The sequence below is a fragment of the Marmota flaviventris genome, chromosome 4, assembly GCF_047511675.1.
Source record: "Marmota flaviventris isolate mMarFla1 chromosome 4, mMarFla1.hap1, whole genome shotgun sequence".
Lineage (NCBI taxonomy): Eukaryota > Metazoa > Chordata > Mammalia > Rodentia > Sciuridae > Marmota > Marmota flaviventris.
Genome location: NC_092501.1, coordinates 136,045,972 through 136,622,687, shown reverse-complemented (window position 1 = coordinate 136,622,687; position 576,716 = coordinate 136,045,972). Strand labels below are relative to the sequence as shown.

Below are 576,716 nucleotides of genomic sequence, written 5' to 3'. Positions count from 1 at the left end.
AGTACCCACTTGTACTGTAACATATATGTTGGTTTTAATGGGAGAACCCATGGAGGAAAAACTTTCTTTTGTGCTTTTCTTAGAAAATTGAGGACGCAATTTATTTGAAGGTCTCAGTGCCTGGTGTTTTTAAATTTTTTTTTCTGTACATCCCTAGAGAAGACCACAGTGAGATTCAATTTCAGGTGCTATGCCCATCAGTGTTGATCAGATTACATGAATAAATGCCGTATGCTTTTCACAGTGCAATTGAAAGTTAATTTAACCCTTATCTTGACATTTTAAAAAAGATTATATTGATGGTGTACATAAAAACTACAGTTGTTTTATTTTGTTTTTCATTTTATCCTACTTACATAAAAGTAAAAAATTTTAGGGTCTTAGAATCATTTTTTTTCTATATCAGATTTTTTATAAGGTAACATAAAACCTCATTTAGATATAATGAACCACACATAAGTTATCTTTGCATCCAATTTTTAATAACCTACATTCCAGTGGCATACACTAAATCTTTAAAACTGATTACAATATTACATATCATCTCTTCACTACCTTCAGTGATATGTATAAGTAACTACTTTATTTGGGGTTAGGGTATAGCTCAGTGGCAAAGCATTTGCCTAGTATGTGCAAGAACCTTGGGTTTCATCCCCAGCACTGCAGAAAGAAAGAAAAGAAAGAATTTGGTCAAGTCAAAAAATAAAGCTATGAATCTCCTTATAAACATCATGTCTAGTAATTACCAGTGTGGTTTAAAAAAAATTAAAAAGTAGAAAATATTGTGTGATTCTTTTAACTTGGGGATAATTCATTAAGACTTAAAAGTTGTTTAAGTACCTACACTGGTCAATGTAGCTTTACATATTTGTTCACTAATGTCTTATGAACCATTATTAATTTATATGCCTGTTTCTCTTAATTAATTTGTGACAAAATAAAATTGAAAATGGGTGATATTTTAAAATATTGCACATTATAATCAAAAATTATTCAAGAGAAATGTTTAATATTCTCAGACTCTTAAATAAAATGAAGACTATAAGGACTAAAATCTTGCCATTAGGTAAAGAAAGTATTTAATTCCATTTATAGTTAGTAAGTGATAAGGTAATAGATTTCTTAAACTGCTTTTTATACAATGGTTTAATATGCTATATTTTTTAATCCTGGCAGGAACTGATTCCAGAGTTCTACTACCTACCAGAAATGTTTGTCAACAGTAATGGATATAATCTTGGTGTCAGAGAAGATGAAGTAGTGGTAAATGATGTTGATCTTCCCCCTTGGGCAAAAAAACCTGAAGACTTTGTACGGATCAACAGGATGGTAAGAGGTTTGGGTTTTGTTTGAGCAATCATCAGGAAGTTAAAATATTCCATAGTTTTGTTTGTAACTATTACAGATTGCCACTTAACATCTAAAATTTAAGATTAGAATTAAAAAAAAATAAAGCAAGCAAACATATTACTGTGGTCTTCTGACAGTGTTCTTTGTTGTTGAGTGGATTTCCTTTCATGAGAACTAATCAAGGAATGGCAATTCAGTTATATTTACTCCCTTAGGAGAATGCAATCAGATGAACATCTGTTGACTAATATTACATATTACAGAGTTCTTAAAATACATGCCCATTTCTCATTTTCATCTACTGTAGCCAGCATACCCGTACATTTTCTCACATGTAAAAATATTTAAAACAAGAAAAATTACATTTGGAGCATATTTATATATAGGAAATTTAAGCTGTGAAACACATACCTTATGATGTAATATGCTTGGCTGTAAGAGAACACCCATCTCATAAACATTCTTTTTACTCTGTATGACAGATGTCTGGGTGTTCAAATAAGAAATGTGTAAATAGAATGTTTGCATGTGGAAATTTTATAGATTTCAATATATTTTTACCCAGTGTGGTTATGGTACATGGAAACGAGCCACTTAAAAAACACCCCCTCTCCTGTACTATTATTCATGGTCATTTGAGGAATTATACCAGTAAAACCAATGACCTAAAATATGTCTTTAATCCTATTTCACTCCCAAGTTTTTCCAACTGTCTCATAAATCCATTTTATTTTGCTTTTATAGTTTATTTTGATTCAGAATTGAAATATGTTTAACATATTGTAATGGGACTCACATAGCCTTAATCCCTTTTTGTAAGTGCTTTATTGAAATAATTCACATACCATATAATTTACCCACCGAAAAAAATCAATGGATTTTAACCCATTCACAGAGTTGTACAACCCTTACCACAGCAATTTTAGAGCATTGTAATCACTCCATAAAGAAACTTCAGATCTGTTAGCATTTCACCCTGTTCTCTCTAACTTCCTCATCCCCTCAGGCAGCCCTAAGCAACTACTAATCTACTTTCTATCTCTACTTTCTTTCAATCTCTATGCCTTTTCTGGACATTTTACATTAACAGAATTATACATATATATTCTCTGCCCCCTTCTCCAACATTATATCACATTTTTTGTACTTTATTGTTGGTCATATTTTCCTTTCTATTTTGAAGCTCTATTTTCTGTATCTAATATTCTACTTTTAATATACTTTATTTTACAAAGTTGTTGCTGATATAAATAGCCCCGTCTTTAAAAGTACCATATCTACAGTTTGGTATCCCCATTTTGAGGTAATCTCATGTATTGCATAAATTTTATGTATATTCCCTCTCACTTCTCAATCTGTAAATTGGCACTTTCAGATATTTGGAGTTATTTCACACTGTCTGCTTGAACAATAGATTATTGCTTCAATTTATGTGTTTAATATGAAGGATTTATACTTCAGTAACTCATACTTCTAAAAATCTCTATTTTCTATTAGAATTGGGGTCATATGCTACCACATTATCCTTTCATACTTGAATATTTGCTATAATATCCATGTAAGGGTACCAGATCTACCAATTCAACCCTAGATCCCAGAACTCCAGAGCCCAGAATTGTGCCTGTTTTACATAACAGTTGATTAGTAAACATTTGCTGAGTGTGTAAGTCAGCTTTTGTCTCTGTGATCAAAACTTGACAGGAACAACTTAGAGAAGGGAAGATTTAGTTTAGCTCACCATTTCAGAGGAGTCAGTCAATGGTGTCCAGTTGCATCCCTCTGGGCTTAAGGTGAGACAGAACACCATGTCAGGATGGCATAGCAGAGGAAAACTGCTCACTAAGCAACAGAGAGAAGGAAAAAGGGTTAGGAGACATGATAAACCTTTTTAGGACTTATACTAGTATCCCAGAATAGTTTAGCCTTCCTCCAACTGTCTTACCTCCTCCATTCAGCTATTGATTCAGTGGTGAAATCAGGTGCCTCATGACCCAATTATTGTCTAAAAGCTCCACCTCCGAGTATTTCTGCACTGGGGACCAAGCTTTCAACATGTGAGTTTTTGTTGGATAGTCCAGATCCAAACTGTAACATTGAGTGAATGAATGAGTCATGTTGGTAATAATCTCATATGTGTCAGTATATAGAACAGTTTGGTCCAAATCAGTCAAAATGAATGAATCCTCCTCATCATCCTCTATGCCTATAGCTCACTTTCTTCTCCGCTTTTTAATCTATTCATTAATTTACTTGAATAATAAAAATAGCAAATCAAGGCTTTAAGGCAAAATTGACATTCAGCAACCAGTCCTGGAAAAGCTGCATATCTGTATGTAAAAAAGGGATGGATACCTTTGTCCTTCCCTCACTCCGTATAAAAAAATTAACTCAAAATGGATCATTGGACCTAAATATAAAACCTAAGTCTATAAAACTTCTAGAAGAAAACACAGAGGAGATAGTCTTTGTGACCTTGTACATCCTTAGGCAAAGATGTCTTAGATATGACAAGAAAATATAAGTCATAAATGAAAACATTGATAAATGGACTTTATTAAATTTTTTTCTTTGTATAATGCTACTTAAAAGCATTGAAAGATATACCAGAGACTAGGAAAATATTTTTAAAAACACATCCAATAAAAGACTAAATCTAACATATATGAAGAGCATTTATTATATATAAAATCAAAAAGAAAATAATCATTAGAAAAATAGTTTTTATAAAAGGAAAATATTTTTAACAAAAGGATGTACAGAGGACAGATAAGCACATGAAAGGATGTGCCATATCAAAAACTAATCCAAAAATAAAATCAATTAATCTAATTAAAATCACAGTGAGATACCACTACATATTAGCATGGTTTAAAAAAAAAAAAAAAAAGCACTTGACATTGCAAGCACTGGTGAAGATGCACAGCAACAGAGACACACAGACCTTGCTGGCAGAAAACAGTTTGATAGTTTCTTGTAAAAAATACTTACCATATAACCCACAATCCCTCTACTCAGTATTGCCCCAAGAGAAAATGAAAATTTACTATATTCTAAAAGTGGATGAAAGTTTATAGTGGCTTATTCATTTTCATCAGAACCCAAAATCTACTTAGATGTTCCTCACCTGGTAAATGAATAAACAAACTGTGGGACAGCCATGTAATGGAGCATGAGCTAGCAACAAAAAGGAACAAATTGCTGATAAAAGTAACAGTCATTCTCTTGCTGTTGTATTATGATGTCAGGATTTTTTTTTAGAGATAGAGAGAGAGAATTTTTTAATATTTATTTTTCAGTTTTCGGCGGACACAACATCTTTATTTGTATGTGGTCCTGAGGATCAAACCCAGCGCCGCACGCATGCTAGGCGAGCACACTACCACTTGAGCCACATCCCCAGCCCATGTCAGGATATTTTTAACAACTGTATTAAGATAGCATTCATATCACAAAATTCACTTGTTTTCAATATACAATTTAATTACTTTTCAGTAATTTTGTAGAGATGTAAGACTATCACCACAGCCTAATTTTACAGTATCCCATCACCCCAAAGCAATCTCACACCCAACTCCAACTGCAAGCAACCAGTAATCTACTGTGAATATTTCATACAAAAAGAACCAGACAATGTCTTCCTTTTGGTTTGGCTTCTTTCACTGAGCATAGTCTTTGAGACCCATCCATCTTATATCATGTATCAGTTCTTTGTTCTACTTTTTGTGCAATAGTATTTCATTGTAGGGAATATCACATATTGTTAATTCATTCATTAGTAGATGAACATTTGAGTTGTTTCCTCTTTGGAGCTATTATGATTAATGCTGCTATGAACATTCACATAAAAGTTTCTGTATGAATACAGGTTTTCATTTATTTGGTGTATATGGAATGGAATGGAATGGAATAGCTGACTCATGTAGTACATTTAACTATTTAGGAAACCACCAAAGTGTTTTCCAAAGTAACTGTTACTTTATATGCCCATGTACAGTGTATGACCATTCTAGTTCATCCATATTCTCACCATCACTTGTTATTACCTAAATATTTTTATTACCGCCATTCTGGTGGACATGAAATAATATCTTATTACAATTTTAATTTACATTTCTTTAATGACAATGATGTTGAGCATCTCTTCATGTTTTAATTAGATGCTAGAACATTTTAGATATATCTTAATAAAGCAATAAGAAGTGATTTATTATAGACACAACCTGTGTTCTTCATTAATCAAAGAAGTTTATGTGCTCAAAGAATTAATAATTTTATTACTGATAAACCTAATTGAAATAGAAAAGGCAGTCATGCTTCTACAAACCAAGCCCCAGGGCAGCATCATACACAGATTTTTTTTTTTAATGTAGAAACAGTTATTAATTATTATGGATGAGAAACCATTATAAAATTAGTATTGGCATAAAGTAAATAAGAAAGATCATACATTCTTGACTATATCTGTAGAAAAAATTACAATGTTTCATTGAACTAGAATGTTGGATGTGAATGCAATCCAACTATATAAAATTGCCAAATAAATGATGTTTCTGGGTTTTCTATAAGTGAGATTTTTAAAATAACTTCTTAAAATTGATTTAATTTTATGTGGTGCTGAGGATTGAAGTCAGTGCCTCACACGTGCTAGGCAAGCACTCTACCACTGAGCTACAACCCTAGCCCCAAGTGAGATCTTTTTGAAGCACTATTATGATTATCTTTCTAAAGTTGATCACCTGGTTCCTTACCCTCATATACAATGGATAAAACTGAATTCTTCTCTTAAATCAAGTTTATTATCCTAAATACCTATTATTATTTTATAAAGTGATAGAACTTCAGATCTGTTTTTCTTTTTCAGATTGTCAGTATCCCCGTAGCTCCATTTAACAACATACTGGTTATAGTTTGCTGCTTATGAGTTCTTCCAAGCTATAAAACCAAATAACTCTACTTATCAGTGCTTTATGATGAAGAATCAGTCAAGTGCTGAGCAAGGCCCTAGAGGAAATGTTAACTTTTTAACTCTGCTAGAAAGTGACTTTAGCTTCTACCTGGGTTTCATTTGACCATTGTCTGATGGATTCCAGGTTTGCGAATTACGTACTGAAAGATGAAGTGACAAAACTCTGCCTTTAGTAAATGAAATGTTTCTACAGACAGTATGCAGCTTACACCTCTTCTTACCAACAGCCAGCTGGCTCCCTGGCGCAGCTGCTGACAATTGTTTTTATATTTCCCTCAATCCAAGACTTGCTGCTGACAACTGCTGCAAATCAGGATGGACACCTTAATCTTAGTCACTTTATGTCATACCACAGTGGTTGTCTCAAGTCATCTCAACATAAAAGTTGACCAAGATAAAATAATGACAATAGTGCTTATTGCTAGGCCATTTTTGATTTTTAATTCTTTGCCAGACACTGTGCCAGAACATTGGTGCATCATTATTATAATCCTCAAAAAAACCTTCTGAGGAAAATATAACCTGAAACCCAGTGAGGTAATTTAACTTACCACATTCCATCTACTTAGCAAAGCAGCAGTGTTCTTATACACTATCTCCAGGAGAAATAAGTAGTGGCCAGAGTAGCTGTAGAGATAGAGGGCGAAAGAGAAGGGAAGGAAGCCAGAAGCTAGTTCCATGGGGTGAATGGAAGAAAAGAGAGATGAGTGGGAAGTGGCCCTAGACCAATAGCATGGTCCAACACCTGGGGCTCTTCACACCTGACAAGTGGCCCCCATTTTTACCTTTGTCATCTGCTAGCTTCACACTGTTAGATTTCCTTTCACAGCTAGGAAAATCTTGGCTTCTAGTTTAGTGAGTGAAAAGTGTGAGAGGAGGGGTGTTTCCTTGACTTTTACAAATGGAGGAATCACAGGATTTTACAGCTGAAAGGGACCTTTTACTTGAATGAGGAGGCTGAAGCCCAGAAAGCCAAAGTGGCTGGTGGATGGTCTGAACCCAGATGCTTTCTAGCTGGCTGCGCCTGGCATCGCAGATTGCAACTGTGAATGCAGCATTCCCCAGACCCATATGTAGCTTTTAAAACTTCACCTGCATTTTCAATTACTTACAGCTTTATAGATTGACTTGAAAACCAATCCATTTGAATAATACTATTTCTACTACAATACGTGTTTCAATCACCAAGTTATAAGGGAACTTTGGAACAGAACCTGTTTGACATTTGTAAACCATCTGTGGGCATGGATGTGTTCCAGACACCTAATTGTGACCCAGACTTACAATTTGGTTTTCATTAATGGCTCTCTGCCTATCTCATTACTCATATGAGCACCACATAGGTTCATCAAAATCCCTTTAAAACACCTGATTCCCACCAAACAGTTTCATATCATTTGGATTTTAATAAGAGAATTAATAGATTATTTGTCAAAAGGAACATCCTAAGAAATGATATAACACCATTAAGACAGTTTAAGCTTTCAATAGTTTTTCCCTCTTACTTTAATAGAGTAAAATCATGTACATAAAATTTGAATAACAAATTATTTTTATTTATAATTGCTGCAGGTAATTGTAATTAAATCAGATAGAACAATTTAGTCCTGATTCTAACATTACCAATTCAAGAACTGACTCATGTTATACTTCGTACCTGCGTATCTTATCTTTTTAACAGCTGAAGTACTGCTGAGCAGATTTTAAACAAAGCAAAATGACATGCTTCTCAAACATAAGCCTTGCTATATAGTTTCCTAAACATGCCTATTTCTCAAGTCAGGCATCCGAAATGTACTAGCAACTGTAAGGACAACATATGACTGAGAGAAGTTACAGTCACTTCAAGGTTTGTTCTCACATATTCAAAAGAATTAAGTTTCACAACTGACTAAATTATTAGAGATGGTGCAGGCACAATGGCACATTCCTGTAATCCCAAAGGTTCCAGAGGCTGAGGCAGAAGGATCACAAGTTCAAAGCCAGCCTCAGCAATTTAGATCGGAGCTTGTTAATATCTGAAAATTATAAAGTATTTTTTGAAATAAATAATGCATTTTTATTATAAGTAATGAGTTCCAACTTGTATTCATGAAGAAATGGAAGAAGCAGAGCATGAGGTTCTTCTCTGTCCTAAACCAAATTTCTGTTATTAGTGAAATCTGGAAAGACTTGTGAAGTAATCTTTACTACATGGAGTAGAAGACTTTAAAAATAAATATTTGTGTAAGTTGTGTCAATAAATATTTAACTCCCTCAGTATTCGCTCTCCATCACCCAGAAGCAGTACCAGGTTAAATGAATCATCTGCAGGAAGTGCCTAGCACTTAAAGGGTACTTGAGAAGTGTTTCTTCTTTCTGTGTTCTTCTCTTAGATCTTACTTGAAGGGACCCTACAGAACAGAAAGGGAAACTCCCACATGTACTAGCAGCCAGTAAGGTAGTCATTGTTTGTTTGGAATTACAGCAAAAGAGAAAACCCAAAGTGCTGCCTCTAGGAACAGTTTCAAGCGTAGAGATACGAGAAGATGTCACATCAGACAGACGTGCTGTGTCTCTGCAGCTGCTCCTCAGTGTTACTTTACTGCTTTTCTCCAACTCCACATTCTCCTTCAGAGTGTCTTTTCATTTTCCTCTGCTCTAGCTCGTGATCAGTTTTCTCACCCTATGATGGTATGGTTATACTGATCTCATGCAGAAACTGTGTCAGACATCTGGGTTAAAACTAGTAAATCCAACCAGTGATCTACATATTTTCAATTTTTGCTGAAGTGATATATATTTTATGTATATTTCTATAATATACAAAGCTTAGACACTAGTATAAAATATAGAAGCATTTAACACTTCTTAATAGATTTCATGAATACAACCACCATTTTTTAATATTGTTTTATAACATTAAAAGTTTCCAACTTTATACTGTCTGGGTAGTTCATATAGGATTTAGTTCTCATGAATAGGTTTAGAGAAAATTTGCTCTAGTATATTTATAATTTGGACTGGGATTATCTTCAGTTATTTGAAGGAGTTCTTTGTAATGAGCCTAAAGTATAAAATGAAAATGTCATATATCCCAAAGAAATGACATTCACGGTAGTAAAAAGCCTTTATCTCTTTGTGTGGATTAGTATTCTGTATCCATGAGCATTTCCTCCTCCTTCTTTTAAGCTGTCATTAAGAAATCCAAGGCAAAGAAGACAAAATAATATTATGAAAGGGATGGTATCATTGATTATTAAATGCTCAGCTTCATTATACTGTGCTGCATCAAACAGGTATTCGATACATTGGTAGTAGCAGCCACTGCTTGTCTGTGAACTGATTTTACTTCCTTATTTTAAGCAATGAAATAGTATTTTGATTTTTTTTAATGATGCATTTCTTTTAATCCATTGTCATTGTTAATGTTGTTGTTGAAGTTATGGACAGTAACATATATAGTTGGTTGGAATTATTTATGCTTTATAAATACATAAGAAGAATTTTTGTTTCATTGAGAAACTATGAAATTGAAAATGTGGTCTCATTAAAAAACCCAGAAAAGTGATATGGTCACTTTTAGTATACTATATTTATTTTAATAACTTCTAAATGCAATGAGTTTATACATCAAGAATTGGTTTAATTTATCCACACAAAGCTAGACTGATTACAACTGACTTACTCATGAAACATTAATAAAGCATTGTGTTCAGTTCTAACATGATTATAATCTGACCTCCTGACAAAGGACTGAAATAGAAAATATCTCAGATAACATTATCCTAATGCTGGGTTCATCAATCATAATCTACCCTTTTTAAAATTTGTTTTAGCAAAAGGCCTCTCATGGATGTGCACTGATAATCTTATTCAGCCTTCAGCCCAGCACTTGCCGTTAGGCCAAGTGCAAAGTGTTTACAGACTGCAGCACATGCACAGAGTATTGAGGCAAGAAAACTGATTCTCAGTGTTTTTGCTTTAAGTATTATGTACTTCATGAAATTTTTATATTTCAAAGAAAAAGTTTTTTGCCGTAGATAAAATTTTGAAATTTGGAATATATTCTACTGTTTTAAAAAACCCACCTTGTTTAAAAAAGAACACTGATATTGTTCTTACAATTCAACAGATAACTATTGAGTGTTCCAGGCACCCTTTTTCATGTTTGCAATACATCAGTGAACAGACAAGGAAACCTGCCCACACTCAGTTTAGTTTCAATCAAGAGATACAATAAACAATAAATAAATAACTAAAATATCTAGTACCTTAGAAAGTGATCAATGAGCCTGGCATGCTGGCACATGCCTAAATCCCAGCATCTAGGGAGGCTGAGGCAGGAGGATCACAAATCCAAAGCCAGCCTAAGCAACTTAGCAAGGCCCTAATCAACTTAGTGAGACCCTGTTTCAAAATAAAAAGGGCTGGGATGTGGCTCAGTGGTTGAGTGCCTCTGGACTGAATCTCCGGTACCAAAAAGAAAAAGGAAAGAAAGAAAGTGACTAATGCTATGGTTAAAAAGAAGTACTGCACGATAAAGGGATCAGGAATATGGGGACAGAGGTAGCATTGCTTCCTTTGAAGATGAGATTTGAGCAAAGACCTGAAGAAGGTGAGGGAGTGAGCCAAGTGACTCTGTTGGGGAGAGAACACTGCAGGCAGAGGGAACAGCTGGAGCCAAGTCCCTGTGGTAGGAATGTGGTTGACAAGGAGGCCAGTGGGTCAGGGTGCAGTGAGCAAATGGGCACATAGCACAATAACAGGGGCTCATCGCATGACTTGAAGGCCATCATAAGCACTTCACCTTTTTACCCTGAGTAAAGTGAAGAGTCATCACAGTGGTTTGAAGAGAAAAGTGACATGATCATACCTTTGTTTTGAAAGGATAGCTTTGGCTGCAGTGTTGGGAATGAATGGTCAAGGCACAGGGGTAGACTCAGAATCTGTGAGAAGGTATTGTTAGGTCTGATGGTAGCAGCGAAGGACATAAGAAATTCATCCATTCTGGGCGTATTGTAAAGTCCAAGCTTACAAGTCTCCCTCTGTGACTTCCCACCAGTGACTTCCCCTTCAGATCTCTCTCATTTTACAGAGGCAAGGTAAAGAGTGGGAGATGAGTGTGCATTGGCAAGGTTAGCACAGCAGAGGTAGACACCCCACGCTTTGGCAAGTTCTGGTAGAGTGAGGGTGTAGAGGGTCAGTGCCTGTTGTCAACTTAGCACTTTGGCAGAAGTTCTAAGCAGAAGGAAGAGATAATGAAATATGCTTACCCCCAGAAGACTCTGATCTTTTTGAGAACTTTGGAATGTTTATTTATGTGTACATCCTCTAAGGCAAATGTCTGACATATGGTAGGTGCTCAGTAATTTGGCACAGAAAAAATATTAGACTACATTCACCTAGCTTATTTGAATTATAATGAACTGTGCTCCCAGAGATCAGAGGTTTTGTCTGATCATATCATATTATTCTCAGGATCTAGAGCACTGCCTGGCACTGAATGGCACTGCCATTTTCATGTTGGGTGGATGGATGAGTGGATGGATGGATGGTGGTTTCCTGTATTTGAAATTCTCTTCTCCCAGGTGTCCCTACAGTTTATTTCCTCATAGACACATAGCAATGGAAACATGATTTCCTGATTTTCACCTTGAATATATGCAACTCTATTTAGAGAATCATTTATTACCAAGAGCAGAATTTTGAGATTATAAGATAAAAGAATGAGATTGCCCTAGTGTATAAGAGGTAGGAATTCAACTGTATTAAATAAAAGAATTCAGGAGTAATATTCTCTCCTCACAGTTAATGAGTAGCCTATTTTCCTTTTTATAAGTTTCAGAGAGGCTTTTTCCCAAACCTATTAGAGAAAGAATTCTCTACCATCTAATACCCAGGGGACAAAATGGAAATTAGAATTAGGTAAGTATTATCCATCTAAGAGATATCCTCCCTGGTTTTAGTATCTGTCTTTATTTCCTTCCTCCCAGATCCCCAGGGTAGAGTTATGGATTGGGAATTGGTTTATCTGGGCTTAAAGCAATTGCTTTTGCCTTTAGATATGCAAGTAGATGGTAAAGAAAGCTATTAAGACTATTATAACACTAATAGCTTAGTAATCAAGTATTTCTTTATATTTTTTACAGTTGGTATAGTACTAAAATCTCTCATTTCAAAGTCCAGAGTGGGTTCATTCCTGAAAACACAGTACTAAAATGAACAAACAAGCAGATGTCATGTATTTAGTAAAAGATTAGTACTATTTATACTGCAGTAAAGAGCCCTAGTGTCCTTCTTTAGCTTTAGGTGGGTGATTGTGCTTCAATTATGTGATAGTTAATATTCAATTTTTAGATATGCATTTAGCTTTGAACTAGATTTAGCTTTTAAATATTCTAAACTGAATTTTCTTTTTTTAAATAGCAAGACATAGAATCTGTAACTTTATCTGTTTAGCCTCCTACCTCCTTCTTTCTTAATTAATTTTATAACCAAAGAGGAAAAAAAACATGCAAAATTATTTAACTGAAACTATCAGAAAAAAAAACATGCAAAATTATTTAACTGCAACTATTACCATGCTGTCTCTCTAATGTTTGAACTAGAATAGGGTAAATTACTGCAGATGTAATATTGTTAAGTTTAGTTAAAGATTATTATGAACATGTATGAACCAATTAGTTTTAAAACTTGAGTTGAATAACAACTGAGTAAAATATTAAATTGTCAACACTGAGACTTATAAGCCTAAATAAATTTCATAAAATTTTTCCATACCACCAGAAAATTCAATAGTCATATTATTTTTAGGTGAATTGTAACAAATTTTCAAGAGAAAATAAATTCATTTCTTATGTAAGTTGGAGATTAGCGGGATCTTGATTCCAAAAGTAGTTAAAAGGAGAAAAAAAGAAATGAAATCTATTTCATGTATTGCCATAATGCAAATTCTAAGTAAAATAGCATCAGTATATTAAGAGAGAGAGAGGAAGAGAAAGAGAAAGAGAAAGAGAGAGATTGTGTGTGTGTGTGTGTTTGCATCAGGACTAAATAGGTTTTAACCTTAAGATCAAGAAAAAGACAAGGCTATCCCATATCACCATTGCTATTATAAATAATTGCTGAGATTTAAAACAATTCTAGAAGAAAAACTAAAGTTATAAACATAAGCAATAACAGTTTCCAGAAATAATTTCAACTTATAGAAATCAGTAGCATTTTTCCTACATTATCAATAACCAAGTATAAAATATAATTTTTAAAATAAATCAAAATTTGGGGCTGGAGTTGTAGCTCAGTGGTAGAGTACTCTCCTAGCACATGCTAAACCCTGGGTTCAATCCTCAGCACCACATAAAAATAAATAAAGATATTGTGTCCAACTATACCTAAAAAATAAATATTTAAAAATAAATAAAAATTTATCAACTATCTGGGAATACACTAAAAACAACAATAATCAATTTTTCTTGAGAAACTTTCAATTTTTAACTCGACTATAGGGTTTAGGGATTGATATATATATAAGTAAAGACATATTGGGACCTTGGATGGGAAAACCTAATCTCAGTATTCCCAACTTAATTTATTAATTGGTTGGCACATCAACAAAATTATTTTATATATCTATACATTTGATTATTAAAGTTATAGGAAAGAATAAGGCCCATGAACAACCTAGTTAATCCTGGAAAAGGAAGAATAAAATGTGCCAGCTATTATGATATATAAGAAATAAAAATAAATTAAGATATGAAATGAGTATAGAAAATTGAACACACACACATCTAGATAGAGTAAAAAATACATAGAAGAGGGGGTGGATTGTGGCTCAGCGGCAGAGCACTTGCCTAGCATGTGCAAGGCCCTGGGTTCAATCCTCAGCACCACATAAAAATAAAATAAAGATATTGTGTCCAACTATAACTAAAAAATAAATTAAAATACATAGAAGAGTAAAAGATAAGAAAGAAAGCAATGAAGGAGGAAGGGAAGGATGGATGGATTAGAACTGAGCTTTTGTGAGATAATTATCATATTATCTGTGAATATTAGTTTTGGATCATCATTTCAAACATATACACTAAAGATGATACCATGATACCACACATCTCTGAAGAAAGGAATGTGTATTTGATAGATGGTATTAGAAAAAATGACTCACTGTAACAGAATTATACTGGGTGCTTTTTTAATGAATGAAAGTAGAGTTTAGGTGGATCAAAGACTAAAATGTGAATAACAAAACCATAAAAATAAACCTGACTGATGGAAATCTAACCTTGTAACATCAAAACAAACTCTTAGAGTATGACATTTTTAAAATAATGTAATTATTTCAAATTAGGAATTTCTATTCAGCAAAGAATATGGATAGTTAATAAACATGTGACACATAGAAAATGCATTTGAAGTGTTTTAAATCAGTAAGGGACTAAAATATACAAAAAAATATTTTGCAAATTGACAACATAAAGACAGAAATCTCCACTTTAAAAATGAGCCAAAGGTAATGAAAAGAAAATGTGTAGAAGAGAAAACTCAGAAGATCAACAAGCATAATAAAATGATGTCAAATTTGTTAGTAATCAGAGAAACACATATTAAAATAACAATGAGATAATATTTTGTATCTATTACATCAGCCAAAATTAGAAACCTGGTTAATACCAAGAGTCAGTGTGAATGTGGACATGCAGAAACTTCATGTGTTGCAGAGCAAGTAGGAACAGGGCAGTCATTTTGCAGAGCAGTTGGGGAGATGGAGTGGGAGCACACCCATTGTGGTAATATACCAGTAATAATTCAGTGTATAAGCCCCAAGAAAATACTAACAGAGGTTCTAAAAGCCTCAAATAAGGCATTGATCACAGCCTTGTGTCATCAGGAGTTGGAAGCAGCCTGATGCTCATTGTTGGGGGTGTTTTGTGACTCGCTGCACACATAATGGTATAGGAATATCATAAAAGCAATGATAAATGAGCAAAGAGAGGGAAAAATGAAATTTGTAATCCTAGACCGTGTTTATAGATCAAAAACACGTGAGCACAAAGAGTAAGTAATCCTTTATATGAGCACATGCAAACAGGAGGAGAAACACTGAACAGGTTAATGATTGTTGCCTGTGTGGAGGAGAAAAATGAAAGTAGGGAATTGAGCTAAAAGGGAATAAACACATTTTAAAAATCCAAAACTTTTTAGTGAAAAGTCGTTCCCTCTGCCTTTCATGATTGTATTAGGCATTTTATAATATGTATAATGGTGTTACTATAACAAAATGATAAATTTTATCAAGCCTTTCTTTGGTGGCCTTTACTTATGAGATTGATTTCAAATGCTTGCTGCTTAGCCACTCATGTTGGTTAAAATCTTCTTTTAAATAATAATTCTACAACTGTTCTCAATCCATGTGAATGGATTTGGGTAATAATTACTCACTAATGAAAAATACATATATTAATTTTTTATCCATTCACTTATTGCACCAGGCCCTGAAAATATTACTGATAATCAAGAATTTTTTCCTTAATTGACTCATTACACTGAATTTTACAAATAATTTATACAAATTGACCAAACTGATATTATAAACATAACCAATATAGAATTTTAACTAACATCTTCTCTGATGTATTTTTGTCTCATTTCCTAGTTCTAGTCTGAACTGTTAATTAAAGATCCATGAGATATATAGAAAGTCTGTTTAGTTTTACTAAGGAAATTCTATCCTTTCATAAAAATCTAATTATTTACATTTTTGAATGAGAAACACCCTCAATAATTGTTATAAATAAAATACTATGCAGAAATTTTAAAAGAAGTGAATCAGGAAAGGGGTTGAAGAGAATAAATTGCTAGTTAATGTGATCACAAGAAAAATTGAAAAGTACTATTCAGAATACTTAACATATTTTTAAAATTGAATATAATTTTGAAAAGCTTAATTTAAGAAATCATGAATTAAGTGAATTCCAAGTTGGTTTCAGGGACATGCAACCAGAGAATAACTTCATTCACATATTTAGTGACAGCTGTAATTCAGAAAATAGTTTTATATGGCTATACATATCTGAAATTTGGAATCTAGATGTACACTTTTTTGTTGAAATCTGTGTCTTTCTTCTTTAAATCAATAAGAAGTTGATGAATGAACTCAGTAAAGTGAGAGACATAGTAAGCCATGCATCTGCTCATGTCACAGGTCTGAAGAAGACACCCTGTCAGGATCCCCAAGGACACCTCCAGAGGTTTTTTATGAAGTAAAAGTGTTTTTCTCCCCCTCCCAATCCCACCCTCCCACCCCTGGCTCTTTCTAGAAGTTCAGTATGGTCATTGACTCTTAGTAGTTTACATTTTTCTCACTAGCTGGCAAATATCCCAAATTGCCCAGTGATTCCCAGACTCTACAATAACTGAATTAATTCACAGCAGAAGGAAGGTTCTTTCTAGTTATCTTAAAGGTAATGGGGGACTTCAGAGAGGAAAATAAGTGTATATTAAAGTTTCTTATAAAATTGCTTAATTTCAAACTAATGCTTAAAAATTAGAAATGCAATTGTAAAATGGCATTAAAAACACTATTTCAAATTATTTTTCTTTTATACATAAGTAGGTTTGTAAGAAATCTAATTAATGTTAAAATTCATATTGAATACATAATGAAGCCAAGAGAAAGTTACACATTTTAAAAAGAGAAAATTTCCATTTAGGCCTATGTCTTATTAAAGTTGCTATTTCTATGAATTGAAGATCAAATGTATATAAATCAATAGAGGAATAAAGAGTATATGCTTCTTATTTGTACAGAATGTTTCACAGAAGGAAAAATCTAAGATTTTGCTAAATTTGGGCTGTCTGTCATTTCTTTCTTGACTCATTTCAGGCCCTGGAAAGTGAATTTGTTTCTTGCCAACTCCATCAGTGGATCGACCTGATATTTGGCTACAAACAGCGAGGACCAGAAGCAGTCCGTGCTCTCAACGTTTTTCACTACCTGACCTATGAAGGCTCTGTGAACCTGGATAGTATCACTGATCCTGTGCTCAGGGAGGTAGGTGTCAAGTCCCAAAATTTTCTGGAAATTTCTGGCATCTCTCAAGCACAAATTTGATTTTGCATATTTTTCTCTCTTAATTTCTTTTCAACTCTTTACCATACATAGATTTCAGGTTCTTATCAAAAGTAGAAAAATGGATATATGTCAAAAACAAGAAATGCAACTAGCATATTTTCTTTCTTTGATTTGCATACATTTTTACTGCACTCATACCCTTATTTTATTTTACTTCAGAATCTTCATTAGAATATCTACTGCAAGCCAGGCAAGGTGGTGCACACCTGTAATCCCAGCGCTGGGGAGGCTGAGGCAGGAGGATTTCAAGTTCAAAGCCAGCCTCAGCAACTTAACAAGGCACTAAGAAACTTAATGAGACCCTATCTCAAAATAAAATATAAAAAAAATGGCTGGGGATGTTGCTCAGTGTTGAGCATCCTGGGTTCAATCCCCAATACCAAAAAACAAACAAACAAGAACAAATGCTTACTGCATCAAGTGTGTTTGTTATTAATGCATATGATGTGCTTAAATATGTAAATATGGGCAGTTCATAATAAAATAACCTGCTAGTGTGGGGTTTTTTAAATCAAAGTAAAATTGCAATCTTCTAGACAGAACATTTAAAGAAACATATCAATGAAATAGATGCATTTTTAGATTTTTATTCCTGTATGTTCTCAACCTAAAATATTTATGGAGAACAGTTGGGAAGTGTATAATGTAAGTATACACTTGTAGTGTGTAAGTATTTTTAGTGAAAATATTAATGGAAAATATTATTTAAATCACTTCCACTTTGAATGAAATGATTTCAGATAGGTAGAAAGAGTGGAGATAAAACAGCTGCTACATAAGTGTTTCTACAAGGAAGCAATATCCCAATCCTGCATCCTACCAATATCCACCATCTGCTGTATGCAAAACAAGTCATCCTTTCTACATCACCAACCAGTGGAATGTGTGGGGTGTTTTGTTGTTGTTGTTGTTGTTGTTGTTAGAGGTAGAAAACATGTAGACGTGGGAAATGAAGCCCTACTAAAATAATTTGCATCCATATAGTTATTTCCTATATACCTCTATAAAACTAAAATGACTTCATTTGTATGGCTGCAAGCATAGAAGAGGGAAGGGAAGGGAAGAGCCTCATGATCATAGATCATTGGACCCTTAGGGCAGAATATTCAGAGAACACATTGCAAGGATGTTATTAGAGGCACTATTGTACTGTATCGTATGCACAGGAAATGGGATTAGGGCTAGAGGATGACTGAATGAGAGAGAAGCCAGGTATTATGAAACTGGGTGGTGAAATAGGGAATTTTCTCTACACACCTAACTTAGTATCCCTAGTCATGTGTAAACTGCAGATTGGTTAGTGGAAGATAATTTTAGCTTAATTATTATTTTAACTATATATATTTGCTTAATACTTACCTGTGTGTATGTGTGTGTGTGTATATATATATATATATATATATATATATATATATATATATATATATATATATATACATTTATATATAAATGTATTTCTTATAAACTGAATTATTCATTTAGAACCAACACCTTTTAGAATCAGAAAATAGTTGAAATAGCTTATTCATATATTCCAAGACCAAGTCCAAATTGGTTTTTGACTTTTAAACATCATAGACATTTTTGGTTCTCTGTATTTTATTACATCATTTTCTCCTATAAGTTCTCTCCTTAATAAGAAAGATGCAAGTTAATCCTGTTAGGCAAAATACAGATATATTGCACATCTTGAATATGATAAAAATATAAAGCAGCATTAAAACTGACAGAAAATAGCAGATTTTTCATATTTAAATGAGGGCAAAAAGGAAATGAAAGAATAGAAAGAAATTGAAATTAGAACTGAGACTTTATATGACTATCGTTTATGTTATTTAAGTCTTATAAAAATATCTGCTTCTAGAAAGTACCGCCATTGCTTTCCACAGTGGAAAATCTAACTATTCATAGGCCTTAATCATCAATCTGCAGGACTTCCTAATGAGACATTACATGAAATGTATACTTTTAAGTTTTTCTGTTGGGTAGGAATGGTTCAACCACATGTTTATTTATTTCATAGATGTCTGAACAGTTATGTTATGCCTGCTTATTACCTCCTAGTGATGCAAACCATCTAATGTCAGCTGTAGTGCCTCAGTCCAAGACACTTTCTCCTTCCAGCATTTTCCTTCTGAGTATATAATTATCAGACACTAGGTTCCATTAAAGAGATTCTCAGAATTACACTATGGTATGTGTGTTCTTGCCCTATGAGTCCCTCTGTCATATCCCTCACCTGGACAGCTCTTAGAACACTAGATGTGAGGGAGCACACACCTGGGATACTATTACCTTCTTTCCCCAGCCATAACAGGCCCAAGCACCTGCCGAGCTTGTGTCAACTCAAGAATGCTTAAGAAGATACTTAATCTCCTCAAAACCAATAGGGACCATTTAATATGGTGTAGACATAAAAGATTAAATGACTTTAAGGAATATGAGTTAATTTCTTCTCTCCCACTCCCCGTCATTACTTCTTCTAATACATTCCCATTGATATTAATATTAGCTAACTAATTAGAACATGGTTACTTGGAAAGCTGTGGAAGAGAGAGAAGTAGTATGAGATGGTTCAATATGATCAGTTTTAAAAGTTCATTTGGCCTGCTGCGGTGAGGCCAGATTGGAGGGAGCTGGGAACACCTGTGAGAGTGACAGGATACAAGGGAAGCTGTCCTGACAGAAGAAGATCGAAACTTGGAAGAGGAAGTGGAGATGGATGTAAGGATCCATAATTAAAGTGGACAAGATTTAGTGGCAGTCTGGATATGGAGGGGTATTGAAGAAGAGGGAGTTTCCAGGGTGACTAGTAGGTTCTGAGTTTGCACATCAGGGTGGATATGATTGTGTTTTCTGAGACTAGATGGAATGGAAGAGGAACTTGATGTTTGTTCATCTGAAGCATGAGGCTGGGCCAAGTGACAAAGGGCTTCATTAGCATCCTAATGTCTAAGCATTGTGTGTCCTTAGCTAAGACCTTTGAATATGTTGCTTAGGCTTCATAACCCTGCCCCCTTTATTTTAACTGTCAGCAGCATTTTCTGGGGAGAATTTCCTTTGATATTTTTCACTAAACTCTTAGGGAGGGCCATGACTCAAAGAAAGTTTAAGAATCACTGACAAGGATGTTTCATCATGAAGCCCAAAAGCAATAGTGATGAATGGAAATTTCCTATTCAGCCTCATAAGAGGGAGTTTACACCTCTTCCTAAGTGCCATTTTTTCCTGGACATCTTCCCTAATCGTCTGAGACCAAAGTGATTCTCTCCCTCTCAATTCCTCTATCTCCCACCATGTGTGCATTATTTCTTACCTTCTTTTTTAAGCTTAGCCTTTCCAATAGAAATAGCTAGCAATATTAGCATATCCCCAAGCTTGGATGATTTATATAATTATCCATGTGAAATTAGTATTGGCATTCCCATTTTATTGGGCGAGGAAACTGAAGTTTAGAAAATGCACCCAAGTGGTCAATAGTAAGTGGCAAAACTGTGTTTTGAACCCAGTCCATTTGACTCCAGGGTTTGTACTGCTTCCCGCTCTCTTGGTGAATTCTGTTGATTAGCAGACATCATACCTATGCTTTGTAGCTGACCTTGTCCTTTGTGCTCAGGCCTTACTGAAAGAATCAGAGCCCTGCATGTGATCAAACCCTTTTATAAAATGACCCTGCTTAAGCCTGGGAATAAAATATAGTAGAGTGAATCAGGACATTATTACTCTATGTACACATACCATCAATGTAATTATACATCATGAACAGCCAGAAGAATGAGAAGTTGTACTCCATTTATGTATGATGTATCAAAATGCATTCTACTGTCATATATAACTAATTAGAACAAATTTAAAAATTCTTAATAAAAAAAGTAGTCCAGAATGTTAACCTTTGTGTTAACCCAGCATCACACATGCAAAAAAATAATGATAATAAGTTAATGTTTTTATTGAGCTCATTACAATCCTTTTATTTATAATGGTTATCTTCATATTTTTAAAATATGAAGAGTACCACAAAAATAAAACCAAAGGAAGGCTGGTTATATTAAACTCCAGCTAGCCTAAGGAAGACGTTTTTCCCCCATGCTCAAATTAAAAACTGATTTTAAAATAGAACTAATTAACATAGGAATATCTACATATTTTTTAAAATATTCTATAATCAACTCATAACTTTGAGCTTTGAAGTTAGTGGTAAAACTTGAGAAATTGCCTAAGGTTATTGATTCATTCTTCCTTGACAGGTGAAATCATGAAGCAGCACTAACCACAGCAATTATGGCATTAAAATGTCAAGAAATTAGAGGTCAGAATAACAGATAATTTTCTTCTCTATGTCAGATTAAAAATTGACATTCTTTTGACAGTTTAGGATTTCTGGCTGGGAAAATTATGACAGCTTAACTTATTTTATACTTGTAAAGCAGTAATTGATAATAAACTTTATCATGACAGCCTCTGGGCAGAAACATGACAGTACAGTTCTGGTACAAAGCTTTTCTTAATATGTAAACACTAGATCTAGTGGGTAGCAGATATTATTTAAATTGTCTTTAGACTTGGCTTACATCATAATCTTCTAGACATTTTTTTTTTATACATGAGCTCAACTGACTATTTGGCAGTGCTTTTCAATCATGATAATGAATATTCTTTTCTTATCCTTTTTAATATATTAATAAAAAGTTATGATTTGCTTTATATTTGTACTTAACTAAATGATGGCCGAGAAACTCCATGTGTGATCTGTGTTGGGGAAAAAAAAATGGATCCTGAAATCATCAAGTCACATGGTTTTCTGACTCCTTGCTACTTGATTGTGGTCCAGAGCCAGCAGTATCAGCATCAGCTGGGAACTTGATAGAACTTCAGATCAAAAGCTCGGGTTTCCCTGACCTTCTAACTCAGAGCATGAATTTGATGTGATCCATAGGTGACTTGTTGGAGATATTCAAGTTTTAGAAACACTGCCCTACCAAAGGTATATTTGACTCAGTTGGAAAGCTTCTTGTTTTCCTTACAAAAGTAGAGAGAATGGTATAATGAACCCACCTAAACCTCTCACCCAGTTTCAACTCATCACATCTGCCTCCCAAGTCCTGCCCCCTCTGCCATTTTTGAACACGCATGACATCCCCATCTAGCCCCATCTAACCTGCCATCTACTGTATCCTCCCCATTCCATAGATATGTCATAACATCCAGGGAGAGGCTTCAAGCAAGTTTATTTGGGGGAAAAAAAAATCTTTTCAGAAAGTTTACATACTTCCCTAGTTTAAAATGCTAATGTAGCCTAATACTCTTATTAAATATTTTTCCCAAGGACACAGAGCTTTATAGCATCAGAACCAGAACTTAGGTGAGCTCAGCTGATTCTGGAATCAGTTTTTCTTTAGTCTCATTACTTCATAAGAAATTAAAATTAACTACACATACTAAAACTTACTAATTTGAGAGCTAACCTTCCTTCTCCTTACTTCTGAAACAATTCTTAAATATTAAGGGAAGCCTAATATGTTATTTCCTTTTCACTAATGTAAACTCTGTGTTTTTCTTTCTCTTTTTCCTGTGTTTTTGAATGTGTTAAAAATTTCAACACATTAAAACTTTCAGTAATTATAGGAAAAAAATTGAGATGATTTTTAAGGAATTTTATTAACCACTTTGTTAATCATTTGTTCAAATTTCTCTCAGAAAAAAACATAGTTCTATCAGTCTTTGAGGATTACAAAGGCTCCATAGTATTGTGTCATAGTTAGTAATTAGTTTGCAGCAGAGATTATTAATTAAATGAATTCCATGAAATTTTTTAGTATGCTTTTATAATGAGTGAAAAATATTTCATGGGCTGGGGCTATAGCTCAGTGGCAGAGTGCTTGCCTAGCATGTGTGAGGCCCTGGGTTCAATCCTTAAGCACCACATAAAAATGAATAAAATAAACATTCTGTCCATCTACAACTATAAAAATAATTTTAAAAAATATTTCATTCTAAAATTTTTAAAGAAATTATCACACTTACTATCAGACATAATGATACAAGCCTCTCTGCCTCAAACAATGATATGTATGCAGGAGACCAAAAAAAGGGTAGAAAGTGGGAATCCACTTATAACTTGTATTACAGCCCACCATTAGTATTTAATTGGCATTAAGCCAGTCACTTAATTTGTAGGTTCCTTAATTCTGTCCCCTAAAAAATTATGGAAAAAACAAAACTTAATTCACAGAAGAAAAAATATGAGAAAATACTTTATAAACTATAAAGCAAAACACAGACATTGCTTTTTACCTAAGAGCATAATTAAATAAAGTATCTTAGAGGAGCTTTTGTTTTAATAGTTTCTCTCTATATAATTCCAAAACCATCAATTTAATTTAAAGAGGTTTATAATAGCAAGAGGTAAAATCAATTAATTTGTGCCTTCTCATTTAGTTAAAAGAGAAAATCATACTTTTATAATTTCTTTTCAGCAATGTCTCCCAAAATTCTATAAAAGGGCCCCTAATTGCAGACCTCTTGTTGCCAGTAACTCTTTCTTTCTCTTGATCTAAATTAGTGTTAGCATTTTTTCACTTATGATTATTTATATTTTTAAAGTTTTTCTTTCAAGGAGATTAGTCTTCGAATTATCAAGTGAACTAGCATAACTGCAGCACTGGCACTACAGTTGTATCTATTTAGGAAGAGAGAAAAATGGAGTTAATATTCCAACAGAAGCTGTAAGCTCACACCAGACAAGTTATTCACAAGATACTAACTTCTGAGCTTGTCACAAAACTTGTCATCATACCTGTAGTAGATATCACCAAATTGAAAACGATTCAAATGACTTCTCTTTGACAACAAAAGGTATGAATTTAAGCCTATCATAAAGTACTGTGTTGCTGACAGCTGTTAGAACATATGAGCCATGCAATGTTTATTTATAGACACACACATTTATCTATTTGCATTTAAAAATATTAAATATTACCAACAGTTATAAAACTATGAGGCCTTTTTTCTAATTTCCTGTTACTGGTTCCTTGGTTGTCTTAGATATTTTTTTCCTTTATCTCTCACTTCGATCTGACAGGGATTACAAAGCATCCCTTTGGATACACTGTGGTGAAAATATGCCCATAGGAAGTACAGTAGATCACTTCAGTTTTCCTTTGTTTTCTTGCCGAAGAATTTCTTGCTACTACAGAGAACTGACATGATAGGGCTGTCAAGAACCAACCTGACAAATATGTCTTTAGCCAAAAGAGCTGCAAGGCTAGCTTTCCAAAGGAAGATGAACTCATAAAATGTATCAGGAAAAAAATTAACACACTTTACATCATGATGATATAAATGAAAGTATTCATAGTGACAACATTGATGGCCTCTGCAGTCATTGCTTATTTTTTTCTGTGAATTCATATTCCCTGTCCTTCCCCCATTTCTGACTTTTTTCTTTAGTATGACAAAGGATATCAACCACCCCCTGGATCTGCCTGAATGAGTCATAACACAATGTTGTTCACTTCCAAATGCCACAAGGCCTAATTGTCTTCAAATGAGCTGTTCAGGTTTCTTCTCCTGGGCAGCTATTTGAGAAATGATTGCATCAAATGAGCAACAAAATGGCTAAAACCATTTTCATTTTCCTTCTATCATTACCGGAAGGAACTTTAACTGACCTGAAATTTTTAACAAATTCAAAAGCCAGATTAAAGTAGAAAGAATGGCCCTACATTTTAATTATTGGAATATAAATACACTTTAGGTGTTTCATAAAGCTAAAAGATCATTTTGGAGGCAAGAAGACTATCATGAGCCCTAAAACTAATAAGGGTATAGATTTGCAAGCATTTGTTACATGTCTCTCATCCAGAGCAATAAGGTTTGTTGGGAAAAGATTTGACAAAGTTTCAATACAGAAATTAGTATCAAAGAAATTAATGACACACATTTAATTTTTATTACTTAATAAATCTTTAATTTAGGTTTATCTTTTCTCCTCATAATTACTGCAGCCCTTAGCTAGTCTGTGGCCATCAATCGTTCCCTACAAAAGCATAAATAATGCAGCTAGTCAAAGTCAGATGTATGTCATTTATGTGAGCAGTGCTTTTTTCCTCCTCTTTATGTTATTTTTATTGTGTGGTGTTAAATGCTAATTATTGATTTTCAGAAATTAACGGCAAATGCTTTCACAAGCATCCAAAGTCATATTTGGCTCCAGGGAAGAAGGGTGAAAATTGCATCCTGCTGTTTGTTAAAGAAATAGCTGGAAGGGATTTCCTTATCTTCTATGAACATAGATTTTAGTTATATTACACATTTGTTACCTCAGCATAAATTAACAATCATTCAAAACATATTGCATGCTTCAATTTGTAGAAGTAGACATCACTCAATCTAAGTACCTAAGCATTTCAATTAAATGTTTAGGACTCATTTTTAAAGTTCTTAAACATATTGATAATGAGCCTGTTTAAAAGCTATTTGAAATCTCAGTGTAGTCTTTCTAAAGTACTGTTTCTATTTATGTCAAAAGCAAAGAAGAACCTTTTGTTCTAATGAATACACACAGTAATATTTTTAAGCTGAATTTGCTTCAGTAAAAGTGTATGTTTTTATTTTGGAATGTTTTTACCCCCTCATCGTGAACTTTTATCTCAATATCATTCCACATGCCAAACAAATCTATTTTAGTTTTATCATTTTCATTATTATTTTCTTTCCATGATTAGAAATTCTAAGTAAACTTGTGAAGACTGCCCTCTAAACCACTACTTCTCTCTCATTTCTCCTTCTATACCACTATCTCTCCTTCAGCTTATTCCCTCCTTTTCCTTTTCCTCCTGAATCAGCCAACATAGAATTTATTTTATATAAATTTATTCAACCAGCAAGAGTTGGGCAGGAAGGTTGTCCTGATTCCTCAGGACATAGTTGAGCATTTCTGAGTCAAGTTCTCTATTTATGTACTATATAACGATCAACCCCAGAGTAAACAAAGAACCAAAACCTGGGAGAATCCTTAAGAGATCATCTACAAAAAAAACCCTTATTTTTGAGTTGGTCAATCTCTGAATCATCAGGGAAAAAAAAGTATTTCTATTCTCTTTGTGAATATTAATAAGCATAGATTGTAAGAAACTCCATAGCTCCTTCTAAGAAGTTTATACTAGGTGTTTATTTTTTAAATATTCCAAATCCTCAAAAAATGTGTCTTGCCTGGATATAATTTTATTTTGGTCTGTACTACCTAGATGTAGAGCAAAGATGACCAGAACTTCTCTCATCTGTTATACCTTAATACCATCTTGCTTGTGTCAGTCAGGAGCTCAGCACGTGACCCTGTCAGAGGGATAATGAAAACTTCTTTGAAAAGGAAGGAAATTCAGACACATGCCACAACATACATGAACCTTGAGGACATTTATGCTAAGTGAAATAGAAGGTCACACAAAGACAAAATATTGTATGATCTCATTTATATGAGGTCCTTGAGTCATCACATTTATAGAGACAGAAAGTAGAATTGTGTTTGACAGGGTCTAGGAGAGAGTAGAGTGGAGAGATTTTGTTTAAAAAGTACAGAGTCTTATATTGGCAACATAAAAAGAGCTCTGGATAGATTGGATGCATAACAATATGAGTGTCCTTAACACTACTGCACCATATGATTAAAATCATTAAGTTTTAACTTATGGGTATTAACATTTTCTTAAAGCAATAAAGAAGAGAGTCTAAAATGATCCTAGTTACAAAGATATGGGAGAGATAAAGTGATTGAACAAGGAAAAATGTAGTTCCTGGGAGTTACCACTCCAAGACCATAGGGGAAAAGGAGAGGGAATCATTACCAGAACCTGGCAAGAGAAGTAAGAACTGTGACCACAGAGGAATACAGCCTAGGAGTAAGGAGAGCTATACAGTAAATACATTGGCCTCCTGTCTCCTGATCTGAACTATGTCATTGGTGAACCCAGGGGGATGTTTGAGAACAACAGAATGTTCTGAAGTTTTCCATGGAGGCCTCTGGCCCACAGCCACAGAAGGTATCCAGCTCAGCCATCTGTCCCCTTGGGCTGTTCACTTCTCTAGACTAAGCAGACTTATGACACCGAGGTAGGTCAGCCACCACCAACTACATTAAAGTGCATGCACTTTTCTGACTTGAGTAAACTTACACTTATTTTAAGTAGAAAAATTAAATGAGCTTGCCACCAGAGGCACTGAACTGAAACAAAGAGAAAATATTATGAAAAATAGTTATAATACTGATCTTCAACTTTGCCATTCATGCTTCTATGCACATTCCGCTAGATATTCCACTTTGAAAGCAAGACAGTGTTGAGGCCTTTGAATGGCAGGCATATGCCATTTCTAGGAAATGTATGTGGAGGCTAAGTATTGCTTTCTACAAGTAACTGCCCCCTTGTTTTAAAAAGAAGAAATGCAGATTTGAAGTAGTTCACAATTGTTTGGCATTATAGGAAGCAAGCTAGTGCTAAGTATTTTTAAATGGTTATGTAAGCAAAGCTGAACTGTAAATCTTCATTCAGAAATATGTATTAAGATTATGGAATGGGTGTAAGACTTGATAGGGGGAGAAAGTAGGTTTGGTTAATGGATCTTTTATGGCCCTATGATCTATCCTTGAAAGTTTTTCAAAAAAAGTGGAAAGATCATTTTGTTGCATTTCCCCTATTCTTGTTTTTAAAAGAACAACAAATCCCAAGCCCTACAAATGGTTTGTGTTGAACTTTTACATTTGAATTAAAGATTGTTAAACATTAAAAAAGAGAGAGAGAGAGAGAAAATATTCTGGATGGAATATTTTCTGTCCAGAGGAAATAGTGTTTATCATTTTTCACATTAATTTGTTAAACAGTTATATAATGTTATCATAATTCACCATTCCAAGGAGAAAATAGAAATCAATAGGATTGCTATTTAAGTTTACACTAAACAAATGGAACCAAAAAACTAAGTCAGAAAATAAATCAGAGAACCCTTCCTCAAATCTACTAATCTACTAATTAAAGCAAAAGTAGTCCTCTTTTACTGGAGTTTCCAAATATTTTGTTTAAATTTTTCAGTAATTTTGCTGGAATAGATTTTCAACCTTAATGTAATTGATTGTTAAAACAAAAGGAAAAATATTTGTTCTTTTATTGTGGTTTCCATAAAAAACTAGAAGCAGTTGAATATAAAATGCCATTTTAATTTTTTATAGTTTATAAAGCAAGAAATAATAACGTGCACATATTATTTGCTTGATTTACTTTGCTCCTGGTTTTGAACATTAAAAAGCAATACTTTATATGATCTTGTTTTATTACAACAATAAACCAGAAGCAAAAGCTTATTAGTTAAAATACACTCTGCCATTAAGTAACCTTTCCTTTTATCACTTCAGACTTCTCAAAGTCCTATTGGTTTTTGTTGTTGTTGTTTATTCTGTATTGTTAGTATTCCAAGTAGAAGAGAATGATAATGTAAAACACATACATATTATTTTTGCTCTGTGTGAAAATTGTATTTTCTGATTAATAAAAAAATGACACTTTCAAATGTTAAAAGCATTTTAAGAAAGAATTTTTAGTTTTGAGATATACTCAAAACAAGGAAATTTCTTGAATTTTTTCCTGTGTTCCCAATCATTTGTACCATTTTTTCCTGGAATTTTCTAAAAATTGTCAGTGAATTGACTGATTATTTGGACATAAGAGTCAGCACTTTTTTAAATGCTGATTTTTTTTTCTTCTACAAATCAATTTAGAAGCTTAAGTAGAGCAAGGGGAATAGTTGGCATGGAACATTTGAAAGCCTGCATTGTTAACTCACTTGTATTTCTCACAGCGCTGTAGATCTGGTGGCTTTTCATCTAAAGATACTAAATTACCTTTACAAAAAAAAGAATAAAATGATTAGGAATTGTAAAAATACTATCAGAAAAATATATCTGGGTTAAATTTACTTGCATTATTAAAAAAAAAAAAAACAAGATTATCCTAAAATTTCACCACCTGCATAGCTAAAAATGTTTGACTCCTAAAGTTTTACTTACCTTTAATTTTGCCACTTTTACTTTTTTCTTGGTTATGAATCTTTCATGTTAACAGGCACATATGAGATAACTAATTATTTTTTCATTTCCTCTTATGAGGACTTAAGTCCAGGTAGTTCATAGAGGAGGAAGAAAGCTCTTAGAGCATTTAGCACTTTCTTGGAAGGAAAGGCAAAAAGGAAACAAAGCAATTAAGCAAAAGGTACAGAGTCAAAGGGATACAATATATGTCCCACCACAGCTCTCACACACCCCATCTGTGCATATTTATGAAGACATCCTCCTTATACTGATGAATTATCAATGGTGTTCCTTCTGAGAATCCGGGTAGATTCTATCCCTCATTGGCCTCCCAACTGGGCTTCTTTGTATAGGACATAGAAAACCACCTAACTATGAGGAGCATGATCCACTAGAAGGAGTTTTATAAGAATATGTAGGAAAAAAGGAGAGCCTGGAAGAACATGTTGTTAATTTTGTAACTTGGTAGGTAGGTCCTGAAGTGTTTTTACATATGAGAGCTTAACAAGACTTAGGAGTGAGATAATTAGGATGTAGAGAGGAGACAGAAGACAAAGTATCCCTAATAGGTACTTTCCCTAATGGGAGCTTTATATTGCAGAAAAATAGTTAAAGTGAGTGATATGTCATATGTGTGTATGAAGTCTGAAAATCACATACTTTGTTCAAAAGTACATATACTTTGTTCATCCATGCATAGCTTAGCTCAGTGCACATTTGTGTTTATTTCTCTGCCTATCCCTGTGAAATTCCACACATTAAAACTTCCTTAAGGAGTTAAACATACCTATTTCTTTATGGGTCTTAGCTGGGAGAAAAATAAATGCTGAGAACATGAAAACTGATCAGTAAATATTCAACAAAACAATTTCTATAAGAATAAGGATTCATATAACAAAATTTAAACTTTAAAGAAACTAACTTAAATGTTTATGCCTCTCTAAACAATTCTTTGTGAAGGACTAACATGGTTTTCTTTACACTGTTCATAAGACACAATTGAGTTTGGACATGATCTGAATAATTAGGTTTTATTACAGGTTTGACAATGACATGATAGATTCATGAACACAGGAAATAAATACACTAAAATCAGTACAACCATTTGGGGTATCAATTGAGCAGTAAAACTAAATACATTCCTACCACATTACTCAGCAAACCTATTTCTAGGTATACACCCCACAGAAAAGTCCAATCAAGAGACACATGTAAGAATTTTCTAAACAACTTTATTCATAATAACCTGAAACTACTAACAACCCAAATATCCCTCAACAGGAGAATTTATTAGTTGTGTTAGACTAAAACAATGGAATGCTGTACAACATTTAAAAACACACAATAAAAAGAATGAATCTCAGAGACATTATACTGATCAAAAAAAAAAAAAGACAAAGAAAATATGTACTGTGTGATTCCATTTATCAGAAATTCAAGAAAAAAAACATCAATGGTGATAAATATTAAGATAATGATTAGCTTAACAGGGATGTGGAATGGGAATAATTGGTTTGGGAGGGGCACAGTGTTATCTGTACAAATGTATACTCTCTTGCTACCACCACCCAGTCAGGGTAAGGAGACTTCCAGTTCCATTCCAAAGTGCTCTGTCTTCAAAAGGGAAGACAAAGGTCTGCACATGCACATACACATGCACACACATGCTCATTCAGCTACTTAAGATTAGTATATTTTATGTACTTTATCAGTCCTAAACCTTTACTAAGAAACTTGTAACTGATGCACAAAGGAAGCTTAAGTCCAAAATACCAAATTCAGTGATTACAAAGGCCTAAGAAACAATGTTGTTATTTAAGTATAAGCCAATCCATATTTTCATGTTATTCTACAAAAAGGGTTGTTCACCAATGATTATGTGGTATTTCATATTTGTAAAATATGGAAGGTTTGGCAGCCATTGGTTTTGAAAATTCTAGTTTATGAGCATATATACATGGTAGATTTGTATGAGATGTAAGCCTTATCACTATTTATTATATGTGCAAATTTCCTATACTTCCTTGATTCTAAGATGCGTATCATTTTCATACCTCAACACTCCCAATGCAATTTGTTTATCATTCAGTAATGTATCATGGTTTAATTGGAGCATTTCCTACTTCTTAATGGTATGTACAATAATGATGTACATAATGGGGGTAGTATTGGGTAACATCTTGGATTCTGTGAAGTCTGATAGACGGACTTTCAGTTTTTTGCCATATACTTTATGCAGGATCATGAACACACATAATTATTAGATTTCAAAAGGATTCACACACTCCATAGTTTGGAACAACCAGACAGAGAATAAACAAGTGATATAGGCCAACCAGCAGTCCATGCATGGATCCAGGGAGTGATGGGCCTTACAAAAGGGCAGCTGTGCCTTAGCACCAGGTAGTTTTGGTGTGCAGGAACACTGATATGATATTGCCAGATCTTCTAATTTGGGGAGAAAAGTGAAAAAAATCCAATTTATTGTATGAAATCTCTTAAACTGTAAATGTTGACTCAAATAGAAATCCTGTCCGTGATCTCTCTAGCTCATGGATGCCAGTGTGTGACCTCATTTGGAAGGTAAACTCTGTGAAGGCAGGACTCACTTATCTGTTTTGTTTAATGAGTATCACAAATATCTGCAATGCTACCTGCTGTGTAGCAGATGCTCAATAAATATGTTTTATGAATAAAGGTGACATTGAATCTCTCTGATACATGCAGAACATAGAGGAAGAAATTATAATTTATGTAATTTTTAAAATATCACTTTTTATAATACAGGAAGAATTTCTAATAATTGCTCCAAGTAGCATTTTAATTTGAGGTATTGATTTGGAAATTATTAATGGAACAATTCAATATTTCAAATTGTTTTTTATGCTGCTGACTAGCTAATTCTTACTTAATCTCCAAACTCATTTCATGTCCTTTTTCTGGAAGTCCCTTTCCTAAGAGCCTACTCCCCCTTCTACTGTATCATCCCTCTGAGTTCTCAGGGCAGTCTGGGCTTGGCTTCAGCCCAGTCCTTGTACCTGCCATGTGCACTGATAGGCACATCTTTCCTTCTGGGGTTGCAAACTTCCTGAGGGCAGTCTGGTGTCTGAATGTGTATCTCTTGACACAGAGTAAGCATTCAACAAATGATTGTCAATATTTTTTGTGACATTCATTTGCATAAGTAAAGGACTTTGAAGCTTGCTCTAATTCTGGCGTCTGTACACTTTTTTTTTGTTTTGTTTTTTTCTTGAATGACTTTCAGTTTGGCACAAATGCCCTGATATTGCCTCACTTCTATATTTAGCAAATAATTTGAGCCTCTTTTAGGACTAAGCCATACTTCTGACCTGCAGAGATTCAAAGTCTGAGAGAGGAGACACACGTGCTAATTGTAATGTTAAATGCCATAATAAAGGGTGAGAATGTGCTGTGAGAACATGGAGGACATTCACTGTGCTGTGCAGAGTCTGGGAAGCAAAGGATTGAGATCTTTATCCAAGGTCAGCATTAGAGGAGGAAGTAGCTCTCAGCAAAAGGACTTAATTGTCCTTAATTATTGAGATTCATGTGCTACAGAATGCCCTGTATCTCAGTGGGCAACTCTCCCCATCACAGAACCTACCTCCCCACAAGGAAGGACTGTCTTAAAAAGGGGGACAGAAACAGGATGCAGAGAGCAGGCGAAAAAAAAAAAGTCCATAGGTACTCATTTCCCATCCAAATGTCAGTAACAAGAAAAGACAACACACTGTACTAGCATCAGAAAGATTTGTATATTGTTCAGTCAGAGGGCAAGGAATTACTAAAAGGCAGGATTACAAGATAGCTAAAAGGTAGATATTGGAGTAAGATTCTTTGGGTCATGAAGGTATATGATGTTAGAACACAAGGAAGAGGGATTCAAAAGAAATAAATGTTCAATGTAGGAATAAACTGTCATAATAAAAAGATGCAATCAATCCCATCTCCTGATGCCATTTGGGAATCATTTATACATATGTGCATTTGTGCTGTGCCTCAATCCAAAGATCAGAGGTGGAACCTACTGACGAGAGATCTATACAGAAAATTTCTGGAAATTATGTCACTTTCATAATATTTCCAAGTATCTCTTAACTTCTCTTTCAGAAACAAAATTGAAGTCAAGTGAAGCATGTTTACTGATTCATTCCTTAAGTGATCTGCCTAAGATCAAGACATTAATCTAGAGATTAGCTGTGTTTAATTTTACCCCCAGCTTCTTGACCCTATGGGGCTCTTTTTCTTGGAGGAGTAAAACACAGGCAAAAGTACCTATTGTTAGAGAGATTTCAGCCACATGTGATACATGAAGCTGGATATTGGATATTTGCTAACCAGGGCAGCTTTAACAATAAAATTACTGCTCTTTTTTTTTTTCCAAATAATTCTCAAGAGTTTATTGTTAATAATGTGAACCAAACCAGAAATGGCCTTTTCCCTCTTTTATAATCATAAGTCTTGCAGTGGGGAGACAAAGTATGATGGTATCTATGCGAATACAATTTAGTTAAATAGCCACACTTTGCATATGAGTGGACACCATGCAAATAAATGTATACATTAAAATTGGACAGCACTTAAAGAGATTTAATAATTCATCCCATAGCCTCTGCAAATAAAAGAACCAAAACCCCATTTAGGGCAATTGTTAAAATATGGTGGATAATGATGCATTCATGTTTAATATTGCTAATAAATTTGAAATTTCACATTTTTATTGATAAACATTTTCTTGAAATGCAGTCTAGGAAGACAGAGTGTTAAATTTAAGTACTTTATAAATGAGAATTGTAGATAGCAATGTGATTAGTGGTGTTGTTGTGTCAAGAGCCATCTACCAACTTACCTGCGCTCCTTCAAGAACTCAGCAATGGTTTCCCTATTTCACTTTTATGTGCAACAAAATTGCACACAATTTTAGGGGGAAAAATTAGCATAGTAACAGAGTAATGATCACAGTAAATTTTGTGCTTCTCCCCTGTTGACTTAAATTACATACTTACAATATTTCAGTAAAAATATTTCATAGTCTGGCTTAGTATGTTGAAATATTTTGCCTATAGAATTCATTTATAGACTACTTAAGTCTCCTGTAAGATTACCTCTGGCATACACACCAAAAGGTATATTGTATGGCCAGACAATTTTCTGTCTAAATTATTTTTATTCATTGGAAACCATAAAACCTCATTAATATTTCCATTTGCATAGGCCTTAATGAAATATATAGCTCAGGATATCCAAAGAATTCTTTTCTTTTTGGGTGAGTTCTAATAAAGTTTCAGAAAAAAAAATGTGAAAGAAATGATTCATACATATGAGTAGTATTTCATAATTTCTCCTAAAATAGCCTAGCAAGCTAAAATATATTTTAAGGAAAAGTTTGCCATATTAAATTATTATACAAAATTTGTAGTGTTCTTTGTACTGTTTATCCTCTGAATTGATTAGAATGTATGATTTTCTGATTTTTATTTTATATCAGTGGTGGACTTTGTGTCTCATTCTTTTTCCTGTTAAGATTCCAGAAACTTATTTTATTAGAGATCCTCATACATTCCTCCTTACAAAGGACTTTATTAAGGTATATGTGTTGTATTTAATATTCGAAGTATTCTTTGGTCTCTAGCTGCATGCATGAACTCACAGGTTAGCCTTTCCACATTTAACCCCAGCTTCTGGTAATAAGAATGGTGATGTGGTTAACTGAAGCATGTTTGGAAGAAGAAGCAAAGCTTGTCTACAAAATACTAACACTTGGATGATTCTGCACCCTGAGAAAAGAGCACCCGGTGAATTTTCTGGACTTTTTTCATGGCTGACTTGGGATACACTTGCATTGTCAAAGAGTGTGTTGACCTCTCTCTTTGATGCATATTGATTATGACAATCACCCTCCTTGCCCTGCAGGCCATGGAGGCACAGATACAGAATTTTGGACAGACGCCATCTCAGTTGCTTATTGAGCCACATCCGCCTCGGAGTTCTGCCATGCACCTGGTAAGACATATCAGCATGTTGAGGGTTTTTTTTTTTCTTTCTTTCTTTTGTACCTGAGTATAGAGCAAATAAAACATTGATTTTTAAAGGCTTCTCAATTTGCTACTGGTTAACTCTTCAGCCTAAGGACATATTGGTACGCCAGGGAGAAAGAGAAATGAGAGTATGATTCTTAGTTTTGAATCCCACTAATTAAGCTAGCCCCATTTTAGAAATAAAATATAAAAATTAGCTATCTTCTCTGTGTATGCCTCTGCATAAACTCATTCATGCACATACAGGCATACAGACACATGCTGGCACCAAAATTAAATTACATTTGTAAATTACAGTGAAAATATAAACACAATATGATATTGCCAAATTTAATTTTGGATGACTGGGTGAGGTAAGGAGAATGTTCATTTTACAAAAGGGAAAGAAATACAGGGTTAATTTATGGCTACTGCAGAGAGGCTGTTGAACAGAGGGAGTGAGAATTTAAGGGCCCCGGAACCACACTTGTGCCAGACCCATCACTCACTAGTAGATGACTCAGGCAAAGTATTTAGATTCTTTAGTTCCTAATGAACTCTAGTCAATATCCTTGCCATACACTCATATTAAACCTTTATGCCCACTTCACAATGGAAAACTTCCTATCTTTTCATTTTAATCATATTTTAAAAGTCCATTTTCATAACAACTGTCCCTTTTCAGTTTATCAGCATTTAGTAAACATTTCCCTCTTTAGCTGATTTGAAGAAGGTAAAAATTTTCTTAGAATGTACTCTTAGAATGTATTTTAAACTAATTTTTCACCAATTTTTTGGCAAAAAAATGCCTGAGGCAAAAAATGTTTCCAAAATGAATTACAGTTCATCAGTTTTGCTAGTCCATCATCAAGACATAAGTACCATCCTTTTGGAGTGATGTGTTCTGGATATAGTTGTGTGTGTGCGTGTGTGTGTGTGTGTGTGTGTACATATATTTGGAAATATAAGTTGTTATTTGTGATTAAAGAATCATTCCTTTCATTTGTTCAGCAAATTACCAATTATTTAACAAATTTTTTTGAGCCTTCTGTGTATCAGATATGATGTAAGCATTGGAGGTGCAGTGGCAGATAACTGTCAGCATTAGTTCAGCCAAACAGTTCCAGCTGCCTTGGTTAGTCAGTAATGAACTCTTTTCACTGCAGTTGACCCTTCTGTTTGCACCAAGCACAGGCTTAACTCTCAGCCCCAGTATAGACGTGGAGATGTGACCTTGGAGCCTGGAGCTTCCAGATCAGGCATTTTTAATAAACTGTCCAGGAGAATATCTGTAACACTTTATTTTATGAAATGGTTTGGCAGAAGAATTTTTATTTCCTCCTTAGTTTTAATAATAATAATAATAATAATAGTTATCCTGGAGGAATGCCCAGTCAGAATTTATTACATTCCTTGGGGAAATTGTTAGAGACTAAATTGGCATGGAACTTTTTAAAAAGAAAGATCTAAGCTTTCTAAGTTATTGTCATCAGAGGATTCATATATAGAGGAAACAATTATAAAACATGTATGGAAGCTAAATCATGATTCTTTCCAGCATTCTTATTTTGTGTTTTCTATATAATACTATTTATAGTGTTTTCTGGTACTTATAGTATCTACTTTCTATCAGGTCATGTACTAGTTGTTTTGAAAAACAAAGGTTAAAAAGAGAAAAAATAAGGAAAAGCATAGCCTCTCAGTAAACTCCCAATCTAGAAGGGAGAAAGGAGGCCGGCAATCAGTGCCAGAGCAGAAATGTGTGTGAAAACACTGACAGGGGAGCCCTCTGGCTGCTTTATGGAGACCATTATATATTTTAATTATTTAGACTTTAGCTGGAACCTCAGATCAGCCAGATAGAAATGAAGATATCAATCAATTCACTTTGTATTTCATATAACAATATCAGTCACTGATTGACAAATTTTTCCACCAAACTGATTTTTCAACTGTTCTGAACAGTTAGGTTCCATCTTGTGGCTGTGTCTGTGAGCTAACTCTTGACATGGTAGTCTGGCTACATCCAAATTGAGACTAATTGTTAATCTTTCGGCATCCTGTATCAGTGATGTCAGAGTGCCTGCTCTCTTTTCTCTGTGCCATCCTCAAGTGAAAGCTGCTCTGTTTGGACAGACTTTGGCCAGTAGCACGGTTCAGATGGCTCGGATCTCCCTGCATGTGCCCATGCTAGCCTTATCTGTTATAACCTCCTCCTCCCCACACCTTCCACTAACCTTGTTATCCCTTTTGTTTCCTTCTGTTCTCTTCCCTTTCTACTCAACAGTGTTTCCTTCCACAGAGCCCCCTCATGTTTAAAGATCAAATGCAACAGGATGTGATAATGGTGCTGAAGTTTCCATCAAATTCTCCAGTAACTCACGTGGCTGCCAACACCCTACCCCACCTGACCATCCCTGCAGTGGTAACAGTGACCTGCAGCCGTCTATTTGCAGTCAATAGATGGCACAACACAGTAGGTATGTGGTCCTAAGCAAGGCATTCACTGAAGAGTTAAGGTAAGAGAGGTATTCTGGAGGTAGCTCTCCTTGGCAGATAATCCACAAGAAACAGCCCAGTGTATCATCATCAAGCCCAGCTAAATGACTCTGGTCTGTCATCTTCACTGTATTTTAGTGTTTATAGAGGTCCATGGTGTGTGGTTAAATGCTAAATAAATCTTTGATAAACTGAAGCAGTTTTACAAATAATTCAGATCCTCCTTCTCCCTATCCTATCACTGACTTCCCACACTTCCACTTTATGCCATTTTAAACAAAAGTGAGTTTGAATTTGGATTTTCCAAATGATAGCTTCAAGTCCTCTTTCTTCAGTGTCATAAATTTATTTAGCAAATATTTGAATGGCCATTTTGCATATAGCACTTGGAATATAGCAATGAACAAGACAAACACCATCTCTATCCTTGTGGAACTTAAAGTCTTTGAAAAAAGACTTTAAATAATTCAGTCATTTCACATGTTTACCCCATATTCCTTCCTAAATGTTCTACCCAGTACATCTTCAAGGATAAAATGCTGTCACAAAAATTTAGACATGTTGATATGTATTTAACCTGGGCAGAAGTAGATATGACCAAATGATTTAGTTGGCCCAGTTTACCACTTAAGATCTCCCTGGAAGCCACAGGACTCCCACTGTTTCCAGACCTGAGCAGATGAGCCCTGCTGAGTTAGCCTGACTCTTTCTAGCCTGCTGACTTCTACCTTGCTCTGAAAAATACAGTGATTTACACGGTACCTTTATCTGTGAAGAGTTTGAAAGTATACCTATTTTATGGTTATTGATGATATTAACAACATGGGGTAGCACAACTGCCATTCAGTCAGAAGTATGCAGCAAACATCTGAAAGAAAAAAAAGTATGACTTCATTATTCACAGGAGCCTTAGCCTATAGAAGTATTTTGTATAAAGGGAAAAATATAAAGTATGATTTTTTAAATTGTTCTTAAGTACTGTCTGTAATCATTTGAAAAAAATGTAACTAATAAACTCAATCAAGCCCAAATGTTAATCCTCCAAAAGTAACTTTTAGTGATATGAAGATTTTAGGTGTGGTATTTCATACCTTCAACAATCATATGTTAAAAGAGGGTTCCCTTGGGTAGAAGCCCCAGCTTCCACCCTACCCTATCCCAGGGAACCCATACTCACATCATTCAGATTGGTAGCATGGTCTTTTCTCTGAGTGCAGACTTTGGTTGCCAGGTAACCCTGGCTTTCTGATAGATTCAAGAAGCATCATGATCCTGTTTCTTGTTTTTTGTTTTTTTTTTTTTTCTGTATTTTTTAATTGTATTTTTTAATTATAATTTTTTAATTTTTATTTGTTATATATGACAATTCATATTACAATTCATATTACACATATAGAGCACAATTTTTCATATCTTTGGTTGTACACAAAGTAGAGTTACATCCTTCATGTCTTCTTCATACATGTACTTAGGATAATGAAGACCATCGCATTCCACCATCTTTCCTACCTCTGTGCCCCCTCCCTTCCCCTCTCTCCTCTTTTCCCCTTTGCCCTATCTAGAGTTCATTTAATCTTCCCATCCCCACCCTCTGTAGCATATTATGAATCAGCATCCTTAAATCAGAGAAGTCATTTGGCATTTGGTTTTTTGGGATTGGCTAATTTCACTTAGCATTATATTCTCCAGCTCCATCCATTTATCTGCAAATGCCATGGTTTTATTATGTTTTAATGCTAAATACTATTCCATTGTGTATATATACCAAATTTTATTTATCCATTCATGTACTGAAGGGCATTTCAGTTGGTTTCTCTGGGTATCCAGCTTTTTCTTATCAGTCTGTACAGCTTTCTCCATATTATAAGTGATTTTTTTTAGGACTACCTACAAAGTCACACAATATGTCTGAATCATTATTAAAATAATTTACCACAATTTTTAAACAAATATGTATTTTGTGTAATCATGATATAACACAGCTTGTTAGGTAATTCTTTCTGATAATTTCATGATGGTTTTTTCTTTCTTTTTAAACCGTTAGGCCTCAGAGGAGCTCCAGGTTACTCCTTGGATCAAGCCCATCATCTTCCCATTGAAATGGACCCATTAATTGGTAAGCTGACAGACAAAAATAAATTTTCATGGATACTGTCCACATATTTTTACATGATTATTTTTCAAAAAAAAAAAGATGGTTAAAAATATTTTTTCTGCTACAAAATTAATGGTCACATAGCATCCTATTACTGTCAAGGAAATGTATAAATCATAACATACCATTTAAAACCTTGGTACTAAAGCAATTTTTATGACATTTTCTTGTTATTATAAGAGGTCATTTAAGTTGATTATAAACAAAGCAAATAATTATAGATTGTCCTTTGTTTCAGCCTAAACTATTCTTAAAAATTATACATTATTTAAAATATAAAGATTTGCAGAGATTGTTAATGGAAACTAATACTGAAGAACACATTTTCTAGAAATCTGTATTCAATAGTGCTAAACATTTTTTAAATATTTCATATGAATTGCAAACTCATGAGCTATAGTGCTTGTGGCAGATTTTGAAAATATTTTCAAATAATTACATACACATACCAGCCATATGATCCTGAGCAAGCCTTTAATCTTTCTAGGACTCTCAGTTTCATATCTCTGAGATGGTTTATAATGATGTTTATTCTGCCTATCCTGCGAAATTATTTATAAAATTAAAATAGGAAAAAGACCTAAAAATGTTTTGAAAAATTATTGAGCTATATACAATTTATTGTGTTTTATTCTTATAGTAATTCAGTTTTCATCTTTGAACTAAGAGACTATGGCCATTTCTATTCATAACATATAATTCCATATAAAATGGCTTTTATGTGTCTTGGAAAGGACACAAAGTTCAGGACTAGGAGTATTTTTAGAGTCTAGCTATCTATTCCTCTGTCCAATAGAGGAACAGACATTGACAATGAATTATATAGCTAGTGTGCAACCATGGAAAATTTAATAACTCTATTCTAATTTTTCTAGAACCAATTAGATAGTTTTGCAGCAACCGAGGACCTTTGGTTTGCTTTTCCCTTATTGCCTTTTTTATAAATATAGTTCTTCTTTTATTGCTTACCTTCCCTAGTAATTATTTTTATAGCATTAGTAGATATCTACAAATAGTGGCACTTTTAGATTTAATTGGTGTTAGAGAGTGGTGGTGGTGGTGACCTTCTACATCTGCATTTTCTGTTTAAGAATTCAGCTTGGGGATTTCTCCTGAAAGGATGGCCTAGTGTAGGGGACAGGCTGGCATCCAGACAGGCACTGGGGAAATCAGATGTGTCTCTGAGTTCCTGAGTTTATTCAGATTCAATCCCAGTGCTGTACGCTGAATCTTTGCCTGTCTCTTTCCTCCCCCCATCTCTCTCCCATCTTTTTTATTCCTCTCCTCCCTGCCAGCCCATTCTGGAAAGGCCTTCTGTTTGTTGACAATCCAGGTCTTTAAAGCTGCTGACCTAAAGCTCCCTGTGGGGCTTCCCACACAACAAAATCCCTTCCTCAGATCTCTACCTTCTTCTCTCCACATGAATTGTAAATGCCATCAGAAAATGACAGATTGGCAAATGTTAGGATATTTTTTCTTATATAGCATACTTCATATCATATTTATCCTTCATTTGGTTCTCATTGGACACTAATGAGCTTGTGCACACTAACCATCTAGAGAACTAAATACATTTAATTATTTTTATTATGTTTTAAATTCATCGTCTTGATTTCTTCATACTCTTCTTATTTATCAGTGGAGGAAGAATGAATGTTTCTGGGATAGTTTTTAAATATATAATGTGTTTCCTAAGTAATCCCTGCTACTAAGGAAATTTATATTCCTCAAGAGAAAATATCAAAATCATAATAATATTGTAGTTTTAAAAATCTATTTCTAGATAAATAAGGATAAAATTATTTTTGTCCCCTTTGAGTGCTTGGTGAAATTCTTTGAAATCCTTCTTTAAATTCTATTTATTTTTAGCCAATAACTCTGGTGTGAACAAACGACAGATCACAGACCTCGTGGACCAGAGTATACAAATCAATGCACATTGTTTCGTGGTCACTGCAGATAATCGCTATATTCTTATCTGTGGATTCTGGGATAAAAGCTTCAGAGTTTATTCTACAGAAACAGGTAATCTTGACTATTAAATAGTTTGTTCTCTTTAAAATAACTATTGCTACAAAGCAGAGCTTACATGAAATTATACTAAATATTATAGGCATTTCCATCATTTTCCAGCTTTGAGTCAGTGGTCAGGATTCAAATTAGATGTTCACATTAGAAGCTAAATAATTAATTTTAACACCATCCATTCTGAACTTTAGCATGATCCCTGAATTTGTATGACAAATATGATTGTTTTCTCCTCCAAGTTCATATCCAGTGAATGATCTTAAAACTCCCTTTAGTCTAGTTCAAATTATGAAGAGAAAAATAATGTGATTGTTATCTTTTAAGATGTTTTTTTAAAAATTCCAAGTAACATTCTTGTATCAGTTCTCAGAAATAGGAATTGTAACTAAATTCAAAGGGTCTGTAGACTCACTTCACACAGATTTAGTGAAATAAAGCTAAGCTATTACCATCTAAATAAAAAGAATAATTAAGGAAACTTGTCATTTCTGTACTGCAGGGAAATTGACTCAGATTGTATTTGGCCACTGGGATGTGGTAACATGTCTGGCCCGGTCAGAGTCGTACATTGGAGGGGATTGCTACATCGTGTCTGGATCTCGGGATGCCACCTTGCTTCTCTGGTACTGGAGTGGGCGGCACCATATCATAGGAGACAACCCCAATAGCAGTGAGTATTTATCTAGAATTATTCTGTCAGTTTATAACTTAAATGTATTTTGCATTTTTTATGTTCCTAATAGGTTTTCCTGAGACTGTAAGGATTTTAAAATGTGAAAATTTAAGTGGCAGAAATCTTCATCGGAATGTAGCTATGTTCAGAGTATAAACAAACACTAACGCTTTGAGCCTGGGATCCCAGATTCCCTCCCACTGACCTGTCTGTCTGTCTGTCATCCACAGTGTCCAGGCATCCACACACTTCAGAAGCTTCATCTGGTTCACCAAGCCTCATAATTTTGCTCAGATGAATATAATCTATCCGTTCTCTGGATTTTCCTAAGGTTTTATTTGTGCCTCTCTCAGTGAATTTACTACTTTGTACCATGTAGTATAAAAAATTTCTCCTTTTTTTCATTTACAAATAGTCATTGAATAACCTCTCAGATTAGGTGCTGGGGATGCAAAAACTGAGTAAGACTGCTAACTCCTTGGGATGCTCAAGTAGTTTTTATACATCAGTGCTCTCTAAGAAGTCCTGTAGGAAAAGAAGACTCCCTAGTAAAACAATTGGGGAAGCACTGCATGGACTCTAACTCTCTGTGTAAGCTTTGAAAGTCGTACACAAATATCTCTGTTGACTTTTGTTTAACCCACAGTTTCTCAAACTTATTTTCCCACGGAACATTTTGTTTATGTAAGAGTAGGACTTAGTCCTTGGCACTGTTGTCCTGAGGAAACACTGAAGTAGGTCATGGGTGTTTCAAGGTCCTGGCATAGTGACATACATAAGAGGTTTCCAGTAAATACTGGCTTATAAGTACCACATGCTAATGGAGTATGCCACTGGAGCTCCTCTGGTAAATATTGTTAAATGATAGAAGAGCTAGATTACCCAGAAATAATTACTGCTCTTTAATTACCAAGTTTTCAATAGTTCAAATGTATGTGTTTTCTGTAAAATAGTTCAAATGTGTGTGGTTTCTGTGAAGTGTCAAGAATGGAAAGTACTTACAGCAAGATTATTCAAATTGTAATTCATACATCAGTCACAACAAAACAGCACTCATGAGAATAGGGAATATCTATGACAAAGAGGTAAGAGTTTCCTAGGAATCCTGTGTATCTGCAACTGAAACACTCCAAGAGTAGATAAGAAATCTACAAGATGCCATGTTAGAGCTTTATGGCTTGAGCTGCCATCCCTATGAGATACCTGGGGAAGGAAAGGAATGGAACATCTGCCATTCAAGTCTCACTTTCCCTTAACTCATACGTAATTTGACAGGAATACTGCAAAAATAGTAGATGATTTTTGATGGACGGGAACAAAGACTCTGTCATAGTACAGGAGAGAATATGCAAATATATGCAATTAAGAAATTACTGGAAGATTATACTAGATGACCAAATGATATGTGAAGTTTTATTCTTACTGCCCATAGCTAGGGTTGAAGAACAATGGATGAAGAAATTGAAAGCATGTTGTGAAGTAATATATATCTCTTGGCAAAGAGTGTGAGAAAAAGTGTATGTTAAACCTAAGTCTCAATTCACATATAAGTAAATTGTGAAGGAATACTCAATATTGATTTGAGGCAGGGGGAGTATTCAGTGCTGCTTGATTTCTAACCAGTTCAAATAATAGATTGCCAGTGATAATCTTACTATAAATACTAGTAAGTTAGCATCCTATTTACTCTTGTAAAACCTTGCCCTTAAAAATTTTTATCTGTTGACAGGTTTTAGTGTGCCTGTGTGTGCATGTGTGTGGGTATTGCTAAGTCATCTTTGACCTACTGATGATGACTTGAATTCTCAAACATGGTACATTATCACATGCATTTTATTTAAAAGTAGTTTCATAATTTTATTTATTTCCATAGTAAGGTAGCATTACTTAAAAATATTCAGTGAAACATCAGGTCTGTGTAACATCTTATATGTATATTAACAAAAATGATTAGAAAAATTTTCCAAAAAAGCAGAGTAGAGCTTTAAGTATAATTAACATCTTTAAAAATGAGTCTCAGAGTGATACAAACGTTATTTTCAAAATTGGGAATTCATTTAGTAAAAGCCGCCATCTGGTATCAAACATAGGATATTTTAGATAAAGAACTTTAAAGTGTTAAACTATAATAATTAACAGTACTACTTTATTTCTAATGATCTTTTAAACAAAACTCAGTTGACTGTCAACTGGAGCTTAGGATAATGAGTTAGCAAGAAAAGTTAAATACAATAATATTTGAAATGTTTGAAGTTCCATAGGACAAAAGCTATATGAATACAAAGTGTTTCTATTAACCCTTAAAAAAATTTTGGTTATTATATTTGTTAAAAATAGTGTTTTATTCAAGTGTTGAAAAAAAGTAAAATTATCTTTAAGAAGTTTACAGAGATTATCAATATGTGTTTTTCAGTATTGCCTTTATCTATAAGAATTTATTTTTTGGTCAAAAAGTCTTATCATTATGAAGCTACACCACTTCCATAAAATCTACCCTGTCAAATCTTTATTGAATATTTAACATGGAGATATGTAGTATAGCTTCCATTATCCTCAGTATAGGGGGGAAATGCTCTTCTGTAATAAACAGGATGAACACTTACAGTATGAGTCAAGCAACAAATATGTATTAAACAACTACTGTATGCTTAGTGCTCTCGTAGCAGCTGGAAATACTGGATGGTCAAAGTCTCTAATCTGGAATTTTAAGAATCTATATTATGATGATCACAGAACTTTTTTTCCTCTTTGAATATTTTGAGTACAGTGTGTATTTGTTACATGAATCATTAATTTTAACAGATAGTATTTTGCACCACAAGTACTTTGACCATCCAAGAGCACTTCATATTACATCTTAGGTATAAATTGATGATTAGGTAAAAAGGCTGATTTCATCTTTTTGCCATAAGAATAATCATAAGAGTAAAATAAAATAAAATAAATCAGATTTAGTATTTGACTGAATTGACTGATTTATGACTTATTTGTCTAAAATGACCAGCCACTATAGTAGCATATATGTGTCTGAGTAGAGCAACTATACATATTAGTCAATTCACTTTTTTTTTAAAGACAGTCACAGCACACACTGATTTGACTGTCAAATCTTTATATACATAGTTTTTGCCATTATAAAACTTGCAGTATGAAAGAAAAGAATGTTGTTTTTTCCTCCTCCAATTTAATCTACTCTAAATACCAATTCATAGGCCAGAGAATCAGTCTATATATTTTTTCTGTCTTATAATGTATTGCTACACAAAAGCAAAAAACTAGTTATGTCTAAATTCATATTAAAGTGTGTGACACAATGCCCTTAGGTTTTGGAGGTTGTATGTATTAACCTAGATTTGAAGGGGAACTCCTAGTAGGAAACATAATATCCTAGAAGCTGTTATAATTCAGGGATTGGTCTTGTAATAGACATTGACTCACTTTGTATGGCTGAGAGGTCAAATCATCCTTGTTAATTATAACACCATGAAATGACAGTATTTATCATCTAACTTTATGTGCACATCACTGAAATCTCAAGATAAATTCAAGTGGATTTAATATATGTTTCTTTTACATTATCACTATTACATTGTAATGGACAGCTCTATTAATTCCAGAGGAAAAATAAGTAATGTTCATAGATATTTTGGGGTAGATATAGAAAGAATCTGTGGATTCATTGTGCCAAATATATTGTTGTGACTAATTTAGACATCTCAAAAATATTAGCCTTTTGTAATTATTTTTACCATTTGAATGAATTTATCACAAAACAGTTAAATTTTTAAGTAAATTATTACATAGTTTCAGACCATAAAATAAGCAAGCAAAGACTTCCTACAATGTGATATAGTTTAATCATAATTGTTTTATTAATGTATTTTATACTACTGATACTAGTTTTTTTAAAATGTGTGCCTTTGAATATAGAAAATTATCTTGAAATTTTAAATAGGTCCCTAACTAGATAGCAGAATTACAAAGATATAAAGGGCAGATGCTTTCATCTGAAACAGACTTACACAAACTTAAAACTAATTTGGAAGTGATAAAATTAATTTGCGCACTTTAATTGGAAGCAGCCTCCTGCATGAAAGAAAGCAGAGCAAGCAGGCAATTTGTGCAAAAAGCTGATTGAATTTTTTGTCAGGTAGGTAGCTTGGACTTGGCCGCTTATCCTCTGGAGCCCCTCTTTGCAATATATTACAACCCATCTCTGACTGGTGTTCTTTAAAAGGATCAATGCTATTCCTGTTGAATCCCTAGAGTCCAAAACTTCATTGATCTTGGGACTTGACATTTCTCATTACATGCTGTAGCTTCCAACAAGATAGTCACAAGAGGGGCAAGTTAACATTGTTGTCTCTTCAATAGACACTGAAAATACATTGGGACCTCGGCTCAAAACCAATCTGCTTTTAAAATATGTAATTTAAATGTGTATACCAGATATAAAGTGCTTTATAGGAAACTTGATGATATTTACATATGAATTTTTTAAAATCATAGCAATATGAAATTTTGAAAGGGAATTTACTATTCTTTTCAAATCATATCTACAAAGATTCACCGAGTAATATGTATAAGACACTATTATGTGCTATTCTACTCCATCTTTTAAACACAGATCTTTTAGCTCCTATAAAAGCATTATGCAGACTCTGAAATAAGAAGCCAATTGAAAAGAAGCGTCCAGCTGTGCACACATACCTTCCCTGGGCTCCCATTGTATAGGACTCAGCTCTGGACGCTGACCCTCCCACCAGCCTCAGCCTGTCATGAAACATCTGCCAAATCACATCCCTCTCTTTGTTTACATCCAGCCTTCTTTTAAAAGACTGTCCTGTGCCTAGTACCACAACTGCCACTAGCCAATGGTATTATAGGAAATGAGAGCTGGACAAAAACTAGCCCAGAGATATTTTCAAAGTATATTTATATTTATACATAATAGATGAGTTTGTGTCACTCTTCAGAACAAGGAATGTTATCTAGGGTTTAATAAATTTTAATCCTTTAGTCTTTTTGTTGGATATCACAGGAAACATATTCAGATGTGTAATTCTCACCTCACAGGACTTTCTGTGGGTTCCACAGCCATGTATGTAATGGAACATCCTAGCCTAGGCAGGGATGCAGTGGACCATCAGTGTCCCATTCCCTCAGTCTCAGATTGGAGACATTTAAGGTTTGTCATTGGAAAGCAGCCTTCTTTCCACTCAGTCTCTGATTTTTCTTTCTTTTTATGGGCCTGAGGCTTCCAGAAAGGTCTTTGGTTTAGGTTGGAAGCAATATAAAACACAAGAGTGACAAATTTGTTCTGTGACAGGTAGCTTCAGTGCACAGACCAGTAGGTAGATTATTTAATTTGATTATTTTGGGAAGGTGAGAAAAAGATAAGCAATGGATTGTGACCTAGATCCAGGTTCAGGAGTTCAAGGAAAGAGATTTGGCCTGTCCCTGTGATGCTCAGAGCAAAATGTAGTCAGTGTCACATGGGAAGAGGAACAGGAATTTAGTGTGAATTAATAAATAGATTTAGCATATCCATCTTCTGTTCTTCATTGAATACTTTGAGTATGTAATCAAAGGAAACCATAATGTGGACCAATTGACATTTTGCAACCCAGGTACTGTTTTCAATTGTGGCCCCTTTGGCCTTGGGGAATGTGGGCCCAGGTATATTGGGGACTTGCACCAGGCCTCTGTGGTAGCCCTGCCTGTGGCTGAGGACTCAGTATTCTGATATGAAGACTTTGAAGCTATTTTCAGTTATCCCAGCAAGTTTATAACATACCATTTTGAAATAAGTCTTGAAATCATAATAGCAATGAAACAACTAAATCTCTTATTCTGGAATTTTAATTAAAAATCTGCCATATTTTATGTAAATATAAAATGAATGAAAACAGCTTCTACCATGATTCTGCAATGAGTTGGAAAGGTCAGAAATAGAATTTGAATGCTATATGTCACTAAGAGGTTTGTCCTCCAATTCCAGCAGAGTGGCATCAAGAAGCATAGGTCTAGGAGAATCCACTGTCCCTGCTTAGCTATGATTCATAAGAATCAAAGCTTTTGCTGAATATTAATAGCCCACAACTGAGGTTTAAATAAGAACCATGAGTAACTTTTACTTTGATCATCTCTCTAAAGGCTATACACCATCTCACTGAAAAATTTCTCCCTTGTCAGTTCTCTGTGAATATCTGCACTTAGTATCTATTTAATTATTTTCTTATCTGTTTCAAGAATTTTGAAATGACTTGATAAAAATGAGATGAATTCTGTTTCTTTTAAGCCCTTTATACTTGGAATTTCCAAATGCTTGCCTATGAGGAATCTTAAAATTAGATGTGTTTATTCCTTATCATTCATATCCATTCCCTCACAGAGAGCTCTTCCGTTGAGGAAATGAGCCAGGATGAAGGCCGGGGCGCTGTCGTCCTGAGAGGGGAGATCTCACCTGCACCTCCCTCTGCGCTCAGCCCTTTAACCCTGAACTACATCCATCAATTGTGATGTGGCAGTGACAGAATATTCCCAAGATTTTAAGGAATTGTTGGAGTGTGTGACATATGTCCCTGGAACAGAAATGTGCTTTCTCCTTGCTGAAAATTTCCCAACTCAAAAATCCTAGAGTAACATTTTATTTACTTTTTCCCAGCTGAAGTTGGACATCTTTGAAGGGAATTTAAGTTCCACCATTTATTCAAATGATCTGGGAAAATTTTTTTAGTGTTTATTTTTTAGTTATAGGTGGACACAATATATTTATTTTATGTTTATGTGGTGCTGAGGATTGAACCCAGTGGCTCATGCATGCTAGGGGAGCGCTCTACCTCTGAGCCACAATCCCAGCCCCAAGTTGAGAAAATTACAATGAAAAATAAAATGTCTTAGCTCTATAAATCAGACAGAAGCCTTTTAAAATGTATTTTCTAATTTTAAAAAGTATATAACAAACATAAGGAATTTTTTATTATAGTAATACATACATCAAAACATCACATTGTACATCTTGAATATATACAATTTTTAGAAGATTTACTTATTTATTTTGGAATTGTACAGAGAATGCAAATTTGAAACTTAAATTTTTTCATAGAACTTCTTACCCTCAAGAAAATATCCACTAGATTGAGAAATAAAGAGAAACTATAAAGTTGCAGTTACAAGACCAAGTTACAACATTTCTTTTCAGGGAGAATAAAATAATGGTTGATGAAACTGGCAATTTAAAATGAAATACTTTCAAGCTAGGTTTGCACCAGTGAGATACAGAATTAAGATAATTGTCTCTTATTTCTGTCACTACATTCCTCACTCTCCCTCTCTTCCCTCCTCCACCCCAAAGCAAAGTACCTCTGCTTGTTTTCATGGAGATTTTAGGAAAAATTTTTCACTGAGTAAGAGCATGGATTTTAGAATTAGAAAGCTCTGGGTCAAATTCAACACTTGCTAGATATATGAACTTGGAAACTTGAGTAACCTTCAAAGCTTTGACTCTACAAAGTATAAAATAGGGATAATAATAGTACTCAACCCAATAGGAATGTTACTATAATTAAATGAGATATCACATGTAGATACCTTGCAAGGCACAATATTTGTTTCACAACAATAATCAGGAGAAAAAGGATAGCTGTACCACTGTAATAGTATCCTAAGCATATCACATATATTAATGTATCCTGTCATTTCAATAGCCTCTATTGGAGGTTGGTGATCAGGTAGTAGGTACAGTATTTTTTCACAGATAAAGAAGTATCAGAAATGTGAAGTAACTGGCTGTGGTCCTTAATAAAATGGTGATTGTCTTATAAAAGGTTGGGTTTTATGGTGGAACTGTTTATGTTTGCCATTGTCTGTAATGACTCACTGCTGCTGCTTTCTTACAGGTGACTATCCTGCACCAAGAGCTGTTCTCACAGGCCATGACCATGAAGTTGTCTGTGTTTCTGTCTGTGCAGAACTTGGACTTGTTATTAGTGGTGCTAAAGGTCAGAATCATTTCTTTCATTTTAAGTCTTTAGAAAATGTACTGTTTTCCCAAGCTAACTGTGACTTATGATTTATTTTTTCCAGGGGACTCTTTATAGACAAATGTAAACCCTAGGTTCTTTGTAGCTGTTTAGTTTTATTATTAACACTTCCTAGTACTAATATGAAATATGTTTAAAAGTTTATGTGGTATTTGTGGTCACCACCATTCTAACCATAACACTGGTAAATTCAATTGCAATATATCCATGTGATGCAATTTAAAAGGACATTTAAAAGACAAAGGGGAACTATTCCTGATGCAGTGGGGGACTTAGGGGGATCAGACTTGGGCTTGGTCCTCTGCAGGACACTTTCTTGACAAGACTGAGGCCTGTGTAGAGGTTGATGGAAAGGAACCAAGATTATATGGTTCTTTTGTCTCTTTATAGAGGAAGTGTCATTTGGGGAAAAAAAAAAATCAGGAAGCCTGGGTCCTAATTCTGGCTCAGATAGCCAGTTCTCCCTGGAAAGACTCGGGCAAAAAGAAGTCTGATGTTTGGAAGAAAAAAAGACCAATATGGCAGGAGTGTAGGAGGACATGGCAGAGACAAGGAGGGAGAAGCTGAAGGGGTAGGAGTGGCCATAGCACAAAGATTTGCATTTTTTACTTACAATATGGTGGGAAATCATTGAAGGTTTTAGTCAAAGTCATGAGATGATCAGATTTGTCTGTAATTCTGGCTGCTTTGTGGAAAATGGATATAGTGGAAAGGCCAGGGACCATGTTTTTGTTTTTACATCTTAGTACAAAAGAATAGATAACAAAGAAAGTGGCATACAAATGTAGGAAAAAAGTTTTAGTTTTCTGTAGGTAGAAAGCATTAGAGGTGATTGATTGCTTTTATTCATTTTTTCCTAATTTTCGGTAGTTCTTAACTTTAGTAGTCAGGAAAAACTTAAGTATATTTTTATAATGTCACTTACTTTGTAAATATGTATCTGTTTAAATTAATTGATTGGAAATAAAAATGTAATTCTCCCAGCGTCCTGCAGGCGGGGTAGTCACGACACCCCAATTGGAGTAGGGGCAGAGCAGAGCCTCCACCCGTGCCCGAAAGGTGGGCAGATCTGCGACCGACCAGCGGGACAGGCCCAGTGGCCTGCCGGTACGACAGACACGTCACCCCATTTGCAGTAGGGGCAGGGTAGAGCCGCCGCCCGCGCCTGCAGGGTAGGCAAACCTGCAACCGACCGGCGGATCAGGCCCGGTGGCCTGCCGGCGTGGTACACTCGTCACCCCAATTGGAGTAGGGGCAGAACAGAGCCGCCGCCAGCTCCCAGAACAGGCCCAGTGACCTGCCGGCGTGGTAGCCACGACACCCCAATTGGAATAAGGAGAGAGCAAAGCCGCCGCCCGCACCTGCAGGAAAGATACGCAAGCAGTATGAAAAGACAAGGAAAGAAAGGACCACAAGCAATGCAGGTCAACGCAACTTTAGAAGAGGTAACAGCTGCAGCAGATGGAATGTCAGATAAAGAATTCAGGATATACATGCTTCAGATGATCTGGAGTATCAAGGAAGACATTAAACAGCAAAATCAGACAATGAAAGATCACTTCGACAACGAATTACGCAAACAAATCCAGGAAGCAAAGGATCAACTATACAGGGAGATAGAGGTTATAAAAAACAAACAAACAGAAATCCTAGAAATGCAGGAAGCAATAAACCAACTTAAAAACTCAATGGAGAATACTACCAGCAGAGTAGAACACTTAGAAGATAGAACATCAGACAATGAAGACAAAGTATTTCAACTGGAAAAGAACATAGACAGCTCAGCAAGACTGTTAAGAAACCATGAGCAGAACATCCAAGAAATATGGGATAACATTAAGAGACCAAACTTAAGAGTCATTGGGATACAGGAAGGTACAGAGCTCCAAACCAAAGGAATGAGAAGTCTATTCAATGAAATAATACAAGAAAACTTCCCAGACTTGAAGAATGAGACAGAATCCCAACTCCTAGAAGCCTACAGGACGCCGAATGTGCAAAATCATAAGAGATCCACACCTAGACACATTATAATGAAGATGCCCAACATACAGAATAAGGAGAGAATTTTAAAAGCTACAAGAGAAAGGAAGCAGATTACATTTAGGGGTAAGCCAATCAGGATAACAGCTGATCTTTCAACACAGACTCTGAAAGCTAGAAGATCCTGGAACAACATATTTCAAACACTGAAAGAAAATGGGTTCCAACCAAGAATTGTGTATCCAGCGAAATTAAGCTTCAGGATGGAGGATGAAATTAAAACCTTCCACGATAAACAAAAGTTTAAAGAATTCGCAGCTAGAAAACCATCTCTTCAAAACATCCTCGCCAAAGCATTACAGGAAGAGGAAATGGAAAATAACAATGAAAACCAACAGTGGGAGGTAGGACAGTAAAGGGGGGGGAATAATCAAAGAGGAAAACAAACCATGTTTAGTAACAGAAATAAACAAATATGGCTGGAAGAACAACCCATATCTCAATAATAACCCTAAATGTTAATGGCTTAAACTCACCAATTAAGAGACACAGGCTAGTAGAATGGATCACAAAACAAGACCCAACAATATGCTGCCTACAGGAGACGCATTTGATAGGAAAAGACTTACATAGGCTGAAGGTGAAAGGTTGGGAAAAATCATATCACTCATATGGACTTCGGAAACAAGCAGGAGTGTCCATACTCATATCAAATAAAATAGATTTCAAGCCAAAGTTAATCAAAAGAGATAAAGAGGGACACTACATACTGCTTAAGGGAACCATACACCAACAAGACATAACAATTATAAATATTTATGCCCCAAACAATGGTGCAGCTATGTTCGTCAAACAAACTCTTCTCAAGTTCAAGAGTCTAATAGACCACCATACCATAATCATGGGAGACTTCAACACACCTCTCTCGCCACTGGACAGATCTTCCAAACAAGAGTTGAATAAGGAAACTATAGAACTCAATAACACTATTAATAACCTAGACCTAATGGACATATATAGAATATACCACCCAACATCAAGCAGTTACACTTTTTTCTCAGCAGCACATGGATCCTTCTCAAAAATAGATCATATATTATGTCACGGGGCAACTCTTAGACAATATAAAGGAGTAGATATAATACCATGCATCTTATCTGATCATAATGGAATGAAACTGAAAATCAACGATAAAAGAAGGAAGGAAAAAGCATACATCACTTGGAGAATGAACAATAGGTTACTGAATGATCAATGGGTTATAGAAGACATCAAGAAGGAAATTAAAAAATTCTTAGAGATAAATGAAAACACAGACACAACATATCGGAATCTATGGGACACATTGAAAGCAGTTCTAAGAGGAAAATTCATTGCTTGGAGTTCATTCCTTAAAAAAAGAAAAAACCAACAAATAAATGATCTCATACTTCATCTCAAAATCCTTGAAAAAGAAGAGCAAAACAACAGCAAAAGAAGTAGAAGGCAAGAAATAATTAAAATCAGAGCTGAAATTAATGAAATCGAAACAAAAGAAACAATTGAAAAAATTGACAAAACTAAAAGTTGGTTCTTTGAAAAAATAAACAAAATCGACAGACCCTTAGCGATGCTAGCGAAGAGAAGAAGAGAGAGAACTCAAATTACTAGCATACGGGATGAAAAAGGCAATATCACAACAGACACTTCAGAAATACAGAAGATAATCAAAAACTATTTTGAATCCTTATACTCCAACAAATTAGAAGATAGTGAAGGCATAGATAAATTTCTTAAGTCATATGATCTGCCCAGATTGAGTCAGGAGGATATAGAAAACCTAAACAGACCAATATCAATTGAGGAAATAGAAGAAACCATAAAAAGACTACCAACTAAGAAAAGCCCAGGTCCAGATGGGTATACAGCAGAATTTTACAAAACCTTTAAAGAAGAACTAATACCAATACTTTTCAAGCTACTTCAGGAAATAGAAAAGGAAGGAGAACTTCCAAATTCATTCTATGAGGCCAACATCACCCTGATACCTAAACCAGACAAAGACACTTCAAAGAAAGAAAACTACAGACCAATATCTCTAATGAACCTAGATGCAAAAATCCTCAATAAAATTCTGGCGAATCGGATACAAAAACATATCAAAAAAATTGTACACCATGATCAAGTAGGATTCATCCCTGGGATGCAAGGCTGGTTCAATATACGGAAATCAATAAATGTTATTCACCACATCAATAGACTTAAAAATAAGAACCATATGATCATCTCGATAGATGCGGAAAAAGCATTTGACAAAGTACAGCATCCCTTTATGTTCAAAACTCTAGAAAAACTAGGGATAACAGGAACATACCTCAATATTGTAAAAGCAATCTATGCTAAGCCTCAGGCTAGCATCATTCTGAATGGAGAAAAACTGAAGGCATTCCCTCTAAAATCTGGAACTAGACAGGGATGCCCTCTCTCTCCACTTCTGTTCAACATAGTTCTCGAAACACTGGCCAGAGCAATTAGACAGACGAAAGAAATTAAAGGCATAAAAATAGGAAAAGAAGAACTTAAATTATCACTATTTGCAGATGATATGATTCTATACCTAGCAGACCCAAAAGGCTCTACAAAGAAACTATTAGAGCTAATAAATGAATTCAGCAAAGTGGCAGGATATAAAATCAACATGCATAAATCAAAGGCATTCCTGTATATCAGCGACAAATCCTCTGAATTGGAAATGAGGACAACCACTCCATTCAAAATATCTTCAAAAAAAATAAAATACTTGGGAATCAACCTAACAAAAGAGGTGAAAGACTTATACAATGAAAACTACAGAACCCTAAAGAGAGAAATAGAAGAAGATCTTAGAAGATGGAAAAATATACCCTGTTCATGGATAGGCAGAACTAACATCATCAAAATGGCGATATTACCAAAAGTTCTCTATAGGTTTAATGCAATGCCAATCAAAATCCCAACGGCATTTCTTGTAGAAATAGAGAAAGCAATCATGAAATTCATATGGAAAAATAAAAGACCCAGAATAGCAAAAACAATGCTAAGCAGGAAGTGTGAATCAGGCGGTATAGCGATACCAGACTTCAAACTATACTACAGAGCAATAGTAACAAAAACAGCATGGTACTGGTACCAAAACAGGCAGGTGGACCAATGGTACAGAATAGAGGACACAGAAACCAATCCACAAAACTACAACTATCTTATATTTGATAAAGGGGCTAAAAGCATGCAATGGAGGAAGGATAGCATCTTCAACAAATGGTGCTGGGAAAACTGGAAATCCATATGCAACAAAATGAAACTGAATCCCTTTCTCTCGCCATGCACAAAAGTGAATTCAAAATGGATCAAGGAGCTTGATATCAAATCAGAGACGCGCCGTCTGATAGAAGAAAAAGTTGGATACGATCTACAGTCGGTGGGGTCGGGCTCCAAATTCCTCAATAGGACACCCATAGCACAAAAGTTAATAACTAGAATCAACAAATGGGACTTACTCAAACTAAAAAGTTTTTTCTCAGCAAAAGAAACAATAAGAGAGGTAAATAGGGAGCCTACACCCTGGGAACAAATCTTTACTCCTCACACTTCAGATAGAGCCCTAATATCCAGAGTATACAAAGAACTCAAAAAATTAGACAATAAGAAAACAAACAACCCAATCAACAAATGGGCCAAGGACCTGAACAGACACTTCTCAGAGGAGGACATACACTCAATCAACAAGTACATGAAAAAATGCTCAACATCTCTAGCTGTCAGAGAAATGCAAATCAAAACCACCCTAAGATACCATCTCACTCCAGTAAGATTGGCAGCCATTAGGAAGTCAAACAACAACAAGTGCTGGCGAGGATGTGGGGAAAAGGGTACACTTGTACATTGCTGGTGGGACTGCAGATTGGTGCAGCCAATTTGGAAAGCAGTATGGAGATTTCTTGGAAAGCTGGGAATGGAGCCACCATTTGACCCAGCTATTCCCCTTCTTGGTCTATTCCCTAAAGACCTAAAAAGAGCATGCTACAGGGACACTGCTACATCGATGTTCATAGCAGCACAGTTCACAATAGCAAGACTGTGGAACCAACCTAGATGCCCTTCAATAGACGAATGGATAAAAAAAATGTGGCATTTATACACAATGGAGTATTACTCTGCATTAAAAAATGACAAAATCATAGAATTTACAGGGAAATGGATGGCATTAGAGCAGATTATGCTAAGTGAAGCTAGCCAATCCCTAAAAAACAAATGCCAAATGTCTTCTTTGATATAAGGAGAGTAACTAAGAACAGTGTAGGGACGAAGAACAGGAGAAGAAGATTAACATTTAACAGGGATGAGAGGTGGGAGGGAAAGGGAGAGAGAAGGGAAATTGCATGGTAATGGAAGGAGACCCTCAGGGTTATACAGTGGAGGAGGTAGAGAGAGAGGAGGGGAGGGGGGGGGAGAGGTGGGGAGGGGGGAGGGTGGAGGATGGGAAAGGCAGTGGAGCACAACAGACACCAGTATGGCAATTTGTAAATCAATGGATGTGTAACTGATGTGATTCTGCAATCTGTGTATGGGGTGAAGGTGGGAGTTCATAACCCACTTGAATCAAAGTGTGGAATATGATATGTCAAGAAATTTGTAATGTTTTGAACAACCCACAATAAAAAATTTAAAAAAAAAAAATAAGACCAAATAAATAAATAAATATCAACTCTCAAAAAAAAAAAAAAGAATACCACATATTAATGGGCTTAGTTATAAAATATAATCATCTTAGTGATGAAGAGCTTGCCTAGCATGCATAGGCCCTGGGTTCAATCCCCAGAACCCTTTCTTTCACACACACACTAATATTGTATTAATGGAATTATACAACATGTATCCTGTAGAGATTGGCTTTCTTTATTTGGTGTAATTCTCTTGAGATACATCCAAGTCGTGTGCATTTCTTTTTATGGCTGAATAGTTAATTCCATGGTATGGATTCACCATAATTTGCTTATCTAGTCACCTGTTAGGGGTAAAAAAAAAAAAAAAAAAAAATGTAATTCGTCCACATATTTTGCCAGTTTCATTTTATTTTGTTTTGAGAGAACAAAGGGGCAGACAGACAGTACTAAACTACATTAAGCACTTATTTTCATGAATTTGACTAGTGGGTTTTTAACTTAACACAATTTCTACAAGGGCATAGAGCAGTTGGGCCACTTCTTTAACAATCTTGCCTCACTATAAATTTATTTAAAGATAAAAAGTGGTTCTATAGTCTGAATTACTTAATTTCTTAATTTTGCTTTTACATTTCATGCATAAACTACAGAAAATGGTAAAACTTACTTGGCTTAATATGATTTATGTAGTTATAGCCTTAAAACTCTGATGTCACTGGAAATGACTAGCAACTGTCCTGATAATTCTCAGACTTTCAAGAACATATTCTGAAAGCACATTAGGAATAATGTTCTGGTACATCTGATCTTTTATTCTCACATCATTTATGAACTGTGTCCTTTTATTATGAATATACTCTGACAAAGGAAAAGACCAAGTGTTTACCCCAAAATACACATGTTTACCATAAAAAGTGGGAGGGTGTTGTGGGTGCATGTGCATGTGTGATTAAATAGTCACTGTTTCCTCTATTCATAAGTTCAGTACTTGGCTCCAGCCAGCAAACCCCTTTCTTCTTCTGTCTTCTTTGAACAAATCTGAGTACTGCCCAGCTAAGGTTTTCAGGTTGGTGAAAGCCAATGTCTGATCTGTTATCACTAACTAACCATGGGCGTTGGTATCCCCACTCTGCAGAGGGCCCTTGCCTTGTCCACACCATCACTGGAGATTTGCTGAGAGCCCTTGAAGGACCAGAAAACTGCTTGTTCCCACGCTTGATTTCCGTATCCAGTGAAGGCCACTGTATCATATACTACGAACGAGGCCGATTCAGCAATTTCAGCATTAATGGGAAACTTCTGGCTCAAATGGAGATCAATGATTCAACACGGGTAAATCTGCCTGTTCAGTGCTAAATAGGATGGAAGCCAAGAGATTAAAAATTAGTTGTTTTACATTAAATGATTCATAATAGAACTTCTCTGGCATCCATATTAATGTGTACTTATTTAGAAAGTACATAAATTCAGGTAGATTAATACATTGAACAAACCCCAAACTCCTTTAGGCCCAGGTAATTAACTCAGTGAATTAGACTTCAGGGACAATAGTTACTGTTTAATTAGAGGTAGGCCCTTAAGGAGATTTTTTTAAAGTTCCTTTTACTACAAGTCATTGTTTCTACACTGTACTCTCACAATAGTGAATATAAATTTATTGTTGAAAAATCCTACCTTTATAATCCTAAACCAAATTGAAAAGTACCCACTTGCCCTCCATTCACAAATGAATTATCGGTATTAAAAATTGTTTTGAAATATACTTCTGCTGTTTGTTCTTAAAGTCTAGACATTTTTGACATTCAGAATTTAACAAAACATCAAGTTATTAATTCTCAAGTTCTTCCTAAATTAGATGGGTAATATTCTCTTTGGGATTTTCATAATTTTGTAACTTAATTTGATTTTAATAAGATTCTTTGTCTATGTAAGAACTTGACAAATTCCACATTGAAGCTTTTAGAAAGCTTGAACAATTTTCTAAAAGAAGACTACTGCTATAAGGGGGATGGACCATGTGCTTTTCAGTATTGACCACTGATTGTGAAAACATGGAAAGAAATGTTTGGTTTTCTGCCTTTTTCTGAAGGCCATTCTCCTGAGCAGTGATGGCCAGAACCTGGTGACTGGAGGGGACAATGGTGTGGTGGAGGTCTGGCAGGCCTGTGACTTCAAGCAGCTCTACATTTACCCTGGATGTGATGCTGGCATTAGAGCAATGGATTTGTCCCATGACCAGAGGTGAGCCATGTCAGGGATGAGTATAACCACTGGGAACTGCCATGGTAAGCTCTGGGCATTCTACCCAGGGTGGAATGTGCTAGAATAAGATCCCAGTGTCCAAGTGGAAGAAGGACTAGTGAAAAAAAGGGTAAAATGGGGGAAGGAGTACATACTCTGAGGAACAATTATGATAAGCAGGAAATAGAGGAGGAAAATAAGGAGAAACACCAGAAATGGGTCTGTTGAAGAAATGGGCACCTCAGACACATCTTAAGGGCTTACGACATAGAACTTATTCCCACCAGTGTCTCTGTTCTCAGACCCTCACCTCATCCCAGACAGTTTTCCCTGGTTAAGATTGTGTGAAGGAAACATATATATATATATATTTTTTTTTTTAGCAGAGATTGATTTCAGGGTGAGGCCTGCCTCTAACAATCAAAATGCATACTATAGACTCCAGCTGGCCCCCTTTTAAAAAGTTCAAGGGGCTCAGTCATTACCTGAAATAATCCTACCTTCCCCCCTTTTACTTACTCACCTATTTCTCACTTATGTTATTTTGTTGTATTTTATATATTCTTCTAAAATACTTTAATCCTTTCATGGAAAGAGTTGACAGGAATATGTACTAATTAGCATGATCTTCCTTGGTCTTTACTTCTCTTTCACAGTATTTTTTTATTTCCTAAAATTCACCTTTGAGCTTATTATAAAGTGAAAAGAATATGAGGAACATAACTAGTTAACATTTCTAAATTTAAAAAATAAACTAGAACCCTATGATATTAAATTAGCATGGAATATCTCATTGTTTTCTATATCTTTAATGGAAATAAGAAAAGCCTGCTAACCAACTTTTTTTCAACTATAAATAAATATATGAAATGTATTTTATAATAATATGGGTTTCTAAATATTTTAAATATTAAGACAGTTAATAAATTTAACAAAACATCTTTACAATACAATAAAATGGTACTGAAGTCATCAGGAAAAACAAAGTAACTTAATTTAGACTCGGGAATGGACATGTGGTCTGCAGCCAGACTGTTTTTAAAGGAAGTTTAAGGTTATCATTAGAGTATTCCAAAGTACTCCAGGGCATAATCAGGAATAAATGAGAATGATTTACTGTGTAATTAGTTATAGGTACATGGGTGTTTGTAAAGTGTTTTAAATGTTCTATGTTCTTAAGTGATTTAAATATTCTCCCCAATATTTATTCACATATTTGTTTTGCAAACATTTGCTGCCACTGTCAAAGGTAGAATATTCTGCAAATAAGAATACATAACAAGATTACTAAATACATAACAAATAAGAATACATAACAAGATTACTGACCCCAAAGAGCTCACATAATCATAATTTGAGCAAAGAAAGTAACAGAATTACAGAAAAAGGAAGCGATCAAGTCCTTCTGAGGGTTGGGAAGGGCAGGACAGACTTCAGAATTTACCCATCCATTTACCAGGCTTGGACAGAGAGCGAATGAAAGAGCATATTCAAAGTCACAGTAAAGTGAAGGGTCTCTAAGTGCAGTGAAGAAAAATACAGATTAGGTTTCTATTTCTATTTTAATTCCATTCTTATTTTTGCTGCTTTATAATGTGCCTGATATATTCTGATATATTAGAACAGTAAGCGCATACATAGAAACTATGAATTGATAGACAAACACATATTGGGGATTTATACTCAAGAAAGTGTTTATCTGATAAGTGGTCGTATTGAAAGTTGCACAATGCTTGGGATAGACAGGTTGTGAGCGCTCCATCAGTGGCAGTGTGGCTGGTTGGAACTGTCACAGAAAAGAAGCCTTGGTGCTGGATGGCTGGTTGGAAGACATAAGGGAGAGGGAAGGAAGTGATCACAAGATCAGTAGCTGGACAGTGGCTCAGGGTGGGTGCCAACTGTTGAGGGGTTTGTGAAGCATCCTGTTGTCATCCAGTAGGCAAAGGCACTCAATAGGCAAGGAGAATTTGGCATCGGGGGCTTCAGAAAGAGTTGTCATTGCATAAGCCCATGCACAAGGAAGGCGTGTGAAGTGACAGTTTAGAGATTAAAGAAGACTAAGAAAGAAGGGTCACAAAAATGGGAAGAGAAGCCAGAAATCCTCAGAGAAGCCAGTAGTTGTCAAAAAAGGGGAAGTGGATAAGCATGAATGTGATTGCTGAGGCGGTAGGTGCCTGGGTGACCCTGGAAACCCTGGTTACCATGGGGTTGTCTAATGTTCTCCAACAAGGCTCTGCCATCAGGGCTGATTAGGCTGCTCTCCAAAGAACCCCCAAGAAATGTTAGTCTAATCTCCACACAAAGCAAAGATTTGGTGAAGTTCAAGATCAGGATACCATCTAACATAAAATAGCAACCACTTGGATGAATTCATGTCACTCTGAAATAATGTCTGTGCTTTTCCAGGACTCTGATTACTGGCATGGCTTCTGGTAGCATTGTAGCTTTTAATATAGATTTTAATCGGTGGCATTATGAGCATCAGAACAGATACTGAAGAGAAATGAAGAACCACAAGCCAAGCTAAAGCTGAGAGCACAAGTGCTGCATGGAAAGGCAATATCTCTGGTGGAAGAACCTCGTCCACATCGGCCTCTGTTTGTACATCCCATCACACCCAGCAATAGCTGTACATCGTAGTCAGCGACCATTTTACTTTGTGTGTTTTTTCAGAACTGAACACCAGCTGCTACCAAGCAAGCTTGTATCATGTAAATTATATGACTTAGGAGATGTTTTGGTAATTATTTCATATATTGTTGTTTATTGAGAAAAGGTTGTAGGACGTGTCACAAGAGACTTTTGACAATTCTGAGGAACCTTGTGTTCAGTTGTTACAAAGTTGAAGCTTTGAACCTAACCTGCATCCCATTTCCAGCCTCTTTTCAAGCTGAGAAAAAAAAAAAAAAAACACATTTGATACTTTGTACATCAGATGCATCTTATTTAAAGGGATACTTTTGTAAAAGTAAAACCTTGTATAAAGAACAAAACGTTTCTTAATTTTATTGTGGAGTTACAACTTGCATGTTCTTTACTCCTGATGTCTCAATGGAACAGGTGCATTCACATTATGAAACAGAAAGATCTGTCCAAGGACACAGCTTGTACAAAAGGGTTGAATTTGGGCTCTATCAGTAATATTTGACATTTTCACCAAAATATGGTTTGCACTTTTTAATCTAAATTCATCCCTTCTAAGTGAAATTTGCTCATAAAGCATTTGGATACTAAGCCATTATTTGCCATGTTTTGTACTTTATACAAAGAAAATTCAGCCCTACCCTTTATAATTTGAAGACACAGCAGAAAGGGGGCTTAGGGATGAGGTCCTGGTTTTTATTGTATAAATAGGAGTCATGATCATTAGTTTCATAGTAATGACTTCCCAACACCTGGGCATCTCTTCCAGAGTCATCCCACTGGCTTAGTGTGTATGCATTAGGGGAGGAGAGTGATGCTAACTTATTTTTCCCTCTTTGGTTCTTAAATAGCTTAGTTTCTTTAATAACAGGTCAGACTTTATTACAACAATAACTGAAGTTATTCTTTTAGGTTCTTGTGAAATTCTCACCTAAAGCCACATTCTTAGCCTAAGCCACTTCATCTTTTATGACATAAAATGATGGCCGTCAAATGATTTTCCATACCTTGTACTGATCAAGTTACACACCCAGGGGTATATACACTTTATTCATGTTTCTTCTTTGTATATTTGGTGACTGTATTGTCATAGATGTACATATTGTGTCGGTAGGGCTATGAGGCATGTTACAGGAATGTAATTTTCTCAGAATTTACACTCACTTGCAGTCATTTATTTAAAAAGATAAAACAAGATAATGGGTTCTTTGTATTGGCACTTTGCACCAGAAACATATCATTATTTATTGATGTGATTACTTATTTGTTATCCACCTTGTACTAGTAAGTTTTAGCACTGAATTATTCCTTCTTCATTGTTGTTTGTATTTATGAAATTCTGAAATTATGGGGAATCAGTGTAATGATTAAGTTATTCATCACCAGGCTGTAAGCAATATCTTGAGTTTGTAGCTTAGAATTGGGAGGATACTGAACATCTGGAAGACAAGTTCATTTCATCTTAAGATCATGGTGAAATATTTTGGATATATAAATTCCTTAAGCTATTGTAACCATGTTTTATTGCAAAGATGTAAAATATGCCAGATGTGTGTGAGTTGGAAATCAAAAAAACAAAAAAAGAAAATAAAATATGCAAAGAATTCACGGATTGTTTCACATTTCACTGGATCCTTCACTAACATGCATTCATTATATTGTCATACAAGTGTAAAGAATCAGCATTGCCTCATATAAGGGCCTAGCATCTAAAAACATGAAACAAAGTCCTAATGAGGTCTATAATTTGCTGAAACATGAGCTGCTCTGCTTGGCCATCTGGCAGGGATTTGGGGCAACAGTGACCTTAGGGAAACAGCCCTTGTTTATTCTGCACACTTCACTTTTTGGATTATTTTTAAACTATATTGAAAAGAAGCTAAATGTTGAAGGATATAATAACTTTTGGCATTAATATTATCAAATGATGCTATGTTCATCTGAAACCATGCTTTGAAAAATTCATCATCAACCAAGCATGGCACAGGCAGGGGCCCAGAGACCTAGAGGAGCTGAGCAGCTGCTGACCACAGCAAGGTGGATAGCAGGAGCACTGCTGAAGAGACATTAGCCATGCAATTTGGTGTGGATGGTGAGGCAGCAGCCCAGCCAGGCACAGAACTACAAGCAATTCTGTGTTTCCACAACCAAAAAGACTGACCACCGGAAGCCCAGAAAGGCTGGCTACTCTCAATGTCCATCCTATGCCCAGAAATCTCAGTCACCTAGCCCTGCTGGCTCCCCCAACCCAGGCCTTTTTCTAAACTGTCAATCTCTCCAATAGCAGATTAGTACCTAACATGTCTTGAAATACCTCCCTTCTTTTTAGCACTATCATCTGGACTGTCCCACAATCTGCTGACCGGTGGCTAGATCTCTTAAATCTGTCGCCTGTCGTTCATGCCCTATCTCCTGCTGTTGGCCACACCACCAATCAAATCCCCCTGATGGGCACCTTGCAAAGCTGATAGCAATGGCTTAAAGAATGGTATTCTTAGTCTCTAGTAGATGAAAAATCATCTGAAGAGCTTACTTTAAAAGCAGAATCTGGGTGCCATCCCCACATATTCTGATGTGGTGATCTTTGGGCACATTTTCGATAGTACTAATTTGGGCAATAAAGTCCAAACTCATGAGGGCACTGAAATCCATCAGCCTCATTGCCCTCTTTCACCACACAAATTCTCATGTGTTGCTTCCCCAGAGGACCACATCCCAGGGCCAACCCATCCATTTGCAAGTCCTGAGAACTCCCCTGCATACTAGTCCCTGTGTTCTTCCTGTGGGGCCTCTTCTCTGCCCACATCACCCCTGTTCAGCTCCTTGTGGCAAATGACCTAAACCAATTTGGTCATACACAATCTTGCTTGGCACACAAAGACAGGCCCCAAACTCCACATCCTCACCATATGATGATGATGAAAGCATCTTTTAGGATTTAATTTCAGCCACGTGTAGATACTTTTTAACAGGACACACTTTGCCAAGCAGGTATAAAACTGTTCTAATTTTCTTGTGAGTTTGGTAATACCATTTTGATAATCTGAAATTCATTTTACATCACAGGTACACCAAAAGCAGACACATCAGTATTCTAGAAATGATCCCATGAGCCTTGTAATGTCACCAGCAGTCAGAATCATCTAACTTAATCACTCAGACATCAAGTCTTGGGCACCAGCCTAAGAGACCAGGCTAAAAGCTTTGGTCAATTCTTACACCCTGGTTATGGAGAGATAGGAAAGGGCACTCAAATACTATAGCCAGTGTTTATTCAATTAATATGTATTAAACATCACAAATTTCAACAAAGACCTTTTTAATCATTTATCATGCTAATTTAGAAGCCAATAGTTCACCCAATGAAAAGCCATCCTTAGCATTTCTTTCCTAACTAAAAAGGTTTCTGGTTTCCCTTGGGTTTTGAGGTTTGGGTTGACTTTGGAATGAGACCTTTCTGATTAAATGATCTGGAGTATAAACTTCAAATGTCCCTACAATATAGCATGAATCTGCACATCATGTCTCCATCTAGATGCTTCAAAGTAAATTTCAACATCATTACCCTGTTCCTTATCCTTACAGACCTGGCTCAGGTGGTCCCTCCTCTGTGAAGCCTTCCATGGCCACCTGGGTTAGGTATCCCCCCACACTTTTCATGTCCTTGTCATAGCACTGGGAAACATATTGTCACAATGTACTAGTTGTCTCTCCTCCCCATAGCTGTGAGCTTCTTGGGCACTGGAACTCTTAAATTTGAATCCTTAAGACAAAGATGATTTTCAAATATTTAGCAAATAATGCATAAACCAGATTCCAGGGAAAAATGACAGAGTTGGCAGGAATGGCCAGGGTCCACAGACCTCCTTCCCATCGTCCAATGCCCACAGCTCACATTGCCCTCATTCACCTGCACTGTGGCACGATCCATAGAGCTCATGCTCCAGTTACCATCCAAATCCTGAATTTTCTTTTGAGGTTCAGAGGAACACTACTAATGACAATTCTCAATAAGGTGCAAAAGATGGGATATTTAATTTTTTAAATTTAAATATATGCTCTTCACCCACATTCATCCAATTAGAAGAAAAGGAAGCTTACAAATATTTTAGGGTGAGAGCTTCTGGTTATTGTGTAACTTAAGATCAGAATCTAAGGACTGGGTACCTCCTTCTGGAATAACTTGTTACTCCCCATGTAAGTTAAAATGGAGATAATACTATCTGCACTTAGTATTGTTGAGTATTAAAATGTATAGCATATGCCAAGCGCCTAGTAGAGCACCAGTTCTTGGTAAAGGTGGTCATTACCTTCCACAGGCTGATAAACAGGTGTCATTTTCACCTGCTCAGCACCCCTTCCCCTTATTTATCTGCTATGTGTTTTCTTTGGAGAAACTTCTCCTCCCCTCCCAACCTTGTGGTCTGTTAAGACGGCCAATTGTAACATGTGATCCCCAGAACCTCCTGGCCAACCATGTCACTTCCACTCAGCTGCAATCCCATTCCTGGAGTTTTTATGTTCTGGGGTGAAAAGCCATCTTCTTCCACCATCACTAACCTATCACAAAGAAATTAGGGATTTTTGTCAGATCTCTTCTCCATTACACAGACAAGCCCAGTATCAGTGGAAGAAAATGAAATCATGAGAAATACCAGCCTCAAGTTCCTGGAACCTAAACTGCCCTCCTATGTATGGGTGTCCCAGTTCTGGATATTTGCTTTATGTCGATACCAGTAGGTATTTGTCTCCTCATCCCTTGAAGTTGTTCAAAGCTGTGTTTTTTAGTGCTTGAGATCAAATCAAAGAATCTTTACATGATACAGCTCCCTGCCATTAACATCCTTGTCCTGCTTAGAAAAATGTGACACAATCCCAATTTGATGGGACCCTAAGCATATTCCCAGTTTACCCATGATTTGGTAATACCATGTTTGGGTAGAGAGCCAAAAGAATGCATAGCATACCCAACAGACATGGAATGAATATTTTGGCAATTTAGATGCTGAGTTGAAAAATCCAGATGCAAATGGGTACTTACCATAGAATTCCATTTACATATGAACAAAAACTGGTAAAATTGACATGTGCTATTAGAACTCAGAACAATGGTTACTAGGTGTGTTACAAGGTTGTGAACATTCACTGATGATTTGTGTAATTTTATGTGCACTATATTATACTTCAATAAAAAATACTAGTGAGAATGCTGGTGGGGAGATTTACACTCATATATTGTTGGTGGGACTGCAAATTAATACAATCACTTTGGAAAGGATTCCTCAAAAGACTGTGAATGAAACCACCATATGACCCAGCTATCTGACTCCTTGGTATTTATCAGTATACTGTAGTAATACATGCATACAATGTTCATAGCAGCACAATTCACCATAGCCAAATTATAGAACCAGACTATGTGATTATCAATAAATGAATAGATAAAGAAAATGTGATATATACACACAATGGAGTTTTACTCAGCTATAAGGTAAATGGATAGAACTGGAGATCATCATGCTAAGTGAAATAAGCTAGACTCAGAAAGTCAAGAGTCAAATGTTTTCTCTCATATATTAAAGCTAGAGGGAGGGGAAGAAAAAAGGAATTAAACAAGGGCAGGGGATCTCACAAAAATACAAGGGAGTTGAATAGAATAGAGAAGGGGGATGAGGAGAAGCAGGGCAAGTACTGGGAACATAATCCACCAAGTTATGCTATGTCTGTGTATTAAAGTACCACAATGATTACTGCTTATGTATACAATTATAATGCACCAATAATAATGATGATGATGAAAGGGAGCTCAGTAGAGTAAAGGAAGCAGACTGGGGAAGAAAAGAAGGGAGGGAAAGGGAAGGTACAGGTACTGGGGAATGAGATTCATCAAACTATATTATGTGCATGTACAACTGTGGCTAATGGACCCCACTATTATATATAATTATAACACACCAATAAAAAGAAGCATACTTTAAAGTTTAAAAATGTGTCCTGTCTCTCACACTGGCTCTGTGACCCTCTGAAGTTGCAGGCAGACCCCACCATCTTAATTTGTCAACACCATGAGCCTGTCCCTTCCTCCAGTGTGATTCAGGTCTGCATCTTGGCTGGCGTGTCTTGATTTGTACTTTCCTTCTGATGGAAACCTGGATCCCACACTTCCTTTTCCAAAAAGCCCCCATCCTGTGTCCCAGGAGTGCCCGACTCACTGTGCACATGGCCCTTGGCATGCCCCTCCTTTTGTCCCTTTGGGCAGTTATAACCCAATGTCTGAGACAGGAAAATTTAAGAACGGCAGAAACTTACTGCTCACAGTTCTTGAGGTTGGTGAGTTCAAGAATAAAGTGCCAGCATTTAGGTGTCTAGTGAAGACTCCTCCTTCATAAATGGCACCTTCTGTGTGCTCACATAGTGAAAGGAGCAGACCCCTTTTATAAGGTCACTAATCCTCACAACCTAACTACCTTCCAAAAGGCTTCACCTCTTAATCCTGTCACATGGAGGTTTAGGTTACAACATACGAATTTGGGGGGATATAAGGATTGTGATCATAGCAACATCCATACCCCTGAATTCTCCGTGCTTATTGACACACATCTCCCTCCTCCTACACGTTAGCCCAGATGCATAAATTTTTCTTTTTATGTCCTGGGCATTTTGCACAGAGTATTTGCCATTGTCATTGTGTATTATATATAGTGTTCCTCTCTAGACTGTGAACCTACAAGCTAAGCATTTCCTTACCCCTCACAAGGGTCACAACCAATATCCCTATAATGAAACATAAGTTAACAAGAGAAAAGCACAACAAATTCATTTAATTCACTTTTTATGAGACATGCAAGGCTTCAGAATGAAGACCCAAAGACCTACAGAAAACTGTCCGTTTTTATACTTAGTTTGTATGAAGCACCAACAAGCCTGTAGAGATGGTATTGGGGGGAAAAAATGGGGATGAGCTTATGTGACAGACAGAGCAGAGAAACAGCAGAGTTTGTGTGTTTGATTCTTTTTGGCCTCTCAGATGTAGCATTTCTTCCTCTCAGGTAAGGGTCAGAATCCTTCTGGAATGATCTTATGATCTACTACCACCAGACCGATGAGAATTTCTTTAGGCCATAGAATTTATTTATAGCCAAGTCTTACACATAAAGGTGGAGGGAGATTAGAGGAATATTTTAAAGCTTTATGGCTTGCTTTGGAGAAAAAGTTCTAGTATCTATGGCCTGCCTCAGGGAACAGAAATTCTGATTTCTATGACTTGCTTCAGGGGAGAAGGAGGGGTAAGAGTCAGGAGGGCAGAAGAAGGTCAGAGATACTTTGGTTCTCAGGCTGTTTCTGAGAACATCAGCATCTTTTAGTTTAAGATAGTCAATTTGCCAAAGCACCATAATTTAGGGGATTATTTTATGAGCCCCAACAAATAAAGAAGTAAATGTATGGGTCATTTTGGAACTTGGAGACCTGAATGGAGTCCTCGCTTCCTGCTTGCCAGTTCTGTGATCTGGGCTTGCTCTTTAACCTTTCCGAGGCTTTTGTTCAGGTGTGCAATAGTCTACAACCCTTGTGAAGGTGGCAAGATTTGCAAATCACACAGGGCTACGTAACTGTGGGGTGTCACTGCTGAACAAACAAACCCTCCGGCACCAGTTCAAATGCTTTATGACTTGGCCAAACCTCACAGGAGAGTCTGGGGCTGTGTTTTAAGGGCATCTCTGCTCTCTATAAGCTGAGCCAGTGGCTCGCCGCCACCACATAAATTTGGGCTTCAACTCTGTTTAGCACCTAGTAAGAAAGAAAGATACTGTTTGGTTTAGTTCTGTTTTTTGTAAAGTCCCTTCCCAGTCAGCACAGAAACAAAAACAGGAAACCACTCAAGGCCATTGGGGAAAGCCAACTTCTTGGCAGGGACTTCTCTGATTGATCATTCTTTTGGAGAAATGAAATGTTTTCCATGTTTGCTTCTAGAGCCAAAAACCTGGTAGGAAAAACTGTGGCCTTAGTCTTAGACACCCCTGCACAGATTTTCTTCCCTTCTCATGTCAAGAGATTCCCACGGGCAGAGGGGGTGCTTGGCACTGCAGGCCATAATCCCTCACAGGGATGAAGCCATGCCAGTACCACTCAGGTTGAACCACTCAGTGCCACTCAATTGCTGAGAGGCCACAGAGGCCTAATAATTCACTCATCTCCTCTATCTTCTTAGGAGTGATGCCCAAAGAGGTCACTACCCCAACCCAGACCAGACATAGGAAGGTGGCTGGGTTCCCATCCTGCACCCCTCCACCAGACACCTGTTATGCCAGATTTGTGGGACCCCAATAGACCTCCAGGAGCCGAATCCCATGCAATCACACAAGAGTCTTTATTGCAAGCTCAAGCCTGGACTCACAATCGTTCCCGACGTAGCGGTCCCAGGGAGTGAGACCCGGTCTTTTGTCCAGTGAGATTTTATAGGTTTGGGGGGGACACTCTATGCATCATTACATCACACAGCAAATCATTCCATACGGCGGGAAAATCAAACAACAACTCTTAACTTGATTAGCACATTCAATGGCGGGAACAATTTGGTAGGGGTGATTGGTTAATACAAGAGAGGGATTCCTTTGAACTGATTGGTTTAGGCCAGGAGGGGTGTACGTGCTAAACTACATGGTTTCTCAACATGTTATCAACCACCATAAAGTACCTTGGGGTCATCTGGCATTCCAGGTATTTTCCCTGTCTCATGCTGATTGGAGGTTGCTAGGGGGTTGCTACAGGTCCTCACCTAGCCTGACTGAGTCAGGGACACCTGGCCGCCTCAGACCTCTCCTGTTATTTACAAACAACTCAGCAGGGTGGGTATGTGCTTAGAAGTGCTCTGTGGGTTTTTCCAAGGACAAGGGTCATGCCCCCTTCCTTGGACAGGCTTTGCTCTGAGGTAGAGAGGCTGGTTTCTCAAAAATGGAGTCACATCAGTTTCTCACACCCACCAGATAGGACAAAGCTGGAGAGAGTCTTCAAGCATCAAATAGGGAGGTTTGGGCAGAGTGGAGAATTTGGGAAGAGGAAAGCTATATTTGTTGATATTCTTTAATCAACAGGCAGGTAGACACACACACACACACACACACACACACACACACACATACAAACACACACACAAGGCTGAGGACGGTACTTATTATAAGGTACTGGCTTACACAATTATGGAGGCTGACTTCTCACAGTCCACTAACTACAAGCTGGAGGCCCAGGAAAGTCTGATGGTGCAGTTCATTTCATCTGAAAGCCTAATAACTTAGAGAGCAATGCCAATCCCAGTTCCCTGGCTGGAGAGGATGAGATGAGATGTCCCAGCTCAAGCAGAAAGGCAGGAAACAAGAAAGGTGACTTGCTCCTCCCTCCCTTTATACTATTCAGGACTTCAACCAACTGGATGAGACCCTCCCACTCTGGGAGGGCTGCTGGCATCCCTGATTACTGATCTCATCTGAAAACACCTTTACAGACACACCCAAAATAGTGTTTGATCTGGGCACCCCATGGCCAGTCCTATCAACCAAATGAACCTTGATGGAGGCCCTACTGCCACGAGCAGCAGAGCTGACACCTTGCTCCCAATGAGCAGGAGAGGGAGCAGCCTGGTGTCCTTCTTGTAGGTAGACCAGTCCTTCCCAACACTGATCTAACGGTGCAGAATGAAGAGGTCTAAAGTGAAATGAGACATATAGGACCAGAGACCAAGCGCATGTGCTGAACAGTTCCTTCAAGATGAAATTATGGGACCCACAATCATTAGTCATGTCTTTCTTGATTAAATAGTACCCATAGAGTTTTGGGAATGTTGCTTATTCCCAAAATGACAAAACCAACTTCTAATTTTGACCTGGCATCTGCCATCAGGAAAGAAGAAATTTAAGGCTCAAATTCTGGCAAGAAGTAGTCCTAAGTCCTCAAATGTGGGCGGTTGGTGCTAAAACCACCTGGGGTGATCAAAAATGTGGGCTCTGGTGCAGTACTCTGAAATGAACCAACTAACTAGCTCTTCCTCTCTTCCTCAGTGGGTCAGCAGAGCTGAGGTTGAAATGTGGGTCTACCTAATGTTGTAGGAAGCCGCTGACTGAGCGTCGCCCAGAGAAATATTTTACATAAAAATCCCCTGCATTGACCCTGAGAGGCAGGGAAGGGGCTGGAGGATCCCAGGGAGAGGCAGAAAGCACCCCAAATCCTGGCTCCACTTGGAGAATCCAACTCTTACTTCGCTCCCAGTGTCCCACAAATGAGAGGCACCACCAGAGTCCTGTCCTAAAGGTTGATTCAGGGCCATTGCTAGGAGCTAGGACTCCATGATGGGTCTGGTGCTTGTAGGATGCAAGGAGGACCTGCAGGATGCCCTGCCTGAGCTGGGGGCTCAGGTGCAAAGGCTGCAGAGGAGGATACTCCAAGGGACACAGTGCCGTCTGCCCACTCAGAGGACTTTGACCTCAAAGAAGGGGTCCTACAGCTCATCAGCCGGGCAGCTTATTTAGAAACAAAGAAAGTCAGCTCCAGTTAAACGAAGCAGATAAATGATTTATCCAAGGGATATTTAGAAAAGTCTCCTCCGCTCTAAGCTATAAAGTGGGCCAGGGACCATAAATATAGCCTTCCCAAATGGAGCAGTTTGAATGTTGAATCAAACACAAAAACCAGAGTTTATATACATTGCTGAGCTGGCACAAAAAGGAAGAGTCCCCAGAGGCAAACCACAAAGGAAGAGTAGGAATCCTGCTCCCCTGCAAAGTGCTGTTCTGGAGACCAAGGAAGATGGTGCAGCTGGGCGCACTACCTAGAGGCTTATGAGATCTCGCCAAGAGTTAGGTGTCACTGTGGACACTGCAGTTGCAGGCATTTGTTTATGTGTGTTTGTTTTGTAGTTTTGTTTGCTTGTTTATTCATTCTATTTTTATATTTTTTAAATTTCAAGACAGGGTCTTGCTAAGTTACCCAGGTTGTCCTTGAACTGGTGATCCTCCAGCTTCAGCCACCCATCAGTAGCTGAAGTCACAGGGGTGCTCTACCTACTCCTGGCCTGGTTGATGTTAAGTGAGAAAATAGGAGACCACTGACTCCCTAGTAAAGATGGTTAGTCAAAAATATGAGGCCTGAGAATAAAGATGAAGATATTCACAAGACGTGCCCATACAATGGGGATATGCGGAGAGCAATGGAACCAGGAATGGAAGCAGCCAAGCTAACCTAAGGGATGGTAGCTGCTGCTGTGACTGAATATCAAATTTGTTTTCAGCTTTCTGGGAGGGCCAGCCAAAAACCAAAGCAGAGAAGCATAATCATAGCAACACTGAGTTGTTATTAATAGTCCTGTTGAGCACCTACTGGATGCCTGGCAATTGATATGACCTAAATACATTAGCATATCCTCACAACAGCCACATATGGTACACATTATCATTCTAATTGGCAAAATGAAAAACTAAGACTCAGAGGGGTTAAATATCTTCTCCGAGGACATACACGAAAAAGATTTCCTCACACTCAATTCTGAAATTAATTTATCATTATATATGGGACATTCAGGCAAACACTGTTTTTATGTGGCTTTTTCCATCATAGCATTTGATAAAATCCAAGGACATACTATGTGAGCAGCTCAGTGAGGTTACCTATTGGAAGTGTTAATTTAGGAAGGACCCAGGTTCGTGGCCTTCTGGAAATCTGATTTATTGTCTCTAGGTTGCACCTTGCTAAGTGTTTGAGAGCAGACAGCCTGTCCCCAACAAACACTTGAGCAGCCTGGTTTATATAGGTGGTAGAGGGAAATCTGAATGTTGTGCCAATTGTGATCATGAGAAATGGGGGCCATGCTCGCTCAGGGATGTCGAGGAACTAGGCTGATGTCCTCACTGGGAGGGAAGTGGCTCCATTCTTTAATTCAGCCTTCATCATTTGCCAAGTGCTATGTGAGGCCCTGTGTTCAGAGAAATAAGCAAAACCTTCAGGCAATGACAGTTGGGGAAGGGGGAGACTAAGGAACCCCTCATCTTCTCCATAGTGTGAGGAGTGACGCCCAACAGAGGCATAGGGACAATACCAGCCTCTCCATCCATGGGACTGTTTCACTGCACTGATACTGTCTCATTCTTAATTAAGCTATATCCAAACAGTTGCTCTGATTGCTAGATAGTAGTATTCCAAACTAGACCCAGTCTCTATTCCTGCAGGGAGGGACCTCAGGCCCAGGCAGGTCCCTTCATCTGTGTTTCTCCAGGTGGAAGGACTGGGGGAGAAGGCAGGCTTTCCAGGCACCATGGCATGTATGATTACAGGCAAAAATGAGCCTGCAATCCCAGCAACTCAGAAGACTGAGTATCGCAAGTTTGAGGCCAGCCTCAGCAACCTAGTGAGACCCTGAACAATTTAGTGAGATGCTAAGCTACTTAGTACACCCTGTCTCTAAACAATAAATAAAAAGGGGGCTGAGGATGTAGCTCAGTAGTAAAGTATCCCTGGGTTGAATCCCCAGTACAAACAAAACAAAACCAGGCTAAAGTGAATTTTTCAGGCCAGGAGAAACCAGGATATCAGGGACTGACTTTAACTAAGAAGGAAAATAGAAGGTAGTGTCTGTGTGTGTGCATGGGGGTGGGGGAGACCTAAGTGAAGGCAAGAAGCCCACCTCCTAGAGAAAGCAGGCGTCTGACTCCAGGTTTAAGATGGGCTTTGAAACGCCACCCTTCTCCTCTTCTATTCTCCTCTCCCCTCACCACACCCACCTCCGGTTTGCTTTACCACCCTCCTTCTAAATGATTTTCCAGCTATGGAAGTTAGTTGGAAACCAAAACTGCTTTGGGGAGACATGAAGAAAGGCAAATAAAAGAGAAGATGGGAATTGATGGGAGATATTTTGGGAAGTGTTTTTAAACTAGGAGGGGATATGATCAAAGCACTTTCTACACGTATGCTCCTTTGTTCAACTTTAACAGAAGGATGGTATGGCTTTATGTTAGGTAATTGTGTATCAAGATATAAATGCATAAGGCTTCATATTGAAATTTTGAGAAATCAGAATTATAACAACAACAGGACCAGCAACACTGTTCTTAAAAACCACATGGTAAACCAGAATCCTGGAAGCTGGTGGATATTGCTATGGCTACTACAGCCCAGTATGGGAAGAAAATAAAAGAAGCACACAGGAAAATGGAGGAATCCATGACCAGGGCTACGGCTGGAGCAGGTCATCTGGACAAGGTGATGACTAGAAGGATGGGAAGTTAGCAAAGAGGATGTGAGGGGAGAGGAGGTGACCTCATGCTATTGGGGCACTGCTACTCCTCCCTGTCAGTTGCATGGTGATGATGCAAGGAATGCAAGGGAACCTCTCAGGAAGGAGTTCTCAACCCACCTAATTTTTAGTGGACTGCCTCACACAGCATAGAAGAGGCAATTCCAGTCTGGACAATTTCAAAAGCAGATGTTATGTAGTATCCACCTTGGCCCTGAAGAACTTTGGCAGTACTCCATGGCACAGCTGATTCAGGGCAGTAGGGTCTCTGCTGTGTCCCTGAACCTGAATAGTTGGATTTGCTGTAGGGACTTAGAAGTGATTGTTAGAGAATGTGGCTGCCTACGTTCAGCTACAGAGGTGCTTGTTTCTCCCTAAAATTCATGAAGAGGTTGTAATCAAATAAAAATAACATAGGTCTTTCTGGTTTGGAAACTCCATCTTCCTCCTCATCTCTAACATGCACTTAATAGTCTTCTCAGCAGGAGCCTCTCTCCTGGGACCTTCATAGAGAATACAAAGCTTTCTGAGGGACTATGCCCCTTTGTTGAACAAATCCAAAATATTTCACTCTTCTTGTATAAACAAAAACTACCGCATCAGAGCTTCCAAACACACCCTGCAGCTGGAAGAAGAACAAACGATTCCTAGGAAAATTAAACAATCCTACTGGTACTAGAAGACCCAATTATGCCTGGAAAGCATTGTTGTTTATGAATGAAACTCAACAACAAAATTCTCACAATTTATCTTCCTACCTGATTTGTCAAAGGAATTACAACATTTTCATCTCAAAGTGAGATCATACCACTCAATTATAAATTCAAAATTTGGGAGGTTAAAAAAAAATCCCTGTGTCACGAAATTTCAAATATCTGTCTACAGAATCAAAAGATCATGAATGTCTACATTGAGTTTTGTAAGTAGAATCTGTATTCTAAGGTTATTGATATTTGGTCCATGGGGATCCCAAAGAAAAATACCAACATTAGTTGCATTAGCCTTGGCAGATTTCTGCATAGGTGAAGGAAAGTATGGAAGTGCCCAGTGTTTGGGAATGAAATCCAGTTGTTCTTTATATAAAAGACTATGATGAGAAATCCAGACCTGAAGTTCTAAGGAGAAAACTGGCACAAGTTTAGAGGAGAAAGCTGTTGAAATAAATGAAAAGGCATGTGGAATGTTGGCATAGGAATAATGGGTTGACTCTTTGAGAAAATTAGGTAGACTACATTTTAGATCTATAAAGTCATATAATCCAAAGAGTAAATGGAAGTAAAAATTTTGGCAAGAATCAGAGCAAACCATTTATATTCTATATTGGTGATCTGGAGGCCAACCTATTTTAAAAACTACCCCACTACAAAATTCCTAAAAATACCTGAGATGACAAGAATGTAAGGAAGGTCATCAGAGGCCCCAAACAAAGTTGAGTTATGAATCCAAAGAGCTAAATTCTAAGAAGTGACACTAAAGTTCTTTGCCAACCCCCATTTCCAGGGACTGACCAAAGCTAAAGGTAAAGAATGGGTTAAATCTTCAGAACATGCTCTTGAAAGTGAAGATTTGGAACAGAGCCACCCCCTTCCAATAAAGCCACAACTCCTAAAAGGCTATTCCTAAAATGAAAGGGTGACCAGGAAAAATAAAAATAAATAAATAAATTTAAAACAAAGGAATTTGTTTCTCTCCGGTTTTGGGTGTAAAAGGGCAAAAGTTTCCACTGAAAATTTACAATCATAACCCACACCATGACTTGTGTATGAAAAGCTCCAAGACAAGAATTCAATTTAAAATGGTCCTAGTTTGATACTTCATTGGGCACTTGGGGAAAAAAAATGCAAATTAATACCTGGAGGAATGGACTGTCAGTCTTCAGCAGTTTCCCATGATTATATTTGCATGGAACATGAGCTCTCAAGTGAGCAGTCTCTCTCTCTCTCATACACACACACACACACACACACACACACACGCACACACAGGGTGGGAGGAGAGATAGAAAGGTGGAGAAGAAAGGAAGGAAACATGCCACCAAGAGCAAGTAGCAACAGTCACAAGCTAAATCAGGCTAATAAATACTACAGATGTTGGAATGATCGACATCAAAATGTGTTGAAATGATGTTTAGTATATTTTTTATTTTTAATATATATTTTTATGTTTTGAAATTTTCTTGGTTAGTTTTAAGAAGATAAGGGGATAGAAGAAATATGAAAAAGAAAGACTGCACCAATTACAAAAATCACCAAATCAAACTTAACCAAATTAAAAAATGCTTTTAGTAAGACATGAAGCTTAACAGTTACATAAAAGATTAGACTTGGTGAGAGAAAGAATTAGAGAACTGCAATCTATATCTGAAGAAATTATCTACAGTGTAAGACAGAAAGCAGTGATCTAACAAATACGAAGACATGGAGGCTATAATAAGTTCTACAAATGTCTAGTTGGAGTTTCAAAGAATGGAAGAAAAATAAAATTCAAAGAGATAATGGTTGAGAATATTCCAAAATCAATGAAAGATATGAATCTGCAAATGCAGGAAACACAATGATTCACAAACAGGATAAACCTACGTACACTGGAATGACAACATAGGCAACCAAAACAAAGAAAATCCTAAGACAGGTAATACATATAACCCTATAAGACCAAAACAATTAGGCACAAAGTTGACTTCTCAATAAGAAAAGCAATGAAATAAAAAACAACAACAACAACAACAAAAACACATTTTCGGGGCAGTTGAGAAGAAATAACTATTAATGTGTTATTTTCTATCATATCCCCAATAAAACAATTTTTCAAAAAAAGAGAATGCAATAAAAATATTTTCAGGTAATTAAAAACTGAGAACATAACAAAAACAGTCCTTTACAAAGGGACTTAACATTGTAATAGAAGGAAAAGGATCACAACAAATGACATAGATGCAAGAAGGAATTCCGTGCAATAACTCTGGAAGTACACGAGTAAACCTAAACAATGCTGATTGATCAAAACAACAACAATAATGATGTTTAATATGAAAAGTGAACAATAAAGTTAAAATCAGGCCCTGGTTAATGGTATCCCATAAGTTGGAGAAAGGTGATTAATGATAAAGTACTTTAGGGTTCTTGTGTTGCCTTCTGGGAGGCAGAGAAGATGAGTGAGACTGTGTCAGACAGCTTTCTGTTACTGTAACAAAATATCTGAGATAACTTACAAAGAAGACAGCTTGCAGTTTGGGATTTTTTTATTCTATGACCCATTGGTCCTTTGCTTTGGGCCTGTGGCTACACAGTACATCATGGCAGCAGTATATAGCAAATGAAAGTGGTTCACCTCATGATCACATGTGACAGAGAGGAAACCTGGATCCTTTTCAAGATCAGGTTCTGAATGACCTAAGACTTCTTACTAGGCCCTATCTCTTAAAGTCTCACCACCTCCCAGTGGCACCATCAGTTGGGGACCAATCCTTTAACAAGTGGGCCTTCTAGGGCATTAAAAATACAAATCACAGCAGAGTCTTAGTGTCTTGATGACCCACAAGTGGTCAGAGCCTTCCACTTCTCCCTGCCCTATAAGCAAAGCCACTTCTACCTTGGAGGCAGATAAACCCTGATCCCTTGCTCTCCCCTGGGCTATGGAACCTCATTCTCTCCATTGTACAGAGAGATAACAGGAAGGCATTAAAACTTGTTTTTGTCTTACTCATTCAAAAAATAAAGGAAAAATGGCAACAGTTCAAATGTATGTCTTTTCCTGGGACTTTGTTCAGTGTAAGGTGGTTGATCAGATGAGAAAAAGTGGCCCTGTCCAGGTTCCAGTTATCCTGGAATTAATGAGCTTTAGTTTGTCAGTGTGGAATGAACTTCTACAATCTTCATCCTTAATCTATTCTACAAACCCTACAGCCCAAATTCAACTTTGCTTATTAATCAAAGCAAACCTCAAGGTCTAGGCATCCCTTTACAATTTGCCATATTATCAGTTGTGATTAGGAAAAAAAATCAAATGTAATGTACTCACAAGATGTTTCTCGGGTGTTGAACTTGACATGCTCTCACCTAATGCACTGAGGCTTGGTGTTGTTTTTGGTTGTTACCTAATAAAGAACTAGAGGATCGAGCCCAGGTGTACCATAGGAAGTCCTGTGGACAAAGAAAGGAAAGTGCTTGAGACCTAAGGGTCAGCAGAGCTGGCTCAAATTTCTATAGCCATTTGGAAGCAGATAGGATTAATAATAAATAGGTATCTTTCTGGACTTCATTACGTGGAAGTCCTTATAAGAACAGGCGTAAGATGCTTAGAAGAGAAGTTGCATCTCTGGATGGATGGCTATGAAATGATGCCACTCAGGGAACACTTTGCCTCAAACAGGGGATCCTTTCCTAGTGGACAGCAATAAGTAATCACCAGCCTGCTGATGGGCAGGGAGGAAAAGGAGGATATCAACCGGGAAGACCATCATCAGCATGACTGGGAAGGACATAATACATAACCAATTTCAAATGTTTACAAGAAACTATAGCAAGAACAAAATCTCTTTAGAAATCATGCTGATAAAATGACATTCTGAAAATTAATCCTAACAATTACTTATTTGCAGACCAAATCCTTCTGTAAACAAATCCTGATGTAAAAACCTGCCATCACAACATGAAAAATGGGACCAGAACAGGATCGGGGTGGGGATGGGGGTGGAGGTGGGGAGTCCCTTATGAGAGTGCAAGCACGGGCAGAAAAATTCAGAGCGAAACCCCCAAGACAACCTCAGGAAGGGTTTTCATCAGTTTTTAAATCGAACAAGAAATAGAAGTTAAATTTCATAATTTTGCCGATTCATAGTTTTTACATATGATATGGATTTTCTTTCTAAGTGTGTGTCCAGACATCTACTTGTTAATTTCTCCAATTGGGTCCTAAGTTCAAGAACTCCTTCAAGGGCCAGTGAGTATGGCTCAGTGGTAGAGTGCTCACCTAGCACGCACAAGGCCCTTGGTTTGATTCCCCAGCACCGCCATTTAAAAAAGTAAACAAATAACAACAACAACAAAACCAACTTCTCCAAATTTTGTCATTAAGATCTCTGCACAGAATAAAATGTCTGAGACTACTAAGGAAAAAGTCTGGTTCCCTAGATGGGACAAAACTAGAGAAGTATCCCCTGCCAAATACTACCATGTGGGTGGCTTGAACAACAGAGATGCATTTTCTATAGCTCTGGAGGCTGCAGATTTTACATCAGGATTTTTTTACAGAAGGATTTGTTCTGCAAATAAGTAATTGTTAGGATTAATTTTCAGAATGTCATTTTATCAGCATGATTTCCAAAGAGATTTCATCCTTGCTATAGTTTCTTGTAAACATTTGAAATCGGTTAGGTATTACGTCCTTCCCAGTCATGCTGATGAGCCCTTGGTCTTCCCAGTTGATATTCTGTCAGAGTGGCTTGCAGAAGGCACCTGATTGTGTCCTCATGCAGCTGCTTCTCTGTGTGAGCACCTGGGCAAAGGGAGCAGACAGAAAGGGAGGGAAGAGGGAAAGAAAGAAATCTCTGGTGTCTTCTTCCTCTACTTATAAGGCAGCAGTCCTCTCTGATTAGGGCCCCACCCTTATGACCTCATTTATTTTAATTACTTCCCTAAGGCCCCATCTCCAAACAGGGACAAAGTGGAGAGTTAAGTGTTCCACAGGAGTTCTGGAGGTGAGGGAAACAATTGTGCCACTAGCAAAAACTTTGCTTAATAGAGGCTCACAGCTGACGTGAGAGAGTACAACAGAATCCACACTTATGTGAACCACTTCCCTCATCTGTTGGAGATGTGATTTTGAATCATCCATTACTAACCTGGTAATGTGATTGTGAGCAAGTTCCATATCAGGATCTTAATGAGGGTCCTTTAAGATGTCCAGAGCCCTGCACATAGTAGGAGACTAACTCCTTATCACATAACAACATTCTTCTTGTTCATTCTGTGTGCTCCAGAAATAAGAAATTAGAATGGCATGATTGGGCAGGGTCAAATAAGAAACTCGAATGACTATAATATTGGTTATTTTAGGATTAAAAAAAAAAAACTTGAATTTAATTCTAGTTTTTCAGGGTTAGTTAATTTTCTCCTTTTGTTTCCCTTAAACCAAAACATGAATAGCTGGACTTCAAGAAGTGTCCTCTGTCCTATTCTCTCAAACTGCCTTCCTTTTTCTTTTAAAAGAAAAAAAAAAGTATTACAATGAACAGAAAAAACCTTTCTGGAGAGAAAGCAGAATTCACTTAGTCATTTTCTAACAATCAAACATTCTGTCCTTAGCTCTTTATGCTGAGATTGTGTTAAACAATGTCACTAATGTTAATTGACAGTTTGTTGGAAACTATCTCTTCAAAACTCTCCATTTAGCATTCAATTCTGTTTATTTTGTCATGAAATTAGAAATCAAGAAATTTCCATAAAGAAAATGTGTGCATGTGTGTGTGTGTGTGCGCACGCGTGCATGCATGCACACTCCTGTGTTCTGGTTTTTGTACCAGGAAGATCATTTGCAGGAGAGGAAAGGGAAAAAATGAAACAAGTAGAAATGAAATTAGACCTGTGTTTATACAGTTCTCCTCATTGGCTCAGGACGTATTTTTGAAAGTTTGTAAACTAGCCTTCCAGTTTAAATTGAATAAGTAGGTGCAGCTGAGTAAATGGAGAGACCTGGGTTTGCAGCCATGTGTTTCCACTTTAAAATTACATTGAGGAGGAACGGGGGTGGGGGGTTAGAAACAAAAATAAGAGAGATATAAGACAGGCTATGTTTAAAGGGAAAATGTGAGAAAATGAAGAGTCAAAACAGAAGTCCTCTTTGCAGGGCCCTAGGGGCTGACAGTCATTCCACTCTGACAGAGGAGACAGAATAGCTTCCTCAGAGCTGCATCCGTGATCTAGGGGTGGAGGGGAAAAGCTGAGAGGAAGGGATTCCACATCTCAAAAGGCCAGGTGCTGAGGCAGGACTTTACTTAGGGGACTTTCTTGAAAGTTCTGGAATTAAGACAGCTCCATCTGAGAGATTTTTTACAGTTTCCCCTGGGGAAAGCCATGCATCTGCTCATCTTAAAGACCAAATTAAAACTATTGGCCTGGTCCTTGGTAAGTAAGAACAGTGATTAGTTGATTTGTGTCCTCCAAAAATCCCTATGTTGAAGTCCCAACTCCCAAGACTCCAGAATGCAACGGTATTTGGAGATCAGATCTTTAAAGAAGTGAGTGAGTTAAAATGAGGCCACTAGGGTGAGCCCCCAATCCAATACATCTGGTGTCCTTATAAGAAAAAACAGACACCAGGGGCACCAAAGTACACACACAGAAAATACTACGTGAGGACCCAGCAAGAAGATGGTTGTCTGCAGACCCAGAGGAAAGGCCTCAGGAGAAATAAATCCTGTATACACCCTGATGCAGGCCTTCCAGCCTCCTCAACTGTGAAAAACAATAAATTTCTATTTTTTAACCTACCCAGTTTGTGGCTTTTTTTTGTTATGGCAGCCAGAGCAAACTAATACACAACTGAAGAAAACCAACATGGAAAGAATAGGGTGGCTTCAGTCTCTAACACCAATGGAATGGCTTAGTTTCTAACTCTTTAGCTGCTGGGGCAAGTTACGAAAGTCATCTAGAGACTGTAATTATTTGGGGACTTCTGGATGATTCTAAAAGACTTCTTTCAATTCCTGCCCCCCCCACCGAAATGTCCCTGTTGTAGGTTGAATTGTGTCCTCTAGAAAAAAGATACCCTGGAATCCTAACCCCAATTATCTGAGAATGTGACCGTATCTGTCTTTAGAGAGATAATCAATTTAAGATGAGGTCATTTGGGTGAGCTCTGACACACTAAGAGTGGTATTCGAGTGACAAGGGGAAACTTGGAGACAGAGTGAACAAGTCATGTGAGGAGGGAATAGAACCCAAGGGAGGCCGAGGACTGGAACATCAGCAAACCCCTCTCCTTAGGAGAGAGGCCAGGAGCACAGTTCCTCCCACTCAGCCACAGATGGACATCCCAGCCCACACCTTGGTCTTGGACTTTCAGCCTCTGGAACAGTAAGACAATAAGTTTCTGTTGTTTAAATCACCAGCCAGTGGCATTTCATTATGACAGCTCCAGGAAATGAATTCAGTTCATCTCCTGGCAATGTGATGGGAATAGTCCCCTGAGTCATTCTGGTTGGCATCTGTGAGTCCAAGAAGGTGTGGGCCTTGAGAATTCAGCTTTCTTGACCTACAAGGGTATGGCTACCCTGCACTCTCATATCCCCAACCCTACCCATACCGATGCACCTAATGGTTCTGACTTCCCCCCACCGGTCATTCTGGTTCTTCTCCCCAGAATGCCCTCCAGGCCCTCCCCCACTCTTCATTTTAGGCTTTATTTCCTCAGAAGTCTTCTCCCTGTTTTGCCCCCCAACCTGGTACTTGCAGGCTCTCTAAGGATTCTGTCTTCTTTGGATCCCATAAATCATAGCCTGGCATATACTAAGTACTCAGCAAATATCTGTTGAAAGAACAAATAAAATAAAAATAATATTTGAAGGGTGGACTATAAAGACAGATGAATTCGTCTATTACTGGGTAAAGAATTACCCCAGACTTCACAGTTTGTTCTCAGTTTCTGTGCAATCAGAGTCAGGAGCAACTGAGCTGGGTTTCAGGCAAGCGGGTTGACTGAGCCTGACGAAAATACTAAGCTCACTCGAGTGGTTACTGGCAATGTGGGTAGTTACTCACAAGGGGATTTGTCCACACACTGCCTGAGAGCTAGTTTCCCCAGAGCAAATGACCAAGAGAGACCCCAAGATGAGAGCCACACATGGGCTCTTTTAACCTAATCTTGGTCAAGATGTATTATCATTGTCACTTCTGTCATATCTACGTATTCCGTTGGTGTGTGCGTGTGTGTATGGAAACAGAGGGAGCAAGAGCGAGAGACAGAGACACTACACAGGATGTGAATTCCAGGAGGGAAAGATCACTGGGCCCATCTTGAGAACTGCTGGCCAGGACAGACATAAGGTTCAAATCCCAGACCTTCCACCCACTGACTCTGGGCCAGGCTATTGTTTCTACGCATCTTCCCCAGTTGATTTTCATCTGAATAATGACAGCTAGTAATTGCAAGGCAATTGACTAAATGGTTACATATGTTTGTTTTTTTTTTCAATCCTTGCATCAAACCTGCCCCCTCCCCAAGAGGCAGTGATTATTGTCTCTATCTCCAAAGGGAGAACCATTTCACCTCAACCTGGATAGCAGGGTGACTGAGGCTGTGGACTTGAACTCAGGTCTAATGTATTCTTCAGGAAGCCTTGGGCCTGAAGAAAGCAGTGCTGGGCTGCTCCCCCCCCCCCCCCCCCACACACACTTGCTCAACCAGCCCGCCCTGCTCTGGAGCAGCTCCACTTCCCTGAGGCCTGAGCTCCCTCAGGAGATGCAACTCTTGTCCTTAGAAGAGATTCTGTGTCCTCTGAAGAGAGCTGGGAAGTTTGTCTGTTTCTGTGGGACGAATCTCCCCTGCCCCCTGCAGTCCCAGGTGCCACATGGGCTAACTGGCCAAGACATGCGCTTGAGCCAGATCCTGGGCTGTCACTCTCATTTTGCCTTGGTTTCCAAACATTTATTTCTGCTACTTGGGCTCTGGACCAATCAAGCCTGTGCTTTGGGGACCTTCACTGGAGACCAAGGACACCTGATGGCAGTAGGCAGGTGGCAGGCAGGACTGGGAGAGCACGTTTGCTGTGAGAGGCTTAGCTTGGATGGACCACAGGCCCTGAGCCTCCAAGTGGGGGGCCTCGTTTCCCCCTTTCTCTTGGTGATCACATTTCAGAACTGTCTCTGATTTCTTTACAAAATCCACCCGGCCACTGCTCAAATCATCAGAGCTGGCTTTTGGCAGGGGCAGGAACTGGCCTGGCGGCTGGGGGGATAGGCCTTTACTCCTCATGAGGAGGCTCCCTGGGGCCTGGCTGCTCCCCTCACCCCCACCAACAGAGAAGCCCATGCTGTGGCGACTGCAGAACCATGTCTGCACCCCCGCATCCGCAGAACCAGGATCATTTTACGTGTTGCGACTGTTGCCTGTTCTCCTCCTCTTTCCCCATCTGCCTTCCGCGCTCTTGACCCTGTTTATTATTATCTGGAAAAAGTAACCGGTTCACAATTAAACTTCAAAGAGAAGCAAGGGACTCCTCTTTCAAAAGAGGCCTCAGCTTCAGGATAGCCTGGTCCCTCTTTCACCCCCCAGCTGTTGGAAGCTGGGGACAGATGGCATCTCTCTCCTAGCCAGTGCTCAGGGTCAAGGTGAGGCCCTTCTGTGTCCCACCTGAGGCTGTCTGGAATATCTTAGGGACCAGCAGGGACTTCCTAAGTGTCCCTGGTTCTGGAGAGGAAGGAGACAAAAACTCTTGGAGGGCATGGGACTGAGTTCCTCCTATAACGGTGTTGCCCCCATGATAAAGGCGTGGGGTAGAAAGGGCCGACTTTAATCCACGAAAGTCACCTCAGAATTGTGAGCCTCAGGGTCCAAGGCTCACAAGCTGGCAGAGCAACTGGCCAGTGTTTCAGCCTGGCCAAGCTGACCGGAGGGGACCTCACTGGGCAGATCACTGGTGAGGTTTACCTTCTCATCTGAGGTAGCCTGAATTAAGGAGCTCCTAAGACAGGCCCAGTTCTGCTTTGTTCCACAGTAGCTGGTAGGCACAGTTCCTCTTTCCCAAATGAGCTCCAATGTGTTGTTCTGATTCATGCCCTTTCAGTTATTTCAGTCAACCTACTAATTTCCCTGTTTAATGGAATTTCAGTCATGGAGGAAGATCACTGGGGCCTTTATCCTATCATACTAAAAGGACCCTCAGCTTACCTGTCATGGATCCCCAGGAGAAAGTACTGTGGAATAACAAAAATGAGCTTGATACTCATGGCAGATGGGCCCCTCTATCTCAGCCCCATCCTTACCTGTGCCACATCGAACAAGGCCCACAAGAAATTTCAAACGTCTGGCTCATATCTAGAGTCTGTTTTGTAGACTTATTGTATGTCTACAACAAGGGGGGAGGGGTATGCATGTTAGATGCCTAACATAATCAAAAGTCTAATTTAACATTTTTCTTGTTCCTCTTTCCTGTTGAACAGATTCATGCAGGTGGGGCGAGGAAGAATCATCGCCACAGAGGGCCTCGAGAGATGACAACTGTCGACATCCGTGCAACTTCTGTTCTAGTGCCCCTGCTGTTTTCAAATTCCACAGCCACAGTCTGCACCTGGGGAGGCTCAGGACACCCTAGCGTGAGCGTCTCTGAAAAATAAAGTTGCCCCTCACTGGCTACCCCGGGTTGCTTTGGACCATCACATAATGAAATGATTTTCCTTCCTTCTTTTATTTCCTTTTTTTTTTCTTTCCTCCTGAGACAAATGGAAAAATAATTTGATCTCCTTGAATCTTTTCACCCTTGGTATTTTCCCCCTTCACACCCAAGCACCGCCCCTTGATAAATGAGAACACATGTGCTGGAATCATGGCCTTCACCCGCCTGACTCAGGGTCCTCCTCCTCTAGGGGGGACACGTTTCCTTTCAAACCTCCAGAATAAATTCATCACAGCAGGAAGAACATTGTTTTTCTTCAAAACTCGGGAAAAAAAAAAAAAAAAAAGAAAGAAAGAAACTCAAATCCCATATCACAATTATACGATTTCAGAGAGAAAGCATCAGCCTTTCATCTGAAAGTTGCTTCTCTCCAACTCTGAAGGCTTTGGCCATGGCCATCCAGCAGACGACACAGCTGCTTTTGCAAAGTCCACACTGACTCATTACTTTGGGAGCCAAAGGCTGACACATGCATATTTGGCATATTACCCCGCATGCAGATTTGCATCATGGCTGACTTAGGAGCTTCCACCTCCCGATGTACTTGCACTCGGACATTTACAATGGAATTTTCATTTTAAAAATAGTCCTCCATCCAGAGATCTCACGGGAGGTTGAGCTTGCTGAAAAGTATGCTGTGACCCTTAATGTGTTATTTCACGATTGTTCCTCTACCATCCCAGTCTTTATGCAAATAGACCGCTGTCTCTTTCATAGCAACCCACACAGACAAGGCTGAATGCCACAGAAGTGAGGCTTCTCCGTTTGACCCTCTCCTGCAGCTGACCTCAGAGAGGCAGGATATCTTCCTGAACTGAAACAACCGCTCAAGAATTCCTATAAACTTCCTTACACTTCATTTCAAGGAAAACTGACTGAGAAGGGGTGGACTTTCCCCTGGCTGCCAGGCATCTTTCTGTTTATGTGGCCGTTGTTTACATGTGCCCTCTCTTAATAAAAATCTGCATTTAACAGATGCACTCAAGCACCTTGGAAACTAATTTTCTTTCGAACTCCAGCACTTTCTGGGAAGGAATAAAAGGAGAGTAGTGGTTGGCAATCCTCCATTGCGTGGCCATTTATTGTCATGGAATGTAGCAGAAGACGGCTCCCGCTATTTCCTTTTGATTTTGGTGTGTAAATCTGCTCTCACCTAAAGCTTGACCACATGACGGTGCAGACACACATTAAACTGATTATTTCTGTCTGAGCTGTGTGTAGAATGTGCACTCTAAATTGCACATAAAAATGCTCTCCAAAATAGTACCACCTGCCTGTACAAGTATCATTTTCTTTCATAAAGACAGACTCAAATGTGTTTCTGGGATTCTGCATCCTCTGGGCTGATGAGGTTTGCCGTCCATCTATGTTGGGTGCAAGCTGGGGCTGGGCTGGGGCTGCAGTGCTTCTCAGCTTCCTGCCTTCCCCTCTAAAGGGAGGCACAGGGATGCTGGGGCCTCCCCCCCCCCCCCCCCCCCCCCCCCGTGTCTTGGGCTCAGAAGACTATCTTAGCTTATCCCAATTAAAACAAGGGTGATGGGAGGGGAGGGGAGGGGAGAGGGGGATAGGAAGATAGTAGAATGAAACAGACATTATTATTACTGTGTGTATATATGTGACTGCATGACCAATGTGATTCTGCAACCTGTACACTCAAAAAAAGTGAAATTATATCCCATCTGATTCAAATGTATGATATGTCAAAGTCATTGTACTGTCATGTATAATAATTTAAAAATTAAAAAAAAAAAACCACAAGGGTGTTATAGGACAGCAGGGCGGGTGGGGGACCTGGCTGGAATGGAGACAATGCAGCCCAAAGAAGCTTAAGAACATGCAAGAACAATAGACTATCCCAATCCCGGAAAGAGCTCTTAAAGAACAGAAGAGATAAACAAACCTAAGGAAGAAGGAAGAAGAAGGAATATAAAAGGAATTGCTGAGTGGTTCCATGTTTTGTTTTATTTTTTAAGGCCGAGTAAAAACTAAATCCAGGAAGGCAAAGTCAAATTATTGTGATTTTGCCTGATTAACAAGCGGCTGCGTTGCCTCCAGACATGAGCTGTGGCCCTGCCAAGTGCTCAAGAGAGAGAAAGGTGTTTGCCCCTATAGGGGCATGCTGTGAGGTTTTTATTCTTAGACTTGCTCTTCCCTGACTTCAAAAGCCGCTTTGTCCAGAGTAAAGGGAGTCAGTCCTCTGGTCTCATTTTGGGGGCTGGGTCCTGGGGTACTTCTAATTTCCTAATATTGGGGGTTATGTGGAGAAACTATGCAAAGACCTGAAAATCCTCACAATTTTCTTGGTCCTCTGAGGCTCTGGATACATGGTTTAAGGATCTAAGTATTAAAGATAGTGGCTGCCCCTTAGCAGCTCGGGTCAAGTGACTTAGGAACCTCCACTGTCTGGTCAATGTCTTTATTGGCTCAGAGGGCAGAGGCTGCTGGGATGCTGACCCACAGGCTTGGGTTTAGTCTCTATCTTTAGCCGGGGCCCTTCCTCCTTATTTCCAGACTGCTCTTGACTCCAGTTTTCATTTTAGCCAAGCCCCTCAAAAATAATCCATATCCCTCTTTCTGTGCCTGCAGCTCATGTTCTGTGCCAGGCATCTGTAGGTCAGTGTCCCTCTCCCACACCCTGCTGTTCCTCCACCCTAGCCAAACTTATCAATGACCTCTGCCTGCCAACAACAAAGGGGGCTTTCAGTCCATCTCTTGAATTCTCGCGGTATCTGATGGGGTTGACACTGACTGAACTCTAGAGATTTCCTCCTCTCTGAGCTTCCTAACCCTTTTTCTGTTAAATTTTTATCTCCCTTGAAGACTCCTGTTCTTTATTCCTGGGTTGATTAATTTTATGTGTCAACCTCACTGGGACACAAGGTCCTATTTGGTCAGATCTTATTTGGGGAGTGTCTGTGAGATTGTTTCTGGATGAGATGGACGTTTGTATCCATAGACTTGAGTCCAGCAGATTGCCCTCCCCAGTGTTTATCACACGAGCTGTTGAACAGCTGAGTAGAACTAAGGGTTGAGTGGAGGAGATTCCGCTCTCTCTGCCTGATGTTCTTCCAGCTGGGTCATCAGTCTTCTCATGTCTTTGTACTTGGACTGAAACATCACTGGCCAGGGCAGCTCCTCAGGCCATTGTACTGAAAATCTTGGAATTTCTCAGTCTCCATAATTACAAATAATTTAAAACTTTTTTTTTTTGTACTGAAAATTAAACCTAGGTCCTCACACATGCTGAGCATTTACTTTATCACTGAGCTATACCCCCAGCCAGAATCAATTCCTTATTGTGAATTTGTCTTTCTGCCTATGTATCTATCATCTATCAATCTATCATGTTTCTATTTCCTATTGGTTCTGCTTCTCTGGAGAACCCTAATATAAGATCATCTTTACATGTTGGTGTTCCCTGTCCCTACATCTCCCCCACAGTCTCAAATGAGTCAACCATCCCAGGTCTCATGCATATCTCAGCCCTTTGAATTTTGTTTCTGTACCCCCAGCTGTTCTCATCAAGGTCTCTGTAGTAGGCCCCTCTAAGGATATCCACAATTGAATTCCTAGAGTTTGTGAATATTACACTAAATAGAAAAAAAGAAACTTTGCAGATGTGAGTAAATTGGGGATCTGTAGATGTAGCATTTATTCTGGATTGTCTGGATGGTCCTAAATGTTATTACGAGTATCCTTATGAGAGAGAGGTGGAAATTTGTCCCAAGTTAGTTTTCTGTTGCTATGACAAAATACCTGACACAAACAACTTAAAAGGAGGAAAGACTTATTTTGACTCATGATTTCAGAGGTTTTAGTCCACGGTTGGCTAGCTCCACTGCTTTGGGGGCCTATGGTGCGGCAGAACATCACAGCAGGGAGTGCCTGGGCAGCTAAACTGCTCACCACTTCATGGTGAACAGATTCTCCCCTACAGCTGCCGGAAGAAACCAGCCCTCTCCAACACCTTGACTTTACTCCCAAAGAGTACTTATTTTGGACCTTTGGCTTCCAGAACTGTAAGAGAAAAAATGTATTTGTTTTAACACATCAAGTTTGCTGCGATTTGTTGTAGCAGCCGTGGGAGACGCATACAGTCCCTACGAGTTCTCATTGAGATGTGTTGCACATCCTTCTGTCTCCACATGTTCTGGCAGAAGTATTTGGCACTGTTGATTGTTCTGTCTGGAAACCTCCTTTTTCTTTGATTCTCAGCTAGCATTCTCTTCTGCTTTTCTCCTACCTCTTTGGCTCCTCTTCCTCATCTGCTTGGCAAACTTCTTTCTTGTGTCACACAGTGAATTTTTGTATGTTAGTATTTCATCCTTGACTATCTTTTTTTCTTTCAGACTATGCATTACCTTGGAATAGCATATGGCTCCTGATCTTCATCCTCAGCCCTGGTGAGCTCCTCTCCTGTGTATTCAGTTGCCTCATTGGCTTGTACATCTGGAATCCCCAGAGGCCTGTCAAACACAGCAGGTATCAAACAAGTGCTTCCCTTTCTTTCCCCAATCTAAATCTGCTTCCTTGGTAATAGGTGTACCACCAAATTCATCCAGATCACCACTAGTATGGTTAATTTTATGTGTCAAGGTACCTAGATACCTGGCTAACCCCCCTCTGGATATTGTTGTGAAGATATGTTTTAGATAAGAGTAATTCTAAGTCAGTAGACTTTGAATAAAGCATATTACATTCCACAATGTGGGTGGGTCTCATCCAATCAATTGACGTACTTAATAGAAAAAAGACTGACCTACCCCAAGAAAGAAGGAGGATAGCCTTAGACTGTTTTCAGATTTATACTACAATATCTACTTTTACCTGGGTCTCCAGCCTTCCAGTGTACCCTGAAGATTTTGAACTTGCCCACTTCTATAAACACATGAGCCAATTCCTAAAGCAACTCTCTCTCAATCTATTAGTTTTTTTCTCTAACCCCATCCAGAAACCTGGGGATATTCTTTGACTCTGTCATTTACTCAGTTCTCATGTCCCAGGAATCCCACCTACATGGCAGATTCTGCCCCAGGTCAGGCCCTCACCAGCTCTTGCCTGTATTGCTCTGTCTCCTACCTAGATTATTTCTAGTCTGATGTTAATTCTAAATTTACCCCCCAGAATTGCTAGTGCCAAAGCATTAATCTGACCATGTCATTTCCAGACTTAAAACTTCCTGTGCATCCTTTACTGTTCCCCCTATTCACAGGAATCCCCCTCCTCATCAACCTGCCTCTTGTGTCCTGGCCAAGTCCACCTCTATATGTACTTAGTGGAAGTAGCACAGGGGCATGGGTATCAACCCACTGATGCTGAATGGTTTTTTTTTTAAGGCTTTATTAATTTGTAATGTATACATTATGCTCTTATAGATGCACTATTTTATTCATGAGGGCTCTGCTCTACTGTCCTAATCATCTCTCAAAGGCCCCACCTTCAAATACAATCACTTTGGGAATTAAGGTTTCAATTTCTAAATTTTGGGGGGATATAAAACTGAGACCATGAAAATTATTTTAACCAATTTCAAATGTATTGTTCAATGGCATTGAGGATATTCACATTTTTGTGCAACCACCATCCATTTCCAAAACTCTTTTTTATCTCATCTAAAACTGAAACTTTTTACCTGTTAAACAGTAGCTCCTCATTCTCCCTTCCCTTAGCTCCTGGCAAACACCATTATACTTTCTGTCTCTGTAAATATGGCTACCCTAGGTGAGCAAATCATATTATTGGTCCTTTTCTGGTTAATTCATGTCACTTAACATCCTCAAGTTTCTTCCATGTCGTAACATGTGCCAGAATTTCCTTCTTCTTTAAGGCTGAATAATATTCTATCAAATGTATATGCTACATTTTGCTTATCAACTCATCTGTAAATAGACACTTGGGTTGGTGATACTTTACTTTTAAAACATGATCAAGGGTAGAGAGGTTAAGACCATTTGCTATGTGGTCAGATTGACTAGATTGAATCTTGACTCTTCCTCTTATAGCTATGTATGCTTGGACTGTGCTCAGTCAGTCATTTATGCAATGGATTTAGTGACAGTGTTGTGAGGACTCATAGACATTGTCCTCTATCATTCTGTCAGTGTGTGGTGGTATCCAGTGAGGAAGAACTGCATCCTGGGATCCACAGTGCTCTGGATTTGCTTGGGATAATGAAGGAATATACAGTAACGTTTCGGAGTTAGAAGGCCAAGGGCCACTTCCCATTGGTTTTAGTAAGCTTTTTGTCACTGTGACTAAAATACCTGATAGGAGTAACTTAGAGGAGGGAAAGTTTATTTGGAGCTCAGGGTTTTAGAGGTCTCAGTCCAGGGGTGATCAACTCCATTGCTCTTGGTCCGAGGGGAGGCAGCACATCATGGTGGAAGAACCCAGTGGAAGAGAGCTGCTTGGCTCATAGTGGAACCAGAAAGCAGAGACAGAGAGAGGGAGACAGAGACAGAGACAGAGAGAGAGAGATGAGGCTGCAGGAAGGATTACTCTTCCAGGACACAGCCCCAATGACTTACCTCCTCCAGACACACCCCACCTGCCTACAGCTACCACCCAGTCCATTTGAACTAGGGTGGCCTGATTGTTAAAGGTCATAATCTAATCATTTATCCCAAGTATTTCTGCTTTAGGGGAACACCTCATATCAAAACCACAACACCATCCCAACTCCACCACTTACTGCCTGTGTGACCTTGGGGGAGTTAATGAAGGCCTCATATCTTCATTTCCCTGACTGTCACAAAGTCTTCCTCAAGAGAAGCCATGAGGATTAAAGGAGCCCATGTTTGCATGTTTGTGTGTGTGGCACCAGAAGACACTGCCTAGCAGGCCAGGCATGAAGAAGGGTTTATTTACAAAGCACCACACACTGGGTTCTGTGTTTCAATTTCATGTGCTGGGATTGATAATATTACATCTGAATTCTAAATGTAAAAATTGAGGCTTAGAAAAATTAATTAGCTGAGTTGAACTGAACCCCAGGGCTGACTGCTGTGCTCTGTTGCGCCCCCACTGGTGGGAGGTGGGATGGACTACATCTAGAGAGGCTCCTTGGCAGGCTCTGTGTTTCCTGGAGGGCTGGGGCTGGAGGAATTTCCACTTGGCAGCCTGCACCCCGATCAGTGTATTTTTCCCCCCATAGGTGAAGGAGAAACAAAGGGTAAGAAAGTAAAATGGGAACATGAATAAACATACAAGCTATTTGTTTTCTTTTCATACTACAATGGGAAGGAACAAGGCACGTGCCACTTGGACCAACATAATAATAGGATGAGCATCAAATTTAGACTTTTGATTGTATTTCCAAACATGTTTTAGATCAGATTGGAGAATGTGAAATTGTTGGTAGTTTTATATGGTATAAACCAATGTAGGTAGTCACAATTACGCTGGCAAAAATAACTCTTGGCTGACCCGGGTCGGGGGAGGGAGGGACAACCTTTAGCAGTAAGGGAGGAAGTTGAGGGAAGAGGGTAACTAAGGTGCTGGTTGTGGTCCAGGGATGGATGCAGGTCAGCAGGCCCATGGGGAGTCAAGGAGGGAGTGAGCTGGAAAACCAGGGCTTGTGTGAGTGGGAGGATGGAGTCAGGGATTGGGAGATCTGTAGGGAACAGCTCAGTGATCTGGAGGCCTGGGTGTGGCCGTAGGCGTGAGTGACTGATTTGCTAGAGCCAGTAGGGTGTAGGAAGTGAAGCAGGGCATTCCAGGACACCAGAAGGAAAGCCTCACTTGGAGATTTTGGCTAAACTCTGGCCAAAGTAATGTCCAATTATATCCAGTACACCAGAAGACAGATACTGCCCCAGGGGAAGGAGAGTGATAGGCAGGTGGGGCAGGCCCAGAACAAGGGAGGGGAAAGAGCAGAAGATCCAGCTGGGGACAAAACTGTGGGTGTGACATTTGCTAAGAGAGAGAGTCTGCTCTGCAGTCCCCTGTGGGTTAGATCTTGCTTCTCTGAGTGTACCTCTTTTAAAGGCAAAGGATTCTCCTGATGCCTCAGTGTGTTAAAGTGAGGTATTTAACTCAGCTCTTCAGCTCCCATAAAGCCTAAGCCTTGCTCGATTCCCCCCACAACCCACTCCACAGGGATTGGGAAATGGAACCCAGGGCCTCCTACATGCAAAGAAGTCACTGTAACCGAGTTCCACTCCCAGTTCCACTTGTTCAAACTTGATAACCATCATGTAACTGATAAGAGTATTTTGTTGAAAGAAAGTCATTGTTTCCATCATTACTCTAGTCCAAACAACTGCAGTTCAGTCTCTTTTTATTTTGGCCTCTTTGTGATGATTCCAATCTTGGACTCCTGGCTTCTCTTCCCTCTGCTGTGAAACCTTTTTTTACAGGTTAAACGTGGGAGGCACCAGGTTTCCTCTTGAGGGGGGTCTGACTTATCTGTGCTGAGGTGCTGGTGTCTGGCAGCTCTTAACTGAGCTTTGGACTTGCCAACTTTCTCTTAATGAAGGGCACTACGCTGTCCACCTTTTTCTAGGGGCAGCCCACCCTCAGTGACTGGAGGATGCTGGGACAATGCCCCAATCACTTCCCCTCATTGTGGGATGATTCTGAAGGGTCTTCCCAGCCCCAGGACTCCCTGTTAGGTAAGCTGAGGCCTCTGTTATGACTGCATTACTGGTCATCTTTCTTCTCTAATTCCAATGGCTTTGCTCCCCCACAGGTGTGCATCCTGAGAACATTTCCTAATAAACTTCCTGCATGCAAGTCTCCATCTCAGAGTTGGAGTCTTAGTGCAGTGGCCAGATTTAGCAAATAAAAATGTAGAATGCCTAGCTAAATTTCAATTTCAGATAAATAGAGAATAATATTTTAGGATGAGTATATTCCATGCAATATTTTGGATATACTTTAAAAAAAGTATTCCCTGTTTGTTTTTTTTTTAATTAAAAAATTTAACTGGGCATCCAATATCTTACCTCATGACCCTACTTCTCAGGGAGCCCAACCTGGGGCATGGTTGTGGAAGGATTCACCAGTTTCTGTGATTATGAAGGAGCACAAAGATTAATGAAGAAACAAGAACCAGGGGCATTTCAGGGTCAAGGGGATGTCCCATCTGGAGAAAGGGTTTGGGACAGATTCTGCTGATGAGACAGAGGGATTCTAGGGGTGGAGATGAAACTGATCCGCTCTTTAAGAAAAAAGCACCCACACTACCTATGTGGAGCAGCCACCTCAGATGAGGTCTCCAGTAGAGCCCACAGAACCAGTCTGAGCCACAAAAGGTCATGGGCAAATTCTTGTCATGGCAGCCATGAGAGGGCCCTGTCTCCTTCCTGCCCTGGCAGTCAGGGGACTGGCTCTTACAGGTGGGCACATCCCCTCTGCCACACGTAGCAATGACAGCCCCAGTTCAAAACTGAGGACATTTTCATTGAGCTTTCAATACCAAAAGAGACTGTTTTAGTAACCAGGAATCATGCAAATGTGTGGAGTCAGGTCAAAAGGTTTGTGATGAAGAAACCTGGCGCATGGTGAGAAATAAGGATTCAAGAGGGACTCTATGAAGGGGCAGTTATTGGAAGGAATCAAAGCTTTTCATGATTATATTCAATGAGTTATCATCCAGTAACTCAGTTACAATCATTATCATCCCATCAAAGGGTTTAGGCCCGAAAAACTGAACTTTTTCACCTCATCTTCTGAGCAACATGGTCTTTGTCAGTGCTTATGAGAAAAAGGGCTATGGGAAGGAGACCTTGGTCCCTCCTCCAGACCCAAGCCACCACACCCTGTTGTGCTCTCAGCCTTTTCCCACTGTGCTTACTCTGGAGAAGCTTTTTGGTCCCTGAAATACACTCAGCTTTCTAAAGAGCTGGCTTCAATCCTACTACTTCAAGTTCTTCCCACCTCCCCACCCTGTAATCCATGGTGGTGAGTCAAGTAGCTCTCTCTGGAGACAGGCATGACCTAGTTGGTTTCTGCCCTAGTTTATGGGTCTGGGTCATTCTGGACCCCTTGGCATCTGAAGCTGCTGCCTGATTCTTTCTCCTGGAAACCCCCTCCTCCCCTGCAGAATAGAGGGCCTCCCACCTCTGTCCTATCTTCTTATTTTTGAGTTGTAAGGGTTATAAGATAGTTGAGGTCCAAGTCCCTTATCAGATATATGATTGGCAAATACATGGTCTTTTGTAACTGGCTTCTTTTGTTAGAATCATGATTTTGAGATTCATCCATGTTGCCTTGTGAATGAATAATTTCTTCCTTTTTGACTGAGTAATCTTCCATTGTGTGGATGTATCTGATAGACAACTGAGTTGTTCTTAGTTCTTAAAAAAAGCTGATACAAATATTCATACACAATTTTTTCTGCAGGTAAATATTGTTATTTCTCAGGAGCTCTGGAATAAGGAGAGAGGAGAACAGACTGTCATGAAAACCCTGCCTCTTGTGATAACAGTCATGATTCAACCAGGGAAACAAGCAGTATGATTCACACCTAGGGGGCTGGAGTTGTGGCTCAGTGGTGGAGCACTTGCCCAGCATGTGTGAGGCACTGGGTTCGATTCTCAGCACCACATATAAGTAATTAAATAAATAGAGGTCTGTCAATAACTAATAAAAATTTTAAAAAAAGATTCACATATACACACACACACACACACACACACACACACACTACCTAGGGATTTATCCTGAGGAACTGGCTAGCTGAGCAAATCAGAAATCCTTCTGGTAGGCCTTCAAGTTGAGAGACAAAGGACTGATAGCTGATTATCAAAAAAAAAAAAAAAAAAAAAAAGTGCTGGGTTGTAGCTCTGTGATAGAGCACTTTGCCTAGCATGTGTGAAGCACTGGGTTTGATCCTCAATACCACATTTAAATAAAATAAAGGTACATTGATAACTACAAAAATATTTTTTTTTTAAAAAAAAGAAAATCAGTAAATAGCACTTCCCTGTCAACCGGTTGGTTGCTAACACCTCCAGGGAGGAGAAGGATTTCCAACACAAATGATTACCCCCTGGGGCTACTCTTTCCTGCCTTTTGTTCATGTAAACCAAATAGGAAGAGGAGAAAAAGAAACCTGACATCTATACAATGCAAGACACCCCAACTCCCAAGGGCACCAGCTCTGGGTCCCCAGTTCTCTCTCTCTCTCTCTCTCTCTCTCTCTCTCTCTCTCTCTCTCTCCCCTTCCTTCCCTCCCTCTCTCTGTTCTATCTCTTAAGTAAAATTTGCTTTCTAGTCTTGCCTCTGCGTTTCTCTGGTGTTTAATCTTCAACACCAGGGATACAAAGACCCAATCCTAATTTTCAAGACAGGTATCAAAATAAGGAAGATCAGGACAAGACCCCCAGGTAAGAGTAGAAACTATTGTCCAAGGGAGACAAAGTGCCCTTTTAAGGCCTTTCAACTGATTAAATTATGCCCACTCAGGGTGGTCTCCCTAGCCTACAGGTCACTGGTCAGGGACTTGAATCACATCACAAAATCCCTTCAGAGCAGCTTGTGTATTACTGTTTGATTGAATACTTGGGAGAAGAACCTATGTCCTATGAGTGGCTACCTTTTCCCTTCTGTCCTCCAAGCCTCAATTCTTAGGGCCCACCCTGCCTGAAAACATACTGGAGAATGATTCCTAAGAAATGAAATCCAGCTAAGCCACCACACCTGTGATCCCAAATTGAAAAATGCCAGTAAAAATCTACAGTTGGCCTAACTCTGATTACAGAACCAACCTAAGCCCATTGCTGTGGCCAGGCAAAGGGGTGGAATGATTAAGCCTGGATCATGATACCTTCTCTTTACTAGGAAAGTAGAAATCATGGTGGATAGAGCCCCATAATATCTCCTGAGTGAAGTGGGAGAGGACCAGGTCCCCAAGGGAATGAAGGGCATTGAAAAACCAACCAACAAACATCTTCATTTTGGGTAGCCCATAGGAGCAAGCACTGTGCCCAGCACTCAGAAGATCCGATAAGCGCAGCTGAAAACCTCAGTAAGTAAGAACTGGCGGTCCGTGGATCACATCAGCCCTGCTGGTCCTCCACTTGCTGCTTTGGCTGGACCTGGCTGGGACTCAAGGGAAGGCTCAGCCCATCAGTCCCTGCTGTCCCTACATGGGCCCTGATACCTTCACATCAGGATTGGCTTCTCAACAGTCAGTTCCTTTCCAATTTTCAGAGACAGTCATTATTTTCCAAGAAACCTTGCAGCTCTCCATAGCAGCGCTGCTACTTGTCCACAGGTGTCGGCTGGAATCTCTGACAACACTATCTAGCTTTAGGGAGGATCATGGGTCTCTTGCTGCACTGCAGCCTCCTCCTCAGGGGGCTGTAACCCAGCCTTATGGCCCCCCTGTGAGAAGGCCCTGCAGGTCTGTTGGCCCCACTCAGCCACAGCAGCCAGTTGTGCCATGAGTCCTCATGGCATCATTGCGCTGGTAAATCTAGGCCAGCAGAAATGGTGCTTAACTGTAAATTCATCAAAGTTTCATGATCCTTCTCATCTGAATGGCTCTGGCAGGAAGAGGAGCTGTCACTGTGTATTTATCCCCTGTGATGTGGCAGACTCCCTGGCAGGAGAAGAAACGTCTTATTCCTGCTCCTACGTTTCCTCTGTGCCTAGGACAGAAGCATGTTTTTAAAGGGCACTGGGCAAATGTTTGCAGATGAAAATGATGAAGGAGGAAATGATTTTCTGTCACTGAAGGAAGTCAAGAGCGGCTGGTCTTCACCTCCTTTTAAGCGCAGTCAATATCTGAGCTAAAGTTAGAAACTGGAAAGTGTTGAACTAATAACACAAGATAGGCTGCAGAGCTCATCCTAACTCCTCCCTCGGTGGACACTCTTCTCAAGCCCTCTGTCCTTTCCTTCCATTGTGGCTATTAGAGTTTGTAATGACACAAACCTTCCATTCAGCTGCCTCTCCTACTAGACTGGGAGCTGGCAAGACCAGGGACAAGCCTCATCACTCACCTGGCTCACAGCAGGCACTCAATAAGTAAATGTTGAATAAAGGAAGGAAGGAATGTGTTCTTCATGTCATCTGGTAAGTGTGTTTAATTCAAAATAGCAGAAACACTCGCTTTCATTTTAAATCCTATTTCTGATTTTGCCCCTACTATAAATATGTGGTGTTTGTTGAGAACTCATTATGTGCCAGACAGTGTCCTCTACTCTTGGATACTTTTCAAAAATCCTCACAGTATCACTATTTCAGTGCTTATTTTACAACACAAAAACTAAAGCGCAGTGAGGATACTTGTCCAAGGTCACACTTTTGGATGAATGGTAGAGACATTGTATAATGAATCTGTATCTGTCCTGAGCAATAAACTGGTGTTTACCTCCTCACTGCAAGACACAGAGACCCCCTTGTAAAGCATGAGGGAGCCCAGAGCTAAGCTGTCCCTTCTTAAAATACCCTGTTACTTCCTGTTTAAGCTACCTAGCCACATCCCTAAATCTCTCTCTTCCTCAAAAACCTTTTCTATGTATACTTGTCAAATGACCCAGCAATCCTACTCTAGGGTGTTTACCCCAAATAAATGAAAACATACGTTGTCAAAGAGAACCTCAAAATATAAATCAATAGCAAATTTATTCTTGGTAGCTAAAAGCGGGAAACAACCTAAATATCCACCTCCTGGTGAAAGGACATAGAAATCACTGCCCATTCACTTAAAGGAATAATACTCAACAGTAAAAAAGAAGGGTTTGTTGATACAGGCAGCAACACCAATAAGTCTCAAGGGCATTACACTCAGTGAAATGCATCAAACTCTAAAGTCTACATACGGTATATGATTCCACATACCCCACATTCTAAAGAAGGAAAAACCACAGAATCAGAAAGCAGGTCCATGGTTTCCAGGAGTCTAAGTGGAAAGAGGAACTCACCACAAAGGGACACAGGGACCTTTTAGGGAGAGCAGGGTTGGAAACGATTGTGGAGGTTGTGTAACTGTATATAGTTGTTGTCAAATTGTACACTAAAAGGGTGAACTTTATTGTTTGTAAGTTTATAACTCAGCAAATTGCTTTTTTTTTTGATGTTTTTTTTTCTTTTCTTTTAATGTAATAAGATCGTATTCCCAAATCCCTTTCTTTTAAATTCGAACAATAGCTTCATTTTTTTAAAAGTGTATAATTTAAAAATGAGAACAGGAAAGTCAACTTGCGACCTGGGTGCAGACAGCGGCGTCCCTCAGGGCAAAGTCAGCAAGCCCCTGGGACTGCACAGCGTGTGGCTGAAAGCTGCAGTCCAGGGGGTAGGAGCCTGTGATGCAGGGCTGGGCTCCCTGGGCTTTGTGTTAATCAGTTTCCAAATGACTGAATTGACCTCTGCTTTCCTTCTGGCGAGGTTGGGAAAACCTGTTTACTTTCAGTGAGTGTTACATGATACAAACAAAACTGTTTGTACCCCAGGATTCAGATGTGTCTGAGAAACACGGGAAAGGAAAACAGGATTAGCTCAAGGAAGGGCAGGGGATCAGTATCCTGGAAGAGGTGACTGGGAAGAAAGTGTGCCGTGCCCACAGAGTCCCCCTCTCTGGGGCTGGTGCCGTGCGTGGCCCCAGGCAACGGAGGCAGCAACACAAATAAATAGAAGAGCTGTTTCATTAAAACCTCTGTAAGATGTGGTGAGTTCTGCGTGCAGCCTCCTGTGACCCCTGGAAGAGAAGAGGCAGTGAGTTAAAGACAGGATTGCCCCTGAGGCCAGTCTCCGGAGTGGGATGGGGACAGGGCAGCTGAGGGTCAGCCAGGGCCGTCTCCAGCTGGAGGGGGATATCAGGCCTCAGCAGCATCAGCAGTTCACAGGAGAGAAGGCTGTAACAGCTAGGCAGGAAGGGGCCTGGGGCACAGGGTGACTTGCTAGCTGTCTGGGCCTCATGATCAGCTGTAGGGAAACTGAGGCCGGTTGGAGTTTTTGTAAAGCAGATAGGTCTAGAGTCAGAGAAAACCTGCTTTATTACTATTGTAATTACTCTACATATCCCTTCCCAAGCCTCCCAGCTGGTGTGTGGCTGGGGATATTACAGGCTATAAATGCTACTTTAAAGTAACTAGATTCTGTGCTCTATAACACAAATGTGCAAACATATTCCACCTCCCATCTTCTAAAATGTCCAACTGCATTACATATAAAACTCCTTAAGGATTCCTTTTGTATGTCTCTGAGCCTTGGCATGCATTTCCCAGGAGCTTTGGCGCATAGCAACTGAATTAGCATCCAGACCTGCTTAATTAATAAAATGAGCCCGTGGACATCTGCAATCTTTCCAAGCAGTTACCTCATTTCTCCCATTTCAACATGGAATTCAGCCTGTTGGCCCCAAAAAAACATGGTTCACCAAAAGATGACTTTTAGGCTTTAAAATATGAGTCTTTTTTTAAATTTTTTACTGAGAACTTTATGAAATTGCTTTTCTTGAATTTTGCTCATCCTGTTTGGTATCTGAGATGCCCAGTATTTAGCATAAAGTGAGGCCTAATATTTAATGAATGAATTATGGCCTCGGGTCTGTTGCTTTATCTCTCCCTGAGACTTAATGTTTCCATCTTTAAATGAAGATAATAAAACCCCTCCTGCAGGATTGATGTGAGGACCAGACATAATGTGTGTTAACTGTGTAATACCTTGTAGCTCTAAGGACAAACAAATACTGGGAAGGTAGGTATAGAGCCCTGTTTATTAATTCAAAATCTGCTACTAGATTGATTGGCTTTCTGAAAATCTGTTAACCTTTTTTTTTTTTTTGCAGTACTGAAAATTGAATCCAGGGCTTCACGCATGCTAGGCAGGTGCTCTATCACTGATCATACCCCCAAACCTAACCTTTTTACCTTTCTTTTTTAGAAATACTGATATTGGTGCCCTTAGAATTTTCTTGAACATTAAATGAGATGATATAGGTTAAAATAGATTGAAAGTAGAAATTACTATTCAATTTCTGACATTGGCATTCCCTATCATCAAACTTCTTGATCTGGAAAGGGACCCATCTTGGCTGTCACATCTGATACCTGGCACTACAAGAGCTCACATTGGTCCATGGAGCCACCTGTCTCCAGGAATATTCTCAAGCCCTGTAGGGGTCTCACAGCCCTCCTGAGAAACATAAACATGCCCATGTCCATAAATAAACATTCTGTCCTTCTTGTTCCCACCCTCCTCAGAATTGTGACATACAATTTCCCTTTTCTACACCTCATCCTCTTGGGAACATTGCTGTATTTATTGATTGTTTGATTTTGATCATCCATTCCCATTGGAAGTGGGTTTACTTCTTCTCATGTTTTGAGCTGTTATCCTTTGTAGATCATTCTTATTAAGCATTAACTCTGTGAATGGATGAACGTCACTTGGGAACAGCTCTGGGATATTGCAAAACATAAAGCAGTCAGTGCAAACATCTGCAGAACTTGGCAACCTACTGTGGCTTCAGTGAGCTCAGGGCCAAGACCTTGACAGGCTTTGTGGTCCTCAGAGAATGCTGTGCAGGGAAGATTTATGTGGGGAAAGGGCAAGAAATGTCTCTTGGCACTTCAGGTACCAGGTGGAGGTGATCAGCATTTGTATGTGTGAATCAGAGTCTAATCCTAGCCTTCACATGGATGATGGAAACTGCTTCACCACCATCCCAACAAGTCCTTGTGGTGGCTTTGAAAGAAGCTGAAATTCTACAACTATTTCTGAGGGTGCAGGTGTCTTCTGGGCCTGGCCCCTGAATCTCTGGGCTCCTTGGACTGGTCTGTCTCTCTGCACTAGTGGGCCCCATCCCACTCTGCACGGTTGCCTCCCACAGAGGCCACCCAGTGCTTTGCCTTCAAGCTTCTGATGGGAGACCTTGACTCACATCCGCCTGCCCTGGGCTCCTCAAGCTCTTGTACCTGCTAAGTCAGTTTTAATAACTTCAGGGTTTGGGACCCAAAGGGATGCTATTTTTGGTGTCCAGGAAGGGGAGACCAGTATTTGGATCTTTCTCCTTTCCCTGGTTTTTCAAAGGTGCTGTTTCATGGTTCTGAGGTCATTTGTAAAGATTGTACCTGGAGATATTATATTCCCTTTTGTGATCATGGATAAAACATTTCATTGAGCTTTAGTGTCTTTACTTCAAAGCCCTAAGCATTTTTGCTCTCATGGGCTCCTTCCTCCATAAAAAATAAATGAACAAATGATTTTTGGACTCTGTTGGCATAAGACAAATATAATCCAGGTTGAGTTCATTATTATTATATTCATTGTTGACTTCTGATTTCAGTAGAAAAAATAGGAAAAGGAGAGCCCCTTGAAGTCTCATGGGTCCTGGATTCTCTTCTTGCTGTGCCTAATGGATAAACCATCCCTGTGCGGAGTCTGCTCCAAACCAGGTCTTGGTCCTTTGCAACCTGACCTGGAGCCAGGAAATTTCTTGACACCTGCACTGTGGCATGGAACTGTTCTTAGTTCCCTTCCCCACCCCACTAGACATTTCCCAAGGGTAAGGACCATGACATATTGATCGATCTTTGAATCCTACCCTCATTCTCACTCATTCTTTAGCTATTCCGTGAAAGTTTATGGAATTCAACTGAAACTCTAAAATAAAATTTCATAGCCAAATCATGAAGATGAAGGTTTTGAAATTCAGTAAATAACACATAGTCTTTTCTACCAAACCATGTTCTATCTACCTCTTCACAGCCTCAGGACTAGGTGAACAGATCAATCCGGGGGAAAACTTTCTGCATATGGGGGCCACACAGAGCCTGTGTAGGAACCAGTAAATAGAAAGCTTGTTCTTACAGTGAACTTGGAAATTCATTTATACAGGGATAAAATGAAGAACATCTTGATGTGGGAGAATGACATTTTTGAGGTTTTAGATAAGTCAATAAGTGATTTTCAAGATCTCTCTTCTGGTAATCTTCTTTCTTCTTTTTTCTCCCTTCCTCTTTGGCTCTGGGGTGGGATGACCCAGATGGAAAAATGTAGAAGGAGGAAGGGGAGCTCCTTCCTACCTCAGTTTCCTCAAACCCGGACCAATTAAAGGCATTGTTAGTTGCCTCTAAAGCACAGGCTGTTCCTCTCAAGGAAAATGTTTTATTCAGGTTTTCACAGCTGTGACCAAAAGATCTGACAAGAACAAAGTAGAGAAGGAAAAGTTTATTGATACTCATGGTTTCAGAGGTCTCTGTTCATAGATGGCTGACTCCGTAGCTCTGGTCCAAGATGGGGCAGAACATCAGCGTGAAGGGTGTGGCAGAGCAGAGCAGCTCAGAATATGGCAACCAGGAAGCAGAAAGAGTGCTCCACTCACCAGGGACAAAATTTGTATCCCAAAGGCACACTCCTTGTGACCTATCCCCTCCAGCCACACCCTACCTGCCTACAGTTACCACCCAGTTAATCCATACCAGTGGAGTAATGCACTGATTGGGTTTAGGCTCTGATAACGCAACCATCTCACCTCTGAACTTCCTTGTATTATCTCAGTCATGAGTTTGGGGAGGATACCTCATATCTAAACCATAATAGAAAAGCTTCAGGGATGGGAAAGGATTTCCTCCTCTGGTACCTAGGGAACAAACAAACAAAAAATGCTCCTCAGGACTGAGTGGGAGAAATCCCAGGGGGACTACCCAAGAGGAGACCCTGATAGTTTCCTTGGACAGAATCCTAAGTAATTGAGACTCTGCAGAAGTTTGCAGGGGAGTTGAGCCCAATCCTGCCTCCATCACGGAAGCAGCAGAAGAACTCATTAGTGGGTCTCTGTGCAGGACGGATAGTCTCATGTCTGAGGGACTATGCGATCTTCATGGACAGATTTCTCAAGGATGGCCCTCCCTCCAACTGCCCTGCCTCAGCATTCATCAAGGTCAAGGCCACTGTGGGAAAAACAGAACGGAAACCTGGAAGAAACTGACAATGTATTTTTGACAATCAGGTGGCATGTGTTTCTGACAACCAAGTGAGCACTTTAATTTAGAAAGTGAATTATAGAAAAAAATTTAATTCCTTACACCATTGAGTTTGTAGAAAAGACTTGTTCTAGATGCCATAGAAACAACCCATGTCCAAGATGTCAGCTCCAGATAAGACCACCCCCCAGGATGGACAGCAGTGGCCTGAGACCTAGAGAGGATAGTCATCTCCATTGATGACAGAAGAGTCGTTGGGATCACATTGGCTGGGGGTCCTTTCTCAGGTAGAATGAGAACTTGAACAAATTCCCATAGCAAACAACGTACAAATACTTCTCATTCCAAAGTATGATCAGTTATTTCAAACCAGTCTTCCTGGCATCTCAGTGAAAACCTCAGTTAAGCAAGCATTCTGAGGATGCTCAGTTTATAAAGCCAGATTGAGTAGATTCTACCTCACTATTATACTCAAGATTTTGGTGCAAAATATAATAATAATAATAATAATAGGAAGATCAGCAGAGTAGAGCAAGTGGATCTGGGGAGCGAGGGGAAGAGGTAAAGGGAAGACACTGGAGAATGAGATTCATCAAATTATGCTATGTGCATACATGAATATGGCATAATAATTCCCACTATTATATATAATTATAATGCATCAATTAAAATTAATTTAAAAGAGACTTGGGTTCACAACTAGGTGAGCAGCCTTCCTATGTGACAAAGAATGCTGTCCCAGCTTGGCTTATTTCTGATTCATTTTGTTGTCTGCCACATAGTAGGTGCCCAATATAATGCTGAATGAATGAATGACACCTGCGTGGTTGCCCTGGACCAGTGAAGTCTGAGCTCTTTTAGAGTCTGGGTTGTTCTGGGGTAGTAGAATTGTGCCTGGTAGCTAGGACTTCATGCATTTAAGCCGCTATGCAAGATTTTGGTCCAGATGTACTTAGATGCCATAGAGAACTGGCCAGATGACTCATCCTTCAGGGCTGAGTCAGGTGTTGCCTTATTTTGGAAGCCTTTCTGTCATATCCTCAGGTGTGTGGGATCCTTCTCTCCCAGTTCTTGCCCATTCTCCCTGCTCTGTAATGACCCATACTTCACTCTTTCTTCATTAGTCTAGATTACTAGGGTGCAACAGTATAGTCTCTGCACAATGCTTGGCACATGAAAGGTGCTAAACAGATGTTTGATGACTTATATTGTAATGCTCCAAAATCTTACCAATTGAACCTGGCCAGTCAAGGCTGGGCACAGTCCACATCATTAAATGGCAATTGGTTGGCAATCTCTGACATGGGCTTTTCACAAGATGCTTACATTTTTACAAACCTCTAGTTCTGGAGTTTCCAGTAGGAATCATCTTTGTCAGGCAAGCCCAGGGGGATGATAGAGTCTATTATTGTACCATGCAATGAGGTGCAAACAGTGAGAAAAAGAAGAGAGGAGTCTCTGATTATCCTCAAGGGATGTCTGAAGCCAACAGAATCTCTGAACCCAGCAAACAAAATGTGGCCATGCAGGCTGTTAGCTACTTCTTCAAGGTCCTTGGATTGTGGGGGGATCTTGCTGGTGTACACCCATCCATTCCCTGGGGAGTGGAATGATGCGCGGGCGCCCCCCGGTGGTTTTTCTACCAAACTACAAGGCTCCGAAAGGGTAGCCTCCAGTTGAGAATGGCTTGTCCACCCAGAGGAGCAACAGCACCCGTTAGGGAAAGAAAAGAATCAATCCGGGGCAGGGGAGCCAGAGTACCTTAATTAAGTGCCTGACACTGTGGGATGTCTTCTTAGTGAGTCTATGCCCAGTTAGTCTATGTGGATTGATTTTGTGATTACATCTTGAAGTCCAGCCGCCAGGAGCCTTGATAAAATCTTTACATCTACATTAATCAGGGAAACCAGGTAAGCACCTCCGAACACTTGCCAGATGTGTCCAGCAGATGAAGGCCTCCATGGAGGAGATGGGTGTTCTCAGGGTTGATGTGAATTGTCAGGCAAAAAAGGACTGAGCAGTGAGCCTGGGGTAGAGATGGCATGAGGCTGGCGTGGACATGCCTAGAGAATTGGCTGAGAAACCCCAAAGCCAGGAGCTGTGGAAGGGCCACAGGACTCCATCCCTGAGCTGTGGGCAACAGGAAGACCCCTCCTGCTAGAGCAGGAAGCCAGGGACCATACCCAGGTCCCTACCAGCCGGTGCTAATGTGTCCTCTGGACTCTCACTAAGAAGCAGGAATTATTTCACAGATTAGGATTTATCCTAGAAAGAAAACCAAGATTCTTTTCACTTCTACACAGATGAATCAACCCTTGCAGCAATAGAGCTCTTAAAAATTCATGCACCAGGCAATTATGTGTTAACTTAATGCGATGTATTTAACCAAAGGAATTTTAAAAAGCAAAACATTGCATGTTCCTTGGTTCATAGGTGGACAAGACATGCAGGCAGACAATTTTTCTTACCATAAAACATGGATTAAAAATAACAATGATTCCCCTGGGGGATTCACTGGGGGTGTAGCTCACAGCATATGCTCAGCGGGCTAGAGGCCCAGGAGTTTAATCCCCAGAACCACTAATAATAATGATGATTATGAAGAAGATGGAGAAGATATTTATGATGATAATTTCATACATTGAAACTTCCTCATGAAACTGAAGATCTAAATGCTTCATCCACTGCCTGAATTGCCCAAATTATCATATAAAGTGTTTTAGCACAAATTATTATTATTTAAAGAATAAATTATATAAATAATAAATATGTATATAATTATTATATATAAATTATTATTTATATACCTGTGTTTCTTTCATTTATGTCTCTACAACTTACCAAGCAGTCACTTAAATATTGTGGCTAAAATTATTTTTTTGGCAAAAGCACATACCAGTTAGTCAAATTGAGGTTTTTAAAAGCCTAGCTTATTATGAAAATCATACTCCCATTTAATGGATGACTAAACTGAGGCTTTTGGGATTTTGGATATGTTTCCTCACTGAGATGGGGAAAGAACAAAAGGAAGCTGGCCTCCCTCTGTCCTTTCAAATTTAGGATGCGGGTCTCCCCATGTGTGTGCTTCCCTGGTGCCCCCTGATTCATGGCTGCAGTAACCATACTTTCTCCTGGCTTCTTGGGAAAGACAGGCCCTGAGAAGTGATTCCTGAGAAAAGCAATACCCCTCAATGAAAAACTGGCCATAAAACATAAAAGAGGAACTCCATCCCTCTTGCTAACGTAATGTGTCTTCCACAGGATCCTGCCTTCTAAGGGCTTCAAACAGTGAGAGAGCTGAATTTGAAACATTTGCTGCATTAAGGAAAAATTGAACTTAGCCAGGATCTTTATGGGCCTTATAAATATTTATACTTAATAACATCTGGGCCTGAGCTTTAGTTTGGAGGCTCTTGTTTGCTGAATGAGTCTAGTTGTGTTTTGTTTTTTTTAAAATGAGAAATGAGGCTGGGGAAGATACCTTCAGTTTGATATTTTAGTTTTCATGTTCATTTCTCTTCATATATCTCACAAGAACCAGAGTCAGTTTGATTTATTCATTTTATTACTAACCAAGAGGCACAAAATGAAGGAGGACGGGGGGAAAGAGGCAAATCGAAGGTGGGCGCTCTCTTAGGACCAGCTCACACAGCTGAGGGTTGCACAATTATCTGCAAATGTCAGGCCCCCAAGTCCACTTTTGCCTGCATTATATGATTGACTATCCCAAAGGTCCTGAATTTCCTCTAAATAATTGCATAATGTTCTCACTTTGTTTTAGCTAAGGAGACTTAGTCATGAGAATCAAACAAATGTTGTTGAGCTCTTCAAGTTTTCCAAAAGCTTTTCAAGGACTGATTTATTATTTTTGGATAGGTCAAAATAAGTCCCATTTTCATAGCCAGAGAGCAATTATATCTTTTGAATTCAAAGGATAAAAATGTGTAAATGCAAATGAATTCAACCCTGAATGTTTTGCAGTGGGAGGAGAGAAGCTATTCAAAAATCACTGGTATTTCGTTTGGAAATAGATTTGTGCTTTTAATCAAATTCAATATGTTTAAATTTTGTGGACATTCCCTTTCAGCAAAGCAAGGGAATCTTGCTTTGAACACTGATTTTGAAGGAGCTAGAAAAAGATTGCCTTCCCATCTCTTCTCTTGTTTGGTCCTCAATAAAACTTAAGGGGAAATGAGACCCCCTTCTTCTCTTGACTCTCAAAGGTTTTAAGGAAAGTCATACTGTCCTTTCAGTGACTCCGGAGCAAAAATAGCAATATAATTTATGTTGCAAGGAGTTTCCTAGCAACAATGAATGTTACAGAAAAAGCAAGTGAAAACTAGAAGAGACCTATATGTCAGTTAAGCCAGGAATTAAAATGTTAGCATTTCTTGCAGAGAGAGCTGTCAACTTGAAAAATAATTAAATGGTAAGTGCTGTCAATGAACTTGAAAGATTTGCCCCAGGTCAACCAAAATGCAGATAACTGATACATACACTCACATGGCAGATAAACACAGCTAGATACAAGGGGGGATGTTTTGACATAGAAGAGTGAAATGACTTGCTCAAGTTCACTTAGAAATTAAATTCTCTAGCATGAATCCCTGGGTCTGTAGTTCTTTGGCCATCAGGATTGACAGTTCATTGTCTTCTACAGGTTGCATAAAATTTTTTCTTGTTTGCTGGCCTTCTTTTCTTTCTTGCTTTTTAAAAAATTTTTTATTTTCTTTTTTTGGCTGTGCTGGGGACTGAACCCAGGACTTGGCAATGTGAAACAAACTCCACTGTCGAGCTACATTTCTCTCTCTATATATATTTTTTGTGCTAGTTTTTCTAGCCGAGTCCCCTCTGAGTGTCAACATGGGATCCTTTGAAAGCAAAGCTAAGCCACTATTATTAGAAGAAAAGAGTTTAAGAAAGTGATTTTTTTCCCCCAACCCTCAGCTCATCATCCAAAACTGTGGTGGAAAATGAGCAAAACAGAAGATAAGTGTCCTACTTCTTGATTTTGACCTTATTTTTGTGCAAAGGTAGAAGAAGCCTTTGGAATGAGATAGAAGGTAGAATTACGCCTCATTTTCCTAACGATACAGGCACTATAATAACTTTGGAAAAGTAATCCTCAACATGATACCCATAGGAATATGTCTAATAAGTAATTTGAAATCATATAACATTCCTGCTGTGGAGCAGCGCAAGGGAACCGTGAGGGGATTAGATTTATTTTCCCGTGTTTTTGTAAATGAGGCTGAGAGGCAGGAAGAGGGGCATCGCCTACTTAATACTAATATTCTGACATTGTGTGACTATGTTCTTAGGCCCGGATCCAAATGGTCCTCAGGCAGAGAGAAACCGAAGCTGAAAGCTGAGAACCATCAATCTCCAAAGCTGAGCTTTTTCAGATGCTTTCTGAAAATTGAGTATGCTCCTGATGTCCAGTGCATCCCATGATTTCTAAAGGCTGGGGACTCAGGGAATGTGCTGATGAAAAGAAATCTCAGGGGGAATCGACAAAACCTAGCCTTTGAAACAGAGACTCAAATTTCAGAATAAAACAAATGATTTTGTTTAGCATAGTCAGAGGAAAGCAGACGCTACTCGAATTTTTGAGTTTTACAAAAACTTCTTCTGCAAGAAAGAGAAAGGCATATCACAGATTTCCAGCCAAGAATTTTAAATATTAAAGAATTATATGTGTCAAATACTAGTACAAAGGAGCTGGTCCAGGGAAGAGTTCCATGAATATTTTTCATTAAGAGGAATCGAAACCCCGTAAAGCCATGACGGTTCTGTTGGCCACTCCTACAGGGATAGCTACTTTTTAAAATTTATTTGGCACTTGTTGGATGTCAGACACTAAATTAAGTACTCCATAAGCACTATCTTGGTTGATCTTTATGGCAGGATGAGGCAGGGGTTATTATTCCCACTTTCCAAATTGGAAAGGTGAGATTCAAAGAGGTAATTAATTGGCCACAAGTTCATTCAATTGGTAGGTGAGCTAACTAGCTAGGATTCAAACGGAGACCTGGGACCCTATTGTTAAACTGCTCAGCCTCCAGAAAGCATAATTCTAACAGTTTAAGCCCCATCCCCGCCGCCCCCCCCCCAAAAAAAAAAAAGCTTAAGGAAACAGATATTTCAAGAGTATCCTCGAGTTTGATGAGAAGGCATGGAGTTATTCTGCATAATGCCCAGGACACAACCAGAAAGGGCGACGGAGAGATGTTCACAGCACATTGAACTCAGGCTGAGAAAGCAGCAGCAGAAGAGAGAGGTCTGTAATTAGGAGCAGCTCCTTCATTCAGGGAGAGCGAAGGGGAGCGTTTCTGACAAGCCTGGGCGCCAAGATCAATATTATCTTTTATTAAAAAAATAATTGAAGCTGATACAAGGCTTTCGCAGATCCAAATTCACCATGACCGGGAGAAGAACAGGGGGTGGGGCGAGCAGTTGAAGATAGCAACCAATTTTCAGTAGCCTAGGGAAGGAGAAGAGAAGCAAATGAAATTCAATATTCCAGAAGCTAAAGCCCCGTGCTTGTAGAGAACAAAAGAAAACACACCTAATGGAGTCGGATAATAAAGGGAACGCTCTGCATTCATAAGGTATTGGGTCCTTCAAAGACCTTGCAAATAGTCCCTGGGAATCCATTGCTGTACACCTGTGGGGCATTATGGTTTGGGAGCTACTCTGTAGTGAACCCTACCACTGACAATGGGGAGAAAGCACCAATGCTATGATGATTGCATCCTTGGCCTTGAGGGGATTAGGATCCAAAGCCACCTGCAAAGAGAACAACACAGCACTGGCTCAGGGGCCCACCGCCTGGGTGCTCTTTTTGCCAGTGGGTGGGAAATTTTCTGTGTGGTCTCCTGAAAGATAAGCTACCCCATCCCCTGCTTCATTCTCTGTAGAACAAAGTTTTGCAAGAACTCTGTTCACTAACCCCATGGTTAAGGTCAGCAGTCAGAGAAAGCTAATGGAGAGGGGGGCGTCTTTGTATACATGACCAGTTTTCAGAGAATGAGAAATGTACTGAAGGAAGGATGCATGACCCTTTGGGCTACCTACCCTCTGAGATAATTTTGAAAAACTTTGTAACCCCAACCCATGTTCCTCAGTTGATCTAAAGTTTTTCATTGTAAGCTAATGCAATTGCAAAAGATGTGACTTCCAGCCTATTGTGAAATCCTACAATTCAAAATATAACTGTCACTAACTCTTTTAAATGAGTCCAATTGAAGGATTTAATACCCACCATCATCCATTTTATTTATTTTTTCTTTTATTTATTTATTTATTTATTTATGGCACTGGGGATTGAACCCATGGTCTCATTCATGCTAGGCAAGTGCTCTACCACTGAGCTACATGGGTAGCCTTCCATTGTCCATTTTAACAATACAAGTACAAATTTCTTTAATAGAAGGAAATTCTTTTTTCTCTCTCAACATTGTATTTCCATTCTTGTTTGTTTTAATATTTTTAAAAAATATTTCTTTAGTTGTAGATGGACACACATCTTTATTTATTTATTTATCTTTATGTGGTGCTGAGGAATTGAACCCAGTGCCTCACACATGCAAGGCAGATGCTTTACCACTGAGCTATATCCCCAATCCATTTTAATATTTTTAAAATTAATTTTTAATTTATATATGACAGCACAATGCATTATAATTCTTATTACACAGATAAAGCACAATTTTTCATATCTTTGGTTATATACAAAGTATATTCACATCAATTCATGTCTTCATACATGTACTTTAGATAATAATGTCCATCTCATTCCATCATCATTTCTAACCCCATGTTCCCTCTCTTTTCCTCCCACCCCTCTGCCTTATCTAGAGTTCGTCTATTCCTCTCATACTCCCCTCCCTACCCCACTATGAAACAGCCTCCTTATATCAGAGAAAACATTCGGCATTTAGTTTTGGGGGATTGGCTAACTTCGCTTAGCATTATATTCTCCAACTCCATCCATTTACCTGCAAATGTCATGATTTTATTCTCTTTTATTGCTGAGTAATATTTTATTGTGTATATATGCCACATTTTTTTTTATCCATTTATCTATTGAAGGGCATCTAGGTTGGTTCCACAGTCTAGCTATTGTGAATTGTGCTGCTATAAACATTGATGTGGCTGTGTCCCTGTAGTATGCTGTTTTTAAGCCCTTTGGGTATACATCGAGGAGAGGGATAGCTGGGTCAAATGGTGGTTCCATTCCCAATTTCCCAAGAAATCTCCATACTGCTTTCCATATAAAATATGGGAACACTTCACAAATTTGTGTGTCATCCTTGTGCAGGGGCCATGCTAATCTTCTCTGAATTATTCCAATTTTAGTTTATGTGCTGCCAAAGCGAGCATCACTTTAATATTTTGTGCTTGTCTTTTATGATCATACATATGTTTCCATGATAAGTATATGTATGTGTATCTGTGTGCTTGGGGAGCGGCTGGTATTATAGCTCAGTCCCAGATCATGATAGATTATATGCTTAGCATGTTCAAGGCCCAGCACTAAAAAGAGACAAAAATATATGGGTTTAAAATTTGTATTCGGGATCAAGGTATCATAATTGTTAAAGAATAATTGTCATAATAATATAAATAGTTTAAAAGTTTGAAAAATAATTATACTGTTGTTGTTTTTCTGGGGATAAAATTCAGGACTTCACACATGCTGGGCAAGTGCTCTACCTCTGAGCTACATCCCAGCCCATAAAACTAAAACTTTTATAGACATATGTCTTCATGAGCCAGAAGGGAGTTTATGGTGTCTTGAATTTTCCTGTTTGATGCCCTGAAGATATTATGCCTGGGATATTGTTGCAAAGTAAGTTTTTGTTGTTCAATTTTTATAATATAGGAGAAGGAAAAAACTTTTGCCTGAAGGTGCAAGGAAGAAAAACAAAGGGTTGTTTTTAAGCCAATCAGTTTTTAGGAGAGGGAATTCATAGATGCCCAAGAATTGAAAATTGATCCTCTTAAAATTATTCACACACAGGTACCAGGTGCAAAGATCTGGTATGGGGCTCAGGTGGGGACCTGTACTCTGGTTGATGACCACTGCCTCTAAGGACTCTGGGTGGACTGTCATTTCCTCTTTCTCTGGGGAGACAGAGAAGCCATCCAGAATCTTCCAGGACAGTTGAGGGTAGAAATGTCAGACAAGCCTTTGATATGTGAGCTTTGTCACTTGCTAGCTATGTGACTTCCACAAGTTATAAGCTTTCCTCTGCTTTCAAATTGGCTCTACCACAGCACCCCTGGAAGAAGTGATGACTAATAGAAGTCAGGATGGATATGGAAAGTGGACACCTTGGGTTTATTAGCTTCCTTTCCTACTATGGAAAGATTCGATTATTTTGGTTTGGCCACATGGGCATAGGAAAGAAAATAGTCACCTTGGGTATCTCTGTCCCTCTTTCTTCCAGTAGCAGACACCATGGCCAGCCCTGCCCTCATCCCACAAGCAGAAACAGGAAGGAAGTCTGGATAGGTCATTGACATCTTGCTCGGTTTGGTCCCAAGGTTCTAAGTGGGGAAGGGGCCCTTTAACAAGGAGAGGGTCCCTTCTGAGGGCTGTTCCCTGGGGCTTACTGGGGTTGAAGTTTCAGGCAGTAGGTGTTCAGAAAATGGCCCACAGTCTAAGCTCTTTCAGGTGCACCATGCACCCCAGAGGGAAGTATTACTGACCCCCTCCATTTCCTGTCCCAGGAAATGTGCTGGATCATGATGCCCGAGGGTAGGGGCTTTGTGCTCTTTCTAACCATATTCCTGGTGCCTAGGACAACACTGTCCAATAGAAATATAATTGTAGTCATGTGTTCAATTTAAATTTTTCTAGTAGCTAAATTAAAACTATGAAAGAAACTGGTGAAATTAATATTAATTTTTATATACAAATATATGCAAACTATTATCATTTAATCCAGTATATCCTAAATATTTTATTATTTCAATATATAATCAATATAGAATTATTAATAAGATTTTTTTTTGTTTCTTTTTGTACTGTCTTTGAAATCCAGGCTCAGAACATCTCTTTTAGACTAACTATGTTTCAAGTGCTTTATAGCCAGAAGGCTCAAGGGTTCAATGGATGAAGCCACCATAGACCTAGAACAATTGTTAGCACACAGCAAGCACTCTAGATGCATTTAGAGTCTATAGAATTTTTAGGGCTGCTAGAATAAGGTACCAGAGTGCAATGGTTTAAAACAATAGACTGTTCCCATGTCTTTCTCTCAGCTGGTGGATTCAGGTAATTCTTGTTCCCTGGTGTATGGCTGCATCATGCCAATTCCTATTTTTCCTCACATGTTCTTCCTCCCTATATGTCTCCTGGAAGAATACTTCTTGGACTTAGGGTCCACCCTAATCCAATATGATCTTACCTTCATCCTTATTTTAATCATGTCTATGAAGAACTTAATCTCAAGTAAGATCACCTTCTGAGTTTCCAGATGGACATAAATTTGGGGGACATTATTCAATTCACATCAGGAAGCTAAGTGCTTCCATTAAAAAATTATATATATAAACCTTCCTGAATTCAGAATGGACAACTGCCTTGTAATGCAGGAAGCTGAAAATTGGGGATTTCAAATAATGTGCCCATATTCTGCTAAGTGTTCGGGCTCAGACTAATCCAGTGTGACTCCAAAGTCCATATAACCTGTATTTAACTCTATCTCCTGACTTCGTGGTCTGTGGATTCTTATTAACTGACCCACATAAAAGCCCTCTGTAGGATTGTTTTCTGTTTGGTATTTCTAATTGTTGAGTCAGTGGCTGGACCTCATAGTGCACTTTCCATTGTGATCATAATGATTACTCTGTATAAGAACCATTTTGCCATTGTGTACAGGTATTACCATTGTTATAGAAAGATAAGGAATTTGTTTCTTATCATTTTAAAGACAAGGAAATTATGGGAGAAGGAGAGACCAGACTCTCCTAGACTGGACTAGTGAAGCATTTTGCATCCACTCTTTGGAAACCATCATTAGATTTGGAGCAAAATTCAGAGCATCCAGGGATCAAGATACCTCCAGGGGAGAGTTTTGTGAAGAAATGTTTGTGAAATTGATTCAGTATTCTGGGGAAGGAACCCAGATTGTTCCACTAAAAGGAGCATTTACTGATATAAAAATCAATAGGGAAGAGAGTGGGCCTTCCCTTCAAAATGTGTATTTTAAGATTTGATGGACAGAAATTCTAGGATAACTAGGAAAGTGAGTCTGGATAGTTCTACTTGAGGGAGGGTCAACTACCCAAAAGCACTCTTTTTATACATGTATGTGAGAGTGCACATGGCCCTTTACATCTTTTCCTGTTATTTATTATATTACTATATTTTTATTAAAGTAGTCCAACCACCCAGGCTTCTCATATTGTGCTGGGAGTCCCCACCACATGGTGAGATGAGACAGACACACATCAGCTCTTTTGGCCAAAGCCTGCCAAATGGTTTAGTTGAGGGCAGTGGCATTTCAATGTCCATTGCCTCCAGCCCTGCTGGTGCCCAGTAGGGTCCAAGTGTTACTGCCTGACCTGGAGGGGCAGTTTCCAGCTGTGCAGAAGTCCCCATGCTCAAAGCAGCAGCAATACTTTGAATACCAAGAACATCTGTCCCACTGTGGCATTTCCATCCTGGGACTGGGTGTCGAAAGGATGGGCATTTGGCTTCAAATTTGGAAGGAGGAGTCTTGAGAAGACATTGGTTCTCTCCCTCCACCACATCTGGGCAAAAGCGTCCTGGGTCCACATAAAACATGTGCTGACTTGCTACTGTTAAGAAACAAAAGCAAGACCAAAAGCAAAAAAAAAAACAAAAAACCAACCCCAAACCCAAAGCTAAACAAAGAGCAGATTATTGTGCTCCTGCCTGAATAAACTAAAACTACAAGACTGTGGCTACACTGAGAAAATATTCATTCTGTGGAGTAAACTGTGGGTTCCTGTTTGCTTTTTAAAAGAGCCTGTTTTGAGCCCTATGAGCTTGGCGTGTTCCGTGGTACGGACTGCAGGTTTGTGTCCACATATGTCTGCAAGCTCCTATGTGAAATTATAACTCCTAGTGTGGCTGTATTTGGAGATGAGGCCCTAAGGAAATCATTAAAGTTAAATTTAAATGAGGGCATGTTAGGGTTTGGATCTAAATGTACTTCCTAAAGCTCGTGTATTAAAGGCTTGGTTTCCAAGGTAGCAGTGTCCAGAGTGGGGCCTTTGGAGGGTAATTGGATCACTAGAGCTCTAACCTCATCCAAATATGAACCCATTGATGGATTCATAAATTAAGAGGAGATTGGGAGGTGGTAGAAACTAAAGAGGTGAGGCCCAGTTGGAGGGAGTGGGTCTTTGGGGAGCTTACACTTTTGTCCTGAGGCACTTTGTCTCCTCTCTCTGTGTCTCCTTCCCTGTCTCTCTTTGGCTGCCAACAAGTGAGCAGCTCTGCTCCACCACATATCCCTGCCATGATGTTCTGCCTCACTACAGACTTGGAAGCAACAAGCCAAGTGATTATGGATGAAAACCTCCAAAACCAAGGGCCAAAGTAAATCTTTCCTCCTTTAAGTTGATTTTCTCAGGTATTTTGTCACAACAGAAAGCCAACTAACTACAGGGCATGGGGCCGGGGGTTAACATTGCCCCTTCCCCCAGGGGGTAAGCACAGAGGAAAGACTGTGTGAACACATGGCAGGAAGATGGCCATCTACAACCCAAGGGTCAAGCCCTCACCATGCTCCAATTCCACTGGTCCCTTAATCTTGGGCGTTCCCACTCAAGAACAGTGAGAAAAGAAGTGTCTGTTGTTTAAGCCACCAGGTCCGCGGTGTTTCATTATGGCAGCTGGAGCAGAGGGATGCACTCACAAGTTCAGACAGGCAGAGGAGCTTAGACTGTGTCCTCATCCTTTGTCCCTTACCTGTCTGATCTCAGTTTCCTCATTGGTAAAATAACATCTTCGTTACCTTATCCACAGGGATGCTGGCTATAACCCCCACCCCCCAAGCAAGAGAGAGTCTCCCCGACGTGGGAAACTTCAGAGGGACTTTCTCCCTTGTCCCGCCATTCCATTGGTCTCTCATAACTGGAGACAGGGACAGAGGATTTCCTTTTAGAAGGGAGCTCCACAGACCTGGGCACTCAGCTGCTCTTTTCCAGGTAGAATGAGTTTTATTTCTCTGTCAGTGGAGGATGTATAATGTTCTCTCAGCTCCCTTCCAGGCCTAAAATCATGCTTCCCCAACAGCATTTCTTCTTTTTGATCATCTTTGCAAGAGACAAAACTTTATAAGGGAGAAACAAAAACACTGCACAACAACGTATGAGAGTAGAAGTTTCCTGAAATATTAAGGAAATACTGTGTATACAGGTGTAAGGGAGTATTCAGGAGAGGGAATCTACTGTGTTGAGTATTGCATATGTGAAGACAAATAAGAAGATCTGTTTTACTGGGTTTAAAATACATTAAAGAACATCTAAATATCTGGTACTCTTTAAGATTAAAAAAAAAAAACAATAGAATACAGCGATGGTTTGTTTTCCATCCTTTTCTACTATATCCATAGGGTGTGCCTCAGGTTTTTAACCTGAGAAATAATAGCAACAAATGTCAAGTGTGCTTCAACACAGCTTAGCACAGAGCATAGCTACTTTCTGTGTGCAGGTATTATGCACATTTTAAGTTAGTGTGCATTGCTGTGTGAACTCACCCATGGTACATGGTGAGAGTTCCACACAGCTAACACCTACTATTGTTACTCAACTTCAGCAAAAGAAAATTGCCCTTTTAGCACTAGATAGGTATGAAGGCTGTATATTATTTTGAGTGTAATAAATGCAATTGAATTCTACATGTTAAGGTAGTAAATTTGGTGTGATATAAGTATTCAAAAAAAAGAAAAGAAAAGAAAACTCCTAGCTACTTGAGCCGGGTGATAAGTAAGGAAGCACTCAAATACTCAGGATTATAAGTCAAGGTTTAGTATAAGAAAGGAAGAAAGGAATCACAAGGTTTGAACCAAAAATAATTGTGTATCAATACAGGAGAGTCTTGTATCCAGCAAGATGAACATGCATTGAACCAGGTAGCCCACAGACACTGAGAACACCAAATTTGGGGTATAAACACTTAGGTCTGAGGGGATTGTTGGGCCAAGAGCCCTGTTGTTTTATACTCTGAACCTGAACTTGACCATATGGCTCACAGAAATGTCTGAAATGGTGAAGCAGATTCCATAAATTTCTTTACTATTGCTACCTACCTGAGTGTCAGTTTGGATAAATAGTCCCTAAAGGCCTATGTGCTAAAGGCTTGCTTGGTCCCCAGTCTGTGGGGTAATGGGGAGATAGTGGAACTTTAAGTCATGGAACCTAGTGGGATGTCTCTAGGTCACTCCAGTCCCTTCCTCTTCCCCTCTTTTTCACTTCCTGGTCATGAGGTGAACAGCTTTGTTCCACCATGTACTCCCATCATGACAATCTCCCTTACTACAGGCCCAAAAGAAACAGGGCCAATTGATCATGGACAACCAAAACTGTGAGCCAAGATAAACCTTTCCCCTTTACAAGTTGATTGTCTCAAGTATTTCATTACAATAATGGGAAGACATACCCTTTAACTTTTATCATAGGCAAGCATGTTTAAATCTGGCCTCGTGACTCCTTTTGCCCAATCTATAATGTTTTCTAGGCCTTAAACGCCTGGCAATGTGCAAGGTAATATTGCTTTTATGATTGTTGTTACTACTTGCCCTTTGAGAGCCTTCAGAAAATGCCTTCACATTTAAGTAGAATGCTTTATTTTCACACAGGCAGACACACCTCCTTCTTCCTCTTGGATTCCTCCCAGATGGAGGATTAAGCCCTAGTAATTTAATCACCAGCCTCATTGGCCTAGTTTCTATGGCCTTGGTTACATCATAATTTCCTTTCACCACATAGTGTGTGTTTTCTGGCCAACGATCTTATTTCTTCCCTTCTGTGCAATTGTGGGAAGAAAATAAAGCTAATGTGCCTTTAAGCTCTTGTGTCTTTTCTTTGGGGCTATGTTCAGGCTTTAGGCTTTCTTCTTCTCTGGCTGAACTGCTAATTGCTTTCTGGTTCAACAAAACTCATCAGTGCTCACAAAATGAGCCTTTCTCCTCTGTCTTCTCCTCCTCATTATCCAACTTCTGATGTTCTGCAGGGTTGGTCCCCCACCCCAGGGGGTGTGGGGGGCTAATGGAACTGTTGTTGGATTTTTGTGTGTTTGTTTCTTCAATGTTTGTTCTCGCCAGCTCTTTCTCCCCAAGGGTGTTCTGTGACTTTCAGTAAATTCAAATGTATTTCGGTTTTGTGGCTGCTCCTCAGGACACAAACCATTGGGTCCATGAATGTCACTTACTAGCCTTTTGAGTCTGGGCTCATTTCTTAATACCCATTTGGCATAATTATGAGAATTCAATAAGGTCATCCTTGCGCTGAGACGTGGAGCATAATATCTAGACGATAAATGGTGCTCCATAAATGTTACAATGAGAGCAACATTATTTTCATCTCATGAAATATTTTCTCTCATATAATCTCTGACGGAAATGTCCTTATTTAAGTATGGAAGAAAATAGACTTTCATTGTGGTGGGAACAAAAATTGGCATCAATTTTCTGGGCAGAAATTTTCCCACATGTATCAAACATGTTAAAAACTATACAAACCGTCCCAGAAATTCTAATCCAGGAATTTATACTAAAAAAAGTTGATCTGTCCAAAGATTTTGCTAGGAGGATATAAGAGATAGGAAAGACCAAACTAAACTGTCTTTGTCACTTTCACACTCACAGGACCATTCTGTGACCAAAATATGGTGGAGGGAAATTCCCACACACAACTTGTTTTTAGTCAGCCTATTCATATGACCAAAGGACTTGACTAGAACAACTTAGAGGAGGAAAAGTTTATTTTGGTTCACAGTTTCAGAGGTTCAGTGCATGGCCAGTTGACTCCATAGCTCTGGATCCAAGAAGGTGGGGCAGAACATCATGGAAGAAGAGAATGGCAGAGGAAATCAGCTCAGGAAGAGGACATGACAGCCAGGAAACAGAACTTTGCTAATCAGAGCTATAAATACTAAAGGCATGCCCCCAATGACCTACTTCTTCCAGCCACAACCTACCTGCCTACAGTTACCTTTCAAGTTAATTCATGTCAGTGAATGAATCCACTGATTAGCTTACAGCACTGATTAGCTTACAGCTCTCAGAACCTAATCATTTCACCTCTGAACATTCTTGCCTTGTCTCACACATGAGCTTTAGAGTTTTAGGGGGATACTTCATATCTAAACCATAATACCACCGAAATTCAATTCAATTTAAACCTATATACTTAGAGATAACATCAGATCTCTAGACCCTGCAGCATAAGGGCTCAGTCCTATAAGACTGCCCCCTAAGCAAATGTCAATTCCAAGTACCAAGTTCCACAGTGTGACCAGGGCTTCTGACCAAGTGGCTATAAATCAGGGTTCTCATGACCCTCTTTATATTCTATTATTTGCTAGTATGGCTCACAGAAATCAAGGGACACCCTACTGACCTATTTGTTATAAAAAACATTACAAAGGATATTAATGAATGGGTAAAGGGATACTTAGAGGGTTGTTTTTTTTTTGAAGTTGTAGATGGACAGAATGACTTTATTTATTTTATTTTATTTTTATGTGGGGCTAGGGATTGAACCATGCTAGGCACACATGTTAGGCAAACATGCTAGGCAAGTGCTCTTCCACTGAACTACAGCCCCAGCCCCTACAGTGAGGTCTTAAAGGGAGCTCTAACCCCATGAGATGGGGTGTGCCACCTTCCTGGCACATGGGTGTGTTTGCCAACCTGAAAGCTATCTGCACATAATGGTTCTCATATTTTTATGGAGACTTCATTGCATAGGAATGATTGATTATTAACTCAATCTCCAGCCCCTCATCTTCCTGGAAGATGGGACATAGGGCTGAAAATCCTAACCTTCTAATCATGGCTTGGTCTTTCTGGTGATCATACTTGATTTAGGAGCCCACCCAAAGTTGCCTTGTTAGAACAAAAGATACTCCTAATGCCCAGGGAATTCCAAGGGAGTAGGAGTTCTGCACCAGGAATGGCAGACAGAAACAAAATTATGTATTTCTTAACCTAACATAGTATCACAGAGGATATTAACTCATTCTTATTTATATTCACAAAGCATGGGAAACATTTTAAATGACATCAGTAGAGGATAATTTCAAAGATCATGGTATATCCATAAAAGGAATAGTGTACAGCCATTTTAAAAAGTTATATGAAATAATTCTGAATGTCAAGTACGATATTCTCGGCATTTTCATTTAGAAAAGAGAGTGAAAACATACTTGGTTATTTAATGAACAAAAATTAAATTTATCTATTTAAAATCTTTAAGTCCAGGGGCTGGGGTTGTAGCTCAGTGGTAGAGCACTTGCCTAGCAGGTGTTAGGCACTGGGTTTGATTCTCAGCACCACATAAATAAATAAAAGGCATTGTGTCTATCTACAACTAAGAAAAAAATTCTTTTAAAAATCTGTAAGTACTGTGGCTGGGGTTATGGCTCAGCGGTAGAGCGTTCGCTTCACATGTGCAGGGCCCTGGGTTTGATCTTCAGCACCACATGAAAATAAATAAATAAATGTTAAAAAAAAATCTGCAAGTTCTGATCTTCATGCATTCATCAAACCTATTACATCTATAGCCACCATCTCTGTGAAAGGTAACTCCATCACTCCAATTGTTAAGTAAAAACTCCGGAGGCAATTTGGATTGCCAGCACTCATATCCTATCAATCAAGAAATCCTTTGCCGCTTACCTTCGAAGTGTACCAAGATTCACAGTCTCATCAGACCCATCTCTGTTGCCCCAGGGTAAGCCATGATCATCTCTCAGCTGGATAACTGCAATAGTCTCCCATTGGTCTTCTTGTTATTTACTTATTCTCTATTAAAAAAAATTAAGAGACAGGGTATCACTATGTTGCCCAGCCTGGTACTGAACTCCTGGGTTCAAGCAATCCTCCTGTATCAGCCTCCTGAATAGCTGGGACTAAAGGTTCCCAACACTGTACCATATACATAAGTTATTCTCAACACAGCAACAGAGAGACCCTGTGAAGGCCTTCAGTCCCTGGAGGATGGCTTGGAGCTTCCCTGTCAACAGCTTCCTGTCTCACTTAGAGTCAAAATCACATAAATGTCCTACAAAGTCCTCCACAATGCCTCTCTCATTACCACTGTGAGAATAAAAGAAAGATTGCAGTGAGATAAACATTGAAAGAGCCTTTCAAAAAGGAGTCAGGAGACCAAGAAGAGAAAAGGACTTACACACCACTCCAGCTGCTGCCTAAGAACATGAACTTTTGTCACCTTCTCATGGAAGGCAGTTAGAATAGATAATTTTATTGTGCCCTGAGACTCAAATGCAAATCAAGAGGTTATTGGACTCTTGTTTAATGGACATTTCTACTAAGCACAGACATTATTCTCTTTATGTTCTGTTAGTTACATAGCCCCTGTCATTCAGCACCCGTTCTTTCTTGATTTCAATATAAGTTCCCTACAAGGGAATTTTTACTGCTTTGTCCTGCTTGAAGGTCCCATTTTCCCCCTTCCTTTGCAACACAGAGCTAACTGTAGCTGTGTTTCCCAAAGTGCAATTTCCAAGACCCCACGTAAAAGTCCTTTTGCTTTCATAGTTTCTGAATTTGTTGATTGGCACGTCTCTGACTGCATCCATTACTGCTCTCATCTCTGCTTTTTCTACCCCAACCATACTTCTCATTTTTTGAACACACAGGCAAACTCTTACTTCAGGACTTTTTACTGGCTGTACCTCAATATCCGCAAAACCCCCCTCAGCTGCTCCCAGTCTTTGCTCAGACCTTCTCAGTGAAGCCTACCCTGGCCACTTTATTTACTCATGTCCCTGGCCCCTCTACCACCAGCACTTCTGATCACATTTTCCCATAGCAGTTATGACTTACTAACACATTTCATTGACTTATGATGTGTGTATATATATATATATATATATATATATATATATATATATATATATATATATTACTGTTAAACATCTCTAATATTGAAATATACCTGAAAATCGCTGATGTTTTACAATTCATGGGCAGCTTTCTCCCGCTATTTTACTAGTGATCTTAGAACCATAGACCATACAATGATGGTGTATCTTGAAATTGATAATGTGGTGGATCCTTTGCAAAAATAATTGCAATTATTCTCCTCCTGTATTCACATCTGTTTTCAATGTGATTTTGTAACTGTTCTGTTTCCCTATCCCTTAAATCTTGCCTGGTATTATAGCTTACTTTGATCAATAGATTGTGGAAGAAATGAAGGGCAAATTCCAGGCCCGGGCTTCAAGAGACCTCATGCTCTTCCTTTCTCTCCTTTGGAACCCTGCCTCTGCCATATGAACAACCCAACCTAGCCTGCTCAGTGATGATGGACATATAGTCCTTTTGCTTCCATTGCCACAGCTGACAGCCAGATAAACCCAAGAAGCAAGCTGCCTAGATGGTAGGCAGCTGACCATGGATAAATGATTATATCCAGAAAAGACAGAAGAACATTGAATTGAATCCTGGAAAAAATGACTTATGCATGGAATAGTGACCCAAACAGTAGCTGTTATTTTGATATGGTTTATTATGCAATAATAGATAGTAGATACTAATGACAACTGAAATTCAATGAAATACAATGAATAATTGTATTTTTGTTTATAGTGTGTCTTCCTCCAAATTGATGCAGGGTAGAAAGTACTTTTTTCCTCACCCATTGAAAGGTTCCTGGCTGACACCTCTATAGAAAAAGACAGATTAACCAGAGAAAAGCATAAAAAATATATTTAATAAACTTTCATGTGACATGGGAGCCTTTAAAAATGAAGGCCCAAAGATCCAGGGAAAAATATTTTCATGGGTAGTTGTGCAGGAGTGTGATTGGAGCACAAGATGGTAGGATTGAGTAACTAGATCTAAGATCACTAGAATCATAGACCACACATTTAAGATTCAAACCGTAACATTATCTGAGTCCCGTCATAAAATATCGGCTTCATGAAGGAGGGATTTGGGGCTTCTTTTTTCTTAACAGATATATGCATTTCCTCTATTGAATATTAGTTGAATGTCTTAAATCAGTAAGTAAGTATCCTATTTTTGTTCAAGACCGAAAGTCCAGATGATTCTCATTATTCACTGATTCTGTATTTTCTAATTTTTCTGCTCATTCAGATATATGCATAATCCCAGAATCAACACAGGGGGCACTTTCACAGTCATTCTCAGACATGGGAGGGCAGGAAAATAAAAAAGTCATTTGATGTATTGAAATCATGCAATCATGAGGTTGTCACTCAACCAACTATTACCATGATGGGAGAAATACCTCTCACCTGCATGATCTGGTCATATGTTATTTTTTATGTTTCTGGTGTCTGGGTTTCTGGAGTTAAAGATACAAACGTTTTGACGATTTCCTGGTTTAGGGCTCGAGTTATCCTAAAGGCTTTCCTGATGTGCTATCTCAGTTCCATATATGCAAAAAAAAAAAAATCAGTTCACACCTTTCCTTAGTGTTAACTGATCACCACAGTTCTTATTTGCAGCTATTAACACATCAAAATGGTGTCTGTAGTTGGAGAATCAAGTAATTGCTTGTGTTTGCTTTTTTTTTGTACTCAAGACTTAACATTTGTTTGTTGAACATCCTTTCTGTATAAATATCAAAAGCTGAACTTGTATTATCTAAGTAAACAACATTAGGTTGAAGAGGGTGGTGGGGCCATCCACCATCCTATATATATATATATATATATATATATATATATATATATATATATATATATATACACAATCCATTTGTTTATTGTTGAAATTGCCTTTTGGAAAGGGAAATTCACTTTTACAAAGGAAGTCTCTCTCCATCTACAGGAATGTTTTCCTCTCCATACCAGAAAGAGAGGGAGGACTAAATCACTGGAGACTCTTATCAGTGGAGATATCTGAACAACTAACCTTTATTGTTTATTATACTTCACTTGCACACCTTCCCATTAAGCTTGAACTCAAAGCCACCTCCTTAAGACCTACTCTCTTCCCCTGGGTATCTTCCACCCACATGTGAGTTAGATGTGTTACTAAACTTGTTTGTTTTTCTCTTGTTAATCTGTCTTTTATTACAGCAGCCTGTCCCAGCTCAGAGCTACATAGAGAGAAAATGACTTTTCTTCTCCTGCAGTCCTTTATGATAGTGAAACCTTTTCTCTTCTTCATTGACAACCCCTATTGCTAATTAGGGCCTTCTTCCTTCCTCTATCCCTCTGTCCTCTGGCCCCAAACATTGGCCAAGCACCATCTCTCTCTCTCTCTTTTTTTTTTTTTTTAGGTACGGTGCTAATTTACAACAGAGAAAAACATGGGTGGAACTAATCAGCTTTCTCAAAAATCTCAAATTGGCGAGACAGGCATGCAAACACACAACTGCCTTATATGACTTTTAATGGTAAATTATATTAAATAGCACCATGGTGCACAAAGCAGAAATGATTCAATTTACTTGCTGGGAGTGGAGGTGAGAGTGGTAGCAAAGTGTTCCCCATGAAGGCGATGCACTTTTGGGGTTTTACAGGATAATTAGAACTCGACAAGGTAGAGGAGGAAGAGTGGGTTTTATTCCGGACTGAAGACAGAGGATTAATAGAGAAGGGTAATATGCACAGAGAGCTGCAAGTCATTTGATTTGAACATAGAGTGAGTTGAAGAGGAGGAGATGCACAGGTGGCAGAAGAAGCAAGAGAAAGGAAAAAAGAACATCAAAAGCCTTCACTATTTAAAATAACACCTTTACTGTGGGCTCTGATTCACATGACATAGGATTCCTCCCTTTAAAGTGCACAGTTTAGCCATTTAGCAGGGCACAGTGGGGCATGCCTATATTCCTAGCTACTCAGGAGACTGAGGCAGGAGGATTGCAAATATGAGGCAACTCTGGGCAACTTAGTGAGATCCCGTCTCAAAATGAAAACTAAAAAGGACTGGGGATGTATGTAGTTCAGTGGTAGAGCACCCTGGGTTCAGTCCCCAGTATTGCCCCCCCCCCAAAAAAAAAGTATAATATAAAAGTTTTAAATCTATTTACAGTTGTGCAACCATCACCACTATATCATTTTAGAACATATTCAACATTTCATAGAAGATGCCAGCTCCTCCCAGATGCTGATAACGACTAATCTACTTTCTTTCTATATGGATTTGTCACTCCTGAATATTTCCTATACATGGACTCATACAGTGCATGACCCTTGTGTCCTCTTGCACTTAGTATAATACTTTCTACCAGGTAGCAGCATGAATCAGGGCTTCATTACTTTATGTGGTCTAGTACTATATCCATTTGCAATGGTTGACGGATAACAACACTTCAGTTGATTCTACTTGAAGGGATCAGTTTTAACATAAGGATTATTTTATACAGAAACTTCTCTCTCTCTCTCTCTCTCTTTGGTACTGGGGTTGAACCCAGGGCTTCAAGCTTGTTAGGCAAGCACTCTAGCACTGAGCTATACCCCAAGCTCAAGATTATTTTGAAGTGAAAATATTTGAAATATTATCTGAATGTCTCTTTTCTGACTAAGGCAGAGCTTCTTGAAAAAAAAAGCTGCTTTTAATCCCCTTCCCAGGGAGTTCCCTGCAAATTCCAAGAAAGAGGCAGACTGCCCATTTCCATCAGCATTCAAAGAGACCACTGTGACCTTCCCTACTTTTCCATTGAAGTCCTCAGATATTCAGGGGCTGACTTACCAGAGTGATTTCTGCTTGCTCATGTAATTAACCCTCATCTTTTCTCCTGATAGTCAATCATCAGGTAATTTGCAGGCCCTGATCACCTGTGAGCATAAGAGAGGAGAAGAAAAATGTTCCTTCCAACAGACTTTTAGTCTATGAATAATGCTGCTAGGAATATTTTGGATACAGGTTTTTTTGTGTGAAAATAGATTTTAAAGAATCTTAGGTATGCAACTAAGAGTGAAATTGCTGGATCATATGGTAACTCTCTGTTTAACAATTTGAGGAACTGCCGGACTTTCACAAGTGGTTGCACCATTTCAAAATCTGACAAGGGGCTCTACTTTCTCTGTATTCTTGGCAATGGGACAGTGGCCACTCCTTTGTGGTTGTCCTTTCCAAGGTTACTTTTCTTTCCCTTGCCTAGCATTTTAAATTCTAAAGAGAAGCTGCACCTAAATAATTCAGTGCTAACTGCTAAATAATCTTTAGACTGGCAGAATCCAGAACATCGGGTGACCCTCAGATAATGTCAGAATGTACAATGCCCCACCTTATTCTTTAATTCTGGGTATCAGCTAACACAAAACATGTAAATTGCTGCGATATGTAACCTGCAGAAAAATAGTATGTTTGTAACTAGTCCCAAGAGGTCAAGGTTGATTGTGATATTCTGGCAAGCAATGGGGGATGGGGTAGAGGACAGAGGAGACACCTGCCTGGATGACAAAGACCCTACTCAGTCTATAGGTTTCCTCCTCATTTCCCCACTCTTCCCCCACCACCCATGAAAGCCCTTTGCATCTCTGATGTACCAAAGATGGATACTTTCAGATGACAATCCCTTCATCTTCCAGGATGCCAGCCCTTGAATAAAACTGATTTTCAACCCATCAACTATTATTGCCTAAGTATTGGATTTTGAGCAGCGAGCAACCCATCTTGAGTGTGGTAACAGCAACACTTGTTATCATTGGTCTCTGTTTAATTTCAGTCATCCTGATAGGAGACAGACAGATGTAAATGGTGGGAACATGAGGTTAAGGGAATACTTCTATAGAATGGGCCCACTGTGCTGACCTCCACATGCTGTCTTCTCTAAGAAGCAATTGACCTGCACCCCTGCCTGGCTTAAATGGATAGGCTATATAACACTCCTCAGCAAACTCACCCATTATCTGTAGGAGAAATGCAGGCTGGAAGTAATGTCAATAAGAGGAACCAAGTTACCCTGAATGAGATTTTTTTGTGAGACTTTTCACAGACCAGATCCTGAAACTCAGAGAGATTAGGGTAATTCCTCCTAACCCTGAAATCTGGGAGAATTTATGGTCAACATGGTCCAAAGTGACCTAGAATTATCATGGCAGTGGGACCTTGAACGTCTGATGTCATCCTGCTGTCAGTTAAAAATCAAGAGGTGGATCTGGGTTGGACTCTCTGGAGATTTCTCTGTGTATTAGTCAGGGTTCTCTAGAGGAACAGAATTAACAGGAAGTTATGATTATAAAAAAAGGATTTATTAGATTGACTTACACAACCAGAAGCTGGATAGTCCACAATGGCCATCTGCTGGCTGGAGAGCTGGAAGAATCAGTACTTGCACAGTCCAAGAGGCTGAAGAGGGATCAACAGTGCTACCCCAGTCCAAGACCAAAGGCTTCTGGAAACTCCCTGTAGAATCACTGGCAGGGTCCACTTTGGAAAAGTGAAGGAGCAAAAGTCTGATATCTCCAGTGATTGCAGCAGCAATCAATAACCTGTTCAAGGAGAATCATGCTTGCATCTGCTGCTGCTTCCTTGTTCTTCCAACTTTTATTCCATCCAAAACAGCATCCTATTGGACTGTGCTACCATGTTTAGGGAGGGTCTCCACTTCAGTTGGCTATCCCACATGCCAATCATTGACACACCCAGAAGCTTCTTAATCTTTGGCATCTCTTAATCCAATCAAGTTGAAAATTCAAATTAACCATTATACTCTGGTATCCTCAAAAAAATTCCATCTCCTCTCTCTGGGAGTACCCACTGGCTCCTTTGAGAGTTTCTTTTTCCTTTTCCTATCCTTTCAATAAACTCATGCCTGTTACTCTGAGCAACCTGTCTGAAATCATTCTGACTTGATCACAGAATCAGGGTTTGAATTTGGGGAGGGTCTTCCTGCTGTTTCAGTTTTCTGAAAGGCCCCAGCCCTGTAACAATTCAAGGGATATAAAGTGGCATCTCAGTGAAGTTTTGATTTTCTTTTTCCAAATGAGTAATAATATTGAGTCTTCATGCATTTTTATTTCATGCCTTTCTCAATGGATCTTTATACCTAACTTTTTAATATATAAATGCTTCTCTGGGTTTTTAAAGTAATAACAAAATTACCTCATTCCCTTTTAGTCACTGCTATCCCTGGACTTCCATTTTCAGCCAGGTTCTCTAAAACCTGAGCTATATTTGCCTACCTTTATTTCCTTACCCTACACCCATCTCCTCAGAGGCCATGTTGTACAGTTCCAGGTCTCTGTTGCTTGGATGGAATACACTGGGTTTGGTGTTTCCCAGGTCTGTGCAATGATAGCGGCCTTACTTCTCACTAATTCCCACCCCCCTTGCCACCTGGCTTCTGGGATCCATTGTCTCTTGTAAACAGTGCCTTCCTTGTGTTGATCAATCCGAATTAAGAAACTTCAAATTAAACAGGCTTTCTTTCTTTTTTTTTTTTGGTGGAGTTGGGGGGGGTAGTCTTAGGAATTACAGTTCAAGAGACACTGGTTCAGATACCTATGAATCAGTGTACTAAAGAAGGAAAGAAAAATGGGAACTTATTCGGACTTTGCATGTTAAGAAGGAGCACAGCTATGTGACTGGTAAAAAAATAAACAATGTATAAACAAAAAGGAAATGTCCATAAAACATGGGTCCATAATCTCTATATATGGATCTTGACTCTGGGCATGATGTAATTGTTTGGTCTTCTGGTCATTCCAGATGCCTGTGGTTAAGAGTGAAGGTAACCAAAGTTTACATTCCAGGCAGCAGCTGGTGTCATGCATAAGCCCTGTTTCCTAATGGCCTCTCTGCTCCAATTGAAAGGTTCTTTCAATATTACTTTCATTGCAATTTTCCTGATATTTTCATCCCGCACAGGCAGAGCTCCCCAACTGTATACTGGAGTGCTGAAAAAGAATGAGATGTGTTCCAAAGTGATAATTCCTTAGCCCAGGCAGGCAGGTGAGTCCTGGGAGATCAGATCTTTCTGGGATGTTTGCATCTGGCCTTAAGTAACTCTAGGGATACCCCTTCTGTCATGCATACATAATTTTCTATCTGTTGTGACCAAGGGTAGAGAAGTTCTGCCGAGGCATTGAATCACCTTCATATTGCTAAATCCAACAGACTTTGGCTTTTTTCTTCCATTAGTCTCCAATTTGGTCTTGAATCTTGGCTTTCATAACAGCCCTTTTCTGAGTCCTTCCTACTTCTTTGCCTCTTTTGTTTCTCTTCCCTTTCTTTGCCCAATCATAGAAGGCTGAAGTCTTCCCAGGCTCAGCCCTAGATCCACTCCTCTTACACTATGCCTCTCTAAGGTATTCCCATCAGCCAGTTAGTGCCTATTTGCAGATGGATTCCATGCTTACATCTCCGCTGGGCTCCAGATTAATATATCCTACTGCATACTTGAAATCTCTTCAATATTTCAAAGTCACCTGAAAAAGAAGAGTCTAAAATTAAATTCAGCATCTACCTCCTCTCCTCCAATGGATTCTTTTCTAGACTTCCCTATCTCAGGAACTGGAACTATTATTTGTTTCTGTAGGCAGGAAAGCTAAAATCATCTCTGACCACTCTTGCTCAACCCTCTTATGTTCAAATCATTTTAAGAATATCTCGTAATCATCCATTTTCTTCATCTGCACTGCTTCCAACCCATCTTCTCAGCTCGATACCCCTAAGTCTTTAGACTGCAACCAGGGTGTTAAGGCTTGGATGTGAAGAATCCTCCAAAAGCTCATGTGTGAGACAATACAAAGTCTAGAGGAAAAATTATTGGGTTATGACAGCCCCTGATGGGATTCACTGAGTGGTAACTGAAGGTGGGTAAGGTGTGGCTGGAGGAGGTAGGTCATTGGGAGTGTGCTTTTGGGGTTTTCTTTCTCTAGTGGAGTCTTTCTCTGCTTTCTGATCATCATGTGAGCTGTTTCCCTCCACCATACTCTTCCTCCATGATGTTCTGCCTCATCTTGAACCCTAAGAAATGGAGCCTGCTATCTATGAACTGAGACCTCTGAAACCATGAGCCTCCCCAGATAAACTTTTCCTCCTCTGCAGTTGTTCTTGTCATGTCTTCATCACAGCAGCAAAAAACCTGACTAAACCTTAGGGTGATCTTTTTGAAATGAAAATCTGACCACATCATCATCCCCACCTCCTGCTTAAGATCGACTGGTGACTTCCATAGGGAGTAAAGTTAAACCACTGTTTGGCCCAGAAGATCTACGCATCCACCTGTACTCATACCATCCTTTCTCCACACTGACAGGATGAGCTGATCCTGCTTCCTTCTACCACTAATGCTTCACACAAGTTGCTCCCCCAAATTCTCTTTTTTCTCTGCCTAATTAACTCTCCTGCTTATCCTTCTAATTGCAGCTCAAGGCTCACCTTCTCTTACAAACCTTCCCAACCTCCCTATCTCCACTATATTTCCTCTATAGTATTCTCCCCACCTCTGTGCTCACACTTGCAACACTTGACAATTTATTCGTGCAATTAATTAACTAATGACTTTCTGCCCTTATATCATAACCTTTAGGAGGCAGGAGGATTTATTTGATTCTGTCTTATGTGCTCAGAACCCAAAAGCTGCATTGTAATAACTACTTTTTGAATGGATGAATGAATGCTACATCTAAATGTTTGAATGTAACATTATTGCAATTAAAAAAAAAAGGAAGGTAGTCAGCAGTTTGAGACAAGATAGGCAGGTGTCAAAAGGACCATTTTGAAACCTGTTGCCCCAGTGCAGTTGAGAAATGATATGAGAATCCAATCAAAGCTGAGACAGTGGAGTTGAAGAACGAGTGGGTGTGACAATGAGACTAAAGGTAGAATGGATAGAACTTAGTGACTCAGTGGGGGTGGCTTCCTAGATGCAGGGGAATAAAGATAGAAGAGGTTTATGGCAAGAAGTATGGGCTCAGTTTTGGAAATGGTGACTTGAGGCCCCTATGAGGTATGCAGGGGGAGATGTGTGATAGGCAGTCTTATGTTTGTAGCTACTCCTTTTCATTTTAGCAGTTTTTTAATGAAAGTAGTATATATGATTTATTCCTGCACCCTCTGAATTGCTTCTCCCTTATATTTGCTGGTTTCTTTTCCTAATTGGAGAGATTTGGTTTTCCATTCCAGGATCTTTTTGTGGTCTTGGTCCAGTTTTAGCCTAGTGATCGATAACATGTTGCAAGGAGATGACCGCATGGACAGTTGTGCCATTAGCCTGTTCCCCCAGCACCTGTTCAAAGTAGATGACATATTTCTTCCTGTAAACCCAGACTACTTTGCCACTGGCCTGAACTTATCACCATGTCCCCACACAACCTGAACTTCATCATCCTTCCAGATGGTCAAGGACTGAATATTGTCCTTCCGTTTCAGCTTTTTGGAAGGAGGGGAGGACATAATCTTCCTGTGAACTTGGGAATGCACATTTAATGAAGAAGTCACCCAGGGATTGAATTTCATTTTGGCCATTACCACTTTAGCCATGGCTGCCAAACAGAAGAGCATCTCAGCTCTCGCCACTGTGTTTTCTTCTTTACTTGTTAACAGGGTTCAAGTGCCCCCTTCTCTTAAAAGCAGAAATGTCATTCTTTACTATTATTAATTAAATGTTTTTAAAAGGGATGTTATGGTTTGGATGTGATGTATCCCCCAAAACCTCATGTGTGAGAGGAGAAATGATTGGGTTATAAGAGCCTTAACCCAACCAATGAATTAATCCCCCTGCTGCGATTAACTGAGTGGTAACTGAAGGTGAGAAGGATCTGGCTGGAGGCGGTGGGCATTGGGGGCATACCTTTGGAGTATTTATTTTGTATATGGCTGCTGGAGTCTTTCTTTGTTTCCTGATCGTCATGTGAACAGCTTTCCTCTGCCACATTCTTCCTCCATGATGTTCAGCCTCACCTCGAGCCCTGAGGAATGGAGCCAGCCTTCTATGGACTGAGACCTCTGAAACTGTGAGCCTCCAAATAAACTTTTCCTGTTCTACAATTGTTCTTGTTGGGTCTTTTGGTCACAGCAGTGAAGAAGGCTGACTAAAACAAGGGAGATGCAGACACAGGTTGTCTGCATATGTTGAACACTAACTCCTCCACATCCTGCTTCCTGGGCATCTGGGGGACTCAGGAAATGACACCCCAAAGTGAAGGCTCCAGGAGAAGTTTCTCTGTGACCTTCTCTTGCCCTTGCTTCTCATTCTCATTTTCCCAAGAAGAAAACCATAGAAGCAAGAGAATTCCTGTGCCCCAAGGCAGGTCATAAAAACAGAATCTAAGTTTTCCCCTACAGTCAGCCACAAAACCTAAAAATAATACTATATTTGCCCTACTTTTCTATGTAGGAGATGGCCATAAAGAAATTATTTGACCTACGTGGGTTGGTTGTAGGTCACAAGACCCGCATAGTGAAAAGGGTCCTGCCCATTACCCAGATGGAAGGAATGCTGTACAGAGGAGTCAAGAAGAATCTGAACAGACAGGCCTTGCTGGTTTCCCCCTCAGTCTATTATTTTCAGGCCAGACCCTTTTTGTCTAATTATATTTCCACATAGCTGTCTATGCTTCATTGAAGCCAAGCATAAAAATGGATAGCTTACTCTGGATGTTTGAATCTTCACTCTGAAGACTCCCATGTCCTGTAAAACTATAATTAAATAAAATCATTCCACTTTCCTCTTATTAACCTGTCCTCTATTATAGGGGTATTGGCCATGATCCTTTCAGATGGGCAGGAAGGGTATGATCCTGTTTGGGGCCCCTGCAGAGATACTGAAACCACTTTTAATAAGGCTGAGAGACCAAATATATAAAGCGACAATGGTCAGACCATATAAAAAAATGGAACTCTAACCCATGACCTGCAGCATCTGGCCCTGGAAACTGTCCTCTTACCTATAACAGCCCAGGATACCAGCCTACTATAAGTCAGGCTTGCAGAAGGTCAGACTGCTGTATCATGACAATCCAGGAAACCCAACAATAACTTCTATTACTTTTATTCTCAGATGCCTAGGAACTGATTAATAACTTGAATAATAATTCAGCTTTAACTTCTGTCCCTACTTCCAACTTAGAACCAAGAAGAGAAAGAAAGCCCAATATGCCCCCTAACCAGGGCACACCTGGACCTTCCCTTTTTTCACTGTTCAGCTTCCCCACTTCTCTCCTACTTTAAGTTTCTGTCAAAACACAAGTCACTGTGGAAGACTCCCTACTATGGAAAAAAATGGCTTCCACTTTTTTCATTTTGTTGTTATTTATTTCTATACTTCACTTTCTTAGGAAATTAACACACTGATCATATCCTCTGAAATTGCCTCCCTAGAATCCCCAAATTCTGATTTTCAGTGCTCATGTGCATGATGTCTTTTCTCTCTTCAGGGTCTTCTCCTCCGCTAGGGACCTCCAGGCTTTCCTGCTCAGACCTCTTTTCTACTTATATTCATGAGTCCCCTCCAAATGGCATCCATCCTTTAAGGTTTCCACAATTGCTTTTGGTTCGCTTTCCAAATTCCTGTGTCCAGCCTCCTTTGCTCTTACTGACTGCCTTCTCCTACATGCTGTGCAGGCATCTAAAGCCAAGGGTCAAAAGCAACTCACTGCCCCGCTCCCTCCATGCTCCTCCCCTTACCCCCTCCGTCAGAGCACACTCACCCATCACTGACTGGCTGGCCTCCTACACATTTCCTCCTGTCCATCTTTATCACCATTGCTCACTTTAGGACCTCACTTGTCTTTTCCTAAAACATCATGAGTCCCCTAACTGATTTTCTACTGCATGCTTGTTCCTTTTTAAACAACCACTCTATTGACAGAATCATCGTTATGAAACATAAGTCTGATCATATTGCACCTGTCTGCAAATCTTTAATGCCTCTTCATTATTTAATATGACAAAGTCACCACCATGTCCTCCCTAGCTACATTTCCCACCATGCAAGACCATGAACTCGATGCCCTAGGCAGATACATTACGCCATTTAGACACATCTTGAGACTGTGCAAAGCTGTGAGCCTGTCCCTAGATGGTGTCCAAGCTTCTTTCTCCCTTGTGTAACTTATGGCCTTGGCGTGGAGTCACCAGAGAATGTTTATGACCAGCTGTTTGATGCCGGCGAAGAGATCTCTACTGAGAATGGCTAGCTAACAGGAGGACCATTTTGGATGGAATCAGCTGCAATTTCTGAACTTCAGAATTCTCTGTGCTGGAAGACTTGGTTTACACTTGGCTTTTCGATGTGGCTGAAACCAAAGGGAAGAAAATGTATGTCTTCCCAGGAGAAGGGGAATTTCAAACTCTTACCCTCAAAAAAGTTTTCATCTGCTGCATGAAATGAGCCCCTGCCTACAGTTACACATGTGGCCTTCGTGGGACCCCATTGATGCTCTCCATCTCACCAGATCAGGAGCACAGCAGGTTCCCTCTGCTCTCCAGAGACTGGAGAGCCTCCTCAGCAGGCGTACTTCTGTCAGCCAAAGCAACAGGAAGAAAGAAAGTCAATATTGGAGGGCAACTGGCTGATTGCTAAAGCTGGGCCTTGTGTGGAAGAAAGATAATGGTCTGGTGATTTCACACGTAAACATTTTTAAGATGCCAATAGCCAGCAGGCAGCCTTTCACATCAGATATCTGTGAAGAGCATCAGCATTTAGGGAAGGCTGGGAGACAAGAATCCCCCTTCCCCCAGCAGCAAACACCACAGCTTGGACTGAAGGAGGGAGCTCCTTTTTTCCCAGTGCCCATTGTGCCGTCCTGATTTACTGCTGAGGCTGACTGCTCAAATCTAACGTTACTACAGCTGCCTCTGTGCTTGCGTGAATGATGAAGTGGGAGACAATGCAGGGGAGTAAATAGAGCTCTGGGAGGCCAGCCCCAGCCAGGAAGTAGGTCCCAAGTTACAGCAGACTATTAAGACTGACATTGTGGGAGAGGAAGATAATCTTTATGGGGCTGAAGAGCCAGCAAACACTTAGAAACGGGGAAGCTGCCGACAGAAGCAGGCTGGTGGCACTGCATGACACTGGCTCAACAATTTTAATCACCATGGCCCCCAATACATAGGTGCACGCACATACCCTGCCCCCCAAATACAGCTCAATACATACATCCATGCTTATACACATACATACCTATGCATAAACACCTACATACCTATACACACATATGCACATCACATCTGCACACACCACACCCACAAACATACACATCTACACACACCGCCATATTATGTAGCTACCTATGCCACCCACATACACACCTTCAAACTCCATGCATACCTCCACATGTATCCACAAAGACACACCTGTACACCTACACACATAGCACATACATACCTATACATATGCACACCTATACAAAAAATACATACATACATACAATACACAAAAATGCACACTTTCAGGATAGCCAGGCTAGCAATGGTAGCAACGGCTCCCCATGGCCCTGAGGCTGTACAGGGGAGAAATACATAATAGAGGACCAAGAGCAATGCCAGCTATCAGTTCCTCAAGCCAAATTTTGATGCTTTGGAACTCAGAATAGAAAAGCTACACCTCTCTGTTTGAAGATTCCCTGGGTTTGTGATTGGTCCTGGTTTGGGGACATCTCTCAGGACATATTCATGACCCACAGGACGGTGCAAAGCAAACAGCTTCCCCATGGACCATTTCTTTGAAATGGCTTCTGGTGTGCTAATCGGGTGCAGGGCCTCCCTTGTGAAAATTAAACTAACTGGGCTATTCTCATTTCCTCAGACCTTAAGAGGCATGGTCAAGGTCAGAGTATGTCCAGAGGCCAGTCTGGATTTAGGGCCACATAGAGAAGTGAAGCCACAAGTATTTGTGGTGAAGAAGCCACGTGGTTTTCAAGGAGCGCACGTGCTTCTGGAGGGGGGAGCAACCCTCTCCAGCACCCTAAGACTCCTCCTTTCCCTTTCCTGCCTCCCTTAGTCAAGGCACACTTACCAGATCATCCATATAAAATAATTAAATGCTGCTGATAGGTTTCGCCTCCGACAAATTTTTTTCTAGTGCATTTTCTCCTCTCCTCCATCCCTGGCATGGAACTGAATTTGACCATGCCAGAGGTTTATGCAGTTGCTTTTGCACAGATGAGTGCAATTGAGCATACATGCTGATAGGAGGAGGCATGAATGGGCCCTGTAGGACTCTGGTCTCTCTCCTACCTGGAAATTTCCTATCCATTAGAGCAAGTCTTGCTGACAGATTGGGGACAGAGCTGGGTCGGATGATCCTTGGAGTGTGATTAATAGGAGTGATCACTTAGGCCCAAAGGGCACCGATGCCTGCTGGACTCTGGTTTGAGGAAAGGGTCACAGAAACTCTGGGCAGCTGACACTGAAGATACCCAAGGCACATTAGGAATAGACACCGTCTCGGAAGCATGATTCCCATGGTCCATAAGGCTTGGCTCTCTCTACATTTCTGAATTCTTCTTTGGGCATTCTGGACACTTTGGTTAAGAAGATGATCCTTGCTTCTTGGTCCTAGGTAAATTTTCATCAGACTTTTCTAGTGCAAACATATTGAGAGAGGAAGGCTCTGTTGTCAGAAGGCCCAGAGAGGCAGCAGGATAAAGTCACACACCCCTGTCAGCAATATCTTTGCAGAAAAGCATGCTGAGGTGTGGGCAACTTCAGGAGAAGTCACAAAACAACTAGGCAGGATGAATACTTTGGGCAAATCAACAGAAGAATTAGAATGGTCTCATTAGAATGAGACCTCCTTCCTATCCAGGCAGGGATGTTTTCCAATTTAAGAAACCAATGTGAACTGTTATCCTTCTTCTATAGAGTAGGTAGAGACAATAGAAGCTTTTTATGAAACAAAAATGGTTTGCTCAGCAAGATAGCCGTGGACATAGAAATGTTATTTTAAAATGGAACATCACAACTGTGAGAACAGAAGGGACCATGTCAAGAGAGAAAATTGAAAATGTCTGAGTTGGTTTGGGCCTTGATTTACCTGTTGAAAATGAAAGGATATTTCAGATTCTGAACAATGAGCCAGCGCTGTCAAGTTCACTGCTTAATCAGAAGTGTCCAGCAAATTAATAGGTAATTCTGATGGAATAACGAAACCTCTCTGGGGCAGAACATTAATTATCACCCTGCTCTAAGGGAAAGGTAACAATGTGGATTTGTCCAGGAAGAAGGCAGGAGAGAGCTATTTTCAGGGTCAGTGGATTTCTTCTTGCCCACCCCCCCCCCCAACCCCAGGACAAAGAGAAACAGCCTAATAGTGTTTTCCCCCTTGAGCTGATGAGCTCTGTGCACAAGAGATTCCCCTGCTAAGGGAAAGGATTAACATATGACCAGCTCCTTTGTTTGCCTTTGCTATTGCTATGCAGGAGCAACTGGGATCCTCCTCATTGTAGCAAAAGCCTCTGATGCTCCCTCAGGGGCCATCCACCCTGCTTCACTTCCTTCTTTGCCAGCCCTGGGGACCTGATATCTGGGCTGTTGTCATTTCCATGGTTACCTAACACATTCTGAGCACATTCATACAACTAGGAGATAAACCAGTCCTTGCACCCATTTTCCAGCATGAGGGCTGGGATTTGTGAGGGCTAGGCTGTAACCTGCTGTCCTTGGGATTGGCCTTAAACTCCATCTAACTGGGCTCCTCCAGGGTCTCTGAGTATGTGTTTTCACACACCGCCTTCGCCCTTGTAGTCTGGAATGCTTTCCTCCTCTTTTTTTTTTTTTTTTTGACTGATCCCTGCTTCTCCTTCAGAACCTCACTCAGGAGTCTTGCTACAGTTTCAGTATGTCCCTGAAACCCCATGTGTTGAAATTGAACCCCCATTGTGAGGTATTGAGGGGGCAGAAACTTAATCCAACTATGGTGTTTAGAGGCAATTAGGGTTAGGTAAAATCATCAGGATAGAACTCTCTTGATTGAATCCTGGTGGCTTTATAAGGAGAGAGAGAACAGACGACAAACATACACACTGGGGCTCCCTGGTTCTTGCCATGAGATGTCCTGGGGCCCCTCGGGGACTCTGTTAGCAAGAAGGCCATCACCTGTATTTGCAGCAGGCCACAAATGTATTTTCATGTGACTGATGGCTGGCTTGCAGGCAGTCTGCACAGTCTACACAGGCAGCTTCTTGACCTTGGACCTCCAGAACTCTGAGCCAAAATAAACCTCCTTTCTCTGTAACTTACCCTGCGATATTGACTAATACAAGCTCCTCCTCCAGGAAGCCTCCTCTGAATGCCCCCCTCCATGGTTAGGTAAACCAAAGTGGTCCCCAAGTGTCTGACTGTGCTAGATGGCTAATCTCTATATACTTATTTCCCACCCAAGCCTGTGAACACAGGATAGACAGTGGTGAGGTGTTTTATCTTGTGACCTCAGGGGGTCCAGCAGAGGAACTGGCACATGATAGGAACTTTCTGGAGGTGGGAAATATATGACTTGCACCAGGTGGCAGATAATGGAGAGGGAGTGGGGAGTTCCCAGGCTGAGATTCCCTTCAGTCACCCATGTTCAGGCTACGTGCTTCCCTGCATGCGTGCGCACATGTGTGTATGTGTGTGTGTATGTGTGTGTGTGTGTGTGTGTGTGTGTAGTTGAAAGGACCTTGAAGATCTAGGAAGAATAAATAGATAAGGAAGTATGGGAATTAGAAGTTTCTTAAGACATGTCCCACCCCTGCTTCCAAAAGGGGAGTCATTGATGGCATCTTATTGTCACCATATCATAGGAGGATGTACCCCTGGGTATAGAATGTGGAAGAACTGAGAGTCATGTAATATCCATATGAGGGTAAGCTGCATGAGTCCCACAGAGCATCTCCAGGAATGGGTTTTGAGGAACGCACACTGAGAGACTGATATGATCTCTCTCTTCTTTTTAAACTCTCCAAATGATACACCAGGTCTTAAGACTGTGGCAACTTTGCTCTCATCAGCTTTTATTTCTTTTCTCCTTCGCTCTCTCTCCTTTCCCCTTTTCTAGGATTTTTCTAAGGGTGCCACTGGAATTGTAATAGAGCATACAGCGGGCCACAAATATATTTGCATGTGACTGATAGCTGGCTTGCAGGCAGCCTGCACAGTCTACACATGCTGAGAGCCAGTCTTGGGCTGGTAGGGATGCGGTGCTCCTGACAAACTTGTGTTCGGCCATCTGTGAGTGATAAATCAGTCATCCACCCCATGGACATCAGGGGTAGAAGATTTCTCACTAGGATAAGAGCCTTAAGAACAGGAGTTGTGTCTTGTTTGTCTTTGCCTGCACTGTGCACCACTCCTAATAGGGCCCTGTTAATGCTTGCTGGATCCATGGACATAGTCCAGTATTACTGAATGATAAGAGGTTAAAATCTCATGCTAATTACAGATGGCAGAGAGGACTCTGGGAGGCCTTCTACTTCAGAACTAGGAGCGAAGCCAAGAGTACCACGGGGTGTGTGTACCATCGAACAGGCAGATGGTAAACACATCCTCGTGTTAGAGATTCAAAGTTGCCATAAATGCACAGGGTCTTGCTAGGTGTGGGTGTATATGTCATCTGAACCTTGAACTAAGAGTCATGGTAAATGACACACCTTGCAGTTCAAGATACATTTTCTTATCTTTAAATTCTTCGGATCCATAGTAAAAATAAAAAGGGACAACAGAGTTTTCCTTTTCTTTTCTGAGCCCAAATGCAGTGCTTTCCATGGCATTGGCACTCACTCAAGAAACATTTGAATGAATGATTTGGAAGTGCAGGCAAGCTGGCTGGGACATCTGTCACAGTGCTGATGGCCAGCGTGGATTTGGCTGGTCCAACTGGCTGGGTGTGGCTCCTTGTCTTTTTTTAGCACTTCTCTTGGAGTTGGAGTAGTGGGCCACCTTCCGAGATAGAGCAAAATCTTTCTTTCATTTAGGAGATGCTCTAAGGAAGTTTCCAGGGTGCACCTGTACCTGTTTCTTGCAATCCATTTACCTCTATATCCATGACTACTTTTTCTGTACATAATGAGTGCTGCCTTTCCAACTCCCGGTCCAAATGGCCAGCAATCGTGAAAGACCTTTCCTTTCCAATTCCCATATGTGACAGTTTTATCATCTTCAATCCCAGAGTTGTGTTTGAGGTTTTTCATGTCAAAGTCATTTTTTTTTTTCCCTGATGGCAGATTTTTGGCGAGGCTGCCATCTTTATAAAACAAGGTAACGGTTCTTAGGAAGCAATCACTTTAGCTATTGTTTCACAGCAGTTGCCCGAAGAGTCTAGAAAGGGCCTAGTGATTTCACTACAGAAGAGTAACAGGGGAAAGAGCAGCTGCAGCAGCCTGTGGATGGCACGGAAGGTGACTGCTAATTTTACAAGTGCGTGGAGATATTCTGGCACCTTCTAAAAGACACCAGGGGACCCGCAGTCACTCTTCCTGGCTGACTTTTCAATCTCCTAGCATTGAGAAACTCAACAGGAAAGAACTTCATTCCACTGTGCAGTTTTGCAATTTTCTCTAAGGTCAATATTACATGTGGAATGCCTAATGGGAAATTGCTATAAAAATGGCAGCTAATTACAGGTTAGTGGCTAAAACAACACTCTTCTCTGGAGAGCTTGTGCATATAGGTTGAAGGATAAAATAGGGCTGAATGGTATTTGATTTCTTTGTGTTTATCCAAGTCACTGGCCCAGGCAGGAAGGTAATATATGAAAAGGGACATTTTTGGAATAGCTGTTTTTGAATTATGCTCATGAAATACACACTGTGCTGTGGAGGACATGTGGGAAAGCTACACTCTGACCGCATGACTAATTTTTAAAGCCTCGCCTAGAGAGAGTTTCCCCCAAGAACACAGCTGGGCTATTCCTTCGTGGACCGAATGTGTCAATTCTGAATTGAACTAAATGAAATTTCACTCCATGATAGCAACGTGAACTGAGGAGTTAGACCCAGCAGCTAGGGTATTATGTAGTAGTTCATACACCAAGAATTATTATTTTATTAACTTTAAGAACATGTTTTACATAAAAACAGGCAACATCAAAAAAGCTCAGCTAATAAATAAACATATCACAGATGACTTCATTCCACATTAACCTACATTTATTAGCTTAAACTGAAGGATTAGGAAAAAATTGGATCTCATTCCACCTTTAATCATAGACACAAATCATTTGAAAGTTATTTCATTAGGATTCTGAAAATCAAAGATTAACCTACGCCATCTGATCCATGCAGCAAGTGATAAATTCAGTATTTTCAAAGGAAACATTGATTTTTTTTTTCTTCTTCTATCAAATTGAAACCTTTTGGAAACTTGTTTAAGTGCAAGTTTCCAGTCCATCTTTTTAGTATGCATGAGCAAAATACTATTTAATTTCACACTCAACTAATCTTTTAATAATTTTCTTTCAGCCAGAATGAAAAAGGCTATTATTAATTTCCTAATAAAATTTTTTAAAAAAGTTATTGAGGATATGACTCTAACCTTGGACCAGTTTCAATTTCTTTTTATTTATTCTGAGAATACATCAAAGATTAATGTCAATGGCAAGTGAGAAATTGTCCCTAGGGAACTATTCAAGGTCTTTTTCTTACCACATTTGATTGAATTGGAATGAAATGACATTATTAGAGTCTTTAACATCACTTTTATAATTCTACTTTCTTTTAATACCAACAGTGAAGGCTTTAGAACTATTACTTTAAATTAATAAAGTATATCACAGACAAAAATATACAATTTTACATTAAAGCAACATTAAGGGTCTCAGTTGACTAAAAAAAGAATATTAAGGAAATTTACAGATATAGTTTAACATTGGAGATTGCTTTTCCTTTAGGGAAAAAGAATGAAACTAGATCTCTCATTTGTCTCTATGGGCAAGATATTGCAAACCTCATGATCAAAACACCTGCCAGTTAGATGCTCACTCACTGAAAAAATCACCACACCAGCCTGAGAGTAGAAGCCAACAGCAACAGAAAAACAAACAAAGACACTCCAGCCAGAGGCATTCTAAGTTTTTACACTGCATTTCCTGTTTCCCACCAGTTTATGACCCTTAATGTTACTGAATGGATGGTTGCATATTTGAGATGACTAAAAAATAAAAGACTGGCTTAAAAGCACCTCCTCCTTCAGTGTGTAATTACATACAAACTAGAGATTCCATCTGACAGTCCCAAGGACCCGTTTGTAACTGTTCCATGCATAAGCACCATTGAGCCAATTTTTAAAGCACTTTTGCAGTAATCAAATGTTTAGTGTGTCCTCAAGTTTCATTGATTTATTTGCTTTTAAATAAAGAAAGTGTGAAATGTATTATTTTATGCTATCCACATTTGAATTGACCAAAAATGTTACTTTTGGAAGTGCTTTTAGTCACTATTTTTCCCCATTGGACTAGAACAGCTTCATGAAATTTGATGATTAAATAAGGAAATCCATATATCCAAAGAAGCATATATCTGACCCTCTATACTGCATGCAAAGTAAGGGTCTATTTGAGTGTATTTTCCCAAACTCCTAAGGGAAATGGCAGATCACACGTGTGGTAAAGGCTGACCTTTGAACTGACCAAGTTTAAAAAAAAAATCTTCGGGAAAAAAAAAAGAAAAGAAAATAATGTAGCCGTTTACAAAATGAATAACTTACTAATTATAGAAAAGATACGTTATCTACATTGGATGCCAGGTGATCCATTAAAAACATCCACAACAAAGAAAATACATCCAAATGAATAATGATGTTAAAACTATCATCCAGGATCTGGTTATTTTACAAAATTCTGAAATCACAATTAAGAACACATACTGGATTCTTCTTCTTTTCTTTCTTTTATCAGGAGAGATGGAAAGAAGTTGGGAAGAGAGGGAAATGAACCTTCACTCTCTGGTACAGACCCTGTATAGCAAACTTTGGCCTGGAGCACATTTTTATGGTCAAATTAAAAACCTTTGAGAATAGGAGTTTATCATGGAAATGCTGACAGATCCTTACCCAGAGAAGGGCTAGGGGCAACACAATAATATTAAGAAAGCTCTCCCTCAGCACAATCCAGCTTCGACTCAGGGAATACAGTTGTCTAAAGGATGCCGTTGGCCAGCAAACAACCGTGATTTAATGTGCTTGAGCCTTGGTATACAGTAGCGCCGTGACCCTCAAAGTCAATTTTTCTTTTTTTTTTTTCCTCAACTGAAATATGCCTCAAAGGGTAAAGGATTGCAATTTTAGCCTTCATTCATGGATATATTGCTTTCTTTCAACAATATCTGAGGGGCCTGTTAACCACCACCGGTGGGGGTGCTGAGCAGGTTGCAGGAAGGTTTCATTGAATACAAAACACGGAGTGTTTTCAGTAGTTTATTCACATTTTTTCCTTCTGCTTATTTTAATATGCACCACGTGTAAGTTAGATGAGGGCTACGGTAAAAACATTTCCAATGACTGTAATCTTACTTTTCCTTCTAACGATCTGGAGCAAATCACATATTCATTGACCATGATGAATAAAATGATTTCTGCTACAATATTGAGAAAAAAAATGTGTTCATTAACATGAACAGTTCTCATCTACAGAGATGATTTACACGATGCAAATAATGAAGGAGTTCTTCCTCAGCTAGTCTACTATTGAACTGAAAAGATGAATCTTAGAATTCCCTTGAAAATATCATATGGTTGGTCATATGTCAGTAAAGGAAAGACAGTTCCCATCACCAGGCCACCACCATAAGAGCTATATTCAATACCTGAAAAAAAATATGGAAACACTTGTGGCGATGAATAAATTGGTAATTATGGAGATACACTGCCGTAATGGTACATATTTGTTCTATGATAAGTGAAATAAAAAATAAGATCAATTTGGTTATAGAAATTCCTTAAAGAACACCACCACTTAATTATTTCAAACTTGAACTATCCCAAGAATGTCGAGAAAAAAATGAGAAAGCACTGGTTAAAAGCAAAGCAATCTGGATACACCAACGTCATCGGCATGCCTTGTGCTTGTCTATTAACCCTCTGAGTACATCTCTGACATTCGAGATCTTGGTAGCTTAATGCTGGAAAGATTCCATTCCATCTGATTACTCAATATTTCTACTTGACAGGTCACATTCCACTGTTTATTCAGCATAGATCACTCCAATTCTACAGGGAGGCATCGGGATCCTCATGCTGCATGGTCCCTGCATTCTTCTGAGCTGCCTCTCTGCAGCATGCTGAGAAACACTCCAGAATTCCCCTTAGATGATAATGGAAAAAGGCCTGAGACATGCATTGTAGGTTCTGTACACTCAATACTGTAGCAACACACTTTACGCCCATGTGTGTGGGGGGGATTCAGAGGGGAAAAAAAGGAAAACAACAATCTACTGCAAGTAGGTCTCTGCCATAGGATTTTTTATATTCACATATTTAGAGTTGAGGCCAAGCTAAAAACCTACTCTTTCACCTTGAAACGGCACTTCACTTAATAATTTCAGAGAAAGCAGTAAGTTCAGACCAGTTCAGTATTCTTTACTAAAATGGAATCAACCTATACACTGACATATTTCCTGGTATTTTGTGCCCCTTGCCCCCCCCCCCAAAAAAAAAAAAAAAACAATTCAACTGATTTGCTGGTTTATGCTACTCTATGATTTTAGGTGTTATAATTTCTGGATTGTCTAAAAGGAGAGAGATAGGGAAAATTAAACCCTTAGTAAAAGTGGAAGAGTGAAAAACCTAGGAGTTTTGTGTTGCAAAGGCAATGAGATGTGATTTGATAATCTGTCAGAGCATAGACCACAATTTAAGTATTGAAGGGTAAAAAGTAGCAATTGAAGTTCAGTGTGAATTTGGAAACAAAGAACTGAATATAGAAATGTAATTCAGAAATTTTAAGACTCTGTGATATTAAAGCATATTCAAAACTGAAGAAATAAGTACTGCTCAGCCATCCAGATGCAAATTTCATGAGATATCACTCACTGATTATTCTCTGTATCACAGAGCTGAGCAAATCTTAGGAGAACATTTGATTTGGGACCCTGCCTCTCCTCCTCTCTGAGTTCTGCTGTAATGAACAGGAAATGGTAATCCCCTGTTCTGAAATGGGATATGTTCCAGAAGAAACCCAGGCCTGGAGTTTCTCCTACCAGTGAGAGATTTGGTAATAGGAGTGGAAATTCGGGTCTCAGACCGGACTTAGTCCAAAGACAGGAAAACAAATGTTTCCGCACATGGTTAATGATAGCAGTATATTAAAAAGAAAAATCATCTTGGGGAATGGAATTTTTATCCTTAGGGCCATCTTCTAGGTGTTATATCCTGCTCTTCCAGAGAGACTATATAAAGGTGCACATGGAATTGGTTTAGAACATTCTGGATTGTGTTCCTACATGCTTTCTCCTCAGCCACCTTGCAAATCCCTTGCCTCTAGCTCCACTGTGCCCCAGCTCTTCCATGAATGGATTTCATACTATGTGTGGATTTCACACTGATGACCACAGAACCATGAAAAAAAGCAGATGAGAAAATGTACAGGATCTTCTTTCCTCTTTCCATTTGAAATCCCAGCCTTATTGAGCACCTGGCAATTTATTGCTCTTTTCCACCAGTTGTTTCTTTCCTGTAGATGTTTGATACTGAGCAGACAGACCCTCCCTCACCAAGCACAAGATAAGCCATGGTGATCCCTGGAGGGTCTGTGCTGGCACTAGCAGCAGCTGATGTAGAAGCAGCATTTCTGAGGCGTCACCAGTACATCTTTGTATGGAGACAGTTTGTGGGGAGAGGGCACCGACAATTTCCTGGGTCAGGCTGTTTGCCACAAACCCAATTCCCTCCACTCCCCACCATGCAGGCCTCACTGCAGCAGATGGTTATACTTCTAAAGAAGAAAAAAAAAATTCCCTTTTCCTAATAGGATCATGAAGAGGAAAGAGGGGTGCATATGCTGAAGTTATAAACCTGCCATGTTCTAAACCCACAGAAAAGGACAAGCAAGAGATCATTCTAGATCCCCTTCTTGTCTGGACGTTTCAGCATTTTAATAACACCCCTTGATCTGCAGTAAAATCAAGAAACATGTGCGTGTACATCCAAAGGCCTGAAAAATTCCCCAGCAAGGATTCTCAATAAAATTCTATGCACTCAGAGGGTTAACATGTGCTATATTACATACTGCAGATCCTAACTTGACTGATGAAAACATTCATTGCTTCTATGTTTAAAAAAATTTGCAAATTAGCTTTAACCCTTTGAGGACCCTATTAGCAGCAAATTACCATCTTCACAAACGACACGTGCCATCTCATTCAGTAAAGGGAAATCGCTACAAAGATACCCGAAAACACACTTTCTCTTCTGCCATTCAAGCATTGAGCGCTAGATAGATCAGATGAAACTGTTTCACATAAATTTTGGGGAAAAAAATCTCAGAGTCTCAAAGGGTTAAGCTAGGACTTTGAGTAAAAGGGGCTTATTAAAAGGGTGAGTTGGGGGAGCGAACAGTCTCGGAGGAGCTCGGGGAGTAGTCTTCCGATTCCGAGTTGAGTTCTGGCGGAGCTGGCTGCGCCTTGTACCGGCTCCTCACATCCTGGTTGCGTCTTCGTCGGAAAACCTGCCTCTCCTTATCAAGAGCGGTGGTCTAGCAGGGGCATAAAATGAGAAAGAGGACAATTAGGCCGAAGGCAATGGCAGGAGGAACTCTTTCTAGAACTTCCTGAAGTTGGAAAGATATGCTGGCCAAGTTAACCTGTCCGTTATGGCTCATGTTTTGTCAACAGTCGCCACGGTTGGGGAACTCTTTGCTCCCACAAAAGGTGCTCCTTAGACATCTGCAGACACAGGCAGGATGGATGATGTCACAGGTTGGAACTCTCCCTGGACCTACCCAGGCTTCTGCCACCTCCACATCTATTACCCTTGGTGGCTCCCAGGCTGGCCAGGGACATCCCTGTGGCAAATGGTAGTCTCAGTCTTTTTGTGTGTGGCGTTTAGGGATGCTCCCCGGGCAGCCCTGATCAACATGCAGCTGAGGACAGCTGAATAATAAGGATGAAAAGGTGATGACGTTGCTTGACATGAAAACAGAGCCACAAGCTCACCCTGTTCTTTTAGCACCCCCTTCACTTTTAAATGATTAATACCATTATCTATTATCTTATCATCTATTGATGAGGAGGAGTGTCTGAATATCTGAAATTGAGCATGGCTTTCAATGCAATTAAACCAAATGGAAGCTTTTCCATTCGCAAAGTTCACTTGGCAACGTTCATTTTCATCCTAGCATGTGGCCATTTATGAAAACTGTGATTCGCTTTTGTAGGTGTTTCAACTCCTAGCTCTATGCCTCATTTTCCAGAGGAAACCTCAGATGATCCCCAGGATGTTATCTGACTATAGCTCTGGAAGTTATTACGACATCAGAATGAAGAACAGCATGACTTCATCACAGATTTAATGGGTGTGGGGAGGAAAGGGGTCATTATAGCGAAACCTTACACAGAAAGCAGAAGAGCAGGTACAAAGCCTGAAGAAAAATATAGAACACATATAAAAGTCGAAGGCGTGCTTGTTTGAAAGTCCCTCTTTAAAAGGTTGTAGCCTGGAGGTTATTCTGCTTTTAAGAGATTACTTTTCTTCTATAGGGATATATGCCTCCATTTTTTCCTCTTGAAAATTTACTGTTAGCTTCTTCAAAGAACTGAGATAAATTTATAGCCAGCCTGGTTCTGAGAACAAAGTGAAAACTAAGCCCCTCATACAGTTGTGGTATAGTATTTAGAACAATCTTAGATCTAAAACGGAGCAATCAAAGTCCCAAAATGAAGTAATAAAGAGAGAAATAGAGACAGAGTGTAGAACCAGTATAGTAAATGGCTTCATTAGCCTGAACCGTTCTACTTTAAAAACTATCCACACACTGACTAACAGTGTTACAAACCAATAAGGACAATAAACTTTAATAACTCACTTCTCATTTCACTAGATAGCTAATACTATGATTCAATAACTAGTTTGTTGAAATGTCTACCTTTGATTTTTCTACTTGTTGAATTTTTAAGGACCCTCGTATATATAGTTCTTTGTCTTATACTCAACGATTTTATGATATTTTCAGCATCTTAAACCTAAATTCCTAACTTTATTTAAAACATTGTAAAGTTACAACACATGGTATTCTGCTTTCAAAGCAAACTGAACATGTTCTGTTTGTGTGGAGTTGAATGTTTGTAAAAAACAGATGTCTATTTAGTCTGACTTACATAAAAAGCATTCTGTTGTTAATCCAAGGGTAATATAAACTCTTCTCCTGGTCATAAAAATAGTTCTATTTCTACCTTCTTGAGGAAGAAAAAAAAGTCACTGGTGTTGGGCTGCATTCTGACTAGTGAACACAGGCAGTCAGATGTGGAAAAGGAAAGCACACAGGGCCAGTGGCCAGGAATGGCATGTCCTGCCTGTCACTGGCTGTGAGAACCATTCACTCAGTTCTCTCATCTGTTAAATAAGGACCTGGAATAATTTTTTTCCCTTCCTTGAAGAGTTGCTGTAGGTAAAATGGATGTATAACTGCTTTATAACACTCAAGACTTCCATAAATGTAAATTATTCATTTTTTTTGTAAACGAGTATTTTTAAATTAGGTAACTGCAGGTCACAAGAAAGGAATGCAAAATTACAATCTAGAGTACTTTCCCTCCCTCCCTCACTACATTGGCACTGTCTTGATATTTAATATACTTTTCCATTCAATGATTCAATAACTGACTTGTTAAAATTGACATCTATGTTTCATTCTTCTTGTTGCACTTGTATAGACTTCATAGATGTACCTTTTGGTCTATACCTATCAATTTTATGATATTTAGGAAAATCCACTCAGTTATCCAAATCACGCTCTTGGCTGCAGTCACTGAAATAGGACATTTCTTCACAAATACCATAATTCAGTTTATGCAGAAGCTGGTGACCTTAATATTGAGCCCATGCTTGGATGATCCCATTATACTCATTTTCACCTTCATTTCTTTAAATCCTTGGAAGAGCAATCATATTCTCTTTGTTACTTGTCCCACTACCAGAGAACTCTTGTCCTGTTCCTGTTTAAATGGTCAGTTCTGCCCACTCCTGCCAAACTTGCTAGTTAGCAGCTTTCTAAATGTTCACCTCTATAGATGAACTTTCATGCTCAAATGCTCCTGAACTTTCAGTTGCATGGTTTCCCAGTATTCTCATGACACTTATTCCTGGAAAGATACCTGGGTCATGAGCACATGTCATGGATTAAAGGTGGCTGTTTCTATTAAATCTATAGACTTAGAGTCGAAAAAGGCTGTATAATGCTTCCTTGTCCAATGCTGGCTCTGCACAGTCAGGGAACTGAGGCCCAGGCATGAGGAGAGACTGGCCCATGTTGTATTGCTAACTGGGAATAGAACTCACTTCTGCAGAAGGCTCAAGCAATTCCTTCCCATTTACTCTGAAATCTAGTGGAACAGAATAAAATGAAGTCCTTGCACTCTAGTAACTCCCCACTTCTCCAATTCCATCCAGAGTGGGCTGAGAAGACCACAGGGACACCAAGGACCAAAAACAAGGGTGTTCCCATGCTGCTGATCAGAGAAAATTTTCTTAGGAACAGTAGGTCAAGATCCACTGAGTCCAACCCCATTCTAAATTTAAGGGAGTGTAAACTCCTAGGGAGATCTTGTTCTGTGACAGAGATGCAGTTTCCTACTCATCCAGGTTCTCCTAATAGTCTCAAAAAAGACTGTGACTAACGTTGAGTGATCCCAACCGATTTACTCTCAAAGATGTTGGAAAGGGTTTCTCTGTCCACAGGCCTCTGCTCCCTGGGCTACTCTATTCTCAGCTCTGTGGACTGGTTCATTTTAGAAAGTTCTTCCTTTTTTGTTTTTACAACAGTCTGGTACATACTGCTATTACTCTGCATCCTGCCTCCACAATCAAGTCTGTTTTCTTCACCACACTGTAGGCTTCTTTGAAAGATCAAGTCTTGGGCATCCTCTCTGTATTCTCCACAGTTCACACAACAGATACTCTATAAACTTTGTGGCTTTTAAAATATTGGACAGTCCAACAGAGGTCACCGATTTCTCTCTGGAGCACCGAACCCCAAGTACCTCCTGAACACAGCTGACAGGTCAATTTCCACAAGGTTCAATTTATTTACAATTTCTCATAAAGTCCAATTCCTTCTCCTAACCTTGGCAATGTGCTTACAATGAAAACTTCCAGTGTCTAGTTCCTGTTATTACTCACAATTATTCTGTGACATCAGTTGGCTTATTGTCTCCCTTTGAGCAGACACTGGATTTTCTAGTACAGAATCCATTTACTCTGCTACCTCTATTAGCCATTTTTAAATTTCCCTTTGAACACCTCTTCACTTCCATACTCTATGATTCCAGTAAAGGTGACCCTCGCCCATCTCTGGGGATGGGGCAGGAGTGGGTTTGTAACCTAGGAACAAGCCCAAGTTAACTTCATTCCCTGACAGCCATGATTGGCTCAGATGGGGACACTACCTAGTCATAGGACACAGTGAGACCTTTTGCTGGGATTTCACTTTTACAAAGAACCCCAGCTTGGAGCTGCTTCTCACATCCTGATACCATGTGGATTTAAGATTAAAACCAACTTGGAAGCAGATTTGAAGGACAAAAGGAAACCAAGCTTTGAACAAATCCATCCATCACACAAACCAGATCCTACCCATAGACCTTTCTGGTTATGTAAAATAATAAATTAGCTTCTTGCTTAATCCAGTGTGTGGTTTGGGGCTTTTCCCCTTACCATCCAAACAGTCTTGCCATAGCTCTGAGTGTACTTTAGTCATTGTCACCTCTGAATTTTGACTCAAACTGTTCACCAACCTGAAATGACCTCTCACCCACTGCATCACAGTTTTTTTTTCCCCCTAAATCCCTCAGGCAATAATTGTCTTGGTTTTGGCACTTAATTGCACACTGACTTCTTATTACCTTTTCTGTGCACATTTCTCCAACATCATGTAAATTCCTCTATGGTACAATTTCAAACTTCCCTACATCTTCCAGAATGCTTAGCAGACTGTGGTATACATATTAGACATGTATTGCATACTTCTTAATTAATATGTAATTTTTAGGTGATTATGTACTTTCTGAATAATGAAAACACAAAATAGAAACCCAAAAAACTCTATGACACAAAAAAGTAAGAAGTTGAAGTTACTGAGTCAATACTTATGTATGCAATTTGTTTCTAATGTCAAATTCTTATTTCAGATAAAGTGGATATTCTTTTATACTAATGCATTTACCCATTCAAAAACATCTCCTCGTGTCCAAGCTCTTATCACAGTAAGCAGCATCATTTGTCTTTAGAGTTTCAATTGTGGCTGTAAAGTTAACTTGCCTCCACACGGATGCATTCACCATTTACAATTGAATTTTGTAGCCCCTGAATACAGTCCAGGAATGAACAATTCAGCAAGAAAATAGAATATATAAATATATACACTGTTATATAGTTTTGGGGAGATACTGTCATTAAAAATGTAGTCCAACTGATACCCCCGAAGCATTTAAAACATAATTTGTCCTCTGAAGGGTTGCACCACAAACTTAAATTCTGGGCCCTTTCAACTTTTTCTGACAAGCAGTCTTACTCTATATTAATCACAAAAAATTTCCAGATGTCATTTTTTTTAAATTCAGAGGTACTCTACCATTGAGCCAGATTCCCAGCTCTTTTTATTTTGAGATAGGGTCTCCCTAAATTGCCCAGGTGTGTACCACCTATCTTTGTAAAGTGAGTATGTCTTCAGGGACAGGTTTGATGTTCCATTAACACTTCAAGACTTCCTAACAGGTTTCTTACTTTATTAGTTATTTTGTTCATGGCTTGTAGCTTTGGTGGAATGGGCATGCATGAACTTGCGGTAGAAATCTCAAGTGTCTCCTCTATAAGTTACCACTTCATTAAGAGTTCCTGAGAGAACTGAAGACTGTGTTATCACATTTTGGTGCTAATTATCACAGGTTAGAGGGGAGTAAGAAATCTCTTGAGATTCTGGTGTTGGCCGGTACCACCAAATATGAAGCTCTAACCTAGTTACTTTAAATATGTATGTAATTGTGACCACTATGCTGTGAAGTGGGAAAGAACTAGTAGTTGATTAAATGGCATGGAGAAATGAACTAATATAAACCTGTTATACACAGGAGAAATGCTGTATATGCCTACCTCAAACTGTAAGCCTTTGACTATCAAAAGCCCCTGATAACTACTAGAGCAAGTGTGAAATTGAATTCTAGTAAAATAATGCTGGTAACCTCAGCCTGTACTCAGGTGGTCACATGCATGGAAGTCTTAGAGAAATTAATATCCACCATGTTTCAGTACCTGCTATAACGCCAGGCATACATAAATAAAAGGCAGTGCCTGCCTAACCAGGAGATTTATTCCAACAATAGATCTACCTAATGAATTTGGCCAGTGGCCTGTTCTGTTACAATGAAATGATGCTATCTTCCACACAGTGCTTGGATATTTTAAATCCTTGTTTCCTGATATTAAATTTGGAAATTAGCATAAATTCACATGAACTATCCATCTGGTATATCCTATGTAATGCTAAAGGGAAATTTTAGCAATACAGGAGGAAGGTCAGGAAGGAATCAAGAATATGAATTGCAGCATTAGTTTTGTGTTTGCTAGTCGGAATCACCCCACATCTCCATAATGCTTGTCTTGTCGGGTAGCTTTAGTTTAATCCCCTTGGAAGCAGCAGTAGGTAGTAGTCAGGAGAATTAGCTTTTTGTCCTAGCTCAGCTAATTATGTGACCTTGGACTTGTTTTCTAACCACACAGAGCCCCAGTTTCCACACCCATAGACTGAGGGGGCGGGGCTATCACTCATGATCTCTAGGGAGACGTTCACCTATGAAATTCTATGCATATGCTTAATATCACCATCAATCTACCATAATGGGTTACGTTTTTCTCTTAGCAAACAATAGGCCTTAGAGTCTATGGATCAAAGATATTTCTGTTCTGCAATACAGGCAGGATTCACAAGGGATGTACCTCATTTTAGTTGTGAGGCAATGTTTTCTGTCACAGCAGTAATTATTGTATTTAAGTAACTGCATTTTTCAGAGGCAAACGTTGACTGCTTTTCCCTTTTTGCTTTTCTTAATTTATTGCTAGCCATCACAAATAGTCTTCATTTCATTAATAAAAGAACATTATTGTGCATTTTGCCTTTTAGCCCATCCATTATTCATACTACCTAGGAGACTGAACCGGGGATGCAGCTGCTGGGGCATTAATCTCAGGAACCCTCTCCTTTGCTTACCCTCACTCTGTAGGGACTCAGTTACAATTTGCTTGCCATTTTGGAAATGTTTTGCTTGCTAGTAAAATTAAACTGACAAATCGATTGAAATATTCACCTTCCTCATTTTATTGGGCTTACTGTCATGCTTATTGCAGTTCTGTTTTGTTTTGCTTTCAGATCCTTTTGGGGCCTTGGCAGGATCTGCAGAGTATCTGGAGACCTGGCATGGATTTTTCCTAGAGTAAAGAAGACCATTAAAATGACAAGAGGCAGCCTGTGTGGGATGTAGTTGAGTTGCCTTCCATGCTACTTTGTAGGTATGACTCTCTTAAATACTATTCCTCATTTTCCTGGGAAAGCTGACCCTGTGCTTCTGTATCAGCAGTCTCAAACATAGGCTTCTTCTGCTGAGCCAGTTTTTAAGAGAATCCCCATTAGCCCAGGTCTACACTTGGGATTCTGATGGCTTCCCATCAGAGTGTTACAGTCACTTAGGGGTTAAACTCAGGGCTTCAGTGGACAAAATTCATATATGGCTTCTGCCTGGCAGCCCATTCTTTCCTACAGAAGCCAGAAGCTAAGCAGAGCTCTCATGGTGATTGCTCTTCTTCATTCTAGTGAGGTAGAAACCACAGGGATTGTTTGTCTTAAGAAAATCTATAAAAATTTAGAACTTGTTTAGCAGGTGACAGAATAACTCCTTTTATTGCAAAAACAAATTTAGCTTTTCAAAAGGCTTACTTCTGGGTTGGTAAAAATGGAATGTTATCCTAGAGCATCTCATGTGACTTGATTGCCCAAATTTTAAAGTATCCCAAACCTTTCAAAACATATCTATCCTGAAAATCAGTGGAAGAATAATCCCATCTCTGGACAGTTCAACATTTCAGTTATTCATTTAACAAATATTTAGTGAAAGCCTATTCTGTGCCTGGCATTCTTCTGGGTGGTGGAGATAGTTTTAGCAAGTCCAATGAGTGATCTAATGGAATAAGCATCATTACGGGGGGGGGGGGGGGGGGATCTTTACAGATCTTTACAGAGATCATTACAGAGTTGGGAAGATCTTTCTAGGAAGGGTCAGATAGTTAATAATTTAGGCTTTCAGACCATAAAATTCTCTGATACAACTATTCAACTTGGCTACTGTAGAGTAAAAGCAGCCACAGGCAATTTGTATATGAATGTATGTGGTTGTGTTCCAATAAAGCTTTATTCATAAAAATAGGCAGTGGCCTAGATTTTGTCAATTGTATCCTAGAGGAGAGTTTCTCAAACTTACATCTCATTGGGAATTTTTGGTTCTGGATACTTTAAATGAAACTTAATGTTAAAAATTCTCATGAAAAATAAAAGTTGCTCAGTAATTTATTCCAGTCAGAGCATTAAAAAAAAAATCATGATTCTATCTTAGTCACACATTCTTTGATCTTGAGAGAGATCAAGTTTCTCAGGAGACGGCCTCTACTCTAGAGTGGATAATTTTTTTTTTTGTTTTTCTTGGAAGTGAGGAAAACACAAAGCTATCTTTTCTGAGTTATTTTTTGGGCTGGGTCTGTGAAGACTTTTGTGTACATACAGCCCACCATGGATTTGGAAGCCAGATAATACTCTTCTCCTGTTTCTAACTGGGGGAAATTGAAAATCAGAGAAAGAAAGAATATAACTTGCCCAAGGTCACTCTGCAGGAAGCAGGGCAGACTAGATCCAAACCCAAGGCTTCCTAACACCAAAGCCACAATCTTTAAATTCTTTCCCACATATTCACACCTGAGAAAATCTGAATCACATCAATGAGTTTGATAAGGAAATTTTGCAAAATATGGCAGGAATGAGTATGTAGGAAAGAATGTAGATGTTCACTGCTAAATCAAAAAGAGGGAAACCAATGTCAAAGTTATAATACCACATGACAGTCAACCAATAAGGAATCATCAAGAATCTCAGGAAAGTGTATACACTCTCAATTCAATTTATACCCAATGAATAAAGGAATGCCATCGAATTTTCTTATTTCCAGTTTCAAATACATTAAGTTAAAAATAAAGATTCATATATGTTGTTGGAATCCCCTCCAAAGGGACCTCTGAAAACAAAACAAAATGAGTCAAAATTACACCTCAAGGAGCAATCCACTTGTTTGACTTGGTAAAACAACACAGATGACTCACTATTCCCTTGTTTATTTCAATGACTGTTCACAATATTGCAATAGGCATAGGACTGGCTCACCTTTTAAACTTCCTGACTTAACTCATTCCTGGGTATCAAGGTACAACTGCAAGACCAATCCTCATTATTTTCCTGAGACCTCTCTTTTGCAGTTTGAGTTTATAAAACTTAATCTATGCTTTTTTTTATGTGTTAAGCTTAACATCACCCGCCTCTGATGCCACCACCTTTCTGATACACAGGGAGCCTCAGAAGGTCATGGTTGGGTGATCAATTCCTTGCTGGAACAGAGGCATCTACATTGCAGTGCACTCAGTGGAGAACACCTTCTTGAGGCCCAGGTGACTTGCCACCAAGCAGCCTGCAACACAACATTGCAAAGTTCTGTGTGCATTGGGGGCTGCTGGCCAAGGTTCACCCCAGAGCCCTTCTCATACCATGTTGCACTTCCTTCCTAGCTTCCATGGGAACAGTTCTTTTAAACCTGCACTGAGTGAGATGCATTTAACTGACCCCATTTCTTTTAACAACCGAGCATGACAGCATTTAATAGCCTTGCAAAGATGGCACACGGCTGCCACCGCTCTGCCTCATTACTCACTGTTTCAGGATAGTGCTGAATCCAATATGCATCCAATATGCACATTGTAGTCACATCATGCCTGGGAACCCAAGTACCCTTTTGTCCTAGTTCACCTCCCCATTTCATCTTATTTAGCATTTTTAGCTTATGTCTTGTTTTGATATTTGCTTTATTTCATTGGGTTATCCCATTCTGGCTGGTGCCCTGCTCTGTGTGCTGAAGATGCAGAATTCTTTCCTGCATGTTGTTGGCCACACCACCTGCCACAGTGACAGCTTCAGCTGAGAAAGGTAGAAATGCATGTGACCGTGTGCCTTTGGATAAGGACACATTGTTTAGGAAGAAGAAAATGTAACAGAATTAAATGCTTTTCAATGGTTTGCAGCAGAGGGGAAAATGATGGTTTCATGGGCCCTGGTAGTGTGGAATAGCCCAGTGAACGTGTTCATAGGTCAGTGTACCCCCTGGATTCTGGTGACAGGACTAAAATCTCCTGGATAAATGAGTCAACCACAGGATGTTTCTCCCTAGTTGAAGTTTGCAAGCAGTTAGGAGGTGGGAGGATGAAGGAGAGAAAGAGGAAAATGGACCCCCACCATTCTTCCACATTATTAAAAAGTCAATTAAGGGGATCATGCCAATTCTGGGCACCCCAAGGAGATGGTTTTCCCAGCCTATTCCCTCATGTGGGCTGCTTTGTGAAAAGCAAGTGCGATTCCCAAGAGTTCTGCTCAGGCAGTGAGAACACCCACAAGCCACTTGTAAACACAATTGGGGAGCAGGGCTGTTTGCCTATAAGGATTGTTTATGTTAGAAAGTTGGCTGACACCATGGTTAGACAAATGCTCCCACTTCTGTGGAGATAAAAGGCAAGCATTTGCCAACAGTGAGGAGTGTGTTCGTTCTGCGGCTAAATGGCATTATAAAACTTCCTAATTAAGCATAGATGCCGATGAGATTTTAGCATCATTTCTCCAATTTAGTTTTACATACTGGGTGCGCTGTTCAGTACAGCATTAACTATAAACATTGTTGTTACTGCCCCCAGCTGGAAAACAGAGCAGTTTATGTGTGGAAGAATAAAGAGATTATCTCCCATCTGCTCCTGCCCATTATTCAGGGAAATGTCATTTTGTCGGCTGAAGGGAACCATCACTAGGATTTTAGTTAAATGGCCTTTTTATATGTGGCTATGAGTATTAATTATTATGTTTACTTGGTATTTTGCTCCCATCCTTAATCCTACAAATTTAGTAATTTGATTTCTAGAGATTTATCTGTTTTTTGAAATTAGATGAGTTTAGGTGTATAATTTTTGTTGCTCAAGTATGCACAATTGTCATTAGATATACTGGATGCCTATTTTTATTTGTATATCAACTTTACACATATATTTCTGGTTAAAATGCCTGAGGCTAGGAGACATGATTAAAAAAAAGGGTGGAGTATAGTGTGATTCAATTTATATAAAGTACAAACCAGGCAAAGGTAATTAATGCAGATAGACTCAAGGGTCAATGTTTATCTCTGGGGCAAAGTGACCCTCCTGGAAGGGTCTGGGAAGGGTGATCCTGAGGTGCTAGGAATGTTCTATGCTGTGTTCAGTTTGTGAATCTCCATTGAGATGGGCATTTTTTTTTTTTTTTGCCAAATCATGATTAATCCACCCTCCCCTTCAAAAAAATAAAGAATAAATAAGGTTCTTTCTCCATCTATAGAGCCAGTTTACTTAGGTAAATAAAAAGGTGGATGTGCAATTTGTAGGTGCATATCAATCCAAAAGATACAAATAGATACAAATGACTTAAAGATGTCTTAATGAAGCCTGGGTGTTTTCTTGCTTTAAGCAGATTTGGGAGTTATCATGATGGTAGTATATTTCAATAATTTGTCTGAAGGTGCTCATTTCTGCTTTCCTAAGTCCTTTTCGTTGAGTGCTTAATTATATAAAATTAAATTTTAAAATTATACATATATATCACATATTTATATTTTTTGGTAAAATTTGACACACTAATTTATGAAACTGCCAGATGACACTATATTTCTTCCAATAGGCTCCATTGTTTGGGGAAACAAATGCCAAAACCAGCAGAATTTTTCTTGGCAAACACTAAGATTTAGAATATTACCTGGAGATGATTTCAGAGACATTAAGATGGAGAAGAGAAGTTCCTTAGAACTTCTCAGAGTTCATTTCTCAATCCATCAAAAACCATCCTGCTTGTGGATAACTTAAATAGACACATTCAATGCCCCTTGCAGGAAATGCTAGGGCCATTGACTGGAATAGAAAATGATGGGATAAAATTCTTTAACCCAGTTAATAAGAAAATCAATATTTCCCATAGACTCTTTTGCTTGAGCAGATAGGCCAGCTAAATAATCTGACAGTTACAAAATATTGAAAAGTGAATTCATGCAATAGCTAATACACAGAGGGATTTCCAGGGGGGAAGAGAGGTAACAATAAAACAAAAACAAAACAAAAAGGTGGAGAATTGGAAAACACAAGCTTACCAACACACACAATGCATTCTATAGCCCACTGTACTTGGAGGCGCTTCTACTACTAACGTGGAAATGCATTGTTTCATCCATCTAAGAAGGTCAAGGTTGGGCTTGATGACTTTAAAATGACAGTATACTTCTATAGAACATACACTAATGTGCAGTTTTTCTTCTATTTGTTAAGGGACAGAATAGCACTGAAAAATCATTGTTTAAATTAACAACATCAGGCAAATGCTTTGGCATCAGCACTAAATATACTGTCCTTTTAGCCATAAGGGAAATTGATACTGAGCATGTGCAATGGAAAGAAAGCTGGCAAATGTCAGTGTGAATAATGGGTGAAAAAAAGGAATGAGGGGGTGTGGCATCTCAATCAAGATTAAAATGAAACTGATAAAGCAGCATATGGACTGGATAACAAATCAAAAGCATGTTTATCCACTGAAGGAACTGGTTAATGGAGACTGCCAGCACGTTGCCATGGAAACACTGACTGTTGAGCTGCACCATCTCATACCTTATCCAATACATTCCTGGTTGTTGGTAGTAGTCCAAAGACCCTGATCTCTTGATGGTAAACCCGTGGTCCAGCTGAGCAGAGAGAAATGGGGCAACTCAGTGGATCAACATTGTGCTAAAGAATTAAGACTCCAGACCAAGCTGTTCTTCATTAACTACATAAGTATATAAAGTGACGATGTCTCTTCTGCAGGATAACTAGCTAATATCTTAAATCTGCACATTGAAAACAAAAAGGCAAGAAAAGACACTGATCCCTCATGAATATCTTGGAGGCCATTTTGTTAGAATAAATCTAGTTTGTCAAACAAGTTTCCGAATGTGCATTTAATTGGCTTCTCGATTTCAAAAGTTTTAAACACTTTTTCATATTTCCATAAAATAGAAAAGCCTTTATAATTAAGTAAAGTACTGAAATCAGCTTTAGCCACCTAAGAGAAAGCAGAGTGGAACTTCATCCTGCCCCCCAACAGTAAAACCCCATTAGGTTTAAATTTGAGGGCTTCATATCTATGAAATTAAAGAGAGAAAGAATCAGGTTTGAAAACCCCACAAATCACAGCAATTTGGATTTCTTTAAGAGTTGGTCTTCAAAAGCAGAGCTACTCTTAAAGGTGAATCCTAATTACATTTCTGAACTAAAGAGATAAAGTATAAAACAGTCAGTAATTTTTCTCTATGAAAATAAGGCAAATAAATTGAAATGAAAAATAATTTTCACTGTATATTAAAAAGGCATATGTACAGTTAAGTGCTTATGATTAACAAAAGGTACAATAATTAGAAGAACAGGGTAAATTCTCAAAATTGTTCACCTGGAATAAGATGTTAGCCTTTGACTACCTGGGAATAAAAGGTTTAATCTCGAAACCTGGAGAACAATAATCATGCTGTACGCCCACTTTCCCATTTTGCCCGTGATAGGATGCACACATTTCTTTAGGGAGAGGCCCATGAATTCTTTCAAGTGCTGCGCTGGTGTGATGCTCATGACAGTTTCTACTTCTAAATTCACAAAGGCATTTGCAAACCATGCCAGTGCACGAGGCATTTGAACTAAAAACTGCACGGAGGACTCAATGCTCTGATTAGACACTGGGTGATCCTACTGTTCATGGAAAGCATCGTGAGGTTTTTCATCTTTTTTTCAAAATGCATATCTCTTTTTCTTCAGGGAAAACAAAAACAAAACAACAAAAAATCGAAGGACACTTGCTTTTAGGAAGATGGTGTATGCCTCTGTTTTAGGCCACAAAGATGGCTACAGAGTAACTGGTTCTCCATTGCCATCTACAGGCAAAATGCCATATAACAGGGCACAAGGTCTTTTCAAAACTAAGCTTTTTTCAGTATCACAATCATATGCATGCTGATTAGAATGGATTTGTTCAATTAGACTGAAATGCTCTATTTGCATGAGCAAAATGCAAAATAAGAACTTTAAAGCATTAGGAAAATTATCGGTTAAAATAATAAACAGCATTAAATGGAGAAAAATAAATTGGAACTGACATCTTAGTCATCGGTTCTTCATCAAGCTGAGCAAATCTAATAATGCCTCCCTCTCCTCCCTCAGCTCTCAAAAGTCCACCGTTAAAATGTCATCTCTAATTCCACTTTATGTCTATAAATTGCATTTTAATAACCTTTTGTTTCCCTTTCTCTGGGGTGTGTGTGTGTGTGTGTGTGTGTGTGTGTGTGTTTAAATCTCCCAACTACTGGGAAAGGTAGCAAAGGGACAATGGAGTCTTTCTAAGAGGCAAAATGCTGCAATTCTAAGGATAGCCACGGGTCTCCACCTAATCACATTGCTTGACCCGATGTCAGAACACCTTTCCTCTTTTGGAAGGGACCTGTGATCCCTGGGAACCTTCAGCTGGTAATTACTCCCCGAGCCAACTTGAAGCCCTCATGCGAGCTTCATATAAAGTTATCATTTGTGCTTTCTTTGGTCTTAATAATGTAGTAGGTGGGAAGCAGAGAAGGAAAATAAAAATGACAACATGAACAAAAACACTACAGTTCAGACCATAAGCACATGTTTAACTACGCTCGCGTCATAAATTACATCCGTGAATCGAGTCTGTCTGTCATGAATTTTTTTTCTTTTTTTTATTTTAAGAGAGAAAAATTGTCATGAATTTCCTTATAAGTAGGTAGTGAGGTTTCTAACCAAGGAACAAGAAGTAGATCTTCGTAAAGACTAATTTAATTGTTGATTGCCAAAAACAAAAACAAAAACAAACTGACACTATAATCTAAATAGTTTGAATTTTTTTCCAAGGGTGTACATTATTTCCAAAAAGTTGGTCCCATGATAGAGGCAATCTAAAATAAAATACATAATTTTATAGTCTCCAGGGAGATCATATATGCTAGGGAAAAAATTCTGTCTGAATGAAATCTACATTGAAATCAGCTTTTTCTATCAGATAGAAGTCACGACTGTGTTATATTAATTATTGAGCTTCTTATGATGTGGACAAACCAATAATTGTATTGAATTATTAAGCTGTCAAATGGGCTTCCTAGGATACACCATTTATAAAGCATATTTCTTCTACCTTCCACTTATATTCTGCCTCACAACAGAATATTGTTGTTCAGCAGCCATACTTAAGTTTGAAATGAGATATTATTTAATGCCAGGGTTCCTTTTTCTTGTGACAGACCCATAACAATTGGTCTTTGCCATTTAAGAATGGAAACATTTTTATGGGCTTATCCAACATTATTCTGAAAGTTAATAACAAAGGCAGCCCGGCTGGCTGGGTTTCTATTTCCCAGCCCCACCCTGGGACTCATGACCTCCCTGGGGTCTTTGTGGAGGGCAGGGATGTTTATGAGAGAAAAGCACCTTGGAGAAGGTGCATAAATTCACGTAACATGGCAGATCAGCTTCTCGGGAAACAGCCTCTGAAATTTACATTGATATTCTCTTGAAATATTAATGATAGCAGTTAACATGTGAATCGCGTCAAAGAGCTGACAAAGGCCCTTTATAAGATACATTTCTCCAAAAAACAGCCAATTAATTTGAATCTGAGTCAAGTTGATAATTGTCTTTTAAAAAGTTGGTAGGTGCTGAACGTGAAATAAGCATGAGACAAATGTGTAACTTAGCATTACACAGGCCACCTCGCGGTTTATAAATATATGACCGATTTGTGCAGTTTCTATGGAAAACATGTTAGTGACAAACTGAGAAATTTGCATTCAAAACTGCATTCAAAAGTGATGCAATCATACTTAGGAAACAAAAATCAGTGGACTTTTGATTTTCAAATGCTAACTGGGATGTTTTGAGAGACATTTAGATGAAGTTTTAATAAACTTATAGATATTAGGTTTCAGAATTTATTCAGGTTTGATTAAAATAAGATTTTCCCCTCAAGTATTTGTCCTCTGTCAATTGAAAAACTGCCCTGAAGTTTCTGCCCCTAGTCGTTGTAGGACTCCCAGAACACTGCGAACAGACCATTATCAAGCAACCAAGGCAAACTCAACCGAAGACTAATTGAAATAAAAGACCAGGAAAAAGGAGAACAAAAACAAAATGACAGAGGTGGCGAAGGCACTCTCTCTAGAAGTGGTAAGCTCTGAGTAGGAGCAGAGGAGCAGTTCCTTTCATGGACAAGCGTGCTGGCAGCCCATTCCAAAAGAAAATCGTGGACATCTGGAATCAAACACTTTGGAATGGACTCATATCTTGAATGAACAATGAAAACAGAGCTGAGGTGGTTCGATTTAGTTGAGCATCATCGTGAGACTGTCACTGGCCAAAATTGACTGAGCACTGGCTGGTAACAAAGAACGCTGACCATAAATGGAAGACAGTGGAGGACAATTTGAGTTTTCTTAGAAAGAACTAAAGAGAGGGCAAGAAGAACCCCTTGAAATTTTAAAACCTCAGCAGCACTGAGGAGCATCTGAAAGAGTGTGGATTCTATTTAGCACCATCTGTTTGCTCATATGCCAGTTACCCACACACATGTAACTCACTTTTGAAAAGGTTCAACTGAGAAACATGGAATGCACAGTGTACCACAGCAAGTGTGCAAGCATTTGTACCATTTGCAAATTCTGGAAGCCCATATGAAACATTTAGTAACCCAGATCTGGGATTGATTATAGCATATAGGTTCCTTATTTATCTTTAGCTTTATTTAGAGCTTTAGCAAAACCAGAAAGGAAAAGAAAAAAGAAAAAAAGAAGAAAGAAAGAAAATAGAAACACCCTTAGAAGGAGTTAAACATTCGGTATTGCTCATGAGCGTGAGGAATGTTGAAAAGCATAAATAATTTCTAAAAATTTGACATCGTGTCTTAAGTTCTTTGTTCAGAAAAGCAAAAAAGCTCAAGTGATTTCCACATTGAATATGCTATTAAAATTTACATACTCTGGAAAAAAGGAAATTATTAACTCAAGCAATCTGGGACTTGAATATATTTACTTTAGAATATGACACCAGGAAGTATGAGGTTTCATTATTTCTTGGCCCAATTTAATCTTTGCCTAGAGCAGCTATCAAATTGCATGTAGTCTATATCTGCAGGTATAGAACAGAAAGAAAAATGGGGGCGGGGGCGGCCATATGCAGCAGCATCAATAAAATGGTAAATGGTAAAAGACTTCAAATTTTAAGAACAGAAATTTCCAAGGAGTAAGACATCATGACTTCATTGGGTATTCACAGCAATTCAGTCTTATGGTGCAAACTTCTGATGTATTTTTCTTTAGTATAAAGATCTGTGGTGTCCCAATCTCTGCCGGCTATGTTGTCTCTCTCAGCTTCCCCTCCCTTCTAGGTTCTGGAGAAAGGACACAGTGAACTCTCTTTTTTGAGACCCAAAAAGTTTGCATTGGCACAGAGTCCAGTGTGGGGGAGAATTTTTGCTTTAAAAAAATAAATTGTGAAATTAATATATACTGCAAGGCACCCTGGAGGTGCTGGATAATGATGAGATGCCCAGGGAAATGATTTTGCACACACACACACATATATAAACCCCATACCTCCTCGTGTGCATTAAGTGGGTAGAGCTGTCTAAAGAAATGACCTGTTCTGCTGTTTCTGGGTGGAATCTCCTGAGTAATGCCTGTCTCTTAGGCAGGTTGCTTTTAAAAAGTTAGAGGTGGATATTTCAGATGCTTACTGCTATGACAGAAACTCCGGCTGCTGTGCTGTTCGGCTTGGGGCCTGTGTTGAAATGCTTCTTTATCTTTCCAGCTACTGACAGCTGATGTTCATTTTCTGGGAGGCCATCATCCTGGAGGGAAAAAAAGAAATAAGAAAAAAAAGTAAAGAAAGGGCAAAAAAAAGATACATGGGGAAACGTGGCCAAAGTCTTCTAGTCCCAGGCTGTGATCTTAGATTTCTGGTGTCAGAAACAAAACAACCAAGGTCTTCCCATGAAACCTTGTTGGAAGTACTGCTCTGAGGTCTCATTCATTTCTATATCTGCCCTACAATTAATTTTCTCTGTGTCATCTGATCCTCAGAGGTATGTTTCTAAACTTAGAAAAACATCTAAATTTAATCTAAATCTTCTGATCTAAATTTGAAAAATAGACTTTCAAATTTGGCTCAAGGAACTATGTTAAAGAAAATGTTAATCCATTAAAAAATCATAATCATCTGCCTATCTGTTTTTTCTCTCTCCTAACCCATCATTTAGACCCCAAACCAAGGGAACTGGCAGACCTGGAATTGTGTATGACTGTAAATAAACTTAGTCTTGTTCCACAGCTACTCAATATCCATTCTAAAAATTCCGGACAGTCTTCCAAGCTAAAAATTGTTCTTTAAGTTTTAAATCCTTCTTGCTGCCTTCAGATCATCTGTTATTATGACATATTCCATATCAGAGCTCATTTCAACTAAGGCTTCTGCTTTCTGCTGGAGCCATATATGACTGAGGCTGGAAAAATTGCTTTCCTGCACTAAATACTGTTAGAATAACAATAGCCAGGGTCAAGTGTACACCACCACTTACTAGTTCATGATGAAAAGGCTGCATGGTCCCTGAAGGCAGAGACTATGGAATCCCCAGGTCTTATCCTAGAGCTGTGGCTTAGAGTAGATGCTTAATAAATAATTATGGAGCAAATGAATGAATGGATGATACAGTGTTTATTATTATTATCTGTTGAAACCAGAATCTTGGCAAGACTACCTCATTTTTCTTCTCTCTTTCCTCTCCATTATTTTGCACTTCATTTCTTGGCTCTATCCAGGAAAATACATCTGATCTTCTGCAAGCAAGACACGCTTGCTCTTTTTGCATGAGCTGGTCTCTTCAGATGGGGTTTACTCCTTCTTTCAGTAGTTGGGCATTCACGTATTCAGTGGACACTGAGTGCAAGTTTATAGTGGACTAGGCATTGTGATAGGTGGTGGGAAACTGCTGGTGAGCAAAGAGAATTATGGGTCCTGCTTCCCTGGGTCCCATGTGCCCTCTTTTTCCTTGAAAACTTGGGTCTGAATGAATTTTTTCTCCAATTAAGTATAATATATTCTAATGGCTCTTCTGTAAGCCCTTAATGCTTTATCATTATATCAATTTGCCCTATGTATATTTTTTTTGGTGTTAAGCGATTTATATCTATCTATCTATCTATCAATCATCTATCATCTTTTCCCTTTTGTGCCATTTCTTCTAATTTTTTTTTTTATCTTAGAAGCACTTGGTTCAGTGTCCTGCACACAGTGGGCATTCAGTTTATGATATTCTTGGACTTACTGATTAATGACTAAGATAAATAACAGCATGTTTATTAGGATGCATTTGAAATCAAATCTGGAGGAAGAAGGTTTTCCAGCAATGCAGAGAGAATTTTAAAGAATCCTGTGTTGTGTAAAGAGTTAGAAATAAAGTGAAGACCAATTATGGTGGGTTGATATTTGAGGAGGGAACAGAAACAGGGACATATGTAGCACCTTGTACGTAAAGAGCTATGTTAGGATTGGCAGGATGTGGGAGGAAGAAATGATCTCTGCCCACTAGAACCCTTCAGGCTAACTAGGAGAGAAAGTATGCACACACCATGTCAAGTAATAAAACAGATCAAGATTAAAAAAAAAAAAAGATCTGTCACAAGGCAGCTTCGCCTCATGGCTCAGCTAGAAACCCCAAAGGAATTCAGAGGAGAGAGGACACATTTCCCAATGTGAACACTCAGAACAGATTTCATGAGAGATATGGGATTTGACCTGGTCCTTAATGAAGGGGAGAAGGCTGACAGGCAGAGAGGAGGGAAGGGGATATTTTGGTACATAGCGGGTACAAGTAGAAGCCACTTATTGCTTGCCAAGCAGTAAGTCAACCAGTTTATCTATAGGTAAGAGTTTATGGGGAAGAATAGTGGCAGAGAAAGCTAAAAGAATCGGAAAAGGTTGGACATAAGTAAGGACAAAAAAGATCCAGAGATTGAAGTAGTGGTCTCAATTAGGAAAAATGTGATTTTTTTAAATAAAAGGAATGTCAGTGTAGAGTATGTTTTATGCTACACCATCCAGTTGCTGACTCTACAAATAAAAGAGACGTTGGATGATAATCACAAAGAATTATGTGATCTGGAGTTTTAAACATAAGGACAAATTCAATGGTGTATATTTAAAAAATAGTGGATGAAAAACAGGTCTCAAGAATTTAAGTCAGACAATCCTCTTAGAATTGAATTTGGGGGATATTTGAACATTTGACAAGGCATGAAATAATGCTGGAAGTCTTAAAAATATTAGCATCATGACTCTGGCATGTTTGGGGTTCAGTGTCCTGCACACAGTGGACATTCAATTTATGATATTCTTGGACTTATTGATTAATGACTAAGAGAAGTAATAATGTACTTATTAGAATGCATCTGAAATCAAATCTGGAGGAAGAAGATTTTCCAACAATGTAGAGAGAATTTTAAAGAATTCTGTGTTGTGTAAAGAGTTAGAAATAAAGTGAAGACCAATTATGGTGGGATGATATTTGGGGAGGGAAGAGAAACAGGGACATATGTTTAAAGGGGCCACCCTCCTACAGTGGTACCCCATGGGCCTCACATCCAACATGGTACATTTACTTTTAACCATTTGTTAATAGAGTTCCAAGCTACCTTGAGAAAATTAATTTATATGAACTTGCAATTATTTTGAAAATCATGATCAGGAAGCAGGCAGAGAAAGGTTATGCAAAGGTTAAATGTTAGTGGCCCTGAGCTAAGGATGTACATAAATGATCTCCTTCATCCTTCATCTATCATCTACTATGTGTGTTCTTAGTCCCATTTTGAAGATGAGCAAACTGAGGCTCAGAAAGGTGAAATCATTTGCGCAAGGTCATACAGCTATAAAGTGCTTGAGTCAGGTATCAATCAAATCTGAAAATGTTCATTATCCCATACCACTTTGTTTTCACTAGCTTAGTGTCCAAAAGAGCCCCCTAAGTATTAAGTGAAAATACTCAATGAATCATCTTTTCCATGATGAAAATCACACAATGGTGAGAGGGAATGAAAACTGAATTAGGGGCTTAAAAAAAAAAACAGAGAATATTTGTTTTGAATTTAATGGAGCCTGGGAAGCATCTGAAGATCAGTAAAAGGGCTGCTGAGCATGCCAGGGGAGGTTTCTTGTGGCATGTAGTTAGAAACTTCTATGTCACCTGAAGACTGGGTGTGGCAATGTGACCTAATATGTTGGCTCTAGGATCCTGTGTGCATCAGGCAGTGCTGGATGGAATGAGGTTGCACTTTGCCAACAGAGTGGACCTGTGATTAGTGGAGACTGTTTAACAACCTGGGTGCAAATAAGGAGAAAAGCATTTGGGTTTCCATAGGAGCAGCCTCTATTTGCCCTTTCTGAGGGAGACTCATCTCTTGTTGAAAAATTCCACGCCTGTCTCGCTTCCTGACCATTGGTATCTTTCCCAGAAATTTGCTTTTACCCCGTTCTACCCCCACCCCTGGTCCCCCGTCAGTTCTTGAGCTCATTGTGAGCTTTCCTATCGCCTCACAATGGACTTGGTTATCATTCCCCAGCCCTGTCTTGGTCCTAATCTCCTGTCAAGGTTCATAGCAACTCTTTTAGATGCTGGGGCCTGGAGGTTCAGGCTTCCAGTTTTAAATTCTAGTGAAGGTTCGCACTTCCCTGGGGTTGTTAGTTTATGTTGAAGCAACAAAAGTAACGAAACAACTCTCACAAGTTGTCAGAGATGCTTCTGACTTCATAAATCTGAAAACATTTCAGTGTTTTTTTTCCCCAATGAAATAAGGCATCTCATCTAAAGGAGGTAAAACACGCACATGTGCACACGCATACCCTGGCAACTCAAAAGTCTGCACCATTTCTCAATAAATTTCAAAGGTTTTCAGCATAATTGGATTAAGAGACATAAACAACTGGCTTTGCAAGGATCTAATCTGTACCTGAGCCATATGGATTGATGGCAGAGATTTAGCTAACTTACTGTCTTGCATCCATAAAATAAATAGGGCCATTAAAAACATACATTTTTATATATACATCTTTATCGCCATTATTTAGAAGAGATTATGTGCCAAAAATGTGCTATGAATTTTCTAAACGTGACAAACCTGGCAATATTTTACAAATAGTTAGAGTATTATTACCATACGTTCTGGTTTGGGAGTAGTTTCTGAAGTTTGACACGGGCTGGTTGTGGTTTGAGGTTAGTGGTTTTTGATTTAGAAATTCCCATCTACCACTTGGCAGAGCATTGCAACTGACAAGAACAAAATTAGTTTGCAAAATGGAAAATGAACTCTCACAGCTGTCTGCAGGAGACCCAACCTCCAGGTCTCCATTCTCTAGGGCTGGCTGGGGAAGAGCTGGGGGGAGGGTGGTGGGCTCGGATGTGAGGTCACTCAGTAGAGTGAATTTCCCTTTTTCCTTGGGGAAACCATCTCAGGGGTCATGCATTAGAAAATCTTCCTCCCCTTGTGGATTTGGGTTTTGAATCATGGATCTGGTTTCCAGTCTATTCATTGCCAGACTCTATTATTAATAATATCTGTAGATTTATGGGAAGCATGTCAGTCTGGAGTATTTTACTACCAGAATATTCTGATTCAGTTGAAAACAATTCCAAGTTCATTAAAATGCTCTTCAAGGGCAGTTCTATTTCACCCAGATTGTGCTGCATCTTGGTTCTTGTTAACCATACCCGGCTGCACAGAACCACAGCACCTTGGCCCTCTTCAGCATGAACCTGTGCACTCCTTCAGTTCACACTGCACTTGGGGAGAAAATGCAAAGTAATTAAGATCTACCTTAGAGCAAGGACAGGGTAAGATGCCTAAGTAAGAAGTTTGATGCAGTATTACAGTGTCATTGGGATTAACTTAATTCCTAACAAATTCTATCAGCATAAAAAGATCAATGCATCCAAATTTTTATGTGGGTAGGGCTGATTTTTATTAGTCAGCATGAAATATCCTAGGAGATTGTCCAGGCTCCTTTTTTTTTTTTCCTTTGTCTTTTTCCTTTTGGAATATCTTGGCCTAGCAGTATCTTTTCAAAAGAGCAGGTAGGTAGGATAAAGGAGCTAAAATAAAATGTAAAGACTAGGAGGTAATAAGAAGTGTTGAAATGGCTGCATGACTTGACTTGATATATTCTAACCAGTCCTTCACATTAGAACAGTTTTTCAAACTTACTCTCACATTATAATCACCTTCCAAGCTTTGAAATTGCTGATGCCCAGATGCCAGTACAGGAAAATCAAATCAGAATCCTTGGAGGCAAAACCCAGCCATAAGACTTTGTGCTAGAGACTCCACTGAGCTTTATGCTAAACTCCTTTGTGCCTCAGTTTTCTCATCAGCAAAATAAGAAAAATAATTTGAGATTAAAGAGACTCCTAGAATTATAGCAATCCAGAGGATTAGGAGAATAAAACAGGCAAAGGCGAGTTGGTATTCTGAAAACAAAAATGCAATCAAAGCAAAACATTTGAAATATGATAACAATGATAATTTGATCCTTATTACAAAGAAGAAATTTTGTTTTGGCAATGTCTATTCGGTTTGTGGATTTATCACCAACCTACATTTTTTTCTTTTTTGGTACTGGAGATTGAACTTAGGGACACTCAACCACTGAGCATGTCCCCAGCCCTATTTTGTATTTAATTTAGAGACAGGTCTCACTGAATTGCTTATTGCCTCGCTTTTGCTAAGGCTGGCTTTGAACTTGAGATCCTACTGCCTCAGCCTCCAGAGCCACTGGGATTACAGGTGTGCACCACTGTGCCCAGCCCAACCTACATTTTCTTTCCAAAAAGCTTCAACAGGGGGCAAGTGACTCAACCTTCACCCTAATTCATGGAATGATCTAGATATATCATTGCCTATTTCACTTTTATATGTGCCTAAATCCTATGGTTCTCCACTAGATGTGTAATAAGGTTAGTAAACTCAGCTGAGACAATGTCTGTTGGGATTTCATAACTATATTAGATAAGTTGTCAGGAGAAAGAAAAGCTGATAATGTCCACATAACCTACATGGAGCTTATGGCATTCAAGCAGGATAATTTTTTTTGAGTGAGGGGCTCTCCTCCTTAATCAAGCTACTCTTAGGCCAATACTGATGACAATTTGCATTTCTTCAGCATGTGACAATAGGTAACAGAGTTGCTGCTCTGCTCAGACTCAAATTCTTCATGCATTCACTAAGTATCTATGTTGGTGCTGGGGCTTCAGAGTGTCCTCTCGGGCCCTTTAAGTATATGATCCTCTCTCTATCCTCTTTAGAAGCAGAGAAGTTGATCCGGTTTTCCCTATTCCACAGGCAGGAAAACAGGTTTGAAGGAAAGAAACAACTTGCCCCAGGTCACACAGGTATTCAAGCTCCTTCTGGAAGTCTCCATTCCTTTCTTATGCACTTGGCTGCATGTTGGTGATATCATTCTTTCAGTGGGCTCACCAGAACCATCCACTGAGAGGCCATGCTCATGACCCTTTGAGGCCAAGGATACCAAGAAGCAGGGTGGGGTTTGCACCCAGAGTGTGTTAAAAATAAATGCAAGCTCAGAGGAAGCTCCTGGAATAAGGCTAAAACAAGTGACTTTTGCTGACTTAATTTTTAAAATTCTATTTCCCTTATGCTCTATTTTCTGTTTCATAAGAGAAGTGCCTTTTCAATTCCAAGTGTTCCAGGTGGAAAGGTCATCGTATAAGCAATAGAGAAAATTAGAACTAATGAGAGCGCAGGAAGAGCTCTCTGCCGACCTCCTTAGGGTTCACATAATTATTATTACCTCTCTCCCCCTTAGGGAGTATACTTTGTGGTGATCAGATATAATTTGATTGCCAAATGCAAAACGTCTTGTTAAATGGATATCCTTTTAAATCCCTAATTTATTTATTTTGATGGCCTGGTCATTCCTGTGTTGCACTCAGAGACCTCAACAAATGCTAAATGCTGTCTGTGAAAGCTTACATATTGTTTTGAGACAAAGAAAATAAGCAGTTTTCTGATTTAATTGCTATGTAAAAGTATACATAGAAACTGCCTTCTTTTCAAAGGCAAAGAAGCAGTTTCTACACGAGGCATTCAAAAGGTTTTTTGCTAAAACCAATACAGATATTTTCCCCCCTTAGAATGTAGTCTGGTTGAATTATGTAAAGGGTTATCTTTGTTTTTTAAATCTCCTTGTGGCATTCAAACAGGATCTTTACTTAATGATTATTACTTAAACATTACTCTTGATTTTAGAAAGTGCTTTTAGGGAATCTGTAAGGAAAATCTGAAAAAAAAAAAATAGTAGAAATCCAAGTTCCAGAGGGAGCCATTGAAGATAACTGCCAGCAAGATGGGACCATGTGTGCAAAGCAGGTAGAGGAGGCAGAAAGTTAATGCTAAGAAAATGAGCACCTAGGTTTTCAAAGGTAAGAGCCAGAAGTCTTCTTAATTTTCTTTTTCTACCCTAGTTGGGTTGGGATAATATTGATAGAGCACTATTTGTCCTGAAGTCAAGGTAAGCATTTCTCTTGTTTCTAACTGAATTCTAGACTCCTCATGTATAGATTTGCTCACATTCACAAAGTCACCTTTCAGCCAATGTCCATGTCGGCTGGAGCTGACCCTACTGGACATCTCCTTTCCAGCCTCCTGCAGGACTGAGCTCTGGCATTGTTCCAGGAAACTTCCATGGCAACCTCCCCACAGAGGCTGCTAGGCCAGCCCTGCTCACTGCCCTTAACTGGGCTGCATCAGACATTGCTCCTGAGAGCGGGTCTGGCAGGCAGTAAAAATAAAATGTATTTAGGAATCTAAAATGGCTCTTTGTCACCCATTAATTTCTTCCTTCTGTAGCTCATCATGATTTTTTTTTTAAAGACCTGACCTTTTTTTTTCTTTTATAACTTTGTTTATTTATTTATTTTTTTAAGTATATGGGTGCTGAGGATCAAACCCAGTGCCTCACATATGCTGGGCAATCACTCTACCACAACCCCAGCCCTCATAATGAGTTTTTGAAAGCCACATTTCATGTTCAAGTTTTCCAGTTTATTTTGTGTGGTCATCTGTCTCAGTCTTTCTAGGTCTAATGTGCAATTGGACAAGTTGTGGACCTTGGCATTTCGTTAGTCCATGTTGACTGTCAGAATCAACTGCTGTCCTCAAGAGAGCCTGGAGCTAGCTTGTGGCATTTCTTACCTGAACACCTAAGGGAAAGGCACCATGACAGAGTAAGTTAGTATGGAAAGGTTGCTAACTTGTATTCACAATGACCACAATATTGCTGATGTCCACAATGTGCCCTTATTCAAAATTCACAGTGCTTCATGTTTAACAAAAGGAGGAGAGAGGTAGGACAGTGAGAATACCTGACAACAAATTCTGGCTCTATTGCAAGCTTGGATAGTTGGAGAAAATCGCTCCCACAATGTCAGTGTCCTTATTTGTAAAATGGGTACAATAATATTGGCTCTGCCTATCTCCTTGGCTTTTTACTATACTCAAATAACATGCATCCTTCTCACTTCACAGGAAAAGATAATGCAAAGGTTGCTGAGGCTCCAAGTGATGTCTTGGATGTGATAGCCCACTATCCCAGATACTGAGGGGATTAATATTTTTGTACATCTTTACACCAATTAGAACACTCTGCTCTATGAAAAGACTTAAAGTAAGCCTAAGCTGCAAATCTCGATGCATTCATATTCATTTATATCCTCCTGTCATATAAATATAACCTTGCAGCGGATTGTGAAGAATCACATGCACACATAAAACCTAGATCCATGGCCACCAAGTCAGAGAACATGAATACGATCCCAAGCTCCTGATACCTCACATGTTGGCACCTCACCTTTTGACTGTGCTTGCAATCATGGCTTGTCCTCCATAATTAGTTACTTTGGAAAAAAAACACTTGACTGCCTGCCAAGATGACAATTCAGAGGAAGAGAACATTTTGTTGCCAGATCATTCATGCAGTAGCCTGGCAACATTGATATCAATGAGCTAACAATTTTATGAATGCCCATTTCTTTTGGTCTGTATACATATCTATAACCAAATCTGTCATCTGTCTTCTCTTCTGGTAGGAAGAACCAGTCAGTTTCAATGGGAATAACATCTTCAAAAGTTAAAGGAAAGATCAACTTTTGGAATTACAAATATATAGCTTGCAATTGATAAAAAAATGAAAATAAGTTAATATTTAAATAAATTTCATAAAAATAGTTCTAATAGAAAAAAAAGCATTATTCATGTTAAAGCATCAGTAGTCCTTTCTTTGACTATGATCTTAAAATTTAAAGCCAGATTTCTTAATTAAACATTTTATAAAGTCACATTTTAAAAACACTAAATTTTCACTTTGACAAATGAAAGGAAAAATGGATTTTACCTAATCTGCAGACAGTTAGGGAGTGTCCCCATCTGTCAATGGGGATTACAACAGCAGCTAGATTAGTAAATTATAAAGTTGTGGGGAAGAACACAGTTAATGTATATGAGGTGCATAAAACAGGACTGTCAGACTCCTGAAGTTGAGCAGTCTGTGTAAACTACTATTATTATTTGTCCAAACAAATTGTATCTATCAGTTGTAGAGAGACACGTGGTCAAAAAAAGAAAAAAGAATGAGACTGTTCTGGAAAATTCTTTCCTAGCTAAAGAAATGTCACTAGACTCTTGTACTCAAAGGACAGACATAGAAGCAGCAGGTTGGAGCTCTGAGAAATGCAGAGCTTCAAACCTGCTGCATTAGTAATTGTATTTTAGGATCTCTCATGAGGTTTGTGAGCACACTCAAGTTTAAGAAATACTGCCTGGAGTGCTCCTGGGTACATGTGTAAACCCCCCTGGAGTCATTTGTACGTTGGAAGGAAGGACACAGTAGTAGGACTGATTCAGAAAACCTGCTCTGTCTTACTGATGATTATTCAGCTGCAATCTGGACCATAGAAAGTAGGTTGTGGGGTAGGGGATGTGAATCACCTGTCCCTCTCCAGTTAGAAGGCGTCTTATTGGAATCAAATGAAATGGACACATCAGATACCCTCAGGGAACGAATGTAGGATTCTGTAAATGGTCTGGCTCATTTAGGGGAAGGAATAAACTCAAGCACTACAGGAGGCAATATCATTAGGAAATCTGCAAGCAGTTTTTCAAAGGCAGGCTAGGTGTGCATAGAGGGAGGAAAGTAAGTCACTTACATTAACCCAGGGATGCTCAAGGACTTGCACAGCTGAAAATCGCTGATCCACATTGACCAACAGCATCATGGTAATGAGCTCCTGTGAAGGGGAACATTAGACTCCATTTATTTGTCTTTGAAGGTGAAAAGCTGGGTGTTTGCAAATATGGGCTTTCTCTTCCTTTTGGAAAAGCATTTGTAAAAGCCCTTAATCTGAATTATATCAACTCCACTTACCTGCAACTACCTGAATAACATCTTCAAAAGTTAAAGGAAAGATCAACTTTTAGAATTACAAATATATAGCTTGCAATTGATAAAAAAATGAAAATAAGTTATGAAAATAAATTTCATAGAAATATTTTTAATAGAAAAAAAGCATTATTCATGTTAAAGCATCAGTAGACCTTTCTTTGACTATGATCTTACAATTAAAAACTAGATTTCTTAATTAAACGTTTTATAAAGTCATATTTTAAAAACACTAAATTTTCACTTTGACAGATGAAAGGAAAAAAAATGGATTTTACCTAATCTGCAGACAGGATATTTAGGCTTGAAAGAAAGGAATGAAAAAAGATGTAGAATTTCCAATAGCTAGTTGGTAAAATAGAACTTTTAGGGGGTTGGTGCTACAGACTGTACCCAGGGGCTCATGTATATTAAACATGTGCTCTACCACTGAGTTACATCCCCAGCCCAAGAGAATTATCCTTTAGTAGCCAAATGATTCTAAGGAAATGTGTTAAAGTTGCTTCAAAAATTTCCAGACTTATCAATACAAAGAAAGTGGAACTATTAAGAGCTAAGTGACTAGAAGATTCTTCAATGAAATTTTCCTATGAGCTCAAAGTGATTTGGACCTTCCCTATGAGTTCAAAGTGATTTGGACCAGGATGGCACAGCTCTCTTCAATTTGTCAAACATTTGCCCACTTTTGGAAGTTCCAAATAACAAAATGGTTAGATAGGCATTATCTTGTTTCTTATGTACACAGGCTCTGAGTACCACGTGGAATGGGAATGACTGATTTCCATTGATGTGGAATCTACCTTAGCTTTCTACCAAGCTTTCCATTCACTTTCTAACTTGGATCAAGACTTTTTAAAGCCGTGACTGTGTATGGTGCTCTCTGCCAGGTGCTGTGGGGATAAAGGAGATGGTCCCATTTGTCAGTAACTGTAAGATTGCAGGTATAGAGTTAGAACATTAAGAGTTGGGCAGATTCCGAAAAGCCTGCTTACAGGTGACAGTGCTCCAACACTACCCCAACACCACCCCAGTTCCTTTTACCTCTGGCCTTTCTTCTGACATTTCTCTTATTTCCCTACATTTCCCTAAGTCCAGATGTGGATTCTTGGACAGTTGAAGTAAATGAGAGACTTGTGCCCAATATGCATCATTTCCTATGCAAAGGGGTTAGATCCAAGGGGTTCAGTTTTAATTTGTACTTATACTCAGGATATAGCAAAAGGAAAGTCATACCCATTGAACAACCAAAAGATGATTATTTTCAACATCAAATTTTCAAAAATGTAAGTCAATGCTTGTAACATGATACAGGTTGAGTATCCCTTATTCAAAAATCTTGGGACTAGAATGCTTCAGATTTAAAATTGTTTTCTTTTTTTATTTAATTTTAGGATATTTGCATTACATAAAGAGATATTTTGGGAATGAAACCCAAATTTAAATACAAAATTCATTGTTTCATATGCACCTTATACATATTTATAGCTTCAAGATAATTTTACACAATACCTTAGTGCATCTATGTTATGACTACAGTCCATCACATGAGGTCAGGTGTGGAATTTTCCACTTAGGAGATCATGTTGGTGCTTAAAAAGTTCAGATTTTGGAGCATTTTGGATTTTCAAATTAGGGATATTCAATCTACATAAATTTAAAAGAGATCAATTACAAGGTTTTGCTTCCTTTCCAAGTCTACTAATATGCCAATGTAAGAATTTTATAGTCTTTTAGATGCTGATCTGTATTATTTTAAAAGTATGTTAAAACATACATAAAATTTAGCATTCATCCATTTTTGAGTGAACATTTCAGTGGCACTCAATACATTCACATTATTGTGCAACCATCACCACTATTAGTTCAGTGGGATAAACATCATATGTTTGATTCCCTGCCTCTAAACAAACATAGCCTCCCCATAAATTCTTTGTTGATCATTTCAACCTATGTTGAGGTTGAGCTTTCTTCCCTTTGATTGGTTAATTGCTTGATTCACTTACCCATACATTATTAATTTGTTGAATACATATTGATCACTAATTAGGTACCAGTTATGATTTAGGCACTGATGATACCACAATGAATAAAATGGACAAAAATCCTTGCCTTCACAGAATTTGCATTGTATTAGGGAGAGTGTGGAAATAAACGACACGAATAGAACATATCCTCCTATCTATATATGTCTATTTACCTATGTAGGTGAGATAGGTGGTTACATGGTATACCAGATGGACATAGGAGTTTACATTTTATAGAGAAAAATAAAACAGATAAGGAGGATCAGGCAAGCCAGGTAAGGCTTAAGAGCTGCAATGGGAGATGGGGTGGTCTGGGAAGGCTTCACTGAGGAGATGATAAGACCTGAGAAGGGTGTAGCAATGTGCCATGCAGAAATCTGAGCTGGGCTCAAGCCTGGTGAGGAGGGAGCACAGAAAGAGGTTTTCACAATGTAACTGCAGTGACAACAAAGTAGAGTCACTTGGTAAGTGCTTGTTAGGATGGCCAAGAACTGATGGTTGGATGTCTGTGAAATCTTAGAAAACCGAGTAATTACAACTAAAAGGTATACAAATCACATTTATGATATCATTAGTCTCTTTGTGCATAATGATTTGGAATCAATAATTTCTCTAGGCTGTAAGGAAGAGGCAGGCACTGGCAACATACCTTTGCAGAATCAGAAACATTATCCCAGTATGGAGAAGGAAAGTCCACTTGCCCCATCAAGATCTGATCAAAAAGCACCTCCTGGTCATCACCACTTCTGTTTAGATGAACAACAACAGGAGAAAATAGCACTAAAAGGTCAACTCAGGGCATGTTTCATCATTTTTTTAATGCACTGAGCCCTTCCTTTCCCCATAAATGTGTAAAATGTGTGTTCTTAAAGCAATCGAAAACGTCAATATGCAACTGTTTGGGTAAATTAAGAAAGAATGAGTTTTTAAATTATATGAGGAAGATTTATGGAAGGTATATAAATTAGCATGCACAATATGGAAAAAAACAACAGGCATTTCAAGTGAAGTTATTATGTTCTTTTCCTGCTTCAGGCCCCTTTGTTCAAGAAAGGCAAATGGATCATTCAGAGAATAGAGAAATACTCTGTTGGTGCTGAATAAAAATTGCTGCCCATACCCACGAAATGGAGGGAAACCACACAGTAGGATGTAAGTGATTACACCAGCTGCCCAGATGTCCACCTTGAGGCCATATCTGGAAAAATAAGTGATGTTAGAGTTAGCAAAGTCAGGCCAGGACAAATTATGGGGCATGCTAAAATAGATGACTCTTCTATTCCACACCATAAAGAAGACTGAACAAAATAAAAAACCCAATGACAAACAGTGAACCAAAGCCCACCAGCTAAACAGAGTTCAAGGAAGTAAGTATAAAAAAATTAAAAAGACTATCTAAGGTACGAATAAAAATGGGGGGCTGGGGTGGCTCAGTGGTAGAGCGATCGCCTAGCACATGCGAGGCCCTGGGTTCGATCCTCAGCACCACATAAAAACAAATAAATAAAATAAAGGCATTGATATAACTATAAATAAAAAATAAATATTTTTTAAAAATCAGAGCAATGCGTGCCTCATAGGCTCATATCCAAATATCAATAAGTGAATGGTGTCAGCAAAAAGGTTTATTATAATCATACCAATTTTGAGATAGAAATGGGACCTAACTCTCTAATTTTAGTAATCATAATTATTTGAAGAACATTCTCCAGCTTATGAAGAGCTAACATATATTATCCTATTTAGTTTTCCCAATGACTTTGTGGGTTAGATAGGACAAATATTACCTATTTTATAGAAGATAAAGCAGGTTCAGAGGGTGAACCTGTTGCTCAAGATAGCATCTTTAGTAACAGAAATGGACTGTCTTCAGGGTCTTCAGGGCCCAACCAAATTCTCTTCCCACATCTCCTCAACCCTCCCAGCAGACTGTCAGAATATGTCCCAGTAGCAGATGTAGCTATGTCAGTGGCAGCACTTTCTGAGGGAGGTCAGGTAAGGTACAGATGTGGCCTCCAAAATCACTCAACTCTGACAAATAAAAAGTCCCCATTCTCTCATATCTCATCCTAGGAGTTTCCCTATTGGGGTTTCCTTCTCACATTTTTTGTCTTTCTGCCCACTGGTTCTATGGTACAAGTAGAAAAAATCATCTTCAAGTGCTCACAGTGGATGGTACTACCTGGATTCCCAAGTGTGGACTGAAATTGCTAATGAAAGAAAATGGGGCTGTCCCCTCCCAAATTCAGATCAACTTCAGCACCTCATGGCTCTGACTATGGCTGTTGGTAAGAAATAGGTTCTTAGCTGAAAAAGCCTTTCTTTCAGGCTAACCTGAGTTCAAATACTAACTTAGTCTCTAAGAGGTCATGAGCTTACAGGATACTTAAGCCCTCAGAGATGAGTCTCAGTGGATCTATGTGCAAAATGGGAATAGTTCTTACTATTCACCAGAAGAACAAGAATTAAGTAAATGAGTTTAAGGCTGGCATGTATTAGGTCCTTAATAGTAATAAGTTATTTCACTTTCTCTCCCCATTTTAGTGTAGAGGTTTTCATTCCCCTGATTCTGTATAAAGAAACCAGCAAATTCTCAATGGTCCTCTGATGCCTAAGGGTGTTCACTCCACAGGAAATCAATGGATTTCCAAAAGGACTAAAACAGGACCAGAAATGTATAAAGGTGGCTGAGAGAAATAACCACAGGAGAGTGTAATCACCACACAACAGTGTCTTTTTTTCTCCAAAAGCAAGTTAATTACCAATACTGTACATTTCTCTGTTAGTCTGAACATTTTTTACTCTGGGGTTAATAACTTCCATTCTACCTTTAACAAAGCCCAAATGATAGCTTTAAACAAGATTGCAGTAATTGGTAACTTGATTGGGAAAGCAGAGAAAATAGCTCCTACTATAAAAGTTAAAAAAAAAAAAAAAAAAAAAAAACCTGAGGGCTGATTCTGTCTGGATGGGCCAGAGTAGTACTATGTTTCTTATCATCAAGGTAGCCCAGTTCTTTTGTAAGCATAGAACTAAAACACAGAAGAAGCATTTACCCAGTCTCTGCAATTATTTCAGGAGCCACATATGTTGGGGTGCCACAGACTGTGTATAGGGGGCCATCTACAATGGTGGCCAATCCAAAGTCACCCAGCTTCAGGGATTTGCTGCCATCTTGGTGCTCATATACCTAAAATAAAAGTAAAAGCACAATCACCTTAAAACTAAGAGCTCAAGGGCTTTTTGTTGATAAAACAAGGGACAATATGGTTTAAATTTAATGTATATAATATTAAGAAATCAGGCAATTATGCACAATATTTTTGTTTAGATGACTGCAAATTTGGAAATACAGCCAATGGAAATTCGCTAAGTTAACAATGGTACATTCATACAATGGGATGTACATGGCCTTTAAAATGGTGATGTGAGGTTATACTCATTGTAATAAATTATGTTTGGGAGGTAAGGATATAAGATTTTAGACTGGTTTGTATAAAATGTCTGTTAAATCAAAAAATAAAACAATATAGAAAATAAGTCTGAAAGAACACAGTTTTGTGGGTCTGTCTCTGGGTGGTAGGATTATAAAGATCTTTTTTTTTCTTCTTACCTGTATTTAATGCTTTCTACAACTAAAGTTGATTTGAATAGTAAAATGAGGCATAGAAAGTCTCTTGTGCTTTATTTTATGAAAATAATTACTTCTTTATCCCAATATATGAGAAGCTTTAAATATGCCTTTTTTAAGTAACTACACATACAAAACTACACGCATATTAAAATACTTTATTTTCAGTGCCCTACATTTCCGACAAGATCTATTTACATTTTTTATTAATAATTGAGAGGGATATTAACATTTCATTTTACCTGTGGCAATTTGGAAAGATTTATCAGGTGCAGAGTCAGCATTCTGTCCAGGTTTCCTTATTAAGGCAGTAAAAGTTTCTAGTCTTTCACCCAACAAATCAAAAAAAGGATGCCTATGACTGTAGGCAAGTATTTATATGCTTTAATTCTAGTCTGTGATCAAACCAAAAGGATATGCTCTAAAAAGTATCCCAAACAACTTCATTGATTAGAAAGAAAGGATCAAAGGGCATTCAGAACTTGTACTCAGTGCCCTCTGGAATCAATAGGATAAAGAAAAGAAAACCTCAGTACATTTCTGGTATTTCTAGCAAGGGCAATCTTTCAGAGATGCCTCAAGGAAATGAAATTTTCCTCATACATCAAAATAATTCATGCAGTAAGTCGAGGCTCGCATGTTCTTCTGTTATCACTCTATGATCATCTGGTACGTGCTGAAGCAGTCTGCACCTCCTGCACAGCAAGACATATCTCCACACATCAGGAGTGCTGCTACTGTTCACATGCATATCCTCCTTCCTTTGGAAAAACTTGATTCACTTTGCATTCCACTATAGCACAAAGTGCAGATGTTTGGCCAGCTAAGCTGCAGAACCAGCAATGACCATTTGCATCCAACTATTTTGGCAGCAGCAGTGGTCAGATTCTTCTCTCTAGAGAGGCTGGGTAGAAATTATTCTTTTATATCTGTTCACGTTCAGAACATGGAGTCTTTTCCCCCAGAGCTCTGGATCACTATCTAGTTTGGGCTGCCCTGGTGCAGGCATCCAAAGAGTGGGGGATCACCTGCTCGGGTGTTAGGGGAGAGACAGCCATGTGTCTGGTGGGATGGACACTTAATGAAGCAGCTGTGCAGCCCTGGTCACCACCATAAACAGGTCTGAGTTAGGACTTGGAGGCATCAGAACTGCAAAACACAGTATTGTCCTCAGCCTAAATGTTCTCAGGACAAAGAAACCCCTAAATTGTAGTCCCATTGTTCTGGACATTCTGGTCATCTAAACAACAAGCAAATGTTTTTCATGAAAAGAAATATGAGATGGAAACATCTACTAGATCATCTGTCTAGTTTACTTCCCCTGTAGAGCAAAATTGTTTACTTCCGTAGTTCCCTTTTGTTACTAGTAACCTTTCTAAAATGCAAAATAACCTCTTGCTTTGATGTTCTGCTAAGTCCAAACATTCATGATGTGTGCTTTGGGAGATGGTACAGATTTTGATCTATTCAACCCCATTTATGCAGGAGTTCTGTAGATTTTTTTTTTTTTAAAAAAACAGTGTCTATATCACCTAATTTATTCAAAAGTTAGATAAAACCAGATGTTGGGGAATCCAATCATTAAATACCATTAAAGTTCTGAATATGACCATGTAATTCTCTTACATGGAGCAAGGGTTTTATTTTTGAACCTATATTTTATCAGGAATTCCATGTAACATATGGCCATACATTAATTATATTTTATATAGATGAGCAATAAAGTCCAAACTTCTCATAACTGAGAAAAACTCATGGCCCTGTGTTCAATCCCAGCCCAGCACAACAAGCAAAAGAAAAAGTATACATTGGAAAGCTACATAAATGAGGAAAGCAAGGAAAACCTAAAAGTAGTAATACTTCTAAAACACCAAAGACATTTAAATGAAGTATATTGCATTTATAATTTTAATGTTCTGTTTTCTCCTTCTTTAGTCACTTATCCAATGCCCCCTCCTGTTTTTTGTTTTTTGGATTTTTTTTTTTTTTTTTTTTGCTTAGAACATTCATGAACATAAAGAGATTGGACTGATACTTAGGAGAGACAAAAAAGAGCTTACAGACAAAGACCTATCCCATGTAATTGAAAACATTGCAAGACTGAAGTACATTAGAAATGTGTCAACAAAATATTTTTGCAGGTGAATAAATGTCCAGTCCTCTGGTTTTAGAATTCTGTTTAACTTATTGTCAGGCAGGGCAGGAAACAAGGTTACTTTGGGGCTTTCTCTGTCAACACTTTGGGAGAATGATGGAGAAGAATTTATTCCAGTGTTTCTTCTCCTCCAATGGGAGAGTCCCTTTCTGAAGTGGCATAATGAGTTCTCTCACCCTGGCCCTCACCATGAGTGTCTGCTGCAACCTGAGCACTGTTCACCCTCATCTCTTCCTGAGCCAGTTTCAGAGGGGCATGAGAGAGGCCATTTGCAAATACCATTAAAACTTTGTTATACATCACAGATTGCTCAAAACATCTGTTTCAAGAGTGCATGCACACACTGGTGCACAAGCATGCATGTGTGCGCACTCACATACTTGCAAAACCATCTCTATAATGTATTTTCCCAAATGGCGGCTGTAAATTCACTTTGAATCAAGTTTTTAATTGAAAGTTAGAAATCAGAAAAGCTTCTCACCAGTTCCTATCTTAAAGGCTGAGTCCTTGGCTTATTGTACTCTCAGAGTCATTCTGTTCCTCAGTATGCCTGCTCATCTTGACCATCTTTCAGAAAGGACATTAGCAGGCTGCAAGTATAGACTTGGACAACCTGATTCAGCAAGTGGGGTTCTGGTGTCAGAGGAACTTCTTGCTATAACTGTGTTTTAAAGCCTCTATAAAACATGACCCACACGTGAAGTGGGAGTACAACAATTGTCAGTCAAGGAGATCTCACAACATGAGATACAATGTTCAGCCCAGGTCCTTTAAATACTATAGATGTTCCCCCACATCTTAAACACTGAGGGACTATTAAAGAGATGAGGATTAGTGCAAATTACCCAGTATGTAGTGCTTTCACTGTTTTAACTAAGCAATAAAACTGTGTAATTGTACAACACTAATTGAATGCAGCTACACATAATTGTGGGCTGCCATATGTATCCTATTACCATAAAGACTGTCAGTATTTTGTAAGCTACTCTTGTGATCATTGCAGATGGCTATAGTCAGAGAAGTTGTTCTCTAGGGTTTATTATATGGCTATAAAGATATCCCATGATTTGACAGACTAAGTGTGTTAAATGGCAACAATTATGAAAAAGGTTCCAATTAAAAGCTGAAGTCATGTTACCCAAGAAGAGCTAAAGTGAGAGGTCAGGTGTGTGGATTTTGAGCATACTGGTATTTCTCTTTTAAAAAAAGGATTTTATTTTGCATCTTTTCTGTTTATTTGGGGTTTTGCAGCCGTGATAACTTGCTGAACAGTAGATGTTTGGGCATATTCCTGACTTCCCTTGGATGGGAAACTGAGACCATTTGGAAAAGTTATTTGAAAAAATAAAACATTTAATATATAGCCATAAAAATGCAGCCGGTGGCCATAAAATATTATGAAAATTCACAGATAACCTAAACCCAGTCAAATGGTTTCTGAGATTCCCATAATTGAGGACTAAAAGCTGACTAGTATAACAGATGTGTTGGAACAAACACAATTCTTAATGTTGCTACAAATTCAAGGATAGCCCTGTTGAAATGTTGGCTAATGAATCATTAGTAACCACTGAAATAGTTTTCACAGAGGAGCTCAATAGGTACTAAAAATTATTTCACCAAATAGAATTGGACAAAAGTGGCATGAAATTGACAAAGCCATGAAAAGAGGTCAATTTACTTTTTAACATATACGGTATCCCTTTAAAAAGACATTGATTTTCCTCCAGCCACAGTGCATGTCCTTTGTGATGCTTTCTAAGGAAAAAGGATTAAACTTAAATCTTTAAGAAGCAAAGCATAACAACATTTAAACTGGGAGTTATTTTGCAAAGTGCACTTACGGTCACACACTTTTGAATTAGAACTTGTGGAAAAAAATACACTGCAATTAAAAAAATCATATCCACATGCAAATATTTATGAAATCCAAGTTAAATAAAATAATAAAACAATAAAAGTTGCATAAAGGAGGAGAAGGGAAACAACATTAAAGAGAGAGATAAAATTGCTTCTCTTAGGTTTTCTACTGGAGATAGCTGGGAAGATGGAGAATGGAAACTCCAAGAAACCTGATTCTCATCCTCAATTTAAAATAGTCATGAAACCATCAAAAAGGGGTTCTAAGCAGCTGCAGTGAGATACATAAACATCACACTCCAGATCCTGTTGGGAATTGTATCCTAGGATTTTGCCAAAACTGTGGGAACTCAGAATCATCTAAAGATTTTATTATGTTTTTTTGTCACATGATTGATATCTAATATGCCATTGTGGAAAACTTAGAAAAGGCAGGTCACTGTGGAGGAAGAGGAACTCAACTCACCTATAATCTCCACACTCAGAAATAACCATTAACATTGTGTCTTGTGGACTTTCAGAGCTTTCTTTCCCTTTCTTTCTTGCTCTTCTTTTTCCCACTGGATAATACATCCTGAATGTTTTCCCAAGTGAGTAAGTATAAACATGTAGAATTATTTTCGGTGGCTGCTGGATATTCCATTATATGGAAACACTATAATAATAATAATCCCCACAATAACTACTACCACCGCCATTTATTGAGCACAGGGGATGTGCCAGCCACAGTGATGAGGATAATGTGTGCATTGTACCCTTTGATCCCTACATCAATCCTATTAATTGGAAATACTCTTAGTGACATTTTTAAGGTAAGAAAATTGAGGTTCAGTGACATTAAGTAACATGCCCAATGTTACACAGCTAGTAAGTAACAGAGCCAGAACTTAAAGTCAGATATAGCAGATTCTGTGATTCTAACCAGAATGTCTTCCTGCCACACCATCATGTTACTGTTTAACTCCTCGGTACCCTGAGGCAAGTTGTTTCAATATATACTGTTTTTCCCCCTATTCTAAAAAACACTGAGATGAACATCCCTACACACACACACACACACAAGCACATTCCTATGTACATAGCTAATTTTCTCTTGGTTATGTTTCTAGAAGTGGAATTATTGGGTCACAGGGTTCAGGTATTGTTTAAGCTTTGACTGTCTATTACCAAGTTGCCTTTCAGAAAGGTTTTATTGAGTTATTCCTCCATCGATACATATCCAATGACTGGGAAGCGTTATTTTGAAAAAGGTCCTCGAAGAACAAGGGCCCTCAGTCAATGCTTAGTTTAGAAACTGGTACACTATTGTTTCAAACTACATAATGTTTCAGGAAAATGTTTGGCTTCTGTTTTCCCTTAACCTTTATCCATATTCAGAAAGCAGAAGTATTTTTTTCTAGGCACCCACAAAAGAGGGATCCTTTAGTTTCTGCTTAGACATCTACAATGTCTACTTACCTGTGAGAAAGGCCATTTAATTTTCAAACAGGTATAATGGTTAGAAAGGTTTTCTTCATATTAGCCCTAAATATCTTGCCCATTAATCTCTTCTCTTTTCTTTACTCAGTGCTGTCAATATATATACAGTCCCCCAAAATTTCTCTTGACTTCTACTTGGCAACTTTTCAGATATCTGATGAAGCCCATCCCTTCTCTGGGTGAATTCAGATCCCTGTTATAATATGTCAGGTAGTGTGGAGTGAGCAGTCAGAGGACTCTCTTGATGGGCACTCAGTGAGAGAACTCTAAGGGCACATTAATAGTCCTAGTAGCTGTGTCCCCCTGAGACTCACACTGAACTAGAGTTGACACATGGCCTTTCTGACCTGCAACCAGGCCAAGTTTTCCCATTATTCCTTTTTGGTAATTATCAATAAAACAACTATGCCAGAACCACCGAGTTCATAGAGATTTATGTTTATTTCTCATGAAATTTCACCTTACTGATTTTGAACCTTTATAAAGCCAAAGGTATCCTTGGATCTCAGTTCTGTCATTATTTGGTATAATACATCTTCATTCAAGACAGAGTCAAAGTTGATTAGAGCAGGGCTAGAGACACAATCGTGGAAGACTGCTGTCTCTTTCTCTGGGTAATCACCAATCCATAGTCAACACACTCTGGTTGCCCACGTGTATACTATAATTTGTCTTCCATATCTGAGTCTGAATATGCAGATCAAAAACATTTGAGAAAAATATCTGTACTGAACATGTACAAAAGTTTTCCTCATCACTGTTCCCTAAACAATGCAGTATAACAACTATTTATGTAGCATCTACTTTGTATGAAGTATTATAAGTCATTTGGAGATGATTTAAAATATACAAAAGAATGTACGTAGGTTCTATGTAAATATTATGCCATTTTATATAAGGGACTTGAGCCTCACAGATTTGGGACTATCCACAGGGAGTCCTGGAACCAATCCCCTATGGATCTTTAGGGACAACTGTATAGGGTGCTGAGGACAAATCTACCCAGGTGTGTTTTTGTTCATGACCTCTAGACATTTTACATGTAAGGCACTCACTTTGTCTACCAATGCTAGCTATTCTACAATAAAATGGATGGGATTTGGGGACAAGAGTCTTGGGTTTAAGGCAGAAATCCATTATCTCGTGAGCTTGGTTGTCATCATGAAAGGATATTAAGAAGAGTTAAAGAAGAATTACAAGATAAACTGTGATCATTCCTTGGGGTTAACAGGAAGAACTTGTGGCTAGATATCATCCATTGAATGAAATAAGAATGATGAGCTGTACATGTTGCTTGGGGGGCAGGTAGGAGCAGGCACAAACGCTCACCAGACAGCTTCTAACAGAACATTTCTAACCATGAGAGACAGAGTCTCTGAGAAACTGCCTTCTTCTAGAGATTACAGCAGAGTTTGGGAGGGAAAAGGTTTAAATATACATTTTTTTATGTTTGAAGACAATGACTATATTTACATCTTCAATCTAATGAAAAATAGTGATGGAAATTATACTTTTGCAGTAAAGACTGAATTTCCTAAGGAGATATTTGTGTATACATTTTTAAAAGACCTGCCCAGTTCCCTGGAAGAAACACTAGGTGCTATTGAGGATATTTGCTGCTAAGGGTGCAAGTGTGCCATCTAGTGGTGACTTCTGTGAACTGAAGGCATTAAATCCTAGTTAGGGTTGTTTGTAAAACAAGTTCCTTCAGTCTTAAACTATCATGGCGCGCGCGCGCACACACACACACACACACACACACCGATCCTGTGAATAAGCAGAGTGATCTTATGCATAAGTGCAGTGATGGAAACCACTGTCCCTAAGGCTGTGACTACTCCAAGTAACAAATGAGCTGGGAAATGTCTTGGACTTGGCATATCAGCTCCATCCTCTTCTCTGTGAGGAAGTATCATCACTCATTCACTCACATGCCCATCGCATTCACTCTGTCATTCACCTATCACTCATGCATATGATCACTAAGTAACAGGCTAACAGGCTTGACAACAAGTAAAGCAACAGGAACGACAAAAATCATTGGCATGATTAACATGGAGGAACAATTTTAGCAGTGATACAAAAAAAAAAAAAAAAAAGAAAGAAAATAAAGCAATAACTTTATCAAAGGTGTTTGTATTGGGCCAGTTCCCAGTTTTCACCTAAATCATAGCTGGAAACATCACTGTAAGTCAGATGATATTTTCTCATTAACATACTTTGACCTCACCAAATACTTAAGGGTTAAAAATCATTGATATGATCAATATTGACCTTTAAAGATGAATTTTATATTATGCCATGAGAATTTAAAAATGCTAAAAGTTTTGTATACTCAATTATACTACATAAAGCTAAATTAGACATTTAAAAAAACATTTTGGTAGTTATAACAAATATTAATCAACCACTTAATTAGCAAATATTTTGTTAGCAGTCTAACAGTTTAGAAGGATTTTTGAGGTTTCATAATGAAACAGTAAAGCAAAATGTGCAGCGATGTCTTTTTACTTATTTGGTAAGTTTCCTTAAAGTAAACACATAAATTCAGAGTATTTTCATTAAGTTTATCACAGCATTTTTCAAAAATAGTCCATATCTCGACTTTTTGACATGAGGGAGCAAATCCTTGCATGGGTGAATAGTAAAATTTTTAAAGCAATGCCAAAAAAAGATGAAAAAATGATTTTTACTATTTACAATGTTATGGTGAAGCAGTTTTATTTTTAGGGATTATTTAATTTTGTTGCAAGGAAATGGAGAATAAACATGAAGGGAACTAACAGTTATAATTCTCTTTGTCTTCATAAAATCAACTTAAAGGAGATTCAAAGGAGTTCAGCAACTTGTTCAAGGTCACGAGACTTGCTCGTGGAAGAGTAAAGCACTTGGTCTTGAACTTCTACCCATCAGACTATAAATCCTGAGTGTGTAAAAGTATGCCTCTCATGATGGCTTTTGCACATTTCCACAGGCAGTTTGATAGAATTTGCAGTTAATAGAGATCTCATGTGCAATTAGTGATGTCATCCTAATTTCTCAAAGCATATTCTGTTCTATTTTATCCTCTATTAGATTTATCCCTGCAAATTCACCAACCCCTGTTTCCCATAGTAAGAAATCACGCTAATGGAGAATAGCATCTCTTATTTTTTCATGCAGATATTATAGATATCTTAAACCTATATTATGAATGACTCCAGTGGTTTCTCTATATGTTATAGATTCTTAAATTAGCAAAGAAAGGAAAAGGAGGGGGGTGTAGAGAGTATTTTTTTTTCTTTTTGGGTAGTTTAAACTATGTTCCAATGAGCACACTTCAAAAGCCGCCCGCAAATTTTAATTTTAGTAAAAGTATACTGCTATGTAATCATTTAAGGCATTTACAGAAATAGATAATGCTCTGGGGATGAGCAAGTAAACAATGGGTGCCCCAAATTGAACTGCAAAGAGAGGAAGGGAAATGAAACCTTAATTTTTCAATCACTGATGTTTTGGAGCTTAGAGAAATTATTCAACAAAGACCCACTTGTAAGTCTGTTCCCACGAGACAATCCTACATAATTCAGGACACAGGAATCAGGAATGCAGATGAGAGAAAATTGCTGCAGTTCATGAAAGCAACTATGCAGAAGATAATGTTTAGGCTGCTGCAGAGATGTGGAATTTGAGGTACAATTAAGTCAGAGCTCTGTGATCTGACCTCCTCAGCTGCCTTCATTAGCCAGGAAGCTGCAAGATTACCAACATAATTGCAAAAAACTAATTATGTGCAAATTTATTTCTTGAATGCCTATCTTTTCTGCTTGAATGTCAACTTCATGGAGGAGCCTGTCTCTCTTGTTCCCTGGCAGAGTACCTGGCCCATTAAGAGCACTCAATGAACCCCCCTCCAACTCCTCACTCATAGCTTACTGCAGTCTAGTGGTTTTGGAGTAGGTCAGAACTAGGTTGAGATCTTGGCTCTTCTACTTATGGGCTGTTATTACCTTGGGAGGGTCATTTAGCCTCTTAGGCACCCAGTTCCCTTTCCTGCGAAATGGGACAGTATAATTTACCCCACATGGTGGCTGTGAGGATAAAACAAGATACTGATGGTAAAGTCCTTGGCACAAGGCTGAGCACACAAGGGTTCTCATTGCAGCAGATCTTACTTGGTTTTGGTTGTGCAGTGCAACTTGAGTTGCTCATCTAATTTTAAACTTGAGTGTGCTTCAGGTCACCTCGGGGAGCTGGAAGCAGTGAGGATTTCTGCACACTGTCACCAGACACCAATTTCTGATTTGGCAGAGGTTTATGGAGGCCCAGAAATTTGCATTTTAAACAGGCATCTGGGAATAATTCAGATGCAGGGAGTCTTTGGACCACCCTTGGAGAAGCACTGCTTCACAAAGAGAATCCACAATTCCCGGGTTTATGAAAAGATGGGCAAACTAACAGGAATCACGGATATACATGATACTCAAGGATGGGTGATGAAAGTAAAAAAAAAAAATCTTTGTGGTGAGGATATATGTACCTATATCGCATATAATGTATAAAAAGTGCATGTAAATAACTAACTTTCTGAAAAAAGTAATTTTTTTTTCTATTTCCATATTACCCAATGATAGCTCTCCCTGCCTGGTCTCTGCCTCCCTACTTTTTCTCGACTGTCCCCTTAATAACTAGGCCAAAAAAGGACTCTTGTTTTCTGACCTGGAGAACTCTCAGTGTTTCCCTAGAGATATGGAATCTATGAAAAGCAATCCAAATAGCGGAAAAAGGGGGAAATGTCCCTTGTTATATTAAATCAATTTTCTTTATGCTTGTCTTTTATGTTGAGGGGTTGGTCTTTAAAGCTCTTATAATGTAGTTCTCTTAGGTTTAAGATCAAATCATTAAAATGTAAAGCTACCAGACTAAAAGAAAATCTAAAAGGCCTCTTTTTTTTTGGCCAGGCAAAAATTTCTTACCTAAAAGTGCTAGAGATAAAAAAATATATGTGACAATGCTTCTGGTCACCATCTTATCTTGGCCCAAGATATTAACTACAGCTGCAGACTTTCTGACTCGGGCTCTTATTTATCTTAGCAAATAAATACTAACAAGTGGAACTCTCTTAGTGGCACATTACCTCTGTAGATCCATTTAAAAGGAAGGTTTTACGTGAGAAACTGAGGCTAGCTAGAAATGAGCCTTCAAGGTAAAATTTTTCAAAAGAAAAAGGGGGAAAACATTCTATTCACCCACAGGGACTGTGAACTCAGGGTGCCCTGCAGATGGCATTCCTCTTACCAGCAGGTTCTCTGGCTTGATGTCTCGGTGCACGATGTTCAGGCTATGCAGGTATTTGATGGCGCTGGCCAGGTTGTACAGCATCCCACTGGCATCTCGCTCGGTATATTTGTTAGTGGAAGTAATGGCATCAAAAAGGTCTCCGCCCTGAGAAGAGAACAGCAGGTGGAGCAGCCCATTAACAGATGGGCTGATGGGACTGCCTGCAGAGGAGACTGACATACCATAAAGAAGATGAAGAATGGATGCAGGGCTTTAGGTTCATAAGGGCTTTCCCTGCCACTTGCATCTCAAAGGGCTTTATGGTGATTTCTCTCTCATAATGAAAGATGGCAACATTTCCTCCAGAACTCAAGACAGGCGTGGGGGAGGACTCTGACAGACACGCGACTATTTGCACAGCCCCCACCAAAGAGGAGGAGATGAAGCTGGGTCCCCAGGCAGTGTCCTTGTGACGTGTGAATACCTTGGTGACACATGCTACCTGCCTCGCACCAACTGCCAGCTGAAGAGCAGATTCATAATCCTAAACCTCCCCCAATGAGAAAAACTGCAAACTGCACACTTAACAAAACGTTCTGCTGCCTTGTGACATTCTCCCCCCACCCCTTGACTCTCTAGATTTAGCTGCCTTGGGTTGGGAGAAGTGTTTTCTTTTCCTATAGTGTGTTTTTTTGTAAAGAATAGGAAGGAGGACCAGAACTCATCATTCCAAAGATGAGAGAGAAAGGGGAGGGAGGGTGGAGAAATTTCCAAGCAAGTTTTCTAGGACTATTATTCATCTGAACTTTTATTTCCCTTGTTCCTTGCTAATTTATTGCTACTTGGCAAAACAGTGATACTTCAATTTAAGTTCCATTTGTTTGAAACCCTTTCAGGGAATTTGGATCTGATTTACTAAAAATGTTTGCATCATTCGAGCTACAATGCACCAGAACAGCTGAGCACAGGACTCGGTTGCATTCATCTGTTATTTAATGTGGCAAGGGACTTAATTTTTCTTTTTAAAATAGTAAAAGCAAAATATAGCCTTTGTAGGCTGATGATTCTCAGATCTCACTATTGGGCTTGGACTCCCTGTTCCCTTGTATAATCTCCACTCTGGAAACTTCTCTCATTGTCCCTTCAGCAGTGGTTCTCAAATGAGGCATAGACGTTTTTTGTTTTTTTCCCCCAATATTAATGTTTTATCTCTGCACTTTCTGTTTCTCTCAAAAGAAAGGCTGCCACCCAGTTTTCAGGTGGTCTCCGAAGAGGCAGGGCATTCACAGTGGTCCATGTGATTGGCACCTGTGGAGTCACAGGTAGGACATATGTGGCTGCATGTGGCCCCTTGCAAAGACTCCGTGATTGTCTTGACCCTCTAGGCTCCAGTATTCCTGTCATCGCTTTTTGTATTTATCCTCAACAAAGCTCTCAACAAATCTTACTCGCCTTTTTTTAAAAATAATTCCTCATGCACATCCTTCTGGGCCACCTCACCTCTAATGATTCAAAGTGAAGGAGTCATTTGCTGTGTTGCCTCTGGACTTGGCTGTGGCCTCTCACCACACTGCTTCCTTCCATAAGCTCTTTATCCAAAGCATCCTGCATATCCATGGTCACCTTCCCTCACACTGTAGCACTCTAATTTTTTTTTCTTTCTCATCAAAAATTGCTACTCCTTGCCCAAAGCCTGAAGGAAAGGCTTTCTGTGTTCTGACCCCAACCTGCATTCCAGTTTGTTTACTTTCTTCACCTGCCATTTCTTAGGATAGTTACCTTATGTACCAGGTAGGACATTTCTTTCCTGGTTGTCAAAACAAACCAAGTTCACTGAACTCCAAGCCTGTCCTCTTTAGGGCCCCTTTCTGGAATGTTCTTTCCTTTCCCCTTTGCCATTCTCACTCCGATGGCTCTCTGAGGCCCATGGCAGTGCCACAAGAACTTCTCTTCTCTGAACACAAAAGCAGTTTGCATGTGCTCCACTTTGGAGGGCAGACATCTAAAGTCCTCTTCCTAATAATTATGGAATTTCACTCTTAATAACTGATACTTCACTGTTTCCCAGAATATGGGCCTTATTTATTCTATAGATTCAGGTACTTCTTGGCACACCATAAACCCTTAGGGTTTGAAAGAATGACCCTACCCAGATTTCTCAGGAAGATGTTATGGGAGTCTTTCAAGGCAAGGCTGGGGTTAGTCTCCACTTTCCAAGAAGCTTCCAGACCTAGCATCAAGGCTGTGCTGGGTCAGATTAAATCTAAAGGTACAATTTAGTGGCATGGTTGAGCAATCCCGTGCTGGACTAGAGACCCTCTGTGGCCTGTTAGGATATGTTGATCCCTCCGTGGCCTGTTAGGATATGTTGATTATGCAGAAAGAATTCACAAGAGTGGTTAAATGCAATAAAGACCTTACTGTGGTCAACTGACCAGCACATAATCAGACTAAGATCTACCACAAAATGTGTTCTGAACACTTGAGTCTTTGCCTCCTTTATTTCTGATCTCCAAATTTAATTTAATTTCAGCTCTCCAAAAATCAACTAACAACAGGGAACTAATCAATAACAACAGGGGGTTAATCAATTTCTAACAGCACACAGAGAGGCAATGGAATGGTTCAAAGCTCTTCTTCTAAAGAGTAATGTCATAGTAAAAATACTCTTCTTGGTGCTGCAGAAAGTATAATTTTCAAGGTTGGTAAAAAGATGATTTGATAATAAAGTACCAATGTGAATATCTGAATAAGTAAAATCAACCTTTCTTTGTTGGGATGACGTTGTAACACTTTTACCACAAAACTGTTGTCATGTTTTTGACATCTTCAGTCTCAAACATGACAATAATTTTGTCAGTCTCAAACATAACCATATTCTCACGTCACTAAAAACAAGGCCTCAACCCTCAGAAACAAGTCATAATTTCAAGTAGAAAAAGAAAGTGGGCTTTACCTATAAAATAATCATTAAGTTTAAAAGGGCAACATATCGGAATAATAAAACAACACTGAATGATAAAAACTTACTTTCATTAGGAAGAATGAGCATTTTTCTTTATAAGTAACAGCTTGAACATTTTCTTATAAGTAGTGAGTAAGTTTATTAAATGCCTTTTTAAATTTAATTTTTGTGTGTGTGTGGTTCTGGGGATAGAAGCCAGGGGTGTGTACATAGCTAGGCAAGCACTCTACCACTGTGCTATCTCCAGTCTCCATTAATAGTCACTGTACCAATGCACAGAAATAGAAGACTGGATACTGGTGAAAGAAAGTAAAAGAAAGAACTCTACAGTGTAGTAAAGTATGATGTCTCAATTAGAAGCTTGTTTTCCAAAACACCCACCTTTACTAATTCCATGACAAGATAAAGCTCAGTTGGCACGTCCATCTCCTCAATCAGAAGGACGATATTGGGATGCTTCACTCTTCTTAAAATAGACACCTCATTCTGGATCATGTGTTCCTATCCAAGGGAAAAGTAATCTTAATCATCAGACATAAAACATGTGAGGAGCTAACTTAAAAGAGCACAACGATACTATTTGAGGATCAAGGGAGGTGTGTTTTGGTAAAATAAAGTGATATTCCTGTAGCGTAGAATTGCCAAAAGATGTTAAAGGTCTTTAGGTGATTAAATTCAGAGCCTATAATGACAACTATAATTTTATACAAAAGGATGGGATGAAACTTAGATCACAAAAGGAAGGGAAGAAAGTAAAGCAAATGAAGATAAGGAGTGGAAGAACTTCCAATCATTCCTACCAAACTTTATTCCAGGAATATTTAAAAGTTATATTCAAATAAGTATATAACATTCTATTCCACCAGAATGCAACTCTAAGGGTAAGCTTCACTTATTTGGGAGCCAACTTTCATGTCTTTCTGTCCAAACACTGTATTTCACAATGATAAACTTTATACATACTTTGCCTCGACACTTGCTCTTCTTGATAATTTTCAGAGCATACTCCCTAGCAGTCGACCTGCAAAGAGAAAGTTTCTTTTTAATAAAACAATTTCCAATCAATTGAATCATGGGATTAATTTCTTACCCCATAAACCTTGCATCATGGTGTGCATATGTTGTGAAAGGCTCTCCTTTCTTCTTCTTTTTTTAATCAAGAAATTTGTAAATGTTCATGGATTGACCAATTCTAAGGACAAAAAATATGCTCGAGCTCTTTATGTGGCTGTGCTTGTACTACAACATGACCACTGCTATTGCCATGTTACACTCCTACTGAATTTCTCCTCTGTTCTTTTGGAAGTGACAATGAGTTCCTGTCCTCCTTCTTGCCACAGTCTCTCTTGAAGTTTTCTATCCATGACAGTGGCTGGTGACAGTTTTCTGAATGGTTCTCAAGGCCAAGGGTTCTGAAGCCTCCCAAGAAGTAGATCAGTCTCTTTAGACCTCAGTTCAGGGACAGGGCTTATGTGTGAGTTCTGCTGGAGAACTCAGGGATGATATGCTCAAGGTGTATAGAAAAGGGTACAATTATTCCTGGGACCCCTGGGGCCCCTGTCTCATTTCATTGAAAGAAAATGGAAGTGACAATTACAATTACCTCACTTTCCCAGAGCATAAAATTAGGATTCTCAGTTCTTGGAGTCTCTGTTTCCCCTAAAGCCTAACCAACACTGCCCCTCCTCTGTGATGGGTGTGGAGGGAGGGTTTAGTCATAGTGCCACCTTTGACTAGGTTCCTAGTGTGTCCACATTTCTAAGGCATCACGGTGGAGAACCTAAGGACACGGCTATTGTTGAAGGACAAAGTGCATACTTAACTATCAAATAAACCACGACTCCAAAAGCACTCTGCTTTCATTTCTGGTGCAAAACTAAGCTTACCTTTTTACCTACAGATAAAAGGCAATTATATGGATCAAAATGTATGCAAGGAGAACGAGGTTGATGAAGAACAAAATTGTAAAATAGGGTTTTACAATCTTTGGTATAGTGAATTAAGTGTGATTTCCTAGTTACGTGCTTAGAGCAAGAAAGTGATTTTTTTTCCTACAGACAAATTCAAGAGGCCAGGTGTTAAAAATGGTTTTCAAGGGCATTTTAGAAACTATTCATGTCTATTACCTCCAAAAATGCTTCTCCTACTACATTAGCAGGCCCCTGAATAGTGCTAGCTTGCAGAAAACACTCAATAGATATTAAATTGTGATGATTGTATCTAGTGAATAAAACCAGAATAATTACTTTGAGGCCCCTTCTCTCCACTAGAGGGCTTTGGGGTTCAGATGGGAGGGAGTAAAACCCTTTGCTTGAGGGTGGTCCTCCTGCAGAGATGTGGGTGTTCAGGGGGAATACACCCTGCCTTAATTCCACAAGGATTGGATTTAGAAGGTCAAGGATGTCTCTCCCACATTGCCATGTGGATTTTTCAACAATGAATCTGCCATGGCTGAGCAGAGAGGCCATGATAGAGGAAGATATGAACCAGGCCTCAGCTAAGTACAGGGCCCTGGATACTGGACATTTCCTCCATAGACCTCAGACCGTCAGCAAAGTCGTGGGGTGAATGTGGAGAAGAACTTCAGAAAGAGGTAAAACACAATAGCTAACATTAGAAATTATAAGTGTGCTAGCAAACAGAAATGTGTAAGTGAAATTATTCAGCTATCCAGGGCTTCCTCATACTGTGGAAGACCTAGGTCTTATAAGACCACAGGATCCTTTTCAGCAGCCTCTTTTTATGAGACTTCTAAGGAGTTTGAGAGTTTCTTAAGAGGAAAACTAGAAGCCTAAAGGTTTCTGGATTCTGATTTTCATGATCACACACACACACACACACACACACACACACACACATATACACATAAATTAATGATAGAGTAAACCCAAGATTAGAATCCATGAGCAATTTCCTCTCTGGTTTAACAAGTTTCATTTGATAACAGAGGAATCTAGACTTGGATACTCTGCTTCCATCTCCACCAGCAATCCCAGGCAGGGCCAAACAGCAAGGATGGAGTTTTGCAGGGCTAAAAAGGAAAAGCTGGTAAGAAGTATGTGTGTGTGTGTGTGTGTGTGTGTGTGTGTGTGTGTGTGACTTAGCTTTGTAATTGCCATGTTTGCCATTTGATCCTCGTTTCCTTTAAATGTTAAAGTACTCTGGGCCAAGGGCTGGTGTGGGATCTGGGAAGGCTGAATTTTCCTTTATAGCCATATAGGCAGGGAGCAGTATCCCCAGTGAGCAGGTGGGTGGATTGGCTCTCAGGAGACTAAGCCAGCAGTCTCTGTCCTGAGCCTACATCTTCAGGGAAAACGAGAGAGACTACGAGCTAGGTGGCCCCAGGGCTTACAAGGAAAAAGGACCTGTGGCTTTCCTACCAATACCTTTTGTAATAGGCTTAAACATTCTGTTCAATTTACCCAAATTTTATATCAGAAAATGAGTCCCATGGAGGACCACCAAGATTAATATTGCAACTTTTCTCTCTTGATTCCTTGAGGATAGAACTACAAAGTCATATAATAAAATCCTTAGTTCCCAGAAGTACATGTTTATAGGAAAGTAGCTTGTCTGCAAAATGAGCCTTAAAACAGGTGTTAGGACTTACTGTAAACCATAAGAACAGAAACATAAGTGCTCCCTTTAAGTGAAAGCACTTGGCAAGAAAGAAAACCTTAAATAACGTCTTTGCTTCCCTTCAGACCCTGACCTCTGAGGACTGCTGAGCCTGTGCAATCGTTCAGCAACTAGCATGGATCTACAGGGGATTCAGAGATGAGAGATTTGCTCCTTGTCCTAAGGTGTCTACCATTGGATGGATGGAAAAGAACACTAACTACCTGGCTTGCTGGTGACAATATAGGACATTTGCTTGTTTGTTCCTGAAATTCTATTCTTTTCACCTCACAGAACCCCCTCTGCCACAACAAAGGCAGTAGCAGCAGAAATTTTTGTCTTTCTCCTTGTCAGTTAGTAAGGTCATCTTCCCAGTAAGAGTGACCCATGGTTAGAACCTGCACTACTGGAAGGAAATTCCCGAATTTTGCAAATTTCCAAATTTTGAACGGAAGCTAGCTTTTTATGTGCATGCTCCAAACAGTTGGAAAAAAGTCGTCTTGTTCAGCATAGCAATTCTTCCTCCCATTTCCTCCTCACCTAGGGAGGGTAGCAGAATATTTGTCAAAAAGGAATTGGCTATCATTCGGTACTCTAGACTAATGCGGTTTTCCTTGTTATTCGCTGTGTTTTGAAAAATGTTGAAAAGCTTATGTGTCAAAGAAAACACAGCTTTCCAAGCGCTCCTCTACCATAGCATTTATTTAATTTCGCAGCAATACTTTGCACATGTCTAAGTTTCCAAGGACACAGGCTGTGCTTTGTCTCTTTGTAGCCCAGAAATGCCCAGCAGGTCCTGAACTCCCAAGAGCTCTGCACTTGTTGGTTGATTTGTGGAAACTCCAGAAGGTGGTGGCAGTTACTAGAGTGATTAGAAGATACCATCCCACCCCCAACAGGATGGGTCAGCAAATTGTTCACCAAGTTTGTCCTCATAGAGCTCCATCTCCTCTGCAAGGAGGTAACTACCAGTAGCAGAGAACCAAGCATCCCATCTCTGGAAGAGAATTTTCATTTTCAAAGTTGACCAAGAGCCTCACGGTTATCAGGTGCCAGAGCATACTCAGGCAGGAAAGAAGGAAGAAAAATAAACAGCTGGTCCAGAGATGTCTAAGCATCTTCACCTGACTTGTCCTCCCAGTCCCCGTTCTGAAGGACATGCCTCCTGACTCTGGGTGCACAGTTCTTGTAGTTCTTCAAAATTCTGTAGTTTTTCTAAGTGGGTGCTTGTTCCGGTGGGTTACAGCCAGCTAATGTTCATCTCTAGAACTATCAGTTTTATTGTGCAATTCTTTAGGCTTATGGATGGAGCAGGGAGAGCTGGAAGCATCAACACCAAGGATTTTAATGCAGCTCATTAAAAAAAACACTAAAGGGCTAGGGTTGTGGCTCAGTGGTAGAGCACTTGCCTTGAGCATGCATGAGGCACTGGGTTCAATCTTCAGCACCACATTAAAAAAGTAAAGGTATTGTATCCGCCTACAACTAAACACACACACACACACACACACACATGTAGATATATGTATATTAAAGTCAACTAAAAATGCAAGCAGTGGAGGTGGGCAGAGAGCCACCTGGGACACCATCTATGCTCAAGACTGCATTACTCTTTCTCTTGACATGCATGGTAATTAGTCCACACAAGGCCAGGACAATTAGAAATGAAGGGCATTTCCTAGCAAGTCCTTTATTCATGGTCTGACTTCTATGAGTACTTTTGCTGGGACTTAATGGACTCAATGGACTCAAAATGCCCCACAAAGCAGCTTCAAAATAGAGCATGTTTCTCCCAGCTGAACTCCCAGTCCACTAACTTCCTTTGTCATGTCTGAGGAGCCCCTGAGGCCACTTGGAAAATTATTCCTGGGGCATAAGCAGAAATTTCACTGGACCTAGCAGCAGAGCATTACCAAAGGATTCACGGTCACAGGACCACAGAAGAAAAGACCAATGTGACCCCGTTATTGTGTCCATTGTTGTAGAAAAATCATGCCTGTGACAGCATATTATTAACAGTGGAAGAACATACTTGCCCTTATTAATACATATTCATCCCTAGAAATATGGCAGAACACACCCGCAAGCAATGTGTGCCATTCACAACATTCTTAGCTTGCTTTAATTTTCTTGGACCTCTGGAAAATATTAAAAGAATCTTTCATGATACCTCTGGGGAGAGAGGGCACATGCCATATGTCCTTGTTCAGCAGGAGCTGAATACTAACACTTTTGGAGCAATCTGGTATTTAGGCTCTGAAGTTTCATACAGTGAGGCCCAAGATGTGAACTCGTGCAAAATGAATACAATCCAAGTTAGAATGAAACAAATTAATTCTGGAAAGAGAAATGAGAATTCTCCAGTGTGGGAAGACAGGAACTGTAGGATAAGATGTCATCCCAATCCATGGACTAGCTAGGAGAAAAACGGCACATTGCTGCCATGTCAGACAACAGATGACAAGCACGGGCAAACAACCAGATACCCCACGGTGAAAGGCCACGGCAATCTGCTAGAAATGGGATTTTCTGCTGTAGCAAAAATCATGTTAAAAGGGCTGGATTTACTATCAGTGAAAGTATCAATGAAATATAAAATGATATAAACATGTCCACACACCTCCACCCGTCACCTTAGGCTTAGTTTTCCTGAGTTCATTCTCTATCTTATTTGCACAGGGCTAAATGCAATGCATGTAATTTTGGCTCAGTTATGTGTCCTGTGGGGAATTCATCAGAAGCAGTGGAGTTGAAGCTAAAAGTGTGGGTTTGGGAGTAGAGCCTTCTTAACTATTGAGCTATTAAGTATTATTAGCTAAGTGACCTTAGACATTTAACTCCTCCAGTTTTTCTTCTATAAAAATGGGCACAACAATACTGGTATTGTGGGATCATTATGATGATTACATGAGATGTCATAAGCTAGATAGAGGCTCCTGGCTCACAACTAGGTGATATTTTCTATATCTGACAGAGGCTCCCGGCTCACAACTAGGTGATATTTTCTATATCTGACAGTAAGGCAACGAATGGCCAAGCTCTGTGATAAGGGGAAATGGGGAAAAAGTGATGTGGCAGAATCCATTAAAGGGATTTTCAATCTACTGATCACCCCTGCTCTTCCCTCATGGAGAGTGACTGCTACCGTGGGTGACTGTCTCTGTTGCAAATGTTCTAGTCCAGCTGACATGTTGGAGTGGAGCAAAATTTGAGAGCAACTGCATGAGGGTAGCTTAATGAAGGCTCTGCTATCTTGGTTGGGGAAGCATCCTCCAGGAAGTGTCAAGGGGAAGAGGGAGCACATAGCATGTAAGTGGATATCGGCCAAAGTAGAACCCTCAGGATGTGAGGCCTTATGTAGACTTCTGTCTCTAATGTGGTATGGACCTGTGCTTCTAAATTAAAACCCTTGGAGAAGAACCAGCTCTGGCTCTTCAGGAATAAATGCTTTCTCTGGTCTGAGGTATAACACAGAGGAGTGTGATTATCTTGTGGTGGTGAGGAACTGACTGGCAAGAGAGTCCTGTCTCATTGGGAGCAGAGAAGGGCAAGAGAGTCATGTGCATCCCAGACTAAGCCCCCAGAAACTTAGAGGACACACTCCTTCAAGGAATGAGGCAGGTGCCCCTTGACTTCTCAATACTCTGCCTACATAGCTCTGAGAAGAAGCTGCAGGATAACCTGGATCTCTAAAACAAGCATGTGCCCAAGAACAGAAATCCAAATTTGATACTGAGCTGAGGGTTTGAGGGCACCTTGTTCTGTAATTTTATTAGTTGTTACTTTCCCATCTAATAGCTACTAGCTACTGTCCTTGAGTATGTCATTAAGAATTCAGGGATAAATCCTTCACTTTAAACCCTTCCCCTTGGCCCAGAGTACCTGGATTATCCATTTTAATATATTTTAGTATATTAAGCACCATTTTTCTTGGCACCAACACAGGCATTTAAAGCTTTTCAAGGTTATTGTTATGTGCAATTTTATGATAGTACCCATTAGAGATTTAAACTGCATATAGCAATATTTTGACTTCTATGAAAAATGCCTCAAAAAGTATTGGGAAAAACTATTCAATATATATATATTTTAACAAAGTAGAAACTTACCTGAAAGACCTGGCAAAGTTTCACCCAGTACATTAAAAAAAAAAATCAAAGTCCTTAATTCATAGTTAATTCACAGATCACCCCCAGAAATCACTACATTTTTCAAGTTCATTGTTAAATAGTTTCTCTTTAATTTTTTTTTTTTTTTTGCATCTGGGGTCGAGACATTAACTTATTCCATATGGGTCACAGACTATAGATAGAGATACAACCTGGGAAAATAATGCCAAATGTTTCCTTTCAAGTTTTACACAAGTGATATTCTTCTCACCTTTCTACACATTCCTTGACAACGGCAAAATTTCCATCTCCTATTGTCCTTCCGACTTTATATCGTTCTGTTATTGTGGCTGGAATCTGGAAGCCTTCCTCCAACACTTCTGAAAGAATCATTAATACGTTTTTATTGGTAGAAAAGGGGACACAGATGTTGCACAAAGGGGACATTTAGAAGTATCATCTAATTAGAGTGGAACGATTCAGACTCAATATGTCATTTTCTGTACGTGAGGCAACTGCCCCCCTCCTTCATAGATGTTGTCTATACTCAACAGTTTTCACTAAGACAAATGATAAACTAAAAGGAAACGTATGGGGTTCACCTCCACCCATGTAAGTACTTGCAGTGAGGATTCTGAGGAAGTTTCGTTTTTTTTTTTTTTTTTAACTTCATGCCAGTTTGATCAATAGCATTTACTCAATATCTGCTGAGCATGGAGAAATAACATTGCTCCATATGGCACAGAGAAAAATGCAGTTCTGAAGGGTCTCTGGACTGACTGCTTGACATGGTACCAGCAGGAAAAATGCCTCCTGTTTGGACACTTGGTTTTACTACATCCTGAAATGGAGATCTCCGTAAAATTCCTTATGAACTAAGCATTGATTGCCACCCTTCCCCAGTATCAACGAGCAGGTTTTAAACAAATGTTCTTGCTAGCAACCTGCATAGCAGATGTTGAGTTGAAATTGCCCTATCTATTATGTCTGTGAACAGAACAGTTTTGTACTTTCAATTATGTTAGTGCCACTAACACAACGCATTTTCCCCCTGAAAATGCATTTTGAAATATTTTACAAATGCCTAATAATGCTTTAAATATCCAAGGCCATAAAACTAAATAAGCCATGCTTAGGTCACATAAATATACTGGATAACCTTTAACATGTTAGGGGTGTAAAAAGCCTTTTATAGCTGGGCTCTAAAATTTACATGCTTTAAAGTTATAAATCCTAGCTTTCCCCCAGGCATCTTGAATGCAAAAAGGGATGGAAGCCTAGCAGGTTTTCTAAATGTGCTCCTCCTTTGACCTTAAGTGAGACTAAATATTTCTTCTAAAAATGAATTGCAAACCTTAGGTGGCGAGGGAGCTTTCTAGTAATTTTTGCATATCACATTTGGTTATTGTTGGGGAATGACAAATCACTGAAAGCCTACTTTAGGACCTTTATGCTGGTACCACTCTGGGCTTTAGAGTGGGTGGAATTTTTGGAAATCATCTAAATGTAGGACATTTGTAATCACTGCTGCTATTGCTGTGGATATTCATAAGCCTCTTCCTATCTTTACTGGTGAAGCTACTAGAAGCCATCTAGATGATCTCCAGAATAAAGTGAGGGCTGGAGCCAATGCCCTCTCCCTTATCCTATCTGGGAAAGAAGCCATGATTTTGCCTGTGAAGGAGTCAGTCTAGGGATTTTTTTTTTTTTGTCTCTTCCATAGGAATGAAAGGAGATGGCTGAGGATGTTTTAAATTCACTGCAAAGCACCTGAATTTACCAAAAAAAAAAAAAAAATCTCCCAAGTGACAGCCTTGAAGCTGTTATAGTACTTTGGTAATAAAAGTGATCATCCTTGGCTGATGCAACAGGTTTGCCCTGAAGACAGGAAATAGAAAGAGATACTTTGACCCTCCCTTCCCATGGGAGCATCCACAGGGCACCCATTCAAAGCACAGGGCTTGGGATTTTTTTCCCCCTGATTATTGATAAAAGGTACTTTTTAGGCTTTTGGCCAAGAAGGCTCAGCCAAAGGCTTACTCAAAGATCATTTCATTTCATTAGGCAAATAAAACACATCAGAAAAAAAGAGACTTCTAGGTGGCTGAGCTACAGACATGGTATAGCCAAAAAGTCTGATTTTGCATGGTAGCCAGGAAATAATTCGGTATGTGTTTGTGTGTGTGTGTGTGTGTGTGTGTGTGTGAAATAAAGCAAGCTTTATGAAAAATACTTTAGAAAGATTCTCAACATAATGAAACCTAGAAATTAAATTGCAATGATGATTTAGAGTTCAAGTAAAAATATATATTGTTGTCTCTTGGGAAGGAAGACTGATGAAAAGGCTTGAGTATTTAAGAGAACAATGTCTTTAAGTTTCATTTAAATATAAAAAATTGCCATTTTACTTCCACTCAAAACAAAACTAATAAGAAATAAAAATGGGGCTTTTAGTTAACAAGATATAATACATTTTAAGAGCATATGCTGACTTTGCTTTTGTTAGAGAAAGCGGTGATTTTATTTTACTTTTTATGAAATATTATAAAAATATTATTGTCATAAGTCTTCATTTCCAAAGCCCTTAGTTTCTCACACCTACATGTGCCTGAAGTAAATGATAATATGATTAGATCATTCTTAAGCAGTTGAATGATATATCTCCCTCTTAGAGATTCACAATAAAATGTGTATATTAAAGACTGAGAAATACTAAAGTGGGAATATCTCATTTTAAAACTAGAATCTCTAAGTACTTAGATCTTCTCAGATATATTTCACCAGGAAGCTAAAACCAGATTTGAATTATGAATTATATTGTCAGTCTATAAGGAAATGATGTAAACCCCAGAGTCTCACTCTCTTGTCACAATAAAAGTGCCTCCCCCACAGGGCATTTGAGGAAATACCAAGTAAGAGGAGCTGATTTTTTAAGAGTGGCTTGATCAGAACGCTTTTTTCTAAACACTTTTCCCTAGTCAATTTGAGCTGATAACAACCACAAGGGAGGAAATAGGTATGTATTTTACCATTCCATTTTACAGAAGAAGAACTATATTATGGACAGTTGAAGAGGCTTGCCCCAAACCATCCAGTGAGTTAGTGAAAAAGTTGATTCTGGGATCCAGGTCACTCGACGACCTCACATTGAAAATCTAAAAACTGAATTTGCTTAACGGATAAAAAGTGTTGTTTGCAATCATCACTAATTCTTTTTGTAAAACCATGGTTTCATACATTGAGTTCACGTCCATGAGAGCGCATCTGTGGCTGTAATAGTCAAGAGAGCCAATAGCCTCCAGTGTATGAAAAGAGAACAGAGTTTGGGAACACAAGGGCAGCAGTTACCCTCTGTTATTTCCCAAGCAGACAACAGCTGCCTTCCTAGGAAATACCTACTCTCAGAGAAAGGGAAATGGGTCCAGCTGAGGCCAACTCTTCCCATTCTAAGGAGTACATCCCAATCCCTTGTGGGAGCTGGTTCAATCCCAGCCCCTTATCATTGACCCTCGCGAACTGCTTGGGTTGGTCCTTTTCCTTCTGCTTGAGCTGTTAACAGTTTTTCAGAGTTAATTCTGCCAACCCATTCCTCTGCCCCTATAAAAGCTGGACCTTCTCCTCAGATACCAAGTCCCAAGCTCATCACCTTCCCCAGGGCCATCGTTCTCATCCATTGAGCTGCAGACTTTGGTGGATGCCAGTGAAGTAGAAGAGCCACCATGCTGAGAGCTCTGCAAGGGAACAAAACAGAACATAAAAACACTGGGTCAGAGGGACCGATCTCCATGTGCTACACCCAGCCCGGAATCTCAGGAGCTTGCTTCACCTATGCTCAGGGAGGTTTGGTCTTCACATTTGGAACACAGGACCACACCTCCCTCCCCCCACCTATTAACCAATAGTCGGTTGTGTTGACTAATCAGACTCATCATTGTAAACCTGGATGGTCCAAGACTTCTTTCTTTTTTCTCAAAATTATCATCCTTTAGCTCACAGTTTGGGTTTGGCAGATTTTAAGCATCTCACCTCAGTCTTACACAGTCTGTTGGCAAATGGGACTAAATATAATACCATTCTGATCTTATCCACTTTCTTTTCTATTCTTATAATAGAAAAAAATTCTCTTCAGTTTTTAAATGAAATATCCTAAAATAAAATAAAATAATAAAGATTTCAGGCTACTGTGACTTTAGGAGAAAGGCAAAAGAGTGGGTTTGTTAATTCCACTTTGAGATAAAGACACAAGCCTTAAATAGGTGATCAGTTTGTTTAATGTACATACTATGTCTGAGGTTAAAAACAAGAATAAAAACCTAGGCCTGGTGATTCCCTTGTAGTTTTGATGGGTTTTGACTCAAGGCCCCTGAAAGCAAACAGGGTAACAATTATATTAGAAAGCTCAAGACAAAATAAAACCAGGTATTGAATATTATGATTGGCTAGGGGGCAGTGCTTTAACAATGAATGTTTCCATCTCTGCCTCTATTTCTTTCACATTGCCATGCTATTTCTAAATAGTGAATACAGCTCGTCCTAAAAGATCTTCCTTCTGTTTCCCTGGGTTTATCCACTTGATTGGCCTGATGGGAGCAGGAGGCGGTGAGGGGGCGGCTTTGGCTCATGGTGCCGGCTGTCTGTGGAGCAGAGAGAAGGGAAAGAGCATCTGTAGTTGAATTGATTTGAAGAGGGGACAAGAAGCAAACTTGACCTACTTTTCCTCTGCTTACCTGCTTCCCTTCAACCTCCTCCCCCTTCCATCCAGCCTTAATTGTACACAAAGTAAAGGGTTAAGAGAGGGTTTATATAGTCCATTATACCCAAATGTCTCTTGCAGAGTAAATTAAACAATTTTAGTTTTCATAGAAGAGATTGATATAGTTGGTAAAATGCTACCTAAATCATTGAGGGGCCATCTGAATCAAGCACCACAAAATATTCTCCCGAGTGTGAGAAAGATGCGCAATCCCATGGAATGAGTTCATCAACACTGACAGTTGACATGATTGGGATGAAATTTAATAATAACAGTGCCATGCCTCTGTTTCCCTATAGAATATTCTAGAATTTTTGTCACGACTCATATACATCCCTAAGTATCATAAAATTTGTGTGCTATGCCCCTTATTTTCCAGTATCATCAAAATCCCCCATCAATAAGCCTGATGACTTGAACTGGTTTCTTTTTTAACCATCTTCTCTCATCTAGCTTCCCTGGGTGAACGGTAGCACCAATCTGGCATATATTAGGCTAGAAAGAGAATTCAGATCCTAGCCTCAAAACAGTTTGTTTTAGTGTGACACTCACTGTGGATTCATAACCCATTTTGTCGGAGGGACTGTAAACATACAAGCTTCTACGCCATGCTCTGCTGACTTCCATGAATGTCTGTTTCTGAAAACCTTGAATTTATATTACTGGGACAGGAGGTTGAGACAAGGCACATTTAGTATGTTGATTACTGGGGAAAATAAACATTAACATGACCACATTTGATGGGAAGGTATGTGTTTTCCAGAACAGTGAGATCCTTTATCTCCCGGTGTCACTGCAGATCACAAAAACACTCATGAAATGTCTAGCATGGAGGCCTTCTCTTCTGGGCTCTCTGCTCCTTGAATTTCTCCCAGCGGCATCACAAATGGTGTTTAATTATGTAGACACATTGTGGGTTGGGGTGGCAGGTGCTGCCTTGTCATGCAGTGTTTTAAATTTTAGAATACAAAGACATATTCTTTCAACAAGCACCCCAAACTAACAGACCAGTAGTGTGTTTCCTAGCAAATATGCCCACGATTTATATACTCAGTTCCAAAAGCTTGTTCTTTTAATAAGTACATCAGGTACTCAATACACAACTCTGACCCAAAGTACATGAAAACATCTTTTAAACTGTAGCATTTTATAAATGTATTGTTCACTAAACTGCCTTATCACCCAATGAACCCAGTGAATTTCACTTTCAACAGTACCACCCAATGTTGGTTGCCCTGAATGCTTGCCACTATGCCAGCTGTGTTTTCTCTGCCACATGAATAAAAAAATCCCTCAATGTTTTTAGCTTCTGTTTAGGAAAAAAAAAGTAGAGTTAACACAAGTTTGTTTATGTTGACAATTGCTTATTTTCAACTTTAGTTGTGTCCTTTTGAAAATGAACCCTGGGTCATTTCAGATTTCCTGCTGTCTGAAGGCAGCAGATGACTGACAGCTTCCAGAGAAAAATGTATTTACTTATAACCGGAGTACTCTGGAAAGTTCCTGTTTTGATTATTGGGATCAAATAGAGTAAAATAACTGTATTAAACTTCTAATGGTATTATTTCTTCTTTTTCCAGGGAAGGTGGTGAATACTACATGTTTTTCCAAGATGATAACCATGACCATTTATGGGTTTGAAGAAGTTGAGGGACTGGAATGGACCTTAAATATTACCTATTCCACCCCACTTCCATCCATAGGTCAAATTCTCCACTACAGAGAATTCAGTTGGGTAGTCAGATGGCCTTTGTCCAAACATTATAGTACTGAACTTGTACCCCCAGTGGCAACCCTGCATTATTAATATGAGACAAAGTAGAAGTTCTTTAAATTACATTAAAATCATGTCCCTCTTCATTTTCCATTGATTGTTCTGTCTCTTATCTTTAGAGTCAGCCAGTACAAATCCAATCCATTTTCATAAGACAGTGCTGCAGGTATTCAGAGCAGCCATGGACTTCTGGGTCTGTCCTCTCAATTTGCATATTTCCAGCTTCTCTGGATATTCATACTGTGACAGAGCTCCAAGACTCCTTCACCTTCCTGTAGACACACTCCAGCACTCTTTAAAGCTGATGCTTAAAACTGAATACAGCTTTCTAGGTGTGTTCTGACCAGCCACAGCAGAGAAGGACAGAGTTTCTTAATCATAAATACAATATTAACTCCCTTCAAGATCACATTGTTTTATTGAGGATGCATGTGTCTTACTTAACCCTCCACTGAGCTCACAGGTATGTCTCCTTACCCTATTCTGTATTTGAGAAATTAGTGTTTTGGACCAAGTCCAAGACTTCACATTTATTAACATAAAATGTCCCCTTTATTACATTCATATTCTCAAAGTCTGTTATTCTTGGATTTTTATTTTGTCACTTAACATTTTGTTTTCTCTCTTGGTTGAAGTCATTTCTGCCCTTGAGTATGGCTGTCACCCACCTAAATATAGTAACGTAGACTCTCCTGAAACCTTTTGATTATTACCCATAAGTCTGAATGAAGGATTTTGAGAATAATTAACAGAAAATGTGTAAGTTCATATTCTTTAGAATTGACCTAATGAGATTTGCCAGATTTTATAACTTATGACTAATAAAGGCTGAAAGTGCTGTCAAGGTGGTGCACGCCTATAATCCCAGTGGCTCAGGAGGCTGAGACAGGAGGATCATAAGTTCAAAGCCAGTGCTCAGCAATTTAGCGAAGAGCTAAGCAACTCAGTGAGACCCTGTTTCTAAATAAAATACAAAAAAGGGCTGGGGATGTGGCTCAGTGGTTGAGTGACCCTGAGTTTAATGCCTAGTACCCAAAAAAGGTGGGGGGGGACTGAAAAGCCCAACTATAGTTTTGATTGTTTCTAAATGAAACTGATTAACCTATTTAGATTTTCTGAGCAGAAAAAAAAAACATTTTAGAAGGTGCATGCTGATAAGATTTTATGTTTGCTCAGTCAGTTTGCTAATTCCATGGCATCTGGGTGTAGAGTACAAAGCATACAGTTATTTTAGAATTTAATGCAATTAGCAGCTCTGAGAGGCGTTGTGACATTTGAAATGTCATCACCTCCAAGCAGGCTTAATGGGAACCATTTGGGCAGGTTGCTGACACCTGGATGCTTTTATGGCACACCTTCATAAAAGAATGGCCCTAAGTAAGAACACATCTTAAATGTAGCTAGTTAGCTCAGGATTGCGAAAACAGATGGAGAACACATCGCACTTTTTGAAGTAAGTGAGAAAGCTGACATAACAGCTCTAACCACATTTTACCAAGATGTATCTGATGACTATGTATTTAAAAAAACAGTTCATTTTAAATGTTATGAGTTCCTCCTGCCACTTGTATTAATGTTGTCACCCAGCTGGGGTCCATTCTGCCTCAAGATATGGAAAATATCCAACTGATTACAATAGAGGTACACAGATCTCACCAGATAGCTTTAGTTTTGGCTAGAGAATTGTTCTATTTCCATGTCACATTGTTTCTTGGCCTATAGTTAATGTTGATTTGGAAAATAGTTAAAAGGAATTTAGAAATCAATTGGTCACTGTCATTAGTTTCTGGATCAACTTTATAAAGGAAACATAAATCATACATATTTAACAAACTCTAATAACTCTCTTGGTAATCTTGGATTTAGGTCTACAGATGCTTTGAAGATGACCTGAGAGAACAACATTAAATAGTAATTTTGGTGTAGAGAGCTTGAGACCAGTAGGATCCTAAGAAACACAGAAAAACCACACATTCATTGAGTCCCCAAGGGGTTACAAAATAACTTTATGACATCAATCAATCTGCAATGATTTATAAGAACCCCTTTTTTGAAACAAGGCACAAAGGAAATGCCTTTTTTCCAAATGTTTTTATCTGCATTCTTCATAATATGTTCAATCTAAAATAAACTTTATGATGTAGGCAATCATGTATGTAATAACAGTGAGTATTAAAAAATTAATGAAGATGCTAAATTTCATAAAGATTTGGTTAACTGAGGAGGAGAAAATGAAAATGTTTTATTTTGTAGCGAATATTGATTGACAATCACTACAGTCATCAATACACACACAAAATAGGAAAATACCAGTTATAATACTCAATCATTTTAAGAATCAAACACCAAGACATTAAAATGTAAATATTAATGTGTTATTTAATAGTTAACACAATATTGGAAAAAGCAGTGGGAGCTAAGATTTTTTTAAAAAAAACCCATCAATGCATTTATTTACAATTAGATCCATCTGTTTGTTGTATTGGGTGGTCTTCTTTGTCTCTATTTGCTAATCACTATACTCAGGCCAAGATCTATAAACTCTCAATCTGAACCATTTGTCTTGAAAAAACTGTGCCATTGGGTAGCTATGATATGTCTGCTGACGAGTTACTCTTCAGGAGATCACAGTTTGGATGGGGACCAGGAAGTCATCTCATGTATTCCCTCTGGATAGAGTAGCTCTCTCAAATGGGGATTCCCAACCTCTAATGAGGAAGCTTACTGTTCTTCCAGGCACCTGCTATGTTTACTTTAAGTTCTGGTTCTAATAAGGAGAAAGTCTGAATATCCTGTGGAAATTTTGTAAATCTGGAAACATTCCTTCCAGCTGTACCATTATTGCTGTGGACACTGATTAAATTTATCATGGGCAAAAGAAATACAGCCAGTTAGAGCCAATGGATTCTAAGGTTCAAAATCCTCAGTCCTTTTTTATTTCGAGACAGGGTCTCACCAGGTTTCTTAAGTCTTCACTAAACCGCTGAGGCTAGCCTTGAACTTGTGATCCCCTGCCTCAGCATCCTGAGTCACCCAGCTTATAACAGTTTTAATGTAAAGTATTTTTTCTAACTTGGCCAGAAGAATTTTCTATTCTCATTTATACTATAATATGAATGAACTATGTTATGAATTTGGTTCTAAGCTAAAGTTGATCAGGTATTATCATTATTTATTTAATTAACAATAATATATTTATTAAATTTGCTTATTTATCCATGCTTTTAAAATAAATAGCTTGCATACATACACATCCACATAAACATGTACACATGTAAAATTTTCTTCTGCAAATTAGATGACCTTGATAAAAAGAGACCTTTAAACCCAGGGCACAGGTAATATGTTTCAAAAATGTATGTTAGTTTCTATTTTTCAACCAGTTGCCAATTTGTCCAACAAATTCACCCTTAAAACAAGCCTCAGAGGAAGGCATATTACTAATTTAATGCAACCTACTGAAACAGAATTCCTCATCACATGACTTTCTTACTTTGCTTTTATTATATTTTAGACTTTGGGTGTCACACAGTGCTATTCTGCAGTATCTCAAGCATCACTTGTTGATCTAATTACAAGAATGCTATCTACATGGTGATGAAGTCATCTTTACCCCATTCGGTCATTTCAATTCCAAAATCTATTCATCAAGTTTTCTGAAAAAAACTCACTGAACAACATAGGCAGTTTTTCCTGTTTATTATATAGTTATTCTAAGACGGTAAGTGTCACAAAGTTAACTTCAAGAGGAATAACATGGTCCGTTGTGAAACACAAGGTACAACATTTTACAATGAAACCACAGCACAAAGTGATGGAACTTTCAAAACTGGGTAGTTCAATGAAACATTTCTTTAATTCTTGGCTCTATAAAACTCTGCTGATGGCCCGAAATGATGGATTAAAATATATCACTGTTCAAAATATTTTTAAAACCAAATGCTCTTTTTTTAAGAGGAGAATACACATCCAAGCAACTCATATTGTAAGCAGAAAGTATGTCACCTCTTTATAAAAAGCTTACCCAAATTTATAACATTCATAATGTATTTCAAAGTAAAGAAACCTTAGAAAAAAATGAACTCAATTCCTTGCTTGTGGATGAATATAAACTCCTCAAAACACACATCAAAAGAAAATGAACTTTCATAGTTCTTTTCCCATAAACCTTCTGATACTACCCTGGCTTCAAAAACTTTTTGTGGCCATATATAATACAAACACCCATGTATTACATGCATCATTTATACTATCTTGGAATTTATCCATCATCTTTACTAAAATGAACCACATTTTAAAGACACATATATCATGCACCCTTAAAAATTACCGTAAGGTCCTCTGACTTCCTATGTTTTCCACATGCGTTACAGGCACAAAATTACAAATATTTTTCAGCTGACAGCAGAGCAACTCTACCAGGCAATTGGTATATTAAATTCAGTATATCTCAAATTTTCACACTATACCACTGTGGGATATCTCAATCAAATACAGTTGTCACATACATGCACAATTAGAGGTGATAGCAAGGCTAACAAAAATATGCATAAATGAGCAAATGTACACACAGTAAATTCGATCAATTAGCATTTTCAAGTGTGTATATATTTATGTGGATACATACACACATATAGCAAGTATATTCAAAATATGTCAACAATTTAGAATAATGGTTTAAAAGAACATACAGAAATGCCTTACAGGTTATCTGGCTTTGTTATTAAGCTTACTTTAAATCAAACACACTTTGGAGTATTTGGTTTAACATAATACTCCTCTACGTACAACTCTACAAATCAATGTTTTATTTTGTAGTGAATATTGATTGACAATCACTACAGTCATCAATACACACACAAAACAGGAAAATATCATTTATAATACTCAATCATTTTAAGAATCAAACACCAAGACATTAAAATGTAAATATTAATGTGTTATTTAATAGTTAACACAATATTGGATTTGTCTGAATTTCAATTTTTGTTTATCTGGATTTCATTTTCCTTTTTTTTATAAATCGGTACATCTGAATATTGAACTATTTTGTCATACAAGTTTAGCAAACAGTTTTTGAACTTAAATATGTCCCAAATGATATGTCAACAGCATAGCACTTTATGACATAAAGGTTTACGTATGATTCTACAAGAGCCAGTAACTTATAAGACTGTGTCACAAACACCATACTTTGCTATTTATGGTCTATACACATACATGAATACTTACATAGGCACACCCATGAACACACTGAGCCCTGAAAATTCACAAAACACCCACACATCTGTACAGATATATGGCCACTATGAAAAATTTAGTAGTCCAACAGGCAAAATATATGGACTCATTTTTTAGGAATATTCTTCTTTATTGTCATTCACTTTTATTTAGAGATGTGACTTTTATACATTTATTTTAATTGTAAAAAAAGAAAAAGCCCATCATATGTAGATCTGCAGTAGATGCAATCAGAATATCCCTGCTGGTTAACTCGGGTTACGTTAATGCTTATTCAAATGTTTTACAAAATGTTACTTGGTCTTGAAATATTTAGATAAGCTAGTATGTTTACACAGGGATATACACAGATGGGTGGCCCTGAATCTTCTTAAAGGCCTATGGCATTATAGGAACACTTTAAAATTCTCCTGGCTTAATTGATTAGGCAAAACAAAGAAGAATATCCCACATGGCTTTCAGACCTATAGTCTTTTGAGTTTTCACTGGACTCCACACTTTGTATATTACTAGGTTTTACATTTCTAAAATGCTGAAAGCAGGGAAATATTTCTAATATCTTTTTCTACAATATCTATGTCTAAGAAATAAAAAGTGAGTGTAAATGAGAAAGTCTCAAACTTTCAACGACAGCACAATGGCTTTAAAGCACTTTTAAGGATTACCATAAAGGAAAAAAATGCATGACTTTTGCTGGAGTGCTCTCCTGCTCAGTAGATCAATTTTAAAATTCAGTGTCTAATTTTGCAAAAGAATTCTGTAAGTAAGCAAATCTTAAGTGCCTATAAATCACCAATTTGGTTCCAGCAATGAACTGAAAACTTATGGTTTGTTGCTAAGGATTTTCTATTTCTGCTTTTGTGTAATAGAATTATGCCCTGCATAGAAAAAGATCTCAAAGTCTATAAGTGGTGTGCTATTTCAATCTTGGAGGGACTTTAGTTTCAAAAAGTAAATGATATATATTGCCCCTGAACAGTCCTTTAATAAAAGTCATATGTTCAAAAGATTAAATGGTGTGGAATAGCATTTCCCTTGGAACAGCTTGAATGGAAAGTTGGCCATGATATCTATCGGCAATTAGTATAAGTCCAGTTTCTTTTTGCCATGTCTAAACAAAGCTGTGGGCTTTATATCAATTGGCAATATCTGCCACTTATACAGAACAAATAGCATTTATTGGACCTCTCTTAGCAGTAGTTGTCTGTAAGATTGACAGTGCAGGGAAGTTGAAATTACTGGAATTTATTTTTGTTCTGGACCATCTGACCCCACCAGATTTAAGTTAACTGTTCCACTGCTTTCTCTGCATTTTTGACAGTTTAGTCAAATACATACTAATCTTTTACGGACTCGACTGTATTAAGTAATGCATTTTACAAAGACATAACTAAAACAGACACCAGCAGAGGCAGCCTCACAGATGTTTACTGTTTCAGCTAAGACAAAGCAGCTTTTTGATCTCAGCAGGAGTCTCTGTTCGTTTCTATTGGAAACAGTTTTAAAACCTGAGGTCTGGAACAGGTATTATTATGAACTGTTCTTTCAAGATGGAATGGTTCAGTTTGCAGTTCTCAAATAACCTGCCAGAGAAGTGTCTTTCTCTCCAACAGACAGGATAATGAGGCACTAATTATTATAGGGCTAAGTTTTCAAATGCTGTTAGATTGCCTGGACTTTTTTCTTTTTGCTTCTTTTGGTTGGAATATTTAATTCACTTGTAAAGTGAGATGGTAACATAGGTAACTATAAACCAGATGGTAAAATTTGCTAGTTGAACAATTTACCAAGGAGATAAATCGATAACATTTAAAACAGTGTATGACAACTGAATTTCTCTCCATCTTGAATCAAATGTTTGAAAATTGTTTTGAAGTAAAATTTGAAAAAAAAAATTTCAAGTAAAATCCCCCAAACGGCATAATACATTTTAAATTTATCACCTACTGAGATATGTCAAGCCTGGAGAATATCAAAACCATGCTTTCTAAGTCTAAAATTGTTAGTGTTTGAACTAGTAAAAGTAAATGATCACAGGATATGGCTTACACATAATAGACCATACACACTAAATTAATTTCTAACATTCAGGTTTTAAAATAATTGTTTTATATTTAAGCAAAGCTGACTATAATTTTTAAAATAGAAGACTGAGAGCAGAATTAGTAGGTTAATGTTTGACAATGGGTTATAATCATAGATTTACTTGGTATAACACAAAAGGAGTTTTGCATACGAACATTTCCAAAACAACAGCAAAATTCAGGTTTTATCAAAATGAACAATTAGATATTTTTGGCTTAATTTATACAGCACCATTTCAGGGAATTTTTACTCTCAAAATGAATTTGTTTTTAAAGTCTAGGCATTTTTTTAAAGGTCTGTGTGTTAAAAGAAAAAAAAATCCTAACTGCAGGCTTTATACATTTAAAATCACATATATAGTTGTAAGGAAGAATTATATCATTTATAGCAATGCCATTGAATAAGTTCTTCATATTTCCATACAGATTAAGCTATATTTATGTTGTTTCCAATAAAAGACAACTTTAAAAAAATAAAATTTATTTGACAAAAACAAGTTCCTAATGTCCAATGGTAATCTTCAAGCGATATGCCCTTGACATGAGTTTTTTCCCCTTAGATATATTAACCCACAAAATAATAAGAAGCTTTTTCCATTTATAAAGAAAAAAATTGAATATTTTCATTATTTTATAATAAAAGTAGCTCTAAAAAACCAGTCATCCAAATTTGAAAAAGAATACAACTTTAAGGAAAAAACGTGTTTGCTAGTGCCATTTCGATCTGCTTTACAATAAGTACAGAAAAAAAATGTGTATATATATATATATATATATATATATATATATATATATATATCTTCTTACAATTAAAAAGAAAGCTATATCTGTGGAAACGATGACTCTATAATACTACATTGTTAGTATATTCCTGTATTCAATATTGGGTCCATATATGAAATTTATCTACAGCCAGGTCTCACACAAAAATTGCAATTGAGCAATATTGTGTTGAAACTCCCTCTACTCAAATCAAATGGAGGAGATATTTTTTAAAAAAATCTTTCCTTCAAGGACAAATATCATGAATTTAAAATTTAAAATGTATTGTATTTTGTATGATTTGGTTTTTACTATTTTAAAGTATGCAAAACTCTTTTGTGTATTTTGCTGTTAGACTTTTGCTTAGGAAACGTGAACCTTCACCCAATCACAAACCATATACATTGCTCCATGTGTCTTTTACACTGAGTCTCCTACTGAGTCCAAATCATCCGATGAGAGGGGGCGATACAGGTCCTGTAAGATGAAGGGCGGTACAGATTCGTTTACTTGGCTTTCGTGGGTGCCCCGTTGCTCTCCTAGGAGCAACCCTGAATGGGCATCCTTGGTTTCTAATATAATTAGACCTTCTAAAGTCACCAGCTTTAGAGAAGAGGAAAGATAACAACAGAGAAACCATCTACATAGACAAAATGATGCAGATGTCACCTTATCAGCCAGAAAAAAAAAGTTGCCTAATCTATTTGTACACTTTTGCTTGCCACGTCCAGTTAAGCTCTGGCCCCAGAGGTCTTCAAGACCAACTTGGCCACTCTGTGTCTAGGCAATTCTTCCATGAACATTTTCCTTCCCATTCTGGGTATAAGAGGAATGTGCTTACCTCATAAAATAATTTAGCACGAGCCCCTGAAGGCATTCAGCATATTCTTGTCCCAGAGCAGCAACTCAGGTGTTGCATTTACACAGAGTATAAACCCAACAAACACTGCCTTCTCAAAATTTTATGTTTGGATGATAGGAAGGATGCATAATTACCCCCACCCTTTCCCAATGCTCCTTCCCTGGCCCCCATCCACTTGCTCGTCACCACCCCGCTTCTTCCCTCCTGCCCTTTTCTGCTATTAGATCTCTGTTGGTAGCCAAGCAACCAGCTCAGATCTGCAGAGAGAGTCTACATTGCCCCCCCCCCCCCATTTTGTACCACCCACTCCTCACATCATCTGACTGATCAGATAATCTACTAAAGTCAGTGATGTGGGAGTATAAAGGGGAGCTTCATTCAACCTACACAACACAACGTATTTTTGCCCTGATGTTTTAAGAAATGGGACCAAGAAAAGTTCATGGATGGGAGAAGAGCCTCCAGGAGCCCATTCTGTGACTATTCAGAAACTTCTAGACAGACATTTAAGTAACAGTGTTAGAAAAATTGGGGGAGGGGAGCTACTTTGTGCCACAAATATGTTTATGCAGACTCTTCATTTTTAAAGACTATTTAAAAACATTAGAAGAAGTAACATATAAACATGATTTTAAGAAAAAAAAGCTGATTAAATTGCAATACAAGTAAAATATAGATTTTATTTTGTAAAGAAGGCAAATTTCTCAATATTCCTTTAAAAAAACATTTTTACATTCCTCTACTTTAAAAGGGGTAAGAAGCATATATATGTGTGTGTGCATGTGTGTATTGAGATGGGGGAAGCCAACTCATTTTCCTGGTTATGTTGCTAGGCAACACAGAAGGAAAAAATAGAAGTAGCTACTGTTTTCTAATTTGCAATAAAAAAGTTAATTTATTCTTTGAAGTCTCTTCTTTTAGCACACACCATCTTTCACTTATTTCGGTATTTCCTGCATAGGAGTATAGCCAACCATTTCAGAAGGATATTAGCAAAATTTGAAACAGGATCAGTTTTTAGGGATATTCTTGGCCCATTTTAACTGGGAGGGGTTACTTGATGTAGTTGTCTACACACCAAGATGAAAGCCCTCTCACTAAGGCAGCTGGGAACATCTCCATGCACTGACATGGAACATAGATGGAGGATGTTCATAAATTCCAAGGCTCGAAAATAGAATCCTCTTTGAATGGATACAGCTAGATTCATAAGCTTGGAAACCAAACCATCTTTGAATATATCCAGTGTCCTGCTCACAACATGTGCTTAATAAATGTTTTCAGATGGTGATAAGTATCCCCCACCCCCTCCCCCCCAAAAAAAAACCTCAAATGGGATCTCTTTCTCCTCTCTCTCAAGGATGATGCTTGTCCTGGTAGTTTAAATGGCAAAATGAAGGATCTGTCAGAGAACCACACCTTATAATCATTTCCCAAGTGCTAAAAATGTTCATTATATAAGCCAATGACTACACAGCCAGATGGAAATTTTCTGCCTCAGTTGGACAAATCCTAGTGGAGCGGAGACTACAGAGGGCAAAGATGCACGTTTTAACTTCATTCTGCCAACAAAGGACATCTGAGCAAAGCTTTCCTTCCCAAGATGGAGGGGTCTTCACTATCAACAAACAGTTTGCATCTGTAGCAGGGATTCTCAATCACTCTTAATTTGATATCAACATCAACAACTAAACATGAGCTTCATCAATAAATCTGGAATCTGAATTTAATTGGATCAAAGAATAAAGGGGGATTTCTGTGCTAGGTGTACTCTCCAAAGCCTCCATTTAGTTAGAGACAGGGTGGGAAACTTTTCTGAAAGAGGATCCTTAATGTGCTGTATCTAATACAATCCCTATAAGATTAGAGCCTTACTGGGTGACATTTACATGAAAAGAATGGCCACACAGGCTCTTTCTTCACTCATGGGTAGGGCTTTAGGAGATTATACAAAATTGGCCAATTCTTCTTTGATTATTTGTTAATGATTCTGGACTTTATAATGCCCATATAGAAGCTTCATCCAACAATCTAAACAAGTTCAGCCTCATGCCAGGTGAATCAGTGAAGAAAGATAATAAAGCCTGACACCTGGTGCTACAGGCTCCAGTGGGACTAGGAACTGACCAAGTCCCCCTTCTCCCCTCTGTTGAGATGGCCAGTAGTTCTGTCAGCCTAAAGACCCAATCTGGGCAGGAGACTTGAAGAGAGGGGCTTCCATTTGGGGTGAAGCTTAAATTTATGGAATCAAGAAGTGTCACTTTAAAAAAACATAACAAAAGAAACCAAATTCAAGAATCCAGTATTTGAGTGCAATAGCCGTGAGAAACCTAGCTTATTAAAACATTTGGTGACTATCATCATAATAAACTCTCCTAAGGGCATGCCCTCCCCTGACCTTAATTTTGAAATCAAAACCATGAGAGCCTTCTATTTCCTTCCTTGAACCTTCCCCAATCCCCCTATCCAATTTTCTTATTCTTGTCTTAGTGTTACTGGAAAGGTCAAATAGGACAGGCTGTGAGGGGACAGAACAGTAGTTCTTCCACCCAGAATGGAGAGCTAACTCTTACTCTGTTCCTTAACATGCAGAAACTAACACTGTTTTGCAACTTTTTCACTTTGTTCTCCAAGCTCAGCCAATTTCTCTCTTATTACACAAGAGGCTCAAAATAAATACAAGTAGAGATGAGAGAGCATGAGCTCAATATGGGTTTCATTCACAAAACCATTTAGCCTATGTACCCACCCCCTATCCCAGGAGCTCCTGGCTGCTCTGGAACACCACTCTAAGCCACACAGCAACTCCCCTCCATCCCAAAACAGCACTCTTCCTTTTCCTGAAGGGGCTGGTAATCAGTGATGCTATCTAATAAAATTCATTACCATTAAGGAAGCTTAAAAACTAGTGCTTATAAAGTCTGTGCATTTAAAACAAAAAAGAAAAAAAAAGAGGAAGGTATTTAAAAGTGAAGCAGCCAATGTACATTCTCTTTAGAGTTAAGATCTGGACCGAGATGATGGAGAAATTAAAAGCCCAGAGTTCTCACTACACCATAGCAATGGTAAGTGACCCAGTATTGTCACCCCCTGCCCTGGCGTGGTGGTTATTCCCTAGAGACAAGCAGCACTATTTGTTTCTTGCATCAAGGCTCAGACAGAACTTAAACAGGTAGCTTGCTTGTTTCCTTACCCTCTGCTTCCGCAGGCTTCCTGGACTGGTGGGTGATGGGCTTGGCGACTTGCCCGATCGAGGAGTAGAGAGCTGACTACCAGGGGTTCCATTAACTAGAAATACAAAGAATCACACAGAGAGAAAAATGGCATGTTAAATAATTTTCGTGACAATTCATCTTTTCAGAGAAACAAACAGAGAGGGACATCTGCTAAAATTTAGATATTCATTTATCTGTATCATGGAGAAAAGCCTTAGAGGGATAACTGTCTTCAGAAAGTCACTATTTTGTGAATCCTGTGTTTAATAGAGCCGCAGGTTACATAATAATTTTTAAAATGTACTTTTTACAACTTCTGATGAAAGTATTAATAATAGCTTTATCTGTGCCAACAGAGAATTTAAAAATGAGGTTAAGACATTTTCAGTGAGATTCCTCCTTTTCTTTAGATGCCCCATGCTAACCCAGTAGGAGCAAATGTTTGCACAGCTCACAAGGTACATCCTCAGATCACTGTGGGTATTTTTGTTGTTGTTGTTTGTTTTTAAACAATTACTTACTTAATCACTTCTGGAAGTTCCTGTGTCCATGTGTTTCCTATTCATCCACCAGCCTGATTCTGGTGGCCTTGCTTTAAACAGTACAAAGTAATTGGCCACAGACACTGAAGAACTCCTCACAGTTTGTCTGTGCTGCCATTGAAAATTAAAGCTGTTCTCTAGCAGGTTCAAATCACTGGAATTCTGCCTCATTCTCAACTTTTGAGAATTAGAATACACTATTGTCATTAAACTGAGATAAACCCACAGAACTCAAAAAAGCAATTCTTTTCTCTAAGCAGCATTGCCTCTAAGAACAGAGAAAACACCTAGAGACAGATTTTTTTTTTTATCAAGACACATAAAGTTGCCTCTATTTTACTTGTAAAAATGACATTACAGTCCACACTGAGTAAGGTAGAACCAGGCAGGAGACACATAACACTCTGGAGGTGTACAACAGACACTTTCCAGGAGGGAGAGCGACAGTGCATTCCACTTACCTTCAATGAGTTCTAACATGGACACAGTGTTTGACCTGACAATGGCAAGAGGCAAGATCTCCTCTCAGCACTAAGCCGAGCACCAGCGGAAGTAGGGACGCGGTTGGATTAGTTAAGGATGGCTAAGGCTGCGCCCCGAGCAGCTGAATGAGATGCAGGATTCATCAGCAGATGCCTTTTCTGCGTAAGGCTGACGTCTTCCCAGCAGCAGTGGGAGGTGCGGGTTCTGTCTTAGTCTATATCAAAGGTGTCAATTAAGCCTCATGCCAACGCGGAGCCACTGCTACCCCCACCGACACACTCACTCCCGGAAGCCCCAGCCTTCCCAGTCCTTTGCACTGAATCATAATAAAGTGCTCTGGGGGCAAGAGCCCCAGTGACTCATCTGAGAATCAAAATGACAATAACTCTTTTAAAGCCTGGCAACTACTAGGTAATAAGGACACCCTCACAAAATTCACTGGCAAGGTACAGTGTTTATTGATTTTTCCTAAACCATGTTTTCACAAAAACTTAACGGCCCATGAAAGTGGGAAGCTCCTTGTTTTCATCTCCTCCCAAGACCTTAAAAAAATGTCACACACGGTATGTTCTGTGCATGTCTAATTATTCTGCACCAATAAAAAGAATGTCAAGTACCTCATGCAGCACTAATTTGCAGTTTTGTCTTTGAAATGTATTTGGTGACTCCTTCTTAAAAAACAAAACCTGTGGGTTTTCTTTCTTTCTTTTTTTTCAGAGTGAAATGGGAAGCTGAGAATGCTTTAATTTTCTTGTATACTACAGAATTTTCTTTGCTGAATGAGCTTCCTGCTTGAGACTCAACACATTGGACTTCCCAGCCAGTGGCTCAGTAATGACAAGGACAACAGAATAGTACAGAGGCTAAAATCTACTACCAGCATGGGAAAAGATACACTGCTGATTGACCAGGAATGTGCTGTATACATGTAATGTATTCTATGCCCACTTCTAGTCCACTTTATATCTTTATGCAATACCTAAAGAATACTCAGACTGAACTGGAAAATGAACAAATAGGAAGTGAACCCTGTATTAACACTTTTCACTCTGGGGTCTCTAATCTTACCAAGTTGAATGGGAAATGAAGAAAAAGAGGAAAACAGTCCTAGGCATAAACTTCTCACTTTAAGAATGCAAAACAAGCTGGGGGCGGTGGCCCAGACACTTAATCCCAGTGGCTTGAGAGGCTGAGACAGGAGAATTCCAAGTTCAAAGCCAGCCTCAGCAACTGCGAGGCATTAAGCAACTTAGTGAGACCATGTCTCTAAATAAAGTACAAAATAGGACTGGGGATGTCCCTGAGTTCAATCCCCAGTACCAAAAAAAAAAAAAAAAGCAAAACAATAACAATATATTTGTATGTAGTAAGTACCCATTAAACATGTATCTCAGTTTATTGAAAACTTATTTTGTATGTATCAGTCAATACACTTAAATCTCTTTATAAATGCACATACATTTATGCATTTAAGGATATACATATTATCTCAATTAAATCTCACAGACTCTGAGGTTGACATAATTATTTCTCTCCATTTCACTGATGAGAAAATAGAGTCATAAAAATGATGATCAATTTGACAAACAAATGGGGGATAGAGGCCAAAATCTAACCTAAATAATCCAAAACTACACCTTCACTAGCTGCACCAGCCTTCTACCCCAGGGGAAAATCAGAGAACTAAACTATTCATTACAATGCAGCATTTTGAAGGGGGAAGTCCTGGGTGTTGCAATTGGAATTCTAACAGGTTCAAATCAGGAAGGTCTACAACCAAAGGAGTCAAGGTTGACCTTGGAGAGGGCAGTGGGTACGGGAGTTAGCCAGGTGATTTTGCAGAGGGCACAATGAGGGAAATGCATCTCAAGCCCAGGAGACAAGTGTTATTCATGGAAGTGACCTGAATAAATTAGCCACAACAGGTAGGTGAAGTTGGACAGAGAAAAGTGTTATGAATGAGGATGGAGGAAGAGACAGAGGCTGCAGGAAGTGCAAAGCATTAAAATTCAGGTGAAGGAGTTTGGTTTTTATCCAAAGGGCAAAGAGAAGTTATTGAATGATTTTAAGTAGGAGCAGAGGGATCAGGTTTGCATTTTAAAGAGCTCTCAAGAGCTCTTGGCCTGCCAAGAATGGCAGAGAGGGGAACAATACTGGGCACAGGCTAGTCCTTATGAGAATGTCAAGGTGGGGGAAAGTAGGACACATTAAGGTTCTATGGCCAGAGATGGTGGTGAGATTTGGCTCAGGGTAGGCAGTGGGGGTGGAAGTAAATGGAAATGTTGCAGAGATATTTAAGAGGTTAAAAACTATAGAACTACAGTATTTGCCAATGGATTGGTTGAAGATTAAAGGGAACAAGTTCCAAAGGATAAGAGAGAGTTGGGACACACTGAACTGAAGGTCCTCACGTGATCTCAAGTCTGCCACACTGGTCTGTGTTGCTTTTCCTGTTTTAGAGGAAGAAACTGACTTTCAAAGAAGTGACTTGCTCAAAGACAAGCCGCTGAAAGGCAGCAGAGCTAGAGCTGAGCCTCACTTATGTCTCATTCAAAAGCCTTAGCACTTGTCCCAGGAGCAACCAGTCTGGTCCTAGCACCTCAGGCATACAGAACTTCCACCCCACCTGCAGAGTGGGCACCTCAAGCCCTCTCCCTCACTGGGGTCCTTGGACCCATCTCCTTGCTTTAAAGACACTGGGTCCAGTGCTTTCTCTTCTATTACCATCAGTCTGGAAAAATGAAACCCAAATGCCAAACACATCATTTACGTTTTACAACATGACCTGCCTGAAAGTTGGGGACAGTCTGTGCTCTTAATGTCGGAGGTCTTTTCAGACTCCTTCTAAGCCCAAAAGCATTAGCCACCTCTTAAAATGGCTCTTGACACCCAGAAGGTATTACACTCCTTCTTGTTGAATCTTTGCTAGAATACTTTTATAAGTAATTTCGACGCCTGTATTGAGTTTATTTGCTTTTTATTCTGTGACACCACAAGTCCCTGAGTGCCAGTGAGAAGGGCTTTGTTACTTATTCATTTGTACTTATTACAATTCAATTGGCATTATTTTCCAGAGGCCCTTATTAAACAATTCTTTACCTTGAATGGGGAAAATTTTCAGCTTCATGTGGTTATTCTTAAATAGCCAAGTCTAAGAATGAATTATTTCAATCTGAATTCACTGAATTTGGAATTAATAAAGAATTCACCACTGCCTTATGCCCAGTTTTGGTTTCCTTCACTCAGATCGGTCTGGGTACATTTTCCTTCAATCCTGAATTCCCTTGCTTTGCTTGTTACCTCTTGAATGAAAAGTGCTAAACTTTAGGATGGATTATTAGCAGATACCATGATGGTCACTTACATAACTGGGCCCCAAAGGGCTGTGGAAGAAATCTGAGCACAGGACTCTTACCGGCCCATATCCATGACACTTTCTTTCAACTCAGCTGTCACCTACGTCTATCAGGGATCCAACAGTACACAGTAGTCTCTCCTTATCTGTGTTTTTACTGTCCACAGTTTCAGTAACCCGAGGTTAACTGATATCTGAAAATATTAGTAAGTAGAAAACTCTAGAAATAAACCAGTCATAGTTTTAAATATCTCTCATTACAGTGCATTGTTGTAACTGTTGCATTTATCATTAGTTATTGTTGTTAATCTCTTACTAACTCATAAACTAAACTTTATCAAAGGAGGTATGTACAGGAAAAATGTAGTATATATAGGGTTTGGTACTCTCTTAGGTGTCAGGAATCCATGGAATATCTTGGAATGTATCCCTATTGATGAGGAGGGATAACTATGTATTGGTGATAGCACATTGTTAAATAATACCACTCATGAAGTGTCTGGATTCACTTCTTTCTCCATAATTTCAGACAGCTGATCCTACTCTTTTTTTTTTTACTAATTGAAGCTACAAAGTCAGGGTTCTGTATCAACCCATTAGTACACAGAGTGTACACTAAGTACACGCTAGACTCTCGTTGGTCCTATTCTCCAGGAAGCTCATAATTGAATATGAAAGTTACCAAAACATTATAGAATTTGAAAACACTTGGCTGATCCTTGACTAATCCATGATTCCTTTTAAATGACTTTAGACATATGTGTCTGTTATATTGAGCAAACCCCTCTTTGAACTTAAAGGGTTTATTTTCTTTATAGTTGTACTCTTAAGACTCAGACACCAACTGCAAGGTCTCAGACTGGTCCTGAAATTAGAGAAATTTCTAAGCAAGACAATTTAATTGAAAGGTGAGCACTTTTTAAATTGTGTTCTTGCCATATCCAGACACTGTGCTAAATAGAGTGGATTCAAAAATAAAACACACAGAAACTGTATGGATTGGTCTAGAGTCACCAAACATTAGAGTATGTATATCACCAGGAATAAAATGAGACTTCATGGGAAAAATCAAACTTCTGCTGAAATGGGACTTTCCTAAAACACTAAGTGTCTATAGGAAGTAAGTAAGGACATCTAGTTCTCTCTGGGGAGAAGAGGGGAGGGGGAATAGACACACATGTGACTATTTTAAAATACAAAATCTATTGAAATAAAAGATCAGAGCTTAAAGAACCGGAGTTGGTTCTTTGTACCCAAATCAGAGAGTTGATGAACTTTTGATCTGTCCTTTCTTTCTTTGGATGCACAGATCTCAAAGCTATTATCAAATATGGACATGAAGAGAGGACAAAAGGGTAATTTATACATCACTACTTTCTATAAAGCAGTAATGAACTCTGCTGGGAGAAACTCCAGACAGGAAACCAACTCATACACACTGCTACCACCTGCTACAAGGCCCCTCCTTGCTCTCTAGAAAAAGGAAGACTGCTAGGACTGAACACCTGAAATGTTTTCTGCGCGGCTTTTCCTGCATTTAAATATGGTTGTGGTATAAGAAACAATGTCTATATAACTCCATTTGATCCTTACTACTTTTCTTTATAAAAAGATTTTACCAAGTATTTGTATTTATAATTTTGTCCTGTTATCAAACAAAACCTATTCTGATGATTTTATCAATATCTTAGCAAAGTCAAAAGAAAGCAAAAAGCACACATTGAAAAACCTAGAAAATATATATTAAATGGTAGAACTATGTATAGTTGATATTCCTACATTTCTGAAATGTTTAATGATGATAATGTGTTACTTTATGAAGAAGATATTTAAAAATTGATTTCTTAATAGGGAGTTTTATTTTATGACAAAATAATGATTTTGAAGTCAAAATAAGCTTTAGAGTGACAATCTTCAATGGTTATTGGGTGTTTTTTTTTTTTTTTTTTTGTCTTGTTTTCTTTTTCTTCTCTATAATGTCTTTTACTCTTCAGGCCAGATCATTTTTATATTCTTTCAAGCATATATAAACTTCAACATTTTTGCTATACCACAAAATTCTGGCATTTCTTTTCCTCCTCTTCTTTTTTTATTTTATTGCAACAGTGAGTAACTTTTTGGACATGAACTCTACCTTGCCATTTCCCTGTCTTCTTTTAGCACACAGAGAGGCTCATTTATTTCTGTCCTGAATTTGTTGGGTTGAAGGGAGGGAATGTGTTCATATATATATGTGTATGTCTGTGGTTTGGGGAGGTGGCAACTGAGGTACATCGCTAGGGAGTTCTGGCTTCCAGCCTGAGACTGGCCCTCACTTCCTAATCCTGCCAATGCTGTAGATTCTCTTTTCCCAACCCTTGTCCAGTGCTTCTCACATTATTGAGAAAAAAAATGAAAGAAAGAAGAAAGGAAAGACATGTGGACACACATACAAAGAGATAAGAGATGACCATTTAACAGAGTAAGAAAAAAGGTATTCTTTCCTAATTCTAGCTTCTCATGTGCTCACCTCGTACAGGTACGTAGAGCTTTGATTTTTTCCAAAGGGACCATCTGCTGAGAATAATGGGGATAAGGGAGAGGAAGAAACAGAGGAGAGGAAGAAAGGGACATGACTCTGAATTTTTTAAATAAGTACTTAGAGAAAGTTCCTTAAACCTCAGAAAATCTAGGCAAGCTCATCAGCTTCTAGTATTTCCTAGTTCATTCACACAGTCAACATTTACCAGTTGGAACTCACAGGTGTCATAGAACATACAAAGAACTCTTGCTTTGAGACTTTGCTATCTGGTAGGGTGGTGCAACATGTCACCTGCAGACTGGGAGCCCAACCAACTGCCACAGTACTGCAGAGCTAGAGAAGACTCTCAACGGTGAGATAAGATGACCAGGGGACATTTTGCTGAGATCAGTCGGGCAGAGTTGGGTATTGTGTTAGTCAGATTTTCATCATTGTGATCAAAATACATGACCAGGACAACTTACAGGAGGAAAAGTTTATTTGGGGCTCACAGTTTCTGAGGTTCAGTCTAGTTAGCCAGTTTACCCCTCTGGGCAAGAGGTGAGGCAGAACAGCACAGCAGAAGTGCATAACAGAGAAAACCGGCTTGGTTCATGACAGCCAGGAAACAGAGAGAAAGCTAGACACCAAAGAAAGCTAAACTCCAAAGGCACCCCCCCACCAGAGGCTGACTTCCTCCAGCCCCCCGACCACTTGCCAAAAGTTACTACCCAGTATGATCTAATCATTCCACTTCTGAACATTCCTGTGTTAACACAGGAGATTTTGGAGGACACTTTATATTCAAACCACAACAGGTACATTGTTGTTGTTGTTTTTTTGGTGGGTGGGTGGGGTACAAGGGATTGAACTCAGGAGCACTTGACCACTGAGCCACATCCCCAGGCTTATAATGTATTTTTATTTAGAGACAGGGTCTCACTGAATTGCTTAGAGTCTTGCTTTTGCTGAGGCTGGCTTTGAACCCATGATCCTCCTGTCTCAGCCTCCTGAGCCGCTGGGATTACAGGTGTGCCCCACTGTACCTGGTGATGCATTAGTTTTTGACATCAGAAGTGACAGAGGAAGACATTGTATGTCAGGAATAAAAATGTGGAAAAGTCCAAGAGTTACCTGGGGAAACTTCTAGGATGGAGAAGAAAGAGATGTGGCTGGAAAGGAAGACCTTGTTCAAATCAAAGATGGTCCTTCACCTGAGACAGGAATTTGGACTGTCTGACAATGAGTAAAGGCAGGAAGTGGGACCCTGGTGTGCCAAGCAGATGTAAGAAGCAAAGGACGAAGGCAAGGAGGTCAGCGGGTAGATAGTGTCTGTAGCCTGTGAGAAGCAGAGGAGTCCTAGAACAATAGGGAGGCCGCCCAGGTGGAAAGGGAGTAAGAGAAAGCGTTGCAAAGGGCCCCAGACGAACTGAATGTGGAAAGGAGGGGAGAGGGAATCAAAGATTATTTCACAGTAAAAAGGAAAAAAAGTTTAACTCAATAAAATACGATCATCTAGAGTTGTTAGGTATAAAATGAAGGAATGTTTGAACCCCTATCAGAGGGGATCCAAGGACAAGCTGTAGTTATTACAAGGGAATTGGGCAACCATGGGCACCAGTGGCTGGGGTGGTGAGAGTCAGGACTGAGTGGGAAGCCTCTCTGATGCTCTACCCCACCAGTAGCTGCGGGACAGAGCCTATTCCAGTGAAGCTGGAAGTCAGCCTTGGGGCAGCCCTGTAATGGCCCCATGGAGAGCATTCCCAGACAAGGCCCCATGACCACTGAAATAGCTCCTTCCCAGGCATCCAGTGGGGTCCAGCCAAATCCTATGACCTTCTTTCAGATGCTACTTTACTTCTCAGCATCCACCACATCCATCCACCTCCATCTTGACTTTGCCTCTTTGACTCTGATACTCTACTCCATGTCCTCTGGTCTCCTTCCTCCCCTGATCTGCTCTGAGAATTGCACATGTTCCTCAGGGTTCCATTTTCATCTTCACAAATCTCTCAGTGGGGGAGAGGAAGGAATCTTACGTTTCTGTTATTGAAATCACTCCTATCTGCCAGCATCTCCCAAATAGACCTTGTCAGCTTCAAAACAGTTCCTTATTGCTAGTTGCCTACTGACCTTTCCAAAGCATCTCACACTCCCCATGTCTAAAATGGGGTTCATTCCCTACCTCCCTTCTTCATTGGACAAACCTAAACCTGCTCCTCATTCCTGATTCCTTTCTTCCTCTGGCTTCACAACCAGTTAGATTTCTGGTTTCATTTCCCTTTTGAAGTCTCTCCCATTCCTAATGGGGCTGTTTCAATTCTGTCCTGATAACTTCTTTCCAGGATGACTGCTGGAGCCTCCTAGAGTTATCCTGGCCCCTCATAGGGAACCATCCTTTCTAATATGGTGCCATTGTTCCTAAAACTCAACTGTGATTTATCAAGCTCTTGATAAAAATCCCCTTTCACCTCCTAATATGCCTTCACAGCCCTGTGCACTCGGACAAGCAAATGGACTATCACCATGTTCTTCAGCCCTTTCCTAGAATTCTATTATTTATTTTATTGGATTAATAACTGTTCCCTAATACTTCATATATTTTCATGGGTTTGTGCCTTATCTCAAAAAGGGAGTGTCATCCTGGCCCTTCTTATTCTGGCACAATTCTTCTAGTACCAATGTATAAGTCCTTGTCTCTTAGAAGGTTTTTTTTTTTTTTTTTTACCCTATTAATGAGATTGAACCCTTTCTTCCTCTGGGCTTTCATGTCATTTACCACACAATTACAGAAAGTGCTGTATATGTTTGTCTCCCAATTAGAATACAAGCAACTTTAAAGGCAAGGACTGTGGTTTAATTATCTCTGTATCCTTGGGGCCTAATACAGGCCTGAAACACGGCAGACACTCGGGAAATGTCTAATTAACCTGGGGCATCAACAGTAGGGAGTTATAAAAGAGGCTGATGTAGGCTGCTGTTCCCAAGTAAACAGTAAGTCAAGATAATGGTTCAAAGCTTTGAAGAGTATATTTGAGTATCTTTCTGGGGTCAGTACTAGGGGGAGCTGATGAGTGAAAAGACAGAAAATGGACAAAGGGACGGGTTCTATATGCAGCAAGAAATTCCCCAAATTCAAGAGATGAATTACCAGCCTCTTGATTTTCTTGGTGTATATTGTTTTCAACGATTCCTTTGGAGCCTCAAAGCAGAAGAGATCCTCCATGGAACAAATAAACCTGAAATATCTGCACTAAAGGAAAAGGCTGAACTAAAGATTAATAACTAGCAATCTGCCTTTGAAGGCATTGCATAGAAATCAAAAGAATTTGACAAATTGGACTAGTGAGCTGATTAAAATTCTCTTCACTTCCCCAGCTTTGATTCTTATCTTATCTGCATATGTTGCATAAAATATTTTATATAACCATAAAAAAGTAAAATTTGAATAGCATAAATAAAAAGACTTAAGAATTTCCTGAATCACATACAAAAAGTTGCATGCCTGGGGAGTATGGAATGGGGTTTCAGTGGTATAAGTTCACTAAGGGTATCCAGTTTTTCTCTCTTCCATATGCTCACTCTTGCATTCCCAGTACCCAGCATTGATGATCCATGGTGGGTTCTCAGTGTGTACTGAATAAATCAATGATTGTTGCTATGAGTATCTCTCAAGACTACTTTGTCATCCTAGATATTCTTTCAATCATCTCTAGACTACTTATAACACCTAATATAATGTAAATACTATAGAAAGAGTTGTTATACTGTATTATTTAGGGAATCGTGACAGGAAAAAATGTCTCTCCATGATCAGCACTGACACGATATTTTTTTCATGAATATCTTTGATATTCATATGAAGTTGTGGAGTTAATAGATATAGAATCTGCAGATACAGAAAGCAACTGTGCATTAGACTATGTGCTTCCGAAGGGAAAGAAAGTGCATTAGTTCATGCTCAAATTGATGGGTGCAAGACAGCATGGAGGGTTTGATTATGCTTGCTACTATTTCTATAGATTGATATTTTAGATTGAGGATGTCATTTGTTATGGTTTGAGTGCGAGATGACTCCCAAAAGCTCACATGTGAGAAAATAGAAGGTTTAGAGGAGAAATTATTGGGTTAAGACAGGCTTAACCCAATCAGTGTACTGATACCCTGATGGGATTAACTGGGTGGTAGCTAAAGGCAGGTAGGGTGTGGCTGGAGGAGGTGGGCCATTAGGGACATGCTTTTGGGGAATACATTTTGCATCTAGTGAGTAGAGTCTCTCTTTGTTTCCTGATCATCATGTGAGCTGCTTCCCTCCATCACACTCTTCCACCATGTTGTTCTGCCTCACCTCAGGCCCTGAGGAATGGAGCCTATTGTCTATGGATTGAGACCTCTGAAACTGTGAGCCCCCAAATAAAGTTTTCCACTTCTATAATTATTCTTGTCAGATCTTTTAGTCACAGCAATGAAAAAAGCTGACTAAAACATTATTCTATGAGAAGTTGGCAATGTATCGAAACACAATAAAACTCCAAAACAAAACAAAGCAAAATTCCCCAAGTTCTAAAAGATCCAAGAAAAGGTCAAAATTTTGAAATATGTAAGTTTTAAGGAGGACTGAAGCAATAAAACTTCAAGACAGGGACACATGGTTTTCTTATACTTTTCACATGAAGAAAACAATGTAAAACAAAATTCAAACTTTGTTGGTCTTTATTGAAATCAAATTAGTGCATATTCTATTGTTATTTTTGGAGATATTTTGTTATAACTTTTCTATACAGGTAAAGGCATTTGCTTTAAATAATTTACTTTTAAATTACGTATTTTATAAGATGTCTGTGTTTCAAGAAAACACGTTTAAAGAGTTAACCCATATTAAACATGCTTTATGATGCTCTTATATATTCTTGTTTCTTTAAGAAGTAACTAAAAACCATTTTTCCAGTTTCTCAGTGATTCTGTATTCCAAGTCCCAGTCCTGGGGGTTTGATATTCTTTTGGGTGTTGTTAAACTTTCTGGTTTCTCTTTCTTCTAGTTCCATTTTCATTCTTTGGGCCCCTTCTGTAATAGAGACTAATAATAATTCAACAGCTATGTGAGTTATGTTATCTATAAATTATTTGGGGGGCCTTGACCTCTGTGCTTCTTGAGAGTAGGGGCTCCTTCCTTTCATCTCTACAACATTAGCGCCTAGCAAATGCTCCATGCCAGCAAGCCTGTGACTGAAATTTATGAATGTGTAAATGAACACCTTACATGAATAAATCACTTTTAACTTCTTTGAGTCCTGAGAAGAGAAATGGGTAAGGATAGAAGGAAGATTTATAGAGGATTCTTGTTCTTGTTCTAACGCTGACCTACAAAGGCAAGTTTCTGTCCACCACTGACAAAGTTGGGGCAAATCATTCACCTTTCTGGGAAGCTGGTACTAGAAGACTAATATTTAGGCTTCTGTGGTAAGGTATTATGTTACCAATTAAGGCATGATGTTACCAATTCAAAATAAGATACTAGAGTAGCTATATCCTGGCAATTAAAACTCCTATAAGTGGAGCAAAGATGCAGGTATCAAAGACGGCCAGCTTGTAGCTAGAGTGTCATGAGCCCCAGGTACCAGCCTTGTGCTGCTGCTCAACTCTGACTGGCCAGAGCTCTGGACTCAGCCCTGCCTCTGCTTCCTAATTTCTACACACAAATCACAATAGCTTGTCACATTTGTTGAGAGATGGTTGGGAGGATCACAAAAGATCAAAGGGATTAAAGTCCTGTGTACACTCTGCTGTTTCATTTAAATCTAAATTAACCATATGCTATGGTTCAGACAAGTGTCCCTTGAAGGCCCACATGAGGAAGGCTTGGTCCCCAGCCTATAGTGCTATTGGGAGGTGACAGAGCCTTTAGGAGGGGCCTAGTGGGAGGAAGTCAGGTCACTGGAGGCATACTCAAAGAGGATTGCAGGATACTGATCTCTCTCTCTCTTTATTTGCTTCCTGGCTGCCATGAGGTAAGCAGCTTCCTCTGGCATGCACTCCCATCATGAGATACTGCCTTGCCACAGGTCCAGAAGAAATGAGGTCAACCAATCATGAACTGAAATCTCCAAAATTGTGAGCCAAAATAAACCTTTCCCCCTTTCAGTTGATTATCTCAGGTATTTTGTTATAGTAACAGAAATCTAATAGCTAACACACCATATGATTGTTAACAGGAGCATGACCCTAACATTGAGCAAATGTTAACTTTTTAAAAAATATATTTTTAGTTGTAAATGGACACAAGATCTTTGTTTATTAATTTACTTTTATGTAGTGCTGAGGATTGAACCCAGTACTTCACATGTATGAGGCAAGCACTCTACCACTGAACTACAGCCCCAGCTCCAAATGTTAACTTTTTAATATGCCCCAATTTCTAAATAATGTAGGAAGATGCATTTTGGAAGTTAAAATTTAAAAAACTGAAGTAGAAATTATTTCTAATTTTAGATTAATGTTTAAAGAGAAAAAAAAACAAAGACTATTTAATGTTCAAAAGCCAGATTCATAGTGGTAACTGAGTATGGGGTAATATCAATATTTCTCAGATATTAAAATAAAATCATTCACTGGCTGGGGTTGTGGCTTAGTGGTAAAGCACTACCAAGCATGTGCGAGGCCCTGGGTTTGATCCTCAGCACCACACAAAAATAAATAAATAAATAAAAGGTATTGTATCCAACTACAATTAAAAATAAAAATTTAAAAATAAAATAAAATCATTCACATTCTAGTCCCTATGATTTATGAAAAGCACCAAACTGGTTATTTTAAGAAAACTGACGCAATTAATATAGACATAATTTAGTGCCCTTTCTCCTGGTTTCAAGTCACACAGGTGAGTAGGAATGGGAGGCCTGGGCCAGAGCAGTGCAGGAGCCCAAAGGAGGGCTTCCCTGACATACTGCAGCTGTGCTTGCCCCCATGAGAATGGCAGCACCACTAGAATTCCTAAACTCTGGGCTCAGATTCCCCAGAAATGGAGTGGTCATGAGGTCATTGGCATAGTTCACCCATTAGTGACTGGAAACTGGCTGCTCTGTTAACCCTCTGCAGATTAGAGTCTTCCAGAGGAAGGTGGTAATACTTGAAAGCAAGTCAGAATAAAGGGATAATCTTTGCTTATTAAGAGCTGGAAATAACTGCATATTGTAACCAGAAAATGGCTGTGTGTCATCTCTTCTAAGTCAAAATGCAGGAAATTGAAAATTTCATGTACATAAAAGGCTCCCATTAAACAAATCACCTTTGGTACCATATAATTTTTTTAACTAAAAGCTAATTTTAAAGAACATATTGATTTAAAAATGGATTTGGATTTCATTTTCTTTATGGGAATAATACCTGGCCTGGCTTACCTATCACAAATTCCAAATTAATGCTGGTTAAATCAACTAGGTTTTAACTAGAGTTGAAAAGGACTTCAAGCAAACAATAGAAAATGGAAATATTTGTGCAAAGCACCCTGCTGATTTTGAAGTAATGTGTCTACCTACCTTATGCTTCCAAGAGAAATAATTACAAATGTTGGCAGTAACAGATACAAATTACATTTAATTATATTTGCCTACCTGTTTTTTGAGTTTGCAGGATTATTTTTGGTAAGTGAATATAAATTTAGAGATGCCAAATGGTAACTATGTTATCTGTTAATTCTAAGTTGAAATTATTGCCTGTGTTCATAATTATCTTTTAAGATTTGATTTGTGAATTTGTTCTTCAACATGTGCATAACATGGCCCACCATCCCTTTTTTGACTTATAGAGACCAAAACAAACAAAAAAGGAAAAGGAAAAACATGTCCCAGCAGTATCAAATTCCTATAATTGTTAGCAATAAAAACAATAATTAAGAGATATAGTTCATAATGATTATCTTGAAATATCTATAAGGTAAAGACATAAGAATTAGGCTCATCGCTCTCATTATCAGATGTCCCTCCTTCTGAAATTTGTTATTAGGATTAATGCTGTGAAGAAGGAGAGTAGAAAGATTAAGTAAAAATCTGTCAAAGTCTAAGGTAGTTTGAATTGGGGATTAATTTTGTCTTTTAATTTTGATTTTTTTTTAATTTGCAGTATTGGGGATTGAACCCAGGGCCTGTGCGTGCAAGGTAAGCACTCCATCACTGAGCTACCCTCCAGTCCAATGGTAATTATTTTTAATAGTATGGATGACATTTCAGTATGTGTGGGAGCTCTTTCTTCTTCACCTTCGCTCATGATTGCACTAAATAACTAAAATTTTTGTGGCAATAGTCTGTCTAGGCTTGTGACCTCTTTCTCCTTTACTGCTCCATGAGATTCATCCCATATCCAGGTTTGGTTAGAATAAAAAATAAAGAATTTCTTTGATGAAAGCCTCATTTTGAACTTGTCAGTCAGTCCATGGGCCTGATAAGACTTCCAGGGGAGTAACATACAGCAATCCTAGAAGCACGCTGTCATTTTGTGGAGTGTGTTTAGGGTATCTCTCTTGAAAGGAGGGACTTTTCCCAAAATGCTAGGGAAGGGATGGTTTTCAGACAGAATTCCTCTTCTAGTTGGTGTCTAATTCTCAGGCCATTGTAAGAAGGTGGAAGAAGTCAACATTTGATGCTCTCCTCTGCTCATTGCTCTATTGGTCTATACTTCAGAGTATCTAGAGCTCTGCTGTTGAGTGACAGGGGCTAGCGATAGACATGGCTACTTACTTAGAGATAAGTGGAAATATAGAAATTAAGTCATTTCTGCAAGGCCAATGAGTTAAGATGAGCATGCCATATCTTTTCCCCTGGGTTACCCAGAATTAAATGAATTTCTGTATTTATTTCCTTTCTGTTACTCATAATCTAGTGGCTCTCAAATTTGGGCAAGCATCAGAATCACCTTGGAGAGCTTTGGAAACCCAAACATCCTGATGGCCAGCTCCAGAGTTTCCGATTCAAGCAGGTCTGCTGAAGGGATCAAGGCCTGGCATGGCTGACCCGTGTTTAGGTGGTAGTGATGCTTCTAGACTGAGAACCACTGTTTCTTGAAATGTGGTCCATGCATCAGAATTACCTTGAGACTTGCTAAAGCACATGTTCATGAGGGAGCAGGGGGTCAGGATGACAAATTTTACCCAGCTCCCAAGTGACTCTCATGAACTCTAAAATTTGAGTCTTACTACCTTTCCCTTAATAAGGACTTATTTTAGGGTTCCTTTCAACCAAGATGAGTTATGTCATGAAGTTCTCTGCTCACCTCTAAACTCAGTGGCAAACACAATGCATCTCAAGTGCCAGCCACATTCTGAGACTTCTTCCCTGACTAGCTATGATGTAGGCCATGTGGTGGGAAGGGGCCAGTGGTCACCCATCATTGCTATCCTTGGAGTGAGTGTCAGTGGAGAAAGTGGTCTTTGGAGAACTGATAGAAAACAGCAGGATTAGGAAAAGCTCCAAGGGGAAGGTGACTCTTAGAGAACCCAACTGGGCAGGGTGGTCTAGCTGTCCAGTCTATTAGGAGTTCCTTCCTATGCAGCCCCAGCCTAGAGCTTTTTACACTCTCTCCCTGGGCTATGCTGTTGAGTAAAGGAAGGACTCCACGTAAGCCCTAAATATCTTTGTAGATATTTTAAGAGCTTTCCTAGCTCTCATGAAATCAGATAATAACCACTTTGTGGTCTGCATCATCTAATAATTCCCATTCAACAATTCAAATCATTTAATAAATAACTCCCTTCCACAGTGAAACAGACCTTAAACTTGAGACCAAAACACAATGACTTTTAATGGATTCACATCAGTTTTAAGACCTAAGAAGGTGAAGGCAGGCCTGAGATGCTCATTCTGTGCACAGGCCCACTCTTACACCACACCTGGCCCACAGCCAGACCGCCAGCCAGGGTCACTACAGTGTTGGTCCCTGCTCCACTCTCCCATTTTAGGTGCTTTTAGCTCCACAGTCATGAAAGAAAACTGAGACCACGGTCAAAAATGTGTTACACACAGGTTCAGCAAAGAAAAATTGGAAACCCTTCATAAGCCAGCCCTCCAAGCAGAATAAATGCCATAACAGAAATTTCTAGACTCTGAAAGATTAGCTTCTGTGGTTGAAATGATAAAAATCGGTGGTGTACTTTCATTTGTGGGTAAATCTGGGTTTCCTGAGTCTCACTGAGTACATTTTTCCAAGCTCAATGTTTTTTTCCTTACAGCCAACATGCTAGACTCTGGTAAATCTGTTCAGCCGCTCTAACATGTTCTAAAATTATAAACCGGAATCCACACCGTCTTAAAAACCTCACGCTCTGGCTTCACACACCCTCTGCTCCTCATGCATCCGAAATAAGGCAATTGCTTGCAGTCTCCTCTGCTACTTTACCTGAGCTGGTGGAGGCAGGGGATTTGCTGCGCCGGGAAGGTCCTGGGCTCTTGGTGGTGCTCCTGCGGGATGATGAAGCTATTTTGGTGTAAGAAGTGGACTTCACCACACGACATTCTGGGGAAAGAACAACAACTGCACATCAGGATTGGGTCACCACACACATGCCATCTTGAAATACACAATAAGCTTGGATGTAGAAATATACGGCCACTCTCAGTCATACCTCCTGACAGCCCAGTGCTTGGCCATGCCAATGGAATCAGGAAAACAACCAATAAGAACAAGGTGGACTTCTTAGACATGGAAGTCCATAATACTTCAAACCTCTTGCTTACTCTCTGTATAACAAGATTATGGATTCACTGGAAATAATAGGCTGATAAAGGGGTGCTTTCATTGAGTTTCTCTCCACCCACCTTTGAGCTGTCTGTGTATGTGTATCATTTGTAGAATAAATTATTTACTTTTTTTCTGAGAAAATTTTTAGAAGAAAGCAAAATCTCATAAACTAAGAAATGTGATGGAAGTTTCTACCCTACATGATGGGTCCAAGTTTACTGTTCTGGGGGGGGGGGTTCTCATAGGATCATGGTGGGTCTTTACCGTGTGTGGGTAACAGCACAGTTGCTCATAGAGGTAGCACTGGAGAACAGGTGCTGTTGTTCTGCTAAAGGAATCATGTGCACCTGTGTCTCCCCATGACGCTGCTACAGAGCTAACTTTTACGTCTATAAAATCATCTTGGACTGAGGACAAGAAACAACTACTTTTATTAGATTTCAATCCTTGGTGTTTGTGTTCACCAAATTCAATGCTAAGTATCCTGAATAGCAAAGAACTTTGTATTTCTCTCTTAGTACGACTCACTGATAAACTTTGCTGTATAAATCCAGGCATCTTATTCTCAAGAAATCACTTAATAATTAAAAATATTTATTAGCTTATAATGTTAATCAATGTTCACTATAGATTGAAAAATACCAAGGATATTTTAGAAAACACTCCAAATACTCCATAATTGAGTAATACTCTTTTGCAGGAGGGGAGTATACAAACCATGAGAAAATTTCCTACTCATTTGTATATTTAAACAATATTGGAATTAATCTGTACACATTCATCTCTCACCAGCCCTTTTTCATATTACAATATCTTGTGAACATTGTCACTCTGTCATTTAATGACTGCCAAGCATTTCATTGCCTGGGGTACCATAATTAACCAAATTGCTACCATTGGACATTTAACCTTCTTACAATATTTACTATCATAATAACTCAGTAACACTCTTTATATATGAATGGGCAGTTAATTGATTATTTCCTTAGGATAGATTTGGTTCCCTGATATTTGTAACTAGAAACGAAGGGCACATTATAGGTGCTCAAAAACATCTGCTGAATGCTGTAGGTTCAGTGGGCTCTTTACAAATTACCTCCAGAAAGTACTTGATCCAAATCATACTTTCACTACAGAATGAATGACCACTTGCCTGACTCCTCACTGATGTTAGGTGTTATCTTTCTAAAGAAAATTTGTGTGTGTGTGTGTGAGTGTGTGAATTTTTAAACAAATATAAACCTTCATTGCTTGAAATCTGAATTGGTTTGATTGCCAGTAATATTGTACATTTTTTCCCACATGCATATTAGCCATTCGTATTTCTTATTTTTTTCAATTACTTATTCATGTTCTTTGTGCATTTGCAGTTGAGATGTTCTTTTTTTCTAATTGGTTCATAAGAATGTGTTCTACATTAAAATTTTATCCCTTAGTCTATTATGTTATAAATATTTACCTTTGTAGGTAGTTGTTGAAACACGCTAGCCTTTTGAACGTGGTATTCTTTTTAAGTATAGCAGTTTAAAACTATAGTTTATTAACTTTTCCATTGTGCATTTTTAACCATTTTATGTTTTAGTAACCAAGGACTCTCAATTCCCAATCCAATGCTGATGTCCGACTTCATCTTTGAAGTCCATGCAATTTTTCATTTTCTAAGTTCAAAAAATGTTTCTTTTCCTTATCCACGCTGTTGAATAAAATAGTTCATATTGTTTAATAAAAAAAGAATGGAAGACTTGAATAGGAGATAGGACAAAGAGAAAAAGCCCCATGAATTGAATTGACTGGGGCAAAAAGAAGAGGAAGAATTTCATGAAGGAGGTGGAGGAAAAAAGAGGGAAAAGGGAAATTCTGTCTTTAGATTTTAGTATTTGTGGTTTCCTCTGCTTTTCCTCATAGCCAAAAGCAGGGAAAAATAAACTAGGGCATTACCACACTTACCCAGATCCTCAACAGTCATTTGGGCCACGGTGGCCATTTTGGCCCACCCAGGTAGCCTTGCCAGGAGATTTCATTTCTTAAAGAATAAGAAGGAACATATGGTGGATCCATTTCTAGTTTTTCGAGGAATCTCCATACTGCTTTCCAGAGTGGTTGTAACTAGTTAATCTGCAGTCCCACCAGCAATGTTTGAGTGCACCTTTCTGCTCACATCCTCACCAGCATTTATTACTGTTTGTGTTCTTGAAAATTGTCCTTCTCACTGGAGCTAGATAAAATCTTAGTGGAGTTTTGCTAGATTTCCCTAATTGCTAGAGACGTTGAACATTTTATCATATAGTTGCTGACCATTTGTTTTTCTTCTTTCGAGAAATGTTATCCAAGAGAACTAAACTCAGTATTCTATAGGGATAGAGCCATCTCAATGTGTATAGCAGCACAATTCACAACAGCCAAACTATAATCAACTCAGATGCCCACCAACAGATGAAGGGATTAAGAATTCTTAAACAACAGAGTTTAATTTAGCCACAAAGAAGAATGAAATTATGGCATTTACCGGTAAATGGATGGAAATGGGAACATAATGCTACGTAAAAAAAACCGAGTCTCAGAAAATCAAGGTCAAATGTTTTCTCTCATGTGGAATCTGGAGCAAAATAAAGGATAGAAGGAGAGGGAGTCATATCATAAAGATCTAAGAAAAATCAGTAAAGTAGAAGGAGACTGAGAGCAAGAGAGGAGGGCTGGAAAAGGGGAGGAAATGAGAAATGAATTTTTAAATATCATGTTATGTGCATATATAAATATACCACAAGGAATTTAACCTTCATATATAATTAGAAAGAACCAATAAAAATAAATAAATAGATGAGCGAAAAGAAGATCAGTAGAGCAGAGGAAGTAGAATGAGAGAAGGGAGAAGGGGAGGGAAAAGTGGAGGGACATGAAATAAAATCCAATTCCATGCATGTTCAAATTTATTGAGATGAACCAAACGACTACATATAACTATAACACTGCAAAAAAAAAAAAAAAAGGAGAAGAAAAGTCACATACAGGGGCATATTGGCAAAAATTTAAAGATGAATAGCCAAGAACAGAATTAATAATGCAGAAGGTATGATCAGAAACCCCAGGACCATCCACATGGCACAATAATGCCTACAGATGTGTCCATGGAGATTTTAATTCAGAAAGCAGAGCTCTGGAACATATGAAGGTGACCTTGAATTACCTCAAGACACTGTCCTCACAATTGACAAGACATCCTGGGGATTGTGCAACATTCTGGATATTTGACCAGCCTTTTGGCATTATGTTAAAAACCAAACTGAATGGCCGTAATGGGGCCCATCCATGGGCATGCTGCTGGTTACATTTTCATCAAATGCCCACCATGTGCCAGGCACTGAGAGCTGCAGGCAGATGCAGAACAATTCAAAATTGGAACCTGAAACATACACCACCTGGTAGTGGTGCACAGAGTCTCTCTGGGTGGGTGTGAGTGCCAGCAAGCCCTCTTTTGTGCTAATTTTTATTTCATAAACCTCGCATTTGAAAAATGTTGGTTAGTGTAATGAATGGTTCTTAAGTAACAATATAGTTTCTCATATTAAATAAAAATGAAGACAATAACAAGGGCAAGATGACCAGAAGATTTTGTCTCAGGTCACGGATATTTAGAGGTCACATAAATTTAAAATAATAATTTAAAAAGACCAGTGTCTGGTTAGTGGGAATGAGTAGTTAAAACAGAAAGGTACCAGATGGTGCCCATTGTTAATAACAGTCATCTCTGGACTGCAACATGAGTTAAGAAGTTGATTTTAGGGTTTATCTCATAGTCACAGGTACCAGATTGCTAGTTACAGCCAGGGCTCTAGATCAGCATAGTAGAACCAATCTTGCCACACGAAGTTAGTATTTTCTAACTACCAGAAGGATACTAGTAATTGTAGTCAGGAAGCTCAGGCTTAGCAGAGCAAATGTAGGTATTTCATTAGATTTCTGAAGGATTGAAAAGGACTTGGGGGCTCATGTCATGCCTCTATTACAACCGTGGCTTCTTTTGAACTTAGTTCTCATCATACTATTAATCGATCATCATTACTCATTTATTAGTCTGCCTCCCACTCCCTCTGTCTATAAGGTACCAACTAGTGCCTGGAATATTAACAAGTTTGGGACAGCTGCTCAGTAAATGTTGGTCTGAATTGCTATTGGCCCTCTTACTATGTGTGAACTCTTGAGCATTCACTGAACGAATCCAATCTTTCACTTTAATGATGAGGAAACTGAGTCTCAGAAAGGCTAAATGACTTGCATCAGAATCTATGTCCCATGAGCTGGTGGCTTTCTCCTTACCCCATCAGCTGAGGTTGTGGCCTAAACATGCTGTTCCATGTGAATAAAGTCTGAGACATTTCTATCAGTGTTCATGGTCAGAGGCCGAGGAGTGGGTGGTGGTGGACCACGGCGAGGATGGCAAACATCGATTTCTCATATCAATAGTCAATTAAAAATGAAAGATGCTGAAACTAAACTTTCTATCAAGATGTCCATTGGATCAGAGAAAAAGAAACAATGAACACTCTTTCAGAAGTGGAGTTATAATGAAGTAATCACTTGGGGGATCATGGAGTCTGAAAGATAATTACCAATATTACAAATCTTGTACCACTTGCCTTCAGGGTAAGAGTGAGGCTTCATGATTCATATTAGGGATTAGTAAAATTCTGAAAGTCTTGGGATGAATAACAGCAGCAGAAACAATACAGAATTATAGTAACCACTGTTTCCCTACCCTGGGGTCAACATGAGCCCAGTTTAAAAAAAAAAAAAATTGCAGCACCAAGGCATAAATTAGAAGGGAAAAAAAGCTCCACTGTCTTTCTTTTCAATTACAGTTTAGATTTTAAGTATTTTAATTAATTTAAGTGGGAATTATATTTTGTAATGATGAAAATGCAGAGAAGAAAAACAAATGCTGAATTACTTTGGAGAGAATGCCAAAATCTTTGCCAGCTGAAAAACCACAATTTAGAGACACCGAGAACAATATGACCTAAATGGCCAGTAAATAGAGAGCTTTTGTGTTCACACAAAGGATATTTTCACTGCCTCCAGCAAGGAAGAAAGTGGTACTTCTCTTACAGAGGTGGGTGTCTGCCTTTGGGGGTAGTCACTCCTTCATTCTGATAGTTTTGTCACCCTTAAATTTTATTGACTAATTCTCTTAAAGGGCTGCATTTTCTTTGGCTGTGGAGATACTGGACATCACAGATACTTCTTAAGAAAGACAATACTGAAAGACCATAGTAAGGTGCTTGTGGGAAGCTTCTGGACTTCTAAAGATCTCAGCCTACCCAAAGTACAACTCTTAGTATCTGCAGGTTTTTGGTTCCATGGACCCCCATGGATACCCAAATCCATGGATACTCATGTCCCTTATAAGAAAGGGCACAGTATTTACATCTAATCTATACGCATTCTCCTATATATACTTCAAATCATCTTTAGATTTACTTATAATATTGAAGATACTGTGATATGTAAATAGTTGTTATTTTTTAGGGAATAAATATAAGGAAAAAAAGTCTCTATGCTTAGTGTAGGTGCAACATTTTTTTTTTCCAATTAGTTTTGATACAGGGTTGGTTGAATCTGATCCTTGATTGATTGGCGGAACTCATGGATGGAAAACTGACCATATAGGGCTCTGGTGTGAATGAGTGACCCTCCAAAGGTCTATGTATTAAAGATTTGGTCCCCAGAATGGAACTATTGGGAGGAGATGGAAGGTCTTTAGGTCACTGGGGACATGCCCTTGAAAGGGATTGTGGGATTCTGGTGCTATCTTCTGTCTCTGCTTCTTGGCTTGAGATATAAGCAGTTGGCTCTACCATGTACACCTGTTATGTTGTGCTGCCCTTATCTAAGGTCCAAAGCAATGGGACTTCCCAATCTTGTACTGGAACCACCAGAACTGTGTCTTCGTAAGTTAATCACCTCTGATATTTCTTTGTAACTCAAAGCTGACTCATACATATAGGAAATCATACTAAACACACGAATTATTTCTTTGGTGACTGAACCTTCCATAAGAAGCAAAGCAGGCAAGGAAGATATGGTTAAATCTTTGTTTTAGAAAGTATATTCATAGCTCTTTGAGGTGAAAGTAATATTTTCCATATGGTCTGTACTAACATTAGCTTTACAGATGTTCTAGGGATTTGGTCAGATGAAAATTAAAACATTTCCCATCTTCAGACAGGCCACTCAAGAAATGGGCATTCTGTGATGGACAGATTTAGAGAGACAACCCAGATGGTGATGTATAGGGAGGAGGAGGAACATATTCTTTGGCTACATTCCCGGTGGCATGAGAACCTCCATTTAGGCAGATCCTTCCCCCACTCAGAAACAGTTGGTAGGTAGGCTGAAGTGCTACAGAAGGTGATGAGGAATAAAAATGATTCTAGAATTCTAGTGCAGGCACCAGCAGCTTACCTGAGTACACAGCATTCAGGCCTCCAAAGGGGCCCACTTGTACCTTTTGGAGAATCTTGGACAAGACAAAGGTTTTTAGACAACCTTGGTGATATGCTGCGTGCTGACTAGGGAATGCTCCTTAAATAAGAATTTTTTTTTTAACTTCTCTAATCTCTTTTTAAACAAGCCAGAAAAAACCACCCTCTCTATCAGAGGCCTCTCAATTTGTCTACTCCATACTCAGCTGGTCTGAGCTGTTAAGGAGATGGTTCAAGTCCATCCAGAAGAATTCATTAGGAACAGTCAAAATGCTCTGTGCTTTCTACCCTATCCTGATTACAAAGGCAAGCTTCCTCTTAATTTGGCAAAGGTACAAAGCCTCCAAATGGAACCATATTCCCCTCTGTCACTACGTGCAAGAGAGTCAGGAAGCACATTTGGTTCTGGAGACTTTTTATAAAAATGGCACAAACTCAGTGACAAAAAGAGAGAACTGGCAATTCTGGCTCTCCTTACTCCAAAAGTTGCCCTTACATGTTCATATTCTCTGAGTCAGAAGGCACCCTTGAGACTATCAAGGTTATCAGTGATTACCAAGTCCAATCTCGCCTGGGTTCAGAATAGTTTCTCCTCCTGTCTCCATAAGTGATTGCCCTGCTCCCCTTGAGCATCTCTAGTGCCTGGTGGATTTGCCACTTCCAATTTCATGGATTTTTGGAGCTTCCTCTACCCTTGATTAGTCCCCAGCTTGCCTGTGTGGGTGAGCTGAACAGAGCATTCCTGGTATAATTGATGACTAAAGTTCTCTTCCTATAGAAATACAATGATTTTCACACTCCACAGAAGCATTATGGCAAACGTAGGCTCTTTGCATGAAGGGTCAGTGTGCCCCTTCCCAGCTTCTAGCAAAGACAGGCCTGTCCTATGTTGGTACTCCACCTGGTTTCTCAGTCAGCCCTAACGCAACACCAAGACTCCCCATTGCTACTGCCTCTGGGGTTTGGAACAAGTGCCACTTCCCTAAGCTCCATATGTAGCATGTCTGGGAATAAAAGCAATCAAAATCAAGACATTTTAAAACACAGCTCTTTAAAAGGGAGGTCTGGAGCAGACTGAGTTGGAAGTAAAAGAATCAGAGTGGTTTAGCAGGAGAGTAAAGCCCCCCAAACTGAGATTTTAAAAGCAACTTCTAAAAATACTGGCACGTGTGTCTAAACCAGCACCTCAACCAGCCCAGCACAGCTTTCAGAACACCAGCTAAGCACTCCAGCTGGCGCCCACGTGTCCCCGCACCACGTGGCTCCTGCGCACTGGCTGGGAGCTGATAAGTTACATAACATCTGCAGAAGGCTTTGTGGCATTGGCATTTTCTGTATCGACATCTCAAGATCACTACTCAGATCTACTATTTTTGATAGCATGAGTGATTTTCCTTTCTGAATACTTTCCTTTTCCCTAGCAGTCACAAAAGAGGAAAGGTAATTTTCTCCTAAATAATAGTCCGGAGGTGCACGAGGATCCTGAGCGGGTAGATGGTTTTGCTCCAAGAGACTGCCTGGTTACCCAGGATCCTACTCTTATTTATGTCATCCACATGGTCCCAGTTGGCTCATCTGGCCATGCCTGAGTTTCAACCCTAGGGGAAAGTAGATAAAGAGGAGGCCTCCAATACCAGGCAAGAAAAGCTGTCTTGTTCCTTGTTCTACTAGATCTTCATTTTCTGAAATTGATGCTATCCTTGCTGTGCTTTCCTTCCTCCCACATGTTAAAAACACTGCATAGTGCTAGTTACTAGTAGCACCCTGGGCCTCTATCCACTACATATGAGTAGCACCTTAGCTGTGATGACCATAAATGTCCTCACACATGGCCAACCCCTTTGCTATGAAAACCACCCAGGAAGGTAACATATATTTGAAGTCATATTTATAACTGAAGTCAAACTGGTAACAATCCAGGAAGCTAAACAAATTTCCCCTGGTGGGGAAATAGTGCTACTGATCGTGAACCAATGCTGGATGTCTTCATTAGGCAAATACTTCCCTATGGAGCCCTCAATTAATTCTTTTTTTTTTTTAAATATATTTTTTAGTCGTCAATGGACATTTATTTTATTTATTTATATGTGGTGCTAAGAATCAAACCCAGGGCCTCACACATGCTAGGCAAGTGTTCTACCACTGAGCCAAAACCCAAGCCCCTAGTTCTTCCTTGATGGTGTTAATGAGGCCACCATCCTGGACCCCTAAACAATGCATTTCCCACATTCTTTCTTCAGGTTTGGCCAATAAGAATTGATAGTTTCAAGGGGATGCAATTTGCAATGTTGAAGATCTTCAATAGTCTGTTACATGGGATTGGCATCCACTGCTTTACCCATCCCTGAGATCATAGGACCATGGGGCCTTGAAATACTGAAGGTTTCTAAGTTTGAAGGTGGAGGAGATCATGGGGGCAAAGGGTAGAGAAAGATGACTTCCACTGCATGCTGCGCAAGCCTGAGCATTGCAGAAGTGCTAGGAGCAGGGTCCAGGATCAGCTTCACTCTCAGACAAGACTTTTTCAATCCAGATGCCAGCTGACTTCTGCAATGACCCCAAAACAGTACTCCCGGCCTTTTTGGATGCGTGCCAGCACCCACACAGGAGATTTTGTTCTTACATATTGAGTCATGGGGATTTGTAACCTTACTCATTAAGTCTGGCAGAACTGCTTCAGAACAAGAGTCATGTGCCCTTTGTCTCCTGGCAACTCAGGGTCTTGTCCTTCTGAATCTGCAATACAAGACTGTTGTTTGTTTTCCCCATAAAAACCCAACCACAGTAGTACATATGTCCTAGAGAGCCGCCGTTATTTTCTCTGCCACTGTCCTCAGCGGTTCACTCAGGGCCAGCTGTCTTTCCATTGGCTGATGCAGCTCTTCCAATAGTTTTCTTCATCTTTTGGAAGGTACATCAGTTACTAAAATTGAGTAGCCCCTCCTGGCGGGCTCTGAGCTTCTTCTCATAAAAAAGTCCTGCACATCTTCAGTGAAACGTTCGAACAAATCACAGATGCCCAGGGCCTTTCTTCCCAAAGGGTCATGTATTCCACATCATTCAGGCCAACTGCAGTGCTTTCTTAGTCTTCACTGAAGTCAGAGCACTGAGTGACAGGAGACACAGATGGAAAATGGCCAGCTCATATTAAAAAACAGAACTTTGACCCACAACCTGCAGCAACCTGCCAGGAAACCAACCCCTTTGCTATGATAACCACCCAGGAAGGTAGCATATATTTGAAATCAGATTTATAACTGAAGTCAGACTGGTAACAATCCAGGAAGCTAACAATAGCTCCTGTAACAATCAGTCTCAAATGGCTGGGACCTGATGAGCAACTAAGAGTTCCATTTTGTCCCCACCTCCAAGTTGGGACCAACCAGAAAAGCCATGTATGCACCCTAACCGATTCAAAGGATGCCCCACTCCTAGACAGCCTGCCGGCAGCCTCCCCATACCATAACTTCCATTAGGGCACAGCTAAGCTTTCCCTTTCTTCCTCTACAAAGCCTTCTCATGTTCTGACTGCCTTTAAGTCTTTGAAAATACTGATGACTGACTCCCTGCTGTAGTAAATGCTGGATAAATAGCCTTAACTCTTGTCCCTTGGTTGATCTTCATGTATTTCCACAATACACATGGCTCTCCCACAGCTGTGATTGGAGCATGGGGTACCATGGTACAGGAAATCTCTTTTGCACTCATACCTTGGATTCCTTATGCTCATGTTTTTGTGCCACCTTGGCATAAAATAAATAAGCATATCATCTTTCTGGAAATAAGCATATCATCTTTCTGCCAATTTTTCCTCTAGAACTGGGACAGACATCATTTCTTCAGCTGAGACAAAATAAAGTAGCCAACTTGAATTGAGGGGCACAGTGCATGAAATAGACTTTCCTTTACCCACTAGACTTAACGACAATGGTGCAGAAGGGAAGGAAAGAAGGCTGATGGAGGAAAGAACAGGTGAACATCACCAATCTATACTCACTTCAGGCCTGAACTCTGTGTATAGACCAATGTGCATAATGATGCAAGCCATCTGAATGTCTCTTCCCTCTCTCTCACTTTCTTTCTGTCTCCTTAACAAAGTACATGCATTAGTTTCTTGTGGCTGCCATAACAAATCACCACAAACTTGGTGGCTTAAAATGACTGGAATTTATTTGTTCAGAACTCTAATGGCTAGAAGTATAAAATCTAGGTGTCAGCTAGTCTACTGGCTCTCCAAAAGTACAAGGGAAGCTCCTGTGTCTTATCTCTTCTTATGGCTCCAGGGATTCTTTGGCTTGTGGCTGCATCACTCAAGCCTCTGCCTCCATATTCACATGGACTTCTCTGGGTATCTGTGTCAACTCCTTTTGCTTCTCTCTTAAGTGGAGAATTGTGATAACATATCGAGCCCATGTGGATAATCCAAGGCCAAATCTTCACATCTCAAGATCCTTATTTATATCTGCAATGACCCTTTTACTAAATAAAGTAAAATTTACAGGTTGATATCTTTTGGTGGTGGTTATACAACAGACTACAGCATAAAAAACATAACTTTTGTTCAAGCATTTTTGAGAATTTTTGTCAAGAAGTATGTTGTTACTCCATTTCCTAGAACTTTTGTAGGACTCCTTATTGTTCTTTTGGAATATCCTTAGCAAAGCCTAGGGTGTTAAGTTGTTTTCATTTTTTTTAAATGTGTTAAGTATCCTCCCACTTCCAGGCAGCAGAACATTAATTTTCCTGCACAAGGAACACTTTCTCCCTACTACTACCTTACCTGGCAAACTTCTGCTCCTACTTCCATGTTCAACTTAAATGTATTCCTTTTGTAAATATTTCCCAAGTCTTTGCAGTTTTAGGTGCTGCGATACAGTAGTAAATCAGTAGACAAGGTTATCTGCTGTCATAGAATCTATCTAATGGAGAATATGGACCTTAAACAAACAAAAATCGGAATAAGAGCTGATTTTTAAAAGTGTTTTGCCAAGAATTAAAAGGATGTTGTAAGAGGGGATGGCTAAGTGAGTGGTTTCTCTACACTGGTGGTCACAGAAGGTCTCTTGGCATAGAGGACATTAAAGTTAAGCTCCAGACCCAGGAAGAAGCCAGTCATGAGTAAATGAGAGAGAAGAGGGGAAGGCAGGGGTCAGATTGAGACAGAATTGTGAAGACCAAATGCTGGGCTTGCCTTTTACTCTAAGTCAGATGTGAAGTTATAGAACGGGTTTAAGCAAAGGCAGTGGTATGATCTAACTCATGATCCAAGAGATCCCTCTGGACACTGTGGGAGATTTCAAAGGGGCTCACTGCAGGGTAGTGCCATGGCCTTGGGTGGAGGTAACAGAAGTGGATGGAAGAAAATGACTTGGGATTTGATGAGGGAATGGAGTCCACACAGCTTGAGGATGAGGATTGGCATAGGATAGTCCCAACATGAATTCATGCCCTTTGTCAATTGTACTGGTGAGACCTGTTGAGAGGCCTGACAGTGAAGTAGCTTGGTGTGCCCACATGAAAGAGAGACTGAGTCTACCACACCTACGCCCTTCCTGCAGGATAGAGGATAGCCTTTTAAAAAATTCAGGTTCCTTGCTCTTCCTTGTACCTCCTGAATTTGAATCACTGGAGGTGAGATGTGAAACATTTTTTTAAAAAAATTAAAACCCCAAGGGGTCCCAATGATGTGCTTCAGACCAGAAAGAATCTGTCATTCTCTGGTATATGGACAAAGAACATTTTGAAGGGGAATTCAGAGACTCAGAGTTTGAATTAATTGTGCAGTGTGGCATTTGGGGGAAAAAAAAAAGGACTGTTAAAGTATGAGGAGATAAATTAACAATATTAATCAGTCTTGAAAAGAGCTACAAATATCTTTCCTATTTCTGATTTTATCCCAACCCCCAAATCTGGAAAACCAATAAACTATCATCCTGATACCCAGCCAAAAGAAGACTTTGGAATAAGTTGTCTTATTTACAGACAACTCACAGATACTTGGTTTTCATTAGCTATAAGGTGGGAAGGACCTGAAAGATAGATAAGAAATAAATAAACTAAGCAAGAACTGAGAGAAACCTATAAGAATTTCTCCTAGAAAAAAGAAAAGCAAATAAATAAAAACTAATAACGTAAAGACAAACAAAGAACGTAAAGTGTGAGCTGAAGTAATATTTGATAGCTCTTTCCTTGGGCAAGGCCCCATTTGGCTGATTCTATCTTCCTACTTATGCAAAAAAGAAAAAAAAGACCAAAAAAAAAAAAAAGATATTTGGTCCAGGGACCTTGAGCTCAGGTACCTAGTATAGGCTCAAGTGGAAGGGGCTCCTTGGAAAAGGTAAATGGTCTGGAGTTTTTGGTAGTACATGGTTACGGTGGTTGAGAACTCCAGGTATATCTTTCACAAAGGATAAGGTATTGCTTTTTGAATTATCCTCCCTCCATTTAATGAGATGATGACTAGTTATAGTTTGGATAACAATTGGGTCCACTCCTCTTCCATTAACAGTAGTTCCAGGTTCTGTGCAGTCCAGTAGTTTGGGCCATTCTGGTTGGGAAAGCTCTCCAGCACCTTGCTGCTTGTGTGGTCCATGGACCAGTAGCATCAGCAACACCTGGGAACTTGACAAGTCTCAGGTCCCATTCCAGACGTGCTGAATCAGAATACATATGGTATTTCATGTTCATGTTAACGCTTGAGAAGAAATGCTCTAGAACTATGGAGGAGGCCCTTAGATAAGTGGTACCCCAATATTAAAGAGAATAAGGATGGTTTGTGGAAGCAAGTGAAGAAACAACAAACAGATCCTGGGCCCAGTCCCCAGAGATCACAATCTGATAGGCCAGGCATCTGGCTCTTAATGAGGCTGATGATTCTGGTATTTAAGAAATAACTTGAGAAGCAGCACCATAGATAGTAATAAATAAAAAATTGAAACTCTAGAAGGGATTACAGAGTTAAAGATCTTATCTAGAGAACAGTATTTTATGGTAGGATTTCCAGACTTCCCTGTTGATAAACATCACTTGGAGATTACTGATAAATACTGAACTTCCCAAGTCCTTTTCCCAGATGTCATGATGCTGTGGGTCTGGAAATTGATATTTTAAATAATACCTTGGCTGACTCTGGGAGTAAGGGAGATTTGGGAGAATTGCTTTACTGGAACATACACATTCAAGGCAATTCTATGGGTCAGTTAGGAAGGGCACCATAATGGTGGGCCTGTCTTCTTCAGGTATCACCAGGTCAGTGAAAACAAAAGGACCAAGTTCTTGGTGGGAGGAAGTGCTTATGTATAAAAGAAATTTCCAAAAAGACACGTTTGCTGAGAGCCAAGTAGGAATGACGCATGGCATTTTTGGTTGAAAGGTGACCCCAGCAAGCCATTGAGATGATAGTGATTATGTTAAGATGCGCATTCAATTGGAGATTAGACCCCTGCTGTCCGCCTCGGCCTGCTACTTTGGAGCTCTCCCGCGACTCCGGGAGAGTTCCCATTGGTTGGGGAAGTGCGGTAGGAGGGAATTCCGGAGGAGGGATTTCCTGTTGGTGTAGTGTGTCCCGAGAGAACACCGAGTGCGAGTGCGTGGTTCGAGGGAGAATTCCCAGGGAGCATGTGTGGAGTGGCATTGGCGGGAGTTTTGGAAATAAAGTTTGTTCCTGCTTGAGTGGCTCGTGATTTTGTGCCCAGCCAGACTGCGGCACATGTTCTCATCCAGATGTTCTGGGAAGAGGCCATAAAACTTGATTAAGAACAGTGGTTGTCCATCAGGAAAGGTATTTGTGTTTAAAGATAAGAAAACCTGGCCTTATCCCAAGAAAGGATCTCCAAATCAGAGTCTGCATGGGGTACATCAGACTTTGTGGTAATTGCTTTCTTTTCTTGAGGTAAAGACAAGATTGGGGAAGAAAATTCTCCAACCAAAACCATCTTTTGAGCCTGAACTCATCTCAAGGAATCATATCATGGAGGAAAAATAAAAATTCAATTGGGAAGCCAAGAACAAAACCCTAACTATAAGACCAGGAATAAACAAACATTCAGATTCTTGTGCAGGAGAAAATAATTAGAGTGTGATCACAAACAACAAGCTGAAGTTATATGGTTATAAAGTGATAGAGGGATGCTACAGAATTCTGAAGTGAATCTACATCGAAGCAAAGTCTTGTTGGTATAGGATTTAATTAAGAGTGTTTCGCTTCAAAGAAAAGGGACAAGCGTAGAGATTGGTAAACTCACCTATTTCAGGGAAGAGAGGTATACAAATGTTTTTGGCAGAACACAATAAATGAGGAACTGAATTATGTATACTCTACCTAATGCCTTCAAATTTACATTTTTTCTCTATATAATTCAGTCTTCAGGTTTTTGACCCCAAGATATAGAAATGAAAATGATCAGAGATTTATAAAGGAAAAGCAATGAGAAACTCATAATTCTATGGTGCATACTAGTCAAATTTTGAATGTTATTTTGCGATTATTTTTCTATCATAAATAATTATTATGATGACGAAGGGGTTCTGTACCTAAAAGAACAGTACCACCCAAAGGAAGGAATTAAAATTGTAGCAGTAGTTCTGTTAGACCTCATTGACAGCTAAATAATAACGGTGAAGCAGTTCTTAAGAAGGCTTGATTTCCTTCAAGGGGATACTGAAAAGAATGGCAGCCAGCCACATTTTCCGGCATGGTTTAGATATTTTTCTAAGTATTAGTAGGCTTTAGAATTAATGACCTCTTGAGGTATTACAGAAGTACCTACCCTGAAGAAACAAAGGGTGTTAGTTCCCCATTGATGCTACCCAAGCAGTGCCTCTTTTCTAAGAACATTCTGAAGAGTGTCACTAGGGAGATCCACCAGCGAAACTAAGTGCTGCATATAAATTAGTTTTCTGTGAATCACTTATGCCTATGGGTTTCTAGGGTACTCTTTGAAGAAAGCAGCATGAGGGAACCCCAGAAACAGGGATGAAATAAATCTTTCCTTTTTTTTTTCATAACTCAGCACAGGAACCAGACAACGCCCACGTGTTAGGACCGCTTTTGTCGAGTCTGTAGGTAGCTTCCTGACTCTTCTGCTGCTCCAGAGAAAACAGTAAGTTAGGTTATTTCATTTAAAGATTAAATAGGATTAAAAAAATTGTAAAAACCCAGAGACAAAGTCTCACAGGTTTAAGCAAAGCTACGTTTCCAGGAAGTACACTTGCTCAGATCTTAGATTATAAACTCCTCTCTAGACACTCCCCCTTCAATTCTTCAGGGCCCTCTGTCCTCAGCTGAATGCCAGTTTCTCCTAAATGCTGCCCTGAGGCACAGTCAGAAAGGAGCAATATTTCTGAGTTGCTTATAGTTTTGGCAAAGTGAGAGTTTGCCTCCTTCAGTAAACCCTGCTCTCTACTGTTGGCAGTCCCTAAGTGACATACTGGTCAATAGTGCTACATGTTCAAGTAATAATGTGGGGAAATTACAGGTGGTCCAGGTGTCACAGGTGCCCTGTTTGAGTGAGTGAGGAGGTGAGATGAACACCTGAAAATGGCCAGATCATTTTGAAAGCATCCTTGGTGAATTTTTCGGAATTCAGCTGGACTCACATGTTTGTGTGACCTGGTTGCTCACAGACCTCAAGAGTGGCTGCACCTGTTTCTCAACCTTGCCCTTTCACCTTGCTTCCAGCTGATGTCACTTTCAAGGAAGCACTGACTGTAGAGGGGAAGAACGACGAACAAATGGGAAATTTGGAAATTCTGGTTTGGGGAGAGGGGCCAATATGTCATCATTTTTAAAGGAAAACTTCTAGTTTTCTCATTATGTGAAAACCCAAGGGGACAATGACCTATGATTTCATAAACATAATTTAATCACTATGTAGCTTGGCTATTTTTTAAGGACATAAAAATATACCATAAATATAAATATACCATATATAAAAAGTATATGCTGGATGAGAATTTATGAATGACAAAGTTCTGGAGTCAAGTAAATTTCTAAACAACTTCTTCCTTCTCAATTCTTCCACATTTATGCAATGTAAGGGAGACATTGTAAGAGTGAGACAATTCTGGTAGATAATTCTGGGTGTCTTACTCTAAAAACTTAGAATTTTCTTTCTTCATTTGGCCCCTCTCCCCAAAGTGTAATATCCTGTTTCTCAGACTCATCCTGTACTTGACTTTCCTTTTACTGAGAAGTATCCTTCAGATTAATAAAATGCTTGATTATATAGATTAATTTTAAAGGACCCTCCTTATAAGCCATTTATCTATTTCCCCTTCTATTCCAAATGACAGGCATTAAATTAAATTTCTGGCTCCATGTGATTAATCTTCAATTCTGAAGTGAAGAAAAAGGTTGGAAACATCTAAAGCCTCTTTTCTTTTTTATTAGGAGAAAGTAGACTTTGGGTTGAAAACTTGATTTATTTCCCTTAAATCTATTTGAAGATCACCTTTACAACAAGGGTCAAATGTGGCTTGAAATGAATTCCCCATGCAGTACTTATGTAAGTCCTGGGTTATAGCATTTCAAGACTAATAAATATTGTCATCATATTCAGGCAGACATCTAATATGACAGTATATAGGATTTGGGAGGGATTGTGGTCTTTCAGTGAAAAGGATTTGGTTAGAAGGGAGATATTATAGTTGATTTGCAGCCAGACCTCCTGAATCAGATGATATTTGATTTGCATTTGGCCCTCAGCCATCAAACAAATGAGTCATGATGGCAATCCACAGAGGCATTATTCAATCCTATTCAATCCACCCATCTCTAGCCAAAAGATTCACAAAATGACTTCAGTAGATAACTGAGTTCAAATCTTCAAATATTTACCCAATTAATTGCAATTGTAAGTAAACTTCAAGGTAAACTTATATTTTTATGGCAAATTCAATTGTAAGTAAATCGCAAGGTATATATATATATATATATATATATTTACCTTGCGATTTACTTACTTAAATATATATATATATATATATATATATATATTTTTTTTTTTTTTTTTTTTTTTTTTGGGGGGGGGGGCGGGAGGGGCAAATTTGGCTCTTTATTTCCAAAACAAAGAATGAAGTGTCAAGCCATGTTCAACGATGCTCAGTTTCAAATGGAAAGGATTATTTTCCTTTCCAAAAATATTAGTGGAGGTTTATTTAGATAATATTTTTAAGTATGCTTTTGTTGTTAGAAAATAAACGAATAATCTTGGTTTCTTCAACCTTGACACATCATGTACCTGATAAAAATGAAAGAAACCTAAAAATTATTTAGGCTAAAAAGAAGACATGGAACACGATAGTCTCTTAATAACAGCAGGATTCTAGTGGGGCCTACTGGGCCTCCCGTAGAAAATCAGGCCCATACAGGCAGAATATAAACATTTTGTGTATAATGACTCACTTCTCTAAAAATGATTTATTAAAAAGTTTTTTGTAATGGATTTATTACCATTAAAAATTCAAACAGTGCAAAAAAGTTAAGAGAAAATAAAAGCAATAAATATGCCTAAATGAGGACCAGGCCATTCTATGCCACATGAGAATCTTCTGCATCTTTTCTTGGATATCACTCTTTACAGCGCATGACCTAGCCTTGTTATTTCTTTCTTTGGAGGTAGTGATGATTTATTGATTTCTTTCATTTTTATTTTAATTATTTAAATTACTTTTAAGTTAGGAATATAGCAGAAGACATCTTGTGTGATTTTGATTTATTCCATCATTTATTTTTATGAAGGAACTTGAGTTTCAATTCCCTGAATCACTGCCCAAACCTCATCTATAACACTTCTTATTTTTATAAACCTTTCTTATCACCTTGATTACTGCTTTCTCCCAAATCTTTTCTTTTCTATTCATAAAGGAAATAAAGAAAAAAAATGTATCGTAGCTACAATAGTCCATTAATAATGATATATATTGAAAAGAATATTTAATGACATGAAATGTTTATAAGAAAAGCAAGTTATTAAACAGAGAGGATTGGTGCATGTGTATACAATGAAACATTTCAAAAGGATGTTTATGGACAGGTTTTAAGGACTCCTACCAGGTCAATGCATTTTTTTCCTTCATATTTTAATACTTGTCTAATTTTCTCTAATATACAAGTATTGCTTTTGAAATGTGAAAATGTTCTTAAATTTAAAAGTGAAATTTTTTTCTAGAATCAATTCAAATAGCACAGAAAGACATAAAGAAAAAAAATCTGTCTCTCTCTTACTTCCTTAAACTCTTCATTCAGCATGCCAGTGGTAAATAGGGGTAACAATGAGTTTATGGGATGTCTATTATAAAATGTCAGTGCAGGCCAGGTGTGGTGGCAAATGCCTGTAATCCCAGAGGCTTGGGAGGCCAAGGCAGAATAAAGAGTTCAAAGCCAGCCTCAGCAACGGTGAGGCACTAAGCAACTCAGTGAGACCTGTCTCTAAATAAAATACAAAATAGGACTGGAGATGTGGCTCAGTGGTTGAGTGCCCCTGAGTTCAATCCCTAGTACCCATCCCACCACCACCCACCCTGCAAAAGTCAGTGTATCTATAAGCACACAAAAATATGCATCAATACATATTGCATACATACTTGGTTGTGTTCTTTTGTACTAATATTTAACATGATATATAATTTTGATACTTTTCTTTTTCCCCATTTAAAAAATGCATATTTAACAATTTACCATATTAACTAATGTAAATTGACTTAATTCTTATTAGTGACAGTACGGTATTTCATTAAACATATGTATCATAATTTGTTTAGCAAGATTTCTACTGATGGCTTTTATTTTTTCCTCTAGAATGTTATGATTATAAATAAACTGCTGTAAACCTTCATATACTTTTGGGGAAAAATTGTAGAGACAGAGATGTTGAATAAATGATAAAAGACAGATGTGCCTTTAAAATTTTTAGATTGGTATTATTTGGCACTATTCACATTCTAATTAACTTTGTATGAGACTGAGCTTCTCTATGTTTCAGAACTTTCTTTACCTGTTGGGTAAAAATGGGATTTCACTGTTTCATTAATTTACATTTCTTTACTAATTGGTGAATTGAAAACTTCCCTCCTATATGTTTAATAAGTGATTTAGACTTTTTCTCTTATAAACAATTAAGGTCCTTCATCCACTTTTTTCTGTTTTTTGTCCTTATCTTTATTTATTTTTTTGGGGATGGGTATCAGGGATTGAATTCTGGGGCGCTCGACCATTGAGTCTCATCCCCAGCCCTATTTTGTATTTTTTATTAGAGACAGGATCTCACTGAGTTGCTTCGCACCTTGCTTTTGCTGGGAGTGGCTTTGAGCTCATGATTCTTCTGTCTCAGCCTCCCAAGCTGCTGGGATTACGGGCATGAGCCACCATGCTTGGCCTTATCTTTATTGATTGGCAAACATTCTTCAGATATTTTGAAATTCAATTTTTTGTAGATCACATTCTCTGACTAGTATTTTTTTCTTCATCTTCTGACTTTTAATTTTTAAAATGTTTTGCCATATAAAATTAGTTGTTTTGCATTCTGATTGGTCAACATTTTATTTTGTAGGTCCTTGGAAATAATTATTAAAAAGAGATGACTCAATAGGATATGTAAACAAAAGGTCACAAAGTATTTTCAAGGTATGTTCTAATTAAGTGGGTGACATTATAGGTTTTTAGAAACGACCAAGAGTGCATTTGAATTAGGTAGACTCTACAGTCAAGTTTGTTCCAATGAAACAGCCTACAATGTTCAATTTTATGAATTAAAAAAATATATATTGACAAAGAGCCAAACTGGATTATCTATAATTTTCAAAAAAACCTTCCAAACTTTCAAGTTACTACTTCCTCTTAAGAGCTATAAGAAGTCATGGTTGTTTTAACTGTAATTATAACACTACTTTTGTAAAACAAAATGACTATATTGTGAATCCAGGTTTATAAATATAAAATTTTTCTTTTTATGTTTGAATAAAAGTGAATTATGGGGCTGCTAATGGGTATGGGATTTATTTCTGGGGTGACAAAAAATGTTCTAAAATTGATTGTAATGACGGTCACACAATTCTGTGAATATCCTAAAAATCATTGAATTGTGCACTGTAAGTGGGCGAGATGTATTGAACGTGAATCATACCTCAATAAAGATGTTGTAAAAAATAAATCATGGTGTGTTTTAAGTAGAGTTGTGTGCAAAATAAAGTCCTATGGTTTGTCACCACATGTCTGTGGCATTTCCGCACCAGCAAGGAAGCAACTCCCATCAGGAAAAAGGTTTTCAAGTTCCCATCTTCTAAGACACTCCCACCTTCCCTTTATCATTTGTCTTTTCTCCCTTTTCCCTATTTTACTTTCTTGGTTGTGGGGGATGGGGGATGGGAGATGGAGGGGGACTTTCCAAACCTCCCTTCTGTCTTCATTGTTTTCTGACCCCAAGGATTATAAAGTTCTACCGCAATGTAGATGTTGTGCAGTGTGATTTGAGCATCAGGGAAGTAGCCTCGAATGATTTACAGAATTGGTGTTTACTACTGCCAGCTGAGTTATATCATAAGAGACTCTGTGTGCCCTCCTTAGGAAAATGTGACACACCATATTATGCAATTGCTATTTCTTAGAAAATCCGTTTCACCTCTCTCCTTAAATACCTGTACTGATTATTCATGGTAGACTTTTTTGCTTTCTACATTTTTTTTTCTCTTTAAGATTTTCCATTACAAAGTAACACAAAGAATAAAACTATAGGTGTCATTAATTATTTCCAACAGATTTATGACAGTTAACTTTAGTCACTAAAATCTTAACACCCCAGAATATGAGTCAAAATCAAGGTAAAACATCTTTCCCTTTCAATAAATCTGAAATGAGTCACTGAAGAACAAAAAAAAAGAAAACCTCTAAAACTAATTGGATTTAGTAGAATCATTCTTAACATTCATAAGCGGGAAAACATTGTCAAGTTTTCCTATCCATTTACTCACATATTGTAAGGTGCTTCTGTGTTTTAGATTTTGGAAAATGTGATTCAGGTATCAGTATCCAACAGACAGTGACTCAACAATTAAACAGATGTTCTCAGTATTCAGGAGGACCCAGGATCTAGGACCCTCAAGGAGGTCACAGCTCATGCAGGGTTTTTATTCCCCCTTGAGCTCTGCTCCAGCCATGTCTCATTACTCTGTTCCATAATGTGACATTGACCAGTAGCCCCTCCTGGTAAATATCCTCAGTATCTTTACTTGTTCATTTTGAAGTTTTAGTTTAAGATAAATAACCATGGGTGATTCAAGGAAAATTTTCTTGACTGGAAAGATAAATGAAAAGCCCCTGATAGCCCAGACAAAGAAAGAGACATAAGAAATATGGTAAAACACAGACTCCGCTCTCTTTGTGACAGTACGCACAGATGGATTCACTTTCAGCAGCGTGACGGGACCTGCCTTTCAGATGGAAAGCTGTGCCTGGACATACAGGAGGAACCCTGGAAGACTTTAGAATGAGTGCTGAATGAAGAAATGAGCCAAAAATAAAGACATCTGCCGCATCTTGGTAGTCTCCTTCAAGAGGTCTCAACTACTAACGATGACAGGAACTCCAGGAGGCACAGGGAAAGAAGGTGACAGGACAAGCAGCTGTTCCAGAAAGACTTGGAAAATTCCTGCTGTTCACTCACAACTGCCACTTGAAACTTATTCCATCTACTAAGCTACTAAGCAAATATTTCTTGATCATCTACTCCATGTCGGATACTGTATATGTGTGTGTGTGTGTGTGTGTGTGTGTGTGTGTAAAATGACATCTCTGTAAAGAAGAAAGACATACAACCACTTCAATAAAGTCATCCAATAGCTATAATTCATTGAGCAGTTCCGTGTGTCAGGTCCTATGCTAATTTCTTTATGGACACAATCTTATTATTCAATGTTTCAAGGTAGGCACAAGGGTGATTCCATTTTAAAGAAGAACTTAAGGCTCGTAATGGCAAGGGACTTGCCAGGGCCACACAGCCACATGGCATCTGAGCCGTATCTGCACTTGGTACAGACTGATGGCAAAACCACAGAGTAGAACTGGCACCCTATGCTGGCACCTTACCCAGAGGAAGAATGAGGAGATTGGTCCAGTCTGGGGACAAGGGTTGGGGGATGTTAATATGCACTGCACATATTCTGGAACTTGAGCTGGGCCTAGCAGTAGGCATTCAGAACACAGGAGGGCACAGCAGGAGGAAGGGCAGAGTTACCAACGTGCACAGGAGAGGATCATAACACAAAGTGGGCTAGAACTGGGAAGGAAGGCCGTGCAGAGCCCTGGCCACACATGTACACCCAGTGCTTGCTTAGTGATTCTTCTTCCTTCCCAGGCCCACCACGCATGTGTGCAGGTGGGAGGAGCAGAGAGGACAAAGAGAAGATAGGTAGGAGCTCAGATTTCAGCAGCATTTCCTCTCTCAGTTCTCAGAGTCAGTGACCTTCATTTTCAAATATCTGGATAGAATGATGATTAGTCAGAGGGACTCTGAACTGAGCATGCTTAGAGAGTTAATCTTATTTAAATAGTCTTGAATGCATATTTTTCTTATAGGAAAGAAAAAAAACTTCAAATATTCCTTGGGTGGATTTCTAAATGATTTGATTATTCAGAATTATTTTTAATTTACCTTTATAAATATGAACAGTAGTAGAAGAATTATGGTTAGATGTTTTCATGGTACTTTGGAACAGTATTCAGTATTGGATTAATCCCATTTAAGTTACCACGTAGGTATATTTTTCTAAGTTGTATCTGCTTTGAAGTACATGAGGTCCCTGTATAATCAATGCACACACTACTCTTATTCCCACTTGCTCTAAGTAAATTATCTTCCTTAAATGATATCAGAAATGATTAGTCACATCTTACATTTATGGCATGTAGGCAGCTATTTCTATGAGTTATTTTATGTCAAGATTTTAGAGAAGAACAAAGTAAAACAACTATTTTGTAAGTGAAATCAATTGCTTTACAGTGATCTTTATAACTCAGCATGCATACAGTCCAGCAAATATTAGGGATAGACTGCAGTGTATAAACAAGAATAAACTGACTTTCAGAATTCTTAATACATTTTCCAGTGTAAGTAAAAAATCAATTTTAATGGAAAAATGGATTATTACATCTACCACTGCCAATACAAACTTTATGAAAATTCTACAAATACCACATTGATCTCCCCGTGAATTTTTTTCCAAGAGAACCTTAAAACTCTCCTTAACAAACATTGTTCTTTTTCTCTTTCCAATAACCTTAGAAGAGTACAAGAGAAGCGCTTTACTTTGACATCATTCAGAAGAATACTGTGGATGAAATATTAAACATGTACACCCTAAGGGAAAGAGATATTTAAATATTTATTTTAGCCTGCTGCTGTGGTATATGCCTGTAATCCCACAGATGTTGAAAGTTTAGGCAGAAGGATTGAAAGTTTGAGGACAGCAAGGGTAACTTAGCAACCTTCAAAAAAATAGAAAAGGTTGAGGATGTAGCTCAGTGGTAAAGTACCCCTGGATTTAATCCCAGTCCTCCTACCCCAATTATTTTAAACAGGGTAGAAAATTGATGAAATGTATTTCTGGAATGCACAATTTTCTGAAAGATTTTGCCTAGACTATATGTAGACACAACAAAAAGTAGGTGAAATCTTAAAAACATGCTGTTAGAGCTCAACAAATAGGACAAAAATGAGTAAGGATCATCTATTTTCTTCTACACAGAAAACAGCAATGTTTTTTGGGAAATCTTGTAAGGCTCCACAAAGAAGTTCTTGTCTTGCATCTCTTACGCACTCAGCACCAGTAATGCCAGGAGGAAAAGGGTATGGGTATTAGTGTAGGTAAACCTTTAGAAGAGGAGAGGAACAAATCCATGCTCAGGTCATCTCACCATGATTAGTGTGCTGGGGCAGAAGACAGAGATGTGTGCAGGGGTCCTGAAAACTCAGACAACAGAGAACCCAACTGGGCATGGGTAAATCAGGTGAAGTTCACAAAAGAGGTAAAAACTGTAAATTTTAAAGACTGTAAGTTATAAGCCAGGTGAAGAGTAGAGTAGAAGCCCGAAGCTATGGAACAGCCTGGCCAAGAGCCGAACAGAGTGTGTGGCATGAGGAGTGGCCAGCCACACTTCATCACTGAGCTGTCCAGGAAGAGGAGTCTGGAGAGGCAGGAGTCCAGGGAGGCCAGAGGATGGAGGGTCTTTGGGACCATTTAAAGAAGATGAAGAAAGAGTGGTAAGGAGTCTCCTCCATCTACCAAAATATTTCAGACTTGATGAGAATCGAATTTTAGAGAACACTAGGAAGGGATGCAGAGGAGAGATTGCAGAATGCAAGGTGAGGCAAGGAAACCAGCTAGGGGAATGTGGTCAGGTGATGGGAGATGAAGGGTGCCTGCCTTGTCCAGTTTCTGTAAGAGGAACAGAGCGGGGCCCAGGGTGAGGCAGAACTGGCTAGCTTAGACAGAGTGTGAGGAAGAGTGAAGCCAATTTGCACAAGTTCACAGAATATGGAAGGGATGCAGGAACCAAGATGCAGAATGATACTTGGGCAGTACTGCTCTGGCTAAGGCAAACAGTCACAAGAAGGCATATTCTAGAACTCTTTTGTTATCATCAACAGTGACCTATTGCCTATAATCCCAGCTGCTCGGGAGGCTGAGGCAGGAGGATCATGAGTTCAAAGGCAGCCTCAGCAAACGCGAGGTGCTAAGCAATTCAATGAGACCCTGTCTCTAAATAAAAAATATAAAATAGGGCTGGGGATGTGGCTCAGTGGTGGAGTGTCCCTGAGTTCAATCCCTGGTACAAAAAAAAAAATGACCTATTAAATCAGGGAAGAAATGAGAAATATACACATATTTAATGTAGCATGTCAACCAAGTTTTATAACTAGCTGAAAATTTTTGGAATTTTGTTGGTTGATGGTAAGGAGTGGTTTAAGCACCACCCTTACCATGTAAGTTAAAACATGGAAATTCTAAATCAGTTCACTTATAAAAACAGAAACAAACACCACTGTAGAAATATACACTCCTGATGCAGAAGGGTATACTTGATGAAGTTCACGTACTCAGAGGATTAGTTTACTGTATCTTAAACATTTTAATTTTCCACATCAATATTTAAAATTACACTAATTAAATTTCACTAGGAATTGAGAGAACATCACTTTCAAAACAGGAAAGAGCATTAATATGGTTAAGGTCTTCAGATATATATGAAAACATTAAATATCTGGATTTATAATATATGATCTGAAACAGCCCTGGCCATATGTGGCTGATTAGGTTAATCACTTTCTTTTGGTTTGGTTTTCTTTGATTCCTTTTCATTGATGCTTCTAAAAGGTCTACTTTGAACACACACTGAAAGTCTATGAAAGCCTAAATAAGTCCCAATTACAGATACAAGATTATTTCCTGGAACTACAAAATGCCTATAAATGTCTTATCTTGAAAAATAGGCCAAAGTCAGAACTCTCTTTAATGGCTGGCTAAATAGTCTTCAGAGTCCTGTCTTCTAGGAAAAGCTTTGCCAAAAAGATGAAACATATTTCTCATTACCCCAAGTCCTTTGGAAGATATTTAGTTACATCTTATAAGTATGTGTTTGTGTGTGTGTGTGTGTGTGTGTGTAAAGAAATGTCTGAAAGACTTGCTATTACTAATGAATGAGAGCAAACATTGGCAGTAAACACTTCCTAGGCCACAAAGATTTCATCCATAAATAGAACTGAACTAAAAAGAGAAGAAGTTCAAAGGTACCAAACACAGAAATGAGGAGATGGAAAGGCTCATCAACCCATAGGACTGGACAGATACACATTGTACAGACAAATCATCACACTGTACCCCAAATAAGTTCAATTATGTGTTTTGATGAAAAAAAATAATAAACTTATCTGTGGTCTCAGTATTTTAGCATATTTGCAACAACACTGAATGGAAAAACATAGTACCACCTAGTTGGTTTAAAGGAATTGTGAATTATAATTTTAAAATTCACCCAGGTGTTAATGGGTAGAAAGCACAAGGCAGTTCTGGGTGGGTTTATTAGTCAGTTTTTCATCATTATGACCAAAATACCTGACGAGAACAACTTGGAGGAGGAAAAGTTTGTTTTGGTCTTAGGTTTTCAGAGGTTCAATCCATGCGCAGCCAACTCCATGGCTGAGCCTGAAGTGAGGCTGAATATCATGGCGGAAGGGCATGGCAGAGGAAGGCTTCTCAGCTAGTGGCAACCAGGAAGCAGAGTGAGAGCAAACTCCAGGAGCTGGGGACAAGATATAATCCCCAAGGGCACGCCCCATAACCTACTTCTTCCAGCCAAGCCCCACCTGCCCACGTTAGCATCCAGTCCATTCAAATTATGAATCCATCAAATGAATTCATTCACTCATGACATTACAGCTCTCATAATCCGATCATTTTCCTCTGAACATTCCTGCATCCCCTAACGAGGTTTTGTGGGGACACCTGATGCCCAAACCACAAGACTCTCTTGGATGACTGGTGGGCTGGTCCTGGTTTTTTGTTTTTTTTTTAATGTGCCACAGTCTGGCTACGGTTCTAAGTTCTTGTGCTTTAGAACACAGCATTTCAATTCCTTAAATTTAGGCAGAAAACTGTGTTCTGTTTATGAGGGTGAATGACACTGGAGACACCTTCAGGTTCCAGTTTGCGCCTTCCCTTTCCCCAAACAAGAAGGATCATTTGGTTATCAAAATGATGATACAAAGGGACATTGATCTCAATCATTTCCTCTGTCCTAATATTCTCAAGCCCAAGGATAATGAGAGAGGTGGCAGGTTGAGAGAGAGAGAGAGAGAGAGAGAGAGAGAGAGAGAGAGAGAGAGAGAGAGAAAGACAAAGTACACATAAAGTGTATGCAGTACTATCCAAGGGACACTATCAACTCTGACACCGATTACAGGCACTGGAGAACTGCCTAATCAAGCGGGGTAGGGGTGTGATCTTATAAAAATGTGGTTTGGCTGTGAAGAAGGAATACTAATTACAGTAATTTCTCAAGACTGCTTACCACATGCCTAATTACCATGCAGCACAGTGATGAATATGTAAATCATTAAGTACGTGTCAGATTAACTTGTGCACATTTTAGCTACAACACTGAATGCCGTTCATGTGTAGTCAGACTTCATAATTTATCACTCCTCCATTCTGGTCACTGGCCCATAACTTAGAAGCTTGGAAGCTTATAAGGAATGACAAGGTGAGGAGGGGACCAAATGAATATTTCGAATAATATTAATTTTGAAAAAACAAAGGCTTATATAAATGAAGACAAAAGGACATTCCTGGAAAAGATGTGTCTGCCTTTCTACATCAAAGGGCTGTTTCTCAATTAAATTTACCTTAGATGTACTAATACTTTGGGAAAAATGGACACACCCCAGCAAATTGTATAATCAAATTCCCAAAGAATAAATATGGAGCAAATTTTACAAGTCATTTCAAGAGAACATGTGATAGGCATTTTTTAAAACTACAAATTAAAAAAGTCAAATATTTTCAGTTTTCTCTAAAATCATATATATTCTTTTACAAATAGTATTAAATACATTTACTGTTTTCCTTCTTAATTAGCACACAATACCTTGGGAGGATATGTCACAAGAATTAAAATGAGGTAAAGCTCATATAGATAAAAAGGAAGGAATCCTTGAATGTAAGCAATGGAAATATGTAAATAATTTAGGTACTATAATATGTGGCTAGAGAAACGCAGTCATGGGGCAAGAAGATAAATACGATTCCTTTAGCTTTAAGGGGTTTGAGTTTCAACTAAATAAGTACTTTTATAAAAACTACTCACCAAGCTTTCTTTCTGAGCTCTCTACAGGTTTACTCTGCTCTATAGCAGGGATGTTAACCTTCACACCTTGGTATTGTGGGCTGAATATTCTTTGTTGTGGGGGGCTGTTCATTGGGGGATGTTTTCCAGAGTTTTTGGCTTCTATCCACCAGATGCTATTGATACCAGCCTGACTTGGAAACAATTGAAAATGTCTCCACAATGGTCCCCCTGGGGAGCAAAATTGCCTCCTGCTGAGAATTACTGCTTTATAGTACATGGAAATAAAGATTTTATTAATAAAGTTCTAGCTGAAAGGCAGGAGCCAAGGTCACTTTTTTGGACAGGAATAGGAAAAATTTTCTTCGATGAGAACTATTAAGACACAGGGAAAGGAAAAACTCAGCAAATACTCAGCAAAAGGAAAAAACTCAAGTGCTTATTTTTTTTTAAGGTGGGTGTTGAGAGAGTGAGAAGAAACAAGAAATAAGGAAATGTTCTCTCTCACTTACAAAATTAAGAACATGGGATGTAAAATTAATTTAGCAAACAGCAGATTATAAATATATACTTCGGCTTCATGTTATGGTTTAAATAGGGAGATGAAAACTGAAAGATAAAACAGGAGGCATAAGTAGGAAAAGGCAGAATAGGTAAGATGGAAGAGGTGGGGTGGCTGTGGGGGTGGAAGTAGGGTAGAACTTTAGAAGACAGAGATCAGAGATTGGTGCTGAAAGCGAGCTTCTTTTGGGCCTCCTCTGTGCTGTCCTTCAAAGACCTTTCCTTCCCTCCTGAGACCCTGGGCCCAGCCTCCCTGACCCCTGCTGCCCTCACCCTCATCCTCAGACCTGGCCAGCTGAGCTCTGTGCCTCTGAAGGGAGATGCTGGGATCAGACACTGAAATAGCCAGGGGATCGCTCACTGGTAGGAATGACTTGCCACACAGGCACAGGAACTGGGGAAGAGCAGGATAGGAGAATTTTTTTTTTTTAACTATACAGAATTTTTTTTTCCCCCTGAGGGAGCATTGGGTGGAGAATAAGAAAGAAGCTAACTTTTTGATGACAAGGTAATGAGTGTGAGATAGGGCGTTGGCTGAAGAAATGGAACATAATAGAGTTATTCAGGCTTTGTGTAATAATTTGAAGAATATTGCGTGCTATTTGTTTTAAGAGAGTCAAAGACAAAATTTAGATTTGCTTTACACATATTTAATAAATACCCTACGGTTCAAGTTAATTTGATTCAGTTTAAGTTGATCAATGACTCCTGTTGGACCTGTAAGGAGTCTCTAAAGTTAAATGAAGTTAAATGACTTGTTCATGATCAAAGGGCAAGTTTTGGAATCAAGGATGAAACCCAGGTGTCCTTCATTCCAAAATCCAAGGCTTCATTCATGACAAAACTTGCAACACATTTGTGGTTTCTATTAACTATTTTCTTTCTTTAGAACAAAGACACTGCATGCTCTAGTTTGGATCTGGAAGATCCTCCAAAGGTCCATGTGTTAAAGGCTTACTCCCCAGTCCACAATGCTCTTTGGGAGGTGAGATCTGGTGGGAGGTCTGCAGGCCACTGGGGGCATGACCTTGAAGGGGATTGTGGGACCCTATTCTCTTTCTCTTCCATCTTTTACTTCCTAGTCATGAGGAGACAGTTTTGCTACACAGTATACTCTTTGCATGATGTGCTATCACACACATGCACACCCAGAGCCAAGGCAATAAAGCTAACAACTCATGGACTGAAACTTCTAACACTGTGAGCCAAAGTGAACCTTTTCTCTTTAAAAGGTTGATTATCTCAGGCATTTGTTACCGTGACAGAAGCATACTGCTAACCTATTTCTTACTAAGAATTTACCTTAGCATCTTTCCAAACACAAGGCTCTAGGAAATTACCTTAAATCAAATTTTCTGTTTCCTGGCAATGTGCCATGTTAATTCTCCAACAGAAAGAAGAAACTGATAGGAATGTTGTGCTGGTAAAACCATATCCCCTGCAGCTAAGGTGGTAGGAGAGAAGAAGGGTCAACGTCAAGAATGACTGAGGACTTAAACCTGGGCGACTTAGGGAATGGTGGCACTATTAACAGAAGTAATGGAGCTGGGAATGGCAGCAACAGAGCTGTACTCAGTGAATGTGCCCTTCCCTACATGAGTTGAATTCATAATGAGGAAGGGGACTCCCAGGGTCACAGCTGACACAGGCTCTTCAGAGGAAGACAAAGGCAGGGCCTTCTAACACTTCTAGTGATTTCAGCCCCACAAACAGTGACAAGTGTGGATTCTAAAGGTATATGTATATCCAAAAAACATTGTCCCAAGCATTAAGAGAGTTGAACCAAAGAGGTTCTAAAGTCCTGATTTAAACTGTTACGAATCATTCTGCAAAGCAACAACATTCTTTTGTTATTAAAATAATTACCAAATAATAAACATTTCAATTTGCATGTGTCAGGTTTCATTTACAGGGGAAGAAAGGGACAGGGAGAAGAAAATGGCTCTTTCGCATCTTCCTCAATGAGATTTATAAACAATTTCTATAAAACTTCACAAATGAAATATTAAACCTTAAATGCTTAATCACAACAAGATGTTTAAATTCTGAGTGCGTTGCCCTTCAGCATGAGATTAACATCCCCAGGATGGTCCTTAAACTTCATGGCGTCAGGCACACACCATGAACAGAACACCATGGGAAACTTCTGCTTATAATTTGGAGGCAGGGGAACAGCTCACAGAAAACCTTAACAGACAGCCGTCAGGTAATTTTTTTACTTCCAAACAGCCATGCTTGCTATTATTTTAACATTTAATATGTTTCATCTTGTCTTTTGTTTTTCCTTTTTAGCTTTACCTTGTTTATTTCTATTTCATTGCCATCTACTCTATGAACGTCTTGGTCAAGTTATAAACACGCTATTTGGTGCCATATGGTCAATGTCAGCCAAACAGTCTTTAATATTTTCTAAGTAACAGGATATTGTATTTAATGCTCTCAGACCTAATTTCAGTCTTAAAAAATGATATAGGCCACACACCAGTGCATGCACATACATAGAAAGGGGACTTTTTACTCCCTCCAACTTGACTTTTGATGCATGGACTAAGAAACAAGAAAATTCCAATATACTTTACAATAAACCATTAAAAACCACAGACCAACATCATTTCTGTTCAAAAACATAAAATCACGAGTTATCCCTTTGCCAAAAACACAACAAAACAAAAAGTCCTCTCAAACTCCTTGATGTACCTAACAATGTCAATATTTCTCCGCACTTCAGCAAATTATGTACATGAAAGAATATTTTCATCTGAAGAATCCTTCATCTGGATAGTTTCATTTCCAGTGAAGCAAACATCAAACAGGCCTTATGTATTTATTGATATATATAAATCCATGAGGAAAAAAATCCCAATTCCATTTTTTTAAAAAAATTTATATGTATTTTTAATGGTTAATGGGCTTTATTTTATTCATTTATTTATATGCAGTGTTGAGAATGGAACCCAGTGCCTCACACATGCTAGGCAAGCACTGTACCACTGAGCCACAATCCCAGCTCTCCATTTGTTTTTCAAGAGTTTAAAGCCACATATGTATGTGCGGAAGGGTACAAATGGCATTCCATATCTATGGATATTCCAAACTAAATATTATCAAAATAGTATTTCAAACTGTATCATATGACAGTAGTAAGAAAACTTCAGTAAGTAGTGATTTTTTTTTTTTTTTTTTTTTGGTGGGGAAATCAAAAGGTCACATTCAATAGGGGATTCTATTAAAGATTGTACTTGCAGCTCTGTTAGGAGAAGAGGGGGCTGGGCAAAGTAGGGAGTGCTGGGTGGGTGAGGGTTTATTGGTTACAGTTCCTTGCATCTTTTGGAAAGACGTTCTGGATAAAGGAGGGAAGACACTGGGAGAACCAGAAAGGCTGATCTGGATTAGCAGGGATTGCAAAGCCCAAGCTGAATGGGAAGCATGATTTGCCATTTCTCAAATGAGTCTTGACATCTCTCCTTGGACTCTGACAGCTTTCAGGGGACAGTGAGCTGACCAAGGCCCTCAGCAAAACTGGAAAGGGCCAACATTTGGGTTCTTTTGCCCTCCATTGTTCTTTCTGAACTCTAGTCACTTTTCTTGAAGCATCCTCTCATGTCTGCAAGTCATTCTGTTATTTCCTCCATAGCACCTGTCACAATTGAAAGTTACCTTACAAACTTAATTGTTTGCTTGTTTTCTTCCCTAACAGATTAATTTCCATGAGGGCAGGGACCTGTTCTGTGTTGTTCACTTCTCAACCTCAGCACCTAGACAAATAATACCCATCCCATAGTAGTACTCAACAACAGTTTGTTGAAACAGCTGCCTGTCTCTTCTCAACCTTCAGGTACAGTTGTGGGAGGCTGCCACATCATGTGACCAGCGTTTTTCCTCTCCTGATTGGTTTGAGGCACTGTCAGTCATCACCCTCCCTGCCTCCCACCCCCATGATCTGGCTGCTTTTAAGTAGCCAAGATGGTAGCCCGGATCTTGAGGGTAGAAATAATGCAACCAAATGTGTCTTCGTGCATTGGCGTGCCTTCCGGCAGCCCCATGGGTTGAGCTACGCTCACCTGTTCCTTTGTGATATTACCCCTTGCCCTGTTTGGGATAGAATGTTCCATGGAAACGCCCTTAATGTGTTCCCTTCTCTTACTCTGCCCTTGGGTGTGGCCTTCCTAGATGTCAGTCAACCTGCTGACAGCAGACATCATGAAGCTAGACTCAGCCCCTTGAAACCTGACCCCTTGCTTCATTTGAATGGCTTCTCCTCAATAAAAGGGGTTAGCACGTGCTCACTCACTCTCTTTCTGCCTGTGGACCCCTAAGGTCAGAGGAGCCGGCACAGCACCCCCAAGGAAAAAGGTATTTCTGTCTCTTGTGTGGTTATTTTGTGCAGCCTTGTTCCCCTGGAGTGACCCTGAATGTTTTAGTCATGTGCATCGTGACAGGTGGCATCCCTGGGTGGGCAGGTTTGAGTGTTTAAGTCGCTGAGAATGTGACATACAGTAACTTCATGTTGCCCTGTGGTTACTCAAAGCCTCCCATCAGTTCCAACCTTCAAACCAGTCTGAATGGACATAATGTTAGCTACAACAATACCCATGCTGTTTGGATAGGATCAACAATACCCCCAGCTTCACAGGTGTGCCTTGATGGTCTTCAACCAACCAGACTTTCCTTCTGGAATGGAGAGAGCTTAGATGTGATATAATTTGAATCTGGCCCAATCAGAGAGAAGTTCAGAATTTTGTTCATTGGATAGGGAAAGAAAAGATCTCACTCAACCCCCAGGAACCAAAAATGCACATAGTCCTGGGACCTCTTGGTGGCCTTCCTGCTTCAACAGGGTCAAATTTCATGAGGTCAAGGTCAGAGCCCATAAGGGCAAACTTTGCACAGGGAGACTGACAAAGTCAAGAGCTTTCAAAGATATCAAGCTACAAACTTGAGACCTCAAAATCTTCCAGCTCATATCAATCCTGAGGGCCACCTCTGAATTCTCCACAGGTGAGCTAATTCTCTTTAAGACCCTCAGAGCTGGGATTTGCTATATTTATTCCACCAGAAATCCTATTTCCTATTATAAGTCCCATCAAGGTGTCATTTCATTAACTGAATGAACACAATCTGAATGAAGTTTAACTCTCCCAGAGAGAATTTTCACAATTAAAAATGGAAACAAACTGATCCAAATGTATGTTTCATTGTTTTTGAAATGGGTATGAAGTGAACATGGAATTCCGTTGCTCTTTCTCCCCAGGTAGTTTCCAAGACCACTGGACCTAGGAAGTAACTAGGAAGTTACTGAATCATCAGAGAGTGAAATAGACCCAGTCTTGTGACCCCATGGCATTCAACTTCTCGCCTCATCTTTATAAGTGGGAATCAAAGCAAACAAAACAAAAGTCACTAGATTTTCTGATTGTCCCTTGATTGGTTGCTCAAAAATTTTTTTTTAATTAAAGAATACCATGAGGACAGCAAAGCCTTTTGCTATTTGTTGAATGAATGCAAGACAGAATGGGAATAATGCATGTGAAATTTATTTCCAAAACTCTGAGATTTCTGATCATCTCTGAAGATTCTGAAAGACTTCACAGACTTCGTGTTGAAGGATGGGAGAGAACGACAGGCAGAGATGAAGGGAAGGAATGAAACCTCTAATTATGCCTGGGAAACTGGGAGTGGTCTAGTTGGATATCAACAGGGATATTTGATGAGGGGAGAGGTTATTAATAGAGAATGGAAATGTGGCTTGAGAGCAGAAGTGGAGGAGTCTGAAGTCCTGTCTCAGTTTGATTGGCTCCGAGAAATCTTGGAAGATTTCATAGCCAGGACTTTGGTTGAAGGAAAGACTGATTGGACAGTGGCTTGAAAATGATCGGGTGGGGAGAAGTCCCAGGAACATAGAATGGGGAAGTTATGGCAAAAGGAGAAAATGGCAGTCAATAGGCTGCCCTGGGCCCTAAGATGATTCCATTCCCTTGTCATTAAGAGTTCTTTTTATTAGGGCCCCCGAGGACACTGGGGCTCAGACTCACTGAAGGTTAAACAGTCCTTCGTGAGCTACCCTAGGACCCTCACCACCACCTTTAATGTCACTTCTGTGGAAACTCATTTTGTTTCTGGAAAAATATGTGTAGAAGCTATCAGAATAAACATTTGGTATCATTATCACATAAATTATCTTTCAGTTTAAATAACATTTCTAAGAACATTAAATTTTTTTCTCTAGATTCTGGGGCTGCTTTGAGATTTTTAGTCTAGACAGATTCACACTCTTAAAAATAAGCTTTTGAGTTCTGGATGTTAAAAAAGGATTGTGCTGACATTATAATACAACTCACAAAGGAATAATGGTTAGAATCCGCTTTGTTTCTTCTGATGAGGAGTGAATTAGTAGGAGATGGAGAATACAGAACAGATAAATGTTGGAAGGAAATAAAAAGTTTTATAGATATTAGTCAAAAGATCTAAGACATTTGGAATGAAGAACAGAAATTATAGAACAAGTCTCAGCCAAGGCTATCTATCATTTCTCAACAGAAGATGAAAATTTTTTCATCATCCAAAGAAGCAGGCCATTTAGTTAATCAAATCAAGTAAGGGAAAATGTTGCCTTAAGGACAAAGAAAAAGGAGGTAGATTATGCTAATTCTAAACTAGGTTAGAAAATAGAGGCTCCTTCCTCTGCCTGTATTGTGGTGCTCTCATTTGTAGGGCCATAATTGAGGTAATCAACTCCTATTGTTGTTGTTGTTGGTTTTTTTTTTTTTTTTTTGGTTTTGTTTTGTTTTTTGTTTTTATAACTTGGTGTTGAGATAGGATTCAGATGTAAGGATTATCTTGAATAAGAAACTAAAACTATAAAGCTTTCTTTGCAATCAAAATATGTACTTATCTCTCCAAAACAACAGAAACAGAGAACATATTTCCAGAAGTTTCTGTGTGTCAATAAGCAGAGACTGGAGCTCCTGAGTTGTCATGAGCTCTCAATAGGTTATGTTCATATTGTGTCAGTCCTAGCAATGCATTTCATATTGCAGAGGCAACCGTATGCTGCAGAAAAAGAACTGAGGCTGAAGGATGGGCAACAGGGCTGCTGGAGTCTCCTGGGTCTGACCCAAGGCAGCTCTTTTGCCACAACTGGCCTCATAAAAGGGATCCTTGACCATGCACACATGTTTACAGAAGTCCTCTCTTCATGGCAGATATATTCCAAGACCTCAGTGGGTGCCTGAAAGCACATATAATACTGAATCCTATAAATAGTTTTTTTTCCCTATATGCAGATACTTACAATAAAATTTAATTATAAACTTGGCTCAGAAGAAGACTGGCAATAATAATAACAAAATAAAAACAATTTATAACAATATAACTGCTCTTGGGTTTGGATGTCATTAAATAAAATAAAGATTTGAATATTTCCTTCCCTCCCGCTTCCCTCTTCTTTTATTCATGCTGGAAATAGGAAACATTGATATGCACTTATTCCTAAAACATAGAGTCGCTTCAAACAACATTTTTGAATGACCAGTTCTTTTCTAATATCCCAAGTCTCTCTGAGAGAGAGAGAGAGAGAGAGAGAGAGAGAGAGAGAGAAAGAAAGAAAGAAAGAAAGAAAGAAAGAAAGAAAGAAAGAAAGAAAGAAACAGAACCATATTGACACTCAGGGAGCCACTGTGGCAGCACCCTTCTGGCATAGAATTGGAATGTTAAGCAAGCAGCATATATGTAGGGAATGGGCTAGCAATGACTGCAGGCAGGAAGGGGAAATGAGGAGCATGGCAAAATAGAAAGTGTTTCACCTAAAAGTGCTATCTCTGGCTTTGTGTAATTCATCATGTTAGAAATTAACAAAGGAAGATGCTGACTCATAATTGACCAATGGAAGGACATGAGAATAGATGGAATTCTTCAGATCTTACTTCTTGAAAAATGATCAGTGGTTCTAATCTTAGAACACAGGACTAAAGAGACTGCTGAATTTTGCCAGCAACAGCTCCCTTTTCTAAGATAAACCCCTGTACATAGAAGAAAGGGAAGCTGCTCCATGTGATGGCCCTAGCTCCCCAGGACTGTCTGTCCACTGTCACAGGACACCCATGGGGCACATGGCAGATCTGCTCTTGGAGAGAAGACAGTGGGACTTCTGCGAGGTTTCCCTTGGCTCTAGAGATTCTTCTAAGTATCAGTTAGCCACACGGGGTCATATCACTCTGTTCCAGACTCTTGGACCATCCTGGGCTGCAGCATTTAAGCATTAAGAGGTGGGTGGGGGCAATGCCAGTAGTTAGTAGTGTCTCTTCACCCAGAAGATACAAGCTTGCCTGTTAAGCTGTCAGGTGTGTTCTGAAGTAGAACTTCTACAGGGCTGTGGAGCTGAACAATTTTTTTGTGCTGACATTATCCAGACAGGATATGGTTTAGAGGCCAATTGTCTCAAAGAGTTCATATACACTTTATCTTATGGGGTAAATCAAAGAAGGATAAAACACGATCTGCCCCAGCAGTGGTCTGATGGTCGGATTGTTGGGAGAGCAGGAGGTGTGGTAGTTAATGGCACATGTTAGATTCCTGTAGTCAAGGTTCCCCTTGGCCCTGCCATTATAGCTGTGGGGTTCTCCGATAGGCATCCTACCTCTGCAACCACACTTCCAATGTGAGCAATTATTTGGTCCTTGTGGACCATCATACCTACCCCCAAGGACACTTGTGATTATTAAAATGAAACACATTTCACAGGATGCCTGCCCCATAGCAAAGCTCCATCAACACAGCCCTTCCTTCCTGAATCCTGACTTCTTTGCATCTTTCCCCACAGTCCTCAGCATTGAGTTGAGCATGTAGAGGCCTTTTGGGAAATGCTTGTCTGAATCTGAAGAACTTTGAAGATGGGTGACGTATTCCAGGGAAGTGTCTTACACCACTTAGCATGATGTGAAGCTCTCCTGGACCACTGTCACTTGGCTTTGTCTAATGTCTGCCCAGAGGACCTTATGTTAAGTCTGTTTCAGGTGAAAATATAATCCAAGTATACCCTCTAAACATAGCTAAAGCAAGGCCCCATCATACTTGCCCAGATACTCAGCTACAAAGAAAAAAGAAAACCATATATTCTTTTGTTGGTACCTATAGGAAATGCATTTCCCCCTGAATATACAGTATTTATACAATAATTATTTCCTCCTGTCTTCACACTTCACTGAATACTTTTCTGAGACTGTGTCAACCATAAATTTTCTAACACAATTCTTTATCACTTGGCACTTTTAATATATTTTTCTTTGATAAATAATTTAAAAAAATATCTTTTCACCTCTTTCTTCAAACCATCTTCTCAAAGAAATTATTTTAAGTGTAGAATCACAGAAAAAGGTTACAGCATATCCTTTTGGCTATCATAGTTTTAATTTGCCCATCAAATCACTTTTTTTTTTCCTTAAAACTCTGGCAACTCATGATAAGTAACAGACAGATGTGAGTGGTGGGAACATGAGGTTAAGGGGCTAATTCTACAAACTGGGCCTACTGTGCTGACCCCCACATGCTCTCTTTTAAAAAGCAATTTACCTGCAGCCCTGTCTGACCTAAGACAATAGGATATGCCACATTTCTCAGCAAATAACCTATTAATCTGCAGAAGAAATGCTGGCCAGAGAGGCTCATCCCTACAGATAATACAAGTTACCATGAAGGGGAGACTTTGTGACCTTTATAAAGACCAGATTCCAGGACCCAAGGACACATGCTAATTAAAAGCAAAGCACCATAACCATAAAATCTGTAAGAACAAATTCTAATTAGAATTGGTCAGCCCAGTCCAAGGTGACCCAGAGTTACCTTGACTCTTTAGCATGTCATTAGAATACTCAAATCTCTCCTCCATGGGCACAGTGGGGATGCAATCCTGTTATAAGTCAAAAGTCAAGAAGTGGACATGGGAGGAACTCTCTGGAAACTTCCCTGAAACCCCCAATAAAACTGGAGGGGCAAGTGTACCTCTCTCTCTGAGGGGACCTACTCTTTCCATTAAGTATGTCACCTCCAGCTGCATGACCTCCACCTATATGATTCAAGTTCCTTGGCAGCATGGCATTTCTTAAATCTTTCCTTATCCTGAGAATGAGTTGAGCACAGATCAGCATAGCAATTCCTGTAGGGAGCTACCTCTTGGGAGGTGTTCTCTAGTTGGCTGGAGATTGCACAATTGGTCTGACATTCATCTCAGAGTCCAGAATTCAGGGAGTCTTTCAGAGAATGAGGCAGTCATGGTGAGGGCAGAGCCTCCAGCTCACACTCACGATGCCAGACAGAAGAAAGAACAAGTAGAGACCACATCCAATGCCTGCTATTCATCTATAAATCTGTTCTCTGAATGTTGCCATAAGAGCATGCCTACTAGGGTGTGAACTGTGAACCTGTCAAGAGTCCATTCTATATATTATCATGTAGCTCATATACAATATATGCAGACTTTTCATTTTTCTTCCTTAAATGCATTTAAAAATAAATCTGGAATAAATATACTCTTCCCTCCAAATAAAGGTACAATTTGTTATATAAATTATATCCAGGTTTATAGTGATAGGAAGCTTTGTTTTTATGTAATACTTAATACCTGGCAGACATTCCCTCTAAGAGGTGGCATAGATTCAGACCCAAAGTGTGGAGTGCTGAGGTTTGTATTGGTGAGGCATTTCAAGCTTATGCAACAGAGGATACCATTCCAAACATTAATTGAGAGATCAAACGGAAAATATTAATTGATTTCCAATGTCCTGTTTATACCTACTTGCAGTAATAGCTTTCCATGGATAGAAAGTATTAATAATCACTAGCTTTACCTCTTTCATAGGTAAATCACAGCTTTACCTCTTTCATCATAAGATGCCAATAAGAAAATTACAGAAACATTCTGAAAAATGATGATAATCTATAACAACTTCCATTTTATTTCACTAGTTGACTTATGATTTGTCAAGGCCAAAAGGAAATCTTCCTTATTATGAATTTCAAACCAAGTTTTTGAAACTTAGTTTAAAAGACTACATTTTAAAAGTACATTAATTCCTTTCAATCTGGAGCTAGCAGATTCATTTCTTTGGAAGAAGGCACCTTTCTTCTGCCCGGGAAGGCTTCTCCAGACTTGCAGCACCTAAGACAGTGTTGGGTACCTATTCTATGTCATCTTCAACAGCCATACAACTGGAATCCTTGCATCCAGTGGTTTAAACTTTTTCTCAATCCTTTCTTCAAATCTTACACAGAGCCCCAAATGAGTGAAAATATGCCAGTGGGGAGGGCTTGTCCTCTGGCTGGGTGGTCTGAGGTTCTTCTTTGGACCTACGGAGCCCTGAATCAGTTTGACAATCACCCTCTATCACTAGCCCTCACCTGGAGTTCTCTTTTACCTTTCCCAAATGGCACTATAGCTTAATGGTTTGGTGTGCCCTTGAGTTAGTTAGGCTGGGCTCACATCTTGGTTCTACTGTTAGGGGACAGACAGATGCAAAGAAGTTAAGAGAATAATTCTATAAAATGGGCCCACTGTGCTGACTTCCACATGCTTTCTTTTCCAACAAACAAGTTACCTATAGCCCTCCCTTGACTAAATGGACAGGATATGTCATGTTCCTCAACAACGAGAAACGCAGGTGTGAGATAATGTCAATGGGAGGAACCCAGGAGACTCTGGTGACCAGATTCTCAAACTCAGGGAGATAAAGATAATTCCTCCTAACAATAAAATCTGTAAGAATGTGTAATTAAGATCCAATTAGAACCGGTTAGCAGGGGCCAGGGTGACCTAGAGCTGCAACATCAGTGGGAACTTGAAAGTCTGATGTCATATTGCTATCAGTCAAAAGTCAAAAGGTGGACCTGGTGGAAACCTCTGGAAACTTCTCTGAGATCCCCAATAAAACTGGAGTGCCGGAGAAGCACATTGTCCCTCTCTCTCAGGGAGGACCCACTTTCTCCCTTGAGAGTGTCTTCTTTTCCTTTTCCTGTTCCTTCAATAAACTCATTCCTGTTACTGTGAATGACATGTCTGAAATCTTTCTGACTTGATCACAAGACTCAGGGTTTGAAGGGAGGGTCTTTGCACTGCCTCAACTTTCCAGAGGGCCCCTGCTCTGTAACACTACCCATCAAAGGTCTTCCTTCTCAAACCCCACGCGTTCGTTCCTCTTCTGAAAAACAGGATAACATCAGTTCTACTTCATGGAAGGTGTGAGAATTGCACAAATTCATCTGTGGAAAGTGCTCAACACACAGCCTGGCAGATAGAATGAGCTCGTTAATCAGCAGCAATTGTTTTCCTCTTCAAATACCCATATACATAGCCAGATTCATTTTTATAACTTCTGTATTCCATGTGTCACTGTTGTTTCAAACTTCACAGTTCTTCTGTCTTCTCTATTTTATACTAAATAAATGACAAACCACTTATCTGTGTGTGTGTGTCTATGGATAGCTATCTATATCTGTAATTCTCTTTGAATCTATTCTTCCACCAAGCTGCCCAATGTCATGGGCCTTGTCCACCACTCCATAGGCCTATCCTTCACATGTCCATGCCTTGATACATGGAGAACGTAACTGTACAGAGTACAGCAGAAGGGACAAGACAATGAACTCTATTGACAATGATAGATCTGGATTTTCTAAGTAACCAAGAGAGGCAAAATACATAACAGGATAAAATGTCATGAATGCTGAGTAATATGGTCCCCACGCAAAATGAAGAGCAAGAACACACCTGTTAACACCTGGAGAGTAGGTAATATTATTGAGAAGGTAGGCTTGAAGAAGGAATTGAAGGGGTGTGAGTGAAGTTGAGGAAAATCCATGGGGACTGGGGAGGAAACCAGTGAATTTCATGGAGGTGCTAATGAGAGACAAGGTTGAGACCATGGAGGGCAAGAAGGATGTCCTTGGCCCCACACATTCAACTTTGTGGAAAGTTTTCTCAAGTGGACTTTGAGGGTCATTAATCTGCGGGTTGTGTGTAGATGGAACTGGGATGGGAGGGGTTAGAAGGAGGGACGCCTGCTATGGGGGCCTCTCTACCTAAGACCCCTACACATAAAAAGCTGATTGTATCTTCCTCCCACCTGCTCCTCCCATGCTGCCCTGCTACAGTGAACCAGCAGCACCCAGTAAAGCCCCCAGCCAGTTGCCACTTGCCCATTCCTCCCCTTCACTCCTCACCTTCAGTGAGTTACCATGGCTGCTGGGTTTTGCTTTTAAATGTTTCTTTTTTTATTAATTTATTTATTAATTCTGCTTAGGTATATATAACTGCAGAATGCATTTTGATTCACTGTACACATTGCAGAACAACTTTTCATTTCTCTGGTTGTACATGATGTGTCACAACATATGTGCAGTCATACATGTACCTAGGGTAATGATGTCCACCTCATTCCACCATCTGTCCTGCCCCCATGCCCCCTCCTGTTTTCTCCCTCCCCTTTGCCCAAAGTTCCTCCATTTTTCCCTTGTCCCCCCCTCCACCACGTTTCTTAACTCTATTTGCCATTCTCTGTCCCCACCAACAACCCAAAGTAGGTCACCAGCATAACATCTATTTCGATTGCCACCTAACTGGACACTCTGTATTCTCTGTGGCCCCTCTAATCCATTCTCAACTCTGTTTCCAGAGAGATCTTTTTTAAAGGTACATTGGATCATATCATACGCTGCTTCCCACTGTTCGAAGGATGTCTCAAGCTTTTATGGTGGTTTTAGAAGGCTTGTCACTACCAGGTCTCATTATCTTTTCTTGTCACTTTTTCCCTTCCTCCTTTCAGTCTAGCCATCCTGGATTTCTTTTAGTCCCCCAATGTCTGGTACTCAGACATGTGTTCCTTTACCTGAAGCACTCTTCCCTCGCCCCCTATCCTTTCCACCACACACACCCACACTTATCCACCCTCTGACTCATCCTACCTTACCTCAGTGGCCTGGTTAAATGTGCTAGTCCTGCAGGTTTCAACTTAAAATCAACTTCCTGTAAGAAGGCTTCCTAACCTCAAACTTTATATCCACCAAACCTGGTCCCACAGTCCCTTGGGCTTCCTTTCGCATAAATACTTCATTGCTGTAATTACTCATTTAATGTCTGTGCTCACATGAGACATGAAGGTCCATGAGGCAAGGACCAAATGCATTATATGTAACACGGTGGCAGCATAGCGCCTGGCTGGAGGGGATGCTTCAATGAATAATTTGAATGAATGAAGAAAGGAATTAAGATTAAGATAACTTAAGTGGCTTCTGCAGTAACTCAGAGAATGAAAGAAGGATCTAGAGACATTTGGGAAGACACATTGGTGGGGCTGATGACCATAGGAAGGGGTAGACCAGATGACAAGGTAGGGATGGTGCTGCCACCCCAGGAACTGGGAGGAAATGGTACTGATGACAGAACGAGATGTCTGAAGTAGCAACTAATTTGGGGCATTGAATTGTTAGAGGTAAAAATGAATACACAAATGTAGTGGCCATCCCCCTGAATGCTCCCTATGTCCTATTGATGAAGATGAACTCTACCCCACAAAACACTTCGTCAAGGTTAGAAACCCTGTCCTGATCTTGAAACATACAGGGAGGGTGGTTTCTGTTTGTTTGTTTGTTTGTTTTAAATATGACTTCAGCTGAATCATGCCTCATTTTTAACTCTTTTTCTCTTAAGATCATTATGAAAAAGTGACTGAGAAAATGAATCATATTTTATAACCTAAATAATAGTTAGCGTATTTTCACAGCCTTGAATACAGTTAATAATGGGTTTCTTTGGGTGACTGTAGATTATTTCAGGTACTACTTCTGCCTACCACTTCCCTCCACCCAGCTTTACCTATGAACTCTTGCAGAGAGGGACCACATTCCCCACACTCTCTGCACAGCACCAAGTTGAGAGCAGAGCATACTGAGCATACCGTGAATGAGCAATAAGTATGGACTGACTGCCTATTAGACGTAGAGTAGAGCATTGACTGAAGGTCAGATCTGGGTTCTGAATCTGCTTCTTTGTGCAACGTAACTAAAAGCTTCTATCCCCACACAAGATTGTTGTGAGAACTGCAGGAAATAGTATACATAAAAGCACTTTTCAAACTGTAAAGAACATAAAACTTCACACTTCACATTTTAATTAATACAGCCTGGAATTTTGGCACTGCAAAGGAATGAAGGAGCTGGAAGGGCGTCAGCATTTATTGAGCATCAATCCAGGCCAAGGACTATGTCAAACGCCTGCATGTATTTGTTCAACTCTGATGAAAACCCTAAGACCAAATGGGCTCTGAGCTGTGAGACACTTCACCAAAGTCATACAATTCCAAGTGGCCCAACTTGCACCAAGAAGTCGTATGTCAAGCCCACTGCTGTCACAGGACGTCTCAAAGCTCTTTTCAGTGCACCTGTTTGCTTTGGACCTAAGGAAGCAGAGGCCTGGAGAGTTGCCTCATGGGAATGATGCATAACACAAGGCTTCAAAACCAGGATTCTAGAAATGAAACTCTGCATCACCTTTCCTTTGTTTCTGAAAATGACTCTGGTACTGACTATGCTGACTTTTGAAAGGACTAGAGTAACTGCTATGAATCAGGAACATAAGCAAGTGAATGTTGGTCAGCAAGCAAACTGGCTACTGAGAAAGCCAGAGCATCTCAAGAAGGGAATGCACTGGGAAGATGCCTGGCTGTTCTGCACTAAGATGAAGAAGAAATGTGAGTGGATAACAAGAGCCCCTTAGGGACCTTAGATACCAGGGAGGTCACACTCTAGTCTGGCTCAGAAGGGGATTCAGCCTCCCAGCTGGGCTCCAGAGCAGAGTCTGGGATCCCAACAGCTTCACCACTTTCCCCTGAGTTGCTCAAAGGGCATCTGAGTCACTGGGAAGCCAGCCAGGGCCGGGTAGACTGCCCTGGACCTGAGAAGCATTGTGAAGGAGGAGACAATCAATTCTGTGGGTGTTGGGAGGCTTATGAGAAAGCAGTGGGGGGTGGAGAGGCTACAAGACAAACCATAAAGCTGGTGGCACTAAACAAAACATAAAGGACACACTGGCTCAGCCCCCTGACTCAGTAGTGAGTCATGTCTGGAGCAGGAAGCATAGCCTTAAATCGTATTTTGGAAAAGGGCAGTGAGGTAAAACTTCCAGAAGGTCTCTGTGTTCTCTTTCATCACCAGAAGTGAAAAGAACAATCACAATAATAACAATTAAATAAAGGCCAAACTTTTATATTCATTAAAAGCTGTGTGATACATATCCTGGCCAAGTTTTAAATCATTGTGAGCTATAATTTGTCCCAATAAGAGATGGTCTCAAGGCAAAGACAATGTGGGGCCTGTCTGGCAGATCAAGGTTCATGTTCCAGTTCTGCCGCGTACTAACCGAACAATCTTGGGAAGGTCACATTGCCTCTCTGGACTTCAGCATTTGCACTCATCTTGAGAAGATTAGAGATGCCATAGATCAATGAATGCACACTGCTTAGCATGCGACATTCAATATCCAATGTCCCATAAAGGACAACAGTTATGTCTTTATTAGTAGAAATGGTAGTAACAATATTTCCATGCTGTGTATTTCAATATGCCACAATTGGTGGGTTACAAGGCATAAGGTGTTAGATATAGGTCTCATATCTGTCCCAGAAAGGTACCAATTCTGTGAAGAATATCCCAGAAGGACAGAAGAGACCCAAGAGTCTACTAGCCCTTGTCGTCAAGAATACTACAAAAAATTCAGGGAATCTTCACACTAATACTCACAGGGCAGAAAAATAAAAAGCAGAACAAAGGTACACGCTAAACTAATTGTTTGAGCAAAGGAGAGGGCATAGTGGACCAAGACACCCAAGTGGGATCACAAGGAGGGTATTTTGTGTTTCAACTTGCCAAGTCACCCGCTATTTACCCATTTGTCACATGTAAACTGCACCTAGCCTCCATCTCTCCCCAAAGTACGTGTCTCCATCTTTCCAAATTCCTTAAAAGTCCTTGAGGTGTTTGGCCTTTTAATAAAGAGCTCCACATGAACTGCAGATTCCAACTAAAGTCTGGAAAATTTCTGATCTCAGTTAAGTAGGAGCCAAAACTTTAAAGAGTAGAGGACCCAAAGTATCAGCGACCCTTACAAAGGCTCTGCAAGACAACAACAGCAATACACAATTAAGACCAAGAGTTTTCACTTTGGGTCCATGGGTGAGTTTGGGGCATATGTAACTTATGGAAATTGAAGATTTATCATTTTGTGCATGTGTATACACACCACCTATATATGAATATGTTTATTTTTCTGGAATAGAATTCGTTGCTCTCATTAGGTTTCCATGAAGGAAGATTTTTTAGTCTTCCCAGAAGATTAAAAATCAATGGTTCAGATCAAGATTCAGCAAATTACAGACTACAAGCCAAATCTGGCCCATTGCTTATTCTTAAGTTTTATTAGAATACAGCTACACTCAAAGTTTACGTATTGTCTGTAGCTATTTTCACATTCTAACAGTAGGGCTGAGAAAGTTGCAAGAGAGACCACATGGCCCCCAAAGCCTAAAAAACTGACTATCTTGCTCTTTACAGAAAAAGGGTACTGATCCCAAGTTTAGATAATATCTTTTAGAACTATCCACTATACTCTAGTAGTACTGGCTTATACTATACCACCAAAATTCAAAGTGAGAAAATAATTTTATAATCTATTTCCCTGATCCATTTGTAACTTTGTGGATTAATAAACCTGCTAGAGATTGGCAGATTGTCCCTCATCCTGTCCTCCTTGGAAGCCTAGCACACCAAAGAGTAGCTAAGGGGGAGACTAGTTAGAATTCTTCCAAGGCAACCTGCTACAGGCATCCTGGACCAAGTTTCTCTTGTAAACTGCTAAAGTAGAGGTATTCAGGCAAGAGAATTATAATCACTCTAAATAATTCAAACACAGAGTTTGTAGCTGCTGGCTACAAGCCAAACATGAGAAATTATATAATTAGCATCAGTGCATAAAAGACTACATAAAATATGCTAATGCTCTCAACACGTTCAGGCAAAGCTGCAGAGTGATGCCATCTATTAACTAGTCTACAGGCTCGGTCCAAATAAAGAGAAACATCTTAAGAGTATTTTAAAAATAATGTTATCAATCACATTGATAAAATACTTTTCTTGGGCTACAAAACAGGTTCACAAAAAAGTCCTACTCTAACGTGTTTTTAGTTGTATATTTCTATTTTCAGTGTATATTAGATTAATTTTACTCTCCTTAAGTCAAGAACCATTTTTGTATTATTTTTATATTGAATAGCTCTCATCACTCTGTTTGATTTGCTATTATATCAGTTTTTGTGTACAGACTATAATTTCATGTGCCTACTATTCATCCAGTATTCAGAGAATACGACATGCAATCATTGTAGTGAATATGACCACACAGCACCTCACTCTAAGCAGTGTGGTTCTGCGAGCATCTTCTATGCTTAAAACCTTATGAACTTAGCTTTACAGTTCATACAGGAAGCTAGGTATTCAAGAAGAACTGCATATAATGACATTCTCTGAAAGAAAAAGAATAAAGTCATCTTTTGGGATCTACAAGGGATTGGTTTTAGGACTCCATGGATACCACAGTCTACAGATGTTCAAGTACCTTAAATAAATAAAATGGTGCAGTATTTGCATATAACTTACACACACATTCTTCGGTATACTTCAATTCATCTCTAGATTTTTTGTGACACCTCTTAACAATGTAAATGCTGTCAACAGTTGCTATCCTACATTGTTTAGGGAATAATGACAAGAAAAATTGTCAAACATGTTTAGTAAAAGTTCAACTTTTTCCCCAATATTTTCTGTCCTTGGTTGGTTGAATCTTCAGATGTGGAACCTAAGGATATAGACAGCCAATGGTATTTGCAAATCGAATCTTAATGTCAGGGAACAACTCAGGAGTCTTATTCTACTGAACAGTGTACAACCTGCTGGGCTTTCTGAGCTTCCCTCTTTGGGTTCCTACGCAGCTCTTATTCCATTTTCCAATCTGAGTTTACTTAGCATTTCTGCCAACCATGGTTGTCCTCTTTCTGTGACCTATTTGTGGAGAGATCTTTCATCATAAGTCAGTGTCCCCCACATTGACTAGCATATTGTTCAGATAAATGTTTGTTAAATAGTTCAAAATAAAGATCTAAAATCTGTTGCACTTCCATCAACAGATGAGGGTTCCAAGCACCCAAAAATAATGACATTAAGTATAACACTTGCCCATTACATGGCAGCTTTGCAGTGTGGTTCCCCCTGCATCATCTCATTTGAATCTTGTTACAATGTTTTGTGACTGGCACTTCTTGTGTCTCCATTTTACCAGTGGATACCAATTCTGAGAGGGTAAGTAATTTGTCCAGGGTCACACAGGTGCTAGGGGTAAAAGCTGGTATGACCTATGACCCCCCATCTCCAGGCTCTTCTGAGGTCATGTGTTAGGCTGATGCTGATGGACTAACTGTCTAAATGATGCAGCTTCACATAACAGAACAAGATTTGGACTAGAAGTCAGAAGCTTCAGGTCTCAGTTTTAACTGTAACCTGCTGGTTGATGGTGGGCAGTCACTTAACCCTTCTAGGCTTTAAGTGGCTGACTCACTTGTGAAATGAAGAGCTGAACTAGAAATTCCCTAAGGTTCTTTCATCTCCGATAACTAGCGATTCTATTGAGCAAAAGCAATCCAGATCCCAACTGATCTATCTGAAGGAAATATACACAGTATGAACTATAAGGGAGCCTCTACAAGCAAATAAAAGTGATTTTTCATTAAGCACATCCTCTGATGATTCATGCTACAGGTCTCTCTTGGCACAGTTAACCAAGTGCAAACTGTACACAGTTGTGAAAGCATTTCTATAACTCTTGAACAGAAATCAAACTTATGAGGTAGGCTTGCCAAAGTAGAGTGGCTAGTCTGCCTTGCCTTAGTTGGGAGAGAGCCGTTTTGCTATCAGCCTGAAGGCCTGAAGGAGGAGTGGGGAGCTGGATATTTGAGTTCAATCACACAGTGAACAATTTACTCAAGCATGCCTACACGATGAAACCCCAATTAAAAATCACAAGTCAGTGTCCCCCACATTGACTTATTGTTCAGATATATGTTAAATAGTTCAAACAGGACATCAGAAACTTGGTGAGCTTCCTGTTTGATAAACTGGGAGTGTGATGAGTCCTCATCCCTGGAGGAGAGGGCACAGAAGGCCTGCATTTGGTATGCCACCAGACCTCCTTGTCCTTTATTTTTCTTCAGTTGGCTGTTCCTGATCCACATCCTTCAAAATAAAACTATAATTATAAATACAGTGCTTTTGTGAGTTCGTGAGTTGTTCTAGAAAATTACTGAACCTGAGGGAGATATGGGAACCTCTGCATTTACAGCCACTTGGTAAGAAATATGGGGAGCCTAGGGACTCCTGCATTTGTGGATTGCTCTTATGTAACTGTACAGTCATTTGGGATGGTGTCTTTAATCTCTGAAGATTGACTACAGGCATTTAGCTTGGAATTACACTGCAGCCCACCTGCCACTACAGGGTTCTGTATGAGGACATGTCAGGCACTCTCACCCCAGGCCCTCTGCATTAGCCATTTCCTCTACCTGAAGTGTTCATCCTCTAGGACCTTCATGGCTGGCTCCATTGTCCTCTTATTTGCTCAAATGTCACCTTACTGAAGTCCTTCTCTCTGGAATCCTCCCCACACACTCCCTTTCCGAGTTCACTCTTCATAGCACTTATCTTCTAATAGACTTAATTTACTTAGGGTTTTTATATATTAAATATATTCCTCTAACAGGATGTAAGCTCGGTGTGAGCAGGAATCACACCGGAATCTTCCTTTAGTTCACTGTGATGTCTAGTGCTCAGAATAGTGTCTGGCACACGGTAGATATTCACTCAATATTGGTGAAATTAAGCTGATCTATACCGTAGGCATGGAGAAACACATAAGATTAGGCTTCTGTGATATAATAATTTAATTTATGTTAATTGTCTGTAAGCTCTCTTACAAAGTATATAAAACTCTCCTAACTTTCATATTGGAAAACCCATTACACGGGTTATGGTTTAGATACGAGGTGTCTCCCAAAAGCTCATGTGTGAGACAATACAAGAATGTTCAAAAGTGAAATGATTAGATTATGAAAGTTCTGACCTAATCGGTGGATTAATCCACTGACATGGATTAACTTCCTAGTAATTATAACCAGGCAGGGTGTGGGTGGAGAAAGTAGGTCACTTGGGGGCATGCCTTTGGGGTTTATATTTTGAGCTCTCTCTGCTTCCAGCCTGTCATGTCCTCTGCCATTCCCTTCTGCCTTCACCATGATGTTGTGTCTCACCTTGGGCCCAGAGCTATGGAGTTGGCTGACCATGGATTAAAACTCTGAAACCATAAGCCAAAAAAAAAAAAAAAAAAAAAAACAAACCTTTTCCTCTAAGTTGTTCTTGTCAGATCTTTCGGTCACAGCTATAAAAAAAACTGACTAAAATGACATGGTAATAATTTATATCTCACCTGAGGAAGAGGCAAAAATACTTTTTATATTATTATTATTAGGGAGCTTGGGCTCAAACCAAAGGGTACTCTACCACTGATCTACATCCCCAAATTCTTTTATTTTCAAAAAGTTAATGAAGCTGGCCTTGAACTTGCAATCCTCCTGCCTCAACCTCCCAAATCACGGAGTGTGCCACGAGGCTCAGCTTTTCCATAAGCTACTTATTTATTTATTTATTTTACATGAACACTAATCTTCTGACTTCTAATAGCTTTCTGTGAATAATTCTGTTGAAAGGTTGTCAAGTGTGAAACAAAGGCTAAGTTGACATTAAGATTGTGGGGCAGAACTATGAAAGAAGAAATATTTATTTCCTGTAGAGGTCAGGCACTCAAAATTTTTAACCTCAGTTCTCGGAGGCGAGGCAGAGCTCTGTGCCACATCAGTGAGATGTCCCAGCTTAGTGTGTCCTATGAGTGGGACACCCACAAGTGAACAAAAGACAATCATCAACTCAGGGCCCCCATGTATGTGAGTAACTACCTGTAGAGAGTGACTTGTCTCTGACTGAGGCCATACTAATGTCCACCCTGACCATCTGGCAACAATTGGCCTTGACTGGCTCCCTTCCCCTGTGCTGATACGTGTTATTCTTTAAGTCCAGTTGCTGATGCTTTATTGACAGGGCTGCTGCTTCTCTTTGGCTTTGTTCCCTGATTATGTGACTAGGAATCACATAAATTCAGAGAGAAAATCTACTTCACCATATTCATTTTAGGCCTCTGAGAAAAATGAGGCTCATAATTTCATAGTGATTTTATTCTACCTATTGACACCTGAAGATAAGTCATCCATGCTTCCATTCTTCTTCGTCTTTTTTTTAACCAAAAGCTTATGCATTTGTTTATTTTCTAGAACTGCTTAGACAGAAGATCTAGCTGGAAGCAGTGAGGAAACATATAATATCAGTATCTTATTATATTTTACTCAGAACACTTACATTAATGAAAATCTATACAGACAGCCTGTAAAGACACATATATCAAATTATTACCCAATTTTAACAGTGATTTTTAATATCACCTTCATATCAAACATTGTCCACAGTGATTTTTCACTTCATCAGCTTTCCTGTAAGTAGACATTTAGCTTTCCAAAGTTAAATGGCCTACATGGCTCTTAATATGTGCTTGGCATGGGGGATTTAATTGGCAGATTTCAGAAGGAATGAAAACATTTTCCCTGTGGACCCACACTAAAAGGATAGAACCCTCCTGTACTTAGGGTATGTGTGAAGGCACAAGGAACCTGTTCTCTTCTTCTCTAAGGCTTGTTAAAAAAGTTAATCAGGAGTCTATTAGGCTGAGATGGTTTCGGCACCTGGGGTTCCTATGGAACCAAAACTCATTTTAAGAGGTAAAATAAAACTTAAGCTTAATCAATAAGACATGGCCAACTAACCTCTGGATTCCAAACCACTTTTCATTTGGTGCTGCCCAATTCATGAATTGCTGTCTGCTCCAACACATTCTTTAACATTTTAATGTGCCTATGTTTATCTTTTAATAGTTATTATCTTTTAACAGAGATTGACCCAGTCAAATGTGAACACTGGGCTTGAAGCTACCCTGCCACTGTTGCCTATAAGGACACATGTGAGAGTTGTTAGAGCTTTTCATTTCTTTCTCTTTTTGTCTGAGAGTTTTTAAGCAGCTATGCTATCGGTCTTTGACTAGACGACCCCAAGAAACACAACTTAGTTGGGAAGGGCAAGGGCCTAGAAGCCAGAAAGACCTTATTTCAACTTCCTTCTCTGCCATTATTTATCCTCAGGCAGAATTTGGATGGTTCAGACTCTCAAATGGCCAGAATTAATGATTCAAATTAATAAGATGCAATCTAGCATGAATACATAAAGCACTGGATGGAGGCTCAAATATGCAATTAAGCAAGTTGAACCTGGCTTGATATCACATCAGAATGCCCCTCAGATTTCAGCAGGTCAAAGTTAACCATGAGTCTGCATTGTTTGGCTACTGACAAAAAGAAACTATAATTACTCTTAAAATCAATTTGAACAAGTTTGATGTCTCTATCAAATATTTTTTATTCTCTACATTCTTGAAGGCCCCCAAGGACTACTGTGTTAAGTACTAAATGCCATTTTAGGTAAGATATTGCTAACTATGGAGTAGCCAGAGAAAAGTAACCAAGATAATAGAGTGGTCTCAGGAGAAATATCTGTAGCAACTTTGCCTAAGAAAGCTGGAAGGAAGTACTAGGTCATAGTCCTCAAACATCTGAAGGGCTGAGAGGTGAAATAGATTCCAACTGCATTCATTGCTTTAGCTAACATTTCTTAGGCCCTTACTATATTCATGGTACCCATAAGTGCTGTGGGATATAGAGAGAAGTGATTCATAGTCCAATCTCAAAACACTTATAATTAAGTAAGATGAAATGTAAAGAATCTGGAATCCTCAGTCTTCCTTCCAATTCTGTGATCCACTGGGCATGTGAATATGATGGTTAATGTTATAGGTCAGAATAAATATATTTTATGGGGATGTCTGTGAAGGTATTTCTAAGTGAGATTACCATTTGAATAGAGGGACTCCATAAAGATAACTGCCCTCTCCAATGTGAGTGGGCAGCATCCAATCCATTGAGGGCCTAAATAGAAGAAAAAAACCTAGAAAGAAAAAATTTACATCCCTCCTTCCCTTAGGCAACATATTTTTTTTTCCCTCACTGCTTGACTGGGGCAGCTTATCTCATTTTCTCCTGTACTTGAAATTTACATCACTGGGTGACTCTCATGTTTTTATGTTTGAACTGAATTATATAACTGACTTTCCAGCTTAGAGATAGTATATCATGGATCTTCTCACTTGACCCAATTTCTTATAATCAATTTCTCTCTTTCTCTCTCTCTCTCTCTCACACACACACACATAGAGAATAGATAGCTATTTGGGGAGCCCTGACTAATACATGAGTTTGGGCAGTTTCTTAATTTCTCTTATCTTGGTTTTCTTTATTTGTAAAACAATACTACAGAATTTTTCTGAAAATTGAATATTATTAATATTTATAAATTATATTAATTTTTATAAAGCTCCATAACACAAGACAGAATTATCAAAATGCTGTGATAGAGAAAAGAACAAAAGAAAAAAAAACAGGAAAAAGAATGAGAAGTCAGAAATGGACAGAAACCAAGTAGATAGGGTAAGGCATTGCAAAAAAGGTAATTGTTGAATTGAACTCAAACGATAAGAGAGATTTGGGTGGGTAGGGAGAAGGAAAGGATGAATAATATTTTAGGTTGATGAGACAGTATGTGTAAAGTCAGAGATATTGCAAATAAAAGGCTTTGGGGAGACCAACAAATAACCCTGTTGTTGGAATGCAGAAAAGGAATAAAGCGTTGATGATAGGTGGAAGGATATGACAGAATTGGGTTGACTGTCCTTGAATGAATGACATGCCAAGAAGTCTGTGGGCAGTACAGGGCTATTTAAGTAAATGAAGGAGAATCAATCTATGTCCAAACATGGGGTGGAATGACTAAAGACTGTAACCTAGAAAGCAAATTAACACATCTTTATAACAGTCCAATCAAGAGATTATGAGGAGATCAGATGATCATAATGGAATTGGAAAGCACAGGAACAAAGTGCTGGTTATGGGGAGTGAAGTTGAAGGGTGAGTAAAACTGGCTCCATGTTTTGCAACCTCTGTGCTAGGGAAAGTACTGATGTCCTGAACCAACACAGGAAACCAGAAGGAGGAATAAAGTTGGCCAAGCAGATGATGTGTTCAATTGTGGGATGTGTTGAATTTCAAATGGCTGTGGAATAATCCTAGGCAAGTTCATACTAGCAAATTGGAAATATGGTTCTGGAGCTCATGAAAGCAATCAGGGTTAGAGATGCAGATTGAGAGGAGGCATATTTAGAGTTTAAGAATGTGTTGTCCGATATAGACAAACTTGGTTTTGAACTCTCTATTCAACACTAACTAGCTGTGTGGCCTTGAACAAATTATTTATCATCTCTAAGCTTAATTTCCTTAATTGTAAAATTGGGAAAATTATACATACTTCAAAGGCTTTGCTTATTGCATACCATCTGGTCGCCATTTGTCACCATCACTGTCTACCATCACCATCATTGCTAAAGCCATTAAAGCAGATGAACTTGGCTGGGAATAGAGTAATTAAGTAGAAAAAAGGGTTGAGGAATGAATCTTAGGGAACAATTACTAGGGAATATATGGCAGAAAAACAACACTCAAAGAAGCTCAGGAGTAGTCAAAGCAGTGGGCAGAAGACCAAGAGAGCAAAACACTCTGAAGATCAAGGGGAGAGAATTTCAAGGAGGGAATCATCAAAAACATCAAATGCCACAATGACATCAAGGAAGAAAAAGAAAAAAAGAGAAAGATAGAGAGAGGGAACATTGAATGCAAAATATTTGAGGGATATCCCTGCTTTTTGCTTATTGGATCTGTTACATACGTGGTGGATATGAAAGCCAGTTGCAAATGAAATAGTATTCAAAATGGAAGTTTCACCCAGACTCCAAAGAAATGTGTTCCAGATATTGAAGTGAATTATGAGGTGGATCATCTTCCAGAAATCTCAAAGGAGATATAAACAGATCCAGGCCTTAGCTTTATTTCCACTTCAAGGCTTAAGTGGAAATAAGGCTTAAGTTATTAGAGAGAAATGGGATCTGTGAGAAGGATTTCTTTAGGGAACTGTGCTATGTATCATTCCAAAAGAAGGGAGAGACTCCCCTTTGCCTCAATAGGGACTTCACTTGGAGACCTAAAGTGCTTGGTCAGTACCTTCTGTGGATAGGAGAAATGACAGAAATAACTGACTAATGTTCATGTGCTGGGTTTTCACCTGAGACCTTCTGATAAAACTAAAAGGCTCAGTTGAATTATTTGGGCTGTTCATTGGAGACAAAGGAAGTGCAATTGATTTGATGTTTTTGAAGATCAAGTTGGCATGGAGCTGATTTAAGTTCTTCCCAAGAGGACCGTCTGAGGTCAATTGGCAGAACTTTAGAAAATAAGGACTGAGGGAGACACAGCCAAAGCTGGAAGAAATAGAACTGTCCACATGAACAGAATGGACTGTTCCCAGCGAAAGTCCCTGAAGGGGACACAACAATTGCTATCCCAGAGAATGTTAGGCTATCTTCCAACAGTACAGCCAAGTAAGGATGTCCATCTCCCCTTCCTCATCATCCTGCCCCACACCCTTCATCTCTATTCCAATCTGGAAGGATTGAAATCTAGGGAGCAGGTGAGTGAAAAGGAGAGAAAGCATAAAGCTTGTCCTTGTCCTACAGAGCTGATGACTCACTATGTTGGGTCCTAGGTAGGAGTGAAAAACAATCCCAGTTTTAAATGACCATCACATGGGACTAGATATTTTTACTTCCGAATTGAGATGGTAATTTGTACCTAGAAGAGCCCATAACACTTTTTACTATATTAGTAGGGATCAGAAAGATATTCGGATTGCGGAGGTATCCTCCAGTGGCAAAAGAACTTTGCCATTAAAAAAATCAAAAAGGATGGTGAAAGACAATTGTTTAAAAAAAATTCTGATAAACCCCATAATCTTTTGTGTTCCTGTGTACCAGTAATCCAAAGTAATCAAAAGTGAGTCAGAATAAGGAACCCGAGGCTCCAGGACAGTAGTTTATTTATTATTAACAGTTGCACAGAAGGGAAAAAAAGACAAGGTAGTTTGAGAAGATAACAGAGATGACTGAAGTCTCCTTTAGAACACGAGAGATCTGGAGGCCTGACCATGAGCTAAGAAGAAAGTGACAGATAGGTAGGGTAAAGCAGCAAATCCACAAGAGCAGTAGGAAAGGGATTCTAACAAAGAAGGTCACCACCAAACAGGACAAAATCAGGAATGTTGTCATTGCTTTTTTAAAAAGGAAGAGAGACTCTTCTTCCTTTGAAAGATAAGGGAAGCAGGGGAGAGATATGGAGACATGAAGATATGGTCCAGAAAGAAAGGAAGTAAAACCATTTATGGTGAATGACTTTGATCATCCTCCAGGGCTAGGTGGAAAGCTCATTGTCTAGGAATGGCAGCAGTGGGTGGTATTTATTATTCAGGAAGTTCAGAATTGGACCACTGTGTACAAGCCAGAGAGAGATTAATTTTGGCTCAATAAAATGAAGAACTTGTTAATAATCTGCACTAGTGGACAGTGGAATTGGCCTTCTTGTAAAGTTGTAAACCATCACTCACAGAAGATTCTTGCTGGGGATGGAGTAAACTATTGCTGTTTTGCTGTAGGGAGGTTTTCTATATGGTGGGAAAGGGGGAATGGATGACCTCCAAGACTCTTAGTGTCTGGGATTCATGTTCAGTGCCACATTTTATAGTGTTTTCCATGTCAACAACCTATGTATTCCTGTTACTGAATGCAATAAAAAGAAGTCCTTGCGGGCCAAAAGAAAAAAATGTTAAGAAAAGATTGCATGTGTTACACAATGCCTTGATTTCCTAAGTAGAAAATTATCTATTTGTGGCAAAGGAAATAGCTTGTGCTTGAGTTAGATTCTGTCTCCAAAGTGCAATACTCTATATGTCTCTATGGCTTGGCAGTCGATTAAATTTGAAATATCACTATGTTCTGGGAAACTTTATATTTGTGCATGAGCTCAAAGGAAGCAATGGTCAAGAAAGTCTCCAGAACGCCCTATAGTTTTTTCACTGCTAAGAGGCAAAGAGGAATACGAGAAAAACAGGCTAGCCAATGTGCTCTCTCTTCACAACCCAAACCCCCAAACCCTCTATTTCAAACATCAAAATGAACTCTACAAGGCAATGAAATCAGAAATGGGCATATCATATTTTTCATTTTTCTCTGTTCAGACAGTGAAATGTCACAAAAATTTGGCCATTATTCAACAAGACAGCTATAACAAATTCTTAAGAAAATAATTTTACATTCCTAGAACTGATGTCTACTGAAACAATAAAATATTTCACCGCCAACAAATATCACACATTCAAAGAATCTGCCCCATATTTAATGTGAACTGGCCTCCTAATCCAATTAAAATGTAAATCTATAAAGAATTGTCAGTCTTCTGTGACTCATTAGTTGTTTTACCATAATATTTTTCAGGAGAGAGAAATCCATGAGAAGCAGCAGCAATGTTTAATATTCTTGGTCACTACCTATGATCCCTTGGCATCTTTAGACATAAGCAACATTAAAGGCCAGTAAGAAGGGTCATGTTTTATGTTAGCATCTATAGTTTTTTTTTGTGTGTGTGTCTATCACACGGCCTGCAACATAGTAAATTAGCTTAGCTTATTGAATAAATTAATGAATGATTAAATGAATGAATTTTTTAACAGTGGCTTAAAAAACACATAATGGGTAGCTAAGGGTGTAGCTTACTGGTAGAGCCCTTTTCTAGCATTTGTGAGGCTCTGGGTTTGATTCCCAGCATCACAAAATAAATAAATAAGCAAAACAAAAAACACTTTATGGGGAGGCCTGGTCTTTATCCAGACTCTACATTTTCCAGTGTTCTCAATGACCTCATAGTTTCCCAGCATCACCAGCTTCAGGACAGAGCAGCAGGGCCATCAGAGACCCCTTTGATCCAGACCACTATGGACAGAGAAAAAGGGTTGAGGGGGTGACATTTCCTAAGGGCTGGAACTCCTGAATGCTGTAAGTTTTAGAAAACTGTCTGGTTCTTCTAAATGTGATTTGGTTTAAGTTTCCAGAGCTTCATTTCAGAGAAGAGTGGGTATCTTCAAAGTCCACTTTATTTTCCTCTTACCTTTACCATAAGAATAAAAGTTAAGAGTGAGAAGAAAGAAGTAGAAATTGCTTTTGGGTTCTAAAGAATACCAAAAGTCAATCTTGGTGACATCTGACTCCAATTAAGTCCTGAAAATGAATCTCCATGGCTGAGTCCATCTGCAGTCCACCAGGAGGTATATTTCAGCTGAGGTGTCATTCACTAAGTAATAAGGAACACAGTTTTGAACGTGCTTTGACATTTATTATCTTATTTGAGGTCCATTACACCCAGAGAAAAAAGGCTTTTTACAGAATAGGAAGTGGGCTTGGAGATGTACAGACCACACAGCAAGTGGGAGGTGGAGCTTAAATAAAATCTATATCTTCTAAGGCTATTCCAGTACTGTTTCTATTATTCCTGGTTTGCACCCTATTTTCTTATCACTCAGAGTTGGAGAAAGTATGGGGACCCTGGTTGTGAACTTCTGTCATATCTCACTCAGGACATGAGTCCCAGAAAAATAATTAGGATTGAATATTCCTAGAAACATTTATCAAGCAGATCCTGGGTACCCAACATCATGGAGGTCCTTAAGAGAAGCTGAGGAAATGTCCCTTCTAGAATCTCACACCAGGGAGATTCTAGATCACTATTCCATATGGGTCTGCCTGTCTAGTATAGGGAGGAGCAGGAATGGTGTTCTGCAGAGACAGGAAACTGTGTGAGTGCATGCATGAAAACAGATACACACACACGCACACACCAAAGGCCTTAGTGAAGTTTTGAGTTTTAATAACTACAGAAGGATAAGCACTATGCATTTCACAAAGAAGTCATTTGAAAGCTTAATGACTTGTGTTTCCTCTATACTTATTTTGTGACTGGTAAGTAATACATTTTTATTTGTTTATTTATTTTTGTAGTTGTAGATAGACAACCTGCCTTTATTTTATTTGTTTACTTGTATGTGGTGCTGAGGATCGAGCACTGTGCTTCACACGTGCGAGGCAAGTACTCTGCCACTGAGCTAAGCCCCAGCCCCCAGTTTTAGTCTTAATTTGTTGGTTCATTCCACATTCACCAACTTCAATCAGAGAGGCTGAAACATTTTATAACATATACATGATATATGTACAATACACACAGCAAATGAGCCAGATTACACCTCACACTAAACCTGCAGTCAACTGAAAGCAATTTTCACATGTCTTTCAGTGAAAACTAAGTTGTTCCTAACCAAATAGAATGATCGGATTGTAGAGTTGACTTTTCTTTTCCTTCCTTTCTCTTTTAACCCTAGAGCACAACATTTTGTTTATACCAATTTGATGTGATCTTCTTGGATGCAATTTGTCTTGTTAGAATCCCTGTAGAAACTCACTCTGTCTTCAACCACATTAGCACCCCTCCCAGAGGACTTCCATCATGCAAAACCCTGTGGTGTGGCTCCCAGGGAACAAATACAGTCTCTACCTACAGGAACCTTAAGGATTAATTTAAACAGAGATCTCCACCAGAACATCGGACATCTATCCATAAATCAGTACCTTTTGGACAGGGTAGTTCAAGCAATTAAAAACATATCTTCCTATACCATTCAACCCATACATTTTCATCTCAGTCAAAGGGATTTCAAGAGAGGGACTGTCAACTACATTACTGAAATTCTCAAACTGTCTGACCTACCAGATGAGGAGCCCTAACTGTGAAAGTTCAGATGAAGTGGAGCGTAGCCTGGCCACAGCTCTGTTGTCCATGTATTCTACCAATAAATACAATGCTACCACTATAGAGCCCAAAGACAGATCAAAACAGAAAACAAAAATCAGTTTACTTGTAATCCAAGATCAACTAAAATCACCACAGCTACCAACAATTCAGGTTGAATTTTGTTCTCTAGAAAGATATGTTCTAGGCCCAGCTCTCAGGACCCGTGAATGAGAAATCATCTGGAAACAGGGTCTTGGCAGATATTCTCTAGTTTATATGGTAGCCCAAATCTAATAGCTAGGGCCCTTCTAAGAAGAAGGAAATTTGGACACACATACCGACCCACAGGGAAAGGGGCCACATTGGAACAGAGGCAGAGATTCCGCCACAAGTCAAGGAAGGCCAAGGACTGCTCAAAAATTCCAGACTAGCAGAGGCTAGGAAGGATTCTGCCTCAGAGACATCAGATGGAGCACACCACTGCACCACTGCCCATGCCTTAATTTTGGATTTTGGTCTCCAGAATTGTGAGACAAAAGATTTTTAGGGTGGTCTCTTTTATATATTTCAAAATTTTTATTTATAATTAACACATAATAATTTTATGTGTTTATGGGGTACAGTGTGAGGTTTCAGTATATGTATACATAGCATAATGACCAATCAGAGTAATTAGCATATTCTTCACCCCAAAAATTTATCTGTGTGTGTGTGTGTGTGTGTGTGTGTGTGTATGTGTGGGGTGGTGGTAACATTCAAGATTCTCATTTCAACCAATTCCTCTTATTTTAAGCCACCCAGTTTATGGTACTTTGTTATGGCAACCCTAGGACACTAATGCAACAACCAATGTAATCAACAACAACAATATGAAAGCTTAAAATAATGCCTATTGACATCAGAATCAAGAACACTTGGAACCTGATTGATAAAAGCAATCAAGCTCTTAGAAAAGTAAAGAGAGATTGAGAGATATTTAAGGCTATCGATGGTGGGGGGGATCAGCAGGGGTGAGCCACCCATGGCAGTGAGGTGAATGGGTGAAGAAACTGGCAAAGTAAGTGTGGGGACATTGGCTTTGAGGACAAGGAGGTGGACAAACTGTGACATACAGTGTCAGGCTCATCACCAAGGAGTGAATGAATGTCAGGTGGACATTTCTCAAGGCACTCCTGTCACTTTTGAATGGCAACAAATCATAAACTCATCAGTTTGTCATCAACATCTAAGCAACACTATGTTGAGCTTCCTGTCTCCAGTTTGGCATTTTCCCTGAGAATGTTTCATCATTCTAAATTAGACAGCAGGCCAAGCATAGGAAGGATCTGTCGGCCTCTCTGTCTCTATATATAGTGTTCTATCCACCATTTCGAAGGTGCTAAGACTCCACTGATTGATGACAATGTCGCTAAAATGGTTACATTCTGAACTAGAACAAGGAAGGGGTTTTATTCTACATGTGAAAACTTTGGGGAGGAAAGAGGATCCCTCACAGTTTCTAATATCCATCTGGCTCCCTCGTGACCCTGTGAATTATGAGTCTATAATGGCAAAACTCTTTACTAGAAAGACCTTAAGCTACATCCCTAGGAGCTTTCCTAGCAATAATTAGGGGGATGTATTATTGCTAATCCCCAACTCACTGGGAGCTGGGTTAATTTTGAAAGATAAAATAAAAGTGCTGCCTCTCAGCAAAAGGCCACTTCTTGGCGCCATTAAATCAAGCGCAGCCCTGCTCAGGGCTGAGAGTAATAATTCTGAAGATGTCTGTACCCCCTGCTGACACGCCTTTGAGGAAGAGGCTATGGAACAGGCCAAATGAAGCATCAATTTGCAAATACCATTTAGCAAGTACAGATAAGCTGGGCTAAATCATGCTCGGAGCACTTAAAAAAAAAGATTCGAATTTTAATACATTAGCACCAGAACATGCTGTACAAGCAACAGGAAAATTGCAGTTGTCAACGTGTGAATTTAGTTTCAGGGTAAGTTCACCCAAGGAAGTAAAAGCTCAATTTAGATTCTTTTCCTATCCAACTCTCCAACCCCACCACCACCATCATATCCACGTGCTTCTTTTAGAATGAGGGAGAACACGTGACTCAGGAATGGATTTCACACCAAGAAATGTTTAGGGCACCTTCATCAGGGGAAAGGATGCGGAGTGCTCACAAAAATGGGGTGCAGTAGCCTTCCTTTCAGGGAGTCAAGCCACAAAAGAAGGATGAGGGGTGTGTGTGTGTGTGTGTGTGTGTTCCCACACTCGTGCACACACACATGCACGTGTATAAAAGTACATGTGTATGTGTGCTCACGTGTACATGTCTTTTCTTAAGGAGAAAGCATTCTAAGGGAAATTTGCAAAGGATTTTCTGACAATGTGCTATTGTACTTCTCAGAAAGTCTCCGTGCCCATCACTGCCAGTGAACAGGAGGAGGAGGCTGTACCTCCTGAGTTGAAAGCACAATGTCAACTGGGGAAGCTTAGCTAGCTGTGTGGGTGCCCCCAGTGTGGCCCTAGGTCTACCTGGAGGGCTGAATAATGACCAGAGAGCCTGGGAACCCATAGCCAACTCTGCTGATTTGAAACTAAGCTTTATTCCAGTTTGCATTCGACAGTCTGTTTTCTATATTAAAGCAACAAATGGATTTTCATTTCAGAACGCATCTGGTCTCAGACCATTCTATCAGAAGCAGCTATTTTCTTTAAATTGAAAGTCAAAGCCATTTATTTTTCTCAAAACTGTGCTGTCAGCTCTTCTGCCTGACTGGAAATATTCACTTGTTCTACACAATGACAAAGCTGCCTTATCCTTAAGTAGACGTAGGCACAGGGAGACCCCCATAAGGACACCTTACCTGTGATGTTTTTACATACATCTTTGTCTCAAAGGGCACATCTATCAGTTATAAAGATGGAATGCATTTATTTTAGAGGACAAGAGATGTCAAACTACTCTTCAGTTAGGATCCTTGAACCAAAACAAATCTCTTCAAATGAACACACACACACACACACACACACACTTTCATTGGGCATTTGTAATTTTAATAATAATGGAGCAATTATTGTATTCCTCCCAACACAGCTTAAGTCATTTTTATATATGAAACAACTGTAGAATGTTTAAATGCATACAACTAATAATACATATACAGCCATGTGTTGCTTAATGATATGAACATGTTTGGAAAACAGCATCATTAGGTGATCTAGTTGTATGAACATCATAGAATGTGCTTAAACTGGAATGACTATGATATCACTAAGTGATATAATCATATGGAACAACCCTTATATATGTATATGTGATTCGTCATTGACCAAAATGTTGTCATATGGCCAATGACTGTGCATATATATAATGTAGATACTACATGTGAACATGCGTCTGCAGTATTTGAGTGAGACCACTACATTACTTCACAGATCCTATCAGTCAAGTATTGCCCATCCACTTTGTCAAAAAGCTCACTAATTTGTTCTTTCAGGATAATGGAGCAAAAAAAAAATTCATTATCATTTCAAAAAGTACTTCCAGCTAGACAGAATTTGAATTGTCAATAAATGCAAAATTTCCCTAATTAAATATTAGCAAGGATGGGTCTCTTAATTAAAATAATCTTTTCTGTGAAAAATATTAATTTAAGAAATGATGCATAATACCAAAAAATCATTCTCAAAGTTACAACCTTTCATATTCATTTCCCCTTTTTATCGGTTGTCCCTTCTTTATCAATTAGAGAGGGTGGCATTTAGTTTATTATTGGAAGGAAACTTCTTTCCTCTTTTCTCAATGCCTCACACAGATGCTAATGACACACAAATTCCAAAGTTTTACAGGAAAGGGAATACCAAACCATTTTCTCAGTTAGGAATTCAAGGAGGCCACATGAAAGCTGAGCTTAGAAACATACTCAATAATTTTATGATCACAAATCCCTCCACTATAAATTTTGAGAAAAAAATATACAATTAAAAATGTAGAAATCCAAGAGTGGTTTTCTATAAAACATCAACCTAGATATTAAATGGTTATAAATTAACCCTTAATAATTTATTCTTCTAAATGACTAGCCTTTCCAATTATCATTTCATCTGTTTTCTATATTTAAAAAAATCAAAGAAATTCAAGATATAGGAAAGACATGCTGGTTGGGGATCTGAAACTGATTTGGTAGCTTTGGAGTTGACATAATCTTGGCCTGGTACAGCTCATTTTGGAAAGCTGCCTCAAATTTCCCCTGGTTTTGAACTTTTTTTTTTTTCCTTACCACTTTCATCTAGCAAGAAATCATCCTGGTAACGGAACTTCTCCGGTCCACATGCAATAAAAATGTCATCGTCACCAAAAAAGTCCTGAAGGCACATCACCTACAAGAGAAAAGCATGGTACTCAGCGAGGGGTCGCAGAACAGCAATTACAACAATGCATCCCTACAAGCAGACATCTGCATAAAGCTACTTCCCTCCTAATAGAATCAACAGGGCAGCTTCTCCAGAGGAATTTCAAAGGAAGGGCTCAAGCATCTGTTACTAGTAAGAAACATGTTACATTTCAGTTCTGCAGGAAGACTGGATAAGGCAAATAGAACCGGTAACTGTCACATTTATTACTTGATATATCAATAGGCTATGAGGTAAGAGCCCTTTGTTTCCATAATAGAGTAGATGCAAAAACATGTGGGAAGGGAGGTCCCCCTTACTCTTCTGAAAGCAAAACTCCTTGACAGCAACAAAAGTCAGCATATGGTTTTAGCAACAAATATGTTTTTTAGTAATTGAGGCCATTGTACGTGCACGATAATCATTGAAGAAAAATATTGGTGTCATAATATGAACATAAAAATTTCCTTTAGACCCATTCCACCTCTGCTTGAAAGAAAAACGGAACCCTTCATAAAGGGAATAATTGTAAAACTAAGTAATTGCTGAGGTCTAGTTATGGAGACTGCCAGCCCATCACCCAAGCTATGCTAAACACTTCAACCCCCAGACCCTCCAGCTTCTTGCTGCAAAAGTAGAGTTTCAGTGCAAATCTGTGGCATTTTTTTCCCCACTTACTCTCCAATAAGAACTTTAAGAGTGGTAAATGTTACTTTACAAGAAACTGTAGTCAAAATGAATAGTTCTCAAGCATATTGCTGTCGGTCTTGGGAGAAGCTAATAATGTTTTGTTCACAGTTTGTACAATGTGCCAATCCTGAGAACACTGCTGACTTCTGTCTCTTTGCAATTTCCTTTGATCACTTGGGCAAATCATAAGGTGGCCAATTGAAGGCACTTTTCCAAAGCTCTCTGAAATAGACTTTAGAATAGCATTTTCCCCTTGGGCATCTGAGGACAAGAGACAGACTCTTCTAAAATATTAGATGCTTATTATCCACATCTCCCACATTTCTCTGCATTTTCATCTGTGAGCATCTCTGGGGTTCTGTATTTTTGCAGTTCATGGTGACACTACCTCGACACATCACATGGGCCAGAAGACACCGAGTAGTAAATTGGGAGAACATGGCATTATTTGGAATCCCCAAATGCAATGATGTATGGGCTTCAGATAGTCTTTGTAAATCATGTCACATTTCCAAATAATCATTGAAGATTTAAAATTAACTTTTTTTCCTCCAACAGTTTGATAATCAATACTAAGCATGAATAAGGTGCAGCCATAGTTGGGTGCATTTTAAGAGAGCTTGAAAATGCAGGTGGTTTAAAAGGAATATTGTAATCATGGAAGAAGATGGACCCAAGGGCTCTGAAGATCTGACTTTCCATTGGTTTAAAAAGAGGACTTTTGAATTCCGAGCCTGACCTCTGTGTCACTCTTCTCTCTCTCACTCCAACCCCACTCATTTTTACCTTCATGATGCCCCAGCTTTCTCTATCAGCATTGGGGTCATCCCAACCAATCTCATGCAAGCCATTTCCTTTTTCTTTCTTTTCTTTTTTGGTACTGTGGGTTGAACCCAGTGGCGTTTAACCACTGGGCTACATCCCCAGCACCCCCCCCCACCCTTTTTTAAGACAGAATCTCCCTAAGTTGCTTAGGACCTTGCTATATTGCTGAGGCTGGTCTCCATTTGCAATTCTCCTGCCTCAGCCTCCTGAGTCACTAGGATTACAGGGGTGTGCCACCATGCCAGGCAAAATCATTTTCCTTCTACATGCATAAGTCTTTACTGAATGCCCATTGTATGCCAGCAGCACATAGCACTAACATACAAAATAAATAAGACATGGGCCAGGGGTATAGTTCAGTGGTAGAGCACTTGCCTAGGGTGCATAAAGCCCCGGGATGAATTCCCAGTACAACCCCAACAAAAGACATGATCTCTCTCTCAGACAAAAATGTGGACAATGAACCACCAAGAGCTGTATTTCCTAAAGTGTGGGTGGTGAACAGGTCTTGTACAAAAGAAGGTTCTAAGACCAAATATCACACATCAGGTTTACCCAATGTAAAGAGGTTCCTTTGTTTCTGAACTTGGAAAAACCCTTTAGTGTGCTAATGTATATCTGGACTCCAAAGAGGAGATAGAAAAATCCGGTATGTCCCAAAGTTATTTGATTCCAGTACTACTTTCTTACCATACAGCCCAGTGTTTACTGTTCCCTTTGAACCTGTGCTGACAACCCCCCATGGAAAACAAAAACCTCAGGAAACACAAAGGACAGAACAGTTACCCACATTTCTTCCCAGGCACATATTTCTCTAGTAATAAATATTTATTTGCTAATTTGTTTACTAACTCAAATGGGCCTACTGTGCCCACATTCTATGCCAACTCTTACAATGACAAATTTCTGAGAGATGAAAGTACTGTTTTCTAAGAATATAGTCTTTCCTTTCTGCAAATTCTCACCTTTTGCATTTTAGAACATCAGGTTGCTACCTGGACCAGATTCACCTATGTGTGCATGTTTAATGTTACTGCTAAGTGGACAGATAACTATCATGAAAACTATAACATGTTATAAGCGGGTTTCCAGCCAACTGACATCCATCATTTTGCTGATGATCATTCTCCAAGACTTAAAGAACAGAACACACAAAGATTCATCTTGGATGGTTTAGGCATAATTCTGTTGGCAAGTGGGAAACGAAACATGATGAACTTTTGATGTTCTTTCCAACACCAGAATTCTGAGGATATGAAAGGAATACAGTGATTGTTAAGGAAAAGTAACTGTCATCATCCAGCACAAAAAGGCCAGGGCAATTCATTCCAGTGACTTTTACCTCTCAGGCTTCAGTGGTTGAAATCAAAGAATTTGTTGAACTATCAGAAACTCGGCTGTTTTCTGTGCTTTCTGCTCTCAATCATTTGGCCTCTTTCCTGCTCACAACTTCCCATCGGAAATAATGGGTAAGGTCAGTAGTTGAAGTTCAAACATGAAACGACTCCTTGACAGAAGACTTGGTGAAGGAGTTGAGGGCAAAAGGAGGCTGAGACACAGGTTACAATAGGATCATTGCTCTGTGTCAATTTATTCATGCTCTCACGCTCGATCATTGATCTAGAGTTAGCTATAATGCCTTCCATCTAGCAAAAAGAATAACAGGAAGATTTATAACCCTTTTCTCTAAGCAACTACACTTCAAGAATCTTCCTTGAGGCTTTAGTGTGCATTCTGATATCAAGGGATTATAAAAAGTAGAGAAATGTAAGACCTGCATTTTGCATAATAACCTGACTTTATATATCTATAAAGTGTTAATCCTTTTTAAATTTGATGTGCTCAAAATTCAGCGTGGTTAGCAGCTTAAAAAAATGAGTTCCATTTTTGGGTGGAAAACATGCTTCTTTGCAACAAGGGGACAGTGACAGTTGGCCTCTTGTATCATGAAATCTCTGCTCAGTGGATATCAAGATGTTGCAAGCATTTATCAAGGTCAGATATAGAGCAGATGCAAAGGTAGAGATACCAATTTTGAGAACAGACATGTCCAGCCTATGAAGAGCATCCTTCTAAGCTCCTCCTGCCCCTCTCCCAAGGCCTGGTGCCAGTGCCTGCTCTTCCCAATTGTCCCCCTGTGGTCATGGATTGTGTTTGTGCAACATTTCTGAAGCCCAAGTCTTTCCCTACCCTCCTTTCTTTTATCCAAAGTTCATCTTTCTGTCTCTAGACATTGGCAATTCCCTCTCGTGAATTTTCTCACCGCCCCCCACCCTGCCTTCTTTCTTTCCAACTCATCGCCCCTAATTCTGTCAGTCTACTCAGCCTACTCTTCCTTAGTAAATTTTTGAAATCACTCTCCATGGCTCAGGAAACCATTCATGGCTTACAATCATCAAATTCAAGTTCATCTTTTTGATCTTGGCATTCCAGATGCTTCAAAATCTGGCTCCAAACTACCTTTGATGCTTCCAGTTTTTTAAGATGTGATATAGCACCTGGTGTGTAATAAGCTTTTGGTGAGTGAATGGATGGAAGAATGGATGGATGGATGAATGGATGGGTGGAAGGATGGATGGATGGACAGGCTATGGTCTAAAGTGAACTATGTTCTGCTTTACTTTTTCTTCTCTAAATAAGGGCTTATTCTTTCCTGCTTATGTGGTTTCTTGTGTTTTCTTTTTGTTTGTTTGTTTGGGGATTGTTTTTTGTTGTTGTTTGTTTTTATGAAAAAGTTTTCCCTATTTTGCATCCATTCCTACTGACTCTTCATTATTTAAATCCCTCCTATGGGCTGAGGCTCAGTTGAAGATTCAAGCCCTGCCCCTCCATCTACTCCAGTCCAAAGGCACTCATCCCTGCTCGGAAGCTCTAGTCATCATTCAATAAAAGTTCATTGCTAGCCACTGTGATGATCCTTGAGTCTACAATTGTCCTTAGGCTTTACCTTTTCCTTTTCAGTACATGTATCTACAGACTTATCTTCCCAAGAATTCCTAAGATACTGCTGTGAATCAGTAACTCGACAAAGGGCGACTTGCATTATGTTCCAGTGATTTTGTCCAAGGCCTGAAGTCAGACAATTTGAATTCCACCTCTTTGCTCTCCTGTCATCTATGACTTGAGCAAGTCAGGAAATCCCAAACAGCTGTCTTGAGTCCTGTTTCTAAAATCCTAAAGCCAACTAGAGCAGAGGCTGAGTCTCCTATTGGGTGCTCTTCTTTAGCACTACAAAGATATCTGCCCTGTTTCTATTCCCCAAGAGCACAGTACTGTTGACATAGACAGGATTTTGAGTTAATCCAAATCTGCAATTTAGATGTTAATCTCTTCCTTTGTGCCTCAGTTTATCATATCAAATGTTTTAAAGATTAGATGAATTAAGACAATGAATAAGATGTGAACAAGATCTCAATACATTTTTGTTATTTTAATTTTATTTATTAATTTGATACCAGAGATTGAATCCAGGGGTACTTAACCTCTGATAGACATCCCCAGCTCTTTTTAAATTTTTTTAAATTTGTTTTACTTAGTTACACATGACAGTACAATGATCCTGACATATCATACATTTGAATCAGATGGGATATAACTTCTCATTTTTCTGAGTGTACAGGTTGCAGAATTACATTGGTCATGCAGTCACATATTAAATAAATATAAATTTTTATTTTGAGACAGGGTCTCCTAACTTTCTTAGGGCCTTGATAAATTGCTGAGGCTGGCTTTGAACTTTCAATCTTCCTGCCTTAGCCTCCCAAGCTGCTAAGGTTACAGGTATGAGCCACCACACCAGGCTAGCTATTTTTATTAGCCAAATATATTTTTACTTCAAAATAAGTACAAACCAAATGTATAACTAATGGAAGGAAGGAAGGAAGGAAAGCAAGCAAGCTCCAGGACAATATCTCAATAGGCTTTTTTTTTTTAAGTAGATTTGTACTAAATGTAAGAAACAAGTGCCTCTTATTGCTTTGGGAACAAGGATTCTACCGGTATTATTATTTTGATGAAAAGCACTATTTTGATGAATTAGCATCATGGAATTGGTGCAAAGCTGGTAGTAAGTCACTAACACAGAGGTGAAGTCTCGTCCATCCAGCCTATGATTTCCATTAGGCTTCCATAGATGATGCTGTAAACAGTTATTTGCAAGAATGTTCATGTGATATCACAGGTACAGTTCTGTGAATTATTGTTTTAACTCAGAACTTCTTGGGCTCTGTCATCAACTTTGAGGTTTGTGGGAATCAGAGATTTGCCTTCCTCTGAGAAAACAATTCTCTGTTGACTTGTCCTACACTTGTAAATAAAGTGTATGTATATCATATGCAATTCATAAAAGAGGTAATCTGTTTATGGCCCACAGTACTTAATAGCCTATTAATTTTGGCTTCTCACTTAGTTCTTTAATTATTGTGTAGAAATCTCACACTAAAGAAAAATGTTCTATTTATTGTATTCCAGTTTATCTCTATTGGTGCTTAGGTAATGGCAAAGCTACAGTATCTCAAATACTATAGGTGATTAGAATTGCCAGATGTGCTAGAAATAGCCCTTCAATGAGTATTAGGATGCCTGAGTTCTGAGCTCAGAATTGCCATGATTGTATGAACTTGGTTGAGTTGACTAAAGTCTCTTGCTTTATCAGTTTCCGTATTGATTCTTATATGTTATAACAGTAATTATATGATGAAGACATAAAGATGAAAATTGTCTTTTTGATGTAAAATACCAGTTCTTTATATATTACCACAGTTCTCTAAATATTACTACATTTAATCCTCAACATATATTATTATATTTAATGCTTTCCATTATGAAGGATACAGACTTTATTTGGGAATAGTTAGAAGATTGCTATAATTTGGATCTTATGTGTCCCTCAAAGGTGTGGTAAAGGCTTGGTCCTGCATGGCATTATTGGGAGGTAATGGAACCATTAAAAGGTAAGGCCTATTGGGAGGTCTTCAGGTCACTGGGAGTGTGTCCTTGAAGGGGAATGTGAGACCATAGCCTTTTCCTCTCTCTTTCACTTTCAAAAGAAGTGAGCAGGTTTGCTCCACCATGTGCTCCTGCCACCATATACTGCCTTGCCACAGGCTCAAAAGCAAAGGGCCAACCAAGCATGGACAGAAACTTCCAGAATTTGAGCTTAAAGAACCCTTTTTCTTCATAAGTTGATTATCTCAGGTAAAATTCTTAGAAAGCAAACACAATGGTATTAATATTCACATTCTACAAACAAAAAAGAGCCAGATTGAGCAGATCAGTAGAAATTTGAAATCAGGTCAATTAGAATTCAAATTCAGGCTGTAAACTACCAAGATGCAGGGGAAAAGTCTATTCAAATGCATAGAAAAACATACCCTGAAGGCTGCATATTAGAAATTTTAGTTGACAAAACATTACAATGAACAATTATCACATATATTGTATATTAGTAGTATATTAAAAAGCGTCTAATAAAAACACCTGCTTTTTTTTAAAAAGGAAGTTTGAATTATTACTTGAATTAGAAAACATCTACCTTTTTCCCACTATGTGAAATCTGAATGGTTATCTTTTCGCTTAAGTTGTCATTATACACAGTCACAGGAGACCAAGCAGCATACAGAAAAACAAAACGCTGCACACAAACATGGACTTCCTCCCTTCTGCGCTTCCGGCATGAGTTGCTCTGCAAAGGCAGAGATTCAAACAAAGGCAATAAAAGCATCTGCTATTTACACATTTCCAAAGCAAGACCGTGGAATCCATTCTCCCTTCACTGGAATGAGATCTCCATGGTGATGCCGACTTCTGCAAGCCCCGCCAGTTTCTTAGCCGGGTCTTGCAAAGATATTTTCTTTACAAGAGCGCCCTCTACAAGCCGAACAGGGGATAGCTCTGCAGCCAGGGCTGCATTTGTTTGAGGCCAGGGAAGCCATTGTGTTTTCCTCAGGTGTTTCTCCTTGGGTTAGAGATTCTAAAATATTCTACTGTTACCCGTTTAATATATTTTAAGTCATAAATCTTTGTAAAAATAAAATCCAAGGAATTCAATAAATTCCATTGTTGGAATCCCTGAATGTGGCATATCCTTTGAAAACTGTCTTTTTGATGTGAAATACCAGTTCTCTATATACTTTAATTTTTTTCAAAAATGTTTATTTATAATTTCTCATTCTTCTTGATACCGGTGAAAGGTAGTAGGCTTAAAGGTTCTGTCTTCACATTTTAACAAGATGCTCTTTATGAAAAACTAATGTTTATGCCTTTGTAAAAAACCAAATAATCTAGTCACCTTATGTATCTAAGGTGCCAAATCAACAAACTTGTTCTTTCCGCATAATTCATAATGTGACCGTTATAATTAGATTTCAGTTTCATCCTGGCACATACAGCCCCCTTCGTCCTGCCAAAACTGAATTGAGAGAAGGTTTCTCTTCCAATTTCATTCTACACTTGGCTTTTTTTCTCCTCTCAGCACTGAGAAATTCTTACGCCATGTGATATTATAGGTCAAACACTGTGAATTTTTCTGTTCTATAATCATGTAATTCCATATGTTATTAGTTCTGAAATATGTCTACAATTTGTTTTACAGCCAAATATTGGAGTTATTTGTGTTATTTTTATAAAAATGCATTCCCTATAATTTTTTTCATGTTCTTCATTTTATTTGTCAATTAACTTTATGGAAATGATAATTAATTTTTACAGGAGTACCTTTGGCTAGAAATTTCTGATTTAAATAAATCCTTTAGAGAAACTCTCATTCTTGACCAGAAAGAGATATAGGCATAAAAAGAGAAATAAATGTACTCATCATCATCATCATCATCATCATCAGAAAGGAAAGTGTAAAGATCCTCAAACTACTTTTTACAAGTTATAATGCATGACTAAGACACTTTCCTGCAAAAACAGGTAACACTGTTCAAGTTCAGAATAGACTAGTTGATAACACTGGAATAACAGGCTACTGCTTAAAGAAATAAAGGAAAACTTTCTCCTTTGAAATGCTAACAATTTCTATTTTCTGGTTCAATTAGAGAAAAACAATTATGGAAATGAAAATGCATGCATTCTCTGGGTGTGTTCTGAGCTGTTGTTTACATGAACATTGGACAGAGCTGATGATGTCCTATGGTCTGACCCAGGAGTATGTCCTTTATGTAAGGGCCACAGTTTTTTACAGACTCTGGCATACCTAAGAGGCTGGCAACAAATTTCAAATGATTGATCTTTCATTACTTATCCAGATGGTTCCTGATTATTTGACTGACAACTTTTTGACCTTATGATGGTGTGACTGCCATTCTCATCCAGGAGAAACCACACTATAATGCATAGTAACCATCCATTAACGTGAGTACACAATCATTCTGTTTTGCTCCATAAATTGCATGAGGTATTCAACAGAATAGGCTTTGTGTTTGCTAAGTCTGCCCAAACGTAGGCCAATGTGAATGTTCTGAGCATGTTTAAGGTAGACTAGGCTAAGCTGTGATGTTTGGTAGGTTAGGTGAATTCAGCGCAATTTTTTAAAAAATATTTTTTAGTTGGCAATGGACCTTTATTTTATTTATTTATACGTGGTGCTAAGAATCAAACCCAGTGCCTCACACATGCGAGACAAGTACTTTTCCACTAAGCTACAACCACAGCCCTCAATGCAGTTTTTAAGTTATAATATTGTCAATTTACAAAGGGCTTATGAGATGTAACCTCATTATTAATCAAGGGGCATCTGCACTAACATTTCTCTTTCTCTTTTTAATTTGGATCCTCCTCCTTTTGGGCTGCTACAACAAAATACCATGGACAGGTGGTTTATTAAAAAAAAAACTTATTTCTCACAGTTCTGAAAGTTTGCAGTCCAAGATCAAAGCATCAACAGACCTGGTGTCTAAGGTTGTCTCACTTTCTTACAGATAGCCACTTTTCACGTATGAGACACAATAGTGGAATGGATGAGGCACCTCCCTGGGGCCTCATATAAGGGCCTGAATCCCATTCATGAAGGTCTGCTTTCATGACTTAATCACTCCCTAAAAGTCCCATCTCCTAATAGCATTACAGTGGGGGTTAGGGTTTCAGCATATGAATTTGGGAGGGGGGACACAAAGGATCAGACCACAGTGTTGTGGCTTGGGCAAAATGACCCTTTAGTAAGGAGTAGTAACCAGATGCTTGATTCTGTTATCTAATAGATATGTGACCTTGGGCAGATATTTAACATCTTCAAGTTTTAGTTTCCTCATATTTAAAAGGGAGTTACTAATGTTTGCCTTGGCAGGAGGGTGGAGTTATATACGTGTTATGGTTTGGATGTGAGGTGTCCCCCCAAAAGCTCACATGTGAGACAATGCAAAAAGGTACGGAGGAGAAATGATTGGGTTGTAAGAGTCTTAACCCAATCAGTGACTTAATTCCCTGATAGGCATTAACTGAGTGGTAACTGAAGTGGTAGGATGTGGCTGGAGGAAAGGGGAACTGGGGCATGACTTTGGGTATATATTTGTATCTGGAGAGTGGAGTCTCTGTCTCTGTTTCCTGATCACCATGATGTGAGCTGCTTCCCTCTGTCACCTTCTCCTGCCATGATGTTCCACTTCACCTCGAGCCCTGAAGAATGGAGCTGGCCTTCTATGAGCTAAGACTCTGAAACCATGATCCATCAAATAAACTTTTCCTCCTTTCAGTTGTTCTGGTCAGATCCTTTTAGTCACAGCGCAAAAAAAGCTGACTAAAACAACAAGTCAGGCTTCAAACCCAGAGAACCAAACCAAACCCACAAAATCTATGTAAGGCAATACCCTCGGGTAGAATGTTCCTGGGTCAGAAGTTAAAAGTGTATTTAAAACAACTAGTTGCTCTCTTAATTTTGTGTACTCTAAGTCAACATGTGCACAAAGTTTCTCTCCTGGTGTTTTAGAAGGAGCCCAGACAATGCTCAGGTTTATGACATGTCAGGCCATTACAGGACAGACATGATACATATTACCTGATTCCTCACATAACACCATGGTGAATTTATATATTAAGAATTTTTATTAAAAAAATCATAATCCAAAGTATAGGTATATATTTGAAGGGTTGAAAACACAAAGATAAATCGCTTTGCCTTATATGTCCTTGTGAACTGGCTTGTGACTTGAGATTGCATAAAATAATATTCTCAAAGCCATAAAAGTCCGCTTCTGCCAGGAATATTTATAAGTGTTGCTTGACATTAAAGTATGGAGTTAGTTGCTTTAAATATTTCTGTTTCTATTTCTAATCTACTTGTCGGCATAGATAACTTGACATTAAAAGAGATATTTTTTGTACAATTCAAATAAGTCTTCTCAAGAAAGTGATGTTTTCCAAATGGCAATCCAATAAAGCTGACATTTCCAAAAGGGTTGTTAGCACTACCATCACCATCACCATCACCATCACTACCACCAACACCTTTATCGTCACCATAATCACCACCATCACTGCCAATCACCCCTGGACCACTGCCATCATCACCACTACCATACAACAATCATCACCATCACCACCACCATTATCACCCTCACATACTACCATTACCACCTCAATCATGATGAGAGCCCACTAAAACTTTGGAGCACTGTTTTTTTGTTCTTTCTTTTTTTTTATTTTATGAGGACAGAGTCTTTTTGTCTCTTGCGCATTCTGTGCAGCATATTAGCCAAGGTTCTGTTCACTGGGTGCTTAATCATTTCTAATTGATAATAATCATCACAGTAATATTCAGTACAAATGCTTCCTAAAACTATTTTAGGAATAAAATTATATTTTTCATCCAAGCTCAAATGCAGCTAGTAAAGATGTACACATGGCTTTGAAAATATTATTCAAGAACAATACTGATTCTTCCAAAAATATATTTGAGAGCCAGTCAGCTTTTAAAATTGCAAATGAAAACATCTCTGGAATTGTTTGAATAATAATCCTGATTTTGCACAACTGTTTTAAGATCTAAGCACAGCTGATGAAAAGTTGAGAGAAAGATGGTAAAATAAAAAATATATAGTCCAATATGAAGGTTTGGTTTCAAGACATTATGTTTTAATAAATAAATGCTGATATGGGTATACAATTATGAATATGTACTTGGAGATATCCTTACGCAATGGTCTTTTAAAAATTATATATGGTAACTAAAACACCCTAGTCCAATATTATTTCTTTTCTTTTCCTCCTTCACCTTGTCTTCCTTTTCCTCCTCCTCCTTCTTCTTCTTCATCCTGTACTGTGCATATTAGAGTTTCTATCATTCTTTTTTTTAACCTAAAGGTAAGAGTTGAGTGAATAATATGGCTGGCTACCATCTCCCCACAATGCATGGGCAGTAGTATAAAGCAACATAAGAGAGACCTACAGAGACCCGGCAGGTATGATAAGCAGTGGAGTGGTCCAAGCATAATAAAACACAGCTAACAGGGCAATTGATGGCCATTAACACACTCAGACAATAGGAAATTGACAGGGACTATGCTAAACTGGAACACTCTTCCACCCTTCTAAATGGGGCAGCTTAACATTTGTCCTCCAGAAAAGTAGTCCAAATCGATTAATTTCCTAAGAGAAAGTGAAATCAGTTTTTTATTTGAAAGCCTCTAATGTTTAAAAGTTGGCAAAAGATTTATTTTTATTAAAAAAAAATCATTGTACACAATGTCCCCTAGACAGGCAGTTTCCTTGGGGAGAATTTTCTGGTGGAGAATTCCACACTCAGTGGCCATTAGTGGTGGGTAATATGCACAGGTACCAGTCCCCATAGCTGAGCCAAAGTCTTAAGATAGACCACTCGACTTCCCAACAGATTCCAATTCCTGTAATTTCCAAAGGAAGGAAAGGACAAAGTTAAGACTCACCACTTCTGGAAATTAAAGCCTACCAAAAATTTAAAAATCAACATGGCAAATCTTTTATATGTATGTATGTGCATTTGTGTGTGTGTGTGGGGGGGTTCAACTACATGTGCTTACATTGGTGTCCTGGTAGAGGGGTAAATTTGTCATTTGAGATTATTTTCTATATCCTTCCCCTATGCCTGATTATCGTGCCTCTCCCTTCCTGAGAAACAATGAAGTTTGGTGAATCTATAACAGGAGATTTCAGAGCAAGTGTTAACAGTTCAGCAGAGATTGAAAAACAAAAATTAGACACCTCCAATAAAACCCAGAATTATAATCCACTTCCTTCTATCCCTGAAGCCACCCTCTGGCTGCAAGGTCTAATCATACTTTCAAAACTGTCAGCTTCACCTCAAAAGTGAAAAGTCCCTCTTTAAAATCAGCCATCCTTTTGAACACATTTTCTCTGCCCAAATGTGAAAATAACCACTAGAGCCATTAAAAACTATTAGAGATGTTAGTTCTAGTTGGAAGGAAGCAAAATATATAAACTCAGTCCTCTGGGGAAACAGCTTTGGGGCCTAAGACATCAAAGTGGGAGGATAAAAATTAAAGCAAAAGGAATCAAGGCTTTACACAAATAATTTTTAATGGTTGGTTTTTATTTACTGAGTTTCTCACAAGTCAGGAGTAAATTTACATGATTCTTCTTTCCTTCTACAAACTGATGGCCTTTCCTTACAACAGCATGATAGGTTCTGAATATCCCTCGTGGTCTGGTCTATTTTTATAGGGCACATAAACCTAGCACAAGAAGATGCTATTGACGTTTGGATGAGTTAGTCTTCTCAAGAAAGTGATGTTTTCCAAATGGCAATCCAATAAGTGCTTGCATTTGCATATTTTTATGTTCTAATTCACATTCAACAATGCACCAGTATTGATAGCATATTAGTAATGGCTTTGAGAATAGGCTCTGGAGTCAGAGAAACTCAGGTTCAATTTCATGGATGGGTAATGTACGTCACCTACTCAACGTTTGGAAATTCCCATTTCTTACAGAAAGAATGAAGATAAACTTGTACCTACCATCTAGAAAGTTTGATGAGATAGTTCATGGGCTGCCGTCAGGCATGATATAAGGGTTCAGGAAGAGGCAAATAATAGCATACATCCCTTACATTAATGTTGGTGGAGCATAAACTTCCAAGATGACTCTCAGAAAGTCAATGATCATGGATGAGAAGGCAAAATAAATCAGCAATTTTCCAGTTGGTCTTTCCCTTGTACTACTTCAATAGAGAGAATTACTCTGTCTTACAGCTGTCAGATTTTAGACAACTGTAAGACTCTGGAACTGCAGTCAGCACTAACCGAAGCACATGGAAATAATGTTCTCTTTCCCCTTGTACATTTTCCATTTTTTCTTTTATATGTGAAGAACACAGTGCAATAACTGAATTAATATAAGCTATCTCCTTACATCCCCTGAAAATCATATTCTTTTCAAGTGCTTGACAAGTAGGCGACTGAACACTCCCTCCAGGCTGAAACATTTGTCCACGCCAATCATAACTTCCTTGATGACAAAGGAAATGAGATCCAAGCCGGAACTGCCACAGTGAACAGCAATTCAGAACCTCGAAACCATAAAAAAAGGCATAACCATTCAACGTAAATCTCAAATTTGAGGTTTTCTCCTTGTTTGTCACTTAGACAAACTTCAATGGGTCATTCACATGTTTTAAGTCTGACTCTAATATTAAGTCTCATCAGATATGAATGCAGTTAATTACCATATGCAGTAGTTATGGTTATAAATGTGTTTAAAGAAAATCACCACCATAATTTAATTTCTAAAGTAATTAAGCCACAAAATTCTTTTTTTCACTATTGTAATGTTATACTGCTCTTTGGTATCCAAATACGTGAATTGTCGACAAAAGTTTTTGAATATGAGAAATGACATGATGAAATTTGGGGTGCACAACTCAACACATAGAAATATCCTTCACTATGCTATGTGTCACACTGTGCACCCTACATTTCATATGTTGAATTACGAATCCCTATCATTAAGAATATGGTCTTATTTGGAAATAGGCTCATGGTAGATGTGATTACAGACGAAATCATGCTGGAATTGGGTGGACCCTAATCCAATATGGCTGGTGGCTTTATGAAAAGGGGAAATTTGGATATAGCTATGCACAGAGGAAGAATGCCATGTGGAAATGAGGGCAGAGATCAGAGTGGATCCTTCTCTAAGGCAAGGAACACCAGAGATGGCCAGTAAGCACCAGAAGCCAGGGGACAGGCATGCCCCTTTCAGCCTTCAGAAGGTACCTTGACCTCAGAGCACTGGCCTCCAGAAATGTGACAGAATACATTCCTGTTTTTTAAGCCACCCAGTGTGTGTACTTTGTCATACAGGAGTCTAATCAGACTGATATAGGTGTGCATTTCTCATGCACACAAAAATATAGGAAAACAAAATTTTCCTACAAAACACTCATCACATTTTGACTAGAAGGATAAGAAGGAATGTTCAACATCTAACAGATGATTAAACTGAAGCAGGGAGATTTTTAGTAACATCAGCTGTTAATAGCTTCACTTTTCCATTAACCTTAATAAGTTCTAGGAGTTTTAGTGACAAATTCTAAAGCTGAGGACATTCTTTTAAAACTTTATGTAAGTTCTGCTAAACTGAAAGAAAGGCAAACACAGGGTTTTTATCCATTGTACATTTATGACAGTTATTATTTATGCCTCAATAAATTATTCTTGATTGGACTGTTAAGACCCTACATTATCCAAACTCTTTTGTCTTTTCTGGTTTGTTCATAGTTAATTGTTTTACATTTTATATGCGGAATAGTGAATTAAGAACAGGAAGCCTTTATGGGACGCCTCCTTGGCTTAGGGAGTCCTGACAATGTCCCAGAATGAGCCAATAAGAGACGGGATCCCTGGACTGTGGCAAATCAGTTAAAACTGGGTTCTTCTAATTGGACTCTACAAATCACTCATGGTGTGATCCTCACATGTCCGAAAGCCAGTTTTGTCTTGAGATGAGAGTTCATACAAGAGGGGCAATGCCTCTTCTAGCTCTTGCTTCATAATTTCAAAGGGAAATCTGGGATGCAAATGTTTATTGCAAGCCTATTATGCCCAAGGAACTGAATAGAAATCGCAGCATTATCACTGCATTAAAGAACTTCTATGGTGAGTAATGATGAAAATATAACTAATTCTACATCATGGGATATCTGTTATTAAGTATTTTGATGAGAGAAGACCAAGATGAAGCTTTATTTAGCCATGTTTTGTGAACCTGAAAATGGGGATTGTCAAGAATTGATTTTACACTGTGAAGCTAAAGGTTATTCCTATATTTTTGCACATTCTAGTCAGTGATAACAGAACAACAGTGTTGGATGTGTTTCTAGAAATTATTCTAAAAATAAGCAAACCATTACCACAATAGTACAACAATTTGAGAAAACCCCCTTTTTAAAATTTTTAGATGAAAAAATAATACTTTTAGAACCAGAAAATAGTAGTTAAAAGTATTACTACTTTATACAGTTAAATCTGAGGAAGGAAGATCATTCTTTTTCAGAATAAAAAATACTTTTAAAAATTTAGTAAAATCCTCTCATATTAAATTACAAGAAGATAATTGGGATTAATAATGAATTATCATGGTTCATTTTCTCCACAGAATTCTGGAAAGAAATTAAAAGGGGATGTCTAAAATTGCAGAACTAAAGACATTCAGGAGGGATATTCTGTGAAGTGCCAGGTTTTGAGAATTTATAATGTGGGGTTTTAAGGGAAAAAAAGAAATACCTTTTTTTTTTTAGTAGTTGACAGATCTTTATTTTATTTATTTATATGTGATGCTGAGAATCGAACCCAGTGCCTCACACATGCTAGGCAAGTGTGCTACCACTGAGGCCGCAGCCACAGCCCCAAGAAATACTTCTTATTAACAATGAAACTATAAGAATTATAGGAGCCAACGTTTTGTAGAAGAGGAAATGAACATGCAAATTGCATGATTTCAGAATTCACACAAAGTGCCAAGGCTTAAAAGCTCCCATCTTCCTTTCCTTTTGGCAGCCTCACTTGTACCCAGGTCTCTGCCTTCATGATACCTTTAAATCAACTAACCAAATTACACCAAGGCAGGAGGCCAGAAATATGTATTTGCATCTTATAAATTCCAATCTTTGCAAATGACCTTCTAGAACATATTTTTTTATTTTGCTTGCATCCAAGTTTTCCTACATGCCAAAAAACCTTAAGCATCAAAAAGAAACATTCTCAAAAGCTATGACTTCCAAGAGTTTCATAAACTGAGATGCACGAGCCAAATCTGGCCCTGCAGCCATTTTTATATACAGCCTATGAAGTAAGGATGGTTTTCACATGAAAATGATTGAAAAAATTTCAAAATAGGAACCATATTTTTCGTCAGGTGAAAAATGATAGGAAAATCAAATTTCAGGGTCCATGAACACAATATTATTGGAACACAACCCCACTCATTTATTTATGTATCATCTACAGCAACATTTGAGATAAACTTCAGATTTGAGTATGGTGTTATATCTCAATATCCTCTGGAAATTGGTTCCAGATCCCCCTCTTGGATTAAAAATTCTGCAGATGCTCAAGTCCTTTATATAAAATGATGTAGTATTCACATCCAACTGAATGCTTCACTCGTGTCTGGATGACTCATAATATCTAATACTTTGCACTTTCCTTGCAAACAATTGTAGTATATTGTTTAAGGAATAATGACAAGAAAACAGCCTATAAGCATTCAGGACAGGTGTAATCCTTTTTTGCTCCCTGAATATTTTCTGTGTTTGGTGAATCTGCAGATATGGAGCTCATGGACACAGGAGGGCCCACTGTAATTCCAACAGTGACTGAATTGGCAAAACAAAGCCTAAAATATTTTCTATCTGACCCTTTTCAGGAAAAGTGTGCCAATCCTGGTTTGCCTTAGTGTTTAAGTTGTTTTGACATAAAATCAGCACGTTGCTCTTAGACCCTAGAAGACATGGTTCTGGGATCAATTTTCTGGGATCCTTCTCCAGCTAACAGTCTTCTGAACATAGTATAGGCATTCATGAAAGCTTCATACATGATGCTAATAATTTTTTTAAGTAAGTAGGTGCACAGAGCTATCTATCAGAGTTAAAGGAATGTTCCTGTCTAAGCCAGTAAATTGCTGCTCTGTTCTGATCAGTAAGTCGGGCTGGGCATGCTCTCACCATCTGTACACATGACCACTGAATGCAAAGGAGCAGCCCCTCTGATTCTCTGACTCACATTTAAGGGAATTAAGACAAGCATCTGGAGGTTGTGTGCTGTGTGCACATGGCCCTCACTCCCTCTGATGCCAACATGCTCTTTCTTAGCCAAATTTCATTCACTTGGTTGTTAGTGGTGTTTCCACATTTAAAAATATTTACCTCTTTAGGGATCTCAGCTTACAAGTTGCTGTGCAAAGCACAGAAGGAAATTCCTGTTCAGGGAAACCTTAAAATGTCCTCCCATGAAGGAAAATTCATTAGACAGCAGCTAAGGAATAGTTAAGAATCCACACTGATGGCTCCCCTCTTCCAGGAGGGCTGGCTGGTAGCCCCTAAGAATTAATCCGTACTGAGTCCCTGTTTTCAAGTCACCTTCTACTCTCTGAAGTTCAGGAAGGGCACTTGCTTTCTTCTCTCTTTCTCTTTACATCGTTTTCTTTTGTGCTGTACCCAACCTTAGAAATACTGTCAGAACCATGTAGAATTAAGAATGACCAAAATATTCTAGACCAAGAACACTAAAAAGAAATTGTAAGAGATTTGAAATTTTCATCCCAGAAAGAGGAAAGCCATTGAGGGGATTCATAGAGGATTGAAACAGTATTATTGGAGTTAAGGAAAGGTGGAGGAATAGAGAACACAAGGTGAATCTGAAGCTTAATTTTGCTGGGTACAAGATTTTTGGTTGGCACCCATTTTCTTTCAGAGCTTGATATATGTTGTTTCAGGACCTTCTAGCTTTTAGGGTCTGTGATAAAAAATCTGCCATTATCCTTATGGGTTTTCCCCTATATGTAATCTGATTCCTTTCTCTCGTGGCTTTTAAAATTCTCTCCTTATTCTGTATATTGGGCATTTTTATTATAATGTGCCTTGGTGTTGTTCTGTTGTGATTTTGTACATTTAGCATCCTACAGGCTTCTTGAATTTGGATTTCCAATTCATTCTTCACGTTTGGAAAGTTTTCTCATATTTTTTCATTGAACAAGGTGAAAGGAAAATTTTAAAACCAAACACAAGAAACATGAAGAACTTTCCGAAAATATAATTTACTTAAAAACTGAAATGGATTGCCACCCCTTAGGATGCCACTTTTTAAAAAGGAAGAAAATAACAAGTGTTGATGAGGATGCAGAAAAATTGGAACCCTTTGTGCCATTCATGAGAATGATAAATGGTACAGCTACCATGGAAAACAGTATGCTGAATCTTCAAAATATTAAGCACAGAACTTCCATAATCCTATAATTTCACTTCTGGGTATATACCCCAAATAATTAAAAGCAAGGCCTTGAACAGACACTTGTGTATCCATGTTCATATCAGCATTTGCAATAGTCGAAAGATGGAAGCATATGTCCCTCAATGGATGAAAGGATAAACAATATGGTATATCATACAACAGAATATTATCCAGTCTTAAGAAGAAGGAAATACTGATTGATGCAATGCCACAGATGAACCTTGATAGTATGATGTTAAATGATAAGCCAGTCATATAAGGACAAATATCATATGGTTTCCCTTATGTGAAGTACTTAGAGTAGTCAAATTTACAGAGACAGAAAATAGAACAGTAGTTTCAAGGGGCTAGACTGAAAGGGAATGAGAAGCTGTTGTTTGATGGGCACAGAGTTTAAGCTGTAGAAGATGAAAATGCTCTGGAGATTGGGGGTGGTGCCCATGTATTGTGAATACACTTAATGCCACAGAACTGTATACTTAGTAATGGTTAAGATGGTAAAAACTTAGTTATGTATATTTTACCAAAATTAAAAATGAAAACTAAAATTGGCTTCCAAGAAAGCATTGGTACACCCACCTTGTCAGACAAAATTGTGTTAGATCCTGGTGAGAGAGCAGGAATTCAGCAACATATACATAAGCGGGGCAGGTTTTATTGAGCCAGGCATGGTGGCATATGCCCCTAATCCTAGCTACTCAGGAGACTGAGGCAGGAGGATCTCAAGTTTTGAGACCAGTCTGGGCAACTTAGACCTTGTCTCAAAATAAAATTTTAAAGAATGAGCTAGGGATGTGGCTCAGTAGTAGAGCACTGCCCAGCATGAGCAAGGCCCTTGACTCAATCCTCAATATGACACACACTCACACAAAGTTTCTTTAATTTATTCCTTAGAAAAAGGAAAGAAAGGGGGTGGAAATTATGTTTAAGATGGTAGATGCAAAAGAGTGACCAACTTGTCCTGATTTGCCCAGGAGAGTGGGATGCTACCAGCTGTAGCACTGTAAGTACCAGCCCCCAGATCTGTGTCTGCCTGTCCCATGTGCTATTCCAAGATTTCTCAGACTCTCCTCAGGCACCGAGAGCCAGGAAGCAAAGAGGAAACTGATTGGGAACATCCACCCAAGCCTGATGCTCTCCACCCACCACCTCCCCTCAAGTCTCAGGACCTCTGAAGGAGGACACTGTTAAGCTAAGGGCAGATTTCACAGTGACATCTTCCCAGGGAGCAGGGTAAAGGTAGGACATTCTGAAAAGAGGAGAGAGGACACTCCTTGGTCAGGAGCTGACTCTGGACACTCAAGTTCTGCCTTTCACTCTGCTCCACACCAGCTCCCCAGGTCCAGGAGGTTGTGAACATGTCCCAGTCTCAGATATTTTCAGAGGTACCCTGAGCAGTGTCAGTGTCTATGCACTCTGCTACAAAGTCACCATTGCTTTCTGGCCCTGACAGTATTATGTTAAATGAATAAGCCAGTCATACAAGGACAAATATCATCTGGTTTCCCTATGTGAAGTACTTAGAGTAGTCAGATTCTGAGAAGTCAGCTCTTCAACAAGCTGGCCAATGGATTCTTAGGCAAGGAAGAGAACCAACCACTGCTTTGAGGTTTGACCTTTTTTTGCATGGAGGTCACCAAAGTAGCCCCCAAAGGAAAGCCACTGGCCCTGGGGTCTTCTTGGGGTTTTATATAAAGTGGTCACTGTAGGCCAGCTGGGAGCTGCTAGAATGTTGAACATAAGCTTCAGATGACATTGGGACAGGCTTTTCCTATCCTCACCCTACCCTGTTCCCTGTACTATTCATATTATCTTCTCTCCCTCTCTCTCTCTCTCTCTCTCTCTCCCCCCTCCCTCCCTCCCTCCCTCTCTTCCTCCCTCCCTCCCTATTTTATAATTTTTGTATTGCATTGTTTTGTTTCATTTTTAGCCAGGCTACACTGTATTTCAGTCCTGTTATCAGAGACCCATAAAAGGCAAAATTTAGTGTGTACAATCGTAACCCTATAATCTATAGATTCATTTCAAAATCATTAAGACAAATAGTCTGAATAGTTTTTACAAGTATAATCACTAACAAACAAATCCAAACTCTATCCACACAGTGTGTTGGAAGTTTGCTAAACCTTACCACCTCTTGTCTGGCCTGGACAAAGGGTGACTTGGCCTAAGGCTCTCTGTATTCACAGAGAGATGAAATCATCTTATATTAAAAAGCAAATCTGGAAAATAAGGAAAACAGATGCTTATGGCTTCTACAGGTCTAGATGATTAAATTGGAACAAATACCAAACCATATTAAACTTGGATGATAATATAACATGTTGTAAGTTGGGGAAAATAAAACTCCGAAGAGTATACATAGAACTTTGACCTCAAAAGCAATTCTGGAGCTGTATTTAATGTGAAAGAATTTGTCCTCATAAGAAAACCATATAATATAGATGTTGAGGATCAATATATATAAATATATATATCTATGCTCAACATACATATTTTAAAATATGCTTATATTATATATAAATAAATATATTTATAATATACAAATAAATATATTTATATACAAGTAAATACATAAATATATTTATATATAAAATGTATTTAAAATATGTATACATTTAAGATTATATGTATATTTAAAAATATATAATATATATACACAACAAGGTTATGAAACACTTTTATTTAAATCTCAAAATCAAAAGCAACCTTTCTTTTAAGCCATTAGGCAATAAATTTAACAAATACTTCCTATGGTTAACTTGAAGGTGCCCCCACTGGTCTATAAAAGATAAACTTTAAAGGAAAGATGTAGGTACAAAGCTCAAGGAAGAAGGATCCGTGAGTGGCTTAGAACCCTTAGCCCTCTGTAGACAGCACCTTCATCTACCTCCTCATCTAGCAGAATTTCCATTTGCTTCCCTTTCCTGAACACTCACTGAGGCTGCCCCTATTTTCAATGACTATTGCCTACAGTATTTGGCAGAAAGTCAAATTAGCATGAACAGCTCACACATTGAAAATACAACAGCATTTCATTGTGGCCCACATGTCAATTGATGGGAATTTCTCTGAAAGTCAATTATCAGGTTGCAGCTGAAATTCTTTTCTCACAAAGGTGGGTTGCAAGTTCAGATATATCCAGGCTGTTCCTGATTTGCAAATAATTCTTCCAGTCTTGCTGGATTATAGATCCTACTTTCTAAGAGAAAACAAAATTGAAAAAGTAAAAATATCACCACATGGACTGGGGTTGTGGCTCAGTGGTAGAGCACTTGCCTTGCATGTGTGAGGCACTGGGTTCAAATCTCAGCACCACATATAAATAAATGAATAAACTAAAGGTCCATCAACAACTACAAAAACCAATATTTAAAAAAAATTTTAAAAAGAAAAATTCACCTCACCTAGATCAAGTGTAGAGGACATCTCTACTAATAACTGCCTTTTGCTTCACACTATAGGAAATTTTTCCTGGGGATTGTTACCAACTGTCCCAAACCCTGTTCCTAACCAACCAGCCAACCAACAGGAAAACAAAACACTTCACAGTTCAAAAGAAAGCAAAACCTCTTGTGTGAGATTCTCTGGGTCTAGCATAAAAATGCTACAAGTTAGAAGAAGTTAAAAAATAGGGAAATTACCATACTAAGCAGCAAGTGCATAGTGAGTGCCTCAGGATCTTCACTTCTCTTGCACAATAAGGAGCACAGTTTTGGAGCCAGTAGCTGGGACACATCAAGTGAAGTGTCTGAAGTCGTGTTTCCATAGATGGAAGGTACATGGACTGAATGGTAGACCCCAAAAAGATATGTATGAGTACTAACCACTGGTACTGTAGACGTGACTTTATTTGGAAATAACTAAGGATCTTGAGATGAGTTCATCCTAAATTAAGTGAATTGACTCGAACAGTGACAAGGGACATAAAAGAAGACAGAGAAGAGAAAATCATGTAAAGATGGAGGCAGAGATTGGAGTGATGTCAATGTGGCCACAGCCACGGAATTCACAATCCTACTAAAATCTTGATTTTAGATTTCTGGCTTCGAGAGCTGTGGAGAATACAGTTCTGTAGTTTTGAGTCAAGAGTGTGGTCCTTTTTTATGGCCACCCTAGGAGATTCATCCAAGGTGCTCTCCTGGTGGTGCACATCCCCTCAGGTGCCTAATGAACAAAAACCAGTGGCAACTTAGCTGTTTGCCGTCATCTGGATGTTGTGTCTCCCCAAAATTAATATGCTAAATCTCACCCACAACGTGATAGGTTAAGAGGTGGGTCCTTCGGTAGGTAATTAGGTTTTGAGGGAGGAGCCCCTAGGAGTGGGTTAGTGCCCTTCTGAAGGAGGCCCCAGAGCTGCCTTTCCCCTTCCACCAAATGAGGACACAGTGAGAAGGTGCCATCTATGAGCCAGGAAACAACCCTTCGTCAGACCACTTATCTGCCAGCACCTTGATCTTAGACTTCTCCAGCTCTGAAATTGAGAAGCAAATTCTAGTTGTTTAAATCCACCCAGTTTATTGTATTTTCTTATAGCATTTTATAATGACTAAGACATTGCTTGAGAATTCTCTGTCTTAAGCAATTTTTCCTCTCCTCTAGAGGACTGAGACCTTCATACTTTTTTTTTTTTAAAAGCCCGCCTAGTTTTCCTCAGCTTTATGAATCTTCCTTAATCCTTTTTTTCTCCCTCCATGGTTCCAGTCACAAATAATCCTGGAGGTAATATCAGATTAAAACGACCCACTTCCCCACATTGAGACCATTCATTTTGCTTTCATGTATGGGCATCTCATGGTATTTGCATTTTTTTTTTTTTTTGGAAAGGATTTTTCTAACCAATCCTGCTTCTAATATTTTGTCAAATAGTAAAACTAGTTAATTTCACAGGGTTTTTTGTTTGTTTGTTTTGTTTTAAGAAGTCTGTTTATTTTTATTATTTTTATTAACTGTATTAATTATACATATTAATGTACATTTTTATATTTCCTAATATTATAGAATTTAGGCTAAGGGACAATGGGTGGGATAAGGAAGCAGAAAGGGTAGCCTTGTGTCAGTGCTCTAAATGTCAATCACAAATGTCGGTCTACACTCAGACCAATGGAAGAACAGAGATGAGAATGGGTGGCCTGTGAACATCTTAGGTCAGGGGAACAACATTACAGAGAAAAGGTTTCAGAATAACAGAGAAAGTAGTTGCACAGTCATTGAAGTAACATGCTTGATAAACAAGAGCAGATACCACACGGATATACGAAGTTCAGCTAAAATGAAAAGTGAGTCCCCACATCATATAGCTCAAACAACCAAAAGAAGCTCTGAGATTTCCATTCTTAAACAATTGGTTGTCCACACCAGCACAGTCTTGGTACCCAGGTACCATTTTTTTTAACGGATGTTGGCAATGAGCTAGGCAGAGAATGATTGATTGATTGATTCTGATGTAACCAGAGAGAGGAGAAGAATTAAAAGTGAGCTCCTTGGATCCCAGATTGGAGCCCCACCATTTGGAATAACACATACACATTTGTTCTTATTTGAGGCTGAGTGATGTAATACCGAAGCTGAGGCCCAGAGCTTGATGAAGCTCCCATGAGAGTTCATGAGACTTGAGAAGACCTGTGCTGCGATCAAGAAGCCATAACAAAGACACTCCCAGGGGCCCCACACTGGGCTCTGGTGCTGCCAAGATGACACTGTGAGGAAACCCCATCCCTGCGCCTCCCTTCCATTTGGCACACAGACAGGGGTCAAGTTACAAACCTCTCCTGTCTCCCTCCAACTAATAACAGTCCTACCTTGGACTTCCTTTCTATGTCCAGACAAACTCTCTGCAATATTTCCCTTCCTGCACTCCCAGGAGCCTCTCCTTTTCCATCAGCAGACTTAAAGTCCTCACCCACAGACTTGGATGCTTGCCTTCTTCCCAGGGATCAGCTACTTCTCCGTCCTTTGGCCTTTGTGCTTTGCTTCAGCACCAGTGCACCTCAAACCCAACCTGTGCACAGCCTGGACCACATGCCTCTCCTCCTTCTCCCCCTCATGTCCTACACGTGGCTCCCCAAACATCTGTCAGCAAATTCTTCCCTCATGTAGATTCCTTATCAACCCATCAATCAACAATCTGACATGGGGTATTGGCTGCCTACTAAGTGCTCAACTCCTGGGTGTATGTGTGTATGTAGAGAAAGAGAGACTGAAACAGACACACACACACATAGTAGTCAATTAGTATTTGCTAGTTAATTTACAAATAATTAGGATGGGGTTGGGTTAAAGTCTTTAATGGCCCAAAGGAGGCATTCTGCCTTGCTATGGTGTGGACTGCTGGCTCATTGTAGGCTACCAAACACTCCAAAGTGACAAGGAACAGGTGGTACTTTAGTCAGGTGGCAAGAAGACTGGGGACACCACTGACACAGAGCAAGAAGGAAGCAGTGATGAGCCCTGGGTCTAAAAGACAGCTGGAGGTAGAAACAAGGGACTTGTGCTTACTTTGATGTGGGAAATTAGGAAAAGGGAGGCCAATCTCATGGACTCACATGGCTCAAGAGCATGGAAACTGACAACCCTCTGTTGCAGTCCTGACTTTTCTTCTCTTTATCCAGTGAATGTCACCAGCCACAAAACCAGCAGTCCCCAAACTGAGCAAATGCATAATGTTCCCACCTTTCAACATTTGCTCTGCCTCCTGTCTTCTGGTGATGTCACTATTAATCCACTTGCCCAAGTCAGTCCCAGGACATTCTGAGGTCCACATCAGAGAAGCTTCCCCCAAACAAGACACAGAAAGAAAGGTGGGAAGGGATGCCGAAAAGCAGGCAATGGGGGAACCAAGAAGGAGAGGCAGTGGGAGGAGAGGGGGTCAACTGAAGGATGCAAAGCCTTCTCTAGGTTACCCAGCTGTGGGTACAGGAGAACCCAGGAAAGTCTGGAGTGCCGCAAGCAGAGGCCAGCCAGCTGGGGAGTAAAAGAGAAGATAACACCACTCACTCTGAGAAGCTTGGACCCTCTTGCTTGCAGTTTTTGCTCCATCCATGAAGACCTCCCCACATGCTCATGCTTCATTTAATCCCTCAGGACCCAGCTCAAGGGTCTCTTCTGGGGCACACTCCCAGCACCCCTTATTGGTCCAGATGTGCCTGAGCCATCCTATAGGACTCACTGGGCTTTTCTCTGCCAGGGCACATACTTCATTATATTGCAATGGTCCGCTTTCTTCCCTGATCTTGGAACCATGGATAAACATCATTGTGTCCAAATTCTGTGTCCAACACATAGTCCAGTGCCTGGCAAAGAGATGCTCAAAGAAGGTTCAAGAGATGAATGAATGAATGAGGAGAAAACAGAATGTAGATGCTTCACTGAAAAACTTGGATAAGAAAAGGAAGAGATAGCTCAGCAGATAGGACAGGAAGGGCCAAGGAAGCCTGTGTGTGGAGGAAGGAGGAACATGAACCTACTCAAAAGCTAAAATGAGGGAAGAGACAGAAAGAGACTGAAGATACAAGGAGCGGGGAGAAATGACTGGTTTGGGGTTCTAGGGGAGAAGGAACCATGGGCACAGGAGTAGGAGCCAGTTTGGAGTGGGGGAGAGGAACCTCCCCTCTGAGACTAGAAGAGAAGGATGATGGAGGTGTTGGGGAGGAGGGGTTGGGGGAACAGTCGAGTTGAATGAGCTTTGTCTGGTTACCTCGTTTTTCTGCATGAAATAGGAGCAATGGTCATACACAAAGTAGCAAATAGAAACATAAAAACAGAAAAAAAATTAGAGAAAGTGACAAAAGTTCGGAATAACTTCCTAACATAGAGGGAGTACTTGTTATATGCTAGGTGTTAAATGGCCGAGTTGTGTCACCCCATTCCCAAATTCATAACTTAAAAATCCTAACCCCCAGTAGAAAATGATTATATTTGGAGATAGGGTCTTTACAGAGGTAATCAGGTTAAAATCATGTCATCAGGGTGGGTCTCTACAATCTCATGAGAGTCCTTCTGCGAAGAGGGAATGAGGACAACAGACACACAGAGCGAAGACCCTGAGAGCGCACAGGGGGAGGTGTCTCTCTACAAACACAGAAATGCCTCCCTCCGAAGAAACCAATCCTGCAGACACTTTGATGGTGGACTTCCAGCCTCCCAAACCATGAGAGACTAGATTCCTGTTGTTCTAGGGTTCAAGATCAAAGGTGGAACCAAGGACACTTCCTGATCTGGAGGCCACCCCCACCCTCATCCCATTTTCTACTGAAGTTCCAGCCTAGTGACTTCCTATAAAGTGGTTCTGAAGCCCGAGGGAGGGAGAGGCCTGAGCAACAGGATGATGATTTGCTTTTGAATACCTTGAGCTTGGGCTTACACAGATCTGCTTATGTTCCTCCTTTTGGTTCCTACATGGCTCCGCCCTAATTCACCTGAAACCACCTTAAGGATTTCCTATGAGGGCTCGGTGGAAACCTGATGTCTAATCATCTGTGAGCCAACCTCGCCCAGCTCATCAGGCTGCCAGTGACCTTGTACTTGACATGATCTGGATACTTTCATGGTCCACCGCTGGCTTCAAACCCAATGCACACCTTCTTGTAATGTGTGAGGGGCCATACCCCCTGGCCTCAATTTCTCCAACTGGAGTGGGCCCTGTGGTTAACACCAGACCACTAGGCAAAGACACAGAGTGGGGACAGTCCTCTAAGGGAACCCCTCTAGCCTCCCACCACTGAATTGTTGAGCTCATTAGGCTGACCGTTTCCCTGGAGGTCTCATGCTGGTCTAAAAGGATGGGACGCAGACAGGCTCTTTTCAGAGCATTCAGGGGTGGCTTTGGTGATCACCCCTGGTCAGAGCAGGGGTCTGGCTGGGTAAGGAAGGACAGTGCAGAGCCCTGGAGCAGGAGAGGATGATAACAATGGAGTAGCCAAGGCCCAAGTGAGAGTCCTCCATCCCTAACTGGTCTCACCTCAGCATCTTGCCAAGGCTGACCCTGTACTCACCTCCTTCCCTCACAGCCTCAGTGACACTTCTGTGCACAGCTGTTTATGAACTTTCAGATGAAGGTGCTTGAAACCATGAACCCGAGGCAAGACTGTATGAGCGATCATGAGAAAGGGTTCTGTTGGAAGCCGTGTATTAATTTCAGATTTGTTTGAGGCATCATAAGTCAGGGAGGCTGCTTTTCTGGGAATTTCCAGATGAAATTCCCCAGTTGAAGATCAAGTCCAGATCACACTGGCGCCTGCCTTAGCTCACAGACCTGGGTTCAAACCGCAGCCACCCGGAGATGAACGTAACCTGCCAAGCCCTAAACAACTTGTGTTCTCCACTCTTATCCTGTTTTCTTCAAGAAGCTCCTCATTGAATCCCTTTGGTGTGTTTCACTATAAATAAAGCATTCGTGGGCTGTTCTCTTTGTTAGAGATCAGACTCATCACGTTCTCTTCCACCCATCAAGTCCCTTCAAATAATTTCCTGCATCTTTTGTATTCTTTTTTTTTTTTTTTTTTTTTTTTTTTTTTGTGATACTGGGGATTGAACCCAGGGCCTTGTGCATGCAAGGCAAGCACTCTACCAACTGAGCTATGTCCCCAGCCCTTGTACTTATTTCTTAATATTACTTCCTAGCTTTTATTCCAGCGGTTCCATACCTCTGAGTGTTACTTACTCCCTCCTCTCATAGATCGTGAGATTAAACCCCCTAATTTTTGTTTCTTATTTCTGCCCAAATTCCTGGTTGTTATTTTCTCCATCTCAAGGGAATATGAAGACCTGTCCCCAAAGTTCAGAGGGCATCAGCAAGAGTTGACAAACAGCAAGGGTTTATGTGCTCTCTGGCTTGCTCATCCCAGCTAAACTGATATACGTATTATTTCCTGGTTTGTCTCTATAAATTGAAACTGCTTACATAGAATAGATGGAGATAGATTAACTCCCAGTTTGGGTCACACTGCATCAAATCCATTTTTTCCTTTTTACATCATTGTTTATTTCTTTTGTGGGCAGATAACCAAATCCAGTCAGCAGTGACCCATGCAGGTTCCCTGGCTTGGCTGCTGGTAACAATAACCCTTACATTTTCCTGAGGTTTTAAGTGAAGAATCACTGGACACTGATCTAAGTAACTCTTCCAGCCAATTTGACCAAGCAGACCCAGGACATTGATAATCATTTTAGTGTCCCAAAAGGATGCATAAAGCTCAAAGAGACCTAGAGAGTTTAAGCTTTAGCAGAATCTGGATTTTTATTTCTTAAGGAATTGCATTGGAAATACTCAAAGAGCTTCCTTTGTGAAACTCACATCCTCTCCAGATATCAAGAGACTACAAAACTAAGATGTATTTTGTACATACACACAGATTCAAATTTTATCAGCTCTTCCAAATATACATGTTCCTGCATTCATACCAAGAAATTGAATTAGAAACCATGAACTTCATAAATGCCCTTGATTACACTCCTCTCAGACTGTCTGTGCAGCCTGGGGCATTCTGCAGTCCCCTGAACAATCTGCAGTCTTTATGTATGTTCTCTTTCACTGGGAGTAGCAGGAGGAAGGGTAGGTCATCTCTCAGAGCTCACCCCAAATAAATTACTTGGGAAGAGGCAAATGATTCATGAGTCCAGAGACTTCTTTCTGATGAACTCTACGTTTGATAAATGGATATTGTAAAGCACTTTGACTGAAGCAAGTTGTTCCGATATCAGGAATTTGCTGGCTAAATTACAGACATGCGTGCATTCATTACTGAATACCAGGTGTGTTCTGGTGGGCCATATCTTTTTTGTTCCCCAGGAGATCTTGAATAATCAGGGTGAGGGAACCCTTATGGAGTCATGCCACATTCTCAGGTGGTTGTTGCCAGAGGCAACGAAAAGGAGGCAGAGGAGAACAAGTGATTGGGTCCAGAAAATTCCAGGCCACTAACACTGGTTATTCGGTAACTAATAGGGTAATAATTAGCCCATGAAAGTCAAAGACACTCAGCAACATGAATACCATTCTGTGCCCAAGGGCTAACTCCTTACCCAGATGTCATCCAAAGGTATTAAAATGGTGGAAAGTTGTTAGTTTGTTTCCCATGAGGAAAGTCAGGATAGAAAGAGAGGGTTCATAAGTAATGCCAAGTAACAAGACTAACCAACTCTCTTCAGTGGGCACCAGTGTAACACCTGGGTGTTCAAATGCTGACCCCATTTATAGATGGGGCAGGTAATATGAAGCAGAATGGCATCGTACCTGAAAGAAGTATTAACAGCTCATTGAAAATGCTTCATTATAAATTGTTATCAATTTCAAATGTGTCACTGTATTGACATGACGTTAATAATGCATAGAGAAGACACTAGCGCATTTTAGAAAGAATTGATTTTCTGCCTTGTGCAACTCAGTGATCCCTTTTTAATTTAATGAGCCTACATGCACTATTTTTATAACATAATTTTCATTATTAATCCTCAAAATGAGATTATAATTCAGTGAGAAAAAAAATCTCAAAAGTGATACATAGCAGAATCCTTTGCCATTTGAATGAAACAGAATTTTTAAACTCAAAAAGAACTAACATGTAATATCACATTCGTCCACATGGTGTCACTAGAACTCCATGAGAGTCAAAGAAGCTCAGCCCCAAGAGTTACACTCCCATAACATTTTTTTAAAAATTTGTTTTAAATGCCCCATTTCATGCAAAAATATTTTTAAAATGACAATCTCATGAGTTATCAGAATAAGTTAAATATTTCCTAAGAAAATTTTAAGTTCAGGTTAACTTACAAACATCATATATACCTTTGACTTAAAATACTAGCTGGAGTAAAACCACCATTTATTGAGTACAAACCACAGTGCTAAATATGTTACATGGATTGTCTTCTCTAATCCATAAGACACTATCTTTCTTGAATATAAGTCTCATGTATTTGTTTCTAAAATGAAGACCCTCCAGAGTGTAGTCTCTTGCCAAGCTTCCCCTGTGCCCAATCTCACATAGGGGGTCTCTGCTAGGCAAAGAGGTCATAAAAACAAAAGGAGGGAGCCAGGTCTCAGGTCTGGAGGGCTCTCATGCATCTGGGAGACAGATCTTCCCCAGGAAAAGGCAGCTGTCTGAGGGTGGTGAAGTAGGGCCAAGTAGCTGTCCAATAACTGTTAAAGGACAGATAAGACAGGCCCGACCGATCCAGGAGACCTGCTAGAGGACTACTAGCTAAGGGATCTCAGCTGATTCCTGCAGGGGATCAGGACTAAGACAACCAGAAAGAGAACCTGTGAACAGGGCGAGGAGCAGAAAGCATTTCAGCAACCCATTTCCATGGCTCAGCAAAGGCCAATCCATGAGTGCTACTGTCCCCAGAGCTGTCCTTCCCTGTGAGATCCCCAGAGGCCCATACAGTTCTCACTGCCTTCCATTCCCAGCGCCAAAGTACTGACTCACAGCATTTTTAGCCAAAAGGGAATGAAGTGGATGTTTCTTTCTTTTAAAAAGATGCTGAGCTGGCTCCTCGGTCAAGTGGTGATGATTCATGGGGAACAAATCCTGGTGGCAGAAGGCCAACGGTGGTGATTTACCTCATTCAAGTTTTAACAGCTGGAGAGCAGTGAGCTTTGCAACGGGTTACCCTGCATACAGCTGAGAGTGATCTTTGTCTTCCCAGAGGCGACCACATGCAGGAGGCCTGGTCCCTTTTCCACAGGACATGAAGGATTCTCTGAGCAACTCTGGCATGAAGTCAGGGGGTCTGAGCACACTGGTCCTTTTGTAAGTCTGGATAAAGCACAGGCCAAACACAAGTTTGCCTTTGGAAATATTATGGAATCTCATAATTTGGGACCAGTAGAAAGAACCCCTTTGTGTGTGTATGTATGTGTATGTGTTTACCTATTTATACTTTTAAACATTTTTTATTAAATGTTTTAACCTTGAAATCTACCAAAGTAACTACTTTCAGTTGTATGTTCAGTGACATTAAGCACATTCATATTGTTGCACATCTATAACTCTTTTCAACTTGTAAAACTGAAATTCTGTACCTCTTAAACACCAGGTCCTCCTTTTTTTCCCTCCCCCAGACCCTGACAACCACCAGCCTGTCTCTGATTTTGAATACTTGAGGTAACCTATATAAGTAGAAATCACATGGTATTTTTCTCTTTATGAATGGCTTATTTCACTTAGGCATAACACATCCTCGAGGTTTATCCACGTTGTAGAATGTGACAGGACCTCCCTCCTTTTATTTTAAAATAAACTTGGTTTTTAAGAGCAACTTTAGGTTCACAACAAATTTAAACAGAAGGTGCAGAAACCCCTGCCCCCACATATGCATTGTCCCCCTCTATCAACACACTCACCAAGGGAACTATATTTGCCACAACTGATGAACTTACATGAATATATCAGTATCAATTAGGAGCCATGGCTTATGTTGGGATTCACTCAAAAGAGTAAGAGTGAACCCTGAGCTTCAAGCATGCTAAGAAATCAATCTGCCACTGACCTATGCTCCCAGCTCATCTATTTATTTATTGTTAAATTTTGAGACAGGGTCTTGCTAAGTTGTCCAGGCTGGCCTCTAATATGCCATCCTCCTGACTCAGCCCCCTGAGTAGCTGGGATTACAGGTGTGCACCACCCTTACCTGGTGAATCTGGACAAGTTTAAGACATGTACTCTCCATTATAATTATATCATACAGAGTAGTTTCACCACTTTCAGAATTGTCTGTGCTCAGTCCTTTTGAAAGCGGAATATTTCATTTTATGTATATATATCACGTTTTATTTATCCATGGGAACTTGGGTTGCTTCTACTTTTTGGCTACTACAAATAATGCTAATACTCACATGGATATGCAAGTATCTCACTTAAGGTTCTACCACATCACCTGGAAGGATTCTGGGTCAGAATGGAGGAGGCTTAGAGTGGGGTCATAAGCCCCTGTGGTCAGCCCTTTTCAAAAGAGAAAGAAGGAACCAGATCACCTAGGTGAGGGCAACCAATTTATGTGAATTCCAACTTAATGAAGTCAAAATTCATAGTTCCACTAATTCTTAAGCCAGAACAGGCACACCAGGAGAGAGCATTAACACAAAGCAAAACACACATTACTAAAAATAAATCAATACAAGCAAATGCTCCACCGTTGGTCTTCTGATTTGGGATATGGTTTTGCAAAAATCTAAACCTGCCTGGCAAGGCACATCCTTAGAGAAGAAACATGTGATTCTGAAGTGCTTGGTTTCACAGTCCATTAATCACGGTGAATTGCTTTGTCATCTGCTTTTTCTACCTAAATTTTTCTGTAGGGCCCAAAACTCTTAGAAAGTCATAATATACACAGAACAATCTCTCCCCAAGAGCCTTCTTTTTAAGGTTGTTTGTGACAGCTAATTTCTGGAGGGATTAACGTCTCCAAGGAGCCAAATTCATGTTGGGCTTGGTCACCTCCTGAGTCCTCCCATTACCAAGGACATGTGTGGAATCAGATTCAGTGGAGACTCTAGCCTGGATCCTTCCATCAGGAGGTGAAGGATTTGCATAAGAAAGGGACTAGAGAATGTGAGAGAAAAGGATAAATCTGGAAATCTGGGCCTGACTTGACCTGCTCAGGTGTGGACATTGTTCAGCCTCTTTGAGTCTACAAATTGGGCAGTCACCACTAGTAATATAGGCTAACCTATGAAAACTCCTGGCACACAGTAGGTGGTCAATAAAGGCTCAAGTGGCAACCAGAGAATCATTGATTTTTATAAGCAGAGACGAGCAGAAAAATCCCAGAAAGTTCTTCAGAGTGGCTAGCCCCTAGAGTAGGTGTTTGTCTTTTAGCTGGGGATATGGCCACTGTCACAAAGTAAATCTGAGCATCCTTCTATGTCCCTGAAACACAGTTTATACCCTAGACTAAGCCTTCACTTGCCTCATGTTGTCACCTAGGTCAAATGACATGGTCCTGAGACAGCTGTGCACATATTCCACCTTGGGGTGGAGTGGCGGGGGGAGGTCGAGTCTGAGAAGTGCACCAAGGAGAAGTAATGGCTTCACATAACCTGAAAATTCTACACTGGATCATAAAGCAGTTCATCTCCTTCCCTTTGAACATGCTGCTGGGTTGGAGGCCACAGGCTGTCAACACTGAAATTCCTGTATAACTGACACCCAAGCCACCTCTCCTTGCTAAATTGGATTTCTCTATTTGCCATCTCCTAGTGAGATAATCCTGCCACCATAGCAGGTGGCATCTCCTTTTTCAAAGGAGAGGGTGAAAATGTTCTGTAGAGAGGAGGAATTCCAGTTTTGTCTGCCTTTTCCTTTTTCCCATCTGCATCTGTATTCCCTTATTCCCTTCTTTAATTTTTAGAATGCCCCTGACCCAGGGATCACCTCCCTTCATTCTCCCCTAAGCTTATCAACAAGTTAATGCCCCTGTGAACACACACACACACACACACACACATATGAGGCTTCCAGTGCCCCTGGTCCCAGAAGCACCATAATCGGGTCTCTGCAGTGCCTCCTGTCACCATGGAAACAAGTACTTGCAGGCACTACAGACAGACACCGCCATTACTGTGGCTGGTGCCTGTCAATCCACATGTGAGTGTGTGCGCTTAAAATAGAAGTTCTGTGAATAAAAACAGCAATTAGAGAAATCTGGAAATCTTTCTGAACACGGATGCACCCAGCCCTGCTGCCAGCAGACTTCCCTTTCACATCCTCCATCTCCACCTTGCTTCCTCCTAGAGGTGTGGAAAGCCAGTAAACCGCTTCTCCTTGGAAACAATGCCTCCTGCAGAGGGGATTAGCCAGCCTTAGGGATTCACAGGTTAGGAGGATCAACAATAGCAGGTGTGGCGCTAGCAGGCCCTTTAGAAAATCTGACGCCCATCCTTGTTCTTGGTGAGAGAAAAAAAATATTGAATTGCATTTAAAATACAAAACAGGAGAAGAGTATTTCGGAATTAATAAGTGAAGCCGAGGCAAAAATACTAGGAAAACAGGTGAGGCTGTGATGAAGACAGACTGTAGACTGTTTACGGTGCAATCAGCAAAGGTCATGACAACTCTCCAGGCACCAGTCGGTGGTAACCCAATATCATCTCATTTTTGGTGTCTCAAGGTGTCCTTGGCCCTTGGGGCTGAGGAGTGTCTCGGTCTGAGGCTCCAGGAGAGGCTCCTGTGATGGGCCATGGAGTCCACACTGCCTCTTCCAGGCCCTCTCTTCTTCCCTTTCCAGAACTGTCCTCCTCTGGCCAGAGGCTGATGCCAATCAAAGGAACATTAGGTTTCAGCCTATAGTTGATATTGCCCCCCCAATAGAAATGTATTCCAATGAACGAAATAGATATTTTACCAGCACAAGAGCCACACCCTGAGCACAGCATTATCATCATTCCCAGATTTAAGGATAAGTGGAAAAAATATAAATGGTCATCAATGTAGAGCTGGCTAAGATGTGAAGAGTTCATGAGGTCCGGCCTCACTGGAGAGAGGAAGTGGCATTATGCTTGTTCTGCAAAGAGGCAGAGGGTTTAGTCCTGGGTCTACCTAGTCAATGAAGGCCTAGAGGCCTGACCCTGGTACCCTAGTGTTCGTTCCCACTACCTCTGCTCAGGGTGGGTTTGACTTTCAGTGATATATCTCAGCTTGTACCTATGCTTTTAATCAGACCCAAATAGCCACTTACACAGCATAGAAAAATCAGGAAAGTGAATACTAAGGGTTGTAGAACTAGTCTCTGGCTTCTTGAGAGGCTTTCTTGTGCTGATCACTGACGGCTTTCTGCATTTCTGAGGGAATGACTTTGAGGTGGAGGCAGGGGTTGGAAGAATGCAAACCCTACTGGGACCCTCATGATCTTCAGAGCAGACCCCAGATCCTTCCCTGAGCGCAGACTGCTTGTAAGCAGTGCTACCTGGCTTTCTGGTCTGTAATCTAGCAGATAACCGCAGGTGTGATGTGAGCACAGGTCTGGGGTCAAGGAGGGCAAAGAGGAAAGATAGAAAAAGGCAAGTGTTGTCTCCCATGGAAACTGGCACAATGTTGTTAAGGCACTTCTGTTAGGAGGGAGCAGATTTAATGTTCTTGTAAAAGCTCCTTTGTCCTAGTAATATTTTTATGTAGAAAAATATTAACATTACTTTCTCGTCCCTGTGCTCTTATTAACTGAGCAGAAAAAGGGCTGAGGAAAGAGCTTAAGACAGAACTGGGGACGGGCTCAGGATTAAATATTGATTGTGACTTCACAAAGGCAGTGACACACATGCAGATGAGCAATCGACAGCCTGTCTGTCACACAACCACAGAAGACACAAATCTTCACGGCACCCTGAGGCAGCTGGGCCAAGACCCCCGAAGGACTGGGAGTACTGCCAAGTGACTAAGGCCAACCTGCTGAGCACAGGGCCAAACACTGGCTGCCACCATTTCTTCCTCTGCCCGGGGAATTCCTGCAAAACCTATTTGGTCCAACCGCTTCCAGCTGCAAACTTAAGATCTACCTCTTTCCCCTCTTTTCAGGGAAGTGGAGACTTATGGAGATAGTCCTGGTGAAGAAATATCCTTTTCTTTTCACTCCTAGTAGTGCAGTGCTAGTCCCTGGGCTTCTCTTTTCACATTTATTGCCTCATTTCATATGCAAATGATTTTTCACAGATGAAAAGGAAAGGGGATGAGAGAAGATACTTAACCTCCTGAGTAACAAGGTCATCAGTGGGGAAACTAAGACTGAGTCTGTCTTACCTGTTTCCTGTGGCTATGACAGAATACCTGAGACTAGTTAATTATCAATAGTAGAAGCTTATTTGGTTCATATGGTCCTGGAGGCTGAGAAGTCCAAGACTACAGCACCAGCATCTGGCAAGAGCCATCTTACTGTGTCAACACGGCAGCAGGCAGAAGAGCAGGAGAGAATGTAAAAGAGGCTGAGAGAGCAGAGGGGACACTTTTATAAATAGCTCTTTCTTTTTTTCTTTTCTTTTCGTTTCTTTTTGGTACTAGGATTGAACTCAGGGGCACTTGACCAATGAGTCACATCCCCAGCCCTATTTTGTATTTTATTTTTAGAGACAGGGTTGCTCTGATTTGTTTAACACCTTGCTTTTGCTGAGGCTGGCTTTGAACCCATGATCCTCCTGCCGAAGTCTCCCAAGCTGCTAAGATTACAGATGTGCACCTCTGCAGCCGGCTACCAGCTTCCTCTTGAGTTAATTAATCCACTCCCATGATAATGACATTAATCTATTCATGAGGACAGAGCCCCCATAACCTGATCACTTCTTTAAGGTCCCCATCTCCAAATGTCATCATAGTGGCAATTAAATTTCAACATGGGTTTTTGAAGGAGACATCCAAACCAAGGCAAAGTCCAGGTCTATAAAACTTGCTTCTTTTCCCCCAGATTTTCAATAACTCAATACTACACATGTGCCTCACAGTGCGAAGATTTAGTTTTTCTAACATATTATTGAAATCTGAACATTTCTAGAGATTTTATTGACAGTCTTCTCACTGTCTGTCACATGTATTACAGAAGGGCAAGGAGCACCCCATCCTCAGGGGTCCCCAGTCTCAGCCCAGCCTTCTGCATGCGGTTGCAGCTTGGTCACCTGCTGGACCTACGTTTTTAGGATACCTGGGCTCTACTTTTGGATGTTCCTGTCCTCTCTTAGCACTTCTTTCTCCATCTCAGTCCTAGAGGGCTATGACAGCCAGCTCCTGTGCTTTCTCCCTCTACCTCTGCGTGACTGGAGCGACCCTGTGCTCAGGGCTCCGGTAGACCAGCTCCCAGCCCGCCCGCTGGTGGGAGAGCAGCATACTGACATCAGTGCCTGCAGAGAGGACCAAATGCCCAGGCTGTGGGCCATGCTGTGTCACTGATGCCCGAGTGAGACTGTGGTGCCCGCTTTGTACCAGTGCTGTGCACCCAGCTGTTCTCTACTCTCCTAATGCCAGGGCCAGCTCTCCCCACTGTGTCCCCGGAAAGCCACCTAGAATGTGTCTGAGCACTCATTCACAGTGCAGCCCACCCAGCCAGCCTGGGGAAAAAAATACTAACTCAATTTTTTATTTCAGTCTCACAGCTAAATATTGATCATGCCATTCATGATCTATGTTTTGAAAATCTCAAAGAATCACCTAACAGAACTCCCCCAGTGCATACAGATGGCGTTCCCTGTGCTCATTCTGTCTCAATCTGTGCTCCTTCCGACTATTTTGCAACAGCTGACCTGAAGTTACAGAAACCGGTTGGTTACTCCTCGCTGTCTTCTGAAATACTAGCAAGTCTTGATAAACCACAGTTTCCATGGAGATGATCAAGGAACGTTACCCATGTTGCAATGAGCTTCTGATTTTATCTTGAGCCATTAGCTTCCATTAGCTCATTCATTATTCATTTGCAGTAAAGAAATGGCAGCAACCCAGAACATTTCGGGAGACCTGAATCCATGCAGCCGCCCAGAACAACTCTCAGGGCATCATCAGCACATGCCACGAGGGAAGCAAACTCCAGGATTTAAACACTCATCAGAAATCACATGCTAGAGCTTTCTCCCCCCGCCCCTGCAGGCACATCCTCTGCCATGTGAATATAAATTCTCCACAAAAGAAAAATTAGGAACTTTACAAATTCTCCTGTGATTGAGAGGATAATGGACACAGTATCTGTAACACATTCCCTCTCTCCAGTGCCTACTGCAACCTGTTCTTTTCTGAGTTAACTGTTTTCCTCCTCTTGCAAACTCCCTTACCATACAGGTGTGCCTGAAGAGCTTGTGAATTTAATTTTTGCAAAAGATACATACTATGGAATTTCAAAATGTTATTCTTATAGGTTTTTTTTTCATATTTTTCACCTTTGAAGGAAATAATCTTTAATCTTAATTTTAAAAAAAAAACTGCCAGATGTGGAGATTCATGCCTGTAATCCCAGTGGCTCAGGAGGCTGAGGCAGGAGGATGGAGAGTTCAAGGTCAGCTTCAGCAACTTATTGAGGCCCTAAGCAACTCAGTGAGACCTTGTCTCTAAATAAAATATAAAAAGGATTGGGGATGTATTTCAGTGGTTAAGCACCCCTGGGTTCCATCACCAGTACCAAAATAACAACAACAAAATATATGTGATAAACTAAGAGTAGATATTCCTGGGATAAGCAGTTTTTTTAATTACATTTTTTAAATGTAATTAAATATTATTTATTATGTATTAAATATTCAGATATAATATAAAATGTATATCTGAAGGCAGCACACTTATGGGGACTGTTACAAGCACAGAAAACATTCATGATCCTAGGTCCTAGTTCCTAACAATGCCTCCCTTCTTAGAATATGTGTTAATTCTTGAAATGAGCCCAAGGATATTAATGGTTGAATTTCAGAGTACAATCTGTACTAACACTAAATGACAAGATGCATGCTACAGATGACAATATTAGTGGGTATGTAAGCAGTATTTTAATACTACATTTCTGGTATCTATCCCTAACCTATATCTTGAACCATGGGGGACCCACAGCCATCACTACGCACTTTGAAGCAATCCTTTCAAATCCTGCAGAGAAGAATGCTAAAGGCTGTGCAGCTTTTTAAAGGCAGCCCAAGAGTTTCCAAAGCTCAGCAGCTTTGCCAATGAGTCACGGCCAGGGACCATTTCTGGGTAGTAAAGAAGTTTGAATTTAAGCAACACATTTTTAAAGTATAATTGTCCCTCATTACCTACAGGGGATTTGCACGTTCAAAATTCACAGATGCTCAAGTCCTGTATATAATATGGTGCAATTTTGGCACAGAACCCACACACATCCTCCTGTATACTTTAAGCCCTCTCTAGACTACCTAGTATCACTAATAGAATGTAAATGCTTTGTAAGCACTTGTTGTACCATATTGTCAAGGGAATAATATCAAGGGAATGGTCTGCATGTGTTCCGTTTAGACTCATTTTTTTTTCTAATATTACTTTTGATTCATGGTTGTTTGAATCCATAGACATGGAACCCACAGAAACCTTACTAAAAGAAACCAGGAAGATTTTGGCAGCAGGTAGGAAAGGCAACGGGCCACTTTTCCTATTGAGAAAGAAAGCACCGTTCATACTTTGCTAAGATGAGAGTTATCAGCATCCTTAAAAAGGCCTCTATGTTTCTTAGGACCCTGGAACATCCCCTCTCACAGAGGGGCTTCCCTTATGTCAGAACACCAACCTCATTCAGCTCCTTGGTTCTCACTCTCTGCTGAGCTCTCCTGGTCCCTCTGTCCATCATTTGCTGCAAGAGCCCTGGCTTCCCACTCTGCCCTAGGATGCTCCTGGTCAGTCCCAACCTTTATGGGTTTTCACCCTTCTCTGAACTTGTTTCACACTCAGAAACAGTGATTCTCAGAGTAGTAAAAACCCTTTCTCCACAGTTCATAGATACAGTGTGATTGCTTTCAGCCTGGCTTGGAAATCTCTGGCTTCCTCAGAGCACCTGTGGAGAGCTGTCCACACTCAGGGAACACTCTTGATTAAGCTGGAACAGATGGTCTCCAAGCTTGTTTTGAACTCCAAGTGAGACTTCATATGCAATTGTGTTCTGCTGGTTTTTAAGTGGATATTCCAATGCTGGGAAACTTTATAGGGAAGTATTTCTGCATATTTGCACCAAGTTATTTAGAATCTGAAGGATTTTCTTACATTTAAGGTCTACAAAGTAGGCCTGGAGGCTAAAACAATTGACTAAGAAGAGTGGCATTTTCAAGATCCTGTGACGGGAAGTGACTGCCTTCAGCCTCCTGAGGATCAGGTTCACTATAGGGTGACAAGACAGACCCTCTTTTTGGTGATTATGTTTTAGGATATGCTACCCCCAAATGTGGCACCATGACATTTGAGAAACAACAGAGATAGGAAGGTCACTTTCATCCCCGGCAACCCCTACTCCTCATTGTATCCCCTGAAACAGGTCCCCCAAAGTAGGAAGGATTATGGAAACTTCCGTAAACATGTCATAAGACCTTCCTATAAGAGATGCCCCCCAAACCTAAGGGAAAGGAGCCAACGACCCAGAATGGCCAAGAAGAATCTCAATGAGCAGATCTTGTTCAATTCCTTCCGAGGTTACTACCATTGGCTCATGCTCTTTGTCCAAGCACATTTCTCCATGACTATCTTCAACAAATCTAGCATAACAATGCCCAAGTTTCACTATTCCTTTGGGTCTTCATTTCCTATGGGGGCCCCCCAGGTCATGTCAAACTTGATGAAATTTCACAAGTTTTCTGATTAATTTGTTCTTTGTTTCAGAGACCTTGGTCATGAACTTAGGATGAGTCATGAAAACATAGTTTTCCTCCCCTACATTGGCAAATGCAGGTCTAGTTCAAGGTCATTTCATGAGCTTGAAAGCTGCCTGCCCTGTTCCAACTTCATATCACAAGTAACTTTTCTGTTTGGAAGATCGGAAACATGGCATTGATAAGGTTTTTTTAAATGCCTGGAAAGTGTCACATACATGCCACCTAATATGTCAAATAACAATTTAGATGACATTTTTAATCATGAATAGTGTATTTGAATTATACTGATCGGAATATATTTTGGCTTAATTGCCTCTCCAAGGAGTTCCAAGGCAACCTGTAGCAAATGACCAACTCTTTTCTGATCTACAACCAAATCACAGATAATGACTTGGTCCCCACTCTCACACCAGTTCACACTTCCTCTTGCTAAAATCCTCAGCTGATGGCCAATATTCATTTCTTCTGTTCTGAAACTTAGCATATTCTGAATGCATCTTGACATGGAAAAATGTGAAAGGCCCTGCTCTAGCATGCCAAACCCCGATAGGCACTAGGAGTTCCTGGCAGGGCATCAGGCTCAGTTTCCAAAATAGAGAATAACAGTGGCATGTTGGCAACACTAGGAAGTGCCTGCCATTCCTCTTCTGACTTCTTTTAAGTGAAAGTGCTTTTTGAAGTCTGGGGATTAAAAGGAGTGACAGGTGAAATCAGAAGGACACACACTTTTGTGCAGTTTTTTCTTTGCCCTGGAAATGTGCACCTGACATCCTGTTGATACCTCAAAGCTTCAAATCAAGATCAGTAACCTTTCCACAGACTGTTTTCTTACAGGCTTCCCTTCTCTTGTCAATCATACCCTAGTCTCAAAACCTTTGCATCTTTCTTGACCAAAGTAATCAGATGTCCAGTTTTCCTGGGAGAATCTCGGTTTAGGCTTGTTTTTCTGGCATCCTGACTGGGTTAGCCCTGGGAAAGGTCCTAGGTTGGACCATCATTTGTAAGATCACTCTTTTTCCTCCTTCCCCTCAAAATCTCATTGATGTTTCCTTGGGTTAACTGCCCATTTGTTCTTTCATTTTGATTCTTTCCTCTTTGTGACCTGCACTGATTTAATATTCCCTGTCTATAATTGCTAAATCTCCAACCAGTTGCACACACGTAGCTACTCCTTGTCCTCATATTATTCAATGAATAAGGTCAAAATTGGGGAATTCAGCTGGGTGTGGTGGTGCACACCTGTAATCCCAGCAGAGGCTGATGCAGGACAATAGCAAGTTCAAACCCAGCCTCAAAAATTTAGCAATGCCCTAGGCAACTTAGCAAGACCTGTCTCTAAATAAAATATTAAAAAAGGGACTGGGGGTATGGCTCAGTGGTTAAGCATCCTTGGGTTCAATCCTCAGTACAAAAAAAAGGGGGGGGGGGTGGATTTAAGATTTTTCACACCCTGGTCTTTGTGTGGTTTTCCTGACCTTGTTTCTAGTTGTTCCTTGATGTGACACATGGGTTTGGCAAACTTGCTGGCTCAGCTTCCTGTGCACCATCATGCGCATGTATTGCTGTGATGCACTCCTTGAGCTGCTCTGTTCTCTTATCTCAGGCCTATTCTTGAGGGAGGGAGCCTTGTCCCTCCCTCAAGTCATCTCTGCCACCCAGGCCTTCATCCCCTCCCAATGCAACACTCCAGCAGCACACAGCCTCAGAGCCACTCGGTACTTAGCATAGCCCACCATGCATTTCTCTTTGTCTCTTTTATGTCTTTGTTCTGACTCCAAGTAGACCTAAAGTCCACTAAGGGCAGTGATCTTTTCTTATATAGTTACCTTCTATATTGTTGGGTTCCACATCTTCAACAAACTAGAGTCAAAGAGATTTAGGGAAAAGAATTGCATCTATACTGGACACGTAAAGACAGTTTTTCTTGTTGTTTTTCCTTAAAAAATACTTCATAACGATTACTTGATATTTGCCTTGTTTGGGGTATTATAAATAACCTACAGATGATTTAAAGTATAGGAGAGGATGGGACTATGTTTTATATAAATATTCTGTCATTTTAAACAAAATACTTGAGAGCAGGTTTTGGTGTCTTGGGGGGTCCTGGGACCAATCTTCATGGATACTAAGGAATGACTCTAATTCTCTCCCCTTTGAACAGTCACACAGTCTGCTCAGAGAAACAAGAAATAGAGGGAAAAAACAGGACCTCGCATGGTTTGTCTTATATATGCCACTCATTAACTGTGAAGCCTTGGGAGGTTTAGTTTCCCTGTCTATACCATGGGGATGATGATGATGGTAACGATGATACCCACTTGCCTTCATTACCAGGTGGTTGGGAGGATTAGGTAAAGGGAGTCGGTTATGAATTTTACAGTCCCATATACATGTTTTTTGAAATTGGTAATAAGAAGGCTATCTAGTTGTACATAGTGGTACACACCTATAATCCTAGTGGTTTGGGAGGCTGAGGCAGGAGGATCACAAGTTCAAAGCCAGCCTCAGTAACTTAGTAAGATCCTGTCTCTAAATAAAATATAAAAAAGGGTTAGGGATATGGCTCAGTGGTTGAGTGCCCCTGAATTCAATCCATCATACCAACACACACACAAAAAAGAAGGCTATCTAGCCACAACCTAATCAGAACTGTATATCACTGGGTGTATCAGAGATAAACCAGGACCAGGGGCGACTGCATCCCAGGCAGTAATCACAAGGCCCGAATCAATTGCTTTCTCTGAATACTCAAGAAAAAGGAGGTAGGATAATGTCAGCCTCAAGGCTCCATATTTAATCTCCCCCTTTCACTGTGGAAGTCTTTTAAGACCTGACTGCAGAATATGAAAGGCAGAAAGAATGAGGGAAAGAGACCAGTTAATAATGCCTCTGGTCCTTCCAGCATTTCAGAACACTTTCAAGTCTTTTTCTCTCATCTGTGAAATATCCATTGGAGATCCTGGACTCAGTACTATGAGCCCTTTGAAAAGAAGAAAGAAGGGAAATTGCACGCAGCCTCAAAAAAAAAAAAAATCAAAGCCATTTAGTGGGGGTAGGTTGAGGGCATGGTAATTTTGGAATCTGTCACTTTTACAATTTCAGCTCCAGACTTGAATGAGGTGTTCCAGCTTGGCAGCTCTCCTGGAACTTTCCGAAGAACAGAAATCTGTGCATTGATGGATTTCTGTTGCAAGAGTCAAGCAAATTAGATAAAATGCAAGCATGAAGGCAGGGAAGTGGTTCTCCTGCTTTTATTGCTAGAAGCTTCCCCACACTGCAGAAAAGACAATCAAATTACAGCCCACAAGAAAAATCCTCAAAGAATAATATCCAACTGACCTCAAACCACATATTCTTAACTAATAAAACTTCCTTGCATCAGCTTACAAGAGTACAGACTCTAAGCTAATAAATGATGCCAATTTTGCAAGACAGTTCACTCCTGGTAATTGTACTAAAAATAAAAGAAAGCAGCCAACTGGTGAAGTTGACTTTTCCTTTTAGAAAAGATATTTCATATCCCTTCAAGCTTCATTATCAATGACTGGCTTGGAAGAATGGGAGGAACCCAGCAGCTTTTGCCCAAGATGAGGCTTGACAAATGTGGCATGATTTTGGCAGAAATCATGCTATGATTCAGTCTTCAAATGTCTGGCATGGTCTATGAACTTCTGAACCTGACCTGCAGCTATTATGAGCTTTAAATTTTCAAGCAATTGCATCATTAAGCAACCAGCATGTGATGGCATTACTATCCCATCCACCGCCCAAAGACCACAATGCATTTAAAGGCAATTGACATAAATCATCCATGAAAGGCAAAGAAGAGGGCAAAAAAGAAATAACCCATCATTAAGAGCCACTCAAAAGCATACAGGTTGTAACAGCAACACATTCATTTTTTTAAAAAATACAGATATGCCACAAATTCAGAAAGCTATGAAGAGCAATTTGAGAATTTTTCACCAAATAGCATATTCTCTGAGCTATTATTGTCCAGATATTCTCAAAGCTTTTATAGTGGTAGGATGTTTTTTTGTTTGTTTGTTTGTTTTGTTTTGCTTTTTGGTTTTAAACTTTTGCCCCAAGAAAAAGCAAAAAGTTTCTACATTTAATTATAACTATTAAAGTTTTTCTTTTTTGCATCAAATTGCCAATATTCCCTCATTTTTCTACTTTCATATTGGAAAGATACCACCTAAATGCCTGTGTGCCTACGAACCTTCCATGGAGGAAATGATTTAATATTTGACAGTACCAAGTTCATTCTTTGTTTGTTTCCCTTAACTCTAAAGCTACACATTTCACTATGCTGGTTAATACAGGGTAGCGTTTTTAATGGTACACTAATGCAGTAAAGGGAATGAAAATCATTCTAAGAACAAGGAGGAGACCAATATGGTAGCTTTATTAGTAAAACCAGAAAGAATAAGAATATGTTTACTTTAACATAAATGTTCCTTTATCTTTATTTTTCACTGAGGCCAATTCAGATGTTGAGGAACCATCTAGGAGATGCTTCAATTTCATCAACAATTAATAGAAAATTACTCTGAATGAAAATTTCTTCTCTTCCTAAATCACTAGAAAATACATTTGCTTTTCTGACCAAATCACAGGAGGACAAATAATAGAATGCTTATTTTTTGTGACAGGTTATAATAGACAACCTGAGAGTATACAAACTAACCCAGGTCTGTGAGGTCATTCATTTTTATTATAAATCTGTTTCCTCCCTGGTATTATACATGCAAATCTAGTAGAGTGTTTTCAAACAAGCAACGTATTACAATGGTTTGTCCATATCCTCTTTATAGACTTCTCATACAGCAAACAATATTCTCAATCTATTTTAATGTAAAATAAGTCATCAATGTGTTAAGTAGGAGAAATGAGGAAGGTCTCTCTTGGCATTTATCCAATTGTGCCAGTACTGCAAACAGCTCCATGTGCAATAACACTCATTTCCACGTTATGGTTGATTTCATATGCCAACTCAGGCATCGTGTTCAGATATGCGGTCAAATGCTCTTCTGGATGTTTTGTTAGGGTATTTTGAGAGGTGATTAACATTTAAACCAGTGTCTTTGAGTAAAGCAGATTGCCCTCCATAATGTAGATAGGCCTCATCTAATCAGTTGAAGGCCTAAATGCATCAAGACTGACCTCCCTGAGCAAGAGAGAATTCTGCAAGAAGACAGTCTTTGGACTTATTGTTTTTTTCCTAAAGGAAAATATTTTATATTTATTCTCTTCATAATTATGTGATTCAATTCTCTACAGTAAATATCTTTCCATACATATACAAACTATTGTTTCTTTCTCTCTAAAGTACCATAATGTATCATTTCCATGAAGCATATTATCCACTCTGTGCACTATGCCCTGTATATGTTTTGCTTTTATTAATAAAGACAGCATAACTTTATTTTTTGTACATTGAACACTGAGAGTGAGCAGTGTGTTGGCCTCAAAGTTATAGCTCTTTATTTAGGGCTTTTTTTTTTTAACAGTCTGATTTTTGTGCAGTTAAGCTCTTTATAGCCACTTAACCACTTCCCTTCATTTGCATAAAAGAAAATAGAAATCCTCCTAGCTAAGAGTTTAATGAAGCTTTGAGTTGAAGGTAGGACAGGAACAAGTCTATGCGTTTCCAGAATGGTTCCTCTCTCCAGAGCTACATTCAGTGATTTGAAATTAATTCCAAGATCAAATTCATCCATATACAAAGGCAAAACTAAGGCTAGCCCATTTTTGAATGATCTTGTGACCTTATGAACACGTGGTCCAAAAGTGATATCTTTCAAGCGTGGGAAATAGGAAATACATTATTGATGAAGACAGGCCCCAATGCAACCTAAGCCTACACCAACGTGATTATCTCTAATCTCTTCTCCCATCTCCCTTTTTAAGGGGGAAAAACAGCCATAGGAGAGCAGAAATTTGAAAATTTGCTTTGGGAGCAAATAACATGCTCCTTTTCCTGCATGAATAGAACAAACAGGGCTCTAATTTGAAGGACTGATTTCATTCTGATGCTGGCAAACAGCTGAACAGGCAATCACATGTTTGCTTCTATCAATAGTTTTTAATACCAGTGGTCATGAGGTGGCGTTGGCTTGATTGGGCCCTCTAACTAGATTAAAAATGACTGACTTTTAATGAAAGCCTCATTTCCTATCCAGAATTTTTCCAAATAAGGTCGTAAGTCATGAGACCTGTAATAGAAGAGTCTTTAAATCAGATATAAAAAGAAAACTCTCCCACAAAGCAAAAACCCCCAAAACAAAGTATGCTTCTGGTGGATTAATGACAGTGGCTTTGTTCCCTTATGCAGAAACCCTTCAGGCTGCACAGGGCCTGAGGAGCTCTAGTTAGCTAAGTGCATGGGTCTGATGTTCAGCATTGTTGCTTCAAGCCTTATTCACTAAAAATTGATCTAAAATACAAGACAAATGTGGTCAGCAGCTTCCTGTGTTCCAATTGCTGATTCTGACTACTGTTCTGTTGGCATCATTCAACAAATTCTTCTTTTGACAAGCCGTGCTCCCATTCCTACCTTCCTCAGAGACTTTAGTAATTCACCCCCTTGTTGAATATCTTTATATCCTTAGCAGCACTAAAATTAAGAAATAATTAAAATTTTTAAGACGTAAAAATTACAAGAAATTATGAAAGAAAAATGGACTAAAAATGTCCTTAAGTAAAAAAAAAAGATTCAACATAATGCACTCCTATCATCATAAAACACTAAACATTTTGATAAATAACATAAATAATGATTGAGGTAGAAACACTTTTGAACATATTTGCTTTTTAACAACCTGAAAAAGAAAATGAGCCCTGAAGTAAATGGTCAACAGTCTTCTTCACTCACCCCCTCACACCCACATTGATGGCCTTTCTACCTCCTTGTGCCCCTGTCCTCTAGTCCCCTTGGCTCTACAGGTTGAGTGTCCCTTATCCAAAATGCTAGGATGAGGAATATTTTAGATTTAGATTTAAAAAAAAAAAAAAATTGAATATTTGCATATACATAATGAGATATCTTGGGGATTGGACCCCTATCTAAATAAAATTTATTTATGTTTCAAGAAAATACTTTATACATAGCCTGAAGATAATTTCATACAATAGTTCTAATAATATCATGTAAGAGATGAAATTTCCTGGTGTCTAACTTTGAAGTTATGGTATCATGTCCGTATTCAAAAAGTTTCAGATTTTGGAGCATTTTGGATTTCAGATTGACAGATCAGGGATGCTCAATCTGTACCCAATTCCCTTTCCCTTCAATCCAGCCACTCAGTATCACCATACTTAAGTGAAACTCTTGACATCCTGTAAGATCCCTTTACTAAAATCATTGGCAGTAGTCCAACTTCAAAGTCTTTCAAAGGTCATTTAAATGTGTTATTGAGGAATTTAGACATCATAAGTGAATTGAAGCCATCTGAAATAAACATATTGTGTTAATCATATTGTGTTTTTCAAGATAACACAAAGTAAATGGGGTTGTGGCTCAGTGGTTAGAGCACTTGCCTAGCATGTGTGAGGCACTGGGTTTAATCCTCAGCACCGCATATAAATAAATGAATAAAGTAAAGTTATTTAAAAAAGAAAGTAAAGGAACTCCATCATTTTCCTAAATATAAGTGAAAGATCATCTATTACTTGATTTGATATTGCCAGTACTTAGCATACAGCTGCCAATCAATGCATGTTACTTAAGGGAACAGGTAAATGAATTTCATTTGCATATTTACTACATTAAGTAGGCACTCTACCCATTGCTATAAAAGTAAAGGTATATATATAACTGATTCCTTAAGAGCAGTAACAAAACACAAAGCTGAGAGAAGCATCTACTAGCAAAGAAGAGTGACACATTTTGACCAGACAATATTCAGTGTCATTAAAGAAATAAAGCTCATTGAGAAGAACAATCTGTCTGTAAATCAGATCAGGTTTCAGAAGGTCTTGGTTTATGTGGTCTTGTGCAGGTCAATTCACTTCCCTGGACCTCAATTTCTTCATGTATAAAGAGGCTGGGGCCAGATGCCCTTCCAGGTCCTTTCCATCCCTGTCAACCTGAAGCTGCTGAGGCCACTTCCACAAGGAACTCCAGCAACACCCTGCTTATCTTCTGGGGAATGCCTCATGCACTTGAGATTTGAAATGGAAAGGATGTGTGGCATGGAATGGGATGAATACCCTACAAATGCCAAAGTCAGGAGACACAAAAAGAAGATTGCTTTGAGAATACAATAAAAAATGCAAGGCTCATCAGCCTGGAGAATCTCTAAACAAAGCTTTCCTTTTAGTTTGTTTTGATTTGGAGGGTAATTTTTTTTTTCCTTCTTGGAAGATGAAAGGTCAGAACCCATGGTCTGATCTCATTGAATCCTTCTTAATTAACTAGGAATGAAAGCTCATCATTGTGCAGATCCAGCTAATTGGAAGCTTTGCTTAGTTTCTTTTCAGGATCAGCTAGATGAAGCTTAAACTCACTCTAGCCTTTTATTATTGTACAAAGAACTGTTTTAGCTTTGATTATCTACCTTATCCCTTTTAGAAGTATGATGAGGTTGGAGGGGAAAAAAATCTCTTTAAAAACAACATCATATTCAAAAGGCCAGGTATAATGTGTGATAAGAAATATAGAACTTTCATCCTTGGCAAGGGCCAATTTAAGTCTTGGTTTGGCGAACAACCAAAATACACAGGCACGGGCTTTTGGGTCTTATCAACATTTTATCTTTCTTTAGCCTCACAAGGTGACAAATATTATTTCCCAAACAAGTACAATATGGTCATTTCAATGTGATGGCAATTTTTAAATTTTTTAAATAATTTTGAACTTCAGTTTGGTATTATCCAACTTAAGTCAATGGATTTCTTCAGTAAGACCTATTAATAAATATGTGCTTTAATAATATGTGCTAAAGAATAACATGTATTTGAAACATTCTAAAATAAACTATACAGCTATGTTCATTCTTTAAAGTTAAGTACCACATATTCTTTTGGAGAAATAGCAATTTTTTTAGAATGTCAAAAGTTATTGAAATGCTAATGCTACATTGCATTTTTGTTTTAATTTTAATTGGTTTAAATAAGTTATTTTAAACAACAAGAACAATTTGAGTATAGTTTTATACTGTGACACACAGGGAAGGTAACACTTGCTGGAAAATTAAAAACTACAAAATATTGATTCCAGTGGAAAAATACCAGCTTGTGGCTTCATTTGCAGATGTATGGATACACACACACACACACACGTTCTTCTGTGTTGTTGCTCCTTTTAACTATCCACTGTCCTTGTGGCAACTAGTCAGTCAGCACATGATTTGATTATTTATTGTTTTAAATCCTATCAGAAGTTAACTGAATAAAGAAATTCTGAAAGTTCCACAGTTCTTAAGGGGGCAAAGAAAAAGCACCATCCTAAGCCTAGCCAAGCCTCAGTCATGTCCTGCAGGCTGGAGGAAATCTTGTTATGGTAGAATCTACTCTGACCTCTGCTCCTTCCCTCTCTTCTCCATGTGACCAGAGTCAAGGGTGCCCGTTCAGGAGCACAGCTGGGTTAGCATTGTGTACTCTTCTCTGCTCTCTTCCCATATTTTCTGAATAATTTGATCTTTTCTGATTCTGAAAAACCAGTTGCAGAAACTATTGAATGAACATTCTGATACCAAGCTGATTCCAATCAGTCTCATGGGACTTTGATGACAATGAGCTAAATTTTCCAGGCTAAGAATGGACCTGAGCTAAGCCTTGGAGACTGGGGAGGAGAAAGTGACCTTAAAGACTTTCATTCTGCTACGGACATATATGAGGGAAGAAATCACAAAGACTGGGAAGAGGATGATGAGAACTGCATTTCCAATTCTGTGTGTGAATGTGTGTATAATCCAGCCTGTTTGCCATCCCCCATGTCGTTTTGGGTTTGGAAAAGCATGGATTTCTCTTGCACATTTGCTAGAAAAGTGCAAAACTTAAAAATCTTTCTAGGAATCAACTTTATAATAAGTAACAAAACCATGAAAAATTCTACTCAATTTAACTCTTAATAATTTATCATAAGGAAATATTTAAAAACATATGGAATATTTGCTATGAGATCAGAATTTAGCAAGATTGCTTATGAAGAATAAGAAAAAGAACTGGAAACAGATTAAATAGATAACCATAAGGTATTGGTAACATAAATTAAGTTAGATACATATGAAAATATATAGCCTATAAAATTATATTTTACAGAATATTGATTTCTGGTATAAAAACTGCACATATATTAATTGAAAAGGTTATATAACGTGTACACTATGATTCCATTTTTATAAAAGATGTGTGGTTGCATCAAAAAAGTTTGCAGAGGTATAACAGACTTTGTGTAAGAAGTTACAATTTTAATAATTTAATCACCTGAATTTTGTTTCCAATTTTTCTAATAATGAGCCCATATTGCTTTTTCAAATAATAATTAAAGTTTTCTTAGGAAAGAAAAAGCAATGAATATATTGCTTTATGTCTACGGGTTGACTTTATTATTGAATGTGGGATTTTGTTCTAAAATAATACTAGTGGTTCTGAAAAGCCAAATTAAAAACAAGGATTGAATATGAAAAATAATGTAATTAAAACAATAGCAACAACAATAAAATAATACATTTCTCTAGCATTTTGCCTTAATATGGACTCTTCCTGGGTTAATGGAAATAAATTAGGGTTGCCTTTTTGGGGGGGAGGGGGAACATAACTTTCTGAACTGGCTCTAATAATTCAATTTATGGTCATATGATTAGGTTGTCTTTGGGCTTCCACAGGCTACCAAATATTGGAACTCCTAGAGTATTTTACAAACAATTCTTTAAAAATTAATAAAACAAAAAGTAACACACTGGTTCTAGAACATTAACTCCACTAAGGCAAGAGATTTATGGTCACTGCAGAATCTCAATAGCCTAAAACAGGACCTGATGCACAACAGGGGCTCAATAAATATTTGTTGAATAAAAGAAGGAATAAAAATCTGGTGAAGGGAGAATAAATAAATGAAGAGAAAATATACCAAAAAAGCCAGGAAAAAATCATGTTATCTTGAAGAGAACATGGAATATATTCAGAGTGGAACAAAATTGCTTATCAGTTTTAAATACAGATGTTCCTCTACTTGCTTTAGGGCTAGTTAGACTTATTATAAGATGAGAATCTCATAAGTCAAAAATGGCCTTGAGTCCACCTAACCTCCTGAACATTCTAGCCTAGAAACTCAACATACAGTGGAGTCTTGGTTGTTTCCTATTGGCAGTGGGAGCAGCAGTCACTGCTCACAGCATTATGAGAAAGGAGGGGACCATATAGCACAGCCCAGGAAAAGACCCAAATTAAAGATTCCAACCACAGTTTCCACTGCACGTGTATCATTTTTACCACCATAAAGTCAAAAAATTGTCCTAAGTGGAACTACCCTAAGTCAGGGACCATCTGTGGTAATCACAGCTACCATTTATTGTGTACTATGTGCCAGGTGCTATATTTATGGCATCTAATGTTCTCAACAACCCTGTTAAGTATTAATATCTTTACAAATAAATAAAACTATTGCACTGAAATTCTGAATGACTAGCATCAAACTAATATGAAAACACTATAAGCCCAAAAAAGCTTAAGTGAACATCCATGATATGTGATTCTTTCATTAGGAAAAAATATGAATTTCAAAACTACAATTTAGAGATTCTAAATAAGATAGCTTTCCTATGTGTCATAAAACATGAATGAGAAGTTTGAGTGCTAGCTGATTTTAATAGATTACAATTTTAAAATGCTTGTAGGTATAAGAGTAGCTAGGTATTATGAGAAAGGCTATTGAATCTGAATATAAAGAATAACACATAACAAATGTGTGTGCAAAAAGAAAAGATTTCACAAAATCAATTACCATACATTATCCCTCCCAGTTCAGAGGCCAGGAAATGATAAGAAAGTGGTTATATACAAGGAAAATTCAATTCATAACATTGTATCATAAAAGGCATATTTCAAATTGTTGTTGATTTTTTTAAGGTCAAGGCAGAAATAGTAATGAAACACTGAAAAGACAGAAAAATGCTTTTTATAAGGAGATCTACTAACACTGTGCAGCTATCTCTAGAAAATGTTACAAAAGGATGGAAGAAAAGATGTTGCACAGTGGTAAAAGCTGTAACTGCTGAGGGCTGTTAGAGCAAAGGGCAGAAATGACCCAGCAGCGTGACTGCAGGCTTGTGCTGCCAAAGGACAGAAAAGAAGTTGGGATTACATAGGAATTTTTAGGGTAACAATGCATAAAGAAACAGGAAGAAAACTCAAATGAAGGCAAGCACATTTTCCAAGGAGCAGCACTAAAGAGCTGGGAGACCAATAATCCAGGGGTTGGACAAACACCTCATTTAGAGAAATGTTATGGGAACCTTGGGTTGAAATGGGGGAATGAAACAAGGAAGGACTTTGATAGCCATATCTACATGTGAAACTATATTGAATAAAGCAGGAAACATGATAGCCTCTACCACCACATTACCAAAGCTGTGCTTATTTTTACACTTATATTTTAACAATTCAAAGCCCTATTGTAAAATGTGTTTTGTCTGCTGTGTAAAACCTGATTTGCAAGGTTCCATGTTTAAAAATATACCCAGGAGGCCAGAGTGTCCCCTGAGAGGCCCAAGGATGGGGTAGAGTCCTGGGAGAAGATGCTTCAGAGGAAAAAAAAAAATTACGTTTTTGTTAGAGAAACTGACTTGCAAACTCTTAGGTTAAAAAAAAAAAAAAAACCTTCTCTTGGGGTGACCTAGATCCAGGAGAAATCTGTGGAGAATAAAAGAGGATGAAGTTTGGATTCAGAGGACTTGGGTTTTGGGCAAAAGCTGGCTGACCCCAGTCAAGGAACTTGAAGACTCTGGGCTTAAATTTCTCCAACTGTAAAACAGAATAATGATACTACTATAAGAATCAGATAAGAAAATATATACTTGAAAGATTATGTCTCAATACTTCCTTTCAGTTCACATGAAGTCTATTTGGTATTCTTTTTCAGAGCTGATATTTGAGAGAACAACTTTTTTTTTTTTTTTGCACATTTTTAGTTTTAAATTAAAGCAGGTGAGCAGTTTGCCTTGTTTTATCCCACTTGCAATGCTTGCAACCCGTGAGAATCAGCTAATAACCTGTGAATGACTAATGAATCAAGTATAAATAAAAGTCTAACCTTTATGAACTGTTTTCAGAAGAGTTATCCATAGGAGAAATTTTATTAAAACATTTGCAATTCCTTGGAATTTGGGGGAAAAAATAACAAAAGTAGCAGGTATGTTAAATATGAATTGATCAAAATTCTGTACCTTTTCACTCTTCTATAAAAACTTAGTCTTACAATAAGAATAAATATTATTGAGAAAAATAATCAAATTGTTCCATATAATAGGATTTAATTATAAAAATTAACCTCAGTAAGCCAATATATATATATGCACCAGGGATTGAACCCAGGGGCACTGTACCACTGAGCCACATCCCCAGCCCTTTTTATTATTTATTTTGAGATGGGACCTCTCTAAGTTGCTTAGGAACTTACTAAATTGCTGAGGCTAGCCTTGAACTTGCAAACCTTCTGCCTCAGCCTTCCCATCCACTGGTGTGCACCACTGCGCCCAGCCAGGGAACGTATTTAGCCAGATGTGGTGGCTCCAGGTCAATTTGTCCATAATCAATACATTAAAAAGCCACCACATTCAGCTAATTTATATTTTTTCAAAATAAAACATGTTTATATTAAAAATGAAGATTAATCAAAATGGTTCTTTTAAGGTAAAACTCTTTTTTTTTTTCCAACCTCACACCTTAGTAGTAACCCACAAAAGACCCATCTCTTGCACAACTCAGTGGTGGCTCCTCCTCATCCTTCAGATCTTGGTCCCAGCCTCAGGTTCCCTACCATGTTTTAATGTCTGGTTTCTCTCTCTCTCTCTCTCTCTCTCTCTCTCTCTCTCTCTCTCTCTCTCTCTCCACACACACACACACACACACACACACACACACACACACACTTTCGTGTATGGGCCTGTGTCTGCTCTGTGAGAACAGTGACTGTTTCATTCACTAGTACATTCTCAGCACTTGGCATATAGCAGATACTCAATATATTAATGAAGATTAATTGCACCAATATCCTCCAAGTCTCTTCAGGAATACAAAGTGCCATCTCCCATCTTCAAGGAGTTCCCTGCCCTTGGGTGATCCAGTGTAGGAAGGAAGGGAGGAAGGTGGGTAGGGAGGAAGGGAATCATTGAGGCTATTTTATAATGACACCTCAGTAAGCTAACTGAAACCCTCCAATAAACCAGCTATTTTTTTTTTCAATGATGAATTCCAGTGCCTGGCACAGAGCTTTGGAAACAAACAACAAAAAACCCTTTAATAGTTATTATATTCTACTGTAAGTTATTGAGCTAGATGGACTTACTCTTCCAACCCACAGCCTCTATGATTTTAGGAGGCCAACTTGACTAACAGAGACTGTCACAATCTTTCTTCAATGCTGCTCCCCATAAAATAGCCCTTACCCTGTAGAAGGCACAAACATTCACCCTTCAGCCCTTGCCTCCTTACCTGGAATTCATTCCTTCCTTTCACCCACTCATAGCTCATCATTTCCCAAAGTGACTGACTTCACTCTCTTAATGTTTTTTGATCCAACTGTGCTCTCTCTCTTTTACTGCCTCATTCAGAGTAGAGATGAAAAATATCATTGATTCATTAGAAGACTGTGCCTGTGACCACACTAATTCTTTCACACTTCTGCAAATCTAAATATGACTAGGTTTAAAAATAAGAATCAGTTAACCAGCAAATCACTCATTAGCTGGGACACTGAATACTTTCACATATATATTTGAGTAATACACAGAACAACCAGAAGATTGTAACATGGGCAATTTACTTCACTTAGAAGCTTAGCCAAAAGATACTGATATAAACAACCAGTAAAATTATGCAGTAAAATTCACATTTCATGGCAAATATCTAAAACCACTAGTCAAATCTAACTACTGTTTTATACATATAATCCCAGGCTCAGATTCATAGTAATGAAAAGTGTTACATTCCTGTTCTACAGAATATGTTTAAAATTTAACTTGCATGGGTTTGGGTTGTGGCTCAGTGGTAAAGTGCTTGCCTAGCATGCATGAGGCATTGGGTTTAAACCCCAGCACCACATAAAAACAAACAAATAAAATAAAGATATTGTGTCCATCTACAACTAAAAAAAACATTTAAAAAATTTAACCTATAGTTAAGACAGCATATTTTATATTTGCTTTAGCCACAATTGAATGCTAACACTCTGTACTCCTCTTCTGCCACCACACTTCCCAGAGTCATGAGTCAACTATTAATGATTCAAAGTCAAAGGGTCACCATTAAAAGTAACCCTAAATAGCCAAATGATTCCATTTCCTCCTCCAGCAAGGCTTTTCAACCCAGTAATTAAACAAAGCAAGTCAAGTTAACTATATATACCCATGATGGGTAGAAAAGAAAGGAATGGTCAATAATTACCAAACAAGTAATTTTTTATCAGGACTCCCTCTTACCACCATTCATCTGAACTGAGAAGCACGCAGTGGAATAGTTTTACATCAAAGAGGTGATTCCAAGTTTTTATCATCATTTCTGCAATACCCTGAATATGTTTTTTTTATCTTCTAAATCACAGTTACTCAATCAAAAAACATAATTCAGTCTACATGTGATTTTAAAAATATTAATAGCCATGTTAAAAAAGAAAAAGAAGCTGAAAAATTAATGTTTATATTTTAATCCCACATATCTAAAATGTTATCCTTTGCACATTTATCAATATAAAAACTACAGAAATATTTTGTATTTTTGTATGGAGTCTTTGACATCTGATGTATATTTGACACTGATAGCACATCTCAATTCAGACTACCCATATTTTAAGTGTTTAATAACCACATATTCATACATCAGACAGGGCACCTCTTAAAAATAATTTCCAGCAAAGTGAGAAATTTTGCGCAACTTACCTTAAAGAAGAATTCTAGCAACTACATAATATCTTAAAAAGATGAATACAGAGAAGCTTGATAATAGAACACATGAATGCCTCTGAAAGTCAGGGTGCATTCTTTTGGAAAGGTAATAAAAATTCTAGAAGTAAGAAAAGGGAGAAGACGATTATAGCAATTTTTAATACAAAATTGGATCTCCTGACAGTATCTCCAATTGCAGTATCTCCAAACTCAAAAGAAAGTGGTCATATCCTTAGGCAACTGAAGAATTAAACTCCCAGGCTAGACACAGAAGAACTGAATGTCATGAACAAAATGCCATTTCAGACTAATAATGACAGAATGTAACACAACCTGCAAAGTCTACAAGCGTTGGAATTAAACAAAATCTAGTACAGTAGAAAACACGATTTCCAACATTCTGGAAAACCAGAATTCTCTTTTAACCAACACACCTATAAAAATGTATAACTTGTCGTCTCATGTTATAGTGATTACTCTAAGGTATTTTATGTCCAAATATGATTTCAGAATCATTAAAAAAATTAAATGATGTTCACAGACATATTATTGTGGGTATTTAATTGTATTCTCAATCTCTGAAACTGGTCATTGGGATGGTGTGTTTATGACAATGTTTCATTAGCCGACTGATTAGATTACTAGAATCCCCTTTTCCCTACCATTATCAGGTCCCATAATTACTGTTTAGCCATCTTGCTGTTTACTATTTAAAAAGCAGCTACATTTTATTTCTTACATCTAATCAATCCAACCTTGTGACTCTGTTTCTCTTCCTCTCTCTCTCTCTCTCTCTCTCTCTCTCTCTCTCTCTGTATGTGTGTGTGTGTGTGTGTGTGTGTGTGTGTGTGTGTGTGTGGCTACTGTTTTATACATATAATCCCAGGCTTAGATTCACAGTAATGAAAAGTGCTATATTCCTGTTCTACAGATATGTTTAAAATTTAACCTGCATGGGTTAAATTTTAACCTACACACACACACACACACACACACAAACACACACACACACAGAGAAGTCTTTGACTTAAAGAGAGACTTTAAACACTGACCCACAGCTACCATCATCTCCCTGACTTATAAGACCCATCTGTAACTAGGAGGTGTATTTCCTAGGCACTCTAGGTCAATTCTAGATAATGACCATTCTTATTCTATTTGCCACTGATAATGAAAGGGCCTGGTTCATCTCAGATCATTATTTCAGTCATTTCCAGGAAAGCTTAACAATACATCCTGTCACCCAAAAGTTTTAAAATTCTGGCTGTAATACCACTGGCTCAGGAGGCTGAGGCAGGAGAATCACAGGTTCAAAGCCATCTTCAGCGACTTAGTAAGACTGCAAGTAATCTAGCAAGACTTTGTCTCAAAAAATAAAAAGGGCTGGGGAAGTGGTTAAATGGTTAAGTACCCCTGGATCCAATCCCTGGTGTGAAAAAAAATTTTTTTTAAGTTTTTAAATCTGTTATTCAAGAGGACAATTCTTGTATTTGAACAAGTACTTCAATGTGTTAGGGTGATTCTTCCATGCTGGTGATTTCTCTATATCACACAATTATAATTATGAAATTACAACCAATTGCCATGTGTACCCTCTGGATTGTACACATTCCAACATGAAGATCACATTTTGTTTATAACTTTCCTACTGGTTTTATATTATTTTCTTCAATTAAATAGAAGTAAAAATCTCTCTTATTGGAACAAATTTAATTTATGGCTTAAAATTTATAATTCTATTTTCTTACAGAATCCACAATTTTAATTTAACTAATAATTATCTCAAGCATTCCTAAGAAATTAGTTTAAAATATTTTTCTGTATTTAAAAATCATGAATCGTCTTTTAGTCACCCTCAAATTGAGTCTGCCAAATGTTTGTGTATTTTTTTTTACATGATTGCTCAACTGAACGAATTTGATGAATCAAAATTTATGGTTTTCTTTTATAGACAGCCAGATCCTATCAACTTTTACTTCAAATATGCTAATTTATTATAGATGTTTACATAAGGCTATATATAAAGATTTCTTCATGTGAAATTATTTATGGAAGAGTATTATTTTTATTTTTTTCATGATGGGGTTTGTTGTTACATATTCATACATGCACACTGTATGTAACAATATAATTTGGCCAATATAATTCCCCGGCACTTCCCTCTTTCTCCCCCACTCTCACCCTCTAGTCTTAAGAATACCATTTTTACATTTTTAAATGAAAAAATAGCTAACAATTATGAAATATTGAACAATATTTTAAAAGTTGTAACCCTTTGTTATTTTTCTCACTCATATTTAATTTGATTTCAATTAACTTACATATATTACTTATAAGTGAACTTAAGGGACAATTTTCTCTGAGTTTCCTTTAATACTTCAAAAAAGTTTTTTTTCTTTTTGGTGGTTCTGGGGATTTAACCCAGGGCCTTGTGCATATAAGGCAGCACTCTACCATCTGAGCTATATCCCTAGCCGGTTACTTCAAATATATTTGATAGCCCTTTTCATATGGCTACTGATTGAATACATTTCCTTTTACTAAAATGCAGGTATCACATATTCAAATGGATATGTTATATGATATTATAAAACCAATTGCTTGTATCACTTGATCTTGGGGTATAAGTAGTATCTTTGTATTTAATTATTATGCAAATTTATTCTCCTTTTGTATTTCCTAAGAACCACCAAAATGAGCTGCATTTTTTCTATGATTAAAGTCAAAGACACTCTCTTTCCCCAACATTTTAATTAAGCTGATTCTTAACCTTCTTCACCTTTTTTTTCTTTTAGTTATTATAGGAACTGATGTTTCCTGTGATTAAAAACAAAATGTCCTGTATTCCCAAGATCCAAGCCTTTGTAGTTTTCAGATATCTTGACCACTGTCATTTTAAATTTTGGATCTTTCTACTGAAATATATTTCTTGGCATATATCAAATACCAAGTCTGTAAAAGTATCAATTGTAGATTAACAGAAATTACTTATTTTGAGCCTTAGCAAAAGTATCAAGTCAGCCTATTTATTTGCTTAACACATGGTATAAATGTGTCATTAATGTATGCATCTACGTAGTTAAATTTAGGTAATAATGAACTTACTTTCTTTTCACTTTTTTCACGTCTCTAAAGCATTCATGTATCTTACAGCATTTTTCATATGCAAACATTGTCAGTGAAGTTTCATGTATGAAATGGGTCTGTATTAGGCTAAAAATTTTCTTTTTCACCTATTTATTTATATACTTCTTATTCAAAGCTTCCTCCTCCCTCTTGATGATATAAAAATGATAACTATGAAAGAAACTAACATAATCAGTACTAATCTTCAATTCCCAATACATGGCTCACACTATTACCCAATAAATAGTGATTGAAGAACTTACATAAATGATCACAATCATTAGGCTGAGAAAGTAATGAGAAAAGGCAATGAGTTCAAAATATTTGTGGTGAGGAAACACTTTTGGAATGGCCTTTCCATGAAAACAATGGCAAAGATGATTAAAATAAATTATTTTTAAAAGTCTGAAAACTAATCAAGGGCTTGTTCCAATATGAGGAACATATATTTTTTAAAAAAAAGAACTGCTGACACTACATTAGAGGAATGAACGTCATGGACTTTTTCTTTTCCCTAGACCCATTCATTTCTCCATGGTGAATTAAGAATCTCAAAAAAAAAGGAAGAGAAACTTAGTAAATGGGAGAGAAAAAAATATTTAAAGAAATAATGACTGGAAATTTTCTTCAAATTAAGGAAGATCCTTGATCAGCACACTTAAGAAATTCAATGAACCCCAAGAAGGATAAACAAAGAGTTCAAGGTCTAGACACATCATGATCAAAATGTCAAAAGCTAAATACAATGAGAGAATCTTAAAAGCAGCAAGGTAATAGTGACTCATCATCCACAGAGGATTCTAAATAAGATTAAAATATGACTTCTCACCAGAAATAATGGAGACCAGAAGACAGTGGAATACATTTTCAAAGTGCTAAAAGAGAGTGTCAACTAAAAATTCTATATCCAGCAAAACTGTACTTTGAATAAAGTTTTAAAAAGAGAGATAAATAGAAAGAGAAAATTTGTTACTAGAGTAAGTCATTCCCTAAGGGAAATTTAATGGAGTTTCTCAGCTGAAATAAAAGGATGTGAATTTACTCTAATTCATATAATGAAGTAAGGAGTATTGGTAAAGGTAACCAGGTACCTAGGTATGTATAAAAAACACTACAAATACATTTTTACTTACAACAGTTCTCTTCTATGCAACTATATAAAGAATAATTACAACTGTCTTGATGTATGTAGGTGCAGGAAGCCATCTGAGAAATGCCTGAGGACCTCTTTTCAGCATCATAGCCAGTGAGGGGATAAGTCTGGCATTGGGAACTTTCTGTGGCAACCCCACAGGGATAGACCACCTGATGCAGGTGAACATCCCCCTCCACTCTGCTAGAAAGCTCCGCGCAGCACAGGAGATGGGCATAACCCGCTAGGAACTGAGCAGCCTACCTGCCCCCCACCTTGAACCTGTTGTGGTGAAGAACTTTCACCAAAGAACTTCTTTGATGTTTTCCGATGTAAATACAGCAGACGTTGTTTGTTAGAAGCTGGACCCTTCTGATCAGCTTTCCCATCCTGCCCTCACTTTTGAAACTACTTTCTGTTCTGTGGGTATTTTGCTGTTCTACTTTTCTTAGCTTTTATTTCTTAGCCAGCCCATCCCACCCAAGGTGACATGTGCAGGATGTGGGCAATATGAGGTATAATTTGTATCAACACAAGAGTGGGGAAGGAAAAGAGCTATACCAAGCATTTTTTAAAAAAACTGATATTAAGTTGGTATTATACCAAAATAAATTGTTTTAAGATGATAATTGTGTACCTCAGGATGGAAAAATAACCAAAACTATAAAAATAACCAAAGATATAGAAAGCAAGAAATAGCAAGAGATTTAAAATTATATTTAGAATATATCCACTGGGTAGAAAAGAAAAGAATAATGGAATAATAGAACCTAAAAAAAATCTTAAAATTGATAAAAGCAAATAGCAAAGTGGCGGGCATAAATTTTATCTTATCAGTAATTACATCAGCAAATAGACTAAGTACTCCAATCAAAAGGCAGACTGGTTAAAAAACAAACCAACCATGATCCAAATCTGTGTGGTATAAAGAGATACATTTTAGACTTAAAGTCACAAAGTGAACTGGAGTACTTTGCTAATATAAGACAAAATAAACTTTAAGAAAAAAAAATGTTCCCAAGAGCTTAAAGAAAAATATTTTATAATGATAAAAGGTTCAGTCCATCAAGAAGATATATAATTATAGACTTAAATGCACCTACACTAAAGTCCAAAATTACATGAAGCAAAAACTAACAGAATCAAAGGAGCAACAGCAATTCACAAAGAGTAATTGGGGACTTCAATAATCTGCCTTCAATAATAACTAGGCAGAAGATTAAGGAACGGGAAGACTGGAATAACACCATGAAACAACAGAACAACCAACCTACACAGTAAATTTCCACCCAACAGAAGCAGAATATAACTATTCTCCATATAGATATGGAATATTCTCTAATATTGACTGTATGCTAGGCTATAGAACAAGTTTCAATAAATGTAAAAGTATTAAAATTATACAAAGGATGTATGTCCCCTCATCACATTTGAATGAAATTAAGAATTAACAAAGAAGTAAATTGGGGAAATTTACATATATATGGAAATTGAACAATATATTCCTAAATAAATAGGTCAAAGAAGAAATCATAACAAAAAATTTTAAAGTAGCTTAAAAAGATGAAAACACAACATGAATTGATGGGATGAAGTTAAATAAGTACTCAGGAACAAAAGCAGCTAATAAAGTTCTAAACATAAAAAAAATGAAAGATCTCAAATTACTAATCTAAACTTCCACCTTAACAAAATGAGAAAAAGAGAACATTAAACCAAAGCAAGTAGAAGGGAAGCAATAATAAGAATCATGGTAGACATACATGAAACACATAACTTTTTTTTAATAAAAAAGGTTAAATCACTGGGCGTGGTGGCACACGCCTATAATCCCAGCAGCTCAGGAGACTCAGGCAGGAGGATCGAAAGTTCAAAGCCAGCCTCAGCAAAGGCAAAGTGCTAAGCAACTCAGTGAGACTCTGACTCTAAATAAAATACAAAATAGGTCTGGGGATGCAGCTCAGTGGTTGAGTGCCCCTGAGTTCAATCCCTGTTACCTCTTCCCCCCCCCCCCACGCACACACACACAAAAAAAGGTTAAATCAATAAAACCAAATTCATTCTTTGAAAAATTCAACAAAATGACAAACATTTTTAGCTATACAAATGGGGGGGGGGGGTAGGGGGAAGGAAGAATCTCATTACTAGAAGCAGAAATGAAAGATGGGTCACCACTTCTGACCTTGCAGGAAAAAAAAAGGATTAAAGGGAATACTAAAGTATCAAATCAATAAATTAGATAACTGAGGTGAAATGCACAAATCCCTATAAAACACAAACTGTCACAGAAATACAAAATCTGATTAGATCTCTACTAAGAAAAATGAGGTAGTAATCACAAAACTTTCCACAAGAAAGCTTCAGAGGGCTGGGATTGTGGGTCTGTGGCAAAGCGCTTGCCTTGTGGGTGTGAGGCCCTGGGTTCGATCCTCAGCACCACATAAAAATAAATAAATAAAATAAAGGTATTGTGTCCATCTACAACTAAAAAATATTTTTAAAAGAAAGAAAGAAAGTTAGTTTCAGGACTGATAGCTTTACTACATTTAAACAAGAATTGACCAAAGATTTCAAGAAGAATTAACACCAACTCTTCACAAACTCTTATAAAAAAAAAAAAAATAGAAGAGAAAGGAATGCTTCCCAATTTACTCCATGAGACCAGATCCCTGATACTAAAGCAAGAAAATGATATCACCAGAAAAGAAATCTATAGGCTAAGATTCCTTGTGAACACACGCATAAAAATGCTCAATAAAACTTTTGAAACCTGAATCCAACAACATGGAAAAAGGATAATATAACATGACCAAGTTGTATTATTCCCAGGATTATTTTAATATCTGTATTGGTCAGAGTCCTTGTAAGAGACAAATTTTATACACACATAGAAAGCAATTTCTTATAAGGCATTGTGGTTATAGAGACTGACAAGTCCAAATCTACAATATGTGCTGGCAGACTGGAGACCAGGAGACCTGGTGGTGCAGTTCCAGTCCAAAGGTGAAGAGAAGGAGACCCAGGAGGGTCAAATGGTGCAATAAAGTCAGATGGCAATTTGCTGGAGAATGCCCTCTTGTTCTGGGAAGTGGAACATTTGTTCATTCAGTCCTTTAACTGATTGGACAAGACTCACTCACTGTTTGGAGGGCTTTATGACCTACTTGAAGTTCCCTAATTTAAATGTTAATCTCTTCCCAGCCACTCTTCAACTTGACACATAATATTAACATTCAAAATATTCAATTAATTATCAATGTAATATATTAATAAAAGTAAAGAACACCTCCATCATTTCAAAATACATAGGAAAAAATTTGATAAAAATCTGACTCATGATAAACACATCAAGAAAATCTCAAAATAGAACTTTTCACAACCTGATAAAAAAGCATTTACAAAAAACCCATACAGAACATCATACTTAACACTGAAGAACTGACACTTTCCTCCTAAGATCAGGAACTTAATGAAGACATCTGCTCTCACTATTTCTATTCAGTGTTAGATTGCAGGTTCTAGACAGGTCAGTTATATAAGAAGATGATATGAAAGGGATCCAAATCAGAAAGGAAGACAGTCATGAGCCCATAACAATTTCAGTCAACAATAGACCACATATCCAATGGTGGGCCCATAAGATTTTATTACCTAGTGACATCATAGCCATTTCAGTTTGTGTAAGTACACCAAAATTGAATTTAGAAAAACAATTTCTTACAATAGCATCAAAAAAGAATAAAACAGGAATATATTTAATTAAAAGAAGTGCAATTTATCCAAGGAAAACTACAAAACCTCTGTTTTAGTCAGTTTTTTCATTGCTATGACCAAAAGACCTGACAAGAACAACTTAAAGAATAAAAGGTTTATTTTGGTTCATGGTTTCATACTTTCAGACCATGGTTGTCTGACTCCATGACTCTTGGCCCAAGATAAGACAGAATATCATAGTAGAAGGACAAGGCAGAAAAAAACAGCTCAGGACATGGCCACCAGGAAGCAGAGAAGATTCTACTCACCAGAGACAAAATATAATTCCTAAAGTCACATCCCAAGGACCTACTTCTTTCAGCCACCTCCTACCTGCCTGTAGTTACCACCTAGTTAATTCATACTAGTGGATTAATACACTAATTAAGTTCCAACTCTAATCATGTCACCTCTGAAAATTCTTACATTGTCTCACACATGAGTTTTTGGGAGTACCTCATATTTAAACTATAGCAACATCATTGGAAAAAAACATCAGAGTATCTAAGTAAATGGAAATACATCCTGAGTTTATGGATTTGAAGAATTAATATTGTTAGGATATCAATAACTACACAAACCGAGCTACATATTTAATGTAATTCCAATCAGACTCAACTGCCTTTTTTTTTTTAAGAAATTAGGAACTGATCTTAAATTTCTTATGGAGATATGGGGAAACCAGAATGGCAAGACCATCTTGAAAAACAAGGCAGAGACCAATACTTTCCAATTTCAAAACTTACTAAAAACTTACAGCAATCAAGACAATACCGGCATAAAGATATACAAATAGGTCAATGGAATACAATTGAGAATCCAGAAAAAAAAAACAAAAAACCATACATTCCTGGTCAATAGATTTTTTTTAAGGTTGTTGAGAAAGAGTAGTCCATTTAACACATGGTTCTGAGACAACTAGATATTCACATGCAAATAAACAAAGGTGTATTTCCAAGAAAACTGAAAACCTATGTCCACACAAAACTTTGTACATGATTATTCATAATTAGCATAATTCCTAATAGTCAAAAGGTGGGAACAATCCAAATATTGATCTCTGGTTGATGGATAAACAAAATGTGGTATATTTATTCAACAGAATATTATCTGACGATTAAAGAGAATGAACTACTGATAATGGACTGCATTATAAATGAGTGATGAAAAAATGATGCTATGTTCCCATGCAAAAGAAAGCAAAAGGCCACATAACCGAAAGGCTCGATTTTTTATCAAATATCAGAATAGGGAAAAATATAAGGCATATTTGGACAAGGTTGGCCTTATAGCATAGCTTATGCTAAGGATGGTAAAGGGAGTGATGGGAAGACAGGTGGGGATCAGCTTTGAACATCATGAATAAGGACCTTCGACATGTTCTGCAGAAAAGCTGAATTAAAATGTGTTTTAGTCTGCATTTCCAAAAGCTCATTCTGGCAGCAAAATGGAGATAAAGATGATACATCCAGATGATTAGGGTATGCGCTTGGTGGTAGGGAAAAAAAAGAGAGAAGAAAAAGAAAAGTCAGGAGGTAGAATCTACCTTTACTGAACTCACACCAAATCAGTTTGGTAATTTTAGCCAAAGTTATGCACATTAAACGAATCTGTCATGTTAATCTATACATCTATTTATATTACATATATGATTACAAAGAAAGTATGAAGCCTATTAGATTGTGCCTGTGAGCCAGGTGTTTTGAGAACTCTGCTTTGAAGAGTTTAACATTGAGCAGGAAATGTATTGGTTTAGCATTACTCATGTTGGAAATAACCTGTCACTTGTCAGCTTTTTTGTTTGTTTGCTTTTGTTTTAATATGCCTAGAACAGTGAATATTGAATGCTGGCCATGCAAAAAATAAAATGTCTTCAAATATGTCAAGACCTTTAATTTATCAAAGATTTTCTTTACAGATAATACAAAACCAAATCACAGCCAATCCACAACCAACTGCCACAAAGAGGATTTATCTATATAGGATTATGGAATATGAATTAACAGGGAAAACAAGTCTCATCAATTCTTCAATAGGAGATCCATAGGCTGGGGTTGTAGCTCAGTGATAGAGTACTTGCCTAGCACTTGTGAGGCATTGGTTTGATCCTTAACACTACATATAAATAAGTAAAATAAAGATATTGTGTCCATGTACAACTAAAAATAATCCTAAAAAATTAGGAGACTCATACTATGTATAAGTTAACTTTCAAAATTGGATACAACCTAAAGGTGAATTATCTACATTATATCACATAAATGTTTGTTTCAAATACATTTTGGTGAGTTTATTAAATGGAATCAATTGTACATGAAATGTAAACTTTTAAAATTTGTTGTCTTAGGACTGTGGAGGACACTTGAATTCACATCTTATCATGACACTGGATTATTTCTGGCACGTTTCTTCACTGCTTGGGCTACATCTTTTGTTGATAATGAACCAGTTTCCTCAGAGACGAACTGCTCAAAATTCAATATGAGCAGGAATAGTCTTAGTCAACAGCTTTTCAAGCATTGTAATGCATAAAAACAACACACTTAATGGTTAGAAATAACATATTATCTTATAATGTATGAATATAATAGTAGTTAAATATAATACCTTCTCTTATTAAACAAAAATAAGGTCTATTGATATAGAGAACCCAATCTTGGGATATCAGAGCCAAATCGATGCATCAAAAAAAACTTTAAAATAGACACTGAAATTCTTTTACTGGTTTTCTAACTTCACTCTTTCAAATGCTAACTAAAATAATGGGGCTAATATCTAAAAGGCTTTGAATTATTTTCTCTCAGAGAGATCTTCGCTACAACAGTATTTTATGTGATAACATTAAACATAACTAAACTGGACATTTATTGCTATGACATGACTTCAAAAATATTATGATTTTTATGAGTGAACCAATCTAACAGCTCCATTATGTACCTATTTGGGATAAACATGTCAACTGTGGACCCCTACCCCTAAGAATACTTGTAAACTGCAGTTCTGAGATACACATAGAAGGGGTGAGTTGAGTAATTAAAGTACTATACATTTCTATAATATGAAAAAAGTATTTGTTTACCTAGTATATTGTCTGGACAATCAACTACCCATTTTCTATTGATGGTTGTGGTGATACAGATTCCTGTTTGATGTTAAAAATATGTTGACATATTAAAAGAGTGCCTTTTCAATTTTTTAGCTGTTTATAATAGATAACACACATGAAACTAAGATTTGATTTTTCTAAAATACAACTACATGGTGGAATTATGATTTAATGTTTGATTAAGTTCAAAAGAGGTAATCTGTTAATGACTCTCCAGAGAGCCCCAGTGGAGAATCCAGGTTGGTCTTTAGAAATTCTCATCTGATCGCATTATTCAAACTGTCCAACAGTTTGCCTTTGCTCTTTCATGGGGTCCCTTCTGGCCTGGCCTTTACCAACCTCTCCAGTTTCATCTAGGTCCCTGCTGGTTCTGCTCCATGCACTGAGTGCCCCTGATTCCTCTTATTTGCCTTGCCCCTCCTACATTCAGGTCTATGTACATGCTCTGCCTGGGAAACACTCATCTTCTCTCTATGCAGGTGACATCACTCTTTCTTTGGATCTGTGCTCAGGAATCACTTCCCAACCTCCTTGGGAGGTCACAATTAATTCTCTATTGCATACTCATATGGTGCCAAATATAGTTTTGTCATAATATGAGTCACAGTGACAATTACATATGTATTTGTGTAGCTGTCTGACAGATGTCTGTTTTCCCCAAGAGTCTGCCACTGCCATGACAGGAGAGAATGGGTCTTTTTTTCCTCCATTCATTTCCCAGTGACTTGCAGACAATATCTGTGAAATGAGTACATCTATCTAATATTGTTCCATTACCTTAATATGTATATTAGCATCAGCCAAGAAATATTAAATGCATTTTCAATGTTAAACAAAGCAAGCTCATATTACTTTTCTTTGAGATGTAATCAGAATCCTAGTGATCACAAAGAACTGATTTTGAGACAGAATCATAGCAAAGGGAAAAATTTATAAAAGTCAGGTTGAGAGACAGCTATGGCTGTGGTATTTTGGTGAAAAATGTATCTCCATTGTATATGGAAATCCAATGGAAAAACAAGAGCTGTTGAAAGTTTCAAATATTTTATTTCAAATATTTTAAAGCAGTCACATCATTAGTGATGACTACATTCCACTATTTTTATTGGATAAATAAAACTGAATGCCTCATCCATGCCAGGCAATGCTGTGCACTTATAAAAATTATTAAATTTTATGTAACCCCCACAATAACCCTGAGAGACAAAAATGATTAACCCAGTTTTACAGATGTAGTTCAGAAAGGTTAAGTAACTTGTCCAAGATAACATAGCTAGCACACCATTGAACTAAAGCACTGACCCAGATCTACAAAGGCAGGGGCCAGGAAATCTTTCATTAATGAGTTATATATGCTTAAAAACAGGATACATCTGAAGTGTTAAAACAATCACTAGATCCTTCCTTACTTAGCATCTCATTCAGACCGCATGATTGCACCTGACTGAATCATACTGTCGCTCTGAAAGGGGTCATGTTTAAACAGTTAAGAGTTATTCGATAATCAAAGTTATGTTGCTTTGTTTCTGTTTCCTTATTTCTTTCTAACAAACTGAGTCTGAATAGCCCTTAAGCATTAGGGAACGGCATTTTAGTTGTTCAAAATTTGGGAGAAGTATATCTCTAAAAATAAATGTTATGCTCCAAAGTGAACTTTCTCATCAGAGAAACATTATCAATATAGGGGACAGAACAAATGGAATAAAAATATATTTCAAAGAATATCTTCTTTACACCACTTTTCTCAGATTCGGTGCTTATAACCAAGAGGCAGGTGGCAGGGAACCTCCTATGTAACCCGCTTCCATCCCATCCATCCATCCATTCATTCATTCACAGAGTCTCATCACACCTAACTCTTCATGAGGCCCTCTAGAATTTGTTATTTCAGACCTCCTTAATGTTCCTGTGGCACAAGAAAGAATATTGCCCTGTGTTCCGGAGGTCTAACTCAAAATCAGGAGCACCTATTTTCCAACAATTTATGACAAGCATGCAATGCATGTCTATAGAAAGCAGTCACCCCTACACTTCTTTTGACATCACCATAATTACCAGGACCCCATTTTGATCTCAGGCCCTCACAGCCTGTGCCCATTTCCTCAAAACCCTAAACAGAGGTGAGTCATCGGCCTTTGAATCGGACTAGACTTTGGAAAATAGCGAAGGTCAAATTAAGCAAATAAGGTGTGTGATCAGACTTGGCTAGTTCAATATGGCTAAAAAACTAAAATACAAAAGGGAAAATTTATTGTGAGTCTTATGGACTGGCTGCATTGTTGAGCAGAAAAAAGAAAGAGTTTTTTTTTTTAAAAAAAGGTACTTTGCTTTTCTACAACATGACTGTAGGCAGCTTGGGCTCTGCAGGGGTGATGATTTCAAAGGATTAGGGCATAAAGTCACTGTAGTGTGTGTGAGAGTTTATGTCTGTGATCAAACATGCTTTTGAGGGCTGAGGATACAGTTCAGTGGTAGAGCACTTCCCTAACATGTGCAAGGTCCTGGGTTCCATCCCCAGACTACAAAAGAAAAGATGTATTTTTAAAGATCATTCCTAAGGTTTTATTGGTAGTAGGCCCTAAATCATTTCCTGGTAATACAATTGATAATACGAAGAGGCCCCTTATTATTATTAGACAGTTAAGCATATCTGCTAGGTTGTAAAGATGATTTTTTTTTTGTCTCTATGGGTCTTATTTCCAGTGATACAACTTGATGATTTAATGGTGGGCTGCTGTTAACTAGTTAGGGTGAAATTGCATAGCAGGATTTTCTGGTCCCCTCTGCAATCTTTTGTTGTTGTTGAAATGTGAGGCTGTCACTTCCTGGGGTGATGAACTGCTTTGCTCAAGGCTGCTGTGCAGCCTGGCAGCTCTTAGCTTCTGACAGAACCTCCCACTCTACTCCCCATTGAGCCCACCTGTTAGAAGCAAGGGGTCAGAAGCCGGGGATCAGGCTGTATGCACAGCCTGTCATTTTAGGCAGAAGTAAAAGAGAACAAAAGGAAAGGAACAGGTCTGTGGGGGCAGGCCCCTTTTAAGCCATTAATTAATCTTTCTCCCTCTGCACTGTGGCTGGAAACCCCCTATGGTGGGCTGTCAACTGGAAATTAGGTGCTGTGTTTCCACAGATAAGTTTTCCTTTTAAGCACAAGCATCTTTGACTTTTATAATCAGAATGGAAGAAAACAGCCATAACATGACATCCATTTTTGTTCTTATAACTGCTTTTCTAACAAAGGTCTTCCATCAGAGGGGCAATTTTGAAGGACATAGGTCAAATGGACACTGATTTGGCTTCATTGTTTCCTTAGGGTGGACAAATCCTCCACATATACACACATTTTTTTTTTTTTTTTTGGTGGTAGTACTGGAGATTTAACCCAGGGGTGTTTAATTACTGAGCCATATCTCCAGTCCTTTTTATATTCTATTTAGAGACAGGGTCTAGGTAAGTTGCTTAGGGCCTTTCTAAGTTGCTGAGGCTGGCTTTGTACTCACAATCCTCCTGCCTCAGCCTCCTGAGCCACTGGGATTACAGGCATGTGCCACCTGCCCAGTGACAATTCCTTTTTGAATTGATCCTCACTTGAGACACCCCAGGTGAGGAAAGACATGTAGGGTTGCCTTTCAATTAAGTCCCAACGGGAGCAGCTGGGGGGTGCCTGGCCAGATACTCTCTCAGCAAATGTTCCTTTCCCATCTTCTGCATTTTGCCTCCTCTTTCCTACTTCCTTTGATTGCAAATGCCAAGTTCTTTAGAATTATCTTCAATATTGTTAAGGACAATTTCCAAATGAACACCCAAAAGTGAAACACCACATTGAACCTAAGGCAGAAACTGGAGAACCGGTAACGGGGGAGATGGGTGAGAAATGGTTTTACCCATAAACAACAGGATCGATTAACTGAACACTCTGTGTGCCAAACATTTGGATTGAAGCAGCAGACAGCAGCTGAAGACTTCTTCCTTGAACTACACTCATTCTTTTAAAAGATGAGCTACTTAATGACATTTATTAAATATGAGGGTTGTACTCAATCCAGAAGCTTTTCTCTGTTTGAAATAATGCCCTCCTAAAGTTTCACGTTAAAGTGAGATATGGTGACCTCATTTTAATTTTGTTATTGCTCTCATAATTTTGGCCACCTGGGAGGAGCCCTGGGTGAGGAGTCAGAGGACCTTTCTGGATATCTTATTATAAGTCATTCATTGCCCCTAAGTCGTTTAAAAAGCTTAATCTGTAAAATAGTGGTAATTCCTGCTCTGCATTTTCACAAGGTAATAGGAAGATTAAAATCACATAATATATAGAAGATGGCCTGGTAGAGTATAAAGACTTAAACTTTGAAGTCAAGCAATTTAAGCCATTGATACTTAATATTGGTGTGATCCTGGGCAAGCATTTTTTTTTCTGTGTGAGGAGTAAAAATCTCTACCATACTGGATTGCTGTAAGGTTTCATCTTTCTTTGTGATGGTCTTCTGGAAGTAGCGAGTATACTTTTGGCATTAAATGCTAAATGCAGATGTTTGGGTCTTGGATTTGCATACTGTTTTAAATTATGGGGTTTGCCCAATGATCATTTTTATTCCTGAAATTTTTGAAGGATTTAAGTCACAACATCAATCACAAATATGAATAAGCAGGAAAACAAGATGAGTGTCAGACAAATTTTATCCAGCCCAGTGCCCTCTCTGTGGGGTATGCTGGTGAGCTGGCTCTCCAAGGGGGAGAAATAAAAGCTCTCACTGCCAATTTCTAAGGTATAAATCCTCTCACCATGGCTTATCGTAAGCTACAACAACAATGACTTAGAGAAGCTATCTTTTCTAAAAGCAGTGACTCTAAAGTTAGACCTGCAAATGCCCAATGGGGGAACTAAAAGCAAGATAGAGTTTGGCATCTGTGCCTTCATTTTGTATCTGTCTCCTTTAACACCAAAAACTTTGTTACCTTCTCAGCTCTGCACGTAACCATTTAAGGAGCCTTCATGTAAAAACTGACAATACAAGGTTTATTATCCCCAAATTTACCTAACTTATCTCATTTTCCTTCAAGACTGAGTCAAGATTTACAGCGTCCTGGTCTAGACACCTGGACTGGTACCTAGAAATTGCCACTCATTGTCCTACACCTTTCTGGAACAGGGGAGCTTTGTAGGCACATCACCCCAGCAAACACCCCTCTCACCACTTGAAAGAAAGGATGCAGGTTAGGAGAAAATGCAGGAAGAGGGAGACAGGGGAGGAGCCAGTCATAAAAGCAAAAAGGCCCAGACAGGTGGACATATCACCGTGCAGCATATTCCTAGCTGAGCATCAAAACACTGGATTCCTCCTTTGCTGGAAACTCCTCTCCTCTTTGACCACGAAAATACTGGCCAAATGGCTAATGAAATACTGCCATCTCTACCCACTCTTGACCACCAAAGCCAGCCAATTGCTGTCCATCTCTACCTCTTTGTCTGCCACTGGTGTGTGGGGGGGAATTACTCTGCATGTAGTACATTCCTTCCCCTTTGCTTTTGCCTTGTCTTTTTTCTCTCTCTCTCTTCCCTCCTTCCCTCCTTTCATTGTCTCTCTTTCGGTCTGCACAAATACACTTCTACATCTGTACCTTTCCCTTCTCATTCACTGCTCTTCTGTAACATCTATTTTGCAATGTTTTTATTCATATTTTGAGTAATCTTTTCTTGTCCATCATGGCCCAGCAATATTGGAAATGGAACAGAAGTGTAAGTCTTGTTATCTATACTGTAACCACATGAAATATTTGATAATTTGTTTGTTTGTTTATGTTGTAGATGGACAGAATGCCTTTATCTGTTTATTTTATGTGGTGCTAAGGATCAAACCCAGTGCCTTACCCATGCTAGGCAAGCACTCTGCCACTGAGCCAACTACCCCAGCCCAACAAGTTAATTTTTAATATTATTTTTGGTAAGGCTCCTAAGGGAGATAGAGTATTGTTTCCATCCTTACAGAATGTCAGGATCCTGTGAATATGATTATACTCATGAAACAACTGGAAAACTGAAATACATGCTAAGATTGTGTATCATAAATACGTGAAGAGTTTTAAAATAGAGTGCCCTAGCAGCAGAGAAAGGAAGGCTTCACAGAGGAAGAAAGCCTTGTGAAGGTAATGAGCATGTCATTTACTTTCATTAACTAAAAGCCCCATAATTTCTTGAATCTGAGGGAATGATGGAAAGGCAATAGAACATAACTTCATCTTTTGTAGTGCATTTGTTTTACAGAGAGGAAGGAAGGTCCCAGGAAATCCTAGACTTACCCAAGGCTACCTTGCATTGGTGTGGAGGGAAGAGGTAGAGGAAAGCACACACAGCCAGGGAAGTGCTGGTGACAAGGGTTCCTTCCTGCCCCTGAGGCTTATTTCAGTGCCAAGAGATGGCTGGGTCCTCCAGAACCTTTGCTAAGTGGTTACAGAAATGAGACCCTCCCTGGAACAGACCAAAGAATCCTGGAGAACCAAATCTAGGATCTGGAGCTCTAGATCCTAGCTCTGACTAGGGAAGGGTGGAAGGAGATATAACACAGAGGGACCTAAGGAGCTTTATTTTAAGTGAAGATCCAAAGAAGCCCTTGCATTTCTCAGTACATCCATCTTCTCACCTTAATCACAAAATCTCTGTCTAGTTTCTTAGTAATGGGAAATTTGTGCACAAATTTTCTTTTAGAAGCATATATTTGGTGACACTACCCAGGCAGGCACTGGCAAGTTTTTCATAAATGCTAGCATGAAAAAAAAAATAGCTAACATTTACTTAACTTTTAGAACATGCTATGATAAGCACAGCACAAACTTACCTCCTTTACTAATAAAAATAACTAGTTTCTATGCTTCAGACTCCATTTTTCTTTTTCATTCTGCAGATAAGGAAACTGGGGTGCAGAAAAGTTAAGAGGAACACTCCCAAACTCACTTAGCTAAGGAAGAATTTTGTTCTTATTCCAGTCAATGATTTTGATCACTCATTTTAAAAAGTAATCCCCTGTGTGCAGAATTTATGTCTAACATTTTATGATTCACAGCACCATATTCTCTGACAAAAGAAGGTATTTTATATGAATTAGTAATCATTAATCAAGATACCCACCTGCAAAGAACTTGTTCAAATGTTTGGCTGGCATTTTGGTCTTCATAGTTACAGAAAATGCCGTCATTGACTTTAAAAATTACTTAGTTAAAAAAGATATAAATATCTCATTTCAGGTAAGGAATGACTGGGGAATGGATTCAGGAACAGAGAGAATCTCAAAAGCAGATAAGCTTTAAAAGAAAACTCCAGAAATAACTCTTGGCCACCATGCCTTTCTGAAGTGTGAAACTGAGACCCATTGCCAGATCCTCTGAACAAAATCTGTGAAAATCAAAGGACATAATCTGGTAGGATTTCTTCTACCATCAGAGCTATACTGAGCTGCAGCAATTCTGGTTGAAATGTTTCACTCTTCCAAAAGGCAGCAGCTGGCCTATGGTATAAAAAGCAAATTGGTGAATAAAATTCACACTTTTCGAAATGTGTGAACATTGGTGATTTTTTTCAGCACTACTTTCTTCTAAAGCTAAATCAGGGAAGCAAACACTGACTTTTGAATTTTTTCCTTTTTAATTTAAATTTCTGTCAATTTTCTTGGTAGAATGTTCTGTTTACAGTGTTGTATAGACAGGGTTAGCATGTGTGCATGTACACACACATCACACACACAAATACACTGCCCTTCTATCTTCCATAACTAAGCTGCCAGGTTTTTACAAAAAAAAACAACAAAAAAAATTGACTCAGTTAAACGACGTCCAAATTTAACCACAAAATTCTGAAGACATGACTGAGGCATAAAAATGTTGCGCAGAAATGAATCATCTCTTAGCAAAGTGCTTCCCAACTCAGTATCTATCCCAGGATACATATTTGCATTAAATTTAAAATTAAGATGGTCCTACTGAGTAGCACACAAATAACCTTCATTAAGTCTACCATATCAATTAAATTCAGGCAAAGAAGTTAGTTTTGTAGAACTCAGACTTCTCCCAAATCTTAAATCAACAAAATGACAATATTTACCCCACATCTATTGAACTGAAAGTATCTTGAGAAAGGTGAACATCTACCAGAACACAGTTTTCTAGATGGGATTTCCTCAATACTCTTCAATAAATCTTTCTAGTTTTCAATAAGAGAGTTTCAAATATAAACTAAATGTGTACATCCATTTCTTGATTTCTACTATAAATGCATAATCTACCACTTTTTTAAAAAACTTATTTTTAGAATAATTTCAGATTTACAAAATAATTGCAAGATTGTAAATAGAGTTTCTACACACCCTGTGCCCTATTTCCCCTGTTATTAGTATCTTACATTGGTATTACATCTTGCATTCGTATTAGAATGAACCAATATTCTTTTACAATCTGCCCCAGCCTTATTAAAGTATGATTGACAAATGACAATTTTATGCATTTACAGTAGACAATGTTATATTCCAATATAGCAGACATTGTGAAAGAATTAAATCAAGATAATAAACACTGCCATTATCTCACATACTTATCTTTTTTGTAAGTGAGAACATTTAAGATTCACCTGTAGCAATTTTCAAGTATACAATACATTATTGCTAACTGTAGTAACCATGTGGTACATCGGGTCTCCAAAACATATTTATCAGGTCTAACAGATATTTGTGCCCTTTGACCATCATCTCCTCACCATCTACTCATCCTCTCCCAGCCTCTGGCAACCACCATTTCACCTCTACTTTTTTCTACCTTTGAGATCATACCATTCTGTTTTTAATTTTTTTAAAGAAAATTCTATACCATTTCCATAATAGCTGTACTAATTTCAATTTCCATCATCAGTGTACAGGGGTTCCTTTTTCTCCATATCTTTGCCAACATTTATTATCTTTTGTCTTTTTCAAAAGAGCCATTGTAACAGGTGTGAGGTGGAATCTCATTGTGGTTTGAATTTGCATTTCCTTGATGGTTTATCATATTAAACAAAATTTTATATACCTGTTAGCTGTTTGCATATCCTCTGTAGATAAACGTCTACTCAGATCCTTTGTCCACTTTAAAATCAGGTTATTTGTTATTGAGTTCCTTATATATTTTGTATGTTAACCCTTAATCAGAGGCATAGTTTGCAAATATTTTCTCCCACTCCAAAGATCACACTTTCACTCTGTTGATTGATTGCTTCCTCGGCTAAGATTAAAGACATAAGATCTAAAACTGTAAAACCATAGAAGAAAACATAAAGGAAAAGCTTTTTGACAAGTGGTCTGAACAATGAACAAACCAGTATTAAGGTATTATTAACTAAAGCCCATGTTTTACTCATATTTTCTTAGTTTGTAAGTACTAAGTACTTCTTTTCTGAAATAGGGTCTCTTCTATGATACTACATTACATATAGTTGTCATGTCTCCTTGGGCTTCTTTGGGCTTTGATGACTTAGACTCTTCTTGTTTTTGATGACCTTGGCAGTTTTAAGGAGTATAAATATGTCAGATATTTGTAGAAAGTCCCTCCACTGGGATTTGTCTGATGCTTTTCTCATGATTAGACTAGGATAAGTGGTTTTGGGGTGGAAAACTACAGGAGTAAACTGGAATTCTCATCACATTAATTAAGTACTGTCACCATGACTAATCACTGTTGATAGTGACCTGGATCAACTGGCTGAATAGTGTTTATCACATTTCTCAACTGTAAAGGTAGTCTTTTATTCTCCTTTCATACTGTACTCTTTAGATCAAAGTTACTATGTGCAACTCCCACTGTAGGAGTAGGGAGTTATAATACACCTCCTTGAGAAATGAATGTCTACGTAAATAACTTGGAATTCTTCTGCATTAGAGATTTGTCTCTTGTTCCCCCCCCCCATTTATTTGATTGGTCTATCAATTATTCACAGCACTATGGACTCATGGATATTTAATATTTTGTGTTATAAGACAAGATTATTTAATGTGTTGTTCAAATTGTTTTAGCTTGTTCATTGGGAACTTTTTTAGTTGGTTCCCATGTCCTTGAAGATCTCATCTCCATCACTGTGGGTTTATCTTGTTTCTTTGCTTGTTTTGCGTTGTTTTTTGAGCACCTGATCACTTTCTGGCATTATCAGATGCTTTAGGCTCATCTTGCACATTTTCTGCCCCACTCCTAGAATCAGCCATTTCTCCAAGGACCCTTGGTTCCTGGTCCCTGTGTATTTGGGAATGGTATTAAAAACCAGGATCTGGGCATTAGATATGTTCATTGCTTCTGGAGTGTCATTGCTTCTAGGCTTTCTCAGCCAATAGATCAAGGAAATGTATGTGTTGCCATTACTTCATGTAAATACACTTATCTATAAATACTTTTATATGTAACCATCTGCATCTATACTAATTAAACATTAGTTCATACTGATGTCTCCAACTCTAACTTATAACCTGTTAGGCCACTTTAGTCTCTCTCTTACTTATCTGTAGAATTTCACTCTAACAATGAGAAACATGGCTTCTGCCAGTGACACCCATTTACTTAATTGTTCAATTCCAGTGCACATGTATAATAGCATCAGAATGCTATTATGGGAAGCAACTTTATCAACTATAGGACAATGCTTATGTACAGCTTCCATTCCCTTGACTTTAGAGACTTTGGTTGTCATTTTTAACTCCTACCTTCCCTTCATAAATTTGTCATATAATTAGATTGTTTTGTAATATCCATAGTACTTTTAAAAGAAAGAAAGCTAAATACATTAATCTGATTCATTTTATCTAGGTGATAGAATATTGTAAATATTATAAATATTCTATTTTATTTCATATTTCCAAGTATTTTAAACATTTGTTTAAACTTTATGGTCATGTAATTTATTCAGGGTTTGTCTCTCTCTCTCTCTCTCTCACACACACACACACACACACTCCTGCATACATGTGTGTGCATTCACACATATCTTTACCTATACCTAAACACATTCATTAGAATAACATTTTATATCAATCTAATATTGACATGTTTCATAGTTTAGCTTCTGATAAGATAATTCTTTACTGAAAAATGCAGTTTATGTATCAGATAAAATATAAGAACATAAATTTACTCCCCAAGAGATGACTCTACTATGAAGGATTTTAACTATTTTCTCCTCTTTATCCATATTTTAAAATAAAAAGCAAGGTAAATTTAGCTATGGCTACTCTGTTCCTCTTATTATTGGAACAATTCAAACTGAGGACTAAACAAATAAAGGTTGTGAACAAAGGGTAAAGCCAGGGCTTTGCTTGAGTGACTCAGAATTTCACTCCATAAAAGGACAGTGACGTATACAACAAAGATGGGTCACACATAATGGAACATTTAGCATCTTTTCCAGTTTTACATACTGAGGATAATTATTGTGTGACTGTCACAAGCCATTTCCAAGGAGAGCCTAAGTTTCTCAAATTATGGTTATTAATTATGTCTATCTATTTCTTAAAAAATAGAATGGGAATAAAATTACTTTCACGTTTCCTTTCATTGCAACATGATTTAAAGAAGGTATATTAATTTGTTTGAGAAAGTAGTGACCAGGTTTAAATGCACCACCTAACTTTAAAAAGTTACAATTACGCCATTTTAATAAACATTCTCTACCTGCCATCCAAAGTGCCAGTGTTGTTCCCTTGTGCATGCCCTGACCTTTGACAAGAGCTGCCCAACAGGGTGACCCTAAGCACTTCTCCAAAACACTAAGGAGATTGTTCAAATAACCTTTGGGTCAGGGATTCCAAAGAGTACACACAGTCACAAGTATATAAAACACAACTAAGTGCTAAGGTCAACTTGCAGAGCTTGAGGTTTTCAATTAATTCTCTCATGAAAGAGACCTCCAGTAAGCATCTAATGTGGTCACTAATAAAAGTGTGACTCATGCAGTCTGCATCTTGAAGTAACAAAGGGGGTCATAAATAAAACTTAAAGGCATTCATTTAAAAAAAAAGGCAGAACAAGAAATCAAAGGAAATTTTTGGTCTAATCTATTCTTTTCCATGAAAAATTTTTTTTTAAATGAGAAAATACTCAAATAGATTTAATGAGTTCTAATATCCAATTATTGAGATTGGTTATTCACTTTCTTTCATAAGAGCAGATATTTGTTAACTCAAATTTGTGGCCCACTTAAAAACCAGCTGAGTAACATTGCTCCACTTAATATTTAGGGAGTTAAGTTTGTTTTATGTCTCATGTAACTGTAGAGCATTAAAATTCAAGAGCTTTCAATTTTAAAAAATATTCATAACTTACTTTTGGAAAATGTTAGAAAATTAAGATACAGTGATTTACAGCACCTGTGATGGGAAAACAAAAATAAATTTGGGACCCATTTAATTGACCACAGAAATATTAACTTCCTCAGAGTAAAGTGAAAATATTACATCCATGAAAAAAGAATAGGACATTCTAAAAAAACAAACACCAAAAAAATAAAGAGTTCTTGGAGCTCTGAGAAACTGGAAAAAAATAAAATTAAAAATAAAATCTTTGTTGGAAGGTAAATTACAATTAATCTCCAGGGAAGTAGGGAAAACGTTTTTTTAAAGGAACATAACAGAAAATATGAAAAACTTAAGATGTATACAGGTGGTCCAACATCTGATATACAAAAGTTTCAAAGAAGAAAAAATGAAGGGAAGAAAGGAAATGATACGAGAAAATTTTAAAAAGTGTAAGAACAATCATTTTAAGATTTAATGAGTATCCAGTACACCGATGATAAAAATCTACATCAAGTTCTTCACAACATTATTTTATAATACCACAGAAAATGAGTAGATCCTAAGATTCCAGAAAGAAACACAAGCAACCAAAATAAGCCACATGGGAAGAAATATGAGCAAGAAGGGCTCACATAAGCAAGAGGAGGTAGGATCCTCTCAAAAACGAGAAAACTATGAAGGTCAGAAAGAAGTTCCTTCCCACAAAGGTGGTGAAGAGAAAGCTCCAAGCTCACCTCTAACCAGTGAATAGGATAATGGAGTCTTCCTGGGAAGTTTCTAAAAAGAAATGTAATTGGTAGACCCTCTAATATATTTAAGCATATAGAAAATAATATTTATTAGTGTTCAACATATCTCAAGAAGCAATGGAACAGTCACATAGAAAATTAATGTTTAAAAAGGAAGCAATTAATAACAAGGAAAAGGAGCAAATTGTGTAATAAATGAAACAATAATACAGGTTGAGTGTCCTATCCCTTACCTGAAATGCTTGGATCAAAAACCTTCCAGATTTTGGATTTTCTTTTGGAATCTGGAGTATCTTCAAACACATAATGAGATATATTGGCATGGGACCCAAGTCTAAGCATGGGATTCATTCATGTTTCATATACACTTTATAGACAGCTTGAAGGTAATTTTATACAAAATTTTTAGTGTATCTGTATTTTGACTATGATCTGTCACATGAAGTCAGGTGTGCAATTTTCCACCTGTGGCAACATGTTGAGGCTCAAGTTTTTTCATATTTGAAGCACTTCATATTCTGAATTTTGAGATTAGATATGCTCAACCTTTGGAATAATACTTTACTCAGCAATAAATCTAAACACTGACTTTTGGCAATATAAAATGTGACGTGAAGGCAGGAGGGTGAGGTAAGGAAATTGAGATATAAGAGAGAGAAATCCATATTTGCCAAGAAAGTAAAAAAATCAAGAAATAGTAGAATAAGTGTATTTTTAGAGCAATACAGAAGCAAATAGTCAAAAATAGCTTTAAAAAATTAAACTAACAGGATTTGTACAGAAGGTGAGACAAGCAAATATTGTGCTTTATGATAAAGTTTTTTTAAAAAAAAATATATTTAGCTGCAGATGGACACAATGTCTTTATTTAATTTATTTTTTAATGTGGTGCTGAGGATTGAACCCAGTGCCTCACACATGTTAGGCAAGTGCTCTACCACTGAGCTATAATCCCGGCCCTGTAATAAAGTTTTGAACACTGTTTGATTTCTGAATACATTTATTTATTTATTATTTCACTAGAAATAAAAATAAACATTTTACAACGCAATTAAAGTAGTAATAATATTCTCTCTCTTAAGCTAAGTTGGGGGATTAATGATTATTTTTCTAAATGTATTGTGGAAATTTTCAAACACGTGTAAAGTTGAAAGAAATTTTATAGTGAACATCTATATACTGAAAATCAGATTCTGCCATTAACATTTTTTTTCTTTCTTTTTATTTGTTGTTTTTAGATATACATGACAATATATTTTTAACAATTTACCATACTTGTCTCATGAGAGATTTATCTGCTACAGTTTGGATCTGGAATGTCTCCCAAGGCCCACATGTTAAAGATGTGGTCCCTAGTCTGTGGTAGCATGAAAAGTGGTGGAACCTTTGGAGGAAAGGGCCTAGCAAAAGGTCCTTAGGGGTGTGCTCATGAGAAGAATATTAGGACCCTGGTCCCTTCCTGTCTTTCTCTTTTGCATCGAGTACCAGGTTAGATTAACAGTTTGCTTCCTGATGCTCCCGCCAGAATATATTGCCTTTCTGCAGGCCTGAGAGCAACAAAGTTACTTTGGTAAAGGAAACTGATAACTGGGTGGGATAAATATTTACTTCCATTTCTAATAAGAATTTCCCTCCTTGCTTAGTTAAGCTGGTAGTAGCAAACATATACTTTTTGTCACCTAACATTTAATAAAGGACATGAGACTAGATATCACAATGCAAATATTGGAAGTAATTTTAATGGCACTTAATGATTCTCTAATGAGATTATGATTCTCTAATCACTTTATGATTCTCTAATGAACTAATGCAGATTATAAAATATGCTGCCAGAGTGCCCAAGAGGAGACAATTTTGTGAATGCGGTTTAACAGATAATTCCAAATCTAGAACATACCTTAACACTTTGTGGTATTATCCAGATCCATAAGTCACATCCTTAAGGAAACCAATAAAGTAAATCAGTATTTTGAAATCTCATTAATCCTGCACCTGAAATCTGATCTCTGAAACAGCATAGAACATAGGAAGGACAAACGGTAGCAAACAAATTTAAGTGGGACATTCTACAAAAAGGCTGCCTCCAACCTCTTAACAGATGAATCCAAGAATCTGAGTCCTCAGTGGAGTGTGTGGTGACCCCATTCTTTTAAAGTTAATGACTTTTCATTTCCTAATTTTAGTAACTTTGTATACACAAAATAGCTAACTTCAAGGAGAAGGACTGGGACTAATGAAACCAGACTAAAGGAGTGAAATAGAAATTTGAAACTGAATCCATAAATATGGCACAAAAAGGCCAGTAGTGGTAGCAAAGTAAGAACCAAGTTTACATGTTTGAAAGTCATTTTCAGACATGAAATTAGCCATGTCTACCTATGGAGGGGTCACCAGAACCACAGACCCTTCTGCATAGGCATTTAAACTCCATAACTCCATGTCATGTGGTATAAAAGGAATGTTAACAACCTAATAGTAAGACTATGAGTAACCTGATTTTAAAACAGGTGAAGGGGATTAACTTCCTTAGAGAAATACATACAAATGACTGGCATGTGTATGAAGTGCTCAACATGACATGATCAGGGAAAGACAAATTAGAACAATGCTGAAATATCACAGTAGTTCAAAGAGTACTTCCATGTCCTCTGCAGTATTATCCACAATAGCTAAGAAATGCAATACAACCCAAGTGTCCATCAATGAATAAATAAGGCAATGTAATATACATGCATAAAGAAATACTTTTCAGCTTTTAAATCTAAGAAAATCTTTTCATTTGTGACAATACGGGTGAACCTGGGGGAGATAATACTAAGTAAAATAAGCCAGGCACTAAAAGACAAATACTACCTGTTCTCATTTATATGTGGAATCTAAAAAAGCTGAACTCCATTGAAGCAGAGAGTTAGCATAGTAGCATCAGGAATTGGGCAAGGATTGGGATGGGAGAGGTCAAGGAATACAAATGGTACTATTGTATCAGCAGAGTGACTATATAACAATATGTTGTAATCTTGAAAATTGCCAAGAATAGATTTTTAAATGTTCACACCATCAAAAACTGATGAGTATGTGAAGTGATGCAGATTTTTATCAGCTTGATCCACAATGGCTCATATATATTTCACATATATCAAAACATCATGGTGTGCATCTTAAATATATACAATTCTTTATCTAGTCTGTTTAAAATAGTGGAAAGCCATGATGGAGCCAACTGATAGACTCAATACTGAACATGTGCTAAAACTGGAAACAGTTGATCACGGATGAAGCATGTCTAACAACAATCACTTTATATAAATTATTGTTTTGTATTTCTTAGGGAATCCATAACTGTTATATATCTTAATAGGTACTTGAAGACAATGCTATTTTACTTTACACAGAGTAATTCTGTTTTTATTTGCCTCTGCATGTTTATGGAATATAAATTACATTTCAGCTTTCTGGTTTTGAACTATTCCCCTGTTGATAAAGATGGTCTATTCTCAGTCTTTGTTTTCCTCACAGTGACAAAGTTCTGAGTTCCTATGAGCCATTAAGCAGACAGTTTTACTCAACTCAGTAATAACTTCCAGGGTATTTGTTACCTTAAAACAAATGAGGTTGTACATTCAATTCAGTGATGTCCAAGCACAAAACACTAGAAACATCACTAAGTTGAGAAATGAGAGATTTTAATTTTAGCTTTACCAGTAATTAGCAATATTCTCTTAGGAAAACCAACTTCTGTCTTTCCTTGCCTGAGATAGCTAAGATCCTTCAAAGAATTCAAGTTTATGATTATATTATTTCTGAGTTTTTGTAAGCCAAGTTCTCAGAATCTAGAGAAGTCACTTCAAAGTTCCCAAGACACTTATTCCCTGTCTTCTTCTACTCTGAAAATAGGCCTGGCTTCATAAATCTATTCAGGAGGGTTGTTGGGTTGGAATGGAGGGGTGCCGTGAGTGGTTTCACATATCATGTCCTACTTAGAATTATCTACCTCATTCTCCTTGTCTTACACATTCTATTTCTGTCTCTTCCTTTAAACTCCATCTCATAACTTCCATGCATTTTCCATCTTATCCTCCTCCACACATGTTCCAAAGACAATAGCAAGCCCCAAAAATGTAACAGAGCTCTGCAGAAAGAGGAAGCCTTTGTTGTCTGGACTGCTTGATTATAGGTGCTAAGTTGAAGAATCCACACATTATTTTAGATTGTTTTATACTGTGCTTCATCATTTCACGTAATTGCTTAAGAAACATATTCTGATTATTTTCTAAGAATTGATCAACCCAATGACCCATATCTGAAAGTATCTAGGAAGTTTTCAGATAGTATTTATGCATATTTATGAAGTATTTATGCATTGTGAAAATCTTTTTGCTTGCACAGATCCCTTTCACTAAAATATCATTTTCTAAAATGAATTCTTTGCTGATTCTACATTATAATGCTCCAAGTCTTCTAACAACTCCCGGGCTGCCCCATGTGGCCTAACAGAACTCTTTTCCAATTGCTATTTAATAAGTTTAAATAAAAATTGATGTTTCTTAAAAAAAATTATGTTTCTTGTCCTAATTATCTATTATACTTTTATTCAATCTTTTGTGTATTAGATTAATCTCTGAAATTTTTTATATTAAGCTAAAAATGGCCAAAATTGTGTGTAGATCAATTTTTAATTTATTTTTCTTTGAAATCATATTTAATTTTTTAAAAAGTGTTTTTAAGAGTATGTCTTAGTCCTTACCCTTAAAAAATCCATTATGAAAAGATAGGAAAGTAGCAATAATGGTAGAGTTGTGATGAAAACTAAAACAAGCATTCTACTATATTATGCTTAAAAATCATTCAATAAAAATATGACTGACAACCAGTGGAGTGCTGATAAATAATTAATGGCTGGCATTTCTTTGTGGGGCAGGGGTCCTGATTTGTAGTAACTGCTGAGTTTCACAGTACAAATATTTCCTCCATGAAAATCCATGGACAATTTAGCAACTAAAAATAGTCTTGAAATTTAAAAACTTATCTCAAGCAAGTTGGTACATGCCAGCTTAATAATTGGTGCCTACTACATTTAAAGCATTGTTGAACTTATATTTTATAACTGAGTCTTCTATCATTATTAGATTCTTTTGGCCCATTCATAATTGTTTTTTAATACTATCTTTTAAATAACTGGGTCTGGTTAATAAGGAATAATACAATTTCTTGGTCAACCTGAAATATTTTGATATACTAAAAAGCTACCTGACAAAAGTAAAGATGAATTAAATATACACATCATTGAACAGAAGTCTCAACACCTGCATAGTGTACTGATCTGGCATTCATTGATAGGTATTAAACTCCTGGTAGAACTTTAACAATGATCATGATGTAGCAGAAATTAAATTCAGCAGCAAGATTCAGGAAGAACTGATTTTAATTTTAAGACTTCTTCTAATCCCCTGAGTGCCAACCAACACTAGAAGATGACAAAATCATAATTTGTTTGGCAACCTTTAAGGATCCCCATGCCAAATCCCTTATCCTGCCACAAAATCTACCCATTCAGGCAGTCTTGACATGTGAGGATTAGGTCCATTATTTCATTTGTTTTTTAAATGTGCTTTCCCTTTATAGCTGAGGATTAAGTTAATCCCTTCCTCCATAATGCATGAGGTTTGAGTTTTTCTTCAAATTATGGGATTTTCACCGGTGCACACTGTCTTCACTATATCTTTCATGATTAACTGGATTCCATTCATTTCTATATTTACTGAGGACTGTCTCTACCTGTCAGGAACTATATCAGATCCTGAAGATCCACAGAGGCTCAAGGACAGACCCTCTACTCTCCAGTGGACTAGTTCAAAGCCAGTAAGAGTAAAGATTGCCAGTAAGTCAAGTGAAAAACATAAAAAATTAAACTTAACTTACCCCAAGTCATCCCCAATGATGAGGGCTTAGTCAAGCAGGATGATGCTAGAGGCAAAACCACCCAAAACAAAATGTCACTCCACGCAAAACACAAGAAATGTTTAGTCGGAACATATAGCTCATTGCCTTTCATACTATTTAGTGCAAAACACATAGATATTTAAGAAATTTAGAAAATGGGGGAAAATTTAAAAGAACTCATAAATCAAAACATTCTAATATCTCTTCTGAGGCACTAATCCTTCTAGCTCATATTTGCATAATCTTAAATGGTTTAATTTCTGACTATCTGGTCATCAAGGTCTCTAAGGAATCTGCGGTGCTTCAACATATCAGAAAGGAAAGCATCAAAGGTTCCTCATGCCAAACCTCACCAATTACTCCATTTGAATAAGTAGCCTCATAAGCACCTCACCCCTCGACCATATTCACATCTTCACGTAGCAAGGGATTATTTCCCTTCAAGTATAAGTAATATTTTTTTCTCTTAACTATATGTTCTATATTTGTCTCACTTGATTTCTGCCAGTTCATATCATAAAAGACCCAATACAGTCCTTTAATCCTTATCCCCAGTCTCATGTGCACTTTCCTTTGTTAATAATCATGAGATTTTTAGATTCTTTTCATTCTGTCCATTCATTCATTAAATCTCATCTAGCACTGGTTTTTCCTCTGAAATTACCTAGATTTCGGCAGAAGAATAGTAGTTTACTTTACAGTAACGGAAAATCAAAGAACATTGAGAATGCACACTAAGGTACTGTTCAACTTCATCTTTCTTTGGACTAAAAGTACAATGCCCTTTTTATCTCAGTAGCAGCTTTCTGAATTTCAATACTTTCTTATTATAGTGATAGCTATCTAGAGAGCTATGTTTACTGATAATGATACAAGAACTTTAGGAGGGAATGGGTCTGTTCAGAAAGAGGCTCTATACTAAGTAGAGGGAAAAAGACATTTAATAAAAGTTAAATTATCCATTTAGAATTAAAGGTTGCCACTCTCAAGGAGTCTGAGCCTTCTAAATGATTTGGAATCCAACTTCACCTCTCATTGCTATCACTCTAGAGATGGCATATAATTACGGCGGCTTAATTTTTAAAATACTCCCACCAGCATTCTGGAATCTCTCTTCCTGAGAAACTCACCTGCCCACTCATATCCCATCACTGAACTTGTTCTAGCACTGAACTTTGGTTTAATTAGTAACAACCTTTAGAGATTCTTCCCTTTTGAGGGAATTCCCTTGCTTGATCTGGTACACAACTGTACTAGATGACAAGGCATTATTCTTGCGACAACATTCTCCTTCTACAGAGACTGAAGGATGAATTTGGTTCAGAAGAAACAAGGTATGGGATGTAAAATGTGCAAAATAAAAGCAGTATTTCTGGGTCATTCATCAAGTCCATGGAAAAGAGCCCCCAAATCTGAGTTCTAATAGTATATAAAAGGCCAAGCCCGGGTTGCAGTGAGTTCTAACTAAGTCTCTAGGCCAGGCACCAGGAACAGAAAGTTAAATAAGACATGCGTTTTGGTCTGAGGAGGTATGCAGTCTCCTAAAAAGACAGACATTTCAACCAATACATAAAGTTCTTCATGTCCATGGGTTCTACACCCATGGACTCAACCAACATGGATAAAAAATATATATAAAATACATATTAAAAATATCAGAGGAAAAAGAAATTATATGAACTAAACATACACTTCTTATCATTATTCCCTAAATTTTGCATAACAACCATTTGCACTGCATTAAATATTAGATAACTAAAAGTACAGAGGAAGATTCCAGAGGTTATATCAAATATTATGCCATTTTGTATAAGAGACTCAAATATTTATGGATTTTTGCTCTCTACTAGTCATCCTGGAACCAGTTTCCCATAGATAATGAGGAATGGCTGTATTGAAATAAGAGATGAGAAGTATAAGATATATTCAAACTGTTGTGGGATTTAAGAGACAAGTCCAATTTAAAAAAGAAAAAAAGGAAACCATACATCTGGGTTTATTTGATACTGGGTAAATGAGGTTATATGCACATATAAGTCATAGAACTAGTTGCATAAGGGAACATCTATGAACCCCTAAACAAAACATGTATATGCCCCACCCATTCTGAACTTGACTCTGTGGTAATCTTCTGTGACACTCAGCCTTAATTCTATGACTGAGGTTTATTGGGAATGGGGTGTTTACTATCAGGCAGTTACTCTATTTAGAAATTTTCATTTGTTTTTCTTCATGTTTAGCCAAAATCTGCTTCCCCCTAACTTCTACCAATTGGCATCAGTTATTTCCTCCAAATCCTTTTAGTGAATGCATTCCAATTACACAAGTGTATAGCTAAGTAAATAAGAATGAAATGAAATGTTGTATTTCAAGCTACTTGTTCTCTTTACTTGCAGTGAAATGCAATACCCTTAATATTATTGAGTGTCCACTATACTAAAGGAACTGTATGAGGTACTAAGCAGGTAGTAGAATGAGAGAGAAGCTCTGCCCTCAAGAAGCTCACAGTCTAATGAGGGGGAGATCTGTACATCCATGAGGTACAGGACAAATCATCATCACAGAGGACAATTCAAGTAAGAACTTGGATTCAGCAAATAGTAAGATCACATTCCATGTAATAAACCTAGAAAGAGCCATGGAGAAAATGAAATGCAAAACTAACATACAGAGCCAGCCAGTACTTATATACCCCCAACTATGTGTCAGGTACAGTTTGGGGGTTGAGGTTATAGTAGCATATTAAATATTCAAAGTATTTACTTTCAAAGAGCTTAGATTCTAGAGGGGAAGAGACTATAAACAAGTTTTTTTTTTTGTGAGAGAGAGAGAGATCAGGAGGGCCTTTAAATACAGAATTTAAGGAAGCGAATAAGCAAGATATGCAGATATCTAGGGGAAAAGAAGGATCTTAAAGATGAGATTTTACTTGGATAATGTTAGAATGAAAGGCATACACTAAGACCTAAAGTCAACAAGTTATATAACACAAAGGGAAATAACATGTGCTGTAGCTCTCTGCAATGTAGGGTTAGCGTTAAGAGTCACAGAAAATAAGTATAGAAGAGTTGACCATGACACTTTTACATGTCATGATAGCTTTTGTCCCAGATTATCTTCTCAAATTGGCATAGAGAAAACAGTCATACAAGATGGCAATAATGCCTCTTTTTGGAATAGATGGCATATTTGTTTCCTTACCAGAATAATAAGTATGTCTTCTCCTTCTGGGGCAAAGGTTTGATATTGCCCCTCTTATAAGACTGGAATTTTCTAAGCCTGGACTTTCTTAGCAATGATCCAACTTCACCAAATGCTCAGCATTTGAATGATATTTAAAGTTTTAGTACAGTTTCAAAGTAGTTATATTATTATTACTGCTGGTTTTGTTGTTGTTGTTTTTCTTTTGTTTTGTTTTTTGGGGGGGTTGTTTGTTTGTTTGTTTTGGCTCTGTAAACCACAATCAGTGGCATGTTCCACAAATGAATCTTTCTTCCCTGGTGGTAAATCTAAGTCAGAACCATGGACAGTAACATCACTCCCCACCCCTTTTCATTCCCTTCTTAAGGATTTATTCTTTTCAGGGAGTGACTTCACTCCAATCTTTACTTTCCTTTCTCTAAAATCTGAAGGTACAAATGAGATTTTAAAAGCTCCAGAGAACTTACTCTCTAAAATATTAGCAATTGCTTACTCAAACGTATGTACACCACACTGGAAATGAGGACTATTGAAGGAAGACATCAATCGGTTGTACAGTCAGTTTGGTAAGTAAAGAATAAAAACTCCACTGTAAAATTACCTGAAATATTTTTGCTTGTTCACAATGCTTCTTTAATGAGATCCGGGTCTTTTGCTTTATGCGAACATGAAAAATTATGCAGCTTTCAGCCTGTGCAGAGTTCAGACGAGGGCCAGATTCAGGATATTGGATTTATGGAATAGATAAAAGCCATACTTTGCAACCAGCCTGGTTTCTAGCTTGCAGAATAAGACATGGGGTTGGGGATAGAGATTTCAAATCTCTGTTTTCAGACTGAGCTTATCTTTCTTCTCATGACTACTCTGCTTTTTAAAAGGTTTATAGAGTTTGCTGGTCATGATTACCATTGTGTTAAATGAACAGCCCTTGGATAAAGGCCATATAGAATGTGAAGATGCATAATATGACTTCTGCATTCAAAATGTTCTAGACATTTTGGAGGATAAGATTAGCTGCACATAAATAACTCCTTTTCTTCATCCTAGTGCATAGCCATATTCTGAATAATAACAGTAAGTATGAAGAGTCTAGGACAGTTCATAAGTGCTCTAGAGAAGAGACAGAAACCTGTGAGTTGGCGGAACTGAGAAACTTAATGAAGCAGATGGGATTTGAACCAGGTGTTTAAAGAAAGGTGATTTCATCAAGTACACATGTAGCACCATCTCCATGGAGGGGAATAGCGTCAGGTTCCCATTCACCAGACAAGGCTTTCTTTCTTATAACACTGTCCACAAGTGTCTGAGACAGGACAGGGTTCTGGGAGCCTGATAGACTGAGGAAGGGAAATTTTCCCAGAGTAACCAAGGAAAAGGCCATGTGAGGAGCAAGAATGAATTTTAGCAGGGGATGAAAGCCAGAGACAAGTGCCAAAGGCAGTATCAGGTCCCAGGGATGAGAGGGAGATATTAATCAGAAGGCAAATTAAGAAATGTGCAGCTAACACCAGAAGTTAGCTGGAGTAAAGCATTAATTGAGGAGAATGAGGCAGTTTTAGATACAGGTTGGGAATTAATTTTAGAAAAAAGTTCTAGACATAGGTTGATGAAATACAGAAGATGAGGATATGAGGAGTCAACATGTATAAGAAAAGCCTGAAATCAGATTATGGCATGCAGAGATTTAAGTATATCACAAAATTAGACCCAGGAATTTTTTTCTTTGGGTGAATATTTGAAGATAAATGAGTAGCCAAAATCATTTCATCAATTTGAAGCTCAGAGGAATGAAGACCCCAGTGGTAGGGAAAGCCACTGAGAGGACTTGATTGAGCATTTGGTTTTATGTTTACGTAATTCTTTCAGTCAATGATATAGAACTGGAACTCTCTGAAATGATGAAGAATGAGGTTCAGGCTCCCTTACTTTTCTCAGGAATAGATTTTAATGATCAGAAAATCTACTAACTTTATCAACATTTATCTATGGCCAAAATGGGTAGATAAAGTGATATATGATTGATTTCAATACTTTTATATAAAAAAAATTATCCAGTCTCCAAAGTCAAATTTTATAGGAAGAAAACTACTCTGGGGGTTTGGAATTGTTAGAATGACCTCTGCAAATTAGATAATAAGTCATGCTTTGCAAAGCCCATCATTAGACCCCATCTATCATGATGGTAGGGATATTGCTATGATTTGGAAAGGAGGTGTCCCCCCCAAAAAAACTGAGGTGTTAAAACAAAATGCAGGATTGTTTAAAGGTGAGATGATTAGATTACAAGAACCATAGCCTGACCAGTGGATTGATTCATTTGATGAATCCATAACTTGAAAGGACCACTGCTCTGGATGGCAACTATAGGCAGATAGTGTGGATCTGAAGGAAGCAGGCAATTGGAGCTGTGCCTTTGAGATTTGTATTTTGTCCCTGGTGAGTGGAGCACTCTCTTGGCCTTCTGGCTGATTCCAGGTGAGCAGCTTTCCTCTACCATGTCTTTCTGCCATGATGGCCCCAGAGTTATGAAGCTGGCTGACCAGAGCCTGAGACCTCTAAAACCATGAGCCCCAAATAAGCTTTTGCTCTTGTCAGTTATTTTGGTTAGAGCAATGAAAAGCTGACTAACAAAAAAATAAAGTTTTGAGAAAACTGCTGACGAGGAAAAGAATAATGTTAGAGGCAACACCCCAGGATGATGCCATCGTGTATATACATGAAAAGTCAGATGAGAACTAAACCTTCCGGTGGCTGCTACCTCTAACACCTCTCCACTTTCTTACCCATGACCCCTTTTCACAGAAATACACATGCGAAAAATCTGAAGGTTAGAAACTTGGGATTTGTATAATACCTCTCTCCCAAGAAACCAAAAGCAATTTATAAACCAGTATTCTGTGAAATCATCACAGTGGGCCTGCAAATATAATCAAGGTCTTCATCCCTCCAGGAAATTGTTTTCTCTCTGAGACCCCAGTGACAGGCTGCCAGCTTCACGGGAAAGAAATCTACTTACCTTAGGGGAGGGATATAACTCCAGACTATGGAGAACTTGAACACCTAGAAGTGGGAGAGGAATGGACAGCGGATTCTGACTGGCTCACAGTGTGACACTTAACCCCAACTGTCACAGGTGGTGCTTAAAAAGATGCACTGCAACCAGTCAGAATAAGAAAACCCATTTTGTTACACTGTTGAGAATAATAATAGCTGGCTAGTCTCTTCTGATTTTCAAAACACCCTACAGACTGACAAAGTACTAACATTAGTATATGATGTTCTCCATAATAAAGATAATTTAAAATTTTTCTAAGTAGAATATCTATATCTAATTCCTATGAATTATCTATACTTGAGCATGTGTTTTTGGTCTAAATTCTATTTTCTTAGTATAATAAAATGCCCATTAACCAATAATGCATTTGACCATTTATTTTCTATGGTATCCTGGATTATCTTTCATATCCAACAGAGTTGACTATTATCTTTTAAATACCAACTTCACAGATTCAAAGGTATGATGACTAGAGGGCATGCTTTGTCCCATTATATCAGTCTCATGATCAGAACAACTAATCACTGGGTCCTTCTTAAGTATGCAAATAGATTTATAGATGTTTACCAAACACAGACACTATGTATTTTGCTTTCCTGATAAACACATCATCATCAATTTTTATTTACATACTACTATGTGAGTAATGTTTGTGTGTATTTGTATTGAGTGGCTCAGATACACTTGTGCACAATCATACTTAGTACTTAAGTCTGTACTCAACAGGTGCATGGAGCAGCAAAATAACCAACCAATAGTTAATAGTTGATATAAATGAAGGACATTTATTTAAAAGTAGCTAAAACAAAAGAATCCAAATGGAAAACACAGAACACAATAGCTACAAAGGCTGGAACAGGTGGTCCAAGCGCTAGGTGAGGAAGCAATCATTGTCAGTTGTGATGAATGACATGCACAGATTGCAAAGTCCACATGGGGGAAGAAGTACTTGGGATTGGGCATAAAACATTCAAGATTTCAGATAAGGGCAGACTTACAGGATCCCTCAGTCTATGAGAAAGCACACGTAGTGATGAAGGGAGTGGGAAGGGGCTGTGAGGCAATAAAGCTGGGTAGAATTCTTAAAATTGACATCACCAGCAAAGAACAACAGAAAATTCAGAGCAACAGAGAACTAACTAACCCCACAATATCTTCCTTAAATGGAGAACTGGAATTCTCATCTGTGACTATTTGCAGTTTCCAATCCTGAAATCAGTTCCAGCATCTCCCAAGAAGAAGAACAACAAATTTGCTGCACATGTCATTTTGTTATCATAAGGCAGGTTAACCTTTCTTTTCTGAAATCAGAGGATTAGACAGGTGATTGTTCACCACACAAAATGGCTTCACTTCTGAGTACTTAGAGGACGTTAAAACAGTAAGTAAAACATTTACAAGTCTCAGTTCTCCAAAATTTTTCATTTGGATTCTTTTGTTTTAGCTACTGTCCCTTTTTCTGCCCAAAGAATGACTCACAAATAATTCTAGCAGGATATACCAACCACTTAATAAGAATAATATTCTAGCTGGAAAAATCTGGCAGAAAGAACTTCTGGTTTAAAGAAGGCAACACAGTGAAGTGAAGATGTGTGAATGCAGTTTGGCTCAATTTAGTGCTTGACAGGAAGCCCAATACATCAATACTCTAAAACAACCAAACATTTAATATAGTTACCTTGCATCTACTCAAAACTAAGTGGCAGCCAGAGATTTTTTTGGCACTAAGTCCCAGCATAGTAAACTTCAACATCCACCATCAACATGTCATCTTTCATAAAATACCGTGTAAGTCACCACAACTCCTTGGAAACCCAGAAGTCCTATTTTTCAGACTTTTAATCTATTAAGCAGCCTTCTGAGAATGCTATCTACATGTGGAATGCTTCTGTCAGGTACAATCTGATGCACCCTGGTTGTGATTCCCACTTCAACTGAGCTCCCTGTTATTTTAAAATGTCACTCTTAAATGGAAGCACTGACATTTATTTGTATGATGGCTTTGATATTGAAGAAACGCTGTATTTAATTCTGAGAGGTCTAGGGATTGCAGAATGTTTTTTTTGAAGATCATCTAAGATCTGCATAAAAAGATTCAGAGAACTCTAAATAATCTCCCTTCACCCAAATGAATGTTCCCTGGTACTCACCTGAAAGTGCACTGCAGGGCAGGCACTTACTGTCTTGGGTATTGATCAATTGCCAAAACTGAGAGCCCAATATATCATTGTTAAGTGATTAAAATAAATGAACCACCTCTCAACAATCCAGAGTAGCAACCAAGGTCCACAGCAACAGAAACCAAGTGGAGAAAAATAGAAGGAAGCTCCATCTGTGCTTGAGGGATTAGGACCTGGGGCCTGCATCCAGATGGTTTCTATTTTGAATCTCAACTAGCACTTCAGTTTCCCCTTTGAAAATTTAGCCCACTGCTTGATTCTTAAAACGGGAATAAGGGTACCTTGCAGCAGAACTTTAGTGATAACCAGAGATAATTACATAAAATGCCTGCCTGGCACGCAAAAACACTCAAATCATAGCTATGAGGATGATGTCAACAGTGATTCGTGTTAAATGTAAAGTCTGATAGTGCAGATTAAAAACCGACAGAGAAATGACTCTAGATAGGAGTCACTGTGGAATCTTCTCCCAGGCAACACTTGATCTAACTTGAATAAGCAAAATCACCATTCAAATTTGACATTCCAACTCAAAAATAAGTTTAGGTCACTATGATGTCTCTTAATGGCAAAAGTCAATAATCTTTACCCAACTGTCATCTGAAAACTTAGCCCTATTCCTAGGTGACTACAGATAATGCCAAGGTCTTTGTGTAGTTGTTTGCAGACACCTGCAACTGATGTCCTTCAGCTGCCTTTTTGTAATATGCTGCCGAGAACTGCATGAGAACAGATTCAATGTCTTTTTCATTCTACATGCCTGGAGTCAATACAGAATTATGTGCATGTGGAAATAAAATTATTTTGATATTGATCATGATTTTCATCATCTAAGCTATGATAACTGTTATTAACTTTTATCAGCAGAAAACTCCCTCAACATCACGAGGACACTACAAAGTGCCTTTGGATTTGATTCTTAGATACCTTGGAAAATTCCAACTGAACACTTCTCAAGTTGGAGGTCCAGTGCCTACCAGGGTCCCAGGGACATTAGAGGAGACGCAGAACAGAGATTTGAGACTTCTCTGCCTCATAGGATACTAGATCATGGGCTTTAGTTAGATTCTGATCATTTTCAAAATATATGAAAGAAAAAGTATGCACTCTTACTAAGTTCAAGGACTGGAGACTCGTTATTATTTTTAATTTCACATCAATATATTTGTATACTTTAGATTTGGTTTGGGGTTACTGTTCTTCCTCTGGTTTTCATGACCTTTTCTGGATATTCAGTGAACCTTCTGTGGGAACAGCATCTCCAAATCCCTGAGGTGTGTGATCTGAAACAGTACTGTGGATTCCTTTTGGCTTGGTGATTTGTACAATGTTGCCAACCTTTGCTTTCTGTCCCACTGAAAAATTAGCCATATTGTAACAGCATGTCCCCAACTCTCCCCTAATGCAGGAACCAGCAAGGTTTTTTTTTTTTTTTATCAATCTTTGTTGTCATTTGATTGGTAAAAATTACAGCTAATCTGTGATTAGTTGCAAGGCTGATCATTTTGCTGGGTTAGTAATCAAGTTCAAAGGGATAGGTCATCAAGGTCATGATGAAAAGGAAAGCGATGCCATCTATTATCACTAATCGAACTTGCTCTTTGGTGTTCTTCTCCCATGTGTGTTCCTGCTATAAGTGAATATTCTGAATGCAGGAACTAGCAAGCTCTACCACTCTGTCAACCCTAAAGCTTCCCTCTGTATCAATAAAGACTTCTTCACTTGCCACTCCTTCAAAACATTCTGGTATCAACACATAATTGTGTTTTTCCACCACCTGATGTACCACAAATTTCTGTTGTTTTCATTAAGGTTACTCCACCTCCGGAATATTATCTAATGCACAACATAAGGTAATAATGAAGCTATTATTAGGGTATGTTCCTGCTCGAGAAGTTCCAGTGTGGTACACTTCTTTCCTGATTCTGGTGCACCATTATATCTTGGTTTATTTGTGAGACATTCTCTTCTTATAATCTGCAGTTTCTAAGGTTTCTCTTTGGATATTCCAACTCCTTTGCTGAGTTTGGAGGATTTCACCTCCAGGAATTCCTCAGCATTCTGGAAACCTGCAGACACCAGCTTCACCTGTACTGCAGAAGACAGTGGGAAACTCACCAAATCCCACTGCCTCTTACTCTGAGAGAACAAGGGCACTGGTCACTTAGGAAAAGGGCAAGGTGGCCAAGGAAGAGTACAGGTGTGCCCAAGAGTTCACAAGAGACTACACCTGCCAGAGCACCCACCCTCTTGGTTAACAGAAATTAGGAAATGGTCAGAATAGGGAATTTTGTTTCTTTTCACCCTCAGAGGAAAGGTCATTGGTACCCCCTTTGGAATAAAATGTAAAAAGAGCTGAATAGAGCCAGGCACAGTGGTGCACACCTATAATCCTAGCAGCTTGAAAAGCTGAGGCAGGAGGATCACAAGTTCAAAGTCAGTCTCAGTAACTTATTGAGGCCGTAAGCACCTTTGCAAGACCCTGTCTCAAAATAAACAAAAATGGCTAGGGAATTCAACCTCCTTAAAACGTTTTCAAATAACAGGTTTATTTATATAGTTAACAGCACTCAGCTTAGCACATAAAATTCAGGCAATAAATATTTATTATATGACTAAATTAATGATGAGTTGGGGATGTTATAAGAAATCTCCACAAAAAGTTTGATAAATCTATTTAAAATATTATTACCTTTAAAAAATACCTGCAGGGTAAGTTTTGGCATTTTCACAACTATAACGAATCTGTAATAAAAAGATAAAGTGAAAAGTAATAAAGGTCTTATAAACAATTCTCATAATAAAAGCAAGAAGAAGTCCTATAATATTTGATGAATGTAATTCATGAATCATGCTATTGCAATTAACAGCTTTGATTAGAGGCATCCACTGGATTTTACTAATGAGATAAATTGACGTATATACTAACCTGAAAACTCACAAAGCCTTAAATATCACTGAATACATCACAGTGGAACAAGAAACCAGAAGGAAACATGCACAGTGAATTGTCAATCATAAATGTGCTCTTGCTTGACACAAACACCACTTAGTTGTTGATATGACAAAAGATCATTTAACTTTAGTCAATAAAAAGGGAATAAAGAAGTAAACGATACCTTTGTCTAGTCTTTACAAGGAACATCAGGTATTATTATTTAAAAAAGAAAGCCAAGCAAAACAAAGCAAAGAAAGAAAGTAATGAAACATGAAAAATCTGTGTAAAATCATATTTACTTCATAGTGATAATGGTACCTATCTCCTGTCATCACTTTATTCTCAAGCAAAAACATGTTGTAATGTCATCACTGTGACTTTTTTACTTTCTAATGTGATTCAACATGGAAGGCAATGGTGCTAATGATCCATCCAGATTTCTAAATAATGCTGGAAATGCTCCAAATAATCACTCTTCTGTTAAAAACAAGAGAGCTTTCTTGAATTCTTGACATTAAACAGACTGCAAATATGTAATAGTTGAAGAAAATAAACAGACTGTGGCAGACTAATGAATAGTTTTCTCAGCTACCTGTGCCAGACTAATGCCTAAGGTTTCCTAGAGAAATTACCCAAGTGTAAATCCCACCTCCACCACCTACTATGTGATCTGAATTATAGGACTTAACCTCTGTGTGCCTCAGTTTACTCATATATAAAGTGAGGATAATAACAGTGCCCTTCTGGAAGGGCGATTGTGAGGAGTAGATGAGATGTTATGGTCAAATGTGCCAGGTACAAGCAACCAGGTCATGTCAGCTAGTATTCTGACCACTGGGAATTCGGGTTATCACCCTGGATAAGATTAAAAGGAGTCTAGGAAGGAAGAATGGTTTGGGAAGACAACTTTGCAGACAATGACTAATGTGGAAACCAAAGCTCCTCCTTGAACCAACCATAAGACTTAAAGCAAGTAGGCGGAATAAAGACACACAATTTGACACATGGTTTTAAAATTTCCCAGAAACATAAATAATCTACAATTAAATAATCATTGCAATTATATTGTAAAAAGGAAAAAAATATGTCATTATATTATAGAAAGAGAATAGAGGATATACGCGCACGCGCGCGCACACACACACACACACACACACACACACACACACCCCTAGTCACTGGGAACAATGCTAATTTCCTGGACCGCAAAATGATTCCAAATGACACCACTTTCCCAAACAGATCTTACACAGTATGAAAAAAGATATACTGGCCTTGAAAGTAACCCCTAGCACTCTGCTCTCTACAGCTTTCATTCATTTAGGGGTACTGTAGAGAACTCAGCAGAGCCTAAATAAATGAGGCACATACATCCTCTTCCATCATAGAGTGGGAGGTCTGGAAAGACTCTGTGCTACCACAGGCTTCTTTTCTACTCTTTCTTTTTTATTTCTATTTTTGCATCATAATTCAGAAAGAAAGATATTAAACAGCTTTGAGAGTGAGTCTCTGTACCATGCCAATGTTCTAGCTTCCTGAAGGCAGTCACAGTGCAGGCTCTGTCTTCCCATTAGTTTTCCAATCCACTTCTCTAAGGGTACCCTGTTGTCGTAGGAGATGATAGGGTGCAGAGAATTCTCTACTACTCCCTACAGAATCACCACACTCAATGTGAAGCATCCTTCCACCCCCAAAGAAAACAAATTTGTTTTCTTCAGCCAGATGTTTTGTAGGTGAGATGGATATCTGCTTTAGGTGGAAAGGAAAAGTTAGCAGTCTAGATATAGGAAGCAAAGAAAAAACACCTCCATATATAACAGTGTACACATTTTTAAGGTGTAGAAAGAAAAATATTAAGTATGGAGAAGAACATAATCATGAAATATGGCCAAACAGATGGACATTTTAAAAATCCACAATACCATGTTTGAATTCCAACGTTTTATATTAAGATTCTTTAAAATTTATAGTTATAAAAAAAAGCCAAATTTGCAAGCCTGTAAAGACATACTGTTCCTATTCTTCTGGCAGTAAATGACCTGGCTGACTGCAAGCAGAGGAACAAAGATAAATTTCTCTGTCTAGTTAAAAATGCTTCTTGACACTGTACATAGTTTTGGCTGGCTGTACAGTGTCTTGGTCTCAAGTCATAAATAAAAGGCCATGTAAATCAATCCTAAACCCTTTACACAAAGCTACAATAAAAAGAACTGCTTGGTATTCAGTGAATACAAGCTTTTCTAAATAAATCTTAATTCAACTTGGGGTGACTTCTATGTTAAAGTCATAGAATACAGCTTTTACTGTCTCAAAATTAAAGTCTTAGATTTTTAATTCTACTCTTAAGTTTTTTCTTTGTCTGAATTTTGGTAGAGCATAGCCTAACACACAATGTTAATAATTTTACCTCAAACCTGTACTTGACTAGTTAACCTCATCAATAGAGAGCTTAAAACAAAACTTCTCATGACCTAAGGCATAAGAAACAATAATAATTCAAATTAAACATATCCTCTACAATAATCTTCTGGAATGCATTGAGAAGATGCAGAGGAATAAATCCAAACTTCATTTTACTAGTTTCAAAATGGCATTTCGCATCCTCTTTCCAAGAGCATGAGTGATGGGTGCTACAAAGGACACAGTCCTTCAAAACACACGGAACTGGTTTGGATGAACTCAGATAAAGTGAAAATAAGCCAAACAAAGGAAAAACAAATGAAATTTATGTTACTATTTCCAAATATAGAAGGCGGATAAAAGCTATAGAGTCTTACATTTAAAAATAAATAAGATAAAATATCACTTTAAACAATAAAATATCACTATAAAGGTGGTCTACAGCATATTTTTTGGTGTACACAGTTTTCACATTACATTATAGCAATTTAATCCTCTTAATAATCCCATGAGATAACTCAGCATTACTTTTGAGCACCGATGGAATAATAAATGAAGCACTAAGCTTTGCTGAAGAGTAGACTCCAGAAAAATAATGCTTGGAAAATATTATCTTCAATAAACCGGAGGAGAAAGCTTCTTGTGATTCCTTTTAAATGCAACTTTCTTCCTGAATCCAAATTAAGATACATTTGCCAACATGTTACAGAAACAAAGACAAGAAATGGAAAAATCAAGAATACACCCACTATTGAAGGGTTTTTCTTCAATAAGAACATCACTTAATGAGTCAAAGTGGATTTTGGCTTTTATCCCAAGGCTCCAGTGTCCGGCCTTGTGAAAACAATGATGCTTGCTCTGAAAGCAACATTCAGTCACCAAGAAAATGATAGAAAATGACTTCTGTTCTATCTTCCCTATGTTGGTGTTGGCTCCCTATCCCAGGTCCACCTCACAGATGCTCTATTCCCTTCCCCAACATTCCCTTTCCCACCTCCTCTACTTACCAAGTTCAACTCCTTTCAAAAAAAAATAGGTGCATCTTACCTGTCCCTGAACCACGTACCTCTACCTGTGTTTAGTCCTGCAGTGCTACCACACTAACCCCTATTTTTATGTTGCTTTGCTGTTGTGACCTGTCTCTTATTTGAATGTTCCCTCCCATCACTCTCAGAGCAGTGATAGTATTTAACTTGTTATGTGTATTCCATAGTGACCTGCAATCTATATAATCTAAAAAATAAATGGCAGGGTTTAAAAATTGCAAAGCTATAATATTGACCAGCAGTGGAAATTAATTATGATTATCACATATGCTTCAACAAAATGCCTGCCTTTACTGCAACTGGCTAGTCACAAAGAATTCTTAGAGATTCACCTTTATATCTGGTGTGCAGGGGGAAAGTAGAAGTGAATTATGATGCTAGAACCTTATTATTTTCTTAAAAATTAAATTTTCAAGTATCCGAGGAAGCTCAGAATGTGACTATTCACACTGGTTTCATAACACCTGAAAAACAAAGTCTTCTTTAGTCCAACAACTTGCTAACTAGGTTGGTTTCTTCTGACCCATCGAAAATAACACAATTTCCAAAGAAACCAGTTTGATTCTTCTTAAGATGCTCATACTAGTTTCCTTACTGGGTATTTCTGAGAATTATGGGCATGAAAGTATTTTGAAAACAATGAAGTACTCCAAAAACTAGTAGTGACAACAATAGTTGTTGTTAAGTTTTAAAGAACAATCAGGAGGTCTCAAAATGACCCAAGTAACCTCCATTTTTGAATGAGGTCAGTTCAGGTTTTTATCAAACAAGGCCACATGGACCTCATTTTTTTTTTCATTCTTTTCCCCTTAAGTTTTTCTTACTTGGAAGGCTTCATTGGTAATTGGCTGACATCATTCCCTTTCATCTTTGTTTTTACCAGCTGTATGTATCATTTTCTCCATTTTCATAAAGAGACCTAAGGGATATGGTGTTCTGGCAGAAAGAAAAACAATCTTGCTTGGCTCAAAAGACTGGGGTCACTTGGAGAATATGAGGCATTTTATATGGAAAAACATTTTTATATAATTACATATATGTGTAATAGGGTGCACATTTCTATGCTTCTATTTGTAGCATTTTAAAGCTTCAGGGTTTTAACATAATTTCTCACATTCTTGTTAAGATATCTTCTTACATTGCTACCATACTGTTTCATTCTATCTGGAACTCAAAATTCTCAAAAATTAAATATTTTAAATTGCAAAAGTATATTAATATTTCTTCTTTTTAATATATAAATCTAACAGAAGAGATCCAACATATATAAAAGACGATTGCATTTTATTTTATTTTTTCATACCAAGGGTTTAACTCAAGGGCACTCACCACTGAGCCACATCTGATCCCTATTTTATATTTTATTTAGAGACAGGGTCTCACTGAGTTGCTTAGCACCTTGCTTTTGCTGTGGCTAGCTTTGAACTCATGATCCTCCTGCCTCAGCCTCCCCAGCCCCTGGGATTCTAGGTGTTTGCCACAGCACTTGGCAACAATTGTATTTTAAATAAATGAAATTAATATTAGTAAAGCACTTCATATGATGTGGCTTTGTAAATATCTCATTTAATTCTTTCATTGTATATTTTATTTATTAATAATCTCCTTATCATTATACCCATTTCAAATCTGAGGAAACAAATCCAGCAACACTTAGTAACATATATAGATAGCTGAAGATGGAATGAGGCAGAGACCCAAGGATGCCTAACTCCAAATCCCATATTCTTTTACAATAATATGTTACTTCATCCCCAAATATAAATTAAAACCTATAACAACAGCTACTCTTTGCTGTTTGAAGCTTATATGGGTAGTAGATACTGTGATAAGTAAAAAACTTAAACTGGATTATATCACTTAAGTCTCATAATTACTCCACAAGGTAAGAATGCTACTATTCAAATTTTACAGATGAGGAAACCAAGGCTAAGAAAGATTAAGAGTTGGCCCAGGTCGTATAGCCCAATGGGACAGACTCAAAATGCCAATCTGAATGACCTGAAGTACAGGGTCCTCACTGCCAGACTGTATTGCTGTTTTGGTTGTGGGGAAGTTCTGCTTTAGTTAAACTATATACACCATAATTTAAATTTTGTTGTAGAAACTGACAGCTTGCAAAGTGAAACTTGAATAATACCAGTGAGTATGGATTGATCAAGAAATTATAAATCTAAATTAGACCAAATCCTCAAAGTTTACAGATTCAAGTATCAGATTAAATTCATCCTTATTATATCTTACTTTATTCACAAGCTTCCTCTCCATTTTCTTTCCCCAAAGACTTGTCTTTGCTTGTTCCGATTTCCCCCACATTCTTTCCTAAACCCCACCCTCTTACATAAGGCTTTGTACCATCTTCTTTTTAATGGACACACAATATTTATTCATTTTTTGTGTGTACAATGATAATTTGACACATGTATACAATGAGTAGTGGTCAAATCAAGGTAAACGAGCATTTCTATTGCCTCAAAAATTTATCATTTCGTGCTGGGGATGTGGCTCAAGCGGTAGCACGCTCGCCTGGCATGCGCGGGGCACTGGATTTGATCCTCAGCACCACATAAAAATAAAATAAAGATGTTGTGTCCACCGAAAACTAAAAATAAATATTAAAAAAAATTCTCTCTCTCGCAAAAAAAAAATCATTTCTATACTTTGGGGACTTGGCTTTATCTTTCCTTTGAAACTGCTAAAGATTGCCATTGACTAGGTTCATATTCAATCATGAATTCTCAGGACTCATCCAAGTCATTGGCAGCATATCCCAGGTGTCCCCCTGTCCTTCTGGATACACTGGGCATCCAACATCCCCATTCTTCTGACTTTCTCCTATCTAGCCAGTCATGCCTTCATAGCCCTCTATGCAGATGCCTTTTCTTTTCCCCAGTGCCTAATGTTGGAGTAACCTAGGATCAATCCTTGGAACGCTTGTCTGATGACTCACATTTTCTTGGTGAGTTCATTTGGTTTTATGGCTTTCAATATTACCTATATGCCTATGTCTTCCTAATCTTCAGGCTAGACCTTTTTCCTGAATTCCAAACTATACTCAACTTCCTGTGCAGCATCCCCACTTGTAAGATTAACAAAGATCTCAAACTTATCATGCCTAAAACTGAATTCCCATGTTCTTTACAGACCCACCACCAACATCTAAATAAAATTTTTTTAAAATCACTGACACATAGTAGGGGATCAATAAAACTACTGATTTTAATATACAGGCCAGAAAGATAATCATAAACCTGAAAAGTAGAATGGATATACTCTGCAACTAGTAGGCCTCAATTCTTGAATTGCACACCTAGTAACTATAATGCCAGCTCCTCAGGAGGCTGAGGCAGGAGGATTGCTAGTTCAAGGCCAGCCTGGGCAGCTTAGGAAGACCTTGTCTCAAAATAAATAACAAAAAGGTCTGGGGATGAGGCTCAGGAGGAGAGTACTTGCCTAGCATGTTTAAGGCCCTAGGTTCAATACCCAGTACCCAGTACCACAAAAATAAATAAATAAATAAGCAAACAAACAAATAAGTGTAGTCTAAATCAGTTCCAAAAACACTAATTATTTTGCTACCTTACAGTAACAAAAGTTGAAGGCATCCACAGAAAAGGAAATTAGAGAGTTTATAGTAATCCTACAACTAATTACTTTGTTGTATCCTAGCACTTACAAATACAATAAGGTCTCATCATAATTTATGCCCATCATGACCCAGATTCTGAGATATACTGGCTTAAATAACATCCTCTAAGATATCACTAGTCCTTCAAAAGTAGCCTATGAGAAGGAAGGTTTAATTATCTACTACTATTTATAGCTACAAATTTTTAAAAGTTTTATCAAGGTACAATGTATATGCTATAAAATTCACCCAATTTAGTTGTACAATTAAATGATTTTTAAAAAAAATATACAGCTGGACACCATCACCACAGTTCACTTTTAGAACATGTTCATCAGTCATTCTGTTTCTACCTCCAGTCCCACGCAGCTACAAATCTATCTATATATGTGCCTTTATGGAAAAACTGATACTATTTTTAAGGACATCTTATGACCCAGACACCTAACTAAAAATTCCACCTGTTTTCTCAGTCCTATGACAGCCACATGAGGAATTACTTTTAGGTAATGAACATTAGACTTAAAGAAGAAGGTAACCAACTTGTCCAAGTAGACACGAGCCTTGCTTAACCATTTGAGCTTACAAACATAACCTACCTGTAAAGGCCTTCCTTTGAAGATACTCAACAGATAATTAACGCAATATGATGAATTTACAGGATGCTACCACTCAAAACCAAGCAAAGAGGAGGAATGGTGCTCCACCTGGCTTAAATTCCATCATCACCTGCCATATCACAAATCAGTCCCCAAGCCTGAGGGCCAAAGAAGACAGCTCATACTGCCTCATCCCTGACACATAGAAACAGAGCTGGAACTTGTCCTTAGCATGTATTTTGAAAATGAGGACTTTGCTACCTCTAACCTTAAAGTTAATCATCTCTTGCTTGCATAACACTCACCCATGACATAGAGAAGCACGTGGACCATGACAACAGACAGACCTACACTCAGATTCCTATGCCTAAAATAACCTATAAAGTCACTGTAAAAAATCTGTATATCTCTCGTTAGGAATGTACTTCTCTAAGAATAATCTGTTATATGTCAGTACAGAAAAGGTTAATCTCATTTTTTAACCAGATGACCATTTGGGAGTACATTTACATGCACTCTAATCTCTAGTTCTTTAAACTGGACTATTATAAAATGTAACTGAGACCACAATCTAACATCAGCATCATGCTACCACACTAATTTGTGAAGATGAACAACTGTTAGTTTCATTCTCTTATTGCCTCTGGCTAAATTCAGGGGAAAAAAAGGTAGTTTGGCTTATTTGGGGTCTTAAAACTGCAGCAATGATTCTCTTTTGTTGAATAAATTATTGTTATCAAGTGACTGATGAAAAAGACATAAGAACTCAGATGCTCTGAAATGCTACTTAATTTTCCATTCCTATAGGCACTTATAGCTTTGATAATTCTGTTCCTATAGGCACTTATAGCTTTGATAACCATTGGGAGAATAAAAGGTCAGGGAAATTCATAGGAATTCTTCAGGCTGAAAAATCAAGATGGAGGCCTCACTTGAACAGATCCTAAGATTCCCACTGCCAGTCTCTGCCAAGAATGAAGTCACTCGGCAGCAGACTCAGGGCTCCTTATGCTTTGTGCAGCCAAGGCTGTTCCTTAGCAACCAGTGTCCACAAATGGGTTTCCAAGGAAACCAGAAAGCCCAATTTATAAAACTAGGAAACAAAGCAACTGTAAAGGCTACATTATACACAGAAGGTAACTCTATTCTTATCGTTGCTACTGAATTCCTGCCAGCAAAGTGGTACCAATATTTTATTTTTAAGTGTTTAAGACAAAAAGCTAATTTTTAAAATATACCTTAATACCCCCTGACCTTGGCATCTTTCTGAAGAAGAATGGCAAATACATTTTTCGAACCCAAAGGAAAGAAAGCACTAAAGATTTGTGTTAAAAAGATAAATAATTCTTAAAGGTGAAGGATGTTTTTAAAATCATCTGCAAGATATAGATTCCTTCCAGATCATCAGCAAAGTCTACTGATTTCAGGTCTGTATAAAACAGGTAGATGTATTTGCCAGGCTCACTTCTATAGGTTCTTACACACTATTACTATGCCATTCTGAGCAACAGAATTTTTCTCATGTAGGGAGTAATAGATGGGAACGTAGAATGAGGGAAAATATGAATGAGGATAAAACCAATGAAATATAGATATTACTTATAAGCTCCATCTGAGTATTTTGAGAAAGAGAGCATATGTTATATGCTACCAACTGCCTTATAACTTAGAGCTCTCAATTTTACAAAGACAAATGGATGGACATTTGTATGAAAAATTTCTCAATATTGTCTGCCTCATAAGACACATCACAAATTCTTTACTGCAGAGCTAAGGTGAGTTATTTAAACCATGAGCCTTAAATCCCTGTTCATAAAATGTGGATGAAATGAATAAGAATTAAATGAGGCTGTACAATAATAGCCTAACCACAGCGAGAACTCTAAATAATTTCCTAGTGCTTTCTACTTGATCCCATCCCTTTCATTAAGCAACATCTTTTATTTTGTATCCTCGTGCTTTTTTGAATCCACAAGATAATTTTCTTAAGAGTATATAGAATCAATAGAAATGACTGCATACAATAACAAAACATTTAACAATGAAAAATTACGTTTAACATTTCATGCCAAGAAGCTGAATGAGGTTAGGTATATCTACTTGGCATTTCAATAATGCAAAAGATGTCACATTTTCCTTGTCTCATTGGCATAGGTGAACCTTTATGTCAGGATTTCATGGGTACATTCACAATTACCATGGGCCATTTTTTAAAAATCAGCTTTACTTTCACAATCTTCCTTAGTAAGTGAAACCAGTTCCTGAAAACTGCTGACCTCTCAATTCTCAAAATAACCTGAGATTTAATGCAAATAATCATTTGCTGAATTCCTGAAAAAAGCCGATTGCCCTTGAGCCCTCCTTCCACCTCTGCTATCATGAGCCATTATGAATACTCCTGAGAACTCTCCTTTTGCATATTTTAACAGAACAACTTTTCTAGCCTTGTTCTCCCTGGTAGAACATAAAACCCCTTTTCATGTTTTGATGGTGAAATTATATTCACTCCATGACTTGTTGACTCCTTAGGCTCTGCAGAGTGCCATTCCAAATGCTAGGAAATGAGAGAACAGGATATTTTTAATTTTAAAGTAAACAATGTTAGTGTAATTTTTTTAGTTTAAAAGGCATGTAGAGGTTCTCCCTTCCAATGGGAAAGTCCCCTCAATCCAGCCCTGATGGCTATTTTTCTGCTTCCCCACTTCTGAGGAACAATTTACTAACGATGAAGATTTCCTGATTCTAACAGTAGCTCCAGCTGCAATGGTTAAAAGTTCTGATTGCACCTGCTGCCCAGTCCTTTTGGTGGGGTGGAAAACATTGACCCATGAGCCCTGGCTCTGCCTGCTGAAGCAACACAAACCAATTCACCTCCACCTTTGATATGATGCTTTCTCAAAAGTTTGAATACAGTCAGCCTATCCATGAAAGAAATGGACGAAGACTTTCTTTAGAGTTCTTCCTTTCACATCCTTTGAAGAAGTCTTAAACCACTTTACCTTTTTAACCTCATCTTCTTTGTTTCTAAAAACCTCTATAGGAGGAGGGAGATGAGGTAGAAGTAGTAGGACCTACAGGCAGAAGAGTAGAGAAAGTGGTGCCTCTTCCTGGATGCTGAGTACCAGCACCTTGCCAAGACAAAGTGCTTCTCACCTGGCCAGGGAGATAACCACTTTTATTCTGCCCCATTTTACAAATGTTTACACCAAGACCTTTCCAGGGTGACACCATTATTAATACTTAATTAGTCTTTTTCATTTCCTTTCTGTATCACATTCTCTATGTTCCAAAAATTGTAACAGATTTTTTTATACACGATTATTTTCCAACCTAGACAATTCCAGTTCCATTAACTATTCCTTATATCATTTGGATTAAAAAAAAATCTCAGAAATTGACTTACTCTCTTGTGGATGTCTGTTGCTTTGTTAAAATGCTCTTGGAAATGGATCATTGAGGCAACTTGGTAATTGTGAAGTAAGAGGGTTTTACATATCAAGTACTCTGTTAGCGCTGGAGCATGTAAACATGAACAGTACTTGTGATCAGACAGCTAAAAGTCTATTTGCACAAAAGATTTGAAAACAGAAAAAAATACATACACACACACACACACACACATATATGCATGAATAAGATCCCAAGGTAAGAGAGCAGAAGGAAGGCCAGATGCCAGCAACACAGCAAACAGGCTGACCACTTGGGAGAGAGCAGGGAGACAGCCAGTTCCTAAGAGCCACACACCTTGCTGCATGGGTCATTGTTCTGGGTTTGCCTTATCAAGTCACAATACACAATTTATTCTGGTTATCCAAATCCACAGTATTTTCCATTAATTCATAATGTTAAGCTTTGCTCGATCCAATACTTACAGAACTGATTTGGGGGACATAAAGAACTTTCAGTGTCATTAACATGAACATGACTTTGTGCGGTCTTATCCATTATTTTAGTGAATTATACTCATTTGATTCTGTTACTAACCAGTACATTAATAAGATAATGTTATGGACTAAATTTCTGTGTGTTCCTCAAATTTGTATTAGTTAGAGCACTAATCTCCAATGTGATGTTTGGAGAAGGCCTTTGGGAAGTAATCGGGTTTCTCTGAAGTTATAAGGGTGAAACCCAAACAGGGAATTAGTGTCCTTCTATGACAGGGAAGAGACCCCAAGACAAAGTGCTTCTCAACCAGCCAGTGAGGTAACTTTATTCTGCTCCATTTTAAAAATGTTTACACTAAGACCTTTCCAGGGTGACACTTTCTCAAATGTTTGACATGTTCAGGTGAGACTTTCTCTCTCTAACATGTGAGAAAATAGTGAGTAGACAGCCTTCTACTAATGAGGAAGAGGGGCCCTCAGCAAGAAGTGAATCGGCCAGTACCTCCCAGCCTCTAGAATGATGAGAAATAAGATTTTATTATTTAAGCCACCCAGTATATGGCATTTTTTTATAGCAGATCAAACTCACACAACAAGCATACTATTTAAGGCTTCTTCCAACACAGAGCCAAAGTGTGGCTCAAGACATTACTCTCAGGATGGAGATCTGGGGTGTACCACTAACGCCCCTCTAAGTTGGTAATGATCCATTTTCTATACCAGTTGGGTACAGCTCTTCTCCTTAATAAAAATCTCCCATTACTCTTTCATCTTAGTCACACACACACTCACAAAAAAAAAATCAAATTATCTATTAAAAGTGGCTTAGAAGTTTTATATTCTAAAATACTTTTAGAGTGTTCAGAAAGCTAAACTATTTATAATTGAAGGATCTGTGTACTGGAGCATGTAGGTGGTAAAACACCACAAACCACAGCTAAAGTGCTGATGGTAATACAAAGTCACATTAACTTTTGGTAGAGTTCCAATATGGTCTTATTTAATGTGAATTCAAAATAGTTATATAAAACATTAAAAGACTGTCACTTTGTGCATACAATTTTATGTAATGTGAATCATTTCCTAAGAGAAAAATTAGGCCTCACTTTCCAAGTTTTGTATTCTTAGGTTTTGGGGAACATAACCCTCCCATAAAATGCAACCAATGCACATTTGATGCAGGAAGGATGTTTGGAGAATAGGAATGTGAATGGCATCATGAAAACATATTTTTGAGAAAAGGGCCTTCTGGTCAGGGAGAGGCAGTTAATAAAAGAACAGAACATGCTATCGAAACACACAACATTGCGGAGCCTGTGTGTCTTGAAGGAGCAGAAAAGTAGCAGTTGCTACATTGCTAGAGGCAAAGCCAAGTCATAGAAATGCATGGAATGAGACTCCACAGAGTCCCAATAGGTCAGGACACAGGAAAGGATGTGATAATGCATAACGGAGAATGACACAACAGCTCAAGCCTAAATTTCCTGATAGTGGGGGAAAGGGTCAATGAAATTGAAAAGGGTCTTGTGCATGAGAATCTAGAAAACCTGAGGAATTTAATGGTCAGAATAAGAAAGAAAAGAAGACTTCAAAAGAATCTCACACTTTAAAGACATGAATATCGCATATCAACAGAACCATAGGGAATATTCTGTTTCCTAAATCAAGGAAAATGAATTGCTGTAATTTTAAAAAAATTAATTGAAACATTGAAAGAATGCTTCATCAGTAGGTAGAGCTACACAAAAGGAAAGCAATTAATGTTCCAAGTCATGGTGATTATACCTTACCCAAAGCCTGGGGAGTCAAATGTGAATTTTTCAGATTTTTGGAAAAACAGCACAATAAATATTTCACACATCACTTATTCCCAAGGATGGCATCTGGACAGATGGCACCACTTATTCCCAAAGATGGCATCTGGACTCAAGATCAGCACATTAATGATCCTGAACTATCAGGTGTCTGTATTCACATCAGGTGAGATAAATAATAACTACAAAACCCTCATATCAACTGGGGACAGGTTTTACCAGCAAATGATCTAAAAAAAAAGGTCTATGTTTGGGATTGGGAAAAACAGGAAAGGGGTCATGGGTCTATATTTGGAGTGATTGAGAGTTAATGAAGATGGGGGGGGGGGAGGAAGGAAAGGAGGATAGATCAGAACTAGCCCACAGGGGATAACAAGTAGTAGGGTAGAGAAACATAAGAAAGGAAAGCAGAAAGATGAGATAAAGGCATAACACACACACACACACACACACACACACACACAAAAGAATATGACATCATGGAAGATCAAGGTAGAGAGAAAACCAAGATGGAAGTATCTGCTAATATACTCCAAAATATAGGAATTAGGAATGAAACAAGACATTTCTAGTCCAACTTGGGTTCTTCTACATAGGTTGAAGATAATAAAATACTCAGGAAATATTCATCAAGGTCAACAACATTTTGAGTTTGATATCTCAGTTTCCTTTAGTGGTCTAAAATACAACTTATGTACTGGCTTTTTCCAGATGGAACCTCATATAGCACTTTAGTCTGTTATCAAACTTAGTCCAGAAATATTCTTATAGAAATAAACAATTTACTGCTTCTAATATTATTTAAATAATGAGGCTGCCTTGACTTTGAGTTTTACTTAACTCTAGGATTTCTATAGATATTGTGCCAAACACTGCTCCTATTTTCACCCTGTTTTTCAAAGATGAGGTGCCTCTTTTTGTTATTGGGACCAAAGGATGTAGATCTTTTAAATCAATGTTTTTCAAACAGAGTGGCTTTACCCCCAAAAGGACATTGGTCAATTTCAGAGATATTTTTGGTTGCCGCAACTGAGAATGGGGAGGGTGGGGTGTTCTACTGCCTCTGGGGGATGGAGGTCAAGAGTACTGCTAAACATTCTGCATAGCCCGTAACAGCCCCCTACCACAAGGACTAACCTGACCAAACTGTCAATAGCCCAGGGTTGATAAACCCTGTTTTAAAGAATTACAGAAGTTTAGCATCACTCATATCACAAAGTACATATTTCAATGCATACAAAATTTCAATGTAACATTCATTAAATGGTTAAAATGAAGGTGACTTCTAGGAAGAAAAAGATTAGAATTAGATTATTAACATAACAAAGCTAAGAACTCAATGTGACTCAACTACATTCCTCCCAAATTATTCATGTTTCTAACACCTCATTAAATATAATCTAATATCATAAAGTCTTATAAAACAATGTGAATTTTGAAGACAGAATCTCATTACTTAGTGCATTATTAAATAACTTTTTGGCCAGATTATAAAGAGGCACTGAAGTAGGAAAAAAAATTATTCAAAGTCACCTTTAAAAAAAAAATTAAGTATATTGAAGTCTACTGAAGAAGACCACCCACAGTTCAAAAGAATCAAGGGCAGAATAGGTGGCTTTGAAATGCAGATTTTAATAGTTCCAATTTAAAAGTCATACCCAATGTGGCCTTAAGAAGCAGGTCTCACTTTACAGAAATGGCATGTTGGAAAGTTTTCATTGTTCGGGAATTCTAACCTGTGTCAGCAGAGAGCACCAGAGACTGTGGACTCCACCTTCTGCACCGACCCACTACACTAGCATAGGAAGGCTCCACAATTGACAAAGGACAGCATCAAGCCATTACTTCAATATGCTCTATTGCTTCTTACAAGAAAAATAAGATGTATTCAACCTAAGTAGAACGATTGTAGAAATTAAACAGAGGAAATGACATAAACACATTCTTCAGGGAAAACTTGATTTACCTTTAACCTTTCATTTCCTCAAGGCAAATGGAGTAGGGAACAACAGAGGCCCATAATGACTTGAAGAGAAGGGCAGCATCCTGCAAATGCAGGAACTGGGTAAGCATTAGCTAATGAGGGTGGACAGGCTGGAAATCTGCCCTTCTAGATAATCTTACTGCCAGCGTGGCTAATTTAGCAATCATTTGGATGTGTCATTTGTCACTGAAATGCTCAAAAAAAGAGTGTAAAGACAAGTCGTGTTTCCCAGACTCACCAGCTGAACAGTGACAATCCTCTGTGAGAACTCCCTAAGAGAACACAATTTCCAAGCCTCACTGAAATGGAAATTGCAGAATGCTCTAAAAATGGCTAAAATACTTTAATATGAAAAAGGGACAAATCCGTGCCCTGGATTAGACAAAAACCTGAGCCAAATGAGTCTCAGCTCCCAATCTACCATTTTATCTTCTTTATCCTTCACTTGTCTCATGGTTCCCCTGTGGATTGATGGGAATAAACAGGAGATAGAGGGTCACCATTCGAAAAAGGCAGCAGTTGCCTCAGAGACCCTGCTCCTGCTGAGTCAAAGTCATGGATCCAAGGAATGGGCTCCATCCATCAAAGTTGTTTCTTAAAATATTTTTATGGACCAGAATCTGAAATCTCAGTTGTATTTGCCAAACACCTGTTTGGTGTTAAACAGCAAACTTACCTATTCCAAACAAATATTTAGAAAGTCCTTAGGGAAGGGAGGTTGAAGGAGTAAAGAATCTATTTTCCATTAGGTCATAAGAAAGCATCATATTTCAGGAGAAAAGCACTAGGTTCGCTTAGCAAATCAAGGTCATTGCCTCTAGCCACCTCTGGCCTTTGTCTCTGACCAGCGCCTTTAAGTTCTACATCAGTAGAAGGGCTAAGAAGTTCTCTAATATTTCAGTTTACTGAAAATTTCTAGTTGTTTTTTTTTTTTTAACTTTCCCATGTATTCAAGCCTCTGCAACATATTTCCCATCTTATGATTAAATACTCTGTTGGGTCCCTGGTCTGTTAATTCCAGTCTGCAGTCTCAATGACCAGGTAAATGGTAAAATGTCAATGCTGGAGGTAAGATCATCTGGAGGGGACAGATCACCAGTCTTGCCACTTTGATTAGCTACTGTTTACCCCATGCCTATGGAAACACTAGAATGACATTCACTGTCCGGATGATGATATTTAAAACTTAAATGGAGACAATAAAATGTCTGTTGCCTGTACTATGTGCACTGATGCCCATGCAAACATCAAAGCACAGGGACTTGAAGTGGGTTAGATGAGTGTTCCTCAAAGGCCCATGTGTTAAAGGCTTGGGACCCAGGGTAGCATTATTGGAAGGTGGTAAAACATTAAGGAGGTGACCTAGGGGAGGCCCAAGGGTCATTGCAGATATGCCCTCAAAGGGGATTTGGGAACCCAGCCAGTTCTCTTGGTCTCTTTTGTATCCTGGCTAGTGGTGTAAGCATTTGCTTTGCTGCCACACCCTCCCTCCAAGGTATGCCACCCTTGCCAGAGAACCAAAACAATGGAGTCGCCTGATCTTAGGCTAGAGTCCCCAGGACCACAAGACAAAATAAACCCTTTCTCTTTTAAGTTCATTGACTCAGGTATTTTATTATAGCAATGGGAAGTTGACTAATAAAATACCAAAAACCTTACAAATACAACTCAGTGAAATTGAACATGGAATAGATTCAAAGAAACATATAATTGTATTATTCACATCCCAGCCAATCTGTATTATCACCATAAAACAAATGAACAATCCATGGAGTTTCTTCAGAAAAAAATCTTTTTTCCTTTAGTTTTCTTATTTATGCTTTTTTTTTAAATTGTAGATGGACAGCATGCCTTTATTTTATTTGCTTATTTATTTTTATGTGGTGTTGAGGATCAAACCCAGTGCCTCACGCGTGCTAGGCAAGTGCTCTGCCACTGAGCCACAACCCCAGCCCTTTGCTTTTTTGATTCAACAACTGTTTTGGAGGACCCACTGTGTGCCATCCATTGTGGTGTCCACAGCTGGGCTTCTTATCCCTACTTCTGGTCTACTAAGACCTTGTCTCTTTAAGATGCTCTGGCTATTCTTTTAGATATAGGATTAACGAATGGAGTCAACAGGTTCATCTCCTCTTGAATTTCTCTAAGTTTCTTTGTTGTTACTTTATAATATAATTTGAACATGCTAGAAAAGAATAGAAATGGTTCAAAATCAGACCTCCCTTTCTCAAACAATTGTTTTTTATCAGAAAGGAGAAAATGAAATGTATTAGTCTCTTGGCTATTAAGATGGATTGCAGGGCTGGGGTTGTGACTCAGTGGTGGAGCACTTGCCTGGCATGTGTGAGGCACTGGGTTCGATTCTCAACACCAAATATAAATAAATTGATAAATAAAGTAAAGGTCCACCAACAATTTAAAAAATATTTTTAAAAAATAGATTGGAGCAAACAAACACTTGGCATTAGACTATCACAAAAGAAAAGTCAAATAATCCCCGAAGCATTCAAAAACAGATGCAGAAATGTCAGTAAACCTCCATGAATGACTGTTTCCCTGGTGGAATGAAAAGGGTGATAAAAAAAAAAAAAACTAGGTGCAAGAATCATCAAGTGACAATAGCTAGATTTGTCTGCTTCTATTTCCCTAACCCCAGACAATTAATGATACTGAGTTTAGAAACCGGACCACAGGGTTGACAGCTGAGTATTGGGTTTTCATATGATTGATACACATATCTGGGCACCTAGGGTCAAATCTTGCAGCAGTTCCCAAAATTATTATATGTAGACTGTAGGGAAAAAATATGACTAAAAAGAAGAGACAAGTTACAAACTTGAAGTTTGGAAGGCTTCTTAGAAGAATCTCTAAGCTGGCAGCACAGAAGTGGAAGGAACTGAATTATAAAGGCAGGGAATAAAAGCCAAGATCTAGAAATAGTTTTTCTATTTCAAGATTTATCCCAAAGAACTGTACTTTACAAGAAGTTAATTACACCTGTGAAAGCTACAATCATTCTGCTCATTATCTATGCTCCCTCTAAACCTCTAATAGAAGACTCTTCCCTACAAGGAATCAGTGTGGCACAATAACAAAAAGGGGGGGAGCCCCAAATAAGTGTACAAAAACTGATGTGAAAACAATAAGCCAATGCAAAACCTCTTTTTCTACTGTTGGTCATGGGACACCTGGTTTCATTTCATTTTTAACTACTCCTAGGATAGACTTAAGTATATCCCACTTTCCCATCAAAAAATAAAATAAAATTATCATTCTACTTTAAAAAGTGGCTCATGGTTATATAAATCAAGCTGAGACTGTGAAAAAAAAACATTTCATTTCATATACCTACACACACACACACACATACACACATATATATGAACATATGAATATGTGTATGTACATATATGTGTAAAGTTTTCACATATTTTCACAATATATGAAAGCAAATAAGAAAACAAATTTCTAACAACCACCTTACTGTCAAAGATACATTACTAACAACTGATATTTTCTGTTAGTATCCACTTTTATAAAACTCTGAGGTACCATAAACATGCATAAGGACTTCCAAAGTAATATTTCTATCAAATAATGATTTTTAATCTCATAGTTATATAAATAAAATACAGCGACTTTTCTCCCCCTGAAAGAAATCTGAAACAAAAGCCTATATGTTCTAAAATTGTCTTTGGATACTTATATCTTTATATTTAACATATAGTTATATTGTGAAAAATTCAAATTATACAAAGCAATTGGACACTTTATAGACTTCAAATCCCATTTTCTTTCTCAGAGGTAGCATCTCTTATAATTTATCATGGTTTTTTATTGATCTTTCCCATAATGGTATATAATCCATAGGTTATTTTCTTAAATTTTACTACTACACATATTCTATGAATTGCTTTAATACAGGTTAAATTTCTAATGGGAATGAAGATTAGAAGCCAACTCTGAACTACTGTTCCCAAAGAGAGAAAAGTTAATCTGTAATCATCTTTAAAGGTTCACCCATGAGGTTCTCAACTGCTCCTCTTTGCTGTAACTTACCCTTACTTTTGTCTATCAGAAATCAAGACTCTAAATTACTGTGTAGTATTTTCATAAATTTATACCAATATCCTGAATGTTATCAAGTGAAATTATAGTTCTAGTAAACCCCAAAAGCTCCAGTCTGCCATTAAATGCAGTGAGCACCCTGGGAAGGAAGCCTGAAGTGGATTTGAAAATGGCAGAGTGAGAACTGCATCATGGGTATTTTAGTCAACTTTCCATCACTGTGAACAAAATACCTGATACAATCAATTTATAAAGAGAAAATGATTATTTTGGTCCAGATTTGGAAGTTTCAGTTCATGATCTACTGGCCCCACTGCTTTGGGTCTGGGTGACAAGGCAGCACATCACGGTGAGAACACATGGTGGAGTAAAACTACTTACATCACGAGGCATGGAGCAAAGAGGAAGAGGAAGCACTCAGGATCTGACAGTCCCCTAAGGCTATGTCCTGAGTGACCTAAAGACCTCCCACTAGGCCCTGCCTCCTGATGTTCCCTCCTCCCAGTAACACCACACTGGGGACCAAGCCTTTAACATATGGCCCTTTGGGGGACACTGAACATCCACACTATAGTAACAGGCATCTCAGGAGTGTGCTAACTCCTGAAGCCATCCCTTCCATCTTTCCTGGGATTTCTTTCCTCTTGTTATTATGGCAACTTTGCATAGACAGGCAGGAACCCAAAATAGAATACTTCATTGCTTTTTTTTTTCAGTTAGTCACCCAGAAAGATTCACCTCTGTGAATCTTTAAAGAAAAGTCCCTACACAAACCAAATCTCGTGGCATTCACACAGGATTAAACATTTTAAAAAGAAGTATTATTATGAATCTATATTTGATATAAAAGTCCCATCCTTCATCAGCTACAGTTAGATCATTTCCCTGTTTTCCTCCTCCATTTAGAAGCCAGGGCCACATTTGACCCATCTCTGTCACCACACCAGTTATTAGCATTATTTAATTAGTTCCTTCAGTGAACCAAGTCAATGTCGGGAGCTGTTTCTGTGACTTAAAACACTACTTGAACCAGCCTCTGGAGTCTTCTGCCGTACAGTTGGGGTCCCCTGAGCTCCAGAACACCTCCGCTGAACTCGGGTGCCAGCACAAAGCACACAGGGAGAGGAAATCAGCTCTCGGGGAAGTCTAAATAAAACGACCTCAATGCCTCCACGTCAGCTGAAAATAGTGTTTCCTGAACAGCTTTTCAAACACCATACATGATAGAGACGGTTTATGTCTATGCAAGTGGGATGCAAGGTTTTCAATAAAATAGGGCACTCATCTTCTAGCACAGTTGTTGCTAAAAGGAAAATAAGCCCTTGCAAAGGGACCTGGGATCTCTTTGCTCATGTGGCAATTAACAAAGAGTTAGGAAAGAGTATTAAGTATTGGTAATCAATTAAGGAGCATCTCCTAGAGGCAAGATTTGAGGGGTATGGAAACATGAAAAGACCCAGTCTCTGACTGTAAGAAATTTGCAGCCTAATGACAGACACAAACACATGTGTGATTAAAAAACAAGGCTGTGTGGGCAGCGAGCATACAGGAATGCTCTGAGGCTGTCCATGCCACTTTTTCAATTGAGAAGACTTCTAGAGGGTCCTTGTTCCTCCCTTGGTCTCACTCTCTTCCAACATGGCAAGGGCTTGGCTGGTGCTGAGCAGGGGGAGACCGGATCTCTAATACTAGAAACATCCACCCTGCTGTGGATGAACCATTCTCCCAGTCAGAGCTGATCAAAGGCCCCATGGGAAATGAGAAGGCAGTGAATGTGGTCAGAGACAGAGAAAGCAAGAGACTCCAAACCTCTGGGAGTTTACCAACATTTCAAGGAGCCCCTATGTGTACCAGAGTGTCTATGTGCAAAGGATGTTCTGGTTAGGTCTGAACAACAGTATCTTTTTAAAATCATGATGCGGGAAAGCAGGTGATATATGGTTTTTCTTAATTTTTAAAAAAGACAAAATTGTATGTACCCAATACAACACGATGCTTTGAAACAGACATTGTGGAGTGGCTAAATCTAGATAATTAACAATGGAATATATACACACAGTGGAATAAGATTCAATAACAAAAATAATGGAACCTTGTCATTCACATGTGGATGAATCTGGAGGACATTTTGCTTAACTGAAATAAGCCTGGCACAGAAAGACAAATATCACATGATCTGACTCATATGAAGCATCTAAAAAACAAAAATCGGCCTCCTAGAAGTAGGGGGTAGAATGGTGTTTACCAGAGCCTGGGCGGGTATTGGTCAAAGGATCTTATAATTATAACTAGACAGGAGGAATAAGTTCAAGAGCTCTATTGCACAGCATGGTGACTTTAGTTGAAGGTATATAGTATTGAAAAATGAAGAGACTGCGCATTTAGTGTTCTTACCCCTGAAAATGAAAAATCCCTTTCTACTTGGACCAGAGGACTGAGGGCAGGGCCTGAACCAGGGAAGGATGTGAAGACACAAGGAAGGGCGCTCCCACTGGGAGCAGGAGAGCTGGCTGCTGTCACCCTTCTAGAGAGAGTTCAGGGACAGCCAAGGGAGAGTTCCATCTAAAGGTTGTTCCCTTACCTTTCTGTCACATAAAAGCCTTCTTGAAATCTTGGTTAAACATCTTGAGTTGGTCTTAGTGATGTTGTGAGGAACTAACCGACAGGCTCTTTTCCATACTGGGAAAGAAGGAGTATGGGGCAGAGATTTTCATCCAGGAAAGAAGATTGTAACATGGCAAATGAGCCCTTCCGGGGAGCAGCAGAGTGCACCAAAGCCAGCTCAGGGGACAGTGGCAGTTGGGTGGGCCTGTGGCATAGGCAGTTATTCCTGGGAAACCTTGAGATTTAAGGGGGAATGAAACCTTCACATTACTGCTAGGGAAAGACTCATATTCCTTGATGAATCAAAATACTTTATTCTGTACGCCCCATGACAGCTGCATTTCCATTTCTGTCTCAGAGCGCACAACAACTCGAGAATGCTAACTATTCTTGGCCTACCTTCCTCATAAGACCATTTCCTCAGCACATTATATGTTTTTCCACTTCTAATTTCTATTTTAATGAACTTATGGATTCTGTTTCTGAATATTTTTAGGATATAGATGAAATATTAATAACCAATAGAAGAAAAAAAAATTTATTCTTTTAAAAGCCTCTTGATCTATTTACTTTCATCGATGCAATTTATACATGTAAATTGGAAGAAAAAAGCCTGACATGTAGCTCAAATAATTTTCACCAGAATCACTAACAGGCTTCAGGAATAGGTTTTAATATTTTTTTCAAACATCTTCAGTAAGTCTGATTTCTACTCCACTTCAAATTATCCATCCTCTGTGCAATCTCACATCTTTATAAATACATATACAAGCTCTCTGCTGTTTGAACATAAAACCTCATATTATAAGTAGCAGAGCAAACCAGGACAGACAGGCCCAAGGTCCTGGGACGGATCCACTGGCCTGCTATCTCGGGTTAGAAACACAGGTCTTTCCCCAAAGTGCCGTGTGCAATTAATATCAGTCTTTTTTTGGAACCAGAATTGTGTATGTTCCTTTACTATGTGACACTCAGTTATTCTACTCTCTAATTACAAGGTTTTTTTTAAATTAGTTGTTGATGGATATTTATTTATTTATATGTGGTGCTGAGATTCAACCCCAGTGCCTCACACATGCTAGGCAAGTGCTCTACCACTGAGCCACAACCCCAGCCCCTCGTGACAGTTCTTTGTATGAATGTCCTCCAAGGAGAACCTCTGGATATCCATTTGCAAAATGTTCCCATTTGCTTAAAGTTTCCCTTTACTGTCCTCTTTGCACTCCACTCTGGTGATGGCATCTTCTTTTTTTTTTTTTTTTCTTTTTTCTTCTTTGCACAATGAAACAGACATACAGCAGTCAGTTCTGGTCATTTAATTCTCTGACTTCATTTTGGTTTCTGAGGCAATGACTCTTGCTCACACCAATAACATCTTGCCTGATCAAATTCTTTTTCTCTCCTACACGTCAAATACAAAGCAAAACAAAATCTTACTTCCTCTGGTGTCAGAGAGATTCCAACAAAAGCTAGTGAGAAAGGTTGTGGTGCTTTGATCGCCAGTTGGCAGCACAAGGGAATCAAAGCTTTTTACTCTGCTAGTGTCTAATCATTGCTTGAATTAACTGGGGAGAATTAACAAGTATCAATAATCCAGATGTGTGTTTTCAATTACCATAGTCCCCAAGTGTGCCACAAGCTTAGTGAAAATGAGCATTGGATGCATAATTGTTGCTATTTTAGAAATTCACTGCACTTTACCTTAATAAACTGTGAAAAACACTATAATATGCTCTAAAATAAACCTTACTTAAGAAAGGGTGACATCACAGCCACAGGCTTACTGATGTGGTAGGGAAAGTTATTCAACACTAAATAGTCTGATGAAGTATAAAGACAAAAGGGAAAATAGTTCTCTCCAGGTCTGAACATTCAAGACTTTCTGGATGAAGCACAGATGTTGGATCTATGGCATGATGGGGAGGCACTTTCTCTAAATAAGGATGTTGTCTATGCCATAGGAGCTTGTCTTCCAAGAGAAGTCATCAAGAAAACCAGCTGGGGGATTTCAGGCACCCCTTTGTAGATCTTTGTATCTACAACGATACTTGAGGTCAAAACCAGCAAACCACTGGGAGAACCGGGACCTAGGGTGTGCAGGGGGAAATGACAAGAATGAAATTGGAAAGAGAGAAGGGGCCCACAGCTTAAGGTTTTTACATGCCATGTAGGGACAGAAGGAAGACAATGAACTATTCAGCTCTATGGCTTGGAAAGAGCACTCTGAACAGGGTGCAGAAGAAAGGCTGAGGAGGACAGTGATGGAAGCAGAGATCAGTTGGAGAACTTCTGCAAGGGTGAGAACCTGAATCACTTGTGCAGAGAAGTAGAACTGGATTCCCAAAACACTTCTGGGACAGACCCGGTGAGTCATCCAATGACTCAGTGGATACAGGGGCAGAACAGGAGAAAGGAAGACAGAAGGCTGATGTTTGGGCTTCTTAAGTGAGTGGAAGCTCCGAGAAACTGTCATTGCATGAACAATAACACTGTCATGATCATGACATTGGTCTTGCTCTCCAGCTCCTGCCCCACCTCCCACCAACAGTCTTTGAAATCAAGACACATCAAAAAGAAAAAGAAAAGTGGCTTTAAATAGGAAGGTATTGCTAACATCATTGATAATTAAGCCTTCTTGAAAAGAGGACAAAAAAAAAAATACTGGTACTTCAAATCTATTAATAGTCTAGGTCATGTGTATTCCTGGAATTCTTTCTTCTATATCAAACTTTAAAATATGTGGTTTCCTATTCTTGAAAACAGTGGAGGAGGAGGGTTCACACAGCTGACTTTGAAAGTTGGAAATGTACCTTATTTGGAACAGATAGGCAAATTATTTTATAAGTCTTCTAGGAATAAGAAAGCAGGCATAATTTTCATTAAGATTGAAGAACTCATCCTGCAGGCAAAACCAAACTTCATTTAATACAGCTTGGTCTTGAATCTGTGAAGAAAGACATTTGCTATAATGAATCTCCCATCTGAGGGCCCCCATGGTGGCCATAAGTTATCTAATTTTCACATATTTCAATATAATTTCCTTTTTTAAAAAAATGAGAACAACAATATATGACTAAAGTACCATATAGTGTATGTAAATTCCTTTAGAGAACATTTACCAAGCACCTAATACAAGTAAAGCACCATGTTAGAAGCACAGAAGCCTATGATATTCCCAAAGTAAGTGTCAGCACATCATGATTCATTTGCCCTACTGTGATCCAAGCACTTATGTCCCCAATACTTTTTGATACTTTTTTCTTAGAATTAAGAATCTCTTAGAATTATTTAACCTCTTGAATACCCTAAGGAATTTTAAAATAATTTGGATATTTTTGAATGATATTTATTTTTTTAATTTTCAAATTGGTGTCTTGTAATTATTCATAATAGTGGAAGTCATTGTGATAAACTGGTACATGTACATAACCTAACGTAGTCAGTGTCATTTCCCAGTACAGCCCCTTAACTTCCCTTCCTCTCTCTCCTTGGTCCCTTTCCTCTACTGGTCTCCCTTTTATTTTCATTTGATTCCATTTTTTCCCCTTTCTTTGCTTTAGCTTCCATATATGAGAGAAAACATTCAACCCTTGACTTTCTCAGTTTTGGCTTATTTCACTTAACATGATGCTCTCCAATTCCATTCATATTCCTACAAATGACATGATTTCAGTCTTCTTTATGGCTGAGTAAAACTCCATTGTATATATGTACCTTATCTTTCTTTGTCCTGATAGTTAATTTAAATAATAAAATTTCAAGTAGAAATGCATCCATAGAACTTGGATATATTTATGATATATAAAGACAAAATTTATTCTTCCTAATCAACTTAAATTATGTACTGTCAAACAATTTTGATTTATAAGATAAATATGATTTGAGCACAAAATCTTAAATAACCGTACCTTATTCATTTTAGAATCAAAACTATATTTATATATGTTTATTTTAAAATTCTGCCTTTTTGATCTGATATAAATTTTCACAATCCTCCTTCCCGAATTATCTTGTTTAGCAATCTCAATAAATAAAAACTATGTATGCTGGATAAATTAATCCTTATATTTTCTTTTTATCATTTTTCTAATATGCTATATAATGATAGGAACCAAAAGCCACCTACTCTTGGTGGTCCGAGTGATAAACCAAGTGAGAAATGAGAACTCTCACTGCATCCCCATGAACTGCCATGCATGGTTACTAGATGCATGCTCCATTGCTCCGAAATCGTTTCCTTCATAAGGGAAAAAAATTCTAAACAACAGTTTAAAAATGTGCTGTTTAAAAAAGATATTAAAATTAATGTCATTACTAGAACACATTCATGGACCCTCTAGGGGTTCCAGAATTATCCGCTGGGAAGCATTTTATCATCCTGAAAATGCACTGCTCAGGAGAACATGATGAGGAGCCTTAGAGAGCATCCATTAGAAAAAAAAAAGAAAAGAAAGAAACAATCTAAAGCCAGGCACTGATTCCTATATGTGAAAAAATTAAAGGATATGAGAAGTGAAATTATCTCCCACCTATCAAAGGCTCAAATGAAAAATAATAAAGGAGCAAAAGAAAAAGGAGGCAAAGAAAGGCAGCAGGGATGGTTCAGAGAAGGACCACCTGTGCATGGTGCGTGTGTCTTCCTTTGTGTGAAAGTAGTAGACCTTTTGTTCTGAGAGAGACTCCCAACCAGTGAAAGAAGGCAAACTCATGCCGGATGGAACTGAACATTTTCTCAGTGAATAGGAAACATTTTCTCGGGAGCCAGAATTTTCCTTTGATAATCAAAGTCATGAATGAACACAGGTGGCAGAATTGATTCTCTCATTTCCTTCTGGTTTCACTCTCCTGGTTGCTTTAATTTCCAGATGCATAGATATTAAAGATGATCAAAATAGGATTTGATTTATGTCACCTGATGAGTAAATAACAAGGGTATGCAAATTCCATCCCAAAGGATAAAAAAGCATAACAGAAAAATTAAATGTCACCTTACCTGAGAAATGTAACTTTCCTGGGGATATGGTCCTAGCAGTCATAAGGAAATGTGATCGTCAAAATTCAAGACCTACTGTTGTACATAAAACAGGAAAACCTCAGTTAAAGACAGAAGGTTTGATTTGTTTTCAACTATTGGAAGAATTGCTCAGATTTTTCCATTTTGTTATTGCTATTTTCTGTGGTCAGCTTTAGCTAAAAGAAATGATAATAAAACCCATGTAATAAACTTTTAAACCCACATAATAAAGTCCAAGAAAAGACAGGATGGATAAATATAAACCAGTTCCACTGGCTTTGAGAAGAGTCTTCTGTACATGATTCTCTCCCATGTAGCTACACATTACCAAAAATCCTTTGGTTTCTTTACATGGGAAGATCACCAAGAAGGAGGTGAGAAAGTGAGAAGGTGAGAAATGTCCAGGCAGCAATCTCAGGACCTCACCAACCCCAGAAATGTGCCTAGAAATGAGCCTAGGGCTCATTTGGTTCTCAGCCAGAGATTAGCATCCTTTTACATGGTGAGAAGCCTTACTGGTGAATAATTTTGGTCTAGAGACATCTTGGACCACCAGAGAAAAATGGGGACAAATACACACTAAACATGCAAACTTCTCTGGAATCCCAAATCAAGTATTCTTTACCACTGAATTTCAAAGGCACTCAATGGGGGGCGGGGTCAGTCAGTGAGCAGCATCTCCCCAGGTGCACCTTTACAGTACAGCAGGATATTAGAATTCACAGTGAGGTCTCTTTCCTTAAAAAGAGGGAAAAAGATAATTTTTAAAAGTCCTCAAAGATCTTGAATAATAAAGTGATGAAAAGACAAGTGGGAAAGTCTCCATGAAGAGGGAAAAGGAGAGATTATAAGATAATTGGATCTCGCCCAAGGAACAGACAATGCCCACGGAAACCATATTTATGAAAAAGCAGACAGATAGACAGCTTAAAATATGTTCATATCATTTGAGATTTAATCAGCCTATAAATGGTATTTTGGATCCTAACAAAGAAAGTATCACCCAACAGGGCACAGAGAAGTCAGGAATGAAGAAGGGACCTCTGGGGATCACCACTAAGAAATTAGAAGACAACAATTATTATTCCATCCTGCCATGAACATCAAGGGTTTTTATTTTCCTCTTTAGATACCCAAGCTTGGAATTAACTCAGAAGTGCCTTATATGCAAAGAGTGGGAAGACAATATGTGATTTCACTGTATTACAATTGGCTGCATAATCTTCTCTGCCGAGTTCCTTATGGTACTCAGCCCAGTGGTACCCAAGCTAAGCTGCAGACGTGAGACTGTAGCGAAGGCTCAAGGGATTCATTAAGTGAATCCATAATGATACAAATGACTTTGAAGGTAGATAAAAATTGCAAATGGAAAAATGAAGTCAACATTTAAAAGTTGATGTGATTAAAAATCAGATCAGTGCTTGCTGAGCTGGGGCAAGAGTGGCATTGGCTGCAAACAGGCATGAGAGAACCTTCTGAGTGAAAGTATTCTAAGGCCGAGTCTACAGAGTTATTAAAATTACTGACTAATATACTTACAAAAGGTAAACTTTATGGCATGTAAATTATACCTTCATAAAACTTTCATCAATTGTTTTTAAGTTCAAAGCTGACGAATTTTAAAATCCAACAATATTCTCAGCATAAAACTGTTGTATTTCTAGATACAAGTTACATTAAGAATCTTCTCTTTTAAAAAAATGTTCTTTTTCCACCGTTGGAAATGTAAATTTTTATGACAATCTAAAAAAAGGCCCTAGGTTTTTAAAAAATGACTCTAAATGGATTAATTTCATAATCACTAACAATCCGAATGGCAACCAATTTAGAAAGAAACGCTTAGAAAAAATCAAGAGATTTCATCAGCTTTCTCAACACTGACTTCTCTTTTTGCCAAGTAGTACATTCATGTTAACAAGCTTAAATTCTGACAGATCACCAGAATTTGATCATTTCAGAAGAAAAGTATTTTTAAACTCCAGTGGGCAAAGTTGATAAAGCTTAGAAATGGATTGTGAGCATTCTAACTAAAAAAGAATGCATGTGAATTTTTACTTAGTTCAAACATTTGAAAAACACCAGAAAGCATCAAGTACAGCATCACAGTTAAGAACATCCGTCAGCCCCAATCAGGTACAAATCATTCAAGCCAGTTACTTTCCCCTGTTTCTGCCCATGTAAAATGCAGACAGCAATATTATCTACCACATGATACCATTAATGTGGTTAAAAGGAAACAAGGTCCGCATAGGGTAAGCATTCAAAAAAGCTATCTTCTGATCTGTTCTGGTTGAAGTTGTTTCTCTGGGTTGGGCTCACCATATAGGGTAATTATTCTCTTTTCTACAAAACCTCACAGCCAGGGACACTCCAGTCCTTCACTGTCTTGGAAAGGCAATTAGTCAGCAGTGTTCATGCCGACTGCACAAAATGTTTCCAGCTGTTATAACAAAAAATATCTTCCAACTTCTGATTCACTGTGAAATGTGTTATCACTCATCTCCAGGCCTAGAACTGGTATCATATCCCGGAACCGGACTGACATACTTTTTTTTTTCAGCTGATGTCAAACCAAATATAAGATAAATGTGGCAAAGGAAAAGACACACAAGCAGGGTTCATTTACAGTGGGGTCATTAACACAGGCAAAAGAAGTGCCAGAGATAGAGAGCTTCAATAATTCAGACACACAGGGAAAGTCTCATTTTTCCCTAAAATAAAAAAAAGAAGAAGAAATACTTTTAAAATCTCAGAAGTATTGTGTAGTTATTGTTGCTAACTTCTCAAAATGAACTCATATTTCCTCCATTTTTCTTCTTTTTCTCTGGTGCTGCAAAACAGACTCATGTGGGTGTGAAAACCCCCAAAGTCAAGTTTTCATACATTTTGATAATCCTGTCAAGTTTTAAAAATAACTTCCCTCTCACTTTGACTGATGTGAGGAAGTAAACGGTGACTTTACGGATATGACTGCCAACACACCTCTATGGGAAAGTGCAGGCTATTCAAACTGGAGGCTAATACACTTATTATTTATTTTCAAGATTTTAAGTGTGCTATGGGCTTTGAGTGTGGGGACTAATTTTAATGGAAAGTTGTTTTACTGGCATATTGGTACATAAAAGTAAGCTTTTTTATATTATTTGAATTCTGAATACATTAGAAATATCATTATGTAAACTATTAAATAGAATTTGTCTTTCAGTTATTTAAAATATGAAGGCAATGCTGCCCAAGAGTGTTTGAAGAGTCACACTACCAAAGAGAGCAAGGTCATCCTCAAATATGATTAGCGTTATCAATCCATCTTTTCCTTATAGGAACACACAAGTGTGAAAATGCAAGTTTCTCCACCAGTGAATCCAGTAAGTCCTAAAAGGACATTCTCCCTTATAATTCTAGCACAGGGAATCTTTCCAAGCCTTCAGACCAGCTACTAAGAAAAAACAGACATTTCCATACCTGGCATAGAGTCTGGCATAGAGACCATGATTGATAGATATTTACAAAGCTACAGGAGAACAAGCACATTCCGAACATGAAAAGGCATTTAGATTAAAACAGTAAAGCACCATCTTCATGATAGAACCCACATGAAACTGTTGGTCCCATTTGGCAAAACCAAAGACTAGCCTGTAAATATCCTTTTGCAACAGGTCTTTGCTTTTATGGTTACTATTAACAATGAGCACTCTGCACAATAAAACAATGTATGAGATCCAATTTCTTCCAATTAAACATATCCCAAAGGCATCATAAATGATCTAAGATTCTCCTTTTCTTGTGTGGCTAATTAATATCACTAAATGCAACAAGAACTTAATAAATGAATGCATTTTTTTAAGATACACAGTGGCTCATCAATGTTCATAGCAGCTCAATTCACAATAGCTAAGCTATGGAATCAACCTTCAATAGATGAACAGATAAATAAAATGTGGTACATATACACAATGGAATATTACTCAGCCAAAAAGAAGAATAAAATTGTGGCATTTGCCAGTAAATGGATGAATCTGAAGACTACCATGCTAAGCAAAATAAGCCAATCCTAAAAAAACAAAGGCTGAATGTTCTCTCTGATATGTAGATGCTGAGTCACAATGAGGGCTGGGAGAGTGGAGGTTCACCTGATTACACAGGGGGAATGTGGGGAAGGGAGGGGAGATGGGAATAGGAAGGTTGGTAGAATGAATTGGACATAATTTTTCTACATTCATATATAAATACATGATCAGTGTAACTCCAATCATGTACAACTATAAGAATGAGAAGTTATATTCCATGTATGTATCATATGTCAAAATACATTCTACTATCATGTATAACTAAAAAGAACAAATTTTTTTTTAAAAGATACACAGTGGTTAAGCCTACCAATTTGACATGAAATACAAATGAAAAAGTAAAGGAATTTTTGTTATGGAATGAAATGATGATGTTAACAAGAAACAAGATGACCAACATGCCTGAGATAATCCTTTCATAGGCCATCCATCCTGGAAATAGTCTGAGAAATAGTAAGAAATTTTATTTTCCCCAGGACCATAGAGTCAACCAATAAACAGAATTAAAGCAATTAACTGGTTCTCCACATAGAGATCCCACTTACTACTGCTAGCGCTTAATATTTTTACTCCAAGTTGGATCTATAACTCCAGCGATACAGTTGACTTTTCTCATTCAAAAAAGTTCCCATGGATGGGGTCACTAGGCATTGTATGGTTGTTTGCAAAACCCTGTCTACCTAAATGGTGTGCAGCCACCACCGCCAATTGTCAGCTCAATTAAATAAGTGACTCTTTCTAAGTCTTTTAACCTCCCAGACTGTCTTAAGGAAACAGAATTCTGATTTCTAGGCAGTTACTTCACACCAGTTTACCACATCCATTGTTGTTCTCAACTGTCAAGTCTGTGATACATAAGATTCTTGGTCACTAACTCCCTAGGGATGTTGACAAGAAATTATCTTCAAAAGTTACCCCTCCATTTCCTGCATTTATTTAACATGACCCTATGTTTTTCTGGGCATCTTCCATTCTGAGGGTTTTCTCAAGCACAGGGATTATACCTGCCAACAGCTGAAGATCTAATAACAGATCCCATGAACAGTTTTAATGACTTCCACTCACTTCTGCAGAAGATTTCTAGAAGCATGAGGAAAATACTCAATTTGTGCAGCACATGGCAGGGAGCATGCAGAAAATATCTTAACAGCACACATATGGACCTTGTGGGAACTGAGTACATTAATCTCTTGCTCAGGATCAACATACCCAAGTGTGTGCTCATCCTTTCCTGCATCTCTTAACCTCCATTTATTCTCCATACAGGAAGCCATCCATCCTCCACTGAGGCTAGATTGCAGTAAGAACACATTTCATACTAATGGACTGGCTGCTTTCCAGAACACTGTTGCTGGCAATCGTATCTTGCCACCTGAGGTTAACACTGGTATCGAGAGGATGCTGATGAAATTGCTAAATCAGCTAAAATTAATGTTTAATTCCATCTACCGTGCAACAGCCAGACTTACCATCTTAAGTGGAGTCTGATGTTCCATTCATACTATTTGGTTTTCTGAGCCATCCATCTCAAACTTTAAATATGAATATAGATTACCTGAGAATCTTGTTGAAATGCACTCTTTAATTCAGTGAATCTGAGTGGAATATGACAGTCTGCATTTCCACACATCCCTGGAGGTATGACTGCTGATGTTCCCTGACCAATCTTTTTAGAAAGGATTCTAAGAACAGGGATGAGAATATTCCGAGTACATAACAGGATTCTTCACAATTTATCTCTGTTGTGTAACTAGTTATTAGATCCCATACTACTACTCTGAAAAAGCATCAGAAGTAAATGTCTAAGGATTGATAACATAGCTAACTTAGTGACAGAGTGCTTGCCTGGATGCAATGTGGCCCCGTATTCCACCCTCGGCACTACAAAAAATAATAATAACAATAAATAAACAAATAAATAAAGAAATATGTCTATGTAAAAAAAATAGTGCTTACCTTAAGTTATTTTCTTTCTAGAAGACATAAAATGCAATTTTATCATACTACATGCCAAAGTACATTTAGTTTATGGTCTTCTAAGAAGAGGGAAAAAGAGTATCTAATTTCAGATACTCCTCAACTTCCTAGAGGGTTACATTTGCTAACCCAGCATTAAACTGGAAATACCATGAGTTGAAAATGCATGGGACCCACCTAACCTACCACACACACTCTAGCTTAGCAGCACAGTACACAGTGGAGTCTTGGTTGTTTCTTCTCATGATCACATGGCTGAATGGCAGCTGAGGCCCTGCCACTGCCCAGCATTGCCAGAGAGTATCAGACTCTGTATCTGGCTAATCTCAGAGATTATTCAAATTTGAAATTCAAAGTATAGTTTCTCTTGAATGCATATTGCTTTTACATCATTGTAAAGTAAAAACAAAACCATGGGTCAAACCGTGGTAAGTCAGGGATCAAGTGAACACTGAATGACTTCTCAAGAATAAGCACTTTACATCCATTTGTTTCTCGTTCTGAGTTTGGAAATCTGTCTTCACACTCATTCATCTCACAGACAGGAGAAATTCTACAGATGAGTCTCAAGAGAAGAAAGTACACAGGGTGATTGGCTTCAGGGGATCTTACACGAGTCAATGAAAGAACAAAGTTAGAGAAAGGATGACTTAATACATTTCCCACACAAATATGCACATTTCCATGTGAAGTTACCAGCAAGAAACCAAACTTTACACAAAATAATATCTGAACTGCTGTTAAAAAGAAAAAGGCAACATAAATGGACCAAATTATGAACGAGAGCCACCTTGTCAATGAGACTATGGGTAATTTTTATTTATCTTAATATTTTCCCATTTGCTTAAAAATCCTTTATTGACTGCATATTAATCTTACAATGAAAAAAAGCCAATTAAAAATTAAATCTCCCATCTGTCCTTTTGTTTCTGGGTGATGTTGTTTACAACATAATTCAGATTTAATATTGGATTTTTTAAGTTCCATTTAATTTCTGGAACTGCCATCTTTCATTTAATTTAGTTTCAAGGATTTAAACTAATCATAAAAATCTGCTGCAACATATTGTATTCTGCCATCACGAACTCCCTTAAATCCTGTAGGTTAGTGTCTCTGCAATAATTGGGCAGATGCTTTTCATGAAAATCACTTATTGGCCCAGCACCAATTTTTAAATCCACGGAATGTATCGATCAATTCTTCTCTTTATTCACTGGATGTCAGGATCAATTCATCTGACTCAGATGGTAAGATTTTTCTAACAGAATAGCTATTGTTCCCCCCACAGGATAAAAATGCTCTCAATAGTCAAAATGTTCCAAAACGGACAGATGAGAGAGTCTTTCATGAAGCAGGAGTCCAACCTAGAGAACAACTGCCATGATGATCATTTTACCATCTGGGGTTACACTAGCTTCATTCACAGTTACACACCAACACAGCCCAGGGTGAGCAAGTCAGCTCCTACCTGACCATCACCTACATGTACTTTGCCAAATACTGGAGGTAATGTGCTAATGTAAGGAGGGTAGCCCATGGCTAACCAGTCAATAGTCCACTCGTGTGGTTGTCTAATCATTAATTGAACAAGCATTTACCAGGTCAGGATCTGGAGATTCAGAAGTCAGCAGGACACCTTCCTGGCTTTATTCTATAAAATCTGAAGGTGAAAACAGGCATGACAACTGGTTGGTATAGTGAAGAGTTGTGGGGCTCTGTACGTTGGACAGTAATGGACCCCAAGACAGGGAGCTGTCAATTCTGCAAGGGGAAGTAAAGAAATATTTCATAGACAAGGCCATCTTTGAATTGAAGCTTGAGAAATGGGTAGTTTCTTGCTTGGTAGAGTTGTATTGGTGATTCAGTAAAATTATACTGAATCACCAACGTAATGACCTTCAGTGTAGATACAAGCAGCAACTAGCTCAGTGCCAAGCTCAGAGAAGGTATTCAACAAACCCATTGCTGGAATGGGTTCCCATACCCTTAAGGAATGACTTGCACAATTAAAGAAGTGAAGAAAATAATATCTGGGTTGCATTCACAACTGACTGGCAATCAATGGGATGATTAAAACACCATCATTATTAGTCTGGTTATCATAGTTCAGTTACAATGGAAACAAAGCACAATGGCCAATTCCATATTCATGAGGTTTCATAACTACAAGTGTATATTTTTTCTGATGCTGGGGATTGAACCCAGGATCCTGAACATGCTGGGCGAGGTTCTACACTGAGCTACATCCCCATCCCTGTGTACTTTGAAGAAAGCCTGGAATACGAAAGCAGAAGAGAGAAGAACTAACATTTATAGAGGACCCACCATGTATCAATCTAGGGCCTAGACAGACTTTATCAACTAATTATCACACCAATATTATAAGGAATGCATTATTATTTTTATTTTAAAGAAAAGGAAAAATAGTGAATTTATTTTACTAGCCAAGGCTCATACATTCATGAGTAAAGTCTTGGTCTCATATACTGTCTCATTCCAAATTTCATGCTGTTGTTATTACAACTTGAAGTGTTTTCAAGTGAAACACACATATACAAAGGAAGATATGATTAGCCCATTATTAAGAGATTTTTAAATAATGAGTTTCCACGACACATTTAAAATAAGTTTTTTTTTTTCCCCAAAACAAAAGAACCCTTAGCTTTTCAGGTCACCAATAATTAGAAACTAACCACAATGCTAAGTTTGTCACATGTATTACTTAATTTAATCCCATGACAATTTATAAAGCAAGCATTATTATTCTTATTGCCATTATACAGAAGATGCAACTACAGATTATTATTCAGAGTTAACTCTTCCCAGTAGGAGGATAGTGTGTCTTATGCAGAGGACAGATTTAAACTCAAGTCTATCAGTCTATGAAACTAGCATTTTCCTCTGTATCATGTTACCATAAATATCTATGCTTAAATTATAGCATGGACTCCAAACTCTAGTAAATCATGAGGATAATTTAACATGTGCATAATAAGCAAATTTCCTCATTATAAGTAAACTCAATGTACAGAATTTTTAAGCTTTATCAGTAAGCTAGTGTATTAGTCATTTTTCTGTTACTATAACAAATACCTGAAGCAATCAACTTATAAAGAGAAAAGTTTTATCTTGGCTCACAGTTTTGAAGATTTTGTTCAGTTAATGATCGGTGAGCCCTGTTGCTTTTGGGACTTAGATAAGGCAGCAAATCATGGTGGGGAGCCTGTGGCAGAGCAAAACAACTCACCTCATGTCTGGGAAGTGAAAAAAAAGGAGGAGGAAGAGGAGGAGGAGGAAGAGGAGGAGGAGGAGGAGGAGCCAGAGTCCCACAATCAGAATCATTTCAAAGCACACACCCAATGACCTAAAGTCCTCTCACTAGGCCCCACCTCTTAAAGTTTCCAATAGTGCCAATTTCCAACAGATGCCAAGCATCTAACACATGGGCCCTTAGAGAATATTCAAGACTTAAATGCCTGCAGGTTGGGAAGCAAACTCAATTTTCCAGGCCTGAATGAGGAATCTCAAACTAGATTTTTCAGACTAAAACTGAAGCCTAGGCCCAGCTGATTTTAAAGTCTTATTTCTTTCCATTTTATTAACATGCATCAAAGGCCAAGTCATGGCTGCTAGCCTTTGCAAAAGTAGCAGAAGTCACTAGGAGGCAATCCCAAAGCCATCATAAAAAATGCTCCAAGTATCCTCAACATATTACCAGGAGGAATTCGGGGAACATAACTTCTGAACTCAGAATTCATGTTATAGAAAACTGACTTTTGCTAAAACTAACCAAAGCCTCAAAATACACATCCCTACAAGCACCCATAACTGACGACACTGTCAGAGGAATTAGGACTGGAAGAAAACAATTTGACTCTTTCACATTTGGAGGAATTAATATCTACATAAGGACACATGTGGCAGATTAAATGTGACACATTTAATCCTGAATATCAAAAGATTGCACCAAAGATATGCAATCTATTAGCATATTCTATTCTGAACGTTTTAATTCTCTAAAGGAAGTATCTATCATAGTTATTTTTGAACTCCCTCTTTTTTGAAATCAATTAAGATATTTCCATCGACTCCCAACTCTAGTAAATCATGAGGATGATTTAACATGTGCTCTGAGTTTTTGTAGAAATTTTTAATTTGACATTTTAAAATATAAACTAAATTGCTGATATCAAGTTTTATTTATACCAACTATAAACAAAACTAAAATGTGTTACATTCACTTTTATAACACAGGTAATGTATCAACTCATAATGGTAAAACTTTTATAAAAAGAATAAAAGGTTTACATGTGCTTACAAGAAGTTTGAGCTGTCATAGAAAAAAAGCTCTATTTTTAGAAAAGGAAAAATGTCACTATCACTGACAGCTACAAGAAAAATAATCTCCTTTTCTGGTCCAAACAATTCCAATCACATCCTAAAATTCCTTACTTTTTATTTAGAAACTTTTGGTTTTCATATTTTCTATGTTCATCAACTGTTATAGCCAAGGTTAGATGTGGTAGCAATGTTTATGCTTATTTAAATTGTAAGAAGACATAGCCAAAATTCTCTAAACTCATGTGCATCAAATTATTTGCATAATATATTAAATAATACATTAAAACACAAAAGAGATCATTTTGTGTTATCTGATTCATAAATTCCTATTGTCATTACTTTTTTCCTGAATTCCAACAAACTCAAATTCTAATGACCTAAAATGAATGGCTGTAATTATGATTCATTTACAGCATCTTTTGGTGTTTATGTTTGGAATAGGTAATAGGGATTCAACAATCAAAAGATAAAGAGAAGACATAAGTGATTAATTTATGGACACTCACTGATTTCCTTAACATGAAGCTATCACATCTGTTCTCAGTTTACCATCTAAATCAGTTTGCGAGTACAGCAGTCCTCAATTATCTGTGGGGGACATGTTTCAAGGTTCCCAGTGGATGCCTGGAATTGCAGGCACTCACATATACTATATATGTTCTACATATACTATGTAGAGTTCTATATATACTATGTTTTTTGTTTCTCTATACACACTTAAGATAAAGTTTAATTTATAAATTAGGCACAGTAAGAAATTAACAATAATTAATGATAAATAGAATAAACATAACAATGATACTGCAATGAAAGTTGTGTAAGTGTGCTCCCCACCCCTATTAAAATGTGGAATTTTCCATTTTATATTATCTGATGATGACTAACCTTGGGTAACCAAAACCCTAGAAAGACTATACTTCAGTTGAGTGAGTTCTAGAATTTTCCATATTAGGAAAACACTAACTGTTTGCTCATGTGAACATGATAGCAACGGTGGAATTTACAAAGTGCATGACCTACATGAAATGTCTATGTGATTAAAAATATAATATCCCTGACTTTTACCCCCACTACTACCTAAGTATGCTGCAATGTTGTCTAGATTTTTAGGGTCAAACGGTAAATAAGATGGGATATGTTGTATTGTCTACTTAAAGAACAATCTAATTTAGCATTACTTCATTCCAGAGGGAAGGAGGGATCACTGGGCAGTACCTTATCTTTGATCTTTACCATATAAATTCCCTGCTTAGGCATTCACAGTTCTAAGACTTGCTGTTCTTTATGTTTCTAAGGAAGGACTCAATAATCACAGATTTAGCAGATTTAGCAGTTCCAGACAGCCAGATTTGCTTTTCCATAAAAGGATTCAGGAGATATGCAAGGGTATCTTTGCAGCAAATCTTGTACTTTGGGGGCTTATTTTAATCACTTAAAAAATAGTCACACTCCAAATGACCTCTGGGAGCAGCCACTTGGCAGGGTGAGTGAATAATACAGAGCAAAGCCCCAACATCCTGACACACGTGATGGCAAGAAAAGAGACTCTCAGGCTCAGACTCCACAAATCCCCTCTGATATGGAGAAAGGGGACATGATTTTAACCCTGAACTAGCAAATGCCCTTTTTCTTAGTGTGTGTGTGTGTGTGTGTGTGTGAGTGTGTGTAGGGGTTTTAATCAAGACCAGATAAATAATGCATGACTGAAAACAAGGCACTGTAAGTATTTCCTTGGACTCCCAGCCATGCCAACCAAGAGCCTGATTACATGTTGAGCAGACTCATATACACTGCGAAGAAGGGGAAAGGTTATAGCAAACCTCTTACTTCAGTGTCCCTGAATGAAGAATAGAATTGAAATCATTAGAAAAGACTTGCTCACAAATAGGCTACTCTGTAGTCAGCACATTCTGTCATCTTAAAGCTTCTGCAAAATCCAATTTGATGCAGCATTTCCAATATGTTGATTTCCTTTAGGTCAGCTTTAAAAATCTCAAAAAAGTTCTGTAAGATGAACTCCTGGGTTAGGGCTTCATGCAAACCCAAGAGGCAATAAGCAAGGAGGCCAAGAGCTGGTAGGAATGAGGGAGGGCATCATGTGTTCTATGCCCTTCAGGGCACATCTCCTCTGGGTAACGTATTAAACAGTAGGCACAGGCTTTTATGGTTCCATTGTTAAAAATCTCAGCATCAGCAGTATCTATACCGTGGATACAACTGCTGGCTGCCTGAAGGCAATGGGAAAAACTATTTCTGTTTCCATACGATCCTCACCACCCACTGACCTAAAGTAATTAAGTTATTCTGTTTATCCCCCCCCCCCCATAGTACTGGAGATTGAACCCCAGGGGCACTGTATCACTGAGGTACAGCCCATCCTTTTATTTATTCATTTATTTATTTAAATTTTATTTATTTATTTATTTATTTATTTCATACATGACCATAGTGGAATGTGAGACTGAGTCTTGCTAAGTTGCATAGACTGGCCTGGAACTTGAAGCCCTCCTGCCTCAACCTTTTGGGTAGTTAGGATTACAGGTGTGCACCACCACATCTGGCTCAAGCTATTAATTGTTCAAGTAATTCTATTTTCTCAATACAAAAAAAAAAGATGCCTTAATTAGCTTATTCAGTGTTGGAGTTTCCACATTGTTTATGAGTTTGATACAAGGACTCAGTTAAGCTATTAAAAAAAAAAAGGCAGGACAAGATGATGTCCTGCCTGTAATCCCAGCTGCTCAGGAAACTGAGGCAGGGGTATGGCAAGTTCAAAGCCAGACTCAGCAAAAGCGAGGCACTAAGCAACTCAGTGAAACCCTGTCTCTAAATAAAATACAAAATAGGGCTGGGGATGTGGCTCAGTGGTCCAAGTGCCCCTGAGTTCAATCCCCAGTACCCCCTGACCCCATAAAATGATGATGTCCTATTGGCAGCTTGTGGACCCCAGTGCCACCATGGATAGAGTAAGATGCCATCCCACTAGGCAGCCCATCATTCCACAGGAAAGCTTTGAGGAAAACGGCTTATTCTCCGAGGCTCATCAAGCCCCAGTCTTTGCCAGGGATGTTAATTCTACTCTAACTTACTGCTTATTGGACAGATTTCTCTTTTGAACTGAAACAATTCTAAAGAGTCCTGGGGTCCATGGGAAGCATTTCTGTTCTCACTGTGAACCCAAGCAAAAAGTCTTTATGTTCATTCTACTTTATCAGCCAATCCCTCTGCAGCTGTTTTTACTACTCCTGCTATGAAAAGAGCATGCTATAATAGAAGAAAGGCCACAACAGCAAACTGTATGCTTGATAAAAAATGAACAATCAAGTACAACAGCCAGCAGAATGACTCCAGGGAAAATAACATTATATACATACTTATATGATCAGAAAAGAGTCAAATAATATTCCTTGGACAAATTACTCCTGCTGTAGTTTGGATTCTGAAGGTCCCCCAAAGGTCCATGTCTTAAAGATCTGTTCCCCAGGTTGGCACTATTGGAAGGTGGCAGAATGCTTAAGGGATGGAACCTAATGGGAGGTCTTTAGGTCACTGAGCGCTGCCGTTGAAGGTCACTGTGGGACCCCTGGCCCTTCCTCACGCTCTTTTACTCCCTGCCCTGAGGTGAATGACTGCTACTCACCATGTGCCACTGCCATGATGTGCTTTCTTTCCACAAGCCCAAAGCATTGGAATCAACCAATCACAGACTAAAACCTCTGAAACTGTAAGCCAAAATAAATGTTTTTCTCTTTGTAGGTCAAGTATCTCGGGTTTCTTGTTAAAGTGTCAGAACACTGTCTAACATGGTGCCCTTAAAATCTCACCAGGCATGGTGGCACACACCTGTAATCCCAGCAGCTCAGGAAGCTGAGGAGGAGAATCACAAGTTCAAACCCAGCCTCAGCAATTTAATGAGGCCCTAAGCAACTTAGCCAAGACCCTGACTCAAAAAAAAAAAAAATTAAAAAGGACTGGGGATATGGCTCAGTGATTAATTGTCTCTGGGTTCAATCTCTGGTACAAAAAGGAAATATATATATATATTTATTTATATGTATATTTATTTATTTATGTGTGTGTGTGTACGTATGTATTTATTTCCTCAGTACCTTTGTGTGCTGCTTAAACATCTCTGTGGCAATCCAGTGTTTTCCAAGAACTGGAGTAAGACTGGTTCAAATTCTACCTTCACCATTTATGTGTAGTCTTGGACATGTTTTTAATAAGTTCTGTGCCTTTGTATCCTCATCTGATAAATGGGAATAATAATCCAGTTGCTATAAGGATTAAATGTGTTAATACATGCAAAGCACTCAGAATGATGCTTAATAAAGCTATTATAGTCACGATAGTACAAAACTGATTTCACATGTATTATCACAGTTGATCTCATAAGCACTTTATAAAACAGCAGTGATGGTTTTATCCATGTTTTGTTGGTAAGCATAATGAGGCTAAGTTACTTATATCAAAAAAAAAAAAACCATAAATAATCTGTGGATGAGCCAAGATTTGAATCCTGGTCTGTTGACATCAAACGTAGGATTCTTTCCCATTACACCCAATTATTTACACATACAGCACAGCAAACATACCACTATAAAATATTGACATTAGATGCATTCAGAACATAAGGGAACAATTGAGAACACACAGTATATACTCTAGGAGTTTATTCTTCTGATAAACATATTAACTGATCAGTTCATGTAAAGACTAGCTAGAGAAGTGAAAGCTGATTTTTAGACTCACTACAATAGCAATTTGGAATCCCGAAAATTCTGAAATGGGAGGAGGAGGAGAAAGTCTCAACAAAATGTATTCTTCATTCTAAATTTTACTTTTGATGAAAACAGATACATTTTCATCTTGAGAAAATACACGGAAATGCAAAACTTCAGAATGGTGGAATAAATCCTCAGAAAGGGAACCAGAGGCTCAAATATCTTAATATGCAGTTTGCCATCTTATTGCTACTTTAATTCACGGACCAGCAGTGGACTTTGTAGTCACTGATATATTGATGACATTCAGGCTGTAGCTTCTTAGATCTACAAGACAGAATCTTAACACTAGAAATCCTTATCCACATGCAAGTGTTATGAGACAAGCAGAAGATTGGTCAATATAAATAAACAACTGGCACATATTCCTTCATTCCTAATGAATTTGTATGAGTTTGAGCATTTAAATGGATCCCTAGGGGAATAATTCTTTCATGACTAACACTCTTCGTAGTATTAGCATCTATTCTAATTCATTAAGCTTAAATGTGTTAGCCTTCAAGAACTTGCATGAGTCTTCTATTTAAAAAGATCAATCTCTTAATTTACGAATCCAGTTTTGATTTTAAGATGAACTCCATATACAAATCATTCAAATTATCCCTCATAATTAAAAAAGGCATTTTGATAGTCACATTAAAAAAATAAACTTCAAGCAAAGATAGAAATGTTAAAAATGATCATCTTAAACAAGACACTGTTAAACTATGAAAGACTAGAAATCACATTGTACATTTGATCAGTGTTTCTTTTTTTAATCAGTTCACCATGGGTTCTGTCAAATCTTTACAAAAGTCTCACAAGACCCTGAAAGCTAATACCTCCTTTCTGTTCATCTCACCTTAAAATTCCCACTCATCAGGGGCTGGGGAAGTAGCTCAGTTGGTAGAGTGCTGGCCTTGCATATACAAGGCCCTGGGTGCAGTCCCCAACACCACAAAAAAAAAAAATGCCATTCATCCATGTGGATAGATGTGTATTTCACAGCTAAAGAAACCTCCCTTTCATTTTAATTGTGAAATTATATTTTTAATACAAGATACATAATATTCTAGATATGTGCACCCTAAAGCCAACAAGATGATGATATGTCATACCTGAGACTTATATTGTAAAATCTATAATATTTAAATAAGTCTCAGTGAACATTCCTGAAACACAGAATCATAAGATATTACTTACATCATTTACCTCCACATCGTACATGCCTGAGGCTCTACGACTTAGGGCAAAATTGAAAACACATGACTGAAAAGCATCATTATGCAAAGCAAATGATACTGAAAAAGTAGAAAGCGCGAATAACCATTGACTCTTCAAAGACAGATTTTATTCTGTACTTTGTATCCATGATTAATTCTTCCCAGCACAAACCTTGGTCCAGCTTGAGATCAACAAGCGCATGCTTGCTGGGTAAATGACCCAGGTCTCTGTGACTTGAGCAAAATGCATGCTTTGGCTCCCCATGGTGTGGCACACACACCCCCAACTCCCTGGTTGGTCCCTGTGAAGTCAGAGTCCTACCCAGACCCACCCTTACCTGTTTGCCATCCAAAGTGTACAGGCGTTTCACCACTCCGGAGTCCAGCTTGATGGCGTCGGTTATGTCAGTGAGGACCTGCTCAAAGGAATGAGCTGTCTTCTTGTTCAGCAGAATCCTGACAGCTTTCCGCGGCTTCACTCCACTCCTGATGATGGTGACCAGCTTAGGCCGAATGAAATCCTTATTCTCACGCACCTCTGAAGGGCTGCCTTTGGCAGTAGCCAGTGAAGACACTGCCCGGGAAGCTGAGGTGGTCTTGACATTCACTGACCAGTTGGGGTTCACATTCTTGGTATACTCCAGTTTCTTGAAGGGCTCTATTGAGCCGCACACATAACTCTCTCCTAAGAAAGAAAGAAATAGATTTAATCGACACTAAGCTAAACTTATTTCTTTTTTTCCTATTTTGTCTTTGGTTTCTCTTTTTCCACTTATCGTCAAAAAAGAAAAAAAGCTGCAACTTTTCATACAATACTGGAGTGATTAATACGGAATGAAAAAGAAAGATTTCTGACTTCTCATCTGGTTCTCTCAGCAACAGATTGGAATCTTGGAAAAACAAAAAGTATTCCTCCTTTTCTTTGTCTTGGAATTAGTGACAGAAATATTGTTTTGCTTGAATCAGCCTAGAGAGGTATGAAATTGAACTCAAAATAGAAAATATTTTGGGGGACTTAGGGGTAAAAAATGTGTAGAAAATTTCAAAATCAGAGGTCTCATGCTACCTGAGATAATTTAAAATCTGAAAGTGAATCAAACACATCTTCTTAAAATAGTTATGAATTTATAAATGTATTGAAGTATATGCTAAACATTCCATCGCCAAGTAAAATTCCATAAGCAAAATACAAAATAATTCCCCTTCCTTTTCAGCCATCTATCTATTCACTGCTGATCATGGTAACCATATACACTAGAAAGTCAATTCATATTTGGTGTAAAAAGGTTTAGAAAATATTTACCCTACACACTGTAGCTTCCTAAACTGACTCTATAATAAAAATAGTTAAATTTGTATTTAAAATGACTCTTTAACATTTTTTTTAATTTAAAAGAAATACAATGACTCTAACACAGAATCTTTAAATGAAAATACTCAGGCTGTTAGGATGTGGATAACACACAAAAGAAACTAACACATGTACCAAAAAGATGAAAGTTATATAATGGCTGTTCTAAATACAGATTTCATAAAGTTAGGTAAAAGCATTTTGCAATTGAAGATTTTATAATGGATTTTTTATGTGTTAATGTCTTTATAACCAGGAAAAATGCTTAAAAAGCCTACATAATTGCAAGTAAAGTGACCTAGACCTCATCTAACACAACCCATTTACTTTTATCTAAATCCTTGGTCTATTTTTAAATTAATGGTGCAAGCATGCAGGGCCACAGAATTAAGGATCCACATAAAAATAACAGAACCAGTGTTTCAAAATTAAGAAAGGATAGCTACATATTATACATTTATTTTGAAATTTTTTTAAAAAATACTTCATTCTAATGTATTACATATACCTTATGCATCACCAGAAATTGCACATAACAGTATAAGTTAACTAACCCCCAATCCCTGGCAGAGCATCACTTGTCCTAACTATGTTTTCATCAGGATTTAAGTAGATAGCAAAAATATATATGAGAGTGCTACAACAGTGGCATTTTTTAATGCTCGTTGGAAGAGGATCAGGAAGCTACAGTGTGTAGGGTAAATATTTTCTAAACCTTTTTACATCAAACATGAATTGACTTTCTCGAGTATATGGTTACCATGATCAGTGGGAAAGAGGTAATCAGAAATTTTAGTTCAAGACTTGGCCTCTCCAAGCATGTGACCATGGACAAGTCCCTAGATGTCTGAGTGGTAGTTTGTCTGTAAAATAAAACCTCACTGGGTTTTTATGAAGGGCAAATTAGATAGTAGAGGGAATGGGGATATAGATCAGGGGTAGAGCACTTGCTATCTTATACAAGGCCCTAGGTTCAATCCCTAGCATTGGGGAAAAAAAAAATTAAAGTAGAGATCAAAGTGACTTCAACTAAGGGGAGGGGAGGGGAGAGGTGGGGAGGGGGGAGGGTGGAGGATGGGAAAGGCAGCGGAGCACAACAGACACTAGTATGGCAATATGTAAATCAATGGATGTGTAACTGATGTGATTCTGCAATCTGTGTATGGGGTGAAGGTGGGAGTTCATAACCCACTTGAATCAAAGTGTGGAATATGATATGTCAAGAAATTTGTAATGTTTTGAACAACCAACAATAAAAAATTTAAAAAAAAAAGTGACTTCAACTACACATTGCAAGTGAGAATGACTTGAAGTGGCATTACCCTAATTGTGCATAAGCTTGAAAGGAAAAGTAAAAACTAAATTACTAAAAATCATAAGCAGGTCTTATGTTATTAGTTACTAATTCTTCTTAAACATGGTTACCAGTGGATATCACATTGGACCCACCTCAATGAGAATGTCCCTAATATTCCTCCCCAAAAGTACAGAGCCCATAGCATCCTGGATAAGCCAGCAGTTGTCACAGTTCTGTGCTAACTGAAGATGTGCAATTGTATGGTTATTTGTAAGTTTTGCACACTAAGGTGATTGCTAAAAGCACAGAGGGGTTGGCATCTCAACAAAGAAAACTTTTAACTTTAGAAAAACAGTTGAGTTAGAAGAGGGTGGAATTTTAAGAGTGTAACAATATTGAATGGACTTGTTGGGGGAAAAACACATTTTTTTACATAATCTTAGATAAAGTACACTGAACGTCTTCAGAACCACTATGATGCATGTAGATTGGACTCAAGCAACAAAAAATAAAATAAATAGATATTAATCTGTGCTGTAACTGTGAGTTCCCCTGCCTTCATTGCCCACTAGGGTGGGAATCATGGAGAAGGATGTGAGGCTCCAATAAAGGATGATGATGGGCTAAAGGAGGAGGAGGAGCTGCCATCAAATCCAAGATCAGACACCACATGGTGCTCAGTCATCTAGAGTTTGCTCCACTTTTCAGAATTTCAGGAAAAGCTAGCATGGATAGTGTTCATTGACTGTGCAAATAAATTTACAACAAAACTATTTGGCTCCACATTTTTACTTTTACCTTAACAGTAATTTTGAACCTCTCTCTACCACTGAAGATGTGGTCTCTACCTTAACTCAGTTAAGTTAAAGTTGATTGTGTTTCCTGATTTTATTTTTTAAATGAGCTTTTCAAGCTGGGTGAGATGTCACACCTGTAATCCCAGTGACTCAGGCAGCTGAGGCAGGAGGATCCTGAGTTCAAGCCAGCCTCAGCAACTTAGCAAGGCCTTAAGCACCTTAGCAAGACCTGTCTCTAAATAAAATATTTAAAAAAGGGTTGGGGATATGGCTCAGTGGTTAAGTGCCGCTGGGTTCAATCCACAGCCCCACCACCACCACCACCAAAAAAAAAAATAAAAAACACTTCATCCCTCAATAGCTATAAGAAATTTGTTCCAGGATCCCCTGAGGATACTCAAAGTCTATACCATTTTATACTCCTGTTACTTGCATAGAACCTAAGCATACATTTTAAGTTATCTCTAGATGACTTGTAATACCTATTACAATGTAAATGCTATATAGGTATAGTTGTTAAACTGTATTGTTTAGGGAATAATAATAAGAATCAAAAGTCTGTATTTCTTTAGTATATATGCAATTTAAAAAAAACATTTTAAATCCATATTTTCATGGATGTGGAACCCACAGATACAGAGTGATAAATATAATATGCTAATATACATGTAATTATAAATTAACAAATATGATTATTCTGAATGGGAAGAATATATATAGTCTTGGTTTAGTCAAACAGCTCTGGATATCCAGTGTTTAATCTCTTAGTGAGACAAAGAGTTAAAAGATAAATTATAACCCTGTCTAGAGAATTATTTATAGGTTACATTCAAGTCTCAACATGAGGTATGCATAAGAGCTATTCCAAAATTATAAAATAAAATAAGACATGATTACTGTATCACATTCCCTCTTATATACACTAAGCCACCCCAAATTCTTGGCATAACTTCTACCGCAATAATAAAATAAAAGTGAATGTATCTATAAAACCAAGGTGTATTTGATCAAAATAGCCCAAAATTTGCTTTAATAGTCTTCCAATACTTTCTATAGGTGAAGTTAAACAAGGATGGCAAGATTGCAAAGCTCTTAGATCGTTTAAACGAAATATTATAAAAATCTGTTCAGTGGTGTTACTGGAAATTACAAAACTGATTGGTTATCATATGGCCAGTTTGGGTTTGTTTGTTTTAAGATATGATCTCCCTGTGTTGATCAGGTTGACCTTGAATCCTGAACACAAGTGATCCTCCTGCCTCAGTCTTCTGCATAGCTGGGTCCGCAGATGCAATGCCACCAGCCTGGAATACGGCTGGTTCCATTTTAGTTTGTTCAAGCAAAAAAAAAAAAAAAAATCTATGATAAGATGGATCCCCCACTTGAAATATAATACTCTGGGTGTCTAAGCCACCCCAACATATGATAAGAACAGCAGATACAGCATCTGCCAAAATTTTGGTAGCATTTACAAAGGCCAAAAGTTAATATTTGCTTTTATGCAAGGAGATAGAGAAAGAAAATGATAACTACAAAAGGTAAGGAAACAAAACATGAATTTATGTTTGCATCCATCCAATACCCTCTAAAATATCAATTTAAAAAACAGTGATTTCTTCTCTGAGAAATTTAAAAATTTTCAGGAAGTTCAAGGAAAATATTTTTATAAACAGATTATATTTAAGACAGCGAAACATCCATGGTTTTGTTTTTTTTAATCACCTATGAATGTTAAAGTTATTCTATTTACCATTATTTTTCAAAGGAGGGGAATAAATTTTCTCTAATAAAGTTCATTATAAAAAGCTTACAAAGTTAATTCTAACCTTACCATTAGCTCCCATTTTTTAAAAAATATCTTTTTAGTTGTTGCCATCAACAACTTAATTTGATTTATTTCTATGCGGTGCTGAGAATCAAACCCAGAACCTCACACATACTAGGCATACTAGGCAAGTGCTCTATCACTGAGCCACAACCCCAGCTCTAGCTCCAATTTTTAAACTATAATATTTCCATTTTAAATAAGTTCTCTAGGCACCATTGAAAATTTTTGGTAATGAGGTACTAGTTCCCTGGTTGATCCAGGGAACAGTAGCTATGAAGAAAATCCTTCACAAGACTCCATATTGGGGGATTCTAGAAGTTTGTCCCATTTCCCCTTAATGCTGGAGTTTCAATGATTAGGAGCTGTGACTCACAAATTCTAGTTCTGACATTACTTGGCATCAGCTGAAAATGATCTAATTCCCTCCCATCCTTCATATTACTAAAGGTGGTGCCTCTAAAATACTTTTAAGTCTAAAATGTGGCATGTTAAAAAGTATCTTAAATGAGAGATATCCGCAATATATTTCATTTTCCTAGAATATAAATTTTCTTATTGAAAACTCTGGCAATTAAATTTCACTTTATGAGTTATAGCAAAATTTAGAACTCAGATATTGAAACTTTTGAAAGTAAACTGAGTTTAATTACATGAAGAATTATTTACAGAATAAAATATCATTGCCTGCCTTCTGGACACGACATTTTATGAGCCAAGTCAGATATGCACAGCAACATTTCCTATCTACCTGGAAGGCAACAGTTTAAGGAAATGATTTTCATGGTGCTATAAAAGGCAAGGAAAAAGATTCCCCAAAGGCACTTATGGGTTATTCTTCCACAGAAGTTTTTCATAATATAATGGTATATAAAAATAAACTTACAGAAAATAAATGTGAATACTATGTCAGACCTGTGGGAAAATGTCAACTTCTCAAAATCAGATCAGAAAATTCACCAGAAAAACACCATGAAGGAAAAGAAAATATGACATACATTTTGTTTTGAAATTTAAAACAAATACATTTGAAAAGTAGAGAGACTAAAATTAAAAAGGGATAAAAAGACTGGGGACCTATAATACATCAATGGCTTAATATAATTGCAAAGCTTATTATAATTTACAAAAATACAAGGTTCTAAAATATATGGCAAAGGACAAAAACAAAAACAAAGTAGATATAATAAATAAGCAGAAACATTAAATTAATAAGAATCCTTTTGGAAACAACATGACAAAATGTATTTGGGGCCATGAAAATATTGGTATCTCCAACCCATAATCTCATTGCTAAGAATTTCTCCTAAGAAAATGACAGAACAGAAAATAACAGAATTGAAACAAGTATCCACAGCATTAACAATCTTCTAAATTGTCAGTAGTAATACAAGAATTAGCCACTCTGGGTAGTGAAAGAAACCTAAACCACAAGCCTGTCCTCAAGAACTCAGAAAGCAATACATGTATATGAAAGGATTCCATCACAAGGCAGCAAGTGCTAAGTGCTAAATAAGTGGTATGGGCAATCCTAATTCAGAGAAGGAAGTCACTTTCCACTTCCCACCATACTGTCAAAGAGGAGATGGAATTCACACCCACCTTGGAAACAAGGATATGATTTCCATTGGTAGAAAAGAGAGAGGAGAGCAATTCACATAAATAATAATAATAATAATTATTATTATTATTATTATTATTATATGCTCTATTTCACAATATAGTAAAGACATAGTCATATTTTTTCCTCAGAAAATAAAATAAAATTATTTCCTTAAACCAGCAAGTTAGATAAGCCTGCAGTAGTCACTATAGTTTCTATGTATGATCAGCCTGGGGTGTTTATAGGACACATGGGCTACAGTGTAAGGAAAGGCCAAAGGTGGACTATAGGGGATAGAAGTCAAGATACCATCTTTATAATAGACAAGGAGAGGAGCTGAAGAACTGAACTTTGCATATATACTCTAGGGATGGAGAGCAGTGGATGGTACCAGCAGTATTCCAGGCTGGTGGCATTGCATCTGCAGTCCCAGCTATGCAGAAGACTGAGGCAGGAGGATCACTTGTGTTCAGGATTCAACATAGGGAGATCATATCTTGAAACAAACAAACCCAAACTGGCCATATGATAACTAATACACTATAATAGCAGGTACAATCAATAGAATTGGCAAATCGGTTAGATGTGGAGCCCCAAGAGAATGTGCATCAATGATGACACTGAACCTTCTCTTTTGGTCTACTTTCCATACACCACAGTGGGTGAAATAAGAAGGTGAATAGGTTTGGATTAAGTGGTCAGGATGCAAATTAATTTGACTGTAATTTCACCTGTAATCCTCACCATCAGATTTATACTAAATTTGAGTACTTACAGCCATTTGAAGATTTCAAGCAAACAGTAAATAATACAATTCTGGAGTTTGGAAAAGAGATGGATGTGGCAGCTATAACCAGGGGAATGGAAGAAAATGCTCAGGGAAAATGCCCATACCCCATTGGAAAAAGTTGAAATCCAGGGTAAGAACAATATTTAAAGACAGCCAACTCCACTGCTATGAACCCAACACGAGGCAACACATCATGGTAGAAGGATCCAGAGGAAGAAAACTGCTCAGCTCACGGTGAGAAAGTGGCATGTAAGTGTGGGAGTGGGGGTGTGGGGGCTTTGCTACAGGGAAGATGAACCCTTCCAGGGCATGCACCCAGGGACCCATCTCCTCTATTCCTGCCTATGGTTACCATCCAGTCAGTCCATTCAAACCAGGATGGACCTATCCAGCTACAGATCTCATAATCTAATCATTTTATTTCTATTCCTGATTAACCGGAGCTTTGGGAGGATACCTCCTATCCAAACCATATCAACTTGCAACTATCATGCTGGGCTGGGTGGACTCCAATGGCTCCACCATTCCAGAGGCTTGGGATGTAAAATAGATATATTATAGTGTATACCGCAGTCTGGCTGGCACAAATAACCGAGCAGCCACAAAGCCTTGTAGGTTCAAACAGCAACTGTTTATTCCCGAACTCTCCCGGGCACTCTACACACACTTCCCGGGAACACACTGCCTCCACCGGGCTCCACGCGCCAATTCTCTCAGAACCCCGCGCAAGAACTCAATGGGAACTCCAAAGTAGCAGGCGCCTGAGGCAGCAGGATCTGCCCCAATCCCAGCAGGATCCGCCCTAATCCTGGAGCCATCCTATTCCCAGCAGGATCCACCCTAATCCCCCAGCCGCCATAATCCCAGAGCAGGGTCACCTTTCAACCATTCCCTCTGGCAAAAATGCCAGGCGTCATTCTGACTAAACTGTGGCTCTCAACAAGTGTAATGATCCTAGTGGAGTGGTTGAAACAGAATTGAAAGCTGAGGAAATAGAGATAGAAAAATGCAGATTTTTTTAAATTGTAGAAGATCTTTTGGTTTGAGAGGTCAGCAAGATCAAGGCAAGAATTGTTTAGATTGTGAGACTTGTATGTCTGTAAAATGAGAGGATGAGCATGGAGAAGCTAGTGGTGGAAACGGTTATTTGAATGTCTGCATGTAACAGATCATGTTCTAACCCATTACATTTCATCTGTAATCCTCAACCACAGCCTCATCAGCTAAGTACTGAGATGCCTCTTATCATGGAGCCCACTGAGGCACAATGACCTGGGTAGCTTGCCATCGGTCATATAGACAGTAAAGGTGGAGACAAGATTCAAATATAGGTGGTCCAATTCCAGAGACTGCATTTTTAATCATGATGCTATACACCCTCCAAGGAGGGTACTCATCATACCCTAAGACAGGAGAGAAGAGAAGCCCAGAGATAGGAGAACACAAGAAAAGAGAATAGCTGAGCTGCAGCTAGCAATGCTGTGTATATCAGTGGGTTATACGACACAAGCCCAGATGGGAGGAAGGGGCAGCAATGGAATTGCTGGGACGCACATTAAAAATTATGGGCCATATTCTAGAAGTAAAGAGAAGAGACGTTATTAAGCCAAGGTGCAACACAAAGTAATCTATTTGTGGCCAGACTTATAGACAGGAAATCTGGTTTGAAGACTATTGTATGTGACTTGTGTGAATCTGAAAGGAGATAATCTGAGACAAACTGAGAGGAATGGAAAAGAGGGGTGAATATGAACATGTTATAAAGAAAAGACAACTAAACTATGTATCTTTAGCTTAAGACCCCTATTAGAATAGCACAAAAAAGAGACAAGCATCTAGTATGAAAATACTGAGTTAATATTTCATTTTTTTAACATTTTTTGCATTTTTCCAATTTTTCTACAAGGCTAACTGTAGAAAAATTTATCACTCATTCAGACAAAGAAAGTGTTACGCTATTGTTAAACAATAACGGGGCCTTGAAAGCTATAATAATGGTGATAGGGAGGAGAAAACAAATTGAAGAAAAGTCTCGAACAGAATCTGTAGGATTTTCTGGCAGTTTGAATTTGAAAGTTAAAAGAAGGAGATGTCAATTGAGGTGTGTTAATGTAGGTATGTTTTAGTTCATTCAGGCTGCTGTATAAGAATGGCTTATAAACAATGAACATTTATCTCTTAGTTCCAGAGACTGGGAAGTCCAACCTAAGGCACTGGTGGATTTGGTGGCAAGTCAAGCCCCCTTCTTTGAAGATGGAATCTTCTTGCTGTGTCCTCACGTGAGGGAACAGTAAGGCAGTGCTCTGAGGCCCCTTTTATAAAGCAAATAATCCTGATCATGAGAGTTCCATCCTCATGACCTAGTCACCAAAAGCCCCACTTCTTAACTATCACTTTGTTGATTAAGTCTCAACATATGAATTTGGTGTGTGTCACGGGGAGGGGCAAGTCACAAACATTAGGACTTAGCAGGTGATGACACATTGAATAAGATTTGAAATATGAAAGAAATATGAATTCTACATAATGGGGGGAAATGAGTTCACATTTTATACATGTTGAATTTGAAAGCATTAAGGATTAGACTCAGTTGAATACATCCAGGTGGCTGGAGTTCAAAAGAGAGGTTGGAGACAGTAATAAGTCATAAAAGATGGGCCAAAATAATGGGAGCTAATGAGATCACAGAAAATGATCCAAAAACAGGAAAGTAGAGGACACCATTCATGTGTAAAAATGTAGCAAATAAAGAAGTAAATAGAAAATCACCAAAAGAACACTAGAGCAGTCATTCCTATAGGCAAGATCCATCAACAAATGCCAAAATGCATAAGCAAAAACTTAAGGAGAAATAAGATGTTTACAAAGACTCAAATTTTCTCCCCAAAATACGTGTTAACCACCAAGGGGGAATAGTAATATTATGGTTAGGATATGAAATATCCCCCACAAAGACCCAATGACTGAAGGATCGCTCCTGAGGGCAGGGATGTTCACAGGTAGGCTTTGAGCAAGTAACTGGATCATGAGGTCTGTAACCTCATCAGTGAATTAATCTATTGATGGACTAATAATTTGAGGACATTAGTGGGAGGAAGTGGAAACTTCAGGAGGTGGGGCCTAAAGTTTGGAGGAAGTAGATCACTAGAGGCATGCCCAGGAAGAGTATTTCTTGTTCCCAATCCCATTCTCTTTCTCTGCGGCACCACTGCAGTGATGTGATCAGCTTTCCTCCACCACAACCTTCTGCCATGATGTCTCTGCCTTGCAGTCAGCTGACCATGGACTAAAACCCCTGATACTGTGAACCAGCATAAACCTTTCTTCCTTTAAGTTGTTTTTCTCAGGTATTTGTCACAGTGATGACAAGCTGACTACTACAATAAGTTTAGAGAGAAGATAGGTGGCAACAGCCCCTTAACCAACTGTTCCTGGGTAACTAGTAATAAACACAGAGACAGACATCATGATGCACACAATATCACTTGAAATGAGGACACAATACCACTTCTGTGGAATTCTGGCCAAAAATGCCTAATACCAACCTAACTGTCAGACAAACCCAAATTGAGGGACTGTCTACAAAATGACTGGTATTCCTCAAAATAGTCAACATCATTAAAGACAAGGAAAAAAATGAAGAACTAATAGAAATTGGAGAAAATGATGGGGAAATTACAATTAGATGTGATGATATGTGATTCTGGAACAACAACAACAAAAAGAACATCAGTGGGGAACTAATGAAAGTCAAATAAAACCAGTAGTTTAGTTGCTGTATTGTACATTGGTTTTGTTCTGGGTCCATGGTTTTGCAAGATATTCAATTATGGAAGGTGGGTGAAAAGTATATAGAAAATTCTTAATCTTTAAAATTTTTCTGTGAGTTCAAATTAATTTCAAAAAGAAACACTGAAGAAATGAAGCATATGCCCTGGAAAAAATAAAGTAAAATTGAATCCCTATCTCATATATGATACCAATATGATTTCCATTAAAATATTTTTAAGGCAGGGGTTGTGGCTCAGAGGCAGAGCACTTGCCTGGCATGTATGAGGCACTGGGTTTGATTCTCAGCACCACATATGAATAAAAGAATAAAATAAAGGTCCATCAACAACTAAAAAAATTTTTCTTTAAATATTTTTAATAAAAATAATACATGAAAAGGAGATAAAATGGCTTCATGACCTCAGGTTACAGAGGGCCCTACAGGCATGAAAATAAAGGCCATAAATGAAAAGACTGATACATTGGATTATATAAACTTTCTGAAAATCTAAATGGCAAAAAACACAAGAGTCATTAAGGGCAATTTGGTAAAACTATTTTTAATTATCATAATAAAGGGCTTTAATCTTTTTTAAAAAATCCTACAAGTCAAGAAAAAAGATACCAATCTAGTAGGAAAATAATAAACAGCTATGGGGAAACAATACTTATAAAAAGAAATACAGGGGCTGGGGTTGGAGCTCAGAGGTAGAGCACTTGCCTAGCACATGTGAAGCACTGGGTTGGATCCTCAGCACTGCATAAAAATAATAAATAAAATAAAGGTATTGTGTCCATCTATAACTTAAAAAAAATAATGCCTTTTAAACACATAAAGAGATGAAAATTAAAACTATAATGAGAGCTCAGTGGAAGAGTGCTTGCCTAATGTATGATGCACTGGGTTCGATTCTGAGCACCGCGTACAAAGAAATAAAATAAAGGTCCACCAACAACTAAAAAATATTTTTTAAAAAAAGCTATAATGAAATCAATTTTTTTCTTTTCTTAATAGGTTGACAAATAGCCAAGCTATTGATAGCACATCATCTTGTTGAAGGCAGAGAAACAGCCACTGCCATATAATACTGATCAGAGTGCAATCTGGAATTACCTCCGATTGAGAAGAGTTTTGCAATAGGTTTTAAAAGTTTAATGCTTGTATCTCTCTATTCAACAATACTACTTCTAGTAATGTATCCTAAAGCTATTCACCTACATGATTGGAAAACATATATCCAACGATATGCATTGCAAAATTATTTGTAATAATAAAGGGTTGGACACATCCTAAAAGCCCATGAATGAAAGACTGATTAAATAAATATGGCACATTTCATAAAGGAGTATTATGGAATCAGTAAAAAGAACCCAGTAGTTATAGATGTACTGATATGAAAAGTCTCCAAGATTAAAACCTCAAGCACACAGAACAAGGTGCAGAACTGTGAGTACAGCAAATTATCTTGTGGACATGCACTGGTATGCATGAGAGGGTAATAAAAAATTTTTAGAAACAACTAGCAAATTGGTTGCCTCTGGGGAATTTTAGGGAGCTTGTGCTTTATAGCAATGCAAAAATTAATTTCAAAAATGTTAATACAGTAGGGGAAGGTCTGAAGGAAACCAGTAGTGAGATAAAGTAGAGAAATAAGGGAATTTTCTTAAGAAAATTGCCCCAAAATACAGGCAACCCAGAAGCCACGGTAGGAGAGAGATTCCCTAACTCTGGGGGGAGGTGTTAATTTATTCCTAAGAAATGAATTCTGCTGGGGATTCGGACAGTACCTTTGGGCCACAGCTAGTGTCAGGCAATGCCTATGGAAGGCTTGTGAGGAGCCAATGAATGTGTGAAAACTAGGAAGAAGAGGCACTTGACTCACTTATAATACTGCAGATCTGATGAATAAACTAACTTATTTATATCCAGAAGATGACATATGTGTATAGTTTTCATCCTTATAAGGAAATGCTCTGGCCCTCTCACACCTACATTCACATAAGATGATAAAAGAAGGAAAAATCGGTCGATCAAGCAACACTCAGGATTTACATTACATCTTTCTCCTAAGAGTTCAAAGGGTTTCAGTGTTATGCCCTCCTTTATCCACAACACGTAGATATGTAGAGTAGAAAATAAATGGTACAAAGTTGGGGAAATGAGGCCAAGTCTCAAGGTGAATCACTTGCAGAAATAGGCCTGCAGTTCAACTTTCCTCATTAAGCACCATGTTTTTCTTTTTTTTAATATATTAAGTCCATTTTGAAAGCAAACAATTAAGAATGTCATCTTTGGTATACACTTAAGTATGTGCACACATTTATGCACTTGTAAACACATAAAACCATTCATGCACACACACACACATATGCACACTCACTAATTATATAATTTGGCCTCAGAGTCAGCTCTCTCAATGTGCTTAAACCACACTTATGCATAATAATCAGTGTATAATAATAAAACAGTGAAAGTGACCATAAGACTGTTATAAATAAGGAAACTCACATATGTCATTGTAACTCAGAATTTTGAGCCTGAGATCAAGTGAGAAAGAACAAATTAAGAAAAAAAAAAGACAATTACAAGCCAAATACAGTTGTCACTGCACCCACTAAAAGGATTTAATTTAAAACTCAAACATCATCATGTTGGAAGGGGAAATGAAAAGCTAATAACATGCATTGACGTTTACATAAAATTAGTATGTAAAGTGAGATATATGGCCCTAATGATGAATATGAAGCAACGGTTTGGATTTTAACAGACTAAGCAAAATTTAATTGACAAAGAAGCAAATCTAAATGAATTTCTAGCTATTTAAACACTAAGTGCAGCTGCATGTTAATTGTCAGTGGTATGAATTAGAAAAAAAATCTGTTTAAACTAAAAATTCAAAAAATAAACACAGCCAATATGTGAGCTCACACCCTGTACTGAAGTTCCCATTCACTCAGTCAGAAAAAAAAAGTAATTTTTAAAATAATTTTTAAACATCAGAAAATTCCATCTGCAGTTACTTCATACTGATTGTGGGAAAAGGTTTGGTTGTGGGTGGGGGACAAAGAAAAAGATTAAAATGTTTCTGAGAGAAGGAAGCATCCTTCATTTCTGGAATTAAGTCAAGAGTAAAACATTTGTTTTCGAGAAGTAGTTCACACAAAAATATTTCACTGAAATACCACTAAAGTCAATGGGAACAATTTAGGGTTTACAGTTAACTTTCTACTAATTGTCTTCCATTCCACTATACCAAAAAATAATCCACTGTATTGAAGTGAACACAACAGCACCCTTCATAGGAGCTGATTTCACAGCACACAGTATTTTAGTATTTAAGACCCAGCTCTGGCATCAGCATTCCTGTGTTCAAATCCTAACCCTACCATTTTTTGCTGTTTGAGCAGAGTACTGAACCTACATAACATATTACATAGACGTCAAGAGCATATACCTCCTAGGATCATTATGAGAAGTACATGTATTCCCATACATGTAACTCCAACCATTGCCCTGCACATGCTCAGTAACAGTGAACCATTATCATCTTCAGTCAAGACAGCAATATTTCAGAGCAAATATATTGTGGTAAAAAACAGAGACAAAAAAGATGGTGGCCAGCATGCCATGATTTTGTTGGTCCCCAAACGTGAAGAAAATACTGTCATTGGCCACTTCAGATACTCTTTCATTGGAAGATGGAAGCCACAGGAATATCTCTGGCCACTTCGCAGTAAAGACCAATTCTGGGTGAGAAACTGAAGTGTCCCTGGCCTCTAAAATGCTATACAAGTGATTCTAGAACACAATGAGGGATCAATCCTCCAGCTATCTTAGGATGTGCTTTGAGATCTTGGCATATTCTCCCTATAATATCATCAGCCCTCAAAGGGATGGCTTGGTTGACTGATCATGTACCTGACTTTGCATCTGATCTTTGTCCAGATCGCTTGGAATATACCACCAAATGTTTCATTTATCCTTGTATTTTCCAAGGTCATGCAAAGGACAGAGCACACACACACAAAATCTAAGTCAGCTCAGAAAGACTTCATGTTCATTCTTCCCCTTTAATTTACTGGAAGTTCCAGCCTCTGAATAGAAGGAAGAAAGCCAAGTCTACAGGCATCTTGGCAGGGTGACAAGTCACTGAAGAGATGTGAATTCCCACAAAATAAACACACCAAGCCCAGGTTCCTCCACACCCACTCAAGTCCAGTCAGACTGTGACCAGAATGGCATTGCTCCCAAGAGATCAAGACAAGGAAAAGGGAAAGGACCTCAGCTTTGATTGACAAACCAACTCTAGCTACAAAGGAGGACAAGAGGGTCTGCCAGTACACACCCAGGGGCAGCAACCCCAACTCCAAGGCAGCTGACAGGGATGCTTCCTGCTACCTGCTTAAGAAGGCAAGGGGTTGTGTAGCATCCCTCTTCGACTCAGTTGGACAAGAGGACCTGAGAAAATATGGCTGGAGTAAAGATAAACTAAGATAACATCAACCTCTTCTAACAGTCCTACCTTCCTTTCTGAGGTTTCTTTGTGCTATCTGCTTCATCAAAGGCTTAAGTCTTCAATCTCAGAAAAACCTGCTCTCCAAAGGGAATCTACTATCTTTACTTACACCTCAGCATACATTTAATCCTGTTTTATTCTCCTCAAATTATTTTGACCATGAGTTCTAAGGCAATGAAAGGCTTTATGCCTTATCCAAACAGAGTTGATGTTAAAGCATGCATATCCCAGAGTGAACAATCTATTCTTCTCCCACAAGCTATGAGGTCTCATCTATGAACCCAAACAGTCCTACTCTCACATTTAATGTCTAAAACAGATAATTACTGTTAATATAAATTGGACTTAAAAATAATCTGAGCAGATCAATTCCTTCATATTCTCAAATACTGTAGAAAGACAATAAGCCTTTCAACTTAAAATGAAGGATCACAGTGGAAAGAGTTGTCAGAAAACATCATTTTTGGTCCAGCAGTCACCACAAGCTTACAACCACAAACACATCTTTTGGATTTTTTGGTCCCCAATCTCCAATGATAAAATTAACGGGTTTGATAACTAAGCTCCTTTCAACTCTAAAATTTGATGATCCATTTGTCATCTTTCATTCAAGTACTTTCAGACATTGTGATAGCAAAATTTCAATCTGCATCTAGAAATGAAGATGAACTATGCAATTGAAGATATGAAAATGAACTTTTAAAATTAATGTTATACGTGTGTGACAAAGGAAACAGAGAATGTTGTACAACTGGACGCTTTTCCCTTGGCTTATGATCGGGGGTACCTGATTGTAATACCACTGTGGTTATTATTTTTCTTTGTATACCACGCTGCAAACTGGAACGCAAAACAATAAGGATCTTAACCTAAGGCTCCCTCTAACTATAATGTGACCTCTCAGAGGTCAGTAAGGCTAGCACAAGGAAACCTGAGCATGGAACCCATAGGGTCCCTGAGGGTTTATTTCTTAGTGCTCACCTTCCACTAGTTGGTCCAGGCTGGAAATCTTCTTGAGCCCATCAATGGTGTAGATTGTTCTCACTCCCTGGGGCAAATTCACGTTATCCGACAGAGTTCGGGTCAAATCAGCCAGGAGGGCCTCAAAAGATCGGAAGCGGTCTGGGGAGATGGCATACACAATCCCTTTGAAATATCGATCTCCATTTCGATAGAAACGAACTTTCTTGGCCTTCTTCTCGGAGCTGAGGGTCTGCAGCGTGCGGGTGCGGTAGAAGCTGCAGTGGGCGCTGTGCGTGGGGCTCGGCAGGCCGTTCACCCGCGACCCTCTGCTGTATCTCTGCGCCTTGTCCCTCTCATCGAAGTGCTCCAGCTCCATGTCTCTGCCGAAGGACATGATGGACTGCAAGTGGAACCTGTGAGCCCCAGAAACAAAAACAGACACACAGCCTGAGGTTATTTAAGATCATGGTTTGAAGAGTTCCTCTTGAGAGCAGCTGGGTGGAAATATTGTTATAATATGTACTGAATCTGAGCCATCATCGAGTGGGAGAGAAAGAGGAGGAGGACAAGAAAGAAACGGAAGAGGCAAATTCCAGGGGAAACAGCTTATTACTCAACTACAGTTTCGTTCATCTCCGAGATATCAGTTACCTACTACCTAGCAGGCTTGGAATGGTCCCTATTTACAGGCAGAGAAACTGAGGCACAGAAAATTCTCTCCTAAATTTCTCCAAATAACACAGTTGAGAAATGCTGGAACAAGGAACTTTCCTAGGTCTGCCCGACTCCAATGCTTAAGGTTCTCTGCAGACCAGTGTGCAGGTAGCACACTGCTACCTGGTAGCAGGTAGAAAATAAGCTTTCCTATTATCATACAGCTAAAACAAGTATTGGGCCAGGGGAAAAAATGAGGGCAGGCAACATTTAACAGTTGGACTGAAAGAGTTCTATTTACTGTATGTGTTTCCCATGGCCAGATGGAGAGCAAATTAAATCAGTCCCTAGGTTCTACCAACTTAAGGAAGACTTTCCAACATAGCCATGTATTCCATATTTTAAGAAGTGAATTCACCTTAAATCATTTACTTGCATTTACTGCTTCAGATAAATTGGGTTAAAACAAAAAGGGGGGGGGGCAGGAAGAGGAAATCAAAAAAGGAAAAAAATAATAATTATTTGAGAGGTTTTGCCCTTCCCTCCACTTAAGGCTCTATCTTTGTGGTTGAAGAAATCAAGGCTGCAAGCTGTTGATTCATACTTGACCTTGACTTAACTGTGTAACCTTGAGAAAGCTACTTGTCTGACATATTGAAGCCTCAATTTCCTCAGTCACAAGATGGGAATGAGAATAGTACCTATCTCATTGTTAATATTAACTACTAAACAAGTTAATGGACATAAAACATTTAGGATAGTGTCTGGCATGTGTGTAGTTTTTTTTTTTTTTTTAATTAATAGAATGGTTTCTGTTTCTGACCGCCTACAAAAAGAACTAGTAGGAGCAGAATCTTACCCTTCTGGCAAGGGAGACAGCTGGTGACTCCTGATCTTCATTTCATGATTTTCTGAAAAGAACACCTGCATCTCCCTGGTCCCCACTTCACTTCCTATGGGGCTTCACTTTCTATCAGCAATTTGCCTATGGTATCAGTTCATCCTCACTAAGAGGTTCATTGATAAAGTCTAGTGGTGCTGCCTCTTGCAGGAGAATCCGTTTTTTAACAGGACAATCTAGAAAGTGGGAAAACTTCAGCATTCAAAAATTTAAAATTTTTAAATTCAAAATTTTGAATGACACAATTTCAAGCACTCTGAAAAATAGAATATGAGGGAAATGGAAAATTTGAGGCAAGACCTTTACAAGTACCTCCCAATTTTTACCACATGGACAATGTCAGCTTTCTGAAGGTGAGTCAAAACTTACCAAAAGTATTGTTAAGTCTTTTTGATCTTTCTGACATCTGATTCATTCAGAATGGGTAAAAATTTTACATATCAGTTTAAAAATTAATTTAAAAATTGTGATAAAAAATTTCACACTTAAAAACATGGCTACGTGATACTCCTAATATGAATGAAGTGAAAGAAAATATTATTTATGGAATGTCTAAGATATACCTGACACTAGTATTCATCCATCAATTGTACAATATGCTAAAAATATTTTCTAAACCTTACAGGAATCTAACAAGGTAGTTAATGTTCTCAAGGGCATGGGGTGGGAATGGGTCCCAACATTGTAACTGAGAGATTGGGATTTGAACCTAAATTTACCCTGACCCCAAAGTTGGTTCTGAGCCTGGCCCTTAGCTGGCATGTACAAAAGAGGTGTTTAAAGCCCTCACACCTTACTATCTCAGTCCCTTTAGCATGCCACCTAATCAACCAAGACCTCATCTGCACAGAGAGGAAGCAGTAGCTGCCAGGTCTCTAATGCTTCACACATTCAAGTTTATATCACTGACCCCACCAAGAAACAGCATGATTTAAACATGGAGAGAATATGAGTTTAGTGTATTCTCTCCTTCCAAATATGAAAACTACCTTATGCCTCTTAATAACTAATCATAGACTAATTTTTCATTTTTATGAAAACAGTTACACCCACAATAAGCAGGTATCATTGATTTTGAAGTTAGGAACTTTAAGACACCTACCAATTAATATCCAATCCTGGAGGCATTGGTTGTGTATTTGCCCATGATATCAGTAACTGTACCTTCCCCTCCCTCCATATATGTGTGAGAATGTGTGTGTGTGTGTGTGTGTGTGTGTGTGTATTAAATGAGCTCTCCCATCTTACAAAAGGTGTGTCTGTCTTGATTGGTCGGGTGGAAGATATTACTAGTGTTTATACCAACTCACTAAGCTCTTCAAAACTTTGTGAGTGATAAAGGCATGTTGACTTTTGAAGTGTTGTATTTCCTTTTTTAAAGGCACTGGTCATTCCTCTAACCCTAATTCTTTTTAATATAAACTAAAAGAAAACAAGCAGGAATGACAAGCAGGGATGTAGCAGAAGATGATAATTGTATTATCAGAAAAACGTATAAATCCAGTTCCAAGCGGCATTTCTCAATTCACAACTGTCAATTGTTTAAATTCCCTAGAGAAAACAGGCTTTTTTAGCAGCAAAACTTCCTAACTTCCTAAACAAAAATCTTTGTTTGTTTTTTAAGATTGACCTAAAACAGAAAAAGTTTAAGATGGATGCAGTGACATGCACCTGTAGTATCAGCTCTTGGGAAGCTGAGGCAGAGGGATCATTCAGCCCAAGAATTCAAGACCAGACTGAGTAACATAATCAGACCCCATCTGGAAACAATAAACAAATAATAAAATAAAGAAAAGCTTATTTCACTTGATTTTTGCATATTTCCTCAAATTGGATCTTGTGTCCATGCAGGGATGGACAGAGACCACATCTTTTACTTCCCTTTGCTGAGCCTATCCAAAGTAGGCAATGATGTTGCCACCAAACAAAACCACACTCAAAGTGACATCATTGTCAACACTATAGCTACCACTTAAAGAATGTCAACAACCACACTTTATACCCTCGTGTTCTGGTAATTATGTGAGGTATCAAAACAGGTGCTCTTTCCCTAGCCTCCACTGACTCAGCTTCCACTTGGTGTAGTGATACATGTGAACCAAAAGCTCCTAGACAAGATTGGAGGCGCTTCCTGTTGGTCACACTTCCTCCATGAAAAGCCTACTAGAAACACAACAGCCCCACTCATAGTCCACATCCACTGGTGGCCAAGGGCCAGGGAACCATGTGCATGACACCAGGAGGGTAAACCACAGTGCTTTGGCCACAGAGACCACAGACACCAATTGGAGAAGGTTGCAGACAGACTCTTGTCAGAGATTTTCCTGTACATATTGCCTTGCTAGGAAACCAACATCCTCAATTGTTCTTTGTGGGATTTCTCACCATTTTGAGGAATCTGTGTTCATTCTCTGGATGAGCACATGGGTTCCTGTTTCAGAATTTACAAACACACACACCAATTAAGAATCAGGCATAAAGGCTACCACATCTAAATAGATGCTGAACCTGGGAATTCCAAAGCATATTTTTAGCAATGGGATTAGGATTCAGGTAGATGGAACACACATGGAATAAAAGGAACACACATGTTCTGAGCCAGTGCACCACCATGGATGTGGATAGCACAGGGTGTGTACATATCTTTCATGATTTTCCTACATATGACCTCGCTTAAAATCCCTTCTGACCCGCATTGGTGTGACATTTCGTACTTTAAAGGCTGCCCTACTTTCCTTTCCCATTGAAAGGCGATATATTTAGGAACAGATATGACATGTATTCGCCGAACACCCTGCAGTGTGGCGGCTGAACGCATGTGCACCGTAATCTGGACACACATTCACAGGTAAGGCAGAGAGGAAGCCAGTTTGAATGAAATCTTTCATTGCTCTCTCACCGACAAGCAGATGCTTGCTACTGAATCCAGCGGCTATTCTGAGCAAACCTGGTTTTTCAAAAGCAGTCTCTTTTGTGGGGCAATGCGGGACTGTGCGTGCGCTCCCACTAGGAGGAAAATGCCATTTCCTCTCCGCATGCTTTTAGCACTGCAGGTACTAATTTGTACAGGAGGTAGCCTCAGCCTCGCTGTCCCCAGAGGAACTTGAGATCCTGCAAATGTACTTGCAACATGCACACTGCAGCCACCACCACGCACCCATCGCCCCCATGGACAAGTACACACCACCCTCCCGGGCACACAGGAAAGAACACACACAATAAGAGGCCAGGCCCTGCCACTCCTTCCAAGCACAGACTTGGTCCTCCTTCCGCAGCCAGTCCTGACAATGACAAGCACCTCTCAGAGATCCTCGCCCTGCTCTCGGTCTCCACTAACAACGCAGCGAAGACCCTGGGGGAGGGGGTTCTCACCCTACTCTGGGTTTAAAGCCCGGTGGCACCAGACAAAAGAGGCAGGTGCCAGCAGCCCAGGGGCCGCCCTCACACAAGGCCCCCGGCCGGGGCCAGGCTGGCGAGGGCAGGGCAGTCGCCTTTCGAGGAACCGCGGGCGGGGCGGCTGCCGCCAAACTGGGCGCCCGCCCTGCCCTCGGCGCCCCGCAGCTGCGGGCAGAATGAGCACTGCGGGGCCTTGGAGCAACCCTCCCCGCAGCTCGTTTCCCCAGCAAAAGCAAACCACGCACCGGTCCGAGGAGAGTCGCTGGGGATCTTTGTGGCCGCGCTTCGGGCTGCCTCCTGGAGCTGTCCTTGCCCTGCTGGGTGCGGCTGGGGCTGCGGGGCTGGGGGGCTGGGGGCGGCGTCGGTGCCGGGCTGGGCGGCAGCAGCTGCGGGAGCACGGGCGTCTCGGCTGCGGCCACTAGTGCAGGGATGTGCCTTGGCCGGTCCTCATTGAAATGCGGCGCTTCGCACAGCCTCACTCCAGCCTCTCTTCCGAGGAGGGCGGCGGCGGCAGGCGCGCTCCCTTTTCTTGTGTCTCACTCGCTCACACGCCCTCCCTACTCCCTCCTTCTCCTCCTCCGCGCGCGCCCCGTCTCCCCCGCCCTTCTTGGCAGGGCGTACCCACCACGGCTGCGCCCGGGGTCCTCCCACTCTGCGAGCCCTGCGTCCGACGCAGCGACCTCAGTATCTGACTTAACTGAACCCCAAGCCTCCCCAGAAGTGGTTGTCTGGAGAAGGGCTTGCAGATCGGCTGGCAGCCTCGGGGACAGAAGAGAATGTGGACAGGGATGGGTCTGAGCCAAAAGGTGTGCGGGGCAGAGCGGTGAGGTGGCCCAGAAGTGAGGTCCCATTTCTCATGGAAGGCATGGAAACAGTTCTCCGCCCTGCACGTCCACACCCACACCCTTCGTTGTGACCTTATCGTTTGACACTTTTCCCAGGGTTATGGAAGCAAAGGGGATCGCCCCTCATTTCTTCTTGCCCAGGAAGCATCCACATAACGCTTCAGGACCCTTCCAAGCTATAGCTTGTATTACCCTCTTGTATTACCCCTGTGCCCCCATTGAAAGGGCCAGATCTGTGCATGGATCCCACCCGTCATCTCCACTTGACCTCAAGATGTGAGTCACCCTTAAAATAGTGACTTTTCTACTTAGAGCCAAATATTTCCACGAAAAAGTCTTTGATAACTTAAGGGCTAGGTTTCACTTGCTACTGGGTGTTTCATGGCTGCCAAAAAACTGGCTATCAGGGTGGAAAGCCCCATGAGCTCACACAAGCCTCTCCTCCCAGGGTGGAATGTTCTTGGAGCCTAGGCTGTTCACAGCCTCATCCTGTCTTTGCACAAAAGTCCAGATGAGATTGGGTCCCAGATTTCTGAGAAACTTTAATCTGGCTCACTATGCAACTTGAAATTTGGTCAATTATTCTGACCTTCAATTCTGTCACTTGGGACGTGTTTATCCCAAATACACATACATATACAAAAACATATGTATTTTTCTCTCTTCCTTAGCCTGCATTTTTCAATGGAAAAAGTCCAAATTTTATTTTTCTCTTGCCCATGGAGCCCAGTTATGTATTTGACTACTTATTATTAATAAGAACTAATCCAAAATACATTCAAAATGTTATGCAAATACTAAATAATTATCATTTATTATAAAATGCAACTCAAATGAGATTCATGTTACATATTCAACAATGATGCAATATTTATTGTTGAACTATTTAATAACCCAAGGATGAGAGTACAATGAACTCACCAAATTAACTACATGCAAAATACTGAGTCTGTTCCTTCAAATTCTGATGCAAAAAAAGGCTCAGGGGTAAGTTTAGAGAAAGGCTGAAGCAAAGAATATCTTCTTAGAAGAGAAAACAGAGCTTCTTGTTATCTTGCCAGTGACAAATGCCAAATAATTTCTGCCAAAATGATAAACCTTTTAATTCCTATGGATTTTCTATCAGGGTCATATCTTAAGCACTTTATGTAACTTAACCATAATCTTGCTTCTGTCCTAGCTGTTCTTACTGGAAGATGCAGATGTATTCAAAGAAACGTTTTAGTGTTATTCTCTTAGCATTGTGCTCCCAATAGTTGGGCATCATTGACTCTCTCAAGAAACCAGAGGGCAAGTGATGATTAAGTACATGGGGACTCCAAATAGTACCCACTGGCCACTACTGTAGAGCCGAATCATGTGGTCCAAGATAGCAAGTTGATACTAAATGGTACCCAGTAACCTGACAGAAGCAATGCTGTTCACAAAAGTGCCTGTTAGTTCCTGGGTAATTAAGCCTTTGGCAAATCTAACTCATAGTCCATAACTCTTAACTGAAATGAAATCCAATGAGGAAACTCCTAATTCAAGTAATTTTCCAACACTAATTTTACTTCCTTTATATCATGAAGGTACTAATCAAAGAAGTGACTAGAATTAATACACCTTTTCCTCATGAAAGTGTGAAGTTAATGGAGCTTCCATTCCTGCTTCCAAAAGTTAATACCTCAGCTGTGTGTCTCAGTAGCTATTCCAAGAAGCCATAGCTCTGTGTCCTATACAATGACAATAACTTGGTCACAACTCTGTCCAGGGCTCCCATTAATTAAGTGCTTGTGTTTTGCCTGCTGGGGTCTTTTATACATTTTTAAATTTCATTATCATGAGAACTGTGCAAGGCAGGTATTATCCTCATCTTATGAATGAAGGAATTTAGGCATAGAGAGGTTATATCATTTGCCCATAGCCATGCGGTTAATAAATGTTAACCTAACTCCAATTTTTAAAAATTCTAGCTATTTTTCCAGTTGTCATGACTGTATGTTTTAAAGTAATACAAAATTCTAGTGTGAAGTATAACCTCTAGTGGAAAATGCACTTCTAATCAATGAATTTATTATTTCCTAATAGAGAGTGAACAACTCACTTCTAGGTGCACAGTTTCCTTTAGTGATGGGTACCATCAATGTGTCTACTTTTTAAAAAAATATTTTTTAGTTGTTGATAGACCTTTATTTTTATTTATCTATATGTTGCGCTGAGAATTGAACCCAGTGCCTCACACATGTCAGGCAAGTGCACTACCACTGAGCCCCAGTCCCAGCCCCAACTTTGTCTACTTTGGATTAGCCTTTTTATAAGGACATTTGCACTTTAACCTCTGACACAAAGTTGATGGACAACCATGTCTATATGTACTTCCTTTCTTGAAAGTAAGTTTTTAGCATAAACCAGAGAAAAGAAAGAAAATTTTAAAAAAATTTCAATTAATCATGCATCACCTTTCAGGAACCTTTGATTGGTTTCTTCATAAAAAAAATGCTCAATCATGTAGATTCATATAAAACTCCAAAATAAGGGATATCATCAGGAAGAGATGCACTTCCTGATTTTATTTTTTACTCGCTTTCTAAAAGGGAGTAAAATGGCCCATATTGTGCATGCTTGTTGACTGTCATGATTATGAACAACAGCTTTGTAGAATATGATCATTGTTCTAATTCTCCTTTGTATTTCTTCCAAAATAGTGTAAGATCTTTATGGCATTTCCCCCTAATGACTAGATCCTTTGTACCTTCCCCTGGAATCACAGAAACTCAATGATGAGGGGCTTTAGCAGCAGACTATCCAAGTTTTACTCGGTGCGTTAACTTACTCTACAAACTGGTATGGGGAGCTGCTTCAGAAAACACTCTAAGTCCAATTTCAAATCAAAGAGAGCTTTATTTACCTGGCCAGAGACTGTCACCTACCAGTAGAGACTGAAGCTCTGTGGGAGAACAGCAACCTCCTGGCCTGTGTCTTGGGAATTTAAGGAAGAAAAGGAGCTTTTCTCAGCATCATGCAAGCAAGCAAGTTTAAAAAAGCAGTTAGCTTAACTCATCTCAGGTCCGAACACGTGTTAGACAACCGTATCCTGAGTTTCAGCTGAGCAGGGGTATATCTATTTCAAAGTCATGTAGATCCATAAATATACTCAAACCCAGATGTAGCTCACTACGACCACCACCATATCCTGAGTTGGGTACATTCTGTGGGGTACAAAGTACAGAAAAACAATTTTTATAAGAAGACAGCTTTCATTTCTGTTTCTCAGAAGTGGGTCATGCAACAGTTTTTTTTTATAGAAGGCAGCAAAATGGAGTCTTAGGCCATCTATGACAGTTCTTGCTTTATAATTGTCTTATCTCACTTATCAAAATCTTACATCTATAATCTATATATTTCCTTTACTAATCTATAAACTATAACTTTCACTCTTACTGATTTTATTGATTAGTTTACACCACAACACAACTAGTATTCTTTCCACCTCCACTCTGTTGTTTCTACCCTGGCACTTGTGGCAAAAGTGAAGAGAAATAGGATTTGTCTCTAAGAGTTAGGATAGACCAGGAGACTCTTGATGAAGTAGATGAGATCTTTAAAAATAATTGCTTTAACTAGTCATTTATCTCTCTCTGGCTTGGCTCTCCAAACATGTTGTGGTCTAAACCAAACATATAAGAGTTTAAATCTGCACAAAGGAAAAAAGGCCTCTAACCACCTTCAAATGTCCTCTAAAAATGACAGAGAGCTTCACAAAACTTGTTTCTCCCTTTCCCATCTAAGTGTAATTAATTTTAGTAAAGTGGAGTTCTACATAGCCCACTCTCCTGATGGACAGCTCCTGAAATTTAGCTGAGATCCACGTCCCTGGAATTTTCCTGTTGGTCCCAAGTCTTCAGTTTGGGACTTCAGAGAACAAGTCTAATGTCCCTGCCTTTCATTCAACAACCTTATTATGTTCTCCCAAATTCAACTCCTCATTAACTAAGAATCTCTAAACCTTTCATTTCTTCCTGTAAGACATGATTTGGAATCACCATGGCAATGCAACTGTCAATATCTCCCTGCACATCAGCCTCCCAGGACTGGACATGGTACAGCAAGGGTGGTCTGACCAGGGATGCTCAGTGATTTCAATGGTTGTTGACACATAGTTTCTATTAAAAGAGCCCAACATCAAATCAATGTCTCTGACAAATATGCATTCTATTGACTCATCCAGTCAATTAAAATCTCTATGCTTGTCACGTTTTGCTCTTACATTTCTTTTTCTATATTTGCTCAAATAATTCTGAATTTTCCTTTATTAAGTTATATGTTGCTATTTGATTCCCTTTTCTAACCTGAACAAGATCCTTCTGGACACTAATTATGTCACCAGGCATATGACTGATCCCTTCAGCTTCCCATGAGTCTAATGAACACTATACCAACGTTCTCAACTCAGTTGTTGATAAAAGCTTTCAACAGGAACATAGTCCCGGCAGACATCATCAGCTCATTGTCCATGACCTCTCTCCAGATGGATAGTTGATGGTCAATGATTTTCTCAATGTACTTGGGCAATTACAGAGGTTAACATGATCTCTACAGCAAATAAATATCTACATATAGCTAAAATTCACATTTTTACATCTAGGATTATATCCTTAACTTTGATGGCATTTGTTGAAGTCGGGAATATTTATGGAACACATTGAGTTTGCATTCATCTCCCATTCATCCAATATATAATTGTTGAATATCTCCACTGTGCAAGACACTGTGCTAGGTGGGAGTAACACAATCGAGTTACAAGAAGCTTGTGCCCAGGCAGGGACAGCTTGTAAAGAGTCTGTTATTCAACCCATTCTTAGACAATTATTTAAATACTACCAAGAAGGAAGAGAACACAAAGAGCTTTAGAAAAAAACTTCCCTTCCCTGAGGAAATAACATTTATAAGATACTTGAGTCAGCCAGGCCATAAGAGGGAAGGGTATTATTCCAAGCAAAAGAAATCACCATGTAAAGATTTTGCACGGGAAGCGGCTTATTCAAGGAACAGAAGCACGTTGGAGTAACTGGGCTCAGTGGGCAGGGAAAAGTGAAGAAAGACAGCTGTGAAGGTGGGCGATGGCTGGAGCTCTGGGGTCTATTAAGGAACATGACTTTGCCCTAAGAGATGAGGGAAATCATTGAAGGGTTTGTAAGCAGAAAGGGACATGTTTAAAACCTCTTTTTTTCTGGCTATTGGAGAAGGGCAAGAAAATAAGAACAATTTTAGCATCCAGGTCTTGATTTGAGAGGGTGACAGGAAAGAAGAGTAAGTAGAAAGGAAACTTAGAGTTGTCATTTATCTATTATAATTCTCTTGTGATGCAAATCTGAATTTGCTAATGATTTCACATACTTGAAGTTTTTTAAGTCCATGCATTAAATACATTTTCAAATAAAAAATAGTATTTTGTAAAATTATAGATTGTTTTCTGAATAATCATTTCAGAAAAACAGTTTTAAATGTGGATTTATACATTCTATCACTGTCCCCAAGGCATTGAATACTTCTCCCAAAATAATGAAAATTTTACTTAAGGATCACAGAGTTAACCTTAAAAATAGTCTCTGATGCTAAAATGTATCTGTGTAGAACTTTATTTGGCCAAACTTTTCCTTCTAGAAGTTTCTCAAAGGGACAAAAGTTCACCTTCTGGATTCATGAACATACACAGATTAAAATATGCTACTTTGTTAATTAGTATTTCCTGAGAGCTCTCACTGTTCTATGGGACACAAATACATAAGCCAAAGCAAGTTATGTTGGTCCTCTGGAAGGCAGTAAATCCACCAGAAAAACCTAAGCTTTTTTTAAACCCAAGCCTCATACAATAGTGATTGTCCTTTTATTGGATATGCCTGTGGACTGAATAACTTCACCAATAAAACCAAAGAACTTCTGGCAAGTTTTCAATATATCCTCAGGTATCTTCAAATTTTTAATTTTAACTTAATCTTATTTTTATAAGTGGATTCGTAAAGTTGTCTCCTAAACAAAGAGAAACCTTGCTGTTGATAATATAAGTAAAAAAAAAAAATCAGTGTTTTGGTGTATAGGTACTCTTCTCTACTTTTTCATGTCTATGCACATATGAAAAATTATAGTTTTGAATTGAAAAATGGTAGAATGTTAATGAATATGATGTTTAGAAACTTTTTTCATTCAATAATCAACGTGAAATGTAGCATAAATCTAAATTTAAGAACCAACACTATAAAACCTCTCAAAGAAAAAAATGTAAAAATAGACTCTGTGATCTTCAGCTTTACAAAGACTATTTAAAGAAGATACACGAACATGAAAGAAGAACTACATCAATTGGTTTTTGTGAGATTTAAAAACTTTTGCCCTTGAAAGACACTGTTAAGAAAATGAAAACGTTACCCACAGAGCAGGAAACATTTGCAAAATATATATCTGAGAAAGATTTTGTTTTCAGAAAAAAAGATCCTTGTGGTTCAACAAGAAGAACTAAAGCAAAAAGAGGGAGACTATTTGAATAAACAAAATGCCAAAGAAGATATGAGAATGCTCAAATATCATTAGTCATCAGTGGGATGCAAACTAAAGGCATGTGATATCACTACATACCCAACAGAATGACTAAAACAATACCAATGACACAAATGTAGGGAGAATGTGGAACAGCTGGACTTTGCCATTATTACTGGTTGGAATGCACAGCAAAATGATAAAACCATTTTGCAAAATAATTTGCCAATTTCTTATATAGTTAAACATATACCTACTCTGTCACCCCACATCCCCACTCCTAGAAAGGTACCCAAGAGAAAGAAATACATATTTACACAAAGCCTTGTATTCAAATTTTTCATAGCAGTTTTATTTATATTAGATAAAAACTATCCGAATATACTTCTATTGGTGAATGAATACACAAATTGTGGAATATTCATACAACAGAACACTATTCAGCTATTTTATTTTATTTTTTTTAAGAGAGAGTGAGAGACAGACAGAGAGAGAGAGAGAGAGAGAGAGAGAGAGAGAGAGAGAGAGAGAGAATTTTTTAAAATATTTATTTATTTTTTTTTTTTAGTTTTCGGTGGACACAACATCTTTGTTTGTATGTGGTGCTGAGGATCGAACCCGGGCCGCATGCATGCCAGGCGAGCGCGCTACCGCTTGAGCCACATCCCCAGCCCGATTCAGCTATTTTAAAAAATCAACAAACACAGTGGCATCCTATACAATGACATGGAATGAACCCAAAGTAATATGTTAAGTGAAAAAAAAAATACAGGCACAAAACTCTCTATGCTGCATAATTCCATTTATATAAAATTCCAGAAAAGGCAAAGAAAAAGATCACTGGCTATTGGGGCTGGAGTTGGGAGATGACAATTCTCTGCAAAGAAGCATGTGTAAAATTTTGGGGATAATGGAATTACTTTATGCCTTTATTGGGGTGCTGATAATAAAACAGTACCTATTGTCAAAACTCATCACATCATACATTTAAAACTGGTCCATTTTAATGTATATAAATTATAACTCAATAGAGCTTATTCAAATTTTCTGTACTCCAATTTAAAAGTCAAATAACAAATGAAAACCGAGAGAAAATGTTTGAAATATATATGACAGACAAAAGAGTACAATTCCTAACTTACAAAGAGCAATAGAAATTTTCAGGTAAATATCAAGCCATTTAATAGAAAAGTGAACCAAGTATTTGAAGCTTTGCATATTAGAGTTGGTGCAAATGGCTATTAGTCATATGAAAATATGTTCAACCTTACTGAAAATACAAGTCCTTGTAAAAAAAAAGTAAAAATGAGATGCATTTCCACCAGTTTGGCACCTACTAGGAAGACTGATAGTATGTATTGCTGGCAAGTATATGGAGGAAAGGAAATTCTCAGAAACCCCTATAATCTTTTAGAAAACAGATTAGATCCAAAAGAATCTATTTTGCAAAAATAAGGATATTCCTTGCCAGTCTTTCCCTATACTCAGTGGTAAAAAAAATCTAGGGGAAAGAAACTACTCCTTAAAAACAGGGAAATGGTTGAATACAATAGGGTACAGAATACTACAAAATATTATGCTGCTAATACAGAGTTAGGTTATATATACTGACCTGGAGAAATGAATGTGAAAAATTTTTATGTGAAAAGGCAAGTTGTAGAAATACATTATTTGGTAATAAAAAGAAATAAAACCTATATTGTGTACATGTTTGCATATGATTTTGTGAACTGATAGAACTAAAGAAAAATATATATCTGAAATGACAGATATTGGCTACTTGGAAAAGAGCCAGGGAAACAGATTGTTATTCTTGTCTTTGTGCATCTCTATGTTAATGCCCTGTCACAATGAACACATACTGCTTTTGTAGTTTGAAATTAAAACAGTTTTTAAAACTTCACACAGGGTAGAATATCTCTTTTTTTCTCCTACTCTTACTCCTAGTGTTTGCAGCTTTCAAAACACTAATCTAGTGTGTATGCATGTGACAATAACTTTGAAAAAAATTGTCCTAAACTTCTTGGATCTAATAGATTATGAAACCAAATGATAGAATACCATATTGCTTTAAAAAAAAAAATCCAGAAGGTGTGGATCAAGCAACAAAGAAAACAGAGGGAGGGAAAAGGAATCCCAATCAAATGAGCTGTACCCTGAGAGCACTGAGCTTCAGTTTTCTTAGTTCCCAAGGTAGGAAGACTGGGGACAAAAAGTCAAATATACTCAACCTCAAACACTGAATAGAAAACTCTACTGATAAAGCTGTGACCTCTAAGAGATACAAACTCAGAAAAAGGGTGTCTGTCTCAGATATTTAAGTTAGGTAAAACAGAAAAATATTTCCTCAGAATTTCAATACACATTTGGGCCTCATATAGGTTTTTCAGCCTAAATTCACACGATCTATGTGGCCCCCAAAGCTTTCAAACTCCCAATTCAGTTCAAAATGATCTCCAGACACTTAGGAAAAGTGAACTAAATCCTCATGGAAGAATCACATCTTTAACCCAGGCCTCAAAACACCACCACTAATAAACTTCCAAGGAATATGGGCTAATGGTTATAAAAAGGAAACTAAGAAAACACAAAATAGATAAGTAAACAAAGCATCATGAATATGAACTTGAAAAAATATTGAATCAATTAAAATTTTTGATAGTGCTAATTACTTACTGGACATAGGACATAAATTACAATATTTTGTATGCATGATATTTAAAGAAATAGAAAAGAATAAAATTATAAGCAAAAAGGGGGCTATACAAAAGAACAACTGTAATTTTAAAAAGTATAAAGAAGGACTTAGGGCTTATAATAATTAAAATAAAAATTAAAATCTAGGGCTGGGGAGGTGGCTCAAGCGGTAGCACGCTCTCCTGGCATGCGTGTGGCCCAGGTTCGATCCTCAGCACCACATACAAACAAAGATGTTGTGTCCACCGAAAAACTAAATAATAAATTCTAAAAACTAACTAAATAAATCTTTAAAAAAAATTAAAATCTAAATAAAGGCCTACCAGCAGATTTGATATAGCTGTAGAAAGATTTAGCAAACTGAAAATTACAAAGCAATCTACAAAGCAACAAATTACAAAGCAATCTACAAAGCAATAAAGAAAGACAAAGAGAAGGAAGATACTGAATAAAAGTTAAGAGTCATGGACAATAAGGTTAAAAAAATTAAAAATACCATCTACATAGAGTTCCAGAATAAGAATGAGAGAAGGAATATTTGAAGAAGAAATGGCTGAGCATTTTTTAATAACCAATGAGAGATATTAATCTCCAGATTTATGAAGACAAAAGAAGTAACAAAAATTGAAATAAATAAAATCCATACATATACTATTATAGTGAAACTGCAATATCACCACAACTTGAAAATAAAAAGGACCAATTATATTTATTCTTCACTATTCACAGATTCTATGTTTGCAAATTTGCCTACTTGCTAAGATTTATTAGATATTACCAAAGAATACCTTCAGGAATTTACTAGTCATTCAGGGACAAACACAAAGTGGCCAAGTATTTGAGTCTCTGGACATGCACATTCCCAGCCAATGCTTCATGCTTCATAAACACATGTTCTTTCCCAGTCTACTTAATGCCACAGTTCCCCCACTTTTGTGCTTTGGTTGGTGATTTTGCTGTATAAAATGACCCCTGAGCACAGTGCTGAAATGTTTCATGTTCCAAAGCACAAGAATACTGATTACAAAGCTATGCCTTACAGAGAAGATACCTGTGTTGGGGAAGCCTCATTCATGCATGGGCTACAGTGATGTTAGTAGTGCGTTCAATGTTAATGAATCAACAATATATTTTACATAAGGTCGTCTTTAAACAGGAAGGCACACAAAACAAGATTATGTATTGATCAGCAGACAAAAACACTGTAAATAGAGGCTCAGAGGACCCAGCGCTTCCTTTTTCTGTGAATATTCTTCTTCAATATTCATTAATTCGGTGTTTACAGTAACTTTATGAAACATAACTTCTGCAAATAATAAGTATCAACAGCATCTAAAAAGATACAGAATGGAAGCCAGCAAACAGTAGAATGATATCTTCAACACGCTAAGAAATACACAACCTAGACTTATGTACTGAAGAGAATTATGCTCTACAATGAAGGTGACATAAAGATATTTCTCAGAGAATCTAAAACTGAAAAAGTTTATTTCCTACAATTTCTCAAAGAAATTCTGAAAAATATATTTCTAGAATAAGCAAATTTATTCGAGTGGTAAAAGAAAAATGAACAGCAAGAAAAGTGATAACACTAAGGGTTTAAAAATAATGATGTGGGGTTTCAAAAAGAACTAAAATTTAAGATAGCATATGTAGGCAGAGGTGGTTAAAACTTTAGATGTTCTGAGTTTGGAAGGAGAATAAAGCGCTAACTAAATTTACATATTAACAAAATAACCTGAATGCTAAATATCTAGTGTAATCATTTAAAAATTGATAAACATAGGGTGAACAGTTTCCAAAATCATGGAGAAAAATATAATAGAATTGCTTTTTAATTAATGCAAAATAAGATGTGCAAGGAAAGTAAAATAAACATAGAACAGGTGTTAACTATTTTAAAATACAAATAATTTTCTGGAAATAACTATATAAGTAATTACAAAAATATACTGACAAAAACTCCAATTAACAGGCAAGTTGCTAGACTTTCTAAAAATCCAACTATATGCTGTTGATAAAAGACCTATCTAAAACATAATGAAACAATAAAACTTAGAACATTAGGATAGAAAATTATACCACATTAACAGGTAGGTATAATAAGATCAAAAATTTCTAGAGATCTTACATAGTTATGAGTTAATGGATCAAAAACATACAGTGGTTATGAGTTGCTATGCACAAAAATAACATGTTTTCAATAATTTAAGGCAAATATTAACAGAATTATAGGGAGAAAAGTATCAGCAAATTCATTAAGAGATATCATAATGAACCGTGTCAATCAGCATTGTATTCATCTATCCATCAGCACTAATAATGTACGAGGCAATGTTTCCGGTGCTTTCTAAATACTCTCCCTAACCCATACAGTTTTATCAAGATATTATTTGCATTATCATCTCATACACATATCTGTCCTTGCTCTTATATTATGCTTTGCCAATTTTCACAACATAAAACAAGGCTTGGCAAGTTACAGCCCTTGGTCCAAAGCCAGCCCACTACCTGTTATTGGAGCCTGCAAGCTAACAATTGCTTCTACATCTTTATTTATTATATGGTGCTGGGAATGGAACCCAGAGCCTGGTACATGCTAGGCAACTGAGCTACACTCTTGGCCCTGTTTTGGTTTTTTGTTGTTGTTGTTTTAACATTTTTTAAAGGGTTGAAATAAAATTTTTGAACACACACACACAAAAAAGAGAAATCATAATGAATCTTAGAAAATACTTTAGAAAACGAATCAACTAAGCATCTGATTTCAGAAGTTAGAAAACCACAGAATAAAACCACCATAAGATTTTTTAAAAGATAAATAAACTAATGGTAGGAAAAGTGCCAAGATGACTCAAGAATTCTGAATACTTGTTCACACATCCAATGTAATCCCCTTCTGTTGAGTGTAGATGGTTCTGACAATTAGGTGAGCCCTTTCAAAGAGGTTCTAGGGGTTAGGGACGGAAGTCAAGAAATTCGGTTTCATCACTGTTTTCTGTTAGCCTGGAAGATTACAAATAATCATATTGTGAACTGCCTATAGGAGCCACACAGCAAAGAACTCTTTTGTCTGTAGAAGCTCAGAATGGTCTCCAGTCAACAGCAAAAGGATGTGTAAACCTTTATGAGAAGATTGAAAATCATATTAAAAAAAACATTAAGGAACATTTAATAGATGGATAGATATACTCTGTTCATGTATTAGCGGGGGCTAAAATCATAACCATAAAGAGATGAATTCCAGCAAAATCAGTGAGCTGGGAAGAGGATCCCACACCTCAGACAAGAATCATAACACCATTTCAGCCTGGTGAGACCCTGAGCTGAGGATTCAGCTAATCTACATTCTGACATAAGATAACAAATGGGTATCACTCAAGCTCCTAAGTTTGCAGTCATTTGTCATACAGCTATAGAAAAACAATACAGAGATAATTTAAAGTTATAGAAAAGTATACAGAGAATCATCAAAGACAAAAGTTGGCTTCTTAAAAACACTAACAAAATAGATCAAACTTTGGTAAGTTCAAGTAAGAACAAAATAAAGAAGGTGAAAATATTAGGCAACAAATATTAAGCAATATTAGGAACAAAAAAGTGGACATAACTGTGGATGCTTTTGTTGTTTAAAAGATAATAAGAAAATATTACAAACAACTTTATATCAATACATTAAACATCTTATGTGAAATGAATTCTTAGAAAATATAACTTACCAAAATTGACTCTAGAAGAATAAAAACTTAATTCAGAATTTAAATCTTCTAATAACAAAAATAATATGCCCCCCACACACAAAAGCAAAAATAAAAGGTAAGTTTTGTCAAATATTCAAGGAACAAATAATTTAAACCTTGTATGCACAATTCCTAAATATAAGAAAAGAGAAATTCTCCTCAACTCATTTTAAGAGTCTAATAAAATCCTGACATCAAAACCTAACAAGGGCAGGAGGGAAAGGGCAATTATATTTTATTCTTATCTATAAAAATAAATATAAAAATTGCCAGAACGAATTCAGAATGTAAAAAAAAGTATATTTTGAGCCAGTAGAATCCATCCAAGGAATGAAAGTCTGATTTAACAGAAGAAAATTAGTTAATATAGTTCATCACTAAAATAGCTTATGGAAGAAAATCATATGATAATCTCAACAGATAAAGAAGAGCATTCAATCAAAATAAAAATGTGGCACTAGAAGAGAAATCCTAATAAAGGAATCCCAAATACTGTAGTAATCAATCTGCCAAATGAAGAAATATTAAAAGCTTTCTTTAAATCAGGGACACAATAAAGGTGCTCATTATTATATTACCTTTAAACATAGTAAGGCAAGGTACATAAATAAAAGGTATAAGGACTAAAAAAGCCTTCTTAGAAAGTATGACTATCTGGGGGCTGGAGTTGTAGCTCAGTGGCAGAGTGCTCGCCTCCCACTTGTGAGACCCTGGGTTCGATCCTCAGCACCACATAAACATAAATAAGTGAAATAAATTTATTGTGTCCAACTACAACTAAAAATAAATATTTTTTTAAAAAAAGAAAGTATGACTATCTGAATAGAAAATTCAAATTCAAATAAATCCACTAATAAGTTGTTAGCATTAATAAAATAATTTAATAAGAATAACACAAAATAAATATATAAAACCTGGTTACATTTCTATATAATAGCAAAATAGGTAGAAAATGTATTTCAATAATGTCATCTAAAATTGTATTTCAATATAAAGTATTTAGGAATGCAAATATTAGAAAAAAAATGTGTAAACCTTCATGAGAAGATTGAAAATTATATTTAAAAACATTAAGGAACATTTTAATAGATGGATAGATATAATGTGTTCATGTATTAGATGAATCAAATAATGAAAATATAAATGTTTCCCAAATTAATCTATTGATTTAGTGTGCTTCTAGTAAAAGTTTTAACCATTTTTTTGTTTGTGTTTTAAAGTTTTTGTGTGTGAAATGTGACAAACTGATATTCAAATTTCCATGGAAAAACAAATAGCAAGAAATAAATAGCCAAGAATCTATAAAAGACTAAGAAAATATATATATTTTTTTCTTATATTTGTTAACTGGCCTTAACAAACAAGGTCACTCTATTTAATACACTGTGGTATTGATAGGGATGGACAAATTGAAAAATAAAATAGAATATAGAATGAAATAAAACAGAATAGAGAATTGGCTAAACAGACAAGAAGTTTGTTGTTGTCGTTTCTTTGTTTGTTTTATGCTGAATGGGAATGACCAACCAAAAAGAGAAAGAGGGACATTTTAAAAAGTGTGTTTCAGACTAGGGATTAGCCTGGTGGGAAAAATAAAATAAAATTAAGCTCTGAGAACATACTATACTCAGGAAGCAATTCCAGATGGTTAAAGACTTTCATGTGGATAGAAAAATGATAAATAAGCAAATCTATAGATGATACATAAATTTCTATTTTTGACTTAAAGACAAAGCTTCTTCACTTGAAAATTCAAAGACTACAGGGAAAGATACATAACTTATATTACATTAGGAATTTCTATTCATCAAAAGATATTATAAAGAAAGTAAAAAGATAAGCCATAAGTTATAAGTTGACAATTTGCAATCCATATAATTGACAAAGGATTAATGTTCATTTTACAAACTAAAAGAGAAGACAAAAATTCAGTATGAAAATAGGCAAAAGGACAAGCATTTCACAAAAGAATGAACAAGTTCAACAAACATAAACCAAATTTCAATCCCCTTAGTTGTCAGAGAAAGTAAAATTAAAATAAAAAATAACAAGATACCATATTACACATATTACACTGTGAAAATGAAAAGGTTTGACAACATAAAACGTTATGATGTTGTAGAGAAACCAGAAATCTTACACAATGCTTGAAGAGGTGTACATTCTTATAACCACTCTGTAAAACTACTTGATTTTATGTAGTAAAATTGAAGATAAAATCATGAAGATAATCTTCAACAAATTAATGAAGTAGAATTGAAGATAAACTTACTTTACTACCAACTACACTACTACTCCTTTACTACTTTACTACATACTTCTAAGGATGCACCTCAGGAAAATTTTTGCCCATGTACTTCAAGACACAGGTTTGAGCTTATTCTTGGTAGCAATATTTATAACAAAAGAATTTAAAAATATACATAATCCTAAATATATAACAGAGAAATGGGTAAGTCATAGTGATACATTTTCACAAAGACAAATTACACTTCAGTGAAAAATGAATGAACTGTGGCTACCTACATTTTCTTAGAAGAGTCTCGCAAGATATTTGTTGAGCACAAAAGCAAACCGGTTTCCATTGGCTTAACTGACATGCTTTTAGTACATTAAACTTGAAGCTTTGAGTTAGTTAACTGCTAAATATTCGGTAAGTGTAAATTGTAAATAAACTTACTATACTGAAATTATGTAATTAATCACCTGTTTCTTGAATTATACTGTGAAATATTCTAGGACAGTCATCTGTCTTCCTTTCCTTGGTTTCTGCAGGACTTAGCACAGATAATAAACATAATATGAGTTGACTTAGTATGAATTCCTCCAAAGGCTGAGTCTAAAACAAAGAGTACAAGTGGTCTATACGGGAAATGATCCCAGGAAGCAGGAGAGACAGAGAAAGGGAAATCTGGTAAAAGGATAATTGATCAAAATGGCCAACACTATGGATAGTTTGTGGGGCATTGTCTGTTAGATCATCTTAGGAGGCTCGTGATATATCTTCAGAAGCATTTATCCATAGGATCCCATTGCCTGTTTATCAAAGTTATCTGGGATGTTAATGCTCCTTGTCTGGATTTTACATGGCAGAGTATGAAGCAATTCCCTCTTGCAACCACTTCCCTGAGTCAGAAAAGCTATAGTCCTGAAGGACTATACCTACAGGAAGCCATTCAAGCAAGATCTCTTTGTAACTGATGGCAAGGAATTGGCAACATTGGTATGTAATGAAAAGAAAGTGAATTAAGAACTACTAACAGGAAGGCCACTTAGCATATGTTCTTTCACTTAATCTTCATAGCAATTTTGACACAGAACTTTTAGTTCCATTTTTACTTATTAAGACAATCATGTGCACTGAGAGGTAAAATAACTTTCCAAAGTCTCATAATTATAATATGGCAGAATAAGGATTGGGAAGCAAATTTGTCACAAAATCCAGAGCTCCTGCCGATTGATCAAGCTATATTTCTGCATAATTGAAAGTGCCTAGAGAGCAAATGCATTCAGAAAAGATGAATATGAAGCAAGGAGATGTGGAAAATAAAAAAGAAGTATACTCAGGGGTAGGTAACGTGTTGTAATTCACAGTCGGAATAGGACTAATATAAGTAAACATGTCAAGAGAATTTGCCCTACAATGGTTTTGTATTTGTAAAGAAATATTACCAAATCTAGAAATCAGTTTGTTCTTTATTTCCTTTTTTTAAAGATTGCTTATTGTTCAAATTATATAACTAATCACACTGGTAGAAATGAATCTAACCATTCAAAATGTTAAATTTGGAACTTGTATGACCTTTTACCACTCTATAATAAGTTATATAAAGTGCACTACTCTGGCCATTTTCTCTTGACACAGCTAGTAATAAAGTAGCAAGTAACTCTGTGATTCTCTACGAAGTCAGTGCTATTTCTAAAACCATACACATAAATAATTCTCATTAAAAAATCTTCAGCCACCTCACAAAATACTCTGGTATTTGTAACTAGTGTTCTAAATTGAAACCCAAAATAAGTAGCAGGAGAAATAAAGATCAGAGCAGAATTCAGTGAAATTGAAAACATTTAAAAAGTACACAAAATTGGTGAAAACAAAAGCTGTTTTTTTTAAAGCAATAAAAACTGATAAGCCTAGAGAGAGTCATAAGAAAAGGGGGAAAGGCACAAATTCTTAATATAGGGAATGTGAAAGGTGACGTCACTACAAGTTCTTCAGACCGTAAAAGGATAAAGAATATTGTGAGAAACACAATACCAAACACACCACCAAAACTCACCCAAGAAATAACTCAGTCATTTATCTATTAAAGAAACAATTGTACTTTAAAAAGCTTTCCCACAAAGACAACTTCAAGCACAGATGGCTTTGCTGATAAATTATACCAAATAATTAAAAAAGAAATAATACAAACTCTACATAAACTCCTCCAGAAAAATAAAGAGAAGGGAACATGTCCTAGGGACCATTCTAGGGCCCAGGATTACTCTGACATCAAAACAAACAAGCAAAACCTTACAAATAAAAGAAAACTATAGTAAATCTATAGCATTCATGAACACAGATGCAAAATTTTTATATGAAATTTTAGGAAATCAAATCCATGATAATAAAAAGGACTATATCTCATGATTTATTGAGACAAGTGGGATTTATTGCAAGAATGTAAGATCTATTTTACATTTCCAAATGGAACAATTCACTATTTTTTTTTGTTTGTTTGTTTGTTTTAATTTTTTATTGTTGGCTGTTCAAAACATTACATAGTTCTTGATATATCATATTTCACACTTTGATTTAAGTGGGTTATGAGCTCCCATTTTTACCCCATATACAGATTGCAGAATCACATCAGTTACACATCCATTGATTTACATATTGCCATACTAGTGTCTGTTGTGTTCTGCTGCCTTTCCTATCCTCTACTATCCCCCCTCCCCTCCCCTCCCCTCCCCTCTTCTCTCTCTGCCCCCTCTACTGACATTCATTTGTCCCCCTTGTATTATTTTCCCCTTTCCCCTCAATTCCTCTTGTATGTACTTTTGTATAACTCTGAGGGTCTCCTTCCATTTCCATGCAATTTCCCTTCTCTCTCCCTTTCCCTCCCACCTCTCATCCCTGTTTAATGTTAATCTTCTTCTCATGCTCTTCGACCCTACTCTGTTCTTAGTTACTCTCCTTATATCAAAGAAGACATTTGGCATTTGTTTTTTAGGGATTGGCTAGCTTCACTTAGCATAATCTGCTCTAATGCCATCCATTTCCCTGCAAATTCTATGATTTTCTCATTTTTTAATGCAGAGTAATACTCCATTGTGCATAAATGCCACATTTTTTTTATCCATTCATCTATTGAAGGGCATCTAGGTTGGTTCCACAGTCTTGCTATTGTGAATTGTGCTGCTAAGAACATCGATGTAGCAGTGTCCCTGTAGCATGCTCTTTTTAGGTCTTTAGGGAATAGACCGAGAAGGGGAATAGCTGGGTCAAATGGTGGCTCCATTCCCAGCTTTCCAAGAAATCTCCATACTGCTTTCCAAATTGGCTGCACCAATTTGCAGTCCCACCAGCAATGTACAAGTGTACCCTTTTCCCCACATCCTCGCCAGCACTTGTTGTTGTTTGACTTCATAATGGCTGCCAATCTAACTGGAGTGAGATGGTATCTTAGGGTGGTTTTGATTTGCATTTCTCTGACTGCTAGAGATGGTGAGCATTTTTTCATGTACTTGTTGATTGATTGTATGTCCTCCTCTGAGAAGTGTCTGTTCAGGTCCTTGGCCCATTTGTTGATTGGGTTGTTTGTTCTCTTATTGTCTAATTTTTTGAGTTCTTTGTATACTCTGGATATTAGGGCTCTATCTGAAGTGTGAGGAGTAAAGATTTGTTCCCAGGATGTAGGCTCTCTATTTACCTCTCTTATTGTTTCTTTTGCTGAGAAAAAACTTTTTAGTTTGAGTAAGATTCATGCATAATTTTAGGGCAAAAACCTAATAAGTTACTTAAAAGATATAAAACTTAAAACAAAGGCAAGACAGGAATTTTCCCCAAGGGGTTCTATAATAAGGACTCTGCGGAAGCAAACAAACATCTTAAATCTTCCCAGGAGAAACAGCACTGAATCCCAGAAGAGTCTTTCAACACCATTCCACATACATGAAGATCTGACTCCAGAGCACATTTCAGGCTGAGCAGCTCTGCAGGGACCTAGAACAAGGAGTGGGGTCTCACCAGCCCTCTGTCTGACAATCCAGCTTGAAACAGAGATGATTCAGGTATGTTCCTTGTATATAGTACAAAGTTGGGTTTTGTTTTTGAGGCCAAATTGAAAATCTCTTCTTTTTTGATTTTAGTTGACATGTAACCATTGTGCATATTAATGGGGCACCATGTGATGTTGCAATATATGTATTCCTTGCATATTCATCAAATCAGGATATTTAGCAGATTTATACCTCATACATTTACCACTTCTCCATTGCAAGAACATTGCATGCAATATTATTAACCCTAGCATCCTACTGTGCATTTGAACACCAAGCTTATTCCTCCTGTCTATAACTTTGTACCTGCGGACCAGTTTCTATTTGTCTTCCTCTTCTTCCTACCCTCCCCAGTGTCCGGTAATCACTCTTGTCTCTACTTCCATGAGATCCCTTCTTCAGATTCCACACTTGAGATCATGCAGATCTGTCTTCTGTGCCTGGCTAACTTCACTTAACATAATGTTCTCCAGGTTCATCTATTTTGCTGTAAACAATAGGATTTTTGTCCTTTTCATGGTTGCTTATGTGTATATACCACATATCCATATGTTTACGGACACTTAGGTTCATTCCACATCTTGGTTACAGTGAAGACTGCTGAAATAAACATATCCATATGTTTACGGACACTTAGGTTCATTCCACATCTTGGTTACAGTGAAGACTGCTGAAATAAACATGGGAGTGCAGATACGGTTTAAACATTGAAAACCACTTTCCTTTAATAGGTGAGTTAGAAGCACTCACACTGACATGACTGATTGTTTGGTTTCAATTCTGTCATAAGATTTTATTTGCATTAGGTTATATTTGCTTTGCTCTTCTCTTTATTTGGTGTGTCTACTTTCTTTTAAAAAGTTATTTTGGTGTTTTGGGAGGCCTGTATTTTCATTCTAGTGGCAGTTCCACTAATATTTTCTTTAAATTAACTGTTTACTATTTGTCTATTTAATAAAGTCAATTATCTTATTCATTTTTCCCTTTTGTTTCCCCTTCAATCATTTTTATTTGCATTATTTCTTCTTTGTCAAAGCATCTATTCCTTTATATATTATTCTTCCACCAACATCTCCATCTTTGTATTACTATTAACTCTACACTAAAATATATTAAATTCTAACCATATTTTGCTGAAGTTTTCCTAGTTATCTTTTGTTTGAATAAGCTCATCTTTAGTAGATATCTCAGAAAGTGTTTTCTTTGAGATGCTGCTTTTCAAAATTGCTCTTTTTAAAATAATAGCTTTAATATTCAGAGAATATCTTAGTTAAGTTAAAATATCTTTGGCTTCTCTTTTATTTCTTGAAGCTCTTGAAAACCTTACTCCCACTATTGCCTTCCTCTGTATGCTGTTCTTGAGAAAATTGATGCAAGCCTGATTCTCTTTTATAGCTAATATGACTTTTTATCTGGAGGCCCAGTGAATTTTTCTTTGTTTTTCTAAGATATGTATCATGGTTAATCTTTTCAGGTCAAATTCTGGGTACCTGGTCAGTCCTTTCAATAAGTAAACTTAAGTTTTTTCTTATTTGCAAACAGATTTCTTGTTTTAAGTTTAAAATACTAGCTCTGTTACATTATTTTATATTAGGATTTGGATACAAGGTATCCAATTCAAGGAAGTTGAGAGGTGAAACAATGAGATCATAAGAGGTATGATCTAATCAGTGCATTAATCCACTTGAATGGGATAATTGGGTGGTAACTGTAAGCAGGTAAGTTGGTAACTGTAAGCAGGTAAGTTGCAGCTGGAGGAGGTGGGTCACAGGAGGAGACGTGTTTGGGGGTTACATATTTTGTCCCAAGGAACAAAAACTCTTTCACTCTCTCTGCTTCCTGGTGGCCATGTCTGAGCTGCTTCCTTCTACCCCACCATGATGTTCTGCCTCATGTTGGGCCCAGAGCAATGAAGCCAGCTGTCTCTGGACCAAGACCTCTGAAACCATGAACACCAAATAAACTTCCCTCCTCTAAAATTTCTCTTGTCGGGTCTTTTGGTCACAGCAACTAAAAGCTGACTAAAACATTTTGTTTGTCCTTCATAAACTCTGATACATGTATATTGGATCTATTTCACCTGATGGTCACTTAGTACTTTTCTGCTGACCCTTTCCACCGTTTTTTAAAAAAAATTTCATTTTATTTTCATTGTTGATTTTGGAGGTAGAATATCCATTAGCTGAAATGTTTTGACTTTTATTTATTTTTATTAGTAAGTTTGTAGCGAATTGATTGGATTTCTTTCCATCTCTAGACACTTTCTGGGTAGGGCTTTTAGCTCTTTCCTGCATGTTTTGAAAGTACAGTTTCTTCAGAGTTGATAGGAGGCTAGGTGTTTATGTGTCTGTTCCTCTGATTTTTTTCTCACTCTGGTCTGGCCAGGTACCTCACACGCCTTTCCAACCTTCTACATGCGGCTGACCAGACATGTGTTCTCTGGTAGGTTAATAGCAACATTGGTTGCAGTGAGTCCTCCAGAGAAGGCCTTCACATATGGTGGCCTGATTTTGTTTCCAGGGTCCTAACAGTGAGATGGGATCAGCAACACTGTCAGACTGCCAAGCTATGCCTTTGTCTTCAATTTTTGTCCAAGAACATAATGGTGTCCACTATGAAGCTGACTCTACGGCAGGCTCTTTGTACAGTGAAATAATATTCAACCTGAAAAGCAAATTGAAGTCCAAAGGTTGGCTAAGTATGCATGTAGCAACAGCATTCAAATTTTTGATAACAAGTTGTGACCCTGAATGTGGATTAAGCCTGCTTAGTGTCTGTCACATATGGGACCTGTGTCTAACTTGTAACTATTTGTGAAATTTTGGACAACTTAAGCAACTTTCATGACTCTTGGTTTTTCTCTTGTGCAATGGAGGTGATAATACTTCTCATACAACAATTGAAAGCACTGCATGAGAAAATTGGTGGAATATACTTAACAAAATGTCTGGCACATGGGGGCCCACTATTATTTACCATTGTTATTGCTGTGCTTCTGGTTAGTTTAGATGACCATAGTTCCTCTGGTTTTATTAATTATAACAGTAACTTTTCCTTAGTGAGCCTTTCTACATGCCAGACATTTGTGTTTTACAAATGTAAATTTGTATTTCTATTCTTTATTTGTAATAACTGGCAAAGTATGTAGTAAGCAGCTCAGTTTTACAAACAAGGAAACAGATGGGTTACATGTCTACTTACTGATAGTAGAACTGGGATTCATAACAAGAATTATTTGATCCTAAAGCCCATAATCCTGTGCTACCTCCTGTGGAGATGCTTTTCACTGACAGCTTCTTCCTCCGATTCCTCCAGTGAGAGTATTCCCTAACATACAGTGCTTTGTGTTTTATTTTGCCTTATTTATTGCTCTCTGAGTTTTGTCTTGATCTTCCAGTAAATTATAGGATGCTCTTTGAAGGATGTAAATACCTTGGGGTTTGTTTCTTTTTACCTCCCTGTAATTCTTCTTCAAAACGGTACTAAATTCATTGCAAATTCTCAGTAAATGCATAGCAAGTTGATAAAAGTCATCTTGAATAGTTAAAGCTTTTCTCAAGTAAGGTTCTGTTCCTGGTTTTCCCAGATGTGTCACATAATCTACATCCAAATGAACATTCTTTAAAAACCCAAGACAAATATCATAAAGGGAATCTGGGAATTTAACATAAAAACAAAAGAGAATCCAAATAAAGGAAACACCAGATTTATTTGGTTTTCTTATTTTTTTTAAACAGCTTTGAGTTATTTGAGTTCCAAGTTTGTAGAATAATGTTAAGAACATGGATTTAGGGGGACATTTTTCTGTTACTAAGAAAATATTTTTCTTCTAAATCACAACAAGGCCTAGTCTAGTCCAAGACATGTGACTCATTGACCATCCACTCTGCTCTATTGGCTGAGTCTACTCTCTAGAGCTTTCTTTCAGAATCACATCACATTCTACATCAATACCCATGCTCTCACATGATCATGAGATTCTGTGACAAACTGCAGTACCAGTGCAACTGTGTATCGCCTCTTTCCTTCTTTTAGTATTTATTTGACTTTTATTTGCATTTAAATTTTTTCTAATTGTGGTAGAATGCACATAAATAATATAAAATTTACCACCTTAATAATTTTTAAGCACATGGTTCAGCAGTGTTGAGTACATTCACATCATTGCACAATCAAAATGTTTTTGTCTTAAAAAAACAGAAACTCTACCTACTCAGTAACAATTAACCATTGCTCCTCCCCTCTGCCCCTGGGTCCACCAGGCTATTTTCTGTCACTATGTTTGACTAGTCTAGGTACCTCCTAAGTCCAGTCATCCAGCAATTGTTTTTATGACTGGCTTATGACACTTAGCATAATGTCCCTAAGGTTTAACTATGCTATAGCATGTGTCAGAATTTCCTTCCTTTTCCAAATTGTTTTAAGTTATTCTAATTAGTTATACATGACAATAGAATGTACTCTGATACATAATATATAAATGGAGTATAATTTCACATTCTTCTGGTTGTACATGATGTAGAATCCCACTGGTCATGTAGTTATATATGTACATTATAGGGTAATCATGTCATTCATTACACTATTCTTCCTACACCCATATCCCCTCCCCTTCACTCCCCCTACCTAATCTAAAGTACTTCTATTCTTTCCTAGCCTACCTCCCCTTATTGTGAGTTATCATCTGCATAGCAGAGAAAACATCTGGCCTTTGGGTTTGGGGGATTGGCTTATTTCGCTTAGCATGATATTCTCCAGCTCCATCCATTTACCAGCAAATGCTATAATTTCATTCTTCCTAAAGGATGAATAATATTCCATTGTGTATATATACCACATTTTCTTTATCCATTTATCTGTTGAAGGGCATCTAGGTTGATTCCATAATTTGACTATTGTGAGTTGGGCTGCTCTAAATATTGATGTGGTTGTATCACTATAGTATGCTGATTTTAAGTCCTTTGGGTATAAACCTAGGAGTGGGATAGCTGGGTCAAATGGTGGTTCCATTCCAAGTTTTCTAAAGTGTCTCCATACTGCTTTCCAGAGTGGTTGCACCAATTTGCATTCTCACTAGCAATGTATGATTGAGTACTTTTCCCCCCGTATCCTTGCCAACATTTTATTGCCTCTTAAGATGCGTTGAATACACAGATTTAAAAATACAAACCCAAACAATTCTAGTTATCCAGTAAAGAATAGACCTTTATGGGAGAGTCTGTCAAAAAAAATTTTATCAACTAACAGGTTCAGTGCTAGTTGATGAGTGCACCAAGGGTAAAGACATGGGTAGCTGCTCTCGGGAAGACAGATCATCAAGTGTGCTGAAGATTATAGATGTTGTAATTCAAAACTGTTGGGAGCGGGCTGGGGTTGTGGCTCAGTGGTACAGCACTCACCTCGAATGTGTGGGACCCTGGGTTCGATCCTCAGCACCACATAAAAATAAATAAGTGAAATAAAGGTATTGTGTCCAACTACAACTAAAAAATAAATATTAAAAAAAAAACTGTTGGAGCATAGCGGGCATAGGGGGCATAGATGAGAGAACAATGAAGTCTAGGTGGTGGACTAAAAGATTTTGTAAACAAAATTACATGGAAGCAAAGAAAGTAGATTGAAATGAGGATTATGTAGCTTGCACATGATAGCAATTTTTATAGGGTCTCTTAATACACTGAGCTCCACCAGCCAGGAGGTATAGGAGACTTGCGTGCTATGCACCGCTATTTCATCTCCTTGTGCTCCAGACATTAAAGCCATTCCAACCTGCCTAATGTCTCCTCCCCTCTTCTGTGTGAAGTTACATTTCTCCCAAGGTCCCTTTCGGCTTCAATAACTACTCTGGCCCATAATATGTTTCACACAATAATTTCATAAGAAATCAGACACCAATACTTCCATTCTTCAAAAATCAACCAGAAGTCTAACCTTCCTGAGGAAGCAATGGAAGAAAACTGCCTCCTAGGAGTGTAAGTGGAATGTCTACATGTTGACGGTGAGGTGCCATGGTAGATGAGGCCATGCTTGAAGGGAACATGTGTCTTCATCTTCAATACTGCCATCCCAGAGCAGCTGACACATCTTTCTACAGTCTGGGATTGAAACTCTGTGAGTACTTAGCAAATGCAATTGCTATTGAATCAAATTAGCTAAGCAGAATTTTTGTGCTTTAGTTCCTCCACCTATAAAATAAAAATAATCATTGTCTCTTCTTTCCCAAAGGACTGATGAGTAAGCCACTCTGTCCCTGGAACTTAGGGCAGAAACAGCTGTGTAATAGGACACTAGTAAATATTTGTTGAATGAATAAGTAAAGAGGCTAAATTCTGAGACATCTGAGATGAGGGATTGCATCTGAGGTTTTTAGAGCTCAAAAAGTACCTAGAGCTCTAATTAGAAATAGGCTTCAGAGTAACTTCTTATCTTTTAATGAAGCATTACTACAGTTTTTAAGATTTGACATTAATAGTATTATTCTGCAAGTACAAACATTGAGAAACAGAGAAATGGTTCTACCAGAATGAGAGGCATCAAAGCTGAATACAATACAAATCCTTTTTCCCTAGGCACATGTCCTCTTGCCTAGGACCATGAATTTGGGAGGATCAAGCTTTATGCCCATGTGTATCCTTTCAGAACAGGAAAATTATATATTTAAAAAATCTGGTCCGTATAGAATTAATATAAAGAAGTATAGATATACAAGTGGCTAAGCAGTCTCGAAAACTAATGGAAAGAAGGGTGTTTTCTCATTAAAACTGGTTCGTAATCAAAACTGGTCCATATGCAAGGTCATCCTAAATTTAAAAAGTAAATTTTGGAGGGGAGGGGAGGGGAGGGGAGGGGAGGGGAGGGGAGGGGAGGGGAGGGGAGGGGAGGGGAGGGGAGGGGGGATAGTAGAGGATAGGAAAGACAGCAGAATACAACAGACACTAGTATGGCAATATGTAAATCAATGGATGTGTAACTGATGTGATTCTGCAATCTGTATATGGGGTAAAAATGGGAGCTCATAACCCACTTGAATCAAATTGTGAAATATGATATATCAAGAACTATGTAATGTTTTGAACAGCCAACAATAAAAAAAAAAAAAAAAAAAAAAAAGTAAATTTTGGTCACTACAATGAACAAGTGAGTCAATGAAACTTACAGAGCATCTAGAAATGGCCTCACCCATACAAGGAATCTTGGTATATAATGAATACATCAGCAAATATCAATATGAAAAGATGTACTCTTCAAACAGGGGGATTCACCACAAAGAAAAAAAAATGCCCTCACATCATACATAGAAGTAAATCTCACATGCATTAAGGAATTAAACATGAAATGGAAACTTTAAAACTATTTTTACAGAAAAAAATGGTATAACATATTAAAGAGCTTGAAAGTTGAGGGTAATTTAACAAAAAGAAAAACTCACGAAGGAAAATGTATTTTTGCCTATGGCAAAGGACATCAGAGATAAAAGGATAAATGAATGGGAGGGAAGAATCTGCAGTGAAATGGCAGTTAAAGAATCAAAATATATGAAATATTTCATGAAATCAACCACACCAAGTCAAACATTTAATATAAAAAAATAGCATGATATGAATGGGAAATTCTTAGAAGAAACATAAATGGCTAGTGGATATAAAAGGATATGCTCAAGCTCACTAGATATAAGAAGAGGAAAATTAAAGGGCCACAATAACAATGTGACATCACCGACCTTATATTATCAGACTGATTTAAAAATGTATTCTATCAAGTGCAAGCAAGAATACAGGGGAACAGAAACTCACATACTGCAAGTGGGAACATAAATGACGTACAGCTTCCAGAGAGCAATACAGAAGTGGAAACATACATTATAGCTTGCAAAAATAGCCTCGCTCCCTTGCTTCTCCATTTCCACACTCTTGGCACTATGATTTTGTACATCCTCTCATCAAAACGTGGAGTCTATTTTTCTCTCTCCTTTTATGTAGTCTGACTCCCATTTTATTGCTTTTACCCAGCAGAATGGAGCAGAAGAGACATTGTGTCTCAAGAGTACTTGTGCTCTTCCATTTATTCTCAGTGCAACTGCCTTGAGAACAAGTCTGTTGAAGAGAGAAAGAGAGACCTCATGGAACAGGTATGAGCTGTCCCACAGAGGTAATCCTACACCAGCAAGCCCCACATCCCCAGCCCTTCTTCTTCTTTTTTTTTTTTTTTTTTTTTTGAGACAGGGTGTTGCTAAGTGGCTGAGGCTGGCCTTGAACCCACAATCCTCCTGCCTCAGTCTCCCTAGTGGCTAGGATTACCGGATTACCAGTATGCACATTGCATTTGGTTTATATGCATTTTAATGCATTTTTAATAATTTTAAAAATTCTGGTGTGGATGCCAAAAGGAGGTAGATTAAAAGTCTAAAGTTTCCAATTTTCAGACCAATAATCTTGAGTCCAGGAATGTTTTTCCAATCAAGTCAAAATAAACACTATGACAAAAGCAACTACTATTTATTATGATATGTTGAGAACCACACTAAGTGCTTAACAAACATCATATGACTTAATGCTTCAGCAATCCTAAAACATAAATATTGCTATCTCCATTTTACAGATGACGGCACTAGGGTTTAACGGATAAAGGTCATTTGTCCGTGGTCACAGAGCTAAGTAAATAGCGAAGGCAGAATTTAAACAGAAGTAAAACCCCCAACAGTCATGCTCCTAACTACCACCCTCTGAATTAAAACAGTCATGCACACAAACCAACGCCATTATGTAATGCATTAAAATTTAACAACTCCTTTGTCATACATGATCTTATTTGATCACTTCCAACTTCCATCTTACAGATGAGCATACTAAGGCTCATACCAGGAAAGTGTCTGTTGCCAAAGTTACATTTGTATGTAATAAAGTTGAGACTCAAAGCCATGTTTTTTGGGGTCTCAAATTACATGACTTTTCCACTAGGCTCACCTGCTAGATGCTTGAGGGAACGTAAACAAACATGGAATGTGGTGATCTGTGAGATGGATTATACCTAGAACAATAGTGAAAGGGATCATGGGTACAGAGGTTTGTCCCAGTGGCCTGACAAGCAATTGTGGGAGCCATTTGCAGGCATTGATATGTAGGGAGCTCAGACTTTCTCTGAGGAGGATCAGGCTCAGGCTCTGGGGTTCCTGAAATTAATGAAATGAACAAAAGAAGAGGGAAGGAAACAGAGACCACCCAGGAAAGAAATGGGGGAAGGTAAAATAACTTATCTTGCCTCTAAGACTCTTTTCTTGGGGCCTGGGCTGGGTAAGTACCATGTACAGGAACTGAGCTAGAGTGACAGTAAGGACAAGATAACTAAAATCACATCCACAGCAATAGTAAGCCTCCTCATCTGTCCCAGCTGGAGTGACCTGGGGGAAGGTCAATGCAATGTCTAAAAAAGATGGTAGAAAGGTTATCAAAACTGATACCTAGAAGTTTGATCAAAATTATTTTTTCTTTACATCAAAGAGGATCTTGCCACGTGGAAACAGCAGATAGACTTGCTATTGATGTTAGGATGACAAACTGACATGAGTTTTGAACTCCAATGCTCCGAAAACCACTTAAATTTAAGCAACTTATTTAGACACCTTTTTATGTTTGAGGAAGCTCAGGGTTAGCAGCCAGGGGCATGTAGTGTGTCTGGGGAGACTCTTCTGGGTGTCTCCCCAGTTTGGCTATGCTCAGCCATTACAATCATACTGTGTCATTGTCTCCCTGGTCAGGAAAGGGAAAAGGCCTGGAGAACGACACTGTCGCAGAAAAAGAAATAGTTCCTCATTGAGAACTGCTTTACTGAGCTGTAACACTGTCCCCAGCCCCAAGGGCAGGTTAAACTTAGCACTTTAATCACCTTTTTTTTTCTAGAAGCAACCTGTGAACAGACATTTCCAGGCACCGGCTCATAGGCTGTAAGGCAGAGCTGGGTCAGAGGCCTCCTGCGTGGATGATGGAGTGGGTTACTAATCACCGGTCACCTTCTACAAGTGACAGCGGAGGCAGGCAAAACTCGGTGCCCAGCTGTCAGGCGCAAGGGCAAAGGTCAGCACACGGGGTCTCCCAGGGCAGGAGGGAGCAGCGGCCCTTGACAGGTGCAGACTTGCTCTCCCTCTGCAGCCCAGAGCATGGCTGGGAGGTGGCTGTGGGGTGGCAACAGTGAGCGATGGGAAAGCGCTCTAATGACAGGCTGGCGGCCCTTCCCCAGCTCCCCAAATAGAAACCACCTCGCTGCCCTTGCTGCAGCCCCAGCAGGGCCTCTTCAGGGCTCCTTCTTAGTCAGAACTGGGCTCATCAAACTCCATGACAGCTGCTCCGTTCCCTTGAGATGCAAAAGGTCTGAATGAACACAATAAAAGGACGCTTATTTCCTTGCTGGAATTCACACCAGAGCATGATTTCCACCTCATGATTGAATTAGGAGAAAATAAAATACCCCCAGTCTCATAAACAAATAGCTTTGGGATTTTAAATTGTCAAAATGAGTTATGATTTCTCTGACTCCATCTAGCATTACACCTATGTTTTAAGTGGAGAAAAAAGCACTTCATGGTAATCCTGGACTCCAAGTCATTAGGTCTATTACTTTGCAGTTTTCTTCCTCATTAATACAATTGGTTTGATTTTTCACTTCCCAAGGCAATTTTCTATAATTAAGGGTCTCTGGATCTAAGAGTGGACAAAATACAATCCAGTGCTAGTGTGGAAAATGAGAGTTTTGATTCTAACTATCAATCTATGTGTGTGTGTGTGTGTGTGTGTGTGTGTGTGTGTGTGCAGATAGATAGATCTGTGTTAAAAATGTTTTTAAACTTCAAAAGTCCTAAAGTTATCTGCTCTTTAAAGCCAGTTAAGAAATTTGTAATGGCAAAGCAACCGTATGTTGAAGATAATGGAAAAAAAAATTGACCTGACCAAATCTCTGAGACGTAAGCTTTCTAATTATTTCAGGTCCTTAAAAAAAAAAAAAAGTTCTAGAAATTTTGTTGTAGAGTTTGACATTGCCAATATGTTCACAGGCATTGATTGCTGTAGTAGGGGCCAGTGACAAAGATGGCCATAAAACAAAAAGGGTAAGATCTCTATGGTAACAAAGCCTTTGAGCAACAACAAGTTCGTAAAAAGATCTCATAGACGGATGGTAAAAACTTTGGTTTTCACAACATGAAATGAGAGGCCATTGAAGGTTTGTAAAGAAATGACATATTCCAATTTGAATATTGAAAAAGACCACTGGGGCAAATATGTGAACAAAATCAGATTATAGAGGACTAAAAGTAGGAACAGGAAAACTAGTTAGGGGGCTATTACAATAACCCTTGGATTAGAGTGGGTACTGTGGACGTGGGGGCAAATGGTTGGTTTCTGATAGTGTTTTGAAACTTGAGAAAACAGAAAACAAGAATTGCTGATCAATCAGAAGAAGAGTTAGAAAGAAAGAGAGAAGCCAAGGATGAGTCAAGATTTTTGGCTTGGACACGAATGATTTTCCACTTACTAAGAGGGAGGGAGAGGAATGGTGGAGGAAAAAGTAATCAAAAGTTCAGTTTTTGTCTTGCTTTATCCCATGCCCTTCTCTTGGTAACACAGTGTCTTTGCATATAGTGGCCTTCAACCCTCTGACAACTTCTTTGGCCTGATATGGATCCCTCTTCAAAATCATAATTATTCTGAATCTTTTTCATATTCCTGGTAGCAGAAAAAAATTTGCCAAAGCTTATTTTCAGAAGTTGGTATCATAAAAACATTAGGATCATTATTTTTTTTTAAATCTTATATACCAGCCATTAAGAACCACTGCTTACACCTGATTAATTAATTCCTGTTTCCTACACAGGTTATAATCTGCTAAAGAGACATGTAAGCCCCATTTAAGCAAGAAACCTTGTCCTCCTGCAGGAGGGTCAGGCTGAAAATCGAGGTCCCTAACACTTGCTGGGGAGCAGCACTAAGCCTCCTATGCTCTCCTTATCTCATCTCCTGATATCGCTGTTTTTTCACGTCACATCCAGAAAGGTGCTTGTTGAAATTGTGAAGTTGAACAATGTGAGCCATCAAAGTAACTTACTACTAATATAAAGATAAGGTTGCAAATTATTTGTGTTTTCAAAAGTGAATTGGAGCAAGCTAAAACATATCTCTGGGTTGCTTTCATTCTCCTCTGCATTCTTGAGAAAGAATAGGGTGAAATTACTGCTCAAGTGTTGGGAATTTCCCAGAAACATGAGCATCCTTGTGAAAGTGACCATGCAGGTGAACGACATCCATTTTTATGAATCAGCAGGAAAGAGAGAGAGGGCTGCTGGCTTAGCTACCTAAAAACAGCAATGTGGAAGGGCTTGGAAGACAGAGAGGACATCATCAACACTAATAGTAGCCTATATAATATAAAAATATATTAATAGAATATAAATATAATTAATATATGATGAATGGTGACCATGTGCCAGGCCCATGCACTAATTTAATTTTCCCACAGCCTTTCAAGGCAGGTTCTACTAACTTCTTGTTTTCACAGATTAGGAAATGAGGCATAGAGGGGTTAGGAAACCTGCACATGGTCACCCACTCTAAATGATGCAGGTTGGATTTGAACATTTGGAATCACTGGCTTTGTGTCCAGGAGCCTGGCTTCAATTTTTTATTTAAATCACTTCTTTTGGTCAGAAGATAAAGACAAACAAATTATCTTCAGAAGGTGGTACATAGTAAATAAGCTTTTAGTATAGGGACAGCAAGGCGCAGGAGTTTGGTTACTTTGGCAAGACTGTTTTGGGTGGATCTAATAGAGAATTTGGAACAAGTATAAACTCTTGAAAAATTCTGCTCCAAAGGGGAACATTCCTTCCAGGGTAATATGAATGAAAAATGGAATAAGTTAAAGCACAATGTTAAGATACAAGGTAAAGGCATTAGCAATAGATATTTAAGTGGTAAATAAGTTTAAATTATATTTAACACAACTCTAATATTTTTAAATTTTATTTCTATGTTTTTAGTTATATGTGACAATAGAATATACTGTGACATAATTAGAAAAGCTTGGAATATAATTTGTTCTCATACTGTCCCCAGTATTCCCCCTTTCCTCTCCCTTCCTCATACCCCCAGTTCACTTCCCTGTATTCTATTGATCTTTCTGCTATGATTTTTTTTTAAAGTAGTGTTTTATGCTTGTATGTGATGGTGAGATTCACTGTGGTATATTTATATACGTACATGGGCAAATTAGGTCACATTCATTCAACTGATTTTCCCTATCCCATCCCTCTTCCCTCTCTTCCATTCCTCTTTGTCTACTTTTCTGATCTTCATGTCTTTTTTCATTCTCCCTGCCCCTTATTTTGGATTAGCTTATGCATATAGAGGAAACATTCAACTTTTGTTTTTTGGGGGACTGACTTATCACATAGTATGATAGTCTACAGTTCCCTCCATTTACCAGCAAATGCCATAAAGTTATTCTTCTTTATAGCTGAATAATATTCCATTGTGTGTGTGTGTATATATATATATATATATATATATATATATATATATATATATATACACCACATTTTCTTTATTCAGTCATCTGTTGAGGGCACCTAGATTGTTGGTTCTATTACTTACCTATTGTGAATTGTGATGCTATAAACATTGATGTGGCTGCATGACTGTAGTATGCTGACTTTAAATCCTTTGGAATAACTGGGTCAAATGGTGATGAATTCCTAGTTTATTGAGGAATCTCCATCCTGCTTTCCAGAGTGGTTGTACTAATTTGCAGTGCCACTAACAATGTATAAGTGTACTCTTTTCCTCAGAGTCTCACCTTTTGAGAGCCATAACCAAGTCAAGATGGCGCCTGGCATTTTGCCAGAAGGAGTGGTTGAGAAGTAATGCCAGCAAGCCATTAAGATGATGATAATTAAGTTAAGCTGTGTATAATTATTAAGATAATGACTGATTGCTGTAACTGGATGATGCTAAATTGAAACAAGCTGTGTATTCAGTTGTGTATATAAATCTCTGCTGTCCGCAAATAAGGCAGCTCCTGCTACCTCAGGTGCCTGCTACTTTTGAGTTCCCTTTGGGTTCTGGCAATCAAGTAGTTCCTGTTTGAACCTACAAGTGGCTCGTGACCTGGGTTATTTTGTGCCCAGCCAGACTGCGGCATCTGGTGGCCTGCACGGGGAACTCCTGACGCTTGGGGGGAGAACAGCAGCCTATTTGGATTCCAGAGAGACTAACTAAAGCGATTTCTATAGAACAAAAAGAAGATGACTTGGCTCAAATCCATAACAGCTGATATTCAGAGCTCCAGTTTAGCTATCCTTACATCTGCGACAGTGGTTCTCCCACACCTGGAGGCTAATGAATAATGAACACCATTAAGGCCTATTTCAAATGTAAAAAACCTTGGGGCTTGCTTGTGGGAATACCTTCAGACCCATATGCAAGTTACAGAAAGAAGGATGGGATATCAAAAGAAGAGTCAAACCCAGGTGGTAACCAGGATGCTTTTTTCAATATCTATTTTATTATTGCCCTCTCCCACATCATGAAGTTCTATTTTATTTTTTGAGCTCATACAGACCTAGATTAATGCTTTTCTGATCAGTTCTATTTTTGACTGTGGAGTTTTTAAACATTGCAATGGAGATTTCACCTGTGAAAAGCTACAAGGCCTTTACTATTATGTGTTGTATGTATTGTGTTATGTGTGCACACTTGTGTTTTGTGTTGTATGTCTGTATGTGCATATGTCCATATATCATATATGAGAAGCGCTCATGAAAAAATGGATCCAAATATTTTTTTTATTCACATGATTTAAATGGTTTAATTTAAATTGGGTAAACAGCTGTTGAGGATTGTTTTAAGATGTGAACAAAAAAGGAGGTTAACAGATCTGTTTGTTTACTTTCACCTTTCCTTTTCATTATATCTAATTCTATTCAGGATACTAAATTGTTTAGAAAATTGCTTTTTTTAAGTGCCTGCTGGAATGTTACATAATTTTTTTTTAGCCATCATTGCCAGAATTCCTATCTTCATCCCAGTGCCGGTGAAGACAAAGATAAAACCAAACTACAGCTTCTGCAATAGCTATCACAACAAACTGTATAAACTGATGCATCAATGAATAATGTAACTCAACAAGTGATGCTCAATCAAGGAGTTGATTTACTTTGGGAGGAAATGGATGTATTAATGGATTCCTCTGCTTTGAACTACTTGCAAAACTTGCCTGGACTATGTATCACTTGTAAGCATTGTGAATTATCTGTTGGTGCAGCGAATTGTGGTAGTGCCAGGGTATCTTTGCTGACAGTGTCATCTGTGGTACAGTTTTTCCAGGTGTTTCTCACTTGGAGCAATCAATGGCTTGATATCGTGGCATTTTGTATCCTCCCCTTTCTGCTTGTAGCAGGTTGTTTATGGTGTTTGTGTAAAAAACACTATCCACAAGTATGGCTAAATGCTGGGCCAGTAGTCAATGATGGGTAAGATCCAATTGCAATGGTACCAACCTAAGACAGGAGGCTGACGCCTTGAGGTCAGCTCATCCGATGACGGGTAAGGACCATATGTAGTATTGGACAACCTAAGACAGGCACGGTCCCTAAGCCACATGCTTGTTGTTTAATTAAACAGAAGGGGGGAGATGTTGAGAGCCACAACCAAGTCAAGATGGCGCCTGGCATTTTGCCAGAAGGAGTGGTTGAGAAGTAATGCCAGCGAGCCATTAAGATGATGATAATTAAGTTAAGCTGTGTATAATTATTAAGATAATGACTGATTGCTGTAACTGGATGATGCTAAATTGAAACAAGCTGTGTATTCAGTTGTGTATATAAATCTCTGCTGTCCGGCAATAAAGAGGCTCCTGCTACCTCGGGTGCCCGCTACTTTTGAGTTCCCATTGGGTTCTGGCAATCAAGTAGTTCCTGTTTGAACCTACAAGTGGCTCGTGACCTGAGTTATTTTGTGCCCAGCCAGACTGCGGCACTCACCAACATTCATTGTTACTTGTATTCTTGATAATTGCCATTCTGATTGGAGTGAGATGAAATCTCAGTATAGTTTTAATTTGCATTTCTCTAATTGCTAGATATGTTGAATATTTTTTCATATATTTGTTGATCCTTTGTATTTCTTCTTTTGAGAAGTGTGTTCAGTTCCTTTGCTCATTTATTGATTGGGTTACTTGATTTGTGTGTGTGTGTGTGTGTGTGTTAAGTATTCTGAGTTCTTAATATATCCTAGAAATTAATGCCCTATCTGAGGAGCAGGTGGCAAAGATTTTCTCCCACTTTTTCGGCTCTCTCTTCATACTGTTTTTAATCCAATCTGCAAACCAATGTCTTTTGATGGAAGAGTTTGAATCATTTACATTTAATATCACCTAATATTAACTAATATTATCTAATATATTATTTAATATTATCTTTAAGAAATGATTTTTATTTCCTGCCATTTTCATTTATTTCTAGTGTTTAAATCAGATTTGATTCTCTTTTGATTGACCATTCTTCTTGTGTAATGCTGCCCTATGCTGTTTTTTCATTTCTTCTTTGTGAAATATTTTATTGAGTATGTTTTGTACTGCAGGCTTTCTAGTTATAAATTCTTTTAGCTTTTGTTAATCATGGGAGGTTTTTATTTCATCTTCAATTCTGAAGCTTAATTTTGCTGGGTATAGTATTCTTGATTGGCATCCATTTTCATTCAGAGCTTGGTATATATTATTTCAAGCACTCCTAGGTTTTAGGGCCTGGGTTGAAAAAAATCAGTTGAAATCCAGATTGGTTTACCTCTAAATGTGACCAGTCATTTTCCCTTTGCAGCTTTTAAAATTCTATCTTTATACTGTATGTTAGACATTTTTATACTAATGTGTCTTGGAATGGATCTGTTGTGATTTTGTATATTTGGAGTCCACCTTCCTCCTGTATTTAAATTTCTATTTCATTCTTAAGATTTGCAAAAATTTTTTGATATTATTTTATTTAAAATATTGTGTATTCCTTTAGTTTGTATTTCAGAGCACTCAGCTATCCCAAGGAATCTTAAATTTGGCCTTCTTCAATATTCTTTTTGTGGTCTCTTAACATATTTTCTCTAGGGTTGACTTTATTTTCAAAATTGTATACTTTGTCTTTAAGCATGAAAATCTGTCCTTAAGTGGTCTAAACTAATGGTGATTTTTTTCATTGAATTTTTAATTTGATTTATTGATTCTTATATTTTAACAATTTCTGATTTGTTCTTTTCAAAATCTCTATATCCTTATTGAGTTAATCTTTCACTTCTTGTATTTTCTGGTTTCACACCTTACATAGTTTTTTAGCTCATAGAACTGTTTAACTATGACTTTTCTAAAGTCTATCTGACATTTCCTCCTCTGTGTTAATGAAGTCTGTTGTTGAAACATTATGTGTTTGGGGACTGGTTTGTTCCCTTGTTTTTTCATATTGTTTGTATATTTACCTATCAGTATAGTTCTGACTTCTTCTTTTAAGTGAAATACTACCATATGAGCTTCCTTTTAAAGAACCCTGGGTTGAATGGATATCTAGATAATAACATTTTAATGCAATTGTGACCTCTACTGATCCCAATATCAGCTCCACTTTATGAGATACCACTGAGCCCTATTTACTGTAATCTGAGCTAAGCCTTGTACTATGCAACCTAGTAAGAACAAATACTTGTTGTAGTTATTCTCTGCAGGTCCTCAAATTCAGGTATAAACCTATAGTAAAGTTCTGTAATTGGTCAAAAAAATCAGTAGTTCAATTTAATAAACCCTATATCCTTAAGCTAGTGCTAAAAGGTGGGAGGAAGAAAGTTTGTGCAAATGGGAGAGGAGAAAAGAAGGACAGAAAGAGAGTGAGCAAGAGAGAAGGAGAAAGAAGCCATTTTAAAGGGGCAATTGACAGCAACTTAGAAAGGAGGAATAGATTAACTGGTGTTATTTGAGGTAGCAATGGTAGTGCAAGAGGATGAGTTGAGGGTAAGAGAAGCAGGTATAAATAATCTAGAGCTAGGAAAACAAAAATAGGAATATTGATTCCAGTTAATGCTTTAAACCATTAGGTGAAATACATTCAAATAGACTTGAGGTTCATGTTGGCTATTGGATTAACAATTATCATTCAAGCTAAGGAGTTATTTAGATGATCAAAGTTGACATTAGACATTGTTTATAGTCTTGGAGGATGCAGTGTTGTGAATTGGCTGATTCTAATGTTGCAGAAGTTCAGGATGCAGGCTCTGATGGGCCTCCACGATTGCTCTGGGTCACTAGTGTCCCTGTTCACCACTGCTACATTCTTTTCACAGTAGTGAAAGTCCTGATAGTTGTCTGTGTGAACCAGAACACTCGTTGTGGGTTTTCCACAGTGTTCTGTGGTACAGTGGTATTCTCCCTGCTGCCTCCGCTCTCTGAGATACTGTAATGAAGGATGCCTGGCAACTCACCTGGCCTCTAGTTTCTACTGTCCTAGGTTGTGAATGGTGGGTGTTGATTCCCTCTGCTTAATAAGTGTGGTGCAAAGTCCCACAAGTATCCAAACAATGCCCTGTCACTTGCCAGGTATGATCAAGTTTTAGGCTGTGATGCACCTATTCAGGCTGGTGTCCAACCCTTTCTGCTGCATAGACTCTGGCAATTTCCCACTGAGTCTGTATGTCCCTGGATATTCAGGCAGCTTTCCTTGTATGGTGCTGCAATCCTGGGGACTCTCCCTAGGCTTCTCACCTTGCTTCCCTGTGGGGCCTGGAGAATCAACTTTCCTTTGTTGGGGCCAGAGCTGCTCCTTGTGGCCTCTGTCTGAGTCAAGCAAGCCTGCACAGAGGCTTTTGCCCTTGCCTGGGTCATAGAGACTGAGCAGGGCTAGACCTGCTCTTCCCTTGGCCCAGAGACCTCCAACCTGCTTCTCCATTCTTGTTTTTTTCATGGTGAGGGGTGAGGGGGGTTTCCTGAGATTTACCCTAGTAGTGGTCTTTCTAGCTGCATTCCTAAGAGGGGCCCACTATAGGGCATTTCCCTCTGGTTTAATCTGTAGCTGTCTGGGCGTGGGAAAATGCCATGCTGATTTCAGAGGGTGACTGGTTGGCTGAGGGCTCCACAAGATGGCTGCACCTCTCCCCACCAGCTTTATTTTCATGATTTTGTTTTAAGCCATTTGTGCTGTTTTAAAATGCTGTGTTTTAACTTTTATCTGTCTTTTCAACACTTTTCCAACAGTTTTTAATTGGGTGAGCTCAAGAGAATGTCAGCTCCCCACCATCTTTCTCTCTCTGATGCTCCTCCCACTACCACCACCATTTATAGGTTCAGGTTAGGGATCTGAGTTTGGTTTTCTATTCTGGTGACCTATCTTCCAGTCTTTCCAGGTCTCAGACTATGTAATAACGAATCTTAAAGCACTTATTTTGTCACCCACCTCTCAAGTCTGCTTTTATTCACTGCCTCCTTCCTGTGTTGTGTGAGGAGATTGGGCTCCATGCTGAGTTGCTTCAGCCATCTTCTCCCATCAGCCCAACTCTAATCTCTTGATGTTAATCACATGAGGCAGCCTGTCCCCCCACACACATCCATCAGTGCCACTGCCTGATTCAGGCCATAGGACTGGATAGAACAGTGGCCTTGCATTATTGTTCAGTCTCCTAATTTTGGAATCTACTAACTTCCAGCCCCACTTTCTGTCCAGAGTGCTGTGGAAATCAATGCAGAACAACATACACAAATCTGATTAAAAATATTAAAACTTCTATTTCAAAAGCTGGGAATTCCTAGGAACAAGAAAAACTGTGCAGATGAAGATTTAACCACTTGTAGTCTTTAGTTTTATCTCAATCTTGTGATATGAAACACATATCCTTGAGAAAACAATCTTTGTGATGCCTCCATAGGAATAATAAGGATGAATGTAAATAGTGATGCAAAACCTCACAGCTGGATGGTGTGTTACTGTGTTTCCAATTACTTATCTCTAGGCAATCCATTGTTTTCACATTTGGGATCAATCTGCTTTTGATGAGTCAGTACTACCCTGTCCTTCCTCCTTATAGCTGTAATTATTTTTGTTTTCTGGCCTTGAGTATGCTTTCTGTGTTGGATGAAGTATTACTTTTAAGACCTAAGGTTTCAAAAATATGGATGCTTCTATTTATTCTCAGCTATAAATCAATTCTATTTTAATATAAAAATTTACAGTTGTTTCCAAAGGCTATTTTTGTTGTGAAGGTGTTAATTATTTTCTGGGCCTAACTTGTGATAGTTGACCTAATTATTGAAGGTCCAACGTGGAACTTGGTTTATTATTGCTTTGATTTAGCTCCACTGAGGGACTGACCTACAATGCCTTTTCTTTTTAAAGCCAGAGAATTAATACTGTGGTTGAATTGATGCCAGAGCTTCCTAGCCAGTCTCTCTGCTCTTATCTTCATTCTCACCCTCTGACCCACAGTCCCTCTGAGTGCAAAGATTGGATTATGTTGAAGCCAGAATTAGGCAGTCAGTATAGATAGGTAAATCGAATCAGGTGGGATCAGGGAGGCCAATTTGAGTGAGTCTGGGAACTTAGAGACTGCCCCTGAGGGATTGGATTCCTTCAGAGCCCTTCCTCCCCCTATCAAGATAACCTACCCTTGCTCCAACCTGTTGCTAAGGTAATCTGTCCCAGGAATTGTCACTCCCTACAGGGAGTTATATAGTTGTTAATTAATGTGTCCTGGGCTGCTCCATCCTGTCCTTCCCCCTTCAGCCCACCTGTTTCCCATTGTTTGGCCATCCCACCAAGCATTTCCTGGGCCTAGTCACATGGGCAGGAAGGAGAAAGATAAGGGGAAGAGGGCAGGAGAACAAAGGAAGCCCAGGGCAGAACATGATTCTCAGGATACCAGGACACCAGCTGTGACCCTCTTCTCCCTCCTAGGAAAAGTCTATGTTCCCTTTTTCAAATAAACCCTGCTTTAATAATGTTTACCTCTGCGTGCTTCTCTAATGTTCAAACTTCAACATATGGGGAAGCAGAACTCCTCACTGATAATTTTCAAGGAGTTTTTCCTCTACAGGAGAATAAGGAAGCTGAGCAGTCGCTAGAAGGAAATGAGGTGGAGTCAAAGAGCATTTTGTTTTATTTTTAATGAGAAATTCTAAGCAAGTGTATTGTGCTGTAGAATTGATCCTGTATAGAGAGATTACCCCAGTGTTCAAAAGCGGAACGGACCATTGTTCAGGAACATCCTCTAGTAGTCAAGAGAGGATGGGAGTGAGCTGGAGTGGAGTGGTGGAGGGTGAGCCTGAAGAAGATCAGGGCATGAAGGTCTTTGCTGTGGACAACCAATTCCAGGGGAAGTTCATGGTGGGTAGGAGACTGGGTCTGAAAAGGAGATGTCAAAGACTATAATAGTTGGAGAGTGACATGAGAATCTTTGACTTCTGGTGATGAGCAAATTAAACAGGTCAGGAAGAATCATGGGAGTCCCTGTCACCTTTCAGGGTAAGGAGGGTGGTCATTGCAAATTACAGCTTCTTTGGGGACTGGGTTCAGCTGATCCTGGTGGGGCAGACCATGCTGTGATGGGAGGAGAAAAATAAGTGGTTGCCTTTATGACACTTAGGTCACCTGTGTAGGCAACTCATAGTAAATTCTTAGATATGGATCTGGGAAATAAGGATGTGTACATTAAAAATCTCAATACTGTTGCCAAATAAGTGATGCAGATTTTTTATTTCTATGCAGATATATGATAGTTTCTCCCATTCTCTTTTTAATACTGATACATCTCATAATCCTCATCTAATCTGGTTAGTTAAAAATAGCTCATTGTTTCTTTTATGTTACTTTTGTTTATATCTTTTCATATATTTATTGTTTTATGTTACTTCTTCATGAAATCCTGTTCCTGACCTTTGACCATTTTTCCCTCTGGTTGCTATTGATTTGAAGAGCTCTTTGCATATTAGGGAAATGAGTCATTTGCCAGTCATATCTATTGAAAGTATGTGGAGGGCACGGTTGGATCATATGGATCTGTGCTTCATTGTCATTTTTTAAACAACAACAACAAAAAGGCATCACATCATATTTATGAAAATGAACAACTTTTTCTTTAAAGAATGTTATGGTTTTATTTTCAGTTCCATAAATCTATAGTATATTGGGGATTTAGTTGAATAAGGTCCAAATACAGCTTTTGTCTAATTTTTTTTTTCTTCCAAGTAGCTAGCCAGTGGTCCCATTGCAGTTTCTGGATTAACCTGCTTTCCCCTAGCATACTTGAAATGCATCTTAATCTTCCCCCAGTTTAAAAGATGCTTACGATTCAACTGAAGAGGAGGGCTCATCTGGATCCAGTCACACTCCATCAACCAGAGGACTTTCTCTTTCTCCTTGTCAGCAAATTGAGTGTTTCACACTTAACTCCGTTGCTGCAAACTCTGTATCCAAGGCTACCTTAATCTGAGACTCTTACTATGTTTCTGTGTCTTTAATACATTAAGGTCCTATTTGAGTTATTGACCAGAAGTAGACAAGTGATCAGCAAATAATTAATCAGGGTCCCCTCTCCTGTTTTTATAAAAATGGAAACATATTACCTTAGGAAGACTTTGTAAATGGAAATGGTTGATCTTTGCAAATACTGACCCACATCCTTTCCCTCTCTGATATCCTTTATGCGTGTTCCATTCCAGTACAGTTTCTCCTGGCAATACGCTGGATACATCCAGCTCACTGGCCATTACACAGAATTCTGTCAAAGTCACCACAATAAAGGACTTGCCTTAAGTATTTGTCTTCTGGAATGTTCATACGAATCAGAATCTCAGTTGCTGACAACGCTGAACAAATGAGGCCTTGCTGTGGTTACGGGTGGCTGTGTTCTCTCCATAACTTTGTATGATCACCTTTACTTTTCCACACAGAAGCCAGAGCTCTCCAGAGCCATATCAATGACAGTACCTCCTCACACCCACCATGCCAAGTAGCTTACTCTCTCACTGCTACATCTGCTCTTATCTCCATTTTGTCCTTAAAACTTATCCCTCTATCTACTTTGATGTCAACAGGCTTTTACTACACAAGGCTGAGCACTCCATTCACTGATGGTCTGCATTAAAGTGCCCATCACCCTTCCTGCTCATGTGCCCTCCCTTCCCTCTGTCCTATAAAGCTGACGTTTCCCGGGTCTTCATGATCACAGTTCTCCTGCCCATTCCCTTGGCTCTCTAGGCCCTTTTTTCTCTGTCAAGAGTGCTCAGAGAAACCCACTTAATCTCTTCCTATGCAATACCAGAAGCCAGATCTGCCAGGAGAGAAACACAAATGCTGTGATCTTACTTTACCCTTATGACCAACCAGATATTCAAGGGAGCTCCCCTATGGCATGGATAATCTATTTATTCACCCTCTCAATATCTTAGAACATTATTTCAGTCTTTCTTTCTTCTTATCCAACCTTTCCCAACTCCCACCTCTGCCTGACAGCTGTCCTGCATCTGAGCGGGTATTTGCAGCCTTCTCTCCTGTTCCCAGTGACGGGCTGCACGGGCTCTGGTCTCCACCTGCCACCTGCTCTGCGTGACTCTAGCAATTACAAGGTCTCTTTCTGCATCATCTTTCCTTCCTCACAGAATAATTCCCCATCAGCATATGGACATGTTAAACTCCTAACTTAAAGATAGCCTATTCTAACTCCATGTCCTCCCTCCCTAGCCACGGCCCCATTTCTCAACACCCACTTTGTGAGAAAACTCCAAATAAAAGTTACCTCTTCTTGTTGTCTCTTGCTTCTCCCCATTCTCTCTTAAATATTTCCAAGAAGGCTTGTATCTTCACCAGTCCACTAAAACCATTATTTTCACCAACTCCCTTTTCACTACCCATGGCCAAAGCACCATCATCAGTTGCCTGAGTTTCTCACTCATCTATTTCTGTTCTTGCTCCCTAAAGTCTGTGTTCCAGCCAGTAGTCAGACTGGTCCTAGCAAGGTGTACTCATGGTGTGCCTCCTCTCTTCCATCTTCCACTAGCTTCCACCTGGCAAGAAGCCGGGGATCCACATCTCTGGCTCCCCAAGCCTCTTCCTTCACTTCCCCGCAGCCTTACCAGTCTTCTTGCTGCTCTGTGAATACTCAGGGTCATTGCCACCCCAGAGCCTTTGCAGTCCCTGCTCTTTCATCTGGAATGCTCCCTTCCCAGATCACTCTGTGTGGTTTGTTCTCTCGTTTTCATCCAGTATTTTTCCAAATGCCAGTTTGACAAAGAAGCTCCCCATCTAAAATAGCATCCCAACTCAACCCTGGCTCAGTTTCCTTTTTTCCTTAGGGTACCACAGCATTTTACACTTATTTACTTCACATATTCCCTGCTAGAACATAAGCCCCTAAAAGTGAGGGAGTTTGCTAGAACAGTGCCTGCTATATAAAGGGGACTCAATAAACACTTGCTGACTGGATGTATCCCACACAGATACATTTTCAGAACTACAAAGACACAACTATGACATTTATTGTAATGTTGTTTGTGAAAATAAGTGGAAAAAACTAAATTTGCATGATTGGGAGGCTAAATGTATTTGGAGATATTCTTAAAATAGAACAGAATTTCAGCCATCAGAAGGGTGAAGTCATGATTCCAATTTGGTACGAAGTAAAAACAAATCACTACTTGCATACTTCATGTTTTCATATGCATAAGAGGATATTTAGAAGGAAGTAGATCAAGATCTTATGAGTGGCTGCCTCCAAAGAACAGGATTTCAGGGAAAATGAGAAATTTTTATTTTATATAGTTTTATTTAAATTTCATTAACCCACATTACTTTTATAATCTAAATTAAAATATCTTATGGAAAGAAAAGAGATACCAGTGACACTGTTGTTTATTGATATTATTATCTATGGGTCTACATAAAAGGCAGGAAAGCAAAAGGGGAAAACAGTGGAAATGTGGCATGCTTTCAGCAAAGAAGAAACAGAGCAAAACTTGTACAAAAGGGAGTAAGCAATATAATTAGCAGTATATTTTATTTTTTGAGCACCTACTATGGGAAAGGTGCAGTCCTTAACGTCAGGTGGCATGAATTCTCTCTATTTCTCAGAGCAAACTTGCAAGTTAGGTTTCAGCTGTATAGATGATAAACATGAGGCTCAAAGAAATGGTTGCTCATAAGCCCCCAGTTAAGATCAGAAGCATTGGAGCTGGGATTCAAATCTATTGCACCCCTTCTCACATAAAGGCGCCCTTAGGCTGGGGGCAGGATGGTAGAAGGGAAACCCTGGAACTAGAGATTACAAACCTAGTGGTGGGTTCCTTAACAACCCAGAATGACGCATAGAAGCCACATAAACCGTGTATTCTCTCTGTGCTAACAAATGGCTCCAACCTGACTTTGGTGGGAGTGGTAGGAGTAGTGGAGGGTGGACAAAAGGATGTAAAATGCCTGTTTGTGCTCTTTGAAGTGGATAATCACAAAGGAAAGAGTGTGGTTTTTCCAGGACCTTCAAACTCATCATTAAGGGTTATAGAGTCCCAGCAGCTCAAAGGAATCCAAGTACCTTATTTAGGATCCTATATAGCTGGGAAGAGTGGCATGAAATGACATTGAGAACCACGATTCTTTTCCCTCCTGGGATGGCGGTGTCTCGGGGAGTAGACAGGCTGCCGGAAGGAAGCGTAGTGAGACAGTAATAGTAGCTGCCATTTGGTGAGGATCCACTAGATGCCAGGAACTTTGCAAACATTGGTTTTTATCCTCAGAACCTGAATAAGTGAATGAATACAGCCACCCCCATTTTATAGAAGAGGAAACAGGTGAAAGGAGGTAAATCATTTACCCAAATGTACACAATTAGTGGTTAGCAGAGTTAGGCTGTGAGGTCACCATTGTGACTTCCAAACTCATGCTCTTTCCAAGACACCAAATTGCCTCCCATATGGGAGTATGCCCATGTGGAAGGTATTCAGTGCCCAGAGCTGAACAATGGACAAATAGGATTTGGATGAGCATCAGACATTGGGTGATATAAAGGCAAAGCTGTATTCGTGATAAAGGTAAGGTCCTGGGAAATGGAAAAGAACAGTATTGGGAACATGTTGGAGGAGGCAGGTCTGGGCCAAGGAGGAAACAATCCCCATGGCTTTGCCTCCTTGCCTTTAAATGGGAGCAGAATATCCAAGTGTACACAGTGAAAAATAATTTTCGGCTGGAAGCCTGCCATGACTGGCTTGGCTTTGCCAAAGGGATCTGATTAGTATTCCTGAACTTTCATTAGCATGTGAAGGAAATACCCAAATGACACAAAGCCAATTCTAGTAGCTGAGATTTAACATTTTAACCCAATTTCTCTAATGCAGTTAACCTGTGATAAAATGCTGGCTTGGCATCTCCTTTTCTTAAAACTATTTTAGGCCTCAACAAGCAAACAATTTATACAAGCACCTTCACAGTCACCTCTGCCAACACTGGCCAGCGGATATGCCTCCTTGTAGAGTGAATTTACATCATTTGCTGTTGGGGTAGAAAACGGGGAGTATTTTTCCCAGCCTTGGCTGGACCACAGCCAAGGTTGTAAGTGCAAATCCCTTTACATGATCTCCCTGTAATGGCCCCTTGTGTGACACAATCCCACCTCAGAGAGCAGCATTTTATTGCATCCTTTGTTGCAGGCTTTCCATTTTAGGGAGAACTGATAGCGATACTAAGTATAAACACATTCTCTGCCAGTCAAATTCTGTGGCTAGGTTTTAAAAAAGGAGCTGGGAAGACTTGTGGCCAGCAATAATATTTATATTGAAACTTATGGCTCTTGCCTCACAGGGTGAGGGCAATGGTGATCAAGAAAGGAATTCCTTTCCCCATATGCAAGTCTTCTCATGTGTCTCAAGAAAGCAAGGGAGTATTTTGAGCTCAGAGTAAATCTGCGGTACTTTCTCAGTTGCTCGAGATTAGGATCAACCCTTAATTCCAGGACAATCTGTTCACAAATTTTTCCAAACTGTATTTTTTTCTTTCCTTAATTCTGTCAAAGGCTTAGGGGCATTTCTGTCCAGCTCTTGACTCACTGACCTTATGAAAGAGTAGAACTTCCTTTGCATTACAGAAGGTCTCATTCAGCAAGACATCTAAAATCATTATTTTTCCAGTTAAATGTCACAAAAGGGTGGTTCAATTATAGTGCTGTTAGGAGATAAAAATCAATGCTTCAACTTTTTGATTATAGTAAATGAAATCTTAAAATTAAAAAACAAGTAATTACTCCAGGGCTGTGACTCCTGAGGGTTTTTTACCCCCTTTATTAATGTTTAATGAACATTAGGTTCAGGAGCATTAGAATACTATATGAGAAAATCAGTATGAACCCACAGGAGAAGGGAAAGAAACCAGTAAGCTCATTCTTGTTTCTATGTACGTACCCTAATATAACGATGGCTTTGGGAAAGGTTCTCAACTTTTCAAAGGTTTCTAGTTCAAAATTGATTTCTACTTGGGTCTATGGGGAAAGTAATCTGCAGGGTAATTCTCATGTTGATACTTGTCAGAGGTTTAAAAATGACAAGGAGTCTTATTACTCCTATGCCGTAGAATTTTTTTTAAGTTTTTGCTACTGCTTTGAGGGACACAATGAAGTAGCCTTAAGCTGAGAGGAGGAGGGATTCATGTTTTATAAAATACTACCATTCCCAACACCCTCACACACCCTTAAGGCTACCTGGGTTAGAAATCAGTAGAAAACAATATCAGTTTGCAAAGACTTCTGGGAGACACAGTTTAGCAGACTACTTTATAGAACAAGTTGATTTTGTGCATTTTAGAAATCTGTTTCACTGAAGTTTCTTCCATCAGGGTTAAATCCCACTTTTGTTTTATTACCTGACTTCTAGAAAACTCTGATTTGAGGTAAAAATATATTTTTTTTAGTCTGAGAGTAAAATTCAGCAGCATACAAGATATTATGTGATATAATCGTGTGTGTGCGCGCGCATGTGCGCATGTGCCTGCATTTTCCTGTTGTTTTTTTAAAAAAATTTTTTCCTGGTGTTTTCAGAAAGAACATTATTCTGGAATGTAAAAACAGCCTTGAAAAATAGAGAGATAAGGGATTTCTCCATCCTCCACAGAAGTGTCATGTTTCCATGGTGATGAAACCAGCTTTTGATACTGGATTAACCAAGGTGATTCTGGGCTTCCTGTTTCCTCATTCCATGTACCTGGGAGACACACAGAAGAAAAGGGGAGAATGAGGGACATGCCAGACAGGTAGAAAGAAAACTGCCAGAATGCTTTGGATTTGGTCTGGTCAATGATATATCCAATGTTCATTATTTTTGTATAGCACCACTATAAGTTGAACAATACCTTTAGGGTAACTTTACAAAATATGAAAGACCAAATGAAACTTCAAAGCACCTCCCTCCACCCAAGCAGTTTTTATTGCCATCTAGATAAAGGAAATTAAGGGAAACCCTACCTTACTCACTCTCTTGAGACATACAATTCGAAACTCTTGGCATCCACTCCCATATTTGAATTCCCCACAACTGTACCACCTAATCATCTAACTTACCAAAGCAGTTTTTGAACCCACCTCCTCAGCAAAACCTCATCAATCAAGGTGGAGATAATTCTGGACTGGGGAGGGATGTGCTCTTTGTACTTTACCTCCTGTTATGGTTTGAATGTGAAGTGTCTCCCCAAAAGCTCATGTGTGAGAAAATGCAGGAATATTCAGAGGGTCATTAGATTACAAGAGCTGTAACCTAATCAGTGGATTAGTCCATTTGATGGATTCATAATTTTAATGAATTAACGGGGAGTAACTCTAGGCAGGTAGGGTATGGCTGGAGGTAGTAGGTCACTGGGGATGTGCTCTTGGGGATATTATGCCTGTCTCCTTGCACTCAGGATCTCTGCTTCTTGGTTGCCATGAACTGAGCAGTTTTTCTTTGCCACATCCTCTACCACAAAGTTCTGCTTCACGGAAGGCCCAGAGATATGGAGTTCGCTGACTATGGACTGAACCTCTGAAACTATAAGCCAAAACCAACTTTTCCTCCGAGTTGTTCTTATTGGTATATTGGTCACATTACACAAAGCAGACTGAACATGGTCTCCAGCCCTTACCACGTCATTGAGTAGCATGTTATAAATGTATCAGTGGCTCCTAAACATAGGTGTGCATCAGAATTACCCCTTGCAGAGTACTGCACTCTATTCTATGACTCTGGAGTGAGGAGCTCTGGGAGAGGATACTAAAATGCACAGTTTTACTAAATGCCAGGTTTGCAAGTCAGTGAAGTATTGGTTTGGTTTGTTTCTATTGCTTTTCTGTCCCCTATGGTTTTCTGCATCTGTTTAAGTACATGGGATACGTTTAGTAGGATAATCATATACCTGCAAATACATCTGATAGGGTTTGTTAAAATGCAGGTTCCCAGGTACCACACCCAGCCAAATGGACCAAATCTGACTCTGTCGGGTATGGCCTGGGAATCTGAATTTAAACAAGTTCCCCCATCCCTGTACAAGTTATTCCCCTGTGCAAAAGAGCCATTGCTCGTTCAGGAGTCAAACTGGAATCTCTGCAGGGACCAGGCAGGCACTTCAACGAATAAGGAAGACTGTGAAGAGTGATCAAAGGAAAACTGATATCCCACGTAAAAGGGTAGGCACTTCCTCGATCAAGCAGTTTTGCCTAAGCTTTGAGTTTTTCAAAAGCTAGAAATAAGGAGAAATTTAATTTCTCATGATTAAAAAACAACCAGTTTTAAAAAAAGTGGCCTCTGGCAATTTGTGCTCTCTGACTTTGAGGTTTCACCCATGTACCTCAGATCTCTGGTAATTGGCAATGTTTTATGTCATTAGGAGCCTGACCAAGTGACCTCTTATGCTGAATTATACAGTATAACCACAGAGTGACCAGGTCCTAAGGATCATCTGGGACACTCCTACCATGTAATGTTTGAATTCCTCTCGCAGTACTGATGATACACCAACCCTCTCATCTCTCATCCAGATCTCCTGCCTGCACTACATGTATCTGAATGTATTTTGGCTACCTCCACTGGAATATGCTACCACTACCTCAAATGCAACACATTCACAAATAAAATTGTCATCTTCTAGTGCTATTCCTCCAAGTGCTTTTGGCCTTATGTTCTCTCAGTGAACAGCAATACTAGCCACCAAAGCCAGAAACATGGGTGTCCATCTTAGTCCTCAACCCCTCCTCACAGACCCTATACTGGAGATCTACCAAGTCTTGCTAAGTCTGCCTCCACCAGTGTGAAACCTGTAACCATCACCTATTCTAGTTAAGCTTCTTGCACATTTTTCATTTTGAAAATTGCACACGCACTGTCTCATGGCCTCCAATTTGATTTTACAAAGAAAATCCTGGTCTTTGTCTAAGGGCTGGAACCTCACTAACCTTTCCTCTTTGGCTGAGAGTTGAGATTACTGGGAAGAGCCTAATTTATTTAAAATGAAATTCTGCAACCTAGAAAAGAATTTGAACATTTGCATGAAATTGAGGATCATAGAACTGGCCTTGAAAACACAATGTAGCTTTAATAATCAATCTTGTAGATTCCTTTTCATGTGAAAGGAAAAAGGGGACCAACATACAGTCAGACAGCTATGAGGGTAACACACTCTGGGTCATCTGTTGAAGAATTCCTGGCTGTAGGCATCTCCCACTTCACTTGTAGATCTAGAGAAACCCCCACCAAAGCAAAAGCCCCAGTAGCAATCCAGACCAGCTAGGGTCATGGCAGTGCTCCCAGTGCCTAGAATACTTCAGCAGGTTCTCTTTCAATTCAAAGCAATAACAGGCAAGAATGTGAAGGCTAGCCACCCACTTGTAGTAATAAGCATAGAACCTTAGGAACTTTCAAGTTCTTTCATAGTTACGTCAAACATCTACAGATTCAATCCTCTTATACAATCATGTTACACAATTTAACATGAAAATTATGCCTAAGTCATTAAGCTTTTCAAATTACAAAAATCTAGTGAAATCAAGTTCCTTATATAGGAATTACATAGGACTAAAAAGGGAACACATTTATGAAATAAGACAAAAGGAATTTTCAGGATCAGAACTGAATGCTTTAAAAAAACTTACACATAAGAACTCTTGGGTGAAATATAAAACAAATATTTTTCTCCCCTTATTTTCAACAGTTTTTTCCTAATGCAGAGATCTGAAACTAAAGATCCAGAAAGAAAATATTGCCTAATGTTAGCTATCTTTGTATGCAAAGGTTTGCTAAATGCAGAGGTAGACACATCAATTTATTCATTAGTGGTTAAGGAAAGAGGCAGACACTCTTTCTGCATCTCTCTAGATACCTTAGTTTGGATGATGGATAAAGAAGGAAACTCCTTAAAATGTCAAATCTAGAAAAGATACCATCTAGAAATAAGTGACAGCAATTCTTATTAAGTGATACTAAAATAAGAATCAAATTGTAGTATCTGTGCTCAGTGACACAGCAGTGTCAAAGTACCTTTCCAATCTTATCCTCTTATCAAGTCCACATGGATTTTCTTTGTAGTTTTATTTTTTTTTATAAACTGTGGAAAATTTTTTGATGGGAAAAAAAAAAAAAAGAGTCTAGGTCACCTAGGCAGGCCATTTGTTCTTGAAACTCTCTGGTTGAGGGAGATCCAAGTGTGTATGTGCCTGAGTGAAAGCCTGTGGCTACCACATTCACAGCCTGTCTATCTATCAGCAGAAGCTGTTAGCACATTTATCAGAAGCCAGACAATGCCAGCTCTTTTGATATTTGGTCTCTGGGTGTAGCTTTCAAAATTATTCTTTGTTCCACTCTTCCCGTATTGTCAAACTGTGCCCAGCAGGTGGTATACAGTGTGAATTTCAAACATGTACTCTAAATATGCCCAAAACTGTTGCTGCAAAGAAGGGAAAAAACCCACATTAATCGAATCCTGCCCATTCTTATTCGTTATGTCACAAATGTATTTTTGATGTCCTAAAACGGTATGAAATAATTTGTAAAGCCATGTGAAATCTTCAGGTGCTTAAAGCTACAGGTTTGAAAATATGTACTCGTTGTTATTAAAAGTAGTCATTTTCTTACAATTCTGTAACAAAACCACATGGAGTAAGTAGGTGTCAACAACTTACAATGTTCTGGGCACTATGGCAAGTACCTGTAGTCCCAGCTACTTGGATGTCTGAGGTGGGAGGACTGTTTTGAGTCCGAGAGTTGGAGACCAGACTGGGCAATAAAGCAAGACCCCATCACAAATAAATAAATAATAATTTTGAAAACTTTTCTTTCTTTTACCATGGTCTTCCTATTGAAATACTGATGATCATTTGCAATATAACTACATCCGTGGATACCTCATGTTCTAATATTTCTTTGTAATTCTCTTTGGAATATTTTTCTCACAATGTTTTTTGGGAAGGTCACCATTATTTCCATTTTGTAGATGGCATATGGAGATAATAACAGTATCCACCCTCAAAGGATTGCTTGGGGGATTCTTTAAATCATCCACATTAAGAACATGAAGTATATAACCTATTATCTACTGAGTTCTCAAAACATGACCGATATTATTAATATGCAAAAGAATCAGCAACAATATTAAAGTTTTCAGAAGTCTCTTTTAAGCAGGTTAATTTTGTTTGGGTCTTTCACTAGACCTGGAAGTTCTTCTAAAAATAAAGGTTCTACAGTTAACATATGCTAATCCATCTGTTTGGAATGTTCTTCCTCTCTTTTCTCCTGACTTGGAACCTCTTTCCTGGATAATTCTTTGTCTTTAGAGCTTGGCTTGGGAGAACTTTTCAGGGGCAGGCAGACCTTCCCCTCTTTTGAGTCCAGATTATATTACATATATTGAGGTACTTTCCCTACATGTTCCAGGCTATATCACAACTGTCTGCTTCTTTGCTGCACCTCCATGACACTTCATGAGAGAAGGATCACATGTCTATTTTTATATACTACCTTCTTAGCACAACAGGTAAGCATGATGCTAGAGCATAATGAATGCTCAACGATTATCTACTGCATTATATTTATTCTCTGAAATCTATTCTCAACGATCATCTATTGCATTATATCTATTCTCTGAGAGAGAAAGCTGCAGCCAGTTATGGAGTCAGCTGAGGTGAAACAGGATGTGGCAACCTAGGAGCTTAGTAAAAGCAGAGGGGAAGAGCAATCAGCATCAGAGACACCAGGTTCTATCTGGTCACTTAAGGCCGAAGTAGCAGAGACACACTCAAGATTCACTGATTTCTAGAAATTCAGATACCAGCCCTGCAGCTTGGGAAATCAGAACCTGGGTCCACTGCACTGTTTTTTCATGCATCAGGTAGAATAACTTAAAAACCAACAGAGGGGCTGGGGATGTGGCTCAAGCGGTAGCGCGCTCGCCTGACATGCGTGCGGCCCAGGTTCTATCCTCAGCACCACATACAAAAAAACAAAGATGTTGTGTCCGCCAAGAACTAAAAAATAAATATTAAAAAAAAAAACTCTCTCCCTCTCTCACAAAAAAAAAAAAAAACCAACAGAGCTCTAGATCCCAGTCTAAAAGCCAACTAGAGTACTGAGTACTAGTACTAGTGTGAGTACTCTGCTGGCCACAGTGAGTCCAGTCTGACTCACAGACTCCCAAAGACTTACCAGACAGTTGGGGTGTGTTGTACTTGTCTGGCCCAGCATGGAGTTGCAGTGCTGGGGAAGAAACTTTGAGATTTTTGGCATAGCTGACGGTAAATGAATTGAAATGCTCTGATTTGTTACAGCAGTTGCATCATAGGAAGGGATGACTTTAGAATAATATCTGACAGCATGGAAGGAATTAAGAGAGAGGGCTGCACTGGGAATTCTAGTTTTATACAGATCACCAATAGCAGCACTCTCTGAAGTGGAGCCTGATTGACCTGTAATAAGAAAAGAAACATCTGTTAATACTATATACACAATTCCACATCTCTAGATGACCATACCATATTTGAAATATATTATCCTGTTTCATTTCCTCACATTACATACTTATACTGCTCATATGCTCAAATGCTGATGGAAAAGTGATATTTAATACAATATACACATTATAAATTAGTTTTCATGTGTCATGAAAAAAGATTTTGGAGGAGCAGCAAATTTCTGTGCTTCTTGGAATGTGTGTGTGTGCTTCTTGGAGGGTGTGTGTGTGTGTGTGTGTGTGTGTGTGTGTGTATGTTTGGCTTTCATCATCATCAAAACTGGCCATCTCTATGAAGGAAGGAAGAATGTGGGAAAGAACAACTCCATTTATCCATTGATAAAGCTTAACTGATTTCTATAAATGAAGTGAGAAATAAAATCTCATACCACAGAAATATTTAAATATATAATGTTAACACTCTAATTTCAAGTAACACTGTGAATATCAATAATTTTGACATCAATAATAATGAAAGTGAAATAATGTTATATTTTATGTATAAATGCAAATGTACCTGGAATATTTGTGAAAAGTAATTAAAGTAAATGTGTACATAGATTAATGCAAAAGACAAGCTGATAAAATCTAAACACATCTGTGTTACAGATTAGGCTTAGCACGAAGCCTTAGGGCCTTGGGTACCCATTTAGCTTCTACAGCCTTCAATTTTCTGACCTGGGTGGTAAAAGTGAAATTTGCAAGGCTTAACTCACAGCAATTCTTCTGATCCTCTTTCAAAACTAATTTGGCAATATACATTAGGAGCTATATACATGTATACTCATGTTCTCTGTTCTCTAACTCATCCATGACATACTTCCAGGAAAGCAGCTCAAAGAGAAGCCCCAAATACAGAAAACCCTATATATGGGGAAGTATTTCCAATCATGTGATGTGTACAATTTTTCTGCCCCCGAATAGAAGGGCTAAATATAGCAAGTGGAAGATGGCTAAGAAAATTACTCCATAAATCATTTGCTAAACTATTAAAACCATTAAGATGATGATGAAAGCTGTGTAACAATAGATTAAAAGCATATATGAAATGAAGTTAAGTAAAACAACGAGGAAACAAATGGGATGTTCAATATGTTTACTAGTATAGAAAAATATACCTGGAAAAAAGACTTGAAGAGAATATACACAGCGCGTGCCAGGTAGGCGGAACTGTGACCACCGACAGAAAAGGCCCAGTGGCCCGCGGAGGGGCAGAGCTTCCAATCACTCCTGTAAGGTAGGCGGGCCTGCGACCCACCGGCAGAAGAGGAGCAGCGGCCTGCTGAGAGGCAGAGCCGCCCCCTCCCCCTGCGCCGGCAAGGGAGACGGAACTGTGACCACCCACAGAGCAGGCCCAGCGGCCTGCTGAGGGGCAGAGCCGCCCCCCACCCCCCGCGCCTGCCAGGTAGGTGGAACTGTGACCACCGACAGAAAAGGCCCAGTGGCCCGCGGAGGGGCAGAGCTTCCAATCACTCCTGTAAGGTAGGCGGGCCTGCGACCCACCAGCAGAAGAGGAGCAGCGGCCTGCTGAGAGGCAGAGCCGCCCCCTCCCCCTGCGCCGGCAAGGTAGACGGAACTGTGACCACCCACAGAGCAGGCCCAGCGGCCTGCTGAGGGGCAGAGCCGCCCCCCACCCCCCGCGCCTGCCAGGTAGGCGGAACTGTGACCACCAACAGAAAAGGCCCAGTGGCCCGCGGAGGGGCAGAGCTTACAATCACTCCTGCAAGGTAGGCGGGCCTGCGACCCACCGGCAGAAGAGGAGCAGCGGCCTGCTGAGAGGCAGAGCCGCCCCCTCCCCCCGCGCCTGCAAGGTAGACGGAACTGTGACCACCAACAGAACAGGCCAGACCTGCAACCGACAGACAAAACAGGCCCAGTGGCCTGAGGAAGGGTAGAGCAGCCCCCCCCCGCGCGCCTGCAAGGTAGGCGGACCTGCGACCCACTGGCAGAACAGCCCCAGAGCCCTGCAGAGGGGCAGTGCCGCTGCCTGTGCCTGCAAAGTAGGCAGAACTGCGACCACCGACAGAACAAGCCTGGCGGCCCGCAGAGGGACAGAGCCGCCCCCCGTGCCTGCAAGGTAGGCGGACCTGCTACTGACCGGCAGAGCAGGCCCAGCGGCCTGCCGGCGTGGTAGGCACATTGCCCCAATTGGAGGAGGGGCAGAGCCGCCGCCCGCGCCTGCGAGGGAGACTTTGCAACTATACAAGACCAATATAAATATATAGGGGGAAAATTCAATAGCACAACAGTTTCACCAAGGAGAAAGGAACGCGAACAGTATGAAGAGACAAGGAAAGAAAGGACCACAAGCATTGCAGGTCAACTCAACGTTAGAAGAGGTAATAGCTGCAGCAGATGGAATGTCAGATAAAGAATTCAGGATATACATGCTTCAGATGATCTGGAGTCTCAAGGAAGACATCAGACAGCAAAATCAGACAATGAAAGATCACTTCAACAATGAATTACATAAACAAATCCAAGAAGCAAAAGATCAACTATACAGGGAGATAGAGGTTATAAAAAACAAACAAACAGAAATCCTAGAAATGCAGGAAGCAATAAACCAACTTAAAAACTCAATTGAGAATACTACCAGCAGAGTAGAACACTTAGAAGATAGAACATCAGACAATGAAGATAAAGTATTTCAACTTGAAAAGAACATAGACAGCTCAGCAAGAATGTTAAGAAACCATGAGCAGAACATCCAAGAAATATGGGATAACATCAAGAGACCAAATTTAAGAGTCATTGGGATACAGGAAGGGACAGAGTTTCAAACCAAAGGAATGAGCAATCTATTCAATGAAATAATACGAGAAAACTTCCCAGACTTGAAGAATGAGACAGAATCCCAAATCCTAGAAGCCTACAGGACGCCGAATGTGCAAAATCATAAGAGACCCACACCTAGACACATTATAATGAAGATGCCCAACATACAGAATAAGGAGAGAATTTTAAAAGCTACAAGAGAAAGGAAGCAGATCACATTTAGGGGTAAGCCAATCAGGATAACAGCTGATCTTTCAACACAGACTCTGAAAGCTAGAAGATCCTGGAATAACATATTTCAAACACTGAAAGAAAATGGGTTCCAACCAAGAATTGTGTTTCCAGCGAAATTAAGCTTCAGGATGGAAGATGAAATTAAAACCTTCCACGATAAACAAAAGTTAAAAGAATTTGCAGCTAGAAAACCATCTCTTCAAAACATCCTTGGCAAAACATTACAGGAAGAGGAAATGGAAAATAACAATGAAAACCAACAGTGGGAGGTAGGACAGTAAAGGGGGGAAAAATAATCAAAGAGGAAAACAAACCATGTTTAGTAACATAAATAAACAAATATGGCTGGAAGAACAACCCATATCTCAATAATAACCCTAAATGTTAATGGCTTAAACTCACCAATCAAGAGACACAGGCTAGTAGAATGGATCACAAAACAAGACCCAACAATATGCTGCCTACAGGAGACGCATTTGATAGGAAAAGACATACATAGGCTGAAGGTGAAAGGTTGGGAAAAATTATATCACTCATATGGACTTCGGAAACAAGCAGGAGTGTCCATACTCATATCAAATAAAATAGATTTCAAGCCCAAGTTAATCAAAAGGGATAAAGAGGGACACTACATACTGCTTAAGGGAACCATACACCAACAGGACATAACAATCATAAATATATATGCCCCAAACAATGGTGCAGCTGTATTCATCAAACAAACTCTTCTCAAGTTCAAGAGTCTAATAGACCACCATACAATAATCATGGGAGACTTCAACACACCTCTCCTGCCACTGGACAGATCTTCCAAACAAAAGTTGAATAAGGAAACTATAGAACTCAATAACACAATTAATAACCTAGACTTAATTGACATATATAGAATATACCACCCAACATCAAGCAGTTACACTTTTTTCTCAGCAGCACATGGATCCTTCTCAAAAATAGATCATATATTATGTCACAGGGAAATTCTTAGACAATATAAAGGAGTAGAGATAATACCATGCATCCTATCTGATCATAATGGAATGGAACTGAAAATCAACGATAAAAGAAGGAAGGAAAAAGCATACATCACTTGGAGAATGAACAATAGGTTACTGAATGATCAATGGGTTATAGAAGACATCAAGGAGGAAATTAAAAAATTCTTAGAGATTAATGAAAACACAGACACAACATATCGGAATCTATGGGACACATTGAAAGCAGTTCTAAGAGGAAAATTCATTGCTTGGAGTTCATTCCTTAAAAAAAGAAAAAACCAACAAATAAATGATCTCATACTTCATCTCAAAATCCTAGAAAAAGAAGAGCAAAACAACAGCAAAAGAAGTAGAAGGCAAGAAATAATTAAAATCAGAGCTGAAATTAATGAAATCGAAACAAAAGAAACAATTGAAAAAATTGACAAAACTAAAAGTTGGTTCTTTGAAAAAATAAACAAAATCGACAGACCCTTAGCCATGCTAGCGAAGAGAAGAAGAGAGAGAACTCAAATTACTAGCATACGGGATGAAAAAGGCAATATCACAACAGACACTTCAGATATACAGAAGATAATCAAAAATTATTTTGAATCCTTATACTCCAATAAATTAGAAGATAGTGAAGGCATCGATAAATTTCTTAAGTCATATGATCTGCCCAGATTGAGTCAGGAGGATATAGACAACCTAAACAGACCAATATCAATTGAGGAAATAGAAGAAACCATCAAAAGACTACCAACTAAGAAAAGCCCAGGACCAGATGGGTATACAGCAGAGTTTTACAAAACCTTTAAAGACGAACTAATACCAATACTTTTCAAGCTACTTCAGGAAATAGAAAAAGAGGGAGAACTTCCAAATTCATTCTACGAGGCCAACATCACCCTGATACCTAAACCAGACAAAGACACTTCAAAGAAAGAAAACTACAGACCAATATCTCTAATGAACCTAGATGCAAAAATCCTCAATAAAATTCTGGCGAATCGGATACAAAAACATATCAAAAAAATTGTGCACCATGATCAAGTAGGATTCATCCCTGGGATGCAAGGCTGGTTCAATATACGGAAATCAATAAATGTTATTCACCACATCAATAGACTTAAAAATAAGAACCATATGATCATCTCGATAGATGCGGAAAAAGCATTCGACAAAGTACAGCATCCCTTTATGTTCAAAACTCTAGAAAAACTAGGGATAACAGGAACATACCTCAATATTGTAAAAGCAATCTATGCTAAGCCTCAGGCTAGCATCATTCTGAATGGAGAAAAATTGAAGGCATTCCCTCTAAAATCTGGAACAAGACAGGGATGCCCTCTCTCACCACTTCTGTTCAACATAGTTCTCGAAACACTGGCCAGAGCAATTAGACAGACGAAAGAAATTAAAGGCATCAAAATAGGAAAAGAAGAACTTAAATTATCACTATTTGCAGATGACATGATTCTATACCTAGCGGACCCAAAAGGGTCTACAAAGAAACTATTAGAGCTAATAAATGAATTCAGCAAAGTGGCAGGATATAAAATCAACACGCATAAATCAAAGGCATTCCTGTATATCAGCGACAAATCCTCTGAAATGGAAATGAGAACAACCACTCCATTCACAATATCTTCAAAAAAAATAAAATACTTGGGAATCAACCTAACAAAAGAGGTGAAAGATTTATACAATGAAAACTACAGAACCCTAAAGAGAGAAATAGAAGAAGATCTTAGAAGATGGAAAAATATACCCTGTTCATGGATAGGCAGAACTAACATCATCAAAATGGCGATATTACCAAAAGTTCTCTATAGGTTTAATGCAATGCCAATCAAAATCCCAATGGCATTTCTTGTAGAAATAGAGAAAGCAATCATGAAATTCATATGGAAAAATAAACGACCCAGAATAGCAAAAACAATGCTAAGCAGGAAGTGTGAATCAGGCGGTATAGCGATACCAGACTTCAAACTATACTACAGAGCAATAGAAACAAAAACAGCATGGTACTGGTACCAAAACAGGCGGGTGGACCAATGGTACAGAATAGAGGACACAGAAACCAATCCACAAAACTACAACTTTCTTATATTTGATAAAGGGTCTAAAAGCATGCAATGGAGGAAGGATAGCATCTTCAACAAATGGTGCTGGGAAAACTGGAAATCCATATGCAACAAAATGAAACTGAATCCCTTTCTCTCGCCATGCACAAAAGTGAATTCAAAATGGATCAAGGAGCTTGATATCAAATCAGAGACACGCCGTCTGATAGAAGAAAAAGTTGGCTACGATCTACATACTGTGGGGTCGGGCTCCAAATTCCTCAATAGGACACCCATAGCACAAAAGTTAATAACTAGAATCAACAAATGGGACTTACTCAAACTAAAAAGTTTTTTCTCAGCAAAAGAAACAATAAGAGAGGTAAATAGAGAGCCTACATCCTGGGAACAAATCTTTACTCCTCACACTTCAGATAGAGCCCTAATATCCAGAGTATACAAAGAACTCAAAAAATTAGACAATAAGAGAACAAACAACCCAATCAACAAATGGGCCAAGGACCTGAACAGACACTTCTCAGAGGAGGACATACAATCAATCAACAAGTACATGAAAAAATGCTCACCATCTCTAGCAGTCAGAGAAATGCAAATCAAAACCACCCTAAGATACCATCTCACTCCAGTTAGATTGGCAGCCATTATGAAGTCAAACAACAACAAGTGCTGGCGAGGATGTGGGGAAAAGGGTACACTTGTACATTGCTGGTGGGACTGCAAATTGGTGCAGCCAGTTTGGAAAGCAGTATGGAGATTTCTTGGAAAGCTGGGAATGGAGCCACCATTTGACCCAGCTATTCCCCTTCTCGGTCTATTCCCTAAAGACCTAAAAAGAGCATGCTACAGGGACACTGCTACATCGATGTTCATAGCAGCACAATTCACAATAGCAAGACTGTGGAACCAACCTAGATGCCCTTCAGTAGATGAATGGATTAAAAAAATGTGGCATTTATACACAATGGAGTATTACTCTGCATTAAAAAATGAGAAAATCATAGAATTTGCAGGGAAATGGATGGCATTAGAGCAGATTATGCTAAGTGAAGCTAGCCAATCCCTAAAAAACAAATGCCAAATGTCTTCTTTGATATAAGGAGAGTAACTAAGAACAGAGTAGGGTCGAAGAGCATGAGAAGAAGATTAACATTAAACAGGGATGAGAGGTGGGAGGGAAAGGGAAAGAGAAGGGAAATTGCATGGAAATGGAAGGAGACCCTCAGAGTTATACAAAAGTACATACAAGAGGAATTGAGGGGAAAGGGAAAAATAATACAAGGGGGACAAATGAATGTCAGTAGAGGGGGCAGAGAGAGGAGAGAAGAGGGGAGGGGAGGGGAGGGGAGGGGGGATAGTAGAGGATAGGAAAGGCAGCAGAACACAACAGACACTAGTATGGCAATATGTAAATCAATGGATGTGTAACTGATGTGATTCTGCAATCTGTATATGGGGTAAAAATGGGAGCTCATAACCCACTTGAATCAAAGTGTGAAATATGATATATCAAGAACTATGTAATGTTTTGAACAGCCAACAATAAAAAATTAAAGAAAAAAGAGAATATACACAAAATGAACACTTCTGAGCTTAGTCAGATTAGCACAGGATGCGTGCTGCTTTTCAAAAGGAAAAATATACATAAACAAAATAAAAATGGGGATTTGACTGATTGACCTTGCAGGTCTCCTCTGGTTTAAACATGCCACAAGCCTCTGCTCCTAGTGAATTTGTGTCTTCCTAAGAGCAGTCTCTTTGGATGATGCAATACCGTGAGATGCAAGAAAGGCCTAAACTCTGCCATGAAAATGGTTCTTTAGATTTTCTGCACAATATAAACAGTACTGCAAGTACAAGAAATAACATTGACAGGGATACGCCTGTGGTCTGACCTCTATCTTATTTAATCTTATTTAATCTAGGCCAATTTAATGATGCCATGTCACATTCAGCCACAGGTACTATAAGCAATCTAACTGTGGCTCATGGTGACTTCCCCTGCTCCCTTCTCCTTCTCTCTTCCCTAGTCCAGGAAAGAAGTCTAAATTGACCAAAAATACAAAACAAAATTTAAAAAAAACAAAAAACACACCCTGAGGCTTCTCCAATTACATGAACAAGGAGGACTATTTTATTTTTGACCCCTTTTTCTTCTGATTTTAGACACTAATCCTAGGGACTTCTTTTGTTCCTTTGGTCACCACTCTACCTCCATACATGCACACAGTACCTCTACTATAGCACTTAAAATACTGGGTGAACCATGGTTTGCTTTCGTGATGTTCTCTGCCACTGATTTGCAAGCTCTATGAGGAAAAAAAGAAATGCATCTTGTTCATCTTATGTGTCCTCATCATTGAGGCAGGGAAATTTAAGCTGAGAATTAAGGGACAGAATTGGAATAAATTGGAGAGTGTGAGGGGGAGACATTCTCAACACAAGGGAGGTGCTGAGAGCAGAATCTCTTGGAAGAAGTCAGCAGAGGGGTCACCTAAGACTAGCTAGCCAGAGAGACAGGCAGTCTGGTTGCCCAGCATTCAACATTCAGGAGAGTAATTCCATGCCTTACTGGTTTCTCAACTGAGATTTATCTTCAGGAATACCAGAAGTCACAAACTAAATGTTGTGTTCTTTTTGTCTGGCTCTGTTCTTTCCCATCTTCTTATTTCTACAAGTACATGAGCAGGTATAGGTTTATATCGCACATATAACAAAAAGGCCTCCCAGTGGGCAATGAATGTTTGCATAATGAGCATTTATTGAGCACCTACTGTGTGCTGGTAATTGTTCTAGGTATTAGAAATACGAGCAATGAACAAAACAAGCAAAGACCAAAAGCAAAAAACCTCCCACCTCAAGAGTCAGCATTTTAATGGGAGAAGATAGGCAATAAATAAAACATGCAAGTAAAGACTATTAGCAGGTGGTGTTATGAAGACAAATCCAGTAAAACAAGTGAGTGAGGAGTCCCCTGCAACATGTATGGTGAAGAGGTATGTTTAGCTTTAACTGGGCAGTTGAGAAGGACTCACTGAGAAGGCAACATTTAAGCAGAAATGTGAGGTGGTAAATACTACGTTAAATGCTCTGTACACAATAAGTACTGAATCAATATGAATATAATCAGCCCTGTGTATCTATGGATTCCTCATCTAGGGATCAACCAACCATGGATTGAAAAAAAAATTTTAATTACATCTGTACTGAACATGCACAGACTATTTTTCTTGTCATTATTCCCTAAGTAACACAATATAACAACCATTTACATAGCATTTACATTGTATCAGGTATGTAAGTCACATAGAGAGGATTTCTTGTATGGGAGAGGAATACACATTCTATATGCAAATACCACGCCATTTTGCATAAAGGACTTGAGAATCCACAGAGTTTGGAATCTGCAGGTGGACCCAGAACAAATCCCCCATGGATACTGAGGGACAACTTTACTTCCCTTCCCTTTAGATTCTATTTATATAATGAACCAAACTATCAATGCGCTTATCATTGATGTGTTTTCTGGTAATTAAGGTCAACTTTGAACCCAAGTTCTGGGATACCACTATTTAAATGTCCACGACCACCTTATGAACTTCAAGCTGACAATACCGGAAGGACTCATGGTGTAATCTTTCAGCTATGCTTGATCCCCTGGTCATGGGAGCAAAGGTACAGAAGCCCAGATGAACAAAGATTGTCCATGCAGGCCCCAGCATTCCATAAGCAGCAAAGGCATTAGATGTGGCTCACCTCTCACAACTTGATCCAAGGAGTCCCCTGCAGTAGCAATGGAATACATATTCAAGCACTTGTTAGCCAGGAACTGGATCCCTCTCACAGGGGAGTAAGTGCTTGTCAACACACTGTTTTCCCTTAAAAGGAACCAATAAATAACAGTTTTTATATCCCTCTAGAACTTGCTGAGTTCAAATGCTCTTTAACCAATCAAGTCCTAAAAAATCCTGACAGAACCTCACCTATGGATTATTTAAAATATGAGAACAAAGAGTTGAACGGGACCCAGTATGCTTCCTTAAAATGACTGGCTTTTCCTCTTTGTTTATGAATTCTAGTAAATCTAAATAAGTAAGCTATTGTTTGGTATGTCAGATTTTGTACTAGGGAGTTCCTTTAAGAATTAACTGAAATAGGGCTGCATGCACCAGGGCCTTCAACCTCCTGGATGGAGGAGCATTAGAATCCATCATGCCCCTGCTGGGCTCCATAGTCACTATAGTCTGGGGCAGCCAACCTTATTTTAAGGTCCTTCAGTAACAAGAGGAAGAGTGAGAAAAATGATAAAACAGCCAGGAGCCTGAGAATATTACATGTGTTTATCACTATAATGAAATGATACACATCAGCAATAAGTACCCGAGTTCTCACTGTGGATGAATTCAATTCCTGTCTACACTTCTGGCATCAGCATGGGAGGAAAATAACAAGCCGACTTTGGACTTGCAAGAGCCCTAATCATACCTTTGTGCCAAGACAGTGCCTGGGAGGGATAGCTGGATAGGCATTTGTTTCTTGCAAAACCTCCGATTGTTCTGAAGGGCTTCTGTAATCTGAAACATACAATGATTGACAGATAATGTTGGATAGACAATAGATATTTTTATACATATACAAAGACACATTGATTTCCAGTTTAAAAAATTGAAATAAAATTCTATAGCATTAAAGCATTGTCTATAAGGATAAAATTCAAAGCTTTAGGAGTTGAATACCTGGCCCATAATGGCTGGAGGGATTTTGTCCCGGATATATTTCACATAATCAACTGTTGCCTCAAGAATTGAAGCCGCGTCATTCTTTCTCCCCTTTATATACGGCAAGAGAGTACGCAGCTGCTCACAGCAATATTTGATTCGTTCTCTGATCAAAGAATTGCAGTAAATAAGGAATAATTAGTCTCGTTTGTTTCCTGCACACAAGGACAAACAATCCTTCCTTCCTTCCTTCTGGGTTTATTTGCAAAGGAATGGCCCATACTCCTTCCCATCTAGTCTGTTTCAGAGAAAGGACATGTCCCCACAAGACAGCGACACTCACAACTTCTGAAATCACAAATTCCCAGGCACCTGCTGCACAAGGAACTGCTGTCAAGGTCCAATGTCTGCACCTTGTACCCAGATCCCTCATCCTGGGCCTGTGCAGGGTGCACACACAGTGGGGAAAACACATACTCTCACTGCCTACAGAAAACTACTGAACATTCTGCCCTCTGAGGAGAGCACCATGTACTCTGTGGATGTGTGGTCTTTTATATATATATATATCTCCTTCTGCAATTCACACTGAAAGTCAGCAGGCAAGAAGCAGTCAGCATTCTGATGTAACTGGGACTGGACCAAATTTCAACAATAGATCAATTAGAACCTTGTAACACATGGGCTTTACACGTAATTCTGTGGCCTGAGCCAAAGGAAAATGAGAAGATGATTTTCTTTCCATGAGGGAAGTATAGACAGAACAAATAAACCAATATGCAAATGAGAACAATGTCCAGGATCATATCAGAGGAAAATTAGATATTTCAGAGTTCTGAAGGGAAATAGTCAGAAATGTAGATCTGATTGAATCCCTGGATGCCTTCATTCATCAGAGTGCTCATTTATGAAGTATTATTAAGCACCTGTTTGGGGCTGGATACAATGATGACATACAGGGTGACTCTGCTAATTACTAGCTAGGACTGTAGGCAAGTACTAAACCTCTCTGGGCCATGGAATAGCAGAGAAATGAACATTTTAAAATGTAGTCTGATATACAGTTAGTGAATAACAAATATTCTAGATGAGTGATAATTTCACTGGGCTTTGGGAGTTCTAGGGTTTCTCCAGAGATGTCAGAAACCCTTCTGAAAGGAAAAGGGTGGGAAAGCCAACAATTTATGTGACTGGGTTTAAAACTTTTTATAACTTTTTTTAGTATTTTTTAATTTTTTCTTAGTTATATATAGACACAGTACCTTTATGTTATTTATATATTTTTATGTGGTACTGAGGATCAAACCCAGTGCCCCATACATGAGCCACAACTACAGCCCAAAAACTTTTTATAACTTTTGACATGGTACTTACAGGGATAATCTAAAACAAAAACTAATTGTAAAAAAAAGATACCTATTATGGAAGTACATGTTAGTAAAATATGGAAAACAGTCTAAACATAACATACGAGGATGCCTTAGGCCAACTACAGTGCACTAGTTTAGTACAATAACATTTGGCAGTGGAAGGGATATTTTATAAAGCTTATTGGAGAAAAAAATAGGATGCAAGACAGCATGTAGAATATAATCCCAGCCATTAAACAAAGCAAAAACAAAACACAGAAAAAAGACTGAAATAAATATATTAAGTAATATTTATTTCTGGATAGCAATGCTATGGGTAATACTTCTTTTTTAAATTTTCTACACTTTCCAAATATTTTTGCTAGACATATGTCACTTTCATCATGAAAGATGCTTTTAAATATTTTCCCAGTATTAATTAGAAAAATGTTTGAACATACAGAAAAGTTGAAGAATCACACAAATACCTATGTACCCACTGCTTGGTGTTTAATTAATATTCACTGTATCTGCTTTAATCATACATATATTACCCCACTGTTCATTCATACATCAACCAGTTTTAACACAGTAAAGCCTTTCAAATTAGGTTGTAGACTTCAACCCTGAATGTATCAATTACCAAAGCTCAAATTACTTTATTTTCAGGTAAAAGTTATGTAAGATAAAATACACAAATCTTAAAGGTCACATTCTATGAGTTTGGACAAGTACATACATCTGCACATCAGAAAAGCGCATCAACAGTCTCAGAACCTCAGAAAGTTCCCTTTGTTTTTTTCAAGTCATTGCTACCATCATTCCCGTAAGAGGCAACCACATTTCTGACTTTTTTCCATCCCACATTACTTTTGCCTGTCCTCAAGCAGCACATAAATCAAATCAAATCTTTTTATAAGGCTTCTTTTACTAGGCATGCTTTTGAGATTTTATCCATGTGGTTGCCTATATCAGAAAGAAGTCTGCTTCTTTTTGCTGAATAATAGTAATCTACAGTATCAATGTGCCACAGCATATGTATCCATTCCCTTGTTGATGAACACTTGGGCTGTTCCCAGTGTTTGGGTCATTATGAATAAAGTGGCTTGACCATTCTGTACATCCTTTTTTGGAGAATGCATGTTCTTATTTCTCTTGACTAAACATCTAGGAATAGAAATGACAGCTCATATTATAAATTTATAAAAAACTAGAAGCACTTTTACCATAGTAGTACCATTTGACACTCCCACCATCAATGGATCAGACTTGTTTCATATCTTTTAGCAATATTCAATATTGTCAGTAGTTTAAATTTGGGTCTTTCTACAAAATACATGGTAATATCTCATTATTCTTTAATTTTCACTTCCCTCACAACTAATGATGTTGAACAACTTTTTCCTGTGCTTATTGATAACTTTTATACCTTCCTTTGTAAAGTGGCTGTTCAAATATTTTACCTACATTTTAACTGGAATCCAGGATATTATTAAGTCTTAGGGATTCTTTTCCCTACCTTTGGTATTTGTCAAGCATATCTGTTTAGCAAATATTTTGTTTTTCTGTAGTGTTTTAGAACTTTATACAAAAACTACCATGACATCTATAAGTAAAAGGGCTTTGCTTCTTCCTAATTTTCACATCTGTTTCTTATCTTGTCTAATTACAATGGGTGGGACTGTCTATGTAGTGAAGAACTGAAATGATTAAGGATGGGCACACTTATCTTGTTTCTGATCTGTTTTAGAAACAGTCAAAATTTTAGCTATAGGTGTATCATGATACCCTTCAACAGACTGAGGAGGTTCTTTTCCACATGTATCTGCCAAGAGATTTTTGTTTTATCTAGAAAGAATAATCCTGTCAAGTTTTGTTTTGTTTTGTTTATGGTGGTGGGGACTGAACCAAGGGCCCCAATGCATGATAGGCAAGAAAGCACACAGTCTGACCACGGAGTTGCACCATAGCCCCAGCCCAAGTCACTTTTCTAAACCTGCTAACAACATGCTTTTTCTCCTTTATTCCTGCAAATGTGGTGGATTACATTGGTTGTTTTTTTTTTACAATTATACAAGTCTAGGATAAACTTGTGGTCATAATACATTATATCATTTTTTATTTAGTTTGCTAAAATTACGTTAAATATATTTGTGTCTATGTTCATGAGGGATACTGGTCTGTAATTTTTTTCTATAATACCTGTGGTGTCTGATTTAGGATTATGCTAGCCTCATAAAATGGGTTAGGAGGTGTTCTCTACTTTCTTTAAGAGTTTGTTTTAGATTGGAGTTGCTTCTTTAAATGAAAGTTGTTGGTAAAATCATCTGCACATGAAGTTTTTCTTTTTGTTAAGCTATCGGTAGTAGCAAGTTCAATATCTTTAATATTAGGCTATTCATGTTTTCTGCTTCACATCAGTTTTGTCAAAATGCTTAAGAATTTGTCCATTTCACCTAAGTTGTTCAATCTATTGGCATAACATAAGCCATAGTGTTTACTGTAAGTTTTGCTTTGGCTACATCCCACAAATTTTGATGTATTCTACATATTCCCATAATCATTTGCTTTGAAATATTTTGTTTTATTTTCCTGATGATTTTTTTCATCCATTCATAAATTATTTAGAACTTTGTTTTTAATTTCTAAGTAATACAGGTTTCCCTTTAAGTTTTACTGATTTCTAACAATTTAATTGTGGTCAGAGAACATACTTTTCATGAATTCAAGTTTTTTTCAGTGAAATGAAACTTCTTACACCTTAGCACACAGTCTGTGTAAGTCAATGTTCTGCGTGCCCACAAAAAGGAGAGAGGAGTGCTCTGCTGCAGTTGTTGGGAGTATTCTATAAATACCCATTACATCAAGGTGATTAAAAATATTCACACCTTCTGTATCTTAATGATTTTTTTTTTGGTATCTAGTTGTATAAATTGCTGAGAAAGGGATGTTAAATCTATAACAATTGTTGTAGAATTGTCTATTTGTCCTTTTAATTTTGTAAATTTTGATCTAAATATTTTGACACTCTATTATAATCCATATTTGTGATTTTTATCATTCTGATAAACTGACACATTCGTTATTACAAAATGTCTTTTTTTTAATCTCAAATGACATTGCTTTTAAGTCTATTTAATTTTATATCAACATAGCCAATTTGATCGTATACTGTTTTCACAGGGTGTATTTCTCTATTAATTTATTATATCAGTATATTTAAAATTTATTTATTATAGACAGCAGGGAGATGATTGTTTTTTTGTTTTGATGTTTTGTTTTGGTGGTACTGGAATTGAACCCAGGACCACATGCATGCCAGGCAAGTACTTTAACACAGAGCTATAGCCCCAGGTATATTGGTCTTGATTTTTGTTTGTTTTGATCTATCCTGACAATCTCTGCCTATCAATTGGATAAATATCTTCAATTTTAATATTTTTCCTGTATTCTCTTTTGTTTTTGTTCTGTTTTCCTGGCTTCTATTTGAATATTTTTAAAACTCAAATTTTAATATTTTAAGTTTATTTGTCCTTTTTTTATTTTTGTGTGCCCACCAAAATGAGAGAGGAGTGTGGCTTCTTATCTCACTAGAATTGTCCTAGGGATTACCATATGTATCTGAACTTTTCATAGTCTATTTAGAGTTAATATTTTATGACCACATAAAATATACAAATACTGCAGTCACATAAGGACATTTATCCCACTCACTCTTCATGTTATAATTTTCATATCTACAACCTCTACAGACATTACAAACCCCACAATACAATTGTATAATTTCTGCTTATAATATTCTTCAGAGTTTTAAATGAATGAAAAGGAAAAATGTTTGCTTTTAAATATTTACTTGCATATTTATTATTTCTGGTGCTGTTCAGTCCTTCCTGGACATTTAGTTTGCATTTGATATTATTTCCCTTCAATCTGAAGAATTTCCTTTAGCTTTCTTACCCTGCAGGTCTGGTGATATCAAAATCCCTACTTATATGAAAATTCCTTTATATCACTATTTGCTGTTGGGAAACAATATCTGATGGAAATAGAATTACCCAAAAAAGTGAAGAATATGACATGATAAAAATAGTGGCATACATAAAAGGCTCGTTTTATTAACATTTTTTAAACCAATAGCATGCATCTATTTGACAGGCCAAGAGGAACTGGATCTGTTGCTAAGATTTCTACCATGTCTTTGTACTTTCTGTTTCTCTGATTGTGACAGCCAAGATTAAATGGGGGAATACGGAAGCGAAGCATGGGAATGCAGGGAAATACATGAAGAGAGAATTTGTATAACTCAAAAATAACCTGGTAAACAGAGCCTGTTTTACTTGGAAAAGGAATTCAAATTTGAGTTTTTAAAAAAGTTACAGATTAACGTGACTGAAAATTATTTATCATTTCCCCCAATGAAGAGTCAGAATCTATTTTCCTTTCTCTTGAATCTCTGCTAGAAAGTGCCTGCTTTAGCCAAAGATATTAAAGGGGCTCTTTGACTTTTCTGGGACTAGCAATTCAGTAGACATAGCTTCTATGTTGGTCTCACAGAACCCTGCACTATTCTGGAAGAGGTCTAACTTGCTGGAAAGACCATGTGGAAAGATGCTGAGCCCACAGTGAAAGAGGGTACAACCTGCAGCCTCCCCATCAAGAGGTCATGTATGTGCATGGCACCATGCTGGACTTTCCAGACAGGCCATTAGCTAGCTGCAGACCATGGAGTGACAGCAATTAATACCATGCAGAGAAGAACCACGGAGCCAAGTTCTGCCCAAATTGATGACCCATAAAATCATGAGATATGATAAACTTGTGGGTGCTTTCAGTTACTAAATTCTGGGGGTAATTTGCTACAAAGTAATAAATAACTGGAACAATAGCTTACTATTTAAAATAAAATGAATAACAATGTAAGGTTGATATTACATGTAAATGTTAAATTATGACATTAACAAAGAGAGAATGTAAACACATGGTTGTTATCAACTTAAAGTAGGTAATGGTAAATTAAGTATGAACATTATAATCCCTAGTGCAAGTCGTAAAAAATAGTTTTAGCTAAAATTTCAATGGAGGAGATTTTAAAAATGCCAAAATATACTTGATGAATCTAAAAGAAGGTAGGCAATGAGAAATAAATAGAAAAGAAAAAGAAAATGAATTGGACTAGTGAAACAAAACAGAAAAATTGGAACCTAAAATCAAACTTAACAGTAATTACATATATATAAATTTAGTAAACTCTCTAATTTAATGGCAGAGATTATCAGAATGGGCAAAAGAAAAGTGAAAACAAGGGCTGGGGTATAGTTCGGTGGTAGAACACTTGCCTCGCATGCACAAGGTCCTGGGTTCAATCCCCAGCACTTCAAATAAATTAATTCAAGATTCAACTATATGCTATTGACAAACAACACTTTTAACATGTGAAGATATATACAAGTTATAAGAAACCACGCAAACACTAATTACAAAAAAAACTATATTAATTTCAAAGTAGATTTTAAGACAAAGAGTACAAATAAAGATATCATTTCCCAATGATTCATGGATCAATTCTTCAAGAAGACAAGCACCTAACAACAAAGTTTCAAAATACACATGCGAAACAAAAACTGTCAGGAGGAAAAAAAAAAAAAGTGTCAGAAAAAGGGAAAAATGGACCAACCTATAGTCATCACTTTAACCCTCAGGGCGGGAAATAAAGGAATAAGGGTACAGAATACAAGGAAAGCACTATCAACCAAATATACCTAATTAATATTTATAAAACACTACACCCCCAAATCACAGAATGCATACTCTTTTCAAATGCATATGGATTATTCATCAAGGGAGAACACAGTCTGGGTCATAAAGTAAAGTCTAAGAAATTATGAAAGGATGAAAACTCACAGAGGATATTCTCAGACGACAATGTAATTGTAACTCAATATCTGAAAAATTTCCAAACATGTGGAAATTAACTTACACACTTCTAAATAGACATTTGTAAAAAAGAATGTCATATGGGATATAAGAAGACATTCTTAACTGAATTACAGTGAAAATATACTAAAGTGTATGAGCTGTAGCTAGCACTGCAGTATACATACACACACACACACACAAACTTTGGGTTTTAGTTGTAAATGCTTACATAAGAAAAGAAGAAACTGTTAAAAATCAATGATCTAAGTTTCTACACACACAAAAAAAAGAGATTAAAAAAGTATTGAAAGAAGAAAATGAGAAAGAACAGAAAATGGCAAAATATAAAAAATGGGCAAAAAGATACAGAAAGTTGGTAAATCAAAATCAGAGTCTCTGAAAAAATCAATAAACTGGCTAAAAAAAACTTTGCTATAATTAAAGGAAAAAAAGACACAAATTATCAATACCATCAGTGAAAGAAACCATTGCCACAGATCTACAAAAGTTAAAATGATAATAAGAGTATTATGAACATATAGTTGCTCAATAAGTTTAACAAACTTAGATAAAATGGACAAATTTCATGAAAGACATAAATTAGCCCAAACTGGCACAGGAAAAAATAGAAAATCTAGTCCTATAACCATTAAAGAAATTGAATTTTTAATTAGAAACCTTTTGGCAAAGAACAAGCATAGATGACCTCACTGTTGAATTCTATCAATTGCTACATAAACTCTTAGATAATAAAAGAGAGAAGATAACTTTCATTTTATGAGGTAAGCTTTTCCTTGATAGAGAAATTGGACAGGCATTTTAAGAAAACTACATATCAACATCCTTCACAAACACTGATGCAAAAGTTGTTAACAAAATAATAGCAAATCTACTACAGAAACAAATAAAAAAGATAAATACATCAAGACAAGGTGGAGTGTAGCATTTTAATCAATGTAATGGCCACATTACATTGATGAAAACCATGTAATCATCTCAATATATACAGAAAAAGACGCTGACAAAATTTTAAATCCATTCATGATAAAACTCAAAATAGGACTACCTGGAATGCTTTATAAGCTGATAAAAGGCACATACAAATATCTACAGCTTATTGTAATGGCAAAAGACTTACTTTCCCTGTAAGACTGGAAACAAATCAAAGATATCTACTTGCATGTTTAAATTAAAAAATAGTAATATTTTAAAATTTATCAGTAGTTGGGCATGGTGGTGCACACCTGTAACCCCAGCTATTCAGGTGGCTGAGGCAGGAGAATACCAAATTCCAGACCAGTCTGGGCAATTTAGCAAGACCCTGTCTCAACATAAAAAATAAACAGGACTGGAGATGTGGCTCAGTGGTAGAACACCTCTGGGTTCAATACCCAGGATTGGAAAAATAAAATGGAGAGATGGAAGGATTAACATTGCTCAATATCAATTCTTTCCCAAACTGATCAATCGACAAATAAAACCCTAATCAATATCCTAGCAGGATTTAAAATAAAAATAAATTTATAGGCTTATTTTTAAATTTACATGAAAAATCAAAGGACCTTTAATATCCAAAGCCAATTGAAAATAAAAAATACAGTTGGAAGACTTTGATTTTCAGATTCATTATAAAGTTACAATAATCATGACACTGTATACTGGAGTAAAGCAGATAAGTAGTAGAATTAAATAAGGACCCTTGGAAAGTGTTGATAATCATATGGTAATTGATTTTTATGAATGTGCCAAAACAATTCATCATTGACTAAAAGCCTTTTCAACAAAATGTTAAAAAATAGCCATGTAAAACAAAACAAAATAAACCTTCAATATTGTCTCTGTCAAAATATTTCATCATAAAAGCTAAAACTACAAGACAACATAGAGACATGCCATAGCACCTTCATAGAAGTAGTGATTTCTACTACAAGACAAAGAAAATAATGTACATATTTTAAAATGTTAATAAATTAGAATTCATCAACAAATTTTAAAAACTTCTGCTCATCAAAAAATCACTGTTACACAACTGAACAGTGGGCCACAGACTGGGAGAAAATATTTTCAACAAACAAATCTGATAAAGGATTTGAATTCAGATTATACACAGAATTCTTAGAATGCAACAAAAACACAACCAGATATTTACAAATGGGCAAAAGAATTGAACAACTGTTTCTACAAGAAAATATATAATGACCAAAAGTGTATCATAAGGTGCTCAACCTTGTTAATCATCAGCAAAACAAATTTAAAAATCACAATTAGGTAACATTCCACAATCATTACAATGGCTAAAATGAAAAAGACTAACAAAACCAAATGTGGGAGAGGATATGGAACAACCAGTACACTTGAACTTTGCTGGCGGGTGTGCAAAAATGGTGCTACAGTTTTGGAGATCTGCTAGGAAAATACACATATACATTCAACCTATGATACACAAAGCTACTACTAGCTATGTGGTAAGAGCAATGGAAACCTAGGTTCCCAAAAACATACATTAAAAAAATGTTCACAGTAGCTTTATTCTTAATAGATAAAAGTCAAAAAATGAATAACTAAATGTGGTATGTTTACATAATGGAATTTTCTAAACAATAAAAGGACCAAACTACTGATACCTATAATATGCACATTAATGAATCTCAAAACATCTGCCAAGTTAAAGAGTCCAGATATAAGCGTACACATTGACAATTCCATTTACAGAACAAGCAAAACTAATCTATGGTGACAGAAATCAGAACAGCAGTCACCTCAGGGGGGCGAAAAGGATAGACCAGAAATATGTTTCAAATGTAGGTTTCATTAATCAGGTAAAGTGAGGCCAACAGATCTGGATATGGCTACGACTGAAAAGCTGATTTATTGTTCACAGTTTCCCAAAAAGGAGGCCTTCCATGCAATGTAGGGCCACATAAAGAAGAGAAGTTCACAGGTTAGCCAGAAGAGGGCAGAGGAAAATGTGGGCAAGATTCTCTATTACGGTTTCTATGTGAGGCAGGGTAACAAGCTTAGGATGGGCTAGTTGGAATAGCTTTAGTAGACTGTGGGTACAGGGGCTGTCCTAAGTTGTATGGAACCTGATGTGTGATGATGAGGGCAGAGGAATATTGGCCTGGAGTGTAAAGGCCCCAAACAGGAGGGGAGGGAATGTAGACTCTGGACTGGTTAGTTGGCATATGGAAGATAAGCTCCCAGGTGAGTAATTTACTATCTCTAAGAAGTGGCTAACCATGGGAGGGGCTATGTCTCCATGGTTAGAAAGGTACCAGATATCAAATCATCAGAATAAAGACATGTTTAATACACAAAGAAATATCTCAATATGAGGGAAATGTTGTGATTTAGAGAGGCCTATGCATTTGTTTACCTCCTGACCAACCCAATGCTTCTCCATGAGGCCCTGCATGGCATGTTGTGTTCCTTCCTCATTGAAACTGTATGAAACCAACTTTTCAAAAATTTTGCTGTTAATCTCATTGTGTCTTAATTATGTCACAATATTTTAAAACTACAGAGAAAAAAATACAGGGAGAGAAAGTTTAAAATTTTTTGAAGGATGTTAATACTGGCACAAAGAAATGCAATTACAGGCTCCAGGAACTTCAGGTAACCTTGACTTTCCTTTTATCTTTTTGTATGGAAATAGCAATAGGTGACAATGGATCAAAGGGTATGCCTTGTCTGTTATCTTCCAAGGAAGCCAATTCAATCTGAGTTAACTTTTCTTCAGTTAGGAGAGGCTGAAAGGGATCTGGGCTAACTAAAGAGATATTGGTCCAGACTCCAAGTACTTGGATCTCTCCTCTGTACAAACGTGTCTCAAGTAAACAAGAGCTCATGGGGGAACCCTCTGAGAGCTCCCTGTTCTACCTTCCTGGAATTTTAAGGCTCAACCACACCATGGCAAAGCTCACTTTCACTTTAAGTAAGTAGCCATCCAGAAAATGACTAAAGCAGCATGGCTGACTCACAGCCGCACACAAAAAATGATGGCATCCCTGGGAGAAGCACATGTCCTGGAGAGAACAGCACAGCACATTTACCTACTTTTGAATATACAACAAAGGCGATTTCACCAAGACTGTCAGAATTGGTTAGCTAATGTTTATTCATCTGTTCTAATAACGACAATGGGGGTGTTGGAGTGTTTTAAAAAGAAAATCCCAAATGCAGATATTCAAAACCAGTGGCCAGAATCATTATTTCATAATATTATTAATAAATGTGCTACCCTGTTGTGCTTAAAAACTTAAAAAGATAAAACCATATGTAAAGTAGTTGATTTGGAAGAGGAGGAAGGGAAATAAACTAGAAGCAACCTGTTAAGATTCACAGGAATAGGCAGAGGATTAAGAACAGGGAAAGGGGGAAAAAAATTAGGGATGATTTGTTTACCTTCTGTATCTCCCAAGCAAATCTCCAAAGGAGAAGAGGAGAGGTGCTTGTGACAGCTTTTCTTTTTGGAAAACAAAGAGCTTTAGTCCTTCAAATAATGCCATAGGCGCAAATACTCCAAAGCATTAATCTATTATTAGATCAGTGATTCTTAGATTTTAATTTTCATCGATGATCAAATTAAAAAAATAAAACAAACATAAAACTTTGAAGGACCAGTAAAAGATTCCCAACATTAGATCTGGACAAGAAATACAAGTTTTTAAAAGTATCCTCTCCTAATATCACTTCATTATAACCATCTACTAATACCACCATTTTAATATCAAATCACTTAGGAAGAATATAATCTTACGACATAAATTTTATTTAGGCAACTTTAAATATACTAATTGTACTATATTTTCCTTGTTTTGCTGCAGATCAATGATATCTAAGCAAGATATGTGACTGAAGCCATCACATCTATTAATCCTCAAACCCCACCATCTTCCCACTAATCTTTACCAGACAATAGGGGACATTCAGCATAGAACTTGGTCCACCTCATCCTTCTGTCTGGTCCCTTCAAAAAACTCATCTGTACCCACATCTCCATTTTCAGTGGAAGAGGTGTTCTTCTGTCTGTTTCTGGATTCCATAGCCTTTTGTCATGTCATAACATCCATAACAATCCTTCCCCTTTACCAACAGTGGTGGAGTAAACTCTTTGACATCCTTCCCACTGAGAGGTTGGGTCTATATCCCCTACCCTTAGCCCTGGGTGGGCTTTGTGACTGCTGGATGCAGAGCATATGCAGAAGTGGCTCTGGGCCCATTTTGGGGACCAGGCCTTAAAAGAGTGGCAGCTTCCACTTTCTGTCTCTTGGAATATTCTCTCCAAGAACCCTGAGCTGCCAGGTCAGAAGTCTGACAACCCTGGAACTACCATGCTGAGAGGCTTCAGTTGTCAGCCCCAGCTGAGTTCAACCTTCTAACTAGCCCTGCAAAGGTACGAGACATATGATTCATTGGATACTCCTGACTGGACCATTCAAAGCCCAAAACTACCAAATGACCTCAGTTAATGTTACAGAGACAGAATTGCCTGACTGGACCCTGCTTAAATGCTGACCCACAAAACCACAAGATAGGTTGAAATGAACAGTGTCAGTACATGTTGGCTTAATTTTTAATGCAGCTGCAGATTATCAGAACATGAGTATCTTCAAGACCTTCTCTTTCTCCCTCCCTTCAAGCTGTCTTTGTGTGTAATATACACATAAACATACTGAAGACTGGCCCAGACTTATAAAAACCTCTCATTTTACCCTAAGTTCCCTCATAGATTCATTTTTTTCCTTCATTTCATCTGTTTCCACCTTTCACTTCTCATCTTTCTGAAATGGTGTTTCTTCCCTAACACCATACTGGTGAAATTATTTTTAACAAGATCAATGATGTTTGAGCTTTGCTAAATACAAGTAATCAGGGCTGGGAATATAACTCACTGGAAGGGCACTGGCCTAACACATGTGAGACCCTGGGTTCCATCCACAGCACCAAAAGAAAAAGAAATACAAACAATCAATGACAGGATCATCCCTTCCCTTCCTGCTCTCTCTGCCTTGTGACGCTCCTAACACGCACTCCTTTGGGAAATGCTTCTCCTCTGGCCTCCTCCTGACTGCTCCCTCCCTCTTGGCCTTACCTCTCTCCTAACTCTTCTTTTTCCTCATTCCCTCTCTGCTGCCTATGACTTAAATATCAAGATTTCCTCAAGGTCCTCTTCTTCACTTCTATCTTTCCCCCATGCTTTTCACAGTCCTCCTGTAGCCATCCCTATACTCACTGCTTCAAATAAATGCTGTTCCCTGACACCCCTAAGTCTGCATTTCTGTCCTAGACCTTCCTTAAGAATCAAAGGGCCTATTCTTTATTTAAACCTGGAGGTGTTTAAACTCAATAAGAGCAAAAATTAAAATGTGCACCTCACACTCCTCAGATTTCCATTTTTAAAAATATTTTTAAGTTGTAGTTGGACACAATATCTTTATTTTATTTATTTATGTAATGTGGTGCTGAGAATTGAACCCAGTGCTTCATACACGCTAGGCAAGTGCTCTACCACTGAGCCACAACCCTAGCCCCCGAGTTCCATTTTACTGTAACTCCTAGTCCACATCTACTTGGGAGTGACACTTGAGTCTCCCTTCAGTCATGTTCATGCTGATTTCACTTTCTTAATTTAGAACTGGCTTATTCCTCTCCCACCCATTTCTAACACTATTGCTTAGGATCTCAAAATTTCTAACTACTCCTGGACTCCAGACTCAATTCCCTCTCTAATATCCTGTGAGAGTATTCATTCTAAGGCATAAATCCTAAACTATCACCCTTTGCTAAATTTCTCTAGTGATTCCCCAATAATCCAGGTTGCAATTATAATTCTGCAGCATGACATTCCCAACCCTTACCCTCTATGACTCATCTCTTCCCTTTTCCCACTTGAGTCCCGACAGCCAACTTCATAGAAGTATTTACAGTTCTATAAATTCAGTGGACTCAGTGGTGCTGCCAGCCTCTGTACCTGCTCTTTCCTTCATATGATACATCCATCCAGGGGAAAGAAAGGGAGGGCACTGGGGGATGAGACTGATCAAATTATTTTTTGTGCATGTACAAATAATTACAATGCGCCAATAAAAATAGATCTCTCCCCGACTCCTAAACCAAGTGAATAGTGACTTTCTGTTGAAAGCTCAATTTGCCTATAACCTTCTCAAGAAAGCCTTCCATGCTCCCTCATTTTTCAATAACTTTCTTAGTGTGCTTACTTTGTTCTTCTCTATAATGACATCTATTGAAACATATTTTTTACTCAACAGCTTATTTAGAAGTGTGCTTAAGCTCTGGACTGAAGCCTTCTTGGAAGTCAGGGATTTATTTTTTTAATCTCAGATCTCTACTCATTCTCTACTCATCTCTACATATAGTATGTACTCACAGATATTTGTTGAATGACTGAGAGAGTGAGTGGCATCTATTGAGTTGCCACATTTATGTTTCATTGAATTTCTTAACAATATTACAAAAAAACTATGAAATTCATTAAATTTCTCCCTGTAAAGAAGTAAGGCTAAAAAAGGGCCATATCAATATTCACCTTCTCAGCTTTTCTTTGCTTGAATGAAGAAAGGAAATCTTTTTGCTTTTCTCAAAATCTGGCAATGGAGTCTTTAATTCAAGTCCAATATCATTTCTTACAGATTCAGCGCTAGAAACAAGATAAAATGATACCACATATTAAAGAGAAAAATTCTCAGGCAATATTAAACAATAAGCACAACACACTTAATCAAATAATGCTTCCTAAGTCTCTTGCTTCATACAAAGGATAACAACAATAAATGTCTCGCTTCCTACAAAGGAACAATAAATACTGAAGCACTCTACCTTATGCATTTTGCGCAGAACATTTTATCTCAAAATTTCAAAAGACTGTATTAAAATCATTGTAAGTTCAATGTTCAAAATTCTAAAATATACTGATAAAGTATAATAGATAAAAGCAGGATTAAAATGTTCTGATTTCATTGATTATGATATCCCAAATTATAGACAGTCCCCCAACCAACCTTGGTTTGGCTTATAATTTTTTCACTTCACCATGGTGTGAATATACACCAACACCACCTTTCCCTTTTCTACTTTCAGCACAGTATTCAATAAATTACAAAACATATTCAATGCTTATGTAACGTATTACAAAACAGGCTTTGTGTTAGATGACCTTGGCCAATTATAAGCTAAGATAGGTGTTCTGAGCATGTTTAAGGTAGGCTAGACTAAGCTATGCTATTCACAAGGTTAGGGGGATTAGATGCATTTTTGACTTATGGTAATTTCAACTTATAATTTAAGTTTTTATTGGGACATATCCCCATTGTAAGGAAAGGAGCACGACTGTATCTACTCTTCCGAATAAACAGTACCAGCCAAGAAATACCCTTTTCAACTTGATCAGCAGAGGGCAGGTTCTTTCTATTCCAAAACTGATTGTTTAGTGGACATTTTCTGGCTCTTCTATTTTTCAGGAACTTCTTCAGGCTTTTCAATTGATTTTTTTTTTAAATCAACCTAAAAATCATGCAAACTAATCCCATTTCCTTTATCTAAAAGAATAAAACTTGATTTGTACATTTACTCTTATTTATAGTTATAAGATTCTGAGAAGAGACAAACATTCAAGATGAGTAGAGATGAAAAACTCTTGCAAGTAATATAAGATAATCAGGAAACTTGCCAATACCCTTCCCAACCTCATATCTGAGATATGGGATCACCTCCCAGGTACAGTAAAGCTCTTTGAGGTTAAGATGCTAAATAAGATTAAAGAAGCTGTTGCTATCTCTGTACTACTTAAGTGAGCTCATCTTTGGTTTAACCACACTTAACTGGTTGCCAAGTCCCTTCCTTGTTCAAAATAGCAGATGGCCACATTCTACAAATTCTAGATGGGACTGACTAAATTCTCAACTTAGTACCCACAGCCTGGGCACTTAACATCCACTTTGTAGCCCTAGCCTCTATTTAAACCCTCTGTGGAAATTAGCTCAAAGTAGAGAAAGAACTTCAGAAAAACTTAATCTTTATAAGAATACAATGCTAACATTGGAAGGATCTGACCTGCACTTCAACTGCCTGTTCAATGCAGATTTAACTTCCAGTTTTAAAAAAGACAGACAGCTCTGAGGATGACAGACAACACTGAGAGAAAGACACTCTATAACTTGCCCTGTGTATCAAGGGCAAGCTACATGAAGTCTGTGGAAGAATCGCTTTAAGTTTTTTTGAGGAGGGTTTTCAGCAACTGCAGCAATGAGTTCAAAAAAGACAACAAGGAGAAAGTTGAGTGGGAGGGGGATAACAGGTAAGGCTGCTTTTTCTGTTTAATTATTAGCGTTCCAAATTTTTTTCTGAAGAAAGAATTCTACTGCTTTTTAAAAGTTTGAATATCACTTCCATTATGTAACTTTGATTATTAATAAACCAGACTCAAACACTGATACATTTCCCTGGGGAACCTGCTACCTTACAATTTGACCTGTTTCCCTGTGGTCAACTACAACTGTTAATGGAAGACCTTCTAATATTGAGATATTTTTGTAATGAGTACCCACAGTTCCCGCTCAGGTTTCTGCAATACAGAAAACATCACACCCCTCTTCCACAAAAGAGCTTTTTCTATTGCATCATCCACAGCACTTCAGCTATTTTCCCATAACCAACATTTTTTTTTTAATGATCACAGTAAAAATTGCTAATATAAAAAAAATCCACCAACCAAGTGAATAGATCAGTGGAAAAATATCCCAGGTGTTCACCGCAGGTACTCTGTAGGGGTAATTCATGTTCTTCAGCCCTTATAGCATTTTCATTCTTATCTGAAAGAAAGAGGACCATTTTAATTCTAAGCGATTTTTAGATTTCAGTCTGTGAAGCACAAAATGACCCAAGTTAGAAAGCAAAATTAAAATACTATTTACACCAGAATATCCTCTTTTTCAACCAAGTGACAGGTGTGCTTAAAACACATTCCACTGAATTTATTTATCAAATTCCTATTTATAGGTAAATGTCGAGAGAGAAAATATATATATGAGTCTTCAATAAGCAGCTGCATTGTCAAAATATGGCTCTGAAAATTTTTTCTTTTCTTTCTTTCTTGTTTTTTATTTTTTATTTTTTTTTGCAGCTGCTCATCCTTGGTACAAAGATGAGGCAACTGGAAGCAGGCGTGGTCGTGACCAATAGAAGGTTTTTGGACAGGTGATGAGCAGCTGCTCTGTTTCTACTGAGGACTAGCTAAGAACAAATTGCCAAAAGGACCTTGGCCACCACAGTCATTTCCAGGAAGAACTCTGACACTGCAGGGGCTGGGAGCCATGGGCGTATTACAAGGCAGACTCACTAATCTAAATATTTTAAAATAAGATTTTAAAAAGTCAGGATTACTGAACGTTGTATCTTCTGGAATATGAACGTATACAGGATAATTCTGAAAGTATCCTAAGGCATATTTTAAGAAAAAATATTATCTTAATTTAAAAATTTTCTACCTTTATTGAGGTATAACTGACAATCCTAAATTGTATGTGTTTAGGATGTACAATTAAGTTGATATATACTGTGCAATAATCACCACAATCAAATTAATTAACGTATCTACTACCTCAAATATTTATTTTCTCTTTTCTGTGTATGTCAAGGGAACACTTAGGTAAGTAACAGTACAGTATTGTTAACTACAGTCACCAAGCTGTTTGTTAGGTTTCCGGAATTTGTTCCTTTTACGTAGCTGAAACTTTGTACCCCTTCACCCACATCTCCCCATTTGATATCATCTTAATTCTAGAAGAGTTATCAGCTATTGTCCTAGGCCTGCAACAACCAAACAATAGTCACTGACCAACATTAATTCCAATAGAACAGAATTTCAGAACCTGGAGCTTGTCCTTTTACAAGTAAAGCTAATTTAATTAGTTTGTGTTTAGATTCTAGCAATACACACAATACAACAGATAAAGAGATTAGAAATGTAAGGTCTAACTGAGGCATTGATACTAATTCTCTGTGTCTAGAGATTTAGAAGAGAAATATAACCATCCTATTAAAGAGACAGAATAATTTATTATTAATAAAGTAGTATTCAATTCATGGCTAGTGCCTCTGAATTTTAGACATTCATAGAATGACACAGCATGATTAACTCCATCTTAATGACTAAGAAAGTATGGTAGCTATGCTATTAAAAAAAAAATTAGTAATGATCTTTTTACCAAAAAACAAAACAACAACAACAACAACAAAAAACCCCACCTGAGTCTACCACAAACAACACTGTATTATGCAACACATTTTAAGCCTCTAAGATGTAAGTCTTTTTCTCTTAGGTTTAAACAAAGTTTTCTCTTTATTTATACTTTATTTTCTTCTGACCACAATTAAACAAAGACTACATGTTTGTTAGAGTATGTAGCAAATAGTTAATTCTCAGTAAATAAGATGTGAGTACAAGTGGGGACCAATATAAAAATGTACAGGCGTGGTTTCATAGAATTTTAATGAGAATTTTTCAAACCTTTGGATATTTATTTTTCACTCACCTGTATCTGAGAAATATGTTTTCCAATATTTTACCACAAGACTCATTTTTTCCATTGTCAGTGGTTCTGTTAAAGTAATATCAGCTCCATACCCTGAAATACAATCTAAGAATTTTGTATTAAATATTGACCTTATTATTTCTGTTTGAAGAAAAAACAAATGCTATACCCAGCAGGCACATACCTTTAAAATTTTCAGGGATTATAAAAACAAACAACCAATGTGTATTTTTCTTCTTGCCAAATCTGAGAGGGAAAGAAAATGTTATAATGAAACAAAATCATCATTCACAACTTTGGAATTCAAAAGCTAAACTTACTACAAACCAAGCTAGAGTGATTTCTGTTATTTCTTTAGAACTTAAAATGATGGCATTAATATGAAAAAATTAACAAAAGTGGCATCTTTAGTCAGTGAAGTGAAAGATGTACTACTTTTTCTTTAAAAACAAAACTACAATAATAAAAACACCTACAACAGCTCAGGAGGATGAGGCAGGAGGATTAGAAGTTCAAAGCCAGTCTCAACAATTTAGTGAGGCCCTGTGCAACTTAGTGAAACCCTATCTCAAAATAAAAACAGTCTGGGGATATGGCTCAGTGGTTAAGTACCCCTGGGTTCAATCCCTGGCCCCCCAAAAAAAAGAAAAAAAAAAGGGAATTTAAAACTCACCCAAATTTTTAAATTGCTCATCAATTTATAAAACATTAGGGGAAAGATGAACATTTTAAACAATATCATAGGGATGGGACCAATAAATACAGAATGTGGGAAATTATATAAGACTTATGACCCCTTTTAAATATAGGTATATATGTAGATGTTCTTTAGGTTTTATAATTTTATATACATATATATATATGACAAAATAAAAAAACATGGAAGAGAACGTTGAATCTTTATTTGTATAAACACACTTTAAAAAAAAATTGTAAGATAAGCAGGAAAAATTGAACACTGATTAGATATTTTTACAACATTAAAGGAATTATTATTAATTTTCAGGTAAATATTGGTATTGTGGTTATTTCTGAGTCCCTATCTTAGCTGTATATTAATTTATGGATAAAATAAAACAATGCCAGATTTTAAAACAAACTACCAGAGGCAGTACTGCTTGGAAAAAGAGACGAAACAAATTTGTCCAGATGTTGACAATGTCAAGCTGCATTATGGGCACGTGGAAGTTCATTATACTTTTTTGTCTACTTTTATATGCTTAAAATTATTCAAAATAAAACTTTTAAAATTTATGCCATTATAGTTAACTATACTCAGTAGTCCAAAGCTGGCTAAACCTTAGAATTAACTAAAATGAAATATTTTTTCCATGGGCAATGTTATTTTGAGTCAAACTTTCAATTGAGTGAAATAAACAGCATTTTTTTTTTTTAAGACCAGGGACTAAACACAGGGGCACTTTACCACTGAACTATATCTCCAACTATTTTTATTTTTTAAATATTTTTGGCTGTAGGTGGACACAATACCTTTAATTAATTAATTTATTTATATGTGGTGCTGAGGCTCGAACCCAGTGCCTCACATGTGCCAGGTGAGCACTCTACCACTGAGCCACAACCCCAGCCCACCTGTTTATTTTTTGAGACAGTGTCTTGCTAAGTTGTTGATGGCCTAAGTTGCCTAGGCTGGTCTTAAATTTGTAATCCTTTTGCCTCAGCCTTCTGAGTTGCTGGAATAACAGGCATGAGACACCAAACAAGCTATTCTTAAATAACTAAAAACATCATTTATCAGTATGTGGTTATACATGCTTATAATTTATTCATTAAATCCAGAATTGGAAGAAACCCCACTACATAATATTGTTAGTTTATTTGAAAACATATATGTTTTCTGTTAGAAATATATATTATTCTGTTAGAAATTTTAACCCTAGGTATCCATGGGGGATTGGTTCCAGGAAACTATGGGGATACCAAAATCCTTGGATGCTTAAGTCTCTTATATAAATAGGATAATATTTGCATTCAACCCACACACATCCTCCTGTATACTTTAAATTATTTCTAGATAAATTATAATACCTAATATAATGTAAATTCTATGTAAATAGTTGTTATCTTTAGAACAACTTTGAATAATGACAAGAAAAAAAATTCTATACATGTTCAGTAAAGATGCAATTTTAAAAATTATTTTCAATCCCCAGTTGGTTGAATCTAAGGATGAAGAATGTGCAGACATGGAGAGCTGAGTGTGAATGATTTACATATCTACATCATGTATATGGAGAACCTACTATGTACAAGACTCCAGTGTCAGCTCTGTGGTATACAGGGGTAAACAGACAAGAGCCCTGCTCTCACGGGAGGGCAGATGTTTAACAAATCGTGGAGGATAATTAAACAGACAGAACTGTGTCCAGTGCAGTGAATACAGGCCTCAGGGTCCATGGGAGCCCTGCAGCCTTTGGGGAGGCCTCCAGGCAGACAGGCTTCTACAGCTGGCTAGGAGTCAGTCACACAAAAGGTGGGGGAGAAGAGAGAGAGGAAAGCAAAGGAGAATCAGAGAATACTCTGGGCAAAGGCAACAGCATGGGCACAGGCCTTGGGAAGGTAAATGTCAGGGAAGTTTGAGAAAGTGAAGGCAGTCCAGGATGACCGAAGCATGGAGCAATAAGGGAGAGAAGCATGAGATGAGACCAGAGAGGTAGGGAAGGCTGGGTGGGATGGTTTGAGGCCAAAGAAAAGATTTGCTGTTTTATGAAAATAGGGAATGAGAGGCTATCGAACTTGAGAGTGATGTGATCCTATTTTCATTTTAGAAAGATCACTCTGACTATGCCGAGATGGGTGGACAGGTCCGCACAGAGTGTGAAGAGACCACACTGCAATGGCCCAGGCAAGAGCTAATGGTGGAGAAAGCTGACATATCTGAGAACCTTCTGTAAAAATAAGTCACTCAGAATATTTGCTATATCAATGACTCCAGACAAGCAGGACTTTGCTAAAATGTGTCACCCAACTGAGGTCTATTAAGGCTTCATATTGTTCTGTGAACTCTGAGGAGCTGGGACTGGAAGAGAAGACAGGAAAGGAAAGGAAACATGGCTTTCATGAGGAAATAGGCATGTGCGAGGGGAAGCTAGGAATGAACTGGCCATCTGAAGATGGAGGTAAGAAAAGCACATCACTCTACTGATGTGGATGGAGAGCACGGTGGCCTGGAGGGACTGGGAGTACAGAATGATGCCCACCTTGATGTAAAAGTATTTTATATGTTATTTTTTAAGTGATGAGCAAGGGTAGAGTACGTAGAGTTATAGAAATACAGACAACAGGATGAGGAAAAAGGAGAAAAGGAAAATGGACTGAACAGATATAACCACGAAGAAAAATTATTGGATAGTTCAGTTGAAATAAAAGATACTTCAGAGATTCATCAAAAGTCAAAATACTCAAACTAGAGAACTGAACAAAATAGATTTACTTTTAGAAATCACTCTATTTTCATTTTTGCAAAATCATACCAATTATTTTTTTTTACATAGAATGTTAGATTTGTATATATATTTATATATATGATGACTTACAAGCTTTACATAAGTTGGGATTCCTGAATTTTTGCCATTAGCTCAGAATCGATGACCAACTCAAACACTCAAGCTACTAGTGAAACCCTAACTGTAGAGCTGTACAGGGACTCACGCAATCAATAGAGTTCCCAGAATCCAACACTCTGGTGCTAAGCTCAGCTTCTCATTCACATTCTGTCTGCACAAATCAATAAGCTAAAAAAGAGTTTCTGGCTTCCAGGATCACCAAGAAAATATCCTCTTTCTAAGGAATGAATGTTCCTTGAAACAGCACTAAGCAACACAAAAACAAAACAAAACTCTTTTATCCATCCCAACCAAAATCACTTCTTCCACATTCCAAAATCCAATTTGAGGCTGAGACATCCTGTGTGTTTTTCAATTAAAAGAGTCTTGTGTTTTAAAAAATTTTTATTTGTAAGTCATTTGGGACAATTCATTTGTCCTTGTGTTTCACATATTACACTGTTCAAATATTATGATGATTCCTGAGGTGCTATCCAGGATCTACCTCTAGTGTTTAGATATGAGACTGGACGGACATTCTGCTCTCCATTCCTTTGCCAGCCTCCAGTACTCTATGGAACTGAGGCCAGACATCAGCTCAAAATGCAGCATGCTTATTCTCAGTCTTGGCCCACTGAGGTCTGGCACCTGGTACAGTACTACTAAACAGAAAGATTATATAAAAGTGTTTTGAGCCGAGTTTAGGAGAGTCCTGACCTCTGAAATCTACCATCTAAGAAAACGAAAACAATCTTTATTTTATTTTTAAATACCTAAACCTGAGCTATATTCCACCAGCCCTTTTTATTTTTTGAGTTAGAATCTGCTGAGGCTGGCCTCGAACTTGCTACCCTCCTGCCTTAGCATCCCAAGTTGCTGGGACTACAGGTGTGTACCACTAAGCCCAATGCCAAGCAGTATTGTAAGTCCCTATGAAGCTTTGTTCAGGGCCAGAAGGACTTCAAGGAACCAAAGCTAGTGTCACATTTGGGTTGTAGCCTCTTGAGTGCAGTTATTCATTATGCTGTCCATGGACCACATGCAGCCAAACTTATCTGGCATGGCCTATTTGAGGCTTACAACAAATAGGCTCTTTTTTTAACCACTTAATTAAAACAACCATTTTCAGTAAGAAAGTTAAAACTTTTACTGTGAATATGAGAACACTGAGCTCACTTTCTACCTGAGATAAAATGTAGTATTTTAACGTTTATTCTGGCCAATAATGAAGGTCAGTGTTCCCTGCTCCCATTACATTATTCCACAGAGAGTCCCTTTTGTAAATCTCTTAAGTTAGATGTATAAGAACCATTTCAAGAAAAGTAAAACTGCAGTTCTAGAAAGGATCCATACACTGTTGATGCATTTGAAACATATTTTAATTTTCTGTTCCTGCTTTTAGAAGATCAAGTGTCAAGATGTATCTGAATTATCAGGTATCTGCTCTTTGAGTATAGCTTAATTTTGACCACTGACTTAAGCCAACAGTGAAATATTGTGGAATTCTGGAGCTAAGCCTATGAATCCTAGATTATCTTAAAACATGTTACCACTGGATAGTGTCCGAGTTCATCTGGTTCAATAAAAATATGTTCTTTCAACACATTCATAAAATGAAAACAATTAAGGAGTACTATTAGGAATGCCGACCCATAATGGAGATGTGCCTACTGCTTGAAAAAAAGTACCAATAATTTTATGAATGATTAAAATTAATTAATGATTAACACCAAACTCAAAAGACAGTTCTTTTCTAAAAATCAGTTTAAAAATCCTTTAAGGAGACTTCTTTAATTTTATTCTAAAATAATCCTAATATTATAACTCACAGGCTAACCATCATCCTTATTTCAATAAAAATCCATATGCTTCATAGATATATAGGTTTGTGATCATGTGCTCAAATACTACAAATAAACATGCACACTTCTAGTCCACAGTAAATTCCTTACTCGCTGCTAGGAAATACAATGTGGCCAAGAAAGAAAAGTAAGAAAAATAAATAGTTGTACATTTTCCTGGACCTATCCAGATTTTGAAATACTACGAAAAACAATAAATATCTAAGGGGGAAATCCACAATTTAGCAGAAGGAAAGCTAAGCCAAACTCTTCATTTTGGGTTAGTCATTAAATATTAGTCAAAGCTCAAAAGACATTATGCTTTAAAAAAGATGAAATTTTAAATGTCTTATAAATGAGTCAGTATGTTTATAAGACTCATTGCCTTATGAAAAACTACAGGTTGAAAAACTGTAAACTTTCTCCACAATAATAAATAATTTAAGAATTCGTAAATAATGAACTCATAATAGTTCTCAGGGCAGGGAAGGGAATTTCAGAGCCATTCCTATCTGCTGAGGCCAGCAACACAATAGCAGTTTCCACAAAGAAAACAGACCCTTTTCAAAGAGGAATGCAAAAGCTAGAATTCATTTTTTGTCTCCAGAATGGCATTTACCTTATCTATTCAGTCATTCACTTATACCTACAGCAAGGGAGATAATGCTGGCTAATAGTCAAGATCTACCCTGGGAATTGAGAATAGAGCAACAAGAGACAAGGAAAACAAATTGGTGTATTCCACAAATGATCCTTTTTTCATCTGAGACACACACTTTTACAGCAAAATGAAAGACCTACCATATGCATATCCGTAACTTAGTGCCTTCATGTGTCTTCTTTTGTCTACTATGAAATAAGTTACAGACTTGGAGTGTAGCTCAGTGGTAGAGCACTTGCCTGGTGTGCATGAAGCTTCGGCACCACACAGGCATTTACACACACACATACACACAAAAAAATCTTAAGCTGTTATTTAAAGTAATGAAAGCCATAGGGGGTAGAATCTGCAGATATAAGTATCAGACAGGAAAATCTGTCCTTGAATCTCCTAGGTTTTAATGACTGTGATTAAACATCAAATTTATTATTAAATAAAACTTTATTTTACCCTGTTCTAAACATCAATAATGAGCAAATACAAAGCTTTACTCCATTCAGAGAGACAGATAGGATGTCACACCTGAAACAAGGGAAGAGAACAGTCATATAGTTTTCTAAAATCACATGTGTTTGATTTATACCAGGTTTGGCATATACTGAATCTCAGAGGTATAAAAGAAGTGGCTTCAATACAAAACTCAAATAATTACCTACGATTATAAAGAACCTGAAGCAAATAGTTCTAAGTTTTGGGAAAACAAGACATGTGCTCTTAGGCAGGTCATTTCATTCTCTATTTTCTTATCTGTCAAAAGTAGGGACAATGAAATCCTGCTCTGCTCACATCACAGAACTGTTATAAAATAAAAATACTATATGCATGAGATATCATGAAAAGTCCCCAACCAGAGAGAACTCCATCTATGGCAGATTTTTTTTAACCTTTTAGTTCATGTGACTTTATTTTGTTTGTTTGTTTTTCAAAGGACTGCAATAAAATAGGCACATGCTCTGGAAGGGGGCTGTTCATAATGTGTTTGGGAAGTGAAATCCACTTTAAGGTGTGCCGGTTTGTTCAGAATTTAGATTCACAGTAGAAAGCTGAAAGAAATGCAGACCAGTGGTTCTAAGAAACCTCAGGAATAGTGTCTGTCTCTCCCTAAGAAAGGACTCAATGGCTTGGGGTTCCCATTCCAACCCTTCTCCTTCTCTAATGTAATTTCCTTGACCCGATATGTTCAGTGATCACAAAATTATAATATAGGACTCAGAAAATTCAGAGTCAATATTGTGATATTGACAATATAGGTATTTCATTTTGCTGTAAAAGTCAATATTGTGATATTGACTCTGAATTTTCTGAGTCCTATATTATAATTTTGACAAGCTCTCAAACGCTCAAGTGTTACCTACAGTCCTATTTTTCTCTATCATGTGTTTTTATGGAAACAGAACAAATTTGTTCTGTCCTAACCCTATTTAAACACATTCCAAGTGGTTAACATTCTATGTAGTCAGAAAGAACTGGACTCTAGTTGAGAGTCCAATGCTCTTTAGAAGAGGAGCTTCTGTGGACTTCCATGATGAAACAGAAATATTGGAGGTAGTAGTCTCTGGGCTAGATGGACAAAGAGAACCTCAAGGCTCTAAGGGACAGTTTCAGTCCACAACCAGCGTGGCAGAGCTGAAAGTGCTTACTTGCTTTAATATCTGCTGTAATAATTAATGAATTCTGGAAAGATGTGTCATTTTAATGATGCTGTTATTTATAAGGCATATCTACGGGAATAATGTAAGCATTATAAACCAAGTAAATTTCTGGGACCAATTAATTCTTACTTTCTTGCCCATACCTATTCTCAAGTTAAAATAATTCTTATAATAATATGTCACACTGGCAATAAAAATAGCAATATGTACATGGTTGAACCATGAAGATATGCTTCATTTTACAAATTAAAGTAGAAATAGATCATCTTTTAAGAATTTTTATAGAAACCTGTTTTTAAAACACCAGTCTAAAGATATAAAGTCAAGGTTTTGAAAGCTTACCTAATTGACCTGACGGCTTCTAGCTCCTCCACACTTAGGAAGGAAGTTGTCTTCAGGAATACCATGTCGAATGTGCAATGGTCTAAAAGTGTGGCTGCCTTCTGCACATCACTAATGGTGATGGTGACTTCTGCTGTATTTGCAAAAAGCTTCTGTAGAGCATCAGCCAGGTGATAAACAGTGTCATCTCCAATCAACAAGAGGTCTATTTTTGCCTGAAGGAGAAGGAAGAAAGCAAAAGCACTACATAATTAATATCTGGACATAGAAAAAACATTGTGCATGAGAGGATAGAATAAATAAAGGTGACAAATAACAATGATCATTGCCTCTACAGCTGTACTGGATGGTGAGCTGTAAGTACTTCAAAGGTAGGAATGACCTCAGTACCTAGGATTCAATGGATTGGAAGGGCATTCTATTTTTAAAAAGTTTTTCCTACCTATACTATTCTACTGTGTTTTCCTGCAAATTTCTATCTTGTCCTATTAACAACAGACAAGAATCTTATGACCCAATTTCTCAATAGTCCATCCCACTGGAAAATCTGTTTACTGCTTAGAAAACCAAACTCATGCTCTCCCACACAATTTATTTTGGTGAAACACACATTCCAGAAAACAGCAAAAGATCAAAATTCCCGAGAAACACTCAAATAAAGTCATTTGAAGGGAATATATATACTATTTAAATCTGAGTATCAGGAACCAAAAAGTTTCTTCATTTCCATCTGGGAGTATTTTCACATACAATTAGAAAAAAACAGAATTCCCATCCTCACTTTTAATTTTGCTATCTTTTATTCTCTATAGCTAATGAACATAGCCCTTGGAAAATGCCCAAGGTTGGAAATGCTTGAATAAATGAAAGTAGTCAAAAGACAATTGGAAATGCCAGACCATGGACAGATCTATGTGAGAAAACAGATTGGGGAGTTGAGTGTTGAAGCCAAAAGTAGTAGGTGGAGGAGTTGGAAATACTTGTACAAAGAGAAAAGCAGGCTGTCGAAGATGCACCTCTTCAGGGCAGGATGCTGGTATAGAGGCCTCCCTGGGCTCTCCCCAGCTTCATCTTGGTTTCCAAGGATTGCAGGAAAGAACTGTGAGGTGTAAGAAACCAGGCAAGAGTGTGAAGTAAGCAAAGATTCTGCATTTTTACCTGCTTATCTTCTCATTTTCATCCTTATTATTTTTTAAAGTAAGTCTTCCTTTATCATCTCATATCCTCATTCAATTCCTTCCCTTGGAGCAACAACTATCAACAATTTGCTGTCTATCCTTCCCCACAATTTTTATGTCAGATGTATCAGTGCAATTTACCCACGTACAGCTTTCCCTTAAATAAATGGGATATTCCATTTTTAAAAAATAAGTTGTTTTTCTCATGTAATGATATAGTTCAACAATTCCTCAAAATTTTTGGTTCAACGAGAACATTCTCATTTTCCAGAAGGTTACAGATGTATTTTCTTTTAAAAAAAAAAAAAGTTTCCTATCATTTGTTGGGATCTGGGGTAGATGTGCTCATCTTCATCCAGTCTTCCTCATGTCCAGTGATAATAACTGATTAAGCCATTCTCCAAATGTTGAACTTCAATGTTGTTAAAATGCTGTGATAATATCTTTATAAGCATTCCTTTGTGTAAATGCATAAATCCTAGCATCAAAGCTATACATAAAGGTTTTCCATTTTCCATCTTAGATATAGCCAAATTGCTTCTTAGAAGCAAAAGTTTGTGTCCCCACCAAGAGTATAGATGAGTTCCAATTCCCTGAATTCTTAATAAGACTGGTTATTCTTAAGCTTTTTAATTTTTTTGCATCTAATTTTCCTTTTCATTGGTATTTTTCTGATCAATATCCTTTCATTTTAATGGCAATTTACATTTCTACTTATTCCATATTCTATTCATCATGCATGCCCATTTTATTATGCATGCCTTTGTGCACCTTCCTGTTTATGGTCTTTTTCTTATTGCTTAGTTGGATTTTATGTATTGTGAATATCACTCAACTATTTTGAGTCTGTGTATCCATCTTTAAATTTAAGGTATCTTGTCGATGGTGTTTCATATGTAGTCACAAGTCACAAATCTGTTTTCTTTGGGACTTCGGTGAATTTTGTCTTGCTTTCAAACCCATCTGTTTATATTAGAATATGGATTGATATGTTAAATGCTTTTATTTTTTTCACTTAGCTTTTTATCTTCTTTGAAATTTACTTGGTGATTAACATGAGGTAGTATTCAATTTCATCTTTCTTAAAAGGCAGAGCTAAATGCCCTGATAGCATTCTTGAAAAAGATAAACTTTCCTCAGTGCTTTTAAATGCCACCTTTGTAAGTGATTTTATTATGTTTTTCTGAAACTCATTTTGATTAATCTATTTGTCTATTCCTGGTTGATAGCACACTGTTTACTAGCTATTTATAAAGTGTTTTTCTATTTGATAGAGTACATTGACAGTTTCCTTCTTGTTATTTTAAAATTTTGTTTGCAGTTATTTCCCATAAATTTTTTTTTCCAATGGAATTTTATCATCTTCTTGTCAAGGAACCCTGCTGAAATTTTGATAATGCTTGCATTTATTTTAAATGTTAGGGTATATCATCACTGTATTAAATATCCCTATTTAGAAGATATGACTTTCAAGAGAATTTGGGTCTTTTGTGTTCTTCATTTTTATAGTTACTTTCATATAGATTTTGCATGTATCCTTGAATATTTATCTTTAGATATTTTAACATTTAGAGATCACTGTGAAAGGAATATCTTTTCTCATTTACTGAATTTTTCTCATTGATATAGCTGTCATATAGAAGTGCTGTTGATTTCTGTATAAGGAAGGTGCTTCATATATTTTATGATATAACATATTTTAGTTGATTCTTCTCAGTTTCCTTGATAGACAATCATAAAATCTTCAAAAATGACATTTTTGTCTGTTTCCAGAATTTATGCCTTTTACTTGTTGATTTTAAAGAACTGGCTAGTGCAGGGGTTTTAGAGCTAAGTAAAATGTATTTAATACATTGGATATGTATACATATATTTTACTCGTAAGTATGCATCCACATAAAATGTAAGCATAGTATATACTTTAATGCTAACAAATTGTCAAAACTGCAAAAATAAATAAATAAATAAAGTGTTGGCTAGAATATCCAAAACAGAGGTGAACAGTGAAGTGAAAATGAGCATTCTTGCTTTGTTCCTGGCTTTAGTAGAAATATTTTGAAATTCTTTTACCACTAAATATGATATTTTCTGAAGATTTCTAGTCAATATCCTTTATCAAAAATTAAAAGTTTATTTCTATTTGAAGGTAAGAATTTTAAGTCATAAATGGGTGTGGAAATATACTAAATACTTTTTCAATATGAACTTGATCATACTGTTTTTTATTTTTCCTTTAATCTGGTAGGTAGACAATCATAATAATACAGTTCCTAATGCCAAGCCATCATTGCAAGTAATAAACAAATTCATAACAGATTCAATTCATTGTTCAATTTTTGTATCTATGTTCACAAGTGAAACTGGAAACATTTTTTTACTTTATTGTGTTGTCTTATCATGGTTTGGGTACAAGGATTGTATGGCAACCTTGAAGAAGGGAAAAAAAAGCATTGATATTATTCTATCATCTCAAATATTTTAGAAGACAGAAATTATAGGTTTACTGAGACTTATTTAAAACATGTTTATAAAAGTGCATTTAGACGACCTTTTACAGATTTTGATTGATTACAGTTAAAGTTTCCAAACTTCAATTAGGTGAATTTTGTTCATGCATATTTTGAAAAATCCATTTCATCTATATTTTAAAATGTATTAACTTTTAAAAATATGTAATATGTATTACTGGGTTCTTCTTGTTTTCTAACTCAAAATTAATGGTTTTTTTCCCTTTTTTTCTTTGTTTTTCTTCTGCTGATGCTTTATTACAGACTATAAAACTCTGTGGTCCAATACACAAGACATAAACAATTTACACTCATGTTCATAAAACTTATTCTGCATTCAGCCCAGTTATGTTAGCCTGTTTCAAATGCTCAATATCTATGCATAAGTGGCTACCGTATCAGGCAGCACAATTACAGAATATTTTTTCATTGCCAAAGAAAGTTCTGTTGGACAGCACAGTAGAGAAGATAAGTTTTCCTTCAAGTGACACCTTGTTTTATCCCATGGATTTTGACCGATACAGAATTCATGTTCATTCACAAGTAAAAAATTTTAAACTTTCAGTTAATATTTCTATTTTAAACTGAGTTCAACTCCTATATAAAGGTGTTTTTAATTTTAAAGGATAGTATGCTTTAGTTCTTGATGTTTTGCCAATCCATCAGTTGTTCATTTCTTATTTTGATATACCATCAAAAGTGAATGTGCCCTGCATGTTGTCTATTTTTTTAGAATTTGACATTCTCTTTATATCCTACAGCCAATTTTTGTAATGTTCTATGGGTATTTGAAAACAATGTCTATATTCTAGTAAACAAGTTCTATATATCTTTTAGAACAAACTTGATAATTGTTTTCTTTTGTCAGGCCCAGTTACTCTTTCAGTTTATAAGGAGGTATGTTAAACTCTCCCTCTCTAATTATGGTTCACAATGTCTTTATCAATGTCTCTATAAGTTCTATTTGTAACTAGGGGTCATGTACATAAAGGGGTCATGTTCATAACAGTTACACAAATTTATATGGAAATATAACTATAACATTTATACTGTATAATGATCTAGATTTATGTATGTTTAACAGCATATATATATACATATATATTATAAAGAAAGCTAAATATGAAATATAACTGTTACTTTTAATACTTTACCTCAAATTTTACTTGTTTCTACAACTTTTTTCATATTCCCTTATTTTAAAGCATTCTGTATCTTTGATTTTGTGTGACTTTTATAAACAGCATAAAATTGAATATTTAGTATTTTTAACAATCTGAGCTTTCAATTTTTGATGTACAACTAAAAGTAACTTATTATATTTATGACATTTACTATTGCCAATAATGTAATATGATTAATCAGCTAATATTAATTAATTATGAAACATTTACAACCTAATGTGAAATGGTCTAATTTCTTTCATTTGTCAGTCCTACTTCCTCTAGTTTTGTCTTTCTCCCATGTCTTTGGTTAAGCTGATCAATTTTTCCTTTTTCTACCCTGCTGTACCTACAGTGCTTTGGGAATTAAATTCCTTATTTCTATTCTTTGAGTGGTCAATTTTCTTACCTTTTATTTTGAATTAATTTTAGATTTACAGAAGAGCCAAAGAGGAAAAAAAATAATCCAAAAACGGGAAAAAAATGAAGAGCTATAGAGAGAGAATGGCGAGTTCTCAAAAACTCTTCACCCAGCTTCTCTATTAACACCTCACATAGTCATGCTATTTTTATAAAACCTAAGACATTGTGGTTTGTTAACCACAATTTTTAAAACTAAGAAATAAACACTGGTACAGTACTATTAGCTAAACTATAGGCTTTAATTGGATTTCATGATTTTTTTTTCCACTAATGTCCCAGGATCTCTTCTAGGATAACACAGTTAGTTGTCATGTCTTCTAGTCTTCTCTAATCTGTAAAGATTTCTCAGTTTTTATTTTTCCTGACTTTTCTTAAAATTTTATTTTATTTTTTTACACAAATGGAGTACAACCACAACTTTTCATTTCTCTGGTTGTACATGATGTATAGTCACACCATTTGTACAATCATACCCGTATATAGGGTAATAATGTTTGTCTCATTCCCCCACCTTTCCCCCACCACACACCCTCCCCTCCACTCTGCTCAATCCAAAGTTCCTCCGTTCTTCCCTTGCTCCCCTGCATTATGGATCAGCATCCACTTATCAGAGAAAACATTTGGCCTTTGGTTTTTTTAGGATTGGCTTACTTCGTTTACTGTCCCTTTATCTGTAAATGCCATAATTTCATTCTTTTTTAAGGTTGAATAATATTCAACTGTGTATATATACCACAGTTTCTTTACCATTCATTTATTGAAGGGCATCTAATTTGGTTCCACAGTTTAGCTACTGTAAATTGAGCTGCTATAAATATTGAGGTGGCTGTATCACTGTAGTATGCTGATTTTAAGTCCTTTGGGTATAGATGGAGGAGTGGGATACCTGGGTCAAATGGTGGTTCCATTCTAAGTTTTCTAAGGAATCTCCACACTGCTTTTCAAAGTGGTTGCACTTATTTTTCCTGAAATTTGAGGGATGCTGGTGAGGTATTTTATGGAATATCTACAACTTAGATTTGTCTGACATTTTCACATGATTAGACTGATACTTTGGAAGGCTACCATAGACACAAAGGACCTTTCTCCTGGTGTCATGAATCAGGGACACATCTATATCTTCACCTTGGTCCCTTGGTGAAGGTGGTGTCTACAAGGGTTCTCTGCTGTAACATCACTATTTTTCCCTTTCCACACCCTGTTTTCAGAAGGGAGTCAGTCACACTAAGTCCAGTCACACTCAATAGAAGGGGTCTCAAGTAACCACCTCTTGGAGGAAGGAAGAGCAAACTGTGGAGATGTTAAAACTGTCATAGTAATTGATGAATACATTGGGGGAGATTTTGGAGGGATATGAAAATAACCCATTTCTCCTAAAAGTTATACTCCCTAATTTATCATTCATCAGTGGATCTTGCTTATAGATCCACAGGCAAGAGCATCACAATTCTCTGACACTCCAATAGTGTTTATCATTTCCTTCCTTTCTTCTACATTATTCGACATTGGGTGGTGGGTACTGGGGATTGAACTCAGGGGCACTCAACCACTGAGCCACATCCCCAGGCCTTTTTTTTTTTTTTTTTTTTGTATTTTATTCAGAGATAGGGTCTCACTGAAGTGCTTAGCACCTTGCTTTTTGCTGAGGCTGGCTTTAAACTGGAGATCCTCCTGTCTCAGCCTCCCAAGCCACTGGAATTACAAGCATGCGCCACCCACTGGCCATTATTCCATATTCTTATGTAAAGATTTAATCCTTCTCCCTCATTTACTTATTCATCCAATCATTCATCTATACGGTATAGACTTATGGATATTTATTTGCTGGGTTACGATTCAATGCTACTATTTGTTAGTCAAATTACTCCAGTTTGGCCACTGGAAGCTGGGAAGGGCTTACTTTTTAATAAGCAAGTGTATCTATTTGCGATTAAGATTATCTAAATCTATAGCCTGTCTTCCAACAAGGCAGTAAGTGTCCTTTACATGTCTCCCTCCACCCCATACTCCACCTTAGTCCATGTACTTATATGCTAAGTCTATCTGGAATTTAAATTCTAACCATTATTAAATTTTTACATTTTTATTAACATTTATACTTAATGACTTTTGGTTCTCTGATTCCTACTGTTGCTAGAAGCTCATATTTGCTTCTTTCCTGGATTCATTTTATTGAACCAGGAAATTCTTCTAAAGATTGAGGGCACAAAGGGAGTCTTAGCAAGTCTGAAAACATCTTCATGCGCCTCATAATTCAGGGCTAGTTTTACCTGGTGAATACTTCCAAGGTCAAAATTACTTTGCTCTGAATTTGGAAGATATTGGTCCATTTTCTTCTGCTAACCATAGTGGCTGATGAAAAAAGTCAGCTGCTTTGTTTCTCTTTGGGTAACTAGGTTTTGTAGTTCTCCAAGATGCCTCCAAGTGTAGCTTTTATTCACTGGCTCTGGAAATGTCTTCCCATTATGTCTTTATTTCCTTCTTTCTTCTGCCTTGTAAATCTTCTTTTAGATACAGGAAATCCTAAATTGGTTTTTCATGTCTCAACTTCTGAGAGACTAGACTTCCTCCACTTTATTTTCTAGAGCAGGAGCTCAGTCTTTGGTCCAGAACTTCTAAAGAGTTTTGCAATTTCAGTAGTTTAATTACTTGTTAATTTTTAAGACTTCTTTTTTTTGGTAATTTTTCATAACTTGCTATTTTTAAGTTTCAATGTCATGAAAATATAAATTAGAATTTTTAAAGTTTATTTCTATCTCCTTATGTCCTAGGCTCCTAACCATACTTAGGAGGAGAACTGCCAGACATCAGCAGAACTAAACATAAATGCACAAATACAACAGTTATACCAAAGACTATCATCTGTTGAAATCCTAACCCCTAAGGTGATGGTGTTAGGAGGTTGGGCTGTGGAGAAGTGATCAAGCCAAGAAAGCTCCCATCATGAATAGGATTAGTGCCCTTTTGTAAAAGGGTTCCTATTAAAAAGATACAGGCTGCTATTAAAAAGACACCAAGTGCCGGGCGCAGTGGTGCATGCCTGTAATCCCAGCAGCTTGGGAGGCTGAGGCTGAGGCTGAGGCAGGGGGACCGCGAGTTCAAAGCCAGCCTCAACAAAAGAAAGGTGCTAAGGAACTCAGTGAGACCTTGTCTCTAAATAAAATATAAAATAGGGCTGTGGATGTGGTTCAGTGAGTTCCCAGGAGTTCAATCTCTGGTACCAAACAACAACAACAAAAAAAAAACCCAAACCCGAAACAGGGTAACTTATAAACAACAGGAACTTATTAAAATTTTGGAGGTTGGGCAGTCCAAGATAAGGTGCTAGCAGATTTGGCGTCTAGTCAGGGCATGATTTATGGTTCATACATGGCAATTTCTGTTTTCTCACATGGTAGAAGGGGCTCCGGAGTCTTCCTGGAGTCTCTTTTACAAAAGGGCACTAATCCTATTCATGATGAGAGCTTTCTTGGCTTGATCACTTCTCCACAGCCCAATCTCCTAACACCATCACCTTGGGAGTTAGGATTTCAACAGATGATAGTCTTTGGTATAACTGTTGTATTTGTGCATTTATGTTTAGTTCTGCTGATGGCTGGCAGTTCTCCCCCTAAGTATAGCTCATTGTCTTTAGGGAGCAGTTCCTGGGTTGTTCCCTGGGGTTAAAGCACCACTGCTCCTGCTATTGCAGGAATGAGCTGGGAGAGTCCAGTTAGGCAAAGAAATCCAGGCACCCATCTGGCCCTAGTGTCCTGCATCAATTCAATTCAAAACCAGGTGAGCACCCTCTCTCACTTTGTTTCTTCAAACACTGAGCCTAACCTATCACTATAATTATTTACCTCAGTTTTTCTTAATGTCTGCTAAATTCTAGTTTCTCTTCTATTATTTTATTGGAAATTTGATCCTACCTGCTTTGTAAATTTCAAGTTTTCTTGTGGAATTTTGTTTTATAATGTTGAGAGAAGCTGTTTTGTTTGAACCAAGATCCTATTAAGAACTATACGCTGCATTTGGATATTATGTCCCCCTGGACTTTTAATTTAGAATACCAACCCACTCCCGCTTTTCATATTTATTTGCTGAAGTTTTTTTTTTTTTTTTTTTTTGGTACTGGGAATTGAACCCAGGGGCACTTAACTACTGAGCTACATCCCCAGCCCTTTATTTTTATTTTGAGACAGGATCTCACTAAGTTGCACAGGGCTTTGCTAAGTTGCTGAAGCTGCCCTCAGACCTGCATCCTCCCAAGCTGCTGGGAGCCACCACACCTGGCTATTTTCACATTTTCTTTAAGAATATCTCCTGTATGGAGTTTGGAGTGAATGGAAGGTTTACCCATGTACTGAGTTTCCCATTGTGAACCAATCTCACTCCTTTGACTCACAATTAGGATTAAAATGTAAACTCCCTAGTGCAGGCTTTTATAGCCTGGTCCAACCTACTTTGCCTCAAATACCCTACATTTTAGGAAGACAGCATAACACTTTGAATGAGCTTTGAAGTTTGGAATTTCTACAGCGGGGTGTAGGGACACTTCCAGTTTGTTTTTCATTTTATAATGAAATATAATAGTATAATACTTTCTAATAGTATTTCCGGAGTACTTTTTGAATACAGATTGTTTGTGACTCTCCACTGTAGCATGATTTATTCTATATAAATAATTTTTCTTTGTGACCCCCAAAGTTGAGCACTTAAACAAATCACTAACAAATGGTCATCATAGGAGTGATTATAGTTTTGTTTTTGAATTAACCTATTAATTGAAGCAACTTACAAATGCCCCCAAATAATAAGCTGGTATATATAATTTAACCTTTTTTGAGACACTTTTTTAAGAATAAAAAAGGGTGCTATAATTATATTAAAATATCATGTATAAACCAGGTGTCCTGGACTATGAATAATTTGTAAAACTCTATAATAGAAACACTTTTTTTAAAAAAAAAAAACACCCTGCCATTTTGTGTGCTGCTTAAATATGCTTCATATTTATTATCTCCATAGATATTGAGCCCCTCCTACTGGGCAGATGCAGGGGTGGGTACTAAACAGAAAAAGCCCCTGCCCTGACAGGGTCTACAATCTAGCTGCTTTTTACTGTGCTGCTGAGAAAGCATGGCCTTTCATCCTTAGAACACAGAATAGTGTTTGAGCTTCACTTTTACCAAAGCTGTTACTGTCTTTTTTTTTTGGACAGCTTGATGCAGTGAGATGGGAACAAAGGCTTTTGAGGCAGAGACCAGGGTCTGCCATTTAGTTCAGACACCTACTAGGGCTTTGAGTAGAATACTCATGTTGTCCTCTTCTGGAGGATAATACTTAGATTTTACATTGCAAGACTGTTATGAGGACAAATGTTTGTTCATGCTTTGTGGGTGGTAGTTATTGCCATATTTTCTCAAGCAATACCAAACCTGAGCACAAAAAACACAGAAAAATGTCAACTCAACCTGACAGGGGAGGGGGAAAGGGAGCGGTAGAATTAAAGCGGGGAATGTGTCCATGCTGGGTAGTGAAAACAGCTCTGAATGGAAATGAAGTCTGCCTTGCTTGGCCTACAGAGCTCAGGAAACAGGGCAGCTGAGGAGCAGAAGGCAAGTTTGAATAACAGAAATCAGCTGCCTACCTTGAACCTTTTCCTGGTCAGCACCTGGTGTGCTGACTGCAATGTCCCCAGAATCTCAGTCTTGTGGAGAAGAGCTGAGAAAGAGCAGAAAGGGGCAGAACACAGGAAGTGGGGAGTGGAGAAGTAGAAAGGAGATCCAGAAGGGGGTTGGGAAGAACTATGACCCCAAACACACTGCCATGCACAGGAGCCTGCAGTTTTGTACAGTGCCTTGCATGGTGGCAGCAGTAGCTCAAATAAAAAAGTTTTGGAAAGACCTGAATTGCTGTCCTCTCAAAGGCTTCTTTCCCTGCCCTACAAAAATCAATGCCAATAGCACACTTGGAATGTTAGTAATCAGACAAATTAGAACATTGCTCAAGTCCACCACCCAGCAACTCGAATTAAGCAAACCGCTTATAATCAACATAAATCTGAATATTTACTTAGTTAAATAAATAAATCATCATCTTTGTTGATGGTGAGATATACTGAAACAGCAACGAGAAAGATCTGATAATAAAAAGGAATAAAAGTTTCTAGTATATTCTGCTTTGCAAAACTGCCTTTTAGTACATCTACGATTTTCACCTGTGAGCACAATTTGGAGTGATACTAGACTTCATTTGACAGCAAATCGTTTTCTGTTTGAATTGCTTATTGCACCTTTAGAAAAAAAGCAATACATATTCATTGGGAAAATTTAAAAGACCTAAAGTAAAATAAAAATCATCTGCAATCCCACCACTCAGGGTATATACTGTTAATGCCTTGGTATGTCTTTTAAGTATAGGCAGTTTTAATATTGTGACATCACCACCAACCTTCTTTATCCACTTCATTTGATTTCCACGGTCACAGTAGTACACAGGGCACTCCAATCTCACAATTTTTAAAACACAGGATTTCCATTTGCAGTCTGTGGCAGGCTAAACCCTTAATTAGTAACAGCAGGTGCTGAAGTGCTTAAAGCAAATCACTCTTACATTTTAGTGAGTTGTTATTTATGTCACTCTTATCACCGGGAGCAGTGCTGACAATCAGCAGCAGCTGCATGGGCCATGCTCTCACGGGGCAATTGTGGGCTTCCAGTTTCCCCAGGAGTCAAGGGATTTAAGCAGCTCTATCTGGAGAAACTGAGCAAGCTGTTCTTCTCGAAAAGGCATACAAAAGGTTTAGTCAGGGCTTCATAGTCTCACGGGTAGGAAACCACAATTATTTATGTACTACTAGATAATCAGATATTTTATTCAGAATTCCATTTTGTGCAGCTTGCTTAATCCTGCACCACAAAATACTACTTTTCATTCTATTTTTTTGGTATTAGGGATTGAACCACACAGGGCACTCATACCACTGGGCTACATCCCCAGCCCCTTTCAGTTTTTATTTTGAGGCAGGGTCTTATTCCCTCATCTTGAAAAAATTAAGAAAATCTGTTAAGCGGGTCCATTTCAAAATCACCATTCCATTTCAGAAGGTACGTTCTGAAGAAATGAAGTGCTTAAGTAGGCAGAGTCTTCTTAGTGTTAACAAAACTGCACTCAGCCCTTGAGGCTTCCCATACTTATCTGTAAAGTCTTCGAAACCATCAGGAGAGGCGCCACTGGCTGCTTTGCTTTCTGGGGTGGACTAGGTTTTGTTCATGATTAAAAAACCACCTCACATTTTTATCTAAAACAATTGCCACAATCATTTTGGGCTTTGCAAGAGAATAGCTAAACGGGGGCTTTCAGAAGAGGCCAGTGATTGCCATGGGCAGGTGGAGGGTGTGTGGAGCACAGGTACCTTTCTCGAGCGCGGCTTGGGTTTCCACTCTAACTTGCCTGCTTGGTCACAAGCTTGAGCCTGGGTACCTTGGGACACCATGCTAGTTAGCAAACCTGAAGGAAGCCAACTTGTGTAGCGACAGGAATGCAGGAAAATAAGAACTTCCTATGTGAAATAAATGTCTTCCCTATATTAACACTAAAAAATATTTGACATTTTGTCCCCAATATCTCCAGTACATATTAAAATTTGCTCTAGGTAACTCTCCAAGCGGCCTTCTTTAAAAAAAAAAATGATTTTAAGTTACGCAAGTGTCAAGAGCTGGGAGACAGGTTATCTTTATAGAACGGCTTAGCCCCCTTTCTTCTTGGCCTCTTTCCCTGACCTAATACGGCCCCATCCCCAAAATCAAGGCTCCAAGGGCCAGGGCCTGGCGCTTGGGGGGCATCTCAAAAGCAGGGGCCTCGCTTGTCAGCTGGGGGCACCTGGAGGCTGCTGGCGGGCCCATGAAGTGGCCCTCCTAGATGGCCCCTCAATGAGGGCGGCCTGAGCCCGGCTTAGAAGGCAGGGGCCTGGGCCCCAGGGCTCGCCGCTCGCGGTTATAAACGCAGCTGCCTCCCCTTCCTTCTCCACGTCTTCCTCCTCTTACCTGGCCCGAGATCTGGCCGAGCTCCTGGCTGATAATTGAGGCGGCCATGGCCCGCAGCGCACGTGCTGAGTCCTGGGGCAGCCTCCCTGCAGGAGGAGCTCAGCGGCCCATGGCGTCCTGGCTTGCTCGCTGCACTAATGGCTCCTTGGCGCAGCAGCTGTGGGCGCGCACGCCCCGCTGCCCTTAAAGTGGCCCTGCCACTGGCCTGGCACCTGGGGGAGCTATAGTCCGCTCCAAGGAGCTCTCCCAAGGTCTCCTCAGGGCTGTCAGGAGACTGTCATTGACCCCCTGCCCAACCCCAACTCCCTTATCCAAAAGGATCTCACACCAATAGGCCTGGGGTAGAACTGCCACTGCCCCCCGCATAAATGGGAAGCCCAGCCTTACCCCAGGCTGGCCAAAAAACTTAAGTCTTACCTTCTGACAGGATGTTAGGAATTTAGCTAACACAGGTTTTTCTCCTTATTCAACACTCACTTATGATCGGGAAAGCAAGTACTATGTATGGTGCTTTCTTCTCAAACTGCTAGAGAATTAAAAATTTTAGAAAGACTTGATTTTGTCCTGTGATTCAAAAATACTGTCCCCACATTCTCAACTGAAAGAGTGAGGCAATAAGAAATCTTCTGGCAGAGGCTCTAACCCTTTTATTCAGCCTTCATTAAGCATTTTATTGCCATCTACGGAGACCCGGGGTTCATAAAGGATACTTCCTCTTGACTGTCTTTACTACCACTATGATTTTTCCAGTGCTAGAAGGGCGGGTTGCTTTGGTTTTGTGTAGACACCTGATCTCACTTGAATGCGTCAAACGAAAGTGATCTACGGGAACCACCACTGCAGACAGTTGGTATCTGGGCAGGCATCCTGGTTTAGGAGCAGCAGGTGCTGTGCTCTAGAGGCCTGATTTGGATCATGAGAATATGCAAAAGTATTGCTGTGGTTTTATACTGTTTTGATAGAAAGAAAAGGTACAAATAAAGTTCTGAAGAAATCATTCTGTTTTACTTTTGGAAGTACACTTGGCTCTCTGAATCTGTAGGTTCCCTATCTATGGATTCAACCAACGGTAGTTTGAAAATATTCAAAAAAGAAAATTTTGTCTGTTCTAAACATATGCAAACAATTTTTCCTATTTCACAAACAATACAGTTATAACAATTATTAACATAGAATTTACATCATATTACATATCAGATTATACCTTATCGGAAATGCTTGAGACCTAAAATATTTAAGATTTTGAAGTTGCAAATTTGGAAATATTTACATGTACATAATGAGATATATTGGGTAATGGGATCCAAGTCTAAGCAATAAATTTGTATTTCATAAATACTTTGTACACACAGACAGAAGTTAATTTTATACAATATTTTAATAATTTTCTCACTTGAGAAAAATGGTGATACAACTTGTGGTGTCATGTCAATACTTTAAAATATTGAAAATTTGGGGGCATTTTAGATTTTTGAATCAGGCATGTTCCACCTACACAAGTAATGTAGAGATGAAGTATATAGGATCATATGAGTAGGTTATACACAAATACTACACCATTTCATATAAGGGGCTTGAGCATCTGAAGATTTTGGTATGTGCAGCAGTTGTGAAAACAATTCCATTTTAACTAAGGGACAACTGTAAATGTTC

The 576,716-nt window shown here is 38.3% G+C and overlaps 3 protein-coding genes, 2 non-coding genes and 1 pseudogene across 9 annotated transcripts in view; 2 read left to right on the top strand and 4 right to left on the bottom strand.

Annotated features, from left to right (window-relative positions):
* Positions 1-64,091, top strand: part of Nbea (neurobeachin) — a 639,704-nt gene extending 575,613 nt beyond the window's left edge. Inside the window, exons 47-58 of one of the 4 annotated variants that reach the window (XM_071611542.1) lie at positions 1,177-1,329; positions 17,184-17,351; positions 35,054-35,116; positions 35,443-35,532; positions 37,849-38,026; positions 40,090-40,161; positions 42,070-42,225; positions 42,728-42,898; positions 50,803-50,904; positions 58,747-58,943; positions 59,701-59,852; positions 62,259-64,091. In XM_071611542.1, the coding sequence (XP_071467643.1) occupies positions 1,177-1,329; positions 17,184-17,351; positions 35,054-35,116; positions 35,443-35,532; positions 37,849-38,026; positions 40,090-40,161; positions 42,070-42,225; positions 42,728-42,898; positions 50,803-50,904; positions 58,747-58,943; positions 59,701-59,852; positions 62,259-62,349 (1,593 nt within the window). In that variant the 3' untranslated portion in view covers positions 62,350-64,091. Of the gene's footprint in view, positions 1-1,176; positions 1,330-17,183; positions 17,352-35,053; positions 35,117-35,442; positions 35,533-37,833; positions 38,027-40,089; positions 40,162-42,069; positions 42,226-42,727; positions 42,899-50,802; positions 50,905-58,746; positions 58,944-59,700; positions 59,853-62,258 lie in introns of all 4 variants that reach the window. The other 3 variants (XM_034636490.2, XM_071611544.1, XM_071611543.1) reach the window with 3 other exon arrangements.
* Positions 64,092-114,319: 50,228 nt separating this feature from the next.
* LOC114079365 (U6 spliceosomal RNA) lies at positions 114,320-114,426 on the bottom strand. Its single transcript, XR_003580477.1, has one exon. It is a non-coding gene; the product is annotated as a U6 spliceosomal RNA (small nuclear RNA).
* A 35,214-nt stretch (positions 114,427-149,640) lies between these two features.
* On the bottom strand, positions 149,641-470,350 carry Dclk1 (doublecortin like kinase 1). Of its 2 annotated transcripts, XM_034636480.2 has the most exons (17): positions 470,273-470,350; positions 465,095-465,489; positions 448,501-448,847; positions 305,837-305,936; positions 241,275-241,391; positions 223,987-224,081; positions 208,964-209,048; positions 205,589-205,697; positions 198,554-198,611; positions 197,972-198,091; positions 194,644-194,790; positions 183,298-183,431; positions 181,362-181,439; positions 180,891-180,987; positions 177,985-178,065; positions 167,455-167,568; positions 149,641-149,805 (listed from the first exon to the last, which is right to left on the bottom strand). In XM_034636480.2, exons 2-17 carry the CDS (start codon positions 465,468-465,470, stop codon positions 149,641-149,643), a joined length of 2,223 nt encoding a protein of 740 aa, XP_034492371.1. In that variant the 5' UTR covers positions 465,471-465,489; positions 470,273-470,350. The 2 variants fall into 2 exon arrangements, with proteins under 2 accessions (XP_034492371.1, XP_034492379.1); XM_034636488.2 differs by lacking the exons at positions 149,641-149,805; positions 167,455-167,568; positions 177,985-178,065; ... (6 more) ...; positions 205,589-205,697; positions 208,964-209,048 and adding an exon at positions 220,002-220,408.
* Positions 403,004-439,372, bottom strand: LOC114087255 (DNA repair protein RAD51 homolog 3 pseudogene; annotated as a pseudogene).
* A 51,612-nt stretch (positions 470,351-521,962) lies between the features above and the next one.
* Sohlh2 (spermatogenesis and oogenesis specific basic helix-loop-helix 2) lies at positions 521,963-573,700 on the bottom strand. The gene is made up of 12 exons (XM_071611757.1): positions 573,631-573,700; positions 572,666-572,739; positions 561,763-561,977; positions 553,885-553,946; positions 553,701-553,805; positions 551,879-551,978; positions 549,698-549,808; positions 534,902-535,049; positions 534,651-534,739; positions 533,922-534,043; positions 523,789-524,048; positions 521,963-522,034 (listed from the first exon to the last, which is right to left on the bottom strand). The coding sequence occupies exons 1-12, from the start codon at positions 573,698-573,700 to the stop codon at positions 521,963-521,965; spliced, it is 1,428 nt and encodes a 475-aa protein (XP_071467858.1).
* Positions 541,539-541,610, top strand: Trnaa-cgc (transfer RNA alanine (anticodon CGC)). Its single transcript has one exon. It is a non-coding gene; the product is annotated as a tRNA-Ala (tRNA).
* Positions 573,701-576,716: the final 3,016 nt, after the last annotated feature.

Coding starts and splice junctions, on each gene's coding strand:
- Dclk1 (XM_034636480.2), bottom strand. CDS start 465,470: ATGTCCTTCGGCAGAGACATGGAGCTGGAGCACTTCGATGAGAGGGAC. Junction 194,791..197,971: donor TTGTCATGGAATTAGTAAAG/GTGGGTGTTTTG, acceptor TTCTCTTCTCAG/GGCGGAGACCTTTTTGATGC. Junction 167,569..177,984: donor TTGAGCATCCCTGGGTTAAT/GTAAGTGACTTA, acceptor TTTTCCCTCCAG/GATGATGGCCTCCCAGAAAA.
- Sohlh2 (XM_071611757.1), bottom strand. CDS start 573,700: ATGCAGCTGCTGCTGATTGTCAGCACTGCTCCCGGTGATAAGAGTGAC. Junction 572,740..573,630: donor AAATAACAACTCACTAAAAT/GTAAGAGTGATT, acceptor GCTCTTTCTCAG/CTCTTCTCCACAAGACTGAG. Junction 534,740..534,901: donor CTCCAGCCATTATGGGCCAG/GTATTCAACTCC, acceptor TGTATGTTTCAG/ATTACAGAAGCCCTTCAGAA.